This window comes from Monodelphis domestica, chromosome 1, assembly GCF_027887165.1.
Source record: "Monodelphis domestica isolate mMonDom1 chromosome 1, mMonDom1.pri, whole genome shotgun sequence".
Classification (NCBI taxonomy): Eukaryota; Metazoa; Chordata; class Mammalia; order Didelphimorphia; family Didelphidae; genus Monodelphis; species Monodelphis domestica.
The window spans coordinates 167354981-167865978 of record NC_077227.1 but is presented as its reverse complement, the minus strand read 5'-3'; the positions used below and the strand labels follow the sequence as shown (position 1 = coordinate 167865978).

The 510998-nt window shown below is 37.3% G+C and overlaps 2 protein-coding genes and 3 long non-coding RNA genes across 18 annotated transcripts in view; 4 read left to right on the top strand and 1 right to left on the bottom strand.

Moving 5' to 3' along the window:
* The window catches only part of LOC103097477 (uncharacterized), an 82429-nt gene extending 77208 nt beyond the window's left edge, over positions 1 to 5221 (top strand). Inside the window, exon 3 of the long non-coding RNA XR_008914672.1 lies at positions 2408 to 5221. This is a non-coding gene — a long non-coding RNA (uncharacterized LOC103097477). The remainder of the gene's footprint in view (positions 1 to 2407) is intronic.
* Positions 5222 to 31710: 26489 nt separating this feature from the next.
* On the bottom strand, positions 31711 to 218355 carry ALDH1A2 (aldehyde dehydrogenase 1 family member A2). 3 transcript variants are annotated; one of them, XM_056809383.1, is made up of 15 exons: positions 218246 to 218355; positions 192241 to 192338; positions 183537 to 183644; positions 107124 to 107228; positions 105777 to 105917; positions 101802 to 101931; positions 87213 to 87274; positions 84543 to 84671; positions 84316 to 84429; positions 52487 to 52589; positions 48843 to 49027; positions 44942 to 45106; positions 43219 to 43376; positions 42308 to 42382; positions 31711 to 33868 (listed from the first exon to the last, which is right to left on the bottom strand). In XM_056809383.1, the coding sequence occupies exons 5-15, from the start codon at positions 105849 to 105851 to the stop codon at positions 33796 to 33798; spliced, it is 1269 nt and encodes a 422-aa protein (XP_056665361.1). In that variant the 5' UTR covers positions 105852 to 105917; positions 107124 to 107228; positions 183537 to 183644; positions 192241 to 192338; positions 218246 to 218355; the 3' UTR covers positions 31711 to 33795. The 3 variants fall into 3 exon arrangements, with proteins under 3 accessions (XP_056665361.1, XP_007479744.1, XP_001368154.1); XM_007479682.3 differs by lacking the exons at positions 183537 to 183644; positions 192241 to 192338; positions 218246 to 218355 and adding exons at positions 143216 to 143572; positions 144597 to 144804; XM_001368117.4 differs by lacking the exons at positions 183537 to 183644; positions 192241 to 192338; positions 218246 to 218355 and adding an exon at positions 143216 to 143797.
* LOC103096865 (uncharacterized) lies at positions 66475 to 126357 on the top strand. The gene is made up of 3 exons (XR_008914669.1): positions 66475 to 66634; positions 101524 to 101594; positions 126229 to 126357. It is a non-coding gene; the product is annotated as an uncharacterized LOC103096865 (long non-coding RNA).
* AQP9 (aquaporin 9) lies at positions 217352 to 311407 on the top strand. Of its 12 annotated transcripts, none has more exons than XM_007479673.3 (10): positions 217356 to 217630; positions 218399 to 218500; positions 224282 to 224508; positions 233488 to 233602; positions 234189 to 234315; positions 283246 to 283372; positions 298437 to 298574; positions 301461 to 301579; positions 305427 to 305641; positions 310547 to 311407. In XM_007479673.3, exons 3-10 carry the CDS (start codon positions 224421 to 224423, stop codon positions 310710 to 310712), a joined length of 1095 nt encoding a protein of 364 aa, XP_007479735.1. In that variant the 5' UTR covers positions 217356 to 217630; positions 218399 to 218500; positions 224282 to 224420; the 3' UTR covers positions 310713 to 311407. The 12 variants fall into 12 exon arrangements, with proteins under 12 accessions (XP_007479741.1, XP_007479735.1, XP_056665388.1 ...); XM_056809410.1 differs by lacking the exon at positions 218399 to 218500 and adding an exon at positions 218205 to 218398; XM_016428472.2 differs by having other exon boundaries at positions 218205 to 218500.
* Positions 311408 to 373843: 62436 nt separating this feature from the next.
* LOC103095381 (uncharacterized) lies at positions 373844 to 379408 on the top strand. The gene is made up of 2 exons (XR_008914652.1): positions 373844 to 378208; positions 379159 to 379408. It is a non-coding gene; the product is annotated as an uncharacterized LOC103095381 (long non-coding RNA).
* The last annotated feature ends 131590 nt before the right edge of the window (positions 379409 to 510998 follow it).

The window sequence follows — 510998 nt, the reverse complement described above, 5'->3', positions numbered from 1 at the left end:
AGAGGAGAATTCCTATTTAATAAAAATTGTTGGGAAAACTAGAAATCAGTTTGGCAGAAATTAGGTTTAAGCCAGCTCCCAAACCATACTACATAACATAGTTTAAATGGAAACATAACTTTAATATTAGAGATCATATTATAAGAAATTAGAGGGGGCAGCTGGGTGGCTCAGCGAATTGAGAGTCAGGCCTAGAGACAAGAGATCCTAGGTTCAAATCTGGCCTCAGATACTTCCAAGCTGTGTGGACCCTGGGCAAGTCCAAGTCACTTAACCCCAACTGCCTAGCCCTTATCACTCTTCTGCCTTGGAACAAATACACAGTATTGATTCGAAGATGGAAGGTAAAGGGAAAGAAAGAAAGAAAGAAAAGAAGGAAGAAAGAAAGAAAGAAAGAAAGAAAGAAAGAAAGAAAGAAAGAAAGAAAGAAAGAAAGAAGGAAAGAAGGAAAGAAAGAAAGAAAGAAAGAAAGAAAGAAAGAAAGAAAGAAAGAAAGAAAGAAAGAAAGAAAGAAAGAAAGAAAGAAAGAAAGAAAGAAAGAAAGAAAGAAAGAAAGAAAGAAAGAAAGAAAGAAAGAAAGAAAGAAAGAAAGAAAGAAAGAAAGAAAATTAGAAGAGAAACATCATATGCCTCTCACAGCTATGGGTAAGAGATGTATTTTTAAGTAAATAAGATAGAGGCGATTACAAAAAGTAAAATAGAAAATTTTTATTATTAAAAATGAAAAGCTTTTGCATAGCCAATATTAATACATCTAGAGCAGTGATGGCAAACCTTTTAGAGACCAAGTGCTCAAACTGCAACCCTCATGTGACATGTAAGCCCCTTGCCTTATCCTAGATAGGGGAGGGAGAAAGCACTCCCATTGGGCTGCTGGGTAGTGGGGTGGGTCATGTGAGAAATGTCTCAGATGTGCATAAAGAGAGGGAAGGGAGGAGTCCTCTAAAGCATGCTCTAGCATGTATGGCATAGGTTTGCCAACATGGATCTAAGGTAACAAGGAAAGCAGTCAAAAAGGGAAAAGTCTTTGAATCAAATTTCAAATGAAGGCTTGATATCCAAGATACATAAACAACATATATATGCAGATACATATATATGTATTTCATAGTCATTCTCCAATAGATAATGGTCAAAGGATCTAAACAGGCAGTCCTTCAAAGAAGATCTACAAAGTATTCACAACAAAATTAAAAAAAATTCCTCATATGTACTAAAAATATTTCACTGATATAAGAGAAATGCACATCAAAATAACCTTGAGATTTTACCTCCATACTCTGGAAGTTGTAAAAAATGACCAAAAAATTGCAATAGTCAATATTGGAGAGGTTGGAGAAAGATAGGCACACAAATACATTTTTGGTAAAGCTGTGAAATAGCACAACCATTTTGGAAAGCATTTTGGAATTATGTAAATAAAGTGACTAAAATATTGATACCCTTTGAACCATTTGAGATTCCATTACTGGGCTTATACCCCATGGAAGTCATGTATTTAAAAAAGCATAAATGTGTATACAGATGTATTCCAAAATATTTATAGCATCACTTTTTGTGATAGCTAAGAGTTTTAAACAAAGTAGATGCCTATTAGTTGGGGAATTACTTTAAAAATTATATTATATGAATATAATAGAATATTGCTGTGTTGTAAGAAATGATGTGTGTGATGAATACAGAGAAGCATAGAAAATTCTATATAAACTGATGGAGAGTGAAGCAAGCAGAGTTGAGATAACAATATACATAGTAAGTAAACAATTTAAAGGGAAAGAATAACATACCAAAAATTAAATATAACAAAATTACAAATATCAAGTGGGACTTAGATGGAAAGATATGAGAAAATATCCCCAACCTACCTCTTTGTGGAGGCAAAAGGTCCATACACTTCACACATGTTTTTAGACTTTTTCAACATATCTATCAATTGTGCTGACTTTTTTTCCTTTCTAAAAAAAGTTATTTGTAATATTGAATGGATTTTGGGAAGGGGGAGGGAGACGGATGCATGAGATACTATGGAGATATAAGAAACGGAAAATATTAGTAAAAATTATAACACATTTTAAAAGAAATTAAGTTCACTAAATAAGTATGTATACCGTGGAACAGGAAGATTTGTAGAATATAAAAAACAGAAGAAAGAAAACTAGAATTTATTAAGATCCAACTATGTTCCAGACCCTGGGATGAATGCTTTTATGAACATCATTTAATCCTCACAATAACCCTGGGAGATAGGTGCTATTAAAGTTGAAGACACTGAGGCAAACAGAAATTGAGTGATTTCCCCAACATCACATATGTTACTAAATGTTTGAGGCCAGATTTGAAGTCAGGACTTCCTACTAGTTGGGCACCCAGAATAGACAGTGAAGCAAGATCTTGATTATTTTTTCAGAATTTGTCCTTGTCCTCTGGAGGGCAAAGAACTATTTCCATGGAGAGGAGGCCTGACCATATACTTACTACTTCCTACAGAACCAGTCTTCTATCCACTGTACCATGTGACTGCCTCCAGAAAAGAAATGTCATGGCTTCCTACTCATGAAGAATTTAAATATAATGAAAATACTTTTACCATAGAGAATTGGTTTTTAAAGCAGGGTTGCCCTTCTGTGAAATACAAATTAAAAAAATAAATAAAAATTGGACAAAATGAGCTGTGAAATGACCCAGTAAAATTAAGTGTTCACCTCTGTATAAATCTGAAGGTATCAATTAAAGTGGAGTTGGAATTAGAAGACCTGAGTTCTACTACTTTTGAACTATGTAACCTTGGACACTTCCCTTCTCTGAACCTTTATTTCCTCATTGGTAATATGGGCAGTTTCAATTAAATGATCTCTAATATTCCTTCTAGTTCTAAATCTAAGATGATCCTATAAGACAGAACAACCCTAAAACAAGTGAAAGTGAACATGCGGTAGAAGTTGTGCAGGGACAACTCTCTACTATGACCTTGCATTTCCGCTGAGGATAAACTGCTTTAAGACAACTACAACAACAACAACAAAAAAAAAAAAACCCTTCTCTAAAAAAAATTCTTACTCCTAAAGGTATGTTGACTTTTTCTTAAGTCAAATTAGGAATCTGAGTGAATCCCTTACCCCTTTGCCTGTAACACTTTGATGTAACGGAGGAAAGAGATGACTTCTCCTTAGACAATATAGGTAGTATTTTCCCCTGTGATCAGTAATCAGATACCCAAAGAAAATAGTGAAACAAGGTCTTGATTATACTTTCAGAATTTTTCATTGTCCTCTGGAGGGCAGAGAACCATTTCCAGGAAAAGGAGGCCTGATCATGGATTAACTGTTGCATTGCTGGAGGGTAAACCTGTGAAGAAAGCTGAGAATCACTGTGGCAAAACCATTGGAACCCTCTGGGACCCTCTTCCCTTATTTGAAAAATAAAAAGACAGAATTAAGAGCAGAAATAATAAATGCAACCTTCGCAGATCAAAATTCAATGAAAATAATAATTAGTAAGGGTACATGGAGAGGTAAATAAAAAATTAATTTGAAATTAAACAATATGATTCTCAAAAATCGGTTAAAGAAGAAATCATAGAAACAAGTAATAACTTGATTGAAGAAAATGACAATGATGAGACATCCTTTCAAAATCTATGGGATACAACCAAAGCAGTACTCAGGGGGAAATTTATATCCTTGAGTTCATATATTAACAAATTAGAGAGGGCAGAGGTCAATGAATTGGGCATGCAAATTAAAAAACTAGAAAGTGAACAAATTAAAAATCCTCAGATGAAGACTAAATTAGAAAGCCTAAAAATCAAAGGAGAAATTAATGAAATTGAAAGTCAAAGAACTATTGATTTAATAAATAAGACTAGAAGCTGGTACTTTGAAAAAAAAAACAAATAAAATAGACAAAGTAGTGGTCAATCTAATAAAAAAAGAAAGAAAAAAACCAAATTGACAGTATCATAGATGAAAAGGGAGACTTCACCTCTAATGAAGAGGGAATTAAGGCAATCATTAAAAATTATTATGCCCAATTATATGGCAATAAATATGGCAATCTAGGTGATATGGATGAAATACAAAAATATAATTTGCCTAGACTAACAGAGGAAGAAATAGACTACCTAAACAACCCCATATCAGAAAAAGAAATTGAACAAGTCATCAAAGAACTCCCTAAGCAAAAATCCCCAGGTCCGGATGGATTCACAAATGAATTCTATCAAACATTCAAAAAACAACTAATCCTAATATTCTACAAACTATTTGGCAGAATAAGCAAAGAAGGAGTTCTACCAAATTCCTTTTATGACACAAATATGGTACTGATTCCAAAACCAGGCAAGTCAAAAACAGAGAAAGAAAACTATAGATCAATCTCCTTAATGAATATAGATGCAAAATTCTTAAATTATATAAAAATAAAAATTATATAAAAATAGGAAACTAGCAAAAAGACTCCAGCAAGTGATCATGAGGATTATTCACTATGACCAGGTAGGATTACTACCAGTAATGCAAGGATGGTTCAATATTAGGAAAACCATCCACATAATTAACCATATTAACAAGCAAACCGACAAAAATAACATGATTATCTCAATAGATGCAGAAAAAGCCTTTGACAAAATACAACACTCGTTCTTATTAAAAACACTAGAGATTATAGGAATAGAAGGACCTTTCCTAAAAATAATAAACAGTATGTAGCTAAAACTATCAGCAAACATCATCTGCAATGGGGGCAAACTAGAAGACTTCCCAATAAGATCAGGAGTGAAACAAGGATGCCTATTTTTACCTCTATTATTTAATATTATACTAGAAACACTAGCTGTAGCAATTAGAGAAGAAAAAGAAATTGAAGGTATTAAAATAGGCAATGATGAGACCAAGCTATCACTCTTTGCAGATGATATGATGGTCTACTTAAAGAATTCTAGAGAATCAACTAAAAAGCTAGTGGAAATAATCAACAACTTTAGCAAAGTTGCAGGATACAAAATAAACCCACATAAGTCATCAACATTTCTATATATCTTCAACACATATCAGGAGCAAGAATTAGAAAGAGAAATTCCATTTAAAATCACCCTAGACTATATAAAATACTTAGCAATTTATCTGCTGAGACAAACAGAGTAACTATATGACCACAACTACAAAACACTCTCCACACAATTAAAACTAGATCTAAACAATTGGAAAAACATTGACTGCTCATGGGTAGGATGAGTTAACATAATAAAAATGACAATCCTACCCAAATTAATTTACTTATTTAGTGCCATACCCATTGAACAACCAAAAAACTTTTTTACCAAATTAGAAAAAAAGCATAACAAAGTTCATTTGGAAGAACAAAAGATCAAGGATATCCAGGGAAATCATGAAAAAAAAAATGCAAAGGAAGGAAGCCTTGCAGTCCCAGATCTCAAACTATACTATAAAGCAGTGGTCATCAAAACAATATGGTACTGGCTAAGAGACAGAAAGGAGGATCAGTGGAATAGACTTTGGGTAAGGGACCTCAGCAAGACAGTCTATGATAAGCCCAAAGATCCCACATTTGGGGACCAAAACCCACTATTTGATAAAAACTACTGGGAAAATTGAAAGACAGTATGGGAGAGATTAGGTTTGGATCAACATCTCACACCCTATACCAAGATAAATTCAGAATGGGTAAATGACTTGAATATAAAAAAGGAAACTATAAGTAAATTACGTGAACACAGAAGAGTACACATGTCATATCTTTGGGAAAGGAAAGACTTTAAAACCAAGCAAGAGCTAAAAAAAAATCACAAAATGTAAAATAAATAATTCTGATTACATCCCATTTTTAAAAAGAGCCCTTTGATCCAGCCATATCACTGGAATACTATTGTGCTCAAAGGAATAATAAACTGGAGGAATTCCATGGGAACTGGAATGACCACCAGGAAGTGATGTAGAGCGAAAGGAGCAGAACCAGGAGAACATTGTACACAAAGATTGATACACTGTGGTACAATCGAATGTAATGGACTTCTCCATTAGTGGCAATGCAGTAATCCTGAACAACTCGGAGGAATCTACGAGAAAAAACACAATCCATATTCATAGGAAAAACTGTGGGAGCAGAAACACAGAAGAAAAACAACTGCTTGAAATCATGGGTCGAGGGAATATGGCTGGGGATATAGACTCTAAATGAACATCCTAATGCAAACCCCAACAACATGGAAATGGGTTCTGATCAAGAATACATGTAATACCCAATGAAATTACCTGTCGGCTACAGGAAGGGTGGCTGGAGGGGAGGGAGGGAAATTATATGCTTCTTGTAACCAAGAAATAATGTTCTAAATTGACTAAATAAGTTAATTTTTTAAAAAAGACAGAATTGAGTTTCATTTTGCTAATAGATAAAGTAAGTTAACTGTGAAATATTTAGCATGATCCCTGGCACACAGTAATGCTATATAAATGCTATTATTATTATTATACAACCTGTGTGAGATATGAGTATATGAATACAGTGTCTTACAGGTGTTCCCAAAGACAACTAAATCAACTCCTTCCCTTCTCTACCACTAACTTATCTCATTAATTCTCTCACTCCAGGTTTAAAAGCAGTCTAGTGGATGTTTCATAGAAAGCCAATAAGTATTATTAAACTTATGACAGTATTAAAATTAAAGAATCCTTTTCTAATCAGTTCAGACCCTACCCTGGAATAATGCAGGGAAATCTCTTCTCCCATGAGCCAGCTTGTCCTCTTCAGTTTCAAACCACAACCTAAGGCTTAGACAAAATCAAGGTTAATGGGCACATAATTTATTAGCTGTATCAAGTAACAAAAACAAAGATAAATATTCAAAGAAGGTATAAAGCCTGTGATGGGGTTCACAGCTAGGGTTCCTTCTTCCCTCCTCTCCCCAATTCCCAGTGGTTCTGAGGGGAATAAAAGAAGAAAAGGAATGTTTTTTAAATTTTCAGTGGAAAATTTTCATCACTGTGTTCTGGAGAAGGAGAAGGGTGGGAGAAGAGACTATTGGCTGGGCTTCACTTTTATCCATTACCATACCTGTCCAATTGGCCTACAATTACTCTAACTATTCATTTTGCTTAATCTTGACTCTAGGTCACTTCTACATATTTGCCTTCTTTCCTCTTTTCCTCCCATCTATTCAGTTCTTGTTCTTGTCTTTCCTTTATAGGGCCCGAAACTTGGACACAAGTGCTTTTCTCATGGCTACTTAAACCCCAAACAAGATGAGCTCTTCTGAATGCCCACAGTCTAGTTCCAAAGATTTTCTACCTTTAGAATATCCTACAAAGTGTCTGAGATACTGGAGAGGTCTTTTGTAGTCATTGATACTGAGTCTAAGTAGCCTAGAGTTACTAAGGTATAATAATATTCTCTCTAACTAGCTACCAAATTATTGGAAGGATCAAATGGATATATTAGGCATTATATCAGCTATTCCGTTTTAATTATATATCATTTAAATGATTGTTAATTAATATTGCTCTGATTAGCAATTTCAGTTAAGAATTTCATACACAGACATAGATTAGAGCAGGGAAACATGCAAATTTCACTTTTCTATTGCTGAAGTCTGAGTTCAGAGGTAATAATCCTCTCTATAATTATGGTATACCAACTTGATGGTAATAAACCCTAATTACAAGTCACTAAAAAGAGATAATAAGACTTCCGGGTAAACATGGCTGCAATCTAGATGCGAATCACTTCCTCTCCTCGGCACCAAACGAAATAGACTACCTCAAAAGAGCATAAAAATCATCTTGGGAAGAACAGAGGGACTCTCCAGTACCCCACAGAAATGAAGGTACGTGGGGTTTGAACATTGCCACACTATAAGAAGGAGGAAAAGCTTGCACAAAAACGTGAACTGAGCAGCCCTTCCCCCTCCTCCCCCACAGAACCAGAGTAGGGGATCAGAGTGCTCACCGGGACAGCAAGTGAGTGAGGAACGTCTCTGTCTGGGGGGGAGAACACTAGGATCCTTGGGATCTAAAGACTGCTAGGAAATGACCTCTCAGGGCGGTTTCACAGGAGAACCCAACGCACTGCAGAGTGCACAGACAGCGGGGCCTCTGCAAACAACCAACAGTGTGGAGTCTCAAGAATCTGTAAAAACTGCCTAAGGCTGAAACATCGCCCCTCGCTGTAGTGAGGGGGGGGCACGCCAGGTTCCCTGGAAACTGGCAGGGAATACCAGAGATCCACCCCTCAGCGTGGTTTTACAGGAGATTCCTGCACACCGGTGAGAAGAGACCACAGAGTATGGGGGCGGGTGCGCTGAGGGGGGGGCGGGCTGGTGCGCTAATAAACCACAGAGGCTGGGAAGAACTAGTCTGAGGCAACCTAAATCCACAGAAAACCCGCCCATATCACCCAGCCCTTGGACCAAAAAGGAAAGGGGGAAAAAAACCACGGAAGGGATGGCTTACATGGCCCAAAATCAAGCCTCCAAGAAGAAAGGTGGAAAAGTGACTATTGAAAACTTTTATGGTGGGAATAACCAAGGAAAAGAAGAGAAAGAGGATGAAATTCAAACAAAATCAAAACATGCCCCCCAAAAGGGAAATTATCCACAAGCTCTGGAAGAACTCAAATTGGAGCTTATCCAAAAGGTGGAAACCTTCTGGCAAGAAAAATGGGGAAAAAAAAACAGAAAGAGGTCAGCAGCCTGACAGACAAGACCTCACAATTGGAGAAAGAGCTGGAAGCCTTTAACAGAAGGGCAGACCAAGCTGAAAAGCAAAACCAGTCCCTAAAGACGAGAATTAAGCAACTGGAAGACAGTGAACTTGCAAAACAGCAAGAATTAATAAAGCAAAGCCAAAAAATTAATGAATTAGAAGAAAACATAAAATATCTCACTGACAAGGTGACAGACCAGGGAAACAGAGGAAGGAGAGACAACTTGAGAATCATTGTTCTGCCCGAAAAACCAGAGATAAACAAAAAAAACCTCAATGACATTCTACAGGAAATTATAGAAGAGAATTGCCCCAATGTTCTCGAGCAAGGGGGCAAAATAGAAATAGAAAGGGTTCATAAAGCGCCCTCTATACTAAATCCCCAAAAGACAACCCCCAGAAATGTAATCACCAAATTCAAGAGCTTCCAATCTAAGGAGAAAATCTTACAAGAAGCCAAGAAGAGGAGCTTCAGATATAGAGGAGCCCCCATAAGCATCACACATGACTTAGCAGCAAGCATGCTAAGAGACCACAAAGCATGGAACATGATAAGAAAGGCAAGAGAGCTGGGTCTCCAACCAAGAATCAACTATCCATCAAAACTGATTATATCCTTCCAGGGGAAAGTATGGGCATTCAACAAAATAGAAGATTTCCAAGTATTTGCTAAGAAAAGACCAGAACTTAATGGAAAATTTGAAATCCAATCCCAGAGAGCAAGAAAAACACGAAAAGGTAAATATGAAAAAAAGGAAAAGGAGAAAAATCTTATCTTTTTCTTTAAGTCAAACTCTCTTCTATAAGGACTACATTTATATCAAATTATATTTATTAATATGTGGGGAAAATGTAATGTGTAACTCTCAAAAATTGTATGCATCCTAAGAGTAGTTAGAAGAATCATGCATAGGGAAAGATTGGGGCATCAAGACAAATTGGTGAAAGGGGGGGAAAGAAAGAAAAAGGGAGGGGGGAATCGTTGATAATACTAAGATTTACTTCAAGAAATAGGGGAGGGGGGATCTAAATAGAATAAACTTTCCCACATAAAGATATACATGGGAAGAGGAGGGGAAGAATTCTCATATGAGAAGGAAAGGAAGAGAGCATGAAGTGGTATTACTTAAACCTTACTCTCAGTGAAATCAACTCTGAGAGGGAAGAACATCTAGATCTTTTGGGATCCTGAATTCTATCTTATCCAACAGGGTAAGAGAGAAGGGGAAATTAAGAAGGGTTGGGGGAGGAAGTATAAAAAGGGAGGGAAGGAGAGAGGGGAGGGGAAGGGAACAAAAAAGGGAGGGGCCAGAAAGGGAAGTATATCAAAGGAGGGGACTAGGGGGACTGATCTAAAATAAATCATGGGTTTAAAAAGTTATAGCTAAAGAAGAAAGGTCAGAATTAGGGGAGGATTTCAAAATGCTAGGGAGTCCACAAGTGACAATCATAACTTTGAACGTGAATGGGATGAACTCACCCATAAAAATGTAGACAAATAGCAGATTGGATTCGAACCCAAAACCCTACCATATGTTGTCTTCAAGAAACACACATGAGGTGGGTTGATACTCACAAGGTTAGAATTAAAGGATGGAGTAAGACCTTTTGGGCCTCAACTGATAGAAAGAAGGCAGGAGTTGTAATCATGATATCTGACAAAGCCAAAGCAGAAATAGACCAGATCAAAAGGGATAGGGAAGGTAAATATATTCTTTTAAAAGGGAGTATAGACAATGAGGAATTATCACTAATCAACATGTATGCACCAAATGGTATAGCACCCAAATTTCTAATGGAGAAACTAGGAGAATTGAAGGAGGAAATAGATAGTAAAACCATATTAGTGGGAGACTTGAACCAACCACTATCAAATTTAGATAAATCAAATCAAAAAATAAATAAGAAAGAGATAAAAGATGTGAATGAAATCTTAGAAAAATTAGAGTTAATAGACATATGGAGAAAAATAAATAGGGACAAAAAGGAATACACCTTGTTCTCAGCACCACATGACACATTCACAAAGATAGATCACACAATAGGTCACAGAAACATGGCACACAAATGCAGAAAAGCAGAAATAATAAATGCAACCGTTTCAGATCATAAGGCAATAAAAATAATGATCAGTAAGGGTACATGGAGAGTCAAATCAAAAATTAATTGGAAATTAAATAATGTGATATTCCAAAATCAGTTAGTTAGAGAAGAAATCATAGAAACAATTAATAATTTCATTGAGGAAAATGACAATGGTGAGACATCCTTTCAAACCTTATGGGATGCAGCCAAAGCAGTACTCAGAGGAAAATTCATATCTTTGAGTGCATATATTAACAAATTAGGGAGGGCAGAGATCAATGAATTGGAAATGCAAATCAAAAAACTTGAAAGTGAACAAATTAAAACCCCCCAGAAGAAAACCAAACTAGATATCCTAAAAATTAAGGGAGAAATTAATAAAATTAAAAGCAATAGAACTATTAAACTGATAAACAGGACTGGAAGCTGGTACTTTGAAAAAACAAACAAAATAGGCAAAATACTGGTCAATCTAATTTAAAAAAGGAAAGAAGAAAGGCAGATTAATAATATCAAAGATGAAAAGGAGGACCTCACCTCCAATGAAGAAGAAATTAAGGCAATCATTAAAAACTACTTTGCCCAACTTTATGGCAATAAATATACCAACCTAGGTGATATGGATGAATATTTACAAAAATATAAATTGCCTAGACTAACAGAAGAAGAAATAGATTTCTAAATAATCCCATATCAGAAAAAGAAATCCAACAGGCCATCAAAGAACTTCCTAAGAAAAAATCCCCAGGGCCTGATGGATTCAAAAGCAAATTCTATCAAACATTCAAAGAACAGCTAACTCCAATACTATACAAACTATTTGACATAATAAGCAAAGAGGGAGTAAATTCCTTTTATGACACAAACGTGGTACTGATTCCAAAGCCAGGCAGGTCAAAAACAGAGAAAGAAAATTATAGACCAATCTCCCTAACAAATATAGATGCAAAAATCTTAAATAGGATACTAGCAAAAAGACTCCAGAGGTGATCAGAAGGGTCATCCACCATGATCAAGTAGGATTTATACTAGGGATGCAGGACTGGTTCAATATTAGGAAACCCATCCACATAATTGACCATATCAACAAGCAAACCAAAAAAATCACATGATTATCTCAATAGATGCAGAAAAAGCCTTTGATAAAATATAACACCCATTCCTATTAAAAACACTAGAAAGCATATTCATAGCCGCGCTCTTTGTGGTGGCCCAAAACTGGAAAACGAGGGGATGCCCATCAATTGGGGAATGGCTGAACAAACTGTGGTATATGTTGGTGATGGAGTACTATTGTGCTAAAAGGAATAATAAAGTGGAGAAGTTCCATGGAGACTGGAACAACCTCCAGGAAGTGATGCAGAGCGAGAGGAGCAGAACCAGGAGAACATTGTACACAGAGACAAACACACTGTGGTATCATCGAACGTAATGGACTTCTCCATTGGTGGTGGTGTAATGTCCCTGAACAACTTGCAGGGACCCAGGAGAAAAAAACACCATTCATAAGCAAAGGATAAACTATGGGAGTGGAAACACCGAGAAAAAGCAACTGCCTGAATACAGAGGTTGAGGGGACATGACAGAGGATAGACTCTAAATGAACACTCTAATGCAAATACTATCAACAAAGCAATGGGTTCAAATCAAGAAAACATCTAATGCCCAGTGGACTTACGCGTCGGCTATGGGGGGTGGGGGGGGGGAAGGAAAAGAAAATGATCTATGTCTTTAACGAATAATGCTTGGAAATGATCAAATAAAATATATTTAAAAAAAACACTAGAAAGCATAGGAATAGAAGGGTCATTCCTAAAAATAATAAATAGTATATATCTAAAACCATCAGCTAATATCATTTGCAATGGGGATAATCTAGACGCATTCCCAATAAGATCAGGAGTGAAACAAGGATGCCCTTTATCACCTCTATTATTTGACATTGTACTAGAAACACTAACAGTAGCAATTAGAAAAGAAAAAGAAATTGAAGTCATTAAAATAGGCAAGGAGGAGACCAAGTTATTGCTCTTTGTGGATGATATGATGGTCTACTTAAAGAATGCTAGAGATTCAACCAAAAAGCTAATCAAAATAATCAACAACTTTAGCAAAGTTGCAGGATACAAAATAAACCCGCATAAGTCATCAGCATTTCTATATATTTCCAACACAGCTCAGCAGCAAGAACTAGAAAGAGAAATCCGATTCAAAATTACCTTAGACAAAATAAAATACTTAGGAATCTATCTCCCGAGACAAACACGGGAACTATATGAACACATCTACAAAACACTCTCCACACAACTAAAACTAGATTTGAGCAATTGGAAAAACATTAAATGCTCATGGGTAGAATGAGACAATATAATAAAAATGACCATCCTACTCAAACTTATATATCTATTATTGCCATACCCATTGAACTTCTAAAAAAATTTGTTTTACTGATTTAGAAAAAACCATGACAAAATTCATTTGGAAGAACAAAGGATCAAGGATATCCAGGGAAATCATGAAAAAAAAAATACAAAGGAAGGGGGCCTTGCAGTCCCAGACCTCAAACTATATTATAAAGCAGTGGTCAGCAAAACAATTTGGTACTGGCTAAGAGACAGAAAGGAGGATCAGTGGAATAGACTTGGGGCAAGTAACCTCAGCAAGACAGTATATGATAAACCCAAAGATCCCAGCTTTGGGGACAAAAATACAGTATTTGATAAAAACTGCTGGGAAAATTGGAAGACAGTGTGGGAGAGATTAGGTTTGGATCAACACCTACAACCCTACACCAAGATAAATTCAAAATGGGTGAATGACTTGAACATAAAGAAGGAGACTATAAGTAAATTAGGCAAACGCAAGAATAGTATACATGTCAGACCTTTGGGAAGGGAAAGATTTTAAAACCAAGCAAGACTTAGAAAGAGTCACAAAATGTAAAATAAATAATTTTGACTCCATCAAATTAAAAAGATTTTGTACAAACAAAACCAATGTAACTAAAATCAGAAGGGAGGCAACAAATTGGGAAACAACCTTCATAAAAACCTCTGACAAAGGTTTAATTACTCAAATTTACAAAGAGCTAAATCAATTGTACAAAAAAATCAAGCCATTCTCCAATTGATAAATGGGCAAGGGACATGAACAGGCAGTTTTCAGCCAAAGAAATCAAACTATTAATAAGCACATGAAGAAGTGTTCTACATCTCTTATAATCAGAGAGATACAAATCAAAACAATTCTGAGGTAGCACCTCACACCTAGCATATTGGCTAACATGACAGCAAAGGAAAGTAATGAATGCTGGAGGGGATGTGGCAAAACCGGGACATTAATTCATTGCTGGTGGGGTTGTGAATTGATCCAGCAATTCTGGAGGGCAATTTGGAACTATACCCAAAGGGCGATAAAGGACTGTCTTCACTTTGATCCAGACATAGCACTGCTGGGTTTGTACTCCAAAGAGATAATAAGGAAATAGACTTGTACAAGAATATTCATAGCTACGCTCTTTGTGGTGGCAAAAAATTGGAAAATGAGGGGATGCCCTTCAACTGGGGAATGGCTGAACAAATTATGGTATATGTTGGTGAAGGAATACTATTGTGCTAAAAGGAATAATAAAGTGGAGGAATTTCATGGAGACTGGAACAACCTCCAGGAAGTGATGCAGAGCGAAAGGAGCAGAACTAGGATAACATTGTACACAGAGACTGATACACTGTGGTACAATCGAACGTAATGGACCACTCCATTAGTGACAATGCAATGTCCCTGAACAATCTGCAGGGATCTAGGAGAAAAAACACTATCCACAAGCAGAGGACAAACTGTGAGAGTAAAAACACCGAGGAAAAGCAACTGCTTCACTACAGGGGTTAAGGGGACATGTCTGAGGAGAGACTCTAAATGAACACTCTAATGCAAATACTAACAACATGGAAATGGCTTCAAATCAAGAACAAATGTGATACCCAGTGGAATCACGTGTCGGCTATGGGGTGGGGGGAGGAAAAGAAAATGATCTTTGTCTCCAATGAATAATGTTTGGAAATGACCAAATAAAATAATCTTCAAAAAAAGGGATATTAAAAAAAGAGATAATCACTTGCAAACTTGATTGAGTTGGCTGTGTGACATAACCCCCATTGCCTAGCCCTTACCACTCTCCTATGTTGGAACCCAATACACAATATTGATTCTAAGATAGAAGGTATGCATTTAAAAATGATGAAGCCTCAGACACTCCTAGCTGGGTGACCCTGGGCAAGTCACTTAACCCCCTACTGCCTAGCCCTTACTGCTCTTCTGCCTTGGAACCCATACATAGTATTGATTCCAAGATGGAAGGTAAGGGCTAAAAAATGATGGAGTTAGATAGAGGAAAGGAGTGAACAAAGATCCTGTGTGTACCAACCCAGGGCTATTTTGTCGGAACCCAAGAGCATGTTTATATTTGACCTGTGCCCCAGAAGGAGCTGCCTGAGGTCTCTCTCTGGACTTTGTACAGAAGGAGCTGGATACTTCCAGACTGAGCCCCCTACATTTCAGTAGAGGATGATGGACCCTTGCCCTCCATGGCTCAGCTGTGGCCAGAGGCAAGCCAGGACTTTGGTCAACAGATCAGTGATAAAGCAAACAGCTCTTTTCATCACATCTATAATCATCCTCCACCCAGTATTGAAATGTTACAAAGTTTTAAGGACTCCAGTATTGAAAAGGAGCAAAAAGTGTTTGTAGACTCGAGGATTTGTTTGAAGAATATCAGTTTTTCCACCAGTATTCTCATATAGAGCTTCAGCCTGCCTATTTGGCAGGATCATAGAAAAAGGACTGGTTCCTGGAATGGCCCTTGACCTGGTCCTGAACTATGTAGTTTTTTTTTCTTAAAGCTTATGCAAACTTTATAGATCCAAAATGGATTCTTTGGGGATTGTTGCACTAGATAGATTTATTAGAGAACTGAGTCAAATTGATTTAAAAATTTTCATTCTCCAACTGATAAATGGTCAAAGAATATGAAGAGGTGGTTTTCAAATGAAGAAATAAAAACTACTTATTGTCATATGAAAAAGTGTTCTAAATCACTATTAATTAGAAAAATGCAAAATAAATAACTCTGGGAGAATACCTCATACCTCTCCAATTGGCCAATATGACAGAAAAGGAAAATGATACATGTTAGAGAGGATGCGGAAAAATTAGGATACTAATACACTAATGGTGAAGTTATGATTCTGATCCAACCATTCTGCAGAATAATTTTCAACTATGCCAAAAGGCTCCAAAATGTACCTATCCTTTTGTCTAGAAATACCACTAGTAGGCCTATACACCAAAGATTTTTTTTAAAAGAGAGTGAAAGGAACTATTGACACAAAAATATTTATTGTAGCTCTTTTAGTGATAGCAAAGAATTAGACATTTGGGGGTTGTTCATTAATTGGGGAATGGCTGAATAAGTTGTGGTATATGATTGTGATGGAATACATGCTATAAGAAATAACAAGCAAGATGATTGTAAAGACATGAACTGATTCAAAGTGAAGTGAGTAGAACCAGAAGAATATTGTACACAGTGACAGCAATACTTTTTGATGAACAACTATGAATCCCCTACTTATTCTCAGCAGTGCTATGATCCAAAATAAAGTTCAGAGACCCATGATGAAAAATACTATCTCCAGAGAAAGAACACATGGAGTATAAATACACATCAAAACATGCTATATTTCCCTTCTTTGTGTTTGTTTGTTTGAGATTTCTTCTAAAAATGACTAATATGGAAAAATGTTTTACATGATTGTACATGTAAAATTCATACCAGATTGCTTACCACTGTGGAGAGGAATGGGAGGGAGGAAGAGAATCTGGAACTCAAAAAAAGCTTTTTAAAGAGTGTTAAAACTCATTTTTAAATTTAATTAGGGAAAAATAAAATATTATTTTAAAAATGATAGGGTTGAAGAGTAATTATAGATTTATGCATAAATCCCACTTTCCTAATTCCATCCTTCCTTCTCTGGCTACCTCTCTGTCCCCCGTTGAAATTTAGGCATCTGGTACCTGAAGAATATTCTTGCTTCTCCTATTCTTCTCTCCCCAGTGCTATCTTTGTGAGTAGACTGAGTGGGTGGCCACCTATGTAATGTGTGGGTTTGTTTTTTTTTAAGATACATCCTCTGAATGCTGGCTGGAATTTGTATAATTAGAAATTAATTTCTCTGGTCTAAACTTTCCCCTTATTTAAAACATTTATTATCAATCTTTTACACTTCATTGTGAATAAATGTATCAAATTCTTTCCCAAGAATAGGTTCAGATAAGGAAACCACGTCAGAGATAGAAAGTGTGAGCCACAGAAATGTGCTAATTTCCTGACTTATTTCTGTCTCAATGCCAGGTCCCCATCCCAGAATCTCTAATACTAGCAGAGATGCCTTTAGTTCTACTCAGCTAAGCCCTGTCCACTCATACGCTAGTCATTGATGACTCCATAATGAGCAGCCAATAGTTATCATAGTTGTGCTTTATAGCTAATTATGTGTATATGTATATATGTATGTATATTACATATATGTGTATGTACTCATGCACACACGCACATATATTTCTTCTACCATGTCATAAATTCCATGAAGGCAAGAATTGTGTCTTCTTTATATTTTGTAACTGCTCTAACCTAGAATATAGTGTTATTCACACAGTAGGTATTTAATAGATGTCTCTATATTGGAATTGATTTTATGATATTCTTATTCATCTGGAATTATGCTAAGAAAGTGACTAAAATGTCCATCTCAGTGACATCATTCTTTAACACAGAATTCCTTTTTCTCTATGTATCCTAACAAAGTCAACAAAAGAAAGCACCTTTATACACCAAACCATTGAGAGTGACAATTTTTGTAGTATAAAAAAACATGGAAGCAAAGTAGATTTAAGCTACTGGGAACTATCTAAACTTATTATGATACATGCATAGAATAGAGTAATATTGTACCATGAGAAATGGTGAAAAATGAAGAATTCAGAGAAAAAATAACATGTGAACTGATAGAAAATAAGCACAATGATAGTTACTATTTAGGCATTTCAGTAATGTCTGACTCTTTGTGACCCCATTTTGGGAATTCCTTTTTTAAAAATTTAATTAAACTTGTTTTAATTGAAATTTTTAATTTAAACAATTAATTTGAAATATTTTTTCATGGTTACATGAATCATGTTCTTTTCCTCCTTTCCTCCCCCCACCCCAATAACCAACATGCAATTCCACTAGATTTTACATGTGTTGTTGATGAAGACTCATTTCCATATTATTGATAATTGCACTAGGGTGATCGTTTACAGTCACAATCCCCAGTCATATCCCATTTTGGGGATTTCTTGGCAAAGGTATTCGAGTAGTTTTCCATTTCCTTTTCCATCTCATTTTACAAATGAAAGAACTGAGGCAAATAACATTAAACCATTTGCCCAGGGTTACACAGCAAGTAAGTGTCCAAAGCCAGATTTGAACCCAGGAAGATGAGTCTTCCTGACTCTAGGCTCAGCACTATACACACTATGCCACAATGATAACAAGAACAGAGTCTATTTTATGTCAGTTGGACTGATTTCTCTTTAAGGGTTTGGGAGGCCATTCTCATGATCATCACTGGTTTGACTTTCTTGTTATCTAAAGTATAAAAGGCTTAAACTGTGGGTAGTTGGTGTTAAAATAATTCCCAGGATCCTTCAGGGACACCTTTCAGACTTAGAATAGAAAATTGCCTGGTTAAAGGAAGAGGCAAAGGGAAATGTCATTTTATTTGATTTTTAACAAGGAATTCTCTCTCTTCTAATTGTCTTCTAAGTGAAATTGTTTTTATTGCATTTTATGGTCTGTGAGAGTGTCATTCCATTCTAATTCTGAATGTGAATCTCTGGTGTGGCCCATAATAGCTATATATAATTTAAATGGTCAAACTTGGCTCTGCGGAATAAAGGAGAAAATACCTTTGTCTCTCTTCTTTGCAGTGGGTATGGATGTATAAATATAGTGAGTATTTTCAAACCCTCTTATCATGGTCATTCATTTTGCTGAACTGCCTTCCCTTCCCTTTATGTCTTTTTTATTCTTTATCATAAGGGGAGGTTTTGCAGGTAAAGAAAAGAAAGATGTATTTGGAAATTAAAGTGACATAAAAATAAAAGATATCAATAAAAATGAAAAAAAATAGATTCCTTTTGCCCTTTGTGTTGCTATCTATGATTTTTTTTTCAAAAGAAAGTTTTTCCTTGCAGAGATAAGCAGAGATGAGACCAATTTCTCACAGTTTGGTTATGAGATTTGGGGGGAGAAAAGACCTGAGGGATCACTTAATTCAATTCCATCATTTTATAGATAGGAAAACTGAGGTTTAGAGAGGTTAAGTGACTTGCCCAAAGTCATACAACTAGTGCATATCTAAGTCAGAATTTGAACTCATATCTTCCCATCTCTGACCACTTTTGAGTCCCTAAGCCCCAGATCATGTCATTTCCTAATGCAAGTATTTCTTAATGGTCCCAGCAGTGGTAATAGTAGTAGTAGTACCTGCCTCCCCCATTATCTTATATTTATATTTTCACATTTCTTATTACTCTAGAAGAACATAAGCTCTTTGAGGACAGTAAAGACTAATTCATTGTCTTTGCCTTTGTATCCTTAGTATGTAGCACCATGCTAATGTATAGCTGATACTTAGTAAATAAACACCGTAATGGTCTTGAATTTACTTCTTCCCTAGAGTCTACATAGGAGTAGATAGGTGGTAAAGCAGATCGAAATCTGGGATGGAGTCAGGAAGATTCATCTTCCTGGATTCAAACCTGGCCTCGGATATGTATTAGCTGTGTGACCCTGGGCATCTGTTTGCCTCAGTCTCCTCATCTGTGAAATGAGCTGGAGAAGGAAATGGCAAACCACTCCCATATCTTTGCTAAGGAAGTCCAAATGGGGTCATGAAGTCAGACATGACTGAAACAACTGAACAAAGAGCCTATCTACCCCTCTGCTCTGCATAGAGCCAGTTCTTTCTTATTGTGACATGTCTGTTTCCTTGAGTTATTGCATCTCCCTTTGCAGCAGAGAACATAGTTCTATGACTCAAAGCCATATAAATTAACCCATCTTCCAAAGACTTAATGACCTTCCAAATAGGAAAGAACTGAATTGGGTATGGGAATCTCTCCTTTGGACAGGCTTTTAAAGGTTACCAAAACATTTCTGAACAATGTGTTGACTATAGAGGACTAAAATCATGGCTTAGTTTCCTGAAAAGAATTCCTGACAAGTTTATTTGTTACAGAACCCTTGATATCAACAAGGGCCAGTGGAAAATATGACAGCAATTTCCAATATGCTGCTTTGTGCATTCATTTTATTTGTTATCTTTAAAAAAAGTTGAATCAGAATCTGTGGTCATTGCACATTCAAGCTGAGACCTCAGGACCAAAAAGATCTATAATAACTATATTTTTCTAAACTTCTTAAAGTGATTAAATCATTGTGTGGACCAACTTACTGATTTAAGTTTTTGAAAATAAAAAGTTATACTTAAAGGAAATTGTAGTCTGAGTTATTGTAAACATCAATATTGGTTCCAAAGAAGAGCTAATGAAATATACTCCTTTCCTGTGGAGCTGAGATTGGGAATATGGAGGCAAAATGCTGCATATTTTATCAGATGTGGAGGCTTTATTGATTGCTTTCCCTTAATTGTTTTTCCTTATTAAAAAGGAGTGTTCAATTGTAATGCATGAGAGTTGTTGCGGAAAGGGAAACACTATATCCAGAAATAACTGATATAAAACCAAAAGGCATCAAATAACATTTCTTTTAAAAAAACAACCCAAAGATAATAGTTTTCATGAGAATTTAATAAAATGGACAATTAAATAAAATGCTAAAGTAACTACCCTACTTTTTTCAATCTTACTTTCTAAAAATTTTCAATTTAAATCCTATAATCCTATAATACCCTTTAGTTCTAGGTTTATTTTTGTTTAAGTTCATTATGTGAGAATATAAGATTATGTTCAGCCATCAGTTATAAACTCTTACTGCTGTTATATGTTCCATTTTATAATTCTTTGTAGCATGGATGTCTTTTTAGCATTGAACTCTTCCAAGAATTTTCCCTGGGATCCTCCAGAGGCTAATAATCATTCTTATTTATTCTTTTTCAAATTAAATTTCATTCTATTTTCAGATACACATTCTCTCCCTCCCTCCCTCCTTCCCTTCTTCTTCCCTTCTTCCCTCCCTCCCTCCCTCTCTCTCTCTCTCTCTCTCTCTCTCTCTCTCTCTCTCTCTCTCTCTCTCTCTCAGCCTCCCTACCCTTGTCCAAATCTCCCATCAATTGAGAAACCAAGAAAAACAAACCTCCTATTACATACATATGTAATCAAACAAAACAAATTCCAGCACTGGCCTTGAAGTCTCCAAAACAAAAACAAAAAAATCTCTGTCTGGACTCCAAGTTCATTTCTTTATGTTTCTTTATGAAGGAATTGTGGCTTGTCATTGGTTTGGTCAGAGATCCTGTGTCTCTCAAAGTTGTTTGTTTTTACAATATTGATGTTATTATATAAATCGTTCTCCTAGAGTGTCTCAACTTCACTCAGTATCAGTTCATGTAAGTCTTCCTAAATTTCTCTGGAACCATATCCTTCATCATTTCTTATAGCACAGTAGTATTCTCACATATATTATATATACTATAACTTGCTGATTTATTCTTCCAATCTAAAAGGGAAGATTTCACTGTATTAAAAAAATAAATCCTCAGAATATAATCAGATGGAATTTTACTTAAAATTTTTTTAGTTTACTTATTACTTAATTACTTAAATAATTTACTTTAAAATAAAATTATTTATCCTACTATTTTTATTTTCTCTGCCTTATGGATAAAAAATGTTTACTTTATTAATTGATAAAAGCTTCATCTTGAGGTATTCTTAAATTCATATCCTTCTAGTATTATAGGAACTTTTCTTTGTATCTTAGAAATGGTAATAAGTAAGTTTTTAAAAGTTATGGTATTTTTAAAGCTTAAGCTGTGATTTGATTATATTAGGGAGCTAAGCATTGAAGAACTTCCTCTACCAAGGCAGATGGGCACCTTTACTGCAGCTTCTAGTCTTAGTAAGTTGTTCGGCGACACAGAGACGGTAAACTATATTTTTGGAATCACACAATCAGTACATATCAGAAGTGAGACCTGAACTCGGGGTTTCCTAGCTCCAAGGCCAATTCTCTACTTCTTATGAAATGTTGCCTTTAAATAGATAAAGATGGGAACAAACAACTAAATAAGGCCACCTTCTCCAACTCTTTCTTAGATCAGAATTTTAGAGTTAGCACTGAAAGTTTCATCCCGAGAACCCTAGCACTGAGAGGGTCGATCCTGGCACCTCTTGCTTGACAGTCCCTCCTTGTCCCACCCTCAGGCTCAGGATGTAATAAAGCACTCAGCATCCAGGGTGGACATGGCCCCCGGCTCCTGGGAGGATTGGTAAGCATTACACCTACCCCAGGCCACCAGGGAGAATGAGCTAATTGTGTTTAACAAGTGGCATCTGGATTTTATTCAACTTTACACGAATGCAGTGTTGTTTATGAACAAACCTGAGTTGTCAACGGGAGAAAGGAACCTCAACTGTTTAACAAATAGACCTTCCCCTTGCCCCAGCAGAGCTCTTGGCAAGATCAGGACTTGCTGAGGGCTCTCAAGCAGAGTTCAGAAAGAAAAAAGGTCCTCCCATTGTCCCAGGGTTCCTGGGTGTGTGTGTGTGTGTGTGTGTGTGTGTGTGTGTGTGTGTGTGTGATAGAGAGGGGGGGCTGGAGGGAGAGACAGACAGAGAGAGACAGACAGACAGAGAGGGAGAGACTGAGAGAGACGGAAAGAGAGAGAGAGAAATAGAGAGAGAAAGACAGACAGAGACAGAGAGACAGAGAGGAGACAGACAGACAGACAGACAGACAGACAGACAGAGTCAGAGAGAGAGAGAGAGGGAGAGAGACAGACAGAGACAGAGGGAGAGACAGAGAGGCAGAGAAACAGAGAGACAGAGAGAGACAGAGACAGGGACAGAGAGAGAGAGGAAGGGAGGGAGGCTTGGAGCCATGGTCTCAGCTCTGACTCTCCCCCCATCCCACCTCCACCCCAAACCCTCCTCCTGTGTTTGGGTCTCTATGTGCTACCCATAAGCAGGATTCTGTTTTGATGTGGGTATGAAATAAGAAACTAGCTGTGTACCTTTGTAAACCAACTGGGAAAACCTTGTAAAAAATGAGTTGACATAAGCCCAATTGATAAATAACCCCTGAGAAAGGAGGAGGACAGTGACTAAACTTTGCCCTTGAAAAAAATCCCAAGGCCAGGCCACAAGACATAGCTAAGACCTTGAATGCATTAAGAAGGGTTCCCTCTTTCAGATGAGAGAGTTGAGCTGCCCTGGTTTTAGGTTCCTTCTTGCTACATAGATAAATGGCCAAAGGAAACATTATCCATGCAGTTTCACTTCAAAGGCCAAATGGCAACCTTGCGTGCCTTTCATTCTGGCCAATAACCAAGTGAAAAGTCTAAAATGTACGTGTTTAGGAAGGCGGCTTCACGCCGTTCCAGGCAGGCCTTTCCCAGGCTCTCATACCAGCCCTGTACCATTTGATGTGCAAATGTTGTGTATATGGGAGCCTGCGTGGCACAGACTGCCTGCCAGCAGCCTGCAATTTTCTCATACAATCCCCCCAGAGGGTCTCTAGGGAGGGCCTGGGCAAAGTCTGGATATTGAACTCAAGAAAGGGGGAATTAAGGCCTTTGAAGATGAGCATTGATTCACTGATTTGGGACCCTGGGATGTTCTTGCTAGCTGAGAAGATACACAGTCCCAAGGCATGGGCAACAGTGAATTTGGGGTACCTCTGGGCAAAATGGACAAGTATCGGCTCATGAGATTTGAGAAATGGAAGGAACCTTAGAGACCAACTAGTCCAACTTCCTCAGGAGGAAAAGAAGACCCAGAGAGACCCCTTAATGAATCAAGTGCATTCAATCATTCTGAAGCCTTAGGCTTGTTTTCTTTCTCATAATGAGCTACAATATCCATCTTCCCTGGGACCTCTCTTGGTCACTTGGACTTGAAAAACATAATCAGAAGGAATCTGATTAGCTACAAAACAGTTCTTTTTGAGTGTTTCTGAGCACAGCCATGGACTGCTCTGAGAGACCTCATTTAACACTGTTTTGAAGCTCTCTAAGATACACACGCGTTGATTAATATCTGCCGGAGTCTTATGTTCCATATCTTCCTATTGGGCTATAAGTTCCATGGGGACAAGAACTCTTTCTTACTTAAATGTTGTATTTCCCTCTGCTTAGCACAGTCCTCTGCACAAAACAGATGCTGCTGCTAATTGTGTTTGTTGAATGAATGGCAAAAGTCTCCGTAAAGATCTTAAAAAGGATTTTAAATGATTTCTGTGACTGGAGGACTTCAAATGGAGATTCAATGGTCATTTGTTAAGGGTGTTGTAGAGGGTATCCTGTTCTGCTTTGGGTTGGACTAGATGCCCTATAGAGACTCTTCCAATTTTGACATTCTGTATCTGAAATCTATGTCTACATGATGCCACCACAGCTGATAGAAAAAGGAACATTTCAGATGAATAATTTCATCAATGAAACATCAAAGCAGTTGGTTTATCTGGCAAATTTAGGAGTGTTGGGTTGTGGAACCACTCAATTCATTCCTTTTTACTATTAATGCCTTTATTGGGAAAGGGGATGTTGTCTGAAAACCAAAGGAATGATCTGATTTTTTGATTCCACAAGTCTTATAAATAGAGCAATATAATTATAGAATCTCATAGATGGAAGAGATTTCCAAAACCATCAAATACAATCCATACCTTATTTAGAAGCTCCTCTCTCTCTGGAAGCTCCCCTCTCTATAGAGAAGCATATATATATAAAATGTTTGAAGACCTCCACAACAGGGAACTTACTCTTTTCCAAGTCAGCCCCTGATACTACTTTGGAACTACTTTAATCATTGTTGTTGTTCAGTCATCGAGTTGTGTCTGACTCTTTGGGATTCCCTGGACCATAACTATAAATGGAGTTTTCCTGGCAGGGAATGGTATTCCAAAGAGATTAAAGATAAGAGAAAGCATGTGCCTATACAAAAATATTTATAGTAGTTTCTGTGGTGGCAAAAGACTGGAAATTGAAGGAATGTTCATCAATTGGGGAATGGCTAAAGAAGTTGTGTGGTATAATTGTAATGGACTTTTATTTTGCCATAAGAAATGATAAACAAGATGATTACTGAAAAACCTGGAAAGACTTATATGAAGAGATACAAAGTGAAATGAGCAGAACCAGGAAAAGGTGGTACACAGTGACAATAGTGCATGATGATCAACTGTGTATACCTTAACTATTATCAACAAGGCAAGGATCTAGGACAACTTCAAGGAGCTCCTGATTAAAAAGGCCATTCACCACCATAGAAGGAATAGGCAGAATTTGAATACAGATTGCAGCAGAACATTCTTCACTTTGTTTCCTCCATGAATTTTTTTCTAATGTAAACAATACGTGTCTTGTTTCATCAAGTGAAAATGTGTATTGTAAGATTATATTTATATGTGCACACAACTAAAAGGAAGGAGTGGGAGGGAGGAATAAAATATGGAGTGTAAAATGTCAGAAAGCAATATTGAAAATTATGCTGATCTATAAAAAAAGGATATTGAAATGGTTTGTCATTTTCTTCTCCAGTAGAGTCAGCGAATCCTTTTATCTAGCAATTAGAGATTAAGTGACTTGCCCAGGGTCACACATCTGGGAAGTGTCAGGGGCTGATTTGAATTCAGATCTTCCTGACTCCAGGCCAAAATTCTATCCACTGAGCCATTTAGATGCCTCCTAATGACTTTCATTAGAGAGCCCTCCCCCTTTTTTGTAATGTTGAAATCTGTCTTGCTATACCTTGCACCCATTGGTTCCAGTTTGGTATTCTGAGAATAAGACTAAGAGTAATACCCGTATCCCTATGCCAGCCCTTCAAATATTTGAAGACTATTATATCCTCTTTAAGTTTTCTCTTCTGCAAGCTAACTAGCCCCAACACTTCCCATTCATCTTTAGATGTTATGCTCTTAAGTTCTCTCACTAACCTGGTCAGTTTCTTCCAGATATATTCCAGCTTGTTAATGCCTTAAAAATGGCATCCAAAACTTGGCAAGATGCTCCAGTTCTGGCCAGACCAAAGCAAAGTGCAAAAGAATTCTCTCCTCCCTCCTTTAATCAGCTATATTCACATAAGGAAGATAGCCAGTTTCTTTTACTCTAGATTTGATACTTCCTAGCATACTGGAGCTAGTAGAATCAATAATGTTTTGATTCTGAGCTCACCAATTAGCATTGTTCCACTGAAGACAGATGAGAAATTATTAAATAGAGGTACAAAGAAGTCACCCTTTTCAAACGGTATTTCTGACCCAGTATAATCTATGTAACTACTGATAGAGCTCAAACAAAGTGCTCCTTGGAAACTTACTCTTCCCCTCAGCATTTTCCAGAATGGCTTGGTCTTTGTTTTCCATTTATTCAAATCCTGATCATCTTTCTAGGCTTTAGTCAAAGCCCTACATCCTTCATGAAATCTTCCTTGATCATATCAGCCCTATTGATCTTTCACTTTTCTGAACAACTATATTGTTCATATATATTGTATATATATTGTTGTCATTCAATCAATTATGTCCAACTCTTCAGGACCCCATGGACCATATTGTTCAAGGAGTTTTCTTGGCAAAGATACTGAAGTAGTTTGCCACTTCCTTCTACAGTAGATTAAGGGAGAAAGTAAGTGACCTGCCCAGGGTCACACAGCTAGTAAGTGTGTGAAGCCAAATTTGAGTTCAGGTCTTCCTGACTACAGTTGTCTTTCCATTATACCATGCTACCTGCTGCCTCCCCTGCCACTAAGTAGTGCATTGGGATCTTCCCTTTAAATGGGTTCCCATGTCATAAAGTTTCTTTCAGTCAAATTTATGTCTTTGTTTCCCAAGCCATCTTTTGGGGTATTCATTTACAGTACCAGAATTCTTAATTATAACTCTGAGTAATGAGGATGAGGAGGATGACTAGCATTTGTGCAGTGCCTACTATGTGCCAGGTACAGTGCTAAGTGCTTTACAATTATTATCTCATTTGATCCTTATGATGACCCAGGATGGTGGGGGTTATTATTATCCCTATTTTACAGATGAAGCAACTAAGGCAAACAGAAGTTGCTTAAGTAATTCACAGAGCTAGTAAGTGTCTGAGATCAGTTCTGAATTCACATCTTCCTGCACTCTATCCACTACATACATCTCAACTGTTTTATGCATGCCAGACTTACTCCAAATTAAATTACAAGTCCTCTCAGGTGAGATTATAGGGAATTCTGGGAAATACAAGGACTTCTGGGGATTGAAGTCTAGGGTTCAAAATCTCCCTTTTTATAGCCAGAACTATGTCTTACACTTTTCTTAATTTCCCAGAGTATTTTCACAGTACTGGGTGCAGATTAGGAACTCAATAAATGTTTGCTGCTTGGTTCTTGGATATCTTTGTTTCCTGGAGATAACCTTCCTTGCCTCAGAGGTACTATGGTAAGTAGAGCAGCAGTTAATATGGACTCATTGAAGAGCATATTGCAAGTATGTGTAGTATATGTTTGTGTGTGAATAGTATTTGGTATATGTGTAGTATATGTAGTATGTAGATGATTGGTATTGGGAATACCAGGAAGCATCGTTTCTGCTTATTGCTGTCCTTAACCAGTCAGAGATCTAGATTTAAAATATGATCCTCAAAGTTTAATTTCATAGTACAATAAACATCTTCAAAATGAAGAATGCTCTCTTCTGCTTAGTGCCCCTTCCAATGAGAGGTGTAAATTGTTGCACAGTGGATAGCACACTCCATTCAGAAGGGTTCGGATCATATTCTATCCTGGCACTTACTTGGAGCCTAAGTGGCCTCATCTGTAAAATGAGGGCGGTTGACTCTCTGACCTATAAAGCCTTTACCATTCTAAATCTAGGATCTTATGGTCCTCATTCTTTTCAAAAACTCTGCTACATTTGATACCACTGACCATCTCTTCTTTAATATGAGTAGTTTATGCTTTTTAAACACTTTAGGGTTTGTAATGCACTTTTCATGAATTATATTTTTAAATTTTAATTAATTCATTTGTTATATTAAAATACCCAGTTAATTCCCTCCCTACCTTTCCCTTCTTTAGAGAAGGCATCATTTGACAAAAAGATAAATGTAGTAGCTTACCTGATTCTTCTGAGAATCCCCCATGGAGGAAGAAATGCAAATATTGCTTTGCCAATGTAGATGAAAAAAAATTGAGTTTTTGAGAAGTAAAGTGACTTTCTTATGGTCACACAGCAAATAAGTGTCAGAGCCAGTCCTCCTGCTGCCTGCTCTCCATTGTCCCATACTAGCTTGCTTTCTCAGACTTCTCTTCTTTCTTGCTTCTTGTGATACAATTCCCCTCTTACGTTGTCTGACCACATCCTTTCTTTTTTCTTTGTTCATTCTTCTTCTCCCATCACTTTAATGGCAGTTTCTCAAGGCTTAGTCTTTGGTCCTTTTCTCTCTATATATTCCCTCCCCTATGACTTAACACATTCTTATGACTTCAACTATCATTTTTTTTATAATGATGCCCAGATTTGCTCTGTCTCCAATTCTGTCCTCCGATTTGGGTTTCAATCACTATACCTTCAGCTGCTTCCTAGATGTTTCCAGTTGGAAATCACCTCTTCACCTTAAAGTAAACATGTCCAAAATTAAGCTCATATTTCCCTCATGCATTGACTCCTCATAATTTTTTTTTCTCCATATCACCATTCAGAGTCTAAGTCCTTTTATTTTTTAAAACCCTTTCTTTCTATTTTAGTAATACTCTATCTAGAACAAAAAGGTGAGGGCTAGACAAACAGGGTTGAAGGATTTGTCCAAAGTCATACAATTAGGGAATATCTGAGGCCTGATTTGAAACCAAATCCTCTGGATTCTAAGTCATCTTTGATATTATTCCTTTTCTTCACTGCATAACTAGTTAGTCCCCAATTCTTGTTGGATTTTCCTTTGAAATCTTTATCATTCATCCAATTATTCATTCTCTTTGCCACCTCTTTAGTCTAAATCTTCCACCAATTTAGAATTAAATAATTGCCTGGACTTCTAGTTGGTGTCTCTTGTCTGATACTATCCATACTGGCAATCTGATCTCGAAAATTCATTTCCATCATAGTCATTCTTCTGCTAGAAAAGCCCATTTATGCTCCATCATTTAAATTCATTTTCTTGTCTTTGTTTTCTCTCTTTTTTTTAAAAACAATGTTTTAACTTTTACCTTCTGTCTTAGAATTAATACCCAGGTGTTCTGGACTCTAGACTGGAGCTTTATCCACCTTGCTGCTCCTAACTTCTTTTTTGATAAAACAACTCTGCCTAGTTGTTCACATGACAAAGTTGTCTATGACTTTAAAAATATTAAAACAAACATTTGTGACAATATGAGCTCCTAGCCACCTTCTCCCATTCCTCACCATCCTGGGGCTGTCATTTATAAGTGGTATCTGCAATTGATGAGTTTGAGCTTTGACTGGCTAAAGGTGTTGAAAATGTACTTTTGCCTCATTATATTGTCTATGAAAGAATAACTGGAGTTTGTTCTCTTCTTGTCCAAGGGAAACCAAACCTATACTCACAAATATCAAAGATCAGAGGCTGAGAAATGTGGAGTATTAAGTTTAAATACAAGGACTTTATACCAAGAGGTAGTGTGTCCTGATGGTTAGAATACTAGGAAGGCATTGGTTCAAGTGTTGCCTTCATTGCCATTCTGCAACATGTTTTGTAATTAGTGAATTTCTCTCTTCTATTATTCTTCCATAACTAACTTTTGGAGGATAATTATTCTTTCCCCCTTAACTTTCCAGGGATGTGTGAATACTGTGGGAATATAAATGAAATACCCTCAGCGTGGAAACACCCAGGAGTCTCAGAGAAAAAGTTCAGGTATAGACATTTCAGGGGTTAAGTGTAAGCCTCAGATGGCAGGATGCAGCGATGATAGTTCTCATGTGTTAGCCATTAGTGACTTCTGTACTGTTTCCTTCATTAGTTTTATGTCAAGTGACATCTCAGTATCACAGATCCAATATGTTTCTTGGGTGGGCTCAGGGGAAAAAAATATGTCTTTGATTGATTTGAAGAATTAAGAAGATTTGGTGGCATCTTTTAAAAAGGAACCAGCATTCTCCTTCATTTCCTCTTTAAATATCCAGTTGTCTATAGACTAGATAGTGATATATAAAGTATTTTTTTTAATGTTGTTGTTTTTGAAGCGCCCAAAGAGCTTCAAAATAGCAGCCATATGCCCCCTCTTCTAAGAACTTAGTGTTCTGAATACTTGCCCACTGAAAAGTAGTCTCAATTTGTCTAGGTCCCAGTGTGCTTTTCTTTAGAACTTGATTTATTCAAATTGTGTGTGTGTGTGTTTGTGTGTGTGTGTGTGTGTGTGTGTGTGTGTGTGTTATCTTTCATTTTCAAGAAGGTCCAGTGAGATCATTGGGTGACATCTTGACTGGTGTATGAATTGGATTTAAGGGTGGCAGAGTTGCACAGAGTGCCTCACTCTCTCTTCCAGAGTCATCAAAGTCCAGAGAGGAGATAAAAGTCAAGACGGCTAGAGATGACTTAGGATTCAGTGATGGCTTTGGCTTTTCCATGTCTAATTAAGCTCTTAACTGCTTATTTGTAGAGACTGTCTGTCCTCCATGTCTGAATTCCATTCTTTCCTTTACTCACCTTGGTACTGTCTGAAGTCCTTTACTATCCTACAACCAACTTAACCTCTTAATGTCTAAAGGACAGAAGACTGGGAGAAGAATTCCAATGGAAAGCCCTGAGAGTCTTTCTCATACCATCATTCACTCGCAGGGCAGGTCATCAGACATTTGGATCACTTGACCAGAACTTGAACTGGGACATGGCAGGTGGAAAAGGCACGCCTTGCAGGACCAAAGGGCAGGAGCTCCTCCCTAATAACTAGACTCTGAGACCACAGAGTGAGAAGATGGGCTCTAACTGAGAAGCATAGTCACATTTCTTCATACAGCTGCAATAATATTACAACACATCTCTGGCCCTTTTCTCCATTCACTTTAGTAATTTTAAAAAAAATCAAACTACGGCAAAAGACTTCCCAAGTACCATTGTGCTCTTTCTGTTTAGCCCATGTTTACTGGAACTTGGCACGGCTGAGGGGTAACTGGCAGATTTTTTCTTCCCATTTGCAGCTCTTTTGAGGGCTGATTTTTGATAGAAAACTTCATAGGAAATATGAAATATTTGGGGTGAAGCCATCCACACAGGAACATACAGATATATGCAAACACACAAAGGTGACACCCATACACACACACATAAATTTACACAAAACACACCCATTCAAAGGTACATGCACAAATGTATATATACAGATACAAACACACCAAGATACATACACATAGGTACATGCATTCACACATATAATAGATGTGTATCATATAGGTATATCTACCCACATATATGTCTAGAGATATACACACAGCATGCGTAACTTTAAATGAAGTCAGGAAAGAAAGGATCTTGGCGACACTCATATATTTCTGTAAAAAACAATATATTCCCCAACTTAGGTAATGGTGATTGCAAAGATAGCTATTGAGCTGAGAAACCAAGCAGTGACCCAAACGGACTCGGAATGACACACAGGCACACAAACACAGCCAAATAATCCCGAGGAGTACACAATATAAATGCTTTATTGCTAGCACAGAAGTTTTCTTTTTAAGTAAATTAAAAGAAATAAATCTCCCTTTTCACATTCTCTATCGCAGTTCAAAGACAACATGTCGGTTAGTGGACGTTTTTGCTCAGACATATGCTACAGTAGGAGAGCTTGACATTCAGTTGAAGAACTCAGAAATAGGGTGTTTTGTCTTGGGACCAGGGTTTGCGAATGCACCGTCATCTGCACTAACAGCCAATACAGATGGCCTGGAAAGATCCATGAAGAGACGATAGTTATAAATAGAAGACTGGAATGGTTAGGAAGCAGAAAACTGTTACATAGAAGGCTATATATACTCTGCCCATTATTCCACATACTCTAGGCTAGGCTTGGCACTTTTAAATAAATGCTGTTCTTTATCAAGATGGAAGATGGGGATGGATGCTGCGGAAGACGAAGGAAAGGTTGGGGGTGGGGCAGCTAACACTGTCCATGGAGAGCCTGCAGGGAAGCAGGAGGGGAGTGGGTGTTTGGGAGGTGACAGGAGCAGGGCCTATTGAATGCTTCCCCCATTGCAGACCCAGCCTCGCTGGAAAGTCTGGTCAAGGGAAGACTGTCAGGGCACAAACGCTTTGGGAGTGGTGTCTGCAACACAAGCTGCTAAGAATGAGAACTATGGCGCACCTGGGATATTCAGAAGGGAAACATTAGGGCTCAGCCATAAACGTGCCGGCTTTGTCTGTCTCTAGTGAATTCAAATCATGGCAGGCCTCCATGGACCAATGTCAAATTCGTTAAACTTGAGGGCAGCTTATTGAATGGGTGCAGGAACTTGAAGAGCCCAAAGACTCCAGATTTGCAGATCTTTCATTTAAAAAACAAAACATTGATATAAAGTAGACCTGAATTATTTCTGCTGTTTGATATCATCTTTTCGTGTCCCCCTAAACTTGTTCATTATCATTATTTTTTTGGTCTGGCTTGGAAAAAAAAAAGATTTAAAAAAATCCTGGGGACAGCTGGGTGGATTGAGAGCCAGGCCTAGAGATGGAAGGTCCTGGGTTCACATCTGGCCTCGCATATTTCCTAGCTGTGTGACCCTGGGCAAGTCATTTAACCCCCACTATCTAGCCCTCTTTTACCACACTGCCTTACAACCAATACACAGTATTTGCAGATCATTAATTTTTTAAACCATTTAGACACAGTATTGGTTCTAAGGCAGAAAGGAAGGGTTTAAAAAAAAGTTTAGCCACCTATGAAAAATATTGTCCCTCTCCTTTCCTCTTTCTAGAAGGAAACATAGAAGGCATTTTGAAAAGCAAACAAATTCAACAACAGAGAAATAAGACTACCAGAAGCTCAGAAGTTTCTGAACGACCCCCGCTGCCTGCTCGATTGGCATCTCCCTGACTTCTATCTCCTATTGCCTGATGGCTAGGAAGAAAACCAGAGAAAGTCAGGAATATCATGATTTCTGGCTTCTTAATACATCTGCAGTGTACCAGCTCTTGGCGTTTCTAGTCTGGTCTGGCTCTAACTAAAACCATTTCATGTTTCACTTTGAAGAAATGGATAACATGAAACGGTAATTTGGCTGCAAAACCTTGGAAAATTGTTCCCGGCCCAAACATCTGCCCCAAATGAGCTCAGCTGAGGAGCTCTTCTTGGGGGAAGGGAAGGTAGTGGGGGGCAGGGTTGGGGGGTGCAGAAAAGAGAAGAAAAAGAATGAAGGAAATGAAAAAGGTCACCATTCCTCAAGAAGAAAGCCCTTTGGACATCCAATGAAACAGCTCCCTCACTTGGCCCCAGGTTCTAGGAAGGGACGCTGAATGTGTTCAATGGCCGTAGTTCTTAACCCTTGTTCTATTTCCTCTCATTATTTGGTAATACTAAAGTGGTTTCTCACAGAGTACCAGTCAACCTGGCACGGTTGGTTTGCTTTACAAATGCAATGAATTGCCTGGCATATAGGTTATCATTTAAATTCTTAAATAAAGACTGTGTAACACTTTGTATTCCTGAGTGCTGGGCCCCACAGAGAACATTGAGGGGGCTTGACGCAGGCTGGTCTGCCCCCTTTTCCTCCTGTCCCTTCTTAGGAGTTCTTTTGGGGAATCTTTATTGTCACTGTCTTGACTTCCGAGTACTCTCGCAAACCGCATTCTCCCCTGGGAAAGAGAAAAGAAAAGAGAAAAAGGGAGAGGTCAGATGCTGAAGATCCAGGTATTTGGGCAAGTCTACTTGTCCTAGAGGAAGAGGCTTGCTAAGCCCCCTAGAACCTGGATGTTTCTGGATGATCATTCTTGAGATGTTGTCATCACCCCTTTCCTCCCCATTGGGGGGTTCTTAACTTGGGGTCCAGGAATTCCTGAAGGGCTTCTTAATGCTTCTATAGGGAGTCTATGAACTCAGGGCAAAAAATCCATCTTTATTTTCACTAGCTTCTAACTGAAATGTATCATTTCCTTCAATTATGAATGAAAAAGTATTATTCTGAGAAGTCCTAAGTTTCACTAGATTCCTGAATAGGTCCATGGCATAAAACGATGTTAAAACCTTTGCCCTAAAGCAACTCCAAAGTTATGATTTCATCCATCTTCCCAGGTTTTTAGTTTGTTCTGTTTCTATTCTTAATTAAAAAAAAAAACAACTTTTCAGACTTATTTCTAGCATAGCTCTTCTCTGAAATAATAAGGGGCTCACACCTAGAAACTAAGGCCCAGGGCCATGGCATGGCTAGCTGAGGATCATTCCAGCCAGCATTCAGTGTTCGAATGACCACTTCTTTGTGGATAGTGCGCTTTTCATACCTAAAATACTCCCCCTCTTACGATGCTCTGTTGCTCTGTACCCTGAGAACTATATCTTTCTTGGTAAATCTGCCGTCTTCTGACAAGTATTGTACAAAACGATTCTGATGATAAAGGATGAGGTTCCCAAGCTAAGGCAGACACCACAGAAGCAGTTCCTGTTCCTTTTCTTGATATATAGCAAGCACTTAATAAACTCATTGATCACTTTGATGCTTGGAGAGATCAATGTTCCTGCCCCTGAGGAAGATGAAGACTCCACCACATCTCATTAGTTGTTGGGACTAAACAAAATGAAAAAAATTCAATGGGTGTCTAACGGGATGAGGAGTCTTTCTGCCTGTGCTCTGTTGGTCCTTGGATAGTGTCTGGCTGGATTTTGACAGGCTGAAGACCTTCCAGCTTGTTGTGACCAACTAGAGTTGTGCTTCATTGGCACAGGCTTCAAGAGCCCATACCACAATGAAGCATCCACACAGGACTTTAGTTGCTTCCCAGTTTAAATGAATAAGAATGAATACCAGGAAGCACATCTTAGAAGAGTACAAACTTGGGGCCCAAGACATCTAAAAGTTTTTAAAAATCCTTCCATTTGGGGAGGCTAGTTGACTTTGTGGAAAGAGAGCCAGGCCTGGAGAAAAGAGGTCCTGGGTTCAAATTTGGCCTCATTGTGGCCCTGGGCAAGTCTCTTAACACCAATTGTCTAGCCCTTACTGCTCCTCTGCCTTAGAAATGATTCTTGATATCAATTTTAAAACAGAAGGTAAGGTTTTATGTTTGTTTGTTTTAAATCCTTCAGTCTATGGACCAGTAGAAATCAGCCTCACAGAGATCTTGGGGAGTCAAGGAAAAGAGTAAGTAAATAAAAGAAGGTAAGGAAGGGAATATAATAAACCCCACGGGAGCATCTGGGTTTCATTTCCTTTCTCTCTGTTGACCAGTTCATATAGATCTTTAATATCAATCATCAAGTATTTATTTATTAAGTTTCTACTATGTGCCAGGACCCCATGCCAGGTGCCAGGCATACAAATACAAAGAATGAAACAATCCCTACAGATAGATGGATAGATAAATAGATATATAAATAGATAGATGGATGGATGGATGGATGGATGGATGGATGGATGGATGGATCGACAGACAGACAGACAGGTAGATAGATAGATACATAGATAGATAGACAGACAGATAGATGGATGGATGGATGGATGGATGGAGAGATGGGTGGATAAGTGGATAAATGGATAGATAGAAAGATAGATAGATAGATGCATATGTATATGCATAACAGTTGTCTACCTCACATAAGCTCTTTTTGAGTAGGGATTATTTCATTCTTTGAATTTATATCTATATACATTTATTTATGGAACTATATGCATATATTACAAAGGGTATTTATAAAGTTAATAGATAAAAATATGTCCAAAGCAGTTAAAAACAAGTGAGTTTGAGAGGGACATTAATAGTTGGGAGAGTCAGGTGAACTTTCCCAAAGAATCAGCTCCATGTGATGGCCATTTCTGGAAGGAGTACAGATGACAAACTTTCCACAAAGGAAAACACACCCCTTTTAGAAGTTCCTTATGAGAATATTTACTGTCATGACCTTCATTCCTGAGAACTAAGTACTCTTCTGAGTATCCTGCAGCTACATTTCAAAAACAGTATATGGAAATATTTTAGTGAGCCACCAAGGCTGGTTGTTGTATCTCTCTTTTCATTGCCTCTATTTTTCTTGCACCTGGCTCTCCTCACACCATTTTCCCTCCTTCTCTCTTTCTTTGATAACTTAGTTAAGGATTGCCTAATGCTTAGGGTCTCAGTCTTGAAATGAGAAGACCTGGGATCGAATACCACCTCAGATACTTACTAGCTATATAACTCTCGGCAAGAAACTTCACTACTGCGTCTGTTTCCTCAGTTGTAAAATGAGGGGATTGGACTCTAAGAGCTCTTCATGCTCTAAATCTATTGTTTTATATTCTTTAAAAGATTCATCCTTCCCTCCTTACCTATGAGGGAGTCCCTGTCTCTTCATCAGTCTTAGCTACTGAAACCCTGAAAATTCTCAGTACCAAAGTCTTTGACCCTTTTAAATGATTTCACATCATAAATAGATATGGTTTTACCAGTGAAAAGGACACTGCCATCTGTGTTGTTGCTGTACCTCTGAGAACCAGTGAGCCTTTCTATTTGATCTTAGCCAACATCAAACTATCTATCTATCTTTCTTTCTATCATCTATCTATCTATCTATCTATCTATCTATCTATCTATCTATCTATCTATCTGTCTGTCTGTCTGCCTGTATGTATATCTATATGTATGTATGTGTACATCTAGAATGTGATCCCCTTGACAGCAGGAAATCTTTTGCTTTCTTATACATATACCCATTACTTTGCACATAAAAAATGCTTACTAAGTGCTTTTTCATTCACTCATTCATTAATATCCTAACTAAAATGGGGCATTGCTTTAAGCGGTCTATCCTGATTGAGTAGCCATGCCACCTGTACACTCCCTAGTGGACTCAATAACCCATTCAAACCCAAGTGTCTGATGATCTGCATTCTTTACTAAGAGCAATTTGGACACTGAGGATCAATGAATTAAGTGAATCTCTTTGGGGCATCAAACCATGGGCAACTATCTGAGCCTCTATTTCTACAATGGAAAATGAGGGCACTGATAGCAGATGGGTAGCATGATGGATAGAACACCAGGCATGGAGTTGGGAGGACCCAGGTTTGGAGTTGGCCTCAGATACTTCCTAGCTGTGTGACCCTGAGCAACTCATTTAACTCCATTTTCCTAGCCCTTGCCCTTCTGCCTTAAAATTCATACTGAGACAGAAAATAAAGGTTAAAAAAGATGAGGGAATTCAATGTGATGATTTCTACGGTTTCCTCCATCTCCTTGAAAGTAGAGTTGGTTTTCTTATTTGTATCTCTAGTCCCTGGCATAATAGGTGCTTTAAAAATGTTTTTTTTTAAATGATTGACATTCTAGGATTCTATGAATTATTCTGGAGAAGGCAGCTGGAAGAAATGGGTCAAAAGGACATTGCTTATCCAAATCATGGTCTATTTTGTATTGTCATAGAAGTGAACAATAAAAATTTAGAACTGACTTATTCATTTAAGTCATTCACTCATTAGTGCTGTCCAGGCTGCAAGACAGATTATTACGAGCTCAGCTCTGGCTCCCCTTGGACTTTTTCCTGCCCTCAGGCCATTGTGAATATGCCTCACCATCATGGACATCATGTGCCTGTTTAGAGCTAGGTCACTCCCTTCTTATTTCCTGATTTTTGCACGCACTTGGGGCAGATCCATGCACTGAGCTCTCCTCTCCCTGTCAGTGTCCTAACCCAGTCACTATCAAGCATAAAAGAGGCTAATAAAGTCCTTTGTATTGCTGGAAATGTGGTTTTATGTTTGACCATTGTATTATCATCACATGTGAAGTGTATCAAAGTAAAACCAAATCAAATAAAAGCATTCACCTCGGAGAGCAGCACTATCATTCTTCAGAGGTCCCAGGACTATTATCTCAGGCATGGTTTAGATAATCTTGCTTAGAGAAAGGGAGATGGACTAACCTCTAACATTAAAATACCCACTGGTCCAAGTATCTACATATAAGGTGAATCACACAATGGATCTGAATCAGGGTTTCTTCACAAAGGGTCTGTGAACTCTTAAAAAATAAGCTAAAAAGCAATACACATGGAATCAGGGAAGAGCTGAGTGCAAATTCCATCTTTGTCACTTATCATAGTCCAGTTCTTTCGGCTCTTTTACCCTCACTTTTTCTCATTTATAAAACTGTAATGCTAATGTCTTGTATAATCTATGGGGTTATTGTAAGATCAAAATGAAAAAAAATATATAAAATGCTAAGGTTTCTATAATTATATAATACATAACAAATTATTATAATTATAATCATAAAAATAAGATAATAATTGTATTTCAGTATAATTGGTTTCCTTTTTATTTTATGCATTTGAAACCGTTATTCTGAGGTTCATCACATGGTTAAAGGGAGCTATGCCACAAAAAGTTAAACATACCTAACCCAAATGTTATTAATAATTATAATAATAAAAATTATCATTACAGCTAGATAGCTAGAATTTCTATGATGCTTTAAGCTCTGTAAAGCTTAAAGCTTTAAATAGGTTAATCTTATTTGATCTTGAAATAAAAAAACTTGGCTAGTATAGTAGAAAGAACACTGGGTTGTGAATCAGGAGACTTGAATGAAATGTGGTTCTGTCACTGTGTGACCTTCCTCAAGTTAGTAAACTTTTCTGGGTATCCATCTTATCATCCTGAAAATTTAGGGATCAGAGCAGAGCTTCTTTGAGTCCTTTATGGTTCTATCATTCTATAATCAGATAGACTAATTTCTTAATGAGTGGTTTCATCATTTGTATCTTCAAATGCTCTTCAATTCTCCTAATTCAAGAATTTGTGACTTCTCTGGGGTGGGTGCTCCCTCTAACATCATCCATTGTAATTCTCCCATACCTCAGCAGACAGTTTTATTTAGTTTTGTTTAAACCCTTAGCTTCTGCCTTAGAATCAATAACTGTGTATTGGTTCCAAGGCAGAGGAGCAGCGAGGGCTAAGCAATGGGGGTTAAGTGGCTTGTCCAGGGTCACCCAGCAAGGAAGTGTCTGAGCCCAGATTTGAAATCATCTCTCTCTCTACCAGGCTTACAAGCTGCTCTCTCATCCCCTTACTCTTTGGGAAAAAAATCTCTGATGTTTCCTTCTCCGGTTTGCATCTGAGACTGTTTATAGAAGTAAAGAAGGGCTGAGAGCTAAGCATCAGGCAACGGAGAGCAGATTGAAAACTCTATGGGGAAATATGTCTAATTTATATATTAAAAGCCAGAGGCTGAGTTGTCAGAAACTTAGAGGATAATTCTCACTAGGTTTTTTGGGGTTGGGTAGAATTCATTGTTTCTCCACCTCCAATTCTGTTAACGAGTAAAATAAATAATTCCTGAAGCAAGAAAACTGGGACTGGTGAAAAGCACCCTGGATTTAGCATCAGAGGAACTGAATTTGAATTCCAGCATTACTACTAATTTAACTGTCTGACCTTGGACAAGCCATTTAACTTCTCTGAACCTCAGTTTCCTCTTCTGTCAAACAAGGATGTTGACTTGGTTGACCTCTAGGGCTCCTTCTGGCTCTAAATCCTGTAGGTCACTACTATATTACATTTTAGATAGGCAGAGATGTGTTATGGCCAGTGGTTGCCAGAAACAGGATGATAGTTTGGCATGGAGATTAGCCTATAGGCTCAGTTCTGGAGCTCAGCTAAGAGAGATGGTTAGATAGGATCATTTCTTGGGTGCTCTTCCTACCACTCTGAGTAGAACCAGACTCACTTTGATGGGAGTGGTGGTAGTGAAATACAACAAAAAATTCAATAATCTAAACTATAGTAATTAAGAATTCTTACTAGCTTCCCTTTAAGAATAAGGTTTTGAATTTTTTTTTAAGTTGAATTATCTGGATAATTGCCTCAACCCTCCCTTCCATTTGGCTTGTGTAAACATAGTCTTAGATTGTTTCTGCATGATGTCAAAACAAAAATTTCAGTCAATTAACTGGTTGTTTTGTTGACATGGTACCGAAAAACTGAGCCAACTGGTTTATTTATTTATGTTACTGAATCAACTGGTTTCAACTATAAGATGTGCTACAATAACAACCCCTGTCTCCTATGACCTCATAAGAAGGCTACCTGCAGTCTTTGAATTCGTTTTCTTTAATATTTTGATATCTGTATGACACAATAGAATGTAATGGACTTCTCTACTAGCAGCAAAGCAATGATCCAGGACAATTCTGAGGGACTCATAAGAAAGAATGCTATTCACATTCAGAGAAAGAACTGTGGGAGTAGAAACACAGAAGAAAAACAAATGGTTCAATAGAGATATAATTAGGGTTTTGATGTTAAAGGATCACTCTATTGCAGATATGAATAACATGGAAATAAGTTTTGAACAATGATGCATGTAAAACCCAGTGAACTTGCTTGTCAGCTCAGGTTGGGGAGGAAAGGCGGGGGGGGGGGGGATCATGAATCATGTAACCATGGAAAAATATTCTATTATTTTTTTAAAAAATGTTTTAAATTTTTATATCTGCATTCAATATAATTGATTTCATTTCTAATCCTATATATTTTATTTTTATGCATTTAGAAATATTATTCCTGGGGCCATTAGTTTTACCAGAAAATGTACTGGGGACACTCATCAGTCTTTGGGCCACATTGGGAATTATATAGAGGTGGATATATTGAGTATTGGTGTTGGAGTCAGGAAGAAGTCAAGTTTGATTCTTGCCTCAGGTACTTAACTGTGTAACTAGACAAGTCACTTAAATTCTCAGTGACCCACTTTGGGACATCTAGTTAGATCTAGATATATCAAATATGTATATCTATGCTCTTAGAGAGATCTCTATATAGATATAAAGATATACTTATTTATTTTTCAGATGATTTTAAGTGTAATAGGTTTCTAGTAACTAACTCTAACAATATAGATCATACCTACTTTGTGATTTATATCCCTGTAATTAATATATATTTATATTTCCACAATGTGGTGAAGCTGACAGAGTGCCATACTTGGAGTTAGGAAGACCTAGCTTCAAATCCCATTTCTGATATTTACTGGGTGACTAGAGCACTTAAACCCCTCTGGTCCTCAGTTTCCCTATCTGTAAAATGAAAACATTGGACTAGATGACTTCTAAGATCCCTTTCAGCTCCAAATCTATGAGTTTAAGAGCTCTCCTGTCCCTGATGCCTAGTATAGAGAATTCAACACTTAAATATACTCAACTGTTGTTCAGTGGTGGCTTCATGTATACATATCTTGCTTCGATTGAAGCTCTTCTTTTATTTTTATTTTCTTTTATATTTTTTAAACACTTACCATCTGTCTTAGAACCAATTCTAGGTATTGGTTCTAAGGCAGAAGAGCGGTAAGGATTAGGAAATGGGGGTTAAGTGACTTGCCCAGGGTCATGCAGCTAGGCTGTGTCTGAGGTCAGATTCGAACCCAGGAGCTCCTGTCTCTGGGTTTGACTCTCAATCCACTGAGATACTCAGCGGCCCCCGAAGCTCTCCTTAAAAAAAAAAGAAGTCTTTCCATAGCACCTGACACAGCATTAGGCACAGAGTGGATGCTCAATCAAGGTATTAATTATTTGAAGTCTAAAGACCAGTCCAAGAAAAGTATAATGCAGCTCTGTTCTCTAATGACAGAACAAATGGGCATGGACGGCTTCCACTTATGACTCACAGTTATGGCTCTCAAATGTTTTCAGAATTAAGGGAGATTTGCTCTGGAATAGCTTGTTGAGTCTTTGGGGTATTATATGTCTCATGACCACTCAATAAATGTTCATTGTAGACAGTGAAAATGACCATGAGAATGATCATTAAATTATTATACAATGCCTGGGGCCTTTTTGATACCTATAATAGTAAAACCCATATTTTGAACATTTTGAAAATGAATACCAGCAGCTCCAGGGCTCAGCTGATAGAGAGCCAGGCCTGGAAACAAGAGGTCCTGTGTTCAAATGTGGCTTCAGATACTTCCTAGCTGTGTGACATAGGACAAGTCCTTTAACCCCAGTTGCCTAGCTCTTATCACTCTTCTGCCTTGGAATTAGTACTTTGTATTGATTCTAAAATAGATGGTAAGGATTTTAACAAAAAAGAAAATGAATAGCAAAATACTTACATTTCTCGCCCATTTCCAGACATCTTGAATCCCCCAAAAGGACTCTGAGCATTTAAGGCGTTGTAACAATTGATCCTGAATGAAAAAGAAGTGGTAAGTTGTCAATGGAATCTCCTTACATGGGAAAAAAGGCATTGGGCTAGTTACTCTTATCAAAAGAAAATGCATTTTTAACAAGCAAAATAAAACTATCTAATTTAAATTTAATTAAATTTCCTGACTGAATCCAATTTAATTTAATTTAGGAAACACTTGCTAAATGTCTAGTAAGTAACTTGGGCACTGGGGATAAAAAGACAAAAGTTTAGCAGTCCCTGCCTTTAGGGAGCTCGTGTTCTAATACCAGTGTACAACCTGTACATAGATTAAAGCAATATCAAGCGGAATAGAGTACTAACAACTGGAGGGATTAGGGAAGACTTTGTATAGGAGTTGCACTTGAGTTATGCTTATATAAGGAAGATGGGAAAAGGCACCTCCAATACAGACGACCCATCTAAATAAATACAGAAGCAGGCAATGAAATTGCTGATACAATGTACAGGGCCATTTTGACTGAAATCAAAAGTATATGAAAAGTAGTAACATGAAATGAGACTGGAAATATGGTTGGGAACCAGATTGTGGAGGGGTGGAAATATCAAGCTGGGAATGTTATTTTGTCCTAGACGTAATAGGGTTAAAGATTTTTTGAGCAAGGGAGTAGATTCTTGACATGGAGGAAGCACCTCTATATTAAAAGGAACAGAAGAAGTAGAAAATGGAGTGCTTCCATTTGAGGCTGGATTGTCTTTCTTCCTTTCCATCCTATCTGAGCAGCATCATCATGACAAGGTTCCTTCTGCCTTCAATTAGTACCAGGTCTGCCCAAGGAAGCAATGACTAAGACAGAAAAAGGGGGAAAGACTCACCAAACAGTCCCAGCCTGCATCGCTGCCGACACTGTGAGTGCTTTGTTAATATCATTTGTAAAAACAGCAGCAACGAGTCCAAGGTCAGAATTGTTGGCTCGCTCTATAACTTCATCCAAAGTCTTAAACCTCAAGATTTCCTGAACTGGCCCAAAAATCTGTAACAAAAATGAAACGTTTTGCATATAAAAGTGATTTTGTGATTTGTCTATCTATATTTCTCTCTCTCTCTCTCTCTCTCTCTCTCTCTCTCTCTCTCTCTCTCTCTCTCTCTCTCTCTCTCTGTCTCTCTCTCTCTCTCTCTGTCTCTCTGTCTCTCTGTCTCTCTGTCTCTCTGTCTCTCTCTCTCTCTCTCTCTCTCTCTCTCTCTCTCTCTCTCTGTATAATCAATAACATAAGAGTATAGGGGCAAGTAGGTGGCTAAGTGGATTGAGAGTCAGGCCAGGAAGCAAGAGGTCATGGATTCAAATCCAACTTCAGACACTGCCTGTCTGTGTGATCCTGAGCAAGTCACTTAGCCCCCATTGCTCAGCCCTTCCCACTCTTCTGCCTTGGAACCAACACACAGTATTGATTCTAAGATGGAAGGTAACTTATAAAAAAAAAAACATTCATGATAATACAAGGCTATAATCAATACTTTTTATTGATTCCCTTATTAAAACTTAATTTCAGCACTACTGTACCTCCAAATATTCCAAACTTTCCAAAACAAAATCAGATAAAGAGACTGATTCAAAAATTTGCATAACATTCAGAGTTTGGTTTTCTCAGGCACTGGTGAGCACCCACAAACATGTGTATGCACCTATGTTCTTCATGCACAGAGAAAAGGTATACTCTTGTGTTGGACTCCAGACTTTTTCAGTTCTCATATTCTAGGATTCCCAAGCTGAGATATCTGTTATTTATCTAAAGTAAGAGCAGAGGACCAAAATGAAGAGGTGGTTGATCCCAGGGAGATGCACTGTTTGTTTCTCCTTCACAACAAAGGAGGATTTTTTTTTTCATTTTAATTTTTTAGACCATTCATCACAGCTTTGCTCTGACTCTAGGCTGGAAAATGAAGACTTCAGTGTCATGTCAGGCCAGACTGGCACAGCAGAAAGGAGGCTGGATTTGGATCCAAGATTCTATCACATCGATAATTTGCTATCTCTGTGACTATGGACATACAACCTTTATAAATCTGTTTCTCCATCTGTAATATGAGGATAATAACTGTACTAAGGCCAAATGAGATAATATATGCAAAAAGTGTTGCAACATTAAAGTATTATATTCAAGACTATTATTATGAAATTGGGTATAATGACATTTGTTCTATAAGTCATGGTGGGGTTGTTGGGGGAAAAGTGGTAAATCTTTATTATTATTAAAATTATTTATATTTATACTTATATTGTATATTATTACATAATGTATAATATAAATACTATTAAATATATATTAAAATTATTATCTTTATTACTAAAAGTTAACTACCATGTGATGATTATTATGAATAGCAAAGACCATAATTATTCAGTTTGCTACATGAAATTCTATCATCTACCCATTTCCCTACTAATTCTTTTTGGCAGAGCATTTGTATTTGTATTACATACATAATCCATTAAAAATAAATAAATCCAGGAAATTCAACTTCTTAGACTTCTGCTAAGGAACTCCAAAATGGAACCTGAAGGAAATATCTGACTCTCTAAACTGAAATATTTTGTACCTCTTCCTTGGCAATCCGCATGTCATCGGTGACATTGGAAAACACAGTAGGCTCAATGAAAAATCCCTTGTGACCCAGTCCTTTGCCACCACATTCCAGCTTGGCTCCCTCTGCCACGCCACTCTGGATGAGCTCAAGGATCTTGTTATACTGTTTCTTGTCAATCTAGAGAAGAAATCATCTTGTCAACATAAACAAAGAAAGTCTGCTATGAAAATGGAAATTGATAAATGAGTCTGGTATGAATCAATCAATTGACAAGTATGTATTAAGGACCTTCTCTGTGATAAACCCTATACAGGATTCTAGAGCTACAAAGTCGGAAATGAAGGAGTCCCTACCCTTGAGTAGCTTATATTCTATTGAGTAAATATACACAAAGGTGTATATGTATTATACACACATATTCTTAAGTATATAAATATAAATATGTCATATGTGTAAACATATGCAATTTATATTTGTAAATATATGTAAATATAATATATATATATACACATATATGTATGTTTGGTCATTTTCCAGTTGTATGGAAAATGTTTCCAGTTGTATGATCTTTATGACCCCATTTTGGGGTTTTCTTGACAGAGATACAGGATTGGTTTGCCATTTCATCCTCCAGCTCATTTTACAGATGAGAAAATTGAAGTAAAAATATATACATGTATGTGTCTGTGTGCATGCACATGAGTGTTTTGTGAGATTATTGCTCAGGCCATACAAACCTGAAGTGAATCTGAAATATCTATTCTTCTGTTCCATTAGCCTCCCCAAAGTCTTTATCCCCAGGGAGAGTGTGATAGATGTGATAGGTTGACATTAATATTTTAATTATGTGTTAATGAACTCTTTCAAATCCTTTGTTTTAAGCACCTCCTTTTTTCAGAAGGAATAAACAACTGTCTAATACTTGATATTTACTACATAGTTGAGTAAGTTCTCTAGAAAGGACCCTGTTAATCCCTTTTGAGGAGGAGACCCTTCACAAATCAAATCTATTTTATTTAGGAGTTCATCCTTAATTCCCAATTGGACACATAACGTTGGGGGGAGCCCCAACCCCTCTATTTAGATTTAGAGTCCCTCAGGGATGGATCTGAGTCTATTTGGGGCTGAAGCTAAGACCCTTTTGAGGAAGGGGGTTGGAACTGTAATATAAGTAATATAAATATAACTAAAATAAATACAAAGGGTTTTTTTTTTTTAAGTGGGAAAGCAAGCATTGGCATCTAGAGGATCAGGAAAGGCTTCCTGTGGACAGTTCCCTGTTAAGTTCCTACATTTATATCTAGGAACTGAGGAACTGTATGGACTTGAAAATAATGGCTATCACAACGAATTGGAAACTAAAGGAATGTCCCTCAATTGGGGAATGGTTAAACAAAATGTGGTATATGATGGTGATGGAATACTATTGTGCTATAAGGAATGAGAAACAGGATGATTTCAGAAAAAGCTGGAAAGAACTACATGAACTGATGCAGAGTAAAACAAGCAGAACCAGGCGAACATTTTACACAGTAACTGCAATATTGTGGAATGAGCAAATGTGTTAGACTTTGCTACTAACAGCAATACAATGATCCAGGACAATTCTGAGGAACTTATGAAAAAGAATACTGCATATATCCAGAGAAAGAATTGTTGGAGTAGAAATGTAGATGGAAACATATGATTATTACTTGTTTACTTAGGTATTTGATTTGGGGTTTTGGTTTTATTTTTTTCTCTCTTTTTTTTATTTAGTCAATTTAGAACATTATTCCTTGCTTACAAGAATCATATTCTATCTCTCCCTCCCCTCCCCTCCCCTACCCTTCCCGTAGCTGATGCACAATTCCACTGGGTATTACATGTGTCCGTGATCAGAACCTATTTTCATGTTGTTGATATTTGCACTAGGATGATCACCCAGAGTCTACAGCCCGTCGACCTATGTAATCAAGCAGTTGTTTTTCTTCTGTGTTCTGCTCCCACAGTTTTTCCTCTGAATGTGGATGGTGTTCTTTCTCATAGATCCCTCCGGGTTGTTCAGGATCACTGAGGTTTTGGTTTTATAAGATTATTCACTTACAAAAATGAATTATATGGAAATATGTTTTACGTGATAATACAGGTATAACCCAGACTGAATTGCTTGTCAACTCCAGGAGGGAGAGGAAAGGAGTGAGGGAGACAATATGAATCATATGATTTTGGAAAACTTTTGTGGAAATTTCATATTAAAATAAAATAAAGATAAAAATTTAAAATAAATACTTCACATGAAGAAAAAAAGGAAGAAAAGAATGGCCTCCATAAATTGCCATTATAATTCTAGGTAATGTTCCTAAACAGACTGCATACATCTGGGCCAAAAGGTAGCTAACCCACCTGAATTATTTACATGAAAGAATAAGAACTCAAAATCAAATTAATCATATGGAAAGCACACTGATTGTCAAAGTGGCCACAACCCCATAAAGTGCTTTTGAAAATAGCAAGTTCTATTTCACTGTGTTATTATTGTTGTGGTAGTTATGAAGGTGTTCTTGTTTAATGTGTATGAACGTGACTTTGGGGGATGGTATGCTTTTAAATTGTAACTTTAAAATTGAAAAAATTATACAACTTGAAAAGGGCATTTTTAATATGTCCCTATAATTCCTAGAAGGAAATGTATGAAATGTTCACTTTCAAAGTCTAGTCACTAATCAGCATAGTCAGTTGAAGCTAGTTCTTATAAGATGACAGACCATTTATCTTAACAATTCAATAAAAGATTTTTCTCACTTGAGGTATTTTTTCCACTTTTTTCTTCTCTGTTTTTGCTTGAATTGCCATGATAAATAAATGTCTAGATCTCCATTTCCTTTTGGCAATAAAGATGGGATAGAGGTAAATTATATATGCCCAAACCTAAAGAGACATTGCTCTTCATCAGAAGTTTTCATGGGAGACCTGTTCCATTTATTCTCATTAAGTATTTCTTGCTCTTCTATAAAACCAGATTTCCATTTGGCAAAACTACCAGAACAGCACAAGAGAGCTCACAAAGAATGTGACTCTCCTCCCTAAAAAGGATATTTCCTCCCCTCATGTACAAATCATTTTACGTTGGAGAGAACAGATAGAAATGTTGATAAGCTCATTGGAAGACCAAGGATTGAATTCCATCTCTGAGACCTACTGGCTATGTGACTTTGGGCAACTGTCTCTATATTGCAGAGAAGGTACTGACCTTCAATCACAGAGGAAATTCTCCATATCAACAAAATCTCAGATCTAGTCCTTTGCTATAAATCGCAACCATTGTTCTCTGCATTGGAGTAGAGCTAGCCAAAATGTTTACCAGAACATAGCTACCATGACTATCTGCCATGCATCTAGGGTTGCCCAGAACCTCAGCACTCAATGTTTAGCTGGAATGGAATATATGCTCAGAGAACCATTCCATTCCTACATGGGATAGAATGAATTCTCCCAACCCATTATAAATCTGTCAGGACTCACCCCCTCTATGGATCAAGGACTTGAATGCCTGGCAACTCACTCCTCTTTGCTAAACACTGAGCCAGGTGCTCTTGTAGAGTGATGCAACACTTCAATTTCTAAAAAGTCCTCAGAACTCTTGAGAAATTTCTAATCATTGCCTAAATTTTTGAAAAAGATAAATTGAAGGAATTGGTGCCCTTATTTTTTTCAGAAGCAAAAATAATTTTGAGGAAATTGCTATGAAATGAAAGGCTATGTAAAAGCTAATTTGGAAGAGAAAGACTCCTCACCAACCTGAATATCCAGTCACATGCATGAAAACAAGCAACTTTCTTTATATGCCTAACATCTAGGAGGACCTCATTAGACTCTACAAAGGTTCTGTGAAGGTCCAAAGTAAGGAAGTAAAAGACTTTTTATTACTTACCTGAGGGCCTTGTTCGGTGGTTGGGTCAAAAGGACTTCCAACTATTCTCCTCTTGGCACGCTCCACACTTCTTCGAACAAACTCTTCATAGATGGACTCTTCCACAAAAATGCGGGATCCTGCTGTACAGCACTGCCCTTGATTGAAGAACACACCCTGGTGGGCCTGCTCCACAGCATAGTCCACTGCAAGATAAAGTCCCTTTTATCTGTATTGCTCTTCCCCACTAGAGAAGCGAGCACCTGTGCCTTATCCCCAAAGCACCCAGTGCAATACTATACATAAAATGGGCAGGAAATGGAACTGACGTGAGATGTCCATGGAATTGGTGTTTGGTGCCCGAGAGGTATGGACAATAGTATCCCTTGCATTTTGAATAGGAACAAGAAAGAGAATATACCCTTCACTTTTCTGATGAACATGTGTGATATTTATAATCACGATACTTTTGTCCTTTTTTCATTGCTCACATCTTAGCTGCTTAAGGAATAAGGTTATCAAAGTTTCTATTAAAGGGATATTATATTCCTCTGGCAGATGGAATAATTAAAATAGAAGATGAACTTTTAACTAATTAAGTGCTAAACTGGGAGATTCAACAACTAGATTTTTTGAACAACTCAAGTAAACAAAGATGTACTAAGTGCTCACTTACTATGTGCCAGGCACTGAATAGAAAAGATAGTACATTATAGTGGATGCGATGCTGAAATTAAAGTCAGAAAGATTTGGGTTTAAATCCTGCCCTTAGATATTTATTAGCCATGTGAAGCTGGGCAAGTCAATTAATTTTTTTTAAATTTAGAAATGTTTATTTAATTAATTAATTTAGAATATTTTTCCATGCTTACATGATTCATGCTCTTTCTCTTCCCTCCCTCCACCCCACTTCATAGCCTATGTGCAATTCCACTGGGTTTTACATATGTCACTAGACTTCAGTTTCATCATCTGGGAGATAAGGTAGTTGAACCAGCTGACTTTTTTTTCTTTTGTAAACTCTTAACTTCCATATTAGAATTAATGCTATGTAGTAGCTCCACAGCAGAAGAGTGGTAAAGGATAAACAAGGGATGAAGTCACTTGACCAGGGTCACACATCTAGGAAGCATCTGAGGTTAGATCTGAACCCAGGACTTCCTGTCATTAGACCTGTCTCTCAATCCACTAAGCCACTTAACCATTCCCCTGTTGACTTTTAAAGTCCCTTACTGCCAATAGTGTGCTGGGAAGTGTTTAACTACTGTCTAGGAAAAGAAATGCATACACCACATGCTTTTAAATTTAATCTGTATTATTTACATTTTCTCAATTGCTTTCTTAAGTCTACAAATTAATCAAACCATAAACCAAGCCCCAATTTGTAGCATTTGTCAATTTTTAGAGTGTAAATGCTTATACCAAAAATAAAATAATTGGCTTTCAGAAGCCAGTTTGAGCTAGCTGTAGCACAACCTCAATTCTAGGCACATTATCTATGAACCCATAATTATATCAGATATAAATCCATTAAGCCACTGGTAAAATTGAAGATAAAAAAGTATCTGGGGAGCAAACATGAAAAAGAGGATTCTGTTTGTTTTTCTTGGTCCCACAGAATTAGTAGGTCCTAGGAACAATTAGTAGAAGTTTTTAAAAAGGCAGATTTTGGTTTTGAAATAAAGGAAAAAAATTTCCCCTAACAATTAGAGGTATCTAAAAGAAGAATGGGTCACCTTGGAAGTCAGGGAATACCTCATCACTCTGGGACTTCAAGAGGAAGCTAAGTGACCCCTTGTTGGGAATTCTGACACAGATTAGAATCCATGGATACGTGGTCTCTTCCAACTCTGAGGTAGCACAAAGATGTAATGGAAAATCTCCTTTCCTGGGGATGCTTAAGAAACGAGGTAGGATTCTCAATGATCTGTTGTTGTTCAAGTGGGTTCAGTCATGTCCAACACTTCAAGAGCCCATTTTAGGGTTTTCTTGGCAAATACTAGAGTGGACCAAATGAGGAACTAAGAAAAACAGGGTCAAGTGGCATGCCCAGGGTCACACAGCTCCTAAGTGTCTGAGGCTGGATTTGAGCTCATGAAGATGAACCTTACTGATTCTAAGCCCCGTTTTCTATCTGCTGCATACCTTGCTTCTCCATCAGTGATCTAGCATTGTTTAAATGTCATACAATTCAGAGGCAAGGGGATTTACTTAATCATTTTTCAAGGTTCTTACAACAATGATTGCACCAAATTAGGTATGTCTGATTTGGTTACATCCATACCAAAAGGCCTCAAAAGCACATCTAGAGCTGTATTTTCTGTGAAAACGTTCTTACATCTGTTCTTTCCCCTCTAATCACAATGTATCACCCTCAATACTCCCTTCCTGGCTTCTTAAATGGTCTCTCTGCCTTTGGTCTTTTCCTCCTTATTAGAATATGAGCCCCTTGAGCTTATATCTTTTGTTTCTTTTTATATCCCCTGGACTTAGTACAATGACTAGCACTTAGTAGGTGCTTAATGCATGTTAACTGATTAACTAACTGGTCTTCTATAATTTTTACCTTATAGGATCATAGATTTAGTTCTCCTAACTTCATTCAAGACTCAGTTCAAATCCTACCTTCTGCAAAAAGCCTTTCTTATCCCTCTCCAGTCTCCCCAACTCTTGCCCTGGCAGGGAACCTCAGGGACATCTACTTGAATCTCCTTGTTTTGCAGACATAGTAACTTGAGGTATAGAGACTTTGAGTGATTTGTCTAAGACCATGAAGGTTCTAAGTAACAAAGGCAGGAACTGAACCCAGGTCCTCTGACTCTTAATCTAGCCCTTGCCCCTGAAATTATCTTCCTAGATCTTATCCTTTTCACTTCCTTGCTCAGAAACATCTAATGACTCCCTTCTTGCCTCTAGGAGAAAATGCATGTGCCTTATTATAGCTTTTCTCATCAGCTACAGGAGGGGACTTGGGGGAGAGGAGGGAAAGAACATGAATCTTGTAACCATGGAAAAATATTCTCAATTAACTAACTAAATAAAATCCCCCCCCCAAAAGACTTTTGACAATCTAGCTCTAACCTTCTTTCTGCACTTAGTTCACATTTCACTCCCTTACCCAATAAACTCCAGTGGCCCCTATCACCTCCAGGATCAGGATCAAATATAAAATCTCTTTGGCATTCAAAGCCCTCCATAGCCCGGACCCTTCCTTCACTTCTATTGTTCTTATACCATACTTCCCTCCACTTAATTTATGACACAATGAAACTTCAGGTCAGTAATTTTTTCAGTCATGTTCAGCTCTCTGTGACCCTATTTGGGGTTTTCTTGGCAAAAATATTGGAGCAGTTTGCCATTTCCTTCTCTACCTCATTTTTACAGATGAAGAAACTGAGGCAAACAGGGATAAGTGACTTGTCTGGAGTCACGTAGCTAGTAAGTGTCTGAAGCAAAACTTGAGGGAAGGAAGAGAGGAAAAGAGAGAAAGCAAGAGAAAAGGAGAGGAGAGAAAAGATGAGAAAAGAAGAGGAGAGAAGAGAATGGAAGGGAGATTAGAAGAGAAGAGGGAAAGGGAGGGGAGGGGAGTGGGGAGAAGAGTGGAGAGAGAGAGCCTATGTATAACTGTGTCCTGGGAAATGATTAAATTCTTGCAGATGACTTACAATCAGCATCTGCAAAAATAATATTGGGACTCTTCCCTCCAAGCTCCAGAGTTACTCTCTTCAAATTACTCCTTCCAGCTGCTTCTTGGATCAGTTTTCCAACCTGAAAGGAAAGGAAACAGAGAAAGATTTTACACCACACTACCATCAGTATTAGTAGCCATAGCCTGTTATGGACAGCAGTGAGGCTGTAGCCGTAAATAAATGTGTGCTGAAGACTTACTGGTGGAATAACACAGGGCTAGCTCCCAGGACTTTGCCCAGAAGAGGAGAGTAGATAAGATACTAAACTTGCCAATGGGGGATGTGCTTTAAGGTCTGAGGAAATGCCTTGGACAGTTGTTTTCCTATTGTAGCTGGAATGAACTGGGAAAAGGGAGGAGAGGAGGGGGTTCTAATCTGGTATCTTGAACACTGAGTGATCTTCTCTCCAAGTAACTGGCATGCACACTATAGACCAAATTAGCACAGTGAGATTTCCAAACTTGGATCGTGGCCTTGGTATTCAGATCTTGGCCTTTAAAGAAAGCCAAACTACTCTCTACTTTATATCAAAAGCAACAACATGCACAACTATGGATGGATATAAAACACACTATTCAGATGTTCTTTTAAAAAATGCCAGGTATTACAATGATTACAATAAGCTAATGAAAAAGGCAACAAAATGGAGCCAAATGCTGCATATATGAATTGGGCAATCCTGAGCTCAGAAAAGAGAAAATGAATTTCTCCTTTCCTTGAGAGTTAGAGGCAGAAGAATATGGTTGTGTGTAATGTTGCATAAACCATGGGATATATTCTTTAAGAAAGTTGGTCTTGACCTCCTTGGTGATCTGCCTCTCCTCTTCTCTTTCTCCTTTTCATTCCAGCTATGATAGTAAAACAATCAGCTGAGGCATTTCCTTAGACGTTAAAGCATCTCATCCATCTGTCCACATTATGAAGCTTTACTTGCTGTCCCCCATGCCTGGAATGGTCTGCCTCTTGGCTTCCATCATCTACCAGCTAAAATCCCACCTTTCTTAATCACCTTTAATGCTAATGTATCTCCTCTGAAATTATCTCCAATATATCATGTAGACAGATATCTTCTGCATACACAGTTATCTGCATGCTGTCTCCCCCATTTAGCTGAGCTCTATACAGCTCTTGAGAACAAGGACTGGTTTTTGTTTGGTTTTGCTTTTCTCCATATCTTCAACACTCAGCACAGTATCTGGCACATAGTTGGCACTTGAATACTTATTCCCAGCTGTGTGACCCTGGGCAAGTCATTTAACCCCATGTGCCTAGACCTTACCACCTTCTGCCTTAAAATCAATACTTATCTGCCTTAGAATTGACAGAGGTTAAAATTTTTTTAGGAAAATAAAGATAATAACAACATATTGAATGACTGTTCCAAAGGTTGGCTTCCAGTTTGGTAGGAGAGGGGAAAAGGAGATATAATCAGACATGATTGAATGTTAAAACATTAAAAAACTTATTTTTTTAAGTTAAATACTATATTAAGATATGACTACTTAGGGCTAGAAAATTGTCATCAAATATAGTTCCTGCCATTACGTAGGACTACTTAAAAGCCCTCCAGATATCTTTGGGGCTACTTTTAATATTAAACTATAGTCCTATACTACTTATCTAGAAATTGAACCAAGTAACTGGAATTGAATTTGAAAGTGAGTGCTGGCAAAAGAGTAGCCATAAATTTCAAATTAATACTGAGTGAGTGCTGTGCTTGGTCAGGTCTATGAAAAAAATGGGAGCAGAAGATCGGACAGTCATAAAAGAATAGAAGCATGAAGGAGATGATAGTGATGGAGACTCAGGAAAAGGGAGGCAAAAATAAAACAGGGCAACAAAGAAAAATGGGGTAGAAGCAAGCAGAGGTGTTGTGCTAAAACTGGGGATTCAGAGAAAGGCCCAAAAAGGGCCCTGCTCTCAAGGAGTTCCTCTTCTAATGAGGGAGACAACATGCAAACAGCTATATACAAACAAGATATATAAAGAATAAATTAGAAATGTCTGTAGGGAAAGAGTACTACTGGCTTTCCATTTGGGTGCTATTGCTTTCTTTGCTATTTGGCATCTCAATGAAATAATGTTTGTAAAGTAGTTTTATATATGAATACACTATATAAATGCCAGCTATTGTTATTACTTATGTGACCTTGAATAAGTTGCTTGACCTCAATTGACCTCAGTTTTATTACCTATAAAATGATGAGGTTGGAAATAATGTCCTTTTCAGCTCTAAAGCCTATGCTAGTATATAGGGTGCTTGATGAAGGGAGAGAAGAAAAGGCAGTAACATATTGTCAGGTATGCAATCTATACAAGATGTGTTGTCTTATAAATCATGGTATCATACCAATCAGTCAGCAAATATTTACTAAGCAATATATGTCTACAACTGTTACAACAGGGTTTCTAAAATAATAATAGTTAAAGGGAGAGAGAGAGGGAGAGAGGGAAAGAGAGAGAGAGAGAGAGACAGAGAGACAGAGAGACAGAGACAGAGAGAGAGAGACAGACAGAGAGAGATAGAGAGAGACAGAGAGAAGAATAGTGCTAGAAGAAAAAAAAACAGATGATGGCACATCTGTAAGAGAGAAGAAAAAAAAATATGATACTATAGCATTCTCTTGGTTCATTTATATTATATACCATTAAGGCTCAGAATCTTTACTAATTCTGATCCAGATAAAACTGTCAAATAATACCTATTTTGCATATGCCTGAATCAAAAGTTTTAAAAATCTGTAAATCTACCAAGAATTGATCAAGCCTCTATAATCCAGGCATTATCCTGGTCCTTAGTAGTATCTATTGTATATAAACAAATGCAACTAAAACTGAATACCACCCACTAAATAACTAGCACAGTGCTAGATGTTATGGGAAAACAGATGGTGCTTGCAATCTTGTTGAGGAAATAGGGTTTATGTATTTGAAATAATGGGAAAAAAAAACAAGGCCACATATAATCACCTGCCATCAGGTATGTGGTAAAATTTTAAAGTGTTATGAGATGCTAAGAAGGGAGGTTTTGGTTGAACTGTTTGCAGAGGGAGCCTTTTTCTCTGGCCTAATGCTGACTGAAAAGGCAAATGAACTTTTTCAGCAACTACAGTTAACTAAACTGAGCGTATTTTCTTTAAGATGGCTTTCAAATTATATGTACTTCTGCATTAGAAAGCCAGAAAGTCAGAAAAGGTCATTGGAGAGGATGAAGCAGTAATAAGTTTTAAGAGGGGGGGAGGAAGGAAGGAAGGAAGGAAGGAAGGAAGGAAGGAAGGAAGGAAGGAAGGAAGGAAGGAAGGAAGGAAGGAAGGAAGGAAATGGGAAAGGAGGGAGGGAGGAAGGGAGGAAGGGAGGAAGGGAGGAAGGAAGGAAGGAAGGAAGGAAGGAAGGAAGGAAGGAAGGAAGGAAGGAAGGAAGGAAGGAAGGAAGGAAGGAAGGAAGGGAGGGAGGGAGGGAGGGAGGAAGGAAGGAAGGGAGGGAGAGAGGGAGGGAGAGAGAGAGGGAGGGAGAGACAGAGGGAGGGAGAGAGAGAGGGAGGAAGGAAAGGAGGGAAGAAAGGAAGGAGGGAAGGAGGGACGGAGGCAGGAAGGGAAGGAGGAAGTCAGGCTAGTTACTGAGTAGTCTATTCCATGAACACATTCCCCATCCCTCCATAGTGGTGAAACTGATCTACTTTGGTGAAGTAAGCCAAATTCTACTCAAGCTAAGAATTTAGTATTATTTTAAGGTACTGATTTAGACAGAACAAATAGAGATTAAATGTTCTTGTATGTGCCAATCTTGGTAGCTCATATAAAAGAAAACCTTCAGTAATTAGAAAATATGACTGTCCTAGAGGTTTTTTAAAAGTAGTTTACAAAGTAAAATAATTCACAGATGGTCAAAAGATTGTTATCTTATTCATTTTATCCTAATTCTGCCCTAGGAGCAAAAGAATGCTTCAGAATCATAGACTTTCCTGAGGAGAGGCAAGACTTACTAATTATCTTACTAATCAGGAGGGTAGTGTGTTCACTCTCCTGGAAAAGAGTTGCCAGCTGATAATCTTTTTTAATGTTCTTTCTTCTGCCAAGATTGTCTCATTGATGTAACTTAGTGACCAAAGTATTAATTAGAAAATGAAAGATGGTCACTGAGGGGATTTTATGAAAAAGACAATCCCTCACATCAGTCCTTTTGATGTTATTCTTTAAGACATATTACTTGTGCCAGATATTCTGCTAAAGATGAAGCACTGAGAAGAGCTTGGAGGAGAAATGAAGAGCTTTTGTCTCAGCCCTTACTTATCCTTGCTGATGCCTTTGGTTAGTTAGCACCTGCATCTTAGCTTTTATAGTTCTGAGAAACTAGAAACTGGCTCAGTCTTTGCTTCCTATTTCTCACTTTCAAAAAGCCAGAAATGTATATCCTTCTTAGAGATGACAATTCCAAGATCCTTCCAGAATACCTTTTACTAAAAGATCCCTAAATATGTAGACAAGCAAAACTGTCCAAGGAAGGACAAGGAAAAGCCTTTTGACTCACAATCTGATCTTAGTGATTTATTGACATTGGCTATTGTACTACACATTTCATTAGCTTGCAACATTAATTAGGCATCTATTATATTCAAGGTGAGAGGCAACATCCCTTGAGGATCAGAAGGCTGGCACTGGAGCCTGACTGATTCCTACCTCTGAAACATACTAGCTTGTCTTGCCATCTACAAGTTGCCTAGCTATTTCAGTACCACCAGGCATTCCCCTAAGCCTACCTTACAGAAAAGCAATTGAACTAATTTGGTGGAGGTAGTTTCTACTGTGGAAATTCCTTATATTCATGAAATCATAGGTTCAGATGAAAAAGTTTTAAATATGCAAAGCAGAAGCTAAAACTGAGTATATTAAAATAGCTGTGATGGAGACTATGCCTTAAAGGAATTTAAAATGTAAAGATTGGTAGGAAAAGTATACAAAAGAGAATGAGAAAATTGTGAAATGTTAGTAACGGAATAATTATACTACTAATAATAGCTAACATCTTCATAGCATTTACTACATGCTGAGCATTTTACAATTATTAGCTCGTTTGATTTTCACAACAGCTCTGGGAAGTAGGTGCAAATATTCCAATTTTACAGATGAGAGAACTGAGACAAATAAAAATTCAGTGACTTGCTCAGGGTCACAGTTAGCCAGTATCTAAAAAGTACATTCCCCAATTCACTGTCAGACAGCTCTAGGACTGGAAAGGTCATCTAATCTAACTATTCCCTTTAATAGATAAGGATACTGAGACCCAAAAAGGTTATGGGACTTACCTAAATTACATTAGTAGTGCTTATCAGAGGTAGGATTTAAATATAGGACCTCTGAATTGATTTTATCCCCTATCTTAAAAGATACTATTTGCCATATGAGATGTCATGGGGGGGGGCAGTAGAGATATTGGAGAAAACAATGGTGATGTAATTCCTTGAAAGAAGGCATTTCTAAAGAAAGAGATTGGGGATAGTAGCTAGAATCAATTTCAGGAATGAGGGACAGTTGTAAGTAAAGGTCTAATGAGTGAATAATAGAAAACTCTCACTTCTGGAAATCAGAGGTAATGGGGGACACTCCAAACCACAAGTTGAATTTTTATTCCACCAAGCAGCATTCCCCTTAGGGCATTTAGATGGCATAGTGGATGGAGGGCTGGATATGGAATCAGGAAGACTCATCTTCCTGAGATCAAATTGAACCTCACTCTCACTAGCTTTGTGACACTGGGTGAGTCAGGGTTAAGTAACCCTGTTTGCCTCAGTTTCCTCATCTATAAAATAAGTTGGAGAAGGAAATGGCAAACCACTCTAATATCTCTGGCAAGAAAAGCCCAAATGGGGTCATAAAGAGTGAGACACAAATGAAAAAGGACTGATCAACAACAAAAGTGCTCCCCTTATCTCTTCTGCCTCACTACAAATTCTTTTGAAAGTCAAGACTGCTGCCTAGAAGGGGGCCTCCTTATAAAGAAGATATCAGTGGGCATGTGTGCCAAGAGAAAGCAAGATATGCATGCATGAGGGAGAAGAAGAATCTCATCCTTCTGTTTTGCAGCTGTAGAACAGTCTGGCAAGAGATTATACTGGATGAAGACTATAACACTCACTAAAAAAAGGAAAGACACTAAAGAGGAATTAGAAAGATGTGAAGGGCTCAATTCCATGTCAGCTGGAAGTGGGAGTCAGAGATAGCTCTATCAGCTATGGGTGCCTGTTCTTTTGATAAGGTTCAATCTTTCTCTCTGTCTCTCTGTCTCTCTCTGTGTCTCTCTCTGTCTCTCTGTCTCTGTCTCTCTGTCTGTCTCTGTCTGTCTGTCTCTCTCTCTCTGTGCTGAGGAAGCCCAGTGGGTCAGAAGTGGGAAGTGATTTTACAATTCCAGTAGAGAGACCAGTCAAGCCTATTCTCAAACCCATTTCTTTGGTCTTCTATGCAGTGATCTAATCATGTTTCACACTCTGTCCAGTTGCTCACCCCAGCTGCTACCTTGCCATCATTCAGTCAACAAGTTTTAGGCACCTACTACATGCTAGGCACTAGGATAAATTGATGGGGATACAAATGCAAAGAACAAAATAATCCCTACCTATACTTTGCTTTTGTTTTATACATATATGTATATAATATATGAATATATATCATTTTTTGCTATATATCTTTACGTATAGCAAAAATATAAAGTCTGTCTTAGAATCAATACTGTGTATTGGCTCTAAGGCAGAAGAGCACTAATGGCTAGGCAATGGGGGTTAAGTGACTTGTCCAGGAACAGATAACTGGAAGTATCTAAATTCAAATTTGAACCCAGGACCTCCTGTTTCTAAGCATGGCTCTCAAACCATTGAGTCACCTAGCTTCTCCACCAAATATTCTTTTATATATCTTTCAAATATTTCAAAATTAATCTTCCTAAGGCACATTTGATCTCATTACATCAATATACAAAAACCTTCAGGAAATTGCTATTGTCTCTAGAAAACAAACAAATGAATGAATGAATAAAATAGCCTATTTTTTTAAATTACAGCCTTCTAGTGTGGTTCCAACTTCTTGATGGAACCTTAGTTCAAAGCACTCATAATACACTCTACCTTGTACGCATATTGGACTGTTGTTTAAGCACACAAGGAGGAGTCATGGAACTGGACTAGAAAGCGAGGCTCAAGCCAGATTTTGGAGGGTTTGAAAACCCAGACAAAGGCATTTGTATTTCCCAATAGAGGAAATGGAGAGGTATTAAAATTTATTGAGTCCCAAGGAACCAGCAAGGTCAAAGCTGCACTTAAGAAATATCATTTTGTCAGTTGGATGGAGGATAGATTGGAGAGAGACTAAAGACTAAGACATCAACTAAGGAAGTTATCATAATAGACCAGGGAGAGATAATGAGGGTCTGAGTTTGAGTGATTATGACTTGAGTAAAAAAAGGGGGGATGATTGAGAGAGATGTTAAGAGGATAGAATTGACCAAGGCTTATTAACTGATTGGATAGGGATGGAAAAGGGAAAAGAATATGCATTTATTAAGCACCTATGATGTGTCAAGAATCACATTGCTAAGTGTTTTATAAATATTATCTCATTTGATCCGCAACTCAAAGGTAGGTGCTATTATCATCTTCATTTTACATGGGAAAACTGAGGCAGATAGAGGTTAAGCTATGTACATAGAAAATAAGCAGCTGGCACAATATTTGAGCTCTGTTCTTTTCTATTTCACTTCCAGTTCTCTAGCCACTGCACTACCTAGCTGCTATATTGGAATAAATGAGAGTAAATAATCAATTATGACTTCTAGGTAGGCTATAACATTCTGACATGTAAAAATAACATTTTATTTTGTCCTCAGTCCTTAGAAAGCTGAATACTAGGGGAAAATAAGAGTCTAGCACAGTGTCTTGCATACAGTAGGTAGTTAAGAAATGCTTACTGTTGATTATGCTCATTTGAAATGTCTCTTTCAGTTGTTGCCTGGCACTCACTTAGTCCACAGTTTGATTTCCATTATAAACTGATTTATTTTAGGCATTAGTAATGTAGGCCAGGGCTTATTTGTGGCTAGATTAGCCATGCAAAAAGCTTGCTCAGCTCCTGTTAATCAGAGAATGGAGAACAATACCAAAGAATAATTTTTCCTAGCTCAGTGTTCTGCCAAACTTTCCTTGGAAGCTGACTTTTTAGTAAACATCGTGGGGGTGAATTTCTAGGTGAATAATGCAATTGTTAAGCCATATAGCAATATAAAGCCAGGGCTACAAATCTATTTATGTCATAGTCCCAGTGATCCTAAAATCCAAAAATATTACTTGAGAATTACTTGAGAATGATATTAAAAGAGGAGGGAAAAGACCTATCAGTACAATAATATTCCTAGCTACTTTACTCATAACACCAAAAAATGAAAGAATATATATTTAAATAAAAAAAAATTGAATTACTGAACAAAAATAAATATTTTGGAGTTATTGCTTTAAAATATAAACTTTTCAAATATTATTTATATAATAGTTTGTTTTAAGTGCAGACTTTAAAAAGATATTTTGAAGAATAACAATTCATGAGTACACTTTGTAAGGCAATTAAATCTTAGCCCCAATCAAAGAGAGATTATGGATGAGACAGGTCATTACAATCTGAAGTGGTCCCAGGAATCTGACCAATTCAAGGTCATTCCCAATTTGGATGACAACTTGTGGAATTGTCAAGTTCCGGGGATGCTTTAAGGTCTACGTTTATTATTGGGTAATTGGGAAAAACATTCAGGCTAAGTGGCCTTAATGATCTACATGGGAACCAATCTATGACACAGTCATGCCAAGTCCCAGATTGCCGTTTGGTTCTTAACCCTGTATATGGACTAGAACTGAATAAAATTTCATGGATAAGGGGATAAGGTACCATGAGCCTAACAGTGGGGCTCCAAGTTTCCAGATCCGAAGTTCAAGTTTCTTGGGAAAATATATCATCTTCCATAAGGTTTTGCTACTAGGGTCAGGGGAGGGAGGTGAATCATCCAAAAATCAACTGACCCCAGAGTTTCCTGTCATCTATCATGCCAAGAGGGAGGAAAACGATGTTCAAAGAGATTTAATTGAAACCCCAAAGCTTGTGATTCTTAAAAGGAAAAAGTCATGTTTCAAAAAATGGGAAAAAAAACCCCAGCCCAACTGAAAACAGACAAGCTAAAAAAGTATGGTAGATCAGATGTAAACTAAAAAAATAGGCCAAAAAGCAAATTGAAGGATGTGTTGCAAAGGACTCTAAAACTAATAAGAGATTCTTTAAAAATACCAAAGTTAAGAAGCTATCTAAACAATAAGCAAGATCCTTTGATGACCCTGGAGCCAAAAATAAGAGCTGAGGTGAAAACTAGAGAGAATCAACTGGGAGGTAGCACAGTGAGGTGGGAAAAGGTGTTATATTTAAAGTTAGGGGACCTGAGTTTAAATCCTGATTCTGTCATTTATTACCTAGGTGGCCTTGGGCAAATCACAATCTCTATTGGCTTCATCCAGAAAAGGAGAGGATTAAGTTAGATGACATCTAAGGTTCCCTCTTGCTCCAAATATAGAATCCTAAGAATGCAATTATTGCCTTGTTTTGTAGTCCTCAGTCATTTACATTCATTAAATGCCTACCTATTATTTGCTAGATAAGACGCTAAATGCTGAGGATGCAAAGAAAAGCAAAATATAGTCTCTATTTGCTAGGAACTCATCATTGAATAGGGGAGACAACATGCTAATAGCCATATAACAACAAGATTTATACAGGATAAATTGGGGGTAACCTCCAAGAAAATAAAACAAGATTAAGAATCATCAAGATTTCTTTTGTAGAATATGAAATAATAGCTGAGACATTTAGGAAGCTAAAAGGCAGAGATGAAACGAGATAGAGCTCTAAAGGGTAGGGGAACAGCCAGTGAAACTCAGCTGAGTAATGGTATTTTTGGTGAGGAAGGCAAGAAGACCTGTGTCAATAGATCTCATAGTAGGAAAACTGGAAAGGAAGACAAAGACCAGCTCATGGTGGGGCTTTAAAAGCCAAACAAAGGATTTTCTATTTATCTTGAAGGTGTTTAGGAAGCCACTGAGATTGATTAAATGAGGAGGGAGCAAAAAGGTCAAAATAATACTTTAGGAACATCAATATAACAGCTGAGCAGAGAATGAACTGGAGTAGGGAGAGCCTTGTGGAAGGCAGAACCACCATCAAGCTACTGCAATAGTCTAGTCATGAAGTGATAAGAATCTGTACCAAGCAGCATCAGGCAGTATTTAAAAAAAAGTGAAGAGACACACAGACAGAGAGATGGAGAGAGAGAGAGAGAGAGAGTTGTGATGGTAGAAACAATAGGTTTTGGCCACTGTTTAGATATGGATGGTAATATATAAAGTGAATAGTTGAGGATGAAACCTAAGTTGCAATGCTGGTCCTTTTTCTTCAACCAAGAATGATAGGAAAATTCCAATTGGCCCCCAAATGACAGGTTGGTAGTACTGGACCAAGAAGTGGTCAATGTGCAAGATACTCTATGCCAGTGTGACATAGCAGGTATAGGTAAGGCCCTTGGTCCAGCTGGCATTCATCTGAACTTCTTATATGAATTCAAAAATAAAGCTGTGCAATGATTGGCAATTGTCATAAACAAAGAAAAGTGCTGCCAGACCACCAAGGTCATACTAATCCAAGAGTTCCTAAAATGCCGCTGTGACCAGACAGGCCAAATAATAATGTGCAAGCTAAGAAATTAAACAATGAGTAGAAGTAACATGATTTCCCACAAGGGGATACTGTGCCTTAGTAATTTTATTAAAATTCTAGGAATGGGTAAATAAGTAGCAATGTTATTACTAGTAATAGTATTTATGTAGTATTTTTAACTTTGCAAATTATTTTACAAATGTCTTGTTTTATCCTCACAACAACCCTGCGAAGGTAGACACTATTATTATTCCCATTTTATAGTTGAGAAAATTGAGGTAGATAGCAATTAAGAGACTTGCACAGGATCATGTAACTAATAAGTATCTGAGGCAGGATTTGAACTAAGGTCTTCCTTTCTCCAACTCCAGCCCTCTATCCATTGTTCCACCTACCTTGCTGCCTATGACTAGGGGAGGATCAAAAGGTATAATATATATTAAAGTCTTTGAAAAAAATAAGAAGGATTATTGCTATCTTGCCCTGACTGGAAGTAGAGGCACTCCTCACAGACCTAATCCCACTATTAATTGGCAGGGGAGCTTTGACCTGCACCATTTTTCCCCTGAGTCAGTCCATCCTTCAATAAGCAACCTGGTAGCACCCCAATCTCAGAAGCTTGACATATTGATATGAAGTCATTTGACTGACTTAGCTCCTTGTAGCTCAGACCTCCAAAGTTCAAGAGATCCACTAGAATCAGTCTCCTTACCAACAGAGATTATAGGTGTGTGGTGACAAGGTTCTATTCCACAGGATTTAAAAACAAACATAAATCAAATTACATATGAGAGAAAGAACTTTCACAACACTGGGGGAGATTGTCTGCTATTATTATTGCACATTCAGAACACTTTTGATGTTACAAAATTGTAATTTAGTGTTGATATTGCATAATGGGTAGAAAGTTGGCTTGAAGTCAGGATGACCTGAATTCAAGTTTTACCTCTGATGCATAATGCCAGTGACCATGGGTTTAATCTCTCTACGTCCTAGGATGCTTTATAGGACTGTAGGTTCCAGGGAAGATGCTGAGCCATACTGGTAGAGAGAATTTCTATGGAATCAGAGGTGCTGACCCTATCCCTCATATTTTAATAGTAGGGTGGAAAAGTAATTCTCCAGATAATAGGATTTATCACCTGAAAGAGTTATTATCAAAGAGCTTGAGAAAGTAGGTGGAACTTGACACCTAAGCTGCCAAAAAAAAGATGAATACATGTTAGGCATTAAGCAAGAAAGGGTAAGTTAAGGAAGAAGACATTATTCTAATATTGGAGAAAATCATGGTCTACTTAAATTTATACAATATGAGGTTTTGGATGCCACACCTATAGATGTATGTATGTAAGTATATATTTGGGTGCCTAAGGCACCTATGGTTGCCATATATATGTGTTTATATATATATATATATATATATATATGTCTGTGTTTATATAGATATATGTGTTTATAAGCATATTTAGTGTGTGTATAAATATATACATATAAGCATATTACACACATATGTTTATGTATATGTTTATATATAAATGTATATATACACATAAGTTCAAATCCAGTCTCAGACCCACACTAGCTATGTGATCTTGGGCAAGTCATTAAACCATTATTGCCTCAGTTTCTTCATCTGTAAAATAAATTGGAGAAGGAAATGGTAAATCAATCCTGGCTCCTTGCCAAGAAACCCCTAAATGGGGTTATTAAGAGTCAGATGCAACAGAAATTACTTAAGCTACAATGTGTGTATATATATATATATATATGAGTATCTAATAGATACATATTTACATACATACAAAAATAAATACATAGGTTTAAAAATAGTAGCCTTTATGATGGTTGAGTGAAAGTTAACTAAACTACTGAGGCTGCTCTACAAAAAGAGGACGAGACTATCAGGACCCTTTGATTTGAAAAGACTAAAACTAGAAAGGCTCCAAGTCATAAATGACGTGGATAAGACAGATGTAAACTTGAACTAGTTCAATAAATTCAGTAATGGAATGAGTCTTCACCCTTTAGTTCAACTGGATTCAATTCTTTGGCTATTTATCTAAAGCCTACTAGATGCCTAGCATTGTACAAAAATGGGAGCAAGGGGAGTTGGGGATAAATAAAAAACAACTACTGATAACACAGTAAGCAGTTCAACTCATGGAACACATTGCTCTAAGAGGTATATAGGCCAAAAAATAATAGAGCCTCGAGAGGGGATTCATATAAATTCTTGGGTGAAAGGGTATAATGGTTTGATTATTTAAGAAAAGGAAGATGTTTGAAGGTACTCTGACTCTTTGAGGTAACATCATCTGTTCCCTTCCTCATCTAAATACTTGATACTGGGCCTGATGTAGCAGGGGTCTCTCACCCAACATGGAGTTATCTCCCAAGTGCTTGTATTTTCCCTGCTCTTGCACAGTAGAGTGGCCTCTGGTAACCACCCCACAGCGGCAATGAATTGTGAAAGAAACTGACCTTTTCTAGACTCCCCCAGTCCCCACACAGAGCTCATTATGAAGGAATAAGTGATAGCGTTCCTATCATGTGGCCTCTTTACTTTGTACTCCCTGCAGAGTCTCTCAACAGTATCTGTGCACCCCTAGCAGGCGAGGGAGATGAGCTGGGGGCACCCCCACACATAATGGAACTGGGCTGATTCTCTGCAGGAATGTTGGCACACATTAACTCCAACTCCCATCCTTGTTTTGAATAGGCAGTAAGATTGATATCAGGAGTATCCCAGGATAAGCCCTGATGTATCATTACCCTGTACAGTGCAATACAGCAATCTGGGAAGATGTTAATTTGGCCCTTCTCAAAGAAAATAATTTGTTATGTTGAACAATAAAGACGCGGAAAAGCTTTCCATGATTCTTCTATTCAAAGTATCTGCTCACAGAACAGGGTTTCCAAAAATGATTGCAATTTTCCATTTTATTAATTAGCTAATTGCCCAGGTTTGGGAAAAGTTCTTTTTTCAGGACTATCCAGCTTTCTTCAAGAAAAAGAAATTCACCAGTAGGGATCTAAACAGGAGGGGCTATACTGGCTGAAATACAGAGGAATAGATTCATTGGTTGGCCCCCACATCACAAAATACCTTCATTTCTGAAGCCCACACAAAAAGAGACTGATTAATTCGCCCCCTCTACTCATCTTCCCTCTTTGTCTCCCCCCTTATTTTTCTTTTTTTCTTCTTTTTTTTTTGTGCTTCGTGGTTCTAGCTGTGCCTGGAATGGAGATGCCAAGAGTCCTCAGAATGGATAGTTCTTGTCATACTGAAATGATGGGCCATAAACCAAATCAATCGGCCTCATCCTGATTCTTATTAGAAAGTAGAAGAAACAAGAGGTTGAGGAAGGACAAGTGAATCTCAGTTTTTTAGGAGGTATTTGAAATCTCAAACCTTTCTTTGTGTAACTGGAGATATCAAAAGAAATTGGTAAAATAACAGAGCTTTAAGTATACTTAATTTCTCAAAGAATCAAAGGCTACTATATCTGAAGAGAATATTTAGATTAGCCTACAGGATATGGGCAAGGTTAATTGGAACCATTTTCATACTAAGGAAACTTACCTTCAATTATACCTTTATAGAATTGGAGATTCTCTGACTTCCCCCAAGATCCTAACATCATTGGGAAATTCTTTCTATCTAATCTTTTGCTTTAATTCCAGCCCATTTCTTCAAGGTTGCTCTTTGATGGAGAGAAAAAAACAACTAATCAGTAAACACTCTCCTTAAATATAACCCTCTGGATCACATTTATTATGTGATACATAATGTGATACATACATATATATGTCCTTCAGGCTCCCCTATTGTTCCTGGCCTGAATAATCCTGACTACTTTTATGGATTACATTTTTGAAAGAAGTTACTAATTTTGGCTCCTTTTCTTTAGATTTGTTCCTAGACAATAAGTCACTGTACTATGGGTTTGCACTGATCATTGCAATGCATTACACATAGACTTTCTTTTTAAACCTTTATAAACCCTTACCTTCTGTCCTAGTATCAATTCTAAGACAGAAGAGAGGTGAGGGCTAGGAAATCAGAGTTAAGTTACTTGCCCAGGTCACAGACCTAGGACATGTCTAAGGCCATATTTGCACCCAGGTCCTCCTAACTCCAGGCCTAATTCTCTGTCCACTATGCAACCAAGCTGCCCCTATCCATATATTCTTGAACAGGACAACTGGGCCCAATGATATTGCAACCCACAATTGTGCTTTTTATACTTAGCCATAACTAGGTTGCAGGATATTATTCTAATATCATGGTCAGCTATGTGGCACCATGGACAGAGCACTGGGCTTGGCATCAAGAAGACTTGTCTTCCTAAGTTCAAATATGGCCTCAGACACTTACTAGCTATGTGACCTTGGACAAGTCACTTAATTCTACCTCAGTTTTCTTATCTGTAAAATGAGCTGGAGAAGGAAATGGCAAATCACGTCAGTATCCTTGCCAAGAAAACCTCAAATGAGATTACAGTCAGACATGATAGAATGATAATAAATTCTAATAACATAATGCCTTTAAGGACTTGAGGGTAGGGGTAGTCCTTTTTTTGTATCCCTATCCCCATGTGTGCCTAGCAGATAGTAGGCACTTGATAAGCATTTGTTGATTGGTTATATTCTCCCTTCCTATTCCAGACCAAAATGAAAACTTTTGGTTTCCTGATAACAGAAACAAGTAAAATCTAAATGCTCACAAATGTAGGCATCTGGTATGGGACCCACCATTGGAAGTAGACAGCCAGTGTATTCTGAGTCTGATTGTGAAAGAGAGCTTGTGGCCTATTTTCTAATTCAGCACAGTAATAGAGGGACCAAACCAAATATCAAGGACTCTTTTGTATGTCTTTCAAAATTTAGCATAAAGTTGATAAAGCAGTATCTAAACATTGTTGAATGCAAATATAAAAATAGAAGAAGAAAATTAATCTGATAGTTCAAAGTCTTTGCCTACAAAAGTCTTGATAACACCAAAGTGAATATTTCATTTTTAAAGTCTATGGGACTCATGAATAAGCTGAGAAGACATCTAACCCAACATACTAGAGAGGGCAGCCAGGTGGCTCAGTGGATGGAAAGCCAGGCTGAGAGACAAGAGATGATGGGTTCAAATCTGGCCTCAGATACTTCCTAGCTGTGTGACACTGAGCATGCCACTTAATCCCCATTGCCTAGCCCTTAGTGCTCTTCTGTCTTGGTACCAATACTTCATTATTGATTCTAAGATAGAAAGCAGAAGGAAAAAAAGCAAACCCATACTGGAGAGAAATATGCTTTCCAGTAAAAGGAATGTGAAGATGTATAAGCCTGAAACTTCACTTGTCTATAAGAAGAGGCTAAACATACAAGAAGGTTGACCCAACTCATTATTCAGGCAGTAGACATGCTGTCTATATCATGCAATGTGACATTTATCTCACTTAGAAAATGAAAGGAGAACCCCAGCTGAGTAAATTAGAATCAGTGGTAATACAGCTGTTAGGTACAAACATTTGTTTGGCATGAATCAATCTGGACTCTCCTGTAGTGTGCTTTGATGGTCTCTCTATCTTGTTGACCAATGATGAGATCATGGTTTGTTAATCTAAGTGAATAAAGAAAACACTCCACCAAGCAAAATGTGGGCTGCCTCCTTGAAGTTGTTTATTGACTTTGTGTTTACAGCAGGCCTTTCATAACCATTTATTAAATATTTATTTGCACCGCTTGTGCATTTAGTGGCATTAAAGAGGGAAATCAATCCTATCTTTAATCAGAGTGACTCTGCTTACTTTTTAATGGGGCTAGGGCTTTAAGATGGAAACCAGCCATGACAAATAATGCTGCATCTTGGTGAGTGTTCCAAATACTGAATGTGATATAAAAAAATTCTCATCTCCTCATTTCAACCATAGGTTGGAGCTTTGCAAAATTCAGAATCTAAAGGGACAAAATTCATTTTGGAAGACTATTGACTGTATTTCTATGAATGCACACACACACACACACACACACACACACACACACATTTACAATAGTAAAACAATTGATCTTTGGATAGAGCAAAGGATAGTAAGCTCTTTCCAGGTTGGCTGCAACTCTATAAAAGGCAGGTGGGGAAAATGGTCAACACCATTGAAAAAGATAAGATTTGGGCGAGGTTCTGGCCCTTTCTTTGATCCATATTCATTGTCTCCTTTGTGGCATGCATAAATGGGAATTGGCTCTTCTGCTCATCTTCCATATATAAACTTTTGTCCCTAAGTATCTTATTCTGGGCCACTGATGCTCATAGAAAGCTGGGGCAAACCACAGAAGCCATGGGATGAGTAGGCCGTCAAGCAAATTTATTTATTCCATGAAGGAAAATAATTAATTTGTAATCCAACATCAGAAAGACTAAGCCAAAGACTTTCCCTGTGTTCTAAATAAGCTATTTCCATGTCAGGAGCTCCTTCATACATAAGATGGATATAACTGTCTCACTGGAATCAAGGAGGGAAAAATCACAATTTAAGAAAATGTTAATGAATAAGAACTGGCATTCAAATTCAGATGTTTCCTTTAAAGGTCAGCACTTCTAAAATTATTCTGTACAAAGTCAGTTTCTTAGTCTGCTGCTGAAATCGTTGGATCATCAATATGGAGCTTAAACCTATCTAGACCAATTTTCCCATTTTTTCAGTTTATAAAATGGAAGTCCAGAGAAGTAAAATCAACTGTCCAGCATTACAGAGTAGTAACCAGATTAAAATGTATCTAGGAAATATTTAATGAAACTAATAATAAAAGAAATACATAAACATATGATTTTCTAAGTCAATATATAACCATAGGGATGCTTGTTGTTGGTTTAGTGACCCCTCCTCCCTTTTCTATTTGAGTTTTGATGTCACTGCTCTAAGCAACCATCTAAGACTCTAAATTTCAGAAAAGAGACCAACTTTCAATGGCAAAGAGAGGTCCCTATATCTAAGAAATCACAGGTCTACTATTCCTTATTCATTTAAGATCCCACCTGGTGTGCACTATTCAGTTCCAAGGGCCACAATTTAGGCAGGATATATTAAATCCAGGGAGCAGCTCAATGGCACAATAGATAGAGTACCAGCTCTGGGATGAGGAAGACTCATTTTCCTAAATTTAAATATGGCCTGAAACACTATTCCTGAGTGACCCTGGGCAAGTCTTTCAACCCCTTTGCCTCACTTTCCTCATCAGTAAATGAGCTAGAGAGAGAAGCCACTCCTGTATTTATGCCAAGAAATTCCAAATGTCAAATTCCAAAAGGGGTCACTAGATGGTGGGAGGATTAGAGACAATGACACAAGATTGATTGATGAATAGAGATGTTTAGCTAGGAGTGTAGCAAAGATATAGTGGGAGCAAGATGGCTATATTTAAATATTTAAAGATTATTATATGGAAGATGAATTAGATTTGTTCTATTTAACCCTGTAGAGCAAAACTTGGGCAAATTTCTACTTCACATAAGGAAAATTGCCTTAACAATTAGATTTGTCCAAGAGCAGAATGGGATGATTCAGAAAGTAGTGGGGTCTCCTTCACTGGAGGTCTTCTAATATAGAGGCTGCTGCTGACTTGGCAATATTATATAGATGGGATTCTTTTTCAGGTATGAATCAAACTTGGAGGTGTCTTCCAGCTCTTAAATTTTGCAAATCTGCAATATGAATCACTGTCCTTCCTGCTGTTTTTGTTTTTTGGCACCACATGGTTTTAAATGTTTTGAGTCTTCATTTTGAAATAAAATTCTGTCTTCTAAAATGAATTTATGAATGGGAAAAGGAAAACAATGGACTCATATGACTTTTAGTTGCTGCAATATGAGTGAGAACTGCAAGATGCCTTGTTGTAGACAAAAAAACTAGGCTCAGTTCTTGTGGCAAAAGCATATTCTTCCATTTCCCTCCATTTTTTCTAACTTGTCTTCTCTTCTCTGCCTAATTCTGAATAATACTAATTTTTGTTGTTGTTTGTTAGATGTATCCAATTATTTGCAATGCCAATCCACATTTTCTTGGCAAAAATATCAGAGTAGTTTGCCTTTTCCTTATCTAGCTCATTTTATAGAAGAGGAAACTGAGGCAGACAGGGTTAAGTGACTTGCCCAGGATCACCCAGTTAGTAAATGTCCAAGGCCATATTTAAACTCAAAAAGATGAGTCTTCCTGATTTCAAGCTCAATGTGCCATTCATTGTGCCAACTAGCTGCCCCAATAATACTAATAGGTGACATCAAGATAGCATTTCATTGTTTAAAAAGTATATATACATTATCACATTTGTTCCTCACAACATTCCTATGAAATATGCAAAGTATTTTATTCTCAATTGTTGAAGACTATTGGCTAGGATAAAAGAGGTAGCCTTCCCCCCACATCAAGGACACATAGCTATGAAATAGCAGAGCTGGGACTAGAACCCACATCTTCAGACTCTAGACCAAGTGTTCTTTCTAGAAGCCCAGGTGCTTCAGATATACCTTTATCTATCTGCAAGCACAACAACTTCATACTTCTGTAGTCAGTTAGATTCTGGGAAAACATGGGGTTCTCCATTTGCTGATTTGTGCAATCTACAGGAAGCAAAACACAAACCTCCAAAATATCTTTGTCCAGGCCTTCTTATTGGCTATAGTTTTTGAGAGCTACAGTGGAAAGAGTTTGTTACTGAACACTCCAAGAGGCTAACTTCAATTTAGAGAAAGATGTTTTATTTCACTTTAAAAGATAAACTTCAACTTGTTATACTATAGTAAAATCTCAGCGTATGGAGTTCTAAGTAGAAAGACAAAAGAAAAATGATTTATTGATTTTCTGTAACTCACATGGGATGAATGGCAGTTGTTCCAGGATATGAACCTATGTGGGGGGCACAGGAGTGTACTCTGTCTCCTGAGGGCATGCCTATATTTTTCTTCCCCAAGGCAATCATTATCCCTGTACTTAACTTCTCATTTTTCTTTTACAGTACCTGACACATAGTAGGAATGTAATAACTTTCAGTTCAAGCCATTATGCCTTTTATATGTTCTTACATAATCCCTGATGAAAGAAAGAATGACTTAATTGCATCTTCTTGACAAGTAATTTAAGGATCTTTGATTTAGATCAAATTTGCCCTATAAATAAATAACTAATTGATATAAATAACTAATTGAATTTTACATATCATTTAAGAAACATCACTTAAATTTTGTTTAAAAAAGAAAACAAATGGAACAGGATAAGGAAGAAATGAAAAGGAAAAAAAAGGAGATTTGGAGAAAGCAGACTGGGGGAAAAGTTATTTTATTTGTCCATCAACTATTTATTAAATACCTTGTTTAAAGCATTGTCCTAGGTAATGGGAAGATAATATTGTCATTACAATACAGTCCTTGACCTCAAGGCAAATTAGGTGATGCTGCAGGTAGGTGGCCAGGCTTAGATTTCAACACCTGCCTCAGACACCAAACTGTGTGACCAGGGCAAACAACTTATTCTCTCTTAGCCTCAGTTTCCTCACCTGTAAGATGAAAAGTTTGGACCATGTACCATCTAAAGCCCCTTTCAATTCTAGCTATGATATTTGTCATCAAGTCAATAATGGGGGAACCCTGGAACAAAGTTGAGAAGCAAAAAGGTGCAGTTAGTAGATGAGTAAATGTGTTGATTCAGGATCATCAAGAGAAGACTAATCAAAGAGTGATTAATCTTCCAAATTCCCAAGGAGAACAAATTACAAGGATTAGGAATGAAGGGAAAATGTAACTAATCACAAACAGATTGGAAAATGATATCTTAAGAACCAACGTCTTTGGGTATGTAGTCAACTCACTGCTTTACAGTTATACCATATCTAAGTGGTAATCTATTTGGGGGGGTGGGATGCAGTAGACAGGATGGCCTGGACCAAATGGGAACTTAGTTTTCCTGCTCTAGTTGGGCATTTTTTATGGCATCATTGTAGTACACTGTTTCCTCACTTTTGTCAAATTCTGGAAAGATTTTTAATTACTTTCTAAAACTTTGACATTTTGGGTTTTCTTCATCGTGTAAAGAGTCAAGACTCTGGGGAAAGATAATTGCTCAAGCAAACATTTTGGCTTACTTTCTTTTTCCTTTTAGGTGAACCATTACTATAGCCCATTTGGCAGGCAAGGTAAATTACTTATTAATTCACAAAAATATGAGCTTAAGCTCAAGTTTGCAAGCTTACAAATGGTGGCTTTATCATTGGATGAGTTACTGGAAATTCTGGGAAATTTATTTATCCACACAATTCTAATTTTGTGCAAAAGTTGTTTCTTTTTGCCTGAAAAGACACTTTTCCAAAAACCATAATTCAATAGTGAAAACCAACCTTAGGCCTGTTTTGGAAGAAAGTATCCATTTGCAAATAAGACTCCAGTTGTGAACTAGTTTTTGTAGTCTCCTCTCAATTTTGTTTTGGAGAATATTTATTTTCATAAATATTTTGGAAAGATTTATAATTCCTAGTATCAGTTTTGTATACCAATGCTTATTGAGGCAACCCTAAACCAACAAAGAGCTAAAAAAAAGAGCTAAAAGATGGATCCCTGGTCTCACCTCCCAACCTTGTAATCCTTTCTCCTCCAAGTACCCCCAAAAGAAAAATAATTAAATCTTTTAGCAAAACAAATACCCAGCCCAAAGCCTTCTCCAACTTTCCAATAAAAAGGTAAACAAAATAGCAAACATTTATATACAAAACTTTTACTAGAAGTTGAAAATCTTTCCAAAATATCTTTAAAAATAAACAGATCCAACACAAAGCTGACATGAGGCAGCAGGGACTTTTGCAATGGACATCTGATTTGCAAATGGACACTTTCTCCCATAACAGGCCCAAGGTGGGTCAGCTAGATGGCTGCATACACATACACACATATATACACACACTTGTGTGTGTGTGTGCACACACACGCATGCACACTCACACACGTATGCCCACACAGCAGATGCTAGGAAGGTGATTTAGATGCCACTATCACATCTGGGCTTATGATATGCTCTATTTTATTTCTTGGTTGTTTTAAGTTTCATTTGTTTTGTTTGCTGTTTTTTTTTTGGTGATGGTGGTTTGTTTTTTAGAATGGAGAAGATAAAGGGGAAAGACAACTTTTGCTAAGTCCTTCCACTTTCACCTCAACAGGAGCAGATTTCCCCTTTGGAGAAAAAACAAAATACCTGTTGGGCCACTATCCTTCTAAGAGAACTTGAGTGGTTCTTTTTCTAAAGGCATGGCATATGTTGTAGGATTGATTTTGTTTTACGTTCTGGAGACTGTGAAATAAAAGACAAAAAGAGATTAACTCAAATTGAACCAATATCTCTTGAGGCCAAAGACTCTAAAACTTCTTTAACTTGTCTTTCTTCTAATCAGATTTGATGATTAATTTGTGTAGCTCTGGAATTAACTCTCCATATGACAAGTTACTGGCTAGATTGAAAGAAAGGAAATTAACTTGGTCTGGAGAAAGTTGAGGGAAATCTGGTCTGCGCTGGAGAAAGGTGACATGGGAAATAACCATAGAGGAAAAGCAAGCTATTTCCGTGTTGTTTGGGGACATGTTTATGTTCTTCAATACTAAACACTTTTACTGCAAGGTTGAAATTACGTGTTTACCAATCACTGTTAAAAGTCCTGCGTGTTTTTACAGTGTTGACTCGCTCTAACAAGCATTCAGTGTAATTGGAAATCAAAACCAGTATGGAACAGCTTACACTAACCCTGCATTAAAATGGTCCATCTGCTATTGGTTTAAGTTCTTGGAGCTAGCTTTTTCATCTCTGTAGGGTTTTTTCACTCCTTATTACAAAAGATAGACATTGAGTTGATATAAAATCTAGAGCTGTGGAGTAGAAATGCCTGTTTAAAGTAAAGTTGTCTGGAATTCCTACTCCCTCTTCTTCCCCTAAAGACCCTATTTATTTGGCCAGGAGATGATTGTGAAACCTAACACCGTGGGGGAATATCAGAGGGTCTAGAGCTAGAAAGGATTTCAGAAGCCGTCTAGTTTTACACACTCTCTCTCTTTACATATGAGGAAACGGAGTCCCAGAAATGTTAAGTGACTTGTCTAAACTCATACAGATAATAAGCAAGAGAGACAGATTTTTGACCCAGGTCCTACAATTCCAGAAACATTGCTCTTTCCCCTGTACTAAGTGCCTCTCTGTTTTATATCTAAAAGAAAACTTAGTCACATTTTCTGAATCTTAATACCAACTATGGAAAATAACTCAGAAAAATGAATAATAATGGTATTCATTGATTATGTGAAATAGTAAATAGCCAAGTACAAGTTGAGGTCATTATTACCATATTCCTTTCCTTTAGTTCCCAAAGGACTACCAAGTCAACTGCTCCAAAGCAGATGTGTAACATTAAAAATGGAAAATGGAGACTGGCCTTGTTTCTCCCAGATGTCACTGTGAAATGGATAGAATCAAATTAGGGGACTATAATTTTCTTTTCCCTATGATGATCACAAGCTACAAGGTGCCATGATGAGGTGGAATAAATACTAGATTTTGAGAGAGGACTTGCATTTAATCCTGTCTTTGCTTCTTGACAAGTAGGTGATGCCAAAGTCACTTCATCTCTCTTTGCCTCAATATCCTCACCTACAAAGAAGGGGTATTAGGATAGATGGCCTCCAAATCTTTGATCCTGTAAATAAACTTTTTCAAATTTATAAATCTTAAACCTATGTAATCTCTACCTAGAGCCTTTGGAAGGAATGGCAGGTTAGAAAGATTCCTAGGGATCATCTAATGCAAACCTTTCATTTTATAAATGAGGAAACTGAGGTTGAGAGATAGAGAATGATTTGTATAATGTCACAAATACAGTAGGTGGCAAATCTAAGATTCAGAATTGAGATCTTCTGACATGAAATTAAACATTTATGAATACATCTGAGACCTGACAGCTCTTCATGGCATTTTAGTCTTATATTCTACATTCCGTAAACTATCTTACTAATATTTAACACTTTCAGACTTATCTCAAAGAGAGTTACTAGGGAGCTCTGCAACTTAAGTGAGATGTAAAAAAAAAAAATGTTGGTGGTAGGTAGATGACTCAGTGGATTGAGAGCCAGGCCTAGTGATGGGAGGTCCTAGGTTTGAATCTGGCCTCCAACACTTCTAGCTGTGGGATCCTTAGAAAGTCACTCAACCCCCATTGCCCAGTTCTTACCACTCTTCTGCCTTGTATCCAATATATAGTATTTATTTTAAAACAGAAGGCAAGGGTTTTTTCCAAATGTTGAAAATGCAAAGAAAAACAAAATTGCTAAAAGGATAGAAAATAGTACTTAAGTCTTCTCTGAAACATTTGGCATTTAACACTATTAATCACCCTCCTCAAAACTATATTTCTCTAACTTCTGTGAATTAGCACTGGACTGGTTCTCCTATTTTTGTTCTTTCTTCTCTGTCTCATTTGTTGGATTCCCTTCGCTTTTCCCTCTTTTATATATGGCCAAACAAAGGCTTAGACTTCAGCCCCATTTTTCTCCTGCTATAATATACCTTGGAAATGCTATCTGCTCCCATAGCTTCAACTCTCTCCTCCCCTCAGATGCTTCTCCTCAAATCAACACCTCCAGACCTTAGGCAGCCCTTACAAATCTGTAACTTCCTATTCAATAACTTCACTTGAGTGTCCCTTCTTACCTCAACCAAAAGATGCCAGAAGTCAGATTCATCATCTTTTCCCAAATCCAAAACTCCATCAATACTTTTCTATGCCTTTAAATCCTGCTGTCATTCAGTTTAAACTTGGGAGTGATTGCTGACCTTCCTCTTGACTTCCATTAACCAAGCCTAACACCACCAAGTTAGTCTTGTCTTACTAATTCTTCCATCAAAGTGTCTTTCGCGTCTACCTCTTCCTTTACACTTGCATTGCCACCACACTCCCAACTCACACTCATTCCACATAGCCAGTTGTTTATAAATATTATTTTTTTCCTCCTCAATATGCTACTTTCTCTCCATTCATGCCACCACTGCCCTAAGCTAGCCTCTCATCTCTTCTTCTCTAGACAATCACAATAGCCTCTTAATTAGTTCTCTGCCTCTAATTTCTTCCCACTCCAATGTATCCTCCCCACAACTGTCGCAGTCAATGGATACAATGGCACAATGGATAGAGTGCTGGGCTTGGAGTCAGGAAAAGCTGAGTTCAATCTAGCCTTAGACATTTACTAGTTGTACAACACTGGGCAACTCACTTAATCTCTGTCACTCTCATTTTCTTTGATTGTAAAATGGGGTTTATAACAGCACTTATCTTCTAGAGTGGTTTTGGGGATCAAATAAGATATTTGTAAAGTGCTTAGTACAATGTCTAGCACATAATAACTGCTTATTTCTCCTTCCCTTGCTAAAGCTAATACATAGCTCCAGTAGTGTCACTCCCTTCAGCACACACACACACACACACACACACACACACAGTCAGTAAACTCCAGTGATTCTCTATATACTCTAGGATCAAATATAAATTCCTCTGTTTGACATTTAAAGCACTTCACAGTAATAATATGCTTTCCAATTTTTCTGGTCTTCCTAAAAATTACTATCTTCTTCACTCTAAAATTCAGCTATTTATGAGAAAGTGCACTATCCACATTCAGAGAAAAACTGTGGGAGCATAAACACAGAGGAATAGGGGGCAGCTGGGTGACTCAGTAGATTGAGAGCCAGGCCTAGAGACGGGAGGTCCTAGGTTCAAATCCGGCCTCAGACACTTCCTAGCTGTGTGACCCTGGGCAAGTCACTTGACCCCCATTGCCTAGCCCTTATCACTCTTCTGCCTTGGAGCCAATATACAGTATTGACTCCAAGATGGAAAGTAAGGGTTTAAAAAAACACACACACAGAGGAAAAACAATTGCTTGATCACATTAGTCGATGGGGATATGACTGGAGATATAGACTCTAAATGATCACCCTAGTCAAACATGAACAATATGGAAATAGGCTTTGATCAAGGACATGTAAAACCCAGTGGAATTGCGTGTTGGCTACAGGAGAGGGCGGAGGGAGAGGAGGGAAAGAATGTTACTCTTGTAACAAGGAAAAATATTCTAAATTGACTAATTAATTAAAATTTCCAAAAATAAATAAATAAATAGAACTCAGCCATATTCTCTTGTTGCCTCACATACAACCCTCCCTCTCCCATCTCTGTGCTGGTCACAAGCTTTCCTCATACCTAGAATGCTCTCCTCATCTTAGAATCTCTGACTTCCTGCAAGAGCAGGTCAAACACCACCTTCTTCTGGAAGCTTGTCCTGATTCCTCCCACCATAAGTGCTTTCTTCTCTAAGGTAACTTTCCAATTATTTTGTATGCATCCTGAACATGCTTATTAATATGCATGTTGCTTCTCCCATGACAACACAAGCTCCTCAAGGAAAGGGATTGTTTTTTGCTTTGTTTTTGAATCTCCAGAACTTAATACTATGTTTTATATATAGTAAGCAGTTAAATACTTTAGTGATTGATCATATGCCTAGACCACTCTAATAGTGCATAATTAATCTAGAGCCCTAGAGCAATCCTGGAGTTTCCTGGAGTCACCTTGGATGTATTCATGGATCACCACTGATGGCCATCAGCCTCTTTTAGCCTAATCCATCCTACAAAACCTCTGACAAGCATTAGTTTTTCATCAGCCACTATTTCTCAAATCCCTAAGTGGGTTACCATTCTCAAGGTGTGGTTTTTCATCTAAAAGGCATGGGAGTCATACTTCTGACAATGACAAGCTAAGGGAGACAGAATAAGTCACAGCTCCTTTGAGTCTTAGTTTTCTTATCTCTCCCCATAGTCTGTGATCCAGTGAAACTGGCCTCTCTGTTCTCCACATGACATCCTACCTCCCTCCTCATTGGCTTTGCATTTGCCTCTTCAACGCCTTGCATGCCCTCCCTCCTTGTCTCTGAAATGGGGAGTCCCTTTCTTTCTTTAAGCTGCTACTAAAGCACCACTTCCTACATGAAGTCTCCTCAAACTGCCGACAGCTGCTAAATTTCATCCTTCCCAAATGAATTTGTTCTTAACTTATATATATATATATATAATATTTATTGTGCATATATATTTGCATGTGCCTTCACCATAAGAATCTAAGTTCCTTACTTTACTAGGCACTTTGCCTAGCAAATGATTAATAAATATTTAATGATCTGTAAAATGGGGGAGCTAAAGAAGAACCCATAATTCAGATTCAAATCACAAAATTTCAAAGTGATATCAATAACTGCTTTGTCCCCAAAGAGAGTTCCCACTGCAACTACTTCCCAAGAAGTACTCTTCCAACCTTCACTTGTAGACCTCTGGGGAGGGAGAAAGCCACTATAATCTTAAGGCATCTCTTTCCAATTTTGAAAAATGCTCATTTTAAAGAATTCTTACACAAGAAGTATTGTTACGGAATCTTTCATAAGACCTAGATTTGCCTTCATGCAAGAGCATTGGGTTGGGAATCAAGAAAATTCATCTTCAAGAATTCCATGATGGCCTCAGAAACCTACTAGCTATGTGACCCTGGGCAAGTCACTTCTCCTTGTTTGTCTCAGAGCTGAAGGAGGAAACAGCAAACCACTCCAGTATCTTTGCCAAGACAATCCTAAATGGGGTCACAGAAAGTTGGACATAACTGAAACAAATGAATAGCAACTTTAATCTGTGGCTCATAGTTTTGTCCTTTAGACCAACAGAATGTCTGCTATCTCTCATGTTTACTGGGAGGAAAGTACTTTGTGAGCCAATAAGCACTATAATGTGAATTTCTGTTGCAGTTACAGAAAACACAAATTCCTTAGCCTGATATTCAGGGTTCCCTACAACCTGGTCCACACTCACTTTTCAAACCTTCTTCTACTTTTTCTCCTACCAGAGTTATTACAACCAAACTAATCTAATAATTTTCTTCCTGACATTCCATGAGCATTTCTTTTCACCAAGCAGAAGATCATATGCATGTAGAAGGAGCCTCCGCCAGAAATATTTGGTGTTCCTGATCCCCTTGACATGACCAAGATTCATGCACTCATCACAGGCCCATTTCATATTCCTTTTGAAAGAGGTTTCTTCTTGTTCTTGTTTTGCTGATCTCCAGGTTATTCTATTTGATGACCCACCATAGATCAAAATGATGACAATGGGCATTTACACAGTAACTCCTCCTTACACTCATCTAATTCCTAATTTAATTCAAGGCCCAGTTCAAATTTAATTTCTTCCACAAGATTTCCCCTAACCATCATGTACCATTCATTTGTCATTTAGCATAGACTCCCTACAAAGGAAGGATTTCTATTTCTATAATTCAAAGCCTAATATAGTATCCTAATCACAATGTGCATTCACTAAATATTTGATGATTATAATGAGAAAGGTGGTATTAAATATAAATTCCTTTTCAAGTGTAAGCTTCTTAAGTATAAGGACTACATCATTTCTGTCTTTGTATCTGTCCCCTGCACCCAGCACACCAATGTCTATCACATAGAAGGAATTTAATAAATACTATTGATTGAGGATGAATTGGAAATCTGGTAAAGAGAAAGTTAGAGAGTAGGGTAGGGACCTAGCGCCTCCTACTTCAACTCAGGGTCATATATTTAGAGATGGAAAGGGCATTTTAGATCATCCAATTCTTCCCCCTTATTTTATATATAAATGAAGAAACCAAGACTTAGAGATATTAAATGACTTCCCAAGAGTGGCATAGCTAGTACATAACTGAGGTCAGATGTGAAACCAGGTCATCTCTTCCTAACTTCAAATCCAGAGCTTTAACTATTACACAACATTGCTTCTATTAATTTTCCTTACATGGAGCCTCAGTTTTCCCAATTTCACACACTGTTCCAAGTTCTGTATTATAGACCTAAATAAAACAAATCAAAGTCCTCTTCCATATTATCAATGGAAATGACATTAAATAAGAGACATTGCCAATTACTTTGCCATTGTATATTAAAGACGGTGGGATGTTTCCATCTAATTTGCAACTTAAACCTTACATAGGTGTTATATCCAGGAGCATGCTAAAGTCAGTTTAGAGTTTAGATGGACTTTGGAGAGTCCAATTTAAAATTTTCAATGTAAACATATATACATTAGAAATAAGCAATTGCTATAAATCAGGGTTTGATTTGTCATTTGGTTGATTGTATAGACTTGGGAAAGTATTAATAATGTAGATTAAACTTAAAGATTTGTGCTTATTTAAAAATACTGAGCAGAATGACTTGAATATTAATAAGGAAACTATAAGTAAGTTAGGTGAACACATAGTAGCATACATGTCATATCTTTAGAAAAAGAAAGATTTTAAGACCAATCAAGAGTTAGAAAAAATCACAAAATGTAAAATAAATAATTTAATTACATTAAATTAAAAAGTTTTTGTGCAAACAAAACCAATGCAACCAAAATTAGAAGGGAAGCAACAAATTGGGGGGGGGGGGATCTTCATAACAAAAACCTCTGCCAAAGGTCTACTTACTCAAATTTATAAAGAGCTAAATCAATTGTACAAAAAATCAAGCCATTCCCCAATTAATAAATGGGCAAGAGACATGAATAGGCAATTATCAGATAAAGAAATCAAAACTATTAATAAGCACATGAAAAAGTGTTCTAAATCTCTTATAATAAGAGAAATGCAAATCAAAACAACTCTGAGGTATCACCTCACACCTAGCAGATTGGCTAACATGACAGCAAAGGAAAGTAATGAATGCTGGAGGGGATGTGGCAAAGTAGGGACATTAATGCATTGCTGGTGGAGTTGTGAATTGATCCAACCATTCTGGAGGGCAATTTGGAACTATGCCCAAAGGGCAATAAAAGACTGTCTGCCCTTTGATCCAGCCATAGCACTGGTGGGTTTTACCTCAAAGAGATAATAAGGAAAAAGACTTTTACAAGAATATTCATAGCTGAGCTCTTTGTGGTGGCAAAAAATTGGAAAATGAGGGGATGCCCTTCAACTGGGGAATGGCTGAACAAATTGTGGTATATGTTGGTGATGGAATACTATTGTGCTAAAAGGAATAATGAACTGAAGGAATTCCATGGAGACTGGAACGACCTCCAGGAATTGATGCAAAGTGAAAGGAGCAGAACCAGGAGAACATTGTACAGAGACTGATACACTGTGGTACAATCGAATGTAATGGACTCCTCCCTTAGTGGCAATGCTGTGATTCTGAACAACTCAGAGGGATCTACGAGAAAGAACACTATCCACATGCAGAGGAAAAACTGTGGGAGTAGAAACACAGAAGAAAAAAAATTGCTTCATTACATGGGTTGAGGGGATATGGTTGGGGATGTAGACTCTAAACGATCATCCTAGTACAAACACCAACAACATGGAAATGGGTTCTAATCAAGGACACGTGTAATACCCGGTGAAATTGGGTGTTGGCTGCAGGAAGGGTGAGGGAGGGGAGGGAAAGAATATGATTCTTGTAACCAAGGAATAATGTTCTAAATTGACTAATTAAATAAATTTTTCAAAAAAAGAAAGAAAGAAAGAATGAGCAGAGTGGTTTCAGAAAAAAAAAAAACCTGGTAAGACATTTATGAACTAATGTAAAATGAAGTGAGTAGAACCAACAGAACATTGTACGTAGTAACAGCAATATTATATGATGATCAACTGTAATTAACTTAGTAGTTCTCAGCAAAACAATGATCCAAGACAATTCTTAAGGACTTATGATGAAAAATGCTATCTACCTCCAGAGAAAGAACTGATAATGTCTGAATACAGATCAAAACATACTTTTTTTACTTTCTTTATTTTTCTTGAGGAGGTTTTGGTCTGTGTTTTCTTTCACAACATGGTTAATATGGAAATATGTTTTGCAAGACAGCACACGTATCAAATTGCTTGCTATCTCAGGAAAAGACAGAGAGGGAAAGAGGGAAAGAATTTGGAACTCAACATTTTAAAACCAAATGTTAAAAATTATTTCTACATGTAACTAGAAAAATAAAATATTAAAATTCAATTTTAAAATGTCACATGCATACATTTTTCCCAGAAAGTCTAGTTGTTAAGCATTTACCAGGACACCCCTGAGTTGCTTTATATATTGCTTGAACTCAGTAGGAGGAGTATAGTAGAAGACTCAGTGAAGGAAATTACCACAAGATTGAAGACTAATAATAATTGTTATCCTAATCATAATCATAGCTGACATTTGTATAGCACTTTAGGACTTGCAAAGTACATATATACATCATCTCATTTGAGCCTCACAACACTTCTGGATGTCTCTCTCATTAGAGCTTCTAGAGAGCAGGGATTGTCACTTCTCTCTTTGTATCTCTAGGGCTCTAAACATGTTAAGTGCTTAATAATTGCTTTATAAATTCATTCTTCAATCCTAACAACCTTTCAGGGACTATAAGATAATTAAATTCCCCACCCCGTCACCCACTCTTCTCCCTCCAGACTAAATAAACTAAGCATCTTGTTTCTTTTACCAGATTAATTATGCCATGAATTTGGGGCCCTTCTGATTGCCCTCTTTGGGATATTCTCCATTTTGTCAATGGCCTTCTTAAACTGTGGTCCCCAGAATTGAAGATAATATTCCAGATTTGGTCTGATCAGGTCAATGTACAATAGGACCATTACTTCCTTATTCCTAGAGGCTATGTTGCTTGTAGTATAGCCCAATTTTGCATTAAGTTTTTTGGCTGCCATTTCATATTGTTGACTCATATTGGACTTCCAACACACTAATACCCTCAGATTTTTTTTTCATAAAAACTAAATCCTATTTTTCCCATCATATGAAAGTGGTCTTTTATAAACACAACCAAGTTTCCTTTCTAACTATTAAATTCCACTTTCTGGGTGGTATTGATGTTATTGATTACAAAGATCATCTCCAAAGTCCGTGTTCTTATAAACTAAACCTAATCTATCTATTAAGCTGGTATTTATTCGTAGGCCTGTTTTTTGACTCATACTTTGAATGGTACTCACCTCAGTAGACCCTGTGAAGGCGATCTTGTCTATGCCAACATGAGAAGCTATTGCTGCCCCTGCTGTTGGCCCATATCCTGGCAAGATATTGATGACTCCTGGTGGAAAGCCAGCCTGACAAAATATAATTGGAGGAAACATTTTTCATTGAAGTCAGTCAAAGGCACATACAGTCTAGGCTCTAGTAGCACCTTGGCAGACCCAATTTCAGTGTCTGTTTCTCTTACCTCCTTGATGAGGGCTCCCATGTACAGAGCGCTGAGAGGTGTTTGTTCCGCTGGCTTAATGACTACAGTATTGCCACAGCACAGAGCTGGAGCAATTTTCCAGGCAAACATCAGCAAGGGAAAGTTCCACTGAGAGAGGGGAAAAAAAAAACTTTCAAGGTTGATAAATGGAAAAACCGCTTTGTTTTCAAATCATGACTTCTCAGATTTCTCAACATAAATCTTACCCTCGACGGAGTATGAGTGTTTAGGTTTTTAATCAGCCCTATTAAATGTGGAGCAATGCTGACCTTGAAATTCTTCCCTTTCTCTCTTTTCACTGAATCACTACTCTTAACAACCACCACCAACCCTAGTCTTCAAAGCAATGATATGATGATTTGCTTGTTTGTTTTTTGAGAAAGATCATTTGGCTTTAGTGGGCATACGATTTGGAGGAGACCTTTTTTCCTTCTAGTATTTGGAATTTGGGGTGCCTTTTTTCATTTTCCCCTTTAAATTTTTAGTTCCCTAAGGGCAGGAACTGTGTCTTTGATTTCTTTTTTTGTGTTCTCAGTGCCTAAGCATAGTGCCTGGCAAGTAGTAGGTATTTAATAAATGCTTATTGATTTGACTTGGGAAAACTACCAACTCTCCCAGCTTGTGAGGACCAAACCAAGTGGCCCAGGTGAGAATCATAGTCAAATCAACATTTGTTTCAAAGCCATGTCTTTTTTTCTCCCTCTGTGCCCAGATGTTATCATAGAAGTTACTCTGTTTATTAGCAAATGCATATCAAAGCTACTTGTTTCAAGTTCATTATAAACTTGAGTCCCACTCCCTACCTCCATACAAATGGAGATGAAAAATTGAAATCCATGAGTAAGCACACAGATGCATACATGGGGAAACTGGTTTAAGTTGTTTTAAAAAGACCATTAAGATTATGCCGTCATCAGCTCAGGCATGTATCCTGGTGGTATCAGATGTCATTGATAATTTCATTAAGAAAGAAAACAGAAATCTTGGTCACCTAGACTTCAGCCCCTGACTGTCTGAAGCATCTCAGCTGCCATCCTTGGAGTCCTCTTCCTAGCCCTGGCAAGCTTGCAAAAATATACAAGTGTCTTGCCTTCATCAAACACTCAATTTCTTTTCCCCACATTTGTTTATAAACTTGGGAGCCCACAGTGATGTTTTAATTCCATCCACAGTATATAAATCTTGGAGCCCAGCACTTGAGCTAGAGTGGGATGATGAGCAGTACTTGGACTGTCAGGAATAGCTACAGTTTGGGGGAGGATTAAAGGGGAGAAGGAGAAGGTTTGGCCCCTGCTGTTCAGATGACAGATTCTATATCATTGAGTACTGGTCTAGGAAGATTTCATTAAGCACCTTTCAAGCAGAAGAACCATATTCTAACTGCTCTTCCTTGTTTTTCAACTGGTAGCAAATTTAATAGCAGCTAGAATCTTGGGGGATCCGTGCTGAACACAAATAATCTATTATGTCCAAAGAAATGGGACTCCCACTATATACTGAGTATACCCACATAGGACTTTGTCTTTAAGTCAAAGAGTTACCTTAAATAAGCGAAGATTAAGTAATTTTCCTTGGGTCACTGGCTAGTGTCAGGGACAGAATTTAAACTCATCTTCCCTATTCCAAGTCTAACATTCTCAATTGCTTCTTCACAGAGATCAATTAGAGGTGGAATAGTTTGGTGGATAGAATGCTGGATTTGGCATCAGAGAAGCTGCCACTCATTTAACTGTATGACTTACCTTTCAGAGCCTCAATTTCCTCAGCTGTAAAATTGGGAGATTAGCTTTGTTGCTCTTTAATGTCCCTTTCCACTTCTAATATCCCAAGAGACTTTGAAAATCAAAACAATTCCCTTTCCCCCCAAATCAGTGAACATTTCAATCTGCTCCCCTATGGTTTGTGAAGGAAAACTTCTTACAACATAGTATAATCATTTCATTTGAACCTCCCCTTGAAATCACTGCCAGAAACTATTAGTCCTTTTAAAAGATAGATTATTCAGTGATATCTAGACTGTGCCAAGGGTGTGTATGGGAGAGAGAGAGAGAGAGAGAAAAAAAAAGACAATGTTTAATGAGCCAACCCAAACACTAAAGCACTACACTGATTTCCCTTTAAAAGACACACAACAGCCCGGCATGGTTTCAATTATGTCCATGACGTTAATTGTGCTGCTGTGTCTTCTGGAGTGTCTTCTAGCTAAATTCCTGTGAAAAGAAACAGTGGGAAAGAATGGGATTAAAATTCCATATAAAATAATATAATCTTCCTGGAAAGACGGTGAGTCAGAGTTCTAAAAAATACATAAGCAAACATTACAAAGCATTCATTTTCCATAAGCTGCCTGGGCATCCATAACCAGGGGCAGGTTATTAATACTCTGTGTCTCACTTTGCTTATTTTAATCATGAGAATTCCATGACTTGAGAACTCAACTCCTGGTAACGGAGCTGAAACCCTATTAACCTGTTCAAATAAGCATTTGCAGGGAGGCTGTTAAAGATATGTCAACAACATGATCTCAGCCCCTTTTTTCCCCTCTGTAATGGAAAACACACATTGCTGAGGTCCATGTTTTATGTGTCTTTAAAGAGAACTCAGTTTAAATGAAAATAAATATGAGGCGTGAGGAGGAGATACACTCACCGGGATGATCTGTCCACACACTCCAATAGGTTCGTGTCTTGTAAATGTGAAATAATCTCCATCTGAAACAGAGGAGCATGGTCACTCTTTAGGAGAGTTTAACTTTGAGAACTAAGCCCACAATGCAGAAAGAGAGTGGAGGAAGTTGGGTAGCAGCCAGAAACAGGGAGAAAGATGAAATGTCCACACCAAGCCATTCCTGGAAGTTTTATGGGACCAATGGTTACAAGACAACTGAGTCCAAGCAGAGAAACAAAAGGAGACAGCAAAGGCAGAAAAGGAGGATGTGAATGGCCACATCTTACAACAATCAGAAGAAGTTCCCAGGATTGATGTTGATCAGAATTCCTTTTTTTTTTTTTAAGCTAGACATCGTCACTGTGAGGGGTACTGGGTGGTGTGGAGTCAAATTGGATTGTCATATCATTTAAAATAATCCAATGTGAAACCAGTTCTTTTTGGGAAGGTAGCATGGGACAGTGGAAAACAAATTGGGTTTGGAGTCAGAGGATCAGGGTTAGTATGCTAACTCTCCCTTATATCTACTTATGTGGACAGACTGGATCTAGGATTTCATTGTTATAGGGCACTGTCAAGTAGGGGAAAACTCCTTCTACGAAGGCAAGTCCTGTGACTATTTGTCTCTAACTTAGTCTTTTTCTTTTTTTAATCCTTAGCTTCTATCTTAGAATTAATATCATGTATTGGTCCCAAAGCTAAGGAGCAGTAAGGACCAGTCAATAAGGGTTAAGTGATTTGCCCAGGGTCCCTTAGCTAGGAAGTGTCTGAGACCAGATTCGAACCCAGGAGTTCTGGTCTCTAGGCTTGGCTCTCAATCTATGGAGCCACCTAGCTGCCCCCTTCTGCAACTTAGTCTTAAAGAATTGCCTGGAACATGAAGACTCTACATGAGTTACCCAGAATCGCACTAATATCTAGCTTCAGAAACTTCCTAGCTGTCTGCCCCTAAGCAAGTCAATTAACCCCCATTACCTAGCCCTTGCCACTCTTCTGTCTTAGAACCAATACATAATATTGATTCTAGGATGGAAGGCAAGGTTTAAAAAAAACAAAAACAAAAACTACATGATACAGTGGAAAGACTGTTGTCTTTGAAATCAGAGGATTTTAGTTCAAATTTTGCTTGTCACTTGTTATCTTTATGACCACAAACATCACTTAACTTGAGTCACAGGCTCCTCATCCTTAAAATTACTTCTAAGGAGAACAGCAAGGTGGCTTGGTAGATAGAGTGAGGGATATGTGAAGTCCCAGGTTCAAACATGGCCTCAGACACTTCTAAGCTGTGTGACCTTGGGCAAGTCACCTAACCCCTTTGCCTAACCTTTACCATTCTTCTGCCTTAGAACTGATATGTAATAATAATTCTAAGACAAGTAAGAGGTTTTTAAAAAAAATTACTTCCGAGGTCCCTTTCAGTTCTAAATCTATGATACAATGGCAAAAAAGTTCAGAGCTTATCTTTCTAGTATAGATCAACCATGTAAATGAAATATTGCTATTCCTCCTCCTTCCTCTCTTAGTCTCCCTCTTTTTTTTTCCTGGGTATAAATGGGTATAGAGGATTTGTCCTGTGGATGGTTTTGCTAGAAGGAGATAATTATGTTGTCTGCTTAAAAAAATAAGAAAGAAAGAAAAGAAAAAATATTTAGCAAAAGTAAAATAAGGAATTAATATAATTATCCAGATTATGTAGCCTCCCCAAATCCAAACCACACTAAAACACAAAACCTTCCAACATTTTTCTACTGAGGAAAAGGAAATTTACTTGATCCAAATTACCCAGATTGACTGCCTACATTATTCATACTGACTGTCAGAAATAATGGGAATAATGAGGAGAAAGTTACTTTTGGGAAGTTTTATAAGTCAAAACAAACAAAAAAGTAAAAAATTCAATCAACCAGTTACCAAAATAAACAAACAAATCCAGTCCCCCAAAATGATTGGGTTTCTTAAAATTGAATTGACTGATTGTTTCTTAGGGATGACTGGTCTCCCAGGGAAAAGAAAAGAATAATCAAACAAATTTGTTCATATTATTAAGCAATATAGAGAAAGGCACAGTATGATGGAGAGAGAGCTGGCCGGGAAACTGTGAAGACCCAAGTTCAAATCTCACCTCTAAAGATACTGGCTTTGTGACCCTGGGCAAATCACTTAACCTCTCAATGTCCCAGACAAATTTCTAAGACTTAAAAATGTTGTATGATAGTTACCAATCTACATAGGTAGAGATATATTTATTTCTCAATGGGACTTCCTTATATCAATAAAATCACAGGTCCCATCTGAAAAAACAAGAAGTCAGCCTTCTTCATTGTCTCTTACAAATGGATAAAAGAAAAATAAAAGATTTACTCTTTATCATTTTTAGAAAAGAGGTCAAATTCTTTGAGAATTGGAATTACTGTTGGGATTCTTCAGGAAATCCCAAATCTTCAATTCTGAAATCATTAAAAAATAAAAGACATTGGTGAGTCAAGAGACAAATGTGATTTGCATAGAAATACAAGAAATGTTGTAATCACCATCTGGGGGTTAGGGCACAGTCCTATTAGAACTCCAAAAACCAAGTGTCTCATTTCATCTAAGTAGTGGAAAAGAACTAATAATGAAGAAGGATAGAGCTGTATGATATCTAAGATGGGCTCTAAAGGAGCAGGGTGGTCCAATGAGAAAGAAATGAGGATAATGAGCGAAAGAGAGAAAAAGAAAATTTAGACAAACATTTAAAATCTAAGCTCTCAAGAATGTGAGTTAGCTTGAAGAATGGTTTCCCAAGGGATGCTTGGCATCGGAAACATTTAAGACTTTCCTGGATGTACTATGCACATTTCTGACAAACAGGCAAAGATACCCATCAACAACAGAACTACAACATGCTTCTCCCTTCTTTCAAAGACACAAGAGACAAGCAGACCAGTATATAAACTACAGGCCAGAACTGCCAAACATTTGGACTTTAGGGTTGCCAATGGATCTAGAGACCACTGGTAGTCTTGACCTGGGACACTAAGATAAACTAGAAGTTATTTTTCTCCTAGGAATACCAAGGCAACCCAGAAACCTCCCAAAGAACTTCTGACCTATTGTAGTTCTCACAAGTTTACTAGTTAAAGAACCAAGAAGGTAAAGGGGAAAAGAATATTTGTTAAGTTCTTGACATGCGCAATTATTGTTGGGATGGGGGAGGACTGGTGAGATGCAAAATTTAGATAAGAAACTAAGACAACACAAAGTTCCTGCCCTCAAAAAGCTTAGAATTTAGTTGGTGGACAGTGCATCTAGATGGCTAGGTGGATAAGAATGCTGGCCTGCAATCAGAAAGACTTCCTGAATTCAAATGTGGCCTCAGACAGTTACTAGCTGTGTGGACCCTGGAAAAGCCACCAAATACAGTTTGCCTCTGTTTCTTCGTCTGTAAAATGAGCTAGAGAAGGAAATGGCAAACTACTCCAATATCTTTGCAAGAAAAATCTCCAATGAAGTCATGGAGAGGAGAGCACACTGAAAACTGACCCAAACAAAAAGGCAACAATAACATAAGGTAGAGTACATTGGAGAATTTTAAAACAGATTTATAACGAAGGATCAAGGAAAGATAATTAGATCATAGATTTAGAGCTAGAAGGGACCTTTGGGGTCATCTGATCCATCCCCCTTGTTTTAAAGAAGAAAAAACTGAAACCTGGAAGGGTTAAGTGCCTTGTAGACAGTAAATTAGAGACTGAGCTTTAATCAAAGAACAGGTTGGAAGCAACAAATGGAAGAGATTGGGTAAAGATTTTCTGGTTCGAGGATCAGGCTAATGATAAGACTGGCTTTGGCTTTGGTTTTGAAATGATAGACTTTTATGAAAGAATATTTATTAATGTGCATTCAGATATTGTTTCTAGTCTATCTGTCTTTCTCTTTATCACCTGAAACATAGAGGAAACAAATGAGAAGCCTCACCAAAATAGATGTGTCATTAGAAGCTGAAGCTGCAATTGCAACATTGAGCACATGTGGAAGCCTACTAGTAAATTTTTAATGGACGTGGTAATAATAATTAGGCTGGTATTGAAAGTTTCCAGATGATGTTAAATAACAGTAAAGCAAAATTTGGTTGGTTTTAATCTTTATCCCATGAATAAAGGAGACAAGCCATCACTTAAGCACATCGAGAACATGTTCTGGAAAAGGGGGTTCATTTCACCACTCATGTTGAGTGGAGTCACAGCCCCTTTGCAAACTCAAGACAAATGAGAAAGCTTACACTGTGGTATGCAGGCTGTTGCACTTCTGTTCTTAACCTTTTTTTCCCCCCTCAGAAATCCCTTTGACAGTCTAATAAAGCCTATGTACTCCTCAGAATGTTTTTAAATATATAAAATTACAAAGTAAATCAATTATATTGAAATAGTTATCAATTTTTCTTTTTGAGTTCATGGACTATAGGTTAAAAACCTCAGATCTATGCTGAAATGCTCCTGGCTGTGATGACAGAGGGACATTCCGTTACTCCTCCCTGCCCCAGAGGATACTTTGAGCCCTCCTGTGTCTGGGAGGGCAAAACAATGACTAGTGATTTTCTTCCATCTTTTATGGGCAATATTGGATATCTACTTCTATCCTATGGAAGAAATAGAAAAGATTGTGTTATTCTTGTTCTGAGCTCATCCACTAGGCATAGGCAAAACTCTCCCCCTCAGCTCAGAACCATAGTTGTAAGCCTAATCATTTCATGGCTTTCTATAAACGCTGTGATTTTACAGACCCAGCTCCGTGACTCAGCAAGTTTAATTTGCATTTACCAGTGCTATCAGGAGAACCTTTCAGAAAGCCTCTATTTCAGCCAACAGGTCAGGAGGGAATCTTGGCTCCCGAGAGCTAAAAAATAAGGGTGAGGCATCCGAACTGGAAATACTACACAATGCTCTAATACTGCTCTCTGACTCTCTATTTAATCCTCTTTTCCCATTGATAAAATGGACAGAACAAAGCATTCATCACACACTGGGGTGAATCAAGCTTTTTGGTGATGAGCGCCACTTAAAAGTGGTTCTATTAAAAGCAGATTTTTCTCCTTTAAATCTTTAATATGGTTTTCCTGATGAAGTAGATATATTTATATCTAAATGTGTCCTAGGGAAAAATAGCCATCTGTTTCATGTAAAACGCCTCATTATATCATGAGTCAAAGAATGGTGTCATGGTAACCTGGAAAAAGCAATGGATTCTGAGCAGAAGGACCTGGATTCAAATGCTGCCTCTGGTATTTATGATTCTCTACTGTAACCTGGCCACTAGTCAATTAAACTTTTGAGGTGAGGGGATTATATTAGTGTGATTTTATATATATATATATATATGTAAGATTATATATAGGTTAATTAATTTCCACCTGGAAACACAGTGATATGATGTGAAGTCATTGATCTGTGTTGATGTGCTGGCTACACACATCCATGTCCATAGGAGAGGTAAAAATTGCTTGAAAACCAAAACAGAATCAAATTGGATTACTGGAACATAGGTTTCCAGTGATCTCCCATTTTCTCCTAAATTACCTGGCTTCTTAATATTGGTTGTTGGGAAAATATAAACAACTCATTGATTTCCTACTCCCTTTTTTCCATCAAGATGAACCATGAACCCAGAGAATCCACTTATCTATGTTTTCCTATCTAATAGCAATGGAATAAATTTTAAAAGGTCATTATCTCCAACTTCTTTTCAATCGAAAATTATTCTCTACCCCTAGAACCACTTGACACTTGATAAGTCAACCTTTGACCTTATTTTACCAGAACAAGGCCTTCACAAAACTAACTGGCCAACTCTATTTCATATTTCTTCAGGTATTCCCTTCCACCCACCCACCAGCTCCCCTTAATATATGATGTTGTCCTCCATAAGGGATGCAAGCTATCTAAGGGACTCTGTCTTTACTATCTTTTTGCTTATGTTTATACCCCCAAAAATATCCTCCCTTCTCTCTCTCTCTCTCTCTCTCTCTCTCTCTCTGTCTCTCTCTCTCTCTCTCTCTCTGTCTCTCTCTCTGTCTCTGTCTCTGTCTCTCACTCTGTCTCTGTCTCTCTGTCTCTGTCTCTCTCACTCCCTCTCTCTCTGTCTCCCTCTCTCTGTCTCTCTTCTCTTTCTGTCTTTTTGCTTTTTCTCTTCTCTTCATCTTTCTCTGTGTATTTCTCACTCTCTCTTTTATCTATCACCTGAAACATAGAGTAAATTGATGCGTTCAGAAAACTTGATATGATTTAGTTGAAATTGCAACATTAAGCACATGTAGAAAGCAACTGGTAAATTTTATGTATCTAATAATAATAATAAGTGGCCTGACCTTAAGAATTCCTTGATGGTATAAAGTATTAGTAAAATAAAAGCTTCAGCATCACTTTGGTTAAAACTAATTTTATGCAGATTTTAATTTGTTTGCCTTAATAAGAAATTATGACTTCTAATGCCAGAAATAGAAAGGTGAAAAAATCTAGATTCATACAAAGTAAATTAGGTGATGATTACTCACAGAAGTATCATTGAGTTCCAAGGTTAAATTAAGTAGAAAGTTACCCTTAAAAAGGATTTTACTTACCAAAAATTATTAATTTGGATTTTCCAGGAGAACACTTACTATACAAATAGGAATACTACCACACAGTCAAGTTAACATGGAATCAAGAATGCACGGTTGCTAAGGATAGCTAAGTGGCACAGAAAAATGGAGCTCCACATATGAAGTCCCAGAAGACCTGAATTCAAATCTACCTTTAGACACTTCCTAGCTGTGTGACCCTGAGCAAGTTACTTGACCCCCTTCTTGCCTAGTTGTTGCCCTTCTGTCTTAGAGTTGTTACTAGGACAGAAAATGAGGTTGTTTTTTTTTTTTTTAAAGAAGTATATAGTGGCATACCCAAGGATAAAATGCCTCTCATTTCACCCAAGAGCTTTCATATGTACTATTTGGTCTGAAATAACAGTAAAGGCAACAACAACAATGAATATAGTATTTATATAGCATCTTCTAAAATTTGATCTTAACAACAATGCTGTAAGGTAGGTGTTGTTATTATCCCTATTAAAAAAAAAACACCTTACCTTCCATCTTAGAATCAATACTGTGTATTGGTTCCAAAGGCAGAGGAATGGTAAGGGCTAGGTATATGATGCAATATAAGGAGCACCAGTTTTGGAGTCTGAAAAAACATAACTGGATAAACTTACTTAGTTTCTTTGGTCCTAGGTTTCTTTATCCATATGTAAAATGAAGATTGCCATAGTGATCACCACACAGGAATTTTTGAGGATCAAAAGAGATAATTTATATAAAATGTCTTCTCTATAAATGTCTATTATTATTATTAAGTGACTTGCCCAGGGTCACACAGCTAGAAGCATTTGAAGTCATATTGAACCCAGGACCTCTCTTCTCTAAGCCTGGCTCTCAATCCATTGAATCACCCAGCTGCCTCCTATTATCCCCATTCTACAGTTAAGGACATTGAGGCAAATAGAGTTTAAGTGATGCCCAAGCTAGCAAATGTCCTATCTAAGATCAAATTTGCTTCCTGACTCCAGGCTCAGTTCCTTTCTTCACCACAGAGGCATGGCAGATTTGTCAAGAGCTGGCCTCTCAGAGTTTGGAAAGCAGATTTCAAGTCATGACTTTGACATACACTGACTGTGACTTTGAACAAGTAATGGAATTCTCTCAATGGCCCCAACAACTCTAAAAGTACAAAGTGTTGAGCAGAGGTGGAGGAAAGGAGGTCCTTCTTCCCATCGTTACAAGAAATTGGTTTTCATTTCTTTTTGTTCCAATGGGGACAGGGGTGAGAAGGAGAGAAGGGTATTGTTTTATTTTTTTTTAAATAGAAAGATTGAAAGTTGCTACCATTGTGGAATGTCACATGCCCTTTCAGATGAGGTCACTGTATTATTAGTTTTACTTTGCTGTTGCACTTGGTAACAAGAGACCTCTAACAAAGTGAGAGTAATCTGTAAATGTTTAGATTGTAAAAACAAAAACATATCCATGAAATTTGTTTAAGAGGCAAGAAAACTATCTGGGAATGACTAAAGACTTGGCTACGAGGAGAAGATGTGATGAAGAGAAAAGAAGACAGTCTAGGTGCTTGAGAAGCCCATTTTCTAGGGGTTTTACAACATCCTTTCACTCATTAACCATGCCTTCAGCTCAAATCCTGCTATTGTACTGAGCCAAGAATGATTTTTGATATTTTTGATATTTTTATAAATATTCACATTTGAGATCTTTTTTTTATAATTTTCAAATGAAGTCAAAGTTGACCAACCCAGGGAAAAAAAGAAGAGCTTAATGAAAAAACAGAGATCCTGATGATTATTTGTCACAGCCCAGCTAGTTACAGAATAAGCTAGAAAAAGAAAAATAATTAAGATAAAAGAGTCCAGAAATTAGATTAATTATAAATGTGGCACAACCTATTGTCATGTTGTCTCTCATGAACCTCTTGGCTCCGATGCTCTGACAGTATCAAAAAAGGGAGAATTTGCCAGTCTAGTAGAATTCTGACCAAAGCCAACAACATCGCTTTATAATATATCACAGAAGCAGATGCCACACATTGAATTTCTTAGTCTCCTGATCAGCCAATTAACAGAAACTGGTAGTTACTTAATATTGCCCCATTGTAAGCCCCTGTTCTGGAGGATGTTTTGAGTACTCTGCTTCCTTCTTAAGGCATGAGCCTCCCATCTTTCTAAGGGTAAGAGCAAAGGTCCAACTCTTCGATTTGAGCCAAGTGCCACCTGCCTGGGACTTGAACCCTTCTTTTAATGACTCCAACATTGTCCACTGAGATACCCTAGATTGCTAATTAAGAATTATTAAATATCTTCTAGCTCACCCTCCCACCCCCAACTCCAGGAAGGTCTTATGCCTTCCAGTACTAAACAGACCCAGTGAAAACTTTAGAACTGTAATGATACATGTTAAAAATGCCAATGCAAACACTGCAACTTTAAGTTGGCATAAAAAGGTGCTAATCCTTTTGAAGGTATTTGTTACAATTCTCACTTCATCTTCCCAGGGGTCTGCTGGCAACTGCATAATAAAGGCAGCTTTACCCTTATTACATTTGCCTCAAAGCACAGGAGTAAAAAAAAAAATATCAAAACCTTATTCCAAGGCCATTCCCAAACATGGGATCATCCTGAGTCCCTACTCTCAGGTAGATAGAACTGGCTATTTATTTCAGCCCTTCCCTCTGAGATCAGATCTCACTTCTGACTTCAATCTTCCTACTGAAGGACCAGAGTCCCATGGTAGTCCTCTTCTATTGGCTTTTATTTTATTTTTTTTTAATTCTTGCCTTCCATCTTAGAATTAATACTGTGTATTAGTGCTGAGGCTAGATTTGAGCCCAGGATCTCCCATCTCTGGGCCACATAAGATACCCCTGGCAACCAACTGCCTTTAAAAATATTTTTTTTTGCTTTTAAACAATGCTGGTTGATGTCAAAACACAGGATTTAGGTCAATTGACAATATGATGCAAAATAAGGAGCACCAGTTTTGGAGTCTGAAAAAACATAACTGGATAAACTACTTAGTTTCTCTGTTTCTAGGTTTCTTTATCCATATGTAAAATGGAGATTGCTATAGTGATCACCACAGAGAAATTTTTGAGAATCAAAAAGAGATAATTTATATAAAATGTCTTCTCTGTAAATATCTATTATTATTATTATTATTAATTTAGGGCAAAAGACCACAATTCATTTAGAGCAAGCTATTAATTTCAACCATTTAATCTCGTTCAGTTTTTAAGACTGTTTTTGGGGTATTTATCAATAGCCTTCCTGAATTGTGACATCCTAAACTGAACATAATTGCCCAGGTTCAGGCACCCCCTCCACTTCTCTATGCTATATCTTTCTCGGTTTGGTCTCATATATGCTTTTATATTTCAATGGATCACCAATTTGGATAAGCTGTCATAGAAATCATTAAATCTAATTCATTTTCCAAATGAGAAAAATGAGACACAGAGGGGTCAAGTGACTTTACAAAGTCATATAGATAGTAACTGGCTAGTTGGGATTCAAAAGTTATTAACTTTAAAAAATCATGGATGTAAATACTCACCAAAATTATTTCTACTTCCTTCTTCTATGAAAGCTACTATCTAAATATTTAAATTATAGAATTAGAAGGCACCTCTGAAGGTCATCTTGATTATAAATCTAACACACTTTCTACTGTGCCATGCTTCCTTTCTAATTTTTCTTAATTCATGTGTTCTCTTTATATCATTCTAATGACTAAAAAGTTTCTTTCTAAATAGTTTCTTTTAGAATATTCTATTTCTTTTATTAGAGGCAGCATGGTATATTGGATAAAGAGCTGGCCTTAGAGCCAGGAAGACCTGAGTTTGAGTCTCACCTCTGATATGTACAAACTATTTGAAACTAGACAAGTCTCACTGGACAAACTCTCAAACTCTTGCCCCGTGGTGTCAAACTCAGCTAGAAATGTGAGACATGAATCCATCAGTTGTTGTTCAGGTATGTCTGACTCTTTGTGCCCCCTACTTGAGGTTTTCTTGGCAGATACTAGAGTGGTCTCCAGCTCGTTTTGTAAATGAGAAAACTGAAGCAAAAAGGGTCCCTTGACATGCCTAGGGTCACCCAACTAATAAGTGTCTGAAGCCATATGTGAATCCAGGAAAAGGAATCTTCCTGACTTCAGGTCTAGAACTCTTATCTACTGAGCCACCTCAATGCTCTAATGCATCCTTCAGAATCTCTTAAGATTGCTTATTGACTTAGTTTATCTATATTTTATTATATTTCTATTTTGCTAAGTATTTCCCATGTGCATTCTAAATCTGGTTTGGCAGACTGTGACCCATGGATCACTCCTGTGTTGGACACCTCTGCTGTAATCAACTAAGACAGTTTCAGAGAAGGTGCTGACCTGCATGAATCCAGTCCCTCTCCCTCTGAAGTAGAATTAGAATAAGGACATCAGAAGTGCATTAAATTAGTAATTCATCCTAAACAAAGATTGCATTTTCTTTTCATTTATACGAATACAATTTCCAAAATACACTTGCAAACAAGAAAAACTTCTGACTTATATGGTAGTTGATTGAGTCCCAAAAGAAAAATTCTACAGAAAAGAATTATGGACTGGGTGCCTCTCCCTTATATGACTGATCCAAGTAATTATCTTTGCCCCTTCCTAGATCCTAAGGCTCTTATTTTGGGCAACTTGACTGGCTCAAGTGAGACGATGTCTATGAAACTGCGTTAGTGGACGTTCGTCCTAGAAGTCCAAAGAATTCCTAATGAAGCACACTCCACTCCTCGAAGGATAAGCATGAATGTTGGTGTGTATTTGACTGGGGGGGGGGGGGGAGAGAGAGAGAGAGAAAGAGAGAGACAGACAGACAGACAGACAGACAGACAGACAGCTCCATGTCAGGGCAATGCCTCAGTACCAATGCAGAGTCACATGCGGGCAGAAACGTGGGTGAGGCACAGGGTGTGTCGGCAAATTAAATCAGAGAGCCTGCTCTTCCTGGATTGTCTGTCTCCTAGGCATCCCCTAATAGCGCCTCTGCTGTGCAGCTGTTTCTAAAATAGGGCAGAAGAACTCATCTGTTGACAAGATCTATGCTCACTAGTAGCTAGGCAGTGACTCTACCCTTTCAAGGGAGGCTAAACTAGAAAGTCTGAATGGTGTGTTGCTAGAACCTTCTCATATATTAAGCAAAGATTCAGGCATATCAGAAAGATATCATAAAGGACTCACAAGCTAGAGAGGAAGGAACCTCAGAAGCTATACCTAATTCAACCCCCCTCATTTTACATATGAGGAAACTGAGACCTAGAGAGATTAAGTGACTAGCCCAAGGACATACAGGTAGGAGGTGTCAAAGGTGATATTTGAACTTAATTCTTTCTCTATAAAACTAGAGTTCTTTCCCCTACAGCAGCCTGTGTTGTATTTCCTATAATTTGTGTGTGATCCTTATCCCTTGGTGCCAATATGAAAGAAAGAATACTCTTTCCCAATCCATGGGAACTATGGGAATGATTCAATGATTCTCCTCAAATACACCTTTTCTGATTCTCCTCTCTTGTTAGTTTGCCTCTCCAAATCAATGTTTATTTGTACTTAAAGTCTATCTATTCTAGCAGAATATAAGAATGGAGGGAGCCCAAGCTCTCTGGAATGGCCCAGATGCTTTAATCCCTTATTCCCCAGAGGATTACATTTTGCAAAATGGCGACTGGTTTCTCTCTCCTTTTTGTTTCAGCTGACTCCATAACCCTTTAAAGACATAATTAGAAACAACTAAATTAAAATTATATTTCTGAATGGATTCTACCCTGACTTTCTGTAGTCTCTCCTAACATATTACAGTTTTGCTCAGAAAAAAGGCATATAGATTTAAAATCAGAATCATAATGGAATGATCCTGAATGAGTGAATGAATTAATGGAATGAATGAACCAGTGACTAAAATACCACTCCCCTCCATTCTTGGTTTCTGACTGAACTTAACTAGACTTGCCAAGGCCTATATTTAATCCAAGGATAATTTGGATAATTACTTTGTGGTTTAAAGGATAGTTGATCATTTTTTCAAAGTAGGAAGGATGAAGAAAATATTTCTGACTTGTGTCCAAGGCTCATCTCTGCCTCTGTCCCTAACTGCAGCATCTCACTGCTACAGAAGTTTTGTTGTCCCTAGGTGGCCTGGCTCTGTTGAAATCTGTTCAACTTCTTTCTCAGAACTCAAGTTATCCCATGAGTAGAATTTCAGAGGGAAAAAAAAGGTTTTTAAAAATAAAATTGCCTTACATTTACCTCATAGGTTGTGTTATTTTTTTGACCAAAAGCATATCAGCAGTGATGCTCTCTAGGTGAGAGAATTTCCCAAAGATATGCTGCCAATTCTAATATTCAGAGATAACATTCCCAAAGAATCCATAGGAATAAAATTTACAACAATGCTTGTCAAATAACCAGCTCCTTTTGTAGATAAAATTATATCACAAAGGATGCTGCCCTCCAAAATGTCTCCTTTTTAAAGCTTCAGAAACAAGGTCAATCTTTCTCAGAGATCCCAGCATAACCTTATCTAATCAAGGTCTCCCAGGTTGAATTTCCTGAGAATTAAGAGGAAGAAAAAGGCTTTTTCATGACAGAAATCAATCAAGTGATTACAACCCTCTATCTCTTGGGCAGCTTTCCCTGTGGTTCAAAAGATTTAAAAATGTAAATCACCTATGAAGGTAAAAATTTGTGATTTCTCAAGCATACTACTTGCTGGCCCAGGAGAATCTGGGGACTGGAGGACCCAGGTCCTTTGATCTCTTCCCCATGAAAGCCTGCAGGGTTGAGAATCACAGCATGATTCAGGATAGCAAACACCCAAACTGAATTAGGAGCCAACCTAATACGTATGCAAAAGCCCTGTCTCCCCATCGAGTTATCCTCTCATAGAATCATCATGAGATAGATCCACAGAAAATAAGAACTCTGGCTCGTGAGTGCCCAAAGCTCTGCCATCTCTTTGGGACACCTAGAGATGAAGTCATAAAACAAGATTTGGCATTGCTTAAGTCAAGTCTTTATACACTTGGGAATTTGCTTCATGAGCGAGTCTTATTCCTATAAAGGGTAGGAGCTGGACTACAGCCTGAAATTTAACATTCAGCACTTCACCATTCACTAAAATAAGTAAAAATGTTTGTAGAAATGTCTTTTTTATACACCCCTTCATCTCCATTCCCATGTGCTTCATGACTGGATTGAGCCATCAGTCGCTTAGCTATAGCTGGCTAATTTGGCACTTAATTATAAATTAGTTTCTATCATTCTCTAATTGTTTAATGTGTGTTCATTTTCACTTTTTCACTAGATAGCAGATTCCCTGAGGACTGAGACCTGTGACTTAATATTTCTCTATTCCTCAGCTCTTAATACCATGCTGTGTACACAGCAAGTACTTTTAAAATGCTAGCTGATAGATTCAATAATTATGGTGTGCTAATCATTAATAATTATTACTGATGCTTAGAGAACCCTTTAAAGTTTGGAAAGCATTTTACATACATTTCCTCACTGGCACCTCAAAATAAACCTGTGAAGTCTGGACCACAGGTTCATTATCCCTATTTTACAAATGAGGAAACTGAGGTAGCCAGTGACTGAGAGTTTTGTCTGTGACCACATAGTTAATAATACAGAAAGAAAGCATTTGAACTCAAATCATCCTCTCTTTAAATCTAGCACTCATTCTGATATGTGTAGTCAACACATGGATAAAGGGACCATGCGATAGATATTCGAAAAGGAATTGGGTGAGTTTCTTTTTTACACCACTAACTTGTTTCTGAAAGTGTGTGCATTAAATGAAGAAGTATGTACTTGTGTGTTTTGTATGGGTGCCATTTGCTGAGGGATGGAAGCCTGGGCTGCAGGCGGCATATGCAGAGTATTCTTAAATGTCATAAAATTGAGGTAAAATGATATCACTTTCATCCTCAAAATACTTTGATTCCACATACCTACAGGAATGGTCATCCCATGAATCTTGTCTGCCCAGCCTGCATAATACCGAAGGGTTTTGATGACACCCTGTAAATCCACATAGAAAGCTTGGAGGAATGGTTTGCCACCATTTAATGATTCCATGGTCTGTAGAGAAAAAAAAAAGTGAAAGAAAAATCAGGTTCCCCTATCCAGTATTCCTATAATACATAACCCATCCAGCATTACACAGAGAAAAAAAATAAAGGATCTGACAAAGATTGTAATGATATCTGGCAAACCAAACTTCCAGGGAACATTAAAGATTTTTTTTTTTGTAAATTCTAGTTTAGTTTCTATTGGATATAAAATTTATGAAAGGTTTCATGACTTCTTACTAAAAAAAAAAATGGACATAACTTAGTTTTCTCTTTTTGAAAAAAAAAAGTCCATATCTCCTTGATTTTTTTTAAACCCTTACCTTCCATCTTGGAATCAATACTGTGTATTGGTCCCAAGGCAGAAGAGCAGTAAGGGCTGGGCAATGGGGGGTAAAGTGACTTGCCCAGGGTCACACAGCTGGGAAGTGTGTGAGGCCAGATTTGAACCTAGGAACTCCCATCTCTAGGCCTGACTCTCAATCTACTAAGCTACCCAGTTGTCCCCTCTTCTTGATTTTTAAGACAGCGGTAACACATATTTTAATGGGGACCTAATTTTTAAGCCACTGATTCCAAGTTTAGAATGTGGACCTAATCCCTACTGTTGTGACTTATAAACATAACACTTCTATAATCAATAGCAAAAATAATAATGCTATCCCAGGTAACCTCTGTTTTTTTAATGATGGCAGTTAGCAGGAGGTAGGGTCTCAAAGACTCCATAAACCATCTAAATCCATAGAGAAGCATGGGGACGAGGAACTTAGGGAGAACTTTGGAGAACGCAAAATGTTCTTTCTCTACAGTTGCCAAGGCCCCTGCTGAGAACAGAACTATCTATAGTGCCCAGTTAATTTATTTATTAGCACCAAATAAATAAGTTCTCCTCTAGGGAAGAAAATACATTAACAGCCAAAGGGTTTACATCCCCCTCTGTCCACCATCATATGACCAACATCCTTTTTTTTTTTAGTAATACTAAGTCTTGATTTGCTGAATGAAAATAGCCCTATAAAACAACTTCAAGTGACCATCCCATTATCTAATATAAATGGCTACAGCCTAGGTTAAACATACAACAAAAGACAGAATTTTTAAAACAGAGACTTTCAGAGAAGAAAGATGCGATTACAAGTCTAAACTGAATGATAGGCAAATCTGGATTGACAGATAGGATAAACACGTATGTATCTAAAGAGATATATATACACAGTTCCTCCTTAAGGAGATTTTTATAGCACATATTCATGGGGAAATTATTTTAGTGCCTACCAAGAGGTAATGAAAAATGTGCTCTGATTTCACATTCTCTCCTTGGAATGAAAAATGCTATTACTGACACAGTAATTTATCCATTTACAACGGGAACAAGATGGTATTCGTTTTAAATATCACATTACTTACCTCTGCATGTGTTAGCTCACAAGAATTACAAGGATCAGGAGAAACCATATCCCACTGCTTATTAGTACTTTTTTATGGAGCCCTTGGGATAGGTTTAACATTCTCTAAGAATTAGCATGCTAATAACTAAGATCCCCGTAGTGAGGTATAGAGCCCGTGATTACATAGAACTTGTGAAGTCTCTGTTGACTGCTGACACCAGCTAAAGCCACTGTGTCACTGCTGACTTTACTTCCACCACGCTCCGCTGTAGAGTCTTGGCTCTTGCCAAGACTCAGGGTCACAGTGATCAGTGATATCCTCTTGGACTTCAGAGGCTGTGAGGGCTGCTGGGCAGAAAGCTGATCACAGACTTTGGATCTCTGTCCTATTAGATCCAAATCCTCTCATCTACAAGCAGAGCTAAGCTAGGTGAGGTATGAAAAATGATTTTTTTTAAAAAAAGGAAGGATACAAGTTGGAAAGGAAATGACATTTCATTCCTATACTAAAATCTAACTGCAGTAATGAAGTGCAATCTTGGCTATAAACTTATCACACGTAAAATTAGCCTAATGCCAATTAGCCAAGCTACAAAACATCTCCTTTTTACTTTTATAGAGTGAGAAGATCCCAGAGGGGTATTGAAGGTTGAGGCATGAGCCGTGCTAATAATGCAAGTATGAGAAGCCAGGGCAATATGCTAATAGTCCTGAAAGAACAGAGGTTCTGATTCTGATAGATAATTTAATGTCAAAGCCTTCCTCTCACCCCCATTTCTTTAAGTACATCAAAATAGGATCTGAAATGACCTTGACAAGGAGCATCAGTAGATTGAGGTGAATTAGATGAAAAATAATACAGATAAATATAAAATCTGCATTTTAGAGAATTAACTGTACAAATACTGGATAGGGAAGACATTAACTGTACAACTTATTAACTGTATTAAGAATTAATTGTACAAATACTGGATAGGGAAGACATTAACTGTACAACTTATTAACTGTATTAAGAATTAATTGTACAAATACTGGATGGGGAAAACATTCCTAGAAAGCAATTTGTGTAGAAAAAGACTTAGAGAATGAAATGGAAGAGGTAATATGCTTTTGTGTGTATACGTACACATATATACCACCTTCCTGTATATACTGGTCAGACTGTATTTGGAGTATTTCCTAAAATGGGGGAAATTGATGAGGTGGAATGTATTCAGAATATAAGTGAGATGGAAAAGAGACCTTTAAATCATTTCATATGAGGACTGGTTGGTTTAGTCTAGAGAGGAAAAGGCTTTAAGGGGGATCATGATAGTAATTTTTAAATATGTAAATGGAATTGTTATTTGAAATTAGAGATCACCTGTTCCACTAGCTTCACCAGGACAGAATTTAGAATAATGGGTAGAAATATTTGTTCAATATAAGGGAAAACGTAATAATCAGAGTTCTTACAAATAGCTAGAGCCAAAGTCAATGCTCTACAATCAAGGAACAGCCAAACAAATTGTAGTTCATAAATATAATAGAATATCATTGTGCTGTAAAAAAGGATGACCATGAAAAATAAAGGGAGACATGGGAAATCTCATATTAGCTAATGAGCAGGAAAGTAAGCAGAATGAGGATGATAGGCAGAATAAAAAAAAAAGTTGTCTTCTCTCCATTATGATTGACTATCCATCTGCAAGGCCATTCCAATCAGTCACACAAATTCCCTTATAATTTCAAAGGTCGTTTTGGCATTATATTTGAGCTGGAAAGGATCTCAGATTTCATCTAATTCAATTCTTACCCAGATCATGAATTTTCATCTACGATATATCTGGCAAGTATTGATCCAAATTCTATTTGATAACTTCTAGTGATTGGAAGCTCGCTACCTTATAAGGCAACCCATTCCATTTTTTAAAAAAACCCTTACCTTCTATCTTGGAGTCAATACTGTGTGTTGGCTCCAAGGCAGACGAGTGCTAAGGGCTAGGCAATGGGTTAAGTGACTTGCCCAGGGTCACACAGCTAGGGAGTGTCTGAGGTCAGATTTGAACCTAGGACCTCCCATCTCTAGGCCTGACTCTCAATCCACTGGGCTACCCAGCTTCCCCCAACCCATTCCATTTTTGTACAGTACTGATTATAAATGTTTGTCTTGTCTTCACATGAGAAGAAGCCTGTAAAACTCTCTTGATATTTCTTGAGAGTTTGAAATTATATCTTGATTCCTTAGAACTGAGAAGAGAATTGCATGTCTGATCCCTCCTTCATTGCCTGATTGCACATAGTCTCTTCCACCCCAGGGAAGCACATTTCTTTCCCCATGTCCACCCATCACTCGCTACCTTTGTCCCAAGTCTCCAGTGCTGCATTGGATTTGTGAAGACAGAAGAACTTTCAGGAAAATGTGAGAACAGAAAGCACCCAAATGGATTTCAATATAAAAGGACATAGGATTTTCTTAGGTACTTACTGAAAGAACAGCTCTGTCTCTTTCCACCAAGTCAGCTAGCTTGTCCAGGAGACGCCCTCTCTCTGAAGCATCCATTCGTCTCCACACGGAGCCCAGAGAAAAAGCCAGGCGTGCGGCTCTCACAGCTTTGTCTATGTCAGCCTGTCAAAGAGAAAGAGAAAGAGACCCAATTGCTCTGAAGTTCTCCTTTATGATATAATACCCCACCTTAAGGAAGAATAATTTAGTTTCCTGAAAAATGTATTGACTACTAGTAAGGGCACTATCCAGAGACCCTAGACCGGTGTTACGTGTAGATAAGTATTGGTTCATATTGTAATACCAGAAATCTTCATATCCTAACTTCTAATGATATTACTTCATTGTTTACAGTAGCTTTTAGCGAAATGTAATTTCCTTCCTTATCTCTTTTAATCAGATCAATTTCCACTTTGGCTTTGTCTGATATCATGATTGCTATTCCTGTTTTTTTGTTGTTTTTTTTTTACTTTAGATGATGCATAATGTATATTCTGCTCAAGTCTTTTACCTTTAATCTGCATGTGTCACCTTGCCTCAAATGTGTTTCTTGTAAATGACATATAAAATAGGATTCGGTTTTTAATCCACTCTGCTATCTACTTCTGTTTTATGGGTGAATCCATCCCATTCACATTGAGGGTTATGATTACTGTCTAATGCCCTCCATCTTATTATCCCCTTTAGATCCTGCTCTATTCCCTTTCACTCTGTTCCTCCTCACCAGTATTTTGCTTTTTATCACCTCCCTTCCCCCTCCCTCCAATTACCTCCCCCTTCCTTTATCTTATTCCCCTTCTACTTCTCTGTAGAGTAAGATATAATTCTATACCCCACCGAGCATATTTGTTTTTTCCCTCTCTGAGCCAGTTACGATGAGAGTAAAGTATAGGCACTGCCCATCACCACCCTTATCCTCCCCTCTCTATAATGATTTTTCATGCCTCTTTATGCTCCTTGTTGGTTCTTTCAATCCTGTATTTGTTTTCTGGCATTATTTTAATATTGAATTGAGAGGATTCTCATGGTGACTCAGGGCTTCTCTGTTCTACTCCGCCATCTTGGCTCTACTCCAATTTCTTCTCCATATCCTTACTTGTACAATTGATTTTTTCTTTCTACATTGGATTCTTCTCACATCCAGCTCCTTTCTCCTCTCTTCCTCCCTAGTCCTGGCTATTGGGATGGTAAAAACTAGAGTAATTGTAGTTCATCTGTCCACAGCATAGTCTAAATTGACAAACACTGTTGTTCTTGGTAACAGGTTCAGTCCTTTATTTTTTAGGGGTAGTTTTCTCACAGGGAGTATTCTTTCAGCAAAGTCATTACCTTATCTGCTTCTTGAACTTCACACACCTGCTCCCCAGTGGCTGGATTGTAGACCGGAAATACACGCCCACTTTCTGAATTCTGCCACTCATTGTTAATGAAAATCTAGGATGACAAATATTTGTAAAATATTATGAAACTGCTATTAAGATGATCAGCATCTATGAGTTAGAAGGGATTTCCTAGGTCATTTATCTGAATGTCTCACCTAATTCAGAGAACCCAAGTACAGTAAACCTATGCTTCTAGTCTGATCACATACAGTAAACCTATGCTTCTAGTCTGATCACAAAATAATAATAATAATAATAATTGAAAGAGAAAAGGGTAAAAATCTCACAGTGAGGGGTGCAGCTAGGTGGATTAGTGGATTAAGAGTCAGGCCTAGAGATGAGAGGTTCTGGATTCAAATATGACTTCACACACTTTCTAGCTGTGTGATCCTGGGCAAGTCATTTGACCCCCATTGCCTAACTGGTAATGCTCTTCTCTCTTGGAATCAATAAGCAGTATTGATTCTAAAATGGAAGGTAAGAATGTTTGTGTTTTTATAAAGGGAACAGACAAGGGGGGAAAACTATAAAAAACTGTCATAAGAATTCAATGAGAACTCACAGAAGACACATGCCAAGGAAGGATATAAAGACTGATCAGCCACTGAAAGAAGAGAAGAGAAAGATAAGACGTAGTTATTAGTCTGACTTCTTTAAAAGCCTCCACAGACAACAGCTGAGAGCAGCTGTTTACTTTCAGAAACTGGCAAGAAAATGCTCATTGCAAGTGAAAGAACCTTGTGCCAGGTGAGGAAGACAGGTAGGAAAGTTCACTTTACAACTCTGTGCCAGAGCATTTGGTAGTTAGAATTAGTAGCAAAAACAAACAAACAAAAAAACAAAAAAGAACTAAGGATTTCACTTTCAGCAAATAGCGAAGGTAAACGAGTGACCTGCAGAGACTGCTAGGTTTGTGCTCCTTCCAAGGACCTAAACCACCATGTGTTCAGAATTTAAATTGGTTGCCCTGCTAGAGACATTGAAGGGGCAAGAAGAGTAGATCCCTGTGGGGGGGCTCCTTTTTTAGCTTATTGGGGGGAGGTTTAGGGCTCTTTGAAAGAATGGATGAAATACTTTAGAAAGAAAATAAAGAAAAGAAACATAAAAAGGCATAAAAAGAGGAGGAGAAAGAAAGAGAAGGAAGGGAGGTAGGGAGGGAGGAAGGGAGGAAGGGAGGGAGGAAGGAAGGGAGGGAGGAAGGAAGGAAGGAAAGAAGGAAGGAAGGAAGGAAGGAAGGAAGGAAGGAAGGAAGGAAGGAAGGAAGGAAGGAAGGAAGGAAGGAAGGAAGGAAGGAAGGAAGGAAGGATTTTCTATGTGCTAAGCCCTGTGCTAAGTAGTTGTGAATACAAATTTAGAAGCCAGACACTTCACACTCTCAAAGAAACTCACTATAGTTGGAAGATACAACACATAAAAGCAAGTTCAACTAAAGACAGGGTTGTGCTGGTAAATAGTTAACAACCTGACTGGGACTGGAGGGTCAGGGGGAAGTTGGGGAAGGGTAAGCACACACACTTTAAAATTTTATCTTTATTATTAACACTTTCTTAAGTCTAGACAAAACAATAAATCAAGTTCTGATTCATAGCATGGTTTCTGAGGTTTAAAGGCTCACACTAAAAATTTAACAATCAGCTCTCAGCAGCCCATTAGAGTGGGTTCCAGCACACCCCTTGGAGACAGGGTAGATGGAAAGGCCAAAGGTCCTCAGTGTATAGTGATAGGGAGAAAGTAAGGTGACCTCATAATATGTCAAAAAAAAGTAAGCTTGTACAAGATGAAAGAGGTAAGAGTTTCACTATATTCTTCTCTGGACATATATTGTTTCAAATGTTGCATTCATTCCTGGTGTCATATTTTATGAAAGACACTGATGAACTGAAGTGTAAAGGGAGAAGACCCCAAATGGTAAAAGAACGGAAAAATAAACCATGTTAGGATCTGTGCCTGCTCAGTATGGAAAGACTACATGGAAAACAGGGAATAATAAAAGTCATCTTACAAGGTTAACTGAAGGAAGTTGAAGATGCTTTAGCCCTTTGGGTCCATGATTTTATTACAATCAAATCATGGCTTCATCAATAAAATTGCAGCAAATAATAAAATGGAGGGTGGCAGTATGGGGGAGAATAGCTGATGAAATTGTTTAATATCTCCATGTCAAACTCTTCATACATTTTGCAGAATCATACATAAAGAAAAAGAATTGGTAGTTGAATTCAAAACAAAAAAAATGGTGATTAATGGATCCATTCTGCTCTGGAGAGAGGGTTAAATTTTTGAGGATTTCTGAATGTCCAGAATCATTATCTTCAAACAGCAATGAGCCAGATCAATAATTTTGTCTATAAAATGATTCTAGATGTCAGAACTGGCTTCAAATTCTGGCTCTGATCCATACAGGTTTTGTTATCTTACACATCACTTTATACATCTGTGCCCCCAAGCAACTCTATACACTATAGAAGAACTGTGAGGCTGCTTTTTATCACTGGATGAATCTTCCACACCGGAATTTCCTACAAAGCAATTAAATCACATGTCTAGACTAAAAAACAAACAAGGAACGCCTTTAGATTTAAACAAGGAGACTACTTGATTGAATCTTTTTTCTCTTCACTGACAATCTAAAAGCCTTCTGAAAATATTTGGATTTTTTTGGCTGTGCCATTGACAAGCTCCCTTAAAGATAACATTTTCCAACTCTGTACTGACATCTAATTTTCTTGGCAATCTGTTGAGCAAATGTTTCCACAATACTTGAAACACCTCAGCTTCTCTGAACAGTCTCAGAAATATCTAAGTCCTGTGCAAAAAAAAAAAAAAACAAAAAAACTTCCCATCATATTTCAACAGGTCACCTTATTCTCAAAAAAAAGATAATTTTCAACTTAGCTTTCCTCAAAAAACTAAACGAAACAGGTAAAAAAATACATTTATCTAATTTTAGATAACGGAATACTATCCAACTAACTGTTGCCAGTTGAATAATACAAAGAATGAAATATGTCTAAACTTTTAATTCAACTCAGCCAACATTTATTAATTAGTACCTACCTTCCAGGGTTGTTGTGAGGATTAACTGAGATAATTATTGAAAGCACCTAGCCCAGTGCCTAGCATACAAGCTATATAAATGTTAGCTATCATTATTATTACCATTTGTACTGGGCTTAGTTACACAGGGGAAAAAATGAAACTAGCCCTCAAGGAGAATACAGGGCTAAGTTAGAAGTGAATGTTTCTTTTTTATCTGACTTTTCAATTATTGCTCAATTGTATGTAGAATCAAGACAGGGGTGGTAATAATGTTCTCTTTGCTTTGAAAGTGAATCAACAGAGGGCAATTGGTAGCTCAGTGGTTTGAGAGCCAGACCTAGTGATGGTAACTGTTAGGTTCAAATCTGGCTGGCCTTAGATACTTCCCAGATATGGGACCCAAGGCAAGTCACTTAACCCCCATTGCCTAATCCTTATTGCTCTTCTGCTTTGGAATCAATACATGGTATTGATTCTAAGAAGGAAGGAAGAAGGAAAGGAAAGGAGGAAGGAAAGGAAAGGAAAGGAAAGGAAAGGAAAGGAAAGGAAAGGAAAGGAAAGGAAAGGAAAGGAAAGGAAAGGAAAGGAAAGGAAAGGAAAGGAAAGGAAAGGAAAGGAAAGGAAAGGAAAGGAAAGGAAAGGAAAGGAAAGGAAAGGAAAGGAAAGGAAAGGAAAGGAAAGGAAAGGAAAGGAAGAAAAGTGAGTAAATAATTATTGACTAGGTAAGACAAAAAATTTAAGACACTTCACAATCCAGTTCCTCCTTATCTTTCTCACTACATTTTATGTTATCTTATTTTAATACATTATCTTAGAGATAAAATGGCCTACCTCCTTCTTCCAGAAAACTTAGAAGAGATTTCACAGAGAATTAACAATTTGAACTGAGCCCCAAAGAAAGAAATGGATACTGCGAAGGAGAGGCAAGGAACACTCCTGTAAGAGAGGTAACTCGTCTGAATTGACATGGGTCCAAAATGGCTCACCTTTTCATTGGCTACAGAGTAGAACAATTGATCTCCTCAACCAACAGATAGAAGCTTCCTGTGCCCCATCTATCACTTTCATACAAAAGTCAATGCCCTATAATCGCAGTAGATGATTTGAGATATTTCTTTAATCTAATCAGCAAATAGAAATAGCCAACTCTATCAATGCCCTATAATCACAATAGATGATTTGAGATATTTCTTTAATCTAATCAGAACTAGAAATAGCCAACTCTATTGTTTAGGAATATTTCTTCACCAAATCTCCCTAATTTGAACAGGAATTTTGTCAGATCCACCTCATTTACCTTTAAAAAACTGATATCATCTCATATTTGTCTGGAGGGATTTGCTTCCTCTTGCCTAAAGGCTGAACAATAAAACAAATGACCAGTTAAAATTATTCTCTGCCCTAGAGTTCTAAAAGTCCATGATTCTGTTACAAGCAAATTATATTATAACTAGTCCATAAGTCAAGTCCTCTGGCCATTGGATGTTTATGGATATTTTCACAGTTTTTTCTATGTCTCTAAGTTAGACAGAAAAGAATGTCTGTTAAGAAAGAAGGAAGGAATAGATGATGACTGAGTAGCATGCTTCCTGAGCAGCACAGAAACACAAGAACATCCTCCATCATGGCAGGCTATGACAGATAAATGGAAGGCAGAGAATGGGCAGGGATACATGGCAGAAGTGCTGTCATCATGAGATATCCTTTTCATAAAATACTAAATAACCAGGCTTGAAGTAGAATTGAAGTCATAGCCCCACCCTCTAGTATCTTGATAATTGCCTCAGAATTTGTCTTGAGAAACCTAATATACAGGTTTACAGTAAAGCCCCGTGAAAACATAAGCATCTGGAAAATCCTAAATAATCATGATGGAGGAGGGAAGAAGGAAAGAAAATAGAAAGTGGAAGAAGAAAGGAATCAGAAGAGTAAAGATATGAAATTAAAAGGGGACAAAAAGAAAAGATAGACTGCAAATGAATCACCGATTAGAGGGTTAAAAGAAGTTTGGACAACAGTACACTGACGATAAAGTAAGATGAGAATAAATTAGGAAAAATAAAGAATAATGTAGAAAGGGGGTAATTATTATGTCAGGGACCAAAATAATCTTAACATGTTAAAATAAACTTGCTCCATAAAATAGATTTGAGACTGAAAATAACTAGGTTATATACAGTCTAAGTACTTTTTAAAAGTTTAGACAATGACCTCTCCCAAATTTGGTGATGGGGAGAAAGAGGAGGAAGTAAAAGGGAAAATGGGTTTATTATGCACACACAAAAATCAAAAAGTGAAAAATCCATCAGTTGATTGTTCTGGCTACTCACCACTAAATAACTAGCTAAATTCTTCATTCCACTAAAAAGCAATGATTTCTCTAGCCAAGATTAGGTGAAAGACTAAAATAAGGGGGAGAATTAAGAGAGTAAAAACAGCCAAAAAGAATGTGAAATATGAGTGTGGACTCACACTATTATTTAATGGAAAAATGGAAGAAATTGAACTGCTGTTATATTTTTACATAATCTGGTTATGATCAATTCTTGCATTCTTTTGTATCCCCAAACAATAGGAAGTGGCACAAAGAGGGAAATGTGGTTCTCTGCCTCCCTGGCACAGGCAGTCAACCTTAATGGCCAAAAAAGAAAGAATGCTTAGCACAAGAGTCTCTCAAAACCCAAACATGTCCATAGCGAATGGGAGTTTTATTTGTCTCTTTTCTATCCAGTTACTTTAAAAAAAAATTTTTTTTATTTTTTTAAGAGCAAGTGGGAGAAAACCTAAGAATTTGAGGTCAGTGCATTTAAAGTCACATTTTTGTCATTTATAAGGTATCTATCTCTTTAGATCTACATCTCCCTGTCTGTCTGCTTCTGCTCTTCTCCCTATCTGTCTCTTTCCTTCTTCAAGTGTCCTTTTCTGTCTTTGCCTCCTGAGGCCCTTTATCCTGTTGTATCTTTTCTGAAGCATGGCATGCATCTCTTCCAGGCATGTGCTGGTCCTTCAATCTGTACACATCTGTCTTCCTTTCCCCATGTCCTCTCCTCCAGAGCAGCCTCAATGTCCTTGAGTCTGCACCAATCTATGTCTTCTAGTATCTGCCTTCCACAAGAACAGGGTTGCTCATGTCCTGCACAGATCTGACCAAAGTAAACACGCAGAGGAGTTCTGAAGGCCTTTGCAAATGGAAGTCCTGGGAAACTCCTTTGAGACAAATGGATCAGAGTTTACTGCTTGCATCTGCACCAGTGAAGCATCCAAAAAGTGTATAAAAAATATATTTAGTAAATGGTCCGCTGCCAAAATGCCTTCCTTGGCTAAGATGTTCTCCAAAGTGCCTGATGTACTCAGTTCCCATCACTGGCCCTTTTTTGCTCCCCTGCCCCCTCCCTCACTTCAGTCCTTGCATGTGCAGAATCCGGGCATGTCTATTGCCTCGTCCTTGAACAGCCCAGCCAAAGGCAAGGGAGCTGCCACCGTCTGCCGTGGCATTGGAGCCAGGAACACCCCCAGGTTGGGGTGGGTGGGCTATCGCCCCTCTACCAAAGGAGCCTGGCTTGGCATGGCACTGGGGTAGAAAGTAATGGGAACTTGCTACTGGTAATGGCTAATGTCCTTCCCTTCCTGTTCCACTTTCTATAAACAAGGTAATGCCTATACAAGCTCATTACTGTAAACTGAGCACATTTAAATTGGCAGTAAAACCTGAGTATTTACTCTCGTGCACATATAAAGTGCCTCATCCAATGTTTTGGAAATGTTTCAACTCTTGAAACCAAGCAGCTGGCAGCTTTACAAGGCAAACCTTACACTTAAATAACTCACTTTGGAAAGTTTTTTGGTATCCCGTGTCAGGTAGTACCACTCAACAGACATTCACTCCACCACCGCTCGGATTCTTTGGCAATAAATTTGCATTCACAGGGGCTTTTATTACTCCTCCAGCACTACAGACTCCAATGGCTGTTGATTAAATGTATATATCCTGTGCATTTAATCTGACTTTCTTTATGGCCACTTCGTAAAAATGCCACAGGTTGGACAAGCGATGACGCATCACGCGGACCTGGAATCCCTGCAAAGCCTCAAATTAGGTTTTTTTTTTCCTCCTCTTTTATTAATAGTGACCACTGCGTGGCCTTGCTCTAAATCAGCCAAACTATTTGACAGCAAATGCTCCTATCTATGGATTATATATAACCCGGCCTGAACACCAGATGAAAAAAGGAATAACCCCAGGAAAGGAAGGGCTTGCTTCCATGTAAATCATGTTACAAATTGGACAACACCCAGAGAGTTCATTGTTCAACCTCAATTGTGAAGGCCATTCCCATTTACTATTCCCCTGGAATCAATGTTAATTAAGGCAGACCGAGACCATAAATCAGCCCTGGCTTTTTACAACTTAATTCAGCATTAAGCATATATATTTAAATAAAAGGTAACTGATTAACCAGAGGAGTTTTCCAGAAATTGTTGAAGCTGTTTCTTTAGAACACAGTCACGTTACCTTCCATTTTGTGACTGAAAGGAAGGGGGTGAGGGGAAGGAGGGAAGGCATCTTATATAAAGGATGTATTAAAATCAGCAAGCAGCCTACCATTGCTGCTAGGATGGGGAGAGGTAGAGGAGAACGCTAAATAAGACAAAAGAGAATGGGGGAAATTTAAAAGAGAGCCCCTTAGCATTTTCTCAGTGACCCACCTTCCCAACTCCCTTAAAATCATTACTGTGATTCTCAACCAAAAGAAAAGAAAATGCTACATGCCCTCATTTTATAAAGTACATGACAGGCACCTTGGGCAAAGCAGTAGAGCTCCAACCAAAACATGGCGCCCATTAACCTAGCCCAGAGAAGTCACCTCCGAGGATAATGCTAGAGGAGGCAGAGTCTAATCAATCAAAGCTCAAATCCCTTCAACCCCTCCCACCCTGGACCCCCAAACGAAGTATCAGGAGCTTCTAAAAAGTAAGCCTGTCTCCAAGAATTGAGCTAAAAGTGGTGTCTACACAGGCCTGCAGAAGTAGAAAGTAGCACAAAGAAAAAATGGAGAATGGAGATGGTGTGGGCCACTAATCTAATCATGGATTTTTTTTTTAACTTTAAAAATACAGATCTGACTTGCTTTCTAATTCTCATTAAATTCTGCACTCAACTCATGGTCCATCTGCCGGTCTAGAATGAGATGGATGAATTGACTCAGTTGGCAGCTCATTCAACTGTATGTCAGTCTCCACAAAAAGGAATCTGTATCCAACTGGATTTTTCTGTATTAATTGTTATAAGGACCTCTTTTAAGTGGCTGCAGATTTCATTGAGGAATCCCTGCGATATTCTAAGAGTTAATGCAGTCAGCACAATTTCAGCCGCAAATGCACCTTCCACTTGAATGTGTTTGAAACATTCTCCATAACTGTGGTAAATACCTTTGCAAAGCATAAACTATGTTTTATATCTTGCTTAAAATTAATAACCCAAAGTTGTTACAGTTGTCATATGTCTGTGGTTGTATATACTAAGGGATGTGGTATAATTCTAACATATGAGCACATGCGTCAGAGCTACTTTGTTGGAAGAGAGATGTCAAAGTTGAATTCCTCTCTACTGGGGAAAATGTAGGTTAGGGTTAGATTAAATTTCGGAAATTGTACAGTACTTTCTTTTTCTTTTCTTTTTTTTAAATGACCCCTAACTTCCATCTTGGACTCAATCCTGTGTATTGGCTCCAAGGTAGAGCAGAATGGGATAGGAAGTGGGGGTTAAGTGATTTGCCCAGAGTCACAAAACTAGGAAGTGTCTGAGGGCAGATTTGAACTCAAGACCTTCCATCTCTAAACCTGACTCTCAATCCACTGAGCCACCTACCTGCCCCTTCTATAGTACTTCTAGCACTCCCAAGCTATTCACACACACATACACACAAACACAAACACACAAACACATACACACATGCATACACACAACTCCTTAACACCCAAAATTTCCCATTGATGCCCTATGGCTATAAATTGTAGAATATTGTATCATCTACAAAAAATCAAAGTTATACATGATTCAAAGGACAATAGGGAAATGGACAGTGGACATAATTAAACTATAACATTTTATCAATGGTAATTTACATACAAAAAGTGGTTAAAAGGTTTATCATCAGGATATATTTGATTGGAAAAGGCATGCAACAGGTCAGGGAGCAAGAGCAATGGATAACTAATCCCCTGAGTTCTACACTGGTTCCCACAAATGTAAACTTGGTTGTCTTTTTAAAATATTTTGATAGGAGTATTTCATTCCTTTGTAACCCTATGTATTTTATTTTATGAACTTAAAAAATTCTGAGAAGGGGTCCAAAGGCTTCACCAGACTGCTACAAAAAAACCAAGGTTAAGAACCCCTGACCTAGAAAGACACCTCTAAATCTCCTATGGAAGATTCAGAGGAAGTCATGGACAAGAAACAGACAGTGAGGTGTGGACAGGACATGATCTACAGCTCTGGAAGGCAAATCCACATGAATGAGGTCACAGATCCAACAATGTATGGATACACCAGTGCTCAGATGATCCATTCATTTAATAATTGTTTTCCTCTTCACTTTGCAGATGTTAGGCACACTTTGGGCTCTATGTTTGACTATTATGACCAATACAATTGCTGGTCGGATTGCTATGGGATTGATCTATTGGAGCAAATGTGGTGGGAGAGGGAAATCTTAATGGTTTTTGGTCAGTGGAGAGTTTTAAGCAAAAATCAGAAACCGAGTCCATAATCAGGCAAGAGAAAAAAGCTATAATAACATGTATACTGCATGCAAATTTGACACTGGTCCTTCGTGTAGCTACCTGCCTACTCTGTAAGTTTTGAATATGAACTATTAAAAAACAAAAGCTATTTCCTCCTATTTTCTTTCTACCAATAAAAAAACAAAGTATTTTGACACACACCCCCACTAAGATTCTGAGGAGCTTCCATCATACAATGATGAATGTAAGAGAATGCCCATCATTTATCACAAGATGTTATCCTTTTAGTGTCTGGGTTTACCTTTGCTTCCCTGAGAGAAGAATCATCACCTCTTTCTTGTATGGATTTAAGTTAAGGCAATTTGCTTCATCCAAGACAGAATTTCAGATTGACATTGATCATAGAAGAAATAGCCCTGATTCTGTACTCGGGGACCTGAGATCCAATCCTGCCTCTAATGCTTACTACTTGCATGGCTTTGGAGAAATCATTTTACCACCCTGGACCTCCTCAGCTTCCTTGTCTTTAAAATGAATGGGTTGTATTGGATGATCCCTGAGATCCCTTAGAGCTTTAGATCTTGGATCTCTGGTCCAATATCTATTACAGAAATGCTATTTCCTTGATCTAAGGGCTTCAAACACCTTTGGTCACTGAACATAGAGTCAGTAAGACTTGAATTCAAATCCAGCCTTAGACCCTTACTAGCTATGGGATCCTGAACAAATATGCTTTAGTTTCTTCATCTTTAAAACAATGCCTACTTCCAAAGGTTGTCATAAGAATAAAATGAGAGTATATTTGTAAAGCACTTTGCAAACCTTAAAGCAATATATAATGTGAGATATTATTATCTGGTACTCCTTATACTTTATTTCATATTCTTTATTTGTGTGCTTATTTTCACACTAGATTGTAAACCCCTGAAGAACAAAGATATATCTGGCCAAATAGCTTGCCCACAGTTGCCTACGATGATGCTTTATTGGTGTTGAATCAACTCTTCATGACTCTATTTGAGGTTTTCTTGGCAAAGATATTGGTTTGCCATTTCTTTCTCCAGCTCATTTTAGAGAAGAAACACTGAGGCAAACAGTTAAGGGAGTTGCCCAGGGTCACACAGCTAGTAATTATCTGAGACCAGATTTGAACTCATGAAGATGAATCTTCCTGATTCCAAGCACAGTGCTCTTATCTAGTGGGTCACCTAGCTGCCCTAAGAAGATTCTAATGTGATTCAATTCAACAAATAACTCAGTGATCTGTGGGTTGGTGGGAGAAACTAGAACTATGTTCCCTTCACCTGACTACCATTAATCATGTCATTTTATATAATTTGGAAAAATCTATGTACAGAAATTGATCTATTTGGTAAGAACATCTCTGTGAGAACCAAATATTGTTCTAAAGATCAAGGAGTCATTAAAGAACTTCCTCCTGCATCCCACTTTCAATGGCCTCTTGATAAACTATTATCAAAATAACAAGAACACCTGAGGTTGTCACCTAGGAGAGTGTTCTCTTCATTGGGCCATGATTGATGATTGTCATAGAATAAACTCTAGGTTCAAAAGTGACTGCTCTTTTCCCAAGTATTTCACATTCAAAGCACAAACAAACAAACTAAAACACACTTTTGCACAGTATTTCCCTACATGCACTCTCTCTATTCCAGTCAAACCTACCCAAATGCTATTCCCCAAACACAAAATTCCATCTCCCACCTCAGGGCCTTTGCATACATGGTCCTACATGCCTGGAAGGTACTCTATCCTCATCTCAGTTTCACAGAATCCTTCAAAGCACAACTCAGTTACTACCTTCTGCATAAAGTCTTCTTGGATAACTCCAGTCATTAGCAGTCCCTCCCCCTTGGAAATTATTTAGGACAAGGCACTGGGAATCTGTAAGATAAAAATGCAACAATCTTCCCCACCCTGAAAGAGTTTACATGCCAGTGAGGGAATACATTTCTGCAAGGAAGCAAATATAAAGTGTATCTGTAGGAAAATAAGGATTCAACTAGTGACTTATCTTGCTAGGGAGGGCAGTAGACCACATGAGGCCACCCCCAAAAAGTTGACTTTCCAACCCTTTCCCATATATTTTCTTCAACAATCCACTAAAACTCTCCAATAAGTAAATTCCTTCATCCAATATAGCTCAGTATCTACTTTCAATTTATAGTCTTAGAGGGATGCCTAACCCTGAGGCTAACTGCCTAACCAGTGACAGATTCAATAACTTGTGCAAGGTCACATAAATAGTGTCAAAGACAGAATTGGAACTCGCACTCTCCTCGCTTTGAGGTTGACGATCCATCCCCTTGGTCACCCCGTGGATACCTTGCATCCCAACAGAATGTAAGTGTAAGTAGAACTCTTTCATTTTGATATGTTTGCACCTAGTAGGTACCCCAAATATTTATGGATTTGCATTAAGAGGTCTAACTCAATGTGTAGAATGTTTTCAGTGAAGAACAAACCAGGTGGAAAAGTGGTGACTCCAACCACAAACATTTTATAATATATATTCAGGTCATCACTAGAAACAGCTGGCCACCCCCCCCATCCCCATCCCCATCCCAAACATGCACACACACACACACACACACACACACACACACACACACACACACTCATAACAAATGTTTTCAGTTTCCTGTTGTGGCAGCATGCTGTTAGCCAAGACTAAATTTAACAGCCAAGGACTATTAGAGCAATATTTTAAAACACATTATTGAATGAATATCTTTTTGCTCAATCCAAATAAAAAGAGAGCTCTTTGGGTTTGACATGAGAATTGGAAGGGACCCTAGAGATGCTCTGTAGTCTGTCTTTACAGATAACTAAGCGATAATCCAGAGACGTTTCACAGCTAGTATGGTAGGAGAACCCAGGCTAGAATTCACATCCTCCTAGTTTTCAGTCCAGGCTCCTGCCATAATGAGAATTCTTGCTGTTCTTTACCCAGAGATTAAACTTGGTCTAGGAGAATGGTCTTGACTCAGGGGGTTGACCAGAAAATATGACTCAATGCTTACTGAATCTAATTCTCATTGTCTCCCCTGGCCCCTGGAACTCTATGCAGCAGGAGGAATTTGGCCAGTCATTTTCTTTCTGTAGAGCAATCAATGCAGGTTACAACAATGCAACTTTTCATTTCCTTTCTTGAAGCCATGATGTGTTAGTGCAACAGTGGTGATTTACATTCCTTGAGTGATATTGCTTAGTGATGGGGTCCCTTGGCCATTTTCTGCAGCCTCCCCAGGTGCAGAAGCAAGAATTGTGCCAGAGGACAGACAGCAGCCAGGCTGTTGCAATCCTCAGAGATGGAATTATTTTCCCTAAGACTTAATAAAGAATGGTTTTGTGCTCTTGTGACACCAGAAATATATTTCTAGTCCAGGAAGAGGATTTTAAAATCTATCCAAATCATAATGGCTTCCCACAGGAGGACGGGTTGTGGGTGAAGGGAAAAATGGATGGAAATTTTTAAATTGCTGGTTACAGTTTCATTCCATCAAAGTGACCCTTTTTTTCATATATGGCTTTGCCTTTAGAGTCTTGGAATGGGAAAGGAGGGGAGGAAGAAAGAGGGCATCGAGTGCCAAAGTCTTTTTAGGAAGTGGCCACAGATGTTTGGCTCTGAGCATCTTCTCCTGGCTGCAGGAATGAAGAAACATGTAATGGCACTTTGCTGGGGACAGTCTACAGAGGCATCTGAAAAATCTGGCAGCGTAATTTCCTTTTGTAAATATTTCATAATGTCCCAGATTCTGGGCACCTGGGCCTGCTCAGGAAATGTCATATCCTTTCCTATCTTGGGAACTTAATTTCCTTTCCTCTGGAATGTTCTCAAGAGTCCTAATGAGTATGCTTACTTAATGGGACTGAGGGACTCGGTTTGCCAATTCCCACCTCTGCTACTTCCTAGCTGGGTGTCCTTGAGCAAGTCACAGAAACCCTGTGGGTCTCAGTTTCCTTATCTGTAAAAGGAAAGGTTAGACCAAATGGCCCTTTAAGTCCCTTCCAGCTGTAGATCTATCTATGATCTTATGATTTCCAAGCCTTGATGAAAGAAGATCTCCCGGTCTCCACAGGGAGAAGCCTGGAATGTGAGGAGGATAGTTTAATACAGGTGGCTTCAGGTAGACATTCTGAAGAAAGATCAGAGTGGGCTTACTTTGAAAGCAATCAAATCAGGGTAAATGCAAGCTTTGAACTTTTTAAAGCCTAACCAGGAGGAGGAGATAGCTGGATCCCTTACCCTAAGACAAGAGAAAGGAATTTTGACATTTCTTATTAATAAGGGTCAGGTATTGATGATTTTCTATCCTTACTGAATCTTTAACATGATTTTGCCAAGTTTTATTTCAATTTTAAAAAATGTTTAACATAGAAAATCTTTTAAATGATTACAAAGGTTACAATGGAATGCATTTAAAAAAAAAAGCTGAATCTTGTCAAGTTTGCCCCCCTCAAATTGCCTTGTGGTCCTTAGGAGATGACCACCTGGCAGACCAACAGCCAATATGATTTAGTTGTATTGCAAACTAACTTTTTTTATTAAGGAAAGAAATAGAGGAATGATAACATAGATGATGGACATGGACCTAAACAATTCTATATTTTTAGTTCAGTCATTTTGTTTTATAATCATGTCTGACTCTCTGTGACCCCATTTGGAGTTTTCTTGGCAAAGATTCTGCATTGGTTCATTATTTCCTTCATTTGACAGTTGAGGAAACTGAGGCAAACATGGATGATGTGCTATAGATGAATGATCAGTTAAATGACATTATTGATCTTCCTACTAAAAGGAATGCCCTTCATACGCTCAATAGGAACAACAGAAGGACTTTATGGAGCACCTGAGGGTGATACAGCACAAAGGGCTACTCACTTAGAAGCTTCCATCTATGGTTCAGTGGATGGATCACTGGATTTTGGCATGGAAAACCTCAGGCACTTATTTCCCTTAGTCCAGTAAGTCAGTTTTCTCATCTGTAAATGAAGGTGTTGGACTAGATGAACTCTAAAATTCCAAAAGAACTCCAAATGCTGTGATTCCACTTTTAATATGGGCTTTTGTGAAGTTAACAAAAACAACCTTCTATATGTTACATGAAATTCAATTCAGCAATTATTTATAAAGTGCCTTTAGGGGGCAGCTGTTTTGATGAATTTTTATTTCTTATTCCTCTTTTTCTTTTAAAAAATTATGTTGGGGGCAGTTGGGTGGCTCAGTGGATTGAGAGCCAGGCCTAGAGACAGGAGGTCCTAGGTTCAAATATGACCTCAGACACTTCCCAGCTGTGTGACCCTAGGCAAGTCACTTAATCCCCTTTGCCTGTCCCTTACTGCTCTTCTGCCTTGGAACCAATACATAGTATTGATTCTAAGGTGGAAGGCAAGATGTTTTTTTGTTTTTGTTTTGTTTTTTAATTATGTTAAGCCAGATCAAATTGCCTGCCAGTACTGAGAGATGGAAGGAAGGGAGGGAGATAAGTTCAATCATACAATTTAAGAAAACTTGTGTGGAAATATGTAATTGGTAAAAAATAAAAATATTTTTTAAAAACTTTACACAAATAAAATCAGATTTAAATTTTTAAAATGTTACTGTATGACTCTGTTTGGTGGGGGAGAAAAAAGTTATATAGAAACAAATCTAGATGATGCAAAAATAAGAAATACTATTAAAATCTACTTGAAAACGAAATGAAGAACAGAGAAAAAAGTTGCTCTTACCTGAAATGCTCAGATAATCAATTGTGCCTCATTATCTATTTTTTTATAGTTTAAATTAATGCATTCACAAGATGTAAAGTTCTCCCTTTTATTCTTTTTATTTATTCTATTTATTTGAACAAATAAGCAAAAGATGGCCTGAATAAACATTCACATAGCTGTATAGACATTATGTAGAAACTATTTTTACAGTCATAACTTTAACCATAAAAGGCAGAAATCATAGGCCTATACACATTGTGATGATGAATTTTCAATTAAAAATTTAATCAATAAACATAAAATAAATCAATAAAATATAAACAATAAGTAAATCAATAAACAATAAAATCCCTGATACAGTGCTGTTGGCCCAAGCCCTAGCTCACTCTGGGCTACCATACAACTGAAAAACAGGACGAAACTTTCCTCTAGGAGACTACAAATAGACGATTTTCATAGAATTGAGTTAGTAAAATATATAAAGAAATCTAAACATCTTATATTACATGCAAAAAAAACCCCAACAACAGCCAAATCCACAGAATTTAAATCTAAAAATTCAAGAAGAAATCTAAGCAGGTTACATAGTTTTGTTTTGTTTTTTTTTGGGGGGGGACTTTGAAATTAAAATCTGAGATGTTTGAGATAGAGGGGATTATTTAGGGAGGTGTTGAATTTATTTGAAGGACTGCCTCATTTTTAACATTTTAAAAATATCTGCTGTTCTTTAACAAAGGGAAAAGCACAGATGTGGGGTTTTTTTCCTTCTAGAAAGTAGCTTCTCTGTACAGATTCCATAAGAAAACAACACTGAGGTGTTAAAAGATCAGTCTATCTCTGGAGCATACCCACTGAAGCCCAAGGTTTTTCAGAATGGTATGAATTAAAGACACAAATGTTCCTTAGCCAATTTTTCACCCACCTGCCTCTCTAATTAATATTATTTGGTCAAACCTAGTAGTACTGAGTCAAAGAGACACCAGTAGGGCAGTGGGAAAGAATTTCTGCCTGCTCCCTCGAAGCCTTGAGACAGACAATCTAGTTTTGAGTCAAAGGGTGGGAATAGGAACCAGACTTGTGATTTCATAGGAATAAGAAAGTTGGGATGAGAAAACTCCCTTTACCAATATTGTTGCCTAGACTAGATAACTATAGGTAAGTGACTGGTTCAGGGACAACCAGCCAATATGGGCCAAGGGCAATTCTCTATCCACTCTCCCAGATTGTCTTTCTGGAATGAGATCTAATCTAAAGAGATTTGGAGAGGCAAGATAAATTGGAAACTGGGATTATTCCTGTGCAAAGCCAAGGAGGGCTCTCCATACAACAAATCATTACCAGGGGGACTTCAGAACTATCCTAGGGTTTACCTACTCTTCCAAATTGATTCTAAATTTGCTCAGGCTTGCCAGGCTTCCTTTGATCTTAATTCCTACCTGGGACTGGCATAGAGGTTTATTTGTTAAATGAGAAAGGATGGAAGGGACCAGGCCTGCCTCTCTCATCAGTCCCCATTACCATTTTTGCCTGAGAAATAAACATAGATGACATATTACATATGTGCTTGCCTCTTTTCTTTCTTGAAAGATGAAAAATAAATAGCCGGGTAACAAAAATGCCAAATTTACAATTGCACACAACTGATACTCAGGAATGCCCGGGGCATTCTTGAAGTCAAATTTCTTTATTCCTTTAAAGGTTGCCATTTCTTGGATTTCTTTTTCTTTTCCTCTATTCTTTCAACGTCTTGTGTATATTTAAATGTGTACATGCTGTTTCCCTGAAGTAAAATGTAATCTCCGGGAGGGTAGGCAACTGTTTCATTTTTATCTCTGTCTCCCCAGGACTTAGTATAGTGCCTCGAACATAGAAGACAATGAATGAAAACTAACTCTCAATTTTATTGAATTTCCTAATTTTATTTTATTCCCATTTTTTCCTACCCCAATTTTATTGCTATTCCTCTCCGGGTCCTCTAGGATCCAGCTGACTCTCTCCCATCTCTGCCACTGTGTCCCTCACCTCCATCTCGTTTAATTTCCTTAGCTTCAGTCAAGACTCAAGTCAAATCCCACCTTTCTAGGAATACTCGTTGCCTGCCTGAGACAGAGGAAACACGTTTAAAAGGAAGGTTGGTGAAGGCAGAGAAGGTGACCTAAATTGTTATAACCAGGCTATTATGGTCCCTAGGTCACAGTTTGGGATCTAATACGGAAGGAAGTAACAGCAGCTAAGACTTCTTCAAACATCCCATTAAGCTGCCTGGCTCGGAAAAAGAGAGAGTGGTACGTGGGAAATCCAACTACTTTTAGAAAGAAGAGAACTCGGGGGAGGGCTTTGACTCCCTCGGGTCAGTCTTTTGAGAAAGTGGAATCGAACATGATTTCTTTTGGTCTTCTGCTCCCAAACAAATGTTCCTCCGCCTATCTGCCCCAGCTTTAATTAGTCCAGAGTCTTTCTCCGAGCTGGGTCCGTTCATTTGCAAATGGCGAAGCCACAGAAAGGCTGGTGGGTGGGGAGCTGGGGGGAGACTGGAGGTGTTTATTTTCTAAGCCACAGGGGTCCCCATTTGAAAAAGCAACCAGCTTATCTCAGTGTTTTTGTTTGTATGATTTCAAATTAGGAGGTTTGGGCAATTCCTTTCGGAGATTAAGGGCGTCTTTACAATGGGCCTGTAGGCTGCTTACTCTTCCTGAAAGGCTGGGACCAGACCCAATCTTTCGGTTACATTTCTTGGCACAGTTACTCATATTCCTTACTACCGGGGTTCAATGATTTTAAAAGGTACTCTGGCCTTCATTTCTATTAAGCAATCAAAACTTACTTTTTAATTAAAATCTCGTGTGTGTGTTTGTGATAGATTAAAAAAAAATTTTAAATAGGTCATGTATCTAATTGGGAAACGTGGGATACATCAGACTTAGTGTGCTATTCAGTGACTTTAAGTAAGACTTTTTATCGGCTTGCATAACGATTCCCCAGTTACAGACAAAGAAACTGAGGCAACAAGAATTTAAATGACTAGCTGGTTGGACCAGAACACTTAACTACAAGATAAGACAATTGGTAATGTCGCCAAACCCTAGCTCTAATCATTAGACCAGTGACTCTTAAACCCTTTTTGGGTCCCTTTGTAAATCTGCTGAAATCTATGGATCCCTTCTCAGAAGGTAATAAATGCATAAAATGCTTAACAGTACAAGGGAAACTATTATATTGAAATACAATGGTCAAGATGTTTTGTTTTGTTTTTTTTTTAATAAGTTCAACAGGCAATAATTGACTCAGTGGATTGGGAGTCAAGCTCAGAGGTGGGAGATCTTGGGTTCAAATTTAACCTCAGATACTTCCTAGCTGTGTGACCCTGGGCAAGTCACTTAACCCCAAATGCCTAGCCCTTATCTTAACTCTTCTTCCTTGGAACCAATACTTCATATTGATTCTAAGATGGAAGATAAGGGTTTTAAAAAAAAAATTCACAGCCCGTGTCTAAATTCCCATGTCTAAACAATATTCCTTTTTACCTGTAGAGAGAAGAAAGAAAAAGAACAACAGAATGTGGAATCAGGACTACACAGAGTATGCATCTGGGCTTTGCATCTATTTGGGTAACACCAAGCAAGTCCTTCAAACTTTGTTTGTTTTATCATCTGGAAAACAGAAGTGGGTGAGACTGTTTTAAGGCTCCTAGCTGATCTTAATTTTACCATTTTATTATCTTAAAAACAATACAGAGGCAAGTTACAGCTTCAGATCTTGAGTTAAATTAGGAAATACTGTCCTACTCATTTTCATTTATCAGAATCACTTCTCACTTCTTCTACAAAGCAAATCTGTCCTTTACCAGCACTGGAAATGCCACAGTACATAGCATCTGATCCAGGAGGTCACTAACTTTGCCTTTGAAATAAAAAAAAAAAAAGAAATGTTTTCTCCACAGGGGGCTGAACATTTGTTTGGTGACAGTAAATGTAATACAAACTGAACCATGAGCAGGGTGACAATCTCTAGGGTCAGTGTTGCTATTAAGAAGCTGGGAAATAATGAGAGGGATTACTGAAAAGATAAACCAGAGTATGTGTATAGGTGGGGTTTGGCTTTGTTGCTGTTAGAAAATCAATTACTAGACAATACCAGACATTTGATTCAAGTCCAACCTCTTTCTCTATGCATACAAAAAGAAAACTCTTTTCTTTCATGACCTGTCCCCAGTGCTTGACACATAGTAGGTGTGTAATAAATAGTAGTCAACTGATCTAATTTTAAAGCTATATATTTTTAAAAGTTTGGTATTTTTATTAGCAAAATGAAAGCATTCCCCCCCCCCCCATTTGGAATGATTGCTGTAATAAAACCCTTCCAATGCCAGCTCTGCTGAATTTAATGAAGTAATGAGTCTAACCATAGATGACGAATGAATTCAGCTTGGTTACTTTGTGATGATGTTTCAGATTTGGGAAGGGACTTTGCTTCGCAGCTCATAAGTTATTCAGCAAACTAAAATGCACAGACCTTCCCAAAGAAGGAGGAGAAAGGAAGAATTAGAAAGAAAAAAAGCAATACTAAAGTGACTTTCAGAGATTTTGCCAAGTGAAATGAAGTGTTTTATTTTTATTTTTTTTTATCTTAAACCTTATGTTATAGGCAATCTTGCCCTGAAACACCATCAGGAGTCGCTACTGGAATTCTTCTTTCAGAAAAAATCTGGTTATAACTCCATGAGGAGCCTATATGAGAAACTGCTGGAATGTCAACTTCATTTGCAGTGGCCCCATATGGCCTGATCGCCCTCCCTGGCATGATAAATCACTGGTAGAATCCTTACCTTCCTACGTTTGATCTCTGCTCAGCAAGATGTGGTTTTGATGTGAAGAACTCCAGATCTCTTAGGTCAGAGACAAATAGCACTGGCGCTGACCTGCAAAGTGCTAAAGTCTATATTAGACTGGAGCAAATGAGCATTCATAAGCTTCTGGAAGGTTCACTCACCATTGAATTTCTCTAACCCACTCAAATATTCATAAACTTAGTCTAGGACAGGAATTTCTTAAACAGTTTAGAGCAAAGGAGTAGCAAATCTTTCCTTCCCACAAATTCTCACTACCAAGTGTCTACTTAAAGAGAATTTTCTTGGCCTTAGTCATTCTTCCCCAGTCTTCAAAACATGGTCATGAGCTCTGAATCTTTAGAAAGGGGGCAAATTTTTACTTTGCACTGAAACCTTTACAAAGTTGAAATTGGTCTTTGAAAATCAGGGGTGTCACTAAAGTTCAATTCAGAAGATGTGTGGAAAATATTTTTAACATAAATGCTATATAAATGTGTTCTGTATATTATCAAAGACACATTTGATCATTGTTACCCTCAAATTTCAGGGCAATTTTTCAAATGTAAAAAACTAATCAAACGCAATCCACAGGAGGAGGATTATAACATCCTACCCATGAGAGAGTGCTATTAATCAATTAAGTATTTATTAAATCCCTATTCATTCATCAATAAACATTTATTAGGTGACTAATAGGGGCAGCTAAGTGGTACAGGGGCTAGAGCACTGGGCTTGGAATCAAGAACAATCATCTTCATGAGTTCAGATCTGACCTTAGATACTTAATAGTTGTGTGACCCTGAGCAAGTCACTTAACCCTGTTTGCCTCAGATCCTCCTCTGTAAAATGAACTAGAGAAGGAAATGGCAAACCACTCTAGTATCTTTGCCAAGAAAATCCCAAAATAAAGTCACAAAGATTCAACATCAATAAAGTGACTAAAAACAACAGCTAGCATTTCTATAGCACTTATAAAACTCTACAAATACTATCTTATTGTTTATCCTCACAATAACCTTGATTATTAGGTAAGTGCTATTATTATCCTTATCTTACATATAAGAAAACTGAGGCAGACAGTAGTAATTTTATTTGCCTAAAGTCACATAGTTGGTAAGTTTCTGAGGTAGGATTTGAACTCAAGTCCTCTTTACTCCAGGTCCAAGCACTCTACTCACTGTGCCATCTAACTGTTCTACCATATGCTAAGCACTGTGCTATTCTCTTTGTATATAAAGACAAAAATGAAACCACCCTTGCCTTTAGCAAGCCTATGTGTTATCACTGGAAGCAACATATGTATCTAGTGTTTGTCTCTAATTTGTGGGGAAGCTGAAAAGTCTACCTTCCCAACTGGCTTCAAGAATGAGAATGGGTTCATCTGATCTGCACTGGATGACTGTCACTGATGACTTCCCTGATAAGACAGGAATGTTGGCCTGTGGCACTTAATGCAAAGTTTCTTGGGGAGTATATGGAAACCCTCGGAGCACACATTTTTAACAAGGTTGTTCTGACTATAGAAATCTGGTGCCAAAAAAGAATTCAACAAGAATTCTGAAGGTTAATGCAAGATATCTCCCTTCCCCCTTCCTTTCGATTCCAAATGATCACACTTTCTGGTTGGAAGGAACTAAGGGAGATAGACAATTTGAAAGTAAGAAGGAAGCACATAGAGTAGTGAGTCCTAGTTCAAATGATCCTCCTTTCATTTGACAGATAAAGAAAGGGGAGCCCAAAAAGAAATGATCTGTCCAAGGTCATATAGTTAGTTGGGTAAAGCTGGGACTAGAACCAGGTTTTCCAGTACCTATTTCTCTAAAGGGATTCTTAGGTGTGTAATGAGAGAGAGAGACAGAGAGACAGAGACAGAGACAGAGACAGAGACAGAGACAGAGATAGAGAAATTCAATGAATTAAGGAAATTTATTCATTTGAAAAGTATGTATTAAGCATCTACTTTCCTGTAAGCAGAGCAGTGTTCTAAACTCTGGAGGAGATACAAGGTTTAGATAAGTGGAGAAAATGAGGGTGTATCTTTCATCTTGTAGCCCCTTGAGGGTGGAGGAGAGAAATAACAATTGTTTCCAAAATGCCTTATCTTTGAGATTATAGTCTTCCCTTATTTCTAAGGCTGGTCCTAATTATACAAACTGTATTAAAAAAATTAATCCTCTTATCTTTATTTTATGATTAAAGCTTCTGGAAAATAAATCCATATTTAAGAAAATCAGGAAAAATCTTTTCAAGAATTTGGATATACAATGAATAGGATTAGAAAAGTTCTGGAGGAAAGAGTTAAAGGTCTCTACAAAAGTAGGATAAGGGACTATAAAAATTTGGGGCCAAGTAAAACACTTCGGCATCATAACAGCATCCACTGATCTTTTAAAAGTTATCTTTTGTTCTTCTTTTATAAGGACATTTACAAAAAAATGCACTCTTCCTATTTCTCTTAAGCAAGGCATTTAAGTCCAGGAGTGTTTATTAAAAGCATAACACTTGTTTGTCCCCCTACCTCTTTTTGGCCAAACAGTGTAAATACTCAAAAGATGAATGTGTGTGGATACATGTGTGCTTATCCTCAACACTGATCTGTCCTCAATAGGTTGGATCCTAGAATTCAAATACTCATCCTCTCTTTGTACCCTATGCTTCTCTCTCGAATGGTCTCCTCTTTTTCTCTGCTGGAACTCCAAGTAATGACACCAGAATGTGGGCAAATCTCCTTAGTCTCCCTGCTGTTTACAAGACAGGATTTATGCTCAATGTGCTTCACACAATGGCACACACCACTAAATGGCTCAAACTACCACCCAGGCTTTAATCTGAGAAATTTTTCACTCAGACAGTGCAAATACCCATCAGCATGGAGAAGCAAGGAAGAGCAATTATGGCCAACACATGTAGTCTTTTAAAAGTACACCAATAAATACCCATTTGTGAAGGTTAATTTAATGTAACCCAAGCTGTTATCTGGAATAGTATATGTCGCCAATTCAATCCATTAAGTAATTACTAAATTCTCAAGAGGGCTCCCTGAAGTCAAATGTGGTTATTCCAGGTTCATTGCTTTTAGCCTCCCTAAGGAGCATTTTAGACAAACAGCTGGAGGAGCTGATGGCCACAAAGGTTCCCAGGCACAGCCTGCTCTGTGAAAACAGGTAAAGACTCTTTAACCTACAAATGAGATGTCAAAAGCTTCTCTTAAGAAAGATCCATTGAGGCAGAGAAAGATGGAAGAGGGAACAAAGTGAGAGAAAGAGAACATGTTTGCATTGGAGAAGCAAAAAGAAAAAGAAATGGAGTAATGTTTTCTTTCTAAAATTATAAGGGGTGAAAAATCTGGAGAATATTAGGTCGGATTTCTCTGGAAAGCAACTTCTAGCAGGTCCATTAGCAAAAAAGAATCCAGTATGATTTTTCCACCAAGAAAGTGCTAATTTTTAAACATCACCCCACCCCCAAAGAAATTGAAAAGATATTAGATGTTCGATATAGCCAAGAAATTCAGGCCATTCTTATTCCAGTCAGTCATTTTCTGATGCAGCAATTTCCACTGAGGGTCAAAGAAAATGGTAGATTATGTAGTTGTCAGCTAAGTGTTACAGCAGATAAAGGTCTGGGCTTGGAGTCAGTAAGACCTGAGTTCAAAATCCAACCTCACTTATTAGTTGTGTGACCAGGGGCAAGTCATTTAACCCTGTTTGCCTTAGTTTCTTACCTTCAAATGAGTTGGAAAGAACATGACAAACTATTCGAGGATCTTTGCCAAGAAAATCCCAAAATATGTCATGAAGAGTCAAACACAAATTAAAAAATAACAAGGGGTTTGCTCAGAAAAGATGAGATGGAACCTCTGCACCCTATTTAATTCTGGAATAGTGTCTATCACCTACTTCTGGAAACTGCATCTCCAATATGTCAGGTTGCATTTTGGAAGGAACTACAGCAAAAGGGGACATGAGGAATAGATTAAGAGACATGTCTATGCAAAATGTACCAGCTCCCAACAGTTTGAGCAATCTCAACTCTAAGTGAAATTGGACAGATGGCACCTAAGTGGTATTATGAGTGGACAGAATCCTGGACTTGTATTCAAGAAGACCTGAGGCCAAATCCTGCCTTAGGCATTTATTTGCTATTTGACCCTGGGCAAATCACTCAAACTTTTCCTCAAGTTTAAAATGAGGGGGGTGGGTGGGAGGGGACTCATGACCTTCAAGGTCCCTTTCAGCTCCAAATAACTGGTCCTACTATTCTACATTCCAAATTGCTACCTAAAATAATAATACTAAAGCCAATAATTGTAATAACTCATTTTGAATATCACTTGAAGGTTTCCCAATGGAACTTTCTTCATAATAGCCCTTAAAATGTGTATAATACATTAGTATTATTCTCATTTTACAAATAAGGAAGAAGCAAGAAACAGAGGATAAAGTCCTGGCTTGGGAGTAAAAGAAACTAGGTTCAAATCCTGCTTCAAACACATAGTACTTATGTGACCTGGAAAAGTGGAAAGAGTGCCAGGCCTATAATTAGGAAGACTCCTGATTTCTTTTTTCTTACCTTCAGTCTTAGAATCAATACTGTATATTGGTTCCAAGGCAGATGAGCAGTAAGGTCTAGGTAATGGGGATTAAGTGACTTTTCCAGGGTCTCACAGCTAGGAAGTATCTGAGGCCAGATTTGAACCCATGACATTCCATCCCTAGGACTGGCTCTCAATCCCCTGAGCTACCCAGCTGCCCCCAACTCCTGATTTCTTGAAATCTTCCTGACTTCAAATCCAGTCCCAAGACACTTACTAGCTGTGGGACTTTGGGAAAGTCACTTAACTTTGTTTGTCTCAGTTTCCTCACCTGCCAAATGAGCTGGAGAAGGGAATGGTAAACCACTCCAGTATCTTTGCCATGAAAACCCCAAAAAGGGTCACAAAGATTTGGGAAACAGCTGAATGAATGTTGATCTGAAACAGGAAACTAAAGTTCTCTAGGCTTCTGTTTCCTCATTTGTAAAATGGGGAGGTTGGACTACATAACATCTGATGACCCTCTCAGCTCTCTATCTATGAACCTTCTGAAACAGACACTAGCAAAGTTCCCACCTGGAAGAAAAAACAGAGTGGACCCTCCAATATGGCTCTAGCAAACGGCACTTACCAGGTGCATCAGAAGCAAGGCACTATAGTGGAACGAATGCCGGATTTGGAGTCCAGGGACTGGGGCCAATTAGATTCCATTATTTGAGAGCCTGCTATTTTCACAGCACTGGGCTAAGTGCAAGGGAGGCAGGCCAAACGAAACCCTGCTGGAATACTGGTTCTTCTACCTCTGTGATCTTCTGGGAACTCATTTCATGAGGAAGTTAAACTAGATGATTTTTAAAATCCACCCAAACACCAAATCCTCAGGCTGTCTTACAAATTACGATTATCAACCTCCACTCCAGAAGAAACTGTGACACATTCAAGTGAATAAAGAGGAAATCAACTTGGCAAATATTGGTTCATTTAGCAAATACTTTTTAAGCATCTGCTTTGTGCAAGGCATTGTACTAGTGAAAGTAACCTGTTAGTATAGAATATAACAAAAGTTACTTCAAAGATCCCATTATGATTCTTTAAACTGTTATCTTCTGCCTTAGAATCATTTCTAGGAGAGAAGAGCAACGATCAGGTTTAAGCAACTTGCACAGGGTCAAATAGCTGGGAAGTGTCTGAGACCATATTTGAACCCAAGGCCTCCTGACTCCATGCCTGGAGCTCTAACCACTGTGATACCTAATTGCTCTAATTCCATTATGTTTTGTTTTATTTTTTTTCCTTCTCTCTTAGTATCCTTTTTATTTTTTAACTCTTACTTTCCTAGAATCAATACTGTAATTAGAATACCTGGGTTCAAGAATTGAATTTACCCATTTACTCTCTCTGTGACTTTGGGCAAGAGTCATTTTGTTTTTCTAAGTTTCAGTTTACTATAAAGTTCAGTGAGGACACAGTGATTTAAATGTCCCCTTACAGTATAACTGCAGGATGATTCTGTGAATGTGTCTTGTTGTTGTTCAGTCATTTCAATCATGTCTGACTCCTCATGACCCCATTTGGAGTTTTCTTGGCATCAATACTGGAGTGATTTGTTTTTTCCTTCTCTAGCTCACTTTATAAATGAGGAAACTGAGGCAAACAAGTTTAAGTGACTTTCTCAGAGTTACCCGGCAAGCTAAGTGTCTAAGGCTAGATTTGAACTTGGAAAGATGAGTTTTCCTGACTTCGGGTCTGACACTTTATCCACTGTGCCACCTAGCTGGCTAAAAAGTAGATGAGAGGGTAGGGATTGAATTTGTTGATAATTTTTCATAATTTGCTCATCAAAATGGAGTTATTAAGTACATAATTATATAATGTATTATGCTAGATTCTGAAAAATTGATGCATATACAAAAAAGATAAGTTTAATTTTCAAAGTCAGAAAAACAAGAAGAATGTAAACGCCATAAGTATAAGGGATATTTGTCCTTTGTCAGGTGATATGATGCCTTGCAAGTAGAAGACAATAAATACTTGAATTAAACTGAACAATAATGAGTTAGAATATTAGTGCACAATGGGAAGGCAACTATTTTCTGGCATGGCAATAAGTAATAATCTGAATAATACTTCACCTGAATGGACACAATATTCCACTAGTAGTTCTGAGAATTCCACTACCTGAAGACTAATGGTCACATAATCATAGCTTCAGAAACATGAGGGATTTGGGAGTTCATCTTAGCCCCAAATCCTCTCATTTTAAAGCTGAGGAAACTGAGGCCCCAAAGTCACATATGTAGTAGCAGAGGAAGGATTTGTCCCCAGATGCTCTGACTTCAAAGCCAATACTGTTTCCCAGGCACTAGCCTGGTGGCATGATGGGAAAAGTCAAATATCCTTTAATACATTCTGACTCAAAATAATCTGAGTATTCAATAGAAAAAATCCTGAAAGATATTGAAAGTGGCATGAAAACTATTGAACTCTTCCTTTTCCCTCCATCCAATCATTTTGAAAACATGCTTAAAACTTTAAAGGCATCTATTTAGTTTAACTCTGAACCTTTTACAGATGAGAAAATGGAAACTAAAAAGATGACTTTTCCAAAGTCGTGCATGCAGCTAGCTAGGAGCAGAACCAGGACTAGAATCCAGTTCTCTAGTCTCCCTGGCTAATTCTCTTTCCATTGCCATAGAGTGCCTCGAGGAAATAGAGCAGACAACCACTTTTGTAAGTAATGAAACAGGAGCAAAGAAAGAGAATAGGGGATTCCCTACATTGTTAAAAAAATTTTTAAGTAAAATGTTGAGTCATGAGCATAATTTTGAACATACCCCAGAAAAACCAATAAATCTCTATGTTGAGCTCTAAGAAAAGGCTGTTAAGAGCGAAGCAAACTTGAGTAGGGAGAAAAGAATAGAGAAACTTTCCAATTATCTTTCAAACTAGAATTTCTTAATGGTCGGTTGCCTTTCCAAATCATGCGAGCCAAGAGAGTCTGCCCAGCAATGGAATGAACACCCAATGACTAGAGTTTGAAAAGAAACAATTTGAGAAACAAATCCATTTCTACCTGTCCATAACCAAGAATTTGCCTTACTGGGTTTTTTTTTTTTTAAGAAATGAATAATAAGAATCATTTATCAAGTGAAGATATCAGTGAAGGAGTTTGGCAACATGGTTTACCAAACAAGCCATCAGATCCAGGTTCCATGTCCCTGAGGCACTAAGGGGAATAGAAAGCTCTCAGGCTCAGTGGCCAGGAGCTCTCTGGATGGAGGAGTCAGAGGATGGGACTTGAAATTCTAGCTCTGGAAGTTGGTACCTTACTGGGGCAGCCCAGCTGCTCAATGGATAGAATAAAGAAGACCAGAGTTCAAATCTAATGTCAGACACTTAGTAGCTATGCTACCCCAGACAAGCCACCTTTGTTTGCCTCAGTTTCCTCATGTGTAAAATAGGGATAATAATAGCACCTACTTCTTAGGGTTGTTGTGAGAAGCAAATGAGATCATTTAACAAATAAGATAAAGCACTTGGTGCAATGCCTGGCACATAGTAGGCACTATATAAACATTAGCTATTGTTGTTGTATTATTATTGTTGTTGTCATTCCCCCAGCAAGTCATTTCACCTCTTCTTCTCAGTTTCTTCAACTGTGAAATGTGGGCATTGAAGCAGATCATGTCCAAGATCTCTTCCAGCCCTTAGTCTGTGTTCCTGTGTCTGAATACTTTAAAATCTCATGAAGATGGTTCCTCCCCATATTTTGAAGACTTAATGGGGGGGGGGGATGTTGTCAATTAATTTTTTTTTAAAGAAATGAACTAATAAATATAATTCCACAAGGACTTGAAGATGTCCATAACTGAGTAGTAGCATACTTTCCTAAACTAGATGTCTTGGCTCAGGAGAAATGAGTCTAGTTCATGAATTCATTGTGTGACCTTGGGTAAGTCATTTAACCTCTGAGTCTCAATTCCCTTATCTGTCACATGGCTATTATAATACTGGCCCCAGAGAGGCAGTGTGGGTGGCCTAGTGACTGGAGGGCATGTCTAAGTCCTGCCTCTGACACTTACTGTCTGTATGAGCATGGGGTAAATCATGACTTCTTGGTTTTCCAGGAAACTCCCTTATGTTATATATTACAAAGGAATTACAGATTGGTGAGAACTTCCACAATAGGATGAAATAACCAATCCAGAGCTTGGCCCCATTCCTTACAAACAAGAGAATAATCCTAATTCCTGCCCTACCAGCTTCATTGGATTGTTGTGAAATTACAAATATATATATATGTATATATAATTTATTTATATGTATATGTATGCATGTATATATGCATATCAAAAAGAAATCAAAGTGTTTCAAAATGCATAAATATACTTAATGAACACCTAAATCCAAAATTATATGAGTAATTTATCACTAAAACACTCATTCTAGGACTAGAAGGTCCTGTAGGGTATATAAAATTGTGCCCATCATTAGAGACACCTCCCAGTTTAGACAATTCCAGGATAATTGGCCGTAGGAATTTCTGCACAATTGCATCCCAAAACCAGAAATATTAGTTGAGGTCCTTTTTAAAAGGAGAGTCATAAATGTTAGTACCACAGCTATAAGATAGATAAAGTGGTTTATAATCTTTGCATATTGAAAAAGCAGATACTTTGTCAGAAAATAAGGACTTCTTGAAGCTACAAATGTTTTTATCTTGATCCAGACTGGTCATAGATAGGATCACAGATCCAGGCCCAGAGGGGATCTTAGAACCATTTGACCAACTTCCTCATTTTTTTTTTTTGAGCTTTTAATATAGTATTACTTATTTCATTCAATGTTTCCCAATTATATGTAATTTTAAAAAATTCTTTTAAAAACGTTTGAGTTCCAAGTTCTCTCTCAACCTCCTTATTTTACTGATGCAGAAAAAGGGCCCAGATGAGGAAGCCAATTTATAATTCTCTGAGGCCCAATTTAATGAAGCATTACCTATTTTCATCCATATTGAATTTCGGACCATAATTCCTCTAAAATGATTGTACAGCTCCTTGAGAACAAGTACAATGTCTTAAATAGCTTCTAATTCTCACCCAAGGAGGTACAAAGCATCCTTTTTCTTTTTAACCCGTGTAAACACTTCAGTGAGCACTATCATTCAATATGAGAGTCGGCAGATTGAAATAAAAGAAATGACTCTCTATTGGAGCACTCCTAGTAAAAAGTCTACAGAAAAATTCCACCTGTAGCCTAAACACAGCAAAGTCCCAAGTTAAACTAGTTTGCTGACATTTATATAGGCTTTAAAGGTTTACAGCGCACTTTACATGCATGATCTCATTTGATCCGGACAGCCACCCTGTGTGCTAGGTACAGAAAGGTAAATTCAGATGTCTGCTAGCAAAGACCAAACCAGAGTCCTGCTAAGCTCTTTTTTTGATCCATTAAGCCTTCAGGACAAGCTTTCCCTCCTCCCGCTTTCTCTTTCTTCTTCTTCCCTCCCTCTTCCAAATGCTTCCACTTTTATCTTTCTCTCTTTCCTCTTCCATTGAGTTGGGCAAAACACTTAGGAAGGTCACTTCCTTGTGCTAGTGGAGATAAATAGCAAACCAAGACCTTCCCTCAAGGAACTTCTCTAGAAGAATCTGACCACCATATTGTACAAGGAGATAAGACTCCAAGGAGAATGGGACCAAGGAATGGAGGAAAGATGGGAATAAAGGGATGATATAAGAGCACTTAAGAGGGGAAGATTACTTTTAGCTGGAAGAAGCAGGGAAGGCTTCAGAAAGAATTTGCCACCTGAAATAGACCTAGTAAAAAGAGAGAGATGTGGAGAAAGGTACATTTGAGCCAATGGAATGGAATGGCCCCTGCAGGATGCATGGTGGTGGAAGGCTGTAGGCTTGGTTAGGGAATAACTAATTAATACAATATAATATGATGCAATGTAATAAAATATAATATGATATGATATAGGATATGATAGTACATGATGTGACATGATATAATATGACATAATATCATCATTAATATTATGTATTATATGATTACCATAATGCAATATGATATATACTACATTATAATATATAATTCATATGATAGAATATAATAAATTCTAATACAACATAGCAAAACATATCATAATATAATATAAGTGGAAGAAATTTAAATGCTAGACAAAGGAGTTTGTATTTTCTCTAACCACTAAGATTTCTGGGCTAAGAATGGCACAGCCAGGCCTAGTTGATCTCTTTCAGATTCCATATCCATTGGACTTGATGCTGGAATTCAATGAAATTCAATAAAGTTTCCATTGTATATAGAAAGTGAGGGGGCAGCTGGGTAGCTCAGTGGATTGAGAGCTAGCCCTAGAGATGAGAGGTCCTAGGTTCAAATCTGACCTCAGACACTTCCCAGTTGTGTGACCTTGGGCAAGTCACTTGACCCCCATTGCCTAGTCCTTACCACTCTTCTGCCTTGGAACCAATACACAGTATTGACTCCAAGACAGAAGGTAAGAGTTTAAAAAAAAAGAAAGAAAGAAAAAGAAAGAAAGTGGTCCTATGATAGTTGGTGGCAATAAAAATATTTCATATAATTCAATAGTGACTTTTCTCCCAATTCCCTGCACTTATTTTCAAAGAATTAATTCTTTTATGGAGCTTTAAACTGTTTAATCAGCATCTCTAAGAAGGATGTATAGCAATTCAAATAATTTTTCTAAAGTGCCAATAAATGCATTTAGCATTAATCTTGGCTTGCTTGGCCTTTTTAGGAGGTCCTAATTAATCCAGATAGTACAACCACAAATTAAACTTATCACATGTATATCTAAACCAGCCCATGTTGGAACAATTTAAATGACATATTGTTAAGAATAGGTTCTGAATTCATGTGTTCTCAGGAAAAAAAAAGTGATGTATAGGTCATTAGCTTAATGAGAAAAGCTATTAATACCTGGAAGTGGCCACAGTGAAAGAGAAAATGTAAGGGTGATAAGGATAAGTTTCCCCCAAAGCACCTACTAGAATCTAGATGAAATTTTCTTAGGGCACAAATTTATCAGGCAAGCACCCATCAATGATCATTCAGTATTTGTTCACTGATAACAGAGGTTCTTAAGATTGTATCCACAGACTCCTCATGTTTATGGAGGGGCTATAAGTTTGGATGGGGAAAAATAGATCTTTACTTTCACTAATCTCTAATTGAAATTTAGTATTTTCTATTATTGATTTTTTTAAAAACAACATTGTTCTGAGAAAATGATCCATAGGCTTCACCAGATTATGAAAGAAGTCTATGACAGAAAAAAAGGTTACAAACCCATGCCTATCCCAATGATCGCCCATTCTTTTTTTAATTCCCATTTCCCTTGTTTTTCAATATTCCCTATGAAAGGAAATATTTTCTAGAGTTTACCAGACATATGAAATAAAATGAAGCACTTCTTATAAAAAAAAAACTTGGATATGTAACACTTTTTGGTCTAACACTTTTACTTTTGAAATATTTCAATAGGATAATATCATTATTCACTAAATATTCCCCCTGCCTTCTTGAAAGGCTTCTGATAATCCCAAAATTGAAGGGAGGGGTGTTTGATTACTCCAGGCCAGGTACCCCTGCCTTATGATATGCTGAGCCATGCATTCAGAGGACCTGAATTCAAAGCCCAGCTCCACCAAATACCAGCAGTGTGAAGTTAGGTAAGTGGCAAGTGTTCTGTCTACAAAATGAGAAAATGGTACTAGATCTCTAAGGTCCCTTCTCACTCTAAATTCCGAGTTTAGCTTTAAAGTTGACCAAAACTCTATACTAACTGCTGAGATTTGTCATTGGGGAAACAGACTACTTTTCCCACATCTCAAACTGGTTCCTATTGCTCCTGAGGTCCTTCTTCCTTCTCTAGCATCTCCTCTCTTCTTGGTGACCTCTTCAGTTTAGAATCATAAAACACACACACACACACACACACACACACACACACACACACACACACACACACACACACCCCTCAAACAAAATCAATCCAAACCCTTAGAACCCTAGTACTAAGAATAGACATTAGGTAAGAATAGATATCCCCCTCAAAAAGGGATAGTGTGACTGGACATCATACTCACTGGAGATTGGAGCTTTCAGTGACATCTGCTGATCTGGGGTTTGGTTTTCACCTCTTTAAGGTCAATGAAAAGATTTAGAGGTTTTCTCTCCAGTAACCTAAGTAATGATGAATTTGATTTGGAGATACAATCACTGAACCCTGCTTCTCTTATGTATTCCAGAGCAAGAATTTGAGTGTCTGTTAAGATAGATTAGATAGATGATAGATGACAGACAGATAAGACAGAGGTTCTTGGTTCTGTGCTAAACTAGCAGAATTGCCTTAGTCAAGTCATCTTAACTCTTTGGACAAAAATTTTTACAAAAGGCTCTTAACAGGGGAGAAATTAAATCTTATTTTAGGGAAAAAAATGAATACCAATTCATTTTTGAGAAATGAAAAGAGAGAAATGAAAAGTACTCTAAATGCATACTGAAATGTCTACCTATCCTTAATAAACCATTTATTTGTATGCAGTGACATATGGCAGTCTGAAAAAGTAAAGAAAATTATAAATAATACCATCCACAAAAGACCTGTCCCCTTGAAATGACAAAAACTTCATTAAGAGACCTTTTCTTTTTGTATCATATACTATCTCAAGGAAATACAAATTTAAGGCCTGTATTATGTGGGTGATTCTATGAACCCTAAAAATGTGATACTTTAAAATTTTAAAGCTTCTATATTTTTATCTTAGGGGCTCCTAAGAAATTCATAATTATCCATTTTACATTGAATCATTTTGGGGGGAAACTAATATTTGCAAATTAATTATACTTGTTTTTTCTAATCCAAGAGCCCCCTTTTCCTTGTTTTACCCTAGGTTAAGGAACTATAATCCTAAATTGTTTTTTTAAAAAAAAACCTTTCCATGTGGCTTGTGCTCAGGACTTTAAGAAGTGTTTTGCCTCACTGCTTGGGATATATGCAAGTGTAGGGGCTCAAGTTAAAAACCAGAGGAGCACTGCTGGGAATGTTCACAGATATCTGATTTTACAAGTTTGGGGGAAAGTGCTTTCCTTTGGATTAGTGTTAGTGTTTATGGGGGCTGTTTGTCACACAAGAAATGAAGTGCCTCCTCCCCACAAATTAAAGAATCAGGTTGCAATCCATTCTTTCATTTCTAATTGTTTTTCTTTGTAATAAGTGGGAAAGTGGATACCAGATAAAAGTCTTCTCCAGCTAAGACTTCACATTAAAGGCTCCAATTAGCTATAAATCAGTTGTCTTTCCTACAGAAGCCAACAGGGGAGAGGAAAGGGGAGGAGGGAGAAGGGGGGAGGGTCGGGCTGAACAAGAGAACCTGAGAAGTCTCAAAATTAAAACCTGAGATAGATACCTGCTCCAGCCCTAACTTTAGCTCTCTGAAGAGGCTGTACAGAAAATGTGGCCAAAAGAACAGTAAAGACAAACCCCGAAAGGTTAATGAAGGATCTTTTTTGTCCTTTTGTCAGTAAAGCCATCATTATTTATTCTCTAGTCCATAGCCACCAAGAATTGTTAGATCTTAATTTTTATTTTTAATTAATAAGTTATTTTATATTGAGCAAGTAAGGGACCTGTTCAGTATTGTAGCTTTTATATTTAGAAATCTTTCTCCTTCCCCTTCCCGCCCCCTACTTTATTCCTTTTTTTTTGCAAAATTTGAGAAAAGATGAGCACAATTGTTTTGCAAAGATGGCTAAATAGCTGTACCCATTAATAATTTTTCATTCTACCTCCCTTCCTTCATTTGTCACATATACAGGTAAACTAAATCCATTTGTCATTCATAATGTGTTATCCACATTTAGTTCCTAAAACTTAGTACAAGTGAAAGCACCTATTATTTAACATTTCGATTCAATCAATACAGTTTATTTACCATAAGCCCTAAATGTAGAATATAACAACAGATTTTCTTACTAAAGAGTTTTCACTGTCAACAGTTTGCCAGAAAACACCTTTCAGTGCTGACTTCTTAAAAAAGTAAAAGGGAAACTTTTTTTTTTTCCAGGAAAAAAAATCGCTAAACAAAATAGACAAACGCAAATGAGATTTTTAGAATAAGCTACAAGAAATCTGGAATCATATTCCGCCCCCCTTCTATTTCATTTTTTTAAATGCCAGTTACAAATCTCCCAGGAAGTATGGTTTAACTTAGCAAACAATGTTCGATAGGAAAAAAAAAAAGATGGGAAGAAATTTTAAGGACGATTTATAGTCAAATGGAGAAAGTGTATTCTTTTTTCCCTTTAGGAATGAAAAACCCTTCTTGATTTTGGCTCTCAAGATGTCAAAGTTGGTTATAAAAAACTTGAACTCCAAAGTGAACCTGTTAGCATACACTTAAATGCTTAGTTTCTAAGGATCCTAGGGGGAAAGTAACTTTCTGCAACATTCAAATGAAATACCGGTAGGTTATCAGAGCTACGCTTTAATATTAACAGTTTTCTTGCAATTCTTGAAATAAGCACCAACATTTTTCGTCTTCACAATTTTCTACAGGAAAAAAAAAGTCACCCACAACAATGTCAATTCAAGGGCAAAATTAGTCCAGAGACTTCGTCCAAGATACAACAACCTGGGAGAAAGGACAGCCCTTGAAACACTTAAAACTGAAAAATCAAGAAGCCCCAGGGAGCAAAGAAGTAAGCTAAGGTAAAAAAAGACTCTCTCCTTTGCCCTCTGAAAAGTTGAAGTTGTTCGTATAACTTCCTTTTGAGCAGTCAGGAGCAAGAGAAATAAATGTATGAGGGTCACTCTAGACCAACAGAAAACAGAGATGGATTGAGGAAAGAGCCTACCCTTAACCATCATCAGTTTGGAGCTTTCCAAGATCTTTACGGATCTCCTAAAAAGCTGTTCCTTTGGGATTTCAGTCGCAGGACCTGGGGAGGTCAGACTAGAATGGACCTCTAACCTCCTTCAGCTCATTGTTCCCTCCTATCCCACCCCCAAACCCCGCCAAAAAAAAAAAATTTAATCAATTAAAAAAAAACAAAACCCTCTTCCAGAAAGGAATCCGTGCTGAAGAGGACAATGGTGTCTACTTACCTTGGTATATTTGATCTCAAGGTTGAGTGTGGGCGAAGGTAAAAGGTGCAGTGATGCCATCAGGGCGGTGGGGTCTGCCTTCACCTCTCCAGGCATCTCAATTTTACTAGAAGTCATGATCTTGGGATTTCCTAGCACACACACCCTTTTCCTCGCCTTGGAGTTTCTCTAGCTCTCATATATAGAGAGAGGCAAGTATGTATATGTGTGTATATATTATAGATATATACATATATATATATGTCCCGGGGATCAGTGTGGAAGATTTAGCTCTCGCTCTGTATATAGGCAGGTGTCAAGCTGGGTCTCTTCTTATTGGACATGAGGGCAGAGGCAAGGGGGGCTGGTCCATCCTACCTAGGACGATAGAATTAAAATCCTCTATTTACATAAACCACTCAGCTCCGATCAGGGAGAAAGGCTTAAGTCAATCAGCACGCAACAGGTCACGGGCGCTCACTTGGTCAAGTCCACCCCTCCCCTCCTCCATCACCACCGCCCCCCTTTCTTTCCTCCCACCCTATCCCCCCATTCCTTCATAGGAGAACCTTATTACTGCTCCCCAAATCCAAAGTACCCCCTCCCTGGATTCCCAACCCCCAGTCGTGCCTGGAAGGTGGAGAGGGTGGGGAGAAGAGGAGGAGCTGAACACAGGGGTCCTAGGTACTGGGGAGGGAGGGAGGCGGGATAGGGGTGGACCGAGTGGAGAGGTTTATCCCCTCATCCTTTAAGCAGAATTAGCACCTTGGGACTAGGCGCACCTGGGAAGAAATCTTAGGGGGTGCCTAAGCAGGAACTGAGGACTTTGCTTAGAAGAGCAGAGTTGGTTAGTTTTGGAAAAATGAATTAGCAGCCAAGTGCTAAACTGGGGGACAAAGCGGGGAGGAGCGAATTGAGGAGGGGTGACCTCTGGGATGATCCAATTCTATATTCTCTAGCTACTGGAACCTGAAAGAGCTCTCTCCACAAACTGCTTCCTGGGCGCTCTCGGCGGGGGAGGGGGGGGAAGGGGAAGGATTGAGGGTTGGGGAAGGGGACGTGGGCAGAGGAGCCTGCGAAGTTTGCTTTCCCCTCGATCCCTGCAAACCGTCGAGGACCTGGATACAACTTTCCCTTAGCGTGCAAAGAGACACCAGAGGTGATGCCCAAACGGAGTGCCTGGGTTAATGGCACTGTCCTGCGCACCCAGGTTGGGTGCAGATGCCCAATTCGGGTTAGGACTAACAAATTCAGAGAGAAGCCCAGCCGTGGCGTTCAGTAGACTGAGTTCGGAGCTGAATTTTTGTCTATCTCGTAGGAGAGGAGTTGTGGGCGAGGGTTAGGGGGGTGGGGGGACATTGCTCAATTTCTTTTCTATCCCCGAGTCCCGCCCGCCACACACCATAGTCTCGGTCGCGCAACTCTGCCTTTTCCAAAGTGGCTGTCAGGGAGGGAGAGAACCGGGAGATGGGAAAGTAACGCTCCTCGAAGTCCCTCGCCTCCACAAGAAACAAGAAGGCGAAGGACGCAGAATTAAGGGGCTCCTCCCCCGGAGAACCGGCCCCCCTTCCCCTCCAAAATGCCGAGAGATGCTCAAGACCCCGACTTTAGCTGGTCGGATCTCCGCAAGCTTCAGTTCAAGAAGAAAACTTTCTCCTCCCTCTTACACCCTCCTTCAAAAGTGCCCACGCCCTCGGTTCTCTCCGCCTCCCCTCCCATCTGCGCCCCAGGGCCAGACGTCTTCTCCTGTTGAGCTGCTGCCCTCTGCTGGACTCAGAGCTCAGTGAAGGGAGGGCCAAGGCTGGACATAGGACTGGGAGTGGGGGATCCCACCTGGGACAAGTCCCTTAGTCATTCTATTACTGTTTGCATACCTTTCCTGCTCATCTTTTTATATTTCCTTTTCTGTCCTCCTTTCCATGCGTTCTTTTTCTTAAGTACAGGAATGTTCTACTCGAAATCGTTAAAACCCCTCTTAGGGCTTTTTATTTGTGTCCCCAGCAAGAGGAGGGGTATGTGGCATAAAAAAGGGCCTTAATAAATGTATTTTTTTTGGTTGATTCTAACCCCAAATCCACTGATCTTGTGACCTCCCTCTCCATATCCAGGCTTCTTTTCTTTGTGCTTCTTTGCCTCTTCTCCCCTCCATTAATTTTTTTTTCATTTATTTTTACATCCCTATCCTTTTGCCTGCCTACAAAAATTCCCCACCAGATCTGGGGAAGGGAAAAGGACCCTCCCCACAACCTCTCCTGAGACAGAGCTCTGAGCCCAGTCTTTAAATTTGGAGCAGAAAGTAATAAAGGAAACCTTTTTCTTCTTCCCACAAGTCACATCTGCTAGTCCAAACCTGACAAGATTCCTGGGATTATGCTCTGTTTTTCCATTGTGCAGGGTCTAGCATGCTGTCTTGTTCCTCGATTCTCACCTGGTGAGAGCTCATTGATTGCTGTTTCAGAAGCAATTATAATTTCATATTGCACTGGTTTCAGAAACCAATCGAGTCACTCCTGCTATTTGTCTTTTCTGTATTAAAGCTGGAAAGAATACCAACCCTTATTGTAGAAGTCTAAATGAGCACTCAGACTCCTGATGAAGAAATGTAGAAATGAAAAAGGAAACTTGAGATTTTGTAGCCCTCAGAGAAAAAGGTTCCAGAGTCACAAAGTCTCTGTTATTTAACTTGTAATTTGCCTAGGGGTGTATTTCCAGTTTGCAAAGAGACTAGAAAGTCCTTTCTATGAGTTTGACCAAAAGATGGGACCACAGGCACACTGTAGGAACTTAGCATCAAGTGAATGAGTGAGTGTTGATGTAAATAAACAGAGAAATTTTGGGGGGGAAAGTAGGGTCTGATTGATTTTAGGAGCAAAGAGGTAATGAGGAGGTAGAGACATTAATAAGAAAAAAGAAAAGTGGCTATGGAATAATTTGAAAACATTTATTAAGCACTTACTTTGTACAGGTTACTATATTAGGTAAAGGGGACCATGTAGAGGAATTTATAGTCTAGAAGTAAAAGGAATTACTGTCATAAATTGAAAGTAAGCCCATTATTTAATCATATGTCAGACAAATGTTATATATAGTATATATTAATATAATAAAATAATATAACTAATTGGAAAACATTCATTACAAATCTTTTCAAGGATTAGTCAGTGTACTTTTTTCTTAAGCCTTTATCTTCTGTCTTAGAATTCAGTTCTATAGTAAGAAGACAAACAAGGACTAAGGCAACTGGGATAAAGTAACTTGCCCAGGGTCACCCACAGACTAAGTATCTGAGGTCACATTTGAACCCAGGTCCTCTCAACACCAGGTCTGGTGCTTTATCCACTGTGCTACCTAGCTGCCTTTAGCCAGTGTTCTTTTAAGCAATATCACAGCAAAGACTAATACCATGAAGAGGAGGAAGATAAGTTTTTGTCTCACTGCAGATCTAAAATTATAAAAACAAATGAGAAGACATATGGCTTAGTAATTTGGGCACTGTATTTGGAGTCAGGAAGACCTGCATTCAAATATAGCCTCAGTTACTTGTTATATGTGTGGCCCTAGATGTGATCTCTGAAGACATCATTCTAAAAGACCCCATCTTAATAAGTAAAGCTCTATAATTGCCTTGCATTTTCTGATTATTTCATGATAATAACTATCTTATATATTTAATAGTGTAGTATATTAATATTTAGTATAATTATTATATTATGTTATAGTATATTGACATTTGCAAAGCACTTTACATGTATATCCCTTTTGAACCTCAAAATAATATTGTGAGATATTCTGTGCTATTTTTATTCCCATTTTACAGATTAAGAAACAAGCATAGAGAGGTTTAATGATCTGTCCACAGCTAGTATGGTATTACAGGAAGGATTCATAGATGTTTCATTTTAGACCTTAAAAACTATAGAACAAGATGGTGTCCCACATTACTTTTATATCCAATATGTCCTAAAATTCCCTACACATCACAATATAGTTCTGGCATTATACTCTAGTACTACTTAGTCATTATTAATCAATTCAAGCAAGATATTTAGTATATTCCCCATTTAATTCAATGAAACAAATATTTAAGTGTTTACTATATAGTTGACAAAATCGTCAGTATGAAGGCTTCAGTGTCCAATCACTTTATCTGTAACCTTATCCATGGTATTGCTCATTTCATCCATGATTTGTTAATCCTAGTTTAGAGGCATCTACTTTTGATTTTATTTGGGGGGTGGGGGTGGAAATTCCTACATGTATGAGCCATATGGATTTTTTTCAATATTCTTTACATTGTCACAGAAAGTAGACAAGAATGGGCAGAGACTGTGCTTTTCTAACTTTTGTATCTTCTCTAGTTCCTCATATGGAGCTTCGTATTCTATAAGCACTTAGTAAATGTTGATGGATTTAAATAACGTCAATCAAATGTGAGTAGATCTGATGGCTGCATAGCAGTGACATGGCAGCATCCTTCCAACTCCTTACTGGAAAAAAAAAAAAAACTGGAAAAGAGAAAACCCAGAAGAGTGGACATAATAGCTGTCCAGTTTAAGAGCTGGAATGAGGAAGAGATGTGAGAATTGATCTATTAAGCTTCAGAGGGGATAATCAGGAACCATAATGGGTGCAAATTGCAGAAGTATATATTTAGGTTTAATATAAGGAAAAGCTAATGATTAGGACTATACAAAATCAGAATGGGTTGCTGGATAAGGGAATGAGAATTTATCTTATATGCTATAGAAAAGATCCTTATTCGGTCTAAGTTGGTCAAAACTGCCTCTATAAAGTTCTTTATAATCCCAAGGTTCTGTATTTCCAGACTGCTAGCATGACACCTAGTGGTCATCTGATGGATCAGGGAAGAGGGTGTGGTTAGATTCTATTAGCTTAAATAAAACGCAATATCTAATTGGATAAAATGGATAACTAACTGGGTAAAAACATTTTCTGCTGAAAATTTTGAGGTATTCTATATCCTAGAGGTCAAATGGGCCACACTTGGTTTGTGGGTAATAGATTAGACCCTATTGATTTCCTCTGGTTTTAATAGCAAATAAAGAATAGCTTTTAACCAAACCACTAATTATTAAATGTCCAAAAACATGTGAAAATAATTATAACCCATCTATTCTTTCTTATTCAAATATTCTATTCTATTCTATTTTCAATTAATTGACATTTAATTCTATCTTTGTCCTATTTTCTCCCACTAGGGGGGGGGGGCAATGTGAAAACCCTTTGAACAAATATACATAATTAAGCAGAACAAATTCCCACAGTAACCATGTCAAAAAAAATATGCCTCATTCTGCATCTTGAATCTATCACCTCACTCCATTAACCAACATTCCCCTCCTCCTTCTCCTTCTCCTTCTCCTCCTCTTTTTCTGATCTCATCTCTGACCTTGGATTTTCCCATTTCTCACATCTGTAAGCTTGTCCAGAATACTACCTACCCTGGGATAGTAGGCATTTATTGCTCACTTTTTAAAAACCCATGCTCCCTACCCCCAATCTGTAACCCATGATGACAGCTGCCTTTTGTAAGATGTCCCTGCTCTATCTAAATTCTTTAAATTCCTCAAATAAGAACAATGTTCCTCAATAAGTTCACTCCAAAGTGATTCATGAAGCCTGAACTCAACTTCTACAATCTCCTTGATTTCTGTGTATTTCAGGATTTAATATAGAGATTCATATATTTAGAACTTGAAGGGACCTCAAAGGTCATCTTGTACAACCTCCTTATTTTACAGGTGAGGAAAGAGAGGCCTGGAGACATTAAATAATTTACTAAAGGTCACCTAAATTGTAAAGCCAATATTTGAACCCAGGCTCTTTATTTCCAAAATCAGTGGTTTCTCTGACTGCCACCATCACTTAATTATTCTCTCTCTAACTTAGTGTCTCAATAGGTACCTTCACCTTCTGTTTCTTTCTCTCCTGCCCATATTCTTTCTCTCCACCCCCTTCTGTTTTATCATTTCATACATAAACCTTCTTTATTTCATATCTCCTGAGGCCACCTGGCACCAGTGGAAAAAAACCCTGGATTTAGTCTGAACAACTGGAATTCAAACCCAGATCTGCTCCTTACTATTTGTGTTATTTTGTTTCTCTGAATCTCAATTTGCTCATCTGTAAAATGAGGAGGTAAAATGATTACCCAACCTTCAAGATTTGCTTCAGTGGTACATCTCTTACCCTATCAACCTTTATAGTCTTTTCCATTGCCTCAGAAAAAAATGTATCTTCAACTGTGTGTTTCTCTCTTCTGTCCTCTTGAGCTATCTTAATTTACTGTTTAGAATACATTGTATAAGAAAGTCTCTCTCCAAGGGAAGATAAATAGAGTATACTCTATTTCTTTATGAAAAATTATTGAATCTCAATATTGGAGTCAATATCACAGTTACAGAAAAGAAAAAGAGACTCTTTGCCCAATGTTTCCTCAGCTAAGTGAAGCAAGCAAGACTGTAATTCAAAATACCACCTTTGCACAATTTTGGACTTGGAAGTATGAAGCCAGGACGTTTAGAGGTCTATATTTCAAAAGCAGCTACGGGGGAAAGACAGGGTAATGTTTTAGAATCACTGAGGCAAATAAAACATGGAGCATGATGATTCCCCCCTTTAGAAGACTTTAAACAATTTATTATTTATTTATTTTTTAAGCAATAACAGAATGTCCAGCTTGAACGTTAAGCTCTGCTGTGCACGAGTTATTTTAGTCTCAGGTGGCCCAGCCTAATTGCCTTTGTGTTCCCATTACTAGCCATGCTGACAACCCACCTTTTCCAATAGATACTTGCATTTTAATTTATCTGCAAAAAATAAATCACACATTATAGCATTTCCCCTCTCTGGGTTAATTGAATCAGTTCCTTAAATGTCTCTAAGCCTAATGATTTGAAAGAGACTCATTATTTGGAATATTTTAAAAATTACAGCCCCTAGGTTGTGTGCTGAATGATCTGAGTCTTTATTTCAGATATGAATGTTTCCTAATGATCTCATTCATCTCGAATAGGGATAGGCTGAACCATTTTATTTGAAATGTTTCCTGAAAATTCTAACAAGGAAGCTTAATGCAAGGCATATTTATAGAGAAATGGCATTTAATTCATTATAAAAAGCTTATAAAGAACTTTATACATTTATATTCATAAATGCTTAATGAAGTATTTTGGACCCATTATAAGAGATGCTATAAAAATAAATGCACTTTTTTCAATTTAATGTGAATATTAACTTTTTATAAGAAATTCAAAAGGTCAGTTAATATCCCTTAGCCTTCCAAAGTCCAGAAGAGTCCAATGAAGGAGGCCGGGATCATGGCATTTATTAACTATAAAAAAGTCCCAGAAATTCAATCTTTCTATCCTTGATATGGTCTATAGTCACCATTTCCCACAGCAATGAATGTTTTGTGGTTATGTGGAGAAAAGTCCTAATTGGTTATGACTCAAGAATCACAATTTGAATCAAAACATAATACAAGACTTCCGGTTAAGATGGCGGCTTAGAGAAAGCTGAAGCTCAGATCTCCGGAAAACCCTTCCCGACCGATCTCAAACTAGAAGCTCCTAAGGCGCCGAAATTCAAAACGATCAACAGCACAGACCCTGGGAACCCTCCTCCTGGACCTGGACCCGGTTCAAAAGGTACGGCTCCCCTTAAAAGCCAGAACCCGAGATCCCTCGGACCTCAGGGGTAGGAGCGCAGAGTCCAAGGCTCCCGGAAGCGGCAGCCGCGCCGGGCTCAGAGAGCAGGGTCTGAGGAACAACAACCCTCAGGGTCTTCTACCCAAGTCCCAGTCCGGGTGAAAGTTACTGCCTGGGGCTTCCGCTGCAGAGAGCCGGTTGGTCCGGGTGAAAGTTACTGCCTGGGGCCTCCGCTGCAAAGAGCTGGTCGGTCCGGGTGAAAGTTACTGCCTGGGGCCTCCGCTGCAGAGAGCTGGTCAAAACAACAGCAACCCTCAGGGCGGGCAAGACAGCCTCACGGGCTGGATCCTGCTATCCAAGTCTCAGTGAAAGTCTGTGCTCTCGGAGCTTGGGGAAGCGGCAGCCCATCCCCCCGCAGGCCTACGAAACAGCCTCACGGCCAGGGATTCTGAAGGCAACTTCCGGAAATCGAGCCAGGGGGAGAGTGTGGCCTCGTGGTCCGACCCTTCCATTCAAGTTCCAGTGAGGCATATTCAGTTTAACCCAGGGAACGCTCATAGAACCAACATCAGCCCAGGACTAAAGCCTCTGATCACCAGACAAAGACAAGAAAAGCCAATCCTCCACGTTCAGAGATGACAAACTCCACAGAAGCACAGAAGCCCCAAAATACCAAGAAAAATAAGAAGAAAGGGGCGACTCTGGACACATTCTATGGAGCCAAAATACAAAATACAGAGCAGATAGAAGAAGATATACAAGAAAATTCTCCAAAATCTTCCAAAGGAAATAGAAACTCTCCACAAACACATGAAGAATTTGAATCAGAAAGGACCAAAAAGATGGAAGCCCTCTGGGAGGAAAAGTGGGAAATGATGCAAAAGAAATTCACGCATCTACAAAACCAGTTTGACCAAACTGTAAAAGAAAACCAGGCTTTAAAGCAAGAACTAATAAAGCAAAGCCAAAACACCAAGAAATTAGAAGAGAACATAAAATATCTCACCGACAAGGTGATAGATCTGGAAAACAGGGGGAGAAGAGAAAATTTAAGAATAATTGGACTCCCAGAAAAGCCAGAAATAAACACCAAACTGGACATGGTGATACAAGATATAATCAAAGAAAATTGCCCAGAGATTCTAGAACAAGGGGGCAATACAGCCACTGACAGAGCTCACAGAACACCTTCTACACTAAACCCCCAAAAGACAACTCCCAGGAATGTAATTGCCAAATTCCAAAGCTATCAAACAAAAGAAAAAATCCTACAGGAAGCCAGAAAAAGACAATTTAGATATAAAGGAATGCCAATCAGGGTCACACAAGACCTTGCAAGTTCTACGCTGAATGATCGTAAGGCATGGAACATGATCTTCAGAAAGGCAAGAGAGCTGGGTCTCCAACCAAGAATCAGCTACCCAGCAAAACTGACTATATACTTCCAAGGGAAAGTATGGGCATTCAACAAAATAGAAGACTTCCAACTTTTTGCAAAGAAAAGACCAGAGCTCTGTGGAAAGTTTGATACCGAAAATCAAAGAGCAAGGAATACCTGAAAAGGTAAATATTAAGGAAAGGGGAAAAATGTTATCTTCTTTTACTCAAACTCTCTTCTATAAGGACTACATTTATATCAACCTATGTATACTAATATGTAGGGAAAATGTAATGTATAAATAGGGGGTAAAGAAAGACCAAATAGAATAATGGTTCTCACACAAAGATTCACAGGGGAAGGGGAGGGGAAGAAAACTCCTATAAGAAGGAGAGGAAGAGGGGGGGGGTTTACTTAAACCTCAATCTCAGGGAAATCAACTCTGAGAGGGAAAAACATCCAGATCCATTGGGATCTTGAATTCTATCTTACCCAACAAGGGTAAGGAGAAGGGAAAACCAAGGGGGGGAGGGGGAGAGGGAGAACAAAAAGGGAGGGAAAGAGAGGGGGGAGGGGGAGGGAACAAAAAGGGAGGGACTAAAAAGGGAAACATCAAGGGAGGGGACAAGGGGGACTGATTCAAAGTAAATCACTGGACTAAAAGGTAGAGCCGAAGAAGAAAAGGTTAGAATTAGGGAAGGCAATCAAAATGCCAGGGAGTCCACAAATGACAATCATAACTTTGAACGTGAATGGGATGAACTCACCCATAAAACGTAGACGAATAGCTGAATGGATTAGAATCCAAAACCCTACCATATGTTGTCTTCAAGAAACACACATGAGGCGGGTTGACACCCACAAGGTCAGAATTAAAGGATGGAGTAAGACCTTCTGGGCCTCAACTGATAGAAAGAAGGCAGGAGTGGTAATCATGATATCTGATAAAGCCAATGCAAAAATAGACCTGATCAAAAGGGATAGGGAAGGTAATTATATTTTGTTAAAAGGGACCCTAGACAATGAAGAAATATCATTAATCAACATGTATGCACCAAATAATATAGCACCCAAATTTCTAATGGAGAAACTAGGAGAATTGAAGGAAGAAATAGACAATAAAACCATACTAGTGGGAGACCTAAACCAACCATTATCAAATTTAGATAAATCAAATCAAAAAATAAATAAGAAAGAGGTAAAAGAAGTGAATGAAATCTTAGAAAAATTAGAATTAATAGACATATGGAGAAAAATAAATAGGGATAAAAAGGAATACACCTTCTTCTCAGCACCACATGGCACATTCACAAAAATTGACCATACATTAGGTCACAGAAACATAGCACACAAATGCAAAAAAGCAGAAATAATGAATGCAGCCTTCTCAGATCACAAGGCAATAAAAATAATGATTAGTAATGGTACATGGAAAACCAAATCTAAAACCAATTGGAAATTAAACAATATGATACTCCAAAACCGTTTAGCTAAAGAAGAAATCATAGAAACAATTAATAATTTCATCAAGGAAAATGACAATGGCGAAACATCCTTTCAAACCTTTTGGGATGCAGCCAAAGCGGTAATCAGAGGCAAATTCATATCCCTGAAAGCTCATATTAACAAACAAGGGAGAGCAGAGATCAATCAATTGGAAATGCAATTGAAAAAACTCGAAAGCGATCAAATTAAAAACCCCCAGCAGAAAACCAAATTAGAAATCCTAAAAATTAAGGGAGAAATTAATAAAATCGAAAGTGATAGAACTATTGATTTAATAAATAAGACAAGAAGCTGGTACTTTGAAAAAACAAACAAAATAGACAAAGTACTGGTCAATCTAATTAAAAAAAGGAAGGAAGAAAATCAAATTCACAGCATTAAAGATGAAAAGGGGGACAGCACCTCCAATGAGGAGGAAATTAAGGCAATCATTAGAAATTACTTTGCCCAATTATATGGCAATAAATACACCAATTTAGGAGAAATGGATGAATATATACAAAAATACAAACTGCCTAGACTAACAGAAGAGGAAATAGAATTCTTAAATAATCCCATATCAGAAATTGAAATCCATCAAGCCATCAAAGAACTTCCTAAGAAAAAATCCCCAGGGCCTGATGGATTCACCTGTGAATTCTATCAAACATTCAGAGAACAGTTAACCCCAATACTATACAAACTATTTGACATAATAAGCAAAGAGGGAATTCTACCAAACTCCTTTTACGACACAAACATGGTACTGATTCCAAAACCAGGCAGGTCAAAAACAGAGAAAGAAAACTATAGGCCAATCTCCCTAATGAATATAGATGCAAAAATCTTAAATAGGATACTAGCAAAAAGACTCCAGCAAGTGATCAGAAGGATCATTCACCATGATCAAGTAGGATTCATACCAGGGATGCAGGGCTGGTTCAACATTAGGAAAACCATCCACATAATTGACCACATCAACAAGCAAACTAGCAAGAACCACATGATTATCTCAATAGATGCAGAAAAAGCCTTTGATAAAATACAACACCCGTTCCTATTAAAAACACTAGAAAGCATAGGAATAGAAGGGTCATTCCTAAAAATAATAAACAGTATATATCTAAAACCAACAGCTAATATCATCTGCAATGGGGATAAACTAGATGCATTCCCAATAAGATCAGGAGTGAAACAAGGATGCCCATTATCACCTCTACTATTTGACATTGTACTAGAAACACTAGCAGTAGCAATTAGAGAAGATAAAGAAATTGAAGGCATCAGAATAGGCAAGGAGGAGACCAAGTTATCACTCTTTGCGGATGACATGATGGTCTACTTAAAGAATCCTAGAGATTCAACCAAAAAGCTAATTGAAATAATCAACAACTTTAGCAAAGTTGCAGGATACAAAATAAATCCACATAAATCATCAGCTTTTCTATATATCTCCAACACAGCTCAGCAGCAAGAACTAGAAAGAGAAATCCCATTCAAAATCACCTTAGACAAAATAAAATACCTAGGAATCTATCTCCCAAGACAAACACAGGAACTATATGAACACAACTACAAAACACTCGCCACACAACTAAAACTAGACTTGAACAATTGGAAAAACATTAACTGCTCATGGATAGGACGAGCCAATATAATAAAAATGACCATCCTACCCAAACTTATTTATCTATTTAGTGCCATACCCATTGAACTACCAAAATACTTCTTCACTGATTTAGAAAAAACCATAACAAAGTTCATTTGGAAGAACAAAAGATCAAGGATATCCAGGGAAATAATGAAAAAAAACACATATGATGGGGGCCTTGCAGTCCCAGACCTCAAACTATATTACAAAGCAGCAGTCATCAAAACAATTTGGTACTGGCTAAGAAACAGAAAGGAAGATCAGTGGAATAGACTGGGGGAAAACGACCTCAGCAAGACAGTATACGATAAACCCAAAGATCCCAGCTTTTGGGACAAAAATCCACTATTCGATAAAAACTGCTGGGAAAATTGGAAGACAGTGTGGGAGAGACTAGGAATAGATCAACACCTCACACCCTACACCAAGATAAATTCAAAATGGGTGAGTGACTTAAACATAAAGAAGGAAACCATAAGTAAATTGGGTAAACACAGAATAGTATACATGTCAGACCTTTGGGAGGGGAAAGGCTTTAAAACCAAGCAAGATATAGAAAGAATCACAAAATGTAAAATAAATAATTTTGACTACATCAAACTAAAAAGCTTTTGTACAAACAAAACCAATATAACTAAAATCAGAAGGGAAACAACAAATTGGGAAAAAATCTTCATAGAAACCTCTGACAAAGGTTTAATTACTCATATTTATAATGAGCTAAATCAATTGTACAAAAAATCAAGCCATTCTCCAATTGATAAATGGGCAAGGGAAATGGATAGGCAGTTCTCAGATAAAGAAATCAAAACTATTAACAAGCACATGAAGAAGTGTTCTACATCTCTTATAATCAGAGAGATGCAAATCAAAACAACTCTGAGGTATCACCTCACACCTAGCAGATTGGCTAACATAACAGCAAAGGAAAGTAATGAATGCTGGAGGGGATGTGGCAAAGTAGGGACATTAATTCATTGCTGGTGGAGTTGTGAACTGATCCAACCATTCTGGAGGGCAATTTGGAACTATGCCCAAAGGGCGACAAAAGAATATCTACCCTTTGACCCAGCCATAGCACTGCTGGGTCTGTACCCCAAAGAGATAATGGACACAAAGACTTGTACAAAAATATTCATAGCTGCGCTCTTTGTGGTGGCCCAAAACTGGAAAACGAGGGGATGCCCATCAATTGGGGAATGGCTGAACAAACTGTGGTATATGTTGGTGATGGAATACTATTGTGCTCAAAGGAATAATAAAGTGGAGAAGTTCCATGGAGACTGGAACAACCTCCAGGAAGTGATGCAGAGCGAGAGGAGCAGAACCAGGAGAACATTGTACACAGAGACTAATACACTGTGGTATAATCGAACGTAATGGACTTCTCCATTAGGGGCGGTGTAATGTCCCTGAACAACTTTCAGGGATCCAGGAGAAAAAAAAACACCATTCATAAGCAAAGGATAAACTATGGGAGTGGAAACACCGAGAAAAAGCAACTGCCTGAATACAGAGGTTGAGGGGACATGACAGAGGATAGACTTTAAATGAACACTCTAATGCAAATACTATCAACAAAGCAATGGGTTCAAATCAAGAAAACATCTAATGCCCAGTGGACTTACGCGTCGGCTATGGGGGGTGGGGGGGAGGAAAAGAAAATGATCTATGTCTTTAACGAATAATGCTTGGAAATGATCAAATAAAATATATTTAAAAAAAAAACATAATACAATCTTTTTTAAAAATCGATTCTCTTTACACTGGAGTCCCTGAGAGATGGTTTTAAAATTAAACTTGACATGCATTTGTTGGGAAGCCCATTTCTGCTGGATATCTATTTTAGAAGCTCCCAGTACTCTATTAGTAAAATACTAATCGTGAATTTAGAGAAATTAAAATTCCTACTTTTTAGGCCTCAAGGAATGATCTGAGGAAAGGGTTATTATCTCTCCCTGAAACTGACTTTGTCTATGTGCAGGAAAATGACTGTGCTTTTAATTTTTAAAAATATAATACTATAGATTTGAATAGAGTACGGTGTCATGGAAGGAGAATTTGAGAAAAAACCCCACTAAATTAGCCCTACCCTTTGACCCAAATGGTAACATCACTGGCCATATACTACTAGAACGACAGTGACAGGGAAAAAAAAGGGTGCCATATATAAGAGAATATTTTTCATAACACTGTTTTCCTGACTTCCTTTAGGTCTCCCATCTTTTACTGGTAGACTTCCTAACTCTTCCTAACTCTAGTGCCTTGCCTTTGTTAATTATTTCCCATTAATCTTTATGTTGTTGTAATTATATGTATATATCGTATATAAATATACATATATATGTGTTTACACATTGACTCCTCCATTAGGTGGTAAACTTCTTGAGGGTAAGAACTGCCTTTTGCCTCTTTTTGTATTCCCATGGCAACAATGAAAAATCTGTCCTTCAAATACTGAGGAATCCAAGTTAAAAGTATTATTTGTGAAAAGGGACAGTGTAGACGTGCATCCTGGAGGATGTCCAGAGTGGAGGATCCACAGCCCAAGATGGGTAGCGACAATTTGTAGGCGGGAGCAGAGAATGGGCAGTTTCTTCCAGGGACACCATGGAACACAGAAGCAGAATGCTTGGTAGCAATGGCTGACTTTTTTGGTAGAAATGGCTGGTTTAAGCTACCTTCGGCAGCTTCAGGGAGAGTTTGTGATGGACGGTTCAGCAAGGTCAGGCAGCAAACATTGGGAAGACATCTGGGAGTGAGCAAGACTTCAGGCTCGCTGCAAGCTCCTGATCAGCTCCCTACTGCCAACGGGCTTACGTTGTGGCCAGTGCATCCGTATAATAAGGTAGTTCATGGAAAATAGACATTTTAGTTTCTGGAATATTTTGATTTCTAGAATTTAGCTGGCACAACATAAATGCTGAATGATTTCTGGTAGCAAATAAAGGTATGTGAATTGCATGAAATATTACTTTAACAAAGGATGGGATGAATTCAGAGAAAGATGGGAACAATTGTATAAAATAACAAGTTAAAAAACAGAATCAGAAGAATAATATGCAAAATAATATAATGATGTGGTACATAACATGAATTAAAATCACACCAAGGCAGTTGAACTAGGAATTTTACAATAAGCAAGCTTCACTCCAGAGTAGAGGATAAACACATCCCTCCTCTTGATTGAGGACTAGGGGACTCCAAGTACAAGATGCATGTGCTGTCAGAAATGGCTTTTTTTAAGTTTTTCCCCCTCATTTTCTCTTCTTTAAATTTTACATTTTTCTTTATTTTTTTTAAAATAAGGAACGGGTTACAGGATAGATGGGAACCAGAAAATGTTTTCTTTTTCTTCTCTGCCAGTGATTCAAGAAAAATATGCTATAAGTCTCTGCATAAGGTAGGAAACAGGGTTTAAACTCCCCTCGTGGGTCTAATAGGCTCTCTGTTCTTGCCTCTCGAAGTTTGTTTTTTTCTTTTTCTTAGGTAAAGGAGTACGAGACTAGGCTACAATTTTATTATCATCAAAAGGTGGAGAGAGTGAGCTGCCAGAGGTCTAGAGAATCCAGAGGCCATGCCAGGTTTTCTTTAACACCTTTTCTTAATAAGGAACAAGGTCCTGAGTGACTAATTTAAGCCAGCTTAGAAATGAATTGAAGACAGCTAAAAATGAGTGATATTGAGTCATCCTCATTCAGAAGTTAATTTGGGGAGGCGAATACTATACAAAAACTGCTTTAAGTTGGAGCCCACTCTCCCCAGGAAAGTAAATGGGTTAAGAGAAAGAATTCCCTGGCATGTTGGGAAAATTCTATTCTTTTCAGTATACTTCCCTTTGTAAAAGTTTTTTTTTTTAAGAAATTAATTAAAAAGACAATGAAATCACTAGAATTAGACCTAAGTTTGGTTCCTATCTATAACAATTACTTAACTTTGTGATCATAAGCAAGTTATTTAACTTTACTGAGTCTCAATTTCCTCACTTATAAAATATGAATAATAACATTTATCTTATCTCATAGCATTGTTTGGAAAACACTATAAATCTTAAAATGATATATTAATAATACTGATGTACAGTGGCATGAATATACAACTTCTAGGTTTGCGAAGCATTTTACTGATATTACCTCATTTGAATCTTACCACAACTCTATGAGGCAGAATTTATAGATCACCTTTTCTGAATTTTACAGATGTAGAAATTGAAGTAGTTTCAGAGAATTCAAATAACTTACTCAAGGGCACACCACTATTAAATGTTAGTGTCAAGATTCAAAGCTAGGTCTCCCTGACTGCAAGTAAGGTCTTTGGAGCAATGGTATAGTTATAATTAAAATTAATTTTAAGGAAAATTATGATTTACAATTACTTTCAAGATTTAGAAAACTTTCTGAAGTGGCTAAGTTCACTTCAGTCAATCTCTTTTGATCAATTGTTTCAGTTTCATCTTGACTCCTTGTGGTCCCATGTAGACCTTTCTTGGCAAAGATGCTGGAGTGGTTTGCCATTTCCTTCTCCAAATCATTTTATGGATGAAGAAACTGAGGCAAATAGGGTTAAGTGACTTGCCCAGGGTCACAGAGATAGTAAGTATCTGTGTTCAGATTTCAAATCAGGAACATGAGGATTCCTAAAGAGTAGCACTCTATCTACTCCACCATCAGCCAACTTCAATAATCAAATGCTTAAATAGGTATTTATCAAGAACTTACTCATAAATAGAAGTAAATAAGACATCATTTTAGATATACATGTATTTTTTTGTCAAATGATGTCTTCTCTAATGGGAGAAGGGGAGAGAGATTATTAACTGGATATTTTAATGTAACAAACAAATAAGTAAATACATTTTTAAATAAAACTTACTATGTGTCAGGGATGCTGTTATGTTCTAGAGATTCAAAAAAAGGCAAAAACACACAAAAAAAATCCCTGTATTCAAGGAGTTTAAAAACTAATGAGTAATTAATAAATAAAAAAGCACATATAAGATGCATACAGAGTAGAAGGAATGTCACCTTAGACATAAAAACTCAAATGACTAGAGGGACCAGGATGGTCTTCTACTCTAAGTCAAGTCTGGAAAGAAGCCTGAGATGTCAAGAAGGAAGAGATGAGGAGGGAAAGCAGCTCGAGCAAAGGGGACCAACATGACAGGGAATGGATTATTTTGTGTGAAGAACAGTAGATAGTAATGTCTGTTGAGTTTGTGTAGGAGAGTAGTGTATGAGAAGATTGGAAGCTTAGGAAGGGTGACCGTTGTGAAAAGCCTCAGATGCCATAGTGAAGGCTTGAATTTGAGCATTGGCTATATGAATGGAGAGATGAACACATAACATGTATTTTTGAAAGCATGTATTGAATTAAATTGCCATCTCATCAATAAATAAAATTAATTTATATTAATTTATATATAATAAATAAGTATTCTTTTCAATACTTCCATTTCTGCACTCATGCCCACACTACTATAGATTGGCATCCTTGCTTCCAGTTTACCCCTCTCCAAACCACTCTCCACACAGCCGCCATATTAATATCCTTAAAGGATAAGTCTGTCCAAGCCACTTCCCCACTTAGAGTTCTTCATTGGTTTGTTATTGCCTTTAAGAGAAAATACAAACAGCATACACTATAGCCCTACATCTTCCCAAACTTATCACTCCCTTTCACATTGTACATTTAAATATACTGGTCATAATCCTGGAAAAATATTCTAAATTAACCAATTAAATAAAATAAAAAAAATAAGTACACTGGTCATTTCCCACTCTATCTTCTACTCTTCTTGCCTTCACAAAACAGTCTTTGCCCACTCTTGACTCTTAAAATATCTAGTTTCCATCTAATCTCAAAGTGGGCACCTCAAGACCTTTCTGGATTCCCTCTACCTCTACCCACTGCTAACATCTCGCCAATTACTTACTTGTCATTTAAATATATATATTTTGCATATCCTTATATCTGTACATGTTGTTACCCTTGATAGAATATAAAGTCTTTGAGGGTAAGAATTGCTTCATTTAGCACATTTAGCACAGTGCCTTGGACAAAATAGGCAGCTAAGTGGACAGTGGATAAATCACTGGACTTGGAATCAGAGAGACTTCTCTTCATGAGTTTAAATCTGGCCTCAGACTTATTAACTAGCCATGTGATGTTTGCCTCAGTTCCACAGCTATAAAATGAACTGGAGAAGGAAATGGCAAACTATTGTAGTATTTCTGCCAAGAAAAACCCAACAGAGTCACAAAGAGTTGAGCACAACTGAAAAACAACCAAAGGACAACTGTGACAAAGCAGGGACTTAATAATTGCATACTGATTGATTGACCCAGAGTCAGGAAGACCTAAATTCGGACACTTATTGGCTGTGTGCCCCTGGGAAAACTATTTAACCTCTGGGAGGCTCATGTTCCTTATCTGTAAAATGAGGATTATAATAATTATACCTACTCACAAGGTTTAAAGTTTTGTTTAAAGGTTCATGAGGCTCAAATGAAATAATGCATGCTATATAAAAATCTGCCCCTACTTTTATTTAGTAAGCACTTCCCACATACCAACTATGTGCTAGATATTATAGTGTAGAGGAATGGATGATAAGCCCAGAGTAAGACTTTATGATCCAGACCTAGACTGAAGAAAAAATGGAGGAAGACACAAAGAGAAACTATGCTCCTTCCCTGTTCACCCTCCTTAAAAGGAGAATTAAATCCAGCACCTTTATAGCTTGTTCCTGATATGTGCCACACTTAGTCCCACAGTGGGCATTATAACTATGAATCCTCCCTTATATCTGGGGAATATATGTTGCCAAAATGCAAAGGGAAGGGAAGAACTCTGTTTCCATTCATTTTTTTTTCTCCTCAAGTAAAACCATTGGTTATTTCTAGGAGCAAACTATTCTGCAGAAAGAAGCTTGCACATTCACCTGCTTTCAGGAAATTATTCTACTAAAAACTCTCAGGAGGACTACAGGGGGCAGTACTGAATGGTCAGGGAGCCCATGGCTAGGCATCAAAGGAGGCAGGAAAGAGTCATATTCAGGAGGTGCTCTTCTCTCCTTGGGACAACTCATAGTGTAAACATTCAGTGGATTTACATGTATACACTCCAATCTGAGTTGAAGAACTGGCTTCTGTGTCTTCTCTCTTCGAATTTCTATTTAATTTGCTATTTTTTAATTTATTATTCTAACAACACATCAACCCTCAAATGGATTGACCTTTCTGCTAATGTATACCACCTAAATTAACAGAGACAATTAACTAATTCATATTGGAATTGTGCACTTTCCATGTCCCATTCATCATCTCTAAATGCTGGATCTGGTGTTGCAGTTTAAATTTTTTATTATTACCCTTTAAAACTGAAGAAATGTCTTACATCTAATTAGCCAAACTTACATATTCAATTAATAGATTCATTATGGCTTAATGAATATTGTGACAGGGCTAGGACTTATCTGATTTCTGGCTGGGACCCCGCAAACATTTTGAGATGAATAGGCAGGCCATCACCTTACAGACCATTTTTACAGCCAAGTACTGAATCCCTTATCACTTAAAGCACCTTGAATATGTCATTGTAGTGTCTTTGTGAGCCTTGAGATTCCTTCTCGAGGAGTCTGAGAGGCACTATACCTTGGGAAAGACATGGATTTTCCCAGACAAAGCTTCCCTTTGATTGTATAAAAATGGAAAACTTTTAAAAAGAGAAACAAATTCTAAAAATCATTGATCAAAATTGAAAAGAACCAAACTAGACTTGTAGCAATAGTTGCAATTTTCTAACCTGATGGGGTTTTTTTTGTGACATCCCTGGGGGAAATGAAAGTAGGGAGAATGTAATATTTGAAAGAATGAAACAAAATGATTAGTTTGCATCAAAATATCTTAGGAGAATTCTTAGTTTTTCAGGCCTATGGGGTTATAGCTTTAAAAGCAGTCTCCTCCATCAAGTTCTACTCCAGAGCCTCATCCTGGTCATGGAGGTGGCTCTGAATTTATATCTTCTTTCTGATGTATGCCACACTTAGACCAGAGGATGCATTTTAAAAAATGAATCTTCCAGTTGTCCCTTATATGCTGGGGATTATATGTGTTGCCAAAGTGCAAAGGGAAGGGAAGGAGTGCAAAGTGCTTAAAGGTTCTTAAAGAATTTCCAGAGTCGTCCTAGTGACAGACTGATTTTGACATCCAAGTCAAAGATAATAAGTCATATCACTAATAGGTTGTCTGGTAGGTGATTAAATTTTTGGCCACAGCAACGCTTAAACCAAAGAAAAATCCAAAATTGTCTTAAGATCTGTGTAGTCCATTTTTTGTTTCTTTAATCAAGGTGGTAAAGGTACAGAAAAGTAGACAGAAGATGGTAAGAACCACAGTTTTTATACTGTCTCTGAATGTTAACTTCTATTTCATGCAAATGGTCTCCTTGCTGTTCTTTGCATGCAATACTCAGTCTCTGAACTCTGGGCATTTTCACTGGCTACTCCAAAACCTAGAATTCTTTTCCCTTTTGAGCTCCATCTTCTGACTTTCCTTGTTTCTTTTCAATCTCAACTAAAACTGTTTTCTATAAGAAGTCTTTCCTAATTTCCTTTAAAGCTAATGCCTTCCCTCTTGATTATCTCCAATTTATCCTCAATAGATCTTGTTTGTACTTAGTTGTTTGCATGTTTTTGCTCCCATTTGACTGTTTGTTCCTTGAAAGCAAGGATTGTTTTTGTGCAATGCACTTAGCACAGCATTTGGCACATGTTGTTGTTGTTTAGTTGGTTTTCATTTGTGTCCTACTCTTTATGACATTTTTTGGTTTTCTTGGCAAAGATACTAGAGTGGTTTGCCATTTCCTTCTCCAGCTCATTTTACAATGAAGAAACAGAGGCAAACAAGGTTAAATGACTTGCCCAGGGTCACAGAGCTAGCACATGTCATAGGTCTTCCTTACTTCAGGTTCAGTGCTCTATCCATTGTGCCACCCAGCTGCCCCATATGCTGGCACAAAGTAGGAGCTTAATAAATCCTTATTGATTAGACTAAAAATGAGAACCTTGCCCACTGACCAACAAGTCAGCATCCTACTGCAGAAACTGAATCATATTATCAGCAAACAATTATTAAGTGCCTCTTGGGTATCTAACACTAAAGTGTTAGGGCTTGGGAACACAAAAAATAAGCTACAATCTCCAGAAGCTTAAATTCTAAGAGAGCTTACATTTTTTATTATTTGCAATAATAATAATGGCTAACATTTGTATAAAGTTTTAAGATGAACAAAGTGATTTAAGTATATTATCTTCTTTTATCCTCATAACAACCCTGTGAAGTAGGGAATACTATTGTCTCCATTTTACAGTTGAGGAAGGTGAGTCTGAGAGGAGGTAAAGTAGCTTTCCAAGAGTCACAGTTAGTGGCTCAAGCACAATTCAAATTTAGACCCTCTCATTCCAAGGCCAGAGCTCTAGCCCCAACTTCACCAAGCTGCCAGTGGAAAGGTGGTTCATAGGTTCTCCTTGGGAAGGCAAATAGATGGGATCGAGGAGTCAGTTTTACTGTGCATCCAAAGGCAACAAGAACTATGTCCTGGGACATGTGGTCAAATAGTATCACAGAATTCCTTATCATGTGCACATTTGTTTTTTCAAAGGTTTCCTTGAAGATGATTGGAGCATGTGTATAAGTATACGTTGCAAAAGATAAATAGATAGATACATTTTACTCAAGAGGAACTCAATATGAGGTCAACTAGGTGGCTCCATGGATAGAGAGCCAGGCTTAGAGATGGGAAGTCTTGGGTTCAAAAATGGTCTCAGATACTTCCTAACTGTGCTATCCTAGGCAATTTACTGAATCATGATTGCATAAACCTTGCTGTTCTTCTGCCTAAGAACTGGAAAGGGAGAGAGACAGACAGACAGACAGAGAGAAAGAGACAGAGACAGAGAGAAAGAGACATAGAGCAAGACAGAGAGACAGAGAGAAAGAGACAGAGAGAAAGAGAGACAGAGACAGAGAGACAGACAGAGAGAGACAGGGACAGAGAGAGAACTGTCTAGAGTGAAGTAATTTCCTCTTGGTCACACAGTCAGCATTGTTCAGAAGTGGAACTTACCCCAGCCTCCTTGACTTCAAAGCCAGCCCTCTACCTACTACACCATACATCCCCCAAATTATCTTTAGTGTTTAGTCATTTTTTCAGTCATGTCAGATTCTTCATGACTCCATTTGGGGTTTTCTTAGCAAAGGTACTAGAGCAGTTTGCCATTTCCTTCTCAAACTCATTTGACTGATTAGGAAACTGAGACAAACAGGGTTGAGTAACTTGCTCAAGGTCACACAGGTATTAAAAAACTAAGGTCAGATTTGAACTCAGGAAGACGAATCTTCCTGATTCCAACCTCAGGGCTCTATTTCCTGTGCCACCTAGCTGCACCTAATTAATCTTAACAGACAGAAAACTACAAGTTTGAGAGTTATGTGAGTCATTTTCAAATCAGATGTCTAAAAGTCAACTTTTTAAAGATAAGAATCAACACTAAAACTGAGAAAATACAGCCTACAATTAAAACAGCTCCAACTTGCTTTGTTTCAACAAGTTGTTAATGCTGAAAAAGTTTGAGAAATGACTACAAGAACAGAAAGCACACAGAGTACCACTGTTTCCTAAGGAACCTTAACTGCTCTGAAACAATAATCACAACAGGAAGGTAAAAAGGATCTAGAAATTGTATCAGTTGGGGCAACTAGATGGCTCAGTGGATAAATAACTAGGTTTGGAGGTGAGAGGAAGGTCTTGGGTTCCAATCTAGCCTCAGACATTCCTTGGCTGTGTCATCCTGGGCAAGTTACTTAACCCAACTGCCTAACCCTTATTGCTCTTCTGCCTTGGAACCAATACACAGTGGTGATTCTAAGATGGAAAGTAAGAGTTTAAACACCACACACACACCCATAAAGGAAGAATTTACATCATTCATCAGTTACCTTGATCTCTGTACCAGATGAAGATATATGTAGTGGTTGCAAAGAGTAAGACCAGATTAATATGTAAAACCTTTTTGTATAATATTATAGAAGGGCACGGTAGAAGATTCTAAACTGTGTCACCCCATAAAACAGCAAGAAGAGATAAACATGAGGGGAAAGAGATCAACATGAGATCTCAACCAAGCCAGGAATTCTGTACATTGTTCTTTTGGCTTCACTTTATTTTTTTCATTCTGCAGAGTTCAAACAAATCCTCACACGTTTCTCTTAATTCATTCTATTTGTCATTGCTTATGGTCTGTCAGTCAACAAGCATTTACTTATTAAGCATCTAGAGCTGAGGGTATAAAGAGACAAAATCCAGTTCCAACTCTCAAGGTATTCACAGTCTACAGGAGAGACAACATGCGAATTATATACAAAGAAAGTATATAAAGAATAATTGGAGATAATCTCAGGAGGAAGGCATTGATTTTAAGGTAGACTGGCAAAGGCTGGTTGGAGAAGATGGGGAAGATGAGAACATTAGCTCAGACTTGAAGAAATCCAGGGAATCCAGGAGATGGAAATGGATATGAGAGGAAGGAGGGAATTCCAGACAGAAAAAAATGCTGAGTGGAGAGCTGAAAGTGTCTTGTTCAAGAGCAGCAAGGATTGTAGAATACTTGGAGAGGAATAAGATATAAAAAGACAGGAAAAGTATGGGGATGGGCAGGTTATAAAGGGCTGTAAAAAGCCAGAAAAAAAGATTGGGAGAACCATAAGAAAATAATTTTCCCAATCATTAGATATGTCTTTATTTCTATAAATAGTTAATCATTTGTGGTTATAACTTGTATATTCTTGTGTATATCTTGCAGGGTCAGTTCCTAAGTATTTTATACATTTATGCTCATTTTAAATGAAATTTCTCTCTCTTTTCTTGCTGGCTTTTATTGGTATTATATAATAGGCTAGTGATTTTTTTTTGTGAATTTATTTTATTTTATATTTGACAAAGTTTTAAAGTTATTGTATTGATTATCTTGGCTGTTTTTGTGTTCTTTAAGAACATGATCACATAATCTGCAAAAAGTGATAATTAAGAAATGAGGAAATAGATTCTTTCAAAAAGACATAGAATTATATGAACTAATCCAGAATACAATGAGCAGTACCAAAACAATTAATACTCTGACATCAATATTGTAAAAATCAACAATTTTAGGACTTTTGTAAACTAATGAAGGATAAAGAATAAAATCAGAACAATTTATACAACAAGCCTGTAATGATCATTCTAATGCAAATATTAATAATATGGGAATAGGTCTTAATCAATGACACATGTAAAACCCAGTGGAATTGCTCATAGGCTACGGGAGGAGGGGAGGAGGAGGGAAGGGAAAGAACATGAATCATGTAACCATGGGAAAATATTATAAATTAATTAATTAAATAAAATTTTAAAACTAAAAATAAAAACAAACAACTTTTAGAGTTGTTTGTTCATTGAAAAAGGTTATCTTATTTGAAAAATTTCTTATATCTTAATTCAAAAGGTTTAAGAATTAAGATAAATATAATGGCAATTCATGGTTCCAAGAGACTGAGGATGAAACATGCTTTCTAATACAGAGAGGTGATATATTATTTATATAACCATATGTATAGTATAAAGACATCAGGCAATTTGTTTTGTTCAACTATATATATTTGTTACCAGAGATTAATCTTTTTCTTTTCTTTTCAGTGGGGCAGAGAGCAGGAAATTAAGAAAAAAGATTTCTGTCGATTAAAAAAAAATGAGAGGTGGGAGGCAGTGCTATAGATGTGAAATGTTTCAGGCACTTTCAGATAAGTATTATTAGTTTCACTTAAATATTTTACTTTGTTACAAGAGACCTTTCATGAAGTGGGAGTAATATACAAATTTATGTAAAGTAAAAACAGAATGCATCAAGGCAGCTAAGTGGCTCAATGGATTGAGAGCTAGGTCTGGAGAGAGGAGGTCCTAGGTTAAAATCTGGTCTCAGATGCTTCCTACCTGTGTGGCCCTGGGCAAGTCACTTAACTCCCATTGTTGAGACCTTACTACTACTCTGCCTTGGAACCAATTCTTAGTATAGATTCCAAGATAGAAAGTTAGGGTTTAAGAAAAACTGCACCAATAAAACTGAAGGTAATAAAAATAAAAAGGAAGTTCAAGTTAATAGTTGTGTTAATAGAAGATGGATGGAAGAAGGAAGGAGAGACTAGAGGTAAAGAGATCAACCAACAGGCTATTGCAATCATGAGGTGATAAAAGCCTGTGCCAGGTTTGAGGCAGTGTCAGAAGAAAGAAGGGGGACATATATAAGAGCTGTAATAATGGTAGCAGTAACAGGATGTGATCACTGTTGGAATATGGGGGAAAGAGTGAGAAGTCAAGAAAGACACCTTGGATGCAAGCCTGGGTAACTGGAAGGATGATGATACCCTTGCAAGTGATGAGGAACTTAAAGGGAAGATTTGTAGGGAAAGATAATGAGTTCAGTTTCAGGCATTCTGAGTTTAAGATGTTTCCTAGACATCTAGTTTGAGACATCTATAGATAGTTGGAGATGTAAAACTGGAGCAGTCAAGAGAGAGAATAAGTCTGGAAAAATAGATGGAAGGCTCAAGATAGAACCTTGAGGACATCTATAGTTAGCAGAAATGATCTGGACCAAGATCCATCAGAGAAGACTGAGCAGCACCAATTGTATAGGTAAGAGGAGAACCAGGAAACAACTGTGGCACTGAAACCTAGAAAAAAGAGAATATAAAGAATATAGAAATCTTTAGTGTAAAAAGCACCAGAGAGGTCACAAAGGAAGAGGATCCCCCCCAAAAAGACCATTAAATATAGTGATTATGAAATAATTGGTAATTAAAAGATCAAATGATATGATATTTTATTACTTTCATAAGGCACAGTTTATCTAGCCATTCCCCAATTAAATATTTCCCCTTTTTAAAGTATAAGTAGTATTCTAGACTTAGAAAAACTTGTGTCCAATTCCATCTTATACCTGCTTGCTGTTCAACACTGAGAATTTATTGAATCCATCTAAACCACAGTCTCCACACTTATAAAATGGGGATGATAGTACCTGAAATACCATCTTCAAAAGGTTATGAAGCTCAAACAAGATAACTAATATAAAATGGTTTGCAAACTTTAAAGCCCTGTGTCAGCCATATCAATATGAATAGTGACTCAATGTACCAGGAATTATGGGAGGCTAGATAAATGCCATAGTCATTATCATCATCATCATCATGATGCCAGGAATAGAGATCAGACAAGTGATTTCACTAACAGAAATAACTCTCAGATAAGAAAAATCCTTCTAAAAATTCAGGATGGAGTCTTCTTTCCAATGAAGATTTGCCTAGGATTGTTGAGGGCAGCCAGGTGACACAGTGATAGAATACTGGTCCTAGAGTCAGGAAGACTCACCTTTCCTGAGTTCAAATCTGATCCCAGACACTTACTGGCTGTGTGATCCTGGGTGAGCCACTTCACCTTGTTTGCCTCAATTTCCTTATATATAAAATGATGTGGAAAAGGAAATGGCAAATCACTCCTGTGAAGAAAACCCTAAATGGGGTCATGAAGAGTTGGACATGACAAAATGACTATAGAGCAAAAATAAGGGCATGGAGAAGCTAAGCATCTTGCCCAGGATCATATAGTCAATATTTATCAGTGATTATCCTTGAATTCAAGTCTTTATCCAAGGACATCCCTTTATCCACTGCCACATTGCCTATTATTATTATCATTATTATTATTATTAATAGATCCCATGGAGTAGTGGATAAGCACTGGACTTACAATCATAAAGACTTGGGTTATAATTTTGCTTCAAAAAGTGTGTGAGCTTTGAAAAGTTCTTTAGCTTTACTTGGCTTCAGTTTACTTATCTTTAAAATGAAGTTAATAAGATCACAAACTTCCCAAGTTTTTTGTGAAGCTGGAATAAAACTGATCAATCACTAAACATTTATTAATGTGTTGGGTATTGTGCCAAGTGTTGGGAATACAAAAAGAATCAAAAGACAATCCCTGCTCTCAAGGAGATTATAATCTTCTGGAGGAGACAATGTGTAGACAAATATATACAAAACCATCATCATAGAAGGAATGGATGGAGTCTGAATGCAGATTGAAGCATATCACTTTTCACTTCATCTTCCTCATTTTTTTCTTGTATAAGAGATATTTTTTATCTTCTTTCATAACATGATGAACACTGAAATATGTATTGTATGATAGCACATGGATAACCTATATCATATTATCTGCCATCTTGGGGAAGAGGGAAAAGAAGGAGTGAAAGAGATAATGTGGATCACAAAATGTCAGAAAATGATTATTAAAAAATTATATCACTATATAAAATATATATGTGTGTATTCACATATATATATGCATGAAACAAGATATACATAAGATAAAAAGGAGATAATTAACAGAAAGAAGGTACTAGAATAAAAGAAGCTGGGGAAGGCTTCCAGTAAAAATGGGATGTCAGGTAGGTTGGTAGGCAGAGCAGAAGAGGGAGAGTATTCCAGGTATGAGATACAGCCTGAGAAAATGCCCAGATCTAAGAGATGAAGTACTTGTTCAAGCAACAGCCAAGAAGCCAGCATTGCTGGCCAAGAGTAAGGTGTAGAAAGACAAGAAAAGTAGAAGAGGGCTAGATTGTGAATGGCTTTGAATGACGGAGCATTTTGTATTTGATCCTGGAGGTAATAGAAAGCTACTACAATTTATTGAGGGGGAAGTGTGTATGACATGATCAGGCCTGGAGGACAGACTGGAGTGGGGAGAGACTTGAAGCAGGTAGATGTACCAGCAGATTATTGTAATAATCCAGCCTTCACTAGATTGCAAGTAAAAAAAAAAACGGGCATAGAAAGTTCTTTGCAGACATAAAAGTGGCTGTAGAAATAACAGCTATTAAAATATAATATATTTATATTCAAATTATTTATATTTATTTATATTCTATAGATGTATAATTATTTATATATACATATATAATATAAAACAAAATATTTTATAGATATATTTTAAATCTTATATTTATATAAATATTTAATATATATTTTTCTAAGGCTACTGTGCCACCATGACTTTTGAAATACAGTAATTTCTAAAGAAACAAAATTAGTCACAGAAATTACAATGGAGAAATGCATTGGTGTGGTTAATCAGCTATAATGTATTATATCAATGAAGAATTAATTACATACAGAAAGCAGTGTAAAAGATATCATCAAGGAAATGTGGTGTGTGGAAAAAATGGTGTGCTCGTCAAGTATCAATAGCGGGAAGATGAGGAGCGGGTAGACAGCCCAGTGGACAGAAAGCCAGACTTTGAATTGGGAGGACCTGGGTTTAAATATGACCTCAAATAATTCCTACTGTGTGACCCTGGGTAAATCACCTAACCCTGATTGCTTAGTCCTTGCCCAACTATCTTATATCTTGGAATTGATACTAAGAAATAAAGGGTTTTAAAAAAATGACAGATGACCTTTAGAAAACAATGATCCACTGGTATCAGAAGAACTAAAGGAAAGGCAGATACATTGGGTGGGTTCCCTGATAAGAACTGATGGGAGAACATAGACATGAATCATGGAGGATGAGAAGCTGTGGGTGGATGTCATCAAGTTTAATAAACTTAATAAGGGAGAATTGATTTCATTCACTAAGAAAGCTATTGCCCTTCAGTTCCACCTTGAATTGAAGTGAGGTGGAATTTGTTCTTCTCTGCTGCAATGCTGACTTGAGAAGGAACAGCAGAGGTTATTGTGTGCCAGTTGAAATTGATAAGCAAGGGATCTTAAAGGATAAAAACTGTGGCTCTGGGAACTCCTATTGGACAACTTAGCATCCTGGTGAGTACTGGCTACACTGGTCTGCATAGCCCAGAGATAGCCAGTTTGATTTAGTCATGAGGTTATGGAGAACTTCTAGTCACACTAAGAGCTAACACTTTCTAAATGCCTTTCGAAGGGTGATGATTAATTGAATGAGTTTATAAAGCTTATTTTTGAATAGAGAAAAGTGCTTAGAATCAAGAGTCAGTGAGCAGAGAAGCAGTTTCATGTGGTATACATCTTCCTGATTGGCCCACTAACTTGAATTCTGTATTATAGAGCTCTGAGTTATCTGAAGCACCTGGGGTTTTCTCCCTATTGTGTTTTCCCTGTTTGGTTCCCATAAGTGTGATGCTATTAAGCGCATTGGTACAATATTATGGCCTGAGTTTATATGTGTATTGGATGGAATTTTAAATGTATTTTCTTTAAGATATTCAAATTTATTTTGCCTTTTATTGCCATATAACTGGTTATTTAAGATCTAAAAGTATGATTATTATTAATATCTGATCATGAAGAGAGAAAACATTGAATAGGGGCTCAAAAGCTAGAATGGTGAATATTTGAGAAGTACATTCCCTCCCAATAGGTTATCCTCCCTTGCTTTAGATTCTGATATTTTGAATGTAGCCATATGGTGATGGTCCATTTCTGGGAACTTAGATCTTCTAATGTCAGAACAGGTCAGCTAAGGCGTAAGGTGGATTGAGTATTAGGTTTGGAGTCTGGAAGGCACTTCTTTCTAAGTTCAAATGAAGAAGAAGAAGAAGGATGAAGAGGAGAAGGAGAAGGAGAAGGAGAAGGAGAAGGAGAAGGAGAAGGAGAAGGAGAAGGAGAAGGAGAAGGAGAAGGAGAAGGAGAAGGAGAAGAACGAAGAGGAGAAGGAGAAGAAGGAGAAGAAATAAGAGGAGAAGAAGGAGAAGGAGGAGAAGGAGAAGGCGGAGAAAGAAAAGGAGGAGATTGGAGGAATGCAGTCAAATGCAGGGAGATGGGATCTAAATATTTTAGCATTCTATAGTGGAATATGTTAGAGTGGAAAGAGCACTAGCACTAATTAATAAGAGGATGTGAAATCTCCTGATGCATTTTACTTGTGTGACCTTGGATAAATCACTTCAACTTCTCTGAGTGTCTATTCTCTTATCTATAGAATGAGAAATTGTGTTAGGTGATCCTAGAAGTGCTTTCTAATTCTAAATCTAATATGCTTTTTCAAAATTGATTCCCTAATATTGAGTATATATTAAAATCCATGGAAAAATTAGAAAAAAGTTGTTTTTTTCCCATTTGTTTTTGAGGGAAGTTGAAAAGCTACCAACCCATTCCAGGAAGGATAGAAATAGGCTAAAAGCAGATCTTTTCAGAATGATCTGAAAAAAAAGACATTAAAAATGCATGCTATCTTCATCAAAGCACCAGTGGGTCAATAACCCTGGCACAATGTGTAATAAAGTACCACAATGTAATAGTCATGGCATGCTGATCCATGAAATAATTTTCTTCTTTATGCACTGATCTCATTAAAGCAGACACGTGATGGGTTAAGATGCCAACTTTGTTTATTTTTAGTTCATCCAGTAACTGTGGAAGTCTATTGACTACCTATTCATCTGTACCTCTAAAAGTGAGATGCCAGCAGTTTTTTCATGTGGGTCAATAGCATAGGGACTGGGTTGGAAGCAACTAGTGTGATAGAATAGAAAAAGCATTGGGTCAGTCAAAAATGTCTAGATTGGGATCCTGATATTTACTGCCTTTGTGACCTTGGACAAGTCACTTCACCCATCTAGTCCTCAATTTCTTCATCTGTAAAAGTGAATGAGTTCAAATAAATGGTTGCTCAGATCTCTCACAATTCTAAATTTATAAACCTATAATGACCTTATACTTTTTGGTGGGATAAAAATACATATGTGTATTGGAGATACAAATCTCCAACCCCAGCTCTGTGTATGAGCTTTCCCCCTTCAAATATATTGTATTGCTTCCTGTTGCTGACTCTTCTATTCAAATCCTGTTCTGTACTGAGTGTTTTCTCTAGGTGGGCAAAAAACCAGAGCATATTTAGACAAATAGTAAAATTTGACAACATTTTTTAACTCAACACTGCAATTCTTTTTTCTTTCTTGCTTTTTTTATTTTTTTTTAAAGGAAGGGAACCAGACCCAGAGATGTGAGGTCCTGGGTTCAAATATGTTCTCAGACACTTTCTGGCTGTGGGACCCTGGGCAAGTCACTTGATTCCCCCCCCATTGCCTAGCCCTTACCACTCTTCTGCCTTAGATCCAATACACGGTATTGATTCTAAGATGAAAGGTGATGGTTTAAAAACAAAAAAAAGGAAGGAATTGATTTTCATTCAGATCAAAGGCTCAAAGAAAGTGTTTTCAGCATTCACTTAATTGATGGGTTGCCTGAAAATGTGCCTCAATTATTCCATAATTACAAATATCAATGAAATCCTGATGTCATTGTCCCAAGAAGCAAAGTTCAAACTAGACCTGCTTCCATTATTTTTCAACTTCAGAACAGGAAATCATTGTAGTTGACACTAGAACAACAAGTAGTTGTTACTAGAACAAGATACTCCATTTCCCTGATTCCAGACATTTTCACTGGCTGCCTCCCATGCATGGAATACTCTGCTCCCTGACTTCCTTGGCTATCTTCAAGCCCCAGGTAAAATCCCTCCTTCTATATGAAAGGGAAGAGGGTAAAGGGAGGGAATAAGCATTTGTATAATACTTGTTAGCTACCAGACAATATGCTAAGGACTTTTTACAAATATTACATCACTTGATCATCATAACCATCCAGAGAAGCAAATGCTGTTATTATCCCCATTTTACAGTTATGGAAGGGGTGTATGGGGTGCTTAGGGAGGGGTAGTATCTCTGGTATGGAGGGCTTGTCGTGCCCTTCTAGGGCAGCTCTCCAGCCTCTGACCCCCACCTGACACCCAGCTCTCACTTGTGGCTCCCAGTAGCTGCTAACATGAGGCAGCGGCCACACTCCGGGTAACGGCTTTGACAGGCCGGCTAAACCTTGTGAGGGTAGCCATCGGGTCGTCGACCCCTGGTGAACCAGGGCTTTGCTCACCCAGCATGTGAAGACTGCTTTGGCTGAACAGACGGAAGAAACCAACAAGAAGGTTCAATGGCTGAGAGGGCGACGCAGCAAAGCACTGTGGAGTGCTTAGGGCGTGTTGGAACACAAAAGACAACACGGCCATCCAATGCAGCTGAGGAAGTCTCCAGGCGTAACGACTTTTCGTGCCACTGGACCCAGGCTTCCAACGCCGAGAGAGTGGGACTGTCTCTGTGCAACGACTCTTCCACTTAAATCTCTTTCATGCACAAGTGTCTTTGTGCACACTCATCTATACACCATAGATGAAAACACATAAAGACAATCGTAATTCTCGGTTACCGAGAGACTACTACTATTACTACAGTTATGGAAACTGAGGCAGCAAACAGAGATTAAGTTATTTGCCCAGAGTTCTGTGGCTATTAAATGTCTGATCTGTACTCAGGTCTTCCTGACTTCAGGCCTAGCACTCTATCTATTGTGTCATCCAGCTGCCTCAAGAAAACCTTTCTAGAACATTCATAATGCCTTTTTTTTTCTGCTGATTATTTCCAATTTATCCTATAAGGAGTGGAACCAGGAGAATATTGTACACAGAAACCAATACACAGTGGCACAATCAAATGTATTGGACTTCTCTACTAGCAGCAATGTGATGACCCAGGACAATCCAGAGGAACTTATGAGGAAGAACGTTATCCACAACCAGAGAAAGAACTGTGGGAGTAGAAATGCAGAAGAAAAACAACTGCTTGATCACATGGTTCTATATGGATATAATTAGGGTTTTGATGTTAAAGGATCTCTCTACTGCAGATATGAATAACATAGAAATTGGTTTGAACAATGATACATGTATAATCCAGGGGAATTGCTTATCAGCTCTGGGAGGGGGAAGGAGAGGGGAGAGGAGATCATGAATCACGTAACCATAGAAAAATATCCTCAATTTTAAAAAGGAGAAGAAAAGCTTATTGCTTTTTAAAAAAATCACTTTTCTTAAAAAAATCATGTTGCTTTAAAAAATTACATTGCTTGCAGCACAGATTACCTCTGGGTATATTTAACATAGCACAGAGTCTCTTTTCTTATTTGTTTTCTTTAGTACTGATTCTATCTCTTCCTGTAGCATATCAAGAACTGTGATAGTATAATTCAAACATGGTGGTTCCACTGTCATTAAACGGGATAAAGTTTTTTGTCTTTTTTGTGTGTGTGTGAAAATCTTGACAGATTTTTTCCTTTTAATATGTGTTTGTTGGGTTCCAATTTTACCCTTAAATACTGTTGTGATGATCTAACAAACTTCTCATTAAGTTTTTTGTCAATTTTGCTTCTATTGCTTCTTACACCTTTAGTAAATAACTCTCCTTGTGTTTTCACAATCCTCTTCATAATCTTTTACAAATCAGTTTATTTTCTAATTTAATTTTTGCCCTTAGCTCCTTTATGTATCTGATTGGCAAGGAGTTCAAATGTCTTTTGTTTGGGGTGAGTTTTGGCCTTCTCATTTTCTCATGCATTTTTATTCTTTCTTCTGATTTGATGTTGGTTTTGATCCATGCTCCAATACCTTGAGGGTCTCACATAGACAACTGATTTGGAAATGAACCTCTAGTAATGGGATGTTGGAAGCAGAAGAGAAATTGGAGGAAATAGTTCAGGGAAGGGGTAATGAAGTAATGGAAGTAAGCAATACTATGTAGAGAATACAATATATATGTATATATATATATATATGATGTCTGCATATATGTGTGTCCAGAGATCATATCTATAAATATACAGACTTATGTGAATGGGGCAGCCAGGTGAATAGAGTAGTGAATAGAATCCTAAACCCGGAGACAGGAAGACATCTTCCCGAGTTCAAATCTGTCCTCAGACACTTCCTAGCTGTATGATCTTGATTGAGTCACCTAACTCTGTTTGCCTCAGTTTCCTCATCTATCAAATGAGCTGGAGAAGGAAATGGCAAATCACTCCTATACCTTTGCTAATAGAACCCAGATGGAATCACAAAAAAATTGGACACAACTGAAATGATAGAACAACAAAAATGTGTATGGGTACATAAAAAAGTATGTACATGTGTATACATTCATACTTTCATGCATGGATGCACACATCCAGACCTGTGATTTTATCCAGGAGTACGCATTCTTGTTGGGCTTAAAATGCTAGTTCCTAATTTATGGGATCACAAATTAGTGGAGAAACTCCTAGTATGGAAATACCATCCTCTGAGTTATGTCAGTATGTCAGCAGCAACTCCTGTATCACTTAAAGTCTCAGAGAGGAAATTTTTACAAAGGCTTTTATGAATCACCATTAAGGACAGTAGAGCCACCATACTTGACAGCCTCAGATGCTCTGATGGAACAACCAGAAATGTGACAAATGAGAAAAAAGATGGAAATAAAATGTGGATTAGACCACATATACATAAAGAAGTTCTAGGTGGCATAATTGTGAGAATGTTAGGGGATTGGTTCACAATGTATCTAAGGGAGAGGAAGATACTCAAGGGGTTGAATGAAGTCTTTTAACTTCACTATTACAAAAATAAAAGATTAACCACTGACATCTATCTATTCATCTATCCATCTATCTTATCTATCTATCTATCTATCTATCTATCTATCTATCTATCTATCTATCTATCTATCTATCTATCTATCTATCTATTGTGGAAGAGGCATGAAGAAAGAGAGGAACTGCAAGACAAGCATGCAAACCAAATAAAGAACTTGATCTGTCTGTCAATCAAGGTGAAGATTCCAAACACAATGTTCCCAGGAGAGGCAGTTGGAGCTGGCCAGGGTAGAGGAACTGATTCTCTCTGGGGTTACTGACCAAGGGAGAAACCTCTTCTTTGGGGTTTCCTAACCAAGAGAAACTGGCTTTTCCTGACCTAGACAGAGAGAGAGAGAGACCTTTGTGGCCTTTGAGAGTTTGGACTTGAATTACTCAAGCAGAAATTATCTGACTAAAGAAAGAAGAAAGGAAGAAAAATACTTGTCCTCCAAACCCTCTGATTGTCTCTGAGTCACAGTTGTGACTAGACTGACATTTTCCAAAACCCTCATAATCCTTCCTTGTAGATTAGGGACAAAACTCATCCCTCTCACCTCAATTCCCATCCTGTCCTATCTTTCCCAATAAACCTCCTTACCTGAGAAAGAGAACAAGAGTAAATCTTCTCTAAATCTCACAGTTCACCTTTGAGTTACATAGAAAGGTGGCTGACAAACAGGGGGGGAGGGGAAAAGGGGCAGGAAGGTGTAGGTGGAAAACTGGGAGGTGAAGGGTGGCATTGAGGGAAAAAGAGGGTAGGAATATCTTGATTAGAGATCAATCGGCAATCTCAGAGAGTACCCGCTCTAGCAGCATCCCTCTATCTCTTCATCTCTGAAGTAGTACTTCTATCTCCATAACAAATAGGCATCCTGAAGATTCCCCTTAGCAGCTCCCTAGTCTGCAAAGCCAGTGTACCCATTTAGCACAACCATAAATAGTTTACACAGATTATATTTCTTATTATACTATCTATCTATCTATCTATCTATCTATCTATCTATCTGTCTGTCTGTCTGTCTGTCTGTCAGTCTATCTATCCATCTATCCATTCATCCATCCACCTGTCTATACCTATCTATCTATATACCCATCATCTATCTATCTATCCATCATCCATCTATCTATCTGTCTATGTCTATATATAGGTATATATATATATATATATATATATATATATATATATATATATATATGTATGTATAAACCATATATCTTTTCACCTAGATAAACATTTATGGGAATAATCTATCTGCTTTGAAGAAATAGGAAGACATATATGAGCAATATTAATTATCACACAAATGACTGAAAAATAGAATACAAGATCTTATTGTTTATTTTTATTTATATAAAACCCCATTTGGTTAGGTAGAATGAAATATCTCTCTTCCAACAAACTGCCTCCAATGCATACATCAAAACTGAAAATCTTTAACACCACAGATAACTTTGTTCAACAGTCTCTGGATATGTGCAGGGCAAGTGACTTGCCAAGAGTCTCATAACCAGTATGTGTTGGAGGCAGGGATTAAAACCCAGGCCTTAAGGCCATCTCTATCCACCACTCCATGGTTCCTCGTGTATGACCATCATCATCCTTGTTTCTTTGGGAAACGAATTCCGAGATCTAGCTTGAGAAACTAGGAGCTGGTCTGTTCTTTGGGCAGCAAACAATCTGAAGCCTGGGCCCTTTCTTTCTCTTTTCACCTCCCCCTCTCCCTGCCACCATCATAAGGCAGACAGGGGTAGGGGATGGGGAGAGGGCCAGGAAGAGGCTCTCTCCCTCAGGTGTACACCTGCATGAGCAAACAGAACACCAAGTTCTTTTGGCCATAGTCTTCATTTGTCCCCTCACAGAGGAGATAAACTAAGATAAAACCAATGAGCCCAAGGCAAAATCGTGGTCAGGGAAGTTTGTCTTTAACTTTCTATCTTTCAGCTTCCTTCCCCACCTCCCCTTTAGGTATCAATGGATCAGGTGATGAAAATATTTGAAGGAGTAGGGAGAAGAAGAGTTGTTCCAGGAGGCCTTTTTGTTGTCCTTGAATTCATATTATGCCTAAGGCTGGCTCTGGAAATATGCCTTCTTCAGTTTGGAAGTCTGAGAGAAAGGAATGTATGTCAGAAAGAACACTAAGGCATCTTGAAGGGAAACTCTTTCTCTCCCAAACTTTCCTTATCTTGGGCTTCTGCCTCAAGGCCCCAACACACTCAAGAATTCTGCCTCCATCCAGGAGCCAAACCTAGAGTAGGACTTTGCCCCAGGGCACCAAATACCCAGGGGTTTTCAGCATCCTCTCCTTCATTTTCCTCATCCATCCCAATCCTTAGCTTGGAAGCACAATAGGTTCAACCTTCTCCCAGATAAAAGCATATATCTAAAGCTGGAAGAAATTCCAATGGGCATTGACTCTAACTCCCCCCATTTTATAGATGAGGAAACTGAAATCCAAGGAAGTTAAATGACTTGCTTAAGGTTACTTAATGAAGGCAAGTGTCAGAGGTGGAATACTGCTTTCTGCCATAGGAATTCTATCATGCCCCCTGCCAAATGTATCTATCACCTCCCTTCATTCTTCTCCTGGGTATTATCCAGGATGTGGCTAGGTCAGACTAGGGTGGATTGTCCTATCTGCTCTCTGCTCCTTTCCAATTGGATTAGTCCCAGGTGCCAGGATTTCTAGTTTAGTTCTGATCCATTCCCTTGATGACTTCTTCCATTCCCTGGCCTACCATTCTGGACCTCAGTCTTCCTTTGTCTCCCCTTCTGACTCCTTGCTCCTAGGACACTTTGTCTTTTAAGTATAAGCATCTAGATGTAGCAATGATGGCGGTGATAATTTAATGGTACATGATATTAGACACGCTGAAGGTGATTGTGCAACTAATTGTGAGAAGCTGAAACAAACTAGAATTGTAATTTGGGTGCATAAAAGTAATAATTGTTATCATTGATAAGAACTGTTTGCTTATTTAATTACATCTAAGTGTGTGATTACCATATAGCATGATGATGGTTGTGGATAATATTAAAAGCATCACATTAACTTTGTTTTAAGTTTTATTTGATTATCACTGGAGCCTCAATTTGCATTCTTATGCTTCTTAGTTTATGTTACATGATCTTTTCATACCTTCTTTAAAAAGGACATGGGTTCCTGGCAGAGAAAGAAAAAGGGGAATCCTAAATTAATTTAGGGGAAGGAAGTACTGGCAGCTCCGTGATAGAATATATGTATATAGGTATTATCATCCTATATTATAATAGTTATAGTATTTATAATTATATATATGCATATTTGTAATATAATATGTATTTATAATAATTATTTAACATTTTTTGCCCTTTGGAATTAAGGGCTACATGTAGAACTTCTTATGTGCCAGGCACTATGCTAAACTAAATTTTAACTTATGTGAGCATCTAAGTGTCTCAGTGGATAGAGTCAGGCTTAGAGTCAGGTAATCCTGGGTTCAAAATTTGTGTCAGATAGTTCCTAGATGTATGATCTTGGGCAAGTCACTTAACTTCCATTGCCTAGCCTTTACAACTCTTGCCTTGAAATCAATATTTAGTATTGATTCTAAGGCAGAAAGTAAGAATTATAAAAAATAACAACAAGGATAACATCAGCCCTATGAGGCAAGTGCTTATATCATTATTCCCATTAAGGAAATTGAAATAGAAAGAGATTAAAGTATTTGCCCAGGGTCAAAAAGCGAGGAAGTGTCAGAGGCCAGATTTGAACTTGTCTTTTTGACTCAAAGCCCAACATTCTATCTACTGTATCACCTAGCTGCCTCTACCAAGAAAAGATGTCCAAGAGAACAATTACAGCCTAATATGTTTACTCTCCCATCAGGTCAAAATCTTTAGAAGATTAATCTACACAAAATGAGTGCATTTCCAATAAGCTCATTTTTCAATACTGGGCCACATTTGTTCTTATTAAAAAAAAATCCTTATCCTCCATCTTAGAATCAATACTATGTATTGGCTCTAAGGCAGAAGAGTGGAAAAGGACTAGGTGATGGGGGTTAGGTGACTTGCCCAGGGTCAAACACTTAGGAAGTCTCTAAGGTCATATTTGAACTTAGGATATCCCATCTCTAGGGTTAGCACTCTATCTACTGGGCCTTCTAGTTGCCCCAATAAGCCACATCTTTACCATTTCACAATTAACGGAAAGGATGTAGAGGATAAAAGATCCTACTGTGCCTATTATGTATTGATTTTGAAGAAACCATTTTTTTCAGTAGAAAAACACCTGTCAGACTATTTTACAACAAGGCATCTCTCATCCATATTCATTCATTCAAAATTCCTTATAAAATAAAGCAACACAAATAGCCTTGTTTAATTACCTTCTGATAAAAAAAAAATCAGCTGAGGAATAGAAGAAGGAAATGTATGCTAACCAAAGGTATTTGCTTCTGTGATGGAGGTAATCCAGTGTAGATATTAGGGTCACAAATTACTTGTAGGTGGTAAAGTTCTCTAGATATTCCTGTGTAGGGAGGGCATTATACTGATTGCATTAAGCCTAAGAACATAACAGAGGCTCCTAGAAGACATCGGTTCCCACTCTAAGGAATTTAGCCTAACCATCTACACAGAGAAGACCAAGTGGATCATAAGTATCTACTGTGTTTTGGAATGGACAACCTGTAGAACTGGGTCAAGGCAAGGGTTGACAGATAGGCAGCCAGAGTGTTCCACTGATACATTCTCAAAGTCTTTTAGAAATAGAGATAGACCTCTGGAACATTGGGTGGACCTTTTAGAGTCCACCCACTTATGGAAGGACATGGACAAGAGTTGCACAGAATGGACAGGCAGGGGTGAACTGCCATCTGAATCACTTGAAGGAACTTCTGAATTGATTAGATTGTAGATTCATTTGAGTACTTGAGAGGGTACTCCCTCCATCAATGTAAAGCCCAACTCTTTTCTGAGTTAATAAATGGTCTTTTTTGTGTGTCAAAAAAATGCCTCTGATAGCTAACCTTGTGATAAGTTTCTCCCAACTTAGACTTCCTACCTTTTTGGCTTAGAGTATATAGAGACTGTAGGATTTAAAGAATATCAAGTCCAACTCTCATTTCATTAAATGAGGAAATGAAAGTCCAAAGAAATTTAGGTGACGGGGCACATAGGTAGTAGCTGAGACAAGATTCAAATGTAGGTCTTTTAATGCCAAATATAATGCTCTTTCCACTATACCCAATACCTCTCCAAAGGCTTAATTCATTATCTTAAATCCAAAGTACTCATTTAAGTATATTCGTCTACAAAAACCATAATTACCTATTACATGGAAGCCAGTGCTTTTTAAAAGGTGACTTAGAAAAGTGAGCATCATTAATATATTATGCTGACCGCATGGCTGCCACCTTATCCAGGAGAAATTTTGCATCTTAATGAGTACCAGGATTTTAATAGCATTCACCATTCTTTAACTCTTATATAACTACTCATTATACAAGAACTATGAAAGAAAGTTTAAAAAAAAAAAAGCAAAGGCCATTTAGGGAGAAAGTAATTCTTAAAGAAAGAATCAAGAAGTAAATTTTGCTTTTCACTTACCTTTTTTTTTTGTCCTAATCTTCCAATTATGTTCTAAAGTCAACCCTCAATTCATTTGTGGATTTTTCATCATCAGATGGTGGGAACATTATTGAAGTCATTTGCTTCCTGAGCAATTCAATTAAAAAATTAAAATTATTAAACAGTTATGAAGTGGCAACTATGCATAAGGCCCTGTGATATTCTGGGGATTTAAAATAATTGGTTTAGGGAATTCCTGATAAGGAAGCTCCCTCTGCCACTGAAAATCAGCACCTGCTTTGAACCTTATAGTCTTAGGATCTAGCTTGGAAACTGAGATGTTAAGTCATTTCCCCAGTATTACTTAGCTAGTATGATTCAAAGGCAGAACTTGAATCCAGTTCTACTGAGAGCACCTTGGAATCCACTAAACTGAACTATCTTTCATATTTAGGGATATACAAATGAAAATCAAAACAGTCTCTGTTCTCTGTGAGCTTATATCCTGCTGGAAGGATACAAGGTGTATAAAAATAAATATAATGAAAAGTAATTTGAGGAGGGAGAGTAACTAAAGTAATTTGAGAAGGGAAAGCATTCTAACAAGGAGGAAGATATATGGGATCTGGCATATGAGTTGAGCTTTGAAGGCAGATAAAGATTGTGGTAGAGAGAAGGAAGGAAGGAATTCTAGGCATAAGAGGTAGCATATGTGAGTTCCTGGAAATGGGACATCATAGATCTAGAGTTGGAGAAACCTAAGGCCATCTTGTCCAGCCCTCTCATTTTACAGACAATTCAGATTCAGGGAACAGCACTGTTTGGCTGGGTTGTTCAATTCAAATGATTGTTTTTTAACCCTTACCCTCTGACTTAGCATGAATACCAGGTATCAGCTCCAAAACAGGAAGTGGTAAGGACTAGGCAATTAAGGTTGAGTGACTTGCCCAGAGTAACATAGAATTCAATGAAAATTAAAAAAATCAAATTTAAACTCACTTCAGTAATTACTAAGCACCTACTATGTGTAAGGCATCATGTTTTAAAGAGGAGATGGAACTTACAATGGAGGTAAAACAAATAGCAATAAGAACAACTAGAAAAATACTGATAGAAAGAAGAGGGATAGAAATAAGTGCAAAGGAAAGGACTAGGAAAAATAGTATGAAAATTTTATTTAAGAAAATGTCACTGTCATCTAGGGGGAAGTCAAAGAATGCTTTGTGGAGAAGATAAGCCTTGAAGTAGAAAAGGAACTTCAAAAGGGAGAGATGGAGTTGTGAAGAGTTCATTCTAGGAAGGGAAACAAGCATATGCAATAGTAGAGATTTTAGAAAGAAGAAAGAAAATGGAGGTGAAGACAGTGAGTAGTATAACTCTCATGGAACTATACAAAGAGGAGTAGTATGAAATAAAGCTAAAAAGCTGTGCTGGAGCCAGCTTAAGGAGGATCTTAAATGCCAGGGTCAATAGATTATATATTATTAGACTGTGGAACTTACTTGCTGAAGATTTTGGAGAAGAGAAACTTGATTAGAATGGCATCTTGGGAAGGTCACTCTGTTGGTGTGTAAAGTTGGAGTGGAGTGAAAGACAAAGGGGATGCTAGAAGAATACAAGGAAGCAATTATAGTCCAGGCACAAACTGATTAGGGTTTGAATTGATTGAGATAGTTACAATGGGAATGGAGAAAAGGAACAGATATGAAAGAGGTTCCTGGAACAACAGGTAGTATATGAGAAAACTCATTGGATTGTGAGGTGAGAGAAAGGAAAGAGTCAAATATTGTCCTGAGGTTATATCTAGATAACTGGAGTAGTAATGCCAGTCAGTCAATAAACATGTATTGATTGCCTACTCTGTTCCAGGCACTGTGCTAAGCACTAGGCTTACTAAAAGAGTCAAAAGACAGTTCCTACCCTAAAGGATTTCACAATCTACTGGTGGAGAAAACAAGCAAACAAATAGAATAGTTCAAAGGAGAGGGCAGTAGGATTAAAAAAAGGGATTGGGATCATTAGAAACAAGGAGATAAGGGAGAAGTTGTGAGAATATATAATATAATATAATATAATATAATATAATATAATATAATATAATATAATATAATATAATATAATATAATATAATATAATATAATATAATATAATATAATATAATATAATATAATATAATATAATATAATATAATATAATATAATATAATAAGATTTAAAGATAGAAGAGATTTTTAAAAGTCTGAAACATTTATTTATAGATGAGGAAATTGAAGTTCAGAGACTGTTTGCCAAGGTCATCTAGGTAGCAAAGTTGGGAAGGGCACCTAGATGGATCTATTTAGCAGCCAGCGGAATTCTGGGAAGAAACCATGGGCAGCAATATAGTTAGTCCAATGTACCATCTCAGACCCATAATATTGGCAAACATGACCAAAAAAGACAAAAAAATATGGCAAATACTGGAGTGACTGGTGAAAAAATAGGCACAGGAATGCCCTAATGATGATTGAGTTGGGAACTGGTTCAGTCATTCTGGAAAGCAATTTTATTTAATTTCCAATTAATTTTTTATTTGGTTTTCCATGTACCCTTACTGATCATTATTTTTATTGCCTTGTGATCTGAAAAGGCTGCATTTATTATTTCTGCTTTTCAGCAGTTGTATACCATGTTTCTGTGACCTAATGTATGGTCAGTCTTTGTGAACGTGCCATGTGGTGCTGAGAAGAAGGATTCCTTTTTGTCCCTATTAATTTTTCTCCATATGTCTATTAACTCTAATTTTTCTAAGATTTCATTCACTTCTTTTACCTCTTTCTTATTTATTTTTTTATTTGATTTATCTAAATTTGATAGTGGTTGGTTCAAATCTCCCACTAATATGGTTTTACTGTCTATTTCTTCCTTCAATTCTCCTAGTTTCTCCATTAGAAATTTGGGTGCTATACTATTTGGTGCATACATGTTGATTAGTGATATTTCCTCATTATCTAAAGTCCCTTTTAACAAAATATAATTATCTTCCCTATCCCTTTTAATCAGGTCTATTTTTGCTTTGGCTTTGTCAGATATCATGATTGCAACTCCTGCCTTCTTTCTGTCAGTTGAGGCCCAGAAGGTCTTACTCCATCCTTTAATTCTGACCTTGTGAGTGTCTACCCGCCTCATGTGTGTTTCTTGAAGACAACATATGGTAGGGTTTTGGATGATTCTAATCCATTCTGCTATTCGTCTACATTTTATGGGTGAATTCATCCCATTCATGTTCAAAGTTATGATTGTCACTTGTGGACTCCCTGGCATTTTGATATCCTCCCCTAATTCTGACCTTTCTTCTTTAGCTATAACCTTTTAAGCCAGTAATTTACTTTAAATCAGTCCCCCTAGTCCCCTCCCTTGATGTTTCCCTTTCTAGCCCCTCCCTTTTTATTCCCTCCTCCTCCCCCCTCTCCTTCACTCCATTTTTGTGTCCCCCCCCCTTGGTTTTCCCTTCTCCCTTTCCCTGTTGGATAAGATAGAATTCAAGATCCCAATGGATCTGGATGCTCCTACCTCTCAGAGTTGATTTCACTGAGAGTAAGGTTTAAGTAAAAACTCTCTTCCTCTCCTTCTTATAGGAGTTTTCTTCCCCTCCCCTTCCCATGTGTATCTTTGTGTGAGAAAGATTATTCTATTTATCCCCCCACTATTTCTTGGAGTATATCTTAGTACCATCAACAATTCCCCCCTCCCTTTTCCTTTCTATCCCCCCCTTTCTCCATATCATCTTGATGCCCCAAACGTTCCCTATGCATGATTCTTCTTACTACTCTAATGATGCATATAATTTTTGAGATTTACACATTACATTTTCCCCACATATTAATATATATAAATTGATATAAATGTAGTCCTTATAGAAGAGAGTTTGAATAAAAGAAAAAGATAACATTTTTCTCCTTTTCCTTTCCTTCATATTTACCTTTTCAGGTATTCCATGCTCTTTGTTTTTAAATATTGAACTTTTCCACAGAGCTCTGGTATTTTCTTTGCAAAAACTTGGAAATCTTCTATTTTGTTGAATGCCCATACTTTCCCCCCGGAAGTATATAGTCAGTTTTGATGGATAGCTGACTCTTGGTTGAAGACCCAGCTCTATTGCCTTTCTGAAAATCATGTTCCATGCCTTACGGTCATTCAGAGTGGAAATTGCAAGGTCTTCTGTGACCTTGATTGGCATTCCTTTATATCTAAATTGTCTTTTTATGGCTTCTTGTAAGATTTTTTCCTTTGCTTGAAAGCTTTGGAATTTGGCAATTACATTCCTGGGAGTTGTCTTTTGGGGATTTAGTGTAGAGGGTGTTCTGTGAACTCTTTCAATGCCTGTATTGCCCCCTTGTTCTAGAATCTCTGGTCAGTTTTCTTTTATGATATCTTGTATTATGATGTTGAGATTACTATTTATTTCTGACTTTTCTGGTAGGCCAATTATTCTCAGATTGTCTCTCCTTCCTCTATTTTCCAGGTCTATCACTTTGTCAGTGAGATATTTTATGTTATCTTTTAATTTCTTGGTCTTTTGGCTTTGCTTTATTAATTCTTGCTCTTTTGCAAAATCATTGTCTCCCAGTTGCCTAATTCTGACCTTTAAAGCCTGGTTTTCCTTTTCAGTTTGGTCAAGCTGTTTCTGTAGTTGCGTTTTTTCGTGCTTCATATTGTTGAGTTCCTTTTGCATTATTTCCCATTTTTCCTGACAAAAGGATTCCATCTTTTTGATCATGTCTGATTTAAATTCTTTAAGAGTTTGTGGAGAGTTTCCATTTCCTTTGGAGGGTTTTGGAGCATTTGCTTGTGTTTCCTCTTCTATCTCCTCTGTATTTTGTATTTTTGCTCCATAAAATGTGTCCAAAGTCACCCCCTTCTTCTTGCTTTTCTTGGTGTTTGTAGGTTTTTGTACTTCTGTACTGTTTGCCATCTCTATCTGAGTGAGGAGGACTGGCTTTTAGTGTATCTGTCTGATGGTCCGAGGCTTTATCCCCAGGCAAATTGTCCATTCTCCGCAGCTGCTCTGTCTTTCTGGGGAAGCCCAGGGTCTGTCCTCCCCTGCCTGCTGGCGTTTCAGGTGTTATTGCTCTCAGTTCCCTCCAGTTGCTTCTCCGCTGCCTTACTTCCACGCTCTGAGCCTGGCACAGCACTTTCTGCAAGGTACCTCAGTGCCGTTGCCAGCCCTGAGGTTTCTGTTCTTTCAGAAGACCCTGCACTCTAAGGGGGGGCGGGGTTCTAGCCTCCCTGAATTCTGAGGGCTCCCGATGGGATTAAGTTCAGCTGGTTTGGGCTGGATGAGCCCTGAAGCAAAAAAAAAAAAAAAAACACCTCTGCAGTCTGTGTTGGATGGAAGGACCCAGGCAGGGGGCTACAGGCTCCCCCGTCGTTCTCTGTTTCCCTGCCATCTGTGTTGGGCACCCCCGAGACTGGCTCAGGTTGCTTTCAAGATGTGCCCTTCAGAATAGCCGGCCCTGAGGCCCTTTTGCCAGCCCTGAGGTTCCCGCTGCTGCCACAGGCTCAGCGCTCTGGGTTGGGGGGGGGGGGGTTGGGGTCCTGGGACCTTCCTTCTGCCTTCCCCTTAGATTTGAGTGATCTAGGATTCTGGCTTTTGGGGAGCGTACCTTTTGATCCGAGTCCAGAAGGAGGGTTCCCCGGGTCTGTCCTGCTGTTTAGTTTGAATTTCGGTGCCCTAGGAGCATTCAGTTTGTGATCGGTAAGGAAGGGTTTTCAGAAGTCTGAACTTTTGCTGCCTCTAAGCCACCATCTTGACTGGAAGTTTGGAAAGCAATTTTAACTATTTCCCAAATGCTAAAAAAAATTTTCGTATCCTTTGACTCAGTGGTAACACTACTAGGTCTATATCCTGAAGAGACAGTGAGCACAAATGGAAAAATAGAGCAGCTCTTTTGGGGATGGTGAAAAATTGGAAACTTAGGGGGTACCTATCAAATAAGAAATAGTTGAACAAGTTATGGTATTTCTCCATATTACTGGAATGCTACTGTCTAGTTAAAAATTATGTTTGTTGTTCTTCAGTCATGTCTGACTACTGTGACCCTATATGAGTCTTTCTTGGAAAAAATACTAGAGTAATTGATCATTTTCTTCTCTAGTGGATTAAGAGAAATAGAGGTTAAGTGACCTTTCCAGAGTCACACAGATAGTGAGTGTCTCAGGACAAATTTGAACTCAAGTTTTCCTAATTCTACTATCTACTGAGTCATCTAGATGCCCTCTAGAATTTATGAAAGTTTTATAAAAACCTGAGAAGACATGTATGAACTGATGGAAAATGAAGTGAAAGAACAGGGGAAATAATTTATACAATACCAACAACCATGTAAAGACAAACAACTTTGAAGGACATAATCAACACAATGGAACCCCAATCAGTTCCAAAGGACTCATGATGAAACACAACCATCCCTTTTCAGAGAGAGATGGATTCAGATGCAGAATGGTGTGTGTGTTAGACATGGAAAAAGTGAGAATGTTTTGCTTGACTATATAGATTTGTAATGGTCCTTGCTTTTCTTGCTTTTTCCATTGAAAGTGGGTGAGGAGAGAAATGAAATTGGAAGTGAAAATGAAATTAAATTGAATTAAAAAATATGTTGTGGAGAATCACTAAAATCATGAAAGCCATGAGAACATATGAGCCTTTGTATCAGCCAATCATGTAATAAAAACTAACAGGGTCTGCATGATGGCACAGCTGCCAGCAATAAATCAAATTATTTAATAATCTCAAATCAACCAGTTTTTCTAGCCTATAAATACCAAGTTGACAAAAGACTGAAAATAGCCATTAAGTAAAGTTTGGAAGTAAATATGACCCACAGTAAAATTCTTTGTGTCTGGCCATTTGTTTCACATTGTGTGTTCATGGATGAGTCATTGAATGTTTGATTCAATATAGTTCATCACCCATGAACAACATGGTGAATTGTTTGCAAAGATATAGCAGCTAACCACTCTGTAGTCAGAATTTCATTGATGAAAGAGAGGTTAAAATTTGGTCAAATGTCTCAATAATTCAGTCTCTAAATGCTTTTTCTATAAATATTGAGCAGATCAAGCAGAACACAAGACTAGGTAGTTTAAAAGTTTACAGTTTTCTTTGTATCAGAACAGATAATCTCTATTCTCATTCCATGTGTCTATTTGCCCATCCAAGCCAGGTTACAAGAAACACATGTCTGGGACACAGCAGCTTTGCCGTTCTCTTGGGGAAAAGAAATTCAGATTTTCTAAAGGAAAAGAGAAGAAGAAAAAAGAGGAAATGGAAAGAAGAAGAAAAGGAGACTAGCTATCACAAATGCAATGCTTGGGAAGCAATTAATTAATCTCAATAAAGAAAACCACCCTAACAAGTCACCCCTATTTATATGGAGCAAGTCAACAAATGATATCTCATGATTTCTGGGCTAAGAGACTTTTGCATGGGCAGAAAAAGGAACTAGTCTTTTCACTCTGGCTCTGGGTCACAGGCTCTGTCCCCTGCCCCCAAGAGAATACAGTTTTGCTTACTATGGGTTACATTTGATATCATAGTATCAATGGCCATAGCTATTTTCCTCTTCAGTTTTACATAATTTTTATTATCTTAAATTTTTTTTTTTTACTTTCTGCCTTAGTATGAATTCTAAGAAAGAAGAGCGCAAGGACTAGGCAATTGGGGCTAAATGACTTGATCGGGGTCACATAACTAGGAAATGTCTGAGGTGAGATTTGAACCCAGGTCCTCCCAATTCCAGGTTTGGAGTTCTATCCACTGGGATTCCTAGCTGTCCCTCCTCCTTTTAGATGGAGACAGATAAATATCGTAGCATAATGGATAGAGCTGGCCTCAGAGGCAGGAAGATTTTGATTCAAGTCCTGCCTCTGACATATACTGACTGTGTAAATCTGGACCTCTCAGCATACCCAGGAATCTCTCTAAGATTATAAATTGCAAATAAGGTGCTGATATGCCTTGAGAGAGGAAGTTTCTATAAGTCATCTCTATACTAGTGAAATCATAGTCCTTCCACTGCCTCTATTCCCTTCACAAACCTCCCCCCAAATGGTGCATAACATGGGATTATTCATCTCAACAAACATTTATTAAGGCTATGCTATGTGCTAGGCATCATGCTAGGCAATGGTTATGAAAGAATATCTTGCCCCTGCTCTCCAGGAGTTTACAATCTACCAGGAGTTTTAGGATAAAATGCACACGGAGAGATAAGTGCAAGAGCCCTAGGAGGGACAACACCACCCCATCCACCACCCACCAGATCACTGGCCCTTCTCCCAGCCCAGCTCTCAGTCACTGTGTAGTGAGGAAATTCCTATGGACAAAGGACAAGCCATTCCCGCAGACTTTAACCAATGGTCATGCACAAGGAAGGAAAATCACTGACCCAACATAAACTTGAGTTAAGTCAGCACCTTAACTCCCATCTCCCTTCTGACTTTGACAGACAATTTAGGACCCTGAAGCCAAGACCTTTGGATGGGCAATATTTCCAGCCCAAGGTCAAATGGTTCAACATCCAAAACTGATATTTTGTCCTTTGCAGTGACATCAAAGACGGGACATTACCATCTGCTTTGGTACCATACCCTAAGGACCATGGACTCTTTCCATCTGACTTTCAGCTGAAACCTTCCTTCCCTATGTGCTATCCCCCCCCCCCCTCACTACAATATGAGCTCTTTGAGAAGAATTGTCTTACTTTTCTGTTTTCCAATGCTTAGCACAGTGTTTTGCACAAAGTAAACACATAAATTCTTCATTTCTTCTTCATTCATTCATAATTTGTCATACTCTGGCCTTTAAAAAAATAGAAATACAATAGTAAGATAATGGTAGAGATTCTCTTTTTTTAATTCTTTAAAATTCTATTTTTTAATCTTTTTGTTCCTTTCAACCATTTTTTTGGAAAGAGTACTTTGACATTATCATCTGTTCTCTATTTGACAACCAAATAGTTTCTAAATTTAACTGATAGTAATAATTATTTGTTTAAGAATGGAAGCATTGACCAAGTTGGTTTGTTTTGATTGACACTTAGGGCCAGAGAGATAAAATGAATTTCTCCTTTGGTCCTGCCTATTAAAGAATTACAAGATAAATCTGCTCCCTGTTTCAGATGGCAGTCCTTCAAATAGTTCTAACCATCTCTTGGAATGTCTTTCTAACTTTTTATAATAGATTATATAGGCTCCTTCAATTATTCTGATTTCAATCCAATAAGCATTTATCAAATTCTAATGAGGTACAAACCACTTTGCCAGGCACTGGGGGTGCAAAGATTAAAAACTTTCCCAACAGCACAGTATTCCTGTGAGTGATAGTAGAGAATGCTAAGACAATAACATAGATAAGTATAATTCAAGGTAAAGGGTAATGGGCGAAAGGAGGAGAGAGGCAAAAAAAAAAACAACTGTAAAACTGTACTCAAAATATTTGAGAAAGGAGAGAACTTTTAATGGAAAGGAATCTTTTCTAAAGGTTGAAGTCTTAGGGCTTTAATATCAATTAAATTCTTCTCATACCCTATTTGGAAGAGAGGGGACCTTAACTGAGAATACTTTCACTTGTTTTTTTAAGAAACAATTTGATAACTGTATTTCAATATAATGGGTTTCCTTTGTAATTCTGTTTTATTCATTTAAAAATATCATTCTAAGGAGTCACAGGCTTAGCCAGATTACCAAGGGGACCCAGGACACAAAAGATATAAAGACTTCCTGGTCTTCATAGATCCTTTTAATTATGCTGGTTATCATGGGTTGTTTTCTGATTTGTAAATTCAACAAACAAAGTACCCTTCACTTCACTCAGGGCTGGAGTAGAGATTTACTGATCTCCCTGGCATTCTTTAAGTCCCAACTAAAATTCCATTTTGTACTGGAAATCTCCAACCTCTTAATTCTAGTGTCTTTCCTATATTAATTACTTCCATTTATCTTGTATATAGCTTGCTTTATATCTATTTGTTTGCACATTGCCTTCCTTATTTAATTGTAAGCTTCTTAAGGGAAGGGATTGTCTTTTAACTCCTTTTATATGCCTAGCACCTAACACAGTGCCTAGCATATAGTAGGAAATTTAAGTTCCTCATAGTGGTAGGGAATAACTAATTGCTAAAGAGTATAAATCAATTTAATTAGTTATTTCCTTCTCTTACAGAAAGTAGGAAGAGGCTACAGGGTGAGGCAGGAGAGTATCAGAATAGTTATTGTGGGACTTTTCACATTTACAATCTTATTTGAGAATTTACCTCAAACCAGTTTAGAAACACAAATGGTTTTTTGAGTCAGGGATGATAACCACAGCATTAAGAAAACCCAGGGCATGTAAACACTAATTTGGGACAGGAAATGAGGGATTTCAAATATGTTTGTGAGAAATGTTTACATTGGAACAAGTTTGCTCTATTTGACTTAGGATTTGAAGTAGTATTTTCGGTCTAATTTACAGAAATGTTTTGTTTCTCTTAATCCCTTCCCAAATATGTTGTTTGGCAGAATCATAGTTTCTCAGGTGCAGGAAACAAAGGCAGAGTCTTGAAATACAAGGTCAGAGCCCACTCGGGGAGTGATTTACCTTCACATAGAAAATTCCAACATCTACTGCTAAGAACTGAAACCAACATGCTGGCACATTCTCCTTGTAACTGTGATATTGAAATCACTTTAAAAGACTCATATATATTAATTTAAGGTCGCCAAGGAATTCAGCTATGTAATTCCTAAATGAAAACACTCAAGTCAGGGGCCAACTTTTTTGATGGTGTTTAATTACAAACAGGAGGAAGAAAGAATTGGGGGAGAGAGAGAGACAGAGACAGAGACAGAGAGAGAGAGAGAGAGAGAGACAGAGACAGAGAGAGAGACAGAGACAGAGAGAGACAGAGAGAGAGAGACAGAGAGAGAGTCAGAGAGACACAGAGAGAGAGAGAGACAGAGAGAGAGAGACAGAGAGAGAGAAGAGAAGGAAAGAGGTTTAAATACCCACTCTGCTCAGGGTGAGCCAAAGCGGGCTTTAAGGCCCTAGATTGCCATGGCAAGGAAAGAGATCAGTCCCTATCACTCACGTGACCAATCTGGAGGAAAAATAGTCCTCGGGTTCCTCCAACTCGAAACACCAGCCTCCAACTGCCTCTCTGCCTCCCTTATAATACTCAACACAATTTAATACAACTACCTAAATCTGATATTCCAGTAACTAGTTCATGTTGTGATTATTTAGCTAACCTTATTAAAAACGGAGTTATAAGAACATCAAATTAGGAACTATAATTTTCCGGAAAGTTGAAAAATTTTGGTTTTTATATACCACTTGCTCTTTCTATATTTACTTGAACCTTGTACCTGTTGGCTCTATATCTGGTATGAAAAGTCCCATCTACAGGATGAATGAAGAATCTTCCTTGTGATTGAAAGCACTTCTCTACACCATTGAAAAGAGGGTCCTGGAACTGTGTGTGTCCAGAATAGGATAATGGGCAATGGAGTTGTCATATAATAACTGACGTCCTGTGCCCAGTGCCCACAGATATGTTCCCTATAATCTCTTTCTGCCCAGTTGTTCAGTCTCCTTATCTTTGTCATTTGCAAGAACAAAAGTCAAAATCTGGAATAGCATTAAAAGAAATTTATTAAGTTGTCTGGTAGAGAAGGAAAGCCCAAAGAAAGCTCCATCTTCAATCTTTGAAAGGTTTACATTATATGGAGCTTTAGAAAAGTGTACTAGCATGAAAAGCATTTAGAAGTTAAGCAATTTTGTAGAAAGGATAATTCCCAGGTAAGATCTTTCGAGATGTACTAGGATTCAAATTTGGGGAATCCAAAACACAATCACCAGGCAGGTCCAAGACAAGACCTTGGTGGGATCTTAAGTATTCCCTATAGCCATTCAGTTTTCCTTGGAGGTCTTCAACCTCTTTTGGTTTTTTTGGATTTTTATTTTGGGTTAGAAAAAAATCAAGCTAAGTTCAAACAATATTAATTAAAAAAAAAGGTTTTCCAAACAGTATTTCCCTATAATAATCTCTTTGGGACTTTTTAAAGACAAATATTTTCATAAGCAGAGAGTATAATTATAGAAGCAAAATGTTGGGTTAAAGCTTTGAAGGGAACTCATTAAAATAACTCAACTCAATTACATCTACCTCACTCCCTATTTCTTCTAGTGACTAAATTGGTGATAAAATTTCCCCAATGTCTGTGAATAAATCTCAAAAACTGCAAGTCTCAGGAGACTTCAATTTATCCTGTCTATGAGCATTACAAAAATCATAATCCCATTCTACCTTCAATGTCATATAAAGTTGAACAAACTTAGTTAAGCAGAGTCATAGTTTCATATATTCCTTGAAAAACAAACTTTGTTAGACTTGATAAGTAAACTAAGTCAGGTTATGGATTATACTACATTTAAAGGGTTCAAAATGGACTGATGGAAAGGAGAGCCTATTACCAAAGTACCAAGAAAAATAAGCATCAAGGAAATCTTCCCTTATACAATTGGCTTTCCTTTGGCTTCTACCTGAAGAATGCCAAACAATTAACATTGTTATTCCATAAGTCAAGTTTTGTTTAGATGAGGTTAATAGAAACAGAAGACAGGCTCTCAGCTAACCAAAAAGTTGCAGGAGAAATGGCTGTGATCCCTAAATAGTAAAAGGAATTTGGGCATGACTTTCTTAAAAGCAAACATAAATACCATGAAACATAAAAGCCAAAGTAATATGATAATGTTCATCAACATTTTTTAAATTAAATTAAATTTTTAAATTTTTTTCCAGTGGTTACATGATTCTTATCTCCCTCCCCTTTTTCTCCCCCCTCCCAGAGTTGAAAAGCAATTCCACTGGGTTATACAGTATATTATCACTCAAAACCTATTTCCATATTACTCATTTTTGTAATAGAGTCATCTTTTAAAACCAAAACCCTATATCATTTAAATTTATACCATATACCCATTTAAATAAATAACAAATTATATGTTTTCTATAGTATTTCTACCCCCACAGTTCTTCCTCTGAATGTGGATGGTGTTCTTTCTCATATGTCCCTCAGAAGTGTCCTGGATCACTACATTGCTATTAATAGCAACATTGATTACATTTGATCTTCTCACAATGTTTCAGTTACTGTGGAGAATGTTCTCCTGCTTTTGCTAATTTCACTCCACATCAATTCACGTAGATCTTTCCAGTTCTTAAATCAATCGATTCATCATTCCTTATAGTATAATATTATTCTATTACCATCATATATCACAATTTGTTCAGCCATTCCCCAATCAAGAGACATTCCCTCATTTTTCAATTTTTTGCCACCAAAAAAAAAAATGAAGCTATAAATGTTTTTGTACAAACAGGTCCTTTCTCATTTTTTTAAAATCTCTTTGGGATACAAACCTTGTAGTGGTATTGCTAGATCAAAGAGTATTCATTCTTTTAGAACCCTTTGGGCATATTTCCAAATTGCCTTCCGGAATGTTTGTATTGATTCACAACTCCATCAGCAATGCATTTGTGTTCCAATTTTACTACATCCCCTCCAACATTTATTTTTTTCCTTTACTGTCATATTGGCCAATCTACTAGGTATGAGGTAGTATCTCAGGGTCGTTGTTTTTTTTTTAATTTGTATTTATCTAATCAGTAGGGATTTAGAATACTTTATCCTATGATTATTGACAGTTTTGATTTCTTCAACTAAACACTGTCTATTCATAATCATTTGAACATTTGTCAATTGGGGAATGATTTGATTTTTACAAATTTGACTCCATTCTTTGTATATTTGAGAAATTAGAACTTTGCCAGAGAAATTTGTGATAACATTTTTTTCCAAGTTTGTTGCTCCTCATCTAATTTTGGTTGCACTGGTTTTGTTTGTACAAACCCTTTTTAATTTAATATAATCAAAATTATTCAATTTACATCTTGTAATTTTCTCTGTCTCTTGCTTGGTCTTAAATTCCTCCCCTCTTCATAGATCTGACAGATATACTATTTTACATTCATCTAATTTACTTATAATATCACTCTTTATGTTTAAGTCATATACCCATTTTGAACTTATCTTGGTATAGGGTGTGAGCTATTGATTTAAACCTAATTTTTGCTATACTGTTTTCCAATTTTCCCAGCAGTTTTTGTGAAATAGTGAATTCTTATCCCCAAAGCTGGGATCTCTGGGCTTATCAAATGTTCATCAATATTAAATGACATCGTCTTCTTGTTCCTGGTAATGCACCCCCAATATCTATTTAATCAGCACATGTCTTTTTGAGTCCCAGCCACCACATGTAGTCATCTGATCCCCTAAAACTTTTTCTCTTTTATATTTGGCAATAGGCCTTATTCTCAGAGTAACTCCAGAGGGTTGCTCCACCCAGCAAATATGCTTTTTGGTTCCAAGTCCCTTACTGAGATTCCCTAAATAACACTGCTAAAATCTTTCAGTTATAATACTCAACACAATTTAATACAACTACCTAAATCTGATATTCCAGTAACTAGTTCATGTTGTGATTATTTAGCTAACCTTATTAAAAACGGAGTTATAAGAACATCAAATTAGGAACTATAATTTTCCGGAAAGTTGAAACATTTTGGTTTTTATATACCACTTGTTCTTTCTATATTTACTTGAACCTTGTACCTGTTGGCTCTATATCTGGTATGAAAAGTCCCATCTACAGGATGAATGAAGAATCTTAATGGATTAATGAGGGTGTTAATTTTCCATGGTTGGACTGAATATATTAATTGGTGGTATCCAGGGATTTAATTTCTAAATCCCAAAATGAATTACTCAAGTAAATGGAATTATGGTAGTTTATCTTACAATAGAGGAAGATATTAAGGAAGAAAGGAAATTAAAGGAAAGGAAAAGAAAGGAAAGGAAAGGAAAGGAAAGAGAGACAGACAGACAGAGACAGAGAGACACAGAGAGACAAAGAGAGACAGAGAGAGAGAGAGACAGACAGAAAGAGAGAGAGAGAGAGAGAGAGAGAGAGAGAGAGAGAGAGAGAGAGAGAGGGAGAGAGAGAGACAGACAGACAGACAGACAGACAGACAGACAGAGAACCTAGCCAGGGAAAAGGAGTCTCATACGATGGGCCTTCCTCAGAGGTTCATACCTCCAGAAAGGGCAAGGAACTAAGTCACCCTTTACAGTCACCACGGGGACCATCTAAAAGGAAAGCAGTCTGAGGTCTCCTGTAGGAGCTCCTCCAGGGGTCCAGTTCCACAGCAAGTGTCTTCATTCCAAGTCTAAGTGTCTGTCTTCCAGTCTCTCCTCAAGTGTCTGTCTTCCCTCCACCTCCGAATGACTGATCCTTTTTTCCAGTCCAACTGAGTGAGTGCATCATCTCTGTGTCTGTTTCCACTATTTAAAGACCTTTTCCTCTTGTGTCACTTCCCCTAAAATTTTGTGTCTACCAATTACAGCAGATGCTCCTCACCAGGAATGCCCACTTTCACACGTGGGTCACAGACCTCCCACTCAATGTATGAAATGGGTGTCCACACCTTTTGTGGTTAGTTCACTCCTTTTATGTGGTTAAAATGGGCAGATCTACTTTAAATACTGGGTTAACATTTTTGGGGATTAAAATCTAAAAATGGACTGGGGATTACAATTTAATCTGTACAATGGTCTGATGTATAATGAGTCCTTCTGTCTTTTAATATTTATTATCATATGGACTGCAAAATAAGAAAATACATGATTTAAACACTTCTTTATAATTATTACAATTTTATATGTAAAATTATTAATCCAATTTTGAGCACTTATTACTAAAACATGGTCAAATACTGTATATCCCCATTAGAAACAATTGGAAACAAAACACACCTACACATATATATCCTAGTTCTTAGAGAAATGAATCTAATCTTCTTGTTTTTTAAATTGAAGTTTACTATTTCATTAAAATTTAAAACTTTTACATATTTATCCTTTCCGCCCCCTTTTGAAGATATTTGTTATCTTCATACCATCCTGAACAAATGATATACTTTAAGGACCTAACTTTATACATGATCTATAAGTATTAACAAGGAAATGACAAGGCTAAAAATTCATTTACCCAATTGTTTAGGATTGGAAGCTGACCACAAATTCAGATTAAAAACAGTAAAATCTTTCATACTTGCATTCTATTATAGTAATTCAGAGAAGTTTTAGTATTACAGTGATAAAACATCAATATTTCACCTGATATGATTATAGTAATTTTCTATGAAAGGAATAAAGTAGGGTTATGATTATAATAATATCAACATTGTCCCTTCAAGGCAACAGACTGACCTGACAAACATTGACAAAAATATAAATTGCCTAGATTAACAAAAGAGGGAATAGAATACTTAAATAATCCCATATCATAATAATAAATGTTGGAGGGGATATGGCAAAATTGGAATACTAATGCATTGTTGGTAGAGTTATGGATTAATTCAGCCATTCCAGAAGGCAATTTGGAATTATGCCCAAAGGGCTTTAAAAGACTGCATACCCTTTGATCCAGCAAAACCACTGTTGGGTTTGTACCCCAAAGAGATAACAGGGGAAAATATCCTTACAAAATTATTCGTAGTCATGGTCTTTGTGGTGGCAAGAAATTGGAAAATGAGGGAGTATTGTAAATGCCCAAACTGTAAGGATAATTTTTTGTGTTTTGATTAAATTCTAAATAAGTGGTCACCATGGGAAATTCCCAAATATGAAAAATACCCAAGTCATCTGGGGTTATGGAGATTTTAATTAATAAAGAAAGAAGGAATTAAGGGAAGGAGAGAGAGAGAGAGAAAGAGAGAGAGAGAGAGAGAAGAGAGAGAGAGAGAGAGAGAGAGAGAGAGAGAGAGAGAGAGAGAGAGAGAGGGAGAGAGAGAGGGAGAGAGAGAGAGAGAGAGAGAGAGGGAGAGAGAGAGGGAGAGAGAGAGAGAGAGAGAGAGAGAGAGAGAGAGAGAGAGAGAGAGAGAGAGAGAGAGAGAGAGAGAATTAATTTAAACAGCTCTGGCTCAGGCTGAGACAAGAAGCAGTTAAAGGCCTAAGCCAAAGTGGCCTTCCTGAGCCTAAGGGAGAGCGAGTCAGAGTTGAGTTGGGCTTTGAATGAAGGTTTTACTAGGTAAAGAGGAGGAGAGGAGGAAGGAGTAAAGTCTTGACATAGTTTTAACATAACTGCTAGGAGAGAAAACTTCCTTAACTACAGTTAATGAGTCTGCTCCAATGTCAGATCTGTTGGGGTGCTAGGACTCTGGAAATTGTTAGCTATGATCTTGACATACAAACAAACCTGCAACCCACAGAACAACTATACAATTGGCTCTGCAGTAGGTATTATTAAACATTTGTGTGTCATGGAAGTCTTTAGAAATTTAGTGAAGCCTATGGACTCTTCCTAAAATACATAGTATTTCAGAGGAAATAAATTATATTGGAATGTAGTTGTTAAATCACACATATATATATTATTTATACATAAACATATATAGAATACATATCATATATATGTGTGTATATGTATGTATATATATATAGAAGTTCATGGACTACAAGTTAAGCTAAAAAACCCTGATAAATAGAGGGAGATAGAGAAAAACAGATTTAATAGACATCATTAGAATATGGGCTATTAACAAATCAAAGAAATAATCAATAATTTAACTAAAGAGAATGACAACAAGGAGACAACACACCAAAATCTTTGGAATACAGCCAAAGCAGTACTTAGGGGACAATTTATATCTCTAAATGCTTACATCAATAAAAAAAGAGAAAGGGCAGATGAATAAATTGGGTATGAAACTAAAAAAAAAAACTAGAAAAAGAACATATTTTAAGAACCCAGTTAAACACCAATTAGAAATTCTGAGAATCAAAGGAGAGATTAATAAAATTAGAAGAAAATATTAAACTAATAAATAAGACAAGGGGTCAGTCTTGTGAAAACATCAACAAAATAGATAAACCATTGACTAATTTGATCAAAAAAGAACTCTATTTTAATCCACTTAAAGCAGTTACTCAGAACTTAAATTGAACACTCAGGCTCTCACACTCCAACTCAAGAGTCCCATTCAAAACTTTCAGCCAACCTTTCATGCATCTGACCTATATTTCCTCACTCTTACTTCTCTTTCTAACATTCGCAGGTATCTGGTCCATAATGTAAGGAACATGAATTCAGCAGTGGTCCCATTGAGGGGTACGCTGGGGCATTCACAGAGACATGGTTGCTTGTTTTATTCCTGATTAGAGAGGTTTGTTTGCCAAGAGTTTGGCTTACCTAAACAAACCTGCCCAGCTGATTCCTGACTGAACTCAATGGGTTCTTGTGTGTACCTCACATAGGTGGTCAAGCTGGCTGGAGGTTTAGACAGCCATAACTTGGGCAATGGCTGACTAGCCATATGTTAACTGGGAAATAACAAAGATCTATTAAATAGTCAGAAAAACCAAGTCTTTAATCAAGATAGGGATAAGTCCAATTTGGCCCTTTACTCAGAGTTCAGCACCACAACTGTTTCAGGGTATAAACCCTGGACTCTGGGGATATTATCCCTAGGGAGTACCATGATTGTGAAGAACAAAAGAATTTGGGGAACCTATATACCACTCTAGATGATATGAGGGGCTTAGGATAAGAGGGACAGTTGATTGATTTTACAATGGTAAGAAAGGAAAATGAGGAGTTCCATACAGGAATAACAGTGGGGGGATGATGCCCTACAATGGACACAAAAGGGAAAGACTCAGCCCAGGGTTGGGCCACCTTAGTAATGGACTTTAACCTAGGGGGAGAAACCATTGGGACAAAAGAGATACTTAAATTTGGATAGGATTAGCTACTCCCACCCAAACTACCAGGATGTCCATTGTCTGGTGAAGTGGGACCTTCCCTCAGAGGAAAACTCTCCTGTGACAAGGTCAAAACCTGGGGTTTCTACCTCCCAACTAAATGAACTGGGGCCTTCTAGACTTCCACATTGACAATAATGACTATTAATGAAAAAAATTTAAGCAAAATATTAGTAAGAAGATTAGAGCTATCTAATCACGAAGATCATATACAATGAGTAGGTAGCTTTTATAGTAGAAATGCAGGAATGGTTCAATATTTGGAAAACTGTCAACATAATTGATAACAAAATGATAAAATGAAACAAAACATATTACTATCTCAGTAGATGTAAAAGAAGCTTTTGACAAAATAGAACATTCATTCCTATTAAAAACACTAAAAAACATTGGAACAGAACATTCCACAGTGATAAAATGGATCTAAAATGATCAGCAAACATTTTTTTTAAACTCTTCCTTTTCATTCTTGGATCAATACTCTGTATTGGTTCTAAGGCATAAGATCAGTAAGGGGGAGGCAATGGAGGTTCTTGCCGAAGGTCACACAGCTAGAAGTGTCTAAGGCCAGATCTGAACCTAGGACCTCCCATCTCTAGGCCTGGCTCTCAATCTACTGACCTACCCAGTTGCCCTCAGCAAACATTATTTGTAATGGAGATGAGCTAGAAGTATTTCCAATAAGATCGAGAGTGAAATGAGGATGACCATTATCACCACTAGTATTCAATATTGTAAAAGAAATGCTAGCTATAGAAATAAAAGAAGAAATCTAAGGAATTTAAAATAGGCAGAGGAAATAAAGCTACCACTCTTTATAGATTCTATGATAGTATATATGGAGAATCTCAGAGAATCAACCAAAAGATTAATCAAAACAATTAACAATTTGAGGAAAGTTGCAGGATATAAAATAAACACACAAAAATCATCAGCATTTTTGTATACTACCAATAAAGCCCAGCAGCAAGAGAAAGAGAAATCCCACTTAAAATAACTGTATACAATGTTAAATACCTGGCAATCTGCCTGCCAACATAAACATGGGAATTATGTGAATACAGTTACAAAACACTTTTCACCCAAATAAAATCAAGTCTAAACATTGGCAAACATTCATTATTCATGGCTAGGCCAAGCCAATATAATACAAATGACAATTCTTCCTAAAATTAATTTACTTCTTCAGTGCCATATCAACCAAACTACCTCAAAATTCTCTCACAGAGCTAGAAAAGAAAATAACAAAGTTCATTTGTAAGAACAAAAGACCTAGAATACTAAGGGAATTAATTCCCTTAATGAAAAAAAAATGAAGGGAGGTGGCTTAGTTATACCAGATCTCAAACTATATTATAAAGCAGCAATCATTCAAACAATCCCGTATGAATCGGTATGAATGTTTTAATGTTTGTTTAATTCTGATAACTTATTTCAATATAATTGGTTTCCTTCATCAGCCTGTGTTCAATTTTTTGCCTTAAAAAACACTGCTTTAAAACATAGGCTTCACTGGTCTCTCAGAAAGCTCCATGACTCATCCATTTCCCCCTGCCAAAAAAAAATAAATATTAAGGACTTAGTTTTATTTCACAGACAAGGAAACAGAAGTCATAAGCCCTAGATAAAGCAAGAAATAAGTATCTGACTCTAAGGTTTTTTTAAAGTTTATTTATTTATTTTAAAATGTTTTGCCATGTTTACACGATTCATTTTCTTTCCCTTCCCTTTTCCCTTCCAGAGCCAACAAGCAATTCCAGTGGGTTGTACAAATGTTATCACTTGATACCTATTTCCATATTATTCATTTTTGCCAAAGAGTATTTTTAAGGCCTAAACCCCAAATCACATACTCATATATATATATATATATATATATATATATATGTGTGTGTGTGTGTGTGTGTGTGTGTGTGTGTGTGTGTGTGTGTGTGTGTGATAAGTGATGTCATAAGTTTTGCTTTTGCATTTCTACTTTGATAGTTCTTTCTCTCAATGTGGATAGCATTCTTTTACAGAAGTCCTTTAGGAATGTCTTGGCTTGTTGCATTGCTACCAGTAGCAAAGTACATTACATTGGATTTTTCCTCAATGTTTTACTTTCTGTTTACAATGTTCTCATGGTTCTGCTCATTTCACTTTTTCATCACTTCATTAAGGTTCTCCCAGTTCATACAGAAAGCCTCTAGATCATCAATCCTTATAGCACAATAGTATTCCATCACCATCAGATACCACAATTTGTTCAGCCCTTCCCCAATCGATGGATTCTGTGAATCTTAAAAACTACTCAGACTATACCTTAGAAGATTTGGTTAAGCTATTCCCTTATTGTAACAATGGAGACACTTGGTCTAACAAGAATCAAGAATATATTGGGAACTTTTAAAATTACTTCACCCTACTCAGACAGTGCCTTAGGGGAAGATAAAGTTGTAAACTCCTGATTGAACAATGAAAGTCCCTAACTCATACCTTATAGTAAAGCTAGAACCTTAAGCTAGGTCTATTTTTAGATTTAATACAAAAAGGTGTTAAGTACCTGTTAAGGTTAAATTAATCACAAAAAAGGTCAAGTAACTGTAGCAGTTCACCACTATCTATGGACAAGGGAAATAGTTGAAATGTAAAGAGTGGCTTAGAAGAGAGCATGCTCAGTCTTGCGCATGGCTACTAAAGCCTGTTGACCCCTTGATCTCAGCTTCCCTTGGCCAAGCTCCATCTTTAATTCCTTTCCTTCTCTATCTCTCTCACCTGGGACCTGGCCTTCGGCCAGGCACCTTTCTTTTCCAATGCTAATACCTAGCTCTTTCTAATCCATTCCATTGCCTGCACCCTATTCTCTCAGCCATAAGGTTTGGGCTTGGCAAATAGTCTGAGGAACCTAGGCTGATCTCTCAGCTAGCTATATCATTTCTCATGACCTGTGTGGTATTAATTTTGGATCCCTGGATGGTTCATGCCTTTGTGTTGTCCAAAGAGATCGGAGTTCTGCTGTGGCTCCATTGTAATCAATACGGCCTGGTTTCTGACTCAATTCTGCCATCTCATACCTGGCTTTGTCACGCCCCCTGCGGAATCCAATCTACTATCTTTTCTTTCTTTCTCTCTCTCCTTGAGGCATTTGCAGAGACTGCCTCAGTAACTTACAAAAGGCAAGCTTAACAAAGAGGTGTGAAGTACTCAAAAGATATACTCTAACCAGAGAAAGTGAGAACCAAAGAAGATGAGAATGGGCAGTTCTGGAAAAAAGCGTCTATTGTGATTGGTAGATGTGAAAATTTAGGGGAGGTGACATAAGAGAAATTTTTCTTTAAAAGGAAGGGTAAAAAGTCAGTTCAGAAAAATTGGAGTTCAGGAGATTCAGAGGAGGACTGGAGCTTGCTTGGAGACCACCTTGTGGTGAGTAATAAGACTGACTCGCTCTCCCTTAGGCTCAGAAAAGCCACTTTGGCTTAGGCCTTTAACTATTTCTTGGCTCAGCCTGAGCCAGAGCCATTTAAATTAATTCTTTCTCTCTCTCTTTCTCTCTCTCTCCCCTTCCCTTAATTCCTTCTTTCTTTATTAATTAAAATCGCCATAATCCCAGATGACTTGGGTATTTTTCATATTTGGGAATTTCCCATGGTGACCACTTATTTAGAATTTCAGTCAAAACACTAAAAATTATCCTTACAGTTTTGGCATTTACAATACTCCCTCATTTTCCAATTTCTTGCCACCACAAAGACCATGACTATGAATATTTTTGTACAGATATTTTCCCCTGTTATCTCTTTGGGGTACAAACCCAACAGTGGTTTTGCTAGATTAAAGGGTATGCAGTCTTTTAAAGCCCTTTGGGCATAATTCCAAATTGCCTTCCAGAATGGCTGAATTAATCCATAACTCCACCAGCAATGCATTAGTGTTCCAATTCTGCCATATCCCCTCCAACATTTATTATTTTCCTTTACTGTCATATTGGCCAATTTGCTAGGTGTGAGGTGGTAGCTCAGAGTTGTTTTGATTTCCATTTCTCTAATTATGAGAGATTTAGAACACTTTTTCTTGTGCTTATTGATAGCTTTGATTTATTTATCTGAAAACTGCTTATTCATGTCCCTTGAAGACCATTTGTCAATTGGAGAAAGGCTTGATTTTTTTATACAATTGACTTAGCTCCTTATAAAGAGATGAGACTTTTGTCAGAGGCTTTTGTTATAAAAATATTATCCTAATTTGTTGTTTCCTTTCTAGTTTTGGTTGCATTGGTTTTATTTGTACAGAAACTTTTAAAATTTAATATAATCAAAATTGTTAATTTTACATTTTGTAGTGTTTTCTATCTCCTGCTTAGTTTTAAATTCCTTCCTTTCTCATAGATCTGACAAATGTACTATTCTATATTCAACTAATTTGTTTATGGTTTCCCTCTTTATATTTAAGTAATTTACCTACTCTGAGTTAATCTTGGCATAGGATGTAAGATGTTGATCTAAGTCTAATTTCTCCCATACTGTTTTCCAATTTTGTCAGCAGTTTTTGTCAAATAGTGGGTTCTTGTCCTAAAAGCTGAGATCTTTGGGTTTATCAAACACTATCTTGCTACTCTTATTTACTCCATCTATTCCACTGAGCCATTCTTCTATTTCTAAGCCAGTACCATATAGTTTTGATGATCACTGCTTTATAGTATAGTTTGAGATCTGGTAAAGGTAGGCCTCCATCCTTCACATTTTTTTTATTATTTCCCTTGATATTCTTGATCTTTGTTCTTCCAGATGAACTTTGTAATAATTTTTTTAATTCTATAAAAAAAGTGTTTTGGTAGATTGATAGGTATGGCACTGAATAAGTAAATTAATTTAGATAGGATTGTCTTTTTTATTATATTAGCATATCCTACCCATGAGCAATTATATTTTTCCAATTGTTTAAATCTAGTTTTATTTGTGTGAAGAGTGTTTTGTAGTTATGTTCATATAATTCTTGAATTTGTCTTGGCAAGTAGATTCCCAGGTATTTTATATTGTCTAGAGTGATTTTAAATGGAGTTTCTCTTTCTAACTCTTGCTGTCAGGTTTTGTTGGAAACATATAGGAATGCTGATGATTTATGTGGGTTTATTTTATACCCTGGAACTTTGCTAAAGTTATTGATTGTTTCTATTAGTTTTTTAGTTGATTTTCTTGGATTCTATAGGTATACGATCATGTCATCTGAAAAGAGTAATAGTTTATGATGCAGAGTAAAATGAGCAGAACCAGAAGAACATTGTACACAGAAAGTAAAACATTGTGGAAAAATCCACTGCAATGGACTTTGCTACTAGTATTAATGCAATAACCCAAAACATTCCAAAAGGACTTCTGTAAAAGAATGCTGTTCATATTGGGAGAAAGAACTATGGGAGTAGAAATGCAAAAGCAAAACATATAACATCATTTATCATATGTATATATGGGTATGTGATTCAGGGTTTAGGCCTTAAAAAAACCCCACTCTATAGCAAAAATAAAAAATATGGAACTAGGTATCAAGTGACAACATTTTTATAACTCAGTAGAATTGCTTGTTGGCTCTGGGAAGAGGGAAGGAAGAGGGGAGGGAAAAAATTAATTATGTAAACATGGAAAATCTTTAAAAATAAATAAACAAAAGGGGAAAAAGGAGAGAAAAAAACAAAAAAAGTGATAGTTTAGTTTACTCATTGCCTACTTTGTTCCCTTCAATTTCTTTTTCTTTAACTGCTACTGCTAACATTTCTTTCTAGTACAATATCAAATAGTAGTGGCAATAATGGGCACCCTTGCTTCATTCCTGATCTTATTGGGAAGACATTTAACTTATCCCCATTGCAGATGATACTTGTTGATGGTTTTAATTAAATACTGTTTGTTATTTTGAGGAAAGGCCCTTCTATTAATATGCTTTGTAGTGTTTTCAATAGAAATGAGTGTTGTATTTTGCCAAAGGCCTTTTCTACATCTATTGAGATAATCATGTGATTTCTATTATTTTGGTTGGTTTTCCTAATATCAAACCATACTTATATCCCTGGTAAAGATCCCACCTGGTCATAGTGAATAATCCTTGTGATAACTTCTTGTAGACTTTTAGCTAGTATTTTATTTAATATTTTTGCAACTTTGTTCATTAAGGATATTGTGATATGGAAATCACTTTAAAAGACTGATATATATTAATTTAAGGTCGCCAAGGAATTCAGCTATGTAATTCCTAAATGAAAACTCAAGTTAGCAGTCAACCTTTTATGGAGTTTTTAATTACAAACAGGAGGAAGAAAGGTATTAGAGAGAGAGAGAAGAGAGAGAGAGAGAGAGAGAGAGAGAGAGAGAGAGAGAGAGAGAGAGAGAGAGAGAGAGAGAGAGAGAGAGAGAGAGAGAAAGGGGAGAGAAGGGAATAGGGCTTAAATACCCACTCTGCTTAAGCTGAGCCAAAGGCCCAATGCCCTGGATAGCCGAGGCAAAGAAAAGAGATCAGTCCCTATCACTCACATGGCCAAAATGGAGAAACAGTCTCAGGGCTCCTTCACACACCAAGCACCAGGCTCCAACAACCTCCTTTCCTCCACACAGGAAGTCCCCATACTCCTCAGCTGTCCTCTACCTCACTTCCTGTGTCTCACCTGTGCCAATGGTGGCTCTAGCTTCACCCAGGACCGCCCAGAGGTCTGTCCCCTTTGCACATGTCTGTTGAAGGCCATATTCTCAAATAATTAAATCTTGAGCTTTGCTGCAGCCCTTCCTAAATCCTGTTACCTGAGTAAGGTGGAGATTGTAGTTTCCAAGACCTGATTCTGTCATTCCAAGTATCTCTATTGTTATTGATCAGGAAATAGCCAAATCCCATCCTCTAAAGAATGGTTTGAACAGGGTTGAGTAGTTTTGAAATTCACAATATTGGTCTACAGTTTTCCTTGTCTATTTTTAATCCTTTTGGCTTGGGAATCAGTGCCATATTTGTATCATAAAAAGAATTTTGTAAGACTCCTCCTTTGCCTATTTTGCCAAATAGTTTGTATTGTATTGGGATTAGTTGTTCTTTGAAAATTTGATAGAATTCACTTGTGAATCCATTTGGCCCTGGTGATTTTTTCTTAGGGAACTCTTTGATGGCTTATTCAATTTCTTTTTCTGATATGGGATTATTTAAGTATTCTATTCCCTCTTTTGTTAATCTAGGCAATTTCTGTTTTTGTAAATGTTTGTCCATTTCATCTAGATTTCCTTATTTAATGCCACATAATTGGACAAAAAGTTCTTAATAATTACCTTAATTTCCCCTTCCTTAGAGGTGAGGTCACCATTTTCATTAATGATACTGTTAATTTGATTCTCTTCTTTCTTTTTCTTAATTAGATTAATCAATACTTTATCTATTTTATTTGTTTTTTTTAAGATAACAACTGCTAGTCTTATTTATTAGTTTAATAGTTCTTTTCCTTTCAATTTTATTAGCTTCTTTTATTTTTAGGATTTCCAATTTGGTCTTTATCTGAGGGTCTTTAATTTGTTCTTTTTCTAGTTGTTTTAGTTGCACACCCAATTTGTTAATCTCCTCTTCCTCTTTTTTGTTAATATGGGCACTCAGGGATATAAAATTCCCCTGAGTATTGCTTTTGTAGTATCTCAAAAATTTTGATATGTTGTTTCTTCATTGTCATTCTCTTCAATGAAATCATTAATTCTTTCTATGATTTGTTCTTTAACCAACGAGTTTTGGAGAATTATATTATTTAATTTCCAATTGATTTTTTTATTTGCCTCTCCATGTACTCTTTCTAATTATAATTTTTTTTGCATCATGATCTGAAAAAGTTGCATTTATTATTTCTCCTTTTTTCTATTTGTTTGCAATGTTTTTATGCCCTAGTACATGGTCAGTCTTTGTGAATGTACCATGTGTTGTTGAAAAGAAGGTATATTTCTTTTTATTCCTATTTCTTTTTCTCCATATATCTATTAACTTTTTTTTAAATTTCATTCACATCTCTTACTTCTTTTTAATTTATTTTTTAGTTTGATTTATCTATATCTGATAGAGGAAGGTTGAGGTCTCCCACTAGTATAGTTACACAATTTCCTTTTTAAGCTCCAATACTTTCTCCTTTAAGAATCTGCATGTTATACCATTTGGTACATACGTGTTGAGTACTAATATTTCTTCATTTTCTGTACTGCCTTTTATCAGGATGTAATTACCTTCCTTATCTCTTTTGATCAGATCTATTTTTACTTTTGCTTTGTCAGATATCATGATGGTAACTCCTGCCTTGTTTTTCTCAGATGATATCCAATCAATTCTCCTTCAGCCACTAACCTTTACCCTTGGGTCTACTTGCCTCATGTGTGTTTCTTATAGACAACATATGGCAGGATTTTAGTTTTTAATCCACTGTTATTTGCTTCCATTTTATGGGTGAGTACATCTCATTCACATTCAGAGTTATGATTACCACATATGTATTCCCCATGATTTTTATTTCCTCTTTTAGTCCTGCCCTTTCTTCTTTCACTATTTCCTTCTACACCAGTGTTTTGCTTTTAATTAGTTCCCTTTTTCCCCACCCTTATCTTACTTTCCTTTCCACACCCTCCCTTCTAATTCCTCTCTTGTTTCTCTTTAAGCTTTATTAATTACCTCCTCCAACCTTTCCCTCCCTTTTAATACTCTCCCTTCCCATTCCAACACATTGTTATTCCCTCACAACTTCTTTTAGGGTAAGATAGAATTCTATACCTCATTTGGCTGTTCTTCCCTCTAAGAACTGATTCTATCAAGAGTAAGTTTTAAGTATTATCTATGACCACTTTCTTCCTCCCCTTCTTATGATAGTATTCTTCCCCCCACTCCATGCACCTCTTTATGTGGTATAATTTATCCTATTTTTCTTCTTCCTTCAAGTTTCTCTTAGTACCATTCTCTTTTTTTGTTCCCCCCCCATTTTTTACATATCATCTTAAACAACTTAATACTTCAATCTCTGTCTATGAATAACACTTCTATCTACTATGATAATGAAAACAATTTTTATGAGTTACAGATATCATTTTTCCATATAGGAATACAATCAATTTGACCTAACTAAAGTCCTTAAAATTATTTTCCCCTCATTCTTGTTTACCTTTTTATGGTTCTCTTGAATTTTATATTTAGACATCACATTTTCCATTAATTCTGGTCTTTTCTTTAGGAATGCTTGGAAATCTTCTATTTTGTTAAATGCCCATACTTTCCCCTGAAAGTATATAGTCAGTTTTGATGGATAGGTAATTCTTAGTTGTAGACCCAATTATCTTGCCTTCCTGAATATCATATTCCAAGCTTTGTGGTCCTTTAGTGTGCAGGCTTCCAGATCTTGTGTAATCCTGACTGGGACTCCTTGATATCTGAATTGTTTCTTTCTGGCTATTTGGAATATTTTCTCCTTGGCGTGGAAGCTCTTGAATTTGTCCTAACATTCCTGGGAGTTGTCTTTTGGGGATTTAACATAGGGGGTGATCTATGGATTCTTTCAATGTCTATTTTGCCCTCTTGTTCAAGAATATCAGGACAGTTTTCTTGGATAATTTCTTGTAATATGATGTCAAGGCTTTTATTTTGTTCCAGGCTTTCCAGTAGACCAATAATTCTCAAATTGTCTCTCCTGGATCTGTTTTACAGGCCAGTTGTCTTTTCAATGAGATATTCATGTTTCCTTCTATTTTTTTAATTCTTTTGATTTTGCTTTATGAATTCTTGCTATCTTATGAGATCATTAGTTTCTGTTTGCCCAATTTTAGTCTTTAAAGACTGATGTTCAGCTATGATCTTTTGATTTTCCTTTTCAGTTTGGTCTATCTTGCTTTTCATGAATTCTAGCAGGCCAATTCTTGTCTCCAAATTGCTTATTACTTCATTTGATATCTGTGCCTCTTTTTCCATATGGGCAATTTTGTCTTTTAAGCTGTCATCTTATTTTTGTATTACTTTCATTTTCCCCTCACTTTTCTTCCCTTTTTTTTTCTTTTTTACTTGGTTCTTGAACTCTAGTTTGAGTTCCTCAAGACCTTGTGACCAATTTCCATTTTTTTGGAAAGTTTGGATGTGTTTGATTGCTATTCACTCTCTGTTGTTGCTTCTGCTTATTTCTTTTGCCACTAATGGATTGGGGTTCCTCCATGTTGATTGCTTTCTTAGTTTCTGTCTTGCAGGGCTTTGCCTTGATGGCATCTTCCCTTCCCAGTCAGAAACTTGAATGACAGCAGGTAAATCTGAGATATTCTTTGTGTAGTGCACTTTAAGGCATTTTGCCCTGAGGCTATCTTTCCAGCCCCTACTGCCTCAGCTGCAGCCAGCCTCACTTCTGCCCAAGCTCTGCACTTTACTGGCCAAGCTCCAAGCTCCTCAACTTCGAGTCTCAAGTCTCACTGCCAAGTCTTGCATCACCCTCAGGGATAAATCTGTGGTGCCCTTGGAGCCAGCCCCCAAGAATTTAGAGATTGCCCCAGTCCTCACTCTGACTCTGGCATTGGCAGGTGGTGTGGGGAAGGGTTGATCAGGTTGCACTTTGATCAGTGTAGTTTTGCCACCTTATACCATGGAAATCCCCAAACACTGCCTACCTTTTAAGGCTGTGTCCAGTGGACAGCCCCTTTGTTTGCCCAATTTTTATTTCTGTCCTTTTGAGACACTTTGTAATGATCGGTTGGAAGGTGATTCAGGAGGCTCCTATTACTAAGTTGCCATCTTAGCTCTACCTCTACAAGTTTGACTCTAAACTCTTAATTCTTTTCCTTTAATACAATTTATTTTACTGTGACCTTAAAAAATAATCTTTTTAAATCCATAAAAAAAATTAAAGTATGATGGCTTAGTTAAACAGAGATCAACTAAATACAATAGATTAGGAAGCTTCAGTGAAGTGTCAAAAGCCTTTAAAGTGCTTTGCTGTCCACTGCCACCCTACTATCCCCACTCCAACTCATTCATCTTTATAGACATATTGTTTATATTTATATTCTCTTTTTCCAAATCAAACTGATCTATTATCTGTTTACCATGAACAACATTCTATCTCCCACATTCTGCCTTTGCATAGTCTGTCCCTCATTGTCATAACATGTCTATAATTGTTTTCCTAGACAGCATTTAGCTAATAATCTATATTTTCTAAATCTGTCTCGTTATTTCTTTCCTTTTTTTTTTTTGGTTTGTTTTGGTTCCAAACCCTTAATTTTTTTTTGAAATTTTATTTAGTCAATTTAGAACATTATTGCTTGGTTACAAGAATCATATTCTTTCCCTCCTCCCCTTCCTCCACCCTTTCCTGTAGCCAATGTACAATTAAGCTAGGTCAAACCCTTGATTTTTAGAGACTCTATATTGAATATTGGTTCCAATCCAGAAGAGCAGTAAGAATTAGGCGGTTGGGATTAAGTGACTTGACCAGGTTTACACAGCCTGGAAGTGTCTGAGGCCAGATGTGAACCTCCTGTCTCCAGGCTTTCTTTCCACTGCCCTCCATTAGAGAACTCTGACTTGGATATAGTCTATGAACATGCCAAGCAGCTTTGCTGATCATCCATATCCCTTCTTAAGCCTTATTTATATTATTCTTGAGAGAGTTACTAAGTAAAATAATTTATTGGTTGTATCTGTCAAGGAAATTCACAAAGAATCTCAGTATATCCATGGAAGATGTGTACTTTGCTCTTCTAAATCATTTTGTTGTTTGTTTGTTTTTCTTAGAGTTAACAAATAATAAACACAGTTGCATCTTGTATTCTTTACACATTTTGATCAATTATGTAAAGATGTCTGCCAGAGAGTATTATTTATTAAAACTTGCTTATTTCTTTCTTATAGTTTCATCAAAGATGTCCTCATCATATTTGTAAACTACAGTCATACCTCCCCCTATATTGTGGTTTACTTATCAGAGCTTCACTATATATATATAATTCTATTGTAGAGTTATACTTATTTTGGCATACTATTGACTGATGGAATGAAAGGCGACCAACCACAGTGCTGTGTTCTATATCCTGGGTTCTGATTGGCTCAGTGACTGTAGATTAATAAGAGTGTGGAAAACATTTATAGGAGAGTGGGGTTTATAAAGCCTTAAAATATATAAATAATAAAGTAATATAACTTACCACTACTTTGTGGATTTTCACCTATCATGGGGGTCTCTGGAATGTAACTTCTGCCATAGGTGAGGGGTCACTGTTTATCATATATATATATTTAAAAGATTTGCAGAGGGACAGCCAGGAACCTGGCCTAAAGAGATAAAAAGGGGGGGGGGGCAGGATATACTTATGAAAATATTTATAGCAGCCCCTTTTGTGGAGGCAAAGAATTAGACACTGAAGGGATATTCATCAATTGGGAAATGGCTGAACTAATTGTGGTATATGATTGTGATGGAATACTTTTGTGTTAAGATATGCTAAGCAGGATGATTTCAGAAAAAGCTGGAAAAACCTACATGAACTGATGCAGAGTGAAATAAACGGAACCAGGAAAATACTGTACATAATAACAGAAATATTGTACTATGATCAACTATGAAAGACTTAGCTACACCCAATACAATGATCCAGGGCAATTTATTTTATTTTTTAAAAAAATACATTTACCTTCTAGCAGAAGAATGGTAAGGGCTAGGCAATGAGGGTTGTGACTTGCCCAGGGTCACACAGCTGAGAAGTGTCTGAATCCAGATTTGAACCCAGGACCTCCTGTCTCTAGGCCTGGCTCTCAATACACAGAGCTATCCAGTTGCCCTTTCCAGGACAATTTAAAGGGACTGATGACAAAGAATGCCATATGTTGGAGTCAGAATGCAGACCAAAGAATATGATTTTTCACTTTAATTTATTTGTGTTTTTATTTGGGGGTTTTGTTTGTATGGGAATATTCTCTTACAAACAATGACCAATACATTATTTTTTATTTTAATATTTTCCATGCTTATATGATTCATTTTCTCTTCCTCCCTTCTTTCCTCCCCCTTCCTGAAGCTAACAAGCTATTCCACTGACTTATACATGTTTTATCACTCAAAACCTATTTCCATATTATTCATTTTTGTAATAGAGTAATCTTTTAAAACCAAAACCCCAAATCATATACCCCTATAAACAAGTGATGAATCATGTTTTTCTTCTGTGTTTCTGCTCCCACAGTTCTTCCTCTGAATGCAGATAGTGTTCTTTCTCATAAGTCTCTCAGAATTGTCCTGGTCATTGCATTGCTACTAGTAGCAAAGTCTATTGATTACATTTGGTCATTCCAAAGTGTTTCAGTTTCCATGTACAATGTTCTCTTCGTTCTGCTCATTTCACTCTGCATAAGTTCATGTGGATCTTTCCAGTTCATATAGAAATCAAGCGGTTCATCATTCCTTTTAACATAATAGTATCTCATCACCATCATATACCACAGTTTGTTCAACCATACCCTAATTGAGGAACACCCCCCCCATTTCCCAGTTTTTTGACACATCTATGAATATTTTTGTACAACCCTTTTTTATCTCTCTGGGGGTACAAAGCTAGTAGTGGTATTTGCTGAATCAAAGGGCATGCATTATTTTAAAGCCCTTTGGGCATAATTCCAAATTGCCTTCCAGAATGGTCGGATCAATTTTTAACACCAGAAGGGCATTAGTGTCCCAATTTTGCCACATCCCCTCCAACATCTATTATTTTCCTTTACTCTCATATTGGCCAATCTGCTAGTTGTGAGGTGGTACCTAAGGTTTTTTTATTTGCATTTCTCTAATCAGGAGGGATTTAGAACACTTTTTCATGTGATTATTGGTAGTTTTTATTTCTTCATCTGAAAACTGCCTATTCATGTCCCTTGACCATTTGTCAATTGGGGAATGGCTTGATTTCTTGTACGTTTCACTTAATTCCTTATACATTTGAGAAATTAGATCTTTGTCAGAGATTTTTGTTATAAAAAATTTCTCCCCAGTTTGTTGGTTCCCTTCTAATTGTGGTTGCGTTGGTTTTGTTTGTACAGAAACTTTTAAATTTAATATAATTGAAATCATTCATTTTATATCTTGTAATGTTCTCTGTCTCTTGCTTCATCTTCAATTCTTTCCCTTTCTATAGATCTAATAGGTATACTATTCCATGTTGTTCACTTAATTTACTTATAATTTCCCTCTTTATAGTTAAGTCATTTCCCCTTTTTGAATTCATCTTGGTATAGGGTGTGAGATATTGATATAAACCTAATTTTTCCCATACTGTTTAGAATGACCAATATGGAAGTAAGTTTTGCATGATAATTCATGTATAACCCAGAAAAATAAATTAATAAAAATTTCCCAATTACATTTTAATCTGGATCAGCAGCATTCAGGAGTGTTGCTATCAGCTCCCCTGCTGTGTATTCAACACCCTTGCCCTAAGCCATATTTTTGATTGTTTCTCATGTTCTCCTCTTTCAGATTCCAAAAATTTCTTCTCATACTGTGGAGGTGACATTGGATTTTGTAAGGTTATGTTTGCACAGTATAAGCCCTGGCAGGATCTAACATGCTAAAAAGACTTTAAGTATCAAATCCATGCCAGAATATGTCTTTTACAAAAACCAGCCTAGTTAAGAATGAAGAGGGTCATCACTAAGAGATTGGTCACTAGGTAATGGAGTTTTTGGCTAGAATCACCCAGTCATATGAGGTATAGACAAAAAAAAAAGTTAAAATTGAACCTTATTAAGTCATTAATTGACTAATTACTTAGCCATGTTTATGGAGTATTTATATAACAGTTCACGTGTATTTATTAAATGTTTATTATGTTTAATATCAGATAAAGGTTTAGTTATCTAGGGAAGCAGGTACAATATAACCTACCCTTAATTATGACATCATAAAGGCCCTTAAGCTACTCCTCAAACATTTATTTCTTGGGTAATATAATCTTACTCCCTCCTGATCTTCCTCTTCTCCCCCTGCCTTGTGCACATTTCTGTCAACTTTAAGAGGGGAAGTAGCTTTATAAATTATAAGTCAGTTTTGAAAATGTATGGGGGAAGAAACAAAAATTTGGGAGAACAACCTCCTGCCTTTTTTAAAGGCCCTTCTCTCAAATATGTCTTTTTTTAGGGGAAAAATAGATATGCTCACCATATTTCAGATCAATAGATGTAGGGGAAAAGAAAAAGTGACAAGGTCCAAGATGTTATCAGTGAAGTTGGGGTGAAAGATGAAAGGTACAATGACCAGTTCTTTATTCTACACCTGTGATAATTGTTGCAGCAGACACAAAAGAATTCTTTCTTCTTAGACTTCCACTAAAGAGACCTGATATGTATATCAAATAGCTAGAGAAGGATATGAAACAATAATACATCATTAGAACATAGCATTGATTCTAAATGCTATTGGAATCTAGAGAAGAAAGAGGTATTGTGTGTTGGGTGTACTCTTGAAAAGCCTTAGGGAGAAGTATGTCTTGAGTAAGTCCTTGAAAGGAGCAAGAATTTGGACAACGTATAGAGGAAGGACAATACTGATAAAAGTAGACATTTTATGAAGCACTTTGAGATTATCAAAGAACACTGCCTCAAATCATTTAACTTTGCAAGTAAATAGAGGCAGCTTAATGTAGTGGATATAGAATTGGACTAGAAATTATGAAGACCTGAGATCAAATTCTGCCTCTTATCACCTCTGTTGCTATAGACAAGTCACTTAACCTCTCCAGATCTGTTTCCCTGTCAAATGAGAGGTTGGTCTTAATGACCTCTAAGATCCCTCCCAGTTCTAAATCTTTATCCCACACAGGTAAGAATGTGTTAGATGCAACATTCAAACCTGAGTCTTACCATGTTGCCTCGAGAGGCAACTGAAGGCAGAAAAATATGGAGGATGAGAAAAATTGTGCTGTGGGGAAGTAAATGAAGAGACTGAAGTCTGGGTGTCCTGGCAATAGAAGAGATGAGATGAACACCAGTATGTAGTTGGACTTTCTCTTATAGGTAGGCAATAGACAAACATCCTATGACATCACATAAGGGAAAGGGAATGAGAGAATGTATGCTTAAGAGAAATTATTTCTGGCACTGCTGTACAGCTGAAAGGTAAGATGTTACCTTTGTCCTAGTTTAGGTCATCTGATTTCTGGGTCTATAAATTTGCTCTCTTAAAGTAGGAATTGAAGAACCAATATGTGGGGCCTGGTTAGTCATCACACCTTTTAGGTCCCTATTTTCTGGGGCTATTTCTACATCCAGGGTCACCTGAAGGAGACATTCAATATTATTATGTTAGAATCCTACCTTGATGTTCACAGCAAATTTGGTTGTTGTTAGCTTTATAGTCTCCTGCTGTTTTGAGAAGGAGTAAAACTTTTCTCCTAAAATTAATGGGCTCCGGTGAGAGGACAGAAGTCCTAATTGAAGAAAAAAAAAAAACGGAATAGCCTAGAGTCTGGTGAAACTCACAAAAAGATGGGACTTAAGACTATCTCAGAAAAAAATGGACATCCAGTCACTTTAATTATGGACAATTAGACTTCTGAAGTTTATTCTATACTGCCACCTCTATTACCCCCTATTTGTTAATCTTCTCTTCCTCCTCCAATTAACATTAATCTGTATACAAAGGGCAGAGGCTTAAAAAATATTTAATTAACTGAACTAAATTCCATGGCCTAAGACCTTATTGATTATAATCACATATAAATTAAAGGATTTCATCACAATTCATAGGAAAAATATGTGATAGTACAAAGTGGAAGCATTGTATAAGTAGAATAAATATTGAATTGGGAGTCAGAAAACCTAAATTGTAGTCTGCTCTATTGCACACTTTGCCCTCAGGAAAATAGCACAACCTCTTTGGGCCTCAGTTTTTTCAATTATAAAATGAAGAGGGTTCAATTCTTTCTACAGATTCATCCAACTCTAGAATTCTATGGTCTTATGAATTGGTATACAGGGAGTGAATGATGGGGCATTCATTGCTATAAAATTATCTAAAAGAGTTGTTCCTTCATCATTCCACCCCTTTTGCAATCCAATTAACTAATAAGATTATAGGGATATTTTACTTAATATAAAGTATCAGGCAACTTGTCCAGTTTGTTTTAAGATGGAAGACAGATTAGTAATCCTAATAAAAACTCCTTCTTTATGTCAGTCCATATATGTGGCAGCCTGGAGGCACAGTGGATAGAGTTCTGGGCCTGGAATCAGGAAGACCATTTTTTGCCCTCAGATATTTATTGCTGTGGGATTCTGGGCAAGTCACTTAACCTCTGTCTGTAAAATGTGGATAATAATAGCACTCCTCAGTCAGGGTTGTTGTGAGGATCAAATGTGATATTTCTAAAGTTACAGGCCTATAACAGGTTCTCAATAAAAACATGTTCCCTCCCATATGCCCAATTTCAATGAATTTTTTTAAACAATAGAAAGACATGAAAACTTGGAAACTTTTTTTATTGGCTTCCATTTTGTTTCAATATGGTGGAGTAAATACTATCTAAACTTTTCTTTGTACATGTTTTGACATTTGCCTTTCCATTGTGCTTTGGATTGTGGCAAAATCAGTCTTTCTTTGAAGTTATTTTAGAATAAACAAACAACACACACACAAAAAGACAAATACAAAATTCTAAGCGGTCCACTTGAAACAGAGACTTTATTTGCTTTGGTCAACATTCATTCTCTTAAGTAAATCCTCCCTGGATAAATGCTTAAACAGCTTTCTCTTTGTACCATAAAATCAATAAACCCAAATTATAAAGGGCACCAAAGGGACTGCAATGTCTATCTCTCCAATTCAACCAGGATAGAGCTTATTGGACTTTTAATTTCATAAAAAAAATTTATTTACTAATGAATGGCCAGAGATGTTGAGCAGGAAGAAACCTTGGACTGAAAAATCAGGAGACTGTATAGCTCTTCACTATATAGGTTCTTGTCAAAAATGACCAAACATACAAGGCAGCTAGGTAACTCAATGGATAGAGATCCAGACCTGTAGACAGGATGTCCTGGGTTCAAATCTGCCTCAGACACTTCATCCCATTTGCCTAGCCCTTACCACTCTTCTGCCTTGGAACCAATATTCAGTATCAATTCTAAGATAAAAGGTAAGGGTTGTTTTGTTTTGTTTTTTTTTTAATAAGAAACAAAGGGCTGCAACATCAATGGAAATTTAAGTAGCAAAGTGTTATGCCTTGCAGGATGACCTATTTCATTAATTTATTCATTCAATAAACATTTATTAAGCACCTAAAATTGGGTCAGGCACCATACTAAGTGCTGAGGATACAAAAGTAAGTAAAAGACAATTCCTTCCCCCAAGGAGCTTACAATCCACTGGAGAAGACAAAATGTAGACAAATCTGTGCAAGCTATATGTAGGATAAATGGGAAATAATTAAAAGAGGAAAAGCATTGGAATTAAGAGGGATTGGGGAAGGCTTCCAGTAGAAGGTAGAATTTTAGATGGGATTTAAAGGAAATCAGGGAAGTCAGTAATTGAATCAGGAATGGGAGACATCCAGAGAAAATGCCTGGACAAAGGGAGCAGAGAGATGGAGTGTCTTCTTTGTGGAACATCCAGGTTCATTTGATCCAAGAGCATATGTTTGGGAGTAAGATGTAAGAAGACTGGAAAGGCAGGAAGGGGCTTTTTCATGTCTAGAATTCATTATAACATATCTAGCCAGTAACAGGTTTTTTTAAAAAATCTAAGAATAATATGTAATTCATGATTATTTCTTAATTTTGGTTCATTTGTATAATTTCTCATGTGTTTAATGAGGGAAAAATCATGAACAATCAGGGTTATCTAGAAAGTCCTGTAGATGTGAGTGGGAGCCATTGGCAGAGCATGCTCCACCTGTAGAGAACCAGAAGGATATTAGGTCTGAGGTCAGGCAGAAATGATATTTCTAGAGTATAATATATTCAGTCACTATGAGCCTTTCTATTTCCATTCCTCCTCCTGCTCCTTTTCCAATTAAATCATGAAAGAAGTAAATTTTTTCTTTCTGTTCTAAGTATGATAGATCTTAGCCTGAAAGAGGTAAGTGTATGACAACCAATAAGAGCACTTTCTTGAGTACTTCCTATATACCAGGCACTAGGAATATAAGCAGAGACAACTGGATGGCCCAGTGGATAGAATGCTTTGTCTGGAGTCCGAAGGACCCAAGTTCAAATATGACTTCAGATACTAACTAGCTATGAGGCATCAATGTGGCTCAGGAGATGTTTTTTTCTATTACTAAAAGTGCTGACATAAATGTTTTCCCTCTGTCTTCAACTTCCTTGGATCCACTACTATGCTTAGTAGTGGTATTGTTGGGTCAAAGAATATGTCTATATTAGTACGAGTTCCCATTTGGACTATGACATTTCTTGTCATAGATGCTGGAGTGGTTTGTCATTTCCTTCTCTAGCTTATTTTATAGATGAGGAAACTGAGGCAAGTAAGGTTAAGTGACTTGCCCAGGGTTACACAGCTAGTAAATATCTGAGGCTAAATAAGTACTCATGAAGATGAGTCTTCCTGATTCCAGGCCAGGACTCTATCTGTTATACAACCTAGTTTCCTCAGAACTATTCAGGAAAATAAGTTGGAATTCTGTTAATGTGAACATATTCTTTGACCCAATAATACCACTACTAGGCATAATAGTGGACCCAAGGAGGTTGAAGACAGAAGAAAATTATTTAGAGCAGCACTTTTAGTAGTAACAAAAAACTAAGATAAGTGGATGCTCATCAATTAAGGAATGTTAAGGTATGTGCATGGAATGGAATATTATTATACCATAAGAAACAATGAAAGGAACAAATTAATTAAGACATATAAGTGATATAAGCAAGAAGAACCAAGAGAATAATTCCTACAGTGATCACAATAATATAAAGGATCAATATAGTGACCAAATAAAACTTCAGAGGGCTTGATGATGAAGGAAGCCTCTTGTCTCTTGGCAAGAGGTGGTAGACAGTAGGTATGAGATGAGGCATGCATTTTCAGATATGGTCAAAAGACTGGTTTTGTCTTTTTGCTTGATAATATATAAAGGAAGTTCTTCTGGAGAAGAGTGAACTATTTGGAAAGTAACAATGATAAAAGAAATAATAGAGCATCTACAAGATTTAAAAAGAAAAAAGATGGAATTATGAAATATTTGAAAGTTTTAGACAACTGATAGAATGAAAATAGTGCTTTTTTTTTTTTTAAACCCTTACCTTCCGTCTTGGAGTCAATACTGTGTATTGGCTCCAAGGCAGAAGAGTGGTAAGGGCTAGGCAATGGGGGTCAAGTGACTTGCCCAGGGTCACACAGCTGGGAAGTGTGTGAGGCCAGATTTGAACCTAGGACCTCCCATCTCTAGGGCTAGCTCTCAACACACTGAGCTACCCAGCTGCCCCCGAAAATAGTGCTTTAAGAAATCTTGTTTTATATAGATTTGTTTGCATGTTTTCTCCCCTATTATATTGTAAGTTCCTTGAGGGCAGGAACTATCTTTTGTTTCTTTTTGTATCTCCAGCTCCTAGCACACTCCCTTCCTTCCTTCCTTCCTTCCTTCCTTCCTTCCTTCCTTCCTTCCTTCCTTCCTTCCTTCCTTCCTTCCTTCCTTCCTTCCTTTCTTTTTCTTCCTTCCTTTCTTCTTTTCTTTCTTTCTTTCTTTCTTTCTTTCTTTCTTTCTTTCTTTCTTTCTTTCTTTCTTTCTTTCTTTCTTTCTTTCTTTCTTTCTTTCTTTCTTTCTTTCTTTCTTTCTTTCTTTCTTTCTTTCTTTCTTTCTTTCTTTCTTTCTTTCTTTCTTTCTTCCTTCCTTCCTTCCTTCCTTCCTTCCTTCCTTCCTTCCTTCCTTCCTTCCTTCCTTCCTTCCTTCCTTCCTTTCTTCCTTTCTTCCTTTCTTCCTTCCTTCCTTCCTTTCTTTCTTTCTTTCTTTCTTTCTTTCTTTCTTTCTTTCTTTCTTTCTTTCTTTCTTTCTTTCTTTCTTTCTTTCTTTCTTTCTTTCTTTCTTTCTTTCTTTCTTTCTTTCTTCCTTCCTTCCTTCCTTCCTTCCTTCCTTCCTTCCTTCCTTCCTTCCTTCCTTCCTTCCTTCCTTCCTTCCTTCCTTCCTTCCTTCCTTCCTTCCTTCCTTCCTTCCTTCCTTCCTTCCTTCCTTCCTTCCTTCCTTCCTTTCTCTTTGCCTTTCTTTCTTTCTCTTTGCCTCTTTCTTTTGCTTTGCTTCTTTCTTTTGCCTCTTTCTTTTCTTTTTCTTCTTTCATATATAAATTATATCTTTCATGTTTATATTTATCAGTTCTTTCTCTGGAGGTGGACATTCACAAGTCATTCTTCATATATTCTGTAGCTGTATATGTTCTTTTGGCTCTGTTCATTTCACTCTTCATTTTTTCATGTAGGTCTTTCCAAGATTTTTTTTTAGTTTAACTTGCTCATCTTTTTTTATGGCTCAGTAGTATTCTACCTAGCATATTTCTTAAAATACAGTTGTATTTCAACACAATCATATATAGTACCACAACTTTGTTTAGCCATTTACAAATTGATGGACATCCCTTCAGTTTCCAATTTTTTGACATCACAAAAAGATATGTTTGTACATGTGAATCCTTTTTCTTTTTCTTTGATCTCTTTGGGTTACAGACCTATTAGTGGTATTGCTGAGTCAAAGGATATGCACACTATTTTTGTTTGCTTTTTAGCCTTTTAGGTGAATGAACACTCTTTACTTAAAGTCTTGTCCATTCTTCAAGATAAATTTCAATACCAACATCTTCCAAGAAACTTGCCCTGGTTGCCAGTAGCTGGAAGTAAACTTTCTGTCTGTTAACTCTTCCCTGTTGTCTCTTTTTTATACTTTTCCTATTTCTATATAGTTAAACCTTGGTACTCAACAATTTGGGAACTTCTTGAATTTATTATTCAACACCTTTTGATGAGAAAAGATTGTCAGAGTATTAGACGTTTGCTAGGCATTCAGCACACTTGCTTGAACTTGGTGATCTACCGGAGACTATGCCTCCTCCAGGCTCAACGCACAGCAAACATGAGCAACATGGATTTCAAAGCAATCAGGATATAATGGTAGGGGAGTTTTCTTCAGGTAAGGAGGGGACAAAGGAGAGTTCTTCACTTCATTAATAAAGGAAATGTGTACAAAATTGTTGGTAAGGCAAAACTGTTACAAACTATTACCCTGATAAAGTTTACCAAGTAGAATTATAAATATGTTAAATCAGACCATTAACCTCTTTAGAGGAATTTTCAAATACAAACATAAACAGACATCACTGACGTTTTTTTAGGAAGCTTACACCTGCTGAATCTTTTAGCAGAATTAAGTGGTGATAAGGGACAGAAAAGAAAAAGAAAGAATTCAAGAGGGCAGTTGCCCTCAGTTATAATGGAAGGAACTTCCTCTTCCAGACTATAAAATTTCTCCTCCTCCCACCATCCCTTTAACTCCTTTCAATACAGGTAAATTAAGTTAAAATTATCTTATTCAATCTAATTATTATTTATCCATGTATTATTAATGTTTATTTAGTAAAATACAACTCCCTACCTCAGACACTTCCTAGCTGTGTGAACCTGGGCAAGTCACTTGACCCCCATTGCCTAGCCCTTACCACTCTTCTGCCTTGGAGCCAATACACAGTATTGACTCCAAGATGGAAGGTAAGGGTTTTATAAAAAAAAATACAACTCCCTTAATGCATATAATGCCTAATAAAATCTGGATTTTCTGGGTGTCTGGAACATATTAATTCAGTTTACATTATTCCTTATGGGAAAAATTCATTTGCTATACAACCATTTTTGGTATTTGATCTGCCTTCTGGAACTCTGGAATGAATTAATGATGAGTACCAAGGTATGATTTGTACATCAAACCTCCTGCATTCTTCTGAAGCCTTCTTTAGTTCAGAGACTCTGAAATACACCTTTGTAATTTACCTTCTTCATACTCATAGCATCTAGTTTAATGAATTCACATGTATTAGGTTCCTTATATATTTTGAATGAATGAATGAATACATGTATAAATAAATACTAATTCAGGGCTAAAAGTTGAAAGAGATCTAATTCATAACCTCCTAATGATAAGTTAGCAAGTATAAAGGATTCTTATGGACCATTGGGGTTATGAATTATGTATCTATAGACATCAACACCATTCCTTCCCTCTCATGAATGTAAAGATTTTTCAAATTGGTTTTGAAATTTAGTTGAATTTTTCTGGGGTTAGGATGGTAAAGATAGGAGAGGGAGGAAATAAACATTTTTGTAGCATCACCTATGATACAGACATTGTACTAAGTGCTTTTTTTTTTACATTTTAATTTTTTTTAATTTTATTTGGTCAATTTCAAACATCATTATTCCTTGGTTACAAAAATCATATTCTATTCCTTCCTCCCCTCTCCCCACCCCTTCCATAGCTGACATGCAGTTCCACTGGGTATTACATGTGTCCTTGATCAGAATCCATTTCCATGTTGTTGATGTTTGCATTAGGATGTTAATTTAAAGTCTACATCAAGCAGTTGTTTTTTTCAGTGTTTCTATACCCACCGTTTTTCCTCTGAATGTGGATCATGTTCTTTCTCATAGATCCCTCCGGGTTGTTCAGGAACACTGCATTGCCACTAATGGAGAAGTCCATTACATTCAATTGTACCACAGTGTATTTGTCTCTGTGTACAATATTCTCCTGGTTCTGCTCCTTTCGCTCTGCATCACTTCTTGGAGGTCGTTCCAGTTCCCATGGAATTCCTCCAGTTCATTATTCCTTTGAGCACAATAGTATTCCATCACCAACATATACCACAATTTGTTCAGCCATTCCCCAATTGAAGGGCATCCCCTCATTTTACAATTTTTTACCACCACAAAGAGTACAGCTATGATATTCTTGACATGTATTTTTCCTTATTTCTTTGGGGTAGAAAACCAGCGGTGCTATAGCTGGATCAAAGGGCAGACAGTCTTTTAGCACCCTTTGGGATAGTTCCAAATTGCCCTCCAGAATGGTTTGATCAATTCACAACACCACCAGCAGTGCATTAATGTCCTGACTTTGCCACCATATCCCCACCAGCATTCATTACTTTCTGTTTCTGCCATGTCAGCCAATCTGCTAGGTGTGAGGTGGTACCTCAGAGTTGTTTTGATTTGCATCTCTCTGATTATAAGAGATTTAGAACACTTTTTCATGTGCTTATTAATAGTTTTTATTTCTTTGATTGAAAATTGTCTATTCGTGTCCCTTGTCCATTTATCAATTGGATAATGGCTTGTTTTTTGTTTTTTTTTTGTACAATTGATTTAGCTCTTTGTAAATTTGAGTAATTAGACCTTTGTCAGAGTTTTTTGTTATGAAGATTGTTTCCCAATTTATTTCCCTTCTAATTATGGTTACATTGGTTTTGTTTGTACAAAACCTTTTTAATTTGATGTAATCAAAATTTTACATTTTGTTACTCTTTCTAAGTCCTGCTTGGTTTTAAAATCTTTCCTTTCCCAAAGGTCTGTTGTGGTATACTATTCTGTATTCCCATAATTTACTTATAGTTTCCTTCTTTATGTTCAAGTCACTCACCCATTCTGAGTTTATCTTGGTGTAGGGTGTGAGATGTTGATCCAAGCCTAATCTCTTCCATACTGTATTCCAATTTTCCCAGCAGTGTTTGTCAAATAGTGGATTTTTGTCCCAAAAGCTGGGCGCTTTGGCTTTGTCATAGACTGTTTTGTTGAGGTCCCTTACGTCGAGTCTATTCCACTGATCCTCCTTTCTGTCTCTTAGCCAGGACCATATTGTTTTGATGACCACTGCTTTATGGTATAGTTTGAGATCTGGTACTGCAAGGCCGCCTTCCTTTGCATTTTTTTCATTATTTTCCTGGATATCCTTGATCTTTTGTTCTTCCAAATGAACTTTGTTATGGTTTTTTCTAATTCAGTAAAGTTTTTTGGTAATTCAATGGGTCTGGCACTAAATAAGTAAATAAGTTTGGGTAGTATGGTGATTTTTTTTTATGTTAGCTCGTCCTACCCATGAGCAGTTGATGTTTTTCCAATTGTTTAGATAGAGTTTTAATTGTGTGGAAAGTGTTTTGTAGTTGTGTTCATATAGTTCCTGTGTTTGTCTTGGCATATAGATTCCCAAGTATTTTATATTGTCTAGGGTGATTTTCAATGGAATTTCTCTTTCTAATTCTTACTGCTGAGATGGATTGGAGATATATAGAAATGCTGATGACTTATGTGGGTTTATTTTGTATCTTGCAACTTTGCTAAAGTTGATTATTTCCACTAGCTTTTTAGTTGATTCTCTAGGATTCTTTAAACCATCATATCATCTGCAAAGTGTGATAACTTGGTCTCTTCCTTGCAAATTTTAATACCTTCAATTTCTTTTTCTTCTCTAATTGCTACTGCAAGTGTTTCTAGTACAATGTTAAATAATAGTGGTGATAATGGGCATCCTTGTTTCACTCCTAATCTTATTGGGAATGCATCTAGTTTATCCCCATTGCATATGATGTTGGCTGATGGTTTTAGATAAGTATTGTTTATTATTTTTAGGAAAGGCCCTTCTATTCCTATACTTTGTAGTGTTTTCAATAGGAATGGGTGTTGTATTTGTCAAAGGATTTTTTGTATCTATTGAAATAATCATGTGATTTTTGTTGGTTTGCTTGTTGATATGGTCAATTATGTGGATAGTTTTCCTAATATTGAACCATCCTTAAATTCCTATCTTAAATCCCACCTGATCATAGTGAATATCAGCCTTCATGATGACTTGCTGAAGACTTTTTGCTAGTATCCTATTTAACATTTTTACATCTATATTCATTAAGGAAATTGGTCTGTAGTTTTCTTTCTCTGTCTTTAACCTGCCTGGATTTGGAATCAGTACCATATTCGTGTCATAAAAGGAATTTAATAGAACTCCCTCTTTGCTTATTATGTCAGATACTTTGTATAGTATTGGGATTAGGTGTTTTTTGAATTTTTGATAGAATTCACTTGTGAATCCATCAGGCCCTGGGGATTTTTTCTTAGGGAATTCTTTGAAGGCTTGTTCAATTTCTTTTTCTGATATGGGATTACTTAAGAATTCTATTTCTTCTTCTGTTAATCTAGGCAATTTATATTTTTGTAAATATTCATCCCTATCACTTAGATTGACATATTTATTGCCATATAATTGGGCAAAATAGTTTTTAATGATTACCTTAATTTCTTCTTCATTGGAGGTGAGGTCTCCCTTTTCACCTTTGATACTGTTAATTTGGTTTTCTTCTTTCCATTTTTTTATTAGATGGACCAGTACTTTGTCTATTTTGTTTTTTCAGAATACCAGCTTCTGGTCTTATTTATTAGTTCAATAGTTCTTTCACCTTCAATTTTATTAATTTCTCCCTTAATTTTTAGGATCTTTAATTTAATTTTCTTCTGGGGATTTTTAATTTGTTCACTTTCAAGTTTTTTGATTTGCATGTCCAATTCATTGACCTCTGCCCTCCTTAATTTGTTAATATATGAACTCAAGGATATAAATTTTCCTGTAAGTACTGCTTTGGCTGCATCCCATAGATTTTGAAAGGATGTCTCATCATTGTCATTTTCTTCAGTGAAATTATTAATTGTTTCTATGATTTGTTCTCTAACTGATTTTTCAGAATCACATTATTTAATTTCCAATTAATTTTTGATTTGGCTCTCCATGTACCCTTACTGATCATTATTTTTATTGTGTTATGATCTGAAAAGGTTGAATTTATTATTTCTGCTTTTCTGCATTTGTTTGCCATGTTTTTATGACCTAGTACATGGTCAATCTTTGTGAATGAATCATGTGCTACTGAAAAGAAAGTCTATTCCTTTTTGTCCCTATTTATTTTTCTCCATATATCTATTAACTCTAATTTTTCTAAGATTTCATTCACATCTTTTACCTCTTATTTATTTATTTGATTTATCTAAATTTGATAGTGGTAGGTTCAGGTCTCGCACTAGTATAGTTTTACTATCATTTCCTCCTTCAATTCTACTAGTTTCCCCTTTAGAAATTTGGATGCTATAACATTTGGTGCATACATGTTTATTACTGATATTTCCTCATTGTCTATACTCCCTTTTATCAGGATGTATTTACCTTCCCTATCCCTTTTAATCAGATCTATTTTTACTTTGGCTTTGTCAGATATCATGATTGCAACGCCTGCCTTTTTTTCTATCAGTTGAGGCTTAATAGGTTTTGCTCCAACCTTTAATTCTAACCTTGTGAATATATACCCGCCTCAGGTGTGTTTCTTGTAGACAACATATGGTAGGATTTTGGATTCTAATCCACTCTCCTATTTGTTTTTGTTTTATGGGTGAGTTCATCCCATTCATGTTCAAAGTTATGATTGTCACTTGTGTATTCCCTAGCTTTTTGATATCCTCTCCTAGTTCTGTCCTTTCTTCCTTTGCTATATCCTTTTAAACCAGTGCTTTACTTTTAATCAATCCCCCTAATCCTCTCCCTTAATATGCTCCCTTTCTGGTCTCTCCCTTTTTGTTCCCTTCTTGTTTTTTTAGGGTGTGTTAAGTTTCCTCCCCCTTCTCTTTCCCTCCATTTTTGTATTCCCTATTCCCTAATCCCCTTAGTTTTCACTTCTCGCTTACCCTATAGGATAAGATAGAATTCAACACCCCAATGGATCTAGATGCTCTTCCCTATCAGAATTGATTTCACTGAGAGTAAGGTTTAAGTATTACCTATTAGCACTCTCTTCCTCTCCTTCTTATAAGAGTATTCTTCCCCTCCCCTTCCCATATGTATCTTTGTGTGATAAAGATTATCCTATTTATTTTATTTCTTCAAGTATCTCTTGGTGCCATCTTTGATCCCCTCTTCCTTTTTCTTTATTGTATATCATCTTATAGCCCTTAATGCCCCAATCTCTTCCTGTGAATGATTCTTCTAATTACTATAATAGTGAATATATATATAATTTGATCTAATTGTAGCCCTTAAAGAAGAGTTTGAATAAAAAAAATCTTCCCCTTTTCCCTCTCTTTTTCATGTTTCTCTTGATCTTTTTGTTTGGATATCAAACTTTACAGTTAGTTCTGGTATTTTCTTTACAAATACTTGGAAATCTTCTATTCTATTGAATGCCCATACTTTCCTCTGGAAATATATAGTCAGTTTTGACAGATAGGTGATTCTTGGTTGAAGACCCAATTCTCTTGCCTTTCTGAATATCATGTTTCAGGCCTTGTGGTCCTTTAGTGTGGAAGGTGCCAGGTCTTGTGTGATCCTGATTGGTGCTCCTTGGTATCTGAATTGACTCTTTTTGGTTTCTTGTAGAATTTTCTTCTTAGCTTGAAAGCTCTGGAACTTGGCAATTACATTCCTGGGAGTTGTCTTTTGAGGATTTAGTGTAGAGGGTTCTATGAACTCTTTCAATGTCTATTTTGCCCCCTTGTTCAAGGACATCAGGGCAGTTTTCTTGGATGATTTCTTGTAGTATGATGTTAAGATTTCTGTTTATTTCTGGCTTTTCAGGTAGACCAATGATTCTCAAATTGTCTTGTCGTGATCTGTTTTCCTGATCTGTCATCTTGTCAGTGAGATATTTTATGTTTTCTTCTATTTTGTCAGTCTTTTGACTTTGCTTTATTAATTCTTGCTGTTTTGCAAGATCATTGTCTTCCAGTTGCCTAATTCTGGTCTTTAAAGACTGGTTTTCCTTTTCAGTTTGGTCTATCCTGCTTTTTGTGGCTTCCAGCTGTTTCTCCAATTGGGAGTTCTTGTCCTTTAAACTGCTATTTTCTCTTTGAACTATTTCCCACTTTTCTTGCCAGAAGGCTTCCATCTTTTTGATAAGCTCCAATTTAAATTCTTCAAGAGCTTGTAGACAATTTCCATTTTTTTTTTGGAAGGTTTTAGCTTTGTTTGAATTTCCTCCTCTATTTCCTCTGTAGCCTGGGTTTTTCCTCCATAAAAATTTTCCAGGGTCAATACTTTCTTTTTCTTTGGTTTTTTTTTTTGGAGGGTGGTTGTTTCTTCTGGGCACAATTTGCCATCACATTGGAGGTTTTTCATTCCCTTTTTAGTCAGAAATATGAGTGAAATGGGCAGGCTCTCTATGTATGTAGTTAAGGAGCAAGGGTTTTGCCTGAGATAAGCTCTCAAATCTCTGCAGCTTCCTCTGTTCACTGCCCTTCTCTGAGCCACCTTCCCGAGAGAGCCCACAGTCTGCACTTCCCAGTCCGCTGGGGTTTCAGGTGTAGCTGCTCTTTGGTGTAGGTTTTTGGTGGTCTTACTCAGCTCCCAAGGACCTAGAGGTGCCCCTTGCTCCCTCTAGAGGTGCCCCCTCATTCGCTCACTGATTCTGGTGCACGCTGGCCCTGACTCTGGCTCTGTAGGTGTGGTGGGGGAGGGTAGATCAGCTCATGTTTGGGTGGGAGATTTTTCACCCCCTTATGGTGTGGAAATGCCCAAATCCCATGTACCTTCAATGCTGCACCCTACTGTAGAGTCCCTTCATTCTCATGAATTTGGTTTTTTGTTTGGTTGGGGTTTTTTTGGTCTTTGAAGGTAGTCTATATTAGTGGTTGCCGAGGAGAGGAAGAGTCCTGCATCTATACTGCTGTCATGCTTACCTGGAAGCCCTAAGTGCTTTTTAAACACATATCTCAAATGATCATTACAATAATACTGTGAAGTACATGTTATCATTATACCCATTTTAAATGGAGGAAACAGGTAAACAGAGGTTAAGTCACTTGCCTGCTCATAAGTGTCTGAGGCCATATTTGAACTCAGGACTTCCTAACTCCAGGTTCAGCAATCTATTCACTATGCCACCAGCTGTCTATTGAGGGAATTTGAAGAATAATTTTTTCTTGATGACAAGAAAAAAAGAAAAGTAAACAGCTCCATTACAATTTGGCTGACCTCTTTTCTCACATCTACATGTAAAATAATAATAATTAGAACATATGAAATGTTTTAAGGCTTGCAAGGGATGTATATTGTAGAATTTGAATTCCATAAATAATTTATGAGAGACAAGTAGTTCAGACATTATTTTCTCTTATAAATGATCCTCTAATTCATCTTATAAATGAAGAAACCAAAGCTCAGAAACATTTAATTGTTAAGGAAATATTTGGACACAGGTTCTCCTGATTCCAAATCTAGGTCATGTTTGATCTCTAAATTATGACATAGAGCAGACCATAGGATGTATTTATTGCAATGGATCATTGTTTCAAAGATTTCTTTGTAAGGAGAGTAACAGTTCATTGCCTTTATGGACTACTTGCTATTTTCTTCCCCTCTCTTATTCTTACCTTTCTTCCAATTTGCCTGCCTCTTAGGAAAGAAATGATGAACTCCTATAGAGTTAGAAGGCATAGACGGGGACCAGTAACTGTGGAAGGCTCGAGAGGCCAAATACAATATCAATACTAGGTTCCATTGCTTTGAAAAGCCTTTGATACAGCTCAGGTTCTCAGATATGAATGGATTCTATTTCTTCTATTCCATATAAACTTAGAAACAATGGCTTTAGTACTTGACAGGACCAGGAGGGCATTCTAAATAATGGTTTGCCATTTAATATCATTGTGTCCAACAAAAATAATTGAACCTGATTCTAAATAGAGGTAACTTTTATGAATTGTTTCTGAGTAGACAACATTGGTCTTTGTGTCCTTCCCTGTCTACTGTTTTCATTTAGACATAATTCTTCTAGCCCAGTAAGCAATCATCACCATAAAAATGCAGGCTGCAACAATCTACTCCTTTCTTATTGGGTCCAATGATCCTTTGTACATGGGAAGGAGTCCACAAAACTGGGTTTTAGCCGGGAAGTTCCCTCAGGTGAAAAATCTAATTGATCTGACAATCAAAAGAGAGCTCAAGATATTACCTACTCAGTCACATTGATTTTAATAACTTATTTTACTTGGATGATTTATCTCTCTACTATATCAATTTTTAAGACCTTTCTATCAGAACTTGAGCAAATCTTCATTTTTTTTGTTTTTCTTTTTGTGTTTCTCCATCCAGAATCTGGAATAAATAATCTTGGCCTATCTCAGACAAGTCTACGAAATATGTATGAGGATGAAGATTTAATCTCCAGAGCCCTATCACAACAAAGATCCGTAGTTGGTTTTCCAATGTATGTTGTCTAGGTTTGACCAGGAATAATAAATGTTTGCTTTAGACATATATACTTTGGGTTTTACAAGTCCAAACCACACCCCAGCCACTTACTTCAGGAAAGAAAAAAAATTTTTTTTTGAAGGCAGCAATTGTGTAACATGTAAATCTCCTCTGGACTTGAGCCTGTAGCTGTGGTTTGGCAAGACATCCAGCATAAGATCTCTTTTCTCATCTCCTCGGGAAAAAAAAAGGGACAGCAAAAAAATTACCTTGAAAATAAAGGTAATGATTAATCCCTCAGGCACAAAAGGAGTCAGCTTTTGAGAATTGAGGTTCTAACTTGCAAATAAAAACAAACAGCTGAAAATAGGGAATGAGAACCTCACCAAATGAAGTATTAGGTCACACTGAATGGTTGGGTCCAGGTTTGTACAGTCAGAGAATTCCATTAACTGTCTTTATGAATTTATAAGCAGATGTCAAACTCTTCAGGTTGCATGTGTCAGTGAAGTCATAGAAGTCTAGTCGCTTTAAGAATCATCCAGTCTAACCTTAACTGCCGAGTGCCACCTCAACTGACAAGTGTTACCTGCTTTTTCCAGAGCACGTAGCAACAAGGTCCTGGATATGGACAGAAAAGTGGAAAAACGCCTTAAAGAAAAAATTATCCTGAAGAACGACTTGGTCAAAGAAATGATTGCAGAACTCATAGGGACATTTGTGATGGTTGTAAGTGTAATCTGATTTCCTTTTATTTTCTAACTTAAGAATGCCTCTGATCTATATGGTTTTCCTCCTGTTTTGGTTAATGCAACAATCTCTTTTATGTTGCTATAAAATCATCAGATCACTTCTGTCCAATTATTATTTGTTAAGCTTATGTTTTCTGTGTACTATGCTGTATTATCTCAACACAGGCTGATGGGAAAGTTTTGGTGTCCTGTTAATAATGGTGATAATAATAATAACAACAATTATAATAACAATCATTTCTATATCACATCAATGTTTGCCAAGGATTTTACATATATCATTTCATTTGGTCCTCACAGGAAGGATTTGCCTACGACGACTTAGACTGGCTTATGTAGTAAAAAGGGTGGTCACCTGAAATAGTTTCAGAAGATCAATAAGTAGAATGGCTGAAATATCCTGTCATAGTTAAGCAAGGGCTTGGCAATGATTGTATTTGACAGATTAGTAGCTGGGTAATGAAGGATATAGGGCATTAAGTAGAAATAATATGGGACATTAGATATTATATTCAGGCAACTTTTTTTTAAATTCCCAAACTCCTTTCTTTTCAACTTCTTTTGGACTTTGGTACCCTGCATTTCCCTCTATCTTCTTGCTATAACCAAGAGCAATTTCTAAGAATCTTCAAACTATTAATCTTATTTTTAAATTATTACTTAGTAATTAGTTTTATTAGTCTCATTTTCTCAACTTAAGGACCTTAGCAAATATTGGTGGAATATTCTGAAAATCCACTAGCTTGGTTTTCCTTTACCATTCTTTACTCCTATATAAATCCTATCATGATTTCCAGCTTCAAGCTAATACTCGAACATTCCCAATAGTTGGTTTCAGAAACAAATTGGATGTGCATTTCCAACTTAAAACATATTTGTTTATGAAAAAAACCAACCCTGCCTTAGGTTTTTTAACAGCAGGTACAAACAACCCCTAGCTCTTATTCACAAGGAACACATTGAAGATATTTAACTTCTTAAGGGCTTTGAAAGAAATTTCTGTGAGGTACATTATTCATTCTTTGATATGAACTCTCATTTTATTTCATTTTAAGAATTCTATTGAATGCTAACTGTGTATAGCCACATGCTGGAAATCTTTTTTTTTTTTAAACTAGTATGTCACATTAACCAGTCATGAAAACAGTGCACTGGGGGTGGGGGGAAATAGATTGAACAAAGTAATCATATCATAGATTTAGAATTGGAAGGAACCTTTAGATCTTGTCCAGTCCCCTATTTGACTAAGTGGGCAAAGAGAGGGGAAGTGACTTTCCTAAGGTGAGGATCTCCTTCTGGTCTCCAAAATACCTCATCTCACTATTTTTTGCTAAAATAGCCCAAACATGGAGCTGTGATGCTCCCTTCCTAAGTTATAACCAGAATATCCTCCTCTGCTACTATGAAAATCCATTCTCCCCAAATTTAAAAGGGTAGATTTGTAAGGCTCAGGGTAACCAGTTTCCTAGATTCTCCATATTAGACTTATTTCCTGCAGGATAATACATTGTAAGGTGGGAATCATTGTGCTATTTTATTTGCTATTTCTTTAGGGGACCAGAGCATAAAATTGCATTTTTAGAAGCTAGTGCAAGTACCAGAAAAAAGGCAAATAACTTGAGGCAAAGTAGTTTAAGAAAATTTGGGTATTCCATAGAAAAGGGGAAAATAGAGGAAAGTTAATGTAGAGAGCAATAAGACAAGACCTTTTTTTAATGGGAACATATTTTGTAAGCCTGATCCTTTTGGGGTTCAAGAGTTGAAAGCTACTATGAATATGGATTTATTCAGAAAAGTCATTCAGTACAGTTCTGCTCCTACTCTACTTAGTGGGTGCTCAATACATGGCTGACCTTTTCCTTATTTTATTTAATTGTTGATATTGTTGTTTAAGTATGAGCCCTTTTGGTGTTTTCTTGACAAAGATACTAGAGTAGTTTGGCATTTCCTTTTCTGACTCCTTCTGCAGATGAGGAAACTGAGATAAACAGAGTTAAGTGATTGATCCAGGGTGACTCAGCTAGTATGTGCCTGAGGTCAGAATTGAACTCATTAAGATCAGTCTATCTACTTAGCTAACTAGCTACTTGATAGTACATAGCAACAAATAAAATGTGTCTTCATGCTTAAAGGGAAAGGTAGAAGGAAACAGAGTGGTTTAGTTGGCTTTAGAGCCAGGAAGACCTGTATTCAAATTCTGCTTCTTATGACTCTTTTGTGACTGGCTTTGTGACTCTAGGCAAGTCCAGCAACTAAGACTTTTAAGTTGTAAAGAAGATACAGATCTGCATAGATTGAGCAAGTACCTCATCCAGAGTCCCCACACCCAAGAAATCACAGGTCTAATTCTTATCTTTATTTTCAGAGTTAATCCCTGACCCAGACACTTTGATTTTTTCTTATATGGTTCCTTAGTCTCCAAAACAAGGCCCCAAGATCTCTTAAAAATAAAGACATTAAGACAAAGCAAGAGTTAGAAAAAATTACAAAATGTAAAATAAATAATTGTATTACATTAAATTAAAAAGGTTTTCTACAAACAAAACCAATGCAACCAAAATTAGAAGGGAAACAACATAACAAAAAACTCTGACAGAAGTCTAATTACTTAAATTTATAAAAAGCTAAATCAATTGTACAAAAAATCCCCAATTGATAAATGGGCAAGGGACTTGAATAGGCAATTTTCAGATAAAGAAATCAAAACTATCAATAAACACATGAAAAAGTGTTCTAAATATCTTATAATCAGAGAAATGCAAATCAAAACAACTCTGAGGTATCACCTCACATATAGCAGATTGGCTAACATGACAACAAAGGAAAGTAATAAATGTTGGAGGGGATGTGTCAAAATTGGAACATTAATACATTGCTGGTGGAGTTGTGAATTGATCCAACCATTCTGGATGGCAATTTGGAACTATCCCAAAGGGTGCTAAAAGACTGTCTGCCCTTTGATCCAGCTATAGCACTGCTGGGTTTGTACCCTAAAGAGATCATAAGGAAAAAGACTTGTACCAAAATATTTATAGCCATGCTCTTTGTGGTGGCAAAAAATTGGAAAATGAGGGGATGCCCTTCAATTGGGGAATAGCTAAACAAATTGTGGTATATGTTGGTGATGGAATACTATTTTGCTAAAAGGAATAATAAACTGGAGGAATTCCATGTGAACTGGAATGACCTCCAGGAATTAATGCAGAGTGAAAGGAGCAGAACAGGAGAACATTATACACAGAGACTGATACAATCAATGTACTATGTACAATATACAATTAAATGTAATGGACTTCTCTACTAGCAGCAATGCAATGTTCCAGGACAATTCTGAGAGACCTATGAGAAAGAACACTTTCTATATTCAGAGGAAAAACCGTAGAAATAGAAAAACAATTGCTTGATCACATGGGTTGATGGGGCTATGATTGGGGATATAGACTCTAAATGATCACCTTAGTGCAATATCAATGATATGGAAATAGGTCTTGATCAACAACACATGTAAAACCCAGAGGAATTGTGTGTCAGCTATGGGAGGGGTGTTGAGGGAGATCAGGGAAAGAACATGACTCTTGTAACCATGGGAAATTATTCTAAATTTATTAATTAAATAAAAATTTCCAAAACTTAAAAAAAGAAAGAAAGACAGAGGGGCAGGTAGGTTGCATAGTGTATAGAGTGCCAGTCTTAGAGTCAGTAGAAGTGGGATCAAATCTGATCTCAGAAACTTCCTAACCAACTGGTCAAGTCACTTAATCCTTATTGCCTAACCTGTGTTCTTCTGTCTTAGAGTTGATGCAAAGACAAAAAGTAAGTTAAAAAAAAAAAGGATGGGTTTAGAAGTAAACTTACACGTTTCTGTACAGACACCATCTTCTATGAGGTGTCACATCAAATCATGTTAATTTGTCAACAATGAGAAAAAAAAGTTCTTGCATGCAGTGATTTTTTGTAAAGATATTTTATTTTACCAAGTATATGCAATAACAATTTTTCACATATATTTTCTGAAGTTACATGATCCAAATTGTCTCCCTCTCTCCCTCCTCCTTCTCAGAGATGGTAAGCAATTTGATCTGGGTTATACATGTATTATCATGTGTAAAAATTAAATTAGTCACTAATAATAGAAATATTATATTTTATGAAGTTTATTAAAGATTATTAGAAATCAAGGAATAAAGAAAATAAACAAATAAGTAAAACCACATGCCTAGGGATGATTAGCCCATTCAAAACCCCTGTGCTTAGCTTACCCACTACATCATTGCAATGGAAGAGCATGAAGTAGGCATTACTGACAGTTAAATACTCCTTGTGATCTAGCTCAGGTGGAGACTCAGGTGAGATTATGGAATTCTGGGAAGTACCAAGGATTTCTGGGGATTGAAGTCTAGGGTTCAAATCTCCATTTTACACATGCAAAACATATTTCCATATTAGTCATTTTTGTAAGAGAATATTCATATAAGACTAAAATCTAAAAATACAAACTCAAATAAACTAAGAGAAAAATAGTATGCTTTGATCAGCATTCCAAATCCAAAAGTTCTTTCTCTGGAGATGTATAGCATTCTTTATCATAAGTCCTTCAGAATTGTTCTGGATCATTGTATTGCTGAAAAGTAGCTGTCATTCAGAGCTGATCATTCCACAATATTGTTGTTACAGTGTGCAATGTTCTCTTGATTCTATTTATTTCATTTTGCATCAGTTCATGTAGGTATTTCCAGTTTTTTCTGAAATCATCCTGCTCATCATTTCTGATAACACAATACAATTCTTTCACTATCATATACCACAATTTGTTCAGTCATTCCCCAATTGATGAACATCTCCTAAATTTCCAATTCTTTGCTACCACAAAAAGGGCTGCTATAGGGGGCAGCTGAGTAGCTCAGCGGATTGAGAGACAGGCCTAGAGATGGGAGGTCCTAGGTTCAAATATGGCCTCAGACACTTCCCAACTGTGTGATCCTGGGCAAGTCACTTGACCCCCATTGCCTAGCCCTTACCACTCTTCTGCCTTGGAGCCAATAGACCAGTGGTTCTCAACCTCTCAATTTGTAGCAATGAGAATACATAATGCATATCAAGTATTAACATTCCAAATCATAACTGTAGCAAAATTACAGTTTTGAAGTAGCCACCAAAATATTTTTTTGGTTTGGGATTACTGCAACATGAGGAACTGTATTTCGGGGTCACGGCATTAGAAAGGTTGAGAACCACTGCAATAGACAGTATTGACTCCAAGACAGAAGGTAAGGATCTAAAAAAAAAAAAAAGGTTGCTATACATTTTGTACAAGTAGGTCCTTTCCTCTTTTTTTATTATCTTTTTAGATACAGACCCAGTAATGGTATTACAGGACTAAAATTACAAGACTAAAGGACTAGCTCTTTGGATATAGTTCCAAATTGCCTTCCAGAAAGGTTGGATCAGTTCACAACTCCACCAATTAGTGTCCCAATTTTGCCACATCCCCTCCAACATTTATCAATTTCCTTTATCATCATACTGGCTAATCTGTTAGATATTGTAAAATACGGGAAGAGAGATTTTGCATTTAGGAGAGAACTCAGTCTCTTGGAGAGACCAGCTGAAGAGAGAGTGGAGGAGGGCCAAAGAAAAGCTGAGAGTTCTGAGAAGGAATCAGATCTTTGGAGCCAAGGGACAGCCTGGGAGTTGGAGGAGAAAGGTGGATCTCCTGAAAGCTGAGAAGCTCATTCATTTGAGACCTGTGTTCCCTTCTGAGACCCTGAAACATCTCCACTAAGACTCTCAACTACAGCTATCTGAAGTCCTCCATCTCCCAGATAATACCCCCGTGGTTCCATCCAGATCCTTCTCTGGGATATTCTCTCTCTACCTTAGTTGTCCCTTGACTTAAACTTTTAGGGTCTAGTTAGTTTAAGAGTAGGGGCAAGAAAGCCGTTGGTAAAAAGGAGAGGTCAGGGCTGAGAAGCCTTTGGCCTTCAGACTCTGAAAGGCCAATCTGCAAGAGGAAAAATCTTTAGGGCTTCCTTTTACCCACTTCCCATTTTTCCTACTTCATACCATTGCCATTACCTTTCCTACTTCAACCCCAATAAATCATTTGGAATCTGGAGGAAAAATTTTTAGGAAAAGACCCATGGTATCATGCCTCACATGTGAAATCCCCAAATGCCACAACCAAAGTTGACATAAACATTAGACTGTTATCAGCATAGAAACAGAGCAAAGTAATGCTGAAACAAAAGTAAGTGATGAAGATTGATTTTTCAAACTTGATAAGATAAAACGCATTACTCTAACAAGAAAAACTATCACATAATCAAAAATCTTACTGCAATGAGAAAAACTCTACACCCATTCTCACCCATACTCACTCACACATTCTCAATCACTCTTAAACACCCCCACTCACCCAATTAGACACAAATCTTACATGCACACACATCTTCCAGTGCAAGAGAGGAGAGAATCGTCAATCAAGAGTAGACAACAAGCAAATATGCATCCAGAACACATGAAGAAGATCAATTAGAAGATCATGAGCTAAAGGAAAGAAAACTTCCAGGATCAGCAAAGGAACTGAATGAACTAGAAGGGACAGCTAAAGAAAAACTTTACCCAGGAACAATCTGGAAGGATGATCTTGATGGGATGGGTCACATAAGATAGTGCTCTGTGAATATATTAACTTCACATTAGGGACATGCAACCAACATGCACGTGGCTCTAGGAAAGAAGATAGTTCACTTCAGACAACAAGCAGACATGGACATCTGTCAACATGGAGTAAGTATATTACACACACACACACTACATATCTAGAACATGATCACAAAACACACTGACCTAGGGATCCTTTCATAAATAAGCAGGATTCACGACAAAAAAAAAATTATAAGAAATTGTAAATAAAGTCTTGCCTAGGACTCAAAACAGATAAAAAGGACTAAAAAGACCTGTCTGATTGATCCCCAAAGCAAAACTTTTGTATATATGTAATATATGTATGCATATCATATGTAAATGTTGTACAGTGAAAGTTACATGTTCATAATTAAATCACATGTATAATAATTTACTAACACCACATAGACTTAGGAATTAGGTTAGCACTAACTATAAAAGATAAGGCTAAGATTAGGGACAGTGTAGACAGAGTTGATAAGGGCAGGTTGACTTTCAGGGAGCCAGCAGCAGGGACTGGGCAAAATAAGAACAAAATGTAGGAAAAGTAAGATTATAAATTTGGTTTTAGCTAAGTAGGAAAAATAACAAAAACAAAGTAGTATAAGGATTTACAAAGTTATCATAATTCAAATGTAACAGTAAGAGATTGTTGCCAAGTAGAAATTGTTGCAAACTGTTCTGGGACATTGTTGGTCCAATAACTTTATTCAAATGTATCAATTCCACATAACCCGGAAATTTTTTACCCTAACTCTTTTCCCATAAATCTCGTCTTAGATTAGAGTTAGATAGTTCAGGGAAAATAGATTTTTTTTTCTTTTGGGTGTGGGATACAAAAATAGATAGTTAAAAATCTAGTGTTAAGAACATTGGCATTAATTCACTTGTTTAACCCTGGTGCACCCAGAGAAAGATCTGGATGGCTCTGGATAAAAGTCCAAATCCACAATCCCCCTTGAGGACTTCAGTTTATAAACATGTCTCCCCTTCTGTTAGATGTTGATTCTCTACCCCATTTTGTGAAGTTGTCATGACTTGATTTTTATTTGTATACTGTGATGTTGTATTTGGTGATTTAAGTACTACTGTACAATCTTTTGTATTCTTGTCTGTGTCCATCATTGAATTGCTTATGTGCTGATTGTCCAGTGTTAGGTTTTCCTGACCTTCTGCTGCAGAATGTGACCAAGTTGTGCTTTGTTTTTGTGGAAGCTCAGTGTTAAAGTTATCTAGACAAGGAAAAATTGTTTGATCTTGTTTCTTTTCTCCCTCACCCATGTTACTAGAGTTTAAAGAAAGAGCTTCAAAGAAAGGCATGCAGTTTTGTTTTGAAGTTTGAACAGTGTCTTCCAATTCCCATTTCTTTTTCCCATTGATCTCTTGTTGGGGTGTGAGATCATTGACTGATTCTTTGTTGTTACTTGAGGGGTGTATATTTGATATTGTTTTGGAGTAAAAATTTTTTGAATTTGGATCTAAACTAGATTTTTGTTCACAATCCCTTGTTTTTCTTTGTACAGAAACTTGCACTAACCCTCCAGAATGAGAGGGTATATACATTCTTGCATGCTAGGATTTACTCCCTGTCTAGCATTGGGCTTTACTTAAGCTGTTTCTTTCTTTTTGCCTGTTCCTAATTTTTTTTGGGGGGGGGGGTTGCAGAATATATGGAAGATTTGCTTTTGCCAATTTCTCTGTTGTGATGCTGGATGTGGTTTGAGGACTTGTGAGGCAAAACTATGTTGCTTTCTCCCAACCCATATTTGCATGTAAGAATGTTCTCTTAAGTATCTCTTGATTTGTTCTTTGGTCATCCGATTACTCTCTTGTATGCTCCTGTGTGCTTCAATGATTTTATCTTTCATGTCTAATACCTTTTTTTGCAACTCTCTCTTCCTTTTTCTCTTTCCCACTGTTTTAAGTTTCTCTTTTTGACTTCTGCCTCCTCAGATTTTATTTTCTCCACTAAGAACTCTTTCAGTACTTTTTGTGCTGTAGCCCATGCTTTGTATAGTCTTTTAACTAGGTATGGCCCTCCTCTGGTTTCTTAAGGTATGTTGTTTATCCCCTCTGGCAACCACTGTTGAATACCTAGGCTTAGTTCCATCATTGATCAGTTTCTGCACTGTTTTTAAATCAGGGGTGTTTTGTGTCCTAAGTTTACAATTGTCACAACATTTTGGTTTGTAATTGTTATAGTAATTGTTTCCCCTATATAGTTATTACTATTATTCCTGTTTTGGTTGTAATTGCCATTGTAATTTGATCTCCTGCTATTTTCTTGCTCCTATTGTGACTTCAGAGGACAGAATTTGACTATGTGACCTCATTTATTACACAAAAAGCATTTCCTTGCAACCCCTTAACTGCTTTTTTGGTATTGTGGTCTTGTTTGGGAGAATGTTCTCACTGTTGTCAAATTTTTAACTTTTTCTATCTCTTTTTGTTTGAGTGTATCCTTAGCCTCATCTAATTTCTGCATCAAGTCCCTGATCTGGTCATCTTTCTCTTTTTGCTTTTCTGAATTGGTTTCATACAGATAAGTGGCAGAATCTCTCAGTTTTTGAAAAGTGAGAGAATCGTATGTAGGACAATAGTTCCTAAAGAAGGTCTTGTGTTATTACATCCTTTTAAGAACTGCCTTTTCACATGTTGTATAGTTTGCTCACTATCTCAGGGTAATTCTAATATGGTCGCAGTGTTTTTTAAGAGCTTATCAAGGAACACAGAAAGGTGTTCTTTAGGTTCTTGTCCTATGCTAACTGGGGTGCCAACTGTAATGGAGGAGATGGGAGGAAGGAGGGAAAAGTGGTCAGGGAGAGTGAAAACCTAACACTGGACAATCAGCACATAAGCAATTCAATGATGGACACAGACAAGAATACTTTACTTATGGGGGGAGATAAGCCAAGTCCTGTCCCTTTGAAAAAGAGTATGATGTCTGCCTTGGGGGCAGCTGGGTAGCTCAGTGGATTGAGAGCCAGGCCTAGAGATGAGAAGTCCTAGGTTCAAATCTGGCCTCAGACACTTCCCAGCTGTGTGATCCTGGGCAAGTCACTTGACCTCCATTGCCTAGCTTTTACCACTCTTCTACCTTGGAACCAATGCATAGTATTGACTCCAAGACGGAAGGTAAGGGTTTTAAAAAAAAAAAAAGAGTATGGCTCCATGGGAGTGTTATCTTGGAGATGGAGGACTTCAGAGAGCTGTAGTTGAGAGTCTTAGTGGAGATGTTTCAGGGTCTCAGAAGGGAACACGGGTCTCAAATGAATGGGCTTCTTCTCAGCTTTCAGGAGATCCACCTTTCTCCTCCAACTCCTGTAGCAGTCCAGCCCATATGTATAATTAAGATGTAAGGATTGTGTGTGGGCACATGGCCATTCTTGCGCATGGCAATGAACTCCAATCCCAGCATTGCTAGGGTTAAGGTGCGAAACTTAGATCCCTTTGTCTTATTCACACAGAGATAAACTCCACCTTTACCTTGTTTGAATCTACACCTGGACCAATCAATACACTCTATATTCATGTTTATGTATTGTGTATATTTGCATATCAAAGACAATAAAAGGAGCAGCCACAGGCACCTCTCTCTCTCTCTCTCTCTCTCTCTCTCTCTCTCTCTCTCTCTCTCTCTCTCTCTCTCTCTCATGGATCTCACGCCTTGCCTAACACTGCCTCTCTTCCTCTTCTCTCTCCTCTCTCTCACCTGGGACCCAGCCTTTGGCCAGACACTTTTCTTTTTCAATGCTAATACCTAGCTCTTTCTAATTCATCCTATTATCTACACCTTATTCTCTCAGCCATATGGTTTGAGCTTGGCAAATACCCTGAGGAACCTAGGCTAATCTCTCAGCTAAGCCCTATCATTTCTCTGACCTGAGTGGTGGTAAATTTGGACTACTGGATTGTTCTTTCCTTTGATATTTCCAGAGTCCGGAGTTCTGCTGTGGCTCCATTAAAATCAATACGGCTTGGTTTCTGACTCAATTCTTCTATCTCCTGGCTCTGTCACGCTCCCTGCGGAATCCAACCTCCTATCCTTTCTCTCTTTTCTTGAGGCATTCGCAGGCGAGTGTCTCAACTCCCAGACTGGAAGTGCCTGTCCCTTGGCTCCAAAGTTCTGATTCCTCCTCAGAACATTCAGTTTTTCTTTGCCCTTCCTCCACTCTCTCTTCAACTGGTCTCTTCAAGAGGCTGTTTCTATCCTAAATGGAAAATCTCTCTTCCTTATTTTACAGTGTGAAGTGTTGTTTTAGTTTGCATTTCTCTAATCAAGAGTGATTTGGAACATTTTATCATATGATTATCGAGAACTTTGATCTCTTCTTCTGAAAATCACTTGTTTCATATCCTTTGACCACTTGTTGATTGGAGAATGGCGTGCAGTTTTATAAATTTGACTTAATTCTCTTCATATTTGAGAAATAAGGCCTTTATCAAAGAATTTGTTATAATTTTTTTGTTGTTGTTGTTTCCCTTCTAATCTTGGTTACATTGGTTTTGTTTGTACAGAAACTTTTTTAATTTAACATGGTCAAAATTATTCATTTTATATCTTAAAATGTTCCTTCTGTCTTGTTTGGTCATAAATTCTTCCCTTCTTCATAGATCTGCCAGGTAAACTATTCTATGCTTCTAATTTATATCATCTTTTAATGTTTAAATCATATACCAATTTTGACCATATCTTACTATAGGGTGTGAGATACTGGTTTATACCTAGTTTTTGCCATGTTATTTTCCAGTTTTCCCAACAGTTTTTGTTAAGTAGTGAGTTCTTATTCCAAAAGCTGGGATCTTTGGGTTTATCAAACATTAGATTGCTAAGATCTTTTACCCTTAATCTATTCCATTGTTCCACCAATCTATTTATTAGCCAGTATCAGATTGTTTTGATAGTTACTCCTTTATAGTACAGCTTAAGATCTGGCACTGCTAGGCCACTTCCCTTCACATTTTTTTATTAATTCCTTTGATATTCTTTATTTTCTTTTGGATGATTTTTTTGTTGTTTTTTCTAGTTCTATAAAATAATTTTTGGTAGTTTATTGAAATGGCACTGAATAAATTAATTTAGGTAGAATTTTCACTTTTATTATATTTGCTCAGCCTATCCATGAACAATTAATGTTATTCCAGTTGTTTATATCTGACCTTATTTGTGTGAAAAGTAATTGTGTTCATATAATTTCTATGTTTGTCTTGACAAGCCAATTACCAAGTATTTTATATCGTCTAGAGTTATTTTAAATGGAATTTCTCTTTCTTCTTGACTCTGGACTTTGTTGGTAATATGTAGAAATGATTATGATTTATTGATGTGGGTTTATTTTGTCTCTTGCAACTTTGCTAAAGTTATTAATTATTTCAATGAGTTTTTTAGTTCATCTGTGAAGAGTGATAGTTTGGTTCACTCATTGCCTACTTTAACTCTTTCAATTTCTTTTTCTTCTCTTATTGACAAAGCTAGCATTTCTAATATAATATTAAATAATAGTGGTGACAACAGGAACCCTTGAATCATCCCTGATCTTATTAGGAAGGCTTCTGGTTTATCCCTATTGCAGATGATACTTGCTGCTGGTTTTAGAATAGATATTTATAACTTAAAGAAATGGCCAGTTTATTCCAATGTTTTCTAGTGGTTTAATTGGAATGCATGTTGTGTTTTTTCAAAGGTTTTTTTCCTGCATCTAGTGAGATAATCATGTAATTTCTGTTAGTTTGGATATTTATATGGTCAGTTATGCTTATAATTTTTTCTAATATTAAACCAACTTTGCATTCCTGATATAAATCCCCCTGGTCATACTGAATGTTCCTTGGGATATGCTGCTGTAGTGTCCTTGCTAGTGTTTTATTTAAAATTTATGCATCTATGTTGATTAAGTAAATTGGCCTACCATTTTCTCTCTGTTTTTACTCTTTCTGGCTTAGGAATCAGCAGCAAATTTGTGTCACAAAAATAATTTGGTAGGACTCCTTCTTTTCCTCTTTTCTGAAATAGTCTATATAGTATGGGGATTAATTGTTCTTTAAATGTTTGATAGAATCCACCTTGAATCCATTTGGCCTTGGGGATTTTTTCTTAGGAAGTTCCTTGATGGCTTGTTCAATTTCTTTTTCTGAGATGGGATTGGTTAAGTATTCTATTTCCTCTTTTGTTAATCTATGCAGTTTATATTTTTGTAAATATTCACTCATTTCACCTAGATTATTGTATGTATTGCCATATAGTTGGGTAAAATAATTCTTGTTACCTTAATTTCCTCTTCATTAGAGGTGAGGTCACTCACATGAAAACATTCATGATACTGTTAATTTGATTTTCTTCTTTCTTTTTTTAATTAGATTAACCAGTACTTTATTTCATTTGTTGTAGTTGTTGTTTTTCAAAGTACCAGCTCCTAGTCTTATTTATTAGTTCACTAGTTCTTTTACTTTCAATTTTATTAATTTCTCCTTTGATTTTTAGGATTTCCAATTTGGTTTTTATCTGGGGATTTTTAATTTGTTCTCTTTCTAGTTTTTTAAGTTGCATGCCCAATTCATTGACCTCTTCCCTCTCTGATATGCACTCAGGGATATAAAATTCCCCATATACTGCTTTGGCTACATCCCATAGATTTTGATATGTTGTTTCCTCATTGTCATTCTCTTCAATGAAATTAGTAATTGTTTCTTTGATTTGTTCTTTGACTCACAAGTTCTGAAAAATTAGATTATTTCATTTCCAATTAATTTTAAATTTGCTTTTCCATAAACCCTTATTGGTTATGATTTTCATTGCATTATGGTCTGAAAAAAATTGCATCCCAATACTATACAATATTTGGCAAATAAAGCAAAGAAGGAATTTCACCAAATTCCTTTTGACACAGATATGTTACTGATTTCAAAGCCAGGTACACCAAAAACAAAGAAAGAAAACTACAGACCAATCTCATTAATGAACGTAGGTAGAAAAATCTTAAATAGAATACCAGCAAAAAGACTATATAGCAAGCTATCACGACAATTATTCACTATGGCCAGGTGGGATTTATATCAGGAATGCAAGAATGGTTTAATATTAGGAAGACCATCCATATAATTGACCATATCAATAACCAAACCAACAGAAATCACATGATTATCTCAATAGATGAAGAAAAAGCCCTTGACAAAATACAGCACCCATTTCTATTGAAAATCCTAGAAAGTATAGGAATATATGGGCCTTTCCTAAAAATAATAAATAGTATATATTTAAAATATGTATTAAATATATAAATATAAACATATTTATAATTATAATATATAATAATTATAAATATATACATTATAAATATAATTATAATTATAATAATATAAATAATTAAACAAAAATATATATTAAAAATAGTATGTATATTTTTAAGTATATAAAAATAGTATATATTTAAAACAGCAAGCATCGTCTGCAATGGGGATGAGTTGGAAGTCTTCCCTATTGGGAAGATCAGGAGTGAAGCAAGGATGCCCATTATCACCTCTATTATTTAACACTGTACTAGAAATGCTAGTGGTAGAAATTAGAAAAGAAAAATAAATTGAAGGGATTAAAGCAGGCAAAGAGGAGACTAAACTATCACTCTTGGGAGATGATACGATGGCCTACTTGGGGAATCCTAGAAAATCATCTTAAAAGCTAGTGGAAATAGCCAACTAGTCCATATAATCTTGGGATTAATTGTTCTTTAAATGTTTGATAGAATTTGCTTGTAAATCTATTTGGCCCTGGAGATTTTTTCTTAGGGAATTCTTGATGGCTTGTTCAATTTCCTTTTCTGGTATGGGATTAAGTATTCTACTTCCTCTTTTATTAATCTGAACAATTCATATTCTTGTTAATATACATTAATTTCACCTAGATTGTCAGATTTATTGTCATATATTGGGTAAAATAGCTCCTAATGATTGCTTTAATTTCTGCTTCATTGGTGGTAAATTCACCTTTTTCACTTTTAATTGTGGTTATTTGATTTTCTTTCCTTTTATTCAGATTAGTCAATTCTTAATCTATTTCTTTTGGGGGTTTTTCTCATAAAACCAACTTCTAGTCTTATTTTTTAGTGCAATACTTCTCTTTTAATTTTGTTAATTTCTCCTTTGAGTTTTAGGACTTCTAATTTTATTTATTAGGGTATTTTTAATTCTTTCTTTTTCTAGTTTTTTTTAGTTGGCATACCCAATTCATTCATCTCATTCAGGGATTTTTTTAAGCTACTTGTATTCTAAAAGGACAGGAATAAGGGACTCATGATTTCACTGATATGGGGACTCCTAAATGAGTTAATTCCCTCTATCAATGCAGGCTGGCACCTTCTCAGTGAGCATTGTCTAGAGCACCAAGAGGTAGAGGGACTCATCAAGGATCAGACATCTACCATGTATGAGATATGAGACTCTAAAAAAAGAGAGGAAGCAGCACTGTTCATAAAACAAAACTGTGAAGTGGTTAGCACAACCTCTGTCTCTTTCTTGGTGCCTAAAATTCACAATATAGTTTAAATGGCAGATGTAATGTGTTCTCAAACCCTAAGTAGTTGATATGCTTTTTAGCAGAGGACAAAAAAAAAACCTTCTCAAAGGAAATAGTTCTCTAATTTTTGAACTTCAAGCATCATATAACAGCAGAAGGATAGGAATCATTCAAAATTACACCTTATAGAGTTTATCCTACTCCTAAACAGAATCAGTCCAGGAGGGGAACTTCAGTTTCCTTTGGGTTCCCTCTTCTACAGAGAAGAGAAGAAATGTAGAATCCAAGAAAGGGATCTTTGTAGTTATCTAATACAACATCAGGGGTAGCTAAGTTGCATAGTGCTTAGAGCCATGGAGTCAGGAATACTCATCTTCTTTAGTTGAAATCCAGCCTCAGATATTAACTAACCTGTGATCTAGGCAAGTCACTTTAATCCTGTTTGCCTCAGTTTCTCATTTATAAAAATGAGCTGGAAAAGGAAATGGCAAATGAGGTCGCAAAGTCAAATATAACTAAACAACAAAAAGACCAGCTTCCCTTCCAATATGAAAATCCCTTCTATAACATCTTTGACCAACTCAGCTAGACTCTATATGAATATTTCCAGTGATGGGGAACTCACTACCTCATGAGGCAGTAATTACTGGACTCTTCTAATTATTATGAAGTCTCCCTTTATGTATAACTCCACCTCTGCCTCCCAATAACTTCTACCTGTTCCTGACTTTGCTCTCTAGAAAAATACAGTTAACTCTCCTATATGACAACCTTTAAAATATTGAGGAAAACTGCCATGCCTCCCTCTTGTCCCCTTTCTCCAGTTACCAGATGTCTTCAATTATTTTTTCAAATGAGATTATCTTCAGGCCCTTCACACTCCTGATCTTCCTCATTAAAATAAAATACAACCTAGGATGGGTACCATCTTAAACCTCTATCGGCCACTGACACATTGTGGGGGATGCCTTTGGGATAGTTTTTTTTTTTTAACCAGGGCAGCTTGTTCTCAGACAGTATAGAGCCCTTGAGGGGGTGGAGGAGTGAGTTAAGTGGTAAAAGCCATAGGAAAAGGCCTGCATAGAAAGAGCCAACTGCATTGAAAAGTAGGAGCTTGCCCCAAACAAATTGTACCCATACCAGCTTTGCCAGGGGCATCCTTCCATTAAGTCAGTAATCTCCCCTTGGTAGATAGGAGAATTGTTTATCATGAGCTGGTTAAATGTATTTGGTCCCAGAATATGCTTAAATATTTAAGTTATTTTCAGAAAATATGTTCAAGATCACCTAGTGGTGGAGGGTACAAGGGGTAGAGAAGAAGAGAAATTCTGCTTCAGAGTGTAAGAGCTTTGGAAATCAAATTATATATTGTCAGAATTGAGATTCAAATAGAAAAACTTGCCATGGATTAAATTAAAAATAGAAATTCATTTAATAGGATATTATTTAGGATTACTTTTTGTCTAATATCTTAATATGGAAACTTATAAGTCCTCTAGGGTAGAAAATCTAAGTATTAGGGGTCTTTATTATTTATGAAAAATTGAAGTACTAGAAGATATAATCATTAACTGAAATCAGTAGGAGAGCCTAACTCTCAAGATTTAAAGTTAGAAAGGAGTTTAGAGATTATTTGATCTGACTTAAAATTCCCTGACTAGGAAACAGAACTTTGAGAGGTAAAAATGTAAGTCCAAGTCACAAAGGTAGTAAATAAAAAAGTTGGAATTTGAACTCAGATCCCCTATTTATAGATCTGACCTCCTTTCTACCATATGAGGGGGCACTGCTTTCCAATTTTTATACGCACTCCCTAGACTTTCTATTCTCTTTCCCCAAAGAAGTACTAGGTGGCTCCATAGTGCACACAATGCTGAATCTGTGAAGTCCAGAACACCTGAGCTCAGATGTGGCCTCAGAGATTTAGTGGCTGTATGACACTGGATAAGTCCCTTAACCTTTGCCTGCCTCGGGTTCCTTAACTATAAAAAGGGGATAATAATAGCACCTACCTTGACTGAGAATTGCATAAGATACTTTTGGTAAAAAGTGTTTTGTACAGTGAGTGAGTGATACATAGCAGGTGCTTAATAAATATTTTGTTTCCTTCCTTCCAAGAGCTGAAAGTACTTGCAACTTATGCTTCTGTAATTTCATTTATCTTTCTAGCAAGGGGATAGAGGTAAAAGGGTGGTTGGACCCCTTTTATAGATGGAGAAATTGAGTCATAAAGAAATTATTTAACCTATGTTGTATGGCAGAGGTAGGACTAAACGCTATTAGACCACATAATGAGAGATTTACTACATTTACTACTGAATATTGCAAAAAGCCACTAACTTAGGAAATATATAAAAAATACACACATATATACATACACACACACATAGTAGGAGATACATAAAAGGCAAGTTCTGTACAAAGTGAACAGAAATCAGTCTTTTTCGACTTTCCCTTCCTTACTCATAAGTATAAGATTTGTTTCATAGAATTAAGTATGTATGTCCCATGCCCTAAAATATTAAAAAATGGAATAAAAATGTACTATTAGTTTATATTCCAGGTTAAGCCCCTCCTCCCTGGTGTTAGCATTCTGAAAGCCTTCACTTGGTTCTCCTGTGACTCCATCCCCTGATTTGTACTGTTTTTCTGCTAATTCATTCTACCCTTACATTTTCTGCCCTTTCTTTGGAACTATGTACCCCAATTAGGAAAGATAGATCATTCAATTGGAAAAGCTAGTTTTCTGCCCCCTCAAAAAAAAAGATAGGAGATATTAGAATTAACACTTCCTGGGCAAGTCACTTAACCCCAATTGAATATACATTCTAAGACACAGAGTAAGGATTTCTTTTTTAAATATTAAGTTTTTTTCCCCTATTTTTTCTTTCTTCACTGGCAGTGTCATATAATGGATAGGGCCTGTGTTCTAGTCCCAGCACTGCCTCTATTTGTAGTTGGTTTTCTCATCTATAAAAACAGAGCTTATGATAACTGCCCTCCCTACCTCATGGATTGAAATAAGAGAACATTTTTGAAAGTATTATGTACATTTCAAAATGCTAGACAAATATGAGACATATTATTACTATTATACGCATTTCTCACCTCCATTCCTATATTCTACCCATCAGCCAGTGAATCATTTTGTAGACCAACTAATCACAGATAGACAAAAGTGGTTTCTTTACCCATGGGCTGCATTTTTTTCCTAGGCACCCTGCGAATGACCCCTAACCACTTTGGCACTCTTATCCATGTTTACCTTTAGGCACTGCAAACATTACCACACTGCCTTCTAGAAATAAAAAGTAAAAAAACTTCGGATATGCAGTAAATATGCCTGGGTTGAGCTTAGCTGGCAGAAAAGGCATTTTTAGAACAATTCTGTACAGACCTACTCTACAGGAAGTGTGGTTTGTTGGCACAGTTCATCCTGTCACCATAGATTAAGACCCGGAAGATGGCACCCTAAAGATTATCTGGTACAATGTTTTTCAACGCTTCCCCCATTTCTTTTGCTCATAAAATAGTAGTATTCTTGACTCTGAGGAAAAGGAGGTACACTATGAATGTTTGTACTGGCAATGTTATAGGAGAGTCAGAAGAATGGAACCTGGGCAATTTCTCTTTAATATGAATGTTCAACATATACATATATATATATATAACAATAATATACATATTATAAATACACATATATCTAACATAGTAAAGTTTTGTTTATTTGTGAGCATACTTCTTACTATGCTAGGAACCAGAGGTGGTTTAATAAAATTAAATATTAAATATTAAATTTTTCTTATCTGTAATATCTTCTGAAATTTTATGGTACAACTGCCATGACCTTGGGCATACTGGTGTGCTGCGGTACCATCTTTGAGAACCATTGATCTAAGCTATCTCTTCATTTTATAAATGAAGGACAGAGCCTTAGAGATGTTGATTTGTCCAAAGTTATACATAGCAAGTGACATATTTGAACCCAGTTCTTCTGACTGAAAACTTAATATTGCTCCATGCAGCTTATTGCAGAAAGTGCTAGTCAGTACTAGCGGGCTTGATACTTAGAAGTATAGTGCTAAATTTTAAAGCATCCCTCTGTTATATTATAAATTTGACAAAGTCAGAGAACCACATCTTATCTAAACTTGCCATATTGGCTCCCACCCAGCACCTTCACTTATTACAAATAAATGTTTGTTGAATGAATGACTGAGTGATGAGGACTCTTGATTAGCCAGTCACATTAAACAGTTTAAGTGCCTAGTGAGTATCAGGCACTGTGGCATTGAATATTACATTAGAAAACCCTATATGTTCTTGGCAACAAAAGTTTCTAAATTCTGAAACAATTTTCTGACTGGAAGGATTGTTAACTGAAAACACACAAAAACAGACCCCCAATAAAGCTTGTCGAATCCCTTTCTCTAAAGGTCACTGACAATAAGACTAATATTCATTGGTATGAAATGGTCTAGATGAGGTCACAGTCTGATAGATATCTTAAGGCACTATTATTATTATTATTCCCTTGACAGATGAGGAAACTGAGTCTCAATGAAGTTAAGTGACTTTCTAACAGACACCTAGCTAATACTGTGAGAGGAAAGATTTGATCCCAGGTCTTCCTCTCTCAAAATCCATGGATCTTGCCCTTATGAACTTGTTTTATTCAGGGTCATCTAAATTAACTTAAATTTGGATGTTTTGACCCCAACTTGCCCTTTCCCACTTTTTGGCATTTGAACCTGTCTACCCGTGCCTAGAATTGACTCCTATTTTGTTCCTACGATTAAACTGATGACATCAGCTTCCAAATGGACTGCAAGGACTTGGCTCAGTTATGTTTAAACTAAAGTCTAGAAAAAACTAATACACAAGGACAGATAATTTGGCTAGAAGAGAATATGGAACCTGCCTAAAGGTATGCTCTATCCTATATGTACCTTGAATCTGGAAGGATAATGGGGATTTGAAACCAAACTCACATGCAGAAGATAGGTGAAAGAAATTCCTCATGCTATGAGTTTCAACCCATCGGGAGTGAACTAATCAAGTACCAGAGAAATTAATTATCAGTACTACTACTAAAACTAAAATTACTACTACTACTTCTACTATTATGTCTACTACTATTACTACTAGTACTTCTACTTCTGCTACTATTACTTCTACTACTATTACTCCTACTATTATTACTATTATTACTACTACTTTTCTACTATTACTACTACTGCTCCTTCTACTACTACTTCTACTATTACTACTACTACTATTACTACTACTATTACTACTACTGCTATTACTTCTACTACTCCTGCTTCTACTACTACTACTACTATTACTACTTCTACTACTACTAACATTTATATAGCATCTATGATATGCAAAAAGGAAAAAGCACTTTAAAAATATTCTCATTTGACCCTCTCAACAATGTTGCAGATAGGTTCTGTTATTATCCCCATTTTACAGATGAGGAAAATGAGCAAAAAAGTTGTTTCTTGCCCAGGGTCTCACAACTAATAAATGTCTGAGACCAGATTAGAACTCGGATCTTCCCGACTCCAAGTCTAAGGCTGTGTTCCCCTGGGCCACCTAGTTGTCTCCCAATTCTAGTGGATATTAATTAAACCACAGGTCCCAGCAGTAGTAATGCATTGAGTAGCTTTTACAATAAAATTTTTAGATAGCTCATTGTTTAGGCTAACCAGGTGACAAGAAGATTTATTTGTAAGATTCCTTTTTTATATTGCTCTTGGGGTAGGGAAAGGTGAGATGTTCAGTTGGGTGAAGTAGCTCTTTCAGTTATTTCTGAAACTAACTTGTAAAGAAAAGGCCTTAGAAACTTTAGTGTAGGTATGAGCTACAGATAGTAATTTTCTTTCCAATCAGTTTCCTCTAGGTATCATATACCCAGGGAAGGGAATCGCTTAGAAACTTTTAGGTGTGGTTTTGAACTCACCAGACCTATATCCTCTTTTGGTTGTTCAAGAAATGAGCCTTTTTAACTGACCAGCCATCACCATCATATCATGGTCAGATAACTTTTTGAAAAACGATCTGTCAGTTTTCTGCCCCCTCTTCAAAATTACATGAGGGCAAGAGTTGAGGATTTCATATGTGTTTCTAATCAAGGCAGGAGTTGAGAGGGGGACTCCTCTTCTGTAGTTCAGCAGGGGTAATGGGTGGGAAGCTTCATAGAACGGATAGAGTATAGGACTTGCCATCAGCTTTCTTGCCAATAAGGGGCTGCATTGAGTAGCTGAGGGTGGGGGGGATTCACTGCAAATATTTTATTTCTGTTTTCGCAAAGGCAAGGCAAGATTTAAAAAATGTTACATTAAAATTTCTTTGGCAGTAGAATGAAGGATGGATTTTAGAGGGGAAAGAGCAAGCAGGGATAACCAGTTAGGAACCTATTACAATAGTCTAGGCAGGAGGCAATGAAGGTCTGAACCAGAAGTAGGATTTCTATGTAGGAAGGCTTGAGTTCAAATTCCACCTTAGCATTTATTAGTATGTGTCCCCATGCAAATCATTTAACCCTTGGTCACTAGATTTGTTCTCTCATCTGTAAAATGAGGAGTTTGGACTCAAAGGCTTTGAAGGTCCTTCTTAATCTCTAACTCTATGATCTTGTGATCTTAGATGTGGTATTTTCCTGGGAATTGACATCTACCTGTTTTGCCTTCCTCAAAGCTGGACTTTCCTGTCTCATAAATTTAACCCTTAATTCTTAATCTGGTCTCTTCTCAAATCTAGTTTGTTCTTGAAGAAGGCTATCTGGTCTTGTTAGTCTCTGCCCACACGTCAGACACCTCCTCATTTTTAACCAGACTTCTCCCCAGTTTTTTAAACCTTGGGTCACTGTGATCACTTTTGTTCTGATTGAGTTTTTATTTGCCAGTTGGGAGATTAAAGAGGTGAATCCACGCCTGGAAAACCTGCCACCACTTGGAGTATTAGGACCTTTTCTGACCCTACATTTTCTCCCTCTTTGGAAGCCCCTGGCACAAATCAATGTAAACTCTGCCCAAAGTTGTGGCCAAACCTTTCCTGAAGCCTCAGGTTTTTAATTCTACAAGATGCTTCAGAACATCCATTAGCCATAATAATTTATGTTGTCTAACACTAGGAACTTGTTTAGCCATTTTTTCCAGTTGGGGAAGAGGCTGAATGGGGCAACAAAGTCACAGACCTTTTAGACTGTATTAGAAATTATTTCTAAAGCTGTCTTTGCTTTCCTAGGAAGTAAAGTGACAATGCAGGGAGGCATCTCATGCCCTGAAAAAGGGAGTTCCAATGTATCCCTCCCCCCCCCCCATTAGTTCTTTCAAGTTATTTAAGGCATAGGATAAACAAAAACAAGTACCATGAAATAACACGCAAAGGTAGGTTGGATCCAGATTATTGAGAGGGCTCCATGCCAACTGGTGGAGGTTTCATCCTTATAGAGAACTCCCGGATGAGGAAATTCCTTCTGAATACAAGTTAGCATTCTTTCTGCAACTTATTGTCTTAGAGGGTTGCCTAAAGTCCTTGGGGTTAAGGAACTTGCTCAGGTCACACAGCCAGCCAATATGTGTCAGCTAAGAGTTCCTATTTTATTTATAAGTCCTCTTTTTATGCAGTCAGCAAGAGAGCTTCATATAAAGTCACAGTTAAGTCTAAAGCAATTGGACTCAGTTCCCCTTTTACTTTCTCTCCTTTGCATGGTCTACTCTCATAGCACACATAGCAACAAAAATCAGTTTGTCTTTTTTATGGAGATAAAATTACTTAAAAAATTAGAGACAACAAGTAAATACAGCAGGAAACTCTCCGTGTTGTAGTGAAGTAAAAGAAAGTAGGGAGGAAAGAATTTCACCATATTCCACAGTAAGGCAAACAGGTACATCCTGACAAGCAGCAGCTTCTGGGCAGGGAAGCTCCCTAAGTGGGTCAGTGTGACAGACATGGCACCAACTTCTCATCATTAAATTCAGTTTCTGGTAGCAGCACCCTGCCTTGCCATTATCTCACTGCTGGTCAGCATCAACTCTTGGCCCTTCCTATCTTACTGCCAAGAGTGAAATTTCCCACCTCCCATGATCCCCTACACACCGTTTTTTTACCCTTAGAATCAATTTTAAGCATTGGTTCCAAGGAAGAAGAGTTGTGAATGTTGAGCAATAGTGATTAAGTGACTTGCCCAGGGTCACACAGCTAGGAAGTAGTTGAGGACACATTTGAACCCAGGACCTCTTGTCTCTAGGCTTGGCTTTCAATCCATTGAGAAATCTAGCTGCACCCACCCATGATTCTTTAATTCCTCCTCCCAGCCTGCTAAAGAGGATTTATTTAGTTTAGTCCATGATATAATGGAAATAGCTACCATTTTGGAATCACGATGACTGGGTTGAAACCTGGCTCAATTACTTACTTTTGTCATTATGGGAGAATTACTTCCCTGGGTTGAACTAGATGCTCTCTAAATCCTATAATCCCCCAGAAGTACTCATCTAACTTCCAGGTGAACATTCTCAGGGATGAGGTCCTCATTACCTACTGAGGCTGCCTTTTCCATTCTTGGACAATTCTAAACATTTGGAACATCTTATATGAATTGAAATATGCCTTGCAGCAATTTCTACACATAGGCTCTTTTTCTCTGATCTTTCAATCCCTCTTCCACATGGTGGCCCTTCAAACATTTGAAGACAACTTGTTAGATCCTTTGCTAAGTCTTTAAAAGGTCTCCAGAATAAACATTCCCAGCTTCTTCAGCAGATCATGTCCCAGTGACATAGTTCTGAGTTCCTTCACTAGTCTAACAGGCTTCTTCTGTGTGTCTTCCTGATTATTAATCTCCCTCTTATAAAGGGGGTATCTAGAACTGGACAAAAATTATTCAGATGTAGTCTGAGTAGAGAGTACAGAACAATGCATACAGAACAATGTATACACCATTCGGGTCATTTTGTATTTCTTAATGCAGCAAGCTAAAGCTACATTAGATTTTTTTTAATCATCCAGATTACACTAATCATTCAAATTGAATTTAAAGAGGCCCAGAATCACAGACAGTTAGGTGGTTCAGTATCTTGAGGGAGGAAGACCTGATTCAAACCTATCCCTGGACACTTAGTAGCTGTGCAACCCTAGTCAAGTCACTTAACCTCTAGTCTGACTCAATTTCCTTGCCTGTAAAATGGCGATAATAAAGAGCACCTACTTCCAGAGGTATTGTAACAATTTAATTAGAAAATATTTGTCATGTACTTTGCAAGCCTTAAGCACTACATAAATGCTAGCTATTATTATCCGCAGGGTTTTTTGACATAAAAACATTTGGTTTTGACATTTTTGCTTTATAACTGAATTTCCTCTACACTTCATTTTGGTGTTAAATAAAGTTGAGCCCTAGTCCTCTTGGACATCTTTGATACAAACAATGTGCATTCCCTTATAGAAAAAAGCAAAACAAATATTCATCTTTATGCTATCAAAACATTTTTACAAGTTTTGATCAGGAGTAGAAGCAGGGATCTGTTGACTGGATATTGACAAAAGGAACAGTTTAGCATTAATTCAACCCAAATAAAAATTGTTATATCATAGAATCCCAGAGCTGAAGAGGATCCCAGAGGGTATCTAGAACAAGAAATATCTATACCAAAAACCTCAGTCCTACAACTGCCCAACAAATGGTTACGTGACCTTTGCTTGAAGACCTCAAGGGGAGAGTGATACATTGCTTCTTTTCTTTTTAAATTTTTTATTAATGCTTTTTTTTACATCACTGTAACTTCCTAATGATTCCTCCCTTTACCCCCAATCCCAAATCAAATCTTCCCTTATAAGGAATAACTACAGTCAAGCAAAATAAATCAACACATTGGTCATGTCTGCAAATGTATACCTCATCCCAAAAAACTACTCCACCAAGAATTAGGTAGCATTACTAATTGTTAGTCCTCTGACATCATCACTGGACATTCCTTTGATCTGGGTAATGAAGTCTTTCGGTGTTATTTTCTTTTATGTTAATGTAATCATCATTTAATTGTTCTCCTGGTTCTACTTTGCTCTGGTCAGTTTTTAGAAGTCTTCACAAATTTCTCTGAATTCTTCCTTCTCATCATTTCTTATGATTCAGCAATTTTTCATTAGATTAATATTTGTCGTGGTTGAGTTGTTTTAGTTGTGTCTGACTCTTCATAACCCCATTTTAAGAATCAGAAAGTTGAGGCTAATAGAGTAAAGTGACTTGTCATGGGCCACACAGATAGTATGTGTCTGAGGCCAGATCTGAACTTATGAAAATGAGCCTTGCCTGATTCCAAACCCAGTGGTCTATCCACGGCATCATCTAGCTGCCTACATTAATACACCACAATTTATATAGTCCTTGCTCAGTCAATGAGCAACTACTTTCTTTCTAGACCTTTGATATTTTAAAAGGTGAATATAAATATTTATATTTTTATGAACTCTTTCCCTTTTTCTTTGACCATATTTGAGTATATATACCCAGCAGTGGTATCACTAGGTCAAAAGGTCTACACAGTTTAATAATTTTTTTTTAGTATAATTCTGATTTAGTTCCCAGAATGGTTAGAATGTGTCATGTCTCCAACAGTGCATGTGTTTTTGTCTTCCCAAAGACTCTCCATTATTGATGCTCCTCATTTTTATTATCTTTGCCAATTCTTGGGTTATTATGTGAAGCCTCAGAGTTGTTTCAATTTTCACTTCTCTTGCTATTAGTGATTTGGAGATATTGTCAAGTAGACATTTATAGTTAGCAATTCTTTTGAAAACTATTCAAATTCTTTGATCATCTATCAATTGGGAAATAAAATCTGCTGTTACATATTTATATTAATTTCTTTGCATTTTGAATACCAGATTTCTGTTTGATAAACATATTTTTCCTCCTGAATAGTTTCTCATCTTACTCTAACCTCATTGATTTTGTTCCAGCAAACTCATTTTAATTTTAAATAAAAATTGTCCAGTTTGCTTTTTGGATCTCTTACTTTTGTTTGGTTAAATGTTATTCCCCTAACCAGAGTTGTGAACAGTAACTCCTTCTGTTTACCTTCCACTAAAAAATTATATAATATTTTATAGTAAAGTCATTTGCCCATCTTAAGGTTATTGAGGTATCCATTTGTGATGTGTTGGCCCAAACTCAATTCTGTTAAACATGGGCTAAACTTAATTTCTGAAAACTCTTTACTTTCTGTGAATCTTGCTAAAGAGGCCCCACTATTTGCAGGGAAACTGTCTTCTATTGGGATGTTGTTTAAGACATCTTCCAAATGCAGGCAAACACTTTCTGTGAGCATATGTCTTCCTGCCTTTAATAAATGACACTCATTATTGTTCAATAAAGTTTTCTCTGTAGTTACAGCTATAAAGGAAACTTGTATAGTATTAAGATACTTAAGAGTTGGGAGGATTTGAATTCAAATTTAGCCTCAGACACTTCTTAGCTGTATGATGCTGGACAAATTACTTAATCCCAATTGCCTAGCCCTTGCCTTTCTGTTTCAGAGTTGTTACTAGGACAGAAGGTAAGGGTTAAAAAAACAAGATATCTATGGAATGGGAAATTGTCACAGGAGAATCTTAAGTGTACATTTTTTTCTATAAAGGCAAATCTCTTTGTGTGTGTGTGTGTGTATGAGAGAGAGAGAGAAACAGAAACAGACAGAGAAAGGGAGGGAAAGAGAGAGAAAGGGAGGTGTGAAGGGGGGAGAGAGAGAGGGGAGAGAGACAGAGAGAAACAGAGAGAGACAGAGAGACAGAAAGAGAGCATATCTTAGTTCGTGGCCTCTGGCACAGTGGATTGGGTTCAGTCTTGCAGATTTTATTATAATAATCTAAATGGTTCACGACCACATCAGAGGCCTCACTGGGAGTATTATTAGAATCTGACTTGTATTCATCAAACAGCTTTTAGCCTCCCTACAATGAATGGTTTGAAGCAAATATTATATTTTGGGGGGCTTGTCCAAGACCATTTTTTGTTGGGGAAGGCCTCTTTAGTTCCTTGCATTAGAAGTTAACAAATTGGATGGACTTGTGAGCATTTCCAGTAAGTCAGAACTTGAAATTAAATGATTTGACCAGGGTCACACAGCTAGGGAATGTCTGAGGCCAAATTTGAACCCAGGTCTTTTTGACTTCCAGGACTGGTGCTTTATTCACTGTGCTACCCTAGTTACCCCAAAAAGTATTTTCAAAAACTATGTGCCAGGCTCTCTATTCTAAACATTGAGAATTCAAAGAAGGGCAAAAACAGTCTGTGCCACTGAAGAGTTTACATTCTAAGAAAGGAAGAGGAAGCAACATGTAAATAACTAAGGTCCATAAACTAGATTCATGAAAGATTTATACAGAATATGGGGAGAGAGGAGTAATAGGAAAGGGAAAGATACTAATAATTAGAGGGACCATGCAAAGGTCTGGTATAGAAGGTGAGATTTAAGCTGGGTCTTGAAGGAAGTTAGGGAAATTAAGAGGTAGTAGAGGAGGGGGAAGTACATTTCAAGAGTAGGGACCACCATTGTAAAAGTGCCAAGTAAGAAAGTGGAGTGCCATGTTTGAGAATCAGCAAGGAGGTTAGTGTTGTTGGACCAGATGGTGTTAGATGTGGAATAAAATGTAAGACTAAGAAGGTAGGAAAGGGCCAGGTGGTGAGGGCTTTAAAGACCAAAAGGAGGATTTAAAATTTGATTCTGAGGTAACAGGCAACTGAAATTTGTCTCTGGGAGATGGAAGAAGATAGCATGAAAGTCAGATACAAGTGCAGGGAATGTGTTGAGACATTAATGACAGGTCTGTCTGTCCATGTTGAGTGGGAGGACTGGAACACAGCAAAAGATTCTGGACCCTCACCAAGGATTTTGTCAAGGATGTCACTGAGATGATTGTATATATGTATATATATATTTTTTTTGTAAACATATTTTATTTTACTAATTACATGTAATAACAAATTTCCACATAAGTTTTCCGGTGTTATATGTTCCAAATTGTTTTTCTCCCTCCCTTCTCTCTCTACTCCTGGAGCTGGCAAGCAACTAGATCTGGGTTAAAAATGTATCATCCTGAAAAACATATTGTTTATTTTTGTAAGAAAATAATCATATAAAACCACCCCCCCAACAAAAGCCAAAATAAACTTAAGTGAAAAATTGGGTGCTTTCATATGCTTTCTGACCCCAATGGTTCTTTCTCTGGAAGTGGATACTATTTTTTGTCATAAGTCCTTCAGAATGGTCCTGAATCATTGTATTATAGACAGTAGCTAAGCTTTTACAGTTGGTCATTCCATAATATTGCTATTATTGTGTATGATGATCTCCTGGTTCTGCTTATTTCCCTTTGCATCAGTTCACAAAGGTCTTTCCAGCTCTTTCTGAAATCATCCTGTTTATTATTCCTTATAGTATAATAATATTCCATCACCACCATATTACCACAGTTTGTTCAGCCATTCCTCAACTGAGGGACATCCATTCAGTTTACAATTCTTTGCCACCACAAAAAGAGCAGCTATATAAATATGTTTGTACAAGTAGGTCCTTCTCCCCCCACCCCATCATTTTTTTTATCTCTTTGGGATACAGACTTAGGATCAAAGGGTATGCATCATTGCCTTCCAGAATAGTTGACCAGTTCACAACTCCACCAAAAATGCATGAGTGTCCCAATTTTGCTATATCTCTTCCAACATTAATCACTTTCCTTTACTGTCAGATTGTATATGCTTTTGAGGGCTCTTTGGTAGGCCATACAATAGTACAAGGGAAACTCTTCAGGAAGAAACACTCTACATCTGCTCCCTTGAATGAATTGCCTGACATTATGGAGACTTTCCAGGTCCCCAGAAAAATACTTAGAAAAGAAGTACTTGGAAATTTGTGACTAAACCCTCTTCTTCTGGCCACAACTTGCCCAACAAGATAAAGTTCCTCATGAAGCAGGAAGGATTTATTATAGAATGTGTTCCAGCATTACTGAAGAGTGATATATTGTTCTCTTTGGCCTAGGGCCAGCCATCAAGAACTTGATTCCTGGAATAGACTCTATAAACCTGAGGTATAAATGTCTACAATTTGTAAAAGGGTCAGGCCTCTTTGGACTCTGCATGGAAGCCATAGATGTCATTGTGGGGAGAGGCTGGAATTGGCTAAGTACCTACAGCATGACCCCATGAAAACAATACAGCCAGAGGAGGCCTCCTAGAGACAATGATGGTAACTTTCATTGAAGCCTATCCATTTAACTGTAAAGGAATCCTCTGAGACCTGGTGAAAACATGCCACAAATAGGATGCAAGAGTGACAGACATCTGATAGAGAAACAGAAGGATTATTAAAGAGTGTCCAAGGGTCTGCTTTGGACACTGTATGCACCCAGAACATAGTGTGTCCCAAGATTATAGTATTCAAATGTTTGGGTATTGGATGACCAGTTTAGAGATATTGACATTACAGACCACAATATGTTAAGGCCCTAACTATCTCCCAAAGGAAGAAAGAAAAGGACTCTAAATTTGGGCAAAGGTTGAAGACTACTGCAGTGGAGAAGGGAGGGAGGGAGGAAGGAAGGAAGGAAGGAAGGAAGGAAGGAAGGAAGGAAGGAAGGAAGGAAGGAAGGAAGGAAGGAAGGAAGGAAGGAAGGAAAGAAGGAAGGAAGGAAGGAAGGAAGGAAGGAAGGGAGGAAAGAGGGAAGAATGAAGGAAAGAGGGAAGGGACAGAAGTAAGCATTTATTAAGTGGCTACTATGTGCCAGAACCTCTAAGTTAATACAAATATTATTTCATTTAATCCTTACAATAACCCTAGGAGGTAGATACTATTTTTATTCATATTTAACAATTGAGAAAATTGAGGAAGATAGAAGTTAAGTGATTTGCTCAGGATTACACAGCTAGTAAGTATCTAAAGCTGGATTTAAACTCAGGTCTTCCTGACCACAGGTCTAGTATTCTGTCTCTTACAACCTATCTCCTAGTGTCTATGGAGAGTTCATGAACCACGGGAATGACCCAGATGAGCAGGACGACCTTACATGATGAACAACTGCCTTGGCATTGGGATGCCAAGTCACAATTATATTCCAGTTTTCTATGATGAAAACCTGTGTACTCAGCATATTTTGAGTGTGACTTATGGATGTTGTATAATATAAACCTTTATGTATACCTCAGACTACATGTGCAGCTTATATAATTTGCAGGAGCTGAAAGCTTTTTAACTTGGTGGATAAATGTAGCAAATGTATGCTAATAAGAGTTGAACTTCTCTACTCCTCTGTTGATAAGTGGGAAGTCTTGGTGAATACTCATAAGAATCTAGTTTGATGGACCATTTGGAAGGTGAAAATCAAAGTATTTCACACAGAAATTCTTTTCTGATATTCTACATGGGCCCCAATTTTTTTATTTATTTTTTAACATTATTTTATTTGGTCATTTCCAAACATTATTCATTGGAAACAAAGATCATTTTCTTTTCTTCCCTCCCCCCCTCCCACCACCTTTCCCATAGCCTATGCATGATTCCACTGTGTATCACATGTGTTCTTGATTTGAACCCATTTCCGTGTTGTTGGTATTTGCATTAGAGTGTTCATTTAGAGTCTCTCCTTAGTCATATCCCCTCAACCCCTGTAGTCAAGCAGTTGCTTTTCATCAGTATTTTTACTCCCACAGTTTATTCTCTGCTTGTGGATAGTGTTTTTTAGATCCCTGCAGATTGTTCAGGGACACTGCATTGACACTAATGGAGAAGTCCATTACATTCGATTATACCACAGTGTATTAGTCTCTGTATACAATGTTCTCCTGGTTCTGCTCCTTTCGCTCTGCATCACTTCCTGGAGGTCGTTCCAGTCTCCATGGAACTCCTCCACTTTATTATTCCTTTTAGCACAATCGTATTCCATCACCAACGTATATCACAGTTTGTTCAGCCATTCCCCAATTGAAGGGCATCCCCTCATTTTCCAATTTTTTAAAAAATTGATAACTTCCATTTTTATATTTCCTATGATACCTTCCTACTCCCAAAGAGATATTTCTTATAACAAAGAATTTTTAATGGGAAAAAATTATTTAGCAAAACTAATGAACTTGTCATCCAAGTTCAATAATCTATTCAGTTTTCCCTACTCTTCAACTCCTTCATGTGCAAATGTAAAAAAGGAGGGAAATCTATTCTTATGTCTTGTTTGGGACCATGCTTAGGCATTTGAATTTTATAGCAAATGATTTTGATTTTTTTTGCTACTGTCATTTCATTTCAATTGTTGTTATTATTGTGGAAGTGGTTTACCTGGTTATTTTTCTTGTGCTAGCCTTGCCTTGGTCAAACTTCTGACCTTAGATAAAGATTCTGATAAGATTAATTTTCCATTTGCTAGTTTTTATGATATTATTCTTGACTTCATTATTTTTGCCTGGTATCTACTTCTCATCTATCCTTGTTCTATTGCCTAATGCTGGCCCTTAATTCTCAACTAAAAACTATCTGTCTCTCTGTCTCTGTCTCTGTCTGTTTCTGTCTCTGCCTCTCTCTCTCTCTCTCTCTCTCTCTCTCTCTCTCTCTCTCTCTCTCTCTCTCTCTCTCTCTCTCTCTCTCCTCTCTTTCTCTCTCCCTCCCTCCCTCCTTCCCTATATTTTCTCTATCTTTTTCATCTATCACTGTTTCTTTCTCTCTCTCTCTCTCTCCCTTTTTCTTCCTCTGACCCTAACTATCTATCTGTTTCTCTTCCTCTGTTCCAATTTGTCCTTCTGGTGTTCAGTTTTTACCCTTGAAAACATTTCTTCAATAAAAAGCCCATAGGGCAAAAATAAATGTTAGGGCCTCTAAAATCTACTCATTTGCTGGTTGCTTGTGTGAATGCTGGAATCACTGAATTAAAGCCCTATAGAATTTTAGGGCTTGAAGAGAATTCAGAAGCCATCTTGACCAAAGCATAACCAAGAATTCCTTCACTATCACCTCTATCAAAGACATGGTCCTCTAGCAATTCTTTGTAGACCTCCAATGAATGACTGACTACCTACTACCTGCTACAAAAGCCTTTCCCCTTTGGAGACAGTTCTAAATGATGTTTTTCCTTGCATCTAACCTAAATCTGTTTCTTGACAACATCCATTCTTTGCTTCTAGTTCTTCCCCTTGAGGACAAGTAAAACAAATCATAAAATATTTAGAAATGGCTTTTTGGTCCTCTTCACATCTTCTCTTTTCCAGATATTCCAAACTACTTCAGCTACTTCTTGTATGATATGATCTGTAGACCTTTCCTCACTCATCTTTTTTTTTCCTCTGGATACTTTTGAACTTATCAGTCATCATTTCTAAAAGAAGAAAAGGTCTTACTCATCCATCCATCCATTCACTCATTCAATTATACATCAAGCACATAGGTAAAATCTTTCTGACATGGAGAATCTCTTTAACATTTTATGAAATCCCTCTAATAAAGTTAGTTCCTTGATTAGTTACAAATCTTTGCCTTGTCCTGGATTGACCCATTGACTCTAAATTGATAATTATTGATTGATTCATAGACAGTTCATCTACATCATTTTCTCCAATGCACTTGGCCTTTAATAGGGAAAGCAGGGGGCAGCTAGGTGGCTCAGTGGATTGAGGGTGACTAGGCCTTTGGACAAGAGGTCCTGGGTTCATATTTGACCTCAGCCGCCTCCTAGCTATGTGACCCTGGGCAACTCACTTAATCTTCATTGCCTACTCCTTACCACTATCTTAGAACTGATGACTGTGTTGATTCTAAAATAGAAAGTAAAGTGACTTTTGTGTTGTTGTTTTAAGGAAAAGCATAAACAACAAGGACATGCACAGAGAAAGCAAAAGCTTAAGGTTTGGGCAGAGAAGCTGGTTAAAAATATCGAGAAACCAATTATATACAGGGATGCATGTTTAACCACATGTCTGCTCCAGGCAATCATACTAATCCAAGAATGATAGAAAATGAACCAATAATCACTAAATACCAATGTTCCCAGGGAAACACTGGTTGGGAGCAAGAGCTGAGAGAATTGTAAGAAATAATTTCCTTTTATTGTGAATGTAGACAACAAACATTATTTTGAAAAGAGGCCTATAGGCTTCACCAGTCTGCTAAAGTGGTCCATGACATAAAAAAGGTTAAGAGCCAACCCTTGATGTAAAAGGAAGAAAAATAAATATGGAAAGGTAAGGTGGTACCTTCAACTTGAAAATAAAGAGAACTATTAAAGTAGTAACAAGGGTCTTTAATTGGGATGGAGGAACTGCAGTTCAGGGTCACCGCACAAGACTGGATTGAGTAGGAATGTCCCTGCCAGGAGGAAGGATGCAGTTTAAATAAACTTCAACTGGGAAGAATGATCAGAGCAGGCAGCTACGGGGGGTGGAATGACTAACATTTGGTGAGATCAAAAGCTCTAGATTTGATTAAGTGGCAACTGGGTGATGTGATGGGGTCAAAGTGATTAAAGTCTGATCAAATCAAAGGATCTGATCTAAGAGTGGTAAGTTTCCAAAGATTTCCTCCAACCATGAGGTCAGTGGGATCAAAGTAGCCTCTTCTGATAATTGCATTTAACGTGCCAGAGTGGAAAGCCATGAATGTCAGGCAAATGAAAATGAATTTTCTTGGTTAGGAATAGTGAACCATTTAGGATTTTTAAGCAGAGGTGTAACAGGTAATAAGCCACAGAATGGAGTTAAGAACTCAGTGAATGAATCCAAATCTACTGCTTTTCCCAACACTGATTTTTTGCAGATTCATGATTTATGATTCCTGCTATTGACAAAGAACATACTCGTCCTTAGAATCTCCTGAGGACTAAAACACACTCACATTGCCCCCTCCTTGCCCTCTCAGTTCCTGGTTCCAATTTGGAACCACAGTCTAATTTCTACTCTACACTGTCCTAAGTAGATTACTCTCAGTCAGTACTCCTTTAGTTAGTATTCTTGTAGTTATCCCTTTCCCATAGTTCTCAGATGCCTTCTGTGTTACTCTCATTTCCTCCTTCACCACTGCCTCATATGAAACCTTTTTCCTTACAACTGTAAAGCCATTTACAAGTGATCCTGTCCCATCCCATATTCTCTAACAGGTTTTCACTCCTCTATTATTGCCAGTCTCTCCCTTATCTTCAATCTCTCCTTGTTTTATTGGATGTTTTCCTACTGCCAAAATAATGCCAATGTCTCCCTCATCCTCAAAAATCCTTACTTTTTCTATCCATCCATGCCCATTAGCTATTCAATATCTCTCTTCCTTTTTATAGCTAAACTATTTGAGAAGGTTCTCTACGATAGATGCCTCCCCTTCTTTTTTCCCACTCTTTTTGTAACTCTCCACAGTCTGGATTCCTACCTCATCATTCAACTAAAACTCTTTCCCCCAAAGTTACTAATGGTCTTTTAATCACCAAAATCTAGTGGCCTTTTCTCAGTTCTCATCCATCTTGACCTCTCTGCAGTTGTTTGTAATGCTGACCAATGTCTGCTCCTTGATTTCTGTGGCATTATTCTCCTCTAATTCTGCTCTCTGTCTGACAACTTCTCAGACCCTTTTCTGGGTTCTACCCACTTACTATAGGTATTCCACAAGACTCTGTCATGGGCCTTCCATGCTATTTTGACTGGTGATGAAATCCAGCTCCCATGAATTCAATTATTATTTCTATGTCGATGGTTCTCAAATCTACTTATCCAGTCATAACCTGTCTCCTAGACTCCAGTCTTATATCTATTAGACATCTCAAACTTAATGTCTACTAGATATCTTAAACTCAACATGTCCAAATTGAATTCATTTTCCCTCAAACCTTCCCCTCCTCCTAACTTCCCTATTACTGTTGAAGGCATCCCAATCATATGAACTAGCAACCGATGTGTTATCCTAGACTTCCTCCTATCTCACTCCCATATACAACCCATTTCTAAGTTCTGCCATTTCAGGCTTCATAAAATCTTTCATATTCCCCATGCTCTCTTGTGACACTGGCCTGATCATATCACCTCACTATTCAATAAACTTCATTGTTCTCTATTACCTCTAGGATCACATAGAAAAATCTAAGTTTTTTAGCTCTTTATATTCTAGTCTCTTTTAACTTTCCAATCTTCTTACACTTTACACCCCTTTGTGTACTCTGTGATCCACTAACATTGGCTTCCTTACCATTCCTTGCACATAACATTCCATCTCCTGATTCTGGGCATTTTTACTGGTTCTCTGCCATGCCTGGAATTTCCTTTCTACACATCTCCAAATCCTAATTTTTCTGACTTCCTTCAAGTCTTAGCTAAAGTTTTGCCTTTTACAGATAACTTTTCTCAATTCTCACTTTATCTTACACTTTTCTTGTTTGTTCATTGTTCCTTGCATGTTGTCCCCCCCATTAGTCTGTGAGCTCCTTGAGGAAGAGGTAGGTCAGTTCAAGAGCAAGAATGGTAGACCGATTGTGTGGTAGGTACACTGTCTTTTCCATAATATGAAATCAATGAAAGGGTTTAAATCTACTAATGTAGGGGATTTATTGGGGTGCAACTGGGTGGCAGAAAGGATAGAGCTTTCAGACCTGGAGTTAGGAATACCTGAATTCAAATCTGATCTCACTATCTGTGTGACCCTGGGCCAGTCCCTTACCCTTGCTTACCTCATTTTCCTCATCTGTAAAATGAGCTAAAGAAGGAAATGGTAAACTATCCAATGTTTTTACCAGACAATCCCAAATAGGATCACAAAGAGTTGAGCACAGCTGAATAACAACAATGGGATATATAGGAAGAAATATATATGAATCTCTCAAAATATAAGAGTAGAAAAGCTGCTTTCCAGACCCATGAGAAATCATTGGTTGGCTGTTATCCTTTGTACTTGAAGGCCAGAATGATATTACTTTTGGTGATGTCTTTTGGCTTGTACATAAAGTGGATTTAAGTGAAACAGAATTACAGCTGTTAGCCTCACTGTTTCTTCCAGTGTCATTGAAGTCTGGTGGCAAGACAGAAGTCAAGAGAGCTAGGTGATGGCCCAGGATGCAGTGGATGACCTTGGCTTCTTCCATGTCTAACCAAGATCTAAGCCCTCCATAGCACCTGCTTCTACTGCCTTTGAGATCATTGAAGCAAATTGTGCTCTTCTGTCCTTTCTGCCCAGGGAAGTCTTCGCATGTCTGGGATAGACATTGGCCGTAACTCACCAATAGGTTTGAGGGCCCATTGGTTACCTTCAACTTGGGTTATCCCATCTACTGAGGCAGTTTACTGAGATTTGGCTACTGCAAACATTCTATCTTCTCAGAACCACAAGTGAGAGCCAAGTGGCAGCAGACAGCATAGGAGGAAATCAGAGAAATTGCACCAAAATGCAAAATATATGTAATTACCTATCCAGTGAAGGAATTGAACTAAGTTATAGATTCTTAATATGAATAAGGTTTTTAAAAATAATTATTCTGATAACTATGTTACAAAATCATTGGGTTCCTTTGTAATCTTACTAATTTTATTTCTTGCATTTAAAAACATTATTCTGAGAATGGCTCTGCAGGCTTTAGTAGATATGCAAAAGGGGTCCATGACACAAGGTGCAGACCTCTGCACTCTTAGATTTCAGAGAAAATATCTAAAATATCTAAAGTTTTGTCATACCCTCCCCACCTGGCCCCATCCCACCCACCAATGATCCTAGTTCTATGAACTCCAAGCAAGTCAGTGAGGCCTTGGGAAATTGTAGTGAAAAGTATGCAGACCATGTAGTCAGAAGGCCTGGGTGGTCAGGCTAGTCACTTAACTTCTCTGAAACTTCCATTTCCTCACTTGTAAAAATGGGGAAATTTACCTCTTGAGCTTTTGGGGGGAAAGTGCTTAATAAGGCTTTAAACGCTATAAAGCCATATAAATGTCCATTATTATCCCAAAGCACAGAATGAGACCTCCTCTCCTCAAATTCTTCAGTGACTCCCTATTGCATTCTGAATTAAATTCAAGCAAAGTCAAGATACACACAGAATTTCTTGCATGAAATCCAGCACCATCTTCATTATACCCCTCTTCCTCTCACTTGATATTCAAGACACCTTTCCTCACAAGCACCTAGTGACGATTCTCCACATTTCACAGAAGAGAAAACTGGAGGTCTAGCAAGGTTAAGTGTCTAACCCTTAATCCCTAGAGTCATGGGTTGCAGGGCTAAAGCTCCAACCCAGGTCCTTTGACCTCTATCCAGGACTCTTTCCATTCCTCTGTGCTGATTCACCCTGTATTCTTCAATCTGTGGCCAAACCATTCTTCCCAGACCTCATTAACTGGCTGTCCTTAATCTCATCTGTAAAATAGATATGGTGATACCTGCAGATTAAGGGAGCCAGTAAGAGTGAGGAGGAATATTGTGTTCAAGTTCTCTTCCTTGATGCCCAACCCTGGGTAAATCACTTAATCTCTCAGTGCCCAGGCAGCTCTCTACCTACAAGTAGCAGAACAGTTGTTAATTTGTGTTGGTGAAATTCCCCTCTATTGGTGAAATTGCAGATCTAGTACCTGTCTCACCTCTCTCCTTCAAATACTTGCCCTTTAAATTTTATAGAGTTGTTGTCCATCTCACCTGAGTTAATAGGCTTTTAAAAATAATTAGTTAATTGATTTTTTCAGTTACATACAGAAACAATTTTTGACATTTGTTTTGTGACATTTTAGAATTCATATTTCCTCTCTCCCTCCTTCTCCCCCCCACCCTGACTGACACCTCCTGGGGTGGCAAATAGGCTGATATAGGTTACACCAGGGCTTGTACATGTAATGACAGAAGACACACATAACTTGTATATAAGAAGCTCATGAGGGAAATAAAGTGGAAGATGGCATGCTTTGTTCTGCACTCCGACTCCAATAGTTCCTTCTTTGGCTGTAGACACCATTTTTCATCATGGGTCTCTCATGGATGTCTTGGGAACTTGCTTTACTCAGAAGTTTAATCCTTTACAGTTGATCATTGTAGTTAACATATAATACAATATAGCATATTATAAAATAAACAACTGCATTCTTCCTCACTGGAGCATGATCTTTACTGCCTTTTAAGTTTCACATTTTCTGATGATTACATATCATCACGCTTCTGGCACAACTAGTAAATCACCAACATCTACACTATTTTGAAATTTCTTGTATCTCTCACTTCCCACTCATCACCTCCTACACATTCTATGACATTCTATGACTAATCTTTCCTCATAGAATCCATTGTATATGCATGGTTCTTTGTCTTTCCATCTTAAAGTACGAGATTGCCACAGAGGACACAAAGGATTAAAAAAGCACACACACATTTCTTTGTCGTTGTCCTTGAGAAGTTAACAATCACTATAGTTGGAAAGAAAAAACAGCCACCCACAAGGAAAGGTCATTAACAAGATTTAATACTTCAATCACCTACAGTATTGTCTACAGTCAACCCCCTTATCCTAATGCAGATTACAAACCCTTGAAGTCTTGCTCAATGGCATACGAGAGTTGTTCAGGTCAAAAAAATTTATTGCCTTGCACCTAGGTTGACCTGAGCTTTGCTCAGATGATAGTTCATTATAGGGCCTGTATCCAAACCCTTTCCAGTTTGATTAGACCTACTAGAATTGGTGTTCCACTGCTATAGCCTTCAAGAACCCACCTCCATGACTCATGGAGCATTGATTGGAGCTGTACCTTCCTGGAGAATCTCTAACAAAGTAGAGTATTATTACATAACCACATGACTAATACAAATAATAAGTGCTTTAGGAGGTCAGGGGAGGAGGAGGAAGAAGTGAGTAGGGAAGGCTTCATGAAAGAGATGAGATTTGAGCTGATCAATGAAGAATAGTTAGAATTTGGAAAGACAGGAAAGAAGAAGCAGGTACAATATCCATCATTCAGGCAACAAGCATTTATTAAACATATTTTATATGAAATGCACTATGCTAGGAATTGGGGATAAAATAAAACAGCTCTACTCTTAAGCTTAAATTTTAATAGGAGAGAGACTATGCATTTGTATAGATATATAAAGACATTATCTCCTCAGAAATAGAGTCATTGAAAGTTTTTGAGCAAGAGAATGGAATGATGAAAATAATATTTGAGTAGGATTAATCTGGGAGTGGTATGTTAAATGGAGGAAAAGAGATTGGACAAAGAGATTAGATGGGAGATTGACATAATTGTTGTAAAGTGTTTGCAAATCTTAAACTGTACACATTCACCCAATCAATTACCATTAGAACAACCTCCATCCTGGTGTATTTGCTTCATCTACATTGAACCATCCGGAAGCCCCAAAGAGTTCCTAAATAATCATAATATAATCTTACTTTTGGCCTTGCCCACAGAAGAGAACGCAAAAAATACAGTGGGAAAATGAACCAACCTGATGGATAAACATTTTGCCCACTATTCCCTATGAATTGGGAAAAGATTATGGTAGCATTCCAACACAACTCAGTCTTATGTTGGCATCATTTTTGGAGATTCTTCCAATGTGTTTATTCAACATCAAGGGCATAGGGCAATACTGGGTAAACCACCAGGAAGATGCTTCCCCCCCATATGGCATGTGGGGTAAAAAGACAAGTTACAAAATAGAATACTATAAGAAATAAAGGAGTTATGAAGTCTTTAAAGGATGAAGGAGACAATTCTAAACAGGGAGACTTAGCAAAGTTCCATATAAGAGGTGACATTTGAGTTGAGCCTTGATTGGATTCCATTAGATAAGGATGAGCTATGAGAAAAAGGGAAAGGAACAGTGTTGGGAAATGGCAAGAACAGTAATAGTAAAAAACAAAAAGAAAGAAAAGGGGGGAAAGGACCTACTTGTACAAAAATATTTACAGCAGCTCTTTGTTTTTGTTGTGACAAAGATTTGGAAATTAAAGGGATATCCATCAATTGGGGAATGACTGAACAAATTATGGCACATGTTGGTGATGGAATACTATTGTGCTGTAAAAACAATAAACGGGATAATTTCAGAAAGAGCTGGAAAGGAGGAGGAGTGAAATAAGCAGAACCAGGAGAACACTGTACACAATAATAGCAATATTGTGGAATAGTCAGCTGTGAAATACTTAGCAATACAATAATTCAGGACAGTTTTCAAGGATTTATGACAAAAAATGATGTCCACCTCCAGAGAAAGAACTGTTGGAGCTGGAATACAGATGAAAACATATAATTTTTCGATCTAGCTTATTGGTGTTTGTATTTGGCAGTTTGGGTTTTATATGAATATTCTCTTACAACAATCAACAACATGGACATATTTTACATGATAATACATCAAATTGCTTACAATCTCTGGGAAACAGGAGGGAAGGCGATTTGGAGCTTATAACTTCAGAAAACATGTGGAAAATTGTTATTACATGTAATTGGGAAAATAAAATATATTTTAAAAATAAAAAGAACAATAATAGTAACTCATAGTTTGAGTGCTTTGCAAAACTCATGATAAATACATTACCTTACTTAATTCTCACAAGAATTCTATATGGCAAGTTCTATTTCTATCTCTTTAGGTTCATAAATGTAGAGAGCTAGAAGGGATCATCTAGTCCAAACGTCTCATTTTACAGATGAAACAATGAGGCTCAGAAAGGTGACATAGCCTGCCTGGAATCATATTACTATTAGAGTGTCCAAGTTAGGAGTTGAACTTAAGTCTTCCCAACCCCAGATCCAACATGTTTCTTTTTCTTCTTTTTTAAAATTAAGTTTAATTAATTAATTTAGAATATTTTTCCATGGTTACATGATTCATGTTCTTTCCTCCCTCTCCTCCCACTCCCCTCCTGTAGACAACAAGCAATTCCACTGGGTTTTACATGTGTCATTGATTAAGACCTATTTCCATATTATTGACAATTGCATTAGGGTGATCATTTAGAGTCTACTTCCCCAATCATCTCCCCATTGAACCATGTGATCAAGTAGTTGCTTTTCTACTGTGTTTCTGCTCCCACAGTTCTTTCTCTGGATGTAGATAGTGTTCTTTCTCATAGGTCCCTCAGAATTGTCCTGGATCATTGCATTGCTGCTAATAGAGAAGTCCATTAAATTCAATTGTGCCACAGTGTATCTGACTCTGTGTATAAGGTTATCCTGGTTCTGCTCCTTTCATTCTGCATCGATTACTGGAGGTCATTCCAGTTCACATGGAATTCCTCCAGTTCATTATTCCTTTTAGCACAATAGTATTTCATCACCAACAGATACCACAATTTGTTCAGCTATTTCCTGAAGGGCATCCCCTTTTCAATTTTTCCAATTTTTTGCCTCCACAAAGAGCATGGCTATAAATATTTTTGTACAGGTTTTTTCCCTTATTATCTCTTAGAAGTATAAACCAAGCAGCAACACATTTCTTAATAGTCTCATAGGTGTTCTTGTTCAAGGATCATGAGTGAAGAGTTGTAAGGGCTATAAAAAGAAGTATGAGACTTGACCTTGAAGGTGGTTATAATATAGTTGGAAAGGTAAGATTAAAAGGGATAAGATGGGATAGGATTGGATGGGATAGAACTGTTCAGCAAATTAGAAGTCATTTAGTACAATTATCATTTTACTTATGGGAAAACTGAGATTCATCCAGATAATTAGAAAACATTAAGTCTAAAATGACCACTCTAGGAAATTTTCTTTTTATTTAATTTTAATGCCTATTTCCTTTTGCTCAAACTTTGACAGAGATGAGGAATAGCATGAAGGTCAAGAGTAGTCGAGAGAAATCAGAGATTGATGAGGGCAAGCATAGTCAGTAAAAGCTTGAAAGAGGAAGAAGTCCTTGAACTGGACTTTTATAGAATTTGAAGAAGTTAGGCAGCAGCAAGGAAAGGTCATTCCATGAAAAGGTAGAAGGGGTTGAATGGGGCACAAGGAATGTATACTCCATTTCCACCGGGTTATGGAGGCAGTCCCTTCTATATTTCTAAGCAAGTTGAAGATCATAATCAAGAGCTGAAAGAATGTATGAAAAAACTGAGGCCTTGAGAGATTTCCTGTTTCAGCATCACGCAGGAAGTCAGTCACTAGCAAGTTGAGATTTGAACTTATACCCTTTGACTAATACTTTTTTTTTTCACTTAATCAAACTACCATTTAAAGAAAGGCTAATAGTGTATAGTCCTGGTAGAAATTCTGTCAACAAAACAATATGATGATGATTGATGATGATGATGGACAATTATTTGGTATAAAACTTTGTAAAAGCAAAACAAAACAAAACAAAACAAAATAACCTTTCATGTAATATCTCATTTGGACCTCATAATAACTTGGATGATATGACTCATTTTATAGCAAAGTATGGTTCGGTCAATAACTAGTCAGCCAACTAGTGTTAGAACTGAGAAATCCAGATTTCTTCTGATTCTGAGTCCTGTACTCTTTCTAGTATAGCAGGCATAAACCATTTAAGAGTCAATCCTGGGGGCAGCTGGATAGCTCAGTGGATTTAGAACCAGACCTGGAGATGGGAGATCCTAGGTTCAAATCTGGTCTCAGACACTTCCCAGCTGTGTGACCCTGGGCAAGTCACTTGACCCCCATTGCCTAGCTCTTACCACTCTTCTGCCTAGGAGCCAATACACAGTATTGACTCCAAGATGGAAGGTAAGGGTTTAAAAAAAAAAAGAGTCAATCCTATGCTTTTCTAGTTGGGGAAGGATAGGTGGGAAATAGTGTACTGAAAATTCATAGATAATCACAGACTGAATCACCAATTCCTGTAGCAATATAGTATCATTACTCAACATGTTCAAGGTCAGCCTTATTGGTAGGATGGATACATATGTGGGTGTAATAGAAGAGAAGCAAATAGGGCAAGAAATAGGCAGATTTGGGGGAGGAATAAAATTACTTTCAAAACTGCAATCAAAAATTTTAAATTTAGGAGGGCTTTGGAAAATCTCACCTGCAATATCCTGTTCTGCACAAAAGTGATGTCTGATTAGTACAGAATTTAGCTCTCAGTTCTCTCAGCTACTCACCATGTAAATTGCCCTTCCTATTAAAGGAGAAGACATTTTAGCATCTTGAATTTCTGAGGGCAACATTAATCACAATGAAATTTGACAGAGCAAAGACCTTGTTTGACTAATAAAGTGATTTAAAGCTCTCTAGTGTACCTGCATCAGAAATGATGAGCCAGAAAATGCTCTCCCAATGGGAGATCTACACTAACGACATCATAAACTTTTTGTGTATTATCGTTATTTTGTGATCCATTGTGGGTTTGTTCAGGTCAGTATTATTTATAAAGGAATATAATCTCTTACTGGGCAAGGATGCTATCTAGTATCAAAGGACATGAGTTCAGATCACATTATGCTTACTGCCTAAATGACCATGGGCAAGTCACTTAACTATCTTGGTTCTTATTTTCCTCATCTATAAAATGAAGGTGTCTGAGAAGTCTTCAAGCTCTATGATTCTCATAATGATATAGCCACGCTTCTTTGCCTAGTTTCTATAACCAATCATCTCTTTAGATCTGCTCTTTCAAGGAAAAACACTGCCAAAAGACCAGTGAATTTAGAATTTGTCTTGAGGATTGGGCTAGATTAAGTGAAAAGAATGGTTTTTAGTTATGAGTTATTGCAATATGGGCCTTAGACAAATAAAGGTAAATCTCCCCTAGAAACTGAGAAGATATAAAATGGTCCCATGGAGTCCACCTCAAAAGTGAAAATGGGGTTTGACTTTATTGCAATTTTATTTTCAGATACTCAGAGAGTAGCAGCTAAATCTATGACTAAATTTGAAGATAATTATATGAATCTGGTTGCTAAACCAGTGTGCCGGTCTCTAATAATTAGTCTTCCTACTTCTCCCTAAAACCTGGTAGTCTGAAAAGCCAATAGGTCTTAGAATTTTAGGGTTGGAAGGGCTTTTATAGTCCTTTCCTGACTTCAGGTAGTGCCTGAAAAATTATATATGTATGTATGTGTGTATAAATAAACATTTATTTTATGTGCATAATACATATGTATATGTGTACATGTATACTTACATGCCTGTATGTGTGGATTTGTACATATTTGTATATATGTGTGTATGTGTATATACATGTATATATATATACATATATGAATGTGTTTTCATGTTTAAAGTTTTTCAGAGAGAAGCACCATAAATAAAATGGATGAGATTTCTTCTTGGAATCTGAGGACTTGGATTTGATTCCCAGATCTGTTGGGCAAATTAGCTAAGCTCTCTAGATTGTCAAATGAGGGAGCTGGACTAGCCTTTTGTCTTTTTTACCTCACATTATTTTTTAAAAAATGTTTTTCCATGGTTAAATGATTCCTGTTCTCTCCCTCCCTCCCTCCACCCCCCAGAGCTGACAAGCAATTCATCTGGTTTATACATGTCTTATTACTCAAAACCTATTTCCATATTACTCATATTTGTAATAGAGCAATCTTTTAAAGACTCCAACCCCATGGCAAAAAATTGGAAAATGAGGGGATGCCCTTCAATTGGGGAATGACTGAACAAATTGTGGTATCTGGTGGTGATGGAATACTATTGTGTTCAAAGGATAATAAAGTGGAGGAATTCCATGGAGACTGAAACAACCTCCAGGAAGTGATGCAGAGCGAGAGGAGCAGAACCAGGAAAACATTGTACACAGAGACTGATACACTGCGGTACAATCGAATGTAATGAACTCCTTTAGTAGCAATGCAGTGATCCTGAACAACCCAGAGGGATATAGGAGAAAAAAACACTATCCACATTCAGAGGAAAAATTGTGGGAGTGAAAACACCAAAGAAAAACAAGTGCTTGATTACATAGGTCAAGGGGGATATGATTGGGGATGTAGACTCTGAATGATCATCCTCATTCAAACATCAACAACATGGAAATAGGTTTTGATCAAGGACACATGTAAAACCCAGTGGAATTTCACGTCAGTTACGGGAAGGGGTGGTGGGAGGGGAGGGAAAGAATATGATTCTTGTAAATAAGGAAAAAATGTTCTAAATTGACAAATTAAAATTTCAAAAATAAAGATAAAATAGCTGGGTCTAAAAGACCTCTATGTCTTATCCGTAAAAAACAAATAAACAAACAAACTCCAACCCCAAATCATATACCTAAATAAGTGACAAAGTGTATATTTTTCTTCTATATTTCTACTCTTATATTTCTATCTCTAGATGTGGATAGCATTCTTTTTCCTAACTTCCATGGGATTGTTCTTGATCATTGCATTACTATTAGTAGCAAAGTCTATTATATTTGTTTGTTCCACAATGTTTCAGTTACTGTGCACAATGTTCTCCTGGTTCTTCTCATTCTTCTCATTTCATTTTGCATCAGTTCATGGAGGTCTTTCCAGTTCATATAGAAATCAAGCAGTTCATCATTCCTTATGGCACAATAGTATTCCATCACCATCATATTCCCCAATTAAGAGACACCCCCTCACTTTCTAATTTTTTGCCACCACAAAAAGCACAGCTATAAATACTTAGGTACAAACTTTTTTTATCTCTTTGGGGTACAAAACCAGTAGTGGTATATTCTTGTATGATCAAAGGGCATGCAATATTTTAAAGACCTTTGCCTTGCCTTCTGTTATAGAATCAATACTAAGCATTGGTTCAAAGGCAGAAGAGTGGTAAAGGCTAGGCATATGGGATTAAGTGATTTGTCCAGCATCACATAGCTAGGAAGTATCTCAGGCTAGATATTGAACCCAGAGACTCCCATCACCAGACCTGGCCTTCTTCCATTGTGCTACCTAACTGCCCTGGACTAAATGATTTCTAAGGTTTTTTCTTGCTCCAAATAAAATGACTCTAAGATATTTAAAGAAATTTCTTCCATAATGCCTTTACTGACCTATTTAGCAAATGCCACTGTCAGAAAATTCTTCTTTTTACCTTATCTCTCATACTACAGTTTAAGCTCATTAATTTGTGGTTCACTCTTGAGAAAAATGGAGAATGACTTATGGCTGTGCTAACTTGTGTATGTTCTTTACAGATATTTATATTTTTTCAACTTTTGTTGATGCCTTTTGTTGTGTGGTTATATGGCAGTGGTTTCTGGATATACTTCACCCTCACTTCTTTCTCCCTAAAAATTTTCTGGTAACAAACAAAATAGTGAAACAAACCAAGTGACTCAGCTCCTTATATCCCATTTCTCTCCTGAAAGGAATAAGGTACTCTTTTCTTTGGCCAACATTGGTCATGACAATTACTCAGTGTTTGACTTCATTTGGAAATTCATTTTGTTTATATTATAGTCATTTTGGTAGCAGTGAGGAATCACCTGGTTTTTCATTCAGGTCTTACCTTCTATGGAGTCTAACCTGTTCTCTTTGACCTTGTATTTGTGTGATTAAATAGTCTAAATTTTCTTCTTTGATGAATGTTTTGGAAGTTTCTAATTTTTCCAATCTTTCTAGGTCATTTTCAATCTTGACTCTACTCTCCAAAATGCTTGTCAACTTGACATTATTGAACACCGATTGTTATATTAGACATCCATTGAATAGATATTATTGAGGAACTGTTGTGTAAAGAGCCAATCAATTTATTGGGAGAGACAATGCACATACATAAGAAAAGCTGCAGAGAAAAAGTACATAACTTAGTAAAAATCGAGTGGAACAAACAGAAGTAGAATATAGTGGCCACTGGACCTTTAAACACAGAGGGATGCAATGCCTCCTTAAATTCACCTTTGTTCCATTTTCTTCCTCCTTAGGAATGTGATGAGGTCATACCACAAAACAGAATGGGAGAACCATTACTATTGAATCTCTCAAGACCTCACTAAATATTCTCTGTCCCCTGGCTTGGGCTCGGGTTCGAGTCCTCTGATGAATACTAGCTATGCATCCCTGGGCAAGTCACTTAACATCTCAGTGTCTGAAGAAAACTCTCTTAAGATCACAGGGTATAAATCTCCAGTGGAATTAGAGGAAGGTCTTCACTAGGAATTCTACACTTGGAAAAATCACAAATTTGGTCAGAAAAGAAAATGGATAATTTTTGTAAGGAGAATGATCCTACCTACTATAGTCCTTTAAATTGGGAAACTTCTCCAAGTCAAAATGAAAGCTATTTCTAGGAGTAGTCTCTCCATAAGAAGTGAATCACACATTACCAAAATAAACATTTGGGGCTTTCATCAGTTAGGAGGAGGTCATGGGGCAGTGCTCCACCTCATTTACAAATCCCTAAACTAGACTGTCTCCAAACTCCCTCATTTCTCCAGTCTACCAAGACAGATTGACTCATGATCACTTCCATCATATTGCAGTCTCTAATGAGTGCCACATTTTTTCTCACCCTACTGCTTCTCTTCAATCATTTAAATAACTCTCAAAGTCCATTTGCTGACCTCGAGGTGATTTCTTTCTGATTACATTTATTAGACAATAACTCTCTACTCAAAGATACACGTGAATAGTTTGCTATGCCCTTATTTATATAATTGTATTGGTGTCTATGTGTTGTGCTTTTCAGACTGGCTTTTGGATTGTCTCCAATTTACCCTGTCTGTGTCTTATGTGTACATAGTTGTTTGCCTCTCATCTCCCTTATTAGACTGTGTTCTCCTTGAAGGAAAGAGCAGGAAGTTTGTACCTTTCACTTAACACAGTGTCTGACACAAATTAATTAACAAATGCCTATTTGACTTTATTTGATCTAGTTTTCTTGGAGGCAACATGGGCAGTGAGGTGTAACAGTGGATCAAGTGCCAGGCCTGGAGTCAGGAAGACTTATTTTCTCAGACTAGCTATTTGGCCCTGAGCAAGTCACTGTTTCCAGTTAATCCACTGGAGAAGAAAATAGCAAACCACTCTGGTGAAAATTTGCTGAAAATTTTGGATCAAAATTTTTTGCCAAAAAACCCTCAATGGAGTCCCAAAGAGTCAGGCAAGACTGAAACAACTGAAGAACAGCCACAATTTAGGGAGTATTTAGATGGCAGTGCCTAAGTCTTCAAAAAAATTATTGATATCTTTTGTTTTTATATCACCTTCATTTTCCACTATATTCCCTTATATTCTAAAGCCTATGAACCCCTTTTGAAAATAATGTTTTCAAATTCATAAAATAAAACACAGGTTTAGAAAGAAAAGTGAATCTCTTTTTAACAAAGAGTTTAAAAGGCATTAAAAAAGTTTAGCAAAACTAAGAAGTCCATTGACCATGTCCAGTATTATATGCAATATCCCATATCTAAAGTCCCCAATCACTGCAAAGAAGGGGAAAAGACATTCTTATATTTCTTCTTTGCAGCCCACTTAGTCATTATAATTATACTGTGTTCAGTTTTTATTTTATTTTATGTCATTCTTTACATTAACACTGGTACACTTATTTTGTGTATTGTTTTCCTGGTTTTACTTACTTCAATTATTACCAATTCATTCAAGTATCTCCAGACTTTTTTCTATTTCATTGTTTTTTTTATAGCACAGTAGGGTCCATTACATTCATTTACAAAAACTTAATTATCTGTTCTCTAATCAATTGGCGTTATACTTTGTTTTGGTTGTATTACTCCCCAAGATGCCACTATGAATAGATTTTAGTATATATTTCTATTGCCTTTTACTTTGACATGAGCAATCTGGTTTACCTTTTGTCTTCTTCCTTTCACTCTCTAGGTCCTTGGATGTGGTAGTATAGCCCAAGCAGTCCTCAGCCGGGGGATCCTGGGTCAAATTATAACCATAAATGCTGGCTTTTCAGCAGCCGTTGCACTGGGTGTTTATGTGTCTGGTGGTGTCTCTGGTAAGTAATACTTTATTTCACAATACTCCTTTCATATCACTGAATTGTCTTCTACACTCTGTAAACTACCAATAAGAAAAAGGATGTTTTAGCATCATCATAATAATAGCTAACATTTATATAGCTCATGTGCCAGGCACTGAGCTAAGTGCTTTGCCATTATTATCTCACGTGGTCCTCACAACAAACCTAGACAGTGAGTGCCATTTGTTATTCAGTTATTTCAGTCACATCCTACTCTTTGTGACTCCATTTAGGATTTTCTTGGAAAAGACTCTAGAGTAGTGGACACTTCCTTTTCTACCTCATTTTACAAGATGAGGAAATTGAGGCAAATGGTATTAAATGATTTGGCCAGGATCATAGCACTCAGAAGTGTCTGAGGTCAGATGTGAATCCAGGTCTTCTTGACTCCAGGGCTGGTGCTCTATCTATTCTGAAACACCTGGTAGCCTCCAAATTTTTTGTTGTTCAGTGGTTTCAGTCAGGGCTAACTCTTCATAACCCTTTTTGGGAATTGCTTAGCAAAGACACTGGAGAGATTTACCAATTCCTTCTTTAGCTCATTTTATAGATGAAGAACTGAGGCAAATACAATTAAGTGACTTGATTAGGGTCACACAGCTAAAAAAGTGTCTGAGTCCAGATTAGCACTCAAGAAGATGAATAATCTTCCCAACTACAGACTCACCACTCTATCCATTCTGCCCCCCCCTACTATTTTCATTTTACAGATAAGAAAACTAAGACAAAAGGAGGTCAAGTGACTTGTCCAATGTTACATAACTAGTAATTATCTGAGGATGCATTTGAACTCAGGTCTTCCTGATGCCAAGCTTGTTGTTCTATCCATTGTGCTATCTAACTGCCTTAAAAAATGTGACATCTAAAAAATATACCATAAAAATAGCTCAGTGATTCAGGTTCACCATATGCAAGTGGCAGAGCCTTCAGCTGCAATATGCCTTTAAAGCCTAGACCTGTTTCAAACCTTCTTTGGAATGGTAAAACAGTGTTGGTTCAAGTATCCAGGGAAGTCCAGTACAACCAAATGACCCTATCGTAGATAGGATAATGACAAGTTTTACCTTAAGGGTTCTGATTAACTTAAGAGAAAGGGGAAAACCTAAAGTAGTCCTTTCTCTTTCCAGTACTTCTGCCCTGCTAATTTTTAAATCTGTAAAACCCCCATCATCTACCTTCTCTATTCCTTCTCTTGTGACACTGAGTATTTTTTTATAAAGTCCATTTTCTAATTGGATTCATTTGGAATTTGGACTTTCTTAACCTTGTATGGGTCTCTATCTCTGTAGGGTAATCCTTTTTATTAATCTTTTATTGATTCCTCATCATAATTGTTATAACCCTTCCAAACCTCTTTAACTCATCTCTCCATATCTACCTTTCACCTTCCCTCCCTCCTTTTCTTAAAAAAAGTTACTTGTTTGTTACATTAAAATTCTCACACACACAAAGTATCTCTCCCACTGCCCTCCCTCCATGCACTAGAGAAAGCATCATTTAACAAAAAGCTCTATGTATATATAAAACTGTCTTGTTTCTATGCATCAGTTCTTTCTCTGGTGGTGGGCATACACAGGTTATTCTTCAAACAATATTTCTGTTGCTGTTCTATTGGTTCTATTCACTTAACTCTTCATCATTTCAAATAGGTCTTTCCTTTTCTTTTTCTTCCTAAAATTAACCTGCTGAAGGAAGCTTGTTTTATTTAAATCGTGTCTCTTTGTACCTAGCATTGGGCTCTATATTCAGTAGGTGTGGCTCTTTCCTACTGGAAGAGGGAGGAAATCCAAAATCCCTCAGTCTTCCTTAACCATTGTCTGAGACTTTTGCTACCAATGCCAGACCCTCCAGTACTAGGCTTGTTTCCACCTGAACCCCTTGACCAGGGCATCAAGACACCAGGCCTAATCAGGAGTGAAACATATTTACATGGTATTTTCTGACTTCAGAGATCATATTGTAAAGATTAAAATTAATATCTAATACTCCAAGTGTTATATTTAATAATACTTAATAAATATTTAACTTGAAGCAAAAGGAAAGGTAAAGCTAGGAAAGACCATGAGTTTCCCCCGCCTCCACATCTATCCAGAAAGCTTGCCCCAGGCAGAACCGAAACCAAATATGAAATCAATATCATGAGGCATGTACATGAAAGGGAAAAGGGGATTGTGGGAAATGTAGTCTCTAGAGTTCAAGATTCTAATTAATACAATATTCTACTATCTTGGGATGTGGCAAAGAAATTGGGACTGGATGTCTATCCAGTCAAACTTCGGAGAACCCCAGTCACCAAGTATTTTCTTTTTCCCTATTATTATTTGGGATGGAATTAGTTGGTGTTGCTCTCTATTGGCATAAGACTCTCATGTGTAATCCTCAGGCAAATGGTAGCTGCCCATCATATATAACTTGTATAGTTTTCCCACTCCAATTTATACTGTGAGGAGATAGATGTCTAGGGGAAAATTACTACCATTTTTCACTTTTTCATCCTCATTTACTTTAGTTCTATCTCTCCTGAGCCCTTTTCTATTTCTCCCCTTTCTTTCTGTCCTACAGAATCCCATCTTCCTACTCTTGTAGAATTCTAACTTCTCACAGAAGGCACTGCATCCCTGGCCAGCTTCCCTAGTACTGAGTACAATTTTAAGACTCCTTGCACATTGGGCTAGGAGGAAGTGCTATCCTCCTTGTTCCTCTCTGCTACTTATAGATCCTCTACTGCTATTACTAGTAGTCTTTTCTTCAAGTTCACCATATTCTTTTGGATGACCATAAGGTCCTTGTTTTGTTTTTGTTTTTTATTAATAGAATTTGTTTACAGGATTGTGAATTGATCCAAGCATTCTGGAAGGCAATTTAGAATTATGCCCAAATGATCCAGTAAAACCACTGCTAGGTTTGTATCCTAAAAAGATTTTTTAAAATGGGAAAGGATCGGTTTGTACAAAAATATTTATAGCTGTATCTTTTGTGGTGGCGAAAAAATTGGAAAATGAGGGAATGTCTCTATTGGGGACTGGCTGAACAAGTTGTAGTATATGATGGTGATGGAATTCTATTGTGCTCTAAGGAATGATGAATCGAAGGATTTTTTTTAACCCTTACCTTCCGTCTTGGAGTCAATACTGTGTATTGGCTCCAAGGCAGAAGAGTGGTAAGGGCTAGGCAATGGGGGTTAAGTGACTTGCCCAAGGTCACACAACTAGGAAGTGGCTGAGGCCAGATTTTAACCTAGGACCTCCCGTCTCTAGAACTGGCTCCTAATCCACTGAGATACCCAGCTGCCCCCTGAATCGATGGATTTTTATAAGAACTGGAAAGACCCACATGAACTGATGTGGAGTAAATAAGCAGAACCAGGAGAACATTATACGCGGTAATTGAAACATTTGATGATCAAATGTAATTGGCTTTGCTACTAAAAGCAATGAAATGATCTAGGATAATTCTGAGGGACTTATGAGAAAGAACGCTATCCACATCCAGAGAAAGAACTGTGGGAGTAGAAAAAAGAAGAAAACATATGATTTATCATTTGTATACATGGGTATATGATTTGTGGTTTTAGTTTTTAAAAATTATTACAAAAATGAATAATATGGAAATAGATTTTGAGTTACAATATATGTATAACCCAGTGATACTGCTTGTCATCTTTGGGAGTGGGGAGGGAAGAGGGAAGGGAGATAAGAATTGTGTAACCATGGAAAAAAATAAAAAACATTGCTTAAAAAAGTAAAATTAAATTAACTTGCTCATCATTTCTTTATGCACAGTAGTAGTCAGATAGGTCTAATCTAAACTTTGGTTTTGTTTTTTTTTTTGTAGTGCTTCAAAATTATTCAAAGTAGTTGCTCATAACTCTGAGAAAGGAGTTCCTCTTCAATAAAATTTGTTCAGCTCTTAAAAAAAAAAATCCTATGTCACAACTCATTTAGCCATTCCTCAATTAAGGGGGGTATCCCTTCAGTTTCTAGTTTTTCACCCCTGCAAAGAAAGTTGCTATAAGTATCTTAGAACATATAAACTCTCTTCCTTTTGACAAACCTAATGACGTTATTATCAGGTATGGCATATACAGTTTTATAACTTTTTAGGCATAATTCCAAATTGCTCTCCAAAATTGTTGGATGAAGTTACAGTTTCACCAAAGTGTATTAGTGTTCCCATTTTCCCACATCCCCTCCAATATATGTCATTTTATCATTTTAACTTAAGAGGTATAAAATGATATTTCAGAGTTATTTTGATTTGTATTCATGTAATTAATAATGATTTAAGGAATTTTTCATATATTTACATTTTGCTTTGTTTTTTTTTTCAAAAATATAAGATTATATGTTTTAGATGTGAGAGTTCTATTTAAGAATCTGTTTATAAATACCACCACCACTACCCCCAACAATTTTCTGCTTTCTTTCTAATCTTAGCTACGTTAGTTTTAATTGAAGATCTTTTTAATTTAATGCAAAATTGTCTTTTTTACATCTCACAATGCTTTTTTGTCTCTTGTTCATTCATAAATTCTTCTCCTATCCATGAAATTGATAGGTAATATGTTTCATGCTATAATTTACTTATGATATCTCCCTTTATGCCTAGATCATATATCCATTTTGATCTTGTTAAAGAGTGTAGGATATTAGTCTATATCTGGTTTCTGCCAAACTGCTTTCCAGTTTTCCCAACAATTTTTACCAAATAGCAAATTCTTATCCCAAAAGCTTGGATCTTTATTTTTGGCAAATACAAGGCTACTATAACTTTTTTATTGTTGTTGTTGTTGTTCTTGTTCTTGTTCTTGTTTTTGTATTTCTATTCTGTTCTGCTGATCTACTTTTCTATTTCTTAGATGGTACCAGATAGTTTTTTTCTTACTGCTTTATAAAGTTTATGTTTTACTGCTTTATAATATAGTTTAAAATTTGTTACTTACAGGTCTCCTTCCTTTACATTTTACAAAATTAATTCCTTTGATATTTTTGATATTTCATTTTTTCAAATGATTTTCATTATTTTTTCTAGTTCAATAAAACTATTTTTTGGCAGTTTAATAGGCATGGCATTGAATAAGTAAATGAGTTAGAACTGTCATTTTAATTATATTGGCTCTGCCCACCCATGAACAATTAATATTTCTCCAATCATTTCAACATGATTTTATTTGTTTTAAAAGTGTCATAATTATTATTATATGTTATATATAATACATAATTAAAATTTTTAAGATGTTCATAAAGTTACTGAGTTCATTTTGGCAGGTACACTCCTATGTAGTTTGTTCTATCTATGGTAATTTTAAATGACTTCTCTTACTAGGTCTCCTTGCATGATTTTGTTAGTGATATAGAGAAATACCGATGATTTTTGTGGCTTTATTATGTAATCCTGCTACTTAAAAAAGAATCAACTAATTTTTCAGTTTGATCTTTAAATTTTTCCATATAAATATTATGACAAATACAAAGGTTTATTACCTCTTTGCCCTTTCTGATGCCTTCATTTTCTTTTTCTTATTGCTATTGCTAACATTTCTTATACAATATTAAATAACACCAGTAAAAATGGGCATCCTTATTTCACTCTTGATTTTATAAGGTTTTTAATTTATCACCATTACAAATATTTGCTAATGGTTGTAGGAATGTACTTACTATCATTCTAAAGAATTTTTATGTTTTTAATTTTGTTAATTTAATTTTTATATTTTATATTTATGTTTCAAGTGTTTTTAACAGATGTTAGTGTTGATTTTGACCAAAGCTTTTTTCTATCTGAATTGATAATACTCATGTGATGTTTGTTACTTTTATTGTTAATATAATAAATTATGCTAAAATTTTCCTTATAGTAAACCATCCTGGCTACCAGTATACATCTTGATCAGAATATATAATCTTAGTGATATATTGTTGTAGTCTCCTGGTTAATATTTTATTTAGGATTTTTTACTATATTCATTAATGTTAGCCTATAATATTCTCTATTTTTGCTCTTCTTGCTTTAGGTATAAGTTCTATATTTGTTTCATAAAAAGAGTTTGCCAGAACACCTTCTTTACCAATTCTTCTAAATAATCTATTAAATATTAGAATTAGAATATCTCTGAATGTTTGGTAAAATTCATTTGTATATACAAACTGTATCTGATGCTTTTTTTCCTTAAAAATTAATTTATGGTTTGCATGTTTTTCTTTTTCTAAAACAAGTTTATTTTAGATAACTATTTCTTCCTTTGTTAGTCTAGACAATTTATATTTTTGTATGTATTCTTTCATTTCACTTAATTTTTAAATTTGGTGGCATATAATTAGGCAAAATAATACCTAATAATTTCTTTAATTTTATCTTCATTAATAGTAAGTTCATCCTTTTCATTTCTGATCCTAGTGATTTGGTTTTCTTCTCTTTTAAAAAAATTAACTAATGGTTTATCTATTTTGTTCATTTTTTCCGTAAAACCAAATCAGTTTTATTTATTAACGCAATTACTTTCTTAAATTTAATTTTGTTAATTTCACTTTTAGTTTTTAGGATTTCCAATTTGGTTTTTAATTTTTAATTTTAATGTATTTTTTTTAGTTTTTTTAATTGTATACCCAATTCATTGATATGTTCTTTATTTTTTGATATTAATATTTAGATATATACATTTCTCCCTAATTACTACTTTCATTGTATCCCATAGATTTTGGCATATTTCCCTCATTATTATCATTTTCTTTAATGAAATTATTTATTGTTTCTAGGACTTGTTCTTTAATCCATACATTCTGTAAGATTATGTTATTTAGTCTCTAATTTTCATCAGGTGTTTCAATGACTTATAAATATGATTTTTACTGTATTACAATCTATAAAAGATGCATTTAAAATTTCTGCTTTTCTGCATTTAGCTATAAAGGTGTTTTGTCTTAACTCAGGTCAATTTTGTAAAGGTACCATTACCCACTGAGAAACAGGTATACTCCTTTCTGTTTCCATTCAGTTCTCTCCAGATATCTAAATAATTTAAGATTGTATTAATCTCCTTGACTCCTTTCTTATTTGTTTTTTTTTTTGGTTAGATTTTTCTAGTTCAAAGAAGGGAAGTTTAAAGTCTCCTACTATTTTAGTTTTGTTTTTCATTTATATTTGTAATTCCTTTAGTTTTTCCTTGAAAAATCTGGATGCTATACTATTTGGTACATATAGGCTTAGTATGGATAATGCTTTATTTGAGACGTTTTGCATGTGGTTGCTTTGCTCTCACTATTCCATACTGAATCAGCGTCTTGCTCTTCTTTGTCTCCATAAAAATTTTCAGTGGTTAAGGGTTTTTTGTTTGTTTCTTTGTTTTTCTGTTATCTCATTTTCCCAGTCTTTTTTCTTTTTTCTTTTCTTTTCTTTTCTTTTCTTTTCTTTTCTTTTCTTTTCTTTTCTTTTCTTTTCTTTTCTTTTCTTCTTCTTCTTTTTTTTTTGCCTATGAACTAAGAGTTCTGAAAACTCCTGATTTTGTCTCCTCTGCTGATGGTTTCCATGACTTAGAGCACTATGAACTATTTTTCTCTGTGGCTAGGGTCTTCACCAAAGGCTTGAATGGGCCAAGAACTACAGACTTCTGATGCTCAGTGTAGGTTGGTGTCAGAGTTTGGGATTTCAAGGAATGTTAATCCCATGTTGGCTTAGGCAGGGTCCTAGGATCCCCAAAGTGGTCTATGCCCAAGCTCAGAACCTGGCACAGTAGGTGTGGGGTGGCCAGCCTGCACTTCTCTGTGTGCAGTTTTACTTCCAGTTTTCTCTTATCTCATGAAAACTGACTTTTTCTGCCTACCTTTCAAGTTGTTTTCTATAGAAGAACCCCCTTATTCCCTCTCTTTTTTGGATCTATGACTTTAGTTTTTTTGAGGCATCATTTTAAGTTTGTTTTGGGAGAATTCTTAGAGTGGTTCAGGCTTTTGCCGCTCTTAAGCCACCATCTTGGCTCCACCCCCTTCATTATCTATGATATATTTTAATATAGTATAGTTTCTATGTTCATCTCTTTTACTTAGATCTATTTTGGCTTTAATTTTAGCTGAGATCAATACTGCCTTCCCATTTTATATTTTGTCAACTGAAGCATAACGTTTTACTCCATTACTTTATTTTTATTCTATGCATGTCTCATTTTTAACTGTGTTTCTCTTAAGCAACATATGGTTGGGGTTTGATTTTTGATCCATTCTGCTATCCATTTCATTGAGAATTCATTCCAATCATATTACAGTTTTTAGTTGTGTATTTCCCTTCATTCTATTTTTCCTTTTCTGTATCTTTTTTATACTATTCCTCCTCAGAAATCTTATTTTCTTCTAACCACTACCTCCGTAATCTCACTTCTTCTAAGGGTCTCTTCCTTATTTTCTTCCCACCCATTTATTTTTAGATCAGTCTACCCTTCTAGGGTTCTCTCCCTTAACTCCTCACCTTACTCTCTTAGTTCTTAATCTATTCATCCTTTAAAGGGTTCCTCTTTTACCCCCTCCTCTTATCCTCTTATTTCTCCATATTTCTTCTATTGTTCTCTTATCTTTATCCCTCACCTTCCTATTTCCTCATATGTTAAGAAAATTTTTACCCTTTTTTAGGTGTAGGTTTTCTTTTACCCAAATATGATGAGAATCGGATACTAACACCATCAGCCCTCCATCCCCTACTTCTCTTCACTGTAATATTTCTTTCATTCATACCTTTTTAATATGAGATAATTGTTTCATTTTCTCCCTCTCCATCCAATTTTGTTTTATTTTTTAGTCATTAAATTTTTTTCAACTTGACCTATCTATATATTCTCTTTAAAACTACTCAATTAATATCATCCTAAAGGTTTTATATTTGTCATTTCCCATATGAGAAGCAAATGACCTTTTCAAATCCTTTATAATTCATCTTACATGTTTATCTTCTTATGTTTCTTCTCATTCTTGTAGATCAAAATTTCCATTCAGCTATGGTCTTTTTTTTCCTTCAAGAATATCTGAAAGTCTTTTATTTTATTAAGTAGCCATTTTTTTAATGATAATACTCAACTTTCCTGAGTAGATTATTTTTGGTTGTAAATCCAGCTCCTTTACTCTTTGAAATATTGTGTTCTATGCCCTTCATTGTTTTGCTATAGACATTATTAAACCTAGTGTTAGTCTGAAAGTTCCACAGTATTTTAACTATTGCTTTCTAGTTGCTTGTTGTTTTTTCTCCTTAACCTGGGAATTACAAAACTCAGTCATAATGTTCATGTGAGTTCTTCTGGATTATTTCAAGTTCTATTTTATCTTCTAGTTCCAAAACTTCAGGAAAATTTCTTTAATAATTTCTTCAAGGGTGCAGCTGGGTGGCTCAGTGTATTGAGAGCCATGCCCAGAGATGGGAGGTCCTGGGTTCAAATCTGGCCTCAGACACTTCTTAGCTGAGTGACCCTGGGCAAGTCACTTAACCCCCATTGCCTAGCCCTTACCACTCTTCTGCCTTAGAACCAATACACTGTACTGATTCTAAGAGAGAAGGTAAGGATTTAAAAAAATAATAATAACAATTTCTTCAAGTATAGTATCTAAACACTTTTTGATCACTACCCTTTCAGATAGTCCAAAAATTTTATATTTTCTCTCTTTGATTTCAGGTGAATTGCTTTTGCAATAAGATGTTTCACATTTTCTTTTTTTATTTTTTTAAATCTAGTTTTTTTTTATTAATTTCTTGCCTTAAGAAGTTATCTGCTTCCCTATGCCCAATTCTAATTGTTAATCAGTTATTTTCCTCAGTAAACTTTTGGATTTCTTTTTCCAATTGGTTGATCTTTATTCCATAATTGTCTTGCATTGCTTTTGTTCCCTTAAGTTTTCCTCAACCTTTTTCATTTGGTTTTTAAGGTCTTCTTAAAAGCTCTTCTAAGAACTCTTTTGAGGCTTATGTTCATTTTACAGTTTGTTTCAAGTTTTGGAAGTGAGTTTTTAAAATTTCATTATCTTCAGAATTTGAACACTGGTTTTCTTTACTTGCAAAGTAACTCTATTGGTTGGGCTCTTTTTTGCTTACTTATTTTTTTTATTGTTTTATTTTTAGTGACATATTTCTAATAGATAATTTTATGCTAGCATTGGGTTCTTCTGGATATGTGGGAGATAAGGTTTCAGGGTTCAGCTTTATTGTTGTCATTTCCTGAGCTCTTTAGGGGTCTTTAACTTCATAGATCTTCCAATTTCTATGTTACAAAGTTCCCAGCAACACTGTCACCTTCAATGCTCTTCCTCCTGGCTGTCTCTCCAGGGGCTGTAAGCATTGTCTTACCCCTCTTTTCTGGAGTCACAATCAGGAATTCTGCTTTCCTGGGATTCTTAACTCCTTCCAACCACACTCACTCATGTATATCCACTCCTTTTCTGCAGCCACAATTTGATACAGTGTCTAATCAGTGCACATAATCCCATAATCTTCTCCCAATCAGTTGCTCAATCCCTTCATGGTCATTTGTTTGAAGGATCTAAAACTGAGGCTGTAGTCTACAAGCTTCCTCCAGGCCCTGCCACCTATTGATTTGGTTGTCATATTACCATGTAGAGCCTTCCAAGGTACTTCCCAAATTGTCCTATAGCGGATGATTGTTTCTCCCCATCTCAACTATTTTTGCCACTTTAAAGTTTTCTCAGAAGTACTATTCTTAATTATTTGTAGGGAAATTTGGGAGTGACTTAATCTTTTGTCCTATTCCACCATCTTCCCACAATGCATTTCTCACTAAATGATCTTATCTTCTTCTTTACAGAAAAGATACATCTACCCAAAGTAACAAGCCTACCTTGAAAAAAAAAAAAGCAGAGCAGGAAAGATCTAACTCTGACTCTGGTTCTGAGTTGTACTGTTTTCTATGGCTATGGGCTGTTGTTGTACAAACCCTTCCCAGTGTAAGAAGGACTTCTGGCTAGATTCTCTGGTCACAGGGACCACCATTGGTGAAGCATTCTTGCCTAGTAATGATTTTTGCTCTATGAATGCTAAGGAAGTATTGATAATAACTCCCTGAGGGCCCCTTGGGCCTGAGCAAGCTGGTAAAGAGATTCACTAGGCATGGATCTAAAAATAAATAAATAAATAAATAAATCTCTAATTTTGTGGACCTAAAAGTCCATGGTAAATTTTCTGGATTTGAGTTACACTGCTTCAAGGAGTGTATCTAAAGAGTATAATTAGTATTTTAACTTACATGTCACTTTGCTTCAAACACGAGTCATAGGCATCAATCACGGCAAGGTATTAATTATTCTTTGTATAATTTTTCTGTAGCCATCAGGATTCTATGCAAAATAAGGGGAATTGGTTCCTTCTTATCTTCCTTTCTCCATTTTTCATGTCCTGGTTTTTCTTTTCTCGCCAGACATTTGATACCCTCATTCTCTTTTAGGATTATTTTTTTTAGTTTTTTTTAGTTTTTAAAACATTATTTTATTTGGTCATTTTCATACATTATTCATTGGAAATAGATCATTTTCTTTTCCTCCTCCCCCCCCCCCCCCCCACCACCCTTCCCCTAGCCAACACACAATTCGTCTGGGTATCACATGTGTCCTTGCTCTGAACCCATTTCCTTGTTGTTGGTATTTGCATTAGGGTGCCCTATCCTTCCTATAAGTAGTTCATGCTCCAAAATGATCAAACTCTCCCTCCTCCCCCCAGAAGATCTTTCCCGGGTCTACTTCCCACCCCTATTCAATCTCTAGTAAAATTATTTTCTACAGTTTTCACTTGTGTTAAGCTATATGATTAATTTGGGGTAGTGACCAAAAATATTAATCCTGCCCAGAATATTTGCACCTAAAAAGATAAATTATTTTTAATCCATATGAATTCCAATGAATGGATGTTTTGGAGAGGTATTTTTGAACTGCAGAGAATTCTTAATATCCTTTGCCCACTAGTCATCTGGCCCTTATTAAGAGTAGTAGCTATAGGCAACCAGGACATCTAGGTGATGGGAGGGATTGAGTGCTGGACTTGGGAGTCAGAATGACCTGAATTTTAATCCTCCCTTAGACACCTCCTAGTTATGTGACCTTGAGCAAATCCCTTAATTTCTATAAGCCTCAACTTCCTCATGAGTAAAATGTGGATAATAACAGCCCCTACTTCACAGGGGTGTTGTGAGGGTCAAATGAGATAGCATTTGCAGAGTGCTTTGCAAATCTTAAAAGTGGTATATAAATGCGAGCTATTATTCCCTACAATTTCTGTCAAGCAGTGCAAAAAAGAGCAATGAGAATGAAAAAAGTTGGTGCTTTCTTGTCTTGTGAGTTTCCATCTTCCTTTCTGGACCACTCTCCAAGCTCCTGCCTCCCTTTATTCCCCATTCAAGGCACTTTCCTCACTCTAAGTTGAGTTCAATTATATTTATAAGGTTTTAGAATCTGTACTTGAGAACATGTAGATTTTTAACTACTGCTTTTAAGGGACACAAAGCATTAGCATTTGAACTATTGTGATAATAATACCAAGAAGGCAGCCCATAGTACAATTCAAGAATTCACTTGTAATTTCCTCTAATAGTCCAAATGTAAATGGTCAACTCTTCAAGGAAGTTCTTCCTCCCAATGCCCAATCCAGTTCAGTGAAAAAGAGAAGTCATTGTCCTGGGGCAGTAACTCATCCACATGATGCTCAAGTTCTTTGATTCCGTGATTCTCATGGCTCTTGTCCCAGATCTTTTGGGAATGGAAAGACAACAGCAATGCAGTGGAAATGGGCAACATGTTTATATGAACCTGCTATAATACTTCTCTTCTTGATTGCTAAACATATCCAGATATGCAAAAAGCCTGGGATACAGCTTGAACTTGAGGTTGAGGTAATAATCCTAGGAAAGTGAAGACAAAGATGTTTCTCTCATTTGTTTTTCTGTTCCTGAGGTCCCTAAGTGTTTGGGGTACACAAGGTGATAATTCTAACAAATATGTAAATAGGACACAAAGACCATTTCCATATCCTTGGCCAAGAAACACATGGATTGTTTTAGATCAGTGTTTTGTAGAAAAGCAGGATGTGTGTAATCTTTTTTTTTGTCCTTTCATTTTGTAGATGGAGAATTAGAGCCTAGAGTGGTTACATGGCTTTCTTTCCTTAAGTTACACAGATAGTAAATTGAAGAGCTAGGTTTTACTCCCAGGTCCTCTGACTTCAACTCAAACAAACTTTCCCACTGTACTGCACTGCCTCAGTCTGGTAATGGAAAGAGAACTGATTTTGGAGTCAGAGAAATCGGGTTTGAATCATGGATTTTGCTGCCTTTATGTCCATAGATACATCACTATCCTCTCCAAATTCCAGTTTCTTCTATTGTAAAATGAAGGGGTTAGGTTAGATGATATCAAAGGCCTTTTCCAGCTCTCTTAGTATCTGGTATTAGAAGAAACCTTAAATGTCATCTTCAAGGGACCTTGGCTTCCTTAAATATTCTATTACGAATTGGTTACTAATGAATTGTCTAATCTTGAATTTATTTAATGTTTTGGACTATTTAGAGAATACATTTGCTACTCTATACTTAAAGTCGTACTTCCTTTTATTTGTTCCTAATTTAAATTGTATAGGATATCCTTTAGTTCTAGTTGTGCAATCTCCAGTATATATGAAATTGTCCCATAGTCTGTTACCTTCTCCTATTTTCAACTATGTCCAGAGGCATAATGGATCACATTTAAACTTAATCAAACACTTGCCAGTGACTTTTTAGCATACAATTCCCCCCTTTTTTAATAAAAATTTTACTCAGCAATACTTTTATTCTCATAGAAGAGATTATGTTCCAGAAAAAGGAAATAACTTCCATTCCATCTTTATTATTCTAGCCTTCTCTTTTCCTTCTAAGTCTTTTCCCCAAAAGCCATTTGATAACCTGGTTCCAGGAGCTCCCTTCCTCTCCCCCAATTGTAGGGGAGAAAACAATGCAAATGGGAACTACTGAAAAAGTCATTGTTCTACTATCATTTTTTCCCTTGTTTGTTGGATTTCTTAAAGAACATGTAAATTATAATCATCACCACATTATTATTCTCTATGTTTAAAATAGCATTGAGTTCCTTTAGGGAAATTCTGGAATAATAAGAATAGCAATCTCTTCTTCTTGGACATTCCTGTCTTTCAAGAAGTAGTCCATTTTCTAGAACTTATTGCTAACTAAAAGACTCTGGTGAGTCTTTTAAACTTTTTTTTCCTTCTCTTGCACTCTGAGTGTATACTTACCAAATTCCTGAAACTGAAATCTCTTCTAAATCTGGATTACATTCTCCAGGGGAACATATGTATTCATTAGGGACCAGAATGCCATAAGTTCAAAGATGATTCTTGCTATTTTTCTGTACAGTAAAATTGGGGATGCTTAATAAGAATAATAAAAAAGGGATGAAGTTGGCTACTGACCATGCTGATGCAAAGATATCTGGGAAAGTAAAGGATATACTCCATAGAGCAAAAACCATACCTAAGGTCTTGACTAGACAAGAACACATAAGACATGGAGAAATAGCTCTGTCTAGCCCAAGGTTAAAAGAAAGTCCTGAATTTTTGTTTATTTACTTTAATATGAGGTAAATATGTTTGGGTAGAATAGAGAAGAAATTACTCAGATGCTATAGAAAACAAACTGAATTTTATTGTCTTAAACCCTAACATTGTTAGTCAGGAATAAAAGTGTCTTCTCTTCACAATCTCAAAGTCACTTTTAAATCATTATGATGTATTTAGGGAAATTGCTGAACTTTGCTTTCAATCTAATACATACAGTGGCCTTTCCCCCCCTCTCCAACATGATAATTTCTGATGATCTAAAAGTGACACTTAATCATATGGGGGGTTATTGTCTCATAAACTAGATCTAACAGATTATCCTATCTGAGAATTAGGGTAACAATTTGACATTTGACACTATTTCTACTATTTATAACTAGTTAGATTTTAGATGATTATTTTCTTTCCCTACATTCCTCCATCTCATGAGTCATTCTCTATCATTTGATATTCCATGCAGGTGGTCACATTAACCCAGCTGTGTCCTTTACGATGTGTTTCTTTGGACGGATGAAATGGTTCAAATTGCCTTTCTATGTAGCAGCCCAGTTTCTGGGGGCTTTTTTAGGGGCTGCAGCCCTCTTTGGAGCTTACCATGGTGAGTTGGCCACATGGGTTAGGAGAATAAGGGAATGGATAAAAATCTCAGTCAAAAATCATTTTGAAAATTTTAGTGAGAATAAGATGGTGGGAGAATTCACCAGATGCAGTAATAAGTTAGAAAAGGGGCTACTCCTCTGAAGACAGAAGTGTCCAAGAAGGAAGTGCTATCCTAATGTCAGAGTTGAGTTTCTAAAGGAACTGAATGCTATGTTAAACACAGAGAATGATAATAATGACAACCATAATTTACACATATACAGTGCTTTAAGAGATTCAACACACAAGGGAAAGAAAAAGCAGAGCCAGGACTTTTTCAGGAGTTCTCATTTGCATTGTTTTCTCCCCTATAATTGGGGTAGGGGAGGTAGGTTAGTGGAACCAGGTTATTTGAATGATTTAGGGGGAAAGACTTAGAAGGAAGAGAGAAGGATAGAATAATAAAGATAGAATGGAAAGCTATGCCCTTTTTCTGGCACAGGGTCTCAGTTCTACAAGACTGTAAGTATTACTGAGTAAAACCACTAGTAAGAACACAGGATTGTAGGTCAATAACATTTGGGATTCTAGTTGAGACTCTCACTAACTCATTGTGTTAAGCAAGCTATGGAATATCTCTAGGTTTGTTTCCTCATCTCTAAAATGAGGTTTACAGGCTTGATAACCTGTAAAGTACTTTCAAGAAGTAACATTTTGAGTAAATGAAATTGGATCCTAAAAATTCTTCTAATTTGGGCCAAAGCAAGTCATTATATGTCAGCTTCCCCAATCAAAGTTTTTCATGAGATGGCAGCAAGTAGTCATGGGACCATAGTAAATGACTATCAATATCATACCATTCTGAGCACTGAGGATACAAAGAAAGAGAAGAGACAGTCCTTCCTCTCAACAAGTTAACAAGCTAATGAAGAAGATAGCATGCAAACAACTAGGTACAACAATCAAGCTATATATACATGATAATCTGGAAATATTCAACAGAGCTTGGGCACTAGAATTAAGGGGATGAGTGTTGTTCGAGAAAGGCTTGAACCATAAATACACTGATGTGAAAGATAGTATGCTCTGATCCACATCCATCCAACTCCAATAGTTCATTCTCCGGAGGTGAGTAACTTTGCCATCATAAGTCTTTCAGAATTGTCCCAGATCATTGCATTGCTGCGAGCAGCCAAGTTTTCACAGGTGATCATCACACAATATTGCTGTTACTATATACAATGTCCTGGTTCTGCTTATTTCACTCTGCATCAGTTCACAGAAGATCTTTCCAGATTTTTCTGAAACCATTCTGCTTATCATTTCATATAGCACAAGAGTGTTCCATCATCAATATATATCACATTTTGTTTGGCCATTCCCCCAATTGATGGACATCCTCTCAATTTCCAATCTTTTGCTACCACAAAAAGAGCTGCTATAAATAGTTTTGTTCAAGTAGGTCTTTTCTCCTTTTTTATTATCTCTTTGGAATACAGACTCAGAAGTTGTATTACAGGATCAAAGAGTATGCTCAATTTTATGGGCATAGTTCCAAATTGCTCTCCAGAATGGTTGGATCACTTGACTGCTGTACCAAAAATATATTACTGTCCCAGTTTTGTCACATCCCCTACATCATTGTACTAGCAAATTTTTAACAACTGGCTCTCCAAAAACACAAGACTTACTTTTAAAGTTCATCTTAAATTTAATTTTTTTAATTCCTTAAATTTAATTTATTAACATGTTTTCCATCATTTTCTCCAGTCTAGACCCTGGATCCCCCTGCAAACTTTGACAGAAGGGCCAAAAAGAAAACATTCTATGCTATGGGCAGAACAAAATTTACCCAGCCAGATTTGTCTTTCAAGCTATAGTGTGCTGATTCCTGGTATAGATAATCAACAAAATAATAAATCCTGCCCCAATTTGTAGCTTTGTCAGTTTTCCAGGTATAAATGTTCATCCCGAAAATTAACAATCAGATTTTTTGAGTCAGTGGAGGATGACAGGATTTAGAGGTAGAAGGGATTCTAATGATTAGCTAGTCTAGGCACTCCATTTTAGGATGAGGGATATGGGTTGGAAGGGCTCTTAGAAATCATCCAATCTAATTCCTCGTTTTTTCAGGAAACTTGAGCCCAAAGAAGTAAAAAAACAAAACAAAAAAAAACCTAATACAAATTCATTCCCAGGTCACCCAATTCCAAAACTACCTCTCTTTACCCTGCTCCATACTGCCTGTCTAAAAATAAGAAGCTGAAGCTAAGAAAGATGCTTTGCCCCAAATCATATGGGTAGTACAAAAGTCTAGCTGGATATAAACTCAGTTTTTTCTGACTTTGGTTCCAGTCATCTCTCTTTTATGCAATGAATCCTTCCATCTCAAAATTCTTTGATTCTAAACTCCTTTATGTCAGGCATTTCTCACCCTATATCTATTTCAAAACACTGGATGTACCCAGTTGTATTCTACATCCCAAGGCAGCTGTGGGTACCACTAGAATGTCTGTTGAGTTTTTGTTTGGGGCACACTTATATCCTGGAGGTATCTGTTGCCCACAAGACTTCTGAAATTCCAGGGGAAAAGAAGGTGGTTTCTAAGGTCCTTCCAGACCAGTAATTGACTTGGGCTTAAAGTAATCCATCTGAAGTAGATTTGGGCTTTCTGTGCCCCTCTCTAACTAAATCTTGGAGATGATCCTAGAGAGCTCCTGAATTACTCAGAGTTTGGCATTTTAGATGATGACTATCATCATCCAAAATGGGAGAAAGCTAAGATAGCAACCAGTGCCATCTAAATAAATGTTTAAGCTATGTATTGTTTACTCTATGTCCTGCTGTTTTGCTTTATGATGCTTCCCCAAAGAACACTCATGAATGAGGGCTTCGTTTTCCATAGATGCACTGATGAACTTCGCTGGAGGAGAACTGATCACATATGGGGAAAATGCGACAGCACACATTTTTGCGACCTATCCAGTTAGTTACCTGTCAGTGCCAAATGCATTTGGAGAGCAAGTAAGTTTAGTTACAAGGTGAACTGTAGGTGGAAGTGTGCATGGTAGTAGAATGGTCATGAAATAGGCTTGATCAGTCAGAAAATGAAAGTGAGTCTTTCAAATAAGGGATAGATGGGCACGATTCAATCTATCCTGCTAAACGTTCATATTAAAAAAAATTAATTACTACTAAACCTGAGAACCTATGGTCTTTAACACACACACACACACACACACACACACACACACGGTATTTAAACATTCAAATTAGGTTTCAACAATTTATCATATATTTTCCTTTTCTAAGATGAGATTGGAAACAGGGAAGGAGAGAATTTGGAACTGAAAATAAAAATAATAAAATAAAATATGTCAATTATATTGTCGCTTTAAATTGGTTGTCAGCAACTAGACTATTTAGGAAATTGACCCAGAATAACTATTCTGGTCAGTTTCTAGCAGTCTTAAAGACTTACACTGCCCTCTCAAGGGATAATATTATACTTACTAGGAGCCTTTTCTCAATTTCTCTTCCTGAAGAGAAGCATTTTGTCTCTGCAACATTTTATAGAGATAGTTCACGATAGTTTGAGAAAAGGTTCAAATGAGACAACATGAATGGATCATTTTCCTAACTTTAAAGAGATATATAAATGTTAGCTATTTATAACTATTGTAAATAATAAGAAATTGATAATGATAAAAGGATAATGTGATTAGTTAAATAGCCAAAGCTAGGCTCGAAAGAGACCTCCAGTTACCAGGAAAGAAAAGGGCTGGAGATATGCATAAAGACTGATGGAACGAGAAAGAAATGGATTTAGCTGTGTCCAAGGAGAAAAACCAAAGCTAGGAATGTGATTTAGGTAGCTTGACAGTAGAAGCTAAAACTCAGATGTCTCTAAAGCTAGATCCTATCATTCTATATGTTCTTGGTCGTCTCACTGTGGATAATTTATAGAAATCACCACTATACTTGAAGGATTCAAAGTGAAGAATAAGGAAAATATTTTTGGACATTGTCAATGGAAAATTTGTTTTTTGACTATGCATATTTATTATAAATTATTATTTTTCTTTTTTCCCTCCCCAACATTAAGGGGGAAAACAAAAGAGGGAAAATATTTTTGTTAATTAAAAAATAGAATTATGTTTTTTTAATCACCAGAATAAAATAGTTTGTGAAGCTTAAGAAAAATTGAGTCTGAAGAGTTGTTATAAAGAGATATAAAAGGATAGTTATAATTCTGAGGCCACAGGAATGGGAGAGAACCATATTAGGTGGAAGCAATAAGTAAAAAAAAAAAACCTTTCTCCAGCCTCTAGGCTTGTCCACAAACCATTCCAGAAAGTTCAGTGATTGTCTGACTTTAGAGATCTTCAGAGAAAGAGATCTTATAACTTCTATTCTGGTCTCATGTGATCTTCCCAATCAAGAAAATTTCCCTCAAATCACTTCTATTGTATCTTATACCTCTAAGGACATAATTAAATGGATGGCCCCAGTTATAGAGGGGTAAGAGAACATATTCCAACAAAATTGCTAGATGTTTTCCCTTCAAGACTCATTAGAAACAAGAAACTCAGCTTGTCCATCTTTGCCAGGCTATGATTTCCATAGTGATCCCTTTGGTGGACCACACTGTATTGGATAATTAAAAGTTACATCATAAAGAATTCACATGGTACTTTGTCTTTAAGGAATTCACAGACTATTTATTATAGGGGAGAAAAAACGACTCATCTATTCAAAAAATATTTGCACTCAAATATAAAGCATGACCAAAGTCCATTGGGAAGATAGGGTGGGACAGGATAGAGGAGACTCCCTGGGAAAAGCTAAGGAGATGGACTGTGAACTGAGGTAGGGGAGGGATGCTTCAAGGCGATCAGGGGAGCAATGATTTCATGTATTCCTGAGTAGAAAGCCATCAGCAGGAAGGATGTCCTGAGAAGGAAGGGAGGCTGAGGGGATATAGTGAGAGATTAAATCATTGCTAGGGTGGTGCCAGCCAGTAGAAAACTGTCAGACTCAGCCTTAAGCACATTCCTAGGAGCCTGAATTGACTAGCAGCTTTCTGTACCTGAAATGTTTTGCTTCTAGGACTACAAGGAAATATTACAGTAATTAAAGGCTTTGGGTGTTTCAATAGAAACATATATTGGTCCTGGGAGAGATACAGTGCATCTTGGTGAATGGTTCTTTGCTAGAGGATTCCACCCTCCTATTTCTTCGCCTGATGCAGGAAAGGAGAGGGGAAAGGGGATCCGAGGAGGCCCAGATACTTCATTATAAATCTTCTTGTGAGAATTTTCCTGTTAAAAGAAAAAGGAGAGCTACTGGGGCTGTTTGCATCTAAAGTAGAAGACAACTAGACCTATTTACCAAGTTGGACTTGCTCTGTCAGGGATTTGATTTTTCTTTCTTAGGTTTTGAGTTTCCATCTACTCCCTTGTTCACCAGAGCCATTGTGACACCAAGACATTGCAGAGAACCCACCAAATTCTGAATCCTTCCATATAGGACAGGCTTATTTCCTCTGCTCAACAGAAAACACTATCCTGGGAATATGACTAAGACCCAGGACCACAACATAGTCCTTTCTTGTATCATAATGCCCCCCCCCAATGCCCATTCTTTGGTCTTTCCCAATGACAAAAAGTGACAAAAAGGCGATAATGAGTTTAACTCAAGAGAGTGTTTGCACAGTAGCCTCTAGTATATACCAAAAAAAGGAAGAGAAGTTGCAGCAGCCTGTCTTAAATGTGCTCAGTTCCCCTTATTGAATGCAAAGACCATTTCATTTTTATCTTTGTGTCCCTAGTGCCTAGTCCTGGGGCAGAATCAGATAGCACTGATTACTAGTGCATGACACATCGAAAGTAAACTTAATAAGAACGTGTTGATTGACTAATTCATGCAGGGGGTGTCTCTTTGTTCTATACCCTCAATTTTTCTCGTCTGAACTCATTCAGGATTTCATTGATTTCCAGCACTAAGAAACATCATGCAGAGGGCCTGGCAAATGCGGAATTTTCCTGGGTTTTCTGATCAAATTAAATACAGTCCAGATTAGCAGTTTTTAGACCCTCCTCTGAAATTCATCGAGAGACCCGATGTCCAGAAAGGATCCCTCTAAGTACTTTTTTCCATTTAGAAATTAGTTTCCTTGAGGCCCAGTCACAGAAGCCAAAGATCATTGAAATGACTGTAAGAAACAATAAAATTGGATGGCAGCTAGGTGGCTCAGCAGATTGAGAGCCAGGCACGGAGACAGAAGGTCCAGGGTTCAAATTTGACCTCAGAACACTTCCTGGACAAGTCACTTGACCCCCATTGTCCAGCCCTTACCACTCTTCTGCCTTGGAACCAATAGACAGCATTGATTCTAAGACAGAAGGTAAGAGTTAAAAAAGAGAGAGAGAGAAGCAATCGACTTCCTGAGCTCTAGCTTAGGCGCTAGAGATACTGTTGGAGATACACAAAGACGTTCCACATTCTCTGAGCCCTTTAGGAGTGTTCTAAAGCGAAAGCCCCCAGTCTTGGTCAAGTGAAACTTCTAAGCCTGCCCCATTGGCTTTCCTTCTTTTAGTATTTCCCCATTATTCAGCCCCCAGCTCACTTACATAGACCATAGATTTAACTCACTGAAGCATTCTTTTTTTTTAACCCTCACCTTCCATTTTAGAATCAATACTGTGTATTGGTCCCGAGGCAGAAGAAGTAAGGGCTAGGCAATGGGGTTTAAGTGACTTGCCCAGGGTCACCCAGCTAGGAAGTGTCTGAGGCCAGATTTGAACCCCAGCCTCTAGGCCTGGCTTTCACCCAGCTGCCCTCTCACTGATGCATTCTTCTCCCCCTCCAGGTATTGTCCTCCATGTTTCTTCTCTTGATCGTCTTTGCCATTTTTGATGATAAAAATTGGAGGGTCCCTAAAGGCCTAGAGCCCTTTGCCATTTTCATGCTGATCCTCGTCCTCACTTGCGCATTGGGAATGAACGGTGCCGCCATGAATCCAGCTAGAGATCTGGGTCCCAGATTGTTCACGGCTCTGGCAGGTTGGGGCTTGGAAGTCTTCAGGTAAGTCACCTCAGAGGGAGTGTCAGAGATAGAAACTGTGCCCCATGTGGGACCTTGACCGCTGACAAGGGAACGTTAAGGAGGAATTATACCCATGTAGAATCTCTCTGAAAGGGTCAGAGATTTTAATGACTTGATACGAAGAACTTCCTGCGAAGAAACCTCCTGGTAATGCTGTTTAGGAACTACTTTGCAACTTGTAGTCTGAGCTGCACAGTGCATTGAGAAATTAAGTGCTTTGCTCAGGGTTGCACAGACATTATGTCAAAGGCAGGATTTGAACCCAGACTTTCCTGAGTCCACGTCCAGTCCTTTTTTTTTTTTTAATGCTTACCTTCTGCCTAAATATCATTTCATTTTTTTAAACCCGCCTTTTTCTTTTTAACCCTTACCTTCTGTCTTGGAGTCAATACTGTGTATTGATTCCAAGGCAGAAGAGTGGTAAGGGCTAGGCAATGGGGGTTAAGTGACTTGCCCAGGGTCACACAGCTAGGAACTGTCTGAGGTCACATTTGAACCCAGGACCTCCCATCGCTAGGCCTGGCTCTCAATCCTCTGAGCCACCCAGCTACCCCCTAAGTACAATTTCTTTTTTTTTTTAACCTTTACCTTCTGACTATTGGTTCTAAGGCAGAAGAGTGATAAGAGCTAGGCAATTAAGGGACTTGCCCAGGGTCACACAGCTCAGAAGTGTCTGAGGCCATATTTGAACACAGGACCTTCTGTCTCTGGACTTGACTCTCAATTTACTGAGCCACCCAGCTTCCCCCGTAGGTATCATTTCTAAAAAAGAAGCGTGGTAAGGGCTAATAAATTGAGGTTAAATGACTTGCCCAAGGTCACAAAGCTCTGATGTGGGGCCTGAGCCAGAGTTAAATCCGTGTCCTCCTGACTATGGAGCTCTATCTATTCTACTACTTAGCTGCCCCACCAGGGCCAGCTCTTTACCTACTATGCTCTATTGCCTCTCAAAAGACTGATTTTAATGTTGAGGAGAAATCTTTTGTCAGGATATAGGTAGAGAATAGTTTATCTCCCATAATGATAACCCTTTACACATATAAAAGATTTAGCTTTCAGTGTTAAATGACTAGATTTTATTATTATTATGGCACCGTGCACGAGGTACTATGTAAATATTAGCTCTTCTGAGGATGAAGTTTGGCCCAGTACCTGGCCCAGGCAGGCACGATAAAGGCTAGTCCTGCTTCTCCATCCCCTCTCACGTCTCCGAATCCCTAAGAGGCAGGGTTCTGAGACAGGGGGCCCTTTCCCCAGAGTGAATACAGGGCTGAACTCGAACTCAAATCCCACCTCCCACCCTCTGTGGCTGTGGGCAAGCGGCTTCCTCTACAAAATGGGGAGAGCAATAGCCTATGTGACGGAGTTGCTGAGGACACTGAAAGGAGACCGCAATAGACGTTTTTGCATCTTGAAAGAGCTCCAGAAGTGTTAGTTATTATTGTGGTCTTTCCTCCTCTTCTCAGAATGGCCCAAGGGGATGTTGGGCTCAGGACTGGCCTGGACCCAAACACATCCTCCCTTGTTTCGACCTCCCCCAAAGTTCCAAAGCCTACCCCCTCCACCCCTGTTCTCAGCCAGTTCCAAGAAAGCATCGTCTCCCTCCACGAGCGAACCCTTGTCCTAAGGTTGAGGGAAGGCAAGAACCGGGAGGCAAGCTCTGGCCTCATGCTTTTGGTGGACAGGAAAGAACTGGAGCTCCCAAGTTCTCTCTTTCTCTCTCTCTCTCTCTCTCTCTCTCTCTCTCTCTCTCTCTCTCTCTCTCTCTCTCACACACACACACACACACACACACACACATACTCACACATACTCACACACATACACACATACACATACGCTCACACACTCACATGCACACATACACACTCACATGCACACATATACACACTCACACACACACTCACACGTACACATACACACACTCATGCATACACTCACATGCACGCATACACACACTTACACACACTCACACGTGTACACACTCACACACACTCACACCCATGCACATGCACACACATCATGTACCTGTGGGTGGCTTTATCTTTCTGAGCAGGATGGGAGGCTGGGTTGTCCTTGATCCAAGGGGAGGAACTGAGGCTTTGTAAACCAACAGATCAAAGTCTGTACACAGAATGAGGAGACATCACAGGGCCTTTGGACAAAATATTGAAAACTTTGGGCTACTCCCCATGTGACAAGGAGGACAAGTGAGTTAACAGGAGCCGTGCAGGAGATAAGAGAGTGACCACTGATCCTAGGGCAGAGGGCACCCGGTCCTGATTCTGCGCTCCCTGTTCATGGGGATCAGACAAAGTGTGGCCAAGGTGGCCACTTGAGAGAGGTGGCTTTGTCCAAGGGCCAGGAACACTAAAGCAGAAGGGTAGAACTAGACCTTAGTGAATTCTAATCGTACTTGCCTTCCTACAAAGGGGTCACCTCATCCTTCTGAGGCACTAGTTTGTTGGCAACAGGTTTGTTGGACGGCAAAGATTCTCCCAGGGCCCATGAACTTGTTCAGGGACCCGTTTGGGTCCTTAGCCATCATGGCGACTTCCACTCCGGAGAGGCAGCCACACGTACTTTTTCCCCCATTTGGAACCCCTGGACCCTTGTGGTTTTCCTCTTATTCTTCCATCTGCAGCTGAACCCTATTTCCTCAGTCCCAGAGTAAGGCGCGAGCTTTGGGTCCAATAGGGACAGATGGAACAAGGAGACCTTCTCCACTGGCCTCAGAGAGTCCAAAGGGTTTGAAGAAAAACAAATTTTCACTTTTACTGTGCAGTAATAGTGACATCTGGTGGCAACTACATCCAATATCAGGATCTCTTCCAGCAAAACCTAAGTCCAGGACTTAAAGATAGTAGAATCCGATAGGGCTTTGAAATTTGGATCTAATTCTTCATTTTAAAATTAAAAAAAAAAAACATGCCCAGAGAAGTTAGACAAATCATTCAGAAGGCAAGATTAGGGGAATGCAAGGTGGGTAGACAATCACCCAGTCACCCACCCAAAAAAGGAGTTTTTTTGCAAAAAAAACTTGTGAATTGATATTTGCAATCAATATCTCTGTTTTTAATTTTTATTCATGTCAACAGCAACAATAATATGGCTGCTGATTAATATATGCTTCAATTCAACAAGCATTTTAAGCACATTATGTATAAAGCACTAAGACTGACGCTTGGTTTAGTGAGAAAAAGCAGAAAAGACCATAACAAGAAGTTTATTATCTACTTGATATCTAGATTACATTATAATAAAATGCATTTTTTGAAAACCATTATTTTATGTCTTGTAATTGATACTGTCAGTTCTAAGGCAGAAGAGGGGGAAGGGCTAGGCAATTGGACTTAAGTGACTTGCCCAGAAGGAAGTATCCAAAGTCAAATTTGAACCCCCATCTCTAGGGGCCTGGCTCTCTATCCAATGAGCCACATACTGCCCCTAGAATACATATTTTTAACAAGGAAAATTCCACTCTCTGTGGCACATGTTTATATGATACTAATTTAGTTTCCATGTTTTGTGGACTCAAGCCTCTACTGGACAGAAAAATACAGGGATCATCATGTTTTTTCCAATTTACTGGGTTAGGGGGCAATTTTTGGACTTTGCCTATGTAGAGCACTTAAAGGTTCTACTCTGTTTTACTAATGTCATTTAGAAAGTCTCTTCTCTTCTTTCTCTGTCTCTCTTTGTCTCTATCTCTCTGACTCTGTCTCTTTCTTGCTGTCTACCTCTCTGTCTCTGTGTCTGTCTCTGTGTCTATATTTCTCTCTGTCTCTGTCTCTGTCTGTCTCTGTCTCTCCTTCTCTCACTCCCTCTCTCTTTCTCTCTCCTTCTCTCTCTCTCTCCTCTGTCCCTCCCTCTCTCTCCCTTTATTTGTCTCTCCTCTCCCTCTCCCTCTCCCTTTCCCTCTCCCTCCCTCCCTCCCTCTCTCTCTCTCTTCCCTTTCTCACTCCCTCCTTCTCTCCTTTCTTTCTTCTCTCTCTCTCTCTCTCTGTAATCCTTATGCTTAACATAATATCTGGAACATAGCAAGTGCTTAATGAATACTTTAGCTAGCTAGTTTTGGCCAGATAAACTACCCTCTCCAGAGAATATGGTCAGAAATCAATACCAAATTCAGCTACCTCAATATGTAATCAAGGATATGAACATCTCAAATTAGCTATTAAATACTTAGGAGTCCTGGGATAAGAGATACACAAATTCTACTAGGGAGTGTGTGTGACCTCAAAGATAAATAGTGGTTTACACTGTAAAACCTAGGGAGTGCCTAATAATATTTTTTTCTTATGTTAATTTGATTTGCATACCAAAGTCAATCCAACAGGCATTTATTAAGTAGATTTAAGGAATTATTCTCAGCAATGGAATCTAGAAGAAAAATTTTTAAATAGCATAGGCCTTCAAAAAGGGCAAAAAAAATTTGCACTTCACATAGTTCTAATTTGATGTTAACATATGGATGGATCTTCCAGGATCCTGACATTGTTCCCTCTTGGGTTTTGCAGTTTTAGGATTAGTTAGTTTTTTCCTGAATAAATTATCTAGGCAGCACCAAAGGCTCCTCAGCTTTAACCATGGGTATGTTCTTGGCTCTCAAGGGTCCTGTTGTTTGTTTGCTACTCATCCAATGAGGCATTTGAGTTAACTTAAATGAAAGTCAACTCTGTAGGGTAATGATGGTCTCAGAAGTCTGTGTCTTATGGGCATATCCATCACGCTCATCTATTTTTTCTTGTCTTCTCCAAACTCTGGAGAAATGAAAAATAAATGCAACTTGGAAGTCCATAGGTCATCAGCTTTTGGTGGGTAGAAAAATGAGTCCTCCAGACTAAGCATGAATTTAATATGAATTTCCCATTTGCATTTCAGAGCTGGAAATAATTTCTGGTGGATCCCAGTACTGGGACCTGTGGTCGGCGGTGTTCTAGGAGGCTTCATCTATATTTATGGCATTGAAATTCACCATGCGAACCCAAATCCAGGACAAAGACTTCAAAAACTGGAGGAGAAACATGAAATTAGTGTGATAATGTAATAGCCTACCTTCTTCTGGGTCTTGCAGTTGATTATACCCAAGGGTCTATAACTATCTGTTAACTAAAAGTACAGATCTGATCAAGTTGTAAGACTGAAAGCTAGGGGGAGACTCACTTGGCCTGCTGGCCCAATGGGATAGATATTTCACTGAAAAGCAGTGGGCTAGAGGCCACTTTGGCTCTGCAGATTGAAAGTTCCCCTAGAAAAGCACTTGAGATAGAATCTTCTAATAGAACAGAACTCCTTCTCCCCCTGTTCCCATTTTGGTTTCATCCTTGTGGTGGACATTTGATTACTGACCTGTTCATCTAGATTTATTCCAGCTGCATGATCTGTAAAAAAAAAATACTTCATTCAGTGACATTGTACATCAGACCTTTTGTTGTATGAATCCCAAAGATTATTTTTTGAGTACCAAGTTGTGTATTCAAAAGTATACAGTTGTCTCCGTTAACTTATCTGTGTATGGAAGTTTATGGCACTTAAGGTTCTAGCCAGTTGTCAACTCTGCTGTTATAACACATTCACTGGTTAAACATGTATCCTTAGGAATCATTTTGCCGAAAAGCTGAGGACCTTTCAAAAGAAAATATAAAACATACTCATGGTCCTTTAGATCAACCATTGGGGAGAGGGGGGAAAAGCACTGGACCATGTATCCATGTCTCTAATAAATTGGAGACTGAATGGGAATGAAGTCTTGGATTTGCTGCAAAAAAATTACTATCTTCCCTGTCTCTTTACTATTCCCAATGTGTTGATTTCTCATGACACCTGTTGAGGGTACACTAGGATGCTATTAATTCAGAGCCCTTGGATTTTGATAAGCCAACTGAGCAACCAGTGGCTGTGCCATGGAATGGATTAACAGAGAGTTCACTCCTAGTCTGTTTTTTCAAAATGGCTAAATACAATGAATTGACATCTTTTTCCAGTCAACATTTTGTCTTGTAAAGATGTGATAGGCAATTGTGTTTTGTATTCCACCTAATATAGGAAAAAAGTAGAAATGGGGATTTTTTTACCCATGAAAGAAGATCATACTATTTGATACTATTATGGGGTTGGCATAAATTTTGGAGGGCCAAATGGAATTTTTTGAAGGAGTAACATTTGAAAACTAGGTCAATCTCCTACTCCTCCTGTAAATTCAAATACAGTATGGATCCCTTCAGGCAACATACTGTCTTTAAAAAAAAACACAAACTAACATCAGCTATGTTTTACCATATTTTCATTTATTTTATTAAACATTTCCCAATTACATTTTAAACTAGTTCTGGCCATAGAGGTAAGTTTTGCAACCCAACACTTTTTAGATGGAAAGAATTGATTCCTATATACTATTCTAAAATGTTTAAAATGACCATTAGCATGCTCAATATTTCACTTCCTCTGAGAACTTTAATTCTAAAATACTTGCCAATCACTGGTCAAGAATTACTTGGCCTTTTGTGGTGTTCGTATGCTATATCTATTACACAATATATTTTTGACCACTGGGTTCCTAGATTAATGAGATTAAATAAAATAGTAATGAATATAAGTCCCAGTACTTTGATTTAAAAAAAAATAAGAACTGCATAAGTACACATATCCAAGGACAAGTTGGTTTGATAGTCATTCATGTAAAAAGCTCTAAAATTGAGTCACTGGAATGGTAAGGCAGATGAAAAAGTTACCAAATCCTAGACTGTTTTGAGATGCATTGAGTACAGACTGTCAGAAGTAATAGTTCCATTGTGTTTTGGTGTAATCAGATTCTATCCAGAGGAGACAGATTAATTCATTCTGGGTACCAGATTTTGGGAAGAACATTGACAACTAGAGCATCTTCCAACAAGAATAGTGAGAACACTGAAAACTATGGAACTGGAGACATTTAGCCTCAAGAAAAGAAGACATGGGAAAGTATTCAAGTATTTGAAAAGCTGTTTTAAGGAGGTATTGATCTACCTAGCTTCAACATACAGAACAAGGGAAAATAGATGACATTTGAAGAAAGACATATTTTGCCTTTGTAGCTGGAAAATTTGGGGACAGCAAGGTGGTGAAGTGAATATAGCCCCAGGCCTGGAATCAGGGAAGTCTGGAGTTCAAATTTGGCCTCAGAAACTTACTAGCTGTGTGACCTTGGGCAAACCATTTAACTGTTGGCTTCAGTTTCCCTATCTATAAAATGAGCTGGAGATGGAATGGCCAACCAGTCTAATATCTTTGCCAAGAAAAACTCAAATGTGGTCATAGTTAAACTCTTCTGAAAAGACTGAATAACTCCTAGTATTCTGTTCCAGTGGGACAATTACCAGTCTGTTACAGGAACTCTTCAAAGAGATGAAGACCCATTCTCAAGTCTCCCTTCTTCTAGCATAATTATCCTGCTTCCTAAACTATTAATTTTTCTAAATGATACAACTCTAGAGAAGTTTTTTTTAAATATTAGTTTTAAATACTAGCTGGGTGGCCCTGGTCAAGTTAACCCTGTTTGCCTAAGTTTCCTCATCTATAAAATGATGGAGAAGGAAAGGGACCACTCCAATATCTTTGCCAAGAAAACCCTAAATGGGATCCTAAAGAGTTAGACATGACTGAACAAGAAAGACACACAAATAGAAATGGCAAAGCCAAAATCTGATCTTGGATCCTCTCAACGCTAGTTACCTAGAAACAATCTTTCCTTTGCACCATCTCAGAACACTTTACCCTTTGAGGTTCATCTTTAGTAGGAGTCCTAATTATGGTGGGGACTCTCACAATCTTAGAAACTTCATAGGGGTTGAAAAGAAAAGCAGTAACAAAGAGGTTCAGATCCCAGCCCACAAAGAGCTCTGAAGACCACCTAACGAGGTTGTTCGAGACTAATATTTAATCAAAAGCTTTTATTAATCAGTCAATATTAAGTAACTTCATTCTAAGAACTATGCCAGGAATTGGTAATGCAAATAAAATGGGTGAAACAATCTCTGTTTTCAAGAAGTTTACATATTAAATGGAAGAGACGAGGTCCTAAGCAGGGGCAGTTAGGTGGATAGAGAGCCAGACTTTGAGATAAGAAGTCCTGGGTTCAAATCTAGCCTCATATACTTCCTAGCTAGGTGGTCCTAGGTAAGTCATTTATCCCTGATTGCCTAGTCCTTACCATACTTTGCTTTAGAAACAGTAGAAAGTATAGGTATAGAGGGGCCTTTCCTAAAAATAATAAGCAGTATTTATCTAAAACCATCAGCCAACATCATCTACAATGGTAATAAATTAGATGCATTCCCAATAAGATCAGGAGTGAAACAAGGATGCCCATTATCACCTCTATTATTTAACATTGTACTAGAAACACTAGCAGGAGCAATTAGAGACAGAAAAGAAATTGAAGGTATTAAAATTAGCAATGAGGAGACCAAGCTATCATATCACTCTTTGCGGATGATATAATGGTTTACTTAAAGAATGATAGAGAATCAACTATAAAGCTAGTTGAAATAATCAACAACTTTAGCAAAGTTGCAGGATACAAAATAAACCCACATAAGTCATTGGCATTTCTACATATTTACAACACAGCTCAGCAGCAAGAATTAGAAAGAAATTCCATTTAAAATCACTCTAGACAATATAATACTTAGGAATCTATCTGCCGAGACAAACACAGGAACTATATGAATACAACTACAAAACACTCTCCACACAATTAAAACTAGATCTAAGAAATTGGAAAAAAACATCAATTGCTCATGGGTAGGACGAGCTAACATAATAAAATGACCATCCTACCCAAATTAATTTACTTATTTAGTGCCATACCCATTGAACTACCAAAGAACGTTTTTACTGAATTAGAAAAAAAAACATAATAAAATTCATTTGGAAGAACAAAAAATCAAGGATATCCAGGGAAATCATGGGGAAAAAAAGGCGAAGGAAGGAGGCCTTGCAATCCCAGATCTCAAACTATACTATAAAGCAGCGGTCATCAAAACAATTTGGTACTGGCTAAGAGACAGAAAGGAGGATCAGTGGAATAGACTTGGGGTAAGTGACCTCAGTTAGACAGTCTATGACAAGCCCAAAGACCCCAGCTTTTGGAACCAAAACCTACTATTTGATAAAAACTGCTGGGAAAATTGGAAGACAGTGTGGGAGAGATTAGGTTTGAATCAATACCTCACACCCTACACCAAAATAAACTCAGAATGGGTGAATGACTTTAATATAAAGAAGGAAATCATACTCTGCTTTAGAACCAATACTCAGATCTGATTCTAAGATGGAAGGTAAGGGTTTAAAAAAAAACCAAGCATAGGAGATAAGAAGTACAGATTTGTGATTTTTAATGGCATAAAAAATCCCCCCTTTTAAAACAGGTCAGCATTAAGCAAAGTTTTAGTGTGTTATCTATAGCACTAAGAAACTAAGTGACTTGCTCAGGATCACAAAGCCAATGTGTATCAGTGGTAGAACTTGGACTGAGGTTCGAGGCCAGTTCTCTCTCTATTGCACCATATCACCTGTCTAATGAGTAGATACAGAATGAATACATGGTGTCCCAAAAGCTTCAGAGCAGTTTCAAGCTTCAATAGCTTAAAAGAGCTTTAATGTAAAAGTCTTTAATAGCTTAAAACTGAAAGAAAAAAGCAATGGCCCAAGAGAAGAGCTAGTTTATTTGTTATAATGGCAATGACTAAAATAACAGCATCTTAATTTAAAAAACCCAAAGATTCACATTTATATTCACTATTTTTTGGCCCTTAACTTCTGTTAATTCTAAAACAGAAGACCAGTAAGGGCTAAGCAATCAGGATTAACTGGCTTACCCAGGATCACAGAGGCCAAATTTGAGTCCAGGTCCTCCTGACTCCATGCCTAATGCCCAGTTGTGCATCAGAACATATGGCTTAAGCTTCAATATCTTAAAATACACTATAACTTTAAAGATATAATGAGAATAAGTAGAAAGTCATAATTACCTCCTAGGTAGTTGGGGAGGAAGGGAGCTAGCATTTGGTGAAGGAGCAGCCTCAGCAAAGGCATTATGTAGAAGACCATGCTTGTATTTTGAAGGAAAAAAGGGGGTTCTCTTCTCCTCTTTGAGCAGAAATGAGGAAGGAGAGCAATCCACATGGTGCGCGGTAAGGGGGATGGCCAGTTCAAAGACTCAGAGAATGGGGTAGAGTAGTGTGAGGAAAAGAGACCAATTTGACTCAATTGTAGAATCCAGGTGGAGAAACAATGCACAATAAGATGGGAAATATAGGTTGCTGTTAGGTTCTAAAGGGTCTTAAAAGCTAAATAAAAGAGTTTATATTATATCCTACAGGCAATGGGGATCCACTGGAGTCGATAGAGTAGAGGAGGAATGTGGTCAGATCTGTGCTTATGAAAAATTAACTTTGGCAACAGTGTGAGTAGGGTGGACAGGAACAGGGAGAAGCTTAAGGTTGGAAGACCACTGAAGGGTTCTAATATTCACATAATTAAGTTTTGAAAAGGGCTCTACATATCATTTTATTTAAGCCTCATAACCACTCTTTGAGATAACTACTAAGTGCATGATTATTCCCATCCTACAGATGAAGAGTTGTTATTCAGTTGCTCAGTTGTGATGCCATGGACCATAGCTATCTATAAGTTTTCTTTGCAAGGATACTGGAGTGTTTTGCCATTTCTGTCTCCATTGTATCCGCTGGAATCACAGATGAAGAAATAGTCTCAAAGAGACTAAGTGTAAAAGGTGGGATTCAAATTCACCACCCTTTCCAACTCTAAATCCAGCAGTTTTCTCTTTTATGCTACCTTACCCGTTCCTGCTCCAAGGACATTTGAGGAAGAAGCCCTTGAAGTGATAAGGATTAGAAAAGTTATAAAGATTAATCTCAGAGACTGCATATTGAATTATAATTATTTATTAGTAAAAGTAAGAGAAAGAATGAGCAGTCTAACTAGGTCTCCAAGCTGCACACATCCTGTCTCTTTGACCCCAGGTTCCTGATGGTCACTTCTCCAGGCAGCCTGTTCTTAGAGATCTTTCCCCAGAGAAGTTCCCCAGAGAAGGCTCCCCAGTGAGCCACTTCAGGCTTCTTTTTGGCCCTAAACAGGAAAGATTAGGAGGTCAAATTAGAGCAGGACTACTCAGAAGGAAGGAAGGGAGAGGTGGTCCCAAATGAAAAAATGTCAGAGTGTCTCATACTTCACCTGGTGTCCTTTAAAACCTGGTTTAATCCGTCCTACTCAGATTTTTTTTAACCCTTTCCTTCCCTCTTAGAATCAATACTGTGTATTGGCTCCAAGGCAGAAGAGTGCTAAGGGCTAAGCAATGGAGGTTAAGTGACTTTCCTAGGGTCACACAGCTGGAAAGTATCTGAGGCCAGATTTGAACCCAGGATCTCCTGTCTCTAGGCCTGGCTCTCCATCCACAGAGCTACCCAGCTGCGCCCATCTTCTAATTGACCAGGGTTTTACTTCAGTACCCACCTTAGCCAACATGCCACATACATTGACTTCTACTGACTGGGAACTGCACCGCCATGCTGGCAAATTAAAATACATGGCTCAATGGTGCCTCCCTATGAGGTGAGTCTTTCTGGAATTGGGACCCCTAGATGTTTAATTCACACAGAAGAATCAATAGAAGAGGTAAAAGATGAGCTGGGTCTTAAAGCAAAAGCATTGCAACAGCTGGAGATTTAGAGACTTTCATGAACCAATCTAGATAAATACACGAGGGCCAGAGAATAGGGGGAAAGACTGGGCAAATGGCAAACAGTCTAATTTGCTTGGAATACAGAACACATGAAGGGAAATAATCTGAAATAAAATTTTAAATCAGTCAAATATTATGTTCCTAATACGTGTCAGGCCCAATATTAGGTAAAGAACCTTAAATGCCAGTATAATTATATAATTCAATGGAAAGTCATTAAAGGTCGTTGGTCAAGGGGACATCATGGTCAGACCTATGCATTGAACACATTTGGGGTGTTTATGTGAAAGATTAATTGGCGATGTGAGAGACTGGAAGACAAGTTAGGAGACCAAAAAGAAAAGGAAATTGGGACACTGTGGCCATAATATCAGTGAAAGGGTATGAGGACCTGAACAAGCATTAGCAGTGTGAGTGCATCGTCTGTCAGCCAGGTTGGAAAGCTGGGAACAGATATGAGAAATGAGAGGGAGATAAAACTGGGGGAATTGGCAAAGGCCTGGATGTAAAGGGTCAGAAAAAGGGAAGAGTCAGAGATGATCCCATTGTTTGGGGCCTACACAACTGGGAGAATGCGATGGTGATACTGACAATACAAGTAAGTTAGAATGGGGGGCAAAGTTTTGGGAAGAAGATCAGTTCGATGGTGGATATGTTGAGTCTGAAGTGCTACAAAACACCTTGGGGTCGAGATCCAGCAGAGAAGTTGTTCATATAAGGAGAGTTCAAAAGAAAGAAGAGATCTGGCTATATATAGATTTAGGAGTCATTACTATAAAAATAATACCATAAACCCAGGAGAAGCTAATAATACCAAATTTGCATAAAGCTTTAAGGTTTGCAAAGCACTTTACCTAATTTCTTTCATGTGATCTTTGCATACAGTGAACTAGGAATTACTATCATTATTATGGGCATTTTATAAATGAAACAATTGAGATTCAGAGGTTATGTTGATCAATAAGTAGTTATCAGGTGACATATGTAAAATCCAGTGGAATTGCCTGTTGGCTCCAGGAGAGGGGGAGGGGAGGGAAAGAACATGAATCTCATAACCATGGAAAATATTCTAAATTAAATTTTCCAAATTAAAAAATACATATTTATTAGGGCAGGGTAATAAGAAAGACTACTTTCCCTACAGATACTCCCAGTAGGTTGCAGAAATACACCCATCTAAAAAGAAATAAGAAAAATCACCCATTAACTACATCACCCAAAGACCCTTAGAAAGCCCCCAGAACCCTGAGGAGATCCTGCGATAGCTAAGCCAGGGGAGGTGGAGGACAAAACAAAAAGGATGCCCTGAGCCCAGGCAAAGATCAATTTGCATCATCAAAGTCATGGCAGCAGGAGCCCAGTAGTCAGAGTAATAGAGTAACCGCTATGAATTCCAGGTATTGTCTGCTCTGGCCACAGAAAGGTCTCATGCAAAGGCCAGTCTCTAGAACCCATAGCAAGACCTACACTCTGCCAGAGCATGATCTGTGCCCAGCTGCAAGGGGAAAAGACTTCAGGAAAAGCCTAAAATGGCAGGGAGAGTCTCAGGGCCCTGTGGCAACTGAGAGCAACCAGACTCTGGCCTTATCATTCAGTTACAGAGCCTAATCCAAGCACAGACCTCCTAATCACCAATAGGAAATACTTAGGTTTGGTAGAAACCCAAGGAATAAAATCTGAGCCGGACAGTGAACCCACAACTCCAGGCAAAGTCTCAGAGAACAAATCGGCCACAAGTATTATAAGAGTATCAATGGAATAGCCAGAGAGGAAAAATAACAAAGAGAATTAGTATCTAATAATGGATAGTAGAAATCCTTACCCAAGAACTGAATGCTCTGAAATAGGAATGGGCAGGACAGAAAACAATGACTCAATAAGACGATAAGAAATAGTAAAACAAAATTTAAAAAATTGGAGGGAAAAGATAAGAAAATCTGAGAAATATACAAAACAACTGACCTGAAAAAATAGGTCAAGGAATATCAACTAAGAAATATTGGGTTATCAGACCCCCCATATGTATATCTTATTTCAAAAAGTTATCAATTAATACTGCCCCAACTCTTAGAACCAGAAAACAAAGTAAAAACTGAAAAGCTCCACTGGTCACCTCTAGGGAAAAAAGAAGAAAACTCCTAAAAACAGACAAAATCCAGAGCTTTGAGATCCAAAAACAACAACAACCATTAGTCTCAAAAAAAAAAAAAAAAGAATTGAAATATAAAGAAATACAGAGTAAAGATTATACAAGATTTGGTAGCTACCACTATGAAGAGGTGATTTTGAGATACAATATTTTCAATGGCAAAAGATAAAGGCTTAGAACCAAAAAACCCTACTCAGCAAAAATAAGTATGATCTTCTAGTGGGAAGGATGGGAAGGATAGATTTTTAAAAGGAATAGAGAATCTCCAAGTATTCTTAATGAAAAGACCTGAACTGAGTCAACATTTTGAAATAGAAACATGGGTACCAAGAGAAAGGTCTCTGTGTTTGTTTAATTGGAAGGGAATGTGTAAGTATGAATTAATTACACGTTAATGGGGAGAATAAGAAACATATATCTTTTCAGAAACCTAACTTTTTAAGGGACAGAGAAAGTTTAAACTGATAGAGGGCTGTTTGTGATTTTGTGTTGTTTTGATGCTCTTAGAAGACAAATTGGAACAGTGACTAAACTGAGGATAAAGAAGAGGAAGGCTAGGGAAATTATTATCACATAACAGAGGTACATACAATGAAGAACATATAATATCCTGGTGAAAGTGGCTAAAACAGGAATCCTGTGAATCTTACTTTGATATTCATCAGATAAAGGAAGATTGAATGGAATTACACAAACACACACATACATACACATAAGCACACAGATATTTCAATATAGAAATACTTTAAACTAAAAAAGGAAATATGAGGAGACAGAAACTATGGAAAGATAAAGAGGAGTCTAAGAAAGTGAGTAGGATAATAATTAGAATAATAGCATTAATTATATATTACATATAATTATATGATTACAATAACATTGATATAGCAATCACTGTTATAGACAATAGATATATATTATAGACTTTATAGACAAAAGGACTGATGCAAATAGAAATTAAAACTTGTCCATGGTCACACAACTCTGTGTATGAGGTTGAATTTTAACCCAGGTCTTCCTGGCACCATGTCTGGCACTCTTCCCATTGCCCTTTAGCTGGGAGAATAGTCATAAGCAAAATGAAATCAGATATTGGAAGGAAGAGCATAATGGAGATGGGGATGGAGTTGGGGAAGGGGATGGAATCAGAATCAGTGGTTAAAAGACAAGGAAAAAGTACAAGGATAGAAAGAAATACACATTTAACAACCATAACTCTGAATGTGTGTGGGATGAACTTTCCCATAAAACAGAAGAGGATAGTAGAATCTATAAGAAAACATAATTGACAATATGTTGTTTATAAGAAACATTTTAAACACAAAGATTTACATAGAATTAAAATGAGGGGCTGGAGCAACATCGATTATACAATAAAAAATCTTAGCTGGCAATCATGACATCAGAAAAGGTTACAATAAATGTAGGCATGATAAAAAAGAGATAAATACAGGGAAACTATATTATACTTAAAGGTACCAAAGATAATGAAATAACATCAATATTTAACACAAACACACTTAACTAGCATAGCATCTGAACACTTATGGGATTCAGCTAAAGCACTTCTGAGGGAAAAAAATTATATCCATAAACACTTTTATTAACAAAAGAAAGAACAAATCTATAAATTTAACACGTAAGTTTAAAAATCTTGAACAATAACAAGTAAAAGATCTGTAAGCACAAAGTAAAAATCCTTAAAATAAGAGAATGTAAAAGATACAGTCTTAAGATAAAGAGGAAATCTTGAAAGAATAAGTATAGGTTAAAAAGAAAAAAAAATGTGTTTTTTTTTTTCCCAGAGTAAGATGATTTACTTAGAAAACACCAAAGAATCACTTCCACTCAACTTCTGCTGCCTTGCCTAGTTTCAACCCTATAGAACAAGATACTCCTCCCAGATTATGTTCATCCTCTCTGATCTTATCACTATTCTGCTAACTCAAGCTAGATATCACCTTCTTCAACCTTGGTTGGGGAGCTGGAGAGCTAAGCGCCAAACTCCTTCCTTTGTAAAGGGCAGAAACCAGACTATTTAGCTCAGCCTACTCTGCATCTTCTGCTCTGTCTGGTTTCAATTCCACAGAATAATATATTCCCAGAACAAAATAGCCTACCCAGTGATTTCCCCTACCTCTACATTCCAAGTTTTCTTGCTTCTTTGTATGCATTATCTCCTCTATTCCATTGTAAACTCTTAGAAGGCAGTGACTATCTTTCATTTTTATTAATTGTTCTCCAGTACTTAGTGTAGTACCTGCCTGGTAGTTGTTGTCTTTCTTTGTTGAAGAGGACTGAAATGACATCTTTTGTTTTGCAAGTACATTGGATTCAAGTGAGGCAGAATTGCTCAGTCATGAGCCTCATTCACTTTTCCAGTCTTTGAAGTCCATTGGCAAGACAAAAATTAAGACCATTGGTGATGGCTTAGGATGTAATGGATGATCTTGGCTTCTCCAGTGTCTAACCAAGCTCCAAGCAATCCATAGCACCTGTTTCTGCCACCTTTGTGGCCATTGGAATAAATTGTTCTTATCTGACTCTTCCACCTGGGGAAATCTTCACCTACCTGGGGTAGACACTGATGGGACCTGTTGGTTCCCCTCAACTTGGTTTAGTCCATCTGCCAAGGTGTTTTACTAGGATATGGCTGCTTATGTCATAGCTTATTGGAGCCACAAGTGAGAACTGGGTAGCAGGTGGACACCAAAGGTAGATAAACAGCTCTGAAAAAGACTCAGCAAGCCCTCCCACCAAATGTGGTAGCCTTCCCAGAACACCCTGAAGATCTCCCCTGGCACATAACAGATGTTCAATAAATGTTTGTTGGATTGGTTTGAAACTGAAAAATTAATTAAAATAATTTATCAGCCATAAAACATAAAAAATACACATAGACTAGAACTCCTTATAGCAAAGTCTGTTTTTTTTTACTTTTCTTTATATGCTCAACACTTCACAAAGTACCTCAAAAATAGTAAGTGTTTAAAAAATGCTAGCTGACTGACATCATTAGCATTCCTTCATATAATTCAGAATGAAGTTAGGAAGAGAAATCTCATTCAAAATAACTTCAGAAGCTAAAAAATATTTGTAAGTGCATCTAAGACGACATACCCAGGAACTTCATGACTCCAACAGTAAAACACTCTAGAAAAGTATTTAAATGATTGGAAAAACATTAATTGCTCATGAGTAAGACAAGTCAATATGATGATACGCCTAATTTCATTAATTTATTCAGTGCTTTAAATAACCAAAGTAACATTTTATAGAGCTAGAAAATATTTAAAAAATCATCTAAAGAAAGTAAAAGTCAAGAATCTTAAGGGTAATAATTTTTTTTAAAAGTAGAAAGGAATGGAATATCTTAGTACTCAATTCCAAACTATATTACAAAGCAGTAATCATTAAAATGATTTGGTACTGGTTAAAAAATGGAGGTCATGAGTGGAACAGGTTAGATATAAAACTTATAGAAACAAGAAAGCACAACAGTGTTTAGTTTAATAAACCCAAGGATCCCAAATACTTAAAGACTCATTATTTGGTCAAAACTGCTAGGATAACTGGACGGAACTCTGGCAGAAATTAGGTTTAGACCAACACCTACCACATACAAATAAGTTCCAAATGGATATATGGCACAGATATAAAAATTTACATCATTTACAAATTAAGCAAGGCAGAAATTACCTTTTAAGTCTATAGATAAGAAAAGAATTCATGACTGAACAAGTGACAACATCCCAAGATAAAGTGAATAATTTTGATTATATGAATTTATTTTGCACAAATTTAACAAAATTGAAAGAGAAATATGTAGCTGGGGGAAAAATCTTTGCAATAAGTTTCTCTGATAAAGATTGCAATGTTAAAAGATATGTGAAGAAATTATCCAAGTTTATAAGACTAAGATATTCCTTAATTCATAAAAGGATAAGAATGGTCAGTTTTCATAGGAAGAAAACCAGGTTACCAAAAATGACATGAAAAACATTCTTTAAAACTAATAATTTGAGAAAGCAACTTTGAGGTTCTGTCCTACACCCTTCAGATTTTCAAAGATGACAAAAAAGGAAAATGACAAATGTTGGAGGGGCAGGGAAACAGAAACACTGGTACATTGTTGGTAGTGTCATGAATTGATCTAACCATTGTGGAAAGCAATTGAGAACGATGCCCAAAGGATTACCAAATTGTGCATACCCTTTGACTCAAATATCCCAATGTACAGTCTATACTCCAAGGAGATCAAAGAAAGATGGAAAGGAGACAAATGTACAAAAATATTTATAGTAACTCTTTTAGTAACAGTCAAATATTGGAGACTATTGGAATATCCCATTGATGAATGGCTAAACAAAATATGCTAAATAGCTATAACAGAATATTATTATGCCATGATAAATGATGAAATGGGTCTAAAGGCATTATTGAAAGGGTAAAAAGCTGGGTATGTATGAAAATATTCGTGGAATCTTTGTTATTGCAAAATAACTGGAAAGAATACAAATGCAATGAATGGGGGAAATGACTAAATGGATTGTGATATTTGAATGTAATGGACTGTATTGTGTTTTTAGAAATGACAAATACTGGAATATGAAGAAAATAAGGGAAATACATGAAGAGATGAAAAGAGAATAAAAATAATACATACCATGATTGTTTTTTAAAATAATAGTTACACAATCAAGAGAAAAAAGAATCCAAGTAAAACAAATCCAAAGGGAACTCAAAAGCAGGTGTTTATATTAGCCTACGTGTATATTTTATATATTTTAAACAAATTGTAAACAATGTGGAGTTTGTGGTTTTGCACATAATTTTTTCATGTATTTTTAGTTAAATTTTTTTGGTGTTAGTGGTGGTTAAGTATATAATTTTTTTAAAAATAAATGATGAAATGGACAATTTTAAAGGAAAATGGGAAAATGATGCTGAATAAAGTGAGCAGAACTAGGATCACAATTTATATAAAAACAATCATTATATACACAAACAGCTTTGAAAAGTCTTTGAAAGTCTAAGGTCTCTGATTGATAAACTGCATGTCCAGAAGACCAAAGATGAAATGGGACACTCACCTCCTACCGGAGATGTGATGAAATTAAAAGGCAGAGAGAAATATACATTTTAGAATATGGTCTATCCAGGAATTTGTACTGGATTGGGCGTGCTTCTGATCAGGGTTTTATTTGGGAACTTTTTTGGTTGTTTTTTAATTTGACCGAAGCAGTGGAAGGGAAAGATTTTAAATGCATGTAAAAATGTTTTTAAGGGTTTTTTAAAATTTAAAACCTATATAGGGTATAATCAAATCTAAACTTAGAAAAATGGACCATTGGTCAAAGATATGCTTAGCATCAAATGTGATTTTAATTGTTTTAAAAAGGATTTCATAAGGTAGCTCAGTGGAATGAGAGCCAGGCCTAGAGATGGGAGGTCCTGGGTTCAAGTGTGGCCTCAGACACTTCCCAGCTGTGTGACCCTGGGCAAGTCACTTAACCCCCATTGCCTAGCCCTTACCACTCTTTTTTCCTTGGAACCAATACATAGTATTGATGCCAAGATGGAAGGTAAGGGTTTTTTTTTTTAATTAATTAATTAATTAATTAAAAGGATTTCATGATGAGGGACTAAATAATACATAAACTAGAGAAAATGAGCATTTATTAATATGTGTTAATTAGTTAAAATTTATTTAAAACAATGTATTAAACACCAGGAATAGATATACAAAATCATATAGTCCCTACACACATGCACACACACACACACATTTATGCTCATATATTTGAGGGAGGGGAAGACATTACAAGCTGGAGCATCAGGAAAGACTTCATGTAGGGGATGCTATTTGAATCTTGAAGGCAACTAGGAAGTCTAAGTGGCAGAGATGAGGAGGGGGTGCCTTCCAGACATATGCAAAGGGATAGATACAGGAGATATGATGGAAGATCAAGTGCAATAGAAATAAGGCCAATATGGACCGACTGTTAAGTACACCAAGAGAAGTCATACATAATAAACTGGAAAGGCAAGTAGGAAGGGACTTGTAAAGGGCTTTGCTGACGAGTTAAGTGATCCATCCATGCATAGTCATTCAGTATTTTAAGTAGATTATCCAACCCAGATCATTCCAACTTGAAGCCCAAAACATCTTTTATTCTATCATACTGTATAGTAAGGGCCAAAGAATGGAGAGAAAATAAAGAGGATAACGGAAATGCTGTGGCTAGACCTGGAAAATTGGAAACTTATTTTGGCAATTGTGTGAAGGCCAGAGGAAAGAAGTAAGAGATTGGTGGTGATGAGAGTAGAGATACTCAAAGGAAAACAGTTTCAACCAACTCCGAATATTTTTTAATTTTAAAAATCTGATAAAAATTAATTGATTTTGTCTATGTTTTTAATAACAAGTTATAGGTCCAAGTACAGAAAGGATTGCCATTACATAGCTGGAATTTAAATTTCTAATTACATAGAGTTTGAGACAATGCACTCTTGTAAGTTGTTTTTTTGTTTTGTTTTTGTTTTTCTTTAAGAAAAGTCTCATAAATAGGTCAAAACAGATGTTAGACTATACTTGGGGCCTAAGCTCATGGAGTTCCCAGGCATTCTTCTAGAAATCATTTAGAAAGATTAAAGGGAATGAGGGGAAATTCAATCATTGTAGAATATGCCTTTAAACATCAAAGAAATGTTTCGTGTCAGTTCTCAAATGAGGATTTGTGTCTAAAAAGATGAATAACACTTACTGTCAGTAGCAATATAGAGGAACCAGAGACAGCTGGTTCCTCAGCCCTCAAGTGTCTTTGCAAACACGCCTAGAATTAAATCCTGACCTCTGGCCAAAAGTGGAGCTTTTAAAAGGTATTTGAATAGACAAATAATTGTTTGGAGCTGGGCAGAGTCTGTAGATGGGGAAGAGAAGGAGAAAAACATTTATATAGAACCTACTGTGTGCCAGGCACTGTACTAAGTGCTTTTACAAATATTATCTCATTTGATCCTCACACAAATGTTGTAAGGTTGATACTGTTATTATACCCTGTTTTGCAGATGAGAATACTGAGGCAAAGAGAGCTTAACTGACTTGCTCATTGTCACATAGCTAGTAAATATCTCAAGTCTTCCTCTCTTGGGACACAGAACTTTTTATCTACTGTTTTGCCTAGCTGGATAAAAGAATGAATGAAGAGTTGGAAGGAAATTGATATTTTTAAATTATTCTATTAACTATTGCTCACAGATTATCATGAAATGTTAGAGGCAGGAGGGATCCTAGAACTCATTCATACCAATTTCTTTATTTTAGAATTGAAGAAATGGCTGACTCTTTAGCTTCTATTAAATTAAGATGAAAAGTAAGAGAATGACTGGGGAGAGGAGAAATCCTACTCTAAGAATGGGAAGTTTCAGAGGCAGCTGGGTAGCACAGTGGACAGAGCACTAGAGCTGGAGTCATGGGTTCAAATGGGATGACATGGGTTCAAATTTGACCCCAAATACTTCCTGGCTTGGGGACCATAGGCAAGTCACTTAGCTCCACTTGTCCCTTATCATTCTTCTGTCTTAGAACTGATACTATGACAAAAGGTAAGGGTATTTTTAATGTTTCTGATTATTTTGAAGAAATACTGCTGCAAATACTTAATATGAGCATTAATACACACAGCAAAAATACAAAGAAATGTAATTATGAAGCTTAGACATCTGCCTCCTAACCCCTCTCCTTCCTCCCACCCCCCCCAAAAAAAAAAACAGCAGGAGAAGGAATTCTTGCAGGAAAAAGGTACTTTCATCACAAATAGAGCCTATCTGAAAAGACAGATCTCCAAATCACTGAACTTTCTAATTTTCTGCTCCTTCTTGAAAAATAGTCTATTTTCCCTTGCTGTAGCTTGGGAGAGGCAGTTAGATGGTACAATGAGTGTATTAGGCACTAGACTTGGAGTCAGGAAAACCTGAGTTCAAATCCAACCTTGGATATCTACTAGCAATATGATCCTGGGAAAAATCACTTAACCTCTGTTTGCCTCAGTTTCCTAATCTGTCAATGGCAATTATAATACCACCTACCTCAGAGAATTGTTGTAAGGATCAGATGAGATTATTGTTCCAAAAAATGTTCAACATAGTAAGCATAGCACATAGTAAGTATTCTATAAATGTTAGCTATTATTATTTTCTAATAAATTTACATTTCTACTGAAAGGTTAAAGCAAAAACACAATTGTTCACTGAAATTGCTGTGATCACAGGAGCATAAATTCAGAGTTGGAAGGGTCTACAAAAAGCCACTTAATCCAAGCCAGGATTTGAAACCATATTCTCTGACTTCACAATCCAGAATTCTTTTTTTATGAAACCTTGCTACTCCACTCCTCAGCAATACTTAGAAAACATCAAAGTTAAAAAGAGATGCTAAGTTACTTTTGAGCTCTTTGGAAGGGTTGTGGAGATTGTGTACACAGAATACCTCCCCTTTCTTCTCTAGGTTCCAAATAATATATCCTTGGGGAGGATCCAAGGAATAAGGCCCATGAGAACATCATTAGGAGCATGTGATTTGATGATACAAACCAAAGCAGTGGGAAGATTTCAAGATACAGGTGCTTCCCGGGGTCTTGGTCTTGCCTTTGCCCTTTTCACTCTAAGAGAGCAGAGTCTATCTCCATCTATCTGTCTCTCACCTCTCAGTCTCTCTGTGGCTTTCCTTTTTTCTCCTCTTCCCAACCTTGTTTTTTCTTTCAAATGAGCAAGAACAATTGTTGAAATATACCTAATAAAGCTCATGTCTGCATCTTCTGCCATCTTTTATCAAACCTACCATACCAGTCTATTGGAGACCAGCACTCTTGGGATCTTTGAGGCATTGAACACCAGAACACTGAAAGCTGAATCCTATTGATCTGAAACACCGTTTTGTGAGGAATTTTTCATGGGAATTATCAGGCACGTGTTCTAGGGGAAATTCTTAATTCGATAATGAACATACAAATTCAGTATAAGTTGAGCACGGTATAAATTAAGAGTAATTTCTACCTTAGGACAAAACATGCAATCCATTAAAAAATGATTTCTATGTAATGAAACTAGAATTAAGAGTCATCTTGACTTTTGACTTGCCACTGGACTTCAATGGCTCTGGAAGAGAGAGTGAGGCTAACAACTTTGCACAACCCTGCCTCAATTAAATCCCATTTATGCACAAGTCAAGATGTTATCCACACTCTAACATCAAAATGCCAGTGGTCCTCTCTGAGTACAAAGGATGAATAACAGCAATAGCATTATTGGAGAAGGAAAGCCAGCAATGGGGTATATTAGGATGGAATAGTGTAAAGAACATTAGAACATTAGCTTTGGAGTAAGAGTATCTGGGTTCAAATTCCAGCCCTGCTAACTCTATAACATTGAGCAAAGCACTTTATTTCTCTGGACTTTGGGATCCTCATCTGTAAAATTAGGGGATTGAACTGTATGAATTCTAAAGTCCTTTCTAGGTAGTGAAAAAAGATTATGTGCACAATTCAAAGTAGCAAAAGAGTATAGTAATCTAGTGTCTGATAAATCAAAGATCCAGGCTTTGGGGGCAAGAGGTCACCATTTGACAAAAAGAGTTGGAGCAACTAGAAAGCAAATTTGGCAGAAACTAAGTATAGACCACCATCTCACCTGTAAACCAAAATAAGGTAAAAATGGGTACATGATTTAAACATAGTGATATAAGAAAATAAAGTAGGCATGGAAAAATTTATCTGTCAGCTCTATGAATAAGGGAAGAATTTATGAGAATACAAAAGAGAGAGGAACATTGGGAGTAAAATAGATAATTTTGATTGCATGAAATTAAAAAATATTTTGTATAACCAAAACCAATGCAACCAAAATTAGAAGGAAATCAGGAAACTGTGACATTCATCAATTGAAGAATAGCTAAGCAAGTTGTGGTATGTGATTGTGATGAATTACTGTTGATTTATAAGAAATGTTGAGCAAAATGGTTTCAGGAAAAAAAAAAAAACTTACTTTCTGTCTTAGAATCAAAATATTGGTTCCAAGACAGATGAGTAATAAGGCCTTAGCAATTGGGGTTAAGTAGCTTTATACAGTTCAGGAAATGTCTCAGGGAAGATTTGATTTCAGGACTGCCATATTCAGTCTTGACATGTTATCCATTGAACCACCTAGCTACCCCTCTTCAGAGGAAATTCATGAAAAAATCCCCCTTACATGTAGTTCACTACTGGGCAGAGAATCGGTATCTTTGTATTCTATAGAAAGCAACATTTTACTCTACCACATGGGGCATGTTCCCTGAAGTTCCTTTTCCTCAGATTATTAGAGTGGTAGATTTTCTGATTAAGTATTTATTCATACGTAATTTCCACATTCAACTATGATATTAAAAATTAAGTCTTGTTATATTAGTTAAGAGATAAGAAGTAGAGAAACTGGCTTCAGAAAGAATTGGAGTTTCAAACAAAGCTGAGACAGTGTCAGTTTCAAGTTTAATGGTTTTTCTGTGACAGTTGCTCTCTGGGTGTGGCTGTTGTTCTCTGGCAGTTGGCAGAGTCAGACTCTCTCTCTCTCTCTCTCTCTCTCTCTCTCTCTCTCTCTCTCTCTCTCTCTCTGAGGACTTGAAAGAGGTAATATCATTTATCTCTCTCTCCCACTGTCTGAAGTAAAAGGAAAGGAGAGAAAGACCTGAAGGAACTAAATGTTTTTTTTTTTCCAACTTGGAAAACACTATTGACTATCTATTACTGTCTTTATAGATTGTTTAACTCTGAGAAGGCCAAAGAAGGACCTAGTCTTTGGTTTGGACTTTGAGTCTGCTAAGGCTCAGAGTCCCAACTTGGTTCTTGCTGAGGCTCAACCAGCTAGCCTCTGTTATTTTTATAACTTGGAGATGAAGTTAAGAATTATTAGGATAATAGTGTTAGTTTATTTAGAATAGTAAAAATTTAGGTTAGTCAGAGCAGGAAGGATCAGTATAGCCTGAGGAAACAGGAGAAGCAGTTCCTTGAGGGTGGAGTTGGAATCCCTCAGAGTTAGAAATCCTTTTTTATCCTTATATATTTCAATAAATATTTTATTTTTATAACAGGAGTCTCTTTAGCATCCTTGCACCTAGCCCTGAAGAGAAATTCACTTATGAGCTTCACTTCACTGATATAAACTGAAGATACTTTGTAAAAAGCACAGCAAGCAGAGTATCTAAATCAGTTTATAAACCTATAATTCATTCATTGCTCATTAGTTTTACAATTTGCCTATTATTTTTACACAACTAACTGATTCAGTTGAGGTTTCTGGTTCTTCTATGATTACATCAATTAGGATGCATTATTTCTATGAGTACCCATCCTAATGGTATATGGAGCCATCTTGAATCAGCTTGAGAAAACTAATTGTTAAGTTTTCTTAACAATTTCTTCTTCAAGTGTTAGTATTAGATTGAAGAAGTGGTTTTGTGTCCTGAATACAGTAGACCTCTTGATTTAAAATCAGGGCCTCTAAAGGGTCATGTAGGCTAGGCTTATGAGATAATTTTATTTTTATTAATGGAGGATAACACTCCAACTCAAAATGGACAAACTAACATAACTGACCTTCAAGATGGTAGAGCCTAGAATATAGAAGGCAAAGTGATGCCACTCCTCTGGTGGAGGGTCTGAGGAGTGGGATTGGATCAGGGCTGTGCTGGAAAATATCTAACAATTGGATCTCTGGGGGGGAAATGTATGTCTAAGCTTAATCTGAATTGACTTCTCCATCATTCTCCCATGTCTAAATGATCAACAAGATAATAAATCAAACCCATTTCATTGTAATAAGACATAATTAATAGAAGGAGAAAAAGGTGCATGTAATGCTTTATTTTTTGAGGAAAAAAATCTCATTTTTCATGGTGAAGAACACACACTTCATTGACAGATATAAAAACTGGAGTCACTCCATTCAACAGAGTTTATATCACAGACAAATCACAAGGTAAAAAAAAGTTGCCATTTCCCCAAAAGTCTAGAAGGAAAATTGTTAATGTGCACATCTTTGAATATGGAGTAATACAGGAACTCACTTATTTCACTCTTTTTTTTCAGGCTATTTTATGATAGATGGAATCAGGTGAATATAGTAAGGATATTGTTTCTACAGTAGTGAACTCTGGGTGAACCGCACCCAATACATAATTTCCCCTCTGGCAGCCTGTTATGGCTATAGAAAACACCAGTTCCCTTTTGAATGGTACATGTAAAGACTGAATTGAAGCTACTAACAGTGATTCACACATTAACCCTGAAGGGCTTTATCATCAAGGTCATATTTTCTTTGTTGTCTGCTTTATATTTCTCTTAGTAGAACACAATTTAACTCCAAACCAGGTCTTTATTTATGTTTCTCCTTTTCAGAAGGACTCAGAACAATGAAATAAAATTAGCCTTCAGGCAGAAAGGATTGAAGCAGCCCAAATTTCTCAAAAAATAAAACTAATGTGACCATTATTCACACACACACTCCTCCCCTTTCCTCAATATCTTTACTTTAGAAAGGGTTAGAGATTAATCTAGATTCCAACTTGCTGTTACCTTCATTATTCCTTGGGAGTTTCATTCTCATTTAATAAAGAATATTTTTTTTTAAAACTGAATCCCTAGAATATATCATTTTAGTATAGATCTCCTCAATTGTATCTTTCTTTAGCAGGTCTCTTTTTTCTCAAAAAGCATTGTGTAAGCAAGACTACAGTAAGACCCTGAGGACTCCTAAGAGTAAAAGAAAAGATGGGAGCAGTAATTGCTCCAAGCAGTTGCCTTGTGTGGCCACCACATTGGTGTCCCTCTGTACTCAGCTTCACTTTGTGTCAATGGTTAAACAAAAATAGGGCAAGCCATAGGCAAAATAGCAAAGTAAGTGAAGGCTGACTTCCACATTTTGGGACTTCCTTTCCTCGTCATTTTTACCCGTGGATACAGAAAGAAGTTCCCCGTTCTTTGGGGTTCTCCAATGTTCTTCAATATGGACAGGATCTTAAGAAACCACCTTTCCACAGTATCCCAGATAGGTTTGTCAGCCAGTGCTTCATGGAACAAAGAACCATTATTACCTCAAGTGGCATTCTTGTTGTTGTTCAGTCACATTTGACAATCCATGACCTCATTTGGAGTTTTCTTGACAAAAATCTTGGATTGGTTTGCCATTTCTTTTTCTACCCCATTTTATAGAAAAGGAAACTGAGGCTAACAGAGTTACGTGACTTGTCTGGGATCTCAAGTTAGTAAGTGTTGGAGGTTGTATTTGAACCCAGGTCTTCCTGACTTTTAGCACTTGATCTCCTAGTTAGCCTACCTCAATTGAGACAGCAATTTTGGAGGACAGCTCTTATTAAATAGTTCTTCTTGAGATAAAGTTTATAACTAGCTCTCTAAAGAAATAATTACTATCCCTATTCCCCTTTCTACATTAATGTCCTTTAAAAATTTAAAGACAGCTATTATTGTTTAGTTTCAGTCACGTCCAACTCTTTGTGACCCTATTTGGGATTTTCTTGGCAAAGATACTGAAGTGATTTGCTGTTTCCTTCTCCAGTTCATTTGACAGATGAGGAACAGAGACAAACAAGGTTAAATGATTTGCCCAGTCATACACTTAGTAAGTGTCTGAGGCTAGATTTGAACTTATGATATGAGTCTTACTGATTCCAAGCCTGGCATTTATCCACCTTACCCCCTAGCTATATTGCAGCACCTCATTTTTTTTTTGTTTTTGTTTTCCTCTCCAGCCCAAGAATCCTTAAGTCATAGGATCATAGTCTTGGAGATAAAAAGAATTAGAGGCCATTTAATCCAACACAGTGAAGAGAACATTGGACCTAGAGTCAAAAAACTGGGTTCAAATCCAATTTTAGATACTCACTAGTTTTGTGACCCTGGGCAAATCACTTACATTATTTGCCTCAATTTCTTCACTTGTTAAATGGGGTTAATAATAGGCTTATGGTGATAGTAGGTTTGTAAATTATTTACTGAGATTTATTTTACTTATAAAACACTTTGCAAATCCTAAAGTATATGTAAATGCTAGTTATTGTTTTTATTATTAATTTATAAATGAGGATCTGTGGCTTAGAAAGAATGTTCCCTTCTCTTTAGTGACTGGGCCACCATTCTGGCTCAGGCTTCTGTTATTTCTCATGCAGGCTATTCCATGAGCTCCCTAACTGTTCTCCCTACTTCCAGACTGCTTTCTCCAATCCTTTCTTCACACAGCTGTCAATTTTTTTTTTAAATATCAGACCACACTCGAGGACTCTAAGTGGCAACTTATTGTCCTACAATAAGATATAAATTCCTCATCTTAGAATATTAAAACCCTTCACAGTCTGGTTACTGACTTACTTTGCTTTCTATACTTAATTTCATTTTGCTCCCCCTCATTCATTCTACATGCCAACCAAACTGACTTATTTGCTATTCCCTGAATATAGCATTTTTTCTCTTGCCCAGGCCTTTTCACAGGTCACCGTCTCCTCAGCTCTACCTCTTTACCTTTGGGTTTTTTTTTTTTAACTTTACTTTTACTTCGTTTCTTCCTTTTATTTTTTTTTTGAGGCTCTTCTCAAGTTTCACCTCTTAGGGGAAACCTTTCCTAGATGACCGTTCCCTAGTTATCTAATATCTCTAGTTACTAAAATAGTTCTATTCCCTAATTATTCCCTAAATAACTGTTCCCTAGTTATCTAATATTCCTAGTTTTTAATATAGTTCTATTCCCTAGTTATTCCCCAGTTACTGTGTTCTCCAACTACTAAAGTTATATTGCATTTACTTATAAGCATAAGTTTGTGTCTCCCCAACAAGTGGAATGGGGCGTCTAAGCGGCGCCTGTGTTTATCTGTTCATTTCTCTATAGCCCCGCCCCCTGATGCAATGTCTCTGGGCATAATAGGTGAACAATAAATGCTTCGTTCATTGAATTCTCTTGGCCTTTTGGCATCCTTTGCTTAGAAGGGGCAAGATCTTTGACCTCAAATATTGAGGAGCTGTTGGGTAGACGGCTGCATTGTACGACTCAGTCCCAGCAGGCAAGCGGATGAATGAACAAAGAAGTTATACAGAAACAGACGGCAGCTACAGGAGAGGTGACTATGTCAGAAAAGCATCTTTATCAGGGTCTCTCTGGGCCCGTGACCTATTTCCCTTTTTTAACTACTGAGTCTTTCCAACCCCAAATTCCATTCATTGGGTGCCCAATGGAAAATGAATGGGAAACACTAGGCACCTACAGTTGGCAAAGAGGTCATCGCTGCCAGATTACATAAGGAAAAAGTCTGAAACAGGAGTGGTCCAAATGTGGAATGGGCTGGCTTGTGTGGTATGTGGTTCCTCATCCCTGGAAGTCTTCAAGGGGAGGCCCCATGGCTCCTTGTGAGCCTGGACCAGAGAACTGCAAAGGGGCCTTCCAAGTCTAATGGGATGCTGTGACTATCTTTTTGAGGTTGTACCTAAGAACCCTTGACTGCTCTGAAATCCTGTGATTCTGGGATTTCTTGGTTTGCAACAGTACAGGAAACCATTTGCACCTGTCCCTCTCTTTGCATACAAATGGTCTTTCACGCTTCCATTCTAGCAGTGGGAATATTAACAAGTGACACTAAATCCCTCGTGAAATAAGCAGAATCTTCTTTTTAGCTAAGAAATGTTCTCCCGGCCCACATCCAGCAGAGGGAGCACAAAGTGAGGATCCCATGTCTTTAGCAGAGCTGGACCAGGTCCTTGAATACCGTATGCCAACAAGGCAGCTAGGGATGCTTCTGGGAAAGTTATTGTTAAAGTTGGCTTTTGAACTTCCTTCCTGGGAGGCACAGAGAACCTTCTCTGCCTCTTTGAGCCCTATCCTGGGCCACATTATTCTATGATGAAGTTTGACTCTAGTGAAAGAATTCATAAACACTATTCTAGGGGAGTCTCCAGTTTCCCAGGGATAAGGATAGGGTGTAAGAATAAGAATGAGGCAAACATTGCATGAAAAAAGGGCTTGCCTTTACGGTGCCTGTCCCACAAGTGTAAGCCCAGAATCACTACATTAGTCAGAAAAATGGGGGTGAAGGAGACAGTGCCCAGTTCATGGGTGTACTTGAGGCCATGGGTGTACTCACATCACTGAGCTGCTCAGAGTGTTTCTTGGCACATACACACACTAAATATGCTCTCAGATTATCTTTATACCTAATGAATCTTTGCCTCCATTGATTTAAATCTCTGCTACCGTTCTGTGGGGGGGCATTATTAGCCACTGGGTTGGAGAATGGCTGTTCTATTCATATGCTTACTTCTATGATGCAGCTAGGTGGTTCAGTGGGTAGGAGACCAGGCCTGGAGTCAGGAAGACTCATCTTCCTGAGTTCAAATCTGACCTCAGACGCTTACTAGTTGTGTGACCCTAGACAAGTCACTTAACCCTGTTTGCCTCAATTTCCTCATCTATAAACTGAGATGGAGAAGGAAATGGCAAATCACTATAGAATCTTTGTCAAGAAAACTCCAAATGGGGTCACAAAGAGTCTGACAATCGAATAATAACAACACTCCTAACATTTCTATTTTTTCTTTTTTTAATTAAAATTTTAACTTTTTTCCAGATTAAATGTCAACATAATTTTCAATATAATTTTTTGACATTTTATAGTCCATGTTCACTCCCTTCCTTTCTTCTCTCTCCTCCTCTCTCCCCAAGACAATAAGTAATATGATATAGGTTGTATATGTGAAAAGAGACACCTATCACTTCCACTAGATAAAAATTCATGGAGGAAATAAAATAAAGAATAGCTTGCTCAAATCTGCATTCAGACTCCATCAGTCCCTTTAATGGCAATACATAGTCTTTTTCATCATGAGTCCCTTGGAGTTGTCCTAGATCCTTACATTGCTAATAAGTTAAGTTATTCACATTTTTTAAACCCTTACCTTCCGTCTTGGAGTCAATACTGTGTATTGGCTCCAAGGCAGAAGAGTGGTAAGGGCTAGGCAATGGGGGTCAAGTGACTTGCCCAGGGTCACACAGCTGGGGAGTGTCTGAGGCTAAATCTGAACCTAGGACCTCCTGTCTCTAGGCTCAGCTCTCAATCCACTGAGCCACCCAGCTGCTCCCAAGTTATTCACATTTGATCATCGTGCATTATTGCTGTAACTATGAGCAACATTCTCCTGGTGCTGCTCATTTCATATTATTCATATGTCTTTCCAGGTTTTTTGTGATCATATTGTTCATCATTTCTTATCACTAACAACACTTCTATCTATCCTATTATATGAACACTATCTCAGTGTTGGCCATTCAGATCATTTGCCTATTTAGATTTGGCAACAAACTAAAGTTTTGACCTCTTGTTCAGTTCCCTTTTGCCTTAATCCCTTAAATCTAATTTCAACCCTGGAGGATAGCTACTAACCTCTTTTCCTCACTAATTCTCTCCTTAGTCCTTTCCTCGTGTCAGGTGGACTAGAATATAGATAACCAAGTTATAGAAGCAAAGCCTCTAAATGATATTTATTACTTTTACTAATAATAGCTAATGTCATATTATAGCTAATGCATAATATATTTATATAATTTTGTAATTATATAAAATACAATTTAAGTGGTTATATAAGATAATTAATATATTATTACTAATAATAATAGCCAATATTTATGTAGCACATTAATTTACAAAACACTGCAGATTAAGAGACTTGCCCAGAGTCACACAAATAGTATCTGAGGGAGAGTTTGCACTCAAATCTTATTGATTCCATATCCAACACTTTATCTACGGCTAGATAATGTCATTAAAAGTTTGTCTTTTACCTACATAATCCAAATCATTGTGATTGCATAAAACAAACTTTTCTTAAGATTAGAAGGTTATGCCTAGATTTATATGTTCAAGTCCATCTAATCCAACTCTGCTCATTTCATAGACGAGAAAACTGAGGCCCAGAGAAACCAAAGAGTTTGCACAGTTACACAGGTAGAAAGCAAGAGAAGTAGAATTAGGATACAGGTTCTTGAATTCTAAATCCAGCACTCTTTAGACTACACCATATTAGAGAAATAGTCAAAGTTTGAAAGGATGAATTCAGATGACAGAGTATTATTGTTCATGTTTTGGGAAAGATGTCCCAGTCTAACTTTTTATGTAGACCTTAAAAAATATATCCCATGTACCCAGGCTTATTTAGTAATTTCTTTTCTTATTCTCCTATCCTTTCCATAAATTATATATTCAGCACCAATTTTATAAGGTATAAAATAATATTTCACTATGTTATGTAGGACATTCATTTTTATTTAACAGGTAACTTCATTAGATATTCATGGAAAAATTTTCATTGTAATTTGAACTCAAAAAAGAAAATGGGGCTGAATTCCTAGAATTTCTTTTAATATAGAACCTCTGATACATCTTTAGAATTAAAAAAAACCTGCCTATGCCATCCCAGTCAAAGAAGAAAAATAAATTACAGAAGCATCAAAGCAATAGAGAGGAAATACCTTGTGGAAAGAAAGTGGAAAAATGGCAGGAAATGGAATAATGAATTTAATGCCCTAACAGATCTATGAGATAAGCTCACTTCTTGGCCACAAATCTGTCCTCCATAATTCAGACCTAGTTTCCAGGAGCCCTCTCTCACAGTTATATTCCATTCCCCCTAAAGCATCAGTATAAGAGAAGACATACAGACAGACAGACACAGAAAGAGAGTAAAGTGAGAGAGAGAGAGAGAGAGAGAGAGAGAGAGAGAAAGAGAGAGAGAGAGAAAGAGAAAGAGAGACAGAGAGAGAGAAGAGAGACAGAGAGAGAGAGAGAGAGAGAGAGAGAGAGAGAGAGAGAGAGAGAGAGAGAGAGAGAGAGAGAGAGAGCAGACAGAAACAGAGAGATAGTGTGGCATTTGCCATTATTTCATAGACTGAGGTTTTCAAGATTTGTACTCATGAGATTTTTTATTTCCTCCTATGTACCTGGTTCACATCTTATGTCAAATGATATCAGGGAGACAGAGCCAATGTTTTGTTTATGATCTTGAAGTTCAAATAGTTTTTTTTATATAGTTACTGAATTTTAAAAAAACACTATTTTTTCTATCTAGCAGGGTTCTTTTTCTATTAAAAATATTTTGTTATTCAAATATCTGAGTAAAAATATTATGGAATATCACAAGAGTTCGAACTAGAAAAGACTTGAGAGGTACTACAGTAATAGACTGGTATAAGAAACTCCTTTTTGGAGGAAATTTCCTCTTCCAATTCAAGTAAGCACCTTTTCTGTTCTTAGAGAGTTGCTTAGAGCACTACTTAGAAATTGAGTGACTTTTTATTTTAATCAATTTATTTTTTGATTGCATTAAACTTCATAGGTAATCCTCTGCCTCCCTCTCCTTTCTCCATTAGAGAAAGCATCACTTGATGAAAGAATATATGTATGTATAAAATTATCTTGCTTATTTCTATTTATCTGTTCTATCTGTAGGAAGGTAGACACACATCATTCTTCAAATAATCTTTCTGCTGTATATTATATTCTCTTGCTTATTTCACTCTACAATTTCATGAAGGCTTTTCCATGTTTTTTAATTAACCTGCTCATCATTTCTTATGGAGCAGTAGTGTTCCATCATAATCATATGGCACAACTTGTTAGCCATCCCCCAACTGATAGACATTTTTCAATTCCTAGTTCTTTGCCACCACAAAGAGAACTACTATAAATATTGTAGGACAGATAGATTTTCCTTGATCATCTTAAGAAATAAATCTACTAGCAGTATTGCCATTTCAAGAGCCATACACAGCTTTCCAAATTGCTCTCTAAAATAGCTAACTTAGTTCACAGTTTCACCCCATTCTCCCACATCCCCTCCAATGCCATTTTGTCCTTTTAGAAATTAAATGACTTGCCCTGAATCACATAGTCAGTATATGTCAGAGATGGGACTGGAGCCTGATCTTCCTAGCTTTGAAGGTTATTATATTGAACAAAATTAAATGTATAGAGAAAGATTTGCAGAAAATATTAACACTTTCATAACGTAACATTAGAGGTGGAAAGACCTTAGAGATTACCCAGTCTAAGTTTTTCATTTTACAGATCAGAAAACTAAGGTTCAGAAACATGCAAAAACAGAGAAGGAAAGAACACTATGGGCCAATTTTATTATTGAATATAGATGCAAAAATTCTAAATACAATATCAGCTGTGAGACTACAACAATACATCACAAAGAATATATATTAAGACTAAACAGGATTTATATCAGGCATACGGGGATTTTGACAAAATATAAGATTCATTCCTATTTAAAATACTTGAGAGGATAAATCTAAATACATTTTCCTTAGATTAATAAGTATATTCTTAAAATAATCAATGAACATTCCATTTAATGGGAATAAATGAGAAACCTTCCCTGTAAGATCAGGAGTAAAACAAGGATGATCATAATCACCAATATTACTTAATATTGTTCTAGAAATGCTAGTAGCAGCAATATGAGTAGAAAAAATTGGCAAAGAAGTAATAAAACAATCAGTTGGCAGATGTTGTCATGATATATTTAGAAAATCCTAGAGATTCAACTAAAAAAAGTAAGTTAAACTATCAATAATTCTAGCAAAAGTAGCAGTATATAAAATAAACTCCCATAAATTATCAGCACTTCTATATATCACCAACAATGTACTACAAAAAGAGATAGTAAGAGAGAATCCATTTAAATTAAACATAGATATAACAAAATATCTAGGAATATGGCTTCCCAAAAAATCAGAAACTATATGAACATAATTAATATAAAATACTTTTATACAAATAAAGTCAGATTTAAATAACTGGAGAAACATTAACTGTTCATGAGTGAGCAGAGCAAATAAATTAAAATGATAGTCCTATCTAAATCAATCTACTGATTCAATGCCATACCAATTAAATTATCAAGAAATTCTTTTATTAAATTAGAAAAATAATAAAAGTCACTTAAAAAATAAAGAGCAAGAATACTAAAAGAAACAATGAAAAATGTTAAAGGGGTCTAGCAAAACTAGATTTTAAACTGTATTATAAAGCAATAATTATCAAAACTATCTGGTACTGGCTAGGAAATAGAAAAGTAGATCAGTGGAACAGAACAGACATAGACTAAACAGTTGTAAAAGATTATAAGATTATATTAACTTATGTTTGACAAAGGTAAAAATACAAGTTTTTGGAACAAGATTTCAGTATTTGGTAAAAACTGTTGGGAAAACTAGAAAGCAATTTGGCAGAAATTAGATATAGACCTAGAGATGGGAGGTCCTAGGTTCAAATCTGGCCTCAGACACTTCCTAGCTATGTGACCCTGGGCAAGTCACTTGACCCCCATTGCCTATCCCTACTATTCTACCTTGGAGCCAATACACAGTATTGACTCTAAGACGGAAGGTAAGGGTTTAAAAAAAAAAAAAAGAAATTAGATATAGACCAGTATCTTACACCATTTACCAAGATAAGTTCAAAATGGATACATGACTTAGGTATAAAGGGAATTATAAACAAATCAGAAGAACAAAGAACATATTATCTATCAGGTTTGTAGACAGAAGAATTTATGAATAAACAAAATCTAGAAAGCATTATGAAATGTAAAATGAATTCTTTTTAATACACTAATTTGAATAGGGTTTGCACAAATAAAACTAATGTAGACAAAACTAAAAGGGAATGAATAAGTTAGGGTGGGGGAATTTATAGGCAGTTTCTCACTAAGAGACTTTATATCTAAAATAAAGAACTTTGTCAAATCTACAAGAATATGAGTCACTCCCTAATTGATATATGGTAAAAGGATATGAACAGACACTTTTTGGTTGAAGAAATCAAAGTTATATATAACTAGGTGAAAAATGCTCTAAATCATTATTGACTATAGAAACGCAAATCAAAATAACTCGGAGATATCACACCTATTAGATTGACTAAAATGATAAGAAAAGCAAAAGAACAAATGTTGGAGGGGATGTGGATGTGGGAAAGTAGCCTAATGCATTTCTGGTGAAACTATGAACTGATCCCACCATCTTAGAGAACAACCTGGAATTATATCCAGTTACAAATGGTGCATACATACTTTTTGATCTGGCAATACTAATATTAGGCTTAATTTCTAAGGTGATCAAGGAAAAAAGGGGGGAAACCCCTGTATATTCTAAAATATTTATAGCAGATCTTTTTGTGATGACAACTGGAAACCGAAGGGATGTCTCAATTGGGGAATGATGGCTGAACAAGCTGTGATATATGATTGCAATGGAATACCATTGGGCCATCAGAAATGCCCAATAAGATGACCACAAAAGAATCTGGAAAGACTTATATGAAGTGATACAAAGTGAAACAAGCAGAACCGGGAGACTGTTGTACATAGTAACATTAATAAGTGTGACGATCAACTCTGAATAACTTAATTATTATTAACAAAAAATAAAGGATCCAGGACAACTCCAAGGGACCCACGATGAAAATTATCTATCACCAGAGAAGAACAAACAGATCCAAATGTACATTGAAATATATCATTTTTCACTTTATTTCCTCGGTGAGTTTTTCTCCAATGTAAGTAATGCGTGTCTTGTTTCACAGCATGACATACATGCATTGTATGATAATATATGTACAGCCTATAGTATATTACCTGCCTTCTTTGCAGGTGGGGGTACGGTGGGAGGAAGGGAGAAAAAGGAACAACAAATATGTGCCCGTGTCATAGAGCTGACTGTTGGCCAAGCTCAGACGAGAGCCCAGGTCTCCTGAGGGGCAGAGGAAAAGGTCCGCTGCCATACCTGGGCGCTGGCACCCTTCTCGAGGGACAGGAAAATCAGAGTAAGCTCCGTTGGCACGATTCAGAAAGGCAGCGCTAAGCTGGATCTGAAACTCATTTACCTTCTGCGGGTGGGTGGGCTTGAAACGCTCTCTGAGCTGTTCCCTATAGCAGTGGGGCCATGAAAAGAGCTTTCCCCCAGTTCTGCCTATGCATGCCCAGGGCAGGAGCCAGGGTAGAAACACCAGGGCTTTGACTTAGGCTGCTGAATTCAGAGGGAACTAATTCTGTCATTTTGAAACCAAACTATGTAAGGCCTCGGTTAGTTTAAAAAATATTTTTAAAGGCAGCGGCCAGATAGAAGCCTCTGCCAGCTCATTGTCGCCTTGCTCACAGGGTGGCAGTGCCCCTGTTCTCAGCCTTTCTTCCCCAGCGCCACACCCCACTGAGGGCAAGCTTTGTATCCCTTTTCACGGGAACAAAAAATCCTTATTAAAAAGCTTTGATCTAAACCTGAAAGCGAGCTCAGAAGCGTCTCAAGGGGTTCTTAACTATTTATTATGTGATGGACCCCTCTGGCAGGCTGAACTCCTCAGAATAGTGTTTTTAAATGTGTAAGTTAAAATGGAGAAGATTACAGAGGAAATAAATTATACCGAAGTGCAATTATCAAGGGCAGCTGGTAAGAGCTGGATATAGTACCAGGGCTGGAGTCAAAGGACCTGGGTTCAAATGTGGCCTCAGATACTGCCTAGCTGTGGGATTCTAGGCAACTCACTTACACTCAAATGCTTAGCTCTTACCTTAGAATCAACTGATTCTAAGACAGAAGGTAAGGATTTTTAAAAGAAATACAAGTATTAATTAAAAAAAAAAACATTAAGAGAGGGGGGCAGCCAGATGGCTCAATGGATTGAAAGGCAGGCCCAGAGGCAAGAGGTCCAGGGTTCCAATTTGGCCTCAGACACTTCCTAGCTGTGTGACCCTAGGCAAGACACTTAATCCCCTGATCACAAGGGTTGATGGGGATATGATTGGGGATATAGACTCTAAACGATCCCCTAATGCAAATATCAATAATATGGAAATAGGTCTTGATCAATGATACATGTATAACCCCGTGGAATTGCATATCAGCTACAGAAAGGGGAAAGTGGGGGGAGGGAGAGAAAGAACAAGAATCTTGTAACCATGGAAAAATATTCTTAATTAATTAAATTAAATTTTCCAAATTAAATTTTTAAAAAGACATGTAACCCCCATTGCCTAGCCCTTACCACTCTTCTGCTATGGAACCAATACACAGTAATGATTCCAAGACAGAAAGTAAGGGTCTAAAGAAAAAGTTAGGAATCTCTGCGTCCGGTCCATCCCCATCATTTTGCAGATGGAAAAACTGAGATCTGGGGAAGTTATGTAACTTGTTAAGTGACTGATTGGAAATGATATTAAAGGCAAAATATGAACTCAGTCCTCTGATTCCACAGCCCATGGTCCTTCCATGGTCCAGCTGTGTCCCTGAGCTCCTTTCCTTCTGCCCCATTCTCCTGACTGTACTGACAAAACGCCTTTTCCAGGTCCCCAGATTTCCCTTGACATTCCATTTCCAGACTCTAGCCACGGGTGGAAATGCCTGCTCTCCTCGTGATTGGACGTCACCTAGTAAATTGCTAAACTGCCCCATGACTTCTTGGGCCATGAAAGGACACTAGCAGAGAAATAATATATAGATTTTCTTCCTTAAATCTTGCTGATGCCACCATAGCACCAACCTACTTATGGCAGATCCTCCCACTGGCCCCCACTGCAGCCTTTGCTCTCTAGAGCGCCTTGTCTCAGCCTAATGACATTTCCCAAACGCCATTACTCAAATATAGGGCAGGCACACCAAATCTCTGACTGCCTGGCCCACGAGGAAGCCGTGGAGCGTCTTTCGAAGCTAATGAGGAGAAAATATCCACTGGGCATCCAGTGATCATTAAGGGTCTGAGCAACGGTTGTCCATGGAATTCACTCAGAGGTGAAGATGAATTTTCTCATTAATGATATGGGCTCCAAGTAAGTGAAACCAGCAGAGGGGAGAGGTACAGGAGCCTTTACGTAAGAACTTAGCTAGCAGGGAGCTTTTCCCGTGAACTAAATTTAAGCAGAAGAATATAACTTGATGATTACATAAATACCTGAATCTGTGACCCAGAATGGGTACTACTGGCAGTAAAAACCATTTCTAGACAACGTTATCATTTTATGCTATGCTTGTATAAGTATTGAATAATTTTATATCCATTTATTTCTCCATATTTATCTCTATATGTGTATATATACATATATATCTAAGTATGTACATTTATTTATTTATATCTATGTGTATGTACATTTCTGCTGGCATTTGGGGTCAGGAAGACCTGTTTAAGTACTCCCCAATACATCCTGGCTATGACCACTTAACAATCACAATTCTCTAGAATGAACTTTCAAAGACGAGAAATGATGAAACAAAAGCAAATCTGCATTGATGGATTGCATATATGTATATGCATAGCGCAGGTATTTGTGTGTATCAGAATAGTAGTCAAATCAGATCATTCAGGTTGCTAGATTCTTCTTCCTTAAAAGCAATCTATCAATTTAATCAGTATAACATGTTTTAAGGACCTAAGTATAGCCTATGTGGGGAGCCAGCACTCTCTTTAACCTCTACTGGCTCATTTTTCTTATTAAATCTCATCCTGATTTCTAAGGTAATCAGGATGCATGTTCTAATATTTTCACTTAAATCAATAGAAATGAATAATTTCTCATTAATTAATCAGTGGTTTGGAACCCCCACCCCAGTTAATTAAATATTTATTAGGCTTCTACTATGCCAGAGTACAGCCCAAATCAGATAAAAATGTAATTGGGAAATATTTTATAAAATAAGTAAAAATACGATAGAACTTTGCAGAAACTAGACATAGGTCAACATTTCATGTCATATATCAATGTAAAGTCAAAATGGATATATGACTTAGAAATAAAGGGCAATATCATAAACAAATTAGAGGAGCACAAAATAGTTTGCCTGTCAGACCTATTGACAAGGGGAGAATTTATGATCAAATAAGATATAGAGAACATTATGAGATGTAAAACAGATAACTTTGACCACATTAAATTTAAAAGATTTTGCACACACACACACACATACACACACACAAAGCCAGACAATCAAGATTAGAAGGGAAAAGATTGAGGAAAACATTATTTATAGCAAGTGTCTCTGACAAAGGCTTCATTTCTCCAATGTATAAAGAAATGAGTCAAATTTATAAGAATACAAAGGATTCCCCAATTGAAAAATGGTCAAAGGATATGAATAGGCAATTTTCAGAAGAAGAAATTAAAATTATCTTTAGTCATATGAAAAAAATACTCCAAATCACTATTATTAGAGAAATGCAAACTGAAGCAACTCTGAGATACCACTTCATACCTGTCAGACTGGCTAATATGACCCAAAAAGAAAACAATGAACAGTGGAGGGGATATGGGAAAATTGGGACACTAATACACTGCTGGTGCAGCTCTGAATTGAAACAACCATTCTGGAGAGCAATTTGGAACCGTGACTAAAGGACCTTAAAACTGTGTATATCCAGCAATATTGGTACTCGGTCTTTATCCCAAAGATATCAAAGATCGCAGGAAAGGACCTACTTGTACAAAAATGTGTATAGCAGCTCTTTTTGTGGTAGCTAAGAAATAGAAACTAAAGGGTATCCATCGAGGAATGGCTGAATAAGTTGTGATATATAATTGTGATAGAATACTAATACGCCACAAGAAATGACAAATAAGATAATCACAAGAAAACCTGGAAGTCTTATATGAAGTGATGCAAAATAAATTTGAGCAGAACCTTCTAAACAGTAATAGCTATAATGTATGATAGTCAACTGTGAATCACTGAATTATTATCAACAATGCTCTTGCATCCAAGACAACTCCAAAGGACTCATGATGAAACAGACTATCCACTGCCATAGAAAGAACTGACAGAATCTGAATGTATATTAAAGCATGCCTTTCTTCACTTTATTTCCTTCGTGAGGTGTTCCCTAGTATCAGTAATATGTGTCTTCTTTCACATGACAAACATGGAAATCTGTATTTCATGATAACACTTGTAAAACCTTTATCACCTACCATCTCAGGGAAGGAGGAGGGAAAGAAGGAAAAGAATGTGGATGGCAAAAAGTCAGAAAATGATTATTAAAATTGTATGTATATATAATCTGGAAAAAATATTTTAAGATACAATAGAACATAGATAATGTTGATATGTTTTTTAATCAATATATGATCTGAAGGGATCCTTATGAATGATTTAGTGATCACATTTCTATTTGAATTTGACACCACTGGTCTATATATATATTATCTGTGAGACCCCAGACAATTCATTTAACCTCTCACTATTTTAGGCAATGAAGAAATCAGTTATTTTTTTCTATAAGAATATTTATTTATAGATGAGTTCTTTCAAGTGTTCTCTTCTGGTTATGTTTGTTCCTTTTAGAAATATTTTATTTATTTATTTGGAGTGGCAAAAGGTTGGTGCACCCTACTTTGTTTCTCACTTGATTTTTCCACTATCACCTTAATGCAAAAATATTTATCAAAATTTTGGTTAGTAGAGTGCTAAAATATATCTTTAAACTTAAACATTAGGAATAAGTAGAGTTATACTAGAATGCAAGGATGGTTTAAGATAAGAGAAACAATAAACCATTATGAACTAATTCTAATAATAAAATAGATTGAATTATGTTTTTTTAGCATAAGAAGAAAAAACAAACTTTTGGTACTGATTCATAATAGAATATTAAAAGGTATAGGAACAGAATGATTTTGTCTTGCTATACAACAAAGCACTTATTTGAAACCAGGTGATACAGTGAATAAAGTGCTGGGCCTGGAGTCAAGACTCACCTTCCTGAGTACAAATCTGGCCTTAGACACTTACTAGCTGTGTTACCCTGGGTCAGTTGTTTAATCCTTTTTGCCCCCGTTTTTCTATCTATAAAATGATCTGGAAAAGAAAATGGCAAACCACTCCAGTACGTTTACCAAGAAAACCTCAAATGGGGTCACAATGAATTGGACATGACAGAAAAATGACTGAACATCAACAAGGTCTACGTGGAGCAAATGTAATCTTTGGAGTAAGCACCCAGTTTCCTCTGGGAAAGCTCAAATTATACTGACAATATAGTCCATGCCTCAGTCTTCACAGATTAATATAAAGGTCCTTAGCTCTCATGTAAGCACTTAAAGCAATAAGGCATATTTGGTACAGGATCACTTTTATTTAATTTCACAAAAAAGACATAAAGACTTCACATTAGCACATAAATCATTAATATATTTTTACTCTGTCTCCAGGAATTCCAAGTGGTTCCCAGAATACTATACTATCTATCAGATTTTCAGTACACCCTGAGGTTTGGACTCCCTTAGGAAAAGAAATTAACTTGCATCTCCAAGAGAGACAGGTGGCTGCCTTCCCAGTGGCCCTTCCTTCATGAGCTAAATAATAGTGATAAGAGTGGAGGGCAAGTCCGGGTCATTTGTTGGGTCATATTAGAGCTCTGTCTCTTGCTAATCCTTCAGTTTAGGGTCACATGCATGATCTTCCCAAGAGACTGATGCTGATGAGAAGGTTCATCAAATCTTCTCTCCAAGAAGCTGGAACTGTCTAAGAATTCCATTTTAGCTCCCAAACGCTTCAGTAACTTGAAATTGTCCAGGAAACCTCTTCTCTATCTAGGAAGCTATATCTCCTTTATTTAAAGGAAATTTTTTTTTTAAGTTACTCAGTGCACATGGCTAGGTCAGGCTACTTTTGAATTCTATGAAAATCCACTCTTACTAATAATGCTATGTATTTGTACACTGAAAACTTATGAAGAAGTTTTGTTACTATTTTCCTTATGTCTTTAAATGTGTGTGTGTGTGTGTGTGTGTGTGTGTGTGTGTGTGTGTGTGTACCTTCTCTTATATCATTTCAGTAAATGACCTTGCTTTAAGCCAAATGTATTCTCTAGCTATGGAATGATGAATATATCAGTATGAACTTCTGTGCTATAGTTTTAGTTTATCCTCAAAGAGTAGCTTGCATTGGCTTAGTTAACCTCCAAGGGAACTAATTCTTCTTATATGTATTATATTATAATATCCTTATGTATTATTGTTATATATTTATATGTATAATTATATGACAATATATTGTTATATATTATGTAGCAATGTTACATATAAAATATATTATTATGTAGCAATTTATTAGTGAACAATATATTGCAATATATAAAACAATGTATTATTATATATTACATATAATAATGTATTATTATGTATTATGTAGCAATTCATTATGTATAATAATATATTATTATATATTACTATGATCATGTGACTTAATTTGACCAAGGTTATAGGTATAGCATCAGACAAAATCATTCAGAGTCCTTCCTTTCCTTTCATTCTCTTCCCTTCCAGTTGGTGTCAAGAAAATAGCTTCCTGGTATAGTTCCAATCTTTTGTCCTTCCTCTCTGTTCTCTAAGGGAAAGGAAACCTCTCAGCCATTCTATGATTCCTTTTATAAGGATATCATGCAACCTCCTGCCTCAAGAGAGAACAGCCTAGAACAGTGATAGTGAACCTATGGCAAGGGTGTCAAAGATGGCGCACAGAGCTCTCTCTGTGGGCACATGGCTGCCCCCTCAACCCCCACAGTCCATTATTAGAAAGGCAGAAGGATTCAGGTGGAGCTGCTCCCCTCCCCCTCTCCACTACATCGGATGACATTTTTCCCATCCCCTGCCCCTCTGCCCAACAGCCCAAAGGCAGCACACAGGAGGTAAAGTAGGTGGCTCACGGACAGCAGAGCTGGAGGGAAGCAAAGCACTTGGGTGACTCCCCTCCCCATCTCTACCCTTGCTGAGGACATTCTGCACTTCACCCACCCCTCTGCCCAGCAGCCCAATGGGAGCATTTCCTCCCTGTGTGGGGTAAGGGTAGGGGCAGGGTGCACCCAACACTCAATAGAGGGAGGGGCATGGCATTCAGTCTCTGGTGTGGGGGTGAGCATAGCACTCCACATGGAGGTGGGATGGGGGTGGGGCCCAACAATATCTCTAAAAGGTTCACCATCACTGGCCTAGAAGAACTATTCTCTTGGGTATTCTGTTCATTTTTTGTGATTCTAAGAAATTGACAAAGACTAGTGAAAATTGTAGATAAGAGACCCTCAGAAATATTTCTAAAGCAGAGATGGCCATATTTGACACCAGAATTGAAAACAAGGTACTTCTCAGTTTTGGGGGGTCCTTTTCTTCTCTCCTGACTACTACACTCTGCTTTTGTCCTTTTTGCTCTTAAAATTTTTTTAAACCTTTAATTTCTATATTAGAATCAATACTAAATATTGGTTCCAAGGCAGGATGGTAAGGCTTAGACAACTGGGGTTAAGTGACTTGCCCAGGGTCACATAGCTAGTCCTTCTGACTTCAAGTCTGGCACCCTATCCACTATGCTACCAAGCTACCATTAAAATGTTTCCTTAAGCAATTAATATTTTAAAAAATCATGAAAACATATACATATATAACTATTTACACTTAGAAATTAATTTGATATGTCCATAACCCCTTAATATTTACTCCATCTGTGTCTTTTTATGATATATTTTTCATTTATCTCTGTATTTTTGAGTATAGGTTTTTCCTTTTATATTGAGAAAGAATAATTCTGATTTTTTCATTAAGTACTACTTCATATAAATGTGCTCAAATTTCTTTATATTTTTCATATTTATCATTCTAATGACAATTTATTATGTTGATATATTAAATTATTTGCTAGTAAATAAAATTTTATCAGATAACAAGTATTAATACACATTTATAAAGAGCTCACCATATATAAAGCATTATAGTAGGCACTTGGATTAAAATTATACCTATAGTAATAAATTTCAGCTTAAATGGAAATACCATTTGGCATTTTCTACTTCTTTGATTTTACAAAAAGAGATACTCTAATTTCATTTTATTTTTACATATGTGTCCTTTTTCTTTTTCTTTGATCTCTCTGAGGTGTAGGGCTAGTAATAAAATTTCTGGATCAAAGGGTATGTGCAGTTTAGTAACTTTTCAGGCATAGTTCCAAATAGGTTCCTAGAATATCTGCAACTGTTCACAGCTCCACCAACAATTTAGTCATGTGCCATTTTCCTCCAGCTCCTCCAATGTTTATCATTTTCCTCTTTTGTCATCTTTATCAATTTAATAGGTATAAGTGGACCTTCAAAGTTGCTTTAATTTTCATTTCTCTATTAAAGATTCATAGCATTTTTCATGACTATTTGTTGTTTAGTTGCTAAAGTCATAGCCATATGCCCAACTCTTTGTGACCTCATTTAGAGTTTTCTTGGCAAAGATACTGGAATGTTTTGCCATTTCATTCTCTAGCTCATTTTACAAATGAGGAAACTAAGGCAAACAAGGGTGAGTGACTTATCCAGAATCACACAGCTAGTAATTGTCTAAAGCTGGATTTCAAATCATGAAGAAGCCAGTGCTCTCCCCATTGTACCATCTAGCTAGCTTCCTATGACTGAAAATAAAAATGAATTTCTTCATTAGAAAGGTCAAATCCCCTGACCATTTCCTTATTGAGGAATGGCTTTTATTCTTATTAATTTAAATCAGTTCCTAATATATCTTGGAAATGAGACCTTTATCAGGGAAATTTGTTGCAAAGACTTTTTCCTCCCAATTACCCATTTCCCTTCTAATTTTAGTTATCTTGGCTTTGTGCAAAGACTTTTAACTTTATGAAACCAAAATGTTATCTTTATTGTGAACAGTTTGTCTGGTCATGAACTCTTCCTCTATCCATACATATGAAAAGTAATTTCTGCCTTGTTCCTCTCATTTGTTTATGTCTTAAATTATAAATAAATTTGGAGTTTATGTTGGAATATAGTATGAGATGTTCTTTAATTTTTATTAAGCTGTTTTATAGTTTTTCTAATACTTTGTGTTGAATAGTGAATTCTTACTCCAGTAATGAGAATCCTTAGAGTGAAAAATGCTAATTTTTTGTGTTTGTTAGTTATTTTCTCTATAATATATGCCTAACTCATTCCACTGATGAACTCTATTTCTTTTTTTAACCCTTAACTTCTGTCTTAGAATTAATATTATGTATTGATTCAGAATTAATATTGTGTATTGGTTCCAAGGCAGAAGAGCAATAAGAGCTAGGCAACGGGGGTTAAATGACTTACCCAGGATCACACAGCTAGAAAGTATCTGAGGCCACACCTAGGACCTCCCACCTCTAGGCCCTGGCTCTCCCCTCCATTGAGCCACCCAGCTGTCCCCCAACTTCTCTATTTCTTAACCAGTTTTGATGATTACTTTTTATACTACAGTCTATTTTATAGTATTACACACAGTATATTTGAGATCTGGTACTACTTGCCCTCTTTTCTTCCCACATAGAAAAAAGAAAAATTTCCTTTGGGAAGCTTAACATTTTCTTCTTACAGATAAATATCATTTTTTTTCTAGTTCTATAAAGCAATCCTCTGATAGTTTGATTGGTATGCCATTCAATAAGCAAATTTATTTGGGTAGCATTATGATGTTAGCTTACCTTACTAGAACAATGAATATTTTTGAATTGTTTAGATTTGTCTTTTTGTCTATAAAGTATTTTGTAGTTATATTAATATAATTCCTGGGTGTATCTTCAGAGCAAGACTCCAAAGTATTTTATATATTCTATAATTTTTAAAGGAATTTGTTTTTCTCTTCCTTCTAGGTTTGGCTATAAATACAGAGAAACACCATTGATTTATATGAATTAATTCTATATTTTGAAATTTTATTGAAGTTACTATTTTAATTCTTTTTAGTTGACTCAGAGTTTTCTAAGTAAAGCAAGAACTTTGCTTCCTCTTTGTCTTATTATTAATATGAATTATGATTTTGACAATTTTCCTAATATTAGCAAAACCCTGAATTTCCGGTTAAAAAAATCTAACCTAGTCACAGAAGAAAGTCTGAGTGATATTTCATTGTAGCCACTTTTCTAATATTTTATTTAAGATTTTAATATTAATGTTCATTATTATTATTTATCTTTCCTTTGTCTATTTTGACTCCTTCTGGTTTAGATATGTGGGAAATGCAATATTATATTGTTCAGAAAACATTATTATTATATTTAAATCTAACTTTATGTGTCTAGAGATCGTGTAAACTTGGAATGTTGCCTTGACCTCAGTAAACCTCCAAGTATGCCAGAAATAGTTATGAGGAATTTTAGAGTCCTAGATCTTTGATTCACCCACAACATATATGTTTTAAATTTTTTTAACTTCTACCTTTTGTCTTAGTATTAATTCTACAACAGAAAAGCATAAAATCTAGGCAACTGGATTGTGATTTACCCAGGGTCACAGCTGGGAAGTGTCAGAGATCACATTTGAACCTAAGACCTCTCATCTCCAAGCCCATGTCTCTCTATCCACTATGCCACCTAACTGCCCCCTGCATTCCTAACATTTTGAAAAGAATTTTGAGTCTCACATTCTCTCATACCCTTCCTGCCAATAAGATGGTAAACAATCTAATATAGATCTTAAAATATTTTTCTATATTAATCCTTTTATGGAAGGAAACTCAAACAAAACAAAAAAATAATTTCAGTGTTAACAAATGTCACAACTTTTCTTTTAAAAATCTAATTAATTAAGCTATTATAAATTTTAAAATGAATTGGCAAAATATCTGTTTATAGAATTGAAGAATTTTCAAATAGAAAACAACCCTAGGGATCATCTATTCCAAATTTCTACTTTCTTACCAAATGATTAATGAATTTTTTTTCCCAAAACTATTTCACATTTTGGAATTTGTTCTTATGCACATAGGTATCAACCATATTTGTATGGTGGAAGTGATTTAGTAAGATCTCTTCTTTTCTTATTTTTTCAAACAGGTTCTATAATACTTCTCATATCTTTCCCTCCGTTTGGCTGCCGTCTAATCTTTACAAAGAAGAAAACAATCAAGAGCAAGGAATGAGCTTGGCATCAATGATCTATTCTTGTTTGATATAATTCATTTCTACTCTTCCTGTCCATCTTCACTAACCCTTGCCCAGAGCCCATAGACTCTTATTCTTCCTTTCTTTTCTTTCGAATACCTCTTGCAAACCACCCTGGGGTTGGAGTGTATGTTGCTTAGGACCAATCCTTCCCTGAATACACCCTCCCTCTTATTCTCCCTTTCTCAAACTCTTTCCTTGTTTCAACCACTTAAGCACAAATAATTTCTGCACTTGTGTGCATATGGTTGACATATACGTGTATATATACAACATTGTGCTCCTAGTAGCTGCTAGCATGCGGCAGCGGCCACACCCTGGGCAACGGCTTCAACAGGCCAGCTAAACCTTGTGAGGGTAGCCATCGGGTCGACATCGACCCCTGGTGAACTAGGGCTTTGCTCACCCAGCATGTGAAGACTGCTTCCGCGGAACAGGCGGAAGAAACCAACAAGAAGGTTCAACGGCTGAGATGGCGATGCAGCAAGGCACTGTGGAGTGCTTAGGGCGTGTTGGAGCACAAAAGACAACATGGCCATCCAATGCAGCTGAGGAAGTCTCCACTGGACCCAGGCTTCCAACGCCGAGAGAGTGGGACTGTCTCTGTGCATCGACTTTTCCACTTAAATCTTCATGCACAGGTGTCTTTGTGCACAAAAACGCACAAAGACAATCGTCATCCTCTGTTCGAGAGACAACCAACATATATATATATATATATATATATATATATATATATATATATATATATTTATTTATTTATATATTACTGCGTGTACATATCCAATCTTCCTTTGCACAGTTCAGTTGAAAGTGAGGTCCAAGTGTCTTATTCTTTGACTGTATAATCTATTTATGCACCTGCCTATGTGATATAATAACCCCAACTCTTCCTTTTCCTTTTTTCCTCAGTGTATTCATTTTCTCACCATTTTCTCTCTTTTAAAATCATCAAAATATAAATAAACCCCTATAAGACCTTGTGTCTTATTTTCCTCTCTCTATAACCTCTGATGACAGGATTCAGGAGGCGGGGGGGACACATATCATCTCCCCCAACTGGAATGTAAAATAATTCATCTATATTTAAACGCATATGCTTGCTCACTTCTATTCCTCTTCTTGTTGCTTTTAACTCCAATAGCTTTTCTGTTTTTTGTTTTTGTGTGTATGCACGTGGGCATGTGTTTTTCCAGATTACATGTCAATACAATTTTTAATAATCATTTTTTTCAGTGATATTTTGTGATCCATGTTCTCTCCCTCCGTCTCACTCCTCCCTATTAAGATTGTTTCTACATTTCTAGTCAACAATAGTGCTTTCATCAGGAATGTTTAGTTCTCCATTGCATTGCATGTCCATTCTCCTCACACACACCCCCCATTAAGATTCTATTTAGTTTTTTCTTCTTTTTAAAATTCAATTTTGCTTTATTTTCAGTTCTCCCGCCAACTCATTCTCGCTCCCTCTATCATTGAAAAAGCAAGGAAAAAAACATGTCTAGCAAACTAGATTCCTACACTGATCATTCGTTCTCTCTCCCTCTCCCTTTCCCTCTCCCTCTCCCTCTCCCTCTCTCTCTCCCTTCTCTCTCCCTCTCCCTCTCCCTCTCCCTCTCTCTCTCTCTCTCTCACACACACACACACACACACACACACACTCAGCATGTGTGCACACAAAGTCTCAATCTGCACTCTGAGTCCATCATTTCTGTATTTCAAGGAGTAGCATGTTTCATCATGAGTCCTTGGGAATTGGTCATTGTGTTGATCAGTTCCTAAGCCTTTCAAGGTTGTCTTTAAAATATTAATGTTGTAAAAATTGTTCTAGTTCTTTGCACTTAAGTTTTTATCAGTTTTTGAGCAACAACCATACCTCTGACTCTTTATGCTGTTCCCTATTTACTTTAGAATCACTTTGTTATTGATTCTATACAAGTATTTTGTGTACTTTTATAAACCTGATCCCCAAATATTTATACATTTTTTGTTATTTGGAATAGGATTTCATTTTCTATTATTCTGTCTTTGATTTTATTATCCTTTCTAAAGACTATTGATTTTTGAACATTTATTTTATGGTCTGAAACTTTGCTGAAGCTATTGCCTCAATTAATATCTTTGCTGATTCCAAATAATTGTTAATGTAAATCATTATGTCATTGGCACATAAAAAGAATTATCTCCTCTTTACCTAACTTCATGCCTTTAATTTCTTTTTCTTATCTAATTGTTATTGCTAGCATATCTATGAAATAATAGTGGGGGGAAATAGGCTTCATTACTTTACTCCTATATTTATTCAGAAAATTTCTAGTACCAGATTGCATGATTTTTGCTTTTGGTTTTAGATATTTTTATGCTATGATCGTATTTTTAGGGTTTCTAGTATAAATGGGTATTATGCTTTGTCAAAGGCTTTTTCTGCATATATTAAGCATCTATTTTTGCAACTTGTGATTTCATATGTTGGGTTTTTTTTAATATGATTAAGTTGATTCCCTCAGTGATGTATCATTAAGTTGATAGTTCTTTTGTGTTTTATCCTTCCCTGGCTGAGGTATTAGTATTATATTTGTCTTATAAAAGGGTATTGATAGAGTGCTTTCTTTCCCAGCATTTGAGGTAAATTTATATAGTGTTGATATTAATAATTCCTTAATTTTTTATAGAATTCTCCTGAGAAATCTAAAAGAGCAAGGAGCATTTTTTAAAATGTTATAGTCTTTTAACATCTAGCTCTATTTTTCTGAGACTGGATTATTTAAGAATTGTCTATGTAGTTCAAATAACAAATCTTTATCTAAGAAATGTTATACAAACTTTTTTTAAGTCAATCATTTCCTTTCTTATCCAAGATACATCCATTTTGCATATGCAAAATATCTTCCATTTTGTGTAATGAAATTGTGTTTTTGTTCTGAAGACTTTTTACCTTTTATCTTTGTCTCTATCCTTTGTTTGCTTAAGAATTCTTCTCCTACCCATAGTTGTGAATTGTATGATCTGATTCTCTACTACTTTCTTTGGTCTTTAATATTTTAATATTTAATATTGAGATTAGGTATTCATTTTTAATTTGTTATAGAAAATGATGTTAGATGCTGGTCTATGCCTCATTTTGTCAGATTTCTTTCCAGTTTTCTCATGAGTTCTTATAATACAGGGAGTTAAATGATTTGTTTTCTTATTTATTAAACATTGGGTTATTGCAGTCAATTATTTTTTATTATCCTCATTTAACTTGTTTCAGTGATTTACTTTAAGTTTTAACCAATATCATATGGTTTTGATGAATAGTGTTTTATAACATAGTTTGGAGTATGGAAGGGCCATTCTTCCTTCATTTATATCTTTTAAAATATATTCCCTTATATGGTCTAGATTTTTTATTCCTCCAAATGAATTTTGTTATTATTTTAATTCGCTCTGTAAAAAAAAATCCCTTTGGTTGTTTGATTCGCATAACATTACTATAAATTAACTTTGATAGCATGACCAGTTTTATTATATTGACAAAATGAAGCCAGTGATGTGAAATAGTGCTTTGCTTATTTAAGTTCTTTATTTCTTTAAAAAGTATTTTGTAATTGAATCTATGCAAATACTGAGTTGCTTTGGTAGACTAATTCTCAACTATTTTATGTATTCTGTATTTATTTTGAATGGAATTTCCCTTTCTATTGCTAACTCTTGGATTTTCTTGTAATCATATAGAAACAGAGAATTCTGTGGGTATTGTTTTTATAACATATAACTTTTCTATACCCATACAATGTCTATTCATTTCTTTAGAATCTCTAGAAAATTCTAAGTAAACTATCAGTTCATTAGCAGATATATTCAATGTTATTCTGAATATATCTGATTAATTAGAAGTCTTTTTTTAGCTATTTGGGTGACACAAGACTACTGAGGGCTTTTAGGTTTGGTTAGATGTTAAAGAGATGATTAGGAAAATATGTAAAGGAAAATTAAGGATATCATTCAAGACCTCCAAATTCTGGAGGACTCCAAGAATCTCCACTTGAATTTCTTGCTTCAGACCAGGAAAATTCCCGCACACACAAAGGTATCTCCTGTGATTTTGCCTCAGATATATGAGAAATCTCATCAGCCTAAAAGACCTGGGAGGAGTATTGCCTTGTCCCAAAATTTTTTTTTTATTTTTATTCCACCTTTGACCCCAGGCTCAAGAAAGCTTTAATAAGTAATTTGGCAAGTGAAGCAAGTGGTCCTACATTTTTCTATTTGAGAAGGCCATAGAAACCCCTGCTTCCAGTTCAGGCCCTTGTTCCTATATCTTCTCAACCATCAAAGTTGAGATTTTTCTCAAGGGCAAGGAGGCATTGTAGAGAAATTCAGGTTATTTTTGGAATTGAACAATAAAAAGGCATTGATTAAGTACTTATGTGTCAAGCAAGGACAAAAATGCTCTAAATAATAGTTGCAGGGCTTGACCCTCTCTGAGAGGGTACATGGACCCTCCCTGACTTTTCATTTGGAATTCCATTATTGCAATGTTTGAATTGACCCTTGGTCTTCAGGCCACATTCCACAACACAGATGATGTTCTAGATTCTTCAGGAACCAAAAGTGTAATTGCTACCTCTGGTTTTCTGGGTTGAAAATCCATGGTTGAACATCATACAGATCTGCCAACCTGTGGCTATTCTTACTGGTTTGCTGATTCCTGGAAAAAAAAACAGAGAAAAATTAAAACCATCCAAATGATATAGAAGTTCATATAGCAAATGGAACTGGAATAGGGTTCTAGGAATCATTTAGTGGGTTGTTTCCAAGGGGGTTGGCAGATGAGATACCAACAAGAGTTTCTATCCAAAACAGATTTGGTTTTGTTTTTCCTTGACTTTAACATTAATGAGAATGTAAGCCATTGAAGAACCTCATGTGTAACATGCTGAGAGACTGAACATAAGACTACTAATGACTATTAGGTTTGGTGACATGTTAAGGAAAAGATTATGTGAATATGTAACCAAATACCAAGAAAATCCTTTGAGTCCAGTTGGGTCTTGATTATGGTGGTATCACTTTTTAAATTCCTGGGACTGGGTAAAATCCCATTTCTAAATTTTAGATTTTTCTTTTTTTTTCTCTTCATTTGCCAATTTTCATACCTATAGGGATATGTCTTGTGAATCTTATTGAAATCAATGAGCAGGGGCAGCTAAATGACTCAGTGGAGAAAGATCCAGGCCTAGAGACAGGAGATCCTAAGTTCAAATCTGGCCTCCAACACTTCTTGGCTGTGTGACCTTAGGCAAGTCACTTAACCCCAATTGCCTAGTCCTTACCACTCTTATGCCTCTGGGGAATTCCCTCTGATCACTGCATAGATATTGCCTCAGAATGTTATGGCTTAAATATCCATAGTAGCCTTGTGTGTCCAAGGAAGGAGAGGGTGAGGGAGAAGAGATTTGCTGATTTATAGGTAATTTCACTGAAATAGGGATTCTTGGAATTGTCAGAGAAAAAACTTTTATTATATCCAAATGACATAAAAGTTCTAGATAAAAGATAAGGGTTAAATTTTCTAAAATAGTAATTTTAAAAAAATAAATAGAATTATACTTATATTGATGAGAAATAGGGTTGGTCAACAAATTTGTTCTCATCTTGGGGAATAGCCTATTGAAAATATCCATAAGAAGGGCATACTTCAAATGTGGCACCTGAAGCTTCTAAAGTGGAGACTGGATTTAGTGCTTCCTCTCTAAAGGCTTTTGTTGACATTTTTTTCCCTACTATAACAGTGAATCTAAAAGAAAGTCCACTAAAAAAGTCTTTGGAGTCCTTTGGTGGTTTTAGTTGACATTAACTTGTGGGCCATTTGAATATAGTCAATTTTTTTTTTCCTGACAATTCCAGGAATCCCTGATCAATGAGATTTCTGACAAAGCAACAAATCTCTTCTCCCTCACCCTCTCCTTCCTTGGACACACAGGGCTACTATGGATATTTAAGCCACAACATCCTGAGGCAACAACTATGCAGCGATCATAGGGAACGCCCCAGAATTCAGGACTTCATCAGGACCAAGGTGTCTAGATATAGAGGGTCAACTACATGGTTTCTGAGAGTCAAATACAGCAACGGCGATATCCCAAAATGCTAGGAGGGAGTGATGTACCCCTTGCAAGCCCCAAGCTCTGGAATTATTGTTTGGTTCGGTTTGTTGTTTTCTATTTTTGCAATTAAAATGAATGTAATGAAATAACCTGATTGAATTCACCCTACCATCCAGCTTCCAGCCCACCATGCCACACTTTAGACAAGAAATCTCTCTTCTAATTTATTTATTTAAAGCTAGAATCTACCATATCTCATAATATTTGAGAAGAATCAGAGTTGAGATGGGTGAAGAAATAGAGGAGTTGGAGTTGGACTAGAACAATGGCATCCATAGAATTTTCAGGGTATTAAGATAAAAAAATTGGATCAACTGGCTTTTCATAACCATAAATTCATCAGTCTCCCTTGGGACTGAGAGAGCAGGCCTGGAGTGAAAAGATAATTATAGTAGGATACAACTCCCAGGATTTCTGTATTCAACCATACAATAACAAACTAGACAACGTTATCTAGAAATCCCAACAACAATCTGGTCCCTGCCCTATTCTCACTCAGCCAAGAGCTGAGAAAGATACCTCCTGTCCTAGGCTTCCTTATTTGACATGCCATAAACCCTCTGTCTTCTGAGATTAAATTTGACTCAGCTGAAGAAAAATGCACCCAAGTATATATACTATGTCTATTTATATTTTTCTTAAACTCTCATCTCTTAGAATTGATTCTGAATATCAATTCCAAGGCAGAAGAGCAATCAGGGCTAGACAACTGGACTTAAGTGACTTGCCCAGGGTCACACACCTAGAAAGTTTCTAAATTCACATCTGAAACCAGTTCCTCCTGACTGCAAGGCCAGGAGTTCTATCCACTGTGCTGCTTAGCCAATGGACTTCCTCCCAGTCTGAGAACACACCACAGAGCTCAAGAGAGGCAGAAGATGGGAGCCTGAGAAAGACAGAGACAGAAAGACAGACATTGCATGTACATTTTTTTCAGTCTCTAAGCTCTTTGAAGTTATTAGCTGTTGCTAATAGTTATTATTCCTTAAGGATGGGAATCATACTTTTTTTTTTTTGCCACCTAGCACAGTAGTCTGTATATATGATAAATAAGTGATTATAGAATTAATTGACAGATAAAAAAAATAATTACCAAGTATGATGTTTATCAAGTTCAATAGATCCAGAGCTAAGGTAGAAGATGAAAGAGAGAGACAGATACAGAGACAAAGAGACCGACAGACAGACAGACAGACAGACAGAGACAGAGAAAGAGACACACAGAGAGAGAGACAGAGAGACAGAGAAACAGAGAGAGGTGAGCTCAAGCAGCCAGGAGTCAGAGAAGCAGATGTTTAAGCTTGTGTAACTAAGCAGCTAGCCTAGTGAAGGAGAGAATATAGCCAGAAGGTAGGGACAAAAGAGGGAGCAACTGAGGGAAAAAGTCAACTTCCTGTGGCACAAGCCAATGTATATTCCTTCTAACATCATCACTGAGGCCCACCCCAGGACATCTCGGATTGGGGAACAGTCACACAGGAAGCAGGATCAGAGAACAGAACTCCATCATCACAAGAAAGGGAGTGTCCCAAGAATGCCCAAGGGCTGCCAGGCACAGACTTCCAATATGGCGGCTTTCTAGTCATCTTCATTACCTAAGAGAGTTCTTGTTTATATATAAATAAGGAACAGGTCTTCTCACCTGTAAAAGATCTAAACAAAAGAAAGGAAGATTCAACCCAGTTTCAGAGCCTGAGACATAGTTTGAACTTTAAAATCAAACTTTTTCGAGGACCAAAAAGAGGAATTATTTCTCAAAAAATATCCCAATTCAATATTAATTTTCCACATGATCCTGGGCATGTCACTTAACCTAAATTGCCCAGTCTTTACTGCTTTTCTGCCTTGGAACCAATTCTAAGGTAGAAGATATGGGTTTAATAAAAAATGAGTCAGGTATAGGATAGCAAAGAGAGTAGGCAGCAGGAGGCAAAGTCAGGGTGGCCATCCATTCCTGAGTGGTTTCTGGACTATCCCATCCCTCCTTCCCTCAGCAGCAGCATCTACCATTAACCAGGATACAGACATCCAGGCTGCTGTGGAAAGGTCCTTGAGGGAGCCCAAAGAGGAGAAAACATTCCTTCAGGACACCCCAGCAGGCACAGAAAGCCAAAGGAAGGGTGAGCACTCATTCCTGGATGGATTGTGGACCCCCATGACCCAGAGATCCCCCCAATCGGTCTAGTCCCACCCTCTCTTCTGTGATACCAAAGCTGGAAGAGAAGAGTAAAAATGAGTCAGGAGTCCGGATTGTAACTGGGCAGTAGCGAGCTAAACGGACTTCCATTCAGGCAGTTGTATGGGGCAGAGACTTCAGCAGAAAGTCCCTCCCCCTCCACCCCAGACTCCAGCAGACACTGCCACTCATGCCTAAACTGCAGCAGCGGCAGAGAAAGCATTAAGGTTGCCTGCAGACTCTGGAGGAGAAGGTAGCAGCCAGAGAACCCCTTCCCTGCTTCCCTAGAGGCGTCGTCTTCTCCCCAGCCTTGCTTTCTCCCCTGGACCCAGGGAGAAGAGGGAGAGTCAGGGAGCAGAGCAAGGAAAAGCCAGGCTGCAGAGAGTAGAGCCTGTAAACAGAAAGATAATTAAAAAAAAGAGAGAGAAAGAAAAAGAAAATGGAGAAGGGGAGGAGCCTAATGAGGAAGGGAGGGGCGAGAGAGGCGGGGAGAGTTCTTTGGAGAAAACCGGTCCAGCCCGGTGCAGACCTGTTAGGAGGGCTTGAGATCTCTGAGAGTATTTGGGAGCTCTTCCTGATGTACCCAAAGGGGAATGGGCTGGGGGATGAAGGGGAGCGGGGCAAGAGGCTGAGGTGGGGAAATGGAGGAACAGGAAGAAGCTAAAGGATCGGTGGAGAGTGGGGTGGCTCGCTCTGTGGCTGCCTGCTGAGGTTTGTGGCTGGGACTCCTCTGATACCCCTCCATGGCCCGCCAGCCCACCCCTAGGCACAGGCTGCCATCTGGGTCTGCTTCAGGATTAGGAAGTTAACCCTGTAGGGTGGCTGCCGAACTGAATGAATTCAGATGCGCCATCAGGGCTTTTGGGAACTTAAGAGGGAAAGAATCAGCCCCAGACGTGGCTCTCTTGAGTTTTTCCAGAGAAACCTTGGGGCTTAGTATCCAGATCTGTGGGGTCTACATTCCTCACTCCTTTAAGGTTGTCTTCCTATGTGGGGGATGGGAAGGTTCCCAGAAAGGGGAGGTGGAGAAGGGTGTTTATCCTAAATGGGGCCACAGACCAAGGTATCTGGGACTCCCGTGGAAGAAATGATCTACGTCTGGCAGGATAAGGAAAATGAAGAAATGGAGACTGGGGAGAGGAACTCTGAGAGGAAATTAATTTCTGTATAAAAGAGTGGGAATAAAGTTCTTCACCATTCCTCAGTAATTACTACGTAGCAGTAGGGAAGGAAGAAAAAAATCAGCCAGAGCCACCACCCAACAAAGAAAGAATCTAAGGAGTCGGAGCCAGTAGAAAACTCCATTATGCTAAAATAGCATAGGCAAGTTCCCTGTGATTGTCAAAAATAATATCAAATCAATAAATATTCATTAAGTGTCTATTAGTAATATGCCAGACACTGCTAATCTCAGGACATACAAAAAGAGGCTAAAGACAGTCACTGCCTGAGAAAGTCATTTAATCTGTTTGCCTCAGTTTCTTCATCTGTAAAATGAGTTGGAAAAGGAAATGGCAAAGCATAACCAGTATCTTTACCAAGAAAATCCCAAATGGGGTCATGAAGAATTGGACTTCTCTGAAAGGACCGAAAAATAATTTAGAAATCCTCAAGAAATTTATAATCTACTGGGGGAGACCAAAAGCAAACAAATATATACAAAGCAAGCTATATAATAGGATAAATAAAAATGACTATCAAGAAGGCACTGGAATAAAGAGGGTTTGGGGAATTCTTCCTCCAGAGGGTAGGATTTTAGCTGGGATTTAAAGGAAGTTAGTAGGAATTGAGGAGGATGGGCAACTGCTGGGAGAGTGCCAAGCACTGGGGGATTGGTGGACCAGGGAAATGCCTAAGGAGGAGTACATAGTCTGGATGGGGAAAATGGAGCCATTTAAAGCTGCCACATCAGTATTCATACATACAGACAGGGTAAAGAAGTTACCTGTACTGTCTTCCTCTCCCAGAAGCCAATTTCATTCTATAAATCCTAGATCTTTTGCCTGACTTTGACCCTTTTATACTTAATCTGCTCCTGTACCCAACATGGTGACCTCTGTATTTCTGTTGCATCTCTCACATTGTTGTTCTTTTCAGGCTATTGCCATTTTGGGTTTTAAACAAGAACATTTTTACCTGTACCAGAACTGGCACACTTGCTACACATGTCTGGTGATCTAAGAAGCCCAGCTACTCTGTACCTACCCATTAACTGTAATAGCTTCCTTTTCACAAAGCTATAATCATTAGATTGTAAGCTCCTTTTGCCTCTTTTTGTACCTTTACCACTTAGCACAGTTCGTAGAACCAGGAGGCACTTAATAAATGTTTTTTGATTGATTGGCTAGAAGCTCCAGTTCTAAAGTCAGAAGATCTCCCTTCAAATCCTGCCTCTCTGTAACTTTAGGGGCAAGTCACAACCTTTCTTGGCCTTAAGCAACTTGCACCTAAAATGAAGGTGTTGGAATAGATTAATTGTAGAAATTGAGGAGGGGAAGGATTCCAGATATCACCTCTCGCTATAGACAAAACCACAGAGCAAATACTTTATTTCTGAGTAACCAGAACATGGGGAGGTGGGGAAAAGCTTTAAATATAAAAATAATGAAGAAAACAAGTATCTTTAGCTAATTTAAAATTTATCTATTAGGAGAGGTCTTTTATTTTCCTGAGAGATGGGGGAAAGTAAGGAAAGGACAGCAGCAGGAGCACCTGTTATAAGTTTATCTTTGAACCTTCTGAGGTAACTTGGGTCTAGGGGAGAGAATAGTAGAAAGCAACCTGGTAGAGAATCTAACCTTCCTTTTCCATCTTCCTTTTCCATCCCTGCCTCCCTGTCCACAATCAAATTTCCTGACATTGCTCCAACTGATAACTAATGGCCACTTCTTCCTCAATCTTCCCCTTTTCTGCCAGTGATGGTGTTCCTTCCAGGAACTGGGTCCTTTCTGTTCCCTATGCCCTTACCAGACAGATGACTTGAATGTTCTTGCTATAGACGTTTGATCCAGCACTGAGCACTAGCACCGTGCAACAAAAATAAAATCCCAAAACTTACTTGCAGTCCTGACTCTGTGTGACCTTTGGCAAGTCCCTTAAATTCTCAGAACCTCAGTTTTTTATCTGTAAAATGATGGTGGAGGGTGTATTGGGCTATCTATCCTCCAAGGTCTCTTCTACCTCTATCTATCCTCCAAGGTCTCTTCTACCTCTAAACCCACGATCTTCTGATATAATTTTTATTCAGCATTTTATGAGAATCACAAAGGCAGCATTGCAGCACATGCTTTCTGCCTGAATAAACTATGTTGTTCCTCACATAGAAATCTCTCTCATTACTTTCTAGAAAGTAACACTTTATTCTCACTCCCACTTTCATAGTTACCTAACCTTTTCTTTCCCCTTTGTGCCTTTAAAAGTGCCTGGAAATCTACAAAACCATGATTTTTTTCAACCTTCCTACATTAATGCACTAATGCAGCTTTCTTTTATTTAATTATTCTTACTTGTCCCACTGAGTCCTCTCCTAGCTTCAGTGTCTGAGATTTTTTTTAAAAAATCAGTTCTCATTTATGCTTATTGACCTTAATCAACATACTCCAGATAATCAAGCATGTTCCTTAGGAACATTTCCTACAGAAAGTGACTTCTGTGCTGAACTAATTAGTTGTTGTTCAGTTGTTTTCAGTCATGTCTGACTCTTCAAGACCTCATTCGGGATTTTCTTGGCAGAGATACTGGAGTGTTTTGCCATTTCTTTCCTTCTCCAACTCATTTTATAAATGGGGAATATGAGACAAAAAATATTAAGTGACTTGTCCAAGGTTGCACAGCTAGCAAGTGTCTGAGGCCAGATTTGAACTCATGAAGAGTCTTCCTGAGTCCAGCCCCAGTGCTATAACCACTTTGAAATCTAGCTATCCCTAAGCCATTTAGACAGGGGGTATTTGCAAGTTCTATTTTCCAACATTTAAATACCTCTCCATAACAGTTTCTATTTGGTAAGAATTCCTTATAGAACCACACAAAGAAATTCAATCCTCATTCACATTTTCCTCCCTGACTTATTGAAGCAGAAGAATCTAGCTGTGCCAAAAGGAAACCTGTTCTGAAACATCCAGAGAGTCAAGACCAACCAATCTTGATTTTAATTTTATTTAGTCAATTTATAACATTATTCCTTGGTTACAAGAATCATATTCTTGACGTGCAATTCCACTGGGTTTTACTTGTGACCTTGATCAGAACCTATTTCCATGTTGTTGGTGTTTGCATTAGGATGTTCATTTAGAGTCTACATCCCCAACCATATCCTCTCAACCCATGTGTTCAAGCAGTTGTTTTTTTTCGGTGTTTCTGCTCCCTGTTTTTCCTCTGAATGTGGATAGTGTTCTTTCTTGTAGATCCCTCTGGGTTGTTCAGGATCACTGCATTGCCACTAATGGAGAAGTCCATTACATTCGATTGTACCACAGTGTATCAGTCTCTGTGTACAATGTTTTCCTGGTTCTGCTCCTCTCACTCTGCATCACTTCCTGGAGGATGTTCCAGTTCCCATGGAATTCCTCCAGTTCATTATTCCTTTGAGCACAATAGTATTCCATCACCAACATATACCACAATTTGTATATCCATTCCCCAATTGAAGGGCATCCCCTCGTTTTCCAATTTTTGGCCACCACAAAGAGCACAGCTATGAATATTCTTGTACATGTCTTTTTCCTTATTATCTTTTTGAGGTACAAACCCAGCAGTGCTATGGCTGGATCAAAGGACAGTCATTTAGTACCCTTTGGGCATAGTTCCAAACTGTTCTCCAGAATGGTTGGATCAGTTCACAACTCCACCAGCAGTGCATTAATGTCCTGACTTTGCCACCACATCCCCACCAGCATTCATTACTTTCCTTTGCTGTCATGTTAGCCAATCTGCCAGGTGTGAGGTGATACCTCAAGAGTTGTTTTGATTTGCATCTCTCTGATTATAAGATATTTAGAACACTTTTTCATGATAGTTTTGATTTCTTTAACTGAAAATTGCCTATTCATTTCCCTTGCCCATTTATCAATTGGAGAATGGCTTGTTTTGTGTACAATTGATTTAGGGCTTTTTAATTTGAGTAATTAGACCTTTGTCAGAGGTTTTTGTTATGAAGATTGTTTCCCAATTTGTTGCTTCCCTTCTAATTTTGGTTGCATTGGTTTTGTTTGTATAAAACCTTTTTAATTTGATGTAATCAAAATTATTTATTTTACATTTTGTGATTTTATTCTAGCTCTTGCTTAAAATCTTTCCTTTCCCAAAGATCTGACATGTATACTATTCTGTGTTCACCTAATTTATTTAAAGTTTCCTTCTTTATATTCAAGTCATTCACCCATTCTGAGTTTATCTTGGTGTAGGGTATGAAATGTTGATCCAAACCCAATCTCTCCCACACTGTCTTCCAATTTTCCCAGCAGTTTTTATCATATAGTGGATTTTGGTCCCAAAAGATGGGATCTTTGGGCTTATCATAGACTGTCCTGCTGAAGTCATTTACCCCAAGTCTATTCCACTGATCCTCCTTTCTGTCTCTTAGCCAAGACCATATTGTTTTGATGACCACTGCTTTATAGTATAGTTTGAGATCTGGGACTGCAAGGCCACCTTCCTTCGCATTTTTTTCATTATTTCCCTGGATATCCTTGACCTCTTGTTCTTCCAAATGAACTTTGTTATGGTTTTTTCTAATTCAATAAAAGGCCAATCTTGAAAATCAGGGCTAAGTAATATCTTCATTGTGTTTGAGCCCATTTCAAAGTGAAGAGCCTCTTCTCTTTCCACTTGGATTCTGATTAGGAAGACATGATGGCAGGATCAGAATTGGGGCCTATGGATCAATCATATTGCACCCAAATGTAGATAAAAACTTATGTCAGAGTAAAGGGAAAATCATAGCAATGAAATTAAGGTTTAGTGAGGACTGGCAGTACCAAAGGCTGTGACCCTCTCCTGTTTGAATCATTCCTAAAGTGCTACCAAAGAAAGAGAATGGGACTGCTTAGAAGAGAGTAAAGCCTATAGGACAGGTGTGGTCTTAGAATTAAATTTTTGTGTTTTTTCCCCCCCAATGATAAATGAACCTTAAATGCCATCCAATAAAGGATAGAAACAGAAAGTAAAAGTTAAAATTAAAAATTAAAAATCAACTTTCTGGAGAAAAAAACAAACAAGGAAATCATTTTTACTTAAATGAGTCTCCAGGAAGCAAGAGAATAGATTTTTCAAGAGAGACTACTTTGGATGCTGAGGAGTAGGAATGCTTGTGTTGCTCATGGCTTCTCTATAGGAGTGTATAGGGGAATTTTTTTTTAATTTATATAGTAGATGCTCTGTAAATACATGATGGAAATAATCAACAAATTAAAAATTCAAGGGGTTTTTTTTGTGATCCCTCAATCTTATGAGTATTTAGTGATGCTAGGGGTATAATTATGGAAGCAGAATGAAAAAAATATTCTGCTACTTAAATAGGTGGGAAGAGTGAACAGGAAACTATACATCAATGCATCGGAAATGTTGGTATCATCATCTTGTCCTTCTGTGTTGCTGGGGAATATAGTGAGCAAAAGTTCGATGAAATATACTGGCCAGAGTAAGAAACAAACATAAATTAGACAGTACAGAATGAAGCAATTGCGTGTTGTGGCACTTGTCCTTTGAAAAATGTTTTTCAAAAAAACGCCTAGGGTTTTATATTTTTTCCCCTTCGGTCCTTTTTTTCTTTTGTCTTTCCATTTGTCAGTATATATAGAAGCCAGAAACTCTTTCAAATGAAATGTTTTATGGCAGTTTTTTCTTACACATTAACTTTTTTCTGAAAAAAATAATTTGTTAAAACAGACCACTAAGGATTAAGCATGAGCAGCTGTTCAATAGAAAGCAGTTTTCTTTTTCTTTCTTTCTTTCTTTTTTTTTTGAAGCTCCCTTAATTGTATCCTTGGTGAATTTTAAGTTAATGAAAGTACAATTGACATTCCAAGGGCAGCTGTATGTATTAATGAGCTTGATTCCATTCTGAATAATGTTTTAAAACAAGAAACACATTAAATCAAGGGATCACTGCCTTGATTATGTGATTATACTTAGAAAATTCATGTCCTTTGGAACACTGAATATATCTCATAGGAGAAAAAATTGAGCTTTTATTTTTAATCATTTTCTTGTTTTTAAATAATTATGGCCTTGAGAATTTTGATGTTTCCTATTTCCCCTATCTTGCTTTTCCCCTAAGAGATTTATATCTATACATGTCTAAAAAAGGTATCATTAGATTATCATGCTCTCTATACATGAAGAGAGAAAGGTAGTACTTTGCCAGCCTACAAGAATTTAGGATTTTTTTCTGTGTGAAATATTCTGACTGAAACATATATAATTTATTAGGAATAATCCTTTCATTTGATAAATAGCACATTTTATCTTTTTTTCTTTTTAATCCTGGAACTTCTAATTTGATTGTTATCAGACTTAGAGACTAAAAGTAGAGCAAGAAAAAAGAACCTTCAGTGTCCATGTTTCAGGAAATAAAATAAGAAATCATGATTTGGAAAAGGAACAGGACTGCTAAGGGAATAATTTCAGTATTTTCAAGCTTCAATGAGTTGTTTTCTGTATCTTTCAAATATCTGTACCATCCTCATAGGTAAAGACTAAACCCTTTCCTCCACATTCCTGGGTAGAAAACAGTGAAAAGAACACCTGGCTATGAGTTAAAAGGCTATGGTTCAGGTAGAAATTCTATTAATTAGCCACAGTGAGATTTAGGGAAAACCACTTAACTTTGGAGTCTCAATTTCCTTATCTGTATAATAACTTACTTTACTAGGTTGTTGTCAGGGCCAATGAGGTAATATATGTTCAAGTGCTATGAAAACCATCAAACACTAAAAATGTAGGTAGTACAGTTAAAGAAAGTATTTGGAGACCATTCTCCAGCTACTGGCTTTATGCCCAGACTAGGCATCTTATAGTAGCCAGACTTTTTAATGGAATCACCTTAGGTCAAGGTCTAGTTGTCAGCTTCAGATCTAGGTCAGACACCAGATGATATCAATCTACCCCAAGATGTTCATCCTCTGGAGAAATGATTTACACTAAACAAACCCAGAAAAGCACAACTGATAGACCTTTAAAATTTATTAACTTATAATTGGCAAGGTGTCCTGTAAGAGAAATGTTACCAGCAATCACCACCAACTCCTTCCTCAGGGGTATATAGGTCTCCTTAGGACATTCGATTACTAAGAATCAGAAAGGTTCATAATGACTTTTAAATTAAAACCAAGGGAAGAGGATGTTTTCCATGAATATTGCTGTAAAATTGGGGCATAGTTTGGACAGAGTTTGTCTGTCTGTCTGTCTCTCCCTCCCTCCCTCCCTCTCCCTCTTCTATTCCTCCCTCCCTCCCAGACAGTTGAATTCTAAAAAAAATACTGGACATCCTGTTCAGAATTTTATGCAAATCAACACCCTACTGTTTGGAAGATATCTTGAATATTTACAAAGAAGTGAAAGTATAACAAATCTTTTCACATTAGGTTGGCATCTTTCCTGATGGAATTTTACAAGTATGTAGCTTGAGGTAAAAAGCAGGGTTTGGTTCTTTATGAGAAACCACACACATAGAAACATGCTCTCACTTCAGACTTTTTTGTCCATGCTTTTTGGCCAGCTCTAACCACACTTAATTCTCTTCCCATAGGGCTCCTTCTACTCTTTCCCAGCAATGATTCTACCTTTGCAGAGAGCAGGAAAAAGGACGTTAGGACTGAATTAGGCCTTCTAACCCAAAAGCCAGCCTTGCCCCAGATAGGGAAAAAATGCTCTGACTCATTTTAGTGTAGAGCAAAAGAGTGAAAATGAAAATAAAAACCCAGGTCCAATTTAGCCCTGTCTTTTAGTGGGTTTATAAAAATGATAAATCAATGTCACTGAGATACTGTCTACTTTGTTCAGAGCCTCCAATTAGGGAAAATCCTACATTTTGGACCAAGGTTTAGATTTCTGTCCTATTTTAGTTCTGAGTATTCCTGGATATTCATTGTCTTCCTCCTCCACTAAAATTCCTCTACACATAGTTAAGAACATGTACAAATCAAAAGCAGTTTAATATGGCTCCAGTTTTATCAAGAATGAGTCAGCTTTTTAAAGCACTACTTAAAATAGCAAGTAAACAACTTTAAGGAACAAAAATCTGTATTATATAGCCATTCTCTCATGTAAGTAAGAAAGAAAATGGCTTTATCCAGCTGCCTGGTTACTTTGCCAGAGGAAATTTCACTAATGATCAGACACTCCCCCCCCCCCCCCCAACTGATCCATGTCTCCTCTAGCCTGGTAGGCAAAGGTTCCAGGATCCTTCTCTTCCATAGAACCTCTCTCTGTGCTATGCATGCCACTGACCTTTGCTGCTCTGGCCCGTTTCTAAATTTCCTGCCAGCAGAAGGCCATCCAGGGTTCTTATCCTTCAAGCAAGGGGCAGAGAAACTGTCCTCTTGGACTGCGATCACCCTAAGTCCATTCAGCCACGCCCTGGAGCCTGGTCACCCTTGATATCTAGGATGGACATCAATAGCCCACATATAACTAACTATATCACCTCATAAGGACTTTCCACATAGTTATTTTAGTTATTTTATGTATAATTATTTTATCATAATTAGTTTATATTGATCTTATTAACGCCTTTTCACAGATAGTGATGTGCATGTATGTGTGATAGGGATGTACCTAGTAGAGGGCTTATAGTTTCCTCTTACTTGTCTTTATCAAGTATTATGAATAATAATTATACTGTTATTAGGACAATTTTCTTCAAGTTCTCTATTATATAAAAAATATTACCTGCCCCTACTGTGTGAAGTTATTCCTGAAAAGTATCCTTAAATTTGAATCTATTTCTCTGGGTTTCCTATGTGTCTTTTTGCTTCTGGGAGATTTAAAATGCAAGAGAATAAAGGAGTTATGAGATAAGAAAAAGCAAATTCTAAGGTGGGACAGACAACCTGGCAATATACGGCACCAGAATATACCATGTAGCATTATCAGTTTTTGATCTCCCTCTACTACTCTATTCTCTATGTGGTTTAACCTTTCTTTTATCTTTTCCCCTTTTTCTGTTCTTCCTATTTTCTTCTTTTTCTTTTTCCAAATTTGATCTTTTTGCCTCAACTGTATTATTGCCATGCATCTATATTGTATTCAGGGTTCAAGAGATTGATGATTTCTCATCCAAAAAGTGCTAAGAAAAGAGAGGTGGTAAGACAGTGAGTAAAGAGGTAAAACAGGGAAAATACCAAGGCATGTCCCCACCGAAAGCAGCAGATTCAGCCTGAACCTATTAGACTGTTTGCCTTGCACTACTTTCCAATGGGAATTTCTCTAGCATCAGAAAGCACCTTCCTAGCATTTTTCTTATAGCTTTTTATAAAGAAATGTGGAGACAAAGTAAGCAAAATTCAAGTGGGAAAAAAAAAGGCCTAAAAAAATCTCAGAGGAAACAATAGGCCTAGCAATATCAGATCTCACTCAATCTGTTATAAAACAGCATTTGTTCAGTCATGTCCAACTCTTTATGACCCCAATCGGGATTTTCTTAACAAAGATACTGGATTAGTTTGCCATTTCCTTCTCACGTTCATTTTACAGATGGGGAAACTGAGGCAAATAAGGTTAAGTGATTTGCCCAGGGTCACACAGCTAGTAATTCTCAGAGGCCATATTTGAACTCATGAAGATGAGACTTCTTGACTCCAGGCCTGGTACTATTATCTACTATTCCACCTAGCTGCTCCATATAACAGTATTAGTTATAGTCATTAACAGTATTGGGTACTAGATTTTAAAAAAGAAATGTCATTTGAACAGACCAGATAAGCAAGACTCACAAATAATTTGCTATTGTTTTATAAGCACAATGACAAACAACTGTCAGAAGGATTTCCTGTTCAATAAGGACTATGGTAAAACTTGAAAGCAGTTTGGCAGAAATTGGGTTTAGATTAGCATCATATACCATATATTATCAGAAAATTTGAAAGCATACACAAACTAAATATGGTGGGGGTGGAAAGTTGAGGGGGAAGGTGAGGATCACATTAAAATAGTAGAGGAAATCAAGACAAAATGCTTTTCATAATTTTTGCTGATGAGGAAGAGGGGAAGGATTCTTACCCAAACAAGGACAGAGTAGACAATAACCATTTTTTTTGTCATGTGTAATTAAAGATTTTTTAACAAATGAAATCAACATATTTAGAAAAAGAAGAAAACTTGAGTGCCAAAAATATTTATATCAGATATTTCTAATATCAAAGAAGTTAGTCACAGTCAGTCAATAAACATCTATTAAGTATCTGCTATGTGCCAGGTACTATGCTAAACCTCGAGGGTACCAAAAAGTGGCTTTCCTTGCCCCGAAAGAACTTAACAATCTCATGTGGGAAGACAGCACACAAAAGGAGGATAAAAAGCAGGGAATAGGGAGGAAGGTAACAAGTGTAGGGACATGATAGAGGAGTCCAAATATATGGGACATAAAAAAATATAGCATAGTAGTAGTCTCTCGGTAACCGAGGATGACGATTGTCTTTGTGCATTTTCATCTATGGTGTATAGATGAGTGTGCACAAAGACACTTGTGCGTGAAGGAGATTTAAGTGGAAAAGCTGATGCACAGAGACAGTCCCACTCTCTCGGCATTGGAAGCCTGGGTCCAGTGGCACGAAAAATCGTTACACCTGGAGACTTCCTCAGCTGCATTGGATGGCCGTGTTGTCTTTTGTGCTCCAACATGCCCTAAGCACTCCACAGTGCTTTGCTGCGTCGCCATCTCAGCCGTTGAACCTTCTTGTTGGTTTCTTCCACCTGTTCCGCCGAAATAGTCTTCACATGCTGGGTGAGCAAAGCCTTAGTTCACCAGGGGTTGATGACCCAATGGTTACCCTCACAAAGTTTGGCCGGCCTGTAGAAGTCGTTGGCCCAGGGTGTGGCCGCTGCCGCATGCTAGCAGCTACTGGGAGCCACAAGTGAGAGCTGAGTGTCAGGTGAGGGTCAGAGGTTGGAGAGCTGCCCTAAAAAAAATAAAAATAAATAAATAGGGAATTAATAAAATATGTAAGAGCAGAGGCCATTTCTAGCTTCAAAAGTTAATACTAGAAAGAAATAAAATTTTAAAAAATAAAGAAAATGTAATAAAAGAATTATAAATTATCAATAATGTTACATCCCAAATAATAATCAGATAAGTGAAAAGAAAAACTGTTCTAAGGTTTTTAAATCAGGTCTATCAAAGTGCCAAAGAAGATAAATAACAAAAAGTCAGTATTCAAGGAATTATGAGAAGATGAACAATGAATATGCTGTTACAGAAATTATAAATTGCTTTTACCATTTTGGAAAATAATTTGGAAATATAAGAGAAAAATCATTAAACTGTTAATACCCTGTGAGTGATCCTATTACTAGGCATATAACCCTTTGATGCCAAAGACAGAAAGAAAAACTCCTATACCACACTCTTCCTATCAGCCACTTTTCATATTCATTTGAACTCAACAAATATAAAATTCCTAATGTATGAAAAGGAAAAATAGAGATTTAAGGCTCTACTAGAGGTCAAATTGAAACAATGAAAGAAGATCATTTTTATAAATACCTTGTTCTCTTCAGGCACTGGGAATAAAGATATCGGGGAGAAAGCTGTAGCTGTGTATGTCCCAAGATTATTGTTATCTCAAAAGCTAATCTCAATTAGAAAATTTTAAATCAACTAGCATCTATATAATGATCGTGTTAATTTATGCCTTTAGAACTATAATAAGGTGCCATAACTAACTTGGAATGTAGTTCAACAAAAACCTGTAGATTGTTAATGAAATGCAAGGTCTGTCATCCTAAGGCAACTATAGGACAATTAATGTCCTAGATAGAAAGGAAGAAACAGATTGAAAGACATCCTTGGAGTATATGACAAATGTATCAAAAACCTAGAGAAACTTTTTTTTTTTCGTAAAGTAAACATCATTTTACTAAGCAAAAGTCATGGTTGATAACAGGTGCATGCCATTGGAATTGTTTAATGTAACCAAGAAATGGTTTCTATCTAGATGAAACCTGTGAAATACCATAGTTTTAAGAGTGGAATTAAAGACCTTTCCTAGGTGATATCCACATGAATTCAGCTAACAACAATGTCAACAAGGAAGTGCCAGTCAGTGGCTGAGATGGATTTATAGAAATGGAGAGATTTATGATAATTTGAAGACTAACTCATCACTCTTGCCTGAATTATAAAAGGGAGTTTTACCAAGGCTAATTATACAAAGAAATGGTTAGAAAGTATTCAATGCATCCTGCAGACTGCAGAAATTTAACACCTGCTAAATGCTTTAGTAAGACATGACCTGGTAACTATAATTATATATTCGAAGATTGCTTTCTTTTCCAGGACTAATGGTGAGAAAAATAGCCATAGTACGAATACAGGCATAGAAATAGCATCAAACATTTGCTCTACTAGAATTGAAACATTATCACAGACCAAACTGTTGCTTACCATTTCCCAGACATGGCACTTTAGTAACATCTCCATAACAAATACTCATAATCTCCTATTGACATGAAACTGGACTCTTACAAAATAATGAGATCTAGCAGAAGAAAACAAAATCACGTGGGTACAAGATGAACAGGGTGTCACTTGCCTCGTCCTTTCTCTATGATTCGAGTTGCAGCATGGATGCTTTCAATGAGCCTAAAGACAATAAGCTTCCATCCCAATACTTTTTTTTCCAACTATAAAAAGAAGTTATTTTATCCACCTGTGCAAGAGTTCACAGAACATTAAATACAAGGGAATAATAGCAGGATAATGACTTGTCCCAGGATTGTCTCTCTCTAAACTCCATTGAACAAAAGAGAATGATTTTTTTCTATAATGATGACAGCAGACATTTACAAGGAACTTTCAGATTTATAAAACATTTCATATATATTTTCTTACTGGAGTCTCACAACAACTCTAGGGAGTCACATTATTATTATGTTCCCTTTACAAATAAGGAAACTGAGGTTCAGAGAAATTAAAGACCACTTCTGTGGTCACAGAGAGTATAAATCTATTACAGTTGCATTATCTTTCTGGATGCCTGTTGCCTATAGCATTGCTCTTAGTATGAGAACTACAAATATTCCAGTGTGTAATTAATGCATGAATCCTTGACGTCCTGTGCCCTCTCCAGAAACCCTGCCTGTTCATACAGTATCTCAGGAGTTCAGAAAGGGTTGAGTGTGGAGAATGGGAGTCACAGATGTTTATGAATCTTCTATTCATTTCCAGGTGCAGATTTAGTGTTAAGTCTGTGATTTGACCTTCCTACTCACACTTTCTGAACTACACAGTTCAATAGATTGCATGTTGAAGAACTGGCTTCGGGTCCTGTCCCACTCCTCTCTCATTAGGTCTCAGATAGAATAATCTCTCTCTTCCTTCTCTACACTTACTTTTGCTCTTCTCTCCCACACACAGTTTAAGAATCCCAAGGGAAAGAAGGAAAAAAACCCTATTTTACATATAGTTCTTCAGCAAAACACAGGATCCCCTCAGAAGTTTCTAAAAAACATGATACTTTAATTATGTATTTTACATATTAAGGTTCATTATAAACTTACTACTGAACACCAGTTAATTAAACTTGCTAGGTTACTATGTTTTAATAAATTAAATTCAATGCATATGATAATAACTTCATTCACTCTATTAGAATTTTTAGTTTACTCATTTAAACACATTTCTATTATGTGTTCTCAGTTGCTGTTTTCTTTCTGCTTTTTACTCCAGAATATTTTACCAAATTCTTTTGATATTTCTTTGTATTTATTAGTCTTTTTATTATATTATTGTATTCCATTATACTTTTGGGCCAAAACTTATTTAACTATTCCCTTTTAGTTGGATATTTAGGTTTTTTCCAGGTGTTGTTTTTACTTTAATAGCAACACAATATTGCTATGAAAACCATCGACAGGTAGCCCTTTATTTTTATTGTTTTTTTTTAACATTTTCAGAGTACTTTCCCAACAATGGAATTATCTGGTGAAAAGTTATGATTATTTTTGTAAACTTTCCTGCCTACTGGTAAATTTAAGAGTTCATTCCTCAGTGCTTACATATAGTAGGTGCCTAACAAATAAATGTTGATCAATGGGAAGAGCCTGAGAGCAGTGGAAAGGGTTCTTCTGCTTTTGTCTTGCCCATTTTGTGGGGAGACCCCCTTCCTTTTGGTCCACTTTGTATTTGTACTCTCTCCGGGCTGGTGCTCTCCCATCCCATTCCATCACTCCCTTCCCCTTTTTCTGGCTTGCTTCCTCTACATCAGCCCTGCTTCTTGCCTAGTCAACTGAGCTCTACTCTGTTCTGCACCCTTAGGTACCCATCTTCTCTACTCCCTGGCTCTCCAGGCCTGGAGGCACCTGTTCTCCCTGTGCCCTGGAGAAGAAGCAGGGCAACAAGGGTGAGGTGTGCAGGGAACTGATTTTCAGGCCACTCTGCAAGCAGTCGTTTCTGTGCTTGACTTTTCTGCCTGTGGGCTCAGAGGCCCTCTGTTGTTCCAGTTTCTCCGCCCTTGTTTGCAACCCATTAGCCAGGCCTGAGCTTGACCGTGTTTTTTACCTGAAACCCAAAGATAGCCTACAAAGAGCTTATTCCACAAGGTTCCCCAAGCAGGGGCAAGCAGACAGCCAGGCAACAGAAGCCAGTGCCCACTGTGACTACTCAGTAATGGGTGGCCCCCCTTTGTCCATCTTATTATTCCTTTCAGGAGGTCCTGGATGGATGTTTTTTCTTCTTTGTCCCAAGTCCCAAGACTTTTCCTCAGCAGGTCTGTCAGTGTCCTGGTTAATGGTAGCAATTCTGCCAATGAGAAGAGGGACTTGGGATTTTCTGCTGAAAACTCTGTCCTATACACCTGCCTGAGGCTTCTGAATGCGTCAGGATTTCCCTTGGAACTCCCACTAAATACCTGCTCACCACACTGCCCTGACTTTGCTGTAGTATGTACACCTGACTCATTTTTACTCTTCTTTTCCAACTTTTATATTACAGAAGGCAGAGGTCTTGTTGCCTACTAAGGGAGGGGAAGGAAGGCTCTATTATTTCTCAAGTCTGCCATATACAAGAGGAAGATTGGGATGTCTGGATAACGATGGTCCAGAATCCATTCAGTCACTTATGTGGGGCACTGAAATAGAGAAGGTAAACTGAGGAAATTGTTTTTTCTTGCAATGACTGCTGCCCTCTGGCTTTGACTAGACAGAGCTGCTAAAGGGAACCCTGAAGCTACTTATTTGTAATGAAGTTAGGAATGAGAAATGCTGAGGGATGCTATTACAGGGATGTTGCCACACAGGGGAACTGCTTTGGAGAAATGCTCTGGGGTTTGCCTACTGATCCCTACTGATGGCTGATGGATCAGTATATCTTTCTAATCTCCTCCTCCCTTTCACTCCCTCCTTTCTCCAACCCTCTTGGTCCTGCCATCCTCTCCTCCCAATTCTTCTTGAAGCCTTTGGCTTCTTCCCTCCCCCCTGAGTGAACTATAAAGATAACTCTTTTCTTTTCCTTTTCAAGTCAAGGGATTTATTGGGATAACAGGATGGGAAAATTGAGGGTTTGAGAAAGTAGTCCAGTCACAAACTGTGACTAAGACAATTAGAGAGATGGAGGATAACAGCTTTTAAATCTTCTTCTTCACAATATCAGCAAGGTCTCTCAGCTTAATCCCAGAGAGAAACAAAGTTCAAAATCTCTCCTTCAGCTTGGCTTTTCTCCAATTCTTGGTCAGTCAAAATCTCAGAAATAACAGAGGTTTCCCCTTGATCAGAGAACCCCAAAACCAAGTCAGCCCCACAAGGGTCTTTCAGCCAGCTTCAACTGCCCAAAATCAGAGAGAAACAGAGCCCAAGTCAAAGTCAAGTTTTTTGCTTCTCCTCTGTGTGACCAGAAACCCCCAACTGCCACTCCTGGGAACATTCCTTTTGGAACCTTCTCCTTGATTGACAGGCAGGTCCCCAGCCTTGGTTCTTGCATTTTGGCTTATAAAGTCCTCTCTCTCTCTCCATGCCTCTACCACAATACCCTTACTTTGGCTTCTGTTCTTTCTGAGAAGTGGCAGGATGATGTTTTCTACTTTTTGGACTCTTCAGCAGACTGACGGTCTGTGTTCTGGCCAGTGTCAAAGATGGTGCTTCTGGGGATGAGAAAGACTGGATGGGATTTTCCCCTGACAACTGCCAGAGGCTCCTCATGATCAGAACAAGATCTGTGATGATCTTGACAAGATCTTAGCTTTGAACTCCCTCTAAATGGCTATTCCCTGACCATTTGGATTTTATAACTTTGGAAAACATGTGAAAATTTGTTATTAAAATAAAATAAAATGACTTCTCCCTACAATGCCCTGGCCTAGGTGTAGTATGTTTACCTGACTCATTTTGACTTCTCTTTCCCGACTTTGGTATTACCAAAGATAGAGGTCTTGATCCACACCAAAGGAGAAGCAGAAAAGTCTCCATATCTCTTAAGTCTGCCTGTTTTAAGAAAGAGGGTGGGGCTAAACTGTTATTGGCATCTCTAGGTTAGGATGGTCCTGCATCCACTTAGTTAAGTGGGTCTGTAGCACTCTCACTTTATTTTCTGCTCCTTCTGGGAGACATGGATATCTTTTCCTTTGGGGACTCCTCATAGGGTTCTTCCTAGTAGTAATTGTCGACCTGAATAAAATAAAACTACCTAACTAGTAGTAATAAAGGGTCTTTAATCAAGGGAAGATTATAATCTGGGGTCCCTCACAGTACTGGAGTATTATGGGACCCATGAGGAACTGGGAGAATAGGGTTTAAATGCAGTTATCCTTCCACATGCTGGGGTTAGGGACAAGTAGCCCCCTCTATATGGAAAATCTGCATAAAATATTTTTGGCCCTTGGCTTCTAAACTGGTGTCCCATCCCCAGGTCTGGCTCCCCATCCACTGAGCCACCCAGCTGCCCCCTATAAGTTGTTTAAAATAACAACCAGAGACTAATGTGTTATGATCGCACCCTTGGGCAATTTGTGGCTCTGGGATAGAGCAGTGGACCTGGAGCAAGGGCCTCTTGGTGGTCTGCAGCTACATTTGACTTGATGGGATTTTCTTCTGAAAGCTCTGCCCCAGACACCTCCTAAGAGGCTTCTCCTGAAAGGGACTGAGACTTTGAACTCCCACTAAATAACTCTTCCCCACACTATCCTGGCTCACTTTTACTCTTCTTTTCCAACTTTAATATTCCAGGAGTCTGGGTCTTATTGCACATGAAAGGAGAGTTAGAAAAGGAAGCCTCCATCTCTCAACCTGCCTTGTACAAGGGGAAGGAGGAGGGGGACAAAACTGTTATTGGCATCTCTAAGTAATGGTGGTTCAAAATGTCCCAGATACTTGCCTGAGGCTTCCGTCGAATGGGACAAGATCTTGCTTTGGACTCTGACCAAAGGGCTACGCTTTTCACTGCCCTGACCTTGGTGTTATATGTATACCTAACTCATCTTTACGCGGCGGTCCCAGTTTTTGTATTGGAGACATCGAGTGTGTTGTCCTCAGAGTTCCTGGCATGGGAGCCAGAAACGTCTCAGTCGATCAGTATTTATGAAGACTCTGTGCTAAGTACTTGGGGTACAAAAAGAGGCAAAACTCGCTCCTGCCCTCAAGGAGCTCACAGTCTAATGAAGATAACGAGTGAACGAATATATACAAACAGAATGTAAACCGGGTAAAAGGGGAATAATTAACAGAGGGGAGGTATTAGAATTGAGAGGGTTCTGGAGAGATTTCTTATAAGAGGTGGAATTTTAGTTGGCATTTAAAGAAAGCCAGCGAAGTCTGTAGCTACAGAAAATTCCAGGAACTGAGATGAAGAATGCTGTTGTGGGAGAAGAGGCCAGTGCCACTGGACTGAAGAATACTGTACGTGATAGTAACAAGAAGACTGAAAATATGGGGAAAGCTAGGTGATGAAGGGCTTTGAATGCCAGAGATTTTGTATTTGATCCAAGAGGGGCCTGGGATCCACTGGAGTTTGTTCAGTAGGGGACCTCACAGGGTAGCCTCTGGTAGGAGCCATGTTTCCATAATACCTAGTAGGCTGAAGGGGGATGGATGAGGCTTACTTAAAACTTTGGGGTGGGAAGGTGGAGAGGGACAGGAATAAGAAGGCTGGTGTTGAGGGTGGGGAATAGGGTTTAAATGACCTATAGGGGTTCAGAATCACTGGGATATGACGAGTGCAAGGTATGAGAATGTTCATCCTTGACAGGAGGCCACCACTCTTCCCAAAGGAGTTTGGAGAGCAAGTTGAAGTCAAGTACAGTATAAGATGGGAGCCCCAACTTCACTACTCCATTTCCCTCAGAAGGGTGGAAAATTAGATGAGAAAGGAGACAGCAGGAGATGGACACTGACCCGGTAAAGGGGGAGATAAAAAGCCCCATTCTCTATCAACTTTCCTCTTCCTCTTCTCCAAAGGGACAGGCAACAGCAGGAGGTTGAAGGTCAAAGGGAAGGATGCTCCTCTTTGCACCAGAGGTTCTCTACATCCCAATCGGGAGATCCAGCTGGCAGTAGGTGGTGGGAGTTGCCTTGTATAGATCAAAGTCATTGTCTGGGGCCAAAGGAAGGCTCCCAGTGGCCTCTTGCGGCCTTCCCCCAGGGGAAATGTTTTGCCTCAAAGGAGATAGAAGGTAGGAGGTCAGAAGAACATTTGCCTCCTTTTCTTACCTGAGACTGGAGATGAACTCATAGAACCCAACTGAACCCAGTCTTCCTCTGCTCAATTAATATGGGAATTCTGAATCTAGGATGGGAAGCATAGAGGATGGCTTTCTGTAACCATCACCCACTTGAGGAGTGTCTCTCCTGTATTGGGGGAGGGTGGTATTGGGAGTTCTTTGGGGCCAGATTATAAGCTTTCTTGGGGAGATGTCAAAAGATATGAAAGTTTACCTATCACTACTGAATGGCTAATAGGGATGGGGATGGTAGGTATAGGGACTAGATCTATGACTTCATCTGTATAGAGAACCTCAAGGAGAGGAAATACCGTCTACCAAAAAAAAAGTTGGTACCTTCTCTGCAACTTAGATTCTGAAAGCATTTTCTAGGGTCCTGGGAGTTTAAGTTTCTTGTCCAATGTCACACAGCCAGGATATAGCAGAAGTAAGACTTCCACTCAAGGCTCAATTCTCTCTTTGTCCTGGACTGAAATGCAAATGCTACAAAACAGGACATTTTCCTTGAAAAGCAGAAATGGAGCAGAGGGAGAGAATTAATTGTAAAGAAGCATTACAATGAGGGCATTTAGGTGGCTAGTGGATAGAGAGCCAGACCCAGATATGGGAGGTCCTGGGTTCAAATCTAGCCTCAGACATTTCTTAGCTATGTGATCTGGGCAAGTCACTTAACCCAGATTGCCTTGTACTTACTGCTCTTCTGCCTTGGAGCCAATACTTAGTATTAATTCTAAGACAGAAGGTAAGGGTTTTTTTTTCAAGCAGCATTACAATAAATCATGAACAAGAATTTAAAAATAACTTTGTTTATGCTTTTGTTGAAATAGTATTATAATGAAATGGTCTTTCAAAAGTCACCCCTAGGGAGGATGTCCCTCCACATGTGGCACCTTGAAGATTCTAAAGTAAAATTTGAATCAAGTTCCCTTCCTTTAAGTCTTTTTTTTTTATATAGTTCTTCCTTCTGATAAGATGGTGAACCTTAGCGAAAAGCCCACTAAAAGGTCTCTGGAACCATTTGGTAGTATATTAACTTTTATGGAATATTGGCATGTTAACATTGGTACTATCTGAGATTAGTCCATTTTTCTCTGACAATTCCAGTAATTTCCAAATCAGTAATGTTTCCCATAAATCAGCAATTTTTTTCTACCTCTCCCCAGCCTCCACTTCACTCCCACTTCCCATGAATATTTAAGTCACAATATCCAACAACAGCAACTGTATTGTGATTACAAGAGCTCCTGAAGAAACTAGGACCTCATCAGTGCCAAGACATAGTCTCTGAATGTCAAGAGTGGATACAAATATAGCAACAACAATGGACTCTTCAAATGCCAAGGAGAATGGGAAATATGATATATTACCAGAAAGCCTCAAGCTCTGGAATTGCTATTTTTGTTGGACTTTTGGGTGTGGGAATTGTTTGCTTTTCATCTTTGTCATTTAAAATGGATTGTGATTGAAATGGCCAAGTTGCATTTGTCCTATCAATCACATTTCATACCACAGACAAGAAATCTCTCTCCCAATTTCCTTATTTGAAGATCGTATCTACCATAACTCAGAATCTATGAAAAGAATCATAGCTGTGATGGATAAAGAGATATAGGAAATGGGAACTGGACCCATGGAACCCATACAATTTTCAGGGTTCTGAGATTTTAAAAATAGGATTATGACTACAAATTAATTAATTTTTTTAACTATTAGCAGACTTGAAATGAAAATAAAAATTCTAGAAGAAGATGATTAGAATATGACTTCCAGAGTTTCTTTTTTTTTCCTTCCATATTTTTATTGTCACGCAAAACATACTTCCATACTGGTTGTAAGAACTAAGTCATACATAACCAAATGGCCAAAATAAAACCAAAGATGCACTGATGTGAAAATCGACTCCAACAGTTCTTTTTCTAGAGGTGGATAAGATTTCCCATCATAAGTCTTTCAGGATTGTCCCAGATTATTGCACTTCTGGAGAATAGCCAAGTTTTCACAGATAATCATAGTCCAATATAGCTGTTATTGTGCACAATGTTCTCCCAGTTATGCTTATTTCACTCTACATCAGTCCCCTCAGATCTGCTTATCATTTCTTATAGCACAATAGTGTTCTATTACCAATATGTACCACAGTTTCTTCAGCCATTCCTCAATTGATTCCAGAGATTTATAAGATTGTTCATTGATTTCAGTCAGAATCATAGGAAAGATTTCTGTGATTGTCAAAATTGGCCTCATCAGATAAGGTGTAAGAAAATCCAAATTAGAGTTGGAATTCTAGTTGTCCCAGGCATTTAGTTGGAGTTGGTTAGAACGTCTCCACAATTCATATCCCTACCAGTCATGAAAGTTCCTGGTCATAAAAGTTCCTGGTGTTCACTTATATATATTCACATAATCCTTCCCATAACATCCCAACAAAGCTGGTGATTATCATGGATCATTCTGAGTTCAGATCCAAAACTAGCTACAAAGAGAAATGCCAATGGCTTGAGAATAATCAAACTAAAGATCAAGAAACAGAAAATCACATCTGTTGTTCGTGGTCTTGTTGACTTTTCATCCTCCATTTCCCATGGAGCAAGTGCAGTTATCTAAGGCCCTTTCCCAACTCCATTTGTTTTGATTCTTGGGCCATTTGAGTGATATCAGAGGGTGATAGTGTGGAAGGCAAGAGGAAAGGCCTGCAACTTAAGAAAATTTATCTTTCTTAGGTGGGCCTAGGTTTTGGCTCTTTCTTTTTTAAGGCAGGAACTAGAGAGATATTCTCTCTAAGCTCCATGCAGGGCATTTACTCGACAAGAGAGGTGCCCAAGTGGAAATGCTAAATGGTGGTAGGCAAGAAAGACTTGATGGTACTTTCTGGCAGTAGTTGTGTCTCATTGATCTGAGACATCTAAATGGTCCAGAATCTGGTTTCAATCTCCCATTACACAACTAGACCCTTCACTCTCTACACATTGCTCTAGTATCTCCTCCTGGCTGCTCTGCTGATTCAACCTTGGCTGTGTAAAAGATATGTTAATTCTTATACCAAATGAGGAAAGAAAGAAAGGAAGAAAGGAAGGTATTGCCATTCAATCATTTCAGGCATGTACAACTCCCTATGACCCCATTTGGGGTTTTCTTGGCAAAGACATTGGAGTGATTGCCCTTTCCTTCTACAGTTTATTTGACAGATGAGGAACTAAGGCCAACATGGTATCCCCAGGGTCACTAATATAGTAAGTGTCTGAGGCCAGATTTGAACTCAGTTCCTGACTTCAGGGAAGTTGTTCTATTTACTACACCACCAAAGAAAATTACAAAGAGCCATTGATTAAAATAGGAACAAAATATGTTCTCCTATTGAAATAGGAATTTAACAATTAATAAGGGATTACAGGGGTTGGTCAAATTAGGTAACTTCTAAGGAACAACCTATTGAACAGTCATACTCAGGAAGGCTCCACTTTCAAATGTTATATCTGAATTTTTTAAGATGGCATCTCCATTGTGTGGGACCTTTTCTAAAAACTCTTGCTGACATCCCATCCTTCTGACAAGATAGTGAATCTTGGAAAATACCTCCTAATAGGTCTGTAGCATTCTTTACCAGCTACAACTTGCATATCAACTCCTATACCAGTTGTAAAATCAGTTTTTTCTCTACTATTTCCAGTAATCTCCAGATCAGTGACATTTCCTACAAATCAGTAAATCTGTTTCACCCTCCACCATGGATCTTTAAGCAACAACATTTATCAGTAGCAGCTGTGCTGTAGTCACTGGGGCTCCTGCAAATCTAGAACCTTATCAGTTCCAAGGCACAGATTCTGAAGGCCTAGTTTAAGTTCACATATAGCAATAGTGTAATTCCCAAAAGCCAGGTTAGAGGATGGGCACATACCTCCAGAAACCCCAACATTCTAGAACTATTATTTTTATGGCTTTTTGTCTGTTTTCCATCTTGCCATTGAAAATGGAATGGATTTGAGCTATGACCTGCATTCAACATGTTAAACAAGAAATCTCTCTCATATTATTCACAGCTGTCTCCTATAGTTAAAAGAGCAGAACAATCTCAGCTATGATGAGTGATGAGATCCAGGAACTAGGGGATGGACAGAAATTAATAGAATCAAAAGAAATTTCAAGGATTCTCAGATAGAAAATTTGTGTTAGGCTATTTTTTATAACCATAAATTCATAAAAAGCTCCCTTGGAATGGAGAACAGATGTGAAATGAAAACAGAAATTCTGAGATGTTATAACATGGTTCCTAGGTCTTCTGTGCACATAAGACTGTATATTGATTTGTCAGAATCATAGAATGTATCTTTATGGGTGAGAAAATGGTATAGTCAGGGAAAGGAAGAAATAATAAAAAGACAAGGGATGGAGAGTCCTAGATCCCTCTAGAATTCACATCTCCAGTTCTTGAATGTTTTTCTTAGTATTCATTTTGACTTGACTCACTCAACCCTCTCCTTAACATCCAATCAAACCAAACAGTCATGAGTTATCAATCTTGTGTCCATTCATTCAGTGAAGCTACAAAAAGATTCCTTTGCCTTGAGTAAATTCAAACTAATGCTAAAGCTTAAGAAAAACAGAATCAAATCTGTTTTGGATAGGAATTCTTGTTGACAGATCATCCTTCATTAGCCTTAGAGGAAGTCCACTGCAAGGGCTCTAGGGTCACTCCTCAGCTTCTGTTGGCTTATCAACTTGTATCCCAGTTAAGGTGATTTCGGCATAGCTCATTTTCTGAGAAGAAGCTACTTTTCCAAGTCTCACTCACGTTGGCAGTCCAGGTTCTCAGACCATAACTGCCATGTTTCTTCTCAGGGTCTATGTGACAGAAGCAGTCTTGAAGAGAAATTTGGTACATACTGAGCTTTCCAACCTACATGGAGTTCTCCCTACAGGATTTTGGGACCAGGAGTCAACTTGGCACTCACTGCCTCTTTCTCAAATGAGAAACCTGACCTACATAGAATCTCTTCCAATGATTCCTTTGGTGCATAAGACTATCCAACTAGAGTGTACACAAAAACTATCCCTTTCTACCCAATACACACCCAAACAAAAAGTGTCTCTTTCTACACAGGGCACATCAAAATTTTTCTAAGGGTTCTTTCTAACACAAGTGATCCCTATAGACATCAAGGCAATTTCCTCTGGGCCTTCCCCAAAGGGCATACAAAATTCCCCCATGAATTCTTGCTACCACCAGAGCAAATCAAATGGAGCTACAAATTCACTCATCAGGACAAGTAGGCTCCATTAGAGAAGTTACAAAGAATATCAGCTAATTATGGATTTTAGGCAAAAGCATTTTTGTCCTACAAAGTGGTAGTGAATTTTCCTTTTACAAAAAGTAAGCCTTTACATCTATTAAAATGCAAAAAGAATAATATGAATTTTCTACTACATAGTAGCAATCTAGCGATTCTAAATTTCTCATATTTAAACTTAGTATTAGTACTTACACAGAATTCAGTAACACAAAACAGTTTTAGCATATCAGTATCAGATATCAATATCAAAACTTATTCAGAATATTTTGGTACTTCACCTACTACAGTTTCCTCTCTGTTTATGTATTTGCTTTATATTTTAAATTGATTTTTCTTCCTCTTGAAATCTTTCAAACCTTTAAAAAGGTTTTCATCTTTCTTTTTCCCTTATATATTCCTGGTGTTCCCTTCCTGACTTACCTCTCTTTCTTGATGAATGCAGGGTTTGCTCTTAGGACCAGAACATAAGACTTCCTCAGGTTCCTTCTATATTGCAGGATCTACTTTTTACCAACTTTTGGTTCCTTATTTAAGTAAGTAGCTTTGAGAGGCCCAAGACTGGCCCAAATAGATTCCTGTTCAATTTCCTTTAGACCTAGTGCCCGTCAATGCATGCTGGCATGCCTTGCCCTAGTTCCCTCCATTCTTTAATTCTCTAACTGGGATGAATCAGTCTGACATTTTTTGTAAGCAGTTCTCATAGTAGCAGGAAACCAAATTCCTCCCTTCTGTATATTGTCCTCTTCCTTATGTGGCTGGGCAGCTGGAGCATCCTGGGCCATTGCCAGTCATCCTGACTTTTTGTCTTGTCATTAGACTTGGATGACTGGGAGAGAGAGTGAGATTGACTTTGCGCATCTCTGCCTCATTTAAAGCCTATTCGCATTCAAGTCAAGATATTATCTCTGATATCATTGATCCTCTTCAGAAATGAAGGACAAACAATAACAATGTGGCTGGACAATTAATGTCTTCCACTTGTTGTTTTGGGACAGAGGGGGAAGGACAGAGGTGGGGGATGGCAGAAAAGGCTCTGTACCTGGACGAAAATATCTGAGTCTCAAAACCTATGAGTAGGTAGGTTTAGGTGCCTTATAAGAACATAGAGGTTGGTGGAGGCAGATGCTAAATGAATGCTATGGCTTAGCATTCCCATTGTTAATATGTAAGACTGTTATCTTATTATTATTTTGAAGCAATTTTAGGGGTTCTTCTAGCATATGTGATCCCCATAGAGGTCCAAATAATTTCCTCTTTTGTGTGTGTAACATATATATATACATATATGTAATAAATTATAATAAATATGCCTATCTAAGAGAAACAAATTCTCATATTAGCTATATTTAAACTTTTATGTCTTATCCCCACCCCCTTCTCTCTCATTGCTACCTACTCCCCAAGAAGGTGGGTAATATGATATAGGTTCCAGATATAGTATCAGTATTGCAGAAATTTTCTGGAGACCATATCTTAATTTTATAATTTATTAAGTAGTGTATTAAAGAAGATTAAGACTTTCAGTATAGAGAGAGGAAAGGGGAGAAGACACCCCCTTTCTCAAAGCAGGGTTCAGGGGAGGCAGCTGATGTTTAGGGTTGGTTCAGAGAGAGGAGAGGTGGTTTGAAGATTTTCCTCTTCTGTTTTCCCTCCTTAGCTAAAACTATTTGCTCTTGTACCTCTTGTCCCCCCTCCACTCAAGACCAAAAGGTCTCCCCTTGATCTGTTCATTCACCCTCACCTTGGAGAACAGATAACTTTTAATGTCAACTCAAACAGGTAACACAAAAGGAATAATGGGCAGGGAATAATGGGAAAGGAATGTAGGAAAGGGGGTCCCTGTCTCTATCTAAATCCCTTTTCCTTCCCTCCTCGAGTTTGGGGGGAACTCAGGCCTTGGCAGCCTGAGCCCCCCTGAGAGAAAGTCAGGTTGACTCACCCCTGGGCAACAGGAAGTGAGGTAAAGTCTGCTCTGGTTTCTCTTCAGAAAGTCCCTTCAATTGGGAAGTGTTGGGGGTAAGGATTTCCAGTCACCAGGAGGAAAAGTGGGTAACCCTCAAGAGAAAGTCTTTATCCACTTCCTGTCTTCAGCTTCCTGAGACCAAAGAGATGACCAACTCCTCTCTCAGCCAGAGTCTTCTCTCCTCAGGATTCCTAACTCCTGGGGCCCCCATCAAGGTGATCAATTTCACACACTCTTCAGCCTGGCAATTTTCTTTAGTGCCAGCCTCTGTCACAGTAGCAAAAAGCAGGCCATAGAGGGAGAGAAACACAAGCCAGTTGGCTGGTGAGCTGGGAAAGAGAGAATATGGGGCCACCTAGCCAGCTAGTGCTTCCAGCTTGCAGTTGAACAAGCCCGATGCCAGATCTCGAGGCCTCCTGTATTGGAGATTCCCAGAAAAAGCCCTGCCTTCCTGTCATCTTTCTCAATTTATGCTCTTCATGATGTTCCTTTCCAGGTCCTCTCTGATTGGAGGACTCAGATCTCAATCAGGACAAGAGATGGGTCTTCCAGACACCAAGACACCCAGGTGGCAATCCAGAATGGCTATAAGACCCCACATGGACTGTGCCTAGCTGGTAGATAGAATTATTATTTTAATTATATTAGCTCTCCCCACCCATGAACTAGTAATTTCCTTTTGAAGCTATTATTTTTTAGTTTTATTTATTTATTTAGAATATTTTTACACAGTTACATGATTCATGTTCTTTCTCTCCCCTCTTCCCTCCCCCTCCCAGAGCTGACAAGCAATACTACTGGGTTATACACATATCATTATTGAAGCTATTATTTTGAACATTTAATCTGCTTCCTGAAATGACACTGATTTTGGATTTCGAAGCCCATTTCTAACCCTTTTTAAGGAATAATATACCTTAAGGAATAATAAAGCCATTTCAGTTGGAAGAAATGAGGAGCTATAGGGACTAGGTACTAAATTAACCAGTCACATCTTTTAAGATAAAAGTTCTCAAACGGAAGGATTGGATTTAATAGATCTTTCCTATTTTTGAAGTATTTTCTTCTTTAAAAATATTATTAATGTGTTTTCATATGACTTTTATTAGCCATCCCTTATGAGAAAGATTTTTTTAAAGGAGAAAGTATAATTCAGCAAAATCAATACATTTCACATTATATGCACTGTATCCTATCTATAGCTCCCCACCTTTATAAAGAAAGAAGGGAAGTACATTTTCTCATTTCTACTTGGTCATTATAAATATACAATGCTTGTATTTTTTGCATTACTTTTGATACATTATCATAATCATTGCACATATTTTTCCAGGTTCTACTATAGTTATTCTGCATCAAATCAGATACATTCCCCCAAGGTTCTTTAAGTTCTTCATATTCGTTAAATCTTGTGAGATTTTAATTTAACTGTAGATTCATGTATCACAATTTGTTTAAACAATTCCCTAACCAATAATTGCTTTCACTATCTCTTCAGGACTATAAATTTAATCAAAAGCTTTCTTAAATCTAAAGTTGTGTGGTATCCAAGGGATAAGGAAACTAAAAAATGCTCATCAGACTATATATTTTAGTCAGAATCACAAGAGATTGTAATTAAGAAAATCATCCTTATCAGTCAACTGTAACAGTTAAAATTTAGGGGAGACTGAGGCAGGTAGAAATTAGTTTCTCTCTGCAAGGAGTATTATATTTCATGAGGTTTATTAAAGGTTGTGAATTTAAGAATATACAAGTAAGAAAAAACATGTGCCTAGGCCAGAGGCCTAGACAAGACCTCACCTACATTATGGAAAGAGCCACGTCTGCTCCAAAACGCAAGTCCAAGAGAGCGCAAAAGCCTTTGCAATCAGGTTAAATCCCTTCTTGATCTCAGCCCAGGTGAGATTACAAGGCATTCTGGGGAAGTGGAGCAAAGGCTTGTGGGGATTGAAGTCCTAGATTCCAATCCATTTTTTACACAACTAGAATGGCCAAAGAGGAGGAATGGAATTGTTCTCCCAGGAATCCAAATAGACACCCTTTCTTTATATATAAAACTTCAGTTTTTGTAGGATATTGATCTACTTGTACCCTAAAGCCTTTCATTAACTCCCACCCAACTCTTATCAGTTTGTTATCCATTCATTCAGACAGCTACAAAGAGAGATTCCAAACGGCTTGAGTGGACTAATAATACTAAATCTAAGGAAAAATTCAGGTTTCTCAGGTGGAAATTTTGAGAATAGCTTTTTTCCCTATAAAACTTTTAAAAGACAGTGTTTGGGGTTTTTATTTACTGATATTGTTTGTTTTTACATACATGTAATTTTCAGGGATATTCTTCTTTCCCTCTACCATAAAAGCCATCCCTTTTAACAAAAAATCAAAAAGAGGGAAAAAATCAGAAAATCTATTCAACTTAGCATATCTTATATCACATATCTGTAATTGTAATCATCTGCAAATAAAGGCAGAAGATGAAATTTCTCATATTTTGGGGGGACCAAGCTCTATTATAATTCTATATCATTCAATTTGTCTTTTGTTGTCATTTTTCCCCATTTATATTTTTGTAGTTATTGCATATATTTCTTCCTGCTTCTTTGTATTTCACTCTGCATGAATTTATATGATTCCTCTCTAAATGTTTTTCTGAATTCTTCATATTCATTGTTTCTTATGATACAGTATTTCACTTAGCATAATTTGTTTTTCCAATCCTTGATCGATAGTCACTTGCTATATTTATAATTCTTTGCTTCCAGAAAAAAAGTGTCTTTTCAAAAACTATAAATTGATAAAAAATTTTCCTTGGATCCAGGTGCAAACAATAAATTGACAAAAATTTTCCTTGGATCTAGGTGCAAGCAAACAGGATTCACATACAAAACAATATAAAGCATCCTATACAAAAACAGGAGTCACGTACAAAGCACTTACTCCCAAGACTACTGAATTTATCCATGTATTTCAGTTGGAATCATAAGAGATAGCTCTCTGGATGAGGAAATTGTAGCTAAGAAGAAAGAAAAACTCAAGACCAGGGTTGGAACTTCACATCCAATCACAAAAATCCAAATGGAAATGCCAAGAGCCCCGTAGTATACACATCTCCAAGAGGTTTTATGGATGTTCCTGGTGTTTACATTTTCACCCACTCCTCTCCTTCTTAATATTAATGAGTATGAATGACTGAATGAATGAAAAGGCCTTTAAAACATTCATTAAACAATATTTGCCAAGCAATAGGCTAAGCATCAGGGATACAAACAGAAAAGCTAGACAGTCCCTGCTATCAAAGAATTCAAATTCTAATATTTGAGGGAGACAACACATAAAAGCAAGTTTTCCCACTAGGTGGGTGTAAGTCCTGGTATCTCTCCATCTTATTGAAAGGAATGTAGTTGGTGACTCATCCAGCTCATCTAGGCAGTGTGGGTGGCTATGTGGGGGAGGAGAAAAGTCTGGAAGAGCCAAGCTAAGAACTCTTGGGTAAGGGAGCTGGGGAGTGGGGCAGGGGCTTTAAGTTGTCTCCTGAGGAGAAAAGGCTAAAGGCACAAGTGACCGGAAGATGCTAAAGCTTGAAGAAATCGATCATTCATACACTGAGACATGGAAGATAATTGTAAATCTATGAAAAGCAAAAGACTATAGCTGTTAAACTGAAGGTCTACTTCAGACTTCATAGACCACCTAAAATTGCAGCCAGGCTGGAACATGGGTGGTATGAGTGTGAAAGGTGGCTAGATACTTGATGTTCTATCTCCACAGAAATTGTTACACCTGAGAAAGAATTAGGAAGAAGCAGTCATTTCAGATTAAGTACCCTGGCCACTGAGTAGCTGCTTTTCTTTGGTAAATTTTGCTCTAAGAGTCCACAGCAGGGCTGAAGTTGAGACAGGAAAATACAACTGTACTATCCAGGGAGAAGACATTTCCATTTATTTCCCTCTCACCACCTTATCCTTCTACATCCCTGAAGAATACTTGAATAGATGGTGGACAAATGCCAACAGCTCCTGAAGAGATAGCCTGTATAACCCCTTCTTTTTGGAAGCTTTCCTGTGAAATCACAAGCATGACTGTGGTTTTTTTTTTGTCTCTAATGCGTCAAAAAGTAACTATTATTTGTACTGCTTTACATATATAAACATGCATCCCTTTGCTCCATCTTGGTGAACTAAGAACCCGATAGACCCCTTTTGTTGGGAGTATGAAGGGAAGGTGATCTATGAGAGACAGGAATTAGCTGAAGATTTTCTAAGGAAAGAGGATGAACATGGGGTCTAATTTCCAGCAATAGTAGTCATTGCTGTCTGACTGGCCAAAGGAATTGTTCATGATACCTGTTCAACTACATAGTAATGTGGATTCTGAACAGGTAATCTCCATTATCTAACTGCCTAAAAATCTGGCCATCTCTCTGGATTGCATACCAATAGGCAGTCTGAATAAAAGAGACTACTTTAGTTAGACTTCTTGAGGCCTTCATCCCAATGAAGTCAGTGGTATTAGAAGGTTCCCACATCGGAGGCTGTTTTATAGAGTGATTACTGCCCAACTGTTTCTGGAAATGTGAATTCATCACTTTCAATAAAAGTTCTTTTTGCTACCCTGTTGGTTTCTTGCTGTTATGGTACTCCCATTATTTGAACCTGTATAGGGTGATCAACAACAAGAAAAGTTGGAAGGAAGATATGGTAGTATTGGCAGGAAGGTTAAGAGGTGGGGGGGGGAGGATTCCATCACAGTTGATAGATGTGGACGAGAGAGATACAAAATATATTGAAAAGACTGGATTTTACAATGAAATCTCATGCAAGAAGGAAATGGAACTTTGGCTGCCAACAGGGGTAGGGGGAGGATCCAGCTAAGAAAAGCAGGTGGACAGTTGGGAAAATACCTTCTTGTCCCTTCTGAATTGAGAGGGGAAGGAGCAACCTCACTGAGTTTATCCTGCTACAATACCTCCTAGATCTGAAGAGACCCAGATTAGCCATCTTTCCTTATAAGTGATGGATAGAGACTTTTTCCCTTTGGAGAAGGCAAGAGACTATCCACCCTGAAGATCTTCCTTCAAAGCTGTGTCTCTATCTCAGGAAATTACACCAGCCTGACTCCACACAGTCTTCTGGGACTGAGGTCCCTATACCAGAGATCTCAACCCTTGAAGGGAATTTAGATGGAAAATATAATACGGACTTCCTGTTTCCCTCTTCCCTAAATTACCATTCCTGACTTTTCAACTAATAAATAGATCTTATAACTTACTGAAGTACTAGACATCTCTTCTTCAATGTACTAAGGGGATCACAGAAAATAATCATCCAGAGAAGAGAACAGAAACCAGAGATTAAAGGGGATTTCCTCTTACCCTTCAGCTCTGGACATTGATCCAACTTCACTTTCTCTGGGACAGCTCTGTCTGGGAGAGGAAGTAGTGCTTCTCTTTATCTGTTCCCTCCCTTTCAGAGATCTGTCAAACTTTGGTTCCTGATCCCCAGCTAGTACATAGACACCTGGATCACCTGGTGCAAGGGTCCCACCATGATAACCAGGAGGTGTTTTGTACTCAGTTGCTTCTCTAGCTGAAAAGAGGTTTCCATTAACTTGAGTGAACTCAAAGTAATGCTAAATTTAAAGCAAAACTGAATCAAATCTTTGTTTTGGATTGGAGCTTATAAATCCATGATACTTGAAAATAATAAAACTACTGCCTTTCTGGAAAGATATTCCTTGACTGGAACTTTGCATTAATTCAGATGGATTTCCCAAAGGAACTCCAAAGAGCGAAGTTTCATTAAATGTAAATCTCAAAACCAGAGACTTGGAACAGTGAGAGTCATAAACAGACCTTAGAGAAAATAAAGGTAAAGACAAGATACTGAAGTAAAGAGACCAAAAGGGAAAATTTTTAAATAAAAAATAAATACCATAAATAATGAATGAAAAAGTATTGAGTGTTTATTATGTTTTGGACAGTGCTAAATGTTAGAAAGAGAAATTTTAAAAATGAAAGACAGTCCCAGCCCTCAAAAAGGTTGGGTGGGTGGCATGGGATAGCTACACTCAAGCAAGCCATCTGGGGCAGATAGGCTAAACTAGGTTGAAGGTATTAACTTGAAAACAGAGGTAAAAAAAAGTTAAACAAAGCAAAGATGAACAGTAATCCTGTACCCCTAAAAACCAAAGAGCCAAAAGCATTATACATAATTAGCCCTGAAAAGCCAAGAGCCACAGAATGCTCAGCAAATGTGTTTATTTCCTTTGAAAGAGAATTCAAATACATGTGTGGAGGTTTGGGATAGAACCAAGCCTGAGGAGAAAGGGGCAGTTACAAGTTCTTTGGTATCCTAAGATAGAGCGGAGGAGGTCTCTAAAATTGGGCAACATCGGGGAAACTTCTGCTGAACAATAAAGTATATTTGTCAGCCACTTGGAATATAAACCAGAATGTAACTTTGATAACATGGAAGATATCACTTGTTATTTGTAGGGACTCAGGGACCTCTCAAGGGAGTCTAAACTGTTCTTATGCAAGAACATTTGTAGAGTTGCTTCCAAGGAAGGTGTCATATTATTTTATCAAAGTAATCTTGATGTTCCAAGACAATTCTAAATAACACAAAGTAAAAAAACTGTTAACTCTTGACAAAGGTAATGATGGGCCACAAACCTACCCCAAGCATGTGAAGACTTCCCCCAGTTGAATGGGCAGATGAGAACAGTTTGTTCCAGAGGCCATGAAGGTGGTGGAAGTAGGCACTGTAGAGCACTTAAAGTTTGGTCAGTTATTAAAAACACCAAGGTCATCCACTGCAACCATCACTGGTCATCCTGACTTTTATTATGGATTTGATGATTCCAGAATGAGGCTGACAAGTTCGTACAACTCTGCTTCACTTAAATCCAATTATGCACGAGACAAAATATCAAGGACAAAACACAAAAACAACATAGAGGAGCGCTGGTCAGAGAAGATGAAGAGGAAAAGTTAAAGAAAGGGGAAACAAAAAGATAAAAAGGTAAGGCCAGGAGAGTTTAGAAACAAATAGAGAGAGAAATTGGTGTTTTGTTTTTTAAGGCAGAAACACTTAAAAGGAGCAACAGAAATAACAGAGTAGACTAGAAGCATCAGGAGAAAATATTAAAGATAAGGATAACTGACACAGGGAATTACATTCTTATTTAAGATTTCCTTCAGAAAGTTCTTGCTCTAATGGTTCATCATAATAGTGAAGAAGCCTTGGACTCTGAAAAATTATTTCAGGGGACCATATGCTTTCTCAAGTCATTCTAAGCTAGAAAATCATCAAGTACTGATTAGGAGTCAAAGTACATAACTGTCCTCAAAAGACCAATCTGATTAAGAGATGCTCATATACAGGGAGAAAAAGCACCTGCTGGTAAATTTTCTCCTGCTTTACCCTTCATGAAGGCCATCTACTAGAAGCCCTCACTGATGCAATCATTTGAATAACTAACATACTTTCAATATAGTTTTGTTTTGTTTTTTAAGTGAATCTCAGATATGGGCCACTAGTTTTCCTGAAAAGAATTAGGTTGTAGATTTAGAATTCAAAGGGACCTTTTAGGGGGGGTCTAATCCAATGTCTTCATTTTACAAATTAGGAAATGGAAGATGAGGGGTTACGTGATTTGCCTAAAGGTAGTAATTTTTAGTCCTTAAAGTGGTAAGGAAAAAAGTTGTCACAGATGGTGAGAGAGCGGAAAAAGCAGAGAGGAGATACATTAAATATGAGAAGCTCAGGGGGTTGGTGATTTAACTCCATGGAACTTTTCCTATCATGCAACTTACTCTTCTTTTCTTGATCATGGCATTTTATATTATTATCATTACCTTATATGTGTTATAATACAATTGATTACATGACCTCAATAGACTTTTGAATGGATTTTTAGAGTATACCTATGAACCTATGAAAAGATAACCTTAATAACAAGTTCAAGTCAGTGCTGCCTGGGTATCACAAAGCCCTGCCTACTCTGGAGTGATCTATAGCTGTCAAATTTGTTATTTTTTAAAAACTTACTTAGTATGTTTTTTTAAATGTTTTATTTTCCAATTATATGTAAAAACATTTTTGACTTTAATTTCCAAATTCTTCCTCTCCCTCTCCACCTTCCTCCTCATTGAAGAAAAAAGCAATTAATATAGATTATTTATATTTGTTATGCAAAACATATTTCCATATTAGTCATGTTATAAAAGAAAATACAGACCAAAAATAAACAAACCAAAAAGTTAAAATTAGTGTGCTTCAATCTGTATTCAGACTGTATCAGTTCTTTCTCTGGAAGTGGACAGCTTTTTTCATTTTAAGTTCTTCTGAACTGTCTTGGATCTTTGTATTGCTGAGAATAGCAAAGTCATTTCGTTAATCGTTGTTACAATACTGTTTTTGCTGTATATAATGTTATCCTGATTCTTCTCACTTCACTTTGCATCAGTTCATGTAAGTCCAGTTTTTCTGAAACTTTCCTGCTCATCATTTCTTATAATACAATAATATTCCATCACAATCATATACTGCAACTTGTTCAGCAATTTCCCAATTGATGGACATCTCTTTAATTTTCAATTCTTTGCCACCCCAAAAAGAACTGTATAATTTTGTTCATATGAGTCCTTTTCTTTTTTGAAAAATCTCTTTGGGATACAGACCTGTTGTGCTATTGCTGGGTCAAAGGATATGCATAGTTTTTATAACCCTTAGGGCATAGTTCCAAATTTGTCCCCAAAAGAATTGGATAGTTCACAACTCAACCAATAGTCATTAGTGTCCCATTTTCCTACATCCCCTAACATTTATAATTTTCCTTTTCTGTCATATTAACCAATTATATTATTTTATTACTATATTATGTTTCTTATGATTAAACTTTTTTTCTAATTGAAAGAAAATCAGCCAGATAACAGATGCCCTGATCCTTGCTGTGAACTTATGTAGACATGACTTATGCTAAAGCATAAAAAAAGGAAGTCATATTACTTGTTTTGGCTATTCAGGAAGCATAGAACAATAATCTCCCTTATTTATCTCTATTCAAGTGCATTTCTCTCCCACAAGTGACTACCTAAAGAATCACACACAAATATGTGCACTCACACACACAGTACATATTTACTATATACATCCCTTCTTCAATGTGATTTTCCCTATTGTAGGTTTGATATATTCAGGCTAGTATAAGAAATTAAGTGGGAATTTTGGAGGAGTTTTGTGGAAACCACTGTTGGACATGAAGGCCAAAAGAGGACAGAAAATTTTAGGAACTCATAAATGCATAAAATATACATATAATATTATATTCTATCAACACATCTTAACTTTTAATACCATGAATATACATGATTTCTTTTTTAGAGTTAAAATAGGTAAAAATTGAGGTTTCAAAAAGAATGTGAAAGCCAGCAGATGACAAAGGCTAGAAATGTAGGGATATTTTAACATTGACCTACATAGAGCATGTAACTAAATACTTAACACAAATTTTAGAAGAAGGTACTGTAAACACTCCATAAAAGAAAAAGAAAAAATTCAGACTTCTTTTTTAATACAAAGGGAGGACCAAAAATTGTATGCTGATTTTCCAGATCATGGGGGCAGAGTGCCTCTAACCCCTGTGATGTGAAAAGGATACCTTGTGTGTATGCACACACATACATATGTAGGCATCATAGTGGCAGCCAAGTAGAATAATTGATAAGAATGTTGGACTGAGGTTCAGAGTTCAAATTCTACATCAGACATTTAATAGCTGGGTGATCTTAGGCAATTAATCTAAGTCTGTCTCAGTTTCCTCATATGTAAAATGTAGGTAATATTAACACCTACCTCATAAGACCATTGAGGGGATAAAATGAGATAATGTTCATAAAATATCTTGCAAACCATAAAACATTGCATAAATGCTATTATAATTATATTAATTTGCTTGTACATAGGTGTTTGTGTGTTTCCCCATTAGATCAATAAGCTCCTTGAAAGCAGAAATGCAAATTTATTTTTGTATTTGTTTGTATCCCTAGCATTTAGCATAATATCTGGAACATAGTAGATACTTAATAAATGTTTTTTAAATGTTTATTTTACAGATTACATGTCAGTACGATTTTCCATAGATCTAATAGGTAAACTCTTCCATGTTCTTCTAATTTGTTTGGTACATAATGTAAGGTGTTGCTTTATGTCTAGTTTCTACCATATTGTTTTCCAGTTTTCCTATCAATTTTTGTTGAATGGTGAGTTTTTCAATAAAGGCTTATTGACTAACTCTACTTGAGCACTCAGCTGAGCCCACACAACTGGGAGATAATGTTGCTCCTTCTCTCTTACTACTTGAAAGTTAATTATACTAAATATGGTTGTTGAAAATGTGCTTTGGACCACCATTCTTTGTCTGAGAATCTCAAGTCACTGACAGAATGCACTAATATGATTAACAAAACGCATGCCTTATGGAGGATGACTTCGGCTATTGGTATATCTCAACCATTTTATATTGATTTGTAGTGCATTTTACTTTTGAATGAGCCAAATGGAAGGTAGTCACCAACTCTGGAACATCTAGCCATTTTCAGAGGTCTTTGATTTGGTTCTAAAGCTGACTCGGTTTTCCCTTATACTCTCAAAGCACCACATAGAAATTATGAGTTGAAGCTCATAACTCACCTCTTTCCTCCTTCAAGAACATAGCTGGTCTTTACTTCCCACCTATAGTTTTCAGGTGCTAATTGGGAATATAAAAGGAACATTCATTTATGTTTGTGTAGCTAAATACTGAAACCTCTTTAAAAAAAAAAGTTCTTCCTTTGGACTCACGAGTTTTCCTGCATGTCTTCCTTTTCTTTCTCTCTCACCTTCCCATCCCTATTTGAAAAGGAAAGAAAAGAAAAGAAAGCCCTTGTAACAAATATAAACAAAACAAATTTTTGCACTGGTCATATAAAAAAATGTATGTTTGTTTCTGAATCTTGAGTCCATAAACTCTCTGTCAGAATTTGGATAGCATACATCATCATCAATTCCCAGAAGAAACTTTGATTGGTTAAACCCCACTTGAATAATTAGGATAATTGGGTTTATAGATTGCACTTTATGATCAGCTAGCTTTGGAGATAAGATTGTAACTCTCAAGTAACTAGCCATTGGTAAATGAGAAAGGGCCATCTTTGCTCAGGGACCAGAATAAAAGGAAGTCTGTGAGCTTTTTCACTTCCTTAACATTGGTTCATGACTATCCATTATTGAGAGGCTCAAATAAAAGAGCCTTTGACACACTGACACTGAGTTCAAGATTATTTTTGAGTAGGTGGTCTTCTCTCTCAATCTCAATTATCTAGTCAATTCAGCACAAAAGCCAAGTAAGTCAACCTTAATTATTCCCATATCACTTATCTTTCCAGTCACTTACTTAGATCTGAATTTAGAAATCTCTTGAGCCCTGAGTGCAGTGGAGTTGCTCCCGGAAAGTCAGAGACAAAAATGCAAAAAGAGAAGGAAAAACTGGGGGCAGAATAAAAAGTGAAAAATGTGAATGTGGAAAATTGTTAAGAGAAAAAGAAAGGAAGAGAAGAATTAAAAAAGGACAAGGAATTCTTGAGAGATGAAGTAGTAGTAGTCACTTTGGTAAGGCATCAAAATATTGAGGATTCAAAGTTTTAAAATGGTGATTTTTAAAAATTGTCCAATTTTTAAAGCGTTGCAATTTTTTATTTTAACAACTCTTATACTCTTTAAGTAGAAGCAATGTTCTTAGGATCCAGTGAGCAAGAAAAGTTTTAAATATAATATATATTATACATAAGAATATAATATAAAATATAATAAATATTAAAAGTATTAAATAAGTAAATAAATAAAAGAAAGTATTAAAATAAGAAGTTAACAGATAACTACTTACTCTCCCCAGCAGTTGCACCTCAAGCTCCATTCCATCCTGGCCTGACTATACCTAATACTTCCATAAGCAACATTCCACCCTCTCTCCAGCAGTGATTTTACAGTGTCTCCAGGTTCCCTCTCTCCTTGGGGGCAATATCTGATGGCCCCTTTCACAGTGCAATGTCCCTCTGTCTCTGTTGACCAGAAGAACTTGTGTCTAGAGGTCGCTACCACCTCCTAAAATTTCTCAGTAGAGTACAGATAGGTGGTCCAATAGAAAGAGTACCAGGTCTAAAATATTCATTTGTATCATTTTTAAGTCATTTCATTAAAATGAAATTCATGTTCATGAATTTTTTTGGAAACAGCAGGTGTCACTGTGGAGCAAAGTTTGGCTGGCCACTCATCTTTTCTTACTCATCCCAGTAGGAAAAACAGAAGAACTGATTCTTCCCAGACCAGTCTTTCTCTTCCCATTTGGTCATACCCCAGAGGTGTGGCCTTGCCTTTGCTTCCCATCTCTCCATCTCTACCTCAGCCTCCACTCAAAGTTGGAAAGTTTGCCTGAGTCTTCCATGGTCTCAAAGACCTAGACTTACTCTTTAGCCCTGGGGCAGATTGATCTCAAATCAACTTGGTCCCCTTCTCTTGGTCTCTAAAAGTTTATAAATACATGGAATTAAAAAAATATATATAAACACAAGATTCTCACTTTCAGCTGCTAGGACCTTCCCTTTCTTCTTCAACCTTTCCCCCTTTTCTAATCCCCATCCCACTCCCAGCTAGGTACTCTGACATTCTGCAGAAATGTACCTGGTTAAACTGTGTATATTTCCAACTACTCAACTGAGTCTTCCATTTTGCTCTCCCCATTGCAAAATTAACGTACAGACATGCAACACAAAGTTGTTTTGATAGATTAAAAACATGTTTACATGAAAGGTGAAACCAGTAATTATAAACAGCTTAAGGAAACAGCAGAAAAAAATAATATGCAAGTGCCAACTAGCAGTTGGTTGCCAATTAGAGAAAGTTGGAGGAGGTAGAGGGAATTAAAACCTTTCCTTAGTTTTTTAATACTTCTTAGAAGAGGCAGTTATAACTGGTCACTTCAGTCCATTGAGCAGAGGCTATTCATTGAAGTAAACCTTCTCTACTTAACCCCTAACCCTGGAATATGAACCACAAAATGCCTATAGAAACTCTTATCATTAACAATGGATCTATTGCACCTGCTCAGTCTAGCTTCGTTCTGCTCTTCTTTCTCTTCTGCTGTCAGTGCTCTCCTTTATCCATACACAAACTCATTTAAAAGTTCCAAGTATCCTGGGATTCGGAGTGGAATTCCGTCATTCTAGTTCAAAAAAAAGAATAGTTCTGGCTTCTTCCAGGTCAAAGATTGTAGGCTATTCTCTCCAGTGATACATATCCCAAGATTCCCATTTAGGGTTTCAGAATTCTTTCCTTTATCTAGGTGGAAATCTGTCTGAAACCCACTTATACACATATCATTTTCACATGATGAATCACAAAGTTTGAGGGAACTTTTTGATGATGCCTCCCACGGAGGCTAGAGAAAAGCTTAAGGAGAACAGTCAAAAAGTAGAAATTTTTCAATATTTATTCAACATTGATTTTATATGGCTTATTACCAGTTCTTTAGAACAGGGATTCTTAAATTGGGCGTGTGAACTTGGATGGAGAAAATATCTTTATTTCCACTATCTTTAGCTGAAATTTAGCACTTCCTTCAACTATTTAAAAAAAAACAACACCACTTATGAGGGATTCGTTTGTTTCATCAGCCCTCCAATGGGGTTCTTGGCAAAAAAGGTTAAGAAGAAGGTATATGGATTTGCCTGTTCTCTACCAAATTGTCCTTCAAAAAACTTCAATGTAATATCTCAAAACAAATTCTAGAAGAGCAAAACTCACAAAAGAACAGAGTGAAATAATTTTTCAGCCCAAAACAACTTAGAAGTTCAGCACAAGATCTAATGCACACTGAGACAGACCCTACCTCAGTAAGCCAGCACAGACATTGGATGCAGCTTAGCCAGCCTAAGAGGTTTCCAGAGCTCTCAGAGAGTAAGAGGGAATCAGACAACTGCTCAAAAGGAGATTACAGAGGTTCATTTGCTGGCTCTGGGTGCACTCTGTTTCATTGCCCATATTCAGATCTGGGTCCTGTTCCCAAGACAAGGAGGAGCACTAGCACACAACAATGCTTGTGACCACAGGGAAACAGGGAGCAGGAGACCCTAATCACAGTTCCAAGGTGGAAAAGAGTGCTTATGATTGTTCAGATACCAGAACAAAAGCCAGGAGAGCATTAAACACACATCTCCTAAGACCACACCACCTTGGAAGAACTGAAAACGTATTGATTTCCAGAGCTAGCTCTGAAGGTAGCTGAACAAAGAACCTGAAACTTGGAATAGTACTCACTTCATCATGGGAACAGAGAACAATTTTCATAGTTTTTAAGTTAAAAGACAAAGAAAAAGACTGAAAAATGAGCAAACAACAAAAAGAGAGCTAAACATGGAAACTCAGAGGAAGGCAACAAGGCCAATTCTTCTGCTTCCAAAAACTCCAAGAAAAAATATGAACTGTTCTCAAGCCCAAAAGGAATTAATGGAGAAGCTTTAAAAGGATTTTTAAAATCAAAGAAGAGAGGAGATGAAAAACTGGGAAAAGAAATGAAGTTTAAACAAAGAAATCATGAAAAAAATCATCAAGAGCTTGGGAAAGGAAGCCCAAAACAATTATCAAACTAATTAATACCTTTAAAAAAACAGAATTTTTTTTACAATTAAGAAAAGAACTCCTTCAAAATCACAATTGGCCAAATAAAAAAGATATATAAAAATTCACTGAAGAGAAGAACTTCTTAAAAAGCAGAATTGACTGTATAGAAAAAGAGGTACAAAAATTTCCTTAGTAAAACAACCTCTTAAAAACTAGAATTGGCCAAATGGAAAAGGGGAAAGCTTACTCAAGAAAATCATGTCTTAAAAAATTAGAATTGAACAAGTAGAAGTAATGACTCCATGAGATATCAAACAGCAATCAAATAAATTTGAAAAATGAAAAAATGGGGGGGAGGGGGGCATGTGAAATATCTCATTGGAAAAACAACTGACCTAGAAAATAGATCTAAGAAAGGTAATGTAAGAATTATTTGGATTACCTGAAAGCAAAAAAGATCTTAAGACATTATCTTTCAAAAAATTGCCCAATAAAACTGTTCTAATATTCTAGAATCAGAGGGCAAAATATAAATTGAAAGAATCTACCCATCATCTCCTGAAAGAGATCCCAAAAGAATAACTCCTAAGAAAAATATAGACAAATCCAAGAACTCCAATGTAAAGGAGAAAATGTTTCAAGAAGCCAAAAAGAATAAATTCCTATATTGTGGAACCACAGTCAAAATAGCACAAAATTTAGCAACTTCTGCATTAAAGGATCAAAGGACCTCAAATAGGATATTCTATGTGGCAAAAGAGCTAGGACTTCAACCAAAAATTACTTATTCAACAAAACTGAGCATAATCCTTCAGGGGGCAGGAAATGGGTATTCGATAAAACAAAAGATTTTGAAACATTTCTGATGAAAATATACATACTAAATGGAAAATCTGACTCTCAAATACAAGATTCAAGAGAAACATAGAAAGGGAAACAAGAAAGAGAAATAAAGACATTCAATAAATTTAATCTGTTTAAATTCCTACATGGAAAGATAATTCTTATGACCCCAAAGAACTTCATCATTACTAGAGCAGTTGGAAGGAGTATACATAGAGGACAAGAGTATGAGTTAAATATGATGAAATGTTATCTAAAAATAATAAAATTAAGGGGTAATAAAGAGGAATGCATTGGGAGAAGGGAAAAATAAAATGAGATAAATCATCTCACATAAAAGAGATATTAAAGAATTTTACACCAATAGTGAATAAGGGGGAAGTGGGGAGAGGATTGCTTGAACATTTTCACTGGAATTGACTCAAAGAGAGAAGAACATAATTGGATTAGAAATCTAGCCCTACAGAAAAGTAGAAGAGGAAGAGAATAAGACAAGGGGTGGTTGATAGAAAAAAGGATACACTGGGAGATGTCAGAAGCTAAATACTTTTGAAGATGGACAGAATGAAAGAATAGAAAAGGATAAAAGGGAGAGGGGAATAGGATGGAGAGTAATAGGATTTGCAAATGGTTAAAAAATGTTTTACAAGTCTCACTAATAAAGGCCTCTTTCCTCAAATAAATAGAGAAATGAGTAAAATATAACAAATAGAAGTCATTCTAATACCAATGATAAATGGTCAACAGATAGGAACAGGCAATTCTCAGACAAAGTAATTAAAGCTCTATAATCACGTGAAAATGCTCCAAATCACTATTAATTAGAGGAATGCAAATTAAAACAACTCTGAGGTACTACCCCACACCTATCAGACGGGCTATTATGACAGGAAAAGGAAATGACAAAACTTGAAAGGAATATAGGAAAATTGTAATACTCAATGTACTGTTGGGGGAGTTTTAAACTGATTCAACCATTCTAGAGAGCAATTTGGATTATGTCCAAAGGGTTATAAAACCATAAATACCATTTGGCCCAGTAATACCATTACTAGGTTTGTATCCCAAAGAGACAAACACACACACACACACACACACACACACACACACACACACACACACAAATTACTTATATGTTCAAAAAGATTTAAAATAGCTCTTTTATGGGAGCAAAGAACTAGAAAATGAGGGGATACCCATCAACTGGAGAATGGCTGAGTAAATTATAATACACAATTATAATGGAATACTATTGTGCTATAAGAAAGAATAAGCAGGAGAAGCTCAGAAAAACCTGGAAAGATTTACATGAACTGGTGCAGAGTGAAGTAATCAGAACTTGAAGAACATTGTACATAGTGACAGGGATACTGTACAATGAACAACTGTGAATAACAGCTATTCTCAGCAATACAATGATTTTAAATAATCTCAAGGGACTCATGATAAAAAAAATGCCATCTCCTTACAGAGGAAGAACTATGCAGTATAAATCCAGACAAAAGTAATGTTTTTCACTTTCTTTTCTTTTTTTGTTTTGAGTTTCCTTCCACAAAAGGATTAAAATGTTCATGACTGCACATGTAAAATCTATATGAAATTTCTCACTATTTTAGGGCCCCGGGGAAGCAATAAAAGAGGAAGGAAGAGAATTCAGGCATCAAATTTTTTTGTTGGGAATTCTTTTTATATGTAATCAGGAGAAAATAAATATCTTAAATAATTTTAAAGGATTAAGAACTATATTGTCAGCCATGGTGGTACATGCCTATAATCCTCCTACAGGAATTATACCAACTGAAGTTGGTAGTTCCCTTTACTTTGGAGCTATGATAGAACTAAAGCCAATCAGACCAGTCATGCCAGTCTATTACCAATATAGTAACTCCAGTAGTTGGAGAACCACCAGGCCTATTTAAGGAGGGGATAAACCAGAACATGTTGGGGAAAAAATGGAGCTGGTTAAATTTTACATAATTCCTCCAAACTGGGTAAGATTGAGAGCTGTTCAATTGTGTCTGACTCTTTCATGACTCCATTTGGAGTGGTTTTCCATTTCCTTCGCCAGTCAATTAAGGCAAACAGAGGTTAAGTGATTTGCCCAAGGTCACACCCACAGTGTCTTGAAGCTGGGATTTTAACTTAGGTCTTCCTGACTCCAGGCCCAGAGCTCTATCCACTGAGCCAACTAGCTGCCCCATGAGAGTAGGCATTATTTCTTGCTCCAATTTACAAATAAGGCAAAGATTGAAAAGGATTAAATGACTCCACCAGGCATCATCACTGGAAATCAGGGACACATTGAAACCTGAACTTAAGACTCTTATCTTGAACTTAAAACCCCTGTCAGGGGATACTTTCATCCAGTTCTTTTCTACTGTTCTTTGTCAAGGTGATGAATGAATGAAGAGGATATGATCTCTGCCAAAGAAGGAGGAAACTCTGCCAGTAAGGAAGGATTTCAAAAGAAACAGAGAACAACTCATTGATATTTTAAAACACTATTTCCTCTATTCCATATATCTGTCTTGAGATCTCTTGTTTGCTGGTGATCTCACAGAGACAGACTGTGGACACTTGAGGTTCCTTAAGATTTAATGGTTTCTAGATGTAATAACCAGAGGGAGTCACTGTAATCATTCATCCATCCATCCTTCTTTGAGCATGCATAGAGAGCCAAACACATTGCATGTGTTAAGCCAAATAAATTCCCTCCATTTTAAAACCTGTCTTTATAGGAGGGACTCTAACCTATATGGTGTTTTAATTATAAAGCATCTCTTCCCTCTATAATGACCTCTTCTGGAAAATTTAGCCTCTTAGGATAAGAAGATGATCTGTTTTTCCCTACCCTATATTTTTCCTCCAAAAACATGGATTTTTCATTATCCACCTTTTTTTATTTTTTAGAGAACACACCAGCCAAATGTGGCTCAGAGCTGTCAACATTCCTAGTTAATGCTTTTCACCATATGTATCTCATAGCACTTTTCTCATTGATTCTTCTCTCTATCTGTTGGCCTTGCTGACTGTTTCTTTCCTCAGGGATTGCTGCTTTTTCCTCCTGTATTTTTTTTCTCTAACCTCCAGAATCCATTGCTGCCACTGAAAGAAGTGCAGATATTCTAAAACAAAGGTCAATGAATGAGTCTTGCCTCTCCTGCTCCCCTTGCCATGAGTCCTAAGTCTTTCCCTCCTCTCCCCTCAGAGCTAATCCACAGAATATGATAGATCTGGGCATAGCCAATCCCTCCTAAGGAAAACTGAATTAGTAATGACCTGTAGTTCTCCAGCCCTTCACTGGGTTCCAAAATATCCTGATAGAACTTAACCTGTAAATCCCATCATGGAGATCACTAACTTCCCTTTTCTCCAGGAACTAACCAGATTCACACATTTGTCTTCTTCCTCACAGTAATTCTGTGCTTTCCTCTGCCAGGTAGCAACTCTTAGAAACTAGAAATTCAAGGTGAATGAAGTATAATTAATAGCCTATCATTTATATTTTGACAATTAAACACTGAACACCCTTAACAATTTATAAAATCACCATACTGTTTTGGAAACCAGGGCATCTGTCTCCTTGTTCTAAGGAGAGCCTGGGGTCATCCCTGTGTGGTGAATTTTGCCTGATCAGGATCCCAAAGGAAAAGGCCAGGAGTCCTTGCTTTTAGGTGCAGATAAATATTCTTTTTCTCTTTCCTAATCCCAAGATCACCTTGACTTGACAGTCTGATCTAAAAGATCAGTTGGATTCTGTGGACTCCTTTCCATACCATAAGACTCTTCAGATTCCATGATAAAGAGAAATAATAATAGTTGGAACAAATCTGCCCACTTTATTTCTTTGTGATTAGTTATAAGAAATACTTAGGAATTAAATATCACTAGGGTTAGGGTCCGGGTTTTTGCCCACCACCACGGAAGATCAATAGACAATGCAATTAGCAAGAGGGCCATTTATTGAACTGGTACACATCAGGGGAAACTCAGCCACAGAGTTCCCCCGTAGCTCCTGACCACTGGGATTATATACCCTCCAGCATGTATGGCTCCCCCTAGTCCTCATCTGGCACATACCATTGGAATGTTGCCGGCATTTATGGCCCCTAAGTTCTTATCTGGTACCTGCTTCTGGGACCTTGACATATTAACTTCTAAGGCCCAGCAGTTTCCTGCTCAGGCCTCCCTCATTTCCTACTTCTTTTTCTCTTAGGGGGCAGAGGGAAGGCCTGCCCGCTGAGATAGCTCGTAGCCCTCAGCCTGGGGCTCAATAGTGGCTAGGGGTTGATACTATTGTTGGAGAGCCAACACCTGGATGGCATCTAGCTGGTCTTTCACAAACCGAACAAGACGGTTAAAAATGCAGGGGCCAACTGTTAAGAGCAGGATTAAGATTATAAGGGGCCTTATGAGGGACATGACTAGGGTAATGAGCCAGGGAGAAGAGTTAAAAAGGCAGGTGTACCAGAGGCTAGCAGTTTCTCTCTATGTGTGGTGTCATGTATTCTTTTTGCTAGCTATCTCCCCACTGCCACAGGGGAACCACATAGCCTTCAGGCAGGCCAGAATCTCAGGCCCCACCTGGTTCAGTGCCCCCTGCCGTCCTATCCCCTTCTCTCTCCAAGTATCTAAGGGGAAAAGGGCGAAGGTCCAATTTTTCTGTAGCTTCTTCAGTGCTGAGAATGGGTGTAGAGCTGTCCCTGCCTATGGTTAGGAGAGAGGGGGAGGGGAATAAGAGGGGGAGGGAAAGGCTGCAGACACAGAGTCTTTAGGGGCATGTCCTCAGTGAATTTCAGGGTCCCAGGTCAGTGGACAACTGCTTGGAGATCTGAAGGGTGTCCAGCCACTGCTTCCCCCTATTGGCAGACAGGTCACAATGGGGAGAGTCAGCCCCTAAGATAGAACTGTACTAGGGAAAATACTAGAATAGCAGATAGGAACAGAACATTAGTATAATAGCAATTAACATTACACATTTGCATTTGGGTATCTTAACCAACAGACTTCATCTTCAGAAATCATCTTCTGACAGGAACAGATCCCTTTAGGAAAATCGTATTCCTGAGTTATTTGCAGAGCTGGTATGTGATGTTTCTATTAAAGAATATCCCTTTGCAAAGTACACATTAACTATAACATCTATAAACACTGGAATAACAATATTTTTACAGATGTATTCCTTTATCCCAGATTCTGGGGAAAATTCAAGAGAGCTTTGAGCTATATTTCCAAGCTCAAGATCCAAACTTCAACTGTGGTAAATTAAGACTATAAATACAAGTCATCTATGAGTAAACTTCACCTACTTCTCAAAATATGTTCCTAACAATTTGAGAATATTCAATTATTAGGGTTGTTTGAGGAAATGGAAACTTTAATATCACAATTTGCATTATGTGCTGATCATGGGGTATCGTCACCAAGGAAAATACTTCCTCAGGTCCCAAAGGACCCAGTAAGTGGCTTCACATGCAGGTAATTAACAGCCTAGATGGTCAGAAGAGGTCCATTCACAGGTGAGACCAGAACATGCCTCTATAACCATTCCAGGACATTCTCTGTCCGTGGTGCACTTTGTCACCATTAAATCCCAGAAGCCTTCTTTTGCTTTAAAAGACAAGTCTCACCCATTTCAGCTGAGAGAAATTCTGCTTATCAACAGTCCAGAAACAAATCTCCATACCCCCAAACAAGCCTTTGATATCCCTACAAGGCTGATCACTCAATTATTCTCATGTATTTTGTCAATAATTTACACATCACACTTTAGTCACAAAAACCTGAAATAAAGAATATGAGTGCTGAATTAAGTAGCTCCATAGTAATATAAATCAGGGCTGTATCATCTCCTGGACCTAGGCCATCTGAAAGACTAAGACAAGGCCATACAGGAATCACTTCAGGGTAACTGTCCAGAGAAATTAAAGAATCATGTGTGATTTTTCCACAACACATACATTACTTTTATATATTATCCCTAAGTTAAAGATCCAATTATGAGAGCAGAACATTTATCTGTTCTCTTTCACATTCTCTCTCCCTCTCTGTCTCTCTCTCTCTCTTTCTTCACAACCCCTCTGCTTAAAAAGCAGAACACAACTTCCATTTTCCTTTACAAACCCACATACTAAAGTTTTATGGACTTTAGGTCAAAGTCCCTCTTTCTCCTGAATTCAAACCCAACATACCTCCCCACTTTCTCTTAATTCAAACCCAACATACCTTATGCGGTTTTTTAACACCCTACCCACTCTTTGGCTACTGTTTGCCACAAATATATTTATTCAGATCAAAGATGTAATCCAAATATCAACCAACAAATCCCCAGAACTTGTATGTGGTAACTTATCAATTACATATCAATCAACTAATTTTATCACTCTGGGCCTGGAATGTTTGCATTAGGATTCCACAGCTCCAAACAAGCTACTTGGTCAAACAGGGCTGGCAACATTTGCTTGCTGGAGCACCTTAAAACCTCCAAAATATACAATTAAAATATACCCATCTTTAAGTTCTATCAAACAGTGATTGTCAACTTTTTTAGATCCGTATTTTAGTCCCTAAGTATCAGTGTGGAACAATTATAAGCACTTCTTTCTCCTTCCTGTGTGCAAGGAAGGGGTTAATAACTTCTGAGCAATTTATCCTAAGGCTGCCTGGCTTGATTTAGATTTTATTACTTAGCAACCTTGGTCTATCCTTCTTTAACCAGTGAGCTCACTATAATGTAAAAGTTTGAATGTATCAAACTCCCTTCATAATAATTCCTCTCAGTAGATTTCAGTTTGAACTCCACACTTCCAAATAACTCTGATTAAGTCCTTTATTAATGTTTCAGTGTAACCAAACTTAGGTGCAAGCATTTACCTGTACTTCTCTCAAACCTGTCTAAAATAGAATAGAACCTCCAGTTTAGTTTCCTCTTACCTCAAAATATTGTCACATTCCTAATTTAAGTTCATCAACATTATTCCAATTTATAATTTGTTGTGTCTGTTTCACACTAGAATTCATAGTATCAGTTAGTACCTCTATTCATTACTCTTATTGAAGTGGAGCACCTCATAAAATGAATCCAGACACCCCAAAATTCAATTATTAACTTATATAGATAGGTTATAAGATATAAAGATATTTCCTTTCACATGTACTTAATCACTTTTCCCTAATTAGCTACATGTTACCTGGCATTCCAGCCTGACCTTTTTGATACATCTGAAGCTAGACTGTATTTAATCCTCATGACAAGCCCTCTTGATTTCACGGCTGATTAAATTTGTCTTGTTAAGGACATACAGTTTGTATATCATATACCCTTAACCTATTTAGGTGGAAAATTTAATTCTCTTCATAATACAAATGCATACATATTTTGCATTCACTCAGCAATACTAATTTCCAGCATTTGGCATCTGAATACATACATGTTCATCTCTAGATTACAAATTCCTTCCTATGCAGTTTGCACATTTAAAAACAATTCATATAACCTTGAACAAAGACAACATCATTTAAAAATTTCCTCTTTTGTAAAATACTAAATTCTTAGTACTTGTATTATTAAATTCCATGCACAGAATAACCACTTTAAAAACTTCTTGTGTGTCATATGATTTCTCACTGCTAGTTCGGATAGCATATACATTAAAATAAATCTGATTTGAAAGATTCCCAAGTTTAAATTCTAGAATAAGTTCTTCTCAACAACATAACTTTTTCTGAATTACTTTTACATCTATAAAGTAGCCAGTACAATTTCTGTCTATACAGAATAAACATTCCTCTCTGTGTCAGGCTGGCTATCAATCACACTTAGACAGTTCTCAAATTCACTGAAACCATTATGCATTGCAAGGTTTAACAAAAAAAAACAAACAAAAAAAAAACTTCTAACCAGGAGTTGTTGTGCTCAATAAAAATCTGGCAACATTTCACATTTAACTGACAAACAGTAACCACAATACATTACATTTGTACCATATCAAAATCATTAGCAATCCTCCAAAGTTGCATACATCAACCCTTAGAATTAATTAATTTTTTAAGTGAAAAAGTGCCTCTAACTGTGGAGTAAAAATCTCTCTTTTCTGTTTTGAATTTTTTTTCTCTTCTTCCCCCCTTTGAGGGCCCATCCAAAGGAAGAAAGAGGAAAAAAATCGTTGAACAGGTAATTGCTTTTGTCCTCTGTTGAGGATTAATCTTGCATCTCCCCCATTTTTACATAGAGACAAAACTGTGACAGAAACACAACTTTGTGGCAAGCATGCTTTGAAAGGAAAAAAAAATCAGTGTTTTAGGATCCATTCTTAAGAAGAAATATTTGCAGGGAGAAAATTCATTAAAACAGTTTCAGTGTACTGCTCCTTTAAGTGTCTCAGGGAAGGAACTTCTAAATCCCCTACCACACGGACTTTACTTCCTCATAGCCTGCCTGGTTGGAATGCAGGCGGAGGGAGCAGGGGAACAGCCACTGCAAAATTAATTCCCCTTTGTGACACTGCATCCTAAACTCCTTTTTCCTCTTTGTTTAATCTAGCCACAACAAAGATTCAAAGAAACCTATAGGACACCCTCTCTCACACATTAATACACATATGTCCCAATATAGAAAGACACATGAGACAAACAGTAAAAGCCAGAAGACAAACAACAGAGACATGGACTTTCACTAGGTTTCGGGGCAGTACACTCCCCCGACCTAGGGGCTTATCTTAGAGATCTCATTTCTCAGCATGTCTGCCAGCATGGATATGAAACTTGTAAGGACCGTAAACCTTAAAGCAAGCTGTTTAACAAGCAGGCTGATTATCTATTGTTGAGGCCAAAATGTTAAAGGTAATAATTTCAAGCACTCCTTCTCTGTGTGCAAGGAAAAGAGTTAACAACTGCTGAGCAATGTATCTCAAGGCATTGGCTAGGTTACTTATCAACCTTATCCCTTCCGTCTTTACCCAGTGAAGAATCCTGATAGCAGCGACTGCTTGTCAGTGGCCGGCTGCCTGGTCCCTCCTTACAGCCAAAAAACCTCAGTGTGTCTAAGAAAATCACCTAAAAAAAATCACTTATAGCCACCACCTATAAAATCACCTAGAGATCACGGGGCTTCCCCCGGTCTCTCTTAGGGGTGCAATATCTTCCCAAAGGGGACTCTAATCCCTTTCCCTTTTAGCTAGTTGAGAGTAATCCCAACCTGAAGGAGACTCAAACTCCATTTGACAAAGCTTTGAACTTTGTCCTCAGGGAACTCAAACCACCTGAAAGTTCCAAGTTCCGTATGTACCCTGGACCGTATTCCTTCCCCACCCCACAAACAGATCTCAAACGCTTCCTCTGGTTCCCGACTGGCTTCCTCTCGGATGATAAAAGCTGCGGTACAACAGAGTCTACACTCAGAAACAGGTGGGAGGATTGGACAGATGCCTTGGGGCGAACCCCTCACCCCAGAACAGGATGGGCCTCGGAACTTAGCATAAGGATGGCCTGAACAAACCGCAGGCATGGAGAATCATCCACTGGACCATATGTTCAGCGAGAGTCCTCCTCTCCCCCATACACTTGCGGTCACCACACATACACACTCTCACACACCACTCAGCTCACCTAAAGGTCTGGTTCAAGACAGTGCCTTTGGCCCCTCTGTTAAAGGGGTTCCGAGGTGGGGACAAGGAGTACGAGCCCCCATATGTTAGGGTCCGGGTTTTCACCCACCACCACAGAAGATCAATAGACAATGCAATTAGCAAGCAGGTCGTTTATTGAACTGGTACACACCAGGGGAAACTCAGCCACAGAGTTCCCCCATAGCTCCTGACTGCTGGGATTATATACTCTCCAGCATGTATGGCCCGCACTAGTCCTCATCTGGTACATACCATTGTTGGAATGTTGCCGGCATTTATGGCCCCTAAGTTTTTATCTGGTACCTGCTGTTGAGACCTTTGACATATTAACTTCCAAGGCCTGGCAGTTTCCTGCTCAGGCCTCCCTCACTAGCAAGAGAGGGATGTCTCATGCTAGGAAAATTGCCACTGGAATGTGAACATGGAAATATTAGCAGCAGATAGAAAGCTAGGCCTGGAGATGGGAGGTCCTGGGTTTAATTAGATATGACCTCATATACTTCCTAACTATGTGATCCTGGGCAAGTCACTTAACACCAAATGCCTAATCATTACCATGTTTCTGCCATGGAACCAATGCTTAGTATCATTTCTAAGATAGTCAGCAAGAGTTTTGGAGGGTTTGGTTTTTTTAATAAAATGTATTTATTTTATTTTAAAATCTTAATTTTATTTTTTCCAGATTACATTTTGGTAAAATTTCCAGCAATTGTTTTCTGATGTTTTCCAGTTCATGTTCTTTCTATCCTTCCCACTCCTTCCTCTTCCCTAAAATGGCAGATAATATGATATACGCTATACCTGAGTTATCATACTATACATATTTTTATGTTCATCATGTTGTGAAGACACACATTTCCTATGTTTGAGAAAAATTCATAGAGGAAATAAAGTGAAGAATGCCACACTTCAATTTCATTCAGATTCTCTGTTTCTTCTGTAGCAATGGCTAGGCTTTTTATTCAGGAGTCCCTTGGAGTTGTCCAAGTCATTCACAGTTGATCATCATACAGTATTACTGTTACTGGATACAATGTTCTGGTTTTGCTCACTTCACTTTGCCTCACTTCATATTACAGGGTTTTTTGCCCATCGTTTCTTATGGCACAATAGTATTCCATTACAATCCTACATAACTTGTTCACCTATTTCCCAAATAATGGACACCCCTTCAGTTTCTGGTTCTTTGCCACCTCAAAAAAGAGCTGCTACAAATGCTGTTTGTTTTTTTATTAGAAGGTCCTTTCTCCCTATATTTGATCTCTTTGGGATGCAGACCTAGAAGATATATTGTTGCATCAAAGAGTATGCACAGTTTGATGGCCCTTTGAGCGTGGTTCCAAAATACTCTCCAGAATGGTTGTCTCAGTTCACAGCTCCACCTACAGTGTATTAGTGCACCAGCTTCACCATATCCCCTCCAATATTTGTCATTTTCCTTCTTTGTTATACTAGCTAGTCTCATGGGTGTGAGGTGGTACCTTGGTGTTGTTTTAATTTGCATTTCTCTAATTAATAGTGATTCAGAGCACTTTTTCATAGGACTAAAGATAGTTTTAATTTCTTCATCTGAGAATTCCCCATTCATACCCTAGTTCAAAAAAGAATAATACCCTGTATCTAATTAGCTCAGCACCCAGCCCCCCTAAGAGTTTCATTCTTCATTCTCCCTAAAGCAACTCTACCCTCTTCTTGTCATTTCTTATATCAGCAAGTCAGCAATCTCTTGGGCCCTGAGTGCTATGCCAGCAAATATCACAGGCAAAACTCAGGCTAAAGCAGAGGGAAGGGTGAACAAAATGGAAAAGGAGAAGTGAAGAAAAGAGAAGAAAAGAAAATGATCAGAGAATGAGAAAAAGGAGAGATTGGGGACATGAAAGAGATTAGGCATTTGGGGTTCAGAGTAGTAGAAAAGATAACCAGATGTTAAATTCTTCATATCTTTAGATCTACTCTAAAGGAGTTCCAGTTCTAATAGGGGAGGCCACACATTTAGGTTTCAGGGGAAAGTCAGAAGGACAGCCAGTATAATCTTAAGGGGGCCCACTGGTGGCAACTAGTTGGTGCAATAAATAGAGCCCTGGGCCTGGAATTGGGAAGACCTGAATATAAATCCATCTTTAAGTATGACCATGGGCAAGTCACTTGACCTTTATCTGTCTTAATTCCTCAACTATAAAAGGGGGATAATACTAGTACCTACTTCCCAGGATTGTTGTGAGGATCAAATGAGATAATATTTGTAAATTCCAAGCAAACTTGAAATCAGAGAGCTGCTTTCCTTTGAGGTTTCCTGGTCTTGGGGCAACTCGGCTGGTTTGTGCTTTTTTAAATCTCCTAAAATTAAAAGAAGACCTGAAAAATATCAGGAATCATTTAAGCTCTTCTTGTGAGAAGCCTCTTCACCTGCTGATGGCAAACTCAAATGAGATGATTTCTATAAAGTACTTTGCAATCTTTAAAATGCTATATAAATACTAGTTATTGTTATTATCCTATAATCTCTCATGAAAAGATTATTAATAATGAAGAATGCTTTGGGAATCTGCCAAGTGACAGAAGCATATAGAAAAGTTTAAAGGATGGAGCTCCTGTTAATGTCTTCAAAGAGGAAGAGGAAGATGAGTTGAAATTTAAAGACTGGGAAGATATGGAAGGGAGAATCCAGAGGAGGGGATGTTTAACAGAGTAGTGAACATGAGCCAAGATACTAGCTCAGAATACAAATAAGAATAGAAAGAAGTTGGTATGCATAAAAATAATGTAAATAAATAATCAGAATATTTGAGGATTGGGAGGCAGTAGAGGGCAAGAGTCAAAGAGGAATCACAGATAACTGAAATGTCAAGCCCCAGTGACTGAAGAAGGTGTTAGTATGGAGGATGTGGGATGAGGAACCACGTGGACCCTCTTGTACATAAGCAGCTACCAATGGGAAGTGTGTCCAAAAACACGAGTTAAGTAATGTAAGATCAATGACTAAGAATTGTGTATTTGAGAGGAACTTTGTTCTAAGGACTGGTAGGGAGAAACTGAACCTGGTTGTGGGATGGGGGTGCGATAGGAGATAAGAGGAAGAAGGAAACAATATTTTACTCTAAAGCAATAAGGAGGGCAAATACCATTGGCAAGGCAACTAGAGTATAGACTGAACCCCATTAAAATTAATTGGGAGATAGCTAACAAAATAAATACAAATGCAAAAGAAAAGAAATAATGTTCATAGAGTCTAAGTTAAAAGGCTATGGTAAAGATCTCAATGTGCAGTTTAGTTACCCCTCCTTTTCTATATGAACTTGACATCACCGAACCAAAGAACTGTCTTATTTAAGAGGTTTCTAGGCAAAAAGATGCTATCTGCTATTTAGCAATTAATTATGCAAATGCTTTAGGGCAGCTAACTGGCACACTGTATTCTCATCTCCCTGAGTTCAAATCTGGTCTCAGACAGTCAGCAGCTGTGTGATCTTAGGCAAGTCACTTATCTTTGTTTGCCTCAGTTTCTCATTTGTAAAACGAGCTGAAGAAGAAAATGGCAAATGCTGCAGTGTCTCTGCCAAGAAAACCCAAGACACCACTCAACAATAACAAAATGTAAAAAGAAAAAAGAAAAATACATTAAATGTGTGAGGGAGAGGGTTGGGAAGAACAAAAGAAGGAGGTAACATGTGCTTCTGCCCTTTGGGTGTTCTGTAATGTTGCCCAAGACCCTTGGAGAACCAGGCATAGTAGAGCCCAGTTTGGAGTCGGGCTGGGCGCACCATTGGTGAACACCACCTCGGGCAAGGAACGGTGTTTTAGGAAGGATACTGAGGTTAGCAGTATGACACTGGGGAAGGGAAGGAAGGATGCTGGTAGCTTTCCGTTGGGAACCTTGTCCGGATGTTTGATTTTATAGGAAGAGCATCAAAGGGAAGGAAGGTGAGGTCACAGCATAAGATTTGTTATTTTGGGAGGTTCTTTCCTTCAAGTACAGGGCCACCTTCAAAGCTGAATTTGTTTAAGCTTTTGTGGCAGATTCCTTTTGTCCCTCCTTTCTAGTCAATACCTTATGTTTGAGCCTTGTTCATGATAAGGATGGTATTTAGGGTCTTCACTACTTTAATATTTCTGTCTTCTCCCCCATCCCCATCACCAGATCTAAAGCTATACCCACTGAGTCTGTCATCAATTCAGAGCTAAAAGGGACCTTAAGAGTTCAACCCCAACTGAGGCATACAGGGTAGGTGACTTGCCCAGGGTCTTCTAGCTAGTAAATATCTGAAGCAGAACTTCATCTCCAATTTGCCTGGGGCAGCTAGATGATGGTTGATAGAATTCATCTCCTGGACCTCAATCAAGAAGACCTAAGTTCAAATCCAATCTCAAATGTTTAAAAGCTGTGTGACCCTGGGCAAGTTATTAACTTCTGTTTGCCCCCAGTTTTCTATGCTGTAAAATGGGAATGATAATAGCACCTACCAACCATGGCAATTGTAAGGATCAAATGAGTTAATATTTGTAAAGCACCCAGCACAGTGCCTGGCACATGGTAGGTACTTAATAAGTGCTTATTACTTTCCTTCTTGACTCCAAAAGTCCAGTGTGCTTGCTATTCTTCCCCTTGTGTATGCAGAATCATACATAAAGGCCATTGTCCACTTTTATGAAAATGAGACAATTACATGGAATGTGTTATTAGAAGGGTCCAGGACAGAGTACTGAACATGGAATCAGAAAAACCAAGTTTGAATCTTGCTTCAGAAATTAACCTCTGTCTATCTCAGTTTTTTCATCACTAAAATGGGGAAAATACAAAGGACACTAAAAGACTGTCTACCTTTGATCCAGTCATAGCACTGCTGGGTTTGTACCCCAAAGAGATAATAAGGAAAAAGACTTGTACAAGAATATTCATAGCTGCGCTCTTTGTGGTGGCCAAAAATTGAAAAATGAGGGGATGCCCATCAATTGGGGAATGGCTGAACAGATTGTGGTATATGTTGGTGATGGAATACTATTGTACTCAAAGGAATAATGACCTGGAAGAATTCCATGGGGACTGGAACGACCTCCAGGAAGTGATGCAGAGTGAGAGGAGCAGAACCAGAAAAACATTGTACACAGAAACAGATACATTGTGGCATAACTGAATGCAAAGGACTTCTCTACTAGCAGCAATGCAATGATCCAGGACAATTCTGAGGGACTTATGAGAAAGAACACTATCTACATCCAGAGAAAGAACTGTGGGAGCAGAAACACAGAAGAAAAACAATTGCTTGATAATATGCATTGATGGGGATATGACTGAGGATGGAGACTCTAAACGATCACCCTAGTACAAATATCAATAATATGGAAATAGGTTCTGATCAAGGACACATATAAAACCCAGTGGAATTGTGTGTTGTTTACAGAAGGTGGGGGCGGGGGGAGGAAAAGAACATGAATCTTGTAACCATGAGAAAATATCCTAAATTAATTAAATAAAATTTTCCAAATTAAAAAAATATTTTTTTGAATTTTTGAAATAAAAAAATAATAAAAACAAAATGGCTAAAATAATATCCCCCAAAAGTTTACTGTGAAAATCAAATGAGATAATATATGTAGGTTAAGTGACTCACCCAAGGAACTACTAGAAACTAGAAAGTGTCTGAGGTCAAATTTGAACTCAGGAAGATGAGCTTTTCTGACTCCAAGTTCAACTCTCTAACCACCATGCCACCTCACTGCTCCATAGATCTTTAGTTAGAAGAGCTGAATTCAAATCTCAGCTCTGCTACTCTATAGCCATTCAACTTTGGACAAACTGCCTTATGGTTCTTCATCTGTAAAATGAGAGGTTAAGACCTCCCTCTAGGTAACAGTTAATGGAAACATGGAAACTCTGGGTTATTAGAATACTGATTTCCAACCTTTCACAATTGAGACTTCTTTTGATAAAGAGCCTGAGTCCCAAGACCTCAAAGATGAGTTGGGATGCAGTATATGCATGCATAGTGGGTATCATATCGCTTTGCCTTCTCAGTGACTCTCCTAAAAAGAACTCAGCAGTCACCACTGAAAAGGTAAGAGGGAACAGGTGGCCAAAATAATTCACTTGCTCCCACCAGTTCCTTTGCCATCACATTTTCTCAGTGCATTCTATGATCCTCCAAACAATAGGTGCTGTTCCTCCATCCCCCACTTTGCATCCAACCTATTTATCTTATTGGTAAGGAAACAGACATAGAAAAATTAGCTAGTTTACCAACAGTCATCCAGATCTCCTATCTCCTACTCTCCTATAACTGGGTAGAGGATAAAGAATGTCCAATCTGAGGTCAGAGGACATGAATTCAAATTCTGGCTCTGCTTCTTGCTTTCTTAATGCCTTTGGGCAAGTCACTAAATCTCTTCAGGCCTGCCTTCATTCCCATTTTCTCTAAAACAAGAGGGCTGGAAGGATTCAATTGGAGGTTCTTATGCTGGAATCTATTAACTTATTTTAAAAACATTTTTGAAAACTATATTTCAATAGAATTAATTTCCTCTTTAATCCCATGTACTTTATGCATTTAAAAATACTATTTTGAGAAGGGGTCATTGGGCTTCATAAAATAGCTAAAGATTCTCCTTTGATACAAAAAAAAAAGACTAAGAATCTATGAATTAGATCATCTCTGGGCCCCTTCTATCTTTAAATCTGTCTTTCCCCTGCTCAAAAAGATTTCAGTTTTAAAAACCAGTCCTGCATGGCTTAAGATATTCTTAATAGTAAACACAGAATAGTATACATGTCAGACCTTTGGGAGGGGAAAGACTTTAAAACCAAACAAGACATAGAAAGAATCACAAAATGTAAAATAAATAATTTCGACTACATCAAATTAAAAAGCTTTTGTACAAACAAAACCAATGTAACTAAAATCAGAAGGAAAACAAATTGGGAAAAAATCTTCATAAAAACCTCTGACAAAGGTTTAATTACTCAAATTTATAAAGAGCTAAATCAATTGTACAAAAACCAAGCCATTCTCCAATTGATAAATGGGCAAGGGACATGGATAGGCAGTTTTCAGATAAAGAAATCAAAACTATTAATAAGCACATGAAAAAGTGCTCTACATCTCTTATAATCAGAGCGATGCAAATCAAAACAACTCTGAGGTATCACCTCACACCTAGCAGATTGGCTAATATGACAGCAAAGGAAAGTAATGAATGCTGGAGGGGATGTGGCAAAGTAGGGACATTGATTCATTGCTGGTGGAGTTGTGAACTGATCCAACCATTCTGGAGGGCAATTTGGAACTATGCCCAAAGGGTGACAAAAGAATATCTACCCTTTGATCCAGCCATAGCACTGCTGGGTCTGTACCCCAAAGAGATAATGGAGAAAAAGACTTGTACAAGAATATTCATAGCTGCGCTCTTTGTGGTGGCCAAAAACTGGAAAACGAGGGGATGCCCATCAATTGGGGAATGGCTGAACAAATTGTGGTATATGTTGGTGATGGAATACTATTGTGCTAAAAGGAATAATAAAGTGGAGGAATTCCATGGAGACTGGAACAATCTCCAGGAAGTGATGCAGAGCGAGAGGAGCAGAACCAGGAGAACATTTTACACAGAGACTAATACATTGTGGTACAATCGAAGGTGATGGACTTCTCCATTAGTGGCGGTGTAATGTCCCTGAACAATCTGCAGGGATCTAGGAGAAAAAACACTATTCATAAGCAGAGGACAAACTGTGGGAGTAGAAACACCGAGGAAAAGCAACTGCCTGACTACAGCGGTGGAGGGGACATGACAGAGGAGAGACTCTAAATGAACACTCTAATGCAAATATTAACAACATGGCAATGGGTTCCAATCAAGGACACATGTGATACCCAGTGGAATCACGCGTCGGCTATGGGGGGTGGGAGGGAGGAAAAGAAAATGATCTTTGTCTTTAATGAATAATGCATGGAAATGATCAAATAAAATATTATAAAATTAAAAAAAAAGATATTCTTTTATAAATCACCATAACTCTTTCATTGAAGAGAATGTTTAGATTTAAGATTCCCCTGGAGAAGAGGAAAGTGATGGGCATGTCTGTGGTGCCAGGCACTGTGCTAAGCACTTTACAGATATTCTCTTATTTGATCTTCACAACAACCCTGTGAGGTTGGGTTTATTTTACAGTAGAGGAAAAGAAGCAAATAAAGGTAAAGTAACTTGCCCAGGACTACCCAGCTAGAAAGTATCTGAAGTCCTATCTGAGCTCAGCTTTTCCTGATTCCACTCTACCCACAGCATCACCTAGCCTTCTGCTCAAAGGGCATACTGATAAGGTTCTTGATTTTAAAACTGGAGACAACCAAGTGACCCAGTGGATAGAGTATTGGACCTGTCAAGAAGTCAGAAAGATCTGGATTCCAATTCCACCTGAGATTCTTACTAGCTGTGTGACTCTGGGCAAGTCACTCAATTTCTGTCTGCCTGTCAGTCAACTGGGATTTTAGCACCTATTATGTATCAGATACTATGCCGAGTCCTGGACAGAAACATACCTACTCTCAAGGAACTCACATGGGAGACAACATGCAAACAAAATATAGAGAGAATAAACTGGGAGAGGGGAGAGTCTCAGAGAGAAGGTACTCATCTCTAAAATGGGGATCATAATGGCGCTCACCTCCCAGGGTCATTGTAAATATAAAATGAGATGGCATTTGTATCTCAGACATTTTTTCTGTCATGTCCAACTCTTCACAACCCCATTAGGAGTTTTCTTGGCAAAGATAATGGAATGGTTTTCCGTTTCCTTCTCCAGTTCATTTTTCAGATGAGGAAACTGAGGCAAAAAGGGTTAAATGACTTGCCCAGGGTCACTTGCCACGTAGCTAGAAAGTATCTGAGGACAAATTAAAACTCAATTCTTTCTGACTCCGGGTCTAGCAGTCTGACCACCGTCCCACCTTGAAAATCTTAAAATGTTGTATAAACACCATATTCTACCATTCTGAGTGAATTGGACTGGGTCCCTTCCTAGAGTTGATGCCTAGGGAAGCCTCCAAGAGAGCTATGCTACCAGTGACCTCTTCAGGGTGTCTCCATGATGTTTCATCTTTCTCTTACAAGGCTGAAGCTGGCAGAAGGCTCCCGAAGGCCCCTTCCCCAACTTAGTACCATTTGGGTAATGTCCATTTCGTCCTGGCTGTTCCAGCATTCACTAGATCAGTAAGATTTCTCCCAAACCAGCAATTACGTTCAAGTTCTCACCAGGAACCCAAGGTGAACAGCCCAAGGCAGCAGTAATGGTCTTAAAGGGTGCCAGGAGCTGCTGCGAGGTCTAGGACCCCAACAGGGACATGGCGTGGGCTGTGAAGGCACCAGCTTCAACTCAGACAAGGAAACAATAGAATCTCTACATCTCAGGGCAAAGAAATGATGGAGTTTCTTGGGGAGCTCCTATGTCTGGAAATTATTTTGAGTTCTTTTGGTTTCCATTATCATTCCAAACCAAATGTATTTGAAATAGCCTGGATACTCAACCCAATCCTGATATATTCCACAGGAATCTCTCTACCTGGTTCCTTACCTCAAAGGAATGCCCCATTGCAACCCCAAATTCGTGTCCCTTCTTAGAAGGGAAATCTGGGGAGTTCATGGATTGCTTTAGTGCTTTGTGGGGTTTTTGTTTTGTTTTAATTTATCTGTTTGTGTGCCCTTGTGTGTTTTGAGCATCTTATATATTTTCCATGGGATGAAATAAAGACTTGTCTATTATGTCTGTACTTAGTTCCTTGAGTGCTTGTATGGGAGCTAGGGACCCATTTTCAACATATATTGGGAAATTAATATATCATGAGTATTTTTGAATATTTTCCTGGAGTTGTCGCAATTGAGACAGGGGATACTTCTGCTTTGTTTGTTTTCTAGGGGAGTCCTTCTCTAGGATCAGGTTCATCCTGTTTAAACCCAGAGTCTTGGGGCCCCTCTAGAACATTGTTTATGCAAATAGAAATCAAAAGCCACAGATGTTCAAAAATTTCATTTTAGATGCCTTCAATCTTTTTTCCAACCAGATCTTCAGCACAAAGCAAAAACCTTTGACACTCTCTTAGTATGAGTTTCCTCATCTGTGAAATGAGGGGGTGTCAGGCTAAGTGACCTCTAAGATCCTTTGCAGCTTTGTAGCTATCATCCTATGTCTTGGCATTTACTATATATCCCATAGTATTATCCTGGGAAAGATGCAACCAATCTGTGCCTCAGGCACCTCCTCTGTAAAATGCGATGGGTAGATCAGATGGCTTCTAAGGTCTTTTGTCAGCTCTTAATCTATGATCCTATTTGATCCTAAGAGGCTCAGCTGGGATCATGCATATCCCAAGTCCTAGACTGGAACTATTAGTATCCAATAAAATTTTGGGATTTGTAGGAGTGGTGGCGAGGGGGTGGAAGGGAGATAACAGAGCAGCAGGCTTTTCAAAAGCTATAGATTTCTCAAAATCTTATCTCTAGGGTCAAGTATGAAACAGGGCAGTCAAACTGACTCTCCATGCTACTGAGCTTCTAATAGTCTCCCATGTCATAATAAATTTTAGTCAAAATCGAATCAATCAGTGAAGATTCTATCCAGAGCTCCCGGACCTACTCAATTCAGCTCACACCCAAGCCCTTTATTCTAAAAGTCTGCTTTTCAATCTCCTCGTGATTTTTCCAGTTTTCCTAAGGATAGATAACTACACTTTGTGTCTTAGGGAGGGTCTGTGACTCCAGAAGTCTCAAAGCTCACAATTATAAATTTCTCTAAGCCTCCAAATACACTGAAATCACTTTGATTTTTTTTAAAATATACAGATTTTTCCCCCCACTCTGGAACCCTGCCATTTTTTATAGTGGCTCAAAGAAATCACTAAAATTCATGTCCTCTTTAGTTTGGTCCATCAAGCAGTTATTTAGTGCCCCTACTATGTTGTAGGATTTATGTGAGGTGCTAGAGATCCAGATATAAAAAATAAAGTAAGTCCTATTCTCCAAGAATTACATTCTATATTCTTAGATTCTAAGGAGGAGATTCAACAAGTAACATATCTATGTACACATATATGTTTGCTATGAAAAGGGAAAACACAAAGTGATTAAAGCAAAGGAGCTTGGGAGGGAAGGGTACTAACAATTAGAGGCATCAGGAAATACTTCATGAGAAAGTCCTACTTGAGCTGCATCATGATGGAAGATACTAATTTTTTGAGGCAAGCTGAAATAAGGAGAGATCTTTCCTGACACAGGAAATAGCCAGGGCAAAGGAAGAGAGGGAGACTTGGGAGGATTAGTGATGAGAGACAGGAAAATCTAACTTCAGGGGTTGGCAAGGTGCTGTTTTGATTTTTGCTCACGAAGGTTATGTGTGATCACATGGGTCTGTCTACATGTAGCTCTTAGGTAAACAAGATTAGATATTTCTAGCATCTTTTCTTCCTATTCTTCTCTAAGGGAGACTTTGATGCCTTTCAGGAGGGAAAACGAGATTGGAGGCAAAGGCTGGTCATTCTATTCTCAGAGAGAGGGGGTCTTGGGATACTTCCAAAATTATATATAACTGTTTGGCTAAATTTGTTAATCTAAAGGAAGTAATTTTCAGGTTTAAGCTAAACTCTTTTTTTTAACTCCAGTAATATTTTATTATATTTTCCCAATTCCAAATAAAAACAATTTTTAGCATTTGTTTTCTGACATTTTGTCGAAATTCTCTCTCCCTCCTTCCCTTCTCCCCAAGAGAGTGAGTAATCTGACATAGGTTATTACATGTGCTATCATGCAATACATATTTCCATATTCATCATGTTATTGTGTAATTAGAATTTTCTCCCCAGAACTCTCTCCCAGCTTCCTATTTTCCTTCTCATGTTACGTGTTAAAGTAGGGAGGACATATTTTGATGTAATCCCACCCCTTGCTCTCTCTGCTCCAGGGAAGGTGGTTTTGGAGGTTGAGTGAGAGTCAGGTAGGAGAATTTTACCCACGTGTTTTTTACTTAGGCTTTCTAATTTTGTTCTTTTATTTCTTCTACTTCAAAAGATTATTAATAAACTTTATAAAATATAGTTATAAAATACAAAATATTTTATGTTTATAAATTTATAATTATAAATTATAAAATATAAAATATAAAAATAAACTTTCTAAAAATTGGGAGTTATTGGATATTAATGTTACATTGTAAAAGAAAATATATCACACGTGTAAGAAAAAAACTCATGAAGGAAATAAAGTGGAAAATGGTATGTTTCATTCTTTATTCAGACTCCCATCAGTTCCTTCAACATTGGTGGATAGCATTTTTCAACATGAGTTCTTTGGAGTTGTCTTGGAAACTTACATTCTTGATAATAATTTTCACATTTGATCAACATGCAATATTGTAGTTACTGTATACAATGTTCTCCTGATACTGCCCACTTCACTTTGCATCAGTTAATGTAAATCTTTCCAGGTTTTTCTGAAATCATCTTGTTCATCATTTCTTATAATATCATAGTATTCTATCACAATCACATACCATAACTTATTCAGCCATTCTCCAGTTCATGGGTGCCCCCTCAGTTCCCATTTCTTTGCCACTACAAAAAGAGCCACTATAAATAATTTTGTTCAAATTCATCCTATTCCCCTTTCTTTGATCTTTTTGAGATATAGACCTAGTGATGCTTTTGCTGGGTTAAAGGTTTTATGCATAGTTTTATACCCTTTGGGCATGGTTCCAAATTGCTCTCCAAAAAGATTGGATCAGTTCACAGCTCTACCAATAGTATTTTAGTGTCTCAATTTTCATACTTACCCTTCAGCATTGATCATTTTCCTTTTTTTGTCATATTAGCCAATCTGATAGGTGTGAGGTAGTACCTCAGAGTTGTTTTAATTTGCATTTCTCTCATCAATAGTGATTTTTTCATATGACTATAGATATTTTTAATTTCTTTTGAGAACTGCCTGTTCATATATCCTTTGGCCATTTATCAAAGGGGAATGACTTCTGTTCTTATAAATTTCACTCAGTTCTTTATATATTTAAGACAGAAGCCTTTGTCAGATACTTTCTATAAAATTTTCCCCCATTTTTTGTTTCCCTTTTAATCTTGGTTGCATTTGTTTTATTTGTGCAAAAACTTTTAATTTAATGTAATCAAAATGATCATTCTTACATCTTAGAATGTTCTGTATGTTTTAGTCACAATTTTGGTCATAAATTCTTCCCTTTTCCATAGATCTGACAGGGAAACTATTCTGTTCTCCCCTAATTTGTATATAGTATCATCACTTATTTCTACATCATGCATTAATTTTGACTTTATCTTGGTATACAGTGTGATTTGTTGATCTATTTCTAGTTCTTGCCACACTGTTTTCCATTTTTCCCAACAGTTTTTGTTAAATAGTGAGTTCTTCTCCCAAAAGCTTGGCTCTTTGGGTCAAACTACACTATTGATGGCTATCTTTTAATGAGGAAGGATAGTCCCCAACTATATATCCAACCAAGTTTTTACTACCTTCCCACAAAAGATTCCATAATGTTCCATAAATTCCATAAAATTGTAATTCCATAATGAATATGCACATAAGCAAATAGTCCATAAATTCATTTAGCCAGGTCAATAGCAAAATAGAAATCAGAGAAACAGGAGAATATATAACAGACAGTGTATGAGGCTCTCCCAATGGCAATACGATAGGTCAACTTAACCAAAAAAAAATCTCAGTTCTCACTCAAAGGGAAATTCTCCAGAGTCTCTAATGTACAACAAAGGGGATAAGAACATAATAGAGACAGCAACTTTTTATATATGCCATATTCTTCCCAAAGTCCTTCTCCCTCTAGAACCCTGAAGATAAGTTGGAATGGCACATCTCTCTTGCCAGAAGCATAGATCTTTCTTTTCTCCAATTCTTACCAGCTCTACATACCTCTCATACAGATTCAGGGACATTGAGCAATCAATCTCCATCAATGAGAAGTAAGTCCCATGCAACTGGTTCTTTGAGTTACAAAGGCAATAAAGCTTAAACTGCATGTATACTTTTCTAACTCCTTATACAAATGCTATCATTTTTTTAACAGACAAAAAACCAATATGAATGTACCATGGAGTTCTAAAAGGAGGAATGGGAGAAGTTAAATATATAATGAAGCTGGAAAGATAATTGAGGTCAAATTATAAAGAGCTTTAAAAGCTAAACCAGTGTTTTAATTTTTTTTCTAGAGTCAATAGAAGCCTCTTTAGTTGGTGGAAATGTCTGAATTTTCACATCTTAAAAACACTCATTTAGGGGTAGCTAGGTGACTCAATGAATTGAGAGGCAGGCCTAGAGATGAGAGGTCCTGAGTTAAAATCTGGTCTCAGATAATTCCTAGCTATGTGACCCTGAGTAATTCACTTGAACCTGATTACATAGCCCTTACCACTCTTCTGACTTGGAACCAATACTCAGTATTAGACAGAAGGCTCCCTCCATCCCCAACCTCCCACTCCCATCATTGAGAAGGTAAGTAATCTCACATAGATTTTACATGTGCAATCATGTAAAAAAAATTCCCATATTGACCCTTTTATGGAAGAAAACTTAAACAAAAAATTAAGAAAGAGAATTAAAAGGTTTGCTTTGGTCTGGGTTCAGACTCTATCAGTTCTGTCACTGGAAGAATATGACATTTTTTTATCATGAGTCTTTGGGAATTGTTTTGGATCACTGTATTGCTGAGAATAGCTAAATCATTCACAGTTGTTCATTATACGTTATTCCTTCTCTTATACCCTTCTCCTCTTATTTTCCTGTAAGGTAAGATAGATTTCTATACACATTTGATTATGTATGTTCTTCCCTCTTTGAGCCAATTTCAATGAGAGTATGGTTTACATTCTCTTCTTCTCACCTCCCTGATCTCCCCATCCACTGTAAAAGCTTTCATGCCTCTTTTATGTGCAGTAATTTACCACCTTCTATTGTCTCTTCACTTTCCTCCCAATATATTCCTCTTTCTCATGCCTTAATTTTATTTTTTTAAACATCCCATCATATTCACCTGGCATCCTTGCCCTCTGTTTATGTATACTCCTAACTGCCCTAATAATTATTAAGTTCTTAGGAGTCATAAAAAGCATCTATCCGTGTAGGTATTTAAACAGTTGAACCTTATTGAATGTCTTGATTTCTTTTTCTTGTTTACATTTTTATGCTTCTCTTGAGTCTATATTTGAGAATCAGATTTTCCATTCAACTCTGGTCTTTTCATCAGGAATGTTTCAAAATCCTTTACTTCATCGAATACCTATTTTCCCCTAGAGGATTATGTTCAGTTTGCTGGTTAAATGATTCTTGGTTGAAGCCCTAGCTCCTTTGCCCCCTGCAATATCCTATTCCAGACCCTCTGATCCTTTAATGTAGATGCTGATAAATTTTGTGTTATTTTAACTATGGCTCAACAATATTTTAATTGATTATTTTTGGCTGCTTGCAATATTTTTTCTTGACCTGAGACATTTGGAATTTAGCTAGATTATTCCTAGATGTTATCCTTTTGGGATTTCTTTCAGAAGGTGATGGGTGGATTTTTTTCAATTTCTATTTTGCCCACTGGTTCTAGAATATCAGGATAGTTTTACTGGTTAATTTGTTGAAAGATGATATCTAAACTCTTTTTTTTAATCATGGCTTTCAGGTAATCCAAGTAATTCTTAGATTCTCTAACTCTCTCTCTCTTAGATCTATTTTCCAGGTTAGTTATTTTTCCAGAGAGATATTTTACATTTTCTTCTGTTTTTTTTTTTATTCTTTTTACTTTGAATGTTTCTTGATGTCTCATGGAGTTATTAGCTTCTTCTTGCTTAATTCTAATTTTTGAGGCATGGCTTTCTTGAATGAGCTTTTGTAACTTCTTTTTCCATTTGGCTGATTTCACTTTTTAAAGAGTCCTTTTCTATAAAAAGTCAAGCCATTCTCCAATTGATAAATGTGCAAGGGACATGAATAGGCAATTTTCAGTTAAAGAAATCAAAACTATTAATAAATACATGAAAAAGTGTTCTAAATCTCTTATAATCAGAGAAAAGCAAATCAAAACAACTCTGAGGTATCACCTCACACCTAGCAGATTGGCCAACATGACAGCACAGGAAAGTAACGAATGCTGGAGGGGATGTGGCAAAGTCGGGATATTAATGCATTGCTGGTGGAGTTGTGAATTGGTCCAACCATTCTGGAAGGCAATTTGGAACTATGCCCAAAGGGTACTAAAAGAATATCTACCCTTTGACCCAGCCATAGCACTGCTGGGTCTGTACCCCAAAGAGATAATGGACACAAAGACTTGTACAAAAATATTCATAGCTGCGCTCTTTGTGGTGACCCAAAACTGGAAAATGAGGGGATGCCCTTCAATTGGGGAATGGCTGAACAAATTGTGGCATATATGGTGATGGAATACTATTGTGCTAAAAGATATAATAAAGTGGAGGAATTCCACGGAGACTGGAACAACCTCCAGGAATTGATGCAGAGTGAGAAGAACAGAACCAGGAGAACATTATACCTAGAGACTGATACACTGTGGTATAATTGAATGTAATGGACTTCTCCATTACTGGCAATGCAGTGATCCTGAACAACCCAGAGGGATCTATGAGAAAGAACATGATCCACATTCAGAGGAAACACTGTGGGAGCAAAAACAAGGAAGAAAAACAACTGCTTGAATACATGGGTTGAAGGGATATGGTTGGGGATGTAGACTCTAAATGAACATCCTAGTGCAAACATCAACAACATGGAAATAGGTTCTGATCAAGGACACAAGTAATACCCAATGAAATTGTGCATCAGCTACAGGAAGGGTGGGTGGAGGGGAGGGAGGGAAATAATGTGATTATTGTAACCAAGGGATAATATTCTAAATTGACTAAATAAACTAATTCAAATGGAAAAAAAATAAAGATTCCTTTTCCTCAAGGTTCTGCCTTTTAAGAAGTTCTTCTCTTAAATGCATTTTGATATATCTTATTCCATTTGGCCAATTCTGTGTTTTAAATAATTCTTCTCTTTATTGGATTTTTGTACCTTTTTAATCATTGTTCTATTCTATTTTTAAGATATTAATTTCTTCAGTATTTTTGTGCCTCCTTTACCAAACTGTCAACTATTTTTTCATGATTTTCATGTATTGTTTTCATTTTTCCCCCCGATTTTTATTCTGCCTTTTTGATTTTTAAAGTCATTTTTGAGGTCCTCCATTAATTATTTTTGGGCTTGAAACCAATTCATTTTTTTCTTTGAGGTTTTGGATGTAGCTGTATTGACTTTGTTGTCTTCTTCTGAGTTGTGTTTTGGTCATCCCTATCACCAAAATAACATTCTTTATTGTTTCTTTTTGTTATTATTTGCTCATTTTCCAAAGTTTTCTTTTGTTTTAAAAAAAAAACTGTTAATGTTAGGCTCTGCAGCTGTGGTGAAGGGAGCATGGTTCCAAGGCTTAGATTCTTTTTGCAGCTGTCTTCAGAGCTAGCTTTTGGGATCTATCTGCTTTCAGTTCAGAACAATAATTCAGTTCTGCCAGTTTCCTTGGCCTCACTCTGCCCAAGAGAAGTTCTTATTCTACCAACCTACTCATCTTGCTCTTCTCATCTTTCTTCTTCCATTCCTTTCATCCACTTGATCTCCCATCCCATCCCATTACTCCCAGCTTTGCTCCCATCCTATGTGTAGCAGTCCACACCTGTCTAGGGGCAAGGAAAACAGTTAGTGTGTACAGATTGTCTTAGAAGAGAGCATGCTCAGTCTTGAGCATGCTCAGTCTTGCACATGACTGGGAAAGCCTCTGACCCTTGACCCCAACTTCCCACAGGTTAGGAGGGAAAATAGGTTTCTTTGTGCTCACCTGGCTAAGAGAACCACACCTATACCTTGTCGATAACCAATGATAATCATCCCTACGTATTGTGTATATTTGCATATCAAAGAGATTAAATACAGCTGCAGCAAGCTCCACCTCTCCTCTTCCGCTCTTCCTCTCTTCCTCCTGGATCTCAGCTCGCACTGATGCCTGTCCTTGGTGGAGCTTGGCCAGCTCCATCTTTAATGCTTCTCTATCTCTCTCACCTGGGACCTGGCCTTCGGCCAGGCATTTTCTTTTCTCTATCATCTCTCCGACTTGTGTGGTATTAAGTTTGGATCACTGGACAGGTACAAGCCTTCTGAGTAGTCCACTGATCGGAGTATTGTTGTGGCTCATTGATAATTAATAAGGCCTGGATTTCTGACTCATTCCTGTCACATCATATCTCTAATTTGGCTCCGCCATCCCCCTCGTGGTATCCAATACATCTATCCTTCCTCTATCTTCCTACCTTAAACCTTCGCTTGCCTTGGGAAGCTTTACTATGCTATTTCCTCAGGGTGTCAAGCTCTGATTAACAGTCACATCTGTTCCTCTTCCCATTTTCCAAACCCCTGGTCCCCAAACCCCAGAACTTATAAGGAGCTAATTTTTTTCTTTTTTTCTGTCACATTATATAGAATTAGACATAAAGAGAAATATTCGAACTAGAAATGAATTTAGAGATTGTAATAATAGCTAATATTTACACTTAGTTTAAAAGTTTTCAAAGTGCTTAATAATATCTTATTTCATCCTCACAACAACCTTGAGAGATATTATTCCTACTTTACAGTTAGGGAAATTGGAGCAAACAGAAATTAAGAAGTTAATTAGGGTCACACAGGTGGTATCTAAGGTCAAGTTTGAACTCAAATCTTCCTGACTTCAGGTTTAACACTTTATTCACTTTATTTCATAGACTAGAGAAATGAATGTGTCTGTCTAAGGATTCTGGAATTCAGTGTCACTCATGATGATTTCCCATTATATAACTATATCATAATTTACTTAGCTATTCCCCAACTGATAGACATGGGTTATTTCCAGATTTTTGCATTACATATAATATAATTAGGAAATTTTTTTTAAACAAGGTCTTTTTTTTCCTATTGATAAATTCCTCCAGATATTCCTAGTAGTGAGATCACTGGATCAAAGGTTTTATAGTAGTTATTATATATGTCCATGTAGCTTTTTAAAAGATTTCTCCATTTCAGAGTTCCATTTCTATGCTACTACTTACAACTGAAGGATCAATAGTAAATATACCAAGTTTCTTAGGCAAGGCCAATAGAGTCCTCTAATCTTTCATTACTATTCCCCCTGGTGTGTAAAATAAAGACAAAAAGTTCATATCTTTTTCTTTTTTCTTGTGTACTCCCCAATTCAACATAACTTCCACATCTCATCTTTCTTTAATCTCTCCCAATTAGAAGCATCAACTTGCATATCCTTTGGGAAAGACACCTTCTTTCCCCCCATTATTCAATGAAAGAATGTGAATGGACAGAGCAGGGAGAGGAAGTTCTCTATCAAAGAGTTTCAATGTTCTTTTAAAATTCCCAAGTGATCCTATTGTTCATACAAATCCTAAAATGACTAGGTCGCTCAGTCATAATTATACAAATAATCTGGCTCCTGGCAGGCCTTGATGGGACCCAAAGGCACCTTATATTCTTAGTCAAGTTGACAATGGCTTAGATAAGAATCACCACAAACCCCTCAAAGCAGCAATAAGTGACACTAAAGATATCAGAGGTGGTACAGACATCTGTGAGATATTGAAAACTGAGATTGTAGAGACACTAAATATAGTGGGAAGCACAACTGGATTTTGAAGTGCTGAGGCTGTTATTAAAATAATAACAATAAGTGCAATATCCAAAACTGAAATACTAGTAGAGCCCAGAAGACCTGTAAAACTCATACCCTACCCAGCACTGCCCTGAGCACAAGCAACAGCCAGAAGAGTGGTTTTTAAAATAGGAACTGAGTTTGACTACAAAGTGAGAGGTTAGGAACATGGTACCCTGCTAACCCATGCATTGGATCTGGAATCAGTAAAGGGCTTTCCAAACTTAAGGCACTATATAAATACTTGCAATTATCATTATTATTAGTATTATTGTTACTATTATTACTTCTTTGCCCTGGCAGGACTGAGATAACCAGGCAGTTTACATTCCTGAGTAGTACTCACCCATTTCAGATTTGCTCAGGATTAGAGGGCCAGAGATATAATTAAATGCATGTGTTTGATAGAAAGAAGAGGGCGAGAGACAATGGAAAAGAAAAAGAAAGTGAAAAGGAGAAAGGAGAGGAAGAAAATACGAATCCCAGTCACCTGACAGCAGAGCTTTAAACAACATATAGTAAGATTCTGGTTTTTATTCCACTCTATCTGCTTCTGTTTTACGGGTGAGTTCATCCTATTTACATTCACAGTTATGATTATCATCTGTTTATTTCCCTCCCTCTTGATTTCCTCTTTTAGTCCTGTCTTTTCTTCTTTGACTCTTACCCTCCATATTAGTGTTTTACTTTTAGTCACTCCTTCATTTCCTTTTCCTTATATTACTCCCCGTGGCACCTTCCTTCTTATTCCCCTCCTACTTTTTTGAAGGGTCTTTTAATCATCCTCTCCTCCAACTTCTACCTCCCTTAGATTATTCCCTTCCCCACAGCTCCTTTTTTTTTAAATTCCCCTTCTACTTCTCTATAGAGTTAGATAGGATTCTATACCTCAGTGAATCTGGCTATTTTTCCCTCTCTGAGCCAATTCCAATGAGAGTAAGTTTTAAGTATTACTTGTCTCCACTTTCATCCTCTCCTCCTCTGTAATAAGATTCCCCCAACTCTGTGTCTCTTAGTGTCATATAATTTATCCCATTTGAATTCTCCCTTCCCATTTCTCTTAGTACAATTCTCTTTTTCATTCCAGTTTTTTTACATATCCTAAACAGCTTACTAACTTACCCTCTATGTATACTTCTAACTATTATGATAATAACAATTTTTAAAAGTTATAGATATTATCTTTCCATATAGGAATATAAACAATTTGACCTTATCAAAGCCCTTAAACTTTTTTCTTTATTTACCTTTTTATGCTTCTATTGAATTTTATATTTGGAAATCACATTTTCTGTTTAAATCTGGTCTTTTCTTTAGGACTGCTTGGAAATCTTCTACTTTATTAAATGCCCATACTATTTCCTGTTTTGATGGGTAGATAACTCTTGGTTGTAAATCCAGTTTGTTTGTTTTTTTGCCTTGTGGAATATATTCTAAGCCTTCTAATCTTTCAATGTGGAAGCTGCCAGAACCTGTGTAATTCTGACTAGGGCTTGTAAAGATTAAAATTTAGGGGAGATGGGGAGACTGAGGCAGGTAGAAATTAGTTTCTCTCTGCAAGGAGTATTATATTTTTTAGAGGTTTATTAAAGTTAAGGATTAAAAGAAAATACAGGATAAGAAAAAACACGTGTCTAGGCCAGAGGCCTAGACCTCACCTACATTATGGAAAGAGCCGTGTCTGCTCCAAAACGGAAGTCCAAAAACGCCAAGAGCCTCCTCAAAAGCCTTCAATGAGCTTAAATCCCTTCTCGATCTCGGCCCAGGTGAGATTACAAGGCATTCTGGGGAAGTGGAGCAAAGGCTCATGGGGATTGTAGTCCTGTATTCGAGTCTATTTTTCACATCCCCCCATATGATCATTTGCAAAAAAATTAATTTTTTTCCAAAGGATCATGAAAACAAAATCAACTTAAAAGATTACAATAGTGTGAGGATAAGAGAAAAAAGAATAAAACCAATAATTTCTGAACACATTGACAAAAAGCCGTTAGGGGGCAGTCCCCTTTGGCATAAAAGTATACATACAAATAAATGTTCAATCAACCACACCCAAAGTTCAATTTTGTGCAACTTGTGGTCTGGAGGCTTCTTCATGGTGGCTTCTCCAACAGTTCAGTTCTGGATTCAGAGAGGCAGCATCTTCTTCACCTAAAATTCTTCTCAAAAGGAATTTAAACTTTGCAATTTAAATAATGATATTTTTTTACATTCCCCCGTGTTGTGGGTGATTGAAAGATTCAGAATCAGTTAGGGATACATGGCTGAGGTATGAGGTATATGAATCAATTGGCAAGAGATATTAAAAAAGACATCAGAAAATCCAAAAGAAAAGAAAAATTTCTGGATGAAAATATAGACTATCAAAGTCTTATATGTAAAAATTCCAAGTAGAAGAAAAATAAATCTATAACAGGTCCTTCAATCAGGGCCCAATCAAAATGATCTAAGTAATGATGCATTTACCCAGTCAGTGCCAGGACTACAGAAAGGTACCACACTATGAGAGGCAGAAAAGGGGACCAGATTATAGAAGCCAAGTAGGAGCCAAGGTTTTGGGGATACTCATCTGTGAGTATCTTCAGAGTGAGTGTAGATACAAGGAAAGCCTATGTCTTAACACATGTTAAACATAGTAACCTCGAGTCTTCACACTAGGTTCAAGACCTTTGTATTGGCCTGGAAGTGCATCAATCCATCCTAGATTGGCCTTTCTTTGGCCCTATGAAATGGCTCTTGTGTGTAGCTCTTGTCCTGGAATCAGACAGAATCATTAAGCAAAGTCCCATAATTTATTTAAATAATTAGTGGCATCATTTTTATAGTCACAAGCTTTTTGGGGCATGCATTAGCAAATGTATCTTAAACTTGTAGCACTGAAAATCAAAGGGTTAAAGAAAATCTTAATACTGGTGACATGTGCTTCAAATATAAAAAGGAGAGAAAAAATAATTAAAAAACTGAAAAAGTATATTGCACATGCAAGAAAAATATAATAATAAAAGACCTTTTAAAAATTCAAAAATATAGCTTATAACCATTGACACTCTGTGTCAGTTAAGAAAATATAAAATACAAGGCTTTCTCACCAAAAAATGAGATCCATTTCCTCTTTGTATCTGGCCATGATCACTGTGAGTAGAAGGCAATGAATTGAACAAGGTTAACAATTTTTCATTTTTAAAAATACAGTAGTACAAATATGTAGATATCAATATCCCCAAAATTCTCAATAGCCCAATTAATTACAATAGCAAACAAACACACTTTCATATTTCACATAAGTTGCTGTATGACATTTTTAAAACCTATGAATTGATGGACATTTGCCATAATTTTTACAAACATAGCAATCCTTCAACCTTGGTATTTAAACATATTTTTTAAAACAAAGTAAAACTCATCTTGGGTTTCGAACATAATCAAGAAATCTATATATCATTCTGGTAGAAATAAAGTAGTGAGCTGAAGAGCATAAATAAAGGGGTGCTCCTTTTTCTTGGAGGCTTATAGGGATACAAATGCCCTGAGATTAACTGCCCAACTTCCATTCACATGTGGGAAGGTTGGGGTTTATAAAATACATTTCACTTCAGCTACTAGAATGGACCTTACCTCATGGTAGGGGCAGGCAAAAATAACCAGATTGTTAAAAAAAATTACAAAAATCATATTTAAAAAACCCTTAAAATCAAATCATTTGAGGTATTTAGCACATTAAATTTTCCAAAGGTTGTTAATACAATTATAACCAGTTCTGAAGTCCATCTATCCTCAGCAAAATAGAAAAAAGCTGTTTTTTCATATATGGGCTTATTCACAACAATATTTGTTCAACAGTTATAGGGGAAAAACAACAGAATTTCAAAACTCAGTACATTCAAAATAAATTAAATCAACCTTCAGTTCACAGAATAATATTCAATCCAGTAATATATGAACTTAAAATCACAAAGTTATATCTTAAACAAAACAATGCAATAGAATACAGAGATTTTTTTTTTTTATAAACCATTGGAGTTTGAAATGCCTTAGAATATAGCCTTTAGTCTCTTCAAAGTTCCTTGGGGGTTTTTTTTCGTTTTTTTTTCATTTGTTTGTTTTTAATTATCCATTTAAATGTCTATTTTCCGAAGGTAGAGTAGTAAAGGCTAGGCTATGGGGTTCAAGGGATCCGTCCAGGGCCCCATAGCTGGGAAGCATCAGAGGCCAGATTTTAGCTAGAGACCTCCCGTCTCTGGGCCTGGCTTCCAGTTTGCTGGGCCACCCATTTTCCTCCCCAAAGTTAAAGTTGAATCTTTGGGCTGAGTCTGCTCCCAGACAGGCAGGTAAAGTCAATGAAATTGCCAGAAGAGTCAAAAATCCTTTTAAACAGCCCATTGCTATTAAGTTTCTGTTTGAAAAGTCTGTTTCTTCTCTCTAGTCTTTTCTCTCTTTCCCCTCTGATCCCGCAGTGGCCAATACCCCCAGCCATGTGGAGGCTTAGCCTAAGGGAAAATTTCCCGGTCTCCTTTCCCTCTCGTCTCTCCCCTCCACCCACATGGCCAATACTGTTACCAGCTGGTCGCAATGAGTCCTCAGCAATCTGCTCCAAAGATCTGGGTGATGAGCCGGCTTGTCACGCTCATGGGTCTGGGGCGCAGAAATAGGCAGGCAGCGGGCCGGTGAGAGGCCAGGAGCTGGAGCGGCTGCGGGGGTGGGCAAGGCCGGGACCAGGTACCAGGTGAGGACAATCAGGGCTGCAGGTTGAAGGCAGGAAGCGGCGGGGCAGGTCCGGAGCCTGTAGCAGCTTTGCGAGGGTAGAAAACCTTGGCCAGAGAGATATGGCTAAAAAAAAAAATTTTTTTTTTCTAGGTACTAGATATTAAAACTGAATTTAAGATCAGAAAAGAAATCAGAAGACTGAAAGTTCTTTTTTCCATTAGGTCGCCAACTGTAAAGATTAAAATTTAGGGGAGATGGGGAGACTGAGGCAGGTAGAAATTAGTTTCTCTCTGCAAGGAGTATTATATTTTTTAGAGGTTTATTAAAGTTAAGGATTAAAAGAAAATACAGGATAAGAAAAAACACGTGTCTAGGCCAGAGGCCTAGACCTCACCTACATTATGGAAAGAGCCGTGTCTGCTCCAAAACGGAAGTCCAAAAACGCCAAGAGCCTCCTCAAAAGCCTTCAATGAGCTTAAATCCCTTCTCGATCTCGGCCCAGGTGAGATTACAAGGCATTCTGGGGAAGTGGAGCAAAGGCTCATGGGGATTGTAGTCCTGTATTCGAGTCTATTTTTCACAGGCTCCATGATATTTGAATTGTTTCTTTCTGGCTGTTTGCAGTATTTTCTCCTTGTCCTGGGAGCTCTTGAACTTGGCTATAACATTCCTGGGAGTCGTCATTTGGGGATTTATTGCAGGAAGTGATCTGTGGATTCTTTCAACTTCTATTTTACTCTCTTGTTCAAGAACATCAGAGAAGTTTTCTTGAATAATTTGTAATTGTAATACAATGTTTCGATTTTTTTTTTGTTCATGAATTTCAGGTAACCCAATAATTCTTAAATTATCTTTCCTGGGTCTGTTTTCCAGGTCATTTGTTTTTTTCAATGAGGTATTTCATATTTTCTTATATTTCTTCATTCCTTTGATTTTGTTTTATTGTTTCTTGATGTCTAGTGAAGTCATCAGCTTCTATATGCCCAATTCTAATTTTTAAAGACTAAATTTCTTTCATGACCTTTTGATCCTCCTTTTTTATTTGGTCACTATTTCTATTTGGTCACTTCTACTTTTCATACCACTTTTCTCCAATGGATTTTTGTGCCTCTTTTTTGAGTTGATAATTTTACTTTTTAAGCTATTTTTTTTTGCATTATTTTCATTTCTTTTCCCCATTTTTCTTCAACCTGCCTTATTTGATTTTTTTGTATTCTTTTTTGAGTTCTTCCAGACCTTGAAACAAATTCCTGTTTTTCTTTAAAGTTTTGCATATTGTTGTTTGATTTCACTATCTTCTGTTGGTTCTGTGCTTTTCTCTTTGTCTCCATAGAAATTTTTGAGAGTGAAGTAATTCTTATGCTGTTTGCTTGTTATCCAAACCCTCTTTTGTCTGTGGACTAGGAAATCTGAAAGCTACTGATTCTATCTCCTCTGCTGCTGGCTTGCAGGGATCAGCACTGTGAGCTGTTTTGCCCTAGGCCTAGTTTTTCATTAAAGCACTGCATACTTGAAAGGGCTAAGGAATTCTAGGCTTTACTGCAGGCTAGTTGCTAGGGCCTAGGACTTCAAGGGTTGAGTCTGAGGTGCTCTTTTGTTAATGTAACCCACATCCCAGGATCCTGAAGTTGGCCTATGCCCAGTTGTATGTAATAGTTTGGGGGTGGTGGGGGTCAGTCAGCACTTCTTTGTGTGCAGTTTTGCTTCCAGTTCCCTCTTACACCATGAAAATAGCTCTCTCTGCTTACCTTTCAAGTCATATTCATCAGGAGAGCTCCCCTCCCCCCACTCCATCTTGCTTTTTGTTTTTTACTCCTGCCTTTTTTGTGGTACTTTTTTTTGGTGGGACATAAATCATTTTTAAAAATATTTTATTTAATAAGATGATTTAGAATATTTTTCCATGGTTACAAGAGTCATGTTCGTTCCCTCTTCTTCCCCCACCCCCTTCCCAAATCTGACACACAATTCCACTGGGTTTAACATGTGTCATTGATGAAGACTTATTTCTATATTATTAATATTTGAACTAGGGTGATCATTTAGAGTCTATGTCCCCAGCCATATCCCCATTAACCTATGTGACCAAAGAGTTGTTTTTCTTCTGTGTTTCTTTTCCCACAGTTCTTCCTCTAGATGTGGATAGTGTTCTTTCTCATATGCCCCTCCAAATAGTTCTGAATCATTGCATTGCTACTAGTAGAGAAGTCCATTACATTTTATTTTATTTTGTGGCACTTTTTAAAGATTAATTTGTAAGGATCGTCAGAGTGGTTTCAGCTTTTGCTTCTACTAAGCTACCATCTTGGCTCTGCCCACTTCAAAAGCAAAACTTTAAGAGAGATCATTGGGTCACTGAGTTCCAAATTTCATCAATAAGAAGTCCCCAGCTTTTCAGTGAATTGGTAGTCACAGAATATCAATATGCCAAGAAATGAAGACTTATTGTACCAGAGTGCCACTGAGAGAATGATCTTCCTTACAAATATGTTTTTTTTTCCTGTCCTATTAGTTTAGTGTTAGACTGAAAAGGAAAGGCCAAAAAGATTCAAAAACTATATTTCCCTTGATATTTGGAAGTAAACATTTTTGGAAAACAAGTAGTAAATATATCTGTTTTGGATTTTGTTCCTTACTATCAACTTGAATTAAAGAGAATTACCAGAGGAACAATAATAAGAGTCTTTTAGTTAAGACAAAGCAACCACAATCTGGGATCACCACTCTGTACCAGGGTACAAGAATGCCCAAGAGAGGCAAAGTGAGCCAGGGTCAAATACATTTAGAGTCTCATGGGAGGCACAGCCTCAGAAACTCTTACATTAGTTGTTTTACATAAGAACTGAAAGTCAGTAGAGGAGCCGAGGGACACTGGGATGGGCAACAATAGCCAGAAGCTGGGTAGGCTAGAGATTGATAACTTCTTTGAACAGCAGGCTTTTTTAAATTTTCTTTTTATTTCTTCTTTTTGTAAACTAGTTTCAATCATCCTCAGGCAATTGTGGCTCTGTGATCAATCAAGACCAACTCATAGATAGCAACTATATTCAACACTATTTACTTTGCATTCTAATTTGTCAATGACTTTTTCCTTGCCTTGATGTTCTGTTATTAATTCTTAGGTCAAAGGAATCTAGTAGAAAATGGGGACTCCAGAGCACTGGTTTTGAATAGATAATGAACCCAAATCAGTGTTAGATATCTAAAAGTAGTATTCCAGTCTACTATCTATATCCTGAGGGACCTCACTTTAAGTCCAGTTGGCCATAGATATATAGCAATAATTCTGAAGCTTGCAATATTACCTACTAAGTATTGAAGGCCTCTATTTTAAAAAGATTCAGTTAGGCTCTGAATACTTTAAAGAGAGGCTTTAAAACTTTACAGACTCAAGCTAAAGGATCAATAGTTCAATTTGGAAAAACAGTTAATGGAGCCATTTAAATCATGGAAGGGAAGCACCAAAGCAGAGGGTAAAGGGAAGAGTTATTGAATTAAATGGTCTTAGTCAATTATTTTACACAATCAATCCCTGATAGAAATTCAAGTCCTGATTAAAGACAGGAAACTGAGCCCAGACTCAGACATCTGAGGTGACTGATACCCTCTTATTTACAAAGAAGGGAGGAGTTCAGTTTTAAATCTCCCTAGTTTTTAGAGGAGATAAAAGATAACTTGAAAAAATGGAGAAGGGAGAGTAGATCCTTTATAGAGAAAGCATTCTTGTGTTAAAGTAATTTTTAGGAAAAGAGCACAAAGATAGCCCCACTTGTTCAGTCTAAGGAGAAAATTTGTTTTAGTTGTGGGGAAATAAGAATACTTTACATTTTAGAGTCTTAAGGCAAAGAGCTCCTTAGCTATTAAGACTAATCCTTCTACTTGGGATATTTCAAAACACAGGAGTTATCTCTCTTAGATAATATTAAGAATATGTAATTAGCCATTGTCAACCTCAAGCACCTCTAGATCACCCTAGGTAGGATTAGTAGGTTTGTCCTAGACTGAGCAATAAACCTTTAAGACCTCACTGCTAATCCTAAATAGGATTAACATATATAATCTAATCTTAAATACCTTTTTGTCTTAGAAGTTTCTTTCATTCTGTCTAGGCTACTTCCAGGTATTCTATCCTACAAGCTAGAATCTTCCTTCTCTAGACTCCATTAAGTCTTCCTTCCTTTCCCTAAAAATGTACATAAGACCTCAAGTTCTTCAGTTCAATGGATATTCCCATTCTGGTGCATTCTCCTGGATACAGTGTTCTCAGGATCCCAAAGCATGGCTCTGGGTGGCATTGTGTGTATGTATGACTTTATGTGATTGCCATAAGAGCATTATTTCCCTTGTCCTGATTAAAAATATGTTCTTTGTAACTGCTTTAGTGGTTCTGTGTTTTTCCAGATTAGCACCATTTTCACCTCCTCTTGAGCCCTCCCTTCAAAGTTTTTTATTTCCTTCATTTTATGTTCAAGGGATTTGTGGACTACCCATCTCCTGCCAATAGGTGACCTTAAATGGAGTTGGCCATCCCATTTGGGCTGAACTCCTAAGGAACCTGACTCCAAAAAGCCCCTGTCTGGAAGTGCCAGGGATTGATTCAGGTCCCATGCCATCCAGATGTTGTTTCTTTATTAATTAGTCAGTTGAAAAACATATATTAAGTGCCTACCATGGACCAGGCACTGTGCTACACACTTGAGATACAAAGAAAGGCAGAATACAGTCCTTACCCTCAAGGTGTTCACTATCAATTAGAAGACATGAAAACAACTATGTACAAACAAAATATATACAGTATAAATATAAATTTTTCTAGAGAATATCTGTGGATTCTTTTGATTGGCACTTTGTTTTCTCTGTTCAAAATATCTGGGAAGATTTTTTATTTCTTGCCTTATGATGGTTATACTTTTTGGTTTGTCATATTCTCCTGGAGACCTTGTCTTCAAGAGCAATGTGTTTTGCTTTTCCTTTCTTTTTATATTACTGCTTTTTGCTTCTTTTCTTCTGAATTGCCATTTGCTACCATGTATGTGTATTGTCAATTAGTTATTTTCTCTTTTGAGAATTATTGATTCAAATTTTCTGTCTTGTCAATTATTTCTGCTGTACAAGCCACAATCTTCTTTTCACAATTCTTATGTCTTTTTCAAACCATTCAGAAATATCCAGGCATATTCCATGCTTTCTTGGGAATCAACAGGCTCCATTAGATGTTGATTCATTTTCCTTTGTCTTAAAATATTTATTCAAAGATGCCTAGATGCTTTTATCTAATCTTGAGACAATATTCTCTTTTGTGACCAATATTTTCCCTGTTGGTTTTCTCTTCTTGTGTTCAAGTTTTCTTAATTGATTTTTCTTCCTTGTGAGATCTTTGATATTTTTAGTCCTTTTCCCCTTATTTCTTCACAGTATTATTTTCTGACTCCTTCCCCTTGGATTATGGTTTCCTTGGGAGCTAGACCTCAAAGCCTTCTCAGCTTCTTCCCACAATGAGAAATTTACAGTTCACTGTCTTCAGTGTTTCCCCTAAGTATATTATGATGGGGATAAAACCAGCCAAGATGAATACTGAGCTCTTTCTCTCAGGCTTAGTAGACTATGATGCAGCCACTCACATGTGTCCAGTCTCAGTTTCCTCTATTCCTCAGTTCCATGACTGTGCTCTGTTGCATCCAAAAGGTCTACCAAACTCCTGGCCTGGCCTGTATAAGCTTCTGTCTGTATCAATTGCATTGGGAGTATAGAGTAAGTTCTGTTGTAAGCCCATAGATTGACTTGTGTAGCCCTATTGCAGTACACACTGGCTAGTTGAGGAGAGATGATAAGTGAGTAAATTAGTGTTTAGAGATTATTTCCCTTCTCTGATATTAGTTCATTTGGAGTTCTTGGTTTCCTAGACCATGGAGATAGCTGATTTTGCTTTATATTTGACCCATAATTCTTATTTTGGAGAGGTTTGAAAGGTCTTGATGATCATAGAACATATTTAATTCTGAACCATGTTGGTAACATGAACCAGAAGCTAATTAGATTCCATTTTTTAAATTCAACTTTTATTAATCACTTAGAAAAATAAGTTGGTAGCAGGCAGAATCTCTTACACATGCTTTGAGAACTATACTGTCACTAGTGTGACACAAGAAAAACTACCAAGGAAGAAAGCAATAACACAACTGTTAAAGGGCAGAGAAGGCTTCAAAAAGGAGGTGGCTCTAATTAAAATCTTAATGGAAGACAAATTTTCTTTTTTTAAATTTTATCTTTATTTTATTCCAACAACAAATTTACACATAAGTTTCCCAAAGTTATACGATTCATGTTGCCTACCTCTTTCTTCCCTCTCTGTTCCAAGGGTTGACAAGCAATTCCACTGGGTTATACATGTATTATCACACAAAACATATTTCCCTTTTATTCATTTTTTGTAAGAGAATAATCTTATAAAACCAAAACCCCAAATCATTTACCCAAATGGACAAGTGATAAGTCACATGTTTTCATTTGCATTTCTACTCCAACAGTTCTTCGCCTAGAGATGGATAACATTCTTTTACATGAGTCCCTCAGAATTGTCCTAAATTATTATATTGCTATTAGTAGCAAAGTCTAGCACATTTGATTGTCCCACAATATTTCTGTTGCTGTGTATAATGTTCTCCTGGTTCTGCTTATTTCACTCTGAGTCAGTTCACAGAGGTCTTTCCAGCTCTGAAATCATCCTGTTGATCACTACTTATAGCAAAATAGTATTCTATCATCATCATATACTACAATTTTTTCAGCTATTCCCCAATTGAGGGACATCCCTTTAATTTCCAATTCTTTGCCACCACAAAAAGTGCTATGAATATTTTTGTACAAACAGGTCCTTTCCCATTTTTTTTTTATTTTGGGGGGATACAGACCCAGGAGTGGTACTGTTGAATCACAAGGTATGCCTTCTTTTAAAGTCCTTTGAACATAATTCCAAATTGCCTTCCAAAATGATTGGAACAATTCACAACTCCACTAGCAATGCATTAGTGTCCCAATTTTGCCACATCCCCTCAAAAATGTATTATTTTCCTTTACTGTTATATTGGTTAATCTGCTAGGTATAAGGTAGTACTTGAGAGTTGTTTTAATTTGCATTTCTCTAATCAAGAGTGAATTAGAACATTTTTTTCATATGATTATTGATAGCTTTGATTTCTTCATCTGAAAAACTGCTTATTCGTAGCCTTTGACCATTTCATCAATTGGGAAATGATTTGGTTTCTTATAAGTTTGACTTAGTCCTTTATATATTTGAGAAATTAGGCCTTTATCAAAAAATTTATTATAAAAATTTTTTTCCAGTTTGTTGTGGAAGACAGATTTTCTGAAAGCTTTCTAAGCATAGATTTGTGAGAGTCCATTAAGGCAATAGATTGAATATTGTAAAATTTAAGTTAATATCCAATAACACCAAGTATTATATTTTATGAGATTTATTAATAATCGCTTGAAGTAGGAAAAATACAAAAAGAAAAGTAAAAATCCGAGTAAAGACTTTAAGAGTTACCAATGACCTCTTTTCTTATAGGGATACATATAATTTTAACTTATTGAGTTTCTTAAAAAATGTTTTTTTGTTTTGTTTTGTTTTGTTTTTCTTTTTTCCCCTCTTTTTAAATTACCTTTTGATGATTCTCTTGAGTTCTATGCTTGTACATCAAATTTTCTGTTCAGGTCTGGTCTTTTCTTTACAAATTCTTGAAATTCTTCTATTTTGTTGAATGACCATACTTTCCCCTGTAAGAGTATAGTCAGTTTTGCTGGGTAGTTAATTCTTGGTTGTAGACTTAGTTCCCTTGCTTTCCAGAATATCATATTCCATGCCTTTCTTTTTTTCAGTGTGGATGCAGCCAGATCCTGAGTTATCCTCACTGTGGTTCCTTGGTATCTGAATGACTTCTTCTTGGCAGCTTGTAATATCTTTTCTTTGGTCTGATAGTTCTTGAATTTGGCTATAACATTCCTGGGTGTTGTCAGTTGGGGATTAAGTACAGGAGGTGATCTGTGGATTCTATCAATCTCCACTTTTTCCCTCTTCTTCTAGGATCTTGGGGCAGTTTTCTTTAATAATTTCCTGTAAAATAATGTCTAGGCTTTTTCTTTTTTCATGGTCTTCTGGTAGGCCAGTGATTCTTAAATTGTCTCTCCTTGAACAATTTTCTAAATCCTTTGTTTTGTGAATGAGATGCTTCATATTTTCCTCAATTTTTTCATTCTTTTGGTTTTGTTTTATAGTATCCTGCTGCCTTGTGAGGTCACTTGATTCTAATTGTTGTATTCTGGTTCTTAAAGACTGGATTTCATCCTTAGTTTTTTGGTCGTCCTTTTCCTTTTGGTCTGATTTTCTTTGGAGGTCATCTTTCATCTTCTTCACCTCATCTTTCATCTGCTTTGCCTCATCTTTCATCTCCTTTGCCTCATTTTCCAGCTGGTTGATTTTGGCTTTCAAGACACTATTTTCTTGTTTTAGTTCAAGTGCCTCTGTTTCCAGATGACTTATCTTAGTTTTTAAGTTCTTTTCCCAATTGTCTTCAGCCTCTCTTAATTGTGTTTTGAATTGCATTTTGAGTTCTTCCAAAGCCTGTATCCAATTTGCTGGGATTTCTGATTTTTCCTTTGCTAATCCCTCCCCCTCTGTTTCCTTTGCTCTTTTCTCATTACCTGTGCAAAAGGTATCTATTGTAATTTCTTTCTTCTTTTTCTGTTGTTTGCTCGGGTTTACCCCTTCTTTGCTCCCCGTATTTGTCTGTGCTCTTGCTCCTCTCATTTTTTTTTTGGTTTTGTGGCTGTCAGTCTTCCCTCTTGGAGCTTTGTCAGATCTCTTAGTACAGTCTCTAGGGGAGGAATGTTAGCTTCCCTGTCCTCTGGAGGCTTTTTATCAATTAAGTTCAACTGGGTGACTCCTGGAAGGCTGGGCCACCCAGGCTCTCTTCAGTTCTCTCCAGCTGCTTCTCCCCTGTCTGCAAGGTTCCCCAGTGCCTTTGCCTGCCTCCCTGAGCTCTGAGGAGTCCTGATGGAATTAGGTTCAACTGGATTGGTCTGGATGTGCCCTGAGGCAATGGTGAGACTGGAGCCTGATGAAAGGAACCAGCCACAGCCTGGTCTCTCCCTGGCTTCCTCCCCGCTGTCCACACTGGACGCTCAGTGCCCAGCGCCCTGATGCTCACAAGGTAGACCCTCCAAACCAGCACCTTTGCCCGCTCAGAGGTTCCTGCTGCCGCTGGGGGCTCACCCCTCTGGGTTGGGGGGGAGGGGTCCTGGGACCTTCCCTCTGCCTTCCCCTTAGACCCGAGTATTGTCGGGTTCCTGCTTTTGGGGGCCTTACCTTTTGATTTGAGTCCAGAAGAAGGATTCCCCACCTCTGTCCTGTTGCTCAACTTGAATTTCGGTGTCATAGGAGCATTCAGTCTGTAATCAGTAAGGAAGGGTTTTCCCAGGTCTGAATTTTTGTGGCTTGTTAAGCAGCCATCTTGACTCCACCTCCCAAAGTAAAGACTTTAGAAAAATTCTTCTGCTTAGAACTCACCCTACTTCCATAAACCATGATCAAGGAAAAGAGCATGAGAAGGAACATGGGAAGCGGGGAAAGAGAATTTCTGAAGAGCAAATTCCAATTATACAGTATCAAATTTAGGGAATACCTAGTAATCCAATTTGATTGGAACTTGGATTTCATGAAAGGATTCAATGCCAGGATAACATTAAATAAGGCAAAAAAAAAAAGTAGATGAGAGCTGTGGGTTTTTAAATGTCTTTTTTTTCTCTTTTTCTAATATTAGGAGGTTTTCTTTTACTATACCTCAGTAATAAATGCCAAAAGGTCTGCCTGCTTAACATGCAGGTTCAAATGCATGCCCAACTGGAGATTTTGCCTGATCTTGCCTGATCTCAAGATACAACAGGAAGATCCCTCTATCTCTACCTTAGATGGAAGATACTTCTCCACCTATACCTCAGAGGGAAGATCCTTCCCTACCTGTACCTCAGGTGGAATTTCTCTCACAGCTTGTACAGCTCCTGGCCACCCTGTCCCTTCTCCCAATGCCCCACAATTTCCTCCTGCTCCTTGTCTCAGCCCCCAGCCCTGCCCATCCCTGGACCCAACTCCTACTCCTCCCCTTACCCCTACCCCTACCCTTACTTTTTCAGTTTCGATGCAAATATTTACAAAAAAAGACTAGGACCGCACATGAATCATATGAAAACCTTTTCCCCTTAAGGGAAATGCCCACATTATGGACAAATGGAAGCATGGTAACCTTTTACTCCCCAGGATATAAAAAAAAAAAATTTAAACAAAATGTTCCCTCATTTGAGGATGCACCACTTGTTGTCATCAAAACCCTGGATAACATATTTTGCACCTATGATCTGGCTTATCAGGATGTGCAAAACTTACTCCAGGCATTTTTGACTAAATGGGAGAAAGGCAAAATTATTTCCACTGTTAATAGAGGTAGAGGACGGGATGCAGTTCATTGGCCCAAACATCACCCAAAGTGGAATATTAATGATGATGATGAATATTTGCAGGTATGCTGTGCTAGGGAAGCATTGCTAAAGGCAATGAGAGAATATTCTGATAGGCCAGGCACATGGACCAAATTTGAAAACCTTAAACAATTGGAGGATGAGTCACCCTCCCAATTTATGGACAGACTAATTGAACTAGGGGGAAAGTATATAGACCTTGACCTCACTAGAGAAAAGGATGTAAGGCAAATAGGAAGACAATTTGTAAACAACTTCTCCAAAGTAGTCCAAGACTATTTCAAAACTAACTGCCCAAACTGGCCTAATATGAACCTAGAGGAATTGTGCAGGGTTGTGGTGTACATTTCTAAAGACCATGAACAAAAAAGTGAGGAAACAAATGATTTGGTAGCAGAATTAAGGAAAGGACTAAAAACATTAATGGAAAGACTTGATAAAGAGAAAGGAGGTCAAAGAGTGACCATTGCCCCTTTGCAGGAATCCACACATCAATCGTTAATATGCTACTTCTGTGCAAAAAGGGGTTACATAATGATGAATTGTTGGAATTGGAAAGAGCTAATTCAGAATAATAACTTCAGAAATAATAATTTTAGAAATAATAACTTCAAGAATAATAACACCTTTAGAAATCCTAACAATTATAGAAATCCTAACAATTATGGCAATAATACTCCACATCCAAATACAAATCAGGCAAACGATAACTTTCACCAACAACAACAATATATCTAAAGTGGAGCTCATCCATGCTATACTTAAGGTGAGATTGTTCCTCAGCCTAGAAGAACCCAAGGAAATCCCCCAAACACACCAAATACCCAAAGATCTTTATGAAGGTGTGAAGGAGGATTGGGGCACAGAGGGTACAGCCTTTGATTTCCCAGACCCTGATGTCTTAATGCCAGAAATTGAAAAGGAATATTTCCAACAAAATATTTCAAGTATATACCAGAGATTGAAAAGATTCTCTTAGAAAGTTAAGCATTGGTTAATAATCATAATGAAATATCCAAATCACTAGAAATTTGGATCATTACTAAAGTTAACCCAATTTTGCAAATATGTATTTTTCTTGAGTTGTGAAAATCACCTCAAAATGACTTATAGTATTTGGAGCCTTTACAATAAATACAGTCTCTATATTTTTAAAAGATATTAAGTTGTGACTGATGTAAGTCTTTTGAAGGGAAAATTTGTGGCTCCATATTTAAATTGTGTTAATCTGTAATATTGTTCCCATGTCAAGAGGGCACCTTCTACCAATGATGAGTAATTGTATGGAGTCATTGTTTGCTTTGAGAATTGTTGCTATAAAGTTATTGTATTTTGCTATTGATGCATATTCTATTCCACTGTTTTTATTTGTACCATCCTATATTTGACCCTGAGAATATACCTTTATAAAAATCCATAAACTAATTGGACAGAAAACTTGTTTTGATAACTTGCTGTACTTGTGTTTTGGTATTTTGAGAATTTGGTACTTTTCTTTTAATGTGTCTTACTCATTACCTATTGTTTTTTAAACCTCTTACTTTGAGAAAAATTATTTGCACTCACACTGTGGATCATGGATAAATTAACAAGGAAATGGATCTTAACTCTTGGTTAAGAAACCTTTATAGTCTACCTCTCCTTAAGTGACACTAATTGTAATGTTATATATATATATATATATATATATATATATATATATATAATCAGTGACTATATATATATAGTCACTGATTGTAGGATATATAATTTTGATTTTTAGAACATTTTTATAACTGCATGTGCAATTGAGTTTTCCTAAGCTCATGTCATCAATAAAGATTTTTTTTATTTTGCACTACTATAGGTTTAGAATGTCCTAAATGTAACTGCCTGCCCAAAAGCCTTAGACTATTGAAACTGCCACTAACTCTTTAACTATTAGGGGACTTTGCTTCATGAATATGTTTGATTCAAGGAAATGGGATCAAAAAGGAACACAGACTTCGCCTGCACCATGCCAAAGGAGCATGAACTTTCCCTGAATAGTGCCAAAAGAGCACACAGATCAAAAAGAAACCAATCTAGGTGGGATTGATGAAATTCTGCACCAATACAAACGGACTTGAACTTTGTATGAGACTCAAGGTTGTGGTGCTTGGCATATGTTAAGATGCAAGATTCTTTTTATCATACTCCTTGTGAAATATTTTCTATCAAGTACCTAACAATTGACTGTTCTGGCTCCTCTATTCCTGAGAAATGATGAAAGATCAGACCAAGAAATAAAATCTAATCCCTTTTCCATCTTTCGTGCTATGTCAATTGACTGTGGTCCTGGCTGCTAAGTGGGTAAGTGTCAGACATAAATTACTTTAATTGGGCCATTATTCAATGACCTATTATGATTATATTTTTCCTTAAGATTTTTACATATAAGATTTTGAATTGGATATTTTATATTTCATCCAGTAATTACTATATTTGTAATTTTTGTGATGTTTTGGGTATTTTTATTTAGCTATGATATGCCTCATACCTCAGTCATGCATCCCTGTGTAATTTCAATGTTCCTTTATTCCTCCTTAGGGAGGAATGTGTTTTATTTTATATGAAAAGTTTAAGTTATTTTAAGGATAAGAAATTTGCTGACTCCCAGAATCCAGAGACTGAAATCCTTGTGGAAGATGCCCATGGAGACCACATGCTGCTCCAGGAGATCCTGAGCAAACCATAAATGCAAAATTGAACTTTGTGGGGTTAAACTCATTTGTTTTGTTAAATTCATTTGTTTTGTTAAAATGCATTTGTTTTATATGTACTTTGTATGTTGTGTCAAAGGGGATTGCCCCTTAACTGGTTGTGTCCTTGTTTCCCTTTTGTTTCATTATCCCCAAGTTGTATTTTCCCCCTGCAAGAATATATGTATCTTTAATCTGTTATGTTTGTTATGATACATTGGGGAGACTGGTCCGCCAAAGGATCACAGGGGAATTTATGGGTTTTTAAATGTTGTGGTCAGGGGAACTGCATCCACCAGCATGCCTCAAGGGTCCTTCCCTGATACTTCCTGATGTGGAATTGGTCTTGAATGAATCAATCCCATGCTGGGGGATGGACCATGCCGCCTACTTCCTGGCATGGGATTGGTCTTGAATTGGACTAATCCTGTGCTAGGGAGAGGCCATGCACCCTCCTTCCAGACATGGGAGTGGTCTATATGAGGACCAGACCTACACCTAGGAGGGAACTTTGAATTCGAGAAGATTGGGGGGTGGGGAGGGTTAGTTAATTTCAGCTAGGGAACTCCAGCTAGGGAAGTTTTTTTCTTTTAACAAAGTTTTAAAAAGATCAGTGAGATAGTTTTCTTTCACCTCTTTCAGAGCCAAATTGTAGAAAGCCTTTCTCCAACAACAGACTCAGAAGTTTAAACTTTCTCTTGTGGGCATTGGGAAGCCAAGGAAGAGTTTGAGCAGAGGAACTGTATCATAGACTTTGAACATAGTTGACCTTTTCAGCTAGCCTCCTATGGACTCAATTACCTCATTAATAACCTAGGAGTAATAGAATCTAATCTTATGTTGTATATATGAGCAGCCCAGAATTAGCCAGTCAGACAACTAAAACAAATTCAGTTTAAGTACTATAGTACAATGGAAAGGACACTAGATTTGAGTTAGAAAATCTAGGTTTGAATCCTGGATCTTCTATTTGTACCTGTGTGATTTTGTGCAAATTACTACACTTCTCCAGACCTCAGTTTCCTCATTTGTAGAATGATGCATTTAGACTAGATGGACTTTAAGATCTGTCTCTTCCAGCTCTTAATCTACACACCTATTTGAGATAAGATATAAAGAAAAGGTCCATTGCATTTTAAGAGTGCCACTTAGGGGAGAGCAGGACAAGGTTGGGACAGGGAGGAGCTCACCTTAGTGCAGGGAATGGGAAAAAGAAGCCTGCTGTCTGGTAGACTTTTATTTTAACTAAATTTCATATTAACTAAGTAATTAGCTCAGGACTTTCTTTGCAGAATATAACTCCCTCTTAAATGTCAGTGATCAGAGAGAAAGTCCCAGTCATCCCACCCTAGTTACAGTTCTATCAATGAAGGACCTCTATGCAATTTATTGGAAAGAAGGTTCCTCTTAGGTTTATTTTTCCTGGAATATTAGTGTGTAATAGGTCTGTCCATATCTACTCATCAGGCCTCTTTAAGGTATTTCCTGACATGAGTCTCAGGTTTTGCTCAGGCCCAGCTGACATTTGAGATAAGAGTTGACCATGCTCACCTGAGAAATCATTCAGAACAGAACAGACCCCCAAAATGCAAAAGGACAAACCCAGCAAGAATATAATTAATCACCTGGGAAAAATAGAAACTCAACTCAGGAGACAAAGCATCTGACAAGAAAAGAATTCTACATGGAAAACTATTAGACATGGATGTTACACATTCCCACAGTCTGTAGTAAGGAGAATAAATCATGTTGCCAAGAGCAACTTGCAAGCAAAAGAAGGTTAAAGAGAATAGATTATGAGGCTAGAAAATTCAGAAGAGTCTTTCGATTAAGTAGGGGCCCAGCCGTAGCCGAGAGCCCTGGCCCCTTGACTAATTAAGAAAAGCAGTTATCATGAAATTCCTCTGCATCCCTGATGGCATACTCAGTGACCAAAGAGATGACAGAGCAATGGGGTGGATATGCTTATTATAGAACCACCAAAAGGCTTTAATAGAGGATTCACATTCCTCAAAATACTTAAGAGTTATCTGAGAAATGAAAAGAACAAAAGGATGTAGTAGAGCTTTGGGGATACCAAATCATAAGATATGAATGGAGTATAACTGGACAATCATATGTAGCTCATTACCCAAAGACCTAGTTTGAGGTAGATGCTTTGTAGAAAGTAGTTACTGTGTTTATGCTTTCAGTGTATTTTTCAGATATTATTATCAGAAGGTTCCTATGAAAATATCAGTATTATTCTAGGAGGAAATGACATTCAATTTAGCTTATTTATTAGCATATTACTTAGCTGTGGAAAGGTGAGGGAGGAAGGAAGGAAGGAAGGAAGGAAGGAAGGAAAAAAGGAAGAGGAGAGGAAGAAAAAAGAAAGGGATGGAAGGAAGGAAAGGTAGACAGAAGGAAGCGAAGAAGGAAAAAAAGGAAGAAAGAAAGGAAAGGGAAAAGTATTTTTTCAAGCAGAACACTACAGAATCTCTTGAAAGAACAGCCAAACAAATTTGACCTGTCCAACCACAGAGGAAAGATTTCCCAGATTTCAATATGTATTTGCAGTATAAAGCAGTGCTTTTAAGGCTTGCAAAATAATTTATGTTATCTCACTTGATCTTTATAACAACCTGTGAAAATAGATGTTATTATTGTGTCCATTGAGGCAGAGAAAGGTTTAGTGACTTGTCTGGGTCACATAGCTAGGTATCTGAAACTGGATTTGAACTCAGGTCTTCCTGATTCCAGGTCCAATGCATGGGCAAACAGGATTTCATGTTCCTCGTCTCTCTTTGTGGTCAAACTCAGCCCTAACTTCCTCTGATTCCATTTCTAGTGTTCTAGTTATTGTCTCACCTAGTTGGACCAATAGAGCTTATCATTACTATCTGAAAATAACTTTCTTCTTTTTGATTAGTTGGCAGTTTGAATACTGTGTTCACTTTCCTCTGTATTTTTGGAAAGAATTCTTATAATTCTTGCCTTTTGGTAAATATCTAGTTGTTGTTTTTTTATGTTTAGGGTATTATTTGCAGGATATATTATTTTTGTGAGCTAGTCATTCGTCTTTGGTCTTAAGAATAACATATTTCAATTTTTTTCTATAACTACAAAAATTCTACATTATTCTGATTGGTTTTCTTATGTTTTGAAAGCTTTTTCTTTGCTGATTACACTATTTGTTCTATCTTGTATTTGTGAAATTTGATTACATGTTGGGGTTTTTTGGTAATTTAAACATGGGCCTACTTTCTGTTTGTTTTCTATTGACCAGAATCTGAACTTAGCTATCTGTTTTCAATATTTCTGAGAACTGTTTCTGTGTGATTCTTTTCCTCCCCCCCACCCCTTCCAGGAATTTTTTTTTTCAACTTGATGTAGAAACACTTTTTTGACAATTATTTTCTGAGATTTTTCAGTTCAGGTTTTCTCTCTCCCTCTCATCCTCTCCTTTTCCCTGAGGTGGTAAATAGTCTGATATAGGTTATACCAGGACTTTCCGGAAATACATATTTCCATATTCCCCATGCCATTACTGAAGACACATCACATATACAACAAAAAACTCATGAGGGATGGCATGCTTTGATTTGCAGTCAGATTACAACAGTTCCTTCTTTGACTGTGGATAGCATTTTTTTTTAATATCATGAGACCCTTGGGGTTATCTTGGAAACTTTTTTGCTGAAAATAGTTTAGTCTTTCTTTCTTTCTAAATGATTATTGAAGTATTTTTCTAGAATATAAGCCTTAAGTATCTCTTCAGAGTCTATCTTCAAATTCATTATTCTCTTTTGATAGAATACTCATGTTTTAACATTCTTTTTTTAAAAAGTGTGCTCCAAGATTTTTCCTTTCATTTCTGCATTTTCAAGTCTTCATTTTATCATTTTCTTTTCCAGAGAATCACCTATTAAGCAATGTGATGCTGTCTTTTTTCCTAAATTTACCAATCTCTAGTAAGATGTTTACTTCTTCCTTAAAAGACCTAATTTCTTTTTTATTACTTTAACATTTTTACTTAATTCTTTAATTGTTCTTTTGAATCATTCTGGAGGTTCTTGGAGTTGATCCATTAAGGTATTGTGGGGGCTTGAATTTTTGCAGGTGATATATTCATCTTCCTCAGGGCATTTCAACTCTACTCTTCTTGTTGCAAAATATTTTTCAACTTAGGTGGATCTTTTTGTTCAAATGATTATTCATTTCTCCCCCTTAGTCATCTCTTGTCTACTTTATTCAATCATCTCATTTTGCTGATTTCTCCATGGTATCCTTGCTGAAAATGTGCTTGCTAACAATCTTCCCCTTTAAAAGGCCATATACTGCTTGTTCTTTCTTTTTCTTTTTGCGGTACACAATGCTTAGAAAAGTACTGTCTCTCTCTCAAGAGTGGCTAGTTAGATCATTGCCATTGGGAGACTCTGAGTGGCCACAATAATAAGCCTTGTTTTCCACCTTTATCAATCCAATGACTATGGATGCCACAATTCTTTCTTTGATACCTAGTTGGCCCCTGTGGGATGGTAGTGAAGAATTGGGTGTGGGAGGGTAGCCATCAGGACACTATTGAGAAGAATGCTCCTAAGAGGCTTTTGAATTAGGACTCTTCTCCAACCTTGTCTCAATTCTTCTATTGACTACCCATTTCTTCTGATGCTTTAATTAATTTTAATCAGCGCTGCCCATTGGATATCTTTCCTCTGCTACTTTCTTATTCTTCAGGGTCTCCACTTCTTCACATCCTTACCTTTCCTACCCTTTCCAGTCTTTGAGATGATCTGATTCATGAACTTTGTGTTTCCCTGCTGGTGGAGTTTCCCTTGAGAAGTCATAAAAATGATTATTTCTAAAAGCCATGTACCTCTGAGGGCTTAGGGCTACACTGAGTCAGGGTATGTAAGGAAGGGTGGGAGAACAGAATGAGGGAAGTACCTAGAGTAACCAATTGGTGACTTGGTCTTCAGTTATTTTTCCTATAAGAATGACCTTTTGTCGTTTTCTTTCATTTAGCTTGTCATTTTTGAGTTATCTATATTTGGAGATTTTTATTTGAATTATTTGTGATAGTTGAAAAACTTCCCCTATGAAACCTCCCATGCTGCCATCTTCTCAGGATCTCCCCAAGTTAGAGTGAATGAGTTAAGATATAAGAACCTACAGTAGAGAGCAGAAATAGGAAGCAGATATCCAGAAATGACATTGCAAAATAGATTAGGTATGGGCGTGCATTCAGAGACTGGAAGTTGCTACAGATTTTATCAGCTAAAATAGAATGTATATAACAGAATGCTTACTGAAAGTGATGTTGAAAGTCACTCATAAAAAATAGATTTGATGCTTAAGAACATTACATTTCCATCACCTTCATTAGGTAACCCAGTTTCAACCACTTTAGATTTCAGTCCATTCATTCTCCACCCCCCCACCCCATCTTTCTCTGAGTCATCCTTTCCTTAAATTTGCTTCTCTTCCCCTGGAGTGGTTACAGCTCCCCAAAGAGCCTACTCACTGTGTTTCCCCATTACAGATTAACTTGTCCACTCAAGCAGCCACTTAGACTAACCCCCCCCCTCCCCCAGTCCACTGGTTTGACTGAATGGATGGGTGTGTGGTTCCAGTACTGTGTAGCTTTAAAAGCTCTTTATAAGTGGTCCTGCAGTGGAGATTGAGAGCAGCTAATTTCCTTTCAACTGTTCATTTTTTTAAAAGGCATTTCTTAAATTTCCCTCACTGCATTCCACCAAATAATAGGGAAAACAAGACCATTAGTTGGCTGCAATATCTTGTAACAACTGCTGCCTATTTGTCCTCTGGGTTACTGGTACACATTTCACAGCTTCAAACATTCTGAGCCTCGAATTGTGTTTCTTAGAAAACATAACTGGTGGTCGCCATCAACAAGAGCTCTTTGTGATGTTTGCATCATCTGTGACTGACTAATTTCTCAGCAACTGAGCCTAATAGAGCATAAATGGGCCTGTCTTCTTGCTGACCTCTCTTTTCCCACTATCCATGGGTTCTGAAAGCCAGCCTAAGGCCTTGGAGCATCTGTTTGTTGCTCTCCCAGGAACAAAGAGCTAATAACGGTAAGTTATCGGCATATGTATACTCTTGGTATGTCTGACAAACCCACTTAAAAGAAGCAGATCTCAGGGGATAAAATTATAATAAAATTTTAGATTCAGTCCAGTCCCTTCAATTAACCCTTGAAGAAGCTGAGGTCCAGAAAGAGGTAAGGGATTACCCAAGGTCACATAACTAAGTGCTAGATCTGGGACTGTGCGCTTTCCATTATCCTAAACAATCTCTCAATTGAATTTAAGTTTCCTCAGAATGTCAGACAGAGGATATCAAAACCACTGTGGTAGCTTCATCACAAATGCAAAAATCTTATAATCCAACACAGGAAAGAAGGAAGGGAGGGAAGGAAGGAAGAAAGGAGGGAAGGATGAAGGGAGGGAGGGAGGGAAGGAAGGAAGGAGCATTTATTGTCTACTCTGTGAAAAGCACTGTATTAAGCAATAAGGATATAAATTTAAAAAAGAAACCATTTCCTGCTTCTCAAGGAGCTTCATATCCTAGATAATATGAAAGACAACAGATATGGGAGGTTTTAGCTGCAAGTCAGATGGGAAAGTTCCATGGTCCTTAGGGAGCAGTGGCAAAACAAATGGGTTTTTTTGTCATTTACACTGATAAAACCATATCAGTTTTTCTTGATGAACCATTTGACAATGCCACAAAAGAAATACCAAACAAACAAAGAGTTGGGAAAATAAATCTCAGGGCTAAAATGAAAGAAGAGGGGTTCCTTGGTATAGAAGAAAGGTTGAACAGATAAGTAATAGAGATTTATGGTTTCACATACAATTCTGTTTTTCTGTTATACTTTTAATATGTAAATATTCTCCCTGTCATTTTCTTTCCTTGTATCTCTTTTTCTATCTCTTTCTTTTTATTAATTTTGGAATAAAACAATTTTTTAAAAATCAGAGACAATAGCCTAGTAAATATAGACAGGAAAATCTAGGTACTAATCATACTCTGACATGTGTTAGCTATTTCATTCTGAACAAGTCCTTGAAATTCTATGTGCCTCAAGCAATACTCTAGAATTCAGCTACTAAATCAAGGACCAGTAGCCCTTAAAAAGAATCTTCTATTTTCTAAAATAACAGATCTTTTGAGTATTCTTATATAGAAACTGAAAGCAAGCAAAGATCATGAAATCCAATTATTTGGCATGATTCTGGCAATAAAGTTCAATTGAGTAAGTAAATCTAAAGACTAAACCAAATTATCTTTACAGAAAAAAAATGATATAAAATGTTCTAATTCATGTGTAGAGAACTAATGCCAAATCTGCAGGATGTCATGAATTATTTTCTTTCTTTGGGTAATTTCTGTGTTTGTGATGCTGTAGTGTTGTTGATAATTGTGTAATACCCAAGTTACTCAACACACAGATCAATTCCTAACTGCTCCCCCTTTTTATTTATACTCACATCTGAGCTAGATGCCCTTTCAGGATTGTGAGCATCTGAAGAAGGCCCTCATTATGTTGGGTAAATTTCCATGTTAGATAGGGTTGTATGGGTGTTTTAAGGAGGACTAACAACTCTCGGGTAATGGCTTGCTGAGCCCTTTTCAGGGCTGCTTCGGTGTTGACCCAGCACTCATCTCTCACCTGTGGCTCCAAGAAACTGTAGCCTATACAGAAGCCACACCTTCATAAACCATCTTAGCAGATGGGCAAAATTAGGTTCAGGGTAACCAATGGGTTACAAACTCATCAGTGAATTAGGGAGTTGTTTATCCCAAGCATATGTAGATATCCCCTGGTGGAATGGGTGGATGAGAACAATTTGTTCCAATAGGCCATTAAGAGGGTAGAAACAGGCACAATGGAGCTTAGTGAAGGAGCAAAGGTCATCCATTGCCACATGGGCCATTGCTGGTTATCCTGACTCTTGTCTTTGACTCTGGAAGAGAGAGCGAGATGGATGACTTTGTGCATCTCTGCCTGAATTTATGCACAAGTGAAGACTTCACCCAGGCAATGTCATTGGTTCTCTGAGAACAAAAGACAAACAAGTTAAGGACATGAGCAAGTTTCACAAAGGACAGGCAAGCAAGGCCAGCTTGATATCTGTAGGACTGGACTTCATTAATGATATCATATCCCTGTTGAACTATTGGAATATGCCAGAGCATAGGCAGGTACTGTCTCCCTATACATTTGTAGGCTTTACAAATAATGAGACTGGGTCATTTTTTTGACTTATTATGGCAATACATTCCTGTGATTGTTTCTACCTTAATAACATCTCCCATATGTGTCTCCCTTCTCTCTGACATTGCCACCTCCTTCACCTCCATCACTTTATGCTTGGACTGTTGCAATACCCTAATGGTGGAGCCACCCTTCACTCCACTGTCAAAAGTGATTTTCCTAAAGAGCAGGTCTGATCATGCCGCCCCACCACCACTAGCACCATCTCTACCTCCATTCAGTAAAATGGTTCCTATCACCTCCAGTATCAAATACAAAATCTTCTGCTTGGCCATCAAAACCCTTCTTAATCTAGCTCCCTCCTACCCTTTTCATGTCCTTAAACCTTACTCCCCATCATGTACTCTTTGATCTAGTCCCTTCCATTAACCCATGGGGAAACTGAGAATCAGAGAGAGAGAGAGAGAGAGATAAAAGATTATAAGGGAATTCTTTATTGTTCCATGAGCAAGACACTCCTGACTCAGTACATTTTCACTGACTCTCTGCTATGTCTGGAACACTTTCTCTTCTCATCTTCATCTCCCACCTTTGCAAGAAGGCTTTCCTGCTTCCCCTTGTTACTAATACCATCCCTCTGAGATTATCTCCAATTTGTCCAATTTATCCTATATATAATTATTTGTACGTAGTTGTTTGCATGTTATTTCCCCTATTAGACTTTGAACTCTGGAGTTTTTTTTGTCTTTTTTTGGTATCCCCAGTACCTAGCATAGTGCTTGGCACATAGTACAAACTTAATAAATACCTGTAGCCTTGATTTGACTTGATAATATACTAAGGACATTATAGATAACTTAACAGGCATTTACATCAGTCTCTAGGATTCATTATTATGGCAGAATGTACAGACCAATAAAAAAGAAAAAAGGAACAAAAGGCAAAGTCCAAAGAAAAAAGTGTTTAGTCTCCTATGTTACTCTTTAGTTCTGAATGCCAGTTAGCTACTGCATTCCATCCCCCAAAGAAGCTGGCCCTGCAAAGACATTCAGAGTTCTCTGAGTGGGTTTGGGTGATTTTTGTGACCTTTCTGTCTGTGGGGTCCCTTAAAAAATATTAAAGGTATTAGCTATTCTACAGTGAAGTAACTATAGGCTCCTACAAGGACCTGGGGCTCAAGTTTTGCTTCCTCTCCAATATAGTAGAGAAGTTTATTCCTTATTTTTTTAGTGCAGTGCTGTGATGACATTTATGATGTATAGCAAAGCAAGAATTATCTTTAGGAGCAGTGAAAAGACAAAATAGTGTTGGTCTGATAAGATAAAAGTAGCAAGAGATAAAAACCATTTATTAAGGGGGAAAGATGGCTTTGCCAAGCAGTAGCAATAGCATTCATCCACTGCAAAGAAGGGAGAGATGCAAAGAAAGGAAGCAAAATTCAAGGTGTGTGCTTATCTGTTTCTTTTCCTGCATGGAAATATAACTTAAGGAAATAATCAAAAGTGTTCATCTGTAGCATATGAAGGCATTGCAGCAGTAATGAATTGATCCAGTCTTGGAGTCAGGAGCCCTGGATTCTAGTCCTAAGGCTTACCAAAGGTCTATAGTTTCCATTCACTGTTCATCTTCTTGGTTTAGTTTTCAGCACTATATTTGTATCATATGAATTTGGTAGGTTCCTTTGCCTATTTTTCCAAATAGTTTATAGAGCATTAGAATTGTTTTTTTTTAAGTGTGAAAGAATTCATTTGTAAATCCATCTAGTCCCAAGGGTTTTTTTCTTAGGGAACTCATTGATGGCTTGTTCAATTTCCTTTTCTAAGATACGGTTATTATGTATTCTATTTCCTCTTCTATTAATCTGGACAATTTATCCATTTCACTTAGATTATTAGATTTATTGTGTGGGGATTAGAAAGAGAGAACTTTTGAGATTCTCCAGTTGATGGACAGCAGCTGGGGACAGTTGGAATAGCAAAGGATTGTGGGAAGAGAAGCATTGGCTGGGATAGATTCTGGGCTGCTCTGGGTCTTCTGATTCAGGATGGTGAGCTGAAAAGTTCAGTTCTGAGTGGCTGAGGGACCCCCTGCTATGACTCCTGAAGCTGTATTCCCAAAGAAAACACTCAACTGTTTCCTCTACCTGCCATCAAGATCTCTGTTCCTGAGGAGGAGCTGGAAAGGACTCACACAAAAACTTGAGCACAGCCCTCTTGCTTCTTAGTCTCTGCTATCCTTCCCTAAACTGTTTTAAGACTTAGTGATAAGATATGTTAGCTTAGAGATAAATGGAGCAGTGGGCTGGAAAAGGGGCTAAGACATTTGGGGCTTGGGCACCTGCCCCTTGATCCAGCTGCTGGGGGTTTAGTTTGACAGGGCCACCTCTTCCCATTTTCCTCAACACATTTATCCTTTCCCATCAAAATAAATCCTTAGTATTCAAGTCTGATCTTGGGTTTGATCTAACTCCATAACAGGAGAGGTGTTGGGCAATTGAAGATAGGATTCAAAGATTGAATCCAGTCCTTTCTGTGATAAGACCAGATTAGGTCTGTCACAATCTCCATTGAGGAAGGTTGACTATAAGCCTTCCTCAGAAAAGCTGAAAGGGAGGGGGCAGCTGGGTAGCTCAGTGGATTGAGATCTAGCCCTAGAGATGGGAGGTCCTAGGTTCAAATCTGGCCTCAGACACCTCCCAGCTGTGTGACCCTGGGCAAGTCACTTGACCCCCATTGACAATACACAGTATTGACTCCAAGACAGAAGGTAAGGGTTTATTAAAAAAAAAGAAAAGAAAAGAAAAGAAAAGCTGAAAGGGAAACAGACATCTTTTCCCCTCAGCATGTACTCTTATTAATGCTCAAGGGATATAGTCTGTTAAAATATCCCTTGAGAAAGGAGAGAGAAAGTCTCCTTTCTTTCTCTCTAAAGGTAACCTCTAACTCCTGCTTCATTTCACCCAAGGAGGGAAAGATCTTGCCATCTTCCCTCCATCAACAGGATTCACCTCAATCTCCCTATTTTCCCTCACCACTTGGTCCACTAAACTATTTCACTGGTGATTACATCCTTCCAGTGAGACAAACCATCCAACCCTCTCCATAAAAAAGAAGGGAAGCCTCCCTTCTTTTTTTACAATTGGCATATAACTGGGCAAAATAACTCTTAATCATTGCTTTGATTTCATCTTTATTGGTAGGGAATTCATACTTTTTTTTATATTGGTACTTTGGTTTTCTTCTTTCTCTTTTATATCAAATTAAGCATTATTTCATCTACTTTTTTCTCATAAAACCCACTTCTAGTTTTATTTATTAGTTAAATGTTTTTTTATTAAAATAATTTTTAAAAAATTGATTTCCTTACTTTCAATTTTATTATTTTCTCCTTTATTTTTAGAGTTTCCAATTTGGTACTTATTCAGAGGTTTTTAATTTATTCTTCTCATTTTTTAGTTGCATGCCCAATGTATCAATCTGTTCTTTTTCTATTTTGTTGATGTAATTATTTAGAGAAAGAAAATTTCTCCTAAATATTGCTTTGGCTTTATTCCATAAATTTTATATACATTGTCTCATTGTTATTGTTCTCTTTAATGAAATTGTTCACTCAATGTTATGCTATGTTCTTTGACTCTCTCATTCTTTAGAATTAAATTATTTCATTTGCAAATTAATTTTTTACTTATGTTTCCAACGCCCCTTTTTAAATGTAATTTTTTGGCATTGTGATCTAAAAAGGATGCATTTGATATTTCTGCTTTTCTGTATTTAGTTGTGAGGTTTTTATGCCCTAATAATATAAAGTTCTTATACATTAGAAGTATCATCTTCCCATGTAAGAATATAAATTAATTTAATTTTTTTTAATTTCTTATGATTGCTGTTTCATGTTTATCTTTTTGTGCTTCTCTTCAGTGTTGTATTTGAAAGCCAAATTTTCTTTTCAGCTCTGTTCTTTTCATTAGGAATACTTAAAAGTCCTCTATTTCATTAAATATTCATTTTCCCCCAAAGGATTATACTCAATTTTTTCTGGGAAGGTAATTTTTGGTTGTAATCCAAGCTCCTTTGCTGTTCAAAATATCACATTCTTCTGATCCTTTAATGTAGAAGCTGCTAAATCTTGTGGTATCCTGTCTGTGGTTCCACAGTATCTGAATTATTTCTTTCTGACTGCTTGCAATGTTTTCCCTTTGTCCTGGGAGCTCTGGAATTTGGCTATAACATTCCTGGGAGTTTTCATTTGGGAATCTCTTTTGGGATACAATCAGTGGATTCTTTTTATTTCTATTTTATCCCCTGATTCTAGGATATTGGGACAGTTTCCTTGAAAATTTCTTGAAATATGATGTAAGGCTCTCCTTTTTATCTTGACTTTCAGGCAGTCCAGTAATTCTTAAATTATCTCTTGGATTTATTTTCCAAGTCAGTTGTTTTTTCAATGTGATAGTTTATGTTTTCTTCAATTTTTTTCATTTTTTATTTAATTTTATTGTTCCTTGATATCTCATGGAGTCATTAGTTTTTACTTACCCAATTCTAATTTTTAGGAAATTATTTTTCTTCATTGAGCTTTATGCCTTCTTGACTATTTGATAAGCTCTACTTTTAAAGAGGCTCTTTTCTTCAGTGATTTTTTTGTACATCTTTCTCTATGTTGCCAATTCTGCATAATAGGTGCTGTCTACAATTGGTAGAGGGAGTTTCCTCACTAGTAGATAATTCCCAATACCAATGAAACCATAGGTCTAGTCTAAAACCAAAACAATACAAACCCCACTATAACACTGTCACTTCTAGCAAACTAGACTCCTATGTTGAACGTCTCTGGTTCACCTCCAGTCTATCCCTTTGGAATGAAGCATTCCTTATACATGTTATTTCATCAGCATTAGGCAAAGTATATCTGTTCCCTTCGTTTCTAAGTCATGCCCCTCCCATCTACCCATTATGTGACTTCTATATTCTTCCTCCCCAAATATTGTGCCCAATAACATGTCCACCAGAAAGAATGACTGCCCAAAGAAGTGACCCATTTTCTCTTAAAGAATGCAGCTTCTTCATCAATCTTCCTACTGCTTTTTGCTAAGGAAGGTTTGGAACAATGAGATGCCTTCTACTATAGACATAATTCTGAGGTGCTACTGATATTTCTATATGTTTAGTAAGCAAACTGCACAACTTTACCATCTTATGAGTTAACTTGGTACTCTATTGCGAGCATATCTATCTAAAATGTAGTTATTACCACAAAATTATTGAAGTAGGTAGGAATTCATTTGCCCTTGCTCTGAAAGTGCCCCCCAAGAATACAGAGGTTCCCTACGCGGTTCTTTCTTTCTCTTTGATGCGACCAACTGTTCTTTGCTTTTATTCACATGACTCTTAGAAGGTCTGCTGCTCACCTTTCTTCTCAGGATTTCTAATCCCTCCCACTGATCTTGTTGTTTAGAAGTTCTGCTGTTCACTTTTTTCTTTTTTTCCCCCTCTTTTCTCTCCATATTCTTTATTGTGCCTTCCTTACTACCCTAAGCCACCCCTTTTCTCTTCTTGTCTCTTTTTATCTCTATGGACTCTTAGCTTCCCCCATACTTTATTGACAGCCTTAGAATTTGACTTTTATAATTCATCATCAACCTGTGAAACTACATCTTTACTAACTTATCACATTATGTTGTATGTAATCTTCATAGCTCTAGCTCTTCTAGAAAGTGCTAAAAAAAAGGGTTAGTACTTTTATTTGGAGAAAATTGGACATTGAAATATTATATGTTCTTTATTATATATTTTTGTAACAGATTTTATTTTTCTTGTTTCTTCAATGGGAAGAAAGGGAATTCAGAACTGAAAATAAAATAAAACTGAATTTTTTAAAAAAGGAAATATATATATATATGTATATATATATATATGGCCATTTAGTAAGCATCAGCTTCATGAATGAATTCTAATAGTTCACAAAAGCTGGATTTGGAACTTCAGAACTGAGTTTGAATCCTGGCTCTACCGTAAGGTCCGTAAAGCCTGGGGCAAGTCACTTAACCTTTTGGAATCTCATTTTATCACCTGTGAAATAATGGATTGGATCAGATGATCTATAAGTTTCCTTCCAGATCTAGCTCTATAACCCTAGGAAAACATATGAAGTGCTATTTAAACTAATTACAGAAAAAAACCAAGCAGTTCAGTTACAATTCTACTTTCTTGCAATGTCTCATAAATTCTATTATTTGGATCAGATGTGACATGAAGGACACAACTGCCTAGTGATTCACTTCAATGAACATTTATGAACACCTTGTATGCATGGAGAACACATACTAGCCATCGAGGATAATACAAAGAGGAATACATCAGATCTTAGAATTTAGAGCTAGAATGAACCTTAAATATTGCCTGGTCCAACCCCTTCATCTTGCAGTAAAAAAGAACTAAGACTTTGAAAGAGTCAATAATTTGCTTAAAGTCATAAGTGGCAGATCTCAGATTTCAGGTCTTCTGATTTCACATCCAGTGCTCTTTTCACTGTACTATAATCTTCATGTGACATTTTAATTTAATTTATACCCATTAGATTGCAAGCTCTTTGGGAGCAGGGCCTAATTTGTTTCCTATTGGTATCCCCATGATTGACCGAGTATGGCATTTTCAATGGACTCTGATATGAGTCCAATTTTCTTCTTTAGACCCATGTTTTTTTTTTTAAACCCTTACCTTCCGTCTTGGAGTCAATACTGTGTATTGGCTCCAAGGCAGAAGAGTGGCAAGGGCTAGGCAATGGGGGTTAAGTGACTTGCCCAGGGTCACACAGCTGGGAAGTGTCTGAGGCCAGATTTGAACCTAGGACCTCCCGTCTCTAGGGCTGGCTCTCAATCCACTGAGCCACCCAGCTGCCCCCAGACCCATGTTTTAAGCCTTGTTAATGTGTGTGCTTGTAAGTAAAGCCGGTGAGTATAACCACAGTATTGAATGATGAGTATGGGTATCTGTATTTGTATATGTATGATATGGAAACTTCCTGATTATGGATGGGGACAATGAGTTGAAGTGAAAAGTCTGCAAAGGATACCTAAAGTTCATTGTGTCCCAAGAAAAACTCAAAATTTCAATAATAGTTTTATATTAGAACACCACATGTTTAGTGTTTTCTAGTCCTTCCATGTGACTTCATAATTCTAGTTTGTTGTTCCTTCAGTGTGTTGTATTTAATTTTATTTTCAATAATCAACAAACATTAAGCACCTACTACCGGCCATATACTATGCTAAGTACTGGGGACACAGAAAGGCAAAAGATAGCATCTTTTCCCAATGAGCTCACAATCCAATGGAAATGTATGTTTGTAACCCCAGAGTACAAAAAATATAAGGCAAAGGATATTCTAGATGTTTCTTGTGTTGGCTGACATAACAGCCAAAAACAGAAGAAAAGAAAAAACAAATTCTTGTCATCTCCATTTCCTTAAAGGATGGAGACACATTTTCACAGTCTATATACTCCTCGCATTGATGATCCCTTAGGTGTCTCTTAAGTTAACTTTTCTAAATGTCTTTGTAATGAATACACTAAGTCCTGTAAAAAATAGACTCGAATACAGGACTACAATCCCCACAAGCCTTTGCTCCACTTCCCCAGAATGCCTTGTAATCTCACCTGGACCGAGATCAAGAAGGTATTTAAGCTGATTCAAAGGCTTTTGAGGGTCTCCCTCTCTTGGACTTCTGTTTGGGGCAGATGTGGCTTTTTTTCAGAATGTAGGTGAGGTTGTGTCTAGGCCTCTCTATGGCCTGGACACGTGTTTCTTAAACTGTATTTTCTTTAATCCTTAATCTTCAATAAACCTCTAAAAAAAATATAATACTCCTTGCAGAGAGAAACTAATTTCTACCTGCCTCAGATGCCTCAGTCTCCCCTAAATTTTAATCTTTACAGTCCTTGGTCAGCTTCTGTATGCTATCTTTTGCTGGATTTGATAAAAGCATGGCTGCTTGAAAAGATACCATTTTCTCTATCCAAACAGTATCCACAAGGCCCCAATTTATTTCTGAGGGTTCTTTCTTTTGTTCTTACTGACTTGACTTTTTTTTAGTGGTTTCTCTAAAAAAATGAGAAACCTTTGGGCTATGATGCAAATATTCCATTTGGGGAGATAAAAGTTTAATAAATTCAGGCTTCAAACTTTTCAAAGCTTTTTTGTAGGAATTCCTAGATAAATGGTTAGTGATACCATCTAGCTGAATCTATATAAGCCACAAAGAATGGACATTTGAACAATCTTTGTAAATTGACAATCTAGAACACTCAGCCCCTCCTCCCCCCAATGGAGAGACAATACGATGCCATGGAACGAGTTCTAGATTTGGAGGAAAATGATCTAGATTCAAATACCAATTCTGCCCCCCTATTACCTATTTGACCCAAGGCAAATCTCATTCCTTCTCTGGACTTCTGTTTTTTTCATTTATACAATGGAAGGGATGTAGGTTATAGATTTACAAGTAGGAGTCTCTGAAAGCTCTCTAGTACAACCCCCTTACTAAGAAGAGGAACTGAATTCAGCCCAGAGAATGATTTGACCAATGACACCCAAATAATAGTCAGCAGAGCAAGAATTTGAACCCAGGTTCACTGTCTCCAAATTCAGCACAAGTTTGAACTAAATGAACTCTGAGGTCCTTTCCTGCTTTAAATCCTGGAGTCTTCTTGTCCCTTTACAGCAGGATTTGGGATTCATTATCTATATTTTTCTCAGATCTCTGCTTCACTTTGCCTTTTGCCTCATTGCCTCACTCAGGATATCTAAGGGCATGGCTAACTTCAGCTAGTAAGTAGTTAACATTTCATCAAAAATTCAGCTAAGAAACATGAAGAAAATTGGAACTGTATGTTCTTGTTTACACAAAGAACTTGACTCAAAGTTGAACTTGAGCTCTTCAAATAGACTAGCATCCTCCTCCCTTGCCCTCTCTGCTGAACTATCTTTAGCATGAATTACTTATCATTCACTTTGCAAACATATGTGGAAACAATGACCTCAGCATTACAGGCAACATCAGAGACTGGATGTCTTTGGAGTGGGGGGCAGGAGGGGCATGGAGGGTTCAGTGAGTTTGATTCTTTAAAGAAAATGGTGACAGATGGATTCATTTAGCTAACTTAAAGACCCTCAGTTGTCCAGAAATAAACCTTGGATTTCAATCACATCTATTCATCCATAAAACTTTGGAGGTGATACCGCTTGCTGGAAGCTTAAAGGGGTAATTGAATATAATCGAATAATTATCCGTTGTTCCCCTTCATTTTGAGCTATTTAAGCATAAAAAAAAAAACCTTGGTTTTGTATGCTGTACAGTTTTCAGTTTGAAAAATGCTTTCTTCTATTTTATGTCATTTGATTCTCACAAAAAAAAATAACAACTGTGAGATGATATGGATGATTATCCCCATTTCACCCATAGGGAAAACAAGAATCAAAAAGTTTAGATGATTTTCCCCAGACCACGTAGCTGATCAGTGCAGTAAAGCTTGGATTAGAACCAGAGGTATACCGAGCACAAGGTAAATGGGACTTGGCCCGAGGATGCTTATGCAGGAGCCTGAGATTTCTGCAGTGGGAAGGAAGATGGTGGTATGAGTGGGAAAGTTCTCTCTCCTTATCCTTCTGGGACTTCACCACTCTTGGGTCGTAGCTCTATTGTTCAGTCATGTCCAGCTCTTTGTGACCCCATTTGGAGTTTTCTTGGCAAAGATACAGGAGTGGTTTGCTATTTCCTTCTCTAGCTTATTTGACAAATAAGGAAACTGAGGCAAATAGGCTTCAACGACTTGCGCAGGGTTACTAGGCTAATAAGTGTCTATGGTTAGATTTGATCCCATAAAGATGAGCTTTTCTGCCTCCAGGACTGGCATTCTATCCAGCATGTCCAGTTCTCAGTGGGGCCGGTCTCCTTCCTTCTACTAACCACCATTCCTCACTACTACTCTGTTTTAACCCAGGTGAAAAATCCCTTGTTAAAACCTTTTGGCAGGTCTTCAGAATTTTTTAGGCTGGTGTTCGTTTCATATGTCATGCTGAGCCCTTGTTTATATCATATATTACAGAATTACAGACACTTGGATATGTTATTCTGAAAAATGAGGATTTGGAGTTCATTATACCATTGTAGAAACAAAATTTATGCTTAGACTATACACATAACAATATCCCCCAAACAGAAGGAAAACTAATAAAGCACAGCCTACCCATTTGGAAAGTTCCAGAATCTGCTTCTCTAAATTTATTTTCCTAGTAACCTTTGGAAAGCTTCTAATCATAATTTCATTCTTTGTTTCATGGTCAGTATAAATCACTGCATGGCTTCCTAGCTATTCTCCAGGGTTTCAAAGTCCATATAAAATGCTACAGACATTAAAATGTCTGTAATTTGTGAGTGATAAAAACGGGCTCTTGATAGATTTCCTCCAAAACCCTTTAAAGTCACCTATTAGCGTATGAGCCATTACTTGACTCTCGTTTGTCTTACTTTGCATTTGAAGATGTCACGGTTAACAGCCTAAAAATCTCCATTGGCCCTCCCCCCATGAACAGCGCTAACACTGCAGTCACTAATTGGTGGCCGTCATTTATACGCCACAACCATCCCCTTCCAAGAGATCTAATGAGGACGGTAGAGGCAACATGATCTAGCAGCAGAAGCAATAGTCATCTAGCTAATATCTATAGAAAGTCAAGACGGCAAACATTTATTAAGCACCTAATATGTGCCAGGGTCTCGGCTAAATGCTTTAAGCTTTGCTATGTATAGCTTTACAGCTGGAAGAGACATTAGAGGTCATTTAGCCACCTTGTTTGGGGACTTTGGAAAATAAACATTTTTAGGCTGGGTGGCACAGTGGAAAGAGTGCCAGATCTGGAGTCAGGAAGATCTGAATTCAAATACTGGCTCAGACACTTACTAGCTGTGTAACCCAGGGTAAGTCACTTAATAACCCCTATTTGCCTCAGTTTCCTTATCTGTCAAATGAGCTGGAGAAGGAAATGAATAATTACTCCAGTATCTTTGACCTTGGGCAAGTCACTTGACCCTGTTTGCCTCAGTTTCTTTATGCAATGAGCTGGAGAAGGAAATGGCAAACCACTCCAGTTGCCTTTGGGAAGAAAATGATGAGGTTGCAAGGAGATAGACACAAGTGAAACAACTGAACAACAAAAAGGTAGGAGGAGGTTTGACTTTAGTTCAAAATACATAAAGAAGCCTCTGTCCAGAGCCATAGATTCAGGATCATAGAATCTAAAACTGGAACAAACCTCAGAGATAATCTAATCCACGCTCTTCATTTTACAGGTGAGGAAACTGAGGCCTGGAGAAGTGAAATAATTTGCCTGAGGACAGATAGATCTTAAGTAACAAAGCCAAGATTCAAACCCAAATTTCTAAACTTACTCTAAATTTAATGATCTTTCTACTGTGTCTCATCTGATCCTCATAGGGAGGTACCTCTTAAAGGTATTATTTTTCTTTTATGAATGAGAAAATTCAGGATGAGAAGCTTTAAGTAGCGTGCCCATTGCAATATTGAGTGTCAAAGGAGGGATCACATTCTTATTCTTGGCTCTACCCCTGAGCAGTACAATATTGGCTAAGACAAACTAGGTCAAAATAATAGGAAGTAGTAGAAAGAAAGAGTTAGCTTTGACTCCCAGGACTTCTACATTTTATTTGCATGGCCTTTAGCAATTCCTTCACCTCTTTAGGCCTCAGTTTACTCATCTATAAAATGAGGGAGATGGATTAGATCAAAGAACTTAACCAGGAGTCCTTTAACGTATTTAAAAAATATTTTGTTCATATTTCACTATAGTCAGTTTCCTTTGTAATCAATTCTATGCACTTTGTTTTATTCATCTAAAGATATTACGAGAAGGGCCCCACAAGTCATTTCAGACTGCCAAAGGAGTCTATGACACCCCCCCAAAATAAGAAGCCTTGGACTCCCTGATCTCTAAGATCCCTTCCATCCCTACATCCTATGATCCTAAGTCTAATCATCATTGCTAGAAAACCCTTTGTGTGTTCTGAACTAGAGTCAGAGATCTCCAGAGAAACCAATCATCTCCTAGTTCAATCAGTAAGATTTCTTTTTGAAACTGTTCTGAAACTAAAGACATTTCAGCTTTAAAAGAGTATGCCTTGACTAGCCTTCCAGAGGCAGTCGTTCTCTTGAGCACTAAAAGATGTGTTGCCCTGTGCACTCAGAAATTATTTGACTAACTTTCACTCTATAGGCCACAGACTTGCAATTTATTTTCTAATTATGTCATCTATCCTCCTTTTCTTGGACCCTCTTTATAACATTCAACCTGAGCTTATAAGTAGAAGAATGCAATTCACTTTCCACTTAAAATGGAGCTTATTCTCTACCTCGGGTCATCCCAAATTCTGAACTGACAGATTTCAAATCCATATTTTTAAAGCTGAACCTGAGCTAGCATCTTAGCACTAAAATAATAGGAGAAAGAGCTCAGACTCCAGCCTCCTCTCTAGAAGTTCTAGAAAAACTACTGCTTTAGCCTGATGCCTATGCCAATAGTGACTGAGTCTAAGGTCTTACTGTGAGATTTAAAATGGTTGAGGTCTTAAACTGTAGTGATTAAAATAGTGGAAGATATAAATTGTGATAGATATAAGAGAGGGTAAGTAAATTTGACCACAGAAATATGTTTCACTACAGTGTCTTGGGTTTTAAAATCAAATATAAGGTGGTCGCCAGGGAAATATTCCCAATTATTCAAATACCCAAGTCAATTGGGTTTTATAGAGATTTTAATTAATAATACAATGAGTAATCAAAGAAAGAGAAAAAGAGGAAGAAAGGAATAAGTATGAAGGGCCTCAAGCCAATATGGCCTAGACCTGAGTCTTAAAAGAGAAATCAGTCAGTTTTTTCACACTCACCACAAGGTCTGACTAAACAAGGATTCTAGTAACACCAGGCCAGCATCCTTCCTCAAAGAGTTTTCCAGCCAGAGATTGTTTCAAAGGGCCTCTCTCAAGAGCCTACAGAGCTCCTACCGCAGACGGACAGAGCCTCTCAGAGGAGCTCCTCAAGGAGCTCTCCTTCAGAATGAGAATCAGAAATCGAGATTTTTCCTGTCTCTTCTCTGAGCTCTTATTTTTAAGGGCAAAATCTCCTCTATCACCTCCCCTAAGTCCTTACATCTACCAATCACTGTAGATGTTTCTAAAGGACCACCCATTTTGAATTCACAGCTGAGTAGTTTTAATCTCTTTAGTAAGAGAGAAAAAAAATGCTGCTGTGTTGACTAATTTCATTAAGAGAAAACCTCTGAGTAAGTTTTCACCTTTTAGGTTTAAGTAGTTTACAAGTTGCCCCACCTTTATAGGTACTTAGTATCCCATTGTATCAATTCTAAAACAGTCATGACTCAAAGAACTTCCTGTCCCTTCCATAAGCATGGATCAAAGTACTTTCATTGTTCAGCAAGGAGCCCTCTGTCCCAAAGCAGTCTTAATTAGGGTGGAGTAGGGATACTCCCAAGGCAAGGAGCCTTCACATTCAAGTAGAGTTCTCACCATCTGCTAGGGAATTTTTTTAAGTAGAAGATTCCCCAATGGGGGAAACCCCTAAGATTCATAAGTCTGAGAAATTTTGAGGTTTACATTACTGATGAGTTAGGAAGGAACAGAGCAGTCCCAGGTCAGTACCATGGTTTCATATCAGCATAGAAAAGTTAAAATTATTATAAAATTATGTTATAAATATTATTATAATATAAATATTATAAAATTATTATAATAGACTGAAACTTTAGGGAAATACCATTTGAATCTGATGATCAGATTCCTTAACATTCTTAAATATTCTTCTTCCTAATCCAATCCATCCAGATTTTGTAATCTGGATCTCCACCCTTGCTGTCAATTTTTCTCATTGTTTTTTTACCCATTAGTTTTGAAACCCTGCTAATAGCTTTTGTTTCCACTTGCGTGGCTCCCACTTCAGACCCTTCACTCTCTTCCTTTATATCTTATGAGGTTTTTTCAGTCTCTAAAATATGTCATCTCTGAACATAACAGAATATGACAAATGGAAGCAATAACCAAAAAAGGGTTTAAGTGCTTGGTAAAATAAAGTTTAGAAAGGAAAGAAGCACATGAAGAAATGAAGGAATTAATACTCAATTTATGTATAACAAACAATTGACATTGAAATTTGTAAGAGAAACACCAGAAGTAATATGAGAGGAAGGAAAAAGAAACTAATAGGAGACTTCAACATATCACTAACAGAATGTGATAAATAAGAAAAGTTTAATTCAGTGGTACCTTAACACACTAGTTTAATTTGTTCCATGGCCAAGCTTATAACTCAATTTGCTCATGTGTCAAATTGAATTTCCCCATTTACATGATGGAAATGCAATTAATTCATTCTAGCTCCTTGCTAGAAAAAAAATGGAATTTTTTGCTTTATATGCTTTTAAATGTGAAAATGTACTTTATAAATAAATAAATATATTTATAGATAATAAGAAAGAATGTAAAGAAATAAACTTGCTTGTGAAATGTTATTTACCTTTAAGGTCAGGTGAAGATGCTGGTGGAGAAGGTTTTCATTTCATGTGCTATATTGCTTAACATAACTTACTCTTTACATATGCAATGCCACATTTAAATGCAAAATTGACCTTATACATTACTTATGATATGTAACTTTATTGATAAACTTAATTGCTATTTTTTACTTTACTTTATTATCATAATTTTCTTCATTGAATTTTAGCTGTTTTGCCACACTTTCCTTGATTTCACTTAGAGGCCTTTTCAACAAAAAACCTTCCCATGGAAGTTTGTTTCTTCCTCCCTTTCAGAACATTTTGATAATGTGTGAAATAAGTATCATCACACAGCTCCAATGCACAACCTGTTGTAATTTTTTCTGGGTGTGTCTTTTCAATAAACTTGAATTTTTTTCCCCCAATCCTCAACATTTCCTTAATCTCACTTATACTGATCCACCCCAGACTATTCCCCACTAATTTCCTGCAGAACCTCCATATGCTGCTGCTGCAGCTCCTTTAATTCCTCTGTCAGTTCCTTTCTGTGCTTCTCCATGAGGTCGTCAACATCTTCTTCATTCACCTCCAGGTGCATGGACTTTTCCAGGGACACAATCTCCTCCACCACTGGCATTTCAGGTTGGAATCCTTCAAAGGATTCCTGTAACTTGTGAAGCTGAACATTCAGCAGTCTATCTAGTGGAGAGTGGCGGAAGCTCATGATTCAAAGCAAAAAATCCCAATCATGACTGCTCATATCTCAAATTTCTCATGAATTAAGGTGCTCATGTATCAATGTACCGCTGTATTTTAAAATTACAGATATGAACAGCTAACTTAATAAGTTGGAATTAATAGAAATATGGAGAAAATTAAGAGGAATAAGCAGGTCATAAACATTCTATTCAAGTATACATATTATACTTTAAAATTTCATATGCTAGGTCATAGGGAAGCCTTATATAAATTTGAGGGCAAAAATTATAACTTTTCGTGTTTTGGAAAAACTGTTTTCAGTTGATAATCCAGTAAAAATAGAATGAAAAATAGGAACCAGGAGAGAAAGTATTGAGAGTCAAGAAGGCAAGTAGAAAGATAGTTAGGCACCCGTGTTTAAAAAATGAAGGAAGGAAAGAACTAGCAGAAAAGAGAGAAATGGAATGATCAGAAGACTAGTACATCAATGATGAATGTGAAAGGAAAGATCATAGGACCACATGCCAGATCTAGGACTGAAGGGACCATAGACATCATCCAAAGAGTTCTTCCAGTTCAGTCCCTTCATTTTACAGTTAAGAAAGCTGAGTCTCAGTTAGGCAGGTCAAGTGATTTGTCCAAGGTCATACAGATAATAAATGATAGAAGCAGGCTTCAAACTTAGATTTTCTGATTTCATAGTTAGTTTTCATAGATTTCATAGTTCTCTTATTACCTCCTTAAAAGGAAAAAGTATCAAGGAAAGGAAGGCTAACAAGACCAAGGTTAAATGATAAAAGAGATGTGGAGGACAAGGACAGGAGTGAAAAAGACTATCAAATCTGGCAATTTAAAGAGAATAGTTTTGTAGAGAGGCATCCTTGGAGCCAGAAAGGCCTGGTTTCAAATCCTGTTTCTGTCATATACTGGTTGTGTGATCCTGCGCAAGTAATTTGACTCAGTTTTCCCAAGAAACTTTGTAAGAATCTAAATTCTCAATTGCTTATCATCTGACAGCTAATCTCAAAGCTACTTTAAAAAATGCCTTTTCTAAGATTACCAATGATCTCTTAATTACTGTGGCTTTTTCTGAGTATTTATCTTTCCTGACTTCTTTGTAAGTTTTGATACCAATGATCACACTATCCAACTGCAGAGTTTCTCCTTCTTTGACTTCTCCAGTAAAGCCTTCTTTGGGCTCTCTTGCTTACTCTCTGACTACTCTTGTTTCTTCTTTTGTGTAATTATCATGCTTTCCTACTTTCTAAGAATAGGTGTCCCCCAAGGCTCCATACTGGGAACTTCTCTTGTCTCCTCCTATCTTTCTCCATTCTCCTCCTTTGTGAATTCACCCACTAAGAGGAGATCAGGAAGATAGGAAGACTCCAAAAATCTATATATCCAATCCTAAATCTCTCTCCTGAATACTAGTCCTACATCTCTGCCTGCCATCCACTTGAATGTAGCTCAGATGTAAACTATCTTTAATAGAATTCCTCTCCCCACCTAAAACCCCTACTCCGTCTAAATTCTTATTTATGCTGAAGATATTTTTTTCTCAATCAGTCAGGTTAATAACCTTGGAATTATCCTTGACTTTTCCCATTCCTTCACCCCTGATATCTACTCAATCACTCCAACATGTCTCAAATCAATTTCCTTCTCTCCAATCTCATAGTCACCAATAGATGTCAAGCCTTTATTATCTCTTTTATGAACTATGGTAAAATCTTTCCCTCTCTAAATTTGTACTTCACTCAATTGCTAAAAATAATTTTCCTGAGGCATAAATCTGATCATGTCATACACCTGCCACCTTCAACTGCTCCCTATTGCCTGAAGGATAAATAAAGTCATTTGGAGCTCTTATCCCTCTACAAACTAACTCCAACTTCCTTTCTAGCCTTATTTCACATTATTCTCTATCATGCACTCTATGTTTCAGCCAAACTGGTGTTCTCTATGCCATCTCCATGTGTTTACATAAGCCATTGCCCAAGCTGAAATGTACTAACTTCTCATGGCCACTTTTCAGTCCTCTCCTTCTTTCAAGGCTCAACTCAAATGTCACCTCCCACATGAAGCCTCTCCTGATCCTTCTCAGTCATTAGTACTTTGTCACCACTCAAATTACCTTGCATTAAATTTTTCAATATATGTTGTTCTAGTTATTTAGTTCTTTCAGTTGTGTCTGACTCTTTGTGACCCCATTTGGGATTTCCTTGATAAAGATATTGAAATGGTTTGCCATTTCCTTCTCCAACTCATTTTACAAATAAAGAAACTGAGGCCAACAGAGCTAAAGTGACTTGCTCAGGGTCACACAGCTAGTGTCTGAGACGAGATTTGAACTCACAAAGATGAGTCTTCCTGACTCCAGCCCTAGCACTCTATCCACTGCACCACCTCGGTGCCAATTCTCTACATGTATCCCTCAATAAAAGTTAAGGTCTTTATATGTATTAGTAGTGGTACAGAAGAAAGAGTTTTGGTATTAAAGAATTTGAGTTCAAATAGCACCTCTGATGCTCCTCTATTACTACTGCGTGAACTTAATTAAGCATGTTATTTAACAGTTATTTAACAGACCTCAGTTTTTTCATCTGTAGGCAGTCAAGTGGTACAATGGATAGAGAGTTGGACTTGTCAGGAATAACTGTTTTCCTTCTGCCTCCGCTATGTATTAGTTTTGTGACCCTGGACAAGTCACAACCTATATCTTCCTCAGTCTCCTAATTTGAAAATGCACATAATAATGGCCCTAATCTCCCATGGTTGTCATAAGCATAAATTGAGATGATATATTTAAAGCCTGGAGTAAGCCTTAATGTACCCTATAAATCCTAGCTATTATTCAATGAGATCATGTATAAAGTGCTTTACAAACCTTAAAATACTCTATGTTACTTAACTAGTATTATTAGTAGTAATAGCAGTAGTAGTAATAAAATGAGAGGGGTAGATAGTCTCTGAGCTTTCTTCTATCCCTAAATAAATACTCCTCTATTTGTGTCCTTGTATCACCAGTGTCTTCCATTTAATAGGAAATTAATAAATGTTTGCTAATTGAAGGATGGCCATCATACAAGCAGTGGAGACCTAGTTGCCATTAAATGCCATTTATCTGTAACAGGTCTGGTTGATATAGGGATCTGGGGCCCTATTTAAATCTTAAAAACCTAGAATTTCAAGGTCTTAGCATCAACCCACTAACCTGAACACATTTTCCTAATTTCCATTACTTTAACAGCTGTCATTCATGGATAGGGCCCCCACCCTGCCTCTGAGTGAGCCCCGGGGAACCGAAGGCCCTAAAAACCCCAGAACCCTATGAAAGCTGTCTTCCTTGACAAATTGGTCTCAAAATGAACGGACGCTTTCTCTCCAGAGCCCTCCCTAAAACCCATTCAGCCAACAAATGTTCCCAGCCTGACCTTGCTTTCAAAGTGTTAATGTTCATATATGAGTGACACATGGTGTGCTCAGGACATTGACCTGTCAGAAAGCAATGAAAAGGATGGAAGGGCTGGGAAATAGCCCCCAAGAGAAAAAGGAGCCGAACTTATTTAGCCTGAAGAAAAGAAAGCTGAGAGGATAGACTTAATAACTGGCTTCAGATGCCATGAAAGATGGGGATGAGCAGCTGGTTTTCATTACTACTGATGACAGGAAAAGAGAGAATGGGTCTGAATTTACAGGGGGGATTTGGGTTAGATGCTCAGAAGGCCTTCCTAACTCAGGATTATGGAGCTGTGGGAGGATGAAACTCATAAGGATTATTGATTTGGAACTGGAGAGGACCTCAAAGGTCATCTCATCCAAGGCCTCTCATTTTACAGAGAAGGAAGCTGACCTGGAAAGGTTAAGTGACTTATCCATCTTATTCTGGGGATGGGTGGCAGAGCAAGGGTCTAAAAACTGGTCTTCTAGTCCAAATTAAACACCAAAATCTTTCCATTGCATCCCACTGTCTTGGTCCACTTATCATGGCCATGACAACACTTTGTTTGAATTAATTATATACCCAGTTAGTTGTGTCTTCCTAGAAAAAAAGATAAGGATTTGTAAAGATAGCTAGTTGGGGACAGAAAAGAGAAGCAGTGAATTCATAGCTCCTAGATGTCCTGCTTAATCAGCTGGGTAATGATGCCTGTGAAGATAGGACTAACTCTGCCCTGTCCATTTTTAGATTTAATCACCAAAAACGTATACACCCCACTTATCCTTAAGTGGGGGAGGTCTGTGACCCACGTGTGCAATAGTGGGTGACAAAATAAAACCCAGTGACTCCCCCCTGGGCAGTCCTAAACAATGCTTTAGCAGCAAAATTGGTCCATGTAAAATGGAAGGAAGTCATAGGAAGTGACTAAAAGGAATGGTCTTTAAAAATGCCAAGAACTTCCTGTGAGAGGTCTTTCACCTTCAACTTGATCCTGGAAGAGCTCTGGCTGAGGACTGCTTCTATTAGGACTACCACGTGGGTGAGTGAAAAAGGCTGGCTCCCTTCTCTGGCTTTCCTGGAGGTGCTAGTCTCTGGAGGGCCCCTCATCTGGGAGAAGGTGTCTTGACTAAAACCTTTGTTAATTGACCCTTAGGCCCTCCAGCTGGGGCTTATGGAGCCAGAGTAAAACCAGGGTTTGAGCAATAGTCTAGTTCATTAAGCTAGATTTCTTACTCTTTCTCATTTCTCTACTTTCACTCTCCCTCTATTTTATGAATAAATTGCTAAAAATCATTTGGAATTGATTAATTCTTGGCGACCATACTCTTAAATAATCTAGTCCAGAACTTCCGGTTAAGATGGCGGCTTAGAGAAAGCTGAAGTTCAGATCTCCGGAAAACCCTTCCCGACCGATCTCAAACTAGAAGCTCCTAAGGCGCCGAAATTCAAAACGATCAACAGCACAGAACCTGGGAACCCTCCTCCTGGACCTGGACCCGGTTCAAAAGGTACGGCTCCCCTTAAAAGCCAGAACCCGAGATCCCTCGGACCTCAGGGGTAGGAGCGCAGAGTCCAAGGCTCCCGGAAGCGGCCGGGCTCAGAGAGCAGGGTCTGAGGAACAACAACCCTCAGGGTCTTCTACCCAAGTCCCAGTCCGGGTGAAAGTTACTGCCTGGGGCTTCCGCTGCAAAGAGCCGGTCGGTCAAAGAGCCGGTCGGTCAAAGAGCCGGTCGGTCCGGGTGAAAGTTACTGCCTGGGGCCTCCGCTGCAGAGAGCTGGTCAAAACAACAGCAACCCTCAGGGCGGGCAAGACAGCCTCACGGGCTGGATCCTGCTATCCAAGTCTCAGTGAAAGTCTGTGCTCTCGGAGCTTGGGGAAGCGGCAGCCCATCCCCCCGCAGGCCGACGAAACAGCCTCACGGCCAGGGATTCTGAAGGCAACTTCCGGAAATCGAGCCAGGGGGAGAGTGTGGCCTCGTGGTCCGACCCTTCCATTCCAGTTCCAGTGAGGCATATTCAGTTTAACCCAGGGAACGCTCATAGAACCAACATCTGCCCAGGACTAAAGCCACTGATCACCAGACAAAGACAAGAAAAGCCAATCCTCCACGTTCAGAGATGACAAATTCCACAGAAGCACAGAAGCCCCAAAATACCAAGAAAAATAAGAAGAAAGGGGCGACTCTGGACACATTCTATGGAGCCAAAATACAAAATACAGAGCAGATAGAAGAAGATATACAAGAAAATTCTCCAAAATCTTCCAAAGGAAATAGAAACTCTCCACAAACCCATGAAGAATTTGAATCAGAAAGGACCAAAAAGATGGAAGCCCTCTGGGAGGAAAAGTGGGAAATGATGCAAAAGAAATTCACGCATCTACAAAACCAGTTTGACCAAACTGTAAAAGAAAACCAGGCTTTAAAGCAAGAACTAATAAAGCAAAGCCAAAACACCAAGAAATTAGAAGAGAACATAAAATATCTCACCGACAAGGTGATAGATCTGGAAAACAGGGGGAGAAGAGAAAATTTAAGAATAATTGGACTCCCAGAAAAGCCAGAAATAAACACCAAACTGGACATGGTGATACAAGATATAATCAAAGAAAATTGCCCAGAGATTCTAGAACAAGGGGGCAATACATCCACTGACAGAGCTCACAGAACACCTTCTACACTAAACCCCCAAAAGACAACTCCCAGGAATGTAATTGCCAAATTCCAAAGCTATCAAACAAAAGAAAAAATCCTACAGGAAGCCAGAAAAAGACAATTTAGATATAAAGGAATGCCAATCAGGGTCACACAAGACCTTGCAAGTTCTACGCTGAATGATCGTAAGGCATGGAACATGATCTTCAGAAAGGCAAGAGAGCTGGGTCTCCAACCAAGAATCAGCTACCCAGCAAAACTGACTATATACTTCCAAGGGAAAGTATGGGCATTCAACAAAATAGAAGACTTCCAACTTTTTGCAAAGAAAAGACCAGAGCTCTGTGGAAAGTTTGATACCGAAAATCAAAGAGCAAGGAATACCTGAAAAGGTAAATATTAAGGAAAGGGGAAAAATGTTATCTTCTTTTACTCAAACTCTCTTCTATAAGGACTACATTTATATCAACCTATGTATACTAATATGTGGGGAAAATGTAATGTATAAATAGGGGGTAAAGAAAGACCAAATAGAATAATGGTTCTCACACAAAGATTCACAGGGGAAGGGGAGGGGAAGAAAACTCCTATAAGAAGGAGAGGAAGAGGGGGGGGGGGGTTTACTTAAACCTCAATCTCAGGGAAATCAACTCTGAGAGGGAAAAACATCCAGATCCATTGGGATCTTGAATTCTATCTTACCCAACAAGGGTAAGGAGAAGGGAAAACCAAGGGGGGGAGGGGGAGAGGGAGAACAAAAAGGGAGGGAAAGAGAGGGGGGAGGGGGAGGGAACAAAAAGGGAGGGACTAAAAAGGGAAACATCAAGGGAGGGGACAAGGGGGACTGATTCAAAGTAAATCACTGGACTAAAAGGTAGAGCCGAAGAAGAAAAGGTTAGAATTAGGGAAGGCAATCAAAATGCCAGGGAGTCCACAAATGACAATCATAACTTTGAACGTGAATGGGATGAACTCACCCATAAAACGTAGACGAATAGCTGAATGGATTAGAATCCAAAACCCTACCATATGTTGTCTTCAAGAAACACACATGAGGCGGGTTGACACCCACAAGGTCAGAATTAAAGGATGGAGTAAGACCTTCTGGGCCTCAACTGATAGAAAGAAGGCAGGAGTGGTAATCATGATATCTGATAAAGCCAATGCAAAAATAGACCTGATCAAAAGGGATAGGGAAGGTAATTATATTTTGTTAAAAGGGACTCTAGACAATGAGGAAATATCATTAATCAACATGTATGCACCAAATAATATAGCACCCAAATTTCTAATGGAGAAACTAGGAGAATTGAAGGAAGAAATAGACAATAAAACCATACTAGTGGGAGACTTAAACCAACCATTATCAAATTTAGGTAAATCAAATCAAAAAATAAATAAGAAAGAGGTAAAAGAAGTGAATGAAATCTTAGAAAAATTAGAATTAATAGACATATGGAGAAAAATAAATAGGGATAAAAAGGAATACACCTTCTTCTCAGCACCACATGGCACATTCACAAAAATTGACCATACATTAGGTCACAGAAACATAGCACACAAATGCAAAAAAGCAGAAATAATGAATGCAGCCTTCTCAGATCACAAGGCAATAAAAATAATGATTAGTAATGGTACATGGAAAACCAAATCTAAAACCAATTGGAAATTAAACAATATGATACTCCAAAACCGTTTAGCTAAAGAAGAAATCATAGAAACAATTAATAATTTCATCAAGGAAAATGACAATGGCGAAACATCCTTTCAAACCTTTTGGGATGCAGCCAAAGCGGTAATCAGAGGCAAATTCATATCCCTGAAAGCTCATATTAACAAACAAGGGAGAGCAGAGATCAATCAATTGGAAATGCAATTGAAAAAACTCGAAAGCGATCAAATTAAAAACCCCCAGCAGAAAACCAAATTAGAAATCCTAAAAATTAAGGGAGAAATTAATAAAATCGAAAGTGATAGAACTATTGATTTAATAAATAAGACAAGAAGCTGGTACTTTGAAAAAACAAACAAAATAGACAAAGTACTGGTCAATCTAATTAAAAAAAGGAAGGAAGAAAAGCAAATTCACAGCATTAAAGATGAAAAGGGGGACAGCACCTCCAATGAGGAGGAAATTAAGGCAATCATTAGAAATTACTTTGCCCAATTATATGGCAATAAATACACCAATTTAGGAGAAATGGATGAATATATACAAAAATACAAACTGCCTAGACTAACAGAAGAGGAAATAGAATTCTTAAATAATCCCATATCAGAAATTGAAATCCATCAAGCCATCAAAGAACTTCCTAAGAAAAAATCCCCAGGGCCTGATGGATTCACCTGTGAATTCTATCAAACATTCAGAGAACAATTAACCCCAATACTATACAAACTATTTGACATAATAAGCAAAGAGGGAGTTCTACCAAACTCCTTTTACGACACAAACATGGTACTGATTCCAAAACCAGGCAGGTCAAAAACAGAGAAAGAAAACTATAGACCAATCTCCCTAATGAATATAGATGCAAAAATTTTAAATAGGATACTAGCAAAAAGACTCCAGCAAGTGATCAGAAGGATCATTCACCATGATCAAGTAGGATTCATACCAGGGATGCAGGGCTGGTTCAACATTAGGAAAACCATCCACATAATTGACCACATCAACAAGCAAACTAGCAAGAACCACATGATTATCTCAATAGATGCAGAAAAAGCCTTTGATAAAATACAACACCCATTCCTATTAAAAACACTAGAAAGCATAGGAATAGAAGGGTCATTCCTAAAAATAATAAACAGTATATATCTAAAACCAACAGCTAATATCATCTGCAATGGGGATAAACTAGATGCATTCCCAATAAGATCAGGAGTGAAACAAGGATGCCCATTATCACCTCTACTATTTGACATTGTACTAGAAACACTAGCAGTAGCAATTAGAGAAGATAAAGAAATTGAAGGCATCAGAATAGGCAAGGAGGAGACCAAGTTATCACTCTTTGCGGATGACATGATGGTCTACTTAAAGAATCCTAGAGATTCAACCAAAAAGCTAATTGAAATAATCAACAACTTTAGCAAAGTTGCAGGATACAAAATAAACCCACATAAATCATCAGCTTTTCTATATATCTCCAACACAGCTCAGCAGCAAGAACTAGAAAGAGAAATCCCATTCAAAATCACCTTAGACAAAATAAAATACCTAGGAATCTATCTCCCAAGACAAACACAGGAACTATATGAACACAACTACAAAACACTCGCCACACAACTAAAACTAGACTTGAACAATTGGAAAAACATTAACTGCTCATGGATAGGACGAGCCAATATAATAAAAATGACCATCCTACCCAAACTTATTTATCTATTTAGTGCCATACCCATTGAACTACCAAAATACTTCTTCACTGATTTAGAAAAAACCATAACAAAGTTCATTTGGAAGAACAAAAGATCAAGGATATCCAGGGAAATAATGAAAAAAAACACATATGATGGGGGCCTTGCAGTCCCAGACCTCAAACTATATTACAAAGCAGCAGTCATCAAAACAATTTGGTACTGGCTAAGAAACAGAAAGGAAGATCAGTGGAATAGACTGGGGGAAAACGACCTCAGCAAGACAGTATACGATAAACCCAAAGATCCCAGCTTTTGGGACAAAAATCCACTATTCGATAAAAACTGCTGGGAAAATTGGAAGACAGTGTGGGAGAGACTAGGAATAGATCAACACCTCACACCCTACACCAAGATAAATTCAAAATGGGTGAGTGACTTAAACATAAAGAAGGAAACCATAAGTAAATTGGGTAAACACAGAATAGTATACATGTCAGACCTTTGGGAGGGGAAAGGCTTTAAAACCAAGCAAGATATAGAAAGAATCACAAAATGTAAAATAAATAATTTTGACTACATCAAACTAAAAAGCTTTTGTACAAACAAAACCAATATAACTAAAATCAGAAGGGAAACAACAAATTGGGAAAAAATCTTCATAGAAACCTCTGACAAAGGTTTAATTACTCATATTTATAATGAGCTAAATCAATTGTACAAAAAATCAAGCCATTCTCCAATTGATAAATGGGCAAGGGAAATGGATAGGCAGTTCTCAGATAAAGAAATCAAAACTATTAACAAGCACATGAAGAAGTGTTCCACATCTCTTATAATCAGAGAGATGCAAATCAAAACAACTCTGAGGTATCACCTCACACCTAGCAGATTGGCTAACATAACAGCAAAGGAAAGTAATGAATGCTGGAGGGGATGTGGCAAAGTAGGGACATTAATTCATTGCTGGTGGAGTTGTGAACTGATCCAACCATTCTGGAGGGCAATTTGGAACTATGCCCAAAGGGCGACAAAAGAATATCTACCCTTTGACCCAGCCATAGCACTGCTGGGTCTGTATCCCAAAGAGATAATGGACACAAAGACTTGTACAAAAATATTCATAGCTGCGCTCTTTGTGGTGGCCCAAAACTGGAAAACGAGGGGATGCCCATCAATTGGGGAATGGCTGAACAAACTGTGGTATATGTTGGTGATGGAATACTATTGTGCTCAAAGGAATAATAAAGTGGAGAAGTTCCATGGAGACTGGAACAACCTCCAGGAAGTGATGCAGAGCGAGAGGAGCAGAACCAGGAGAACATTGTACACAGAGACTAATACACTGTGGTATAATCGAACGTAATGGACTTCTCCATTAGGGGCGGTGTAATGTCCCTGAACAACTTTCAGGGATCCAGGAGAAAAAAAACACCATTCATAAGCAAAGGATAAACTATGGGAGTGGAAACACCGAGAAAAAGCAACTGCCTGAATACAGAGGTTGAGGGGACATGACAGAGGATAGACTTTAAATGAACACTCTAATGCAAATACTATCAACAAAGCAATGGGTTCAAATCAAGAAAACATCTAATGCCCAGTGGACTTACGCGTCGGCTATGGGGGGTGGGGGGGAGGAAAAGAAAATGATCTATGTCTTTAACGAATAATGCTTGGAAATGATCAAATAAAATATATTTTAAAAAAAAATAATAATCTAGTCCAACCCCTTACATTTCTCCCCCTTACATGTCGTTCAACAGAGTTCTCCCCTCTCTTCCTCTCTCTATTCACTCATTGGAGTTGTCCTCCAACCCTGGTGCCATGACTAGGATTTTTTTATAACTGACCAGAATCACAAACCAAGGCAGCAACTGAGGCAACTTCAATTGTTTGGTGAGGGAAGGAGGAATTTGAGATGGACAACACTCAAGAGATAGAAACCTTGGAGCACAAGAAGATAGCTCTAAAGAGATTGCCCCTCTCACCCCCAAAATCCCCCCAAAGGACCAGAGTGTAGATTCCTATTTTAACTAATTAGTCTTCATAGCTAGGTGTAAAGTCAACTGTTTCTTCATACTTGACAACTTGCCTGATTCCTTGGGGATTTAGGGGAAGATAGGGAAGTTGTAACCTTTTTGGAGATACCTAGGGGGGGACAATGGATAAATCACTGAGCCTGGAATCAGAAAAGATAAATTCAAATCCAGTGTCAGACATTTACTATCAATCTATTTATCTATCTATCTATCTATCTATATATCTATATATATGTATATATACATATATATAAAAGTTCAGTTTCCTCAACTATAAAATAAGGATAACAATAATAGCTGCCTCCTAGACTTGTTATGAAGATCAAATGAGATAATATGTATAAAGTACTTAGCACAGTGCCTGGCACATAGTAGGGACTTAATAAAACATTTGCTCCTCTTCCTCCCATCCTGGGTAGTGACTATTCCTGAGATACTCCTGCCTATCTTGGGGACCTGATGTAGGTACAAAGTACTCTCGGACTCATTATTGATAACTGAGCACACTGGCTTTCCCAACTGAATTTTTCTTGTGTACCAGAATTCCCAGTTATGGATCTATTATTCTTCATGCACTTGTCCTTCCCCCTGAAAGACTCTACTGTCCAAAAACATGACCAAATACATGTTAATGTGTATGGATCACAATAGATTACCTTTCCCAGGAGCCTTTGCACATTTGGGTTTATCTCTAAATGTGGAATAAAAATTTTGTCTTCTCTAGATTTTTTTTTAAGTAAAAGAAAAGAAATTTCCATTATCAGAAGATTAAAAAGTAATTCAGAAATGAGTGCATATTGAGGCAGTCAACATGAAGGTTGGGGTCAGTAGAAATCTCTACCTGTTACCTCTGAATTCAGACCCTGAAACTCCTTGCTTAGATTCTTTCTCTATTTTTTTTTTTCGGAAAAGCCCTTTTCACCAGTATTGAGCTTTTTATCTCTTTTAGTTTGACACAAAGGATAATTCTACTTTGCCAAGTGTCTGTTTTTCAGCTCCTTGGTACCACTTGTCCTAAGCTTTCAGTAAAGTCTCCAGAGCTTCTCTGAGCTGGTTACTGTTTTTAACTCTTCCTCTCAAGTTCTTCCAACCTAATGCCTGAAACTTGCAGCAATTCTCTTTGTAAAGCTGACCAAACATAGTCTTTTAGTTTCCCAGGCATTTCACTGCAATCCATCCTCCATTTAGCCACCAAAGAGATTTTCTGAAGTCAAAAACAGATCGTGTCTGTCTGTCTGTCTGTCTGTCTGTCTGTCTCTCTCTCTCTCTCTCTCTCTTCCCCCCTCTCCCTCACCTCTGGAAGTACAACATGCTGTTTGGCTTTCAAAGCCCTTCATAACCTAGCTCCCTTTTATCTTTCCAGTCTCCTTACATTTTACTCCCCAACATGTACTCTTCAATCCCGTGACAGTGGGCTCCTGGCTGTTCCACAAACATGATATTCCATCTTTCAGCTTTGGGCATTTTATCTGGAACACTGGTTTCCCTGGCTTCCTTTAATTCTCAACTAAAAATCCCACCCTTTACAAGAAATCTTTTTCAACCCCTCTTAATTCTAGGGTCTTTCTTCTTTTATTTATTTCCTATTTATCCTATTGCTTTGTTGTCTCAATTAGACTATGAGCCCTTAGAGAGCATATATTATCTTTTCCCCCCCGGTTATTTTCATATATTTATTTCTCCAAAGTTTTGCTTTTATGAATGGCTAACATTAATACTTTGTCTTTGGAGCAGATGAACTGTAGGCTAAAACCTATATAATGCAGTCTCTGATGATTTAATTTTTTACTTCTATTTAATTTTTTTTAATTATATGTAGAAACAATTTTAACAATTGTTATCTGACGTTTTGTGATCCAGATTCCCTCCGTTCCCAAGATAGTAGTCTGCTATAGATTATACTAATGCTATCATGTAATACATATTTCCATATTCCTCATGCTATGAAAGAAGAATTATATAACACATATGAGAAAAAATCTCATGAAGGAAATAACTGGAAAAATGTGTTTTGATCTGCATTCAGACTCCAAACATTCCTTCTTTGACTGTGGAGAGCATTTTTCATCATGAGTGCCTCAGGGTTATTTTGGAACTTTGCTTTACTGATAATAGTTTAGTCAATCATCGTATAATATTTCTATTACTGTATACAATGTTCTCCTGGTTCTGCTCATTTCAACTTGCTACAGTTCATATGAGTCATTGCAGGTTTTTCTGAACTCATCCTGTTTGTCATTTTTTTTTATGGCACAATAATATTCCATTACAATTACATGCCACAACTTGTTCCCCATTCCCCAGTTGATGGCCATCCTCTCAGTTTCCAATTCTTTTCTACCACAAAAAAAGCTGCTATAAATATTTTTGTACAGAAATGACCTTTTCCTTTGATCCCTTTAGTATACAGACCTAGTAATGGCATTGTTGGGTGAAAGAGTATGCATAGTTTTATGGTCTTTGGGCATGATTCCAGATTGCTCTCCAGAATGGTCACATCAGATCCCAGTTCCACTAATAGTATATTTGTGTGACAATTTTCCCACAACCCCTGCAACATTTATCATTTTCCTTTTTGGTCATATTAGCCAATCTGATAGGTATGAGATGGTATTTCAGAGCTGTTTTCATTTGCACTTCTCTTATCACTAGTGATTTAGTGCATTTTTTCATGTAATTATAAATAGTTTTAATTTCTTTATCTGAGAATTGCCTATTCATAATATCCTTTAACCATTATCATTTGGGGGAATTATTTATATTCTTATACATTTGAGTCAGTACTCTACATATTTGAGAAATAAGGCTTTTGTAGAGACATTTACTATAAAATATATCTCCCCAATTTTTTGTTTCCTTCTAATCTTGGTTGCATTGATTTTGTTTGTACAAAAATCTTTTAATTTTATAAAATCAGAATTTTCCATTTCACTTCTCAAAATGTTCTCAATGTCTTTCTTGGTCATAAATTCTTCAGGGATTGTCTTTTGACTCTTCACATATCCCTAGCATTTAGCTTAATGCCTGGCACATAGTAGGTATTTAATAAATGTTTTTTGGCTGATTAACCAATAAGAGTTTGGACTTTATTTTTAGGACGAGGAGTGGGGAGAGAGACGGGGGGGGAGGATGGGGGGGTAGGAAGGAGACAGAGAGAGATAGAGAGACAGAGAGAGAGCTTACTAGCTTGTTATGACCTAAGTACTTTATTGAGCACTGGGGATAAAAATGCAAATTAGCAGGACAATTCATATCCTCAAAGATCTTACATTCTAATCCAAAAAATAAAATGTGAATGGGGACCTGGACATAGAGAGACAGTATAGCAGGCAAGGAGAAGGAGGCTAGTCCAGAGAAAATCTAGGTATAATAGTGAAAAGCGAGTTTAACTTAGTTTAAAATTAAAAAGAGAATCTAACTGAAATGCCTACTATGTGCCAGAGTTTAATTTGAAGTCAGGAAGACCTGGGTTTGAATCCCACCTCATAAACTTACTCATTGTCTGATCCTGAGCAAGTCATTTAACATCTTTCATCTTCAGTTTCCTCATCTGTAAAAGTAGGACAGTAATATCTTCCAGAATTGTAAGCAAAGTAGTTGGTAATTAATTTGAGTTCTGAACATTGTATAATAGACAGTACTGACTCGTAAGTAAGAGAACTTGGGTCTGAATCCTATTCCCTGTATAACCCTGGGCAAATCATTTATCTATAAAATATGGACATTTGACTCAGTGACCTTAGACATTCCTTCCAACTAATTAATTATATATATATGATTAATTAATTATGATGCTACAATTCTAGGAAGCTAAGTCACTTGTCCAAAGGCTCACAGATAGTCCTGGGTCCCTTGGCTCTCCTGTCTAGTCATCGTTTAACAATCTTCTAGCAACAATAGAAACAAAAGCTAGCATTATATAAAAATTTAAGGTTTGTAAAGTATTTTATGTATGTTCTCATTCGGTCCTCACAACAACCCTGCAAAGTAAGCATTATTATCTCCAATTTACAGTTGGGGAAAATGAGGCAAATAGCAGTTAAGTGACTCAGCCAAAGTCACACAGCTAGTAAAATTCTGAGGCATGCTGGAACTCAGATCAGAGCTTTCCTAGCGGCCTCTTTATTTGGGGTTTGAGAGCTAATGGGAGAGAGGGGGAGAGCTAAGTGCTGGACCTGGAGTCAGAAAGACCTATGTTCAAATCTGTCCTCAGACACTAGCTGTATGACTCTGGGCAAGTCACTTAGCCCTCTTTGCTTCAGTTGCTCAACTGTAAAATGAACTGGTGAAAGAAATAGCAAAGTACTCCAGTGTCTTTGCCAAGAAAACCCTCACATGGGGACACAAAGAGTCAGACACAATTGAAACAACTAAACAAATAAAATAGCTAATGGCCCATAAAATTAAACTTTACAAATCTGAGGGAACTTAAAGGTCTAAAGGACCTCCAAAAAACTGGCTGAGCGTTCTCCAGTCCTTCAGAAATTATACCTGTTTCACATATCACCGTTCTCTACAAATAGAATGAAAATTTAACCAATGGACAACATTGGGAGGGCACTTAAAAATGCCAAAAGAAGAATCTGATAAAAAATAATTGGACATGTGTGCTTTCAGAGAGCTGAAGCAAGCTCAGGAAACATTTTAATCCATTTTAGTTCATACTTGCCATTTTCTCTTCTTCTCTTGCAACTTGGAATAATTTAGCGCAACTCAACTACTTCATCTTCCCTTCACCCACCATGGAATTCTGTGTGTGTGTGTGTGTCTGCGTGTCTGCATGTACATAGAGGATAATTGGTCGCGACTTAAGAATTGGTCGCGTCCTTAAGAAAGTGGAACTTTGGCAACATTCTCTTGGTAAGACAGTAATAAAATCTCTAACTCCCTCAGCAAGCTGGTCCTCCCTTCTCCGTAAGTAGGATCTAATTTTCTCAAATGGCTGGAAATAGTTGTCTCGCTTGAGGTTGATTTTATTTTTTTGTTTGTTTATTTATTTTTTAAGTTTTCCAAATATATATGATTCATGTGGTCTCCCTCTCTTATTCCCTCCCCACTCCTGGAGTTGACAAGCAATTCAATCTGGGTTGTACACGTATTATCCCTGAAAACACATTTTCATATAATTCATTTTTGTAAGTGAATCATTTTATAAAACAAAACCCCAAATCTTTTTTGAATGAAAAGCAGTTATTAAATTCTTATTATGTGAAAAAATCCATGATAAACACTAGGGATGCAAATAGAAAAGTGAGATATTCCTTGCTCATAGTCTAATGAGTAAAAAATACTAGAATACTAGAGGGGAAGCTGGGTGGCTCAGTGATTAAAACACCATGCTTGAAGATGGGAAATCCTGAGCTCAAAGGTGGCCTTTGACATGTCCTAGCTTTGTGACCCTGGACAAGTCACTTAACCCCAATTGTCTAGCTCTTACTGCTCTTCTGCCTTGGAACTGATATTTACTATGGATTCTAAGACAGAAGATATGGGTTAAAAAAAAAAGAATGCATACAAAAGATTTCTGCAGAAAGTCAAATGGAAAGTTCCTGTGGTCCTTATCATGTAGTAGCAATACAGATGGTAACGCATCTTCTTTAATGTCATTTCTCCTGCTAACCTCATATCAATCTCTGATATTGAACCATTTGATAGTGCCAAGAACATGGACTGTGAACATTTCCTTTTCCAGGTTTTCAGACACTTTGCCTGCAGCTTCTACGGAAGCATTTTCCAGGTCACGTCTCCATAGGGATCATTGCCTTGAATGATGACCTGAAACAGGACCAGGGGTCTGAAATATGTTGCCACTTCCTAGGCTCTTGAGTTCGGGGCCTTTGGCTCTCTCCATCAGAGTACAAAGGGAGCTGAGGCTTGATTTGAGTCAGTTTTCTGGTCCATGCTCTAACATCAACTAACTCTAGGACTTCACACTAATCACTTAGCTTCTCTGACCCACAGTTTCTTCATCAGGACCCAAGTTCAAATCCTGAAAATCACAAGATTATATAGGTTTGAAACCAGAAGTGTGGTTTCTTTTTTAACTATTATTTAATTTATCTAACAAATAATTTAATAAAATAAATTAATAATTTATTTATTATTTGATATATTTAATGCCTTATTAGAAGTCATTAAATCCATCCTTTTCATTATCTAGGTAAGGAAACAGAGCCAATGAGAGGTTTAATAACTTGTACGGCATTTGAACCCAAATCTTCCTTACTTCAAGTCCGGGACCCTAGTCATTATACTATGTTTTCTACAGTCCTTAATCCTTTGCTTTCAGGCAAGACTTAATTCTACTTAACCATCTTGAAATGAAATGGTCCAAGCTTGTCCCCAAAGAAGATCTGAAAAATATACAGCTCCCTCCCTTCTTTGCAGAAGTGGAAAGAAGGAGAAAGACTGCCTTTGTGGAGAATTATGCATACTGTCACACTTATTTGACTATGTTTTTTTTCTCCCATCTCTTGCTTTTTAATTTTTCCAGGTTACAAGAAGTGACTCATTCAACATGAATAAGCATAGATTTGAAAATGAAGGTGATGGGTGATATAAAAACAAACGATATAAAATATTTTTATAAAGGAAAAATAAATCTCTCCCATCTGGTTAGATTAAAATTGATATCTCCAAGTTCTTATTTTCCATAAAGTTTATTAATAATCACTTGAAATAGAGAAAGCAGATAAGCATAGATAAGCAAGAAGGATTCCCAGTCTGCCTCTCCTGCAGCGCTCAGGGTAGTAGAGACAGGTGGGGTCCACCCACACCCTTTTATTTACGTTCATGAACTCAGCATTGGCATGCAAAAAAAATGAGATGAACTGGGTGGGCAATCCAGGAGGGGGAGGGGATGAAACCCCCTCTGCACAATCCTTAACTCTTCAGAGAAGAAATCTCCTGATTTTTTGTTCTCATGCACTTAAACCCCTCCAAAGACGTGTCTAGCAGAAAATCTTCCTGCTGCTACAATTGACACATTCTGCTTTCTCCTTCCCTCAGAGGAACAGAAAAGCTGTTTGCTATCCCACATTTCCCAAGAACGTGAGAATCAGTCAGAAGCCCGAGGGAGGAGCCATCAGAGTCAGTCTTCTTCAGGCTTTGACAGCAACACCAGGGGATGCTTTAAGGGCATGGTGGCCCGCCTTGAAAGCAAACTCAGAGGTTAGACCTCTCAAAGGTCTCGAGTTTCCCTTAATAATCTATTGTAGATGTCACCCATGAATTCATCGAAACCCTTCTCGAATCTGTTTATAATTGTAGCCTGTGTTACTTCTTGGAGTAATGAATTCATTAGATTATCTTCCCAGTACAGGGAGCTGATTATGCTTAAACCCTCTCTATTCAAGACTCTCCAGCTGACCTTTCCAGCCTTCTCTCTCAGTCTCCTCCTCTAAGGTGCCCTCTTCTACAGCAAAACCAAGGAGCCTCTGTCTCCTAAAGGTGTCACAGACTTCTCCGTTGTACCTCTGTTTATGCCACTACATCCGCCCGAAATGTCCACGTCTTCACCTCCAGCCCCCAACTCTTCCTCTTGTCAGTCCTTCAAAGCCCAGCCCACCTACCAGCTCCTTTTGTGAAGCCTGCTCTCCTTCTTCCTAGCCAGAAGTGATTCTTTCCTCCTAGGAACTCAAAGCACTTTTTTATGCTTCTGTAATTTATTTTCTGGTCTTTTCTACTCATTTTGGATATGTTTTATTTATCCCAACTACATGGTAATTTCCTGAAGAACAGGATCCATGTTTTATTCATCTTTGTCTCCCTCTCAGCACCTAGGACAGTGCTTTGGATTTCAGATGAATTAAAGTTGTTGTTTTCTTTCTCTTTCTTTCTTTCTTTCTTTCTTTCTTTCTTTCTTTCTTTCTTTCTTTCTTTCTTTCTTTCTTTCTTTCTTTCTTTCTTTCTTTCTTTCTTTCTTTCTTTCTTTCTTTCTTTCTTTCTTTCTTTCTTTCTTTCTTTCTTTCTTTCTTTCTTTCTTTCTTTCTTTTTCCCACAAATTTCCCCTTGAGAGGCACTTTAAAAATCTAGATATCTCCTTTTTACATATGAAATCCAGAGCCTAGAAAGGTTAAATGATTCATCTGAGGTCACATAGCAAACTAGAAGCAGAGGCAAGACTAGAACTTAGGTCTTAATATCTTAATCTTTTAGGGCAGGCATAGTTTCCTAGGCAGCTTGGTGGGGCAGTGGATGAAGCGCCAGACCTGGATTTGGGAGGATGCATCTGCATGAGTTGAAATCTGGCTTCAGAGACTTACTTAGCTGTCTGACCCTGGACAAGTCATTTAACCCTCAGTTTCCTCATCTGTAAAGTGAACTGAAGAAGGAAATGGCAAACCACTTCAGTGTCTTTACCAATAAACTGCCAAACAGGGTCATGAAGATTCAGAAACAAATGAACAACATAGTCTTGTTGATGGGATTCAGGAACCTGCCCAGGCTTATCAGCACCATGTTTACCATCATCTCTGACATGTGTTTGTTTCCAACTTCTTATTCTTATTATTATCTTATTAGCATCTTAGATTATTATTTACTTTATTATTTATATTATATGTATATATTACATATTACATATCTTATTTATATTATATATTACATATTTCTTATTTATTTTCTTATTTATGTTATATGTTTATATTATATTACATATTTCTTATTTATAGTATATATTACATATTTCTTATATATATTTATATTTTACTTTATATATTTTTATTTTTTACTTTATTATTTACTTTATAGTATATATTTTGTTATTGTTTATATTATATATTACATATTTCTTATTTATATATATTTGATATTAATATTATATATTTCTGTATCATTAGATTCTTATTAGCATCAATTTCATAAAAGATATTTTTTTAATTTGTCCAAGTTCTGCAAGAATACTATTTCTAAAGCCTACAGTTCCCTTTGTATTTACCACAAGGTGCCTTCCCCAGAACCTTTCAAATCTTGATCCCACAGGTAACCATCTACTCAAACTAAGGGTAAGGCAAATTCTGGGTTTGTAGCTTAAGCTTAAGCAACTTTTTAAGTAATAAAAGAAGTGCTCCTATAACCAAAAAGTAGTCATCTGAGGATGTGCTGGTAAAATTTAACAATCAGCTCGCCAGAGAAAGAAAAAATGTACCAGCAAACACATTTTTCAGTTTAACCTTCATTATTAATATTTTCCCCATTACTTTCTTAAGTCTAGAAAACCAACAGAACAATCTACCTAGCCCTAATTTGTAGCATTTGATCATTTCCAAGGGGTAAGTATTCCCACTGAGCACTGAACAATACATCTAGTCTGTCTAAGCCAGGGCCAGCACATTACTGACTATGGCTGCATCCATAATAGTGAATGGGGCAGCTAGGCGGTGCCATGGATAGAATACTGGGCTTGGAGTTAGGAATCTCATCTTTATGAGGCCAAATCCAGCCTTCCTAACTATTCCATCCTGGGCAAATCACTTAACTCCATTTGCCTCAGTTTCTTCATCTGGAAAATCTTCTAGAGAAGGAAGTGGCAAACCCCTCTGGTACCTTTGCCAAGAAAACTCCAATTGAGGTCACGGAGAGTCAGACCCAACAGGAAAAAAAAGTAAATAACAACATAATAAATAGTTAAAGGACATTAAAAAACAATAACACTGGTTTGAGAGTCAGGAGACTTGAGTTCAAATCCTGGCCACATAACTAAGTAGCTGTAAAGCCTAAAACAAGTTTTGACCTCAGTTTTGACCTATGTAAAATGAGAGCAATAGACTAGATGATCTCTGAAGTCCCTAATAAGTGAGAGATTCTGTGACCAATGTTAGAATTTTCTGAGGAATCTGATTGGTCCAAGGCTACTTACCCAAGTAGGACTCATGCTATAGAGACAGTGTCAAGAAGCTAATGGAAAGGTCTGCTAGGGAAGAGGTCAAGTTTTCTAATCAGGTTGTTTGTGAATACGCAGGATGCGTTTGTTTGGTCAGAGGAAGATAAGGCACAATCTGTGGGAACATCTGATTTCTATAATAAGCTTAAAATCAAGTACTTGGGAAGACAGTCCACAGCGTAGCAGATGTTTTCAGATCAGATAATATCTCCCTGAAAAATGTGTGGGCTCTTCAACTCATCGAAAATGAAGGACCATTCAGAGAATTCATCCTACTTACAAAATGAACCCAAATTTCTAGGATAAAAGGATTTCCAGGTGGAAGGTGGCTGAGTTGTTTTTGGTTGTTCAGTTATTTCAGTCAGGCCTGATTCTTCATGACTCCAGTTGGGGTTTGCTTGACAGAGATATTGGCATGGTTTCTCCATTTTTTTCTCCAGCTCATTTTACAGATAAGGAAACTGAGGCAAACAGGGTTAGGTGACTTTCCCAAGGTCCCACAGTGGTCATCTATTCCAACCTCATTTTATAGGTGGGTGGTGTAAGATTAAACTTAATATCCAATAACTTCAAGTATTATATTGTATAAGATTTATTAATAATTAATAGAAGTAAAAGAAATAAAAGGACAAAAGTAAAACCCTGAGTAAAGAAAAGTCTTCCAGCCATGTTAGTGGGAGAAAAGAGAGAGAGGAACAGGGTTACACAAAACTTTATCTCCAAAATGTAAGGACATAACAGGAGAATGAAAGTGGGATGCTAGTATTTGGAGTCCTGGGGAGCAGATTCCAATTAGACAGTGGCAAATCTGGTTGTAATAAAAGTGCCATAGGTTACTTTATTCATTTTTTAGAACCTTAGTGATATCTTAAGTCACGTGAAAGAACAGAATGTATAAGGACCTCACATTCTTTTTATTAGCAAAATAAGTTAAAATAAAATCAATGACAATTCATTTCCCACCTCCATACCATTGTATTGGCTTTTCCCAAAGCTTGGAAGGAAATCCCTCTTCATCTCCATTTCTTGGAATCCTTGGCTTCCTACATGACTTAATCGACAGGTTATTTTCTACATGTAACCTTTCTTCCAACTGCTAGTATTCTCCCTCCCTAAATCACTTTATGGGTGGCTAGGTAGCAAAGTGCATAGAGTGCTGGACCTGGAGTCAGGAAGACTGGAGTTGAGTTCAAATCCAGTCTAAGCATTCACTAGCCATGTGATTCTGAGTAAGTCACTTAACTCAGTTTGCCTCAGTTTCCTCATTTGGAAAAGGAAATGACAAACCACTCCAATATTTTTGCCAAAAAAAAAAAAAATTGCAAACGGGGTCACAAAGAGTTGGACGCCAGAAAAACAACAGAACCAAAACAAACAAACAAACAAACAAAAACGACTTTATATTTATTTTATATAGATTCTGCAGATACTTATGTCTGTGCCTCTGGGATAAGGGAAAAAAACTTTCTTTTTAGTATTTAAATGCCCTTCAAAATCTGGCTCTTACTAATAGACTACACAATGATTACATAGATTACACATAACATCCTCTAGCCAACTTCCATGGTTTTGTACTAATTACTCCTGCTACCCAGAATGCTTTTCCTCCTCATCTCCCTCTCTTCTAACCCTGAAGCCATTTGAGGCTCAGCTTAAGTTCTGTCTCTTCCATAAGACCTTCACTTTACCTCTCTGTGTAGAAACTGTTTCTTACTGTAGAATATAGGTTCTTTGAGGGGAAGAACTATTTCATTTTAGTACCCTGGGACTGTGCCTGCACACAGTTTGTACTTGAACGTCTGTTAAATGGAATCAAATGTGCTCAATACAAATCATTGTTATCTCTTATGTATAAATGGAGATTTTGAGCCTTTGGACTTCATCCCCCAGAAGTCCTTTAGAATTTCCCACAATTCCATTTTTCCTGAGTCCCTACCTTTTGCGTGATTGTATTTAAGTGGCTGGCTTAAGTCAGGCACTTCTTTTGCTTTAGTTATTATTAATAAAACTTTATAAAATATAATATTTAGTTATTGATTATTAATTTTAAAACCCACAATTCCTTAAAGTTGGATGCTGAGGGCTTTAACTCACCAACATTTTGTTAAATGAGTTAGGGGAAAGGAGGCAGGAATGTTTCAGTACACACTCAGAAGTAATAAATCAGGGGCAGCTGGGTGGCTCAGTGGATTGAGAGCCAGGCCTAGAGATGGGAGGTCCTAGGTTCAAATCTGGCCTCAGACACTTCCCAGTTTTGTGACTCTGGGCAAGTCACTTGACCCCCATTGCCTAACCCTTACCACTCTTCTGCCTTAGAACCAATACACAGTATTGATTCCAAGGCACAAGGTAAGGGTTTAAATTTTTAAAAAAAGTAATAAATCACATTTCAAAAAGAATATTGATGAGAATTTTGACTAATTCAAGCTGACTCTCCCCCTGATTACTCTAAGTTTATACGGTTTATGTATGCTAATAAGAGGAAGCTTTGAAAAAAATCCTCAGATGCTTTACAGAGCCATCGCCTTCATTATTTATGACAATGATGGAAATATTGGATAGACTGTGTTTCCACTTAATTTAGGCTTCAAGGCCATAAACAAAATGAGAAGCTCAGAAAACAGCCACAGTGCAAGTTTAAAACCATACTTCATTCTCAGTTCTTTCAGATTTTCAGATCAACAAAGCTCTTTGAAAGTAGCTTCAGACAAATGGTGTGGATATATTACAGGCTAGGAGAATGGTTTCAGAAGCCATCAAAGCATTATGGACAGTCAAGAAATTTGAAGATGTCTCCAAGGCAGCAAAATAAATTGTTTCATGGCCAAAACAAAGCACCAAACATCACAGGGAATGTATTAGGAAGTTCCAATTTTAAGTATCTACAGAACCTACAGGGTCAAAATGGAAAAAAGTATATGCTACTTTGCAACATCAGATGAAAACTTTGAAACAAATACTTATAATTTTTTTCCTATCCTTTAAAAAGCAGACTCATATCTTGCTAAAAATATTATCTCTCTAGAGGTGAGAAATTTCAAACTCATCAATTTCAATATGCCTGAAACAAAATAATCTTTAAAAGATGTGTAGTATAGGGGAAATAAATGTACTCAGAAGACCTGAGTTCAAATGTTACCCTACCAATGTAACTATCTCTGATATTGGGCAAGTCATTTATTCTCTATAGGTGTCAGTTTCCTCAACTATAAAATAAGGAGTTTGAACTAGATGACCTTGAAAGTTCCTTCCATCCTTAACTCTATAATCCTATTTTTACGGTCCCTTCTAAATTGAATCCTCAGTTATTCTTTATTATTCATCCTCTTACTTAAAAGAATTAATTAATTGATTGAAAGAAAATAAGTCACCTGGAGACTGGTTAAGTCAGTCAATAAATATCTATTAAATACCTACTATGACCCAGGCATTGCACAAAATAGGCAAAAGACAGTCTCTACTCTTGAGAAATTTACAATCTATCACGGGAGACAACTTCCAAACAATTATGTACCCCCAAAAAAGCTATATCCAGGGTGGGAATGAGAAATAATCATCACAGGAAGGCAGTAGAATTAAGAATAATTGAGAAAAACTTCCTGTAGAAGGTAATATTTTAGTTGGGATGTGAGAGGAGGCAGAGATAAGGAAGGAGAGAGAACATTCCAAGCATAGAGGACAGTCAGTGAAATGCCTAGGATTGGGAGATGTTTAAGTGTGTCAAACCCTGTGATAGTGTCCTCAAACAAATAGCCTGATTTTCTGGTCTGGAAACCTTTGAATTCCCATAATTTGTGCCATTTAGCCCCTTCCTATACGTATGAACCTAAATAGAAGAAATATAAGAAGTAAGAGCCAGCAAAGGTTGGCCCCTTGGCATCAAGTCAGTCTTCCTACTGCCCCAATTCTGACTGGATCCCTGTTCTAGTTACTGGGCTTTTGGTTCGTTCTTTGTGACTAAGCCTCGGCCTTGTGTCTCAATTCAGAGGACTAGGTCTTGATCCAATTTTCTCCAGCCTCCATGCCTGAATTCCTGGTCTATTTCCACTTCAATCATCCCAAGTCCTCTTAGACTGAAATCCTTGCCTTACTTTCCCAAAGGGTCATAAAGCTAGTGTATTTCCCTGTACCTCAACATTCTTAGCTAGGTTTTAGCCAGAGTCATAACTTGGAATAGATCACATTCTATTGAGAGGACAACATGTATATATAGGAGTGCATACAAAATAAAAGCAGTGAGGGGAGTGCACTAGCTACTAGGAGATTCAAGAAAGGACTTAGGTAGGAAGTAGAATTTAGAATTGAAGGAATTTAAGAATTCTAAGACATAAATGAGAGAGGAGAAATATACAAAGGCTTGGAGACATGAGATGGATTGTCACTTGAAAAGAAATGCAAGAAAACTAATTCCATTGGGCATGTCATTGTCAGATATTCACACAAAAAAGTTAATTCCACTGGACTATGGCCTATTTAAGAGGGAATAATGAAGAATAAGGCCTAAAAGCTAAATTAGTCCAGGTTGTAAAAAAAGTTCTAAATGCCAATCAGAGAAATTTATATTTGATCATAGAGGTCCTGTAGGGGCTCTAGTTACAGAGAGCCTCTGTAGTTACTTGAATAGGCAAGTGGCACAGGCAGACCAGTGTTTTAAGAATCTAACTTTGACATCTATTCAGGATAGTCAAAGAAGATAGAGGACTCCTGGGAGCACTGAACTCAAGTCTTCCTATCTCCACCAATCCAATGACTCTTGCTTCTTGACATCATGATTAAGATCTACAAGCCATTCACAACCTGAACCTCACAGTAGTCAATATGAGGGAAGCATTTGTGTTATTATTTCTATTTGACAGATGAAGAAACTGAGGCTAGAGAGATGAAGTGAGACCAAGGTCTTCTGACTCCAAGTCCAATGTTCTTTCCATTGTGCTAAACTGCCTCCTGGGTCTCTTTTCCCCTTTGGTATATATTCATATTATCAAATGTGAACCATTACCAACATTTGGGTGGTCTCTAGTATTTTTTTTTCACAGTTCCAAGTAGCCTCTCAGCAATGTTAGAGCTATACCATCACCCAGAGATTAATCTACCCCATCACCAGCTTCATGTCTAAAAGTTCACAGATACTCAATTAAGAAGCTATTTCCCTACTACTATTTTTCCTATATTTCCTACTACTATTTTTCATGTAAGACTTGAAGACCTGAATTCTACTGGTGACCAGAGTTATAAAAAAAATTCTATTGTGAATTTTCTTAATAGGGTATTTTACTAAATGTCTTTGATTTGAACTAATTGTGTCCTCTAGCTGACTAGGGGGAAAGTAAACACATCAGTGGGGACTCATGAGCTATGGCTATAAATAAATGTGAATCCACACTGCAGCTTTGAGTCTAGAGTCACTATTCTTGGTGTCCCACATGAGACAGATTGCCTCAGGTGCTATAGACAGATAATACAAGGACTTTTAATAATAAGGCAATAAATAGCTATCTCCACCCCCCAGTCACTGGCATGTAGCTAGCTCCCTAGATATCATCTTCCCTGCCTGCAGAAGCTCTATGACCCAATTGGCTTGTAGTTCTATCAAAGAAGGACAGAACTGACCTTTTCCTGCCACATTCTTGATAAAGCTAGCCTGAAGTCAAGGGTGTTACAATGTGAGGCTAATTATTGCCTTTTAATATTCTCTCCTATAGTGGCCCTCCAGGGAAGAATAAAATAAAATGATGCATTCTATTAGATGGAGCGAACACTGGCCTGGGAACCACGTGCCCCTGCTCTATCCCTGTCTAGTTCCATGACTTTGGGCAAGGTGGTTGACCCAGACTTGTAATCTCATTCAAAATGAATGTATTAACCTGCTTTAATATTTCTAATAAGCTGTAATTTTAATACTCCAAATATGGGTAGTCCTCTGTCAGTGCAGACTGAAACTCTGCCACATCTTAGTCAATGATTTAATGAGTGCCTGTGGCTAAAACAATTCATCATACTGGCCAACCATCTGGGGCTGAGCTCCTCAAGAAGACTCTCTAGAACTGGTGCCTCTGTTTCCTTGCCTCTCATTCTTAACTCTCTGTAGTCTGGTTTCCAATCTCATCATTTAACTGAAATCATTTGTTCCCAATACTAATTGTCTCTTACTTTCTAAATATAATGGTCTTTTCTCAATCCTTATCCTTCTGGACCTCTCGGTAGTCTTTAGCATTGTTATCATCCTCTTCTCCTTGAAGCTCTTCTCTTTAGGTTTTCATGACGCTGCTCTCTCCTTTTTCTCCTTCCATATGTCAAATCTCTCCTTTTCACTCTCCTTTGCTGGATCTCAACTATCATGGCTGTTAACTGTGGGTGACCCTCAAAGCCTTGTCCTGAACCCTCTTCTTTCCTCTTTCTATATTATATTTGCTTGGTGAGCTGTCATGGATTTAATTATCATCTCTATACATCTGCTTATGAAGTTCTGATCTCTCTCCTAACCTCCACTCTTACATTTTCAGTTGCCTTTGGGACATCTTGATCTGGATAGCCTGTAGATATCTTATATTCAAAGTGTCCAAAATTGAACTCATCATCTTTCCCTCCAATTTTCCTGTTTCTGTGAAGAACACCACCATCTTCCTAGTCACCCAGGCTCACAACCTAGAGGTCACCCTTCAACTGCTCAGCCTATCTCATCCCACCCCTATCCGATCTATGGCCAGGTTCTTCCAATTTTACTTTCATAACATCTCTTGTTATGCCTCTCCCTCTGACACTGCTCATCTGACAGGTCCTCATTGCCTAATGCCTGCACCATAGTAGCCATCTGCCTGGTCTCCCTGCCTCATCTCTCCCTACTGCAGTCCATACTCCACTCACTTGTCAAGCTGATCTTCCTAAAATCCTGACCAAGTCAATTTCTCCCCCATTCATTCAACTCCGCTGACCCCTTGTCACCTCTAGGATCAAATATTAAATCCTTTGATTTGGGACATGTTGAGTTTAAGATATCTACAGGATATCCAGTCCAAGATGTCCAATAGGCAACTGAAGATGCAAGAGTGGAGGTTAGGAGCGAGATCAGAGCTGTGGAATCATCCCTATAGAATCCAGGACAGCTGATAAGCTCACCAGATTCTTTGATATTCAGAGCCCTCCATAGCCTGGTCCCTTCCAGCCTTTCCTGCCTTTTTTTATACTTTACTCCCCTCAGGTACTCTGTGATCCACTCACATAGGCTTCCTTGCTCTCCCTCTCACTATACACCCCATCTCTCAACTTTGGGCATTTTCCATGACTGTCTACCATCCCTGGAATTCTCTTCCTCAAGTCTGTCTCTTGTCCTCCCTGGCTTCAAGTCCCAGCCAAAATTCCATCTTCTCTAAGAAAGTTTTCCCAATTTCCCTTGTTTGTACAAAAGCTTGTTTGTACAAAGATGTTATGATGTTTCTCAATCCCATTAGACCTTGAGCTTCCTGAGAGCAAGGATTAAGTTATTCTTGGTATTTGCAGTGCTAAGGACAGTGCTTAGCACATAGTAAGCCCTTAATGTTTGTTGACTGATCCTCAGACCAGTGGAAAGAGTGCTAGACTTGGAGTCAGAGAACCTTAATCATATACTTAATAATCTATGGCAAATTTCTTAACCTATCCTGGCCATAGTGTGTGTGTGTGTGTGTGTATGTGTGTGTGTGTGTGTGTGTGTGTTTAACCCTTACTTTCTGTTTTAGTAAGACAGAAGGGGAAGGGCTAGGTAAACAGGGTTAAGTGACTTATCCAGGATCACAAAGCTAAGAAGTATCTGAGGCCAAATTTGAATCCAAGTCCTCTAGACTCCAAGTCTGGCTCCTTATCCACTGTCCCACCTTCCTACCCCTATGATATCTTTATCTGTAAGGTGCCTCCCAATTCTAAATCTATAATTCTTTGGTCACAGATATAACCTATGGCTCCATTTATACTAGAAGTCTTTCCAGCTTAGTGAGAACTCTAGATTTCAGGAGTTTCTTAACCTTTTTGGTGCCACAGACTCCTTTACTGATCTGGTGAAACCTGTGAACCCCTTCTCAGAAAAGTGTTTTTAAATTCCTAAAATAAAAATATATTGATTTAATAAATAAAAAATTATATTGAAATAAGGATTGGGGCAAGGGAAGTTCCCCATCTAAGATCCTCTGGAATCTATCCACAAACCTCCTGTTTTAGAGATTAGAATCTCCTAGCAAAGCCTCAGAAAAAGCAGAACCAACTCTATACTTCCATGAAAACTGGAATGTGTCTTTACATGTATTTGTGACAAGCAACAAATGTCTCCTGCCTTTTCCTTACATATTGCTCTCCTGAAAGGGATATCTGTAAGTACCTTGTCAAAAATAAATTAAAAACCTTCCTATTAAAAAACCCTAAATTTCACTGATAGAGATAGGATACCAGACTGAGTGGACCATAATTCTTGTGTTTATTTCTGTAAAGGATAGCCCAAAAGCTGTTAGACATTTATTCAATTGTTATTATCATTTTAATTTGTCACCATCTTATTTCCTTTTAATGGAGTCCAATTTCATTTTTAAATTATTCTACTTCTATAGGAGTTAGGTTTCTCAGCTAAAATAAAATGATTTAAAAAAATGCCTGTCCTTCAAACTTTCTTGTTATAAGGATGAATGAATATACTAATGTTTCTGAAACACTTTAGATCTTTGGAGGAGTTTGGGGTCATGGAGGAGAGGCAGACAGACCATATTAATTCCAGGTCCTGTCAATATTACCATAGTCCTAATCCATATTCCAATCTATATTCTAAAGATTGATTTTGTATTCAAACTGCATGTCCTTTATCCACCTTTGACTGATAAAATTCCACCCTTTTTAAAGACCCAACTCAGGTGCCACACCTTCCATGCCACCTTCCCAGTTTACGAAGCTATAACCAGTCTAGGATTGCTGGGGTTTTGTCTTAGGGGAAATCCATTTGGAAGGGACAGAAATTTAACATGTATACTCCTTTAGCAAAATAAAAATTAGTGAGGAGAAAGTGAGTTTGGATACTATCCAAGGAGTGAGGGGATGGCTATGAGGACAATAGATTGTTTACTTCTTCTTTTCTTCCATTCTATAAAAAACAAAAAAGCAAAATCCTCACCGCACCCCACATCACCTGCTGCCCTCCCCAGGTTTGCCTTCAGAACATCCTTCCAAGAAAACCAGTCTCTCTCTTACCCTCTTCCTGCAAGTACTAACACTTCCTCACAGGGATACATTCTAATCTCTGATTTAGCTTTCCACCTGTACAATGGATGGGAGGAAATATTGGCCAGACATAAGTTGGACCAGCTGACCTCCAAGGTCCCATGCAACTCTCAGACTCTGCCTTGGAACCATTATAATAATGAATTCTCTTCCCCATTCAACTAATTTTCCTTCATTAATTCTTATATTATTTTCAAAGCCTGAAACACAGAGCTGATGTAAGGTCACATTTCATATTGCTTGCTCCAAGCAACCTGCCCTGAGTGCTGAAATTGCTAGTTATTAGCTCTGCCTAATCCTTCACACTGGAATTAATCTCTCCTTCCTCAAATTTCACAGAGCACTTTGTCTGAACCACTGCTTTATACATCTCGTAATCTGCCTTGTGTCACACTTATGTATCTACAGATCTGATTTCCCCTCTTTTGGATCATAGTTTTAGAGCTGGAAGTCCAACTGTCTCATTTAATGAGAAATTGGTCCCAGGTCACACAAGTAGTGAGTATTAGACTCATGATTCAACTCCAAGTCCTCTGATTAAAAATCCCACCATCTTTCTATTGAACCATATTGCTGCCAACACTACCCCCTCCCCATTCATCCTCTCTCTTAGTGATATTCATTCTGATAGGTTCAATTTTTTATGTAAATGATCCTAAAATTATTATAGCCATCAAGCCCTATTCTCTCTTCTAAATTCCAATCTCGCACAGATTGAAAATCCCTTAAGAGTAGTGATGTTTTATTTTATCACTAAATATTACAATCATAGATTCTTAACAAGAATTTATCAAACTGAATTCAATAAGTGAAAACTTTGAGAGAAAAATGTCTCCTACTATGTATATGACTCCCTGATTTATTTGTCTGGCTCCTTTTTTCCTCCTGAACTCTATTCCTACATTAGCAAATGTCTGTGATCTAGGATTCCTTCACTAAGAAACCATATGAAAACCTACCTTATCTCCCTCAAAACAAGACACTGGAGAAGTGTGAGTGACGTTTACAGCCAGCCTAAGTGGATGAAGAAACATAGCACCATCTTAAAAAAAACAAAATACAAAATTGAGATGCTTATTTAACTTCCCTTCTTCATCTCCCTTTCATTCTCCCTTTGCTTCTCCCTCTCTGACCTCCCTCTCCCTTTCCCTAAGTCTTCTCCCTCTTCTTTCCCTCTCCTTTCCCTCTCTCTATCCTTCTTTCCTACATTTACCTGTTACCCTTCTTTGGTCAAGGCTGCTGAAGCCATCTGGACAGAAGGAAGTGGCTTTTAAGAAATTTGGCTTTGTTAAGACTCCAGATACAATTCCAACACAGATGTTCCTGGCAATGAAATGCCTGATTATTCTCACAGTAACCCAGGGAAATACTAAAGGAGAATGATATATTAAAAGAATCATCTGTAATGTGTTCCCTTCAACCAATGTGATTTGTTCTCTGCACCTGGATGGCCTGTGTCCAGCCAGTATGGAATAGTGACACAAAATATTTCAGATTAACAAAAGTGCCCACTACCTAGGCCATAAACCAAGCCTATATTTCCTTTCCCTTCTCCCTCCACTTTTTTTTAGGTTTGATAAGAGGCTAACCCATCAAAGAATTAAGAATATAGAGAGCCCTGTAACCAAAACATGGCACCCAAGATCTGTCCAAAGCACCTGAATTTAGAGGGTATCACATTTATAGAATTCACACAAAAAAATCAACCCTCTTCCAATCCCTGCATGAATAATGGAAGGAACTATCAGTTTGAAGAGAATAATAGTAGAAAGGATAGAAACAATAATGCTCCCAGATCCTTCAGAAATAGAACTGAAAAAATCACATGCTCCAACCCTTCCTTTACCAGGATTTGGGGTAGCTAGAGCCAGCAATCTATTCTTCCCTTAGTTCTTTTAAGGCCCTAATACATGGGGGCATTTCCCATCCTCTCAGAAGCTACAAGGAAAACATGGCGGGCTTGGGAATCTCAGAACTGCAAATATGGTAGAGATTTCACCACCCTGGGCATAAGAGGAGGGGAAACATGGGGTTATTCCACTATCAACTGGTGGGAGACTTTCTTTTACTTCATTTTTATCCACCAAAGCACCTTGCACAGAAATGAGGACATGGTAGAGTTTCAATAAATGCTTCATGAGTAGATGAATGAACAGATGAGCAAATTAGTAGCTCTGGAACCACTTTATAATTTGACTCAGGGCCAGCCCAAGGGTCTGCTGTAGTCTGTTAGAAGAGCGTTCTCCCTGAGGTCTGGGGCTTAAATCTAGCTCTACAACCAGTTCCCCCTCAGGCAAACCCTTTAATTTTTCTCTGCTTAATTCTCCCCATTTGTGAAATGAGGATAGTAATTCCTTTTCCTCCTCCCTAGGGAATGATGAGAAAATGAGTGGAGGGAGGGCTCCAGCTTAGAAGAGAGAGACTGTCAATATAGAAGAACAATAAGATGGTACGGCCAGTATTAAGTGATGCCGATAACATTCACATCAGCAGAACACTTGTGAATTCTTTTGTTCTCAAATATCAACTGGCCTTCAGCATTTTCATCTGCCCTGTCTGCCCATCAATGTCATCTGAGGAGCCAACGGATGGCAGGGGTCATTGGTAACCTGAGGACTAGGCTGTGGAATCCAAGCTTGTCTCCTGTATCCCCAGAATCTTCACTCTGTATATAGCCTGGGGTATATCTACATGCATGCATGCACGCACATATGTGAATACATGTTTGCATGCATATACACATATGTGGGTGGATACATGCATATCTATACACATGTGTGTGCCTACACATATATACAGGATATATATATATATATATATACACACATACAGTCAATCCTCATCATTTGAAAATTTTTCTACTCATTAAGCTATATTTGTAACCCCAAAATTAATATTGGTAGTACCTTCAGTCAATCACAGACATGCACAGACTTGTACCCACTGCACTTTCTCAGCTGAGGCCAAACAAGGCAAACTCTGCCTTCTTGTGTCAGTTTTCATACTGTAAACAAGTGTCCTTTCTACAGTCCATTTATTCCCCACGTTTCTCACATTTTTGTGTTATTTGTTGGTGATTTTGCTGTTTAAAATACCCCAAGCATAGTGCTGAAGCACTGTCTGGTGTTCCTATGGGAAAAACAGCTATTGTGCTTTATGGAGAAAATGTGTGTAATAGATAAGCTTCATTAAGGCATGAGTTAGATAGCGCTGCTGACCATGAGTTCAATGTTCATGAATCAACAATATGGTACCTGTGGAAAAAGGAAGAGGAAATTCACCAATCTGGATGTGAGACTTCTAGAAAATGCTAAAGTGAACCAGAAGCCCACAGGAACATAATCCTCTATTGGGTTTTATTGGGTTTTTATTGGGGGGACGTATTCCCCCAGGGGCGATGGTTCAGGATTCACTAAGTCAGTGTTCTCAGTGACTTCATAGAACTTGATAGAGGAGAATCAACTACACACACACATAGCTTAGAAGAAAAAGACTATTGATATAAAAGAAACAATAAGATGGTATGACCAATAGTAATTGATGCTTGATATCATTGACATCAGTCAAACACCTCTGACTTCTTTTGTTCTCAAATATCAACTGGCCTTCAGCATTTTCATCTGCCCTGTCTGCCCATCAGAGTGCCCTCATGAAGCCTACGTTCTCAGGGAGAAAGAAAAAACGTGAAGGAGAGCTAGAAAAGGATAGAGAGAGGAGAGACAACATCCAGTTCTCAGGTGAGAAGACAGATTATAATCTGAGTGGAGATTATATGCTAGAAGCCTGGATGTGAACACTGTAAAGTCAAGGTTGGCCTATGTGTATACATGTATATATGTATATCACACAAATATACATATATCTGCCCTGGGCACAAATGTTGTGGTCTATTACTTAAATTTTTATTTGAAATTTTAGCTACCTATTTTCCTTTTTAAAGTCCTAGCTATAGTCACATCTTGTCACTTTTCATCCTATCTTAGGTCAACATCAATTGACCTATAACATCAGGAATACATGTTTCACAGGGGTGGGAACTTCTTCCTTCAATGTAAATGGCCTAACCAACTCTCATCTTCACTAAGGCCATCACTGCCTTGTGGGAGAGAAGGAGGGAGGGAAGGAAGGAAGGAAGGAAGGAAGGAAGGAAGGAAGGAAGGAAGGAAGGAAGGAAGGAAGGAAGGAAGGAAGGAAGGAAGGAAGGAAGGAAGGAAGGAAGGAAGGAAGGAAGGAAGGAGGAACGGAGGGAGGGAGGGAGGGATGGGGGAAAAAAAGAAATCAAAACTATCAAGTCAATAGAAAAATACTCTAAATTACTATTGATTAGAGAAATACAAATTAAAGAAACTCTGAGGTACCACCTCACATCTATCAAAAATAGCAAATACCAGAGGAGAAAAAGGGAAAATAGGTAGACTATTCTACTATTAGTGGAATTGCAAACTGGCCCAAACATTCTGGAAAACAATTTGGCATTATGCCCCCAAAGCTTTAAAACTGTGCATACCCTTTGACCCAGCAACACTACTATTAGGTCTATATCCTAAAGAGATCAAAGGAAAAGGAAAAGGATCTCTATGTGCAAAAATATTTCTAGTAGTTCTTTTTTGTGCTGGCAAAGAATTGGAAATTGAAGTGATACTCATCAATTGGGGAATGGCTGAAACAATTTGTGGTATATGATTATGCTGGAGTTATGCTATAAGAAATGACGTTGAGTGGTCATTTTAGAAAAAACATGTTAACACCTATATGAATTGGGGCAAAATGAAGCAAGAAAGAGATCATTGTGCACAGTAACAGTAATGCTACAATGATGATCAACCGTGAGACTTAGCTACTCTGATCAATACAATGTTCCAAAGGGTTCATAATGGGAAAATGATCTCCACCTCCAAGGTGGATGAACTCTGAATGCAAATTGAAGTATAATTTTCTCACTTTCTGTTTTTTGGTGATATGGCTAATATGGAAATATATTTCATATTATTTCACATGTATAATTGATATTTTG

Bases quoted from the DNA above. Each gene is read 5' to 3' on its own strand.
- AQP9 (XM_007479675.3), top strand. From the start codon at position 224,421: ATGCCTCCTCCAGGCTCAACGCACAGCAAACATGAGCAACATGGATTT. The intron at 233,603-234,188 runs GTATGTTGTCTA...TGCTTTTTCCAG, and splicing joins TCCGTAGTTGGTTTTCCAAT to AGCACGTAGCAACAAGGTCC. The intron at 234,316-283,245 runs GTAAGTGTAATC...TTCACTCTCTAG, and splicing joins TAGGGACATTTGTGATGGTT to GTCCTTGGATGTGGTAGTAT.
- ALDH1A2 (XM_007479682.3), bottom strand. From the start codon at position 143,332: ATGACTTCTAGTAAAATTGAGATGCCTGGAGAGGTGAAGGCAGACCCC. The intron at 84,672-87,212 runs GTGAGTGTATCT...CCCCTCTCTCAG, and splicing joins TGTGTGGACAGATCATCCCG to TGGAACTTTCCCTTGCTGAT. The intron at 43,377-44,941 runs GTACAAAATATT...TTTTTGTTACAG, and splicing joins TGCGGATTGCCAAGGAAGAG to ATTTTTGGGCCAGTTCAGGA.